The sequence below is a fragment of the Amblyomma americanum genome, chromosome 4, assembly GCF_052857255.1.
Source record: "Amblyomma americanum isolate KBUSLIRL-KWMA chromosome 4, ASM5285725v1, whole genome shotgun sequence".
In the NCBI taxonomy this organism is placed as follows: domain Eukaryota; kingdom Metazoa; phylum Arthropoda; class Arachnida; order Ixodida; family Ixodidae; genus Amblyomma; species Amblyomma americanum.
Genome location: NC_135500.1, coordinates 12,936,341 through 13,513,056, shown reverse-complemented (window position 1 = coordinate 13,513,056; position 576,716 = coordinate 12,936,341). Strand labels below are relative to the sequence as shown.

General features: G+C 46.9%; 2 protein-coding genes, 1 long non-coding RNA gene and 1 pseudogene across 8 annotated transcripts; 2 read left to right on the top strand and 2 right to left on the bottom strand.

Moving 5' to 3' along the window:
- The first annotated feature begins 37,258 nt into the window (after positions 1-37,258).
- LOC144130042 (uncharacterized) lies at positions 37,259-61,863 on the top strand. Of its 3 annotated transcripts, XR_013313943.1 has the most exons (4): positions 37,259-37,344; positions 39,302-39,508; positions 60,853-60,949; positions 61,747-61,863. It is a non-coding gene; the product is annotated as an uncharacterized LOC144130042 (long non-coding RNA). The 3 variants fall into 3 exon arrangements; XR_013313942.1 differs by lacking the exons at positions 60,853-60,949; positions 61,747-61,863 and adding an exon at positions 42,606-42,775; XR_013313941.1 differs by lacking the exons at positions 60,853-60,949; positions 61,747-61,863 and adding an exon at positions 42,606-42,775 and having other exon boundaries at positions 39,302-39,532.
- A 73,441-nt stretch (positions 61,864-135,304) lies between these two features.
- LOC144127802 (uncharacterized) lies at positions 135,305-178,857 on the bottom strand. Of its 2 annotated transcripts, XM_077660722.1 has the most exons (4): positions 178,578-178,841; positions 158,523-158,798; positions 135,972-136,064; positions 135,305-135,450 (listed from the first exon to the last, which is right to left on the bottom strand). In XM_077660722.1, exons 1-3 carry the CDS (start codon positions 178,614-178,616, stop codon positions 135,972-135,974), a joined length of 408 nt encoding a protein of 135 aa, XP_077516848.1. In that variant the 5' UTR covers positions 178,617-178,841; the 3' UTR covers positions 135,305-135,450. The 2 variants fall into 2 exon arrangements, with proteins under 2 accessions (XP_077516848.1, XP_077516847.1); XM_077660721.1 differs by lacking the exons at positions 135,305-135,450; positions 135,972-136,064 and having other exon boundaries at positions 153,939-158,798; positions 178,578-178,857.
- A 19,228-nt stretch (positions 178,858-198,085) lies between these two features.
- Positions 198,086-550,124, bottom strand: LOC144127801 (DENN domain-containing protein 2D-like). 3 transcript variants are annotated; one of them, XM_077660718.1, is made up of 18 exons: positions 549,050-549,736; positions 487,515-487,796; positions 482,437-482,508; positions 478,728-478,812; positions 450,280-450,350; positions 437,461-437,595; positions 427,216-427,307; positions 395,781-395,847; positions 373,844-373,933; positions 366,095-366,220; positions 365,965-366,021; positions 362,110-362,216; positions 281,012-281,189; positions 263,819-263,942; positions 251,682-251,806; positions 217,520-217,673; positions 198,753-198,845; positions 198,086-198,231 (listed from the first exon to the last, which is right to left on the bottom strand). In XM_077660718.1, the coding sequence occupies exons 1-18, from the start codon at positions 549,590-549,592 to the stop codon at positions 198,191-198,193; spliced, it is 2,442 nt and encodes an 813-aa protein (XP_077516844.1). In that variant the 5' UTR covers positions 549,593-549,736; the 3' UTR covers positions 198,086-198,190. The 3 variants fall into 3 exon arrangements, with proteins under 3 accessions (XP_077516844.1, XP_077516846.1, XP_077516845.1); XM_077660720.1 differs by lacking the exon at positions 487,515-487,796 and having other exon boundaries at positions 549,050-550,124; XM_077660719.1 differs by lacking the exon at positions 217,520-217,673.
- On the top strand, positions 203,231-210,961 carry LOC144127630 (uncharacterized; annotated as a pseudogene).
- Positions 550,125-576,716: the final 26,592 nt, after the last annotated feature.

Below are 576,716 nucleotides of genomic sequence, written 5' to 3'. Positions count from 1 at the left end.
AGCTGACGAAAAGCACGGCAGGAATTAAGAACAAGAACGGACAATTTAGTTGTACACTTCCAAGGCCTCGCCGTGCGCAATTATCGGTCGCCGTTCAGCAAGCACCATTATGAACGCAGTGATTGGCCACGTAACGGATAAACATGTTCGGTGTTAGTCAAATTGCAGATTTTAATTTCGCATGCCTGATGTATTGCCGCCTGGCCGTTCTGCCGAAACACAGGTCTCTCGCCCGCTTATACCGGACGCCACCGCCTAACCTTCTTCGGTAGTTGGCCGCATCTGTCCAGCTGACGAAAAGCACGGCAGGAATTAAGAACAAGAAAGAACAATTTAGTTGTATACTTCCAAGGCCTCGCCGTGCGCAATTATCGGTCGCCGTTCAGCAAGCATTTATGGACGCAGTGATTGGCGACGTAACAGATAAACATGTTCGGTGTTAGTGAAATTGCAGATTTTATTTGCGCATGCCTGATGTATTGCCGCCTGGGCGTTCTGTCGAAACACAGGTCTCTCGCCCGCTGAAACCAGACGCCACAGCCTAACCTTCTTCGGTAGTTGGCCGCATCTGTCCAGCTGACGAAAAGCACGGCAGGAATTAGGAAAAAGAACGGACAATTTAGTTGTATACTTCCAAGGCCTCGCCGTGCGCAATTATCGGTCGCCGTTCAGCAAGCACCATTATGGACGCAGTGATTGGCCACGTAACGGATAAACATGTTCGGTGTTAGTCAAATTGCAGATTTTAATTTCGCATGCCTGATGTAGTTCCGCCTGGACATTCCGTCGAAATACACGTCTGGCGCCCGTTCAACTCGGACGCAACAGCCACACCTTCTTCGGTTGTTTGCCGCATCTGTCCAGTTGACGAAAAGCACGGCAGGAATTAAGAACAAAAACGGGCTCTTTAGTTGCACACTTCCAAAGCCTCGCCGCGCGCAATTATCGGTCACCGTTCAGCAAGCATCATTATGGACGCAGTGATTGGGGACGTAACGGATAAACATGTTCGGTGTTAGTCAAATTGCAGATTTTAATTGCGCATGCCTGATGTATTGGCGCCTGGGCGTTCTGTCGAAACACAGGTCTCTCGCCCGTTCAAACCGGACCCGACAGCCACACCTTCCTCGGTAGTTTGCCGCATCTGTTTGGTTGACGAAAAGCACGGCAGGAATTAAGAACAAGAACGGGCTCTTTAGTTGCATACTTCCAAGGCCTCGCGGCGCGCATTTATCGGTCGCCGTTCAGCAAGCATCGTTATGGACGCAGTGATTGGCGACGTAACGGATAAACATGTTCGGTGTTAGTCAAACTGCAGATTTTAATTGCGCATGCCTGATGTATTTCTGCCTGGACGTTCCGTCGAAATACACGTCTGGCGCCTGTTCAACTCGGACGCCACAGCCACACCTTCTTCGGTAGTTGGCCGCATCTGTCCAGTTGACGAAAAGCACGGCAGGAATTAAGAACAAGAACGGGCTCTTTAGTTGCATACTTCCAAGGCCTCGCGGCGCGCATTTATCGGTCGCCGTTCAGCAAGCATCATTATGGACGCAGTGATTGGCGACGTAACGCATAAACATGTTCGGTGTTAGTCAAATTGCAGATTTTAATTGCGCATGCCTGATGTATTGCCGCCTGGGCGTTCTGTCGAAACACAGGTCTCTCGCCCGCTGGAACCGGACGCCACAGCCTAAACTTCTTCGGTAGTTGGCCGCATCTGTCCAGCTGACGAAAAGCACGGCAGGAATTAAGAACAAGAACGGAGAATTTAGTTGTATACTTCCAAGGCCTCGCCGCGCGCAATTATCGGTCGCCGTTCAGCAAGCATTTATGGACACAGTGATTGCCGACGTAACTGATAAACATGTTCGGTGTTAGTCAAATTGCAGATTTTATTTGCGCATTCCTGACGTCTTGCGGCCTGGCCGTTCTGTCGAAACACAGGTCTCACGCCCGTTCAATCCGGACGCCACAGCCACACCTTCTTGGGTAGTTGGCCGCATCTGTCCAGTTGACGAAAAGCCCTGTCAGAATTAAGAACAAGAAAGCGCTCCTTAGTTTTAGCTGCATACTTCCAAAGCCTCGCCGCGCGCAATTATCGGTCGCCGTTCAGCAAGCACCATTATGGACGCAGTGATTGGCCACGTAACGGATAAACATGTTCGGTGTTAGTCAAATTGCAGATTTTAATTTCGCATGCCTGATGTATTGCCGCCTGGCCGTTCTGTCGAAACACAGGTCTCTCGCCTGCTGAAACCGGACGCCACAGCCAAACCTTCTTCGGTAGTGTGCCGCATCTGTCCAGCTGACGAAAAGCACGGTAGGAATTAAGAACTAGAACGGGCTCTTTAGTTTTAGTTGCATACTTCCAAAGCCTCGCCGCGCGCAATTATCGGTCGCCGATCAGCAAGCATCATTATGGACGCAGTCATTGGCGACGCAACGGATAAACATGTTCGGTGTTAGTCAAATTGCAGATTTTGATTGTGCATGCCTGATGTCTTGCCGCTTGGCCGTTCTGTCGAAACACAGGTCTCTCGCCCGTTCTAACCGGACGCCACAGCCACACCTTCTTCGGTTGTTGGCCGCATCTGTCCAGTTGTCGAAAAGCACGGCAGGAATTAAGAACAAGAACGGGCTCTTTAGTTGCATACTTCCAAGGCCTCGCGGCGCGCAATTATCGGTCGCCGTTCAGCAAGCATCATTATGGACGCAGCGATTGACGACGTAACGCATAAAAATGTTCGGTGTTAGTCAAATTGCAGATTTTAATTGCGCATGCCTTATGTATTGCCGCCTGGGCGTTCCATCGAAATACACGTCTGGCGTCCGTTCAACTCGGACGCCACAGCCACACCATCTTCGGTAATTGGCCGTATCTGTCCAGTTGACGAAATGACCTGTCGAAATTAAGAACAAGAACGGGCTCTTTAGTTGCACACTTCCAAAGCCTCGCCGCGCGCAATTATCGGTCACCGTTCAGCAAGCATCATTGTGGACGCAGTGATTGGCGACGTAACGGATAAACATGGTCGGTGTTAGTGAAATTGCAGATTTTAATTGCGCATGCCTGATGTATTGCTGCCTGGACGTTCCGTCGCAATACACGTCTGGCGCCTGTTCAACTCGGACGCCACAGCCACTAATTCTTCTGTAGTTGGCCGCATCTGTCCAGTTGACGAAAAGCGCGGCAGTAATTAAGAACAAGAACGGGCTCTTTAGTTGCATACTTTCAAGGCCTCGCCACGCGCAATTATCGGTCGCCGTTCAGCAAGCATCATTATGCACGCAGTGATTGGCGACGTAACGGATAAACATGGTCGGTGTTAGTCAAATTGCAGATTTTAATGGCGCATGCCTGATGTATTGCCGCCTGGGCGTTCTGTCGAAACACAGGTCTCTCGCCCGCTGAAACCAGACGCCACAGCCTAACCTTCTTCGGTAGTTGGCCGCATCTGTCCAGCTGACGAAAAGCACGGCAGGAATTAAGAACAAGAACGAACAATTTAGTTGTATACTTCCAAGGCCTCGCCGTGCGCAATTATCGGTCGCCGTTCAGCAAGCATTTATGGACGCAGTGATTGGCGACGTAACAGATAAACATGTTCGGTGTTAGTGAAATTGCAGATTTTATTTGCGCATGCCTGATGTATTGCCGCCTGGGCGTTCTGTCGAAACACAGGTCTCTCGCCCGCTGAAACCAGACGCCACAGCCTAACCTTCTTCGGTAGTTGGCCGCATCTGTCCAGCTGACGAAAAGCACGGCAGGAATTAGGAAAAAGAACGGACAATTTAGTTGTATACTTCCAAGGCCTCGCCGTGCGCAATTATCGGTCGCCGTTCAGCAAGCACCATTATGGACGCAGTGATTGGCCACGTAACGGATAAACATGTTCGGTGTTAGTCAAATTGCAGATTTTAATTTCGCATGCCTGATGTAGTTCCGCCTGGACATTCCGTCGAAATACACGTCTGGCGCCCGTTCAACTCGGACGCAACAGCCACACCTTCTTCGGTTGTTTGCCGCATCTGTCCAGTTGACGAAAAGCACGGCAGGAATTAAGAACAAAAACGGGCTCTTTAGTTGCACACTTCCAAAGCCTCGCCGCGCGCAATTATCGGTCACCGTTCAGCAAGCATCATTATGGACGCAGTGATTGGGGACGTAACGGATAAACATGTTCGGTGTTAGTCAAATTGCAGATTTTAATTGCGCATGCCTGATGTATTGGCGCCTGGGCGTTCTGTCGAAACACAGGTCTCTCGCCCGTTCAAACCGGACCCGACAGCCACACCTTCTTCGGTAGTTGGCCGCATCTGTCCAGTTGACGAAAAGCACGGCAGGAATTAAGAACAAGAACGGGCTCTTTAGTTGCATACTTCCAAGGCCTCGCGGCGCGCAATTATCGGTCGCCGTTCAGCAAGCATCATTATGGACGCAGCGATTGACGACGTAACGCATAAAAATGTTCGGTGTTAGTCAAATTGCAGATTTTAATTGCGCATGCCTTATGTATTGCCGCCTGGGCGTTCCATCGAAATACACGTCTGGCGTCCGTTCAACTCGGACGCCACAGCCACACCATCTTCGGTAATTGGCCGTATCTGTCCAGTTGACGAAATGACCTGTCGAAATTAAGAACAAGAACGGGCTCTTTAGTTGCACACTTCCAAAGCCTCGCCGCGCGCAATTATCGGTCACCGTTCAGCAAGCATCATTGTGGACGCAGTGATTGGCGACGTAACGGATAAACATGGTCGGTGTTAGTGAAATTGCAGATTTTAATTGCGCATGCCTGATGTATTGCTGCCTGGACGTTCCGTCGCAATACACGTCTGGCGCCTGTTCAACTCGGACGCCACAGCCACTAATTCTTCTGTAGTTGGCCGCATCTGTCCAGTTGACGAAAAGCGCGGCAGTAATTAAGAACAAGAACGGGCTCTTTAGTTGCATACTTTCAAGGCCTCGCCACGCGCAATTATCGGTCGCCGTTCAGCAAGCATCATTATGCACGCAGTGATTGGCGACGTAACGGATAAACATGGTCGGTGTTAGTCAAATTGCAGATTTTAATGGCGCATGCCTGATGTATTGCCGCCTGGGCGTTCTGTCGAAACACAGGTCTCTCGCCCGCTGAAACCAGACGCCACAGCCTAACCTTCTTCGGTAGTTGGCCGCATCTGTCCAGCTGACGAAAAGCACGGCAGGAATTAAGAACAAGAACGGACAATTTAGTTGTATACTTCCAAGGCCTCGCCGTGCGCAATTATCGGTCGCCGTTCAGCAAGCACCATTATGGACGCAGTGATTGGCCACGTAACGGATAAACATGTTCGGTGTTAGTCAAATTGCAGATTTTAATTTCGCATGCCTGATGTATTGCCGCCTGGCCGTTCTGCCGAAACACAGGTCTCTCGCCCGCTTATACCGGACGCCACCGCCTAACCTTCTTCGGTAGTTGGCCGCATCTGTCCAGCTGACGAAAAGCGCGGCAGGAATTAAGAACAAGAACGAACAATTTAGTTGTATACTTCCAAGGCCTCGCCGTGCGCAATTATCGGTCGCCGTTCAGCAAGCATTTATGGACACAGTGATTGCCGACGTAACTGATAAACATGGTCGGTGTTAGTCAAATTGCAGATTTTATTTGCGCATTCCTGACGTCTTGCCGCCTGGCTGTTCTGTCGAATCACAGGTCTCTCGCCCGTTGAAACCAGACGCGACAGCCACACCTTCTTCGGTAGTTGGCCGCATCTGTCCAGTTGACGAAAAGCCCTGTCGGAATTAAGAACAAGAACGGGCTCTTTAGTTTTAGTTGCATACTTCCAAAGCCTCGCCGCGCGCAATTATCGGTCGCCGTTCAGCAAGCATCATTATGGACGCAGTGATTGGCGACGTAACAGATAAACATGTTCGGTGTTAGTCAAATTGCAGATTTTAATTGCGCATGCCTGATGTCTTGCCTCCTGGCCGTTCTGCCGAAACACAGGTCTCTCGCCCGCTTATACCGGACGCCACCGCCTAACCTTCTTCGGTAGTTGGCCGCATCTGTCCAGCTGACGAAAAGCACGGCAGGAATTAAGAACAAGAACGAACAATTTAGTTGTATACTTCCAAGGCCTCGCCGTGCGCAATTATCGGTCGCCGTTCAGCAAGCATTTATGGACACAGTGATTGCCGACGTAACTGATAAACATGGTCGGTGTTAGTCAAATTGCAGATTTTATTTGCGCATTCCTGACGTCTTGCCGCCTGGCCGTTCTGTCGAATCACAGGTCTCTCGCCCGTTCAAACCAGACGCGACAGCCACACCTTCTTCGGTAGTTGGCCGCATCTGTCCAGTTGACGAAAAGCCCTGTCGGAATTAAGAACAAGAACGGGCTCTTTAGTTTTAGTTGCATACTTCCAAAGCCTCGCCGCGCGCAATTATCGGTCGCCGTTCAGCAAGCATCATTATGGACGCAGTGATTGCCGACGTAACTGATAAACATGGTCGGTGTTAGTCAAATTGCAGATTTTATTTGCGCATTCCTGACGTCTTGCCGCCTGGCCGTTCTGTCGAATCACAGGTCTCTCGCCCGTTCAAACCAGACGCGACAGCCACACCTTCTTCGGTAGTTGGCCGCATCTGTCCAGTTGACGAAAAGCCCTGTCGGAATTAAGAACAAGAACGGGCTCTTTAGTTTTAGTTGCATACTTCCAAAGCCTCGCCGCGCGCAATTATCGGTCGCCGTTCAGCAAGCATCATTATGGACGCAGTGATTGCCGACGTAACTGATAAACATGGTCGGTGTTAGTCAAATTGCAGATTTTATTTGCGCATTCCTGACGTCTTGCCGCCTGGCCGTTCTGTCGAATCACAGGTCTCTCGCCCGTTCAAACCGGACGCAACAGCCACACCTTCTTCGGTAGTTTGCCGCATCTATTCAGTTGACGAAAAGCACGGCAGGAATTAAGAACAAGAACGGGCTCTTTAGTTGCATACTTCCAATGCCTCGCTGCGCGCAATTATCGGTCGCCGTTCAGCAAGCATCGTTATGGACGCAGTGATTGGCGACGTAACGGATAAACATGTTCGGTGTTAGTCAAACTGCAGATTTTAATGGCGCATGCCTGATGTATTGCTGCCTGGACGTTCCGTCGAAATACAAGTCTGGCGCCTGTTCAACTCGGACGCCACAGCCACTAATTCTTCGGTAGTTGGCCGCATCTGTCCAGTTGACGAAAAGCACGGCAGGAATTAAGAACAAGAACGGGCTCTTTAGTTGCATACTTCCAAGGCCTCGCCACGCGCAATTATCGGTCGCCGTTCAGCAAGCATCATTATGGACGCAGTGATTGGCGACGTAACGCATAAACATGTTCGGTGTTAGTCAAATTGCAGATTTTAATTGCGCATGCCTGATGTATTGCCGCCTGGCCGTTCTGTCGAAACACAGGTCTCTCGCCCGCTTAAACCGGACGCCACAGCCTATCCTTCTTCGGTAGTTGGCCGCATCTGTCCAGCTGACGAAAAGCACGGCAGGAATTAAGAACAAGAACGGACAATTAAGTTGTATACTTCCAAGGCCTCGCCGTGCGCAATTATCGGTCGCCGTTCAGCAAGCACCATTATGGACGCAGTGATTGGCCACGTAACGGATAAACATGTTCGGTGTTAGTCAAATTGCAGATTTTAATTTCGCATGCCTGATGTATTGCCGCCTGGCCGTTCTGTCGAAACACAGGTCTCTCGCCCGCTTAAACCGGACGCCACCGCCTAACCTTCTTCGGTAGTTTGCCGCATCTGTCCAGCTGACGAAAAGCACGGCAGGAATTAAGAACAAGAACGGACAATTTAGTTGTATACTTCCAAGGCCTCGCCGTGCGCAATTATCGGTCGCCGTTCAGCAAGCATTTATGGACACAGTGATTGCCGACGTAACTGATAAACATGGTCGGTGTTAGTCAAATTGCAGATTTTATTTGCGCATTCCTGACGTCTTGCCGCCTGGCCGTTCTGTCGAATCACAGGTCTCTCGCCCGTTCAAACCGGACGCCACAGCCACACCTTCTTCGGTAGTTGGCCGCATCTGTCCAGTTGACGAAAAGCCCTGTCGGAATTAAGAACAAGAACGGGCTCTTTAGTTTTAGTTGCATACTTCCAAAGCCTCGCCGCGCGCAAATATTGGTCGCCGTTCAGCAAGCATCGTTATCGACGCAGTGATTGGCGACGTAACGGATAAACATGTTCGGTGTTAGTCAAATTGCAGATTTTAATTGCGCATGCCTGATGTAGTTCCGCCTGGACGTTCCGTCGAAATACACGACTGGCGTCCTTTCAACTTGTACGCCACAGCCACACCTTCGGTAGTTGGCCGCATCTGTCCAGTTTACAAAAGCCCTGCCGGAATTAAGAACAAGAACGGGCTCTTAAGTTTTAGTTGCATACTTTCAAAGCCTCGCCGCGCGCAATTATCGGTCGCCGTTCAGCAAGCATCATTATGGACGCAGTGATTGGCCACGTAACGGATAAACATGTTCGGTGTAATTCAAATTGCAGATTTTAATTGCGCATGCCTGATGTATTGCCGCCTGGCCGTTCTGTCGAAACACAGGTCTCTCGCCCGTTCAAACCGGACGCCACAGCCGACCTTCTTCGGTTGTTGGCCGCATCTGTCCAGTTGACGAAAAGATGGCAGGAATTAAGAAAAAGAACGGGCTCTTTAGTCGCATACTTCCAAGACCTCGCCGCGCACAATTGGTCGCCGTTCAGCAAGCATCATTATAGGCGCAGTGATTGGCGACGTAACGGATAAACATGTTCGGTGTTAGTCAAATTGCAGATTTTAATTGCGCATGCCTGATGTCTTGCCGCTTGGCCGTTCTGTCGAAACACAGGTCTCTCGCCCGTTCAAACCGGACGCCACAGCCGCACCTTCTTCGGTTGTTGGCCGCATCTGTCCAGTTGACGAAAAGATGGCAGGAATTAAGAAAAAGAACGGGCTCTTTAGTTGCATACTTCCAAGGCCTCGCCGCGCGCAATTGGTCGCCGTTCAGCAAGCATCATTATAGGCGCAGTGATTGGCGACGTAACGGATAAACATGTTCGGTGTTAGTCAAATTGCAGATTTTAATTGCGCATGCCTGATGTCTTGCCTCCTGGCCGTTCTGTCGAAACACAGGTCTCTCGCCCGTTCAAACCGGACGCCACAGCCGCACCTTCTTCGGTTGTTGGCCGCATCTGTCCAGTTGACGAAAAGATGGCAGGAATTAAGAAAAATAACGGGCTCTTTAGTTGCATACTTCCAAGGCCTCGCCGCGCGCAATTGGTCGCCGTTCAGCAAGCATTATTATAGGCGCAGTGATTGGCGACGTAACGGATAAACATGTTCGGTGTTAGTTAAATTGCAGATTTTAATTGCGCATGCCTGATGTCTTGCCGCTTGGCCGTTCTGTCGAAACACAGGTCTCTCGCCCGTTCAAACCGGACGCCACAGCCACACCTTCTTCGGTTGTTGGCCGCATCTGTCCAGTTGACGAAAAGATGGCAGGAATTAAGAAAAATAACGGGCTCTTTAGTTGCATACTTCCAAAGCCTCCCCGTGCGCAATTTTTTGTCGCCGTTCAGCTAGCATCGTTATAGACGCAGTTATTGGCGACGTAACGGATAAACATGTTCGGTGTTAGTCAAATTGCAGATTTTAATTGCGCATGCCTGATGTATTGCCGCCTGGGCGTTCTCTCGAAACACAGCTTTCTCGGCCGTTCAAACCTGACGCCACAGCCACACCTTATTCGGTAGTTTGCCACATCTGTGCAGTTGACGAAAACATGGCAGGAATTAAGAAAAAGTCCGGGCTCTTTAGTTGCATACTTCCAAGGCCTCGCCACGCGCAATTATCTGTCGCCGTTCAGCAAGCATAATTATGGACGCAGTGATTGGCGACGTAACGCATAAACATGTTCGGTGTTAGTCAAATTGCAGATTTTAATTGCGCATGCCTGATGTATTGCCGCCTGGCCGTTCTGTCGAAACACAGGTCTCTCGCCCGTTCAAACCGGACGCCACAGCCGCACCTTCTTCGGTTGTTGGCCGCATCTGTGCAGTTGACGAAAACATGGCAGGAATTAAGAAAAAGTCCGGGCTCTTTAGTTGCATACTTCCAAGGCCTCGCCGCGCGCAATTGGTCGCCGTTCAGCAAGCATCATTATGGACGCAGTGATTGGCGACGTAACGCATAAACATGTTCGGTGTTAGTCAAATTGCAGATTTTAATTGCGCATGCCTGATGTATTGCCGCCTGGCCGTTCTGTCGAAACACAGGTCTCTCGCCCGTTCAAACCGGTCGCCAAAGCCACACCTTCTTCGGTAGTTTGCCGCATCTGTTCAGTTGACGAAGAGCACGGCAGGAATTAAGAACAAGAACGGGCTCTCTAGTTGCATACTTCCAAGGCCTCGCCGCGCGCAATTGGTCGCCGTTCAGCAAGCATCATTATGGACGCAGTGATTGGCGACGTAACGGATAAACATGTTCGGTGTAATTCAAATTGCAGATTTTAATTGCGCATGCCTGATGTCTTGCCTCCTGGCCGTTCTGTCGAAACACAGGTCTCTCGCCCGTTCAAACCGGACGCCACAGCCGCACCTTCTTCGGTTGTTGGCAGCATCTGTGCAGTTGACGAAAACATGGCAGGAATTAAGAAAAAGTCCGGGCTCTTTAGTTGCATACTTCCAAGGCCTCGCCGCGCGCAATTGGTCGCCGTTCAGCAAGCATCATTATGCACGCAGTGATTGGCGACGTAACGGATAAACATGTTCGGTGTTAGTCCAATTGCAGATTTTAATTGCGCATGCCTGATGTCTTGCCTCCTGGCCGTTCTGTCGAAACACAGGTCTCTCACCCGTTCAAACCGGACGCCACAGCCGCACCTTCTTCGGTTGTTGGCCGCATCTGTCCAGTTGACGAAAAGATGGCAGGAATTAAGAAAAAGAACGGGCTCTTTAGTTGCATGCTTCCAAGGCCTCGCCCCGCGCAATTATCGGTCGCCGTTCAGCAAGCATCATTATGGACGCAGTGATTGGCGACGTAACAGATAAACATGTTCGGAGCTAGTCAAATTTCAGATTTTAATTGCGCATGCCTAATGTAGTTCCGCCTGGACGTTCCGTCGAAATACACGACTGGCGTCCTTTCAACTCGGACGCCACAGCCACACCTTCGGTAGTTGGCCGCATCTGTCCAGTTTACGAAAAACCCTGCCGGAATTAAGAACAAGAACGGACTCTTAAGTTTTAGTTGCATACTTTCAAAGCCTCGCCGCGCGCAATTATCGGTCGCCGTTCAGCAAGCACCATTATGGACGCAGTGATTGGCCACGTAACGGATAAACATGTTCGGTGTAATTCAAATTGCAGATTTTAATTGCGCATGCCTGATGTATTGCCGCCTGGCCGTTCTGTCGAAACACAGGTCTCTCGCCCGTTCAAACCGGACGCCACAGCCGACCTTCTTCGGTTGTTGGCCGCATCTGTCCAGTTGACGAAAAGATGGCAGGAATTAAGAAAAAGAACGGGCTCTTTAGTTGCATACTTCCAAGGCCTCGCCGCGCGCAATTGGTCGCCGTTCAGCAAGCATCATTATAGGCGCAGTGATTGGCGACGTAACGGATAAACATGTTCGGTGTTAGTCAAATTGCAGATTTTAATTGCGCATGCCTGATGTCTTGCCTCCTGGCCGTTCTGTCGAAACACAGGTCTCTCGCCCGTTCAAACCGGACGCCACAGCCGCACCTTCTTCGGTTGTTGGCCGCATCTGTCCAGTTGACGAAAAGATGGCAGGAATTAAGAAAAATAACGGGCTCTTTAGTTGCATACTTCCAAGGCCTCGCCGCGCGCAATTGGTCGCCGTTCAGCAAGCATTATTATAGGCGCAGTGATTGGCGACGTAACGGATAAACATGTTCGGTGTTAGTTAAATTGCAGATTTTAATTGCGCATGCCTGATGTCTTGCCGCTTGGCCGTTCTGTCGAAACACAGGTCTCTCGCCCGTTCAAACCGGACGCCACAGCCACACCTTCTTCGGTTGTTGGCCGCATCTGTCCAGTTGACGAAAAGATGGCAGGAATTAAGAAAAATAACGGGCTCTTTAGTTGCATACTTCCAAAGCCTCGCCGTGCGCAATTTTTTGTCGCCGTTCAGCTAGCATCGTTATAGACGCAGTTATTGGCGACGTAACGGATAAACATGTTCGGTGTTAGTCAAATTGCAGATTTTAATTGCGCATGCCTGATGTATTGCCGCCTGGGCGTTCTCTCGAAACACAGCTTTCTCGGCCGTTCAAACCTGACGCCACAGCCACACCTTATTCGGTAGTTTGCCACATCTGTGCAGTTGACGAAAACATGGCAGGAATTAAGAAAAAGTCCGGGCTCTTTAGTTGCATACTTCCAAGGCCTCGCCACGCGCAATTATCTGTCGCCGTTCAGCAAGCATAATTATGGACGCAGTGATTGGCGACGTAACGCATAAACATGTTCGGTGTTAGTCAAATTGCAGATTTTAATTGCGCATGCCTGATGTATTGCCGCCTGGCCGTTCTGTCGAAACACAGGTCTCTCGCCCGTTCAAACCGGACGCCACAGCCGCACCTTCTTCGGTTGTTGGCCGCATCTGTGCAGTTGACGAAAACATGGCAGGAATTAAGAAAAAGTCCGGGCTCTTTAGTTGCATACTTCCAAGGCCTCGCCGCGCGCAATTGGTCGCCGTTCAGCAAGCATCATTATGGACGCAGTGATTGGCGACGTAACGCATAAACATGTTCGGTGTTAGTCAAATTGCAGATTTTAATTGCGCATGCCTGATGTATTGCCGCCTGGCCGTTCTGTCGAAACACAGGTCTCTCGCCCGTTCAAACCGGTCGCCAAAGCCACACCTTCTTCGGTAGTTTGCCGCATCTGTTCAGTTGACGAAGAGCACGGCAGGAATTAAGAACAAGAACGGGCTCTCTAGTTGCATACTTCCAAGGCCTCGCCGCGCGCAATTGGTCGCCGTTCAGCAAGCATCATTATGGACGCAGTGATTGGCGACGTAACAGATAAACATGTTCGGTGTTAGTCAAATTGCAGATTTTAATTGCGCATGCCTGATGTCTTGCCTCCTGGCCGTTCTGTCGAAACACAGGTCTCTCGCCCGTTCAAACCGGACGCCACAGCCGCACCTTCTTCGGTTGTTGGCCGCATCTGTGCAGTTGACGAAAACATGGCAGGAATTAAGAAAAAGTCCGGGCTCTTTAGTTGCATACTTCCAAGGCCTCGCCGCGCGCAATTGGTCGCCGTTCAGCAAGCATCATTATGGACGCAGTGATTGGCGACGTAACAGATAAACATGTTCGGTGTTAGTCAAATTGCAGATTTTAGTTGCGCATGCCTGATGTATTGCCGCCTGGCCGTTCTATCGAAACACAGGTCTCTCGCCCGTTCAAACCGGACGCCACAGCCGCACCTTCTTCGGTTGTTGGCCGCATCTGTGCAGTGGACGAAAACATGGCAGGAATTAAGAAAAAGTCCGGGCTCTTTAGTTGCATACTTCCAAGGCCTCGCCGCGCGCAATTGGTCGCCGTTCAGCAAGCATCATTATGGACGCAGTGATTGGCCACGTAACGGATAAACATGTTCGGTGTAATTCAAATTGCAGATTTTAATTGCGCATGCCTGATGTCTTGCCTCCTGGCCGTTCTGTCGAAACACAGGTCTCTCGCCCGTTCAAACCGGACGCCACAGCCGCACCTTCTTCGGTTGTTGGCAGCATCTGTGCAGTTGACGAAAACATGGCAGGAATTAAGAAAAAGTCCGGGCTCTTTAGTTGCATACTTCCAAGGCCTCGCCGCGCGCAATTGGTCGCCGTTCAGCAAGCATCATTATGCACGCAGTGATTGGCGACGTAACGGATAAACATGTTCGGTGTTAGTCCAATTGCAGATTTTAATTGCTCATGCCTGATGTCTTGCCTCCTGGCCGTTCTGTCGAAACACAGGTCTCTCACCCGTTCAAACCGGACGCCACAGCCGCACCTTCTTCGGTTGTTGGCCGCATCTGTCCAGTTGACGAAAAGATGGCAGGAATTAAGAAAAAGAACGGGCTCTTTAGTTGCATGCTTCCAAGGCCTCGCCCCGCGCAATTATCGGTCGCCGTTCAGCAAGCATCATTATGGACGCAGTGATTGGCGACGTAACAGATAAACATGTTCGGAGCTAGTCAAATTTCAGATTTTAATTGCGCATGCCTAATGTAGTTCCGCCTGGACGTTCCGTCGAAATACACGACTGGCGTCCTTTCAACTCGGACGCCACAGCCACACCTTCGGTAGTTGGCCGCATCTGTCCAGTTTACGAAAAACCCTGCCGGAATTAAGAACAAGAACGGACTCTTAAGTTTTAGTTGCATACTTTCAAAGCCTCGCCGCGCGCAATTATCGGTCGCCGTTCAGCAAGCACCATTATGGACGCAGTGATTGGCCACGTAACGGATAAACATGTTCGGTGTAATTCAAATTGCAGATTTTAATTGCGCATGCCTGATGTATTGCCGCCTGGCCGTTCTGTCGAAACACAGGTCTCTCGCCCGTTCAAACCGGACGCCACAGCCGACCTTCTTCGGTTGTTGGCCGCATCTGTCCAGTTGACGAAAAGATGGCAGGAATTAAGAAAAAGAACGGGCTCTTTAGTTGCATACTTCCAAGGCCTCGCCGCGCGCAATTGGTCGCCGTTCAGCAAGCATTATTATGGACGCAGTGATTGGCGACGTATCAGATAAACATGTTCGGTGTTAGTCAAATTGCAGATTTTAATTGCGCATGCCTGATGTATTGCCGCCTGGCCGTTCTGTCAAAACACAGGTCTCTCGCCCGTTCAAACCGGACGCCACAGCCGCACCTTCTTCGGTTGTTGGCCGCATCTGTCCAGTTGACGAAAAGATGGCAGGAATTAAGAAAAAGAACGGGCTCTTTAGTTGCATACTTCCAAGGCCTCGCCGCGTGCAATTGGTCGCCGTTCAGCAAGCATTATTATGGACGCAGTGATTGGCGACGTAACAGATAAACATGTTCGGTGTTAGTCAAATTGCAGATTTTAATTGCGCATGCTTGATGTATTGCCGCCTGGCCGTTCTGTCAAAACACAGGTCTCTCGCCCGTTCAAACCGGACGCCACAGCCGCACCTTCTTCGGTTGTTGGCCGCATCTGTCCAGTTGACGAAAAGATGGCAGGAATTAAGAAAAAGAACGGGCTCTTTAGTTGCATACTTCCAAGGCCTCGCCGCGTGCAATTGGTCGCCGTTCAGCAAGCATTATTATGGACGCAGTGATTGGCGACGTAACGGATAGACATGTTCGGTGTTAGTCAAATTGCAGATTTTAATTGCGCATGCCTGATGTATTGCCGCTTGGACGTTATGTCGAAACACAGGTCTCTCGCCCGTTCAAACCGGACCCGACAGCCACACCTTCTTCGGTAGTTTGCCGCATCTGTCCAGTTGACGAAAAGCACGGCAGGAATTAAGAAAAATAACGGGCTCTTTAGTTGCATACTTCCAAGGCCTCGCCGCGCGCAATTGGTCGCCGTTCAGCAAGCATCATTATGGACGCAGTGATTGGCGACGTAACGGATAGACATGTTCGGTGTTAGTCAAATTGCAGATTTTAATTGCGCATGCCTGATGTATTGCCGCCTGGGCGTTCTCTCGAAACACAGCTTTCTCGCCCGTTCAAACCTGACGCCACAGCCACACCTTATTCGGTAGTTTGCCACATCTGTCCAGCTGACGAAAAGCACGGCCGGAATTAAGAACAAGAACGGGCTCTTTAGTTGCATACTTCCAAGGCCTCGCCACGCGCAATTATCGGTCGCCGTTCAGCAAGCATAATTATGGACGCAGTGATTGGCGACGTAACGCATAAACATGTTCGGTGTTAGTCAAATTGCAGATTTTAATTGCGCATGCCTGATGTATTGCCGCCTGGGCGTTCTGTCGAAACACAGGTCTCTCGCCCGCTGAAACTGGACGCCAAAGCCACACCTTCTTCGGTAGTTGGCCGCATATGTGCAGTTGACGAAAACATGGCAGGAATTAAGAAAAAGTCCGGGCTCTCTAGTTGCATACTTCCAAGGCCTCGCCGCGCGCAATTGGTCGCCGTTCAGCAAGCATCATTATGGACGCAGTGATTGGCGACGTAACAGATAAACATGTTCGGTGTAATTCAAATTGCAGATTTTAATTGCGCATGCCTGATGTCTTGCCTCCTGGCCGTTCTGTCGAAACACAGGCCTCTCGTCCGTTCAAACCGGACGCCACAGTCGCACCTTCTTCGGTTTGTGCCGCATCTGTCCAGTTGACGAAAAGATGGCAGGAATTAAGAAAAATAACGGGCTCTTTAGTTGCATACTTCCAAGGCCTCGCCGCGCGCAATTGGTCGCCGTTCAGCAAGCATCATTATAGGCGCAGTGATTGGCGACGTAACGGATAAACATGCTCGGTGTTAGTCAAATTGCAGATTTTAATTGCGCATTCCTGATGTATTGCCGCCTGGGCGTTCTCTCGAAACACAGCTTTCTCGCCCGTTCAAACCTGACGCCACAGCCACACCTTATTCGGTAGTTTGCCACATCTGTCCAGTTGACGAAGAGCACGGCAGGAATTAAGAACAAGAACGGGCTTTCTAGTTGCATACTTCCAAGGCCTCGCCGCGCGCAATTGGTCGCCGTTCAGCAAGCATCATTATGGACGCAGTGATTGGCGACGTAACAGATAAACATGTTCGGTGTTAGTCAAATTGCAGATTTTAATTGCGCATGCCTGATGTCTTGCCTCCTGGCCGTTCTGTCGAAACACAGGTCTCTCGCCCGTTCAAACCGGACGCCACAGCCGCACCTTCTTCGGTTGTTGGCCGCATCTGTGCAGTTGACGAAAACATGGCAGGAATTAAGAAAAAGTCCGGGCTCTTTAGTTGCATACTTCCAAGGCCTCGCCGCGCGCAATTGGTCGCCGTTCAGCAAGCATCATTATGGACGCAGTGATTGGCGACGTAACAGATAAACATGTTCGGTGTTAGTCAAATTGCAGATTTTAGTTGCGCATGCCTGATGTCTTGCCTCCTGGCCGTTCTGTCGAAACACAGGTCTCTCGCCCGTTCAAACCGGACGCCACAGCCGCACCTTCTTCGGTTGTTGGCCGCATCTGTGCAGTTGACGAAAACATGGCAGGAATTAAGAAAAAGTCCGGGCTCTTTACTTCCATACTTCCAAAGCCTCGCAGCGCGCAATTATCGGTCGCCGCTCAGCAAGCATCATTATGCACGCAGTGATTGGCCACGTAACGGATAAACATGTTCGGTGTAATTCAAATTGCAGATTTTAATTGCGCATGCCTGATGTCTTGCCTCCTGGCCGTTCTGTCGAAACACAGGTCTCTCGCCCGTTCAAACCTGACGCCACAGCCGCACCTTCTTCGGTTGTTGGCCGCATCTGTCCAGTTGACGAAAACATGGCAGGAATTAAGAAAAAGAACGGGCTCTTTAGTTGCATACTTCCAAGGCCTCGCCGCGCGCAATTGGTCGCCGTTCAGCAAGCATCATTATGGACGCAGTGATTGGCGACGTAACGGATAGACATGTTCGGTGTTAGTCAAATTGCAGATTTTATTTGCGCATGCCTGATGTATTGCCGCTTGGACGTTCTGTCGAAACACAGGTCTCTCGCCCGTTCAAACCGGACCCGACAGCCACACCTTCTTCGGTTGTTGGCCGCATCTGTGCAGTTGACGAAAACATGGCAGGAATTAAGAAAAAGTCCGGGCTCTTTACTTCCATACTTCCAAAGCCTCGCAGCGCGCAATTATCGGTCGCCGCTCAGCAAGCATCATTATGCACGCAGTGATTGGCCACGTAACGGATAAACATGTTCGGTGTAATTCAAATTGCAGATTTTAATTGCGCATGCCTGATGTCTTGCCTCCTGGCCGTTCTGTCGAAACACAGGTCTCTCGCCCGTTCAAACCTGACGCCACAGCCGCACCTTCTTCGGTTGTTGGCCGCATCTGTCCAGTTGACGAAAACATGGCAGGAATTAAGAAAAAGAACGGGCTCTTTAGTTGCATACTTCCAAGGCCTCGCCGCGCGCAATTGGTCGCCGTTCAGCAAGCATCATTATGGACGCAGTGATTGGCGACGTAAAGGATAAACATGTTCGGTGTTAGTCAAATTGCAGATTTTAATTGCGCATGCCTGATGTATTGCCGCTTGGACGTTCTGTCGAAACACAGGTCTCTCGCCCGTTCAAACCGGACCCGACAGCCACACCTTCTTCGGTAGTTTGCCGCATCTGTCCAGTTGACGAAAAGCACGGCAGGAATTAAGAAAAATAACGGGCTCTTTAGTTGCATACTTCCAAGGCCTCGCCGCGCGCAATTGGTCGCCGTTCAGCAAGCATCATTATGGACGCAGTGATTGGCGACGTAACGGATAGACATGTTCGGTGTTAGTCAAATTGCAGATTTTAATTGCGCATGCCTGATGTATTGCCGCTTGGACGTTCCATCGAAATACACGTCTGGCGTCCGTTCAACTCGGACGCCACATCCACACCTTCTTCGGTAGTTGGACGCATCTGTCTAGTGGACGAACAGCCCTGTCGGAATTAAGAAAAAGAACGGGCTCTTTAGTTGCACACTTCCAAAGCCTCGCCGCGCGCAATTATCGGTAACCGTTCAGCAAGCATCATTATGGACGCAGTGATTGGCGACGTAACGGATAAACATGGTCGGTGTTAGTGAAATTGCAGATTTTAATTGCGCATGCCTGATTTATTGGCGCCTGGGCGTTCTGTCGAAACACAGGTCTCTCGCCCGTTCAAACCGGACGCGACAGCCACACCTTCTTCGGTAGTTTGCCGCATCTGTTCAGTTGACGAAAAGCACGGCAGGAATTAAGACCAAGAACGGGCTCTTTAGTTGCATACTTCCAATGCCTCGCTGCGCGCAATTATCGGTCGCCGTTCAGCAAGCATCATTATGGACGCAGTGATTGGCGACGTAACGCATAAACATGTTCGGTGTTAGTCAAATTGCAGATTTTAATTGCGCATGCCTGATGTATTGCCGCCTGGGCGTTCTGTCGAAACAAAGGTCTCTCGCCCGCTGAAACCGGACGCCACAGCCTAACCTTCGGTAGTTGGCCGCATCTGTCCAGCTGACGAAAAGCACGGCAGGAATTAAGAACAAGAACGGACAATTTAGTTGTATACTTCCAAGGCCTCGCCGTGCGCAATTATCGGTCGCCGTTCAGCAAGCATTTGTGGACACAGTGATTGCCGACGTAACTGATAAACATGGTCGGTGTTAGTCAAATTGCAGATTTTATTTGCGCATTCCTGACGTCTTGCCGCCTGGCCGTTCTGTCGAATCACAGGTCTCTCGCCCGTTCAAACCGTACGCCACAGCCACACCTTCTTCGGTAGTTGGCCGCATCTGTCCAGTTGACGAAAAGCCCTGTCGGAATTAAGAACAAGAACGGGCTCTTTAGTTTTAGTTGCATACTTCCAAAGCCTCGACGCGCGCAATTATCGGTCGCCGTTCAGCAAGCATCGTTATCGACGCAGTGATTGGCGACGTAACGGATAAACATGTTCGGTGTTAGTCAAACTGCAGATTTTAATTGCGCATGCCTGATGTATTGCCGCCTGGACGTTCCGTCGAAATACACGTCTGGCGCCCGTTCAACTCGGACGCCACAGCCACACCATCTTCGGTAATTGGCCGTATCTGTCCAGTTGACGAAAAGACCTGTCGAAATTAAGAACAAGAACGGGCTCTTTCGTTTCAGTTGCATACTTCCAAAGCCTCGCCGCGCGCAATTATCGGTCGCCGTTCAGCAAGCATCATTATGGACGCAGTGATTGGCGACGTAACGCATAAACATGTTCGGTGTTAGTCAAATTGCAGATTTTAATTGCGCATGCCTTATGTATTGCCGCCTGGGCGTTCCGTCGAAATACACGTCTGGCGTCCGTTCAACTCGGACGCCACAGCCACACCATCTTCGGTAATTGGCCGTATCTGTCCAGTTGACGAAAAGACCTGTCGAAATTAAGAACAAGAACGGGCTCTTTCGTTTCAGTTGCATACTTCCAAAGCCTCGCCGCGCGCAATTATCGGTCGCCGTTCAGCAAGCATCATTATGGACGCAGTGATTGGCCACGTAACGGATAAACATGTTCGGTGCAATTCAAATTGCAGATTTTAATTGCGCATGGCTGATGTATTGCCGCCTGGCCGTTCTGTCGAAACACAGGTCTCTCGCCCGTTCAAACCGGTCGCCAAAACCACACCTTCTTCGGTAGTTTTTTTTTTTTTTTGATTTGATTTATTGATCTTTGTTGCTTTACAATTGTACGCAAACACTGCTCGGACCCATAGCCAACGGCTAGTAACGGGTCCAATAGAGAAAATGTATACAAGCATGCAGGCAACAATATACCAAAATAAAGTAAGCAAGTTAGTAAAAAAAAAAAGGCTATACATCACTCTCAACACTTGTAAGAGTATCAACAAAAGAAACAAATATGTTACAGATTATATAAACTAAAAACTTACAGATCAAACAAAACGCATAGAACTTACACAAAAATTAAGGCATCACAAAAAGCTAGAGGAAAATAGTTGTTAACTATTTACAAAACATCCCAAGGGTACAACACACGAGAGGAGGATAAAATGATTTCAGTGCACACTTTTTAATCACAAAACACTTTTAGAATAGACGCAAGTTTATAAATCTATAAATAAATCAAGGTATCAGGTTTCTGCTACATGCAAATAATATCAGACGACTAGAAAAAAAAAGAATGAAAGTATGAATTCAAAGTGTGTCATTCTTTATAAGGTAATAATTTTTTATTCCAATGGAAAAGTTGTAGGCAGTCTTTAGGTCATGTGGTAGATTATTCCAAATTTTTGCGCCCGCTAACTCTAGGAGACGCTCTCCATATACATTTCTTTTCACTGGCAAATTAAAATTGCCGTACGTGCGGCTCCGTGTTGAAATTGGCGGGATGTTAATGATTGATATATCAAACGGAAGGTTGTTTGTTACTATTTTATAAACACATTCAGCAGTTCTTTTCTCACGAAGTAAATTGAGTGGTAAGACGCGTAGTTTAGTAAATAGTGCCTTACTGTGTGCAGTGTAACTAGAAAATGAAATTATTCTAAGTGCTCTTTTTTGTAACTTTTTAATAGGCTCTAGGTATGTACTATACGTCCAGCCCCACGACTCGATGCAATATGAAAGGTGAGTATGTATTAATGTGAAGTATAGGACGCGCAGGATATTGGTATCAAAGTATTCGCGCGTCTGGAGAAGAGCATAACAACCGGATGCCATCTTAGTGCAAGTCGCCTCAATATGATGTTGCCAGTGTAAATGTTTATCCAGTGTGACTCCAAGGTAAGTAAAAGTATTTGTTGACTCAAGCTGGGTCTGGTTAATAGTTAATGTAATATCACTTGAAAGAATTGATTTTTTTCTTTGAGTGGAACAGTATGTATTTAGTTTTCTTAGCATTGATTGTTAATTTGTTTGTGAGAAACCAGTCGGAGATTTTTTCCAGTTCTGTATTTGCTATGTTTTCAAGTTCGACCGTATGATGAGCAGTAACAACGATGGCAGTGTCATCAGCATACATGATGGCTTTGGATGAAGTTAATACTTTGGGCAGATCATTTACGTACAGTAAAAAGAGCAGCGGACCAAGAGTAGACCCCTGTGGTACCCCTGTGAGTAGGCGCTGAATGGATGACGATAAAGATTTCATTGAAACAATTTGTTGGCTGTTTGTGAGGTAGCTAGAGAAAAAGTCAAGCACCTTATCGCGAAGTCCATATATTTTTAGTTTATTTAGCATAATGTCATGGTTAACTGTGCGAAGGCTTTTTTAATGTCCAGAAATATAACTGCTGCGAGTCTGTTATTGTGTAAAGCATCATTAATTGCCTGGGTAAGAGTCATGACTGCTGAGCTGGTGGAGTACTGAGGGCGAAATCCGTGCTGCTCTGGGCATATAATGTTATATTTCTGAAGAAACTGATGAATACGTTTGTTAAGAATTTTTTCGAATATGGTATTAATAACACTAAGTACAGAGATAGGTCTGTAACTGAAAGGGTCAGAGGAGTCGCCGTCCTTGAATACAGGAGTAACACGTGCTATCTTTAGGGATGATGGGTATGTGCTGTTGAGTATTGAATGGTTGAATAAATGGCATAATATGGGTCCTAGAACATCAATATTTTCTTTAATTACCTTCACAGGAATGCCATCGTAGCCTGCCGCCTTGTTTGTAACTAAATCCATAACAACACACATCACTTCAGTTAATTCGACTTCGTGCAGAAAGAAAGAGTTTAAAACTGGCCGTGGAAGATCACTGCTAGTACTTATATCAGGAAGTTTCGATGCTAGATCAGAGCCAACTTTGGTGAAAAATGTATTAAAGTCTTCTACTGTCTGCTCAGTTATATTGGAGGGAAGTACAGAACGTTTTTTAAAGTTATGTGTCGCCTCATTTACAATTTGCCACATTTCCTTTGAATTCCTAGTGGCGGCTTTAATTCGGCGTGCAAAATATTCCTTTTTGCGGGCTCTCATTAACGACACTGATTTATTACGTGCGCATTTGAACTGGTACAAGTAGTACTGGTTACTTCTATGATGTAGCCATTTGTGATACCAATAGTCCTTCTTCTTTAATACGTTCAAAATTTCTTCTGTCATCCACGGACAAATTGGCTTGTAACGCCTCGAGGCTGTTGTACTTCGGGTACTGTTTTTTATTAGATCCACAAGGGTTGTAATCAGGTTAGAGAATTCTATATTAACATCTTCATGATAGATTAGGTCAGTATTGAGTAATAACAACTTTTTGCGGAATGATTCATAATCTAGCTTAATGTCAGTTCTCGATTTATTCTCTTTTATTGCAGGAGGTGTGTCTACGTTAACGAAAATCGGCAGGTGATCCGAAATTGGGGTTTGATATACACCTGCGTGTGCGCCTGTGTCAATATTTGTCAGTGCATGATCGATAGATGTTGCCGAAAAAGTGGTTATACGCGTCGGAGAATTAATCAAATTGCGAAAGTTGTATGACTGAAGTAGATATGTATAATCCATGGTGTTCCTAGAAAGTGTGTCAATATTAACGTCCCCAACGATTATAACTTCATTTTTGTAGTTCTTGGCTAAAGATGACAAGATTATTTCCAATTTGTCAAAAAACATGGTAAGACTTGAGCTCGGGGGTCTGTAAACTACGCCCACTACTAGTCCCCATTCAAGTTTCAGAAATAGTGCTTCAAGTTCGGGCGAACAAGATGAAACTGATGATAAGATAGTGCAATGCAGGCTATCTGTAACAAACATCGCCACACCGCCACCACGAAACTGCGAGTTCCGTGGTTGTGATAATGTCGTGTAACCAGGAATTGTTATATTTTCGTTCTTTTTCAGCCACGTTTCCGTGGTCGCTATGATTTCAAAAGACTTCCCCTGCTCAACGATAAACGAAAGTAGGGGGCTCAGGTTTTTGTTCAGACTGCGAACATTACTATGAAGTATGGATATGTTTGTTCTGGAAGCCATTATGAGCTCAAGTCAGGGTTATTATCGCTTTGTGCTTGTGTCCCTTGGGCCCGGGTTATTCTTTCTAGATCTGCTTCGCAGGTCACATGAACCACCTTCGATTTTTCTGCTTTCCTCATTAATATTTTTCCTTCAGACACCCAAGCAAACTTCCAGCCGACATCGCGTTTGGTTTGGATTGCTTTCCCCAAAAGTATCTTATTTTCTGGGCACAAGTGTTCATTGACGAATATAGGATCAGTTCCTTCAAACCCAAGCATTGATACGTTTAGTCGTGACTTTTTCGCAGCAGCAAGGAATTTGTCTCGGTTGGTCCTTGAGGCAAACCGTACAATCACATTTGGTGGTCCTTTAGCCTTAGTAGCTACACGATGTGCAACCTCGATGGCATGGCTGGGTAGTTCTGTAGACAAGCATGAAGCGACTGTTTCAACAACCTTGTTAAGGTCCTCACTGTCAGCAACAGGTATGCCCTTCAGTTCGAGGTTGTTATTCCTACTGTACTGCTTTAGTTCAATTAGTTGCTTCTTGGTTTCAGCGAGTTCCTTACTTAGAATCCGGTTCTCTTTCTGACACTCAAGGCCCAGTTTTTTCGCATCGTCAAGTTCTTTACGGAGAGTCTGAACTTTAGTTTTGAATTTTTCGAAGTTTTCATTCATGAAGTCCATTCCTGTTCTGACCGAGGTAAGTTCCGTCTGAATGGCAGTATTTGATGACTGCAACTGTTTTACTTCATCCTTTAGTTCAGTCATGACTTCCACGAACCTAGAAGTCATATCTGTTAGAACTCTGACTATTTCTTTTATACTGTTTGGTGTTTTTTCAGCGAAAGTGTTGGCAAATTCAGCTAAAGGATCACTTTTGCCTTCCATTATGACAGGGTGTATCTCTCCCGGCCAATTCAAACAAGGGCAATAACACTTGGAATTTCAGAGCAGCCCGGCAGCCATAGAAACATAACAGATAATAGATTTGTGCGCCCACCTGCAACAAGTGAAGACAGCGATTTAGCAGAAGTGGTAGCCATGGTTGCCGGAACCGCTCTGAATGTCCCTTGACTGGCGCTCCGTCCCTTTATATTGGCGAAGATGACGCCCCCAGTCGCTGAACTGCCGTAGCACAATGACACCTTCCGTTGCGATGGTGTCCGATGCGCATGCGCATAGCTCCTGATGATTGGGCTGCTGCAGACGACCGCTTTTTATCACATGCCTGCAACAAGTGAAGACAGCGATTTAGCAGAAGTGGTAGCCACGGCTGCCGGAACCGCTCTGAACCGCATCTGTTCAGTTGACGAAGAGCATGGCAGCAATTAAGAACAAGAAAGCGCTCATTAGTTTTAGTTGCATACTTCCAAAGCCTCGCCGCGCGCAATTATCGGTCGCCATTCAGCAAGCATCATTATGGACGCAGTGATTGGTGACGTAACGGATAAACATGTTCGGTGTTAGTCAAATTGCAGATTTTAATTGCGCATGCCGGATGTATTGGCGCCTGGACGTTCTGTCGAAACACAGGTCTCTCGCCCGTTCAAACCGGACGCCAAAGCCACACCTTCTTCGGTAGTTTGCCGCATCTGTCCAGTTGACGAAAAGCACGGCAGGAATTAAGAACAAGAACGGGCTCTTTAGTTGCATACTTCCAAGGCCTCGCCACGCGCAATTATCGGTCGCCGTTCAGCAAGCATAATTATGGACGCAGTGATTGGCGACGTAACGCATAAACATGTTCGGTGTTAGTCAAATTGCAGATTTTAATTGCGCATGCCTGATGTATTGCCGCCTGGGCGTTCTGTCGAAACACAGGTCTCTCGCCCGCTGAAACCGGACGCCACAGCCTAACCTTCTTCGGTAGTTTGGCCGCATCTGTCCAGCTGACGAAAAGCACGGCAGGAATTAAGAACAAGAACGGACAATTTAGTTGTATACTTCCAAGGTCTCGCCGCGCGCAATTATCGGTCGCCGTTCAGCAAGCATCATTATGGACGCAGTGATTGGCGACGTTACAGATAAACATGTTCGGAGCTAGTCAAATTGCAGATTTTAATTGCGCATGCCTAATGTAGTTCCGCCTGGACGTTCCGTCGAAATACACGACTGGCGTCCTTTCAACTCGGACGCCACAGCCACACCTTCGGTAGTTGGCCGCATCTGTCCAGTTTACGAAAAGCCCTGCCGGAATTAAGAACAAGAACGGGCTCTTTAGTTTCAGTTGCATACTTCCAAAGCCTCGCCGCGCGCAATTATCGGTCGCCGTTCAGCAAGCATCATTATGGACGCAGTGATTGGCCACGTAACGGATAAACATGTTCGGTGTAATTCAAATTGCAGATTTTAATTGCGCATGCCTGATGTATTGCCGCCTGGCCGTTCTGTCGAAACACAGGTCTCTCGCCCGTTCAAACCGGTCGCCAAAGCCACACCTTCTTCGGTAGTTTGCCGCATCTGTTCAGTTGACGAAGAGCACGGCAGGAATTAAGAACAAGAACGGGCTCTCTAGTTGCATACTTCCAAGGCCTCGCCGCGCGCAATTGGTCGCCGTTCAGCAAGCATCATTATGGACGCAGTGATTGGCGACGTAACAGATAAACATGTTCGGTGTTAGTCAAATTGCAGATTTTAATTGCGCATGCCTGATGTCTTGCCTCCTGGCCGTTCTGTCGAAACACAGGTCTCTCGCCCGTTCAAACCGGACGCCACAGCCGCACCTCCTTCGGTTGTTGGCCGCATCTGTGCAGTTGACGAAAACATGGCAGGAATTAAGAAAAAGTCCGGGCTCTTTAGTTGCATACTTCCAAGGCCTCGCAGCGCGCAATTATCGGTCGCCGCTCAGCAAGCATCATTATGGACGCAGTGATTGGCGACGTAACGGATAGACATGTTCGGTGTTAGTCAAATTGCAGATTTTAATTGCGCATGCCTGATGTATTGCCGCTTGGACGTTCTGTCGAAACACAGGTCTCTCGCCCGTTCAAACCGGACGCCACAGCCGCACCTCCTTCGGTTGTTGGCCGCATCTGTGCAGTTGACGAAAACATGGCAGGAATTAAGAACAAGAACGGGCTCTCTAGTTGCATACTTCCAAGGCCTCGCCGCGCGCAATTGGTCGCCGTTCAGCAAGCATCATTATGGACGCAGTGATTGGCGACGTAACAGATAAACATGTTCGGTGTTAGTCAAATTGCAGATTTTAATTGCGCATGCCTGATGTCTTGCCTCCTGGCCGTTCTGTCGAAACACAGGTCTCTCGCCCGTTCAAACCGGACGCCACAGCCGCACCTTCTTCGGTTGTTGGCCGCATCTGTGCAGTTGACGAAAACATGGCAGGAATTAAGAAAAAGTCCGGGCTCTTTAATTGCATACTTCCAAGGCCTCGCCGCGCGCAATTGGTCGCCGTTCAGCAAGCATCATTATGGACGCAGTGATTGGCGACGTAACGCATAAACATGTTCGGTGTTAGTCAAATTGCAGATTTTAATTGCGCATGCCTGATGTATTGCCGCTTGGACGTTCTGTCGAAACACAGGTCTCTCGCCCGTTCAAACCGGACGCCACAGCCGCACCTCCTTCGGTTGTTGGCCGCATCTGTGCAGTTGACGAAAACATGGCAGGAATTAAGAAAAAGTCCGGGCTCTTTAGTTGCATACTTCCAAGGCCTCGCCGCGCGCAATTGGTCGCCGTTCAGCAAGCATCATTATGGACGCAGTGATTGGCGACGTAACGGATAGACATGTTCGGTGTTAGTCAAATTGCAGATTTTAATTGCGCATGCCTGATGTCTTGCCTCCTGGCCGTTCTGTCGAAACACAGGTCTCTCGCCCGTTCAAACCGGACGCCACAGCCGCACCTCCTTCGGTTGTTGGCCGCATCTGTGCAGTTGACGAAAACATGGCAGGAATTAAGAAAAAGTCCGGGCTCTTTAGTTGCATACTTCCAAGGCCTCGCAGCGCGCAATTATCGGTCGCCGCTCAGCAAGCATCATTATGGACGCAGTGATTGGCGACGTAACGGATAGACATGTTCGGTGTTAGTCAAATTGCAGATTTTAATTGCGCATGCCTGATGTATTGCCGCCTGGCCGTTCTGTCGAAACACAGGTCTCTCGCCCGTTCAAACCGGTCGCCAAAGCCACACCTTCTTCGGTAGTTTGCCGCATCTGTTCAGTTGACGAAGAGCACGGCAGGAATTAAGAACAAGAACGGGCTCTCTAGTTGCATACTTCCAAGGCCTCGCCGCGCGCAATTGGTCGCCGTTCAGCAAGCATCATTATGGACGCAGTGATTGGCGACGTAACAGATAAACATGTTCGGTGTTAGTCCAATTGCAGATTTTAATTGCGCATGCCTGATGTCTTGCCTCCTGGCCGTTCTGTCGAAACACAGGTCTCTCGCCCGTTCAAACCGGACGCCACAGCCGCACCTTCTTCGGTAGTTTGCCGCATCTGTCCAGTTGACGAAAAGCACGGCAGGAATTAAGAAAAATAACGGGCTCTTTAGTTGCATACTTCCAAGGCCTCACCGCGCGCAATTGGTCGCCGTTCAGCAAGCATCATTATGGACGCAGTGATTGGCGACGTAACGGATAGACATGTTCGGTGTTAGTCAAATTGCAGATTTTAATTGCGCATGCCTGATGTATTGCCGCTTGGACGTTCCATCGAAATACACGTCCGGCGTCCGTTCAACTCGGACGCCGCATCCACACCTTCTTCGGTAGTTGGACGCATCTGTCTAGTGGACGAACAGCCCTGTCGGAATTAAGAACTAGAACGGGCTCTTTAGTTGCATACTTCCAAAGCCTCGCCGTGCGCAATTTTTTGTCGCCGTTCAGCAAGCATCGTTATGGACGCAGTTATTGGCGACGTAACGGATAAACATGTTCGGTGTTAGTCAAATTGCAGATTTTAATTGCGCATGCCTGATGTATTGCCGCCTGGGCGTTCTGTCGAAACACAGGTCTCTCGCCCGTTCAAGCCTGACGCCACAGCCACACCTTATTCGGTAGTTTGCCACATCTGTCCAGCTGACGAAAAGCACGGCCAGAATTAAGAAAAAGAACGGGCTCTTTAGTTGCACACTTCCAAAGCCTCGCCGCGCGCAATTATCGGTCACTGTTCAGCAAGCATCATTATGGACGCAGTGATTGGCGACGTAACGGATAAACATGGTCGGTGTTAGTGAAATTGCAGATTTTAATTGCGCATGCCTGATTTATTGGCGCCTGGGCGTTCTGTCGAAACACAGGTCTCTCGCCCGTTCAAACCGGACGCGACAGCCACACCTTCTTCGGTAGTTTGCCGCATCTGTTCAGTTGACGAAAAGCACGGCAGGAATTAAGACCAAGAACGGGCTCTTTAGTTGCATACTTCCAGGTTGAGGCGCAATTTTGCCTAGCCCGTATCACGTCGGAGACGACGCGCTACTACCATTTTGCCTCAAGCCTGCCTTCTGACGTCGCCGGTGAGCTCTCCGACGTTCTCTCAGCCCACATGGGTGCTACACCATATCAGCACCTGAAAACCAAGGTGCTGGAGAGATTTATGCCGTCGTTCCGCATCCGCCTCCAGCAGCTCCTTACCGGGGAAGACCTTGGCCACCGGCGCCACTCCCAGCTTCTGCGCCGCATGCAACAGCTTCTCGGGGAGCGCGACATCCCCAACCACTCAGCGTTGCTTCGAGAGCTTTTCCTCCAACGCCTTCCCCAGCCCATCCGCCTCGTCCTTGCGGCGGCCGGCGACGTCACCCTCGACCGCCTGGCTGAGCTCGCAGATAACGTTCATGAGGCCGCTTCCCCGTCCGTCACTGCTGTTTTGCCGCCAAGAGACCCAGCGATTTCGCGCCTTGAGGCCCGTCTCGAGGAGCTTGCCGCCTCAGTCGCCGCACTCCGGAGCCGACCTCTGGAGACCCGTCCGTCTCGTCTTGATCATCGCGCTCTTTCGCGCTCACGTCAAGCTCGGAGTCCCAGCCCTACATCTCTCTGCTGGTACCACAGGCGTTTTCGCCACCGGGCTAGGAAGTGTACTCCGCCCTGTTCGTGGTCGGGAAACGCCCGCCGGAATCACTAACGGCGGCGTGTGACTCCCCCAGTCATTCGTGCCGCCTGTTGATGGTGTTGCAAATGGGTTGCAAGCCCCAAGGGTAGCGTTGGCCTGGCGGCCTGGGGCAAAGCTGGAAACATCCGAAGGTCCCGGCAAAGGATGAGTCGACTGGCAACAGAACAACTTGTTTATTCTGGCATCGCAAAAGAGCAGCCGGTCAGGGCGACCACGTTACTCGACGGAAGAAAATCGAAGTCCCTCCTTGGCGTCCGGCGCAGCTGCCTTTTATACCCTCGGAATCGAGGGCAAGAAGGAACGGCTTGGGATGAGTCGCACGAGACGGCGACGCACGGACATGTAGAGACGTGACGGGCGCGTCCGCCGGGCCGGCGCCGGTCAGACCTCCTCGCCTCCCAGTTGGGGAGCTCCTCTCCCCGGCTGCCGCGCTTTGACAAGCGTGGGCACCAACATGCACACACACACACGCACACACGACGACACGTGGCATTGAAACCTGCCTGGACGCGCTTGGCGGGAGGCGTTACGGCAGCACTGAACGGGCCCAAAATGACCGCCACTTTGAACGAAGCCCCGGCGTCCGTTGCATCCGCGCCGGCTATACCGCGCGTCGTAGGCGAAACGTAACAATGGTCACTGACAAGTTCTCCGGCACCCGGTTTCTTATCGACACGGGCGCGGAAATCAGCGTGGTTCCACCGACTAAGGCAGATCGTTCCAAGCCATCAGGACTGTCGCTCCGTGCTGCCAACGCCTCGTCTATACCCACGTATGGTCTACGATCTCTCACCCTCGACTTCGGCCTACGCTGCACTTTTCGATGGGTCTTCGTCATCGCAGACGTGGTTCGCCCGATCATCGGCTCAGACTTCCTCTCCTACTTGGACTTAGACGTCAGCGTGCGGCATCGTCGCCTTACCGACGGTCTGACTCATCTCTCCATCTCGGAAGTCTCGTCCGACCTTGCTCCCATGGGCATTCATTCGCACGCTGATACCTTCCTCTCAGTTCGAAAGAGTGTTGGCGGATTTCCCGGAGCTCACTAAGCCATGCAACCTCACGCAGGCGCCTAAACATACTGTGACACACCACATCGTCACCCGGGGTCAACCCGCAGCTGCTCGACCGCGCCGCTTGTTTGGAGACCGTCTAGCTATCGCCAAAAGTGAGTTTGACCACATGCTGGAGCTCGGCATTGTACGCCCGTCGTCCAGCGCGTGGGCGTCTCCGCTGCATCTAATGCCCAAACGTGATCCCGGTGACTGGCGTCCCTGCGGCGACTATCGGGCGTTGAATGCCAACACTGTCCACGACAGCTATCCGCTGCCCCACATCCAGGACTTTACATCGCGCCTCGCCGGCTGCGCCATTTTTAGCAAAGTTGACCTGGTTAAGGCGTATCACCAAATTCTCACTGAACCCGCCGACATACCTAAGACCGCCATCACGACGCCCTTTGGTTTGTTTGAGTACGTCCGGATGCCTTTTGGACTACGCAATTCGGCTCAAACCTTCCAGAGGTTCATGGCTGAGGTCACGCGGGGCCTACCGAGTGTATTCGCGTACCTTGACGATGTCCTCATCGCCAGCCCTACACCTCATGATCATGAGCAAGACCTACGTGCTTTGTTCAAGCGTCTACAGCACTACGGCCTGGTTGTGAATGCCTCCAAGTGTGTTTTCGGTGCTTCTGAGCTCGAGTTTTTGAGTCATCACATATCCTCAGTGGGTATCCGCCCTCTCGCGTCCCACGTCCAGACAATCGAGAATTTTCCCCTGCCCACAACCCTGCGCCTCCTGCGACAATTCCTGGGGCTGGTGAATTTCTCCCGTCGCTTTATCCCGCACTGTGCAGAGCTACTTCGCCCGCTCACCAACCTCCTCCGGTCAACCGCTGGCCCGTCCTCCGATTTCTTGATCATCAGAAGCCCAGGCCGCCTTTACAGCCGCGAAGCAAGCAGTCGCTAACGCCGTGCTTCTAGTCCATCCGCGCAACGGCGCCCCTACGAGATTGATGGTGGATGCCTCCAGCGTGGCCATCGGAGCCGTCTTACAGCAGTACATTAACTCCGAGTGGAAACCATTGTCTTTTTACTCTCGGAAGCTACTTCCTGCTGAGACCCGCTACAGCGTCTTCGGTTGAGAGCTCCTAGCCATCTACTCCGCTATCCAACACTTTCGGCATTTTGTAGAAGGATGCAAGTTTCACGTGCTAACTGATCATAAACCGCTGGCATATGTGTTCCTGACCAACTCATCGAAGTACGTGTCACGTGAACTCCGTCAGCTCGCATATATCTCGGAGTTTATTACCGACATCCGGCATGTGAAAGGTGCAGCCAACACCGCCGCTGGCGCCCTCTCTCGTATAGTCGCGGTAGACGCTCCATTTTCCACCGTCAACTGGGCCGCATTCTCTTCTGCCCAGCAGAATGACGATGAGCTCGCCGCTTTTCGAGCGAACCCTCGTTCTCTCCGATTACGGCTTGTGCCCCATCCTTGCTCGCCTGAGCCCTTGTTGTGCGATGTTTCAACGGACTTTCCTCGCCCTTTTGTTCCGGCTTCACTACGTCGCCCTCGTCTGGTGTACCTCAGGGTTCTGGGGCCACTCCTCTTCTTAATCTATATTAATGATATATGTTGAGGTATTCCCTCTCAAATGCGTCTGTGTACATACTATGTACCTATAGATACTGATTGATCCGCAGAGTGACCAGACGAAATCCACCCCCGGTCCCACCAAAACGTCTTCTATTAATCCCTAAGTCCCCGCCCTCAGTGGGTACACCAACCAACTAGGTCGAAACGCTAGTACTCATCCAACCAAGGACCGGGGAAACGAAAAAAACTAATAAAACACGGGAAAGAAAAACACCTTTAAAAGGAGACAGTACAACACGCCCAATCAATTATTGGGGAGAGGGGACAGGTCATCATCACACATACTAAAAGTAAATCCCCTCTCGGATAACTCCACCCTCCCTCGGGGGCCCACTACCTCCTCGTTTTCCACGGGAGGGCATGTTTATTCCATCAAAGAGCATGCGAGGACAACACAGTTTGTGCAAGGCCGTCCCCGAGGGGCCATTTAAGGCGCCACCGCTCCCCAATTCCTCTTGACGCCTCCGCATGCACAGTAGGCGCCTGGCCATGATCTTCCCATGGAGCTGATAAGCGGTCACAGTGAGCGTGGGAACGCGTCTCCAAACTTGCCTTCTGGCCACATCCTGATCACGACCGCCGCCCGGGACATGGCCTTGGGCAGCGGCGCCTCGTTAGGGACGAAAAGGCATCACGGTCTTCATCGCTGCTTCTGGAGCGGGGCTGTGAATAATGGGGCCCTGCCAAGCTGGGTCTTCTGCGCACCCCGCATCTCCTCCGACGACTTCCGCTTGACTCGTTAGTTCGTGTGGAGTCAAAAAAAGGAAATGAAATCACAACGCACACACTCTTGTCCACACACTGGCGGCGTTCCATACGTCTTTACTAGGGGCTCGGAGCGAACCCAAGCCAGCCGCACACGACATTCACGCTTCCGACGATTGCAGTGCCCTGCAGAATAATTTGTCCTTGATTACTAACTGGTGCAATACTTGGTGCATGGATATTAACGTGAAAAGATCTGTGTACATGTTTTTTACTAGGAAAAACATTCTCATGGCTTTTCATACAGTGTTAACGCGGAAACATTGTCAAAAGTTTTCAAACACAAATATCTTAGTGTTTGGCATATCCTTTTAAACGAACACTCACCAAAGTCATAAAGGAAAAAAATAACCGTAAGAGAATTGACGTTTCGGCACCACTACGGGTGCCTTGTTCACAATGGGATGAAAAACGAGACGGGCTGCTGCTTATGTAGGGAAAACGTTGCGTATCGTGCGGATGTATATCTCGGGTAGATTGCCCTGTGTCCTGTTAATCGCTTGGCTTGTCATTTGTATGTGAAGGGATTTCTTGAGCAGACGAGTAGATAATGATTTTTCTTTCTCAAGTATGCGCGTGGAATCCCAGTCAATCAAGTGGCCCGTGTTTTGCTGGTGTTCGGCGAGAGCGTTAGAAGTCACTTTTTTTGTTTTTGACGTCACGCTGGTGTTCTTTGAATCGTCTCCTGAAGTCCACTGTTTCGCCTATATAGGCTGCACCGCATTCTTTGCAAGGAATTTTGTAAACTACCCCAGGGTAGCTGGTCTTTTCAAGCGGGTCCTTTGCTCGTACCAAATGGTTTCTGAGCTTGCTGGATGGGACATGGGCAACTTCCATTCTCTCCATGACATATGCCATCCAGGCATTCGGGCTACTCAGCGCCTTCTCACCAAGCGCTATGTTTGGCCCGGAATCAACGCTGATGTGCGTGCTTGGACGCGCCGGTGCCTACCCTGTCAGTCGACCAGGATCTGTCGACATACGAAGACACCTTCCCAAGCCTTTCTACCCCCTGGCCGTCGTTTCGACCATGTTCATCTCGACATCGTGGGCCCTCTACCCATCTCTCGAGGCTACCGCTATATCTTGACCCTAGTCGACCGCTTCACTCGCTGGCCGGAGGCAGTCCCCATTCCTGACATCACCGCAGAGACTGTTTTGCGCGCCTTCATTTCTGCGTGGGTATCTCGATTTGGTCGTCCTGGCACTGTGACAACCAACCGTGGACGCCAGTTTGAGTCCTGCCTGTTTGCTTCCCTTAATAATATTCTCGTCGCCAGGCATTGCCGTACCACTGCATATCACCCGTGTGCTAACGGCATGGTGGAACGCCTTCACCGCCAATTGAAGGCCGCCCTCGCTGCCCGCCTCAATTGCGCCTCCTGGATCGACTCCTTGCCCCTTGTGCTGCTTGGTCTAAGGGCCGTCATCCGAGAAGACTTAGAGTGCTCAGCTGCAGAGCTCGTGTATGGAAGGGATTTGCGTCTTCCAGGCGACTTCTTTACATCCCATCAGCTTCCAGCCCAGCCCCAAGAATTCCTCCAACGCCTGCTGGACTGCTTTAAAGACCTCCGGCCTACTCCCCCACGTCCATCCCGCCACCATACCATTTTCGTACACCCCGACCTGGCCACTTCGACCCACGTTTTTGAGCGCCGCGACGTTGTCCGAGCTCCACTCACACCGGCATACGACGGACCTTTCCGCGTTCTCCGCCGCACCCCGAAAACCGCCACCATCCTCCAAAACGGCCGCGGAGACCGTCAGTCTAGACCGCCTTAAACCGGCTTACATGGAGACCGCCCTGGAACGACTCCCAGCGAGCCTGACCTAGTGTTCGAGTGCCATCGCCGGCCCTCCGTCCGTTTCGACTTCCACCCTTATGAAAATGGTCTATAGACTGTCTATAGACTTTTTATAGACTCTATAGACGCCCTTTAGACTTAAATGTTTTCTATAGACTGTCTATAGAGAATCTATAGACTAAAGTTTATAACCGCCCTAATTTCCTCTTGTCTATAGATTGTTCCTATAGACTGAAGTCTATAACCACATCAATTTCCTTCTGTCTATAGATGGTCCATAGACTATAGACTAAAGTCTATAACAGACAATTTTCTTTTGTCTACAGACGGTCAATAGATTATCCATAGACTAAAATCTATAACCGTCTTATTTCCTTTTGTCCATAGACTGTCTATAGATCATCTATAATCTATAGACTAAAGTCCATAACAGACATAATTTTCTTTTGTCTATATTCAGTCAATAGATTATCTATAGACTAAAGTCTATAACAGCCTTAATTTCCTTCCGTCCATAGGTGGTCAATAGACTATCTTTAGACTAAAGTCTATAACCGCCTTAATTTTCTTCTGTCTATAGATAGTCCATAGAATATCTGTAGACTAGTCTTTAAGAGAAGTTTTCTTTGTCCATAGACGGTCAATAAATTTTCTATAGACTGAAGTCTATAACTGCCTCATTTCCTTTGGTGCATAGAAAGTCTATAGACCATCTATAGACCAAAGTCTATAGTAGACATAATTTTCCTTTGTCTATAGGCGGTCAATAGATTTTATATAGACTAAAGTTTACACCTGCCTTATTTCCTTTGTCCATAGGCAATCTTTAGACCATCTATAGACTAAAGCCTATAACCGCCATAATTTCCTTTCGTCTATAGACAATCTCTAAACCATCTATAGACTAGTCTATAACCGGCTTAGCAGCCATTTGTCTATAGACGACCTATAGACAATTTATAGACCAAAATCTCTAACCGCCTTAATTTCCTATCGTCTATAGACAATCTTTAGACTGCATATAGACTATTGTCTATTGTTTATAACAATCCTAATTTTATCTAACAATTTATACACTGCTTTTCGACTAAGTCCATAAAATATCCATTTCTTTTCGCACTGCATGCTGAGTAGAACTGCATCGGGCCGCCGCGGTGGTTAAGTGGTTATGGCGCTCGGCTGCTGACCCGAAAGACGCGGAGGCGAAATTCTTGAGGCCCGTGTGGTGTGCGATGTCAGTGCACGTTAAAGAACCCCAGGCGGTCGAAATTTCCGGAGCCCTTCACTACGGCGTCCCTCATTCCCTGAGTTGGCTTGGGACGTTAAACCCCCACGAACCAAACTGCATCGGGTGACCGCAACAGTTGTCATAGTCCTCCGTTTCCTTTGCTATTTCAGGAATTAAAAAAATATCGTCCAACGGCAATGCAATACCTTCCTGTATATTGTTTTTAGAAGCTTTGAAGCGTTAATTTTCCTTAAACCGCGACGCATATTGAGAATATAATTAAATAATCTTTAATGCTGACAGGTAGAGCGAGGAAAGGCACCCACTTCTGAAGTAAGGGTGCTGCAAACTGTACTACATCAAACTAACATGTACACGCTCTCCCTTAAAGGAATCGCTCGAGAATATACCATTACATCGTTCTATCGTTACTGTCCAACACGCTTAATTAAGAAGCATTTCATCAGTGACTGTACATTTATTTCTCCTTAAAACTTCCTGTAAAATAAGGCGGAACAACGGGGGTGAGAATTCAAGGATGTGCCCATCTCTGAGAAACATGATTAGAAGAGTCTCAAAGATCATGGTTCTCTGCGAAATTAAGATATGCCATTTATACCTTTGCAGTTTGCCTTCACGTGAAGAAGTGCTGCGACTCAACAATCAGAAACCCAGTATATTTTCGTTCTTCGCCGTACACCTGCTGCATCGGAGGCGATAACACGCTGTTGTTCATACCGGTTTTCCAAACACGAGCACACGCCAAAAAGACGTTATGCTATGCAGCATTATAATTATTTGAAAAGGGCGCATATACTTTTCGATGGGAGATGCGGCGAGCATTAAATAAGTAGTAAGGTTTCGGTTTTGGTTTTCGCGAAAGTAATAAGGTTTTTAAAGCGCGAGTGGAGAATTTATGCTTTAAACCAAAGGCCCTTTGTGTTCTTGGATGTTAGAGCAAGCTACACTTGGCAAGAGTGCAACCAATATAGACATGACTGTGAAATTGGTTTGTTTCACTTTTTACCCATTTTGCCCGGAGTCGGCTGAAAATCATCCGCGCAGCAAACGACCGTGTGCGCCGGTGTGTCGGCGTCGGCGGAGTGTTCTCTCGTGGATTAAGTTCTGATTGAAATTCAACTAAATCGTCCACTTACGGTAAGTCTACACTATTATTTTTATTCATTTGGTCTCCTTAGCCACTCTAAGCAGTGCTGTGTGTGCAGAGCAGGTTATGTGCGCAGCGACAAATTTACCTCCTATCCACGTTTGTAAGCGGCGTTTGTAAGCACGTTTGTGTGAGCTATAGTGAACTAGAATACTATAGTGTGAGCAGCGGCAGCCGTCATGTTCTCGAATAATGCGCTTACGTCTGTGCCGCTATGTATTTCCTAACGCGCGGAAAGGCACACGGTGCGAAACCCGGGACGGTAATAAGCCCTCCTCGCGAGCTCTCTACTGGCTTTTCCGTGTTGAAATGTAGGTGCGCAGCAAGAAATATCGCTTAGCCCGTGAGTGAAGGCCGAAATGAAACTATGCGTTAGAGCCGTGTGAGCACGATTTACTTGGTATCTGCGGAAACGCACAATCAACTTCTGAGGTGGATTACATTTATTTTTTATTCTTTGTGTCATCGCCTGTCGGGACCATGGAGTGCTGTTCATTGAGAGGTGTGCATTAATAGCTTGTTTGTTGTAGCCGCTCACTCGGTGCGCGTCGTGGGCAGCGACGTTTCACCAAATATGTTTTGTAACGCTGTTGACTAGAGCTCGAGGCGTTTGTCAAAGTTGTAGTGAAGCGGCGGTGGAGGAATGCTAATAGAGTGATGGTTGAAAAAAAAAAGTGGTAGCCGGCGCAAATGGCGAGCGTGTACAAACACCGCGAAGAACCTACGAGCTGCATCCCGTCTCCCCTTTCGTTGCACACGTATGGATTTGTCCATCCCTGTTATCCGAGCCGTTGGCCGCCGCTGGCCTGCGGGAAATTCATTTCGAAAGCTGAGTGAAGGTCGCCTCGACAAGAGATGGCTTACATTTCGTTCCGAGAGGCTCGTTCATGAACCCCGCTTACGCGGGCAGAAATTTCTTCAGTACCAATTGTGCGAGAGGCAGAGTATGCGTTTCTCATCTCAGACTGCTACATTACAAAAACGCCAATGTAACTTGGCGCTTATTTGCGCCACGAATGCAATTCTGCTCGTGCTGTTTTTTCATGGCAGCGCCTTTTGATGAACACGTTATTTGTTTAAATGAAATAATTCTTACTTTGAGCGTGTTCGTTGATTTTTCTATCAGCGTTAGTTTAGGGTACCTGCATGCAAGTGTCTCCTTTTTACTGCTCTGTCCAGGCTGCACTTGAAGTAAAAATTAACTGAATTTGAGATGGTATTTCATCCTTACAATAATGAGCTTGTTATCTGAAGCTCACGTCTGGTTCTGAGATGGCGCTGCTGCAACCACTATGTGCTGTTTGAGTTTTTCTGGATAATGAGCACGGCATGGAAGCACTGTAACCCGCTTGTTCCAAAGAGCGCACGCTGGTGTATGAGTATGCTGTTTCGTCTTAGTGTTTCAAGTTGTGGGCGCAAAACCGTGGTGAACTGGTTCGCAGTCTGCCTGGTAGGTTTTGCATGGCTTGTGCCCGTTTGAGTATCGGCATACGTACCAGGCTTCATGCAGGGTATTTTGAAGCGCTTGTTCAATAGTGGGTATAAGAATAAATGCTTGAATATTCTCCAGTTGGGATCCTTTTGCAAGGAGCACTGAATGTACGTTTTATGGGGCAGCATTCTCAACAGCTCGTAGCGAGTCAATGATGATAAGTGGCACAAGTTTTCTAAGTATTCTATTCCAATTAATGTAAAGGGAATGCATACAGAGGTCAGTATTCGCAGTAGGTATTTAGTGTAGAGGTAGAGTGTTGCACAGAATGTGGATATTAGTTTCAATGTTTTATGACAGCCACTTAGAATTTGTCATGCATATTTACTGAAATGATGAATCCAGCGCGATGGCTTAGTGGTTATTGTGTTCTTCACGTGCTCAAGTTATCGTCACCACTGCAAAGTAGCGACGATAACTGCGAGCATCACATAACCGTCTCTGCCTCTGTGCAGATTACCCACTGTGCAGCCGTACATCTCACTGGTCATCGCACGTGCCCTGAAGACAGACGGTAGTCTCGAGCAGCGGACCAGGAAGGCGGGGTCGTCGGTGTCACCCGGAAATCCGGCACAGCATCAACGGTTCACTTTGGGCTATAAAAGAAGATTCCTTCCACTGGGACCTCACTTGGCAGTGGTGACCGTAACTGCGAGCATCATGTAACCGCCTCTGCCTTTGTACAGGTTTCTGCATAATTATGCCTCACTCAATGTGATTTTCTTTTCCTTTTATGTCGTCGCTGCTGCTAAGTGGATGGGTTTTTTGTAAAAGATCTGAGCGTACTATAGCTCGTTGTTGTGCTTGCCATCTTCCACTCATTGATAGCATCTTTGCAACATGCTCAGAGTGCAAATTTAATTTTCATCGTGGTGCATGTGCGGGAATAACAGCAGAATCTTTCAATGCTAAGCGCGAAGCCAAAAAGAAAGCATGGAAATGTGACTCTTGTCGAGGCAATCACAAGGGCACAAGCATCACAGAAAATCCGCAGCATGATTCCGACGTGATACTCAGATTACTGCAGACTGAAATGAAGCTTAATGCTCTTTTGCCTTTGTCAAAAAAGTTTGATGCATTTGAGTCGCAAATGCAGTTGCTCTCTGATAAGTTTGACGACTTTCAGAACCACCTGGCTGTTCAAGAAAAAACTACAAAATAACTAACGATGCGAGTTGAAGGGCTGGAATCTAATAATGTAGGTAGTGATATAACTCAGCTGAAGCAGGACCTAGATGATTTGGAGTGGCGTAGTCACTTTCTAACCCTAGAGCTTCATATATTGACTGAAACCCAGGATGAGGACTTGCTAAGCAAAGTAAATGAGATTGTAGAAAAGCTGCAAGTTAAGGCTATTACACAAGACGACATTACCGCTGTGCATTACCTACACAGGGCTGAACTGACAAAAACATTTCAAACCTTTTCAACATGCACTTTGTTGAAGTTGGTGCCTCAAATGATATTCATGGTACATTATCGTGTGAACAATACATGAATGTTCAATATCCTCAAGCTGTATTTCTCGCTCCAACTTGCACGAAAGAAGTCCTCAACATAATCATGACGCTGAAGGACAACTGTGCATCAGCCTACAATGATGTGAAAGCTGTAGCCGCACTGATAACTCCAGTCCTTCCGCATATATGCAACTGCATACTTCATGTAGGGATATTTCCAAACCAAATAAAGCTTGCGCGTGTTCCAGCTATTCATAAAGGTGGTGCTTTTGAAGACTTGAAGTGCTTTCAGTCTTTTCAAAAGTTGAACACATGATGAACAAAAGAATTGTCGATTTCCTCACTCTGTATAACTTGATAGTAAAGGAGCAGTTTGGATTCAGAAAGAATAAGCCAGCTGAAACTAAAGAATTGTCGATTTCCTGACTCTGCATAACTTGACAGTAAAGGAGCAGTTTGGATTCAGAAAGAATAAGGCAGCTGAAACTGCTTTACTTTATATTAAACAGAAAATTCCTGACAACATTAAGAAATGAAAGCTTACTTTGGGTTTATTTCTTGATTTCAGGAAAGCCTTTGATTCTGTCCATCATGATATATTATTAATAAAGCTACCATACTATGGAATCCAAGGTACAGCACATGTCCTGATGGAAAGCTGTTTAATTTGCAGGGAGCAATACACCAGAATAAAGAGCATCGCATCCGATCGAGGCACTATTAAATATGGAGTTCCATAGGGTCCATTCTATGCCCCATATTATTCTTGATATATAAGAGTGATATTGTAAACACCCAGGCTGCTCGGAAATGGTATTACATGCAGATGACACTAATGTATTTTTTTTCAGGTTGCAATGAAAGTTTCGTTTACAGGGAAGCAAATGAATGGCTTCACTATTTAGAATTTTCGTTAACGTTTAATAAACTAGACCTAAAGATAAAAAAGACGGAATACCTGATTTTCAAGCCTAAAGGTAGCAAAAAAGATAGAGTTCAAATTGAAGTTCCGGAATAACATTATCAACCAGTCTAAGAGGATTTGCTTTCTAGGTGTTATCTTTCATAAAACGTTTCTCTGGAATTCGCACACAGAAGCTCTCTGAATTGAACTTCCACATGTTTTTGGCATATTAAACAGGTTGCCAGTGAAGCAACAAACTTACTATGCTCTCTTTGATTCACGTTTAACATACTGCTCCCAGGTATCGTCAGACACAACACAAAGAAACCTTAATTAGCTGCACCCTCTGCAAAAGCGCTCAATACGTGATACTCACAAATTCCAAAAATAGAACATTGCTTGCCATACTTGCCATCTATGACATACTAGAGATCAGTAAGCTATTCAAATATAAGTTATTTCTGGAAATCGTGCACCGTTCAAATATTGAGGTTCAATACAAAGGAAACACACTCCACATCTCCTTAGGGAAGATAAAATACAGGTGCCCCAATCTCGCACCAACTATGGTGATGTGAGATTATGTATGCAAATAGCAAATTTATGAAATCAATATCCAGCTATCTTTGAATTATTACCAATCTACCCATCACTACCTAAAGAAAACACTAAGACATATGTATCTAATGGAATAATAGGTCAAAGAATTTCTTTTGTGTCATGGATGATATTTCGGTGTGTTGTACGTGTAAATAGTATTCGGGAATCTATAAACCTTTTTTCATATACAGTAGCATGCACACAGTCCTCAGGGTTGTCCATTTGTTTTGTTTTGTGTGCTTGCATACATATTGGTTGTTGCACGATGTACTGTACTGCAAATGTGTTCGAATAGGCCTATAGTGGTTGCCACTGCTGTCAGGGGTGGGATGGCCTCATCAGGCAACAATGCCATTAGCCTTCTCACCCAGGACAAATTTTGTATATTTTTGTCCCAAATAAACCGTACTACTACTACAACCTGAATGATGCAGGTTCGATCCTGGTCTAGCAATAATGCCTTCGGGCGCTGCAGGTATTTCCAATAAATAAATAAATAAATAGCCGGTCGCGTTTTGATAGAGGCAAAATGCTAGAGGACTGTGTTCTATGCAATGTCAGTGCACGGTAAGAAACCGCAGGTGGCCGAAATTACTCCGCAACCTTTCACTACGGCGCCTCTCAGCCTGAGTCACCTTGGGTTTTTGAACCACATAAAACCAAACCAAAACATCAACTAGCTTTCTTGAATGGGATAGCCAGGATATATATGCCTTGTGTTGTAAAGCGCATTTGTAGAGATAGATTGGGAATTTTTTTTTCAGTTCCTCTTATTTTTTTCCTCCCACTGTACAGATCAACATGCCCGGATGACTAACTGCAGAAAACAGGTCGCAAGATTGCTTCTGAGGAAACTATAGTTGGACCATTACTATCAACATTTATTTTTATGTGGTGCATTCTTATGGTGCATGTATTGCATATTCCTTGCCTGCATAGCTTGGAAATAAACTAAATTGTAAGTATATTGATCGTCATGTCATTTGTGAAGACCGTGTGGTGACCTTTTTCAACAGTTGTAGACTGTCTATAGGCAGTCTACAGACGATGGTCTATTAAGGTTTTTTAGACACAGCTCTATAGACTGTCTATAGACAAATGTCTACAGCATTGCCAGGCCACATAACTCTGGAATGTCTATATACAGTCTATAGATCTATGTCTACTGGACCAGTAGACTTGTCTATAGACAGAAATCTACAGGAAGTGTATGGCCTAAGTCTATTAAATCATCTATAGACTGCCTATAGACCTGTGTCTATTATAAGTAGACATTTGTCTATAGACGGTCTATGGACAGACGTCTATAGGAAGTGTATGGCCGTAAATCCATAAATCTTCTATAGACTGTCTATGGACCTGTGTCTATAGACTGTTAATGGACCTATCGACTTTCAGTAGACATTTTTCTATGGACTGTCTATACACAAAAGTCTACTAAAAGTGTATGGCCATAAATCTATAGATTGTCTATAGACTGGTCTAAAGGATTTGTCTATAGACAGTCTATAGACTTCTTAGACTAAAGTCTATAGCCAGTCTATGGACTGTCTACAGAAATTTTTGTAAGGGCAGTCTAGGCGGGGGCCCTGTAGCACCCTCTCTTGGGCGGCGCCGACAACCCGGCTAGCGCGCGCCACCCTGCGAAGAGAATAAAGACGGCACCTGGTCGCCACGGCTGGCAGTTCTGTTCTGGTGTCGGCTCGTAGCAGTGGTCTCGTTTCCTTCGCTCCTGAGGCGTTAAGCCTACAGGCTCTTTAGTCGCATACTTCCAAAGCCTCGCCGCGGGCAATTATCGGTCGCCGTTCCGCAAGCATCATTATGGACGCAGTTATTGGCGACGTAACGGATAAACATGTTCGGTGTTAGTCAAATTGCAGATTTTAATTGCGCATGCCTGATGTATTGCCGCCTAGACGTCCCGTCGAAATACAGGTCTGGCGCCCGTTCAAACGGGACGCCACAGCCACACCGTCTTCGGTAGTTGGCCGCATCTGTGCAGTTGACGAAAAGCACGGCAGGAATTAAAAACAAGAACTGGCTCTTTAGTTTGCATAATTCCAAGGCCTCGCCGCTGGCAATTATCGGTCGCCGTTCAGCAAGCATCATTATGGACGCAGTGATTGGAGACGTAACGGATAAACATGTTTGGTGTTAGTCAAATTGCAGATTTTAATTGCGCATGCCTGATGTATTGACGCCTGGACGTTCTGTCGAAATACATGTCTGGCGCCCGTTCAAAACTGACGCCGCAGCCACACCTTCTTCGGTAGTTGGCCGCATATGTCCAGTTGACGAAAAGCACGGCAGGAATTAAGAACAAGAATGGGCTCTTTAGTTGCATACTTCCAAGGCCTCGCCACGGGCAATTATCGGTTGCCGTTCAGCAAGCATCATTATGGACGCAGTGATTGGCGACGTAACGGATAAACATGTTTGGTGTTAGTCAAACTGCAGATTTTAATTGCGCATGCCTGATATATTGCCGCCTAGACGTTCCGTCGAAATACAGGTCTCTCGCCCGTTCAAACCGGATGCCACAGGCATACCTTCTGTAGTTTGCCGCATCTGTCCAGATGACGGAAAGCACGGCAGGAATTAAAAATAAGAACGGGCTCTTTAGTTTGCATAATTCCAAAGCCTCCCCGCGGGTAATTATCGGTGCCGTTCAGCAAGCATCATTATGGACGCAGTGATTGGCGACGTAACGGATAAACATGTTCGGTGTTAGTCAAATTTCAGATTTTAATTGCCCATGCCTGATGTATTGCCGCCTGGACGTTCCGTCGAAATACAGGTCTCTCGCCCGTTCAAACCGGACGCCACAGCCACACCGCCTTCGGTAGTTGGCCTCATCTGTCCAGATGACGAAAATCACGGCAGGAATTAAGAACAAGAACGGGCTCTTTAGTTGCATACTTCCAAGGCCTCGCCGCGGGCAATTATCAGTTGCCGTTCAGCAAGCATCATTATGGATGCAGTGATTGGCGACGTAACGGATAAACATGTTCGGTGTTAGTCAAATTGCAGATTTTAATTGCGCATGCCTGATGTATTGCCGCCTGGACGTTCCTTCGAAATACAAGTCTCGCGCCCGTTCAAACCTGACGCCACAGCCACACCATCTTCGGTAGTTGGTCGCAACGGTCCAGTTGACGAAAAGCACGGCAGGAATTGAGAAGAAGAACGGGCTCTTTAGTTGCATACTTCCATGGCCTCGCCGCGGGCAATTATCTGTCGCCGTTCAGCAAGCATCATTATGGGCGCAGTGATTGGCGACGTAACGAATAAAGATGTTCGGTGTTAGTCAAATTGCAGATTTTAATTGCGCATGCCTGATGTATTGCCGCCTGGACGTTCCTTCGAAATACAAGTCTCGCGCCCGTTCAAACCTGACGCCACAGCCACACCATCTTCGGTAGTTGGTCGCAACGGTCCAGTTGACGAAAAGCACGGCAGGAATTAAGAACAAGAACGGGCTCTTTAGTTGCATACTTCCATGGCCTCGCCGCGGGCAATTATCTGTCGCCGTTCAGCAAGCATCATTATGGGCGCAGTGATTGGCGACGTAACGAATAAAGATGTTCGGTGTTAGTCAAATTGCAGATTTTAATTGCCCATGCCTGATGTATTGCCGCCTGGACGTTCCGTCGAAATACAGGTCTCTCGCCCGATCAAACCGGACGCCACAGCCACACCGCCTTAGGTAGTTGGCCGCAACGGTCCAGATGACGAAAAGCACGGCAGGAATTAAGAACAAGAACGGGCTCTTTAGTTGCATACTTCCAAAGCCTCCCCGCGGGCAATTATCGGTGCCGTTCAGCAAGCATCATTATGGACGCAGTGATTGGCGACGTAACGGATAAACATGTTCGGTGTTAGTCAAATTTCGGATTTTAATTGCCCATGCCTGATGTATTGCCGCCTGGACGTTCCTTCGAAATACAGGTCTCGCGCCCGTTCAAACCTGACGCCACAGCCACACCATCTTCGGTAGTTGGTCGCAACGGTCCAGTTGACGAATAGCACGGCAGGAATTGAGAAGAAGAACGGGCTCTTTAGTTGCATACTTCCATGGCCTCGCCGCGGGCAATTATCTGTCGCCGTTCAGCAAGCATCATTATGGGCGCAGTGATTGGCGACGTAACGAATAAAGATGTTCGGTGTTAGTCAAATTGCAGATTTTAATTGCGCATGCCTGATGTATTGCCACCTGGACGTTCCGTCGAAATACAGGTCTCTCGCCCGTTCAAACCGGACGCCACAGCCACACCGCCTTCGGTAGTTGGCCTCATCTGTCCAGATGACGAAAAGCACGGCAGGAATTAAGAACAAGAACGGGCTCTTTAGTTGCATACTTCCAAAGCCTCCCCGCGGGCAATTATCGGTGCCGTTCAGCAAGCATCATTATGGACGCAGTGATTGGCGACGTAACGGATAAACATGTTCGGTGTTAGTCAAATTTCGGATTTTAATTGCCCATGCCTGATGTATTGCCGCCTGGACGTTCCTTCGAAATACAAGTCTCGCGCCCGTTCAAACCTGACGCCACAGCCACACCGTCTTTGGTAGTTGGCCGCAACGGTCCAGTTGACGAAAATCACGGCAGGAATTGAGAAGAAGAACGGGCTCTTTAGTTGCATACTTCCATGGCCTCGCCGCGGGCAATTATCTGTCGCCGTTCAGCAAGCATCGTTATGGACGCAGTGATTGGCGACGTAACGAATAAAGGTGTTCGGTGTTAGTCAAATTGCTGATTTTAATTGCGCATGCCTGATGTATTGCCGCCTGGACGTTCTGTCGAAATACAGGTCTCTCGCGCGTTCAAAACGGACGCCACAGCCACACCGCCTTCGGTAGTTGGCCGCATCTGTCCAGTTGACGAAAAGCACGGCAGGAATTAAGAACAAGAACGGGCTCTTTAGTTACATACTTCCAAGGCCTCGCGGCGCGAAATTATCGGTTGCCGTTCGTCTAGCATCATTATGGACGCAGTGATTGGCGACGTAACGGATAAACATGTTCGGTGTTAGTCAAATTGCAGATTTTAATTGCACATGCCTGGTGTATTGCCACCTGAACGTTCCGTCGAGAGAAAACTGATGAAAATAACGAATAACTGCCACATTTTTTTTTCTTTTTATCCTCCTCTGAACCCGTTGGAAGTGGCCTATTGAAATCTTTAACTTTTTTGAGCACTTTGTTAGATGCTAGAGACATGTCCTATGGAAACCCAAATGAGCGCAATTGTGTTGCCGACCCCATGGTGGTTCCATATGAAAGGGAGTTTTTTTTATCTTGACGCGCCTGCATGAAGGCTTTTGTTTTGTTTGTGGTTTTTCTCTCTTTTTGTGCGTTTCTTGAATGAACACCCGGTTGCGAGTAAGCGCTTCTGTTGTCATCCTTGTCCGTTTCCCTGAGTGCGCTTTATATTTTTTTCCCACGATGCTATACCAACTAGCTCAAATGTCGCTTCTACTATATAAGGCCACTCCTCCTGCGTTTTGAAGAGATGTGCCAAAACCTCGGCGTTCTAGATACATTACCTGGCACTGCTCGAAGACGAGGTTCACTTCCTCCCTGGTACAATTTTCCTGTAATCTGTGATTTCCCTCTTACACAGTTCTGTACCTCCACAACAACATATACTACAAGAATTCTTCGCCCTAGGAGAAAAATACAGTATTCTTACGGACTATTACACTGATGGTTAAAAAACAGATCATTACGTAGGAAGCGCTGTGGTGCGAGGGAATTGGGAAAAAACAGTACGACTTCCGCAGTGGGCATCCATCTTCACTGCAGGAAGTTATGAAGTCTGCGTGGACATAGGAAAAATAGTAAACGAGAACCTCACAAACAGTATTATTTACACAGACTCCGTAAGTGTACATACAGCTCTCCACTCCGGAAACGCAATCACTCGTGACATCATACACAGAAATTAACAGCCACAGCTCGAGGACAAACCGTTAAACTCAGCTGGGTCCCGAGTCATGTCGGAATGAAAGGCAACGAGAGAGAAGATTTTTGTTCTGCTAAAGCTCGTGGCAAGGCATTAAAAAAGTAAATATACGCTTTAATGATTGCATGAAATTAGTACAAAGGAAACTAAAGAAAAAACGGCCGTCGGCTTGTGACATTAAAGTTTAACCGGTTTCAGATGAATTTAAGTCGTGTGTGCACCAGGAACGTTTCAAGGAAAAGATCTTATGCCGTCTTCGAATAGGCCACACGCAACTTAGGCTAAAAAAACAAGCAAACTTATTTGCAAAGATTGCGGAGATGAACTTACGGTTAACCACATTTCATTCTTTTGTGTGAAACTGGAAAAATGTAGAAAAGTACTTTGCTCAATTTTATAATGAATGCATTCCTTTTCACCCAACACTGCTACAGATGATAATGCCATTGTTGACATAGCTTCTGTTTTTAGCCATTTAAAAGAAGCAGGCGTACTTGAAAAACTAAATTTTTACTAACTGGCTCGGTTTATTACATGATACACCTCAGCCACTTTCTCATTCCTGAGAAGAAGTCTGAGGTTTTTATTTGGTTGGTTGGGGGCCTCCAGATCCTTGCCCAGCCAAGGATAGCTGTTGAGGCTACCTGACGTTCTTTAAGGCTTTTACCATTAGCCATTTCCAAATTTCTTCACCTCTGTGATTACTAGACAATACATTCTTTTAGGCCATCTACACCATCGGTAATATTTCACATTTATAAACATTCGACAGGAAACTTAGTCTATACCTTGAGCTTGGCGTATGATCGCCTTGGCTGCCTATGTGCCATAAAAACCAACACAACACAACACAGAATGATTGAGCACAATGATTTGCGCGCTTGTGCTATGGACCCTCTAGAAATCACTTAAGCGCGCATAATCCAGCATTTGCTTGAGCTTGAAACGAAAAAAAACAAGTGGACCAGATAGGATCCCTAGTAAATTTTTGCGGCGATATGCTGAATGAGTATCGATTCATCTACCAATAGTTTTTTCGAAAGTGCTTGGAAACCTGTTCACTGCCTCAAGGCTGGCGCAGGCTGTTGTGATTTCTAATCTTAGATCCGGCAGTCGAAATAAAGTTAGCAACTATCGCCTGATATCGCTCACTTCTCTGATTTGCAAGGTTATGGAACATGCAGTAGCAAAGCTTATCATTCATTTCCTCGATGCGGACTTCTTTTATTCATTACAGTATAGATTCCAAAGTGGTTTGCCCACAGTTTCAAAGCTCATCGAAACTTCATGATTTTTTTTATAGCTTTGAATAACATGAGAACAAACTGACGTCATCTGCATAGATTTTGACAAGACATTGGATAAGGTTCCACATAGTCAATTTTCTTTTAAACTTAGGAATGCCAGTATTGCTTCAGACATTGTACTACACTTTATTTTATTCCCGACTATCATATGGCAACATAGTATGGGGTACTACAAGTAAAAAAAGTTATACCCGGTGAACCATATTACAGAAAAAAATATTAAGAATGTCTGAAAGATACAGAGGTAGACCTCAAGATTTCGCAACTAAACCCCTCTTCTTAAAACTTTAAATCCTTAAACCTAGTCGAATATTCTATTACAAGCTTGCACAATTCATAAAAAATAAGCTATATGATAATGTCTAGCCTAAGACACCAAGTCGATACTGCTTACGAAAAGAAACGCTTAGAACAGCACACATACGTACAAACTATGGCACGCAACACTTAAACTACCAAGTCCCCCTATATTTAAATAACCTAGGAAACAAGATTGGTTTCAGGGCACGCATTTCAAAGTAGTCACTAAGAAGATTTTTGCTAGAGATTGAAATAATAAATACTGAACTTTACAATTTCTACTTATGTTGCTTTGCTAAAGTACAATAATTTATCTTTCTGTTTAAGCGTGTGCTACGTATATTTGATGTATTTTATATGCTTGTTGGTGTTTTTTCTAGTTTTAATTTCTGTTCATTTTCAACGTTCGCTGTCTGTAAAAATGTATGGTATATGCTTGCAAGCTTTGTTTGAAATTGCACCTTGGCTGCCGTTACTGCTCAATAGAGCGGGAGCCCCTGTCAGGCTACGTCTTTAGCTCCTGCTTTACTGCGCGTTTGTTACCTGTCTAACAAAGCAATGAATGAACTTCAAGCTTCAAAAAAACAGTCTTCAAACATGGCTAACTGGACTGCCGCCTACTTGAGTGGTCGTGTACAAACCGTCCGTATTGACAACTGCATGTCTAGTTCACACGAAGTTTTGTCTGGAGTTTCACAAGGATCTGTGTTTGGGCCGTTATTGTTTTTGATTTATATAAATGGTATTCCTTGTGTTTTAGAACCACCAGTAAAAATTAAAATTTTTGCTGTCGATTGCCTAATTTACTTCTGCGTGGTAGATACAACAAATCAAATTAAAATCAACCGATGCTCTAAGATTTATATGACTACATGTTAATAGCAGGTAACTTCAATCTTCCAGATGCTAGCTGGGGGGATCAAGGGCCTACTTCGAGAGCACAGACTGCGTCAACCAACGCAATCATTGTAATTTGCTGCTCTTATGCTCTGACTCAGGTGGTCCATCAGCCTACGCGTGGAGCTAATATTTTGCATCTGATATTCACGAACGCTTCCCTGGCGACGATAACTCCTGTAGTACTCCCAGGTATTAGTGACCATGATGTTTTTTTTCTGTGAGATAAATTTGCACCACGCAAATATTGCTAATTGTGCTCGGCGACGCATTTACAGCTATCAAAAAGCCCGTACAAACGATATAGCGCTTTCCTTACATGAATATTACGATGTCTTCGAAACTTTAGCGGAAATCGAAAGTGTGCAGACGTTGCGGAACATATTCAAAAATAAACTTCTCGAGTTGGGCGATCAATATGTGCCATCATGGATAATGACGCCTCGACATAGTACATCTAAGCCTTGATGTAATCGGGAGGTACGCAGGATCGCCAGAAAAAGGGCGACTACTTAAGTTGCACATAAGAAATCGCCTTCGACCCGCTTGAACCAGAAACTGAACAAAGCAACTAAGGACATGAAACTTCTCCTGAAAATAGAAAAAAGATTACTTCTTCGAGTCCTTTCCTCCAAGGATGCAGAGGCGCCCAAAACAACTCTCACAACTTATCAAATTGAACGGCAAAGATGCAGCATCAATTCAGCCGCTCGAAGATGACAGCAATTTGATCTATATCGGCCTTGTAAAAGCAAAACTTTTGAGCGAGCACTTTAGCTCCGTTTTTGCTGGTCGCCTTAGCAGCCATGATTATAATGCGCAGACAACCGATGTGGGCGCAGAACACATGGAAGACATCGTTTTTTATTTGCGCGAATTTCAAATATTGTTAGAAAAATGGATTGCTTCAAAAGCAACGGGGCCAGACGGCTTACCATCGGCATTACTTTCTTCGTGCGCGGGCCCATTATCCATATAATTGCTCGTTATTTTCACAAAATCGCTTCAAGAAAGTGCTTTGCCAGATGACTGGAAATTTGTTCACATTGTGCGACTGCACAAGTCGGGGCCCCGCAGTATCGTTTCCAATTACCGTCCGATCTCGCTAACGAGTATTAGCTGCAAGGTTTATGGTTTATGGGGTGTAACGTCCTAAAGCGACTCACGCTATGAGGGACGCCGTAGTGAAGGGCTCCGGAAATTTCGACCACCTGGGGTTCTTTAACGTGCACTGACATCGCACAGCACGCGGGCCTCTAGAATTTCACCTCCATCGAAATTCGGCCGCCGCGGCCGGGATTAGCTGCAAGGTGCTTCAATGTAATCTTCTTTACAAACATAATGAAACATTTCAACGGTTTTTCCCCAGCAACACGGTTTCCGCACCCGATTTCCGTTTGTCACGCAACTGAACGAATTTGCATATGATCTGGCTGGTGCCTTGGACGACGGATTCACTATTGCCTGTTTATATTTACATTTCAGGAAGGCCTTTGATTTAGTCCCACATTCTTTACTGCTTGAAAAACTATCCCGGTACAACATAAATTCATCAGTTATTGCCTGCATTAGAGAATATTTACATCTCAGACGTCAAATGCGTGTTAAATGGAGCGCAGTCTGATCGGGCAGACGTATCGTCTGGTGTACCTCAGGGTTCTGGGGCCACTCCTCTTCTTAATCTATATTAATGATATATGTTGAGGTATTCCCTCTCAAATGCGTCTGTGTACATACTATGTACCTATAGATACTGATTGATCCGCAGAGTGACCAGACGAAATCCACCCCCGGTCCCACCAAAACGTCTTCTATTAATCCCTAAGTCCCCGCCCTCAGTGGGTACACCAACCAACTAGGTCGAAACACTAGTACTCATCCAACCAAGGACCGGGGAAACGAAAAAACTAATAAAACACGGGAAAGAAAAACACCTTTAAAAGGAGACAGTACAACACGCCCAATCAATTATTGGGGAGAGGGGACAGGTCATCATCACACATACTAAAAGTAAATCCCCTCTCGGATAACTCCACCCTCCCTCGGGGGCCCACTACCTCCTCGTTTTCCACGGGAGGGCATGTTTATTCCATCAAAGAGCATGCGAGGACAACACAGTCTGTGCAAGGCCGTCCCCGAGGGGCCATTTAAGGCGCCACCGCTCCCCAATTCCTCTTGACGCCTCCGCATGCACAGTAGGCGCCTGGCCATGATCTTCCCATGGAGCTGATAAGCGGTCACAGTGAGCGTGGGAACGCGTCTCCAAACTTGCCTTCTGGCCACATCCTGATCACGACCGCCGCCCGGGACATGGCCTTGGGCAGCGGCGCCTCGTTAGGGACGAAAAGGCATCACGGTCTTCATCGCTGCTTCTGGAGCGGGGCTGTGAATAATGGGGCCCTGCCAAGCTGGGTCTTCTGCGCACCCCGCATCTCCTCCGACGACTTCCGCTTGACTCGTTAGTTCGTGTGGAGTCAAAAAAAAGGAAATGAAATCACAACGCACACACTCTTGTCCACACACTGGCGGCGTTCCATACGTCTTTACTTGGGGCTCGGAGCGAACCCAAGCCAGCCGCACACGACATTCACGCTTCCGACGATTGCAGTGCCCTGCAGAATAATTTGTCCTTGATTACTAACTGGTGCAATACTTGGTGCATGGATATTAACGTGAAAAGATCTGTGTACATGTTTTTTACTAGGAAAAACATTCTCATGGCTTTTCATACAGTGTTAACGCGGAAACATTGTCAAAAGTTTTCAAACACAAATATCTTAGTGTTTGGCATATCCTTTTAAACGAACACTCACCAAAGTAATAAAGGAAAAAAATAACCGTACGAGAATTGACGTTTCGGCACCACTACGGGTGCCTTGTTCACAATGGGATGAAAAACGAGACGGGCTGCTGCTTATGTAGGGAAAACGTTGCGTATCGTGCGGATGTATATCTCGGGTAGATTGCCCTGTGTCCTGTTAATCGCTTGGCTTGTCATTTGTATGTGAAGGGATTTCTTGAGCAGACGAGTAGATAATGATTTTTCTTTCTCAAGTATGCGCGTGGAATCCCAGTCAATCAAGTGGCCCGTGTTTTGCTGGTGTTCGGCGAGAGCGTTAGAAGTCACTTTTTTTGTTTTTGACGTCACGCTGGTGTTCTTTGAATCGTCTCCTGAAGTCCACTGTTTCGCCTATATAGGCTGCACCGCATTCTTTGCAAGGAATTTTGTAAACTACCCCAGGGTAGCTGGTCTTTTCAAGCGGGTCCTTTGCTCGTACCAAATGGTTTCTGAGCTTGCTGGATGGGACATGGGCAACTTGGATGTCGTAGTCAGCCAGTATCCGGCATAACGTCTCGCTGACACCAGGGGCATATGGGATGGCTGCACGTTTTTTCTTATTGGATGCTTTTGCTTCGGCTTGAGGGGCCGCAGCGTGTCGTTCTTGTGATTGTAGCACTTGACGCGGGTATCCGTTCTTTGAAAGCTTTCTTGTGCGGCGGACTTCACGAGTTCTTTTGCATGGGCTTGAACAAAGCTTGAAGGCACGATTGTAAAGCGCCGCGGCAACGGAGCGTTTCTGCCCTATTGGGTGCGCAGAATAAAAATTCAGGTACTTCCCTGTGTGGTTAGGCTTCCTGTACACGCTCGTCGTAATGCCGTTTGCTGTTCGTTCGATGAGGACGTCGAGGAAAGGGAGGCGCCCATTGCTCTCTTCTTCCATCGTGAACTGAACGCTCTCTTGAAATGAGTTCAGGTGCCGTAGAAATTTTTCCGCATCCTGTCGTCGGATGATGCAGAAAAAGTCGACGTACCGCAGGAAAAACCTAGGTGGTGGGTCGAACGACGCAAGCGCACGACTCTCTATCGTTTCTAGGGCCACGTTGGAACAGACTACGGAAATGGAGGCTCCCATTGCTGTGCCGAAAGGATATGCTGAATTTCCCTCACCAGGCGGGTTTCCGTCGAACCCTCAACTATGTTGCTCTTCGCGAGAAACATGGGCCGCCTGCTGTTACCAAGATTCGACAATTCGTCAACCTCAAGACAAGGCTGACTTCGTTTCAAAGCCACCTCCAGTTCAATGTTCGTTGCAAATCACATGGATTGATCCCCAAGTCTCTGCGGCTACCGATCCTCGTGCGTACGCCAACTGGAAGACAAACCATTGCTCAAGCTGAAAAGCGACTACTGCAGGCAAGGATCCTCGTGAACTGAACGCTCTCTTGGAATGAGTTCAGGTGCCGTAGAAATTTTTCCGCATCCTGTCGTCGGATGATGCAGAAAAAGTCGACGTACCGCAGGAAAAACCTAGGTGGTGGGTCGAACGACGCAAGCGCACGACTCTCTATCGTTTCTAGGGCCACGTTGGAACAGACTACGGAAATGGAGGCTCCCATTGCTGTGCCGAAAGGATATGCTGAATTTCCCTCACCAGATGGGTTTCCGTCGAACCCTCAACTATGTTGCTCTTCGCGAGAAACATGGGCCGCCTGCTGTTACCAAGATTCGACAATTCGTCAACCTCAAGACAAGGCTGACTTCGTTTCAAAGCCACCTCCAGTTCAATGTTCGTTGCAAATCACATAGATTGATCCCCAAGTCTCTGCGGCTACCGATCCTCGTGCGTACGCCAACTGGAAGACAAACCATTGCTCAAGCTGAAAAGCGACTACTGCAGGCAAGGATCCTCGAGACAAAATGCACAATCAAACGCCTGGAGAATGACATTTATTGCGTCCAACAGTTCCTGGAAAAGCTCATTCCCGCGGACTTCTTTGATGTTCTGCATGCCAACACCGAGGGCGCCAAGAATCAAGAATTGAAATATATGGCACAAAATGCAAAGTTCAAGCAGCTGTTGGCCAGTCTGCCTGAGGCCGGGGTGACAGCGAGTATATGCAACCTGTCTTCGCACACGCTTGATCCGCATGAACGCAGCCTACTTCTCCGAGGCCTCAACTTCAATACTGCCGCTCCTCCAAATGCTGTTAACATGACCTGCGCTGTTGAAGAGGCTATACGCAAGGTCGCCCCCAGCTTACAAAGCGAAACACGCTCAAGGGCCATTGGAGCTCTTTCTAAGCTTGCTAAAAGCAAGACTCGCACTATCACACCCGCAGAGCAAACAGCATTGACCAGGCTGCAGAAGAACAAAGACATCGTCATCTTTCCTGCTGACAAGGATAACGCCACTGTCGTTTTAGACCGCACAGACTATGTGCGAAAAATGTACGCCCTTCTGGAGGACACAACGACGTACGCCAAGCTGGCGCGAGACCCTGCAAAGAAAATCGAGTCCGAGCTGCAAAAATTTCTTACTGATGTTTTCAAGTTCGTCCCCCCCGACAAAGGCTATGTTTACAATCGCCTACTTTGTCACAACGGCTCGGCGCCAGCTATATACGGGGTGCCCAAGATACACAAGAAGGAGGTACCACTTCGCCCGATTGTTGACTTCACACGGTCACCTCTGAACAAGTTGTCGAGATACCTCCACCGGGTACTGGCGCCTTTGGCAGGAAACACGCCTACGCACGTCAAAGACTCGGCACATTTCATTGACAAACTGAAGACTGCGACTTTTGGCGATGATCACATTATGGTGTCATTCGACGTGAGGTCCATGTTTACTTGCGTGCCGGTGGACTTCGCAGTCGAGTGTTGCAGGAATGCCCTGAAGAACGACTTGTCTCTGCCAGAACGTACGCCCGTAGAGACAGACGACTTGTGCCGGCTCCTAAAATTCTGCTTGTCAAACACATACTTTGTGTTCAACAAGACGATGTACAAGCAGATCTTCGACACAGCAATGGGAGCCTCCATGTCCGTAGTCTGCTCCAACCTGGCCCTAGAAACGATAGAGAGTCGCGCGCCGCTGCGTCGTTCGACCCGCCACCTAGGTTTTTCCTGCGGTACGTCGACGACTGTTTCTGCATCATCCGACGACAGGATGCGGAAAAATTTCTACGGCACCTGAACTCATTTCAAGAGAGCGTTCAGTTCACGATGGAAGACGAGAGCAATGGGCGCCTCCCTTTCCTCGACGTCCTCATCGAGCGAACAACAAACGGCATCACGACGAGCGTGTACAGGAAGCCTACACACACAGGGAAGTACCTGAATTTTTATTCTGCGCACCCAATAGGGCAGAAACGCTCCGTTGCCGCGGCGCTTTACAATCGTGCCTTCAAGCTTTGTTCAAGCCCATGCAAAAGAACTCGTGAAGTCCGCCGCACAAGAAAGCTTTCAAAGAACGGATACCCGCGTCAAGTGCTACAATCACAAGAACGACACGCTGCGGCCCCTCAAGCCGAAGCAAAAGCAGCCAATAAGAAAAAACGTGCAGCCATCCCATATGCCCCTGGTGTCAGCGAGACGTTATGCCGGATACTGGCTGACTACGACATCCAAGTTGCCCATGTCCCATCCAGCAAGCTCAGAAACCATTTGGTACGAGCAAAGGACCCGCTTGAAAAGACCAGCTACCCTGGGGTAGTTTACAAAATTCCTTGCAAAGAATGCGGTGCAGCCTATATAGGCGAAACAGGGGACTTCAGGAGACGATTCAAAGAACACCAGCGTGACGTCAAAAACAAAAAAGTGACTTCTAACGCTCTCGCCGAACACCAGCAAAACACGGGCCACTTGTTTGACTGGGATTCCACGCGCATACTTGAGAAAGGGCGGACACATACTGTGCTATCGCGGGTTAGAGGATAGACGAGAACTAGGTGTGGGTTTCCTCATTAATATGGATATAGCTGGCAACGTAGAGGAGTTCTACAGTATTAACGAGAGGGTAGCAGCTATAGTAATTAGGCTGAATAGGAGGTACAAGCTGAAAATGGTGCAGGCCTACGCACCCACATCCAGCCATGATGACCAGACCGTTGAAAGCTTCTATGAGGACGTAGAATCAGCAATGAATAAAGCAAAATCGCAGTACACTGTACTGATGGGCGACTTCAATGCGAAGGTGGGCAAGAAGCAGGCAGACGACCACGCGGTAGGTGACTATGGGATAGGCTCTAGAAATAGCAGGGGAGAGCTATTAGTCGAATTCGCGGATAGAAATAATTTACGGATCATGAATACCTTCTTCCGCAAACGAGAAAACAGGAAGTGGACCTGGAAGAGCCCCAATGGTGAGATTAAAAATGAAATCGACTTCATACTATGCGCTAAACCTGGCATCATTCAGGATGTGGCCGTCCTCGGAAGGGTGCGTTGCAGCGACCATAGAATGGTAAGGTCTAGAATTAGCTTAGACTTGAAGAGGGAACGGAAGAAGCTAGCGAAGAAGAAGACCATTAACGAGTTAGCCATAAGAGGGAAAGCACAGGAGTTTAGGATAGCGCTGCAAAACAGATATTCGGCTTTAACTGAGGAAGATGATATTGATGTTCATTCAATGCACGATAACCTGACATCAATAATTACGGAGTGCGCAGTAGAAGTAGGCGGTAGGACAGTTCGAAAAGATACCGGGAAGCTATCTCAGGTGACGAAAGATCTGATTAAGAAGCGTCAAAACATGAAGGCATCTAACACTACCGATAGAATAGAACTAACGGAGCTATCAAAGTTAATAAATAAGCGCAAGGTAGCCGACATAAGGAAGTTTAATATGGAGAGAATCGAGCATGCTATAAAGAACGGAGGTAGCCTAAAAACAGTGAAGAGGAAACCAGGCATAGGTAAGAACCAGATGTATGCATTAAGAGACAAGCAGGGCAATGTCATTAGCAATATGGATAAGATAGTTAACGTAGCCGAAGAGTTCTACACAGACCTGTACAGTAGTCAATGTAATCAGAGCGCTAATGAGAAAGACAGCAGTGCACAGCAATGCGTCATCCCACCAGTAACGAAAGATGAAGTAAAGAAAGCCTTAGAAGCAATGAAAAGGGGGAAAGCAGCTGGGGAGGATCAGGTAACAGCAGATCTGTTGAAGGATGGAGGGGTCATCGTGCTAGAAAAACTAGCCACCCTGTATACGCAATGCCTTATGACCTCAACTGTACCAGAAGCTTGGAAGAATGCAAACATTATCTTAATTCATAAGAAGGGAGACGCCAAGGACTTGAAAAATTACAGGCCGATCAGCTTACTATCCGTTTCCTACAAAGTATTTACTAAGGTAATCGCTAATAGAGTCAGGGCAACGTTAGACTTTAATCAACCAAATGATCAGGCAGGCTTTCGTAAAGGATATTCCACAATAGATCATATTCACACTATCAATCAGGTGATAGAGAAATGCGCAGAATATAACCAACCTCTATATATAGCTTTCATTGATTACGAGAAAGCATTCGACTCAGTGGAAACCTCAGCAGTCATACAGGCATTGCGTACTCAGGGGGTAGAAGAGCCTTATGTCAAAATACTGGAAGATATATATAGCAACTGCACAGCTACTATAGTCCTCCATAAAGTCAGCAATAAAATTCCAATAAGGAAGGGCGTCAGGCAAGGAGACACGATCTCGCCAATGCTGTTCACCGCATGTTTGCAGGAGGTATTTCGAAGCCTGAATTGGGAACAGTTGGGAATAAGAATAAATGGAGAATACCTAAATAATCTGCTATTTGCTGATGACATTGCCTTGCTGAGTCACTCAGGAGGTGAACTGCAAATCATGATCAACGAGTTAGACAGGCAGAGCAGATCGTTGGGTCTAAAAATTAACATGCAGAAAACCAAGGTAATGTTCAACAGCCTAGCAAGGGAACAACAGTTCACAATTGGCAGCGAGAGCCTAGAAATTGTGCCGGAATACGTCTACTTAGGGCAGGTAGTGACAGCTGATCCAGATCATGAGAGGGAGATAACTAGAAGGATAAGAATGGGCTGGAGCGCATATGGCAAATTCTCGCAGATCATGAGTGGCAGTTTACCAATTTCCCTCAAGAGGAAAGTGTACAACAGCATAATCTTACCGGTACTCACCTACGGGGCAGAAACGTGGAGGCTAACGAAAAGAGTTAAGCTTAGGTTAAGGACAACGCAGCGAGTCATGGAAAGAAAAATGATAGGTGTAACGTTAAGAGATCGGAAGCGGGCAGAGTGGGTGAGGGAACAAACATGGGTTAATGACATCCTAGTCGAAATCAAGAGAAAGAAATGGGCTTGGGCAGGGCATGTAATGCGAAGGCAAGATAACCGCTGGTCCTTAAGGGTAACGGAGTGGGTTCCAAGAGAAAGTAAGCGTAGCAGGGGGCGGCAGAAGGTTAGGTGGGCGGATGAGATTAAGAAGTTTGCAGGCAAAGGGTGGATGCAGCTGGCAAAGGATAGGGTTAATTGGAGAGACATGGGAGAGGCCTTTGCACTGCAGTGGGTGTAGTAAGGCTGATTATGATGATGATGATGATGATGATGACTTGAGAAAGAAAAATCATTATCTACTCGTCTGCTCAAGGAATCCCTTCACATACAAATGACAAGCCAAGCGATTAACAGGACACAGGGCAATCTACCCGAGATATACATCCGCACGATACGCAACGTTTTCCCTACATAAGCAGCAGCCCGTCTCGTTTTTCATCCCATTGTGAACAAGGCACCCGTAGTGGTGCCGAAACGTCAATTCTCTTACGGTTATTTTTTTCCTTTATGAGTTTTGGCGAGTGTTCGTTTAAAAGGATATGCTGAATTTCCCTCGCCAGACGAGTTTCCGTCGAACCCTCAACTATCTTAGTGTTTACTGCAAATTTATCCTGGCGTCGCCATATAGATTACACTACAAGCAAGGCTTCCAGAGTGCTCAGTTTTCTTCGCAGAAATGCGAATTTACTGCCTAATGCCAAAGAGCTACTGTATAAAACTAACATTAGACCAGTACTTGAGTATTCTTGTTGTGTCTGGGACCCTTGGCTGCAGGTAGATATTCACAAAATATACAGGATCCAGAATTTGGCCCTGGGATTTGTTTATGCCACTTTCCCAGACATTTTAGCGTCTCCGCTGCAAAGAATAGCCTTGGATAGGAATCACTCCAGCAGCGAAAGAAACTTCTTAGACTAAATATTATCCACAGTATCTTTCACAAAAAAACTGGTATTAACCGGGAGCATTATCTGCGTCGTTCCCACTATGTCTCATAGCGTCTTGATCGTGCCTTTAAAATTAGAGATCTGGCGTAAAACTAGCTTCTTCAAGATGTCGTTCTTCCCCCAAACAATCTCCGGATCGAATAAACTCCTACATGATATTGCTACCATTACCTCCACTGATGTATTTTTTCCTCTTTGCAAAATATGCATTGTAATTAAGCCCTTGTTTTTTTTCATTGATTGTAAAAGTGTTGCCTCTATGCTTATTTGATTCAGTTGCTTGCCTATTTGTTTTTTATCTGCATTTCCTGCTTTTCCGACTGTGTTTGAGTTTTCTTGCCGTCTGTCCCCCCCTGCCACTGTAATGCGGTAATACAGTAATAAATAATACTGGTATACAGTAATAAATAAATAAATTCCTTTCCTGTAATGGCCTTCAAGTGAGGGCTACTGTATTCTAAATAAAAAAAGCAATCTTAATCCGTGCTGTTTTCTTTTCTATTACCTTTTCCTGCAGAGGAAACATCCTTACGGAAGCCGTCTACATCGAAGGCCAGGCATGCAGTGCTTGCTTGCAAGGAAGCTTCTGCAACGAGACGACAGGATTATGCACGGTACGTAGTGTTATGGCCGCTCGCTAGAAAGGCAGTGCAAAAGGAGAGGGAGAGATGTCCGCCTGCAAGAAAAAGTCCCAAATGTATTTACCGTTCGTGTTTGAAATGAGATGCAGTAGAGATGTAAATTTCCAAAATTTTCTAATTCCAGGAAAAAATACAAATAAACGTAAGCTTGTTTTGTGGAAATATTAGAAACATTACAAAAATACTCGAAAAGAACAATATGTACACGATTTAATGCTGAGTGCGCCCAAATCCAAAAAAAACATACTTTCACGAACCCGTTTTCGCATGAATTCAATATTTACTTATCCTTTGGCTTACCAAAGGCTGCTGTTTGCTGATGTATGATATTGATGACGGATACCTTTGTACGAACAAGTCAGTCGGTGCAGCAGTCAGCACAATGTAGCTATGAAATCCAAGAGTATGCTGACGAAAGGTGAGGGCAGAAAGGATAAAGAAGAGGCTGACAGCTGCAGAAATGTCTGCTGACCGAATCTCAGTGCCAGAACAATTTCCTAAGGCGCTGCCACAAACGGCACAGGCCGATGGAGCGGCTTTCTTTAAAACGGCTGCATCATGGAAGCCTTCAAAGTTGGAAGGCTTGCCGCCGTCAAGGCACTCGCAGGCAGGCCACTTATGGAGGTTTAACCCTTTCCGGTCAGGTGCAGTTTTCCCGCTGACTACTGCACCGGCCAGCATTCTTTTGGGCCTTCCAGCCCCTCACAATAGAACGGAGTGCCCCGACATGATTTGGTCGTGAATATTTACTGAAAGCTTTTTTTTTTCAGTTGCGCTAGGGCTACAGCGGAACCTCTTTGGAGTGTGGATCCTTCCGAAGCACTCTCCTGGGTGGAGGCCAGGCTTCCTGTCGCACGTCTTGCAAACGAATACAGTCTCTCTTGTCCCTCCTTTTGTCGTTCTGTCACTGCAGACAGCGCAATCCTCGCTGCTGCGGCCTTCAAGCCATTAGACAGCTTTCACCAATACACGCCTGCCGGAACGGAACTCATGCCGCGAGTTTCTGGCGCCAATTCAGAGCTTCAAAACACGTGATCAGAAAATATTTTTCCAGCTGTATGGTGCTGCCTTCCCTCGAGAGAACAGCCAAGCAGCCAATTCTCAGCATACAAGGTATGCAACCAGATGCCGCGCGAATTGACCTACACCTTACCCACACCTATAGAAATAGTAGGCAAAACTTTGTCTCGGGCCATGCGCGACAAATGACCGGTAGGCGAAACTTTGTCTCGGGCCGTGCGCGACATGACCGGACGGGTAGTTTTCCACTATCGGTCGATGCCCGACAGATACCAGGAAAAGGTAATACAATGTAGGGAAACAGAGAAAACGCCAGAAAATGAAATTGGGCGTCTGTGATTAGTAGCCACTTTCTAAACTGGAGTGGAAACTGTAATCAGACGTAAACAGGCGGGTGCTTATCCACAAAGATTTTAAAAGTAATTGGACATTTTGGCAATGAGGAAGTTTGTTGCTTAGTTAGAGAAAATCAGAGCAACATAAAAACTGCATGTCGGTGATCATAAGCCTGCATTAACGAAAGTCAAAATTCTGGAATGCTGTGCCTGTGCACGTACACGGACGTAGTAAAAAAAAAACAGCGCAGCGACCACGGACACGTACGAAGAAATAAGAGGGACAAGCGCTGACTAACAACTGAGGTTTATTGGAAAAAGCTGAGATTATAATACACTCCAAAAAACAACCAGAAACATGCTTCTCCGAAAACACATCTAATCATGGGAGTCGAGATACTAAATCTCACAATCATGCAGAAGTACCGAAGCTGTGCCTACACGTTTCACCACTAACGTGGATGTGATATGCCTCTACAGTTCCCTTGTTAATTTTTCCCTATGCCTGCAAATAACTTTCGTCTCATGGAAAAGAGGAGTGCACATTTTCTTATCGGGTAATCTGCGATATTATTCAGGGGGCAATCTCTGAAATGTAACGCAAGGTTGGACGATGGGGGCCTTTTAACGAGGTATTATGCTGACGTAGACGGGTGTTCACACAATTTCCCGTTTGTCCGATGTATTTCTAGCTACAAGAAAAGTCAATGTTATAGACTACCCTTTCAGCATATGGCGTGAACTTCTTTGGTGGTTTATCTTACAGGCTCTACTCCAGTTTGTTTTCAGTTTTTTCGCCTTTGTTTCCCTATCTACAATGGCACATATTTTACCATGTTTTTTCGGGGCTGAGAACAGCACTTGAATGCCATATCTGGCACCTACATTTTTTCATTTATGTGACAGTTATGTTATGTTATGTGAAAGTTAATAAAGGTCAGTATAAAGTTAATACTTGTAATTATTTTGCTTACACTGGACAAAGGAATGCAGTAACAATAACCCCTTCGAAAGCGCGTAATAACTGCTTTAAATATTCTTTTTTTTTTCGAGAAATGGAACTGAATGGAAAAAACTTAATAGCGAGACTTTTAATCATGACTCTTTACTGATGTTTGAAAAGTGCCTGCAAATGTTAAGAATTTGAGTGTGTTTATATGCTTGTATTTTGTTTGTTCGTTCCCACCTGTACTAGATCGCAGTGTTTATAAATAATTAAGAAAATAAAGAAAATCGTGCAGAATGGTATAGTAGCCTGTGAAGTAAAATCTACAACTAAATTAGAGGCTGTAGCAGCCCCTCTTCTTATGCATAAAACTCTTACAGTATGCTCTTTATATCTAGAACCGCTCCTGTAGTTACCCACATACAGTTAGAAAGCCTTTAGCACAACTACCTAAGCCTCATCTGGGAACTGGGGATTTTAACGGACCTTCCTGTTTTTGGGGAAGTGAAAAAACAGATACTAGAGGTCAAATTATAGAGGATTTCATTCTGAGCAGCAATATTTCTTTGTTGAACTCTGGTAAAACTACATGCTGCTCCCCAATCACACGTAAAAATAGCTGTTTGGAAATATCTTTTAGTTCACCGTTTATTTTTAACGATTCTAAATGGGATCTCATCGTCAACCCATATGGCAGCGATCACCTCCCCGTAATAATCAGTCTAACATCTGTACCGGAAACCATCAAAACAAAACCCGCCACGTTGGAAGCTTCATTTAGGGCAAAAGGCAGTTTAGAAAAAATAGCTTTAGAAAACATTGACACTGATGAGAAAAATTAAACGTTCACAAGTTGTATTATAGCGGCCACATACTTAGCTAATCCTAAGTCTTCTGGAATGACACGACAAAATCACAAACTGTGGCAGACACAATTCTGATGGGATGGAAAAAAACGACAAAGTAGACCTTGGGGTATTTTTTGCAGATACCACACACAAGAGAACCTCGTAAATTTTAAAAAGGCCAGAGGCGAAGCTCGGTACGTACATCGTAGTGCCGAGAAAGCCTCATGGCAGAGCTATGCCTCATCCATAAACGGTAAAATCAAGTTTAAAAATGTGGAAGCAGCTTAGAAAATTAAATAGCAACTTCTCTCCGTACACAATCCCCCTTTTAAAAACATTTTGCACACAGAAAAATATAAGAGAACAAGCTGATATATTAGGGCAGCACTTCGCTGTCGTTTCCAGTTCGTCACGTTACACTCAATGATTTCTAAAATACAAAAACATAGCCGAAAAACAATGACTCCCAACAAGTGGAGGTGCTAATGAACAATAGAATAGATTGATTACGCTCCAGGAAGTCAGTAGAATACTATCTACCCGCAAAAAAACCGCTCCAGGGCCAGACCAAATTTACTGTGAAATGCTGGCCCATCTTTCCCAGTCTGCCGTAGAATCACTTCTAGGATTCTTCAACAAAATTTGGGTATCAGGAAAAATACCCGCATCCTGCAAAAAGAAGAAACATTGTACCGTTTCTTAAACCCGGAAAGAACCAACATCTCCCAGCAGTTTCATGTACGCCTTGGTTAAACCATTTCAAAGAATTTTATTCAGGCAAATAGAGTACCTCAACGATATATTTTAAGTACAACACTCTTCATAGTAAAAATGAGCCTATTAGGAAAATAGTCCCTAGGTCGATTATGTATTCTGGGTGTGCTGACGATCTTCAGATAGCATGCACATGCTGCAACATATCTGCTTGAGAAAGGCAAATACAGTTAACAATAAATAAACTGACATCATGGACAGAAAAGAATGGTTTCCAGTTCTCTCTGCAGAAAATAGTGGCCGTACTTTTTCGCTCCAACACGGCCTAGAGACAGCTAAACGAAACCGAGTTACCTTTTACTGACCTGCATAAAATATCTAAACACGAATTACGACAGCTTAACTGCATTCATTCTTAAAAACTGCACCTGTATTCCTATAATGTCTATATTTAATCCTGTGTTTATTGTACTCCTTTGTACCCTTTGTATTTATTGTGTTGATTGTTTTTCTATTTTCTATGTTTCTATTTCATTTTAGATCCCCTTATTTTAGGCTCTGAGACAGATACTGCGCCATTTCCTTTCCCTCAAAAACCAATTATTATTATTATTATTAAATAGCGAAGAGACTATATGTATATTTTTGAGTGTCCTTGCTTTGCTGTTGTTGCCCTGTGGAGGGAGGCTTTGGGCCTTTGTCAAGCTATCGTTTACGAGCAGCTTTTACCCACAACCTCCTCCATCATCCCGATGGAATAATAAAGAATATTATTATTAGTAGTAGTAGTACAAATTTTGACAAAAGGCTTATTTTCCTGCCTCATATAAACGCGCTGGAGAAGAAAGCATCGCAGTCTTTCAACGTACTGAAAGTCCTTTCACGCAAACACTGAGGTTCTGATCAGGTATGCTTTCTGCTGATTTATCGCTCTGTAGTACGTTGCGTTTTAGACTATGGTTGCATAGTGTATGTTTCAGAAAGGCTATCGTACTTGAAACAACTCGACCAATGCACGATATAGATTTGCGTCTTTCAACTGGTGCATATTTTTTTTATTGGCAAATACTGTTGGCCGTGCGGCGTAAGAGGTTTCCTTTTCATTATACAGAAATACAAAAATACGAAGTCATTGCCATCTACACAATTATATTTCTTGCTGCGTAATGTTTTCCCTTTCCTTTTTTCTCTTCTTTTACAGAAGTAGCGCTAATAAGCATTCACTTTAAAAACGTACAGTTATTTCACACCGAAAAGGAAAAAGGAAAAGTTTTTCTACATTCCCGGCCTTCATCGTAGGCGAGATGTAATCACAAAGTGGTTAGGCATGTGACATTAAAAAAAAACAACCACAACTACAAACAATCTTTAGTGTGAAATGGAGATAGCTTTTTCGAACGTTGTTAATGTACTGGACTGTAAGAGAGATGCTGGTAAATCATTCCATTCTGCTATGGTCCTCGGAAAGTAAGAATTAGCGTACACATTATTGCGTGGGTTCGGGGTTTGATAAGAGTATTCATTGCTTGCTCTCAGATGTGTAAGTTGTTTTGGGAACAAGTAATTGGAGCTATTGATATTGAAGGAATTTCTTGAGAGCTGAAATAAAAATTTTAGTCTGGTCATTCGGCGACGTTTGGCTAGAGGTGGCAAATTGAGAAGACGCATCATCTCTGTTACAGAATCAGTACGCATATATCTGAACATTATAAATCTAGCTGCTCTTCTTTGCACACTTTAAAGTTATTTTAATAAACGACTTTCTGCAGAATCCCATATAATGCAGGCATATTTTAATGTTGGACGCACACAAGTTAAATAGGCAGCTAACTTGGCAGATTGTGAAGCCAGTTTTAATCATCGGCGCAAAAACCAGAGGTTCTTTTCAGCGGCTGAAAAAAATTTAAGAACATGATTTTTCCAGCTTAGATCTCTAGACATGAGGACTCCAAGGTATTTAAGTGTTTCTACTGTGGTAAGTGCGGTATATCCGAGCATATAACAGTGCCTATGGGCATGTTTGGTCCTGTTCATGACGCTCAAAACTACTGTTTTCTCTTCATTGATTTTCATTTTCCAGCCTTGGCACCAATTTTCGACAGCTACGAGAGCATCATTAAGCGCTTTTTGATTATCTGGATTATTTATACCACAGTAGAGCAGGCAGTCGACAGCGAAAAGTCTCATTGTAACATCCTTATTAATATCGGAAGCAATGTCGTTAATATAGACTAAAAATAAAACTGCTCCCACGACGGACCCCTGAGGTACACCGAAGGTTACGCTTAATAATTCTGATTTACTACCATTGATTTCGACAGTGAGATCTTCCGCTTAGATAAGCTGATATCCAGTGCACAGTTTTATGATTAATACCTGTTAATAGCAATTTGTTAATTAAATCACTGTGTTGGATTTTGTCTAAAGCCATTGAAAAGTCAAGGCATATTGCATCGATTTCTTTCTTGTTCAGAGCCTTCGCGAAGTCATTAACTGCCTCTACTAGTTGTGTTACTGTGTGACAACTGTTGCCACAACTGTTGCACAACTGTGTTGTGTGACAACTGTTGCCGAAAACCATGCTGATTTGGAAAAAAAAAGGCTTCTGTTCATTCAAAATGTGTATGGATTGCCTTTGATATTATGGCTCCAGAAGTTTGCAACAAACGCAAGTTAAAGAGATTGGCCTGTAATTCTCAACTGCCTGCCGGTTTCTAGTTCAGTGTACTGGGACCACTTGAGCTCTAAGCCAGTCATTTGGGACCTGTTGCTGTTTGAGTGAAGTTTTGAATATAATGATCAGATAATGGGTGTACCCACTCCGCATAGCCGCGTAAAAAGGCGCTTGGTATGCCGTGCGGTCCGACAGAATTTCTTTCGATTATATTTAGTACAACAGATAACACTCCTTCGTAAGTTAATTCAATATCAGGCATTGTTGATTTTTGTATTTGTGACGATATATTCGATGGCACAGTGTTCGTTGCTGTGGCGGTAAACAGTCTGAAAAACTTATTATGAGCGGTCGCAATCACTGAAGAATCGGTAATCACCTGATCGCCGATAACAATGCTACAAGGGTTGTCATCCGTCTGTGACAAGTGACGCCAAAGTCGATGGGGAGCAGATTTTATGTAATTAGTTAATGTCTCATCATAATACTTCTTTCTGGATTCTCTCAGCATTTGTCGTAAAAGGCTTGATAACTGACAGATTAAACTAAAATTTCTTGGCACTTTCCTTCTTTGTCCATTAATTCATCGTTTTAAATGGATTATATCACGCGAAATCCACGGGTTATGTTTGTTTACTTTCTTTCGTTTTGTTGGAATGTATGAGCTAACACAGTGGAAGATGATGTCCTTGCATCTTAACCACGTGATATTAACTTCACCTTCTTTAAAACTGTCCAAGGAAAAAGAGATGGTCGATAATACTGGTATCATCCGGTTTGTCAAAATCAGGCACATGAATGACTCTCTCTTTTAGCCTTTCATATCGAGGCTGTGTACTTATCTGTACAAAAACGAGTTTGTGATCGGACACACCCTTTTCGACATTTACTTCGTAGTTGTCGATCAGCCCGTCTAGGAACACCAAATCTAGCGTTGTTTTCACATTGCCTGCTACACGTGTACTCTCAGTCAACACCTGTGTTAAGCCGTTATTAAAGGCAATATCCAGGAGGAATTCACTGCTTTCTGTTTCTCTCGAGTTATTTGTCAATGAATTCTAGTAAATGCCTGCTGAATTAAAATCTCCGGAGATAATAAGCTTATGCTTTCTCGGCTTCACGTTTTCTAAGTAACACTGCAAATTTTCTAGGTACGAAACTGGTGCATTTGGTGGCCTATAGAGTGCTACTACAAGATAAGAAGTTTTATCTAAATTTATCTGGCACCAAGCACTTTCATGATCTGGGATACCGTGGACGGGTGAGAACTGAATGCCTTCTTTTATGATTACTGCGACACCCCCGCCTCGAGTTTCGCGGTCGTTACGGACTATCCTGTAGCCTGGAGCAACCAGCTCGCTATCTCCTATTTCCGGGCGTAACCAAGTTTCACTGACGCTAACTACGTGTGGATCATAATTAACTAATAACTACTCTAAATCACCAGTTTTATTGACCAAGCTCCTTGCGTTCAGATTTATCAGCCGAAAAGAGGGTAGTTTCTGGTTTGCTTGAGTTCATACCTGTTTTTGCATCAGGGGACGTTTTCTGGTACCATGGATTTTAACTCTGCGCTCCTTGTACTCATCCCAGAAGAAAACCTCACCATTTATAACCAGTTTTTCATATTCAAGTAGCACTTTTTGTCCTTCGTCTCGATCTTTCTTTGCAGAATCCCACAGCTGTTTGCGTTTATATTGTGTTTCTTTGCAAAAGTTCTCGCGAATGAAAATACTAGTTTCTTTTAGTTTCTTACAGTTCCTATAGAGTTCTTGCTTTTCCCGATAGTCGTACAGCATTAGAATAACCGGTCGGGGCTTCTTGATTTGTTCCCCTCGGATTCTGTGAATTCTTTCTACGGCTTCCACTGTGACGCCAAATTTATCTAAACAAACATCTTTAATAAATTTTGTTCTGAGCTCTTCAATAGTTTCCTCTTCGCTTTCTTTACTTCAAAACACCATTAGATTATTCCTTCTGCTCCTGTCTTCTAAAGCAATTATTTTTTCATTTTGTGTCTGGAGAACGTCATCAAGGTAATTCACTGTCTTTGTCCGTTGTTTAATACTACGAGCGTGCTCTTTAACAGCATTTAAGCTGTTTTCAACCTCTATAAGTCGTCTTCCCAAATCGACTAGTTCAGCTTCAGTTGCCTTTTGGCCATCACATAAATCTTTCAAAATTGCCTTCGTTTCAGGGCCAGGATTCAGTTCCACATCTCCAGACAGCAAAAGAGACATTGATGCAAAAGCAGCAAAAATCACTTTAGGGCACGGCAGCACAACTACAAAACGATTGTCATTCTTGTAGCCATAACAACAATAGCAATAATAACCAACCTGCTCGAGAAGTAACAGCCGTAGGTTCAGACGCATTGCCTCCACCGTGCCGCCGCGCCCACTGAAGCTGGCTGCTGGTGGGTCGTAGTTTATAAGCCCAGCCGAGGTTGTGTTTGATCCCACGTAACGGCCACGTTCGATAGTGCCGACGATCCTTGACGATGCGTTGATTACAGCCACGTTTGCAGCCGGGTCAAGGGGGATTTGTTCCATGTGCCTTCTTGGCTCCGAACACAGACCAGCAACGCCTGCTCGAGAAGTAACAGCCGTAGGTTTAGACGCATTGCCTCCACCGTGCCGCCGCGCCCACTGAAATAGGACGTAACTCATAAACAGTCTCTATGGGGAAGCCAATGACCCACCACTTGCAGACTGAACTATGCTTACATGCTCACACATTCTTAAAATTCATTCCCTGCCAAAATGCATATGCCACCCTATAGTTACAAAGTGGCCATCTCGAACACTGCTTACTAACAAACCTCCGGCAACCAGACCACTCTTCTACGCCTTGAAGAGAAATGTCAAGAACTAGATGTAATGGACATATTGCCTAATATTGCCCACAAACCCGAGCCACTCCCGCCTTGGTACTGCCTGCCCTCTGAGTGCGACTTCACATTATTTATTTATTTATTTATTGGAAATACCTGCAACGCCCGAAGGCATTATTGCAGGGGGGATGAGGATACATAACAGAAGAATAGGCCAGAAAAAAAGAGGAAGAAAAAAAAAAGCAATACCACAAGGCATGACACAGCAAGTACAAAATGAATGAAATATGAAACAACAAAAAGACATGACGAAAAAAAAGCCAACTGACCAAATTATGCTGGACCAACAAGAACGAAGACCGCGTGATTAAAAAAGCCAAAAGAAAGCCAACTGCGCACTCATACATCCGACAGTAACGCGCGGAACATAGACTCGGAACGGCGCTCAACAATTTCATGGGGCAGGCGATTCCAGTCATGAATGCTACATGGGAAAAATGCGTTTTGATAAGTGTTAGTTTCGCATTTAATTTCTCTAATCTTCCACCCATGGTCAAGTCTGTTTGACCTGAAATGCGGTGGAAGCAAATAATTTTCTTTATCTATTTTTATGTTTCGGTGAAAGATTCTGTACAGCATTTCTAACCGGGAGTTGGTACGGCGTTTCCGTAACAGCTCCCATCCCAGCGTGAGTTTAATGTTAGTAACACTGTTGTTAAAATCATAATTACTTGAGACAAACCGAGCGGCAAAGTTCTGAATACGCTCAAGCATGTCTGTTAAATTTAAAGTAGGGGGGTGCCAAACAACACAAGCATACTCCAATATTGGCCGAATATAGGTGAAATATAGAAGCTCTTTAACTTTTAGTGGTGCCATTTTAAAATTTCTTCTTAGAAAATTTAGCATGCCATAAGCTTTAGCAGAAACGTGCTCGACGTGCTCATTCCAGGTGAGATTAGACGAAAAGTAAACGCCGAGGTATTTATAGTGAGTAACTCTAGAAAGTCGGGTAGAATCTAGTTTGTATTCAGCCAAGCTTACATTACAAAAATATTTAGCCCAAACGAAAAAAATACGGAGAATATACTGCATTTTATACAGATGGATCAAAATCGGCACACTACGTCGGAGTTAATAATAATAATTGGTTTTTTGGGGAAAGGAAATGGCGCAGTATCTGTCTCATATATCGTTGGACACATGAACCGCGCCGTAAGGGAAAGGATAAGGGAGGGAGTGAAAGAGGAAAGCAAGAAGGAGGTGCCGTAGTGGAGGGCTCCGGAATAATTTCGACCACCTGGGGATCTTTAACGTGCACTGACATCGCACAGCACACGGGCGCCTTAGCGTTTTTCCTCCATAAAAACGCAGCCGCCGCGGTCGGGTTCGAACCCGGGAACTCCGGATCAGTAGTCGAGCGCCCTAACCACTGAGCCACCGCGGCGGGTTCGGAGTTGCCGCGGTTCAATATTTCTGTCTGAGTACGCATCCATTTTCACGGCCGAGTGTTACGCAGTCTCTGTGGCTGTAGAAAAAATTATAAATGATAGCATTGAAAATAGTGTCATTTATATTGGTTCTCTGAGCGTGCACACCTCACTTCAACACAGAAATGCAGTTACACCACTAATTGGTGACATCATACATAACATAAGAAAAACCACAACACAGGGACAAGACAAAATTTTTCTGGGCGCCAGAATCGAAGGCAAAGAAAAGGCAGCAAAAGGCCTTTTGCTGTGAAGCATGTGCAGCAAAAGCTCAAAACAAAGAAATAAAGAAAGTGAACATTCCATACAAAGATGGCATGAAGCTGCCACAGTGTAAGCTCAGAGATATATGCAAGTCTCAATGGAACATTGAAAGAAATAATAAGTTACACTTAGTAGAACGCATCATAGAAGAATGGAAGCCATGCGCACACCAAGAAAGTTTCATTGAAGTTATCTCATGCCGTCTCTGTATTGGGCACACAGAGCTCACACACAGCATCCTACTTAAAAAAGAAGAAATACCTGTTTCTGAGAAAAGCGGAGATGGACAGTAAACCACATATTATTCTCATGCAGAAAACTTGAATCACAGAGAAAGAAATATTTTACTTCATTTTACAAAGAGCACATTTATTTTCACCCAGCATTGATTCTTGGTGAAGATGCACAAGTTGATACGCCGTATGTTTTTTTTTTAACTTTTTAAGGAAAGCCGGTATTCTTCAAAACTAATTTTCTGACCCTGTGATTCTCTAGATACACTGATAAACGTCAGCCAATTTCCCATACCTGAGAAGGCTGAGATCTTTATTAGGTATGTTGTGAGCCACGATATTCCTGTGCAGGCAAGGACGGTTGCAGAGGTTACCTGACTTTCTTTGAAGGTTTTACTAGTGTCCATTTTTGAAATGTTTTTCTTGAACGTCACTGGATAGTTAAACCAGCGTTTTAGGCCGTATACACCACTGATAATTTTTCACATTTGTATAAAATTCTGCAGTGAATTTTTCTATACCTTGTGCTTGGCGCATGATGGCCTTAGCTGCATAGGTGCCGTTAAACCCAACACAACACAAATTCTTTTGCCATTTTTGGCAAAACATATTCATTATGCATGCATACGCGGAAATACAGGAATAGCCGCTCGCCGAAAGCCCTAGATGTGGTATTTTCGCCCCGTGTGGGCACGTTCTCATGCAGAAACAACTCGCCCAACATTTCTCTCACCGTCTTCGCTCCCGCTTCGATAGATCCAAAAGCAAAAGGAACAAAGTAAAAGTACAGCAGGCCACTACTTATTGACACACTCGTTTAGGCTTCTCTTATAACGATAATTAATGTCATGGCTAAACGCCAAATTATTCTTCGACTTAAGCGTTACATATAAAATATCCCGGCGTGGTTTACAGCATTCCCTGCTCCGACTGCAACTGCTTCTACATTGGCGAAACTGGCAACTTCGAAAGGCGCCTAAAAGATCACAAAAACGACGTTAAAAACAGACAAGTGGATTCCAGTGCTATCGCCGAACACTGCATATCTAAACAGCACATTATCGACTGGGGCAAGACACAAGTTCTTGCGGCAGAAAAGAGGAAATTCCCTCGCCTTTACCTGGAATCTCTGATTACACAAACGACCTGTCACACCTTGAACCGAGACTGCGGAAATCTGAAAACTGCTTACGCACGCTCCTTGCGCCCCCTTTTCAAGCATACATAAGCTCGCGCACCCGCTTCTCGTGTTTTTACTCTGAACAAGGCTCTATTTAAAGCAGCACGCCACGTTTTTACTTAGTAAACATAGGAGAAAAGTATGCAACAGGTCAGAAGTACTTGTATTTGGGCGTGTTGGTTCATATCTTTTCAGGAGGACACAGGGGCGCAACAAAAACACACGGACATAGAAGTAGACAGGGACGAGCGCTCGTCCCTGTCTACTTCTATGTCCGTGTGTTTTTGTTGCGCCCCTGTGTCCTCCTGAAAAGAAATGCAACAGGTGTTGCATCTTACCGGTACTCACCTACGGGGCTGAAACGTGGAGGCTAACGAAAGAGGTTCAGCTCAGGTTAAGGGCAAAACAGCAAGTCAAGGAAAGAAAAATTATAGGTGTAACGTTAAGAGACCAGAAGAGGGCAAAGTGGGTGAGGGAAAAAACGTGGGTTAATGACATCCTAGTCGAAATCTAAAGGAAGAAATGTGCTTGGGCAGAGCATGTACTGCGAAGGCAAGATAAGTGCTGGTCCTTAAGCGTAACCGAGTGGATTCCAAGAGAAGGCAAGCGTAGCAGGGAGCTGCAGAAAGTTAGGTGAGCGGAAGAAATTATTACGTATACGCGGATACGTTAGCCGAAGCTAGCAAAGAGCAGGGTTAATTGAAGAGACATGGAAAGGCATTTGCCATCCAGTGGGCGTGGTCAGACTGATGTTATGATGATGATGAATTTGTGACTCGCTGATAATACTGCCTTGATGAGTCATTCAGGAGACGAATTGCAAAGGATGATCAATGAGTTAGACAGGCAGAGCGGAACGGTGAGTCTAAAATTTAATCTGTAGAAAACAAATCAATGTTCAACAGTCTCGGAAGGCAACGGCAGTTTACAACTGGTGGCAGGTAGTCATTGCAGATCCGTACCACGAGAGTGAAATAACTAGAATAATAAGAATGTGGTGGAGCGCATTTGGCGTGCTCTTTTAAATCACGTGTGACAGTTTACAAATGACCCTCAAGTGAAAGGTATTTAACAGCTGTATATCACCGGTACAGACATATGGTGTAGAAACGTGTAGGGTAAGGAAAAGGCCTTTGCCCTACAATCACGAGCATATATAGACAGACTCATGGTTATGATGATGCTGAATCTGTGATTCGCTGGTGACATTGCCTTGCTAAGTCATTGAGCAGATGAACTGCAAAGCATGATCAGTGAGTTGGACAGAGCGGAACGGTGGGTCCACAGCGAGCTATGGAAAAAATTCATGAGTTTAACGTTAAAGGGACACTGAGGAGACATTGAAGTTGGCTTGTATGGATAGAATGGCAGCTCCTGATCACAAAAATGCCGCTCTTACTGAAAACAAAGTTTTTATAAGGTAGAAATTAGCAATAAAGCAAAATACAGGTATCGCCACCACAGGCCAATCTCGCAAGTACAAGCGTGGTGACGCCATAGGACAAGAGACGCCACCTTGGAGGAATTTTTCGTCCTACTTCGTTTCGCGAATCTTTGAGGCTGACAAAGGTAGGTTGCGCAGATCAATATTGAAGTAAGTTTTGTTTTGCAACCAATAGTACACTTTTATCACACAAGGAAGGCAGGCAAAAGACAACCTGAATGTTGGAAGCAAAGAAAACGGATGCTTGGCGGCGCCACAGGCGGCCAGGAGAGAGTCGATTTTTTATGGCGCTTCACGTCTATGAGCTTTGCGTGCCCCGTGGTTTTGCTTCGATTTACAAGCGCCGAACAGCAGAGGAACTCCAAGTGCCGCTTCAAGTGCTAGTTAACCTTTGAAGGAGCCTGTTAAGGCTTGTCAGATGATCGCCACGGTCGATGAAAAGCTATGATGGCACGATGGTCGGTGATCGTACAAGGCAGCACTTGTGTATTCGCACGCTTGCCCGGCGAAACATTCCCGGCTGTGCCAGTCAACTTCAAACTACTTAACGGAAATCGTTTATTAGGGACAGGAGACAAGGTACAAGGCAGTTCAGAAAAATTGCTGATGCCCTAGCTCTGTTAGGCCAGGATATACCTAGCGAAAGCGCGGAGATTTCTGCATCAGAAGAGTGAATTCACTAGATGCGCCTTTATTGTCGGCTGTAACTTGAGCCGTCGTGGCGGAGCGGCAGTGTTTCCGCCTCAAACGCCGAAGGCCCTGGTTCTATTCCGAACCTCGGCACCGCACTTCTTTTCTTTTATTCAGTGAGTGGGCGGGGGGTTTCAGTGGCTCCCATGGATGCCGCCGCCGTTGGTTAGCGGTTAAGCGCAGGCTCTGTTAAGGCGCGTTTATGCTGCGGCGAGGAGCGCGCGCGCGCTGCACGGCGAAGTCACGTCGGTCAAAGCGAGACCCTCTATACTCCAACTGCGCTTGACCGCCGACGCGTTCGGCGGCTTCGGCGCACTCTGACCGCACTGGCGGGGAGATTGGAGCATGTATCGGTTTCGCGCCGAGTGCGCCAGCCGCCGCCGGCCCGCCAGACTGATTTGGCTCCGCGGCGAGGTGCGCGTTATATTCAATAGCTGCGGCAGTTGGGCGGAGCTGTTCTTTTTGAGCTAGGCTATTTTAATCAATTCACAGTACATATCTGAAGGTACATGCAAGTTCGCGAGAGAGCCAGATCCAGTGGACCCGTGTGATCTAGCGGAAGCCGTTGAAGCGTCGTGAGCCGGCTTTGGTTTCAAGCCGGCGGCTTTAAACGCGACCGCCCTCGAGCACCGATTTGTTTTTGTGGCAGAAAATAAATAAATAACTTGGCCCTTGCAACCGTGGGAGACCTCAACGCCGCCTGCTGCGCCGTACAACCGCGCCGTTCAAGGAATCACAATCCGTTGGCCCCAAAGCCCCGGCCAGCCTCCAATGGGCACTAGGCGCCGACCTTGTCCTGGCCCCTTGCGACTCCCCGCACTGGGGTTATGATATTTAGTTTGCAACAGCTGCTCACTGAGGAAGTGGGAAACGACCCGCCGGCGCCTAACCTAAGCGTTCTCCCTCAAAAGCATCGCACGCTCTGTGGTGCTGAGGTCGCTGAAATGCAGGCCAGAGTTTTTGCGAGAACTACGTCGTCGGGTTCGGGAACGGGATCCATCGTAACGCTGGCAATACGCCGGTGCAAACGTAAACGAAGCGACGGTGGCGATCTCCGATAGATGCCTTCAACGTGCGGCGGCGGTAGCTTTCATTTCGGCAGCTGCTAGACCGCACCGCTAGTTCGCCAGAAATCACGGAGTCTCCGTTTACGTCACGTTGCACGTCACTCCGTTCTGTGTCGTCATAAGAGTTCTCCGTGTCGTCATAAGAGTTCTCGAATTTGAATCGAAGCGGTGGGAAAAAATTTTTCAACTTCAAATCCAAATTTCTTTGAAATAAATTCATCTTTCGCTCCCGGACAAGCGTTAACAAAGCCATGAAATGCCGAACTATCAGATATTGCTAACAAAAAAATTTTCATAGGGTTCTCCTCAGTGTCCCTTTAAGAGACAAAAAGATTGAGAGTGGATGAGGAAAAAAAGTCAGATTAATGACATGCTAGATGATATCAAGAACAAACATGCCCAGAAATTCTGGAAAAAGCGTTTTTGAGCCAAAAATCTTTGATGAACGCAATTTTTTCATACAGTGCAAGGTATCACTATAACAATCAATATATCCGCAGATAACCCGACGGCAGCCGTGTATTTTTTCTATTCACGCTTTTGCTGTCGTGAAAACCATTCCCCTTTGGTTTTCTACGGCATTCTTAACTGTTCGTTACACTCGCTGGAAACCCTTTAAAAGAAAGATTTTGCTTGATATCATAATAATGAATCATTACCTTCAATATTTCTATAACAGTGTCTTGCAATTTTAGTTTTCAAATTTTTTGCCAAGAAAGCTGGATTTGATGGGCTTTGCAGGGCATGTACTGCGAAGGCAAGATAACGGCTGGTCTTTAAGGGCAACGGAGTGGATTCCAAGAGAAGGCAAGCGTAGCAGGGAGCTGCAGAAGGTTATGTGGGCGGATAAGATTAAGAAGTTTGCGGTGATACAGTGACCGGAGCTGGAAAAGATGGTTAATTAGAGAGACATAGGAGAGGTCCTTGCCCTGCATGGGCGTAGTCAGACTCATGAGTATAATGATGAATCTCTGATTCGCTGGTGACATTGCCTTGCTATGTCATTGAGGAGATGAACTTCAAAGCGTGATCAGTGAGTTGGGCAGTTAGAGCGGAACGGTTAGTCCAAACATTAATCTGCAGAAAACAAAAGTAATGTTTAACAGCGTAGGAAGGCACCAGTGACGATAATAGTGAATATTTTTATGGTGCAAGGGCATCTATGGCCTAAGAGCGCCATGGCACAATGTATTTTCGTTTACTCAAGGTTGGGTCAAAGGGCCATTTTGAAATGCATTTCTCCTTGAATAAGTCCAGCCTCAGGCCAAGGGAAGCTTGTGCCCTTTGCTTCACCGGTGGGTACCCGGCGGCACTGGCAATTGAACCCCGCGCCTCCCGCATGTGAAGCGGATGCTCAACCGTTATGCCACCGCTTCGGGAAGGCAACGGCAGTGTGCAACTGGTAGCGAGGCGTTGCAGGTACCGAGAGAATACCATTTTCTTAGGGCACGCAGTAATCGCAGATCCGGACCACGAGAGTGAAATAACTAGAGGAATAAGAATATGCTGGAGCGCATTGCATTACAAGAATGAGCCTTGCATTTCTAGTGTCATGTTCATGCATTCGTTGTGACACATTAGAGACATCAGGAAGTCAGGTCCTGATGTCTTTCAACAATAAAAACTCAGCAGAGACTCTTTTGCAATGACACAGAAGACTTCCTTATGACATTGGACATCAGACACTCAATTGACTTTTCTCATCAATAACCCCCATGCAGAATCATTCCACAAGATTCAGACGTTATTTCACATGAATTTTTCGCATGTCATTGCATATCAAGAACTCTTATGTTGTTTTCATTCATTCCTTGGTGGTATGCACAAATGAATGCATGAATGAACTGGACAAAGCAAAGAAGGCAATGTGAGGGGAAGGGAGGATGGGCTGTATTGTTTTGTGACACTGCGGGCTGTCTGAGATGGGGCACTGGGCAGCGAAAGTTTTCCGAAAAAAAAAAACATTGTTTCTGGACTTCTATTCGTACATTAGACGGAAAGTTCAACTTGTTTGTTCTTTAGTTTCCAGGTGAGTGGTCGTTACCTCTGATCTTTATCCTGCGCGGTCAGCGCTTATATATAATTACTTCTTATTCTGTTTCCCCCTTTTCCACAGTCTCTCGATCTTCAGTCACATGTGTGTTTACATTTTTTAAATGTTTAGCTGGATGTGAAGGATGTGCGTCGCCGCCATGCTCGCAGGTTGCGAAGCTACTATACGGCATTATTCCAGTAATTATTCTCCCACAACTCTCTCTGTTTTTCGGCATAAGAATAACCCGTGGTCTGCCCGAAGGCTTACGAGTGCTAAGACAGTAAAACGTACAGCCGGTGTTCTCAGAGTTTTTATTTTTCTAAATGTTTCGTACGGCCAATGCGTTGCACGTCAAGGCGCGGAGTTTGTTGCACGCCCAACAGGCCTGAAAGCTTTCTTTCTTTGTGGTGTCTCCCCTATTGTCCGTGTTCGTATTTACGCTGTGAACGAGAGCATGAAATACCAACTCGCCCAGCAACTGATTTTAGGCCTGAAAGGACCTTGTGAACAACGTTGTTTTTCCGTGCCAGCACATAGCTACTGCTGTTACATTCACACGCAATGGAAAGGACAGAAAATAACGGCAGCCACACATATCGAACCAAACAACTTATGCTGGTTACTGAGTGGTTGTGTACTCCAGAAATTAAAATACCGGGCTGAACCCAACTCCAAGCCGTACGAACGCCGTCCTTAGCTGAACCAAACTTGACGCTGCCTGCTCCCTAGCTAGCTTTTTAGATGTCCCCAACCAATGTTTATGTCATGCGTGGTGTGCGTTTTTGCGCGTGTTTTTGTACGCGCTCGAACTTCGGTTTCGGTTGTTCCCAATGACGATCTTTCACGGCCATGCGACGAGTGCCCGTCGGCGACAGTCAGCAGAAGCGTTTGTGCAAATCTCGTCTATATTTTTGCCCGTCGGTCGAGACCTGCACGTTAAGCACTGTGCAGCGCGCAGATTTCACGGTTGTGAACGTGGGGGGCAACGAAGTCTCTCTTTCGAGACCCAACGCAAGTCGGCAGGAGGACTGCGACATCCGGGTGCGTGGCAGTACGACGCGTCAAACTTTGTCGATTTCAGTAATGAATTCTGAATTATAATTTCGCATCACCCTTGTCCTGCAGATGCTGGCGCGCAACGTGGCCGCTGTGGTGCTCGTGGTAATTAATGTCTTGCCTCGCTGGAATTCACCACGGCGGATGTTCAGGCTAGCCGTCGCTAGTTAAGTTGCCGTCACTTACTCAACTGCAAGCTGACGGCTACGCTTAAGTGTATGCTGTCTGTGGACACCTTTAACCCGGACGCGAGTGCCGACGTGCATGTATTCCTGTACGCCTGTGAGCAGAGCACAAAAAGGCAAGTAGGTGGAATAACTGACGAACAGAGCGCTGGTTTGCAACAAAGTTTATTCGGCATACAAGGATTCGACGGTTGTTAATGGCCCAACAAAAACAAACAGTCGAGGAGAAGTTTAAAGCCCTCATGTGACTATAACTGGCGGCTTCTCCTAAAAGAGAAACCGAGTATATATTGGCGTAGTTTTGGCCCCCTGTTGAAGTCATCTAAGCTTGCATATTTTGTTGCGTTACTTGAACCTTATATTTTTCAGTGCAATACAGTCTGCGAATTGAGGCGTGCGCCGACAGGTATTACAAAACAGTTATCAATCGTGGGCAGTTTCCACCTTAAAGCATACTCTTTAAGAAAAATCCAGGCGCAAACAAACAACGACATACGAAGGAACAAAGCGCTTTGTCCCTTCTGCGTCGTTGTTTGTTAGCGCCTGGATTTTTCATAATGAACGTATACCAACTAGCTCAGTTTTTGCCCTGTTAAAGCGTACTCTCTCAACCTGCTGATCGCAATTATACTAACTGCACTCTTAGTAACAACTCATGATGATGCCTTGCTGCACTGCCAGTTTTACCATTCAGTTGACCACATGGCAAAATCGATAAAAGAACATTGATTATGTATTGTTTTCAATTCTTTGGCGAGATCTTGCCCTCACAAAATTGACTGAAGTTTTCAGCCGCTAAGTATACAGGCAACATGTAGCAGTAGCTCAGCTCATATCCTCATTTCCATTGAAGAAAATGTGAAAGCACAATCACGTTTTGTAAAAGCAGTTTTCGCACAGCATGAAAAAAGAGGCAGAGCATATTGTTGCGGTGATTTATTGGCTTCACACTCTACCACACTGCCTGAACAGGTTGACTGACGTTAAGGTTGGTTATTCAGCACCTAAAATGTTGGATAACATATGTCATAACATGATGTCTATTCACTCAGTGAGTGTTCACAGAAGTGCAGTGTTATGATTCCTGGTTTGCAGAGTGTATGGTGCATTGTAATCCTCTGTCTCACAGCAAAAATATTTTGAACAGAGTCTGGTGAGCCAGTGAGCCCGAAAGCAAGGCGAAAGCTGACCTTGAAGGATGCTTGGCTGCGCGCTGTAGTACCAGTGGTTGCACAGGATCATTTTCAAAAACATGAAGGTAAATATAGGAGCATAAAACTAAAGGTGTTCAAACTGCAGAGGATGTGATGACTGTATCAGTGTATGGTCGGTATCTTGTCACAAAACTCACCTAGCTGAGGGGCACATTAAGGCCTTAAAGTTCTTCCGTTGGCATTTCTGCTTGGTGGCCTGCCGTCAGTATATGTTCAGAGATGTTAACGCGATAGCTTTAAGGGCCCCGTGACGCAGAAAAGCCGGTGCCGTCGTAGGCATCGGCGGCATTGGCCGTGGGCGAAAAATCCCAGAAGCATTAATAAATAAAACCGAGTAGGAAATTCGTCGAGTTGAAAAATCGAACCAGGGCCTCCGGAGTGTGAACGAGCGCGCTAACCACTCCGCCAAGCCAGCTCGACGGTTTGGAATGAACAAAGGCGCGTATATTGAATACGGTGTTGTCTTAGAAGGTGCTTTAGAGACATGTACTGTGGTGTATATTAGTAATTATGAGCATGGAAATTACTGAAGCCGCAGTTGCGCGTAGCAAAGTACGTTTCCCCTGCTTTTCCTCTTCGCTGGATGGATGGATGGATGGATGGATGGATGGATGGATGGATGGATGGATGGATGGATGGATGGATGGATGGATGGATGGATGGATGGATGGATGGATGGATGGATGGATGGATGGATGGATGGATGGATGTATGTATGTATGTATGTATGTATGTATGTATGTATGTATGTATGTATGTATGTATGTATGTATGTATGTATGGATGGATGGATGGATGGATGGATGGATGGATGGATGGATGGATGGATGGATGGATGGATGGATGGATGGATGGATGGATGGAGGGATGGAGGGATGGATGGATGGATGGATGGATGGATGGATGGATGGATGGATGGATGGAACCCCCGCCCTGGCCTCAAACAACAAAGATCTTCCCCTACAATAATTCTAGATATTTTCTTTGGCAATTTCCTGCTTAAAGATCCTGTATGTTCCCAGTGCCGATTTCTTCAGCAGCTCTGTTTTCCGCAGGCCTCTCTCTATTTCTTTTAACTTTTTCTTAATCGATAATTGCTGATTTTCCTCCCTACTGCTGTCCAGATATTTGCTTATCAATTTTCTTGTTGGCTTTCTCCATTTCGTGTCAATATTCCTTATGAACAAGTATTCGAAAACTTTCCTAGCCCACTTCTTTTTTCCCATTTTTCTCAATCGCTCCTCAAACGATATCTTACTGCTAGCTTCTCTGCTCTCGAACGACGCCCATCCCATACCACCCTGTACCCCCTGATTTGGTGTATTGCCATGTGGTCCCAAAGCTACGTCGCGTTGTTTGATTCCTCACCCTTTTGAACATCTGGTCTCATGCACAGGACAGCATTGCCGAAAGTCACGCTAAAAACCAACTCCCCTTTCCAGATTCCTCTTTCCACTTCATACCTATTGTAATTTCACAGTGCCCTATTTTTCATTACAGCTGCATTCCTACTATCTTTATTCATTACATAATTTTCATACTCTGTCGGATACTCAGCACCGTTATTTATCCACACCCCAAGATACTTGTACTCATCCACTACTTCTAGCGTGAACTCCTGTATTCTATGCTTGCCGCCCTCATCATTAAAGATCATGACTGCAGATTTTTCCTTACTAAACTTGAAACCTAATCTATCTCCCTCTGTACCACGTATGACGTCTATCAACTTCTGTAAATCTTCCTTGTTGTCAGAGATTAGCACTATATCATCGGCGTATATTAGTCCCGGTAATGACTATTTAATCAATTCTCATTGCTTGAGAAAAGAAGGGTTGAAGGCTAGTCCGCTCCCTTCTAGTTTGGTCTTTAACACTTGCAGGTACAACATGAATAACAAAAAAGACAGAGGACGTCCTTACCTAAGCCCCCGCTGTATCTCTATAGGCCCTGATACATTTTTTCTCATATTTTATAAGCACTCTGTTACCTTAATATTTATCTTTTAAAAGATTAATTACTTTAACTTCCACATGCAATGTGCCCAGTATATCCCCCAAATCTTCTCGAATAACGTTGTCGTAGGATCCCCCAATGTCCAGAAAAGCTAGCCATGGGGGCTTGTGTTCCTTTTCAAAAATTTATACACTTGTCCTCCAACCTCCTTTGTTTCCGGAACCCATTTTGTAGCTCCCCTAGCACCCCCTCGATCGTTCTCCACCCAAGCCTGCAGTCTGTCCTTTATAATCTGCATTACCACCCTGTAAACCACAGATTGTCACTGTTATGGGACGGTAGTTACTTACATCAGCTTTGTCCCCCTTTCCCTTATATATCATGTTCATTCTACTTAATCGTCATTCATCGGGCTCTTTGCCATGCACTATCATTTTGTTCACTACCTGTATTAATGTTTGCTTGGATTTTAGTTCTACCTTCTTTATTAACATAATCGGAATACGATCAGGTCGTCTCGACGTGCTGCTAGGAACATTCTTCTCTGCCCTTTCCCACTCTCGTTGCTCAAGTGCAGCAATTGCAGTAACTGGTCTATCCTCCTTCGACAAATTATGTGCAACATTTCTTTGAATTTTTCTGTCATTCTTGTTCCTATGTGTTTCATTGCTTTATCCCCTTCTAGTCAGTTACCCCTGATCTGTAACAATTAATAAACCTTTGCTCTAGCCTAGTTTTATTACTCGTTGCATTTAGATGTTTCCAGAATTTCTGAGCAGCTTAATTCTATCCTTTTTATTTACTTTTGATATACATTGGGCCCCCTTTCTTCTAATTTTCTCATTTATCAAATAGGGTGCTTCCCTTCTACACTTTATGAAAGTATACCCCATTTTCTATCTAATTCAGCTTCTGGTTCCCCCATCTTCTGGGAATATTTGTGTCCCGTGGATGCTTCCTGACGTTTCTTGATTGCCTTCTTGACCTCCTCATCCCACCAACTCTTGGGATTGCGTATTTTCCCTTTTGGCTTGACTCGCACCTTTGCTAGCTCTAGCTCGAGTTATCAAGTTAATTTGGTATATTTCCATTCTGTTTCATCATCCTCAAAAATTATTTTCTCAATTTTTTTGGCTGCTGCTTCTAATTGTATTTCTGGGTAAAAATTCTCCACCGATTGTTTATCTCTCTCTTCCGTTTGTTTATCCAGGTTTTCTATGTGTGCATTCATGTCGCCTAATAGAATTAGGCGCCCACGTAGCGCCATCAGGCGGCATCCACTTAAACCACTCCCTCCTCCTCTTGATGTACGCCACTGCCCCAACAGATAGCGCGCAACGCCTCCCGCTAGTCTCGTTCGCGCGCAGCGGGGCCGTGCTGGGACGTAGGAATCGCGCGGTGAGCGGAGAACAACGCAGCGTGCATTCAAGGCGCGTTCATCACGAAGATTGCGGCTTGCTGCCCGTTCGTTCAGCGCGGAAGCTGTGCTGGCGTTCCTGGCATCGGGTTTGTAGAGAACGATGTGGCGTCGAACTACGACTGCAACTTGAGTCCCTCTAGTTTCGGCAATTAAGGCGCATATGGCAGTGCTTCTACGTTGTTTGCCGCTCCGCGCGTCCGTTTCACTGTACGTAGCGTCCGCAGCATCATGTTCACGCGGCGTCGAAGGCACTGGCCATGATCACGTTCTGTTCTTCAATGCGAAGCTTAAAGCGCACTCCAGCGCTGCACCACTGTGCCAGGAGCGGCATGAGGACTCCGAGGGATCTATGAATGTAAGAATGACCTTCTGTATATATGGGAACTAACCTATTACGCTATCGCGACATATCCTCAAGGCAGAGCTTGAGTGTCCCCTCCAGTTTTTATCCAATTAATTGTTTTAGTCCTGTGTTTGTGTGGTCTGCATTGTTCCGGATTTTTATGTTTTGTTTACTTGAAAGGTGTACGAGAAAGCCGAAATGTTTACTGCAGCTCTATGCTTTCTTGACGATTTAAGTGTTTCCCTGCCTCGACGGCTCAGTGGTTAGGCGCTCGCGGAGCCCGGTGATGCTAGTTTGATGAAGGTAAAATGGAAGGCGCTCGTGTGCTGCTGTGCGCAATATCACAAATGGTCGAAATTCGAAACCCTCTTCAGCAGCATCCCTGATAGCCCATCTCGCCTTAGAACGTTAACCTTATATACAATACCGTGTCTTACGTGTTGGCTTAATTTGCTTTATTTGTGAACAAATTTTATTTTGCTTTCAGCATTGCTTCATGGATGCATTAAGCTACAAAGGGGCACCTTTCGCTTGTGATCGGTACTATCTTCGGCTGGTGAAGGAGTGGAGGAGCTAGCTGATATCCTCATCAGGGTCTTGGCAGAGGTGTACGTAGCGGGTATCCTTGCACCTTATTCGGGGCACCAGCGAGGCACATCATTTTTGAGTGCCTGTAAGTAGTTCAGAGTGACTAGCTCAGAGGGCCATCTGCACGGGGAAAGCTACAAGTACCGCAGGTAATAGCACCTGTGCTTCAACCTGTAGTACTAATAGCAGTGGGTACTGCAGTGAAATTGCGACCTCTTTATGATGTGTTTCTGAGCTGTGCCTGCTCCTCGGAGTCTGTTGACATCTGGGGCTATTCGATGTGCGTTGGCATCGCATAGCACACAGGCGTTTACAACAAGACGTTGTGAGGGGTATCGGGAGTTCTGAGTAGAGACCAGAAGGCATAAACCAAGGCGGTGTCAGCGCGATGTCGAGTTAGTTCAAAAAGGTGGTTCAGAAGGCGGGTCTCGCGCATTGGACACTGCCGTCTTTCTCCATTGAACTTGCCACTACTGTGGCCATAATTAATCCACAGCTGTCCACTACGGAATCTCTTGTAGTCTATTTGCAGCTTTGAGGCAATAAACGGCACGTGACAAAGATTAATAACATCGACTGACTTTGTCATGGCCTGTTTCAATATGTTTACCATTGTTAAGCTGGAAATATTGGATGGAAAGAACAATTGGGAAGGATATGAAGAGTGCGTGCAATTCTGCTTCACTCCAAGCTGGGTCCCTGTAAATGGCAGGGTGTTTTATAAACTATCACCACTGTACCTGGTTCCTTATGTGCAACAATTAGACGTGATCATGTATTGTCTAGCGTTCAACTGTTCACAGACTCTCAGAAGTAAACAGTTGGCCTCTAAATCAAAGATCTCCAATGTGTGCTGCAGTTTGCTTCGTGGTTTGTATCAGACGACAGCAGCAAGCAGCTGGTGTGAGACCCATAAAGCCGAGCAATGATCAGCGCATTTACTGATGACTAACACGATGGCAACACCACTTTATTACAAGTTTCAACCCAATTCTCAGCTGGTTTACAGTTGTGCTTACACCAAGCTGCAAATTACCGACAGATGTCCAATACCCCTGATGGATTTCTAAAAAGTGAAGCCTTAAGCAAAGAATTTTGTGTTTGTGTACTGCTGCAAGTATAGCTACACAGTGTTCATCATCAGTCATCGCCTTTCTTGCAATCTGCACAGAACTTGACCTGGCTCCGCAGTATGTACAGATCAGCCAACCCAGGCCACTGTACTCAGGTGAACCATCGCAGCAACAGCCATGCGAGTGCCCTTCCAGGCTCCCTTGTTCAAGCTGATCAAGCATGAAGCTATTCATTCATTCATTCATTCAGATGAGGGAAAAGCAGACATAGGCTACTGCCTCTGCTGCAGATCTCTAGCTCGCCACATCATCTTTGCAGAGTGGGTCTGCCTGCTGCTGTGAAGTAAGCTTGCTACTGTGCCCTTTCGCAGTTTTATGATGCACATGTCTTTCATCCAGGGCAGTCATTTACTGACACTATTTGCATCAAGTTCCTTGGAGTGGGTGTTATAGCATCTAGGCGCCTAATGAAACAGCACCACTTCCTTACCCTTTGGCTTCCCGCACAGCATAGAAGCATTTCAGAAGACCTTTAGAGCTCACAGCTGGTTTGTGCATTTTTCTCTACCAACGGTGCACAACTTAGTATAGGCAAAGTGGTACCGGGAAACATGCTCTTCTACGTTGGCTGTGAATGCTGTGCACATGCAGCGACATTCTGAACTACAGGCCTGGTGCTTACATTGGGAATGATGATGTACTGAGTCATCTGCTAGTGATGTCTTCTGCAACTCTGTAGTCTGCAACTGACTGTCCAGCAGAATGTTTTATGCTACAGAAGGCGTGCCTAATAGTACCATCTGCCTGCTCTCTGACTGAACCAGCTGTAAAGGATCGAACCCTAGCAAAGCTTTTGGGTAGTCTCTCGCTTTGCAGTGACACATTTGATACAGCTTTGAAGCAATATCCATCGTCAACTAAGCAGTCCCTGAGAACTGCATATCAGTGAATGCTCCATTTTTTTAGCATACCATCCCACAGTTGTGTTGGAAGGGTAATTTGGTGGCAAGAAAGTAACGTTACAGCTAGAAGGTATATCTGGCGGCTTTTTGTAGATGAACATACCACTGTCAGCCTCTCATTTGCTTGTGTGTCTGGATCTTAGGTTTGTTTCATCAGCAGCAACGTTACTTTAGCCATTTCTTAGTAGCTGCAAATGTGCTTTGAAGTATATTTTGCACCACTTTTTAGAGGTTGGCACCACTTTGTCACAGCTAACGATTTTGCAAAATCTATTAAAGCTTTTCATACATCTACTTGCCCATCAGAATTCATAATTGTTGGAAGAAGGAAGGGGCAGCTTGAGAGAGAAATTATGGAGGCCATTGCCATCTTGCGCTCGCAACCGCATGAATGCGTTAGTTCGCCTTCGGTTTCCATCCTCCAAAAAGAACTGGGTTTTCTTGATAGGTAACAGGTTGGGCTGCTTCCTTTTGACGTTCTTTTCTTCCTTTGTCTTGTGGTTTTCATGCTTCCACATGCGGTCGACGGGGTTTTTTAACACTTCTGATATCTGTAGATTGTGACTCGCATGATGAGCATTGCATAACGTTTTAAAGTCTGATTTCTGTAGATTGTGACTCGCATATCTTTCATGAGCATTGTTGTCAGTTAGGTCTTGTTATCTGGTGCTTTTCATTGCCCTTTTTTACTTGATTGTAGGATCACACGTGCCTCTCTCTTTATAAAGCCATGAAGTTTCAAATAAAATTTTAGTTGCAAGTACCGCCCTGTGTCGTCTTCTTTCTCTGTCCCGTGTCCGCTGCGGTGTCTAGCTTTTTTATGTCTCACCAACTGGCCTACACATCTACACTCCTAAGATAATTTGCAGCCAATTTACCGTTCTCTAGTGATGGCCTGCCCGACTTTATTTCCGCTTACAGTTGTCTAGCCTTGGTGCTTGTCTCAAGACATTTCTACACCACAGCGGGATTACACAGCTTTGCACACTACGATATCATCCTGCATAATGAAGTTGCCACGGTGGCTCAGTGGTTATTGCGCTCTGCTGCTGACCTGAAAGACGTGGGTTTGAAGGAGGCGAAATGCTAGAAGCCAGTTTACTGTGTGATGTCAGTGCATGCTAAAGAACCCCAGGTGGTCGAAATTATCTCAAGCCCTCCATTATGGCACTCCTTATTATCTGAAGCAGGGCAGAATGGTGGGCCTGTTGGTATGGCACGTTAAAGAAATATACCAGCCAAAAAATACGAGCACACAAGGAGAGAACAACACAGGACAACGGCTGGACTAACAACTGAATTCTTTATTCAGTACAGAGTATTGCCCCGTCAGGCGTTGTTACGCCTTTAGCTTCGGCCCCCCTTAGACATGTTCTAAGAAACAAATAAAGGAAAAAAGGTAAAAAAATCCCACATAACCAAACTAAACACGAATGGAACTTTTTTCATTCAAAGAGCAATACAAAAATATACAGCAAAGTTGAAAAATTAGCACAGTACAAATACAGGATCGAGTTAAGACAAGCACAGGGTGAATAATTAAAAAACCAGATATAATTGTACATATGACTAGCATGATCAGAAGACAATAATTTCAATCACACTGCATGTGGAATGACTAATATAAGACAAGTTATGTAACTGATGCAAGGCATAGGAACTATGACCGTCTGAAATACAAAGTGACATATTAAAACGCGAGAGACCCGTTCTTTTTTTTTGCTATAATAGCAATACAAGCAATAAAATTTGTGGTTAAAACGCTACCACAAGCGCTGTCAATCACGAACAAATCTTACCAAGCACAAAACGCCGTAAATTAAAAGCAGGTATAGTTGGGCATTAGTGGATGCGCTTCGGGATGACTAACGCAGATTGAAAAATCTCATCACACTGCAGAATGTATAACTAAAATGAAGCAAATTATGTGACTGCAATAAGGCATAGGAATTATTGTCTTATTTAAAACAATGGACGTTTCTAAAACACAACTTACCTTTTTTGCTATAACAGCAATACAAGCGCACAGACCAAAAGTTAAATTATTTACACAAGCACTACCAGTCCGAATTAGATTTCAGCAAACACACGACTAGAAATAAAACGCAGGTATAAATGTGCAGACGGAGTAGTTGGGCTTCAAGGCAACTAGCACGGGCAGAAGAAAAAATCTAACACATGCTGTACAAGGCATGACCTTAAAATTCACAAATTATAAGACTGCTACGAGGCGTAGGAACTATTATCATCTCTTAAACGAATACTGAAAGCCATTAATATCACATATCCTTTTTCTTGCTAGAACAGCAAAAGAAACACACATTGGGGTGAAAATTGACTCTAGTACTAGCAGTCGGGAACAAATTTAGACAAGCATAGTGTGACTAAAGACCAATACAGCAAGCACAGCTCGATAAAGCAAATTTTACAATACAGGACTGGGCGAGTTGGTTTTTAACGTTCACATCTACAGCGCTAAAGACGGGACAGAAGGAACACACACAAGTCACACAGGCCTGGAGTCAGGCAGGTTCCTTCCTACCTCCTCTATTTTGTTTTCCTCTCCTCCCGATTCAGCCAGACCACACCAAACATTCCTATTACACAGTGCCTAATTTATTCACATCTATTCACAATTGCGGTGACACGACTCTGCCGTCGGGATGCGGCCTCTCGTCTCAGCATCCACCACACGTCTCTCCCGTTCCTCTCTTCCCGGTCTTCCTTTCCAGCTTCCTCTCTCTCGTCCTTGGTTCCCCGTCGTTCCCTTCGGTTGGCTCTTTGTGAAAGCATCTTGAGTGGTTCCCGGAATCCGACGGCCGTTACAGAGGCGCCGCCTCTCCCAGGCGCAGACCTTGGTCTTATCGGATGATGCCCCCGTAACTGCTGCTCGGAAAGGCGTCTCTCGTCCGTCGCAACTGAGCGGCAAGCACACACATAGAAACACAACGTTCGTTTCACTCGTCCGGAGCGAGCCAACGGACGCGCCCGACAGCTGGCTACCCCCCTGGAGTTCTGACTTCAGTGGCAGTAAAACTGAAAAAAACCTTAAAAGCTCTGAACACACGCGACTGCATTAGGCAAAAAGAGAAAAGAAAGGATGCTGTCGGGCCGTACCTCCGTCAGGTTTCGCACAACCTCAAAAGGATTGGAAGCCGTGCAGGTGTTCATGTGTTTTCAGTGCCCAAGATACTGTCTAGCATGTGCAAGACGCTAAATGGCAGAAATTTTGAGCCGCGCGGCCGTCCTGTTAGGCACGGTGAAAGTTTTGTTACCTGTCAAGAAGGGGTAGTCTCTCTCTGGCCATGTCCTGTGGGAGAGGCACGCTGGACAGACGGGCCGCTGTCTCAACAAAAGATTAAAAGAGCGTCATGACAATGTCACACGTGTGGCCACTTCAAGCCACGTAGCCAAATATTGTAGGGACTGCAAAACAAGAAGCGGAAGAAAGTGATAATGAAGCCAGTGAGCCGCTGTACAGAGAATGCAACGTGGTCGGAAAACATCGTGATGCTCTGTGAGAAACAATGGAGGCACTTATGATTGCAAGATAGCAGGAAGTTTGTACAAGCGTGCCTTCAGTAGCATTGTCACAAAAAGAAATGATGTATCTTGATTGAGAGATTTGATACATGCCACATTTCTGCCGACACTAATTACTTCCGTGCATGTTTTTCTGTGTTTTTTGTGCTTTCTATCCTTTCTGGTAGCCAGTAAGTATAAAAGCTTGCTGGCCGCCCAATAAAATTCAGTTGCAAGTCAGCGCCCTTTTGTGTGACTTGTGTGTGTTCCTTCTGTCCAGTCTTTAGCGCTGTAGATATTGAAGGAAATTTCAGGTGGGCAACAAGATGTCCGGCTGGGCGAGAGAGAAAATTGTTCACGCACAAGGCATCGTATTTCTAGACATTTATACTAGAACTGCTAGGTATCAATAAAGTGACATGTTTTCAAGATATTGCATGAATTCTCATGCTAGGTAGTCATCTTTTCGGTGCTGCTAGTGTCGTCGAAAGGAATTGTCATGTATACATCTAAAGCTGAAATCCTGCCACTTGGACCAAAGCTGAAATAGGCTGCCTTGCTAGAAGTACGACTAAAAAAGGCACATTATATATAAACACTTCTTTCCGTTAACCTTTTTTTCAATCACTGATTGTATTAGGAAAAAAACTTGCGCCACAATATACAAATTGCAGCACCTTCACACACTGTAGGCACAAGATGGTACTTGCGGCCAGGAATTAATCTTTCTACAAGTAAATGTGCATACTTCCATGAGTAAAACCACCTAAGCAGCCAGCCATGTAAATAGAGGTGCATGAGGACTCAGCTGGCTAAGAATACCCAAGTTAACTAAAAGAAGCATTTAATAATTCTACCTAACTACAAAGGCTGATATGCAGAACGTTTTCACAGTATCTATGGAAATAACCTACTGAATTCTGTGCTCTCAACCTTATCTATGCACATTGTCACACGAAGATATCATCAGAGTTTGGAATTAAAACTCCTCATCGCAAGATGTTAATAGCAACAAGAAATGTAGCACACTAGCACCACGCTCACCATTCAGTTTTGCTCAGTTGCACAGATTTGTTCGCCAGTTTTATTGCGCATTACCCGTTCAGTTGCTTGCTTAAACTGACATGGCTGCCTTTTCGATTTCTTTCAGCGTAGTTTGCTGGCGTGAGTCAGGGCCTGCTTGTTGGTTAGGCAACCTATATACAAACGAGAGGGTAAGTAATGTATTTTTTATAAAAAATTATATCTCACCTCTAAACAATTCATATCTTTGTCCCTGTTTTTTTTCGCGCAGTTTAATCATGAACGAGAAGCACCAACTAGCCCACCAGAAAACCCTTCTTGAATATATTTCACCTCTAAAAATTATTGCAGCCAAACTTTACTGCATTTCCTTAAGTTTGAACGAGTAGGCAATGGGCATGGGCTTGAGTAACAGAGACAGGCACATTTCTACACATCTTATTACCAATTTCATTTCTCGACCATGCGTTCTGTGCAGGCAGTATGAAAACAATCCCAAATGGCAAACTCTGAAGGCTGTAAGCTCTTTTTAACCCATGGTAACATTCATGGCACTGCAGCAATGAACCAGATGACAACAAAAATCCATGGGGCTAGTTGTGAGGTGCATGCATGTTTAGACTGAAAATAAATAATAAAAGTTTGACATTGTTTTCGAAGCAAATATCACTGTTCTCCGTGCAATCCTGCAAAGAACTACAAATTCAAGTATACACACTGAATGTAGATACTGATTCTGTGATCTGGTTTCTATTCGAAGTCTTCACGGGGCACAGACAGAGTGTTTTGGTTGTTTGTTTTCTGCTTTTAACGGGACATAAAAGCATATTGTTCATGGAAATGAGCTCAAATATACAGTGCACAGTGTGAAAAATTAAATTGTTATATACGAGCACTTTTGGTCTCTGTGAGGTCAATGCCGAAGCTGGAGTTCATTGTGGCATCACGTGCTGGCATGGTGAGAACTTGCCCCATTTCTGCTAGTGACTCTACCAACCAGTCCATATAGGTGACGGATGTTAGCACTGGCCAACAGCTCCTCTGAATACGATTTTTGGCATGCGGCACTTGGAATAGTACCGCCCTTCGTGCCCAGGACGCAAATCGGATCACTTATTTGTGTTTATAACTTTCCATCTGTACTCCTTTAACATTTGAAACAGCGTCCTCCAAATAATGCTGCACATGATCTTGCATATATTCAGCTCACAGAACTTGTTCCTCCCCTTGATGCCATACCAGCTGTAGCTAGAAGCCAGTTCAGGAGTTAGAATACTTCGCAGAACACGAGATGTTTGCTCTCTTGCAGTGTCTCCACCTTGCACTGTATTTCTCTGAAGCAAAACAGAATTAGGCTTGAAATCAGGCCAAGAAAAAAAACAGGATCCCTAACGCCAACAGCAGGGAACTCTACTGCTATAGTCATGTCTTCAGATTTGGATGCAGAAGAATCAAAATAACAGGACGCAGAAAGGGACACACAAATCTAGGACTAAGCTGCGTGTTCCTTTATTCGTCGCGTTCTTTTGATTCTGCTACATCCAAATCTGAAGTATGCACCAACCAGCTAAGTTATCCACCCTTTTAATCCTAGGTATCACAAATAAATATGTATATGCCCGCCATTATGACACAGGGGCAGATTTGGCCCTCACCAGCAAGAAACCTCACATGTAGAAGACATGCATAACCTCATTTTTGAACGAAAAAGGCCAAAACAACATAGTTCAAATTAAATTGTAATAGTTCTCTTAAATACTGATATTTAGGTTAGAAACCAATGAAAAAAAAAACTGAGCACATGCAACAGTTATCAACAGAATTCAAAATTAAAACACGAACTCTAGGCAGTGCAATCTTTAGATGCGCAGATTCTATATTAGAACACACATACCACTACAAAGTGCGACTACTGATTTTACTGTAAGCATCAGTAATCTGACTCTGGCATGGATCATGCATAACAGGTGAAACTAATTTCATGCCATCAGAATTTTTGCCTTTCTGTCTCTTTAAATTTTTTTCCAACTAAATCAGGTCAGTAGTTATCATGAAGGGAATGTTCAGCAGACTCTCTGCTTCCAATGGAGCATGATCTCTGTTTTGCAGCAGCATGGAAAAGTAGTCAGAGTGTGTCAGCTGTCAATTTGATTGCATTCAGTGCTACCAGGATCTTTTTCATGAACACTGAAAAAAAAAGTTTTTTTCAGTCAAGCAAAAAAAAAAACTAAGGTGCTAACCCGCTTTGGTACAGTAAACGCTGTCCTTGAGCAGTGAAGAAAAAGGTACCATGCTCGCCGTTCTGGAGCTTGGTTTGAACTTCAATACGAGAGCGGCTCCGGACGCAAGAAAAATCATCTGTGCCGTGGAACAGGCTGTGGGACGTGTGGAAAACAATTGCCGAGAAGAAGCTCGTACCCGTGCGATCAGCATACTCGCCAAGCTGCCACATCGGCACCCCACCCCACTCCTTGCTCAGGAGCGTGATGCAGTCAGGAGCCTGCGGAGCAATACGGATATCGTAATCCTACCTGCTGACAAGGGCAACGCCACCGTCATCCTAAACCACAGCGACTACGTTGAGAAAATGACGAAGCTTCTAGAGGATGATGGCACGTACATGCGACTCAAGCGGGACCCTACACTCAAGGTAGAGCGAGAGTTGCAAAGGCGTTTGACAGACGTCTTCCAGTTTGTTCCACCACTGCACAGGTCGTTATACTTCACGCTCCTCTGCCACAATGGATCTGCCCCTGCTTTATAGGGCCTCCCGAAGATCCACATGCCATGCGTTCCAATGCGACCAATAGTGGATTTTACCCGCTCTCCCTTGTACCGGCTTTCAGGCTACTTGCACGAAGTTTTTTCGCCACTCGTTGGCAAGAGACCGACTTTCGTACGCAACTCCTTTGATTTTACTGAAAAAATACGCGAAATCACGATTGCCAGCGACGAGATAATGGTGTCATTTGACGTCAGATCACTGTTTACCAGCGTCCCCGTGGATCTGGCGGTGGAGGTATGCCGTTCAGCGCTTCGGGACGACGACGGACTGAGTGCTAGGACACCCATCGATCCATCGGACCTGTTGAAGCTTCTGCAGTTCTGCTTGAAGAACATGTACTTCATCTTTTTAAGGGCACTGTCTACAAGCAGGTTCATGGCACTGCCATGGGAGCATCTATCTCGGTCACAACCGCAAACCTCACAATGGAAGCACTGGAAAGCCGCGCTTTGGCTTCGTTCGAGCCGCGCCAGAAGGTCTTCCTGCGGTACATTTATGACTGCTTTTGCATAATCAAAAAGAATGCCTTGGCTGCTTTCACGAACCATTTGAACAGCATGGAAGATTCCATCCAGTTTACCGTCGATGAGGAGATTTCTGGCCGTCTTCCTTTTCTGGACGTCATGGTGGAGCGACGTGATGACCGCCTATCATTCAAGGTGTACAGAAAGGACACACACACAGGCCAATATGTTCACTTTAGTTCAGTCCATCCTACGTGCCATAAGCGCTCCGTCGTTTCTACCCTCGTCCGTCGTGCGGAAAGAATATGCTCGAAACCCGAAGAAAAAGCCTCTGACATACGCCAAGTGCGACGCGAGCTTAACAATTGTGGCTACCCACAGCACTTCGTGAACGCTGTAATACAGCAGACGAGACCAGCTCAGCCCGTCCGCCTACCTTGCCGTGCCCGAGCTGCAATACCCTATGTGCCAGGCGTGAGCGAGTCATTGGCCCGCGTTTTTCGCACCTACGATGTGCATATAGCTCACGTGCCTGCGTGCAAGCTTCGTCACGAGTTGGTGTCCGTAAAGGACAAGCTAAAAAAGGAAAAGTTTTCCGGAGTAATTTATAAAATCCCCTGCTCAGACTGCGATCACTCCTACATAGGTGAAAGCGGAAACTTTGAAAGACGGCTGAATGAGCACAAGAGTGATGTCAAGAAAAAGAAGGCTTGTTCCAACGCACTGGCTGAACACGTTGAAAACACGAAGCATGATATCGCTTGGGAAGAAGCGGCAATTATCGGCCGTGAGAAAAACTGGATGTCACGCCAATATCTGCAGTCTTTAGTAAAACGAGCTTTTGGGCAAGTTGGTTACGTTGCTTCCACATAACTGCAGCGTAAAAAATTACGAGCACAAAAAAAGGGAGAAACACATACGACACGCAGCTTTTGTCTGTGTCGTATGTGTTTCTCCCCTTTTTTGTGCTCGTAATTTTTTACGCTGCAGTTATGTGGATCTGGAGTCTTTGTTTATCCAGACAACAGATCAGACGCTCAACCGTAACCTCGGCAATCTACCGCCCTCGTACGCTAGATGCCTGCGACGATTAGCACAACGTACTTAAGCTTTGTGAGCGAAATTTTTCCATCAGTGAACAAGACTTCCGTGTGGAAGTCGAAACGTCCTTCCATCTTGACAACACCTTTTGGTCGGCGCTTCGTTATTTTCGCCAATGTATTCATCCGACCAGACGAGATTTCGTCGAACCTTAGATTTCATCATGCTAGAAGGTGCATTTTCCAGTTTTGAAACTATGCTTACATCAGCAAAGTCGGTGTTGAAATCTACATATAAAGGCTGCAGCAACAGTTCTGTCACATTATTACGACATAAAGCGTGCGAAGATCCGGAACCTGGTTCCTCTTTGAGTCTGAGGTTCACATATGAAAGCTGCGGCACATTTCATTCCAATGTTTAAAGCACAGAACGTGCGACGAGCTAGCACCTAGTTGCTCTTGCGGCTTTGCAGCTGCACACGGTTCAGATTCAAAAGGATCAGTAGAGTACGCAACACGACCGCCAGCAGCCGACGCTATTAGCTCAATATCACGACGTGCCTCTCAGCGTGCATGCCTGTTAGTTGTACTTCTAGGCACCGTGGTGATTATGCCGTTACCAGATCAATATACTGGCCCCCAGTAAGCTCCTGCTTATGTTCAGCCAGCATCACTCACTGAAATTTTATACCGCCGCTAAGATTACTTTAAAAGCTAGAAATCACACTGCATGGTACACATAGCAGGCATTTACTACCGACTGTCAATTACTTTCACTTCACTTGCCGCATGTGCAATCCGTGTTTCCCACCGCTGGAACCTTGCTGAATACGTGAAAAAAATGCACCCGTTGCGCAACCAGCATGCAGTAGGAGCGCTAATAATTACCTGAAATTTCGGGCCAAAAAACTAAAAGCCGGCTAGTACACACTTCACACAACCAAGCTCAGCAAATATAACTTGTATTGTTTCAGTAGTGCAATGATGATGCTGATGCCAATCAGCTAGTAAGCAAAGAGCCTTTTTCAAGTTAGATGTATGGTGTCTAGATAACTTACTAGATGCATCTAAGACAAAGCTAAGAATTTAATTCTAAATAAAAATAAATGAAACAGAAAATAACCACAAAACAAGAATTTGTGTTATTTATTTTTTATATCACTGCTCTAAGCTGCACCAACAAAAAATGAAAATTGGCTTTTGGGGAAAGGAAATAGCACAGTATCTGTCTCACATATCGGCGGACACCTGAATAGTCCGTAAGGGAAGGGATAAAGCAGGGAGTGAAAGAAGAAAGGAAGAAAGAGGTGCCGTAGTGGAGGGCTCCGGAATAATTTCGGCCATCTGGGGCTCTTTAACGTGCTCTGACAATGCACAGCACACGGGCGCCTTAGCGTTTCCAGCAACAAGTGGTGATTTGTTTTTCAATATATAGTGTGGTGTCACTGTCGTCGTCAGCGACTGTTATGGTAAATTGAAGGCGGTAATATGGTTGGCGTCAAGGCGCTTATGTTGCGGGCATCTAAGGTGAAGGTAGAGCTTGGTTAGCGGCTCAGAGTCGTTTAATCCGTGGTGTGTTTGTCGATTGATTGCAGTGACATTTTTTGAAAACATGATCCTCATTGTCTAACGGAGTGTTAGTTGTGTGTCTCCGGGGAAGGCGGGTGTGGCTTGCTCCGTCTGTGCGCCGCCTCAGCTGCGTGCCGAGATGCTCGCGGCCTGCAGTGCGCTGAGGTCCATCCCAGACAGCCTAATCAGGCTTATGTAGCAATGTGGCAGTGCGCGCAATCACGACAAAGCAGTGGTGAGTCCTGTGCATACGAGACTGAGCAGTCTGGCTTGCCCGACAGGCCGCAGCATGGGACCGCTTGCATGCGATGCAGGATTGTGTCCTCAAACCTGTGCGCAAGCAGTTATTAATAATAATAATTGGTTTTTTAGGAAACGAAATGGCGCAATATTTGTCTCATATATCATTGGACACAGTTCCATTTTGTGTGTATGTTTACAATGTTGTAATAGCATTTCACTAATTTTTTTCTCATTTCACCTTACTTTCGCCGGGTGCTGCTAAGTCGCAACGTAGTGAATGTTTGAACTAATTTAATAGTTGATGGATTTAGTAGTTGATGCATTATGAAAACTGAAGACATTTAGGTTTATAAGTTTTGGTCATTTAAAACTGTGTATTTAAAGTTATGCTCTTGACATTGTCTGGAAACGAAAAAGAACCAGGAGGCCATCGTGTGTACTTTAAGAAACTAGTATAGAGTTTCTTGCCATTACCAAGAGGGAAAGCTGGCGCCCCGTCTATGGGAGTTTGCATGGAGCGTCCACGATAAGCATGATGTGAAGGAGAGCTACCGACTGCAGAACCACAACTTTTGGCCAAGAAATAACGCATAAATAAACGTTGTTCGATAGTCAAGAATTCCCTAACATTCAATATCCTGTCTATAAATTGCAACAAACCAGCAGAAGATCATATGAATGTAAAGTTTTCCCAAAATAAGAAATGGCTTGCTCTCCTATTGGGCCAGTATTGCGCCCCACAAAGACCAATATTTCGTAACTAACAGGTGCACTTTTAAAAAGAAATATGTTTTAAAAAATGTTACTTAAACACTTTAGGAGGTTTTTAATGGCACTTCGCAAAAGAGGAATCTTTATTGGCGGCGTAAGCTGTTGCGTTTTCGCTACTATCCCTTTTAAGCACTACGTTCGTTCAAAAGTCGCCTCCGCATGGGGCGCGCCATGGACGGAATGGACAGCTCAGTAACGCCACTCTGTGTTACCGAAAAAATCCGACTGTCCTGCAACAAATAGCTCACCGTTCCATGATACTTCGAGCGCTCGTCGTGGCTGAGGTGCAGCGCCACCAGCATTCCCTCTAGTTAATAGTAAGAAACTTTATGTCGTGGACGGAATGGGATATCTTAGTAACGCCGCTCTGTGTTCCCCAAAAAATCCGACTGTCCTGCAACAAATAGCTCACCGTCCCATGATACTTCGAGCGCTCGTCGTGGCTGAGGTGAAGCGCCGCCAGCTTTCCCACTAGTTAATAGTAAGAAACTTTATGTCGTGGACGGAATGGGATATCTTAGTAACGCCACTCTGTGTTCCCCAAAAAATCCGACTGTCCTGCAACAAATAGCTCACCGTCCCATGATACTCCGAGCGATCGTCGTGGCTGAGGTGCAGCGCCGCCAGCTTTCCCTCTAGTTAAGAGAAAGAAACTTCATGTCGTGGACGGAATGGGATATCTTAGTAACGCCACTCTGTGTTCCCCAAAAAATCCGACTGTCCTGCAACAAATAGCTCACCGTCCCATGATACTTCGAGCGCTCGTCGTGGCTGAGGTGAAGCGCCGCCAGCTTTCCCTCTAGTTAATAGTAAGAAACTTTATGTCGTGGACGGAATGGGATATCTTAGTAACGCCACTCTGTGTTCCCCAAAAAATCCGACTGTCCTGCAACAAATAGCTCACCGTCCCATGATACTTCGAGCGCTCGTCGTGGCTGAGGTGCAGCGCCGCCAGCTTTCCCTCTAGTTAATAGTAAGAAACTTTATGTCGTGGACGGAATGGGATATCTTAGTAACTCCACTCTGTTTTCCCCAAAAAATCCGACTATCCTGCAACAATAGCTCACCGTCCCATGATACTTCGAGCGCTCGTCGTGGCTGAGGTGCAGCGCCGCCAGCTTTCCCTCTAGTTAATAGTAAGAAACTTCATGTCGTGGACGGAATGGGATATCTTAGTAACGCCACTCTGTGTTCCCCAAAAAATCCGACTGGCCTGCAACAATAGCTCACCGTCCCATGATACTTCGAGCGCTCGTCGTGGCTGAGGTGCAGCGCCGCCAGCTTTCCCTCTAGTTAATAGTAAGAAACTTTATGTCGTGGATGGAATGGGATATCTTAGTAACGCCACTCTGTGTTCCCCAAAAAATCCGACTGTCCGGCAACAAATAGCTCACCGTCCCATGATACTTCGAGCGCTCGTAGTGGCTGAGGTGCTGCGCCGCCAGCTTTCCCTCTAGTAATAGTAAGAAACTTTATGTCTTGGATGGAATGGGATATCTTAGTAACGCCACTCTGTGTTCCCCAAAAAATCCGACTGTCCTGCAACAAATAGCTCACGTCCCATGATACTTCGAGCGCTCGTAGTGGCTGAGGTGCAGCGCCGCCAGCTTTCCCTCTAGTTAATAGTAAGAAACTTTATGTCATGGATGGAATGGGATATCTTAGTAACGCCACTCTGTGTTCCCCAAAAAATCCGACTGTCCTGCAACAAATTGCTCACCGTCCCATGATACTTCGAGCGCTCGTAGTGGCTGAGGTGCAGCGCCGCCAGCTTTCCCTCTAGTTAATAGTAAGAAACTTTATGTCGTGGATGGAATGGGATATCTTAGTAACGCCACTCTGTGTTCCCCAAAAAATCCGACTGTCCTGCAACAAATAGCTCACCGTCCCATGACACTTCGAGCGCTCGTAGTGGCTGAGGTGCAGCGCCGCCAGCTTTCCCTCTAGTTAATAGTAAGAAACTTTATGTCGTGGATGGAATGGGATATCTTAGTAACGCCACTCTGTGTTCCCCAAAAAATCCGACTGTCCTACAACAAATAGCTCACCGTCTCATGACTCTTCGAGCGCTCGTAGTGGCTGAGGTGCAGCGCCGCCAGCTTTCCCTCTAGTTAATAGTAAGAAACTTTATGTCGTGGATGGAATGGGATATCTTAGTAACGCCACTCTGTGTTCCCCAAAAAATCCGACTGTCCTGCAACAAATAGCTCACCGTCCCATGACACTTCGAGCGCTCGTAGTGGCTGAGGTGCAGCGCCGCCAGCTTTCCCTCTAGTTAATAGTAAGAAACTTTAGGTCGTGGATGGAATGGGATATCTTAGTAACGCCACTCTGTGTTCCCCAAAAAATCCGACTGTCCTGCAACAAATAGCTCACCGTCCCATGACACTTCGAGCGCTCGTAGTGGCTGAGGTGCAGCGCCGCCAGCTTTCCCTCTAGTTAATAGTAAGAAACTTTATGTCGTGGATGGAATGGGATATCTTAGTAACGCCACTCTGTGTTCCCCAAAAAATCCGACTGTCCTACAACAAATAGCTCACCGTCCCATGACTCTTCGAGCGCTCGTAGTGGCTGAGGTGCAGCGCCGCCAGCTTTCCCTCTAGTTAATAGTAAGAAACTTTATGTCGTGGATGGAATGGGATATCTTAGTAACGCCACTCTGTGTTCCCCAAAAAATCCGACTGTCCTGCAACAAACAGCTCACCGTCCCAGGACACTTCGAGCGCTCGTAGTGGCTGAGGTGCAGCGCCGCCAGCTTTCCCTCTAGTTAATAGTAAGAAACTTTAGGTCGTGGATGGAATGGGATATCTTAGTAACGCCACTCTGTGTTCCCCAAAAAATCCGACTGTCCTGCAACAAATAGCTCACCGTCCCATGACACTTCGAGCGCTCGTAGTGGCTGAGGTGCAGCGCCGCCAGCTTTCCCTCTAGTTAATAGTAAGAAACTTTATGTCGTGGATGGAATGGGATATCTTAGTAACGCCACTCTGTGTTCCCCAAAAAATCCGACTGTCCTACAACAAATAGCTCACCGTCCCATGACACTTCGAGCGCTCGTAGTGGCTGAGGTGCAGCGCCGCCAGCTTTCCCTCTAGTTAATAGTAAGAAACTTTATGTCGTGGATGGAATGGGATATCTTAGTAACGCCACTCTGTGTTCCCCAAAAAATCCGACTGTCCTGCAACAAATAGCTCACCGTCCCATGATACTTCGAGCGCTCGTAGTGGCTGAGGTGCAGCGCCGCCTGCTTTCCCTCTAGTTAATAGTAAGAAACTCTATGGAAACTAGACTGACGCTCCCCGTCGTTTAAAGCACTCAACACAGCACGCACGCAGTTGCACGTCGCGCATGATGGGGGCAATGATTTGAATAATTGGATTGTTTTCATATGGCACTACAATTTAGATTTTGGGCGTGAATGAAATAATTTAAAATAGATTTCTTTTGCCATTCATAAAATGGACAGGTCATCAATATGTAGAGTAATGTTTGTGAATTACTACTAAAGTGCATTAACATATAGGAGGTATTCACTGAGGCCGCGCTACCAGACGGCGCGAGCGTCGCCGTGGCAAACGCGCCGTGTTTGCGGTCGTTTCACGAAAGCTGGCGCAGTGTAACGGTACGCCGTGAGGTATCCGGCCTGTATTGTTAGTGATCCGTAACATCTTTGCACGTTGTTAAATGCGAAAACGTTCACTTTTCTTTGTGGAACGCTTATTGTGCATCAAGTTTGCACCAGAATTCTGTGCCGTAATTTAACCGAGCTGCGTGCCGCAACTCGGCAGCAAAGCAGGCCGGCTGCATTGCACGCAAGAATGTACACGACTTGCCGCTTTTAATATCAGTTCATAACTGTCAGCTACTCATGCAGGACACATAGTGGATAACACAGCACAGGATTAATTACCCATACTCCTTAACGGACGCTGCAGAAACTCATATTTCCAGCGGCTGTATTCCGCGAACTGCCGAAGCCTCATTGTTTCAGCAAAAGGCATATTGCGTCATAGCTGCTTTTGTTTACGCGACAAAATGGTCGAGCAAATACTGCCATGCACTCGCAGCTGAATGGCAGACAGCAAGAATGTTTTGCAGGTTTTATTGTAGAAACGTAGCGTTGCTTCCAGTGCACAAAACCTGGAATCTGTAGGCCGGTTCGCAGCAACGCGATGTGCAGCGATTCCGCTGCATTCAGTAGTAGCACGTCACTTTCAGCAGACAGAGTTGAAAAGTTAAGCTAGCTAAACGAACAGACACGTTTAACTACTCACCTAGGTGAAAAACGGCACTTCGGCCGTCGGCACTCTCAGCGCGGATGTGGGGTCGACCGCTTGTCAAGCAATTGCACCCTCTCATAGATTTGCATGCTTTAATTCCTCGGCCTGTCGGCAAAATTACGCCGTGCACAAGGCGGACCTTAATATGGGTGAATTCAGCGCACGGCAGCCGTCTTGTAGTACGTCGCACACCACGCCGGCACCTGCACATTCCTGCGCGTCGAAGTTTTCACAAAGTGTAACATTTTCAGCGTGCCCGCTCTTTTCTGCTTCGCGCAGTTCACGGCCTATCCACTCAGTCACATGGTGTTACGGGTCGGACAGAAATGATCTGCGGCGAGACGCTAAATACACTCACATTTCACATATCACAAGCGAAATAAATGCTGCGGCTGCCGCGCGCGCGACCACCAACATGGAGAATGCCGCGCCCCTTGCGGATGACGTTACGTGAATACCTCCTATAGGGCGACTGTGTGTTGCATGAGTGTATTCAATTTGTTGCATGGCAAGAATGATTGCATAAAATTTGTTTTGCTGACTGTATAGATTCTCTACTCCCATATCAGCATGATGGAATGAAGTTTATTGATGCGCTTATTATTCCACTTCTATTGCCACTGGTTCCACAGTGCCCTTTTAAGTGGTGGTGTGAAGTGGAATCTCAATGTCTGCATCTCCGAATAGAAGTTCTTATTACGCCATGTGCACGCTCGTTGCCGGCCGCTATGCCTGCATTACTGACAACCCAGCAGAGATATCACGCCCATTAGCCGTGAGCCTTGTGATTTCATTGAATTAATGAATGTGTTTGTTTCACTGCAGTGACTAAAAAGCATCCAACATACATTTTCTTCCTCTACAGACAAAAGTCTTCGTCTTTTTGTCGGATTGCTTTAAGGGCCAGCAGGATGCCATGCATAATTTCTGCCCTTTGTTTTGTATACACAAAAACCGTTTTAGGTTCCAGTAGGATGCCAAACATTTCTGCTATGTATATGCTATAACTGCTATTTATATTGATCACTTATCTCAGTGATGCCCTCATAACTACACCAACACTCTCGTGCATGTTATGATAGCAATTTAAAAAGCGGTGAAACTTGCATAAGTTTCTAAATTTTAGAAAACTTCTTAGATTCCCTCACAGCCTTTCATCATACTTTGTTAGCTGAATGGTGCAGTTAATTTCCTTCTGCAGTCAAGGAACAAAAGTATTTTCATTATAAAATAAACTCTTTCCACTGAGCACTTCAGTCTGTATTGTTCAGAAAACTGTTTTACGTGTATAGCCATGGTATTTGTGAGAAATATTGTGGTATGAAATCAGAATAATTTTTATCAACATGTTTTGGGTGACTCGGCATGGAAAGGACCTTCTGCTCCTATGATGGTGCTAGGAACCTTATTATGAACTTCAAATAAAGCTCTCAGCACGAAGTTTCTTGATTGGGGATTTCCGTAAGCACCTAAGGCCTAGAGCCATGAACTCAATCTAAATATTTTGAGCAGATGCCTGGGCTGTGGCATACACGACCTAGCTGTAGTCCATTTTTTATCTTACAAGCGATTGATGTATGTGCAATGTGGAGTCTGTTTTGCACTCCATCTTCTATGGGAGAGGACTTTAAGGATACTTTAGCCTCTTGAACCTCGCACTTAGTCATATTTTGCAAAAATCTGATGCGACCTCGATTTTCAATATCAGCTCAACCGATGTGAAAAGTAACAATTTTCGTGCAAAGGAGATGTGTGCTGATATTTTAGAGGCAGATTTAAAACCACCCATCTGCTCATTTGGTTTATTGTGATCTTAATTAGGCTGCTAGTTACACACCTAATTTTTGTTGTCTTTAAACAAGAGATATTGGACCCAGGAAGGAGTGGTTATCTCTGCTGAGTTGATCTTCAGGATGAATAAAACAATGCTTGATGAACTTGGTTTTCCTCTATGAAAACTTCTTTGAGGGTGTTCCCCAAATGAACTTTGAAGGGAGAGTTTTTGCCCAAATAGACTCTGAGTTTCCATGCCAGTACATTTTTAATGCTTTAGCATGTTTCTGGGTTAAATTTCTCACTACCACATCATGTCAAATGCTTTTTCTAATAAAAAAAAATAGATAACATTGGCTTTTTGTATAGGTTTCACTGACCTAGGCTCCTAAGCACTAATGCCGGTCAGTTGTTGAATAGAACTGCAGGAAATCTGCGCTTATATTGGACTATTACTTTGCTATTGTCAAGGAAGTACATCAAGCAGGTACTGATCCTTGCGGTGTTTTCCAGTTGCAGCTTGTCAAATTTACCGTTGTACAGCTTGCAGAAGTCCTGTCCAGATTTTAGTGTAGAAGGACAGCAGGTTTGGCGAGTTGGTGTTTCATGGTGACAGGAAAATTCAAATAGCGTTAGACAACAGGACAAGAAAGATGAGGAGACAAACACGGCACTCTTTCTGGTGCTGTTGTGTAGTGCTGTTTGATTTTTCTTGTTAACAGATTTTAGTATGCGTACAATAATTGAGCCGTTTTTCATTCCTCTGGCATTATTCATTCTTTCCATATGTGCATATGTGGTTAAAAAATTAAGCACTGGTTGCAAAGAGCAGATGTCAGTATTTTATGGCATTGATACACGAATAATTTAAAATGTTATTCATTGGTACTTTCACGCGACTTAAGCTATTACAGACTTAAAACTCTTTGTGTGCAGATAAAAGTGCCAGAACTTCTTTATTGAAAACATTGCAGAGCCAGTTTTCTCCAAATAAAAGGGAAGTATGTTCATTCCGAAAGCCACAATAAAAGAAAACTTTATAACCGATTTCCGCACGCAACTTTATCAAGCCTGTCTACTTTTAAGTATTTTTTAATCCAATGTAGAAAAGAATTAGATTTCTCATCCTCTAGCTTTTCATGAATTATAAGGGATGCCATACTACATACAGAGCTCCAGAGCATCACCTGGAGGTTGACGACTCATTGCATTTCAGATCCGTCAGAATGTCACAAAGAATGAAACTGCATCCTTTAACTCAACAAGATCCTGTTTGAAGGCTGGATGACGTCGTCGCGAAGCATTTCTTCGACTTGGTCCCGGATGGCTTGTCGTTCTCGCGGAGACACACGGTAGAGGCTTTGACGGAGATGTCGGACGTGTTGATCCGTTATAATGCGATGCTTGGCAATTGGCGTCTGTCGCACCTTCGGCGATGTCGAAAAGCACTCACTGTAGTTTTGAAGCAGATTGCGGATCTGGTCTTGTCTGTTCCGGTGCAGGGCTGGGTTGATGTCGAAAGTGGGCGAGTTCTCTTGGTCAGGCGGATCTTCTGCGGAGGGGTCGGAGAGGGCGAAGGAATCTCGTACGTCAGATATTTCGTCGTAGAAAGCAATCGTCGTTCCTCTGTTAATATGCCGGTATTCTTCGCTGAAGTTAGTCAGCAGTACTTCGGCCTGGCCATTACGGAAATGTGCGATGCCTCTTGCGATGCTGATTCCTCGGTCTAGTAGCAACTGCATGTTTCCCTCGATGATGGCTTCAGTGTTTATGGCTTTCGTGGCGCCTATGGTCACGATAACGCTTGAACGGGCTGGGACGCTCACTTCTTCCTTCAGGACACTTAGGGCAACGTGATTTTCCCGAGTTTTCATCGAAGCGATGGCTTCGTCCGTCGAAAGCGTGATCAGCTTGGATCGCAGGTCGATGATCGCCTGATGCTCATTAAGGAAATCCATACCCAAGATCACTTCGCGGGAGCATTGCGGTAGCACAACAAAGGTCGCAGGATAGGTATGTCCTTTGACAGTCACTCGCGCTGTGCATCGTCCTGATGGCGTAATGAGGTGGCCCCCAGCGGTGCGAATTTGTGGGCCGTCCCAAGCCGTTGTGACTTTTCTGAGCTGCGCAGCGAATGTTCCATTCATCACCGAGTAATCGGCTCCTGTGTCGACTAGAGCGGTAACTTTCCGGCCGTCGATAGTCACTTCTAGGTCGGAGGTCCTGGCCCTTGCATTGCATGTCGCTCTCGGCGTCGGGTCACGGCTTCGTCGCGTATGCGAGTCACGGGTTGGGCGTGTGGTCGAAGCTCCTCTGGGTGGCGGCGTCGATTTCAAGGTAGCTTGCGTCGTGGTCGAGGTTCTCATTGTGTGCGGCGTCGGTGCAGCGAGTGTCGGTTCTTCATGCGGCGTCGCGGGTGCAGCGTCTTCATGGGGCGTGGTCGGTGGAGGATCTACGGCGTTTAGCTCGTGAGCAACCTCACCTCCAGAGGTTGCTGCCTTTAGTTTCCCCTACGGGGGCTGGGCGACCTTCCTCGTACCGCGGCTGCGTAGCTGCGGCGTGGCGACGCAAAGCGCGAGGTTGACGGCGATGGTGAGCGCGAAAAGCGGTTCGGCGTGTACTCTTCTCGACGCAGGTACTCGTCGATTTCGTGCGGACGTTGTCCGAAGCGTGGTCGTGGGGCGTTAACGGCAAATCCTCGAAGACCGATACGTCGGTACGGGCAGTGACGAAGAATATGGCCGGCCTCACCGCAATGGAAGCACAACGGCCGGTTGTCGGAAGTCCTCCAGGCGTCGCATTTCCTGGGGCTTGAGCGTCGGTCATAGGCTGGGCGGGCGGGGTCTGGGAGGCGGCGTTGTGGAACGATTGGCTCATCTCGGGGAGGACGTGGGGGTTGTCGCTGGGGCTGAGCAGTACTTGCTGCAGCGGCGTAGGTCATGACCTGGGGTTCTGTGGCCGTCGGGGTGCCAAGTGACTGTTGCACTTCTTCCCGTACCACATCCATCAGAGTCGCTGCTTGTGGCTGTGGGTAAGATGGCAGTAATCGGCGTAGCTCCTCTCGGACGATTTCGCGGATAACTTCCCGCAAGCTGTCGCTGGTGGTGGCCGGCGTGTCCGAACGGATTGCACAGGCAGAGGAAGGGCGACTGTACTGCCGAGCTCGAACGTCGAGGGTATTCTCAATCGTGCGTGCTTCTTGCATAAACTCCTCGACTGTTTTTGGCGGCTGGCGGACGAGGCTTGCAAAGAGTTGTTCTTTTACGCCGCGCATTAAAAACTGAACTTTCTTTTCCTCGGTCATCCCGGGATCGGCGCGGCGAAATAGGCGCTTCATCTCCTCGACGTAACTGCGGACGGGCTCATTCGGAAGCTGGATCCTGGACTCGAGGAGTCGTTCGGCTCTTTCTTTCCTCACGACACTGGTGAATACCTTCAATAGTTCTCTCTTGAATAGCTCCCATGTCGTAAGGGACGACTCGTAGTTTTCGTACCACGTGCGTGCGGAGCCATCCAATGAGAAAAAAACGTGTCCAATCTTTGCCGCATCATCCCACTTGTTGAATGACGCCACGCGCTCAAATTGGTCCAACCATTCTTCAGGGTCTTCGCCTAGGGATCCATTGAAAGTTGGCGGCACCCGCGGCTGCTGCAGTATGATCGGTGTCGACATCTTCGGTGAGGTTTCGGTGCTCGTAGCCGCGACTTTTCGCTGTCTGGTGCGGTCCGGCAGTTTCCCGAACTCAGGCTCTTCTCCCTGGAGACGTCGGCTGGCTCGCTGAGCTGCTGGCTCGTCCTCGGGTGCGAAGCGCTCAGGGCTGGCTTCACGACTTGAAGGGGGCGTCCGGAACATGGAAGGCTACCCCGCACCTCCACCAGATGTCACGTAGTGGTGACGGCAGTCGAAGCAGCGATGAAGACGGACGAAAGGGTCTTCTAAAAGAACTGTTTATTGGGCTGACTTGCACCCAAAATGGACTGAATCACTCGGCGGCGGCGAAGCGACAAGCGTGCTCGGCGGTCGTCGAACAGAATGCCCGCCGCTGTCGGCCGTGCTCAATTTAAAGCTGATAGCGAACATTCGAGATAAAGGGCGCAAAATTACTAGAACATTCCGGAACAACGTAGAATCAGCTTTGCCTGGTTGCGATCAATGGAGATAAATCTAGTCGCATCTTGCCTCGCAAACAAAGCGATAAGGTGGTGTCGCAGCAGATTTGAAAAACGAACAAACACTGCAAATATTGGCGGCAATATCAAGCCTGCTGGCCAGAGATGTTGAAAAAGTACAGAGGAGCATGCCACTCGAGCGGTCATTAGAATTGTATGGACATCTGCACCCTTGAATACAAACACGTCCGTATAACATCCGATCTGCCACTGTTCTCGGGATGATCACGCCGCGGATTTTATACGGGCGTCATGTTCGTGTAACGACCAGGCCAAGACTGTTTTCGGGGTAATCCCACTGCGGACGTTATACAGATATCCCAACGACGTCCTGGTGGTGTCTGGATATCAACATGAAGGAGGAAGTAGGAAACATCACGCTTGTTGCCGCTTTTGGTGCTAGAGTGGTAGCGAGACTAGGCCGGGTGCCACTCAGCATAGCAGCAGGCCGGGATTTGCATGTTAGAGAAAGCGCGTCACTGCTGTGCACCGTGACGAAGGAGCTGGCGTCCAAAAAACCGGATTGCTTGCTCTCCGCCGGCCCCGCCGCGGTGGCTCAGTGGTTAGCGCGCTCGACTACTGATCCGGAGTTCCCGGGTTCGAACCCGACCGCGGCGGCTGCGTTTTTATGGAGGAAAAACGCTAAGGCGCCCGTGTGCTGTGCGATGTCAGTGCACGTTAGAGATCCCCAGGTGGTCGAAATTATTCCGGAGCCCTCCACTACGGCACCTCTCTCTTCCTTTCTTCTTTCACTCCCTCCTTTACCCTTCCCTTACGGCGCGGTTCAGGTGTCCAACGATATATGAGACAGATACTGCGAAATTTCCTTTCCCCCCAAAACCAATTATTATTATTATTATTACTCTCCGCCGAGGCTTGGCACATGCTAGAACAGGCACGCAACAATGCTTACGAAATCCTCGACCAGAGAATTGAGGTGGCCGACGCATGGGGCGCAGATAGCTAGGGTAGAAAGAACCGCAGTTATCGGAAAACACCGAGACAGATCAGACAACGGAGGAGGTACTCGTGGCCACGAGCGAGATGCTCCCCGAGGAAACAAGAGCGCAAGCGAAGGTGGTATTCCGCGATGTGCAGCAGTCGGACGAGAGCCTGGCCGATGCCTGGCTTCAGGGCGAAGTGGACCGTCACGGGATGTTCGTGCGGTATGGGCTGCTCTACCACAAAGACAAAATTGGAGGCATACTCTACGAACAGCTAGTGCTGCCAAGGGAAAGGAGACAGGAAGTACTGAATCTCGCGCATGAGTCCCCGGGGGGAGGGCACCTCGGGAAGGGGAAAACAGCAGAGTTAAGATGAGCTTCTTTCTACAGGCAGGGAGTAAATGCGGATATCAACGAGCATTGTCGGACCCGTCATGGGTGCCAAATGAGGTCTGACTGCCGACCAATAGACCGATTCTCTATCACACCGCTCACGCGGCCTAGTTATCTTTTCAGGTAGTGAACATCGATGTGGTCGGACATCTGAGTCCCCCTTCAGCAAAGGGACACAAATACGCACTTAGCGTCACTAACCCGCACACACGATGGCCAGAGGTCGTGTGCCTAACGTCGCTTGCAGCCCGGAAAACGTCTGACGTGCTCCTCGAGATTTTCTCACGCACTGGCGTACCAGAGACGATATGCAATATCCAGGGAGCTAATTTTGCGGCGCAGATGATGCAATTGTTTTGTGAGAAAATCGGAAGCTTGCCGCGGTTCTCTACTGCGGACCGTACCAATAGCAATGGTTCCATAAAAAAACATGAAACCGCCTTTTCAAAAACATGCTGTATCATGTAATGGGCAATGACAGGCGCATCTGAGACAAATGCATACCTTTTCTGCTCTGGGCATAGATGCCGCATCACATGACGGGAGTTTCTTCATTCCACATTCTATACAGGAGACGCCAAACCAGGCCCCTGTCTATACTAAATAGAACATGGGTAGGAGAGGTAAGTATTCCCAACACTGTGAGAGAACCGGCAGCACGATACATGGAGAAAGTGCGGGCGCAGTTGCAATCCGCGGCTGAAGTGGCGGGTCTGACCTCCGCCGAGAAGCAGGGAACATATGCCACGCACTACAACCGCCGTGCGCGAGCAAAGATTGTGCGGCCCCTATTCGGTTATTCCAGCTCCTATAGGTGGCGCGCCAGCTGTACGACATGGCGGACGAGGCGGTGATGGCGCCTTGCCATAGCGTGCGTCTCTATAGAAGCAAAGCGGCTTCTTGACGTTGTGGCACCTTTTGGTGTGATTTTTTGTCTAGTTAAACAGCAGCAAATTATTCTTGGTTATTAATAATATCCTCTGCTTATGTTTGGCTGCATTACAGGCTCGAAATAAATTTTTATCGATATGGGCATGGAATCACCAGTTCGTAAGTGCCGCAAAAACTGAGTTGAAACGTGCGAACTCAGCATAGTAATGTGCGACAAACCCTTTGAAGTGTGATTTTTTTTTGCGCGTTCACTTTTTTTGTTCTTTCGGTGCTTATCTGAAGCGGAAAGAAACTGCTTTAATAACCCAGACAGTCTGACGCTATATTTGGTGCCTACACGAGTGTGGCCCTTACCCGCATAAATACGGTATGTGTATTGATTGCGCGCTGATCTTATAAGGACACAACTGAAAAGAAAATCAGCATTTGGAAACACTGGCCACAGTCCGCGGCGTAATATAACTGCACTTACCAATTACGGCAGAGATCACAATCAACCTTTTAATGTTGGGCTGCATCAAACAAGCCAGAAAGATCAAAATCCTTGAGCCTACAATTTTTACTCGTAATTAGCTGCTTGTTTAGGTAAACTGAAATGTTTTACCAGTGGTCTACATTTTCTCACGAAAAAATTCTGTTCGGTGCTCCGTAATGTGGGTGGAGCTTTACTGCAGACTTAATTGTGTCCTACTACAGTCCATCTGCAGCCAACGTTGGTCACATATATGCGGCAATAGAAAAGGCAATATAACTTGTTTGAAGCGGCAGCCAAGGGGTCGTTCGGGTAATACAGTTGAAATTAGCGCTAAAAATGTGTTTTCGACCAGCGGGGGAAAACGCTGAGATCGATTGAGCAGATCACAGTTTACAAGAAGCATTTGCGGTTATTCATCCGCATTGCGTATCATATTCGAGAAATGAAGGTATAATTGTGAAGTTCTTGCCATTCATATCGCTATTTAGCAATCACGGTGGGCTAGGCAGCAGCACATCGGACATGATGCTCAATCAGTTCTGCTTTATCGTGCAGGCCTTGGCGCTCTTCAAGTTCAGCCTTCCCTTGGTTGCGCTGAAGAAGGATTTACTGCTGCTCTTCCGTATCAACCAGACATCGTCATTCGCACGAGCCAGCCGTTGCCCCGTCATCGAGATCGTCCAGCCTTTCTTCGTTTCAACTTCTGCCACCCCATCGGTGACGTCAAGTCACGTGGACATACCTGCGGCTATAAGAAGTTGTCCCCCGGCCATCTCAACCAGTGGGCTAGGCAGCAGCACATCGGACATGATGCTCAATCAGTTCTGCTTTATCGTGCAGGCCTTGGCGCTCTTTCTTCAAGTTCAGCCTTCCCTTGGTTGCGCTGAAGAAGGATATACTGCTGCTCTTCCGTATCAACCAGACATCAAGTCATTCGCACGAGCCAGCCGTTGCCCCGTCATCGAGATCGTCCAGCCTTTCTTCGTTTCAACTTCTGCCACCCCATCGGTGACGTCAAGAAGAGCAAGGTTCCGGGCTAGTTTGTAATGCATTTAAGGGAAGAAACAGCGCAATGAAACACGGACACACGAAGAACGGACACACACGAGCGCTGACTCACAGCGCTCGTGTGTGTCCGTGTGTGTCCACAGCACAGTCAGCGCTCGTGTGTGTCCGTTCTTCGTGTGTCCGTGTTTCATTGCGCTGTTTCTTCCCTTAAATAGATGACGTCAAGTCACGTGGACATACCTGCGGCTATAAGAAGTTGTCCCCCGGCCAGCTCAATCAGTGGGCTAGGCAGCAGCACATCGGACATGATGCTCGATCAGTTCTGCTTTATCGTGCAGGTTAGTGATTATTCTCGAATGAAGTGTTTTCGCAGTGATGACCGTTTTCTATTGCTGCTGCCATGCCCACTTGGCTTACAAAGTGTTGTCTCTGCTGTTTCTTTCAAAATAAGCCTTTTGATCTGTGGTGACATTGAGTCGAATCCAGGGCCTACAGACCAGGAAATATTGCAACAACTTCTCTTGGGGCAAAATAACAACTGCTTCAATCAACAATGTCCTGACTAGACAAGAAAAACTTGAAAAAAATGTAGCAAGCTTACATGAACGAATAAGTGGCATAGAAACTCAAATGGCTTCTCTTGGTACATTGAAGACAGAGGTAAATGGCCTGAAATCAACTATAGCTGAACTAGAACAAAATGATTCCAGCCTCTTGAATAAGGTTGATGAGTTAGAAAACCGGAGTCGAAGGAATAATCTGATAATTTATGGCGTTAAAGAAGAGAGCACTGAAACATTTGATGATCTTATCAAGAAGATAAAAGAGAGTGTGTTTCTTGAAAAGGTTGATTTAACCATTAGTGGAATTGAACGCTGTCATAGGCTGGGAAAGAAGAAAGATGGTGATCGTCCAGTAATTGTGAGATTTTTAGACTACCGTGAAAAAGTATCGATAATGAAAGCCTGTCCCAAACTCAAGGGCTCTGAAATATCGATTTCAGAGGATTTTTCTCTTGGCGTTCGTCAGATAAGGCAAAAACTATGGGAAAGCTCTGCAGAGGAAAGGTCGAACGGTGCGAAGGTCAAGTTATTCTTCGATAAATTAAGTGTGAACGGGACTTTATTTGCCTGGGACAAAACTGAAAACAAGCGTTACAGGATTACCAAGCACACCTGACAGAACAAAACTGAAAAAGGTTGTTTTCGAGTTTTAAATACTAACTGTCGCAGTGTTGTTAATAAAGTCGTTGAGTTGGAAGGTCTTTTACTTACGCTTACCCTGATGTATTAGTGCTAACTGAGACGTGGTTAAGTGAAGATATATATGACGGTGAATTTGTTCCAAATAACTACAAGGTCTTTAGAAAAGATCGTGACAGAAGAGGTGCGGGAGTTGCGATACTATACAAAGCATCTCTACAACTTATAAGATTACCTGATGTCACCGGAGTCGAGGGCATATTCTGCAAAGTTTATGCTGATAACATCAAGTATTTACTAGGCGCCATTTACAGGCCCCCTAACTCTCCTGTCCCTGTCTTGCACCATTTAAAAGAGTATATCCAGTGTCATGTAAAACCGGGAGACAGAATAACTATGACTGGTGATTTCGAATATTGATTGGTGCACTTTTTCTTCACAGTCCTGTAATTTAATGGAAAACGAAATGCTGGACCTTGCCTTAAACTTTGATCTGCTGCAAGTTGTAAATGAGCCTACAAGAATACAGCACGGTTCGATGTCCATCCTAGATCTCTTCTTTTTAAGTGGCAACGTTACGGAAAACATCTCTTGTGATGTTGCTACTGGTATATCAGATCATAAGGCAGTTTTATTGTCACTAAATGATGTTTCTTTAAAGCATGAAGATGCTCTTCATTCCTTTCCAAATTTTTCACGAGCAGATAATGAGTCCATCATTGACATTCTTGACCTTCGTTATGACGATTTCCAAACGAATCCTTGCAGTAATAATGACTTGTGGCTCATCTTCAAGAACATGGTTCATGAATGTATCCGGTGTTTCGTGCCGAAGATATCTAAGCAGTCTTGTAGCCGCAACCCTTGGATCAGCAGAGAGACGCTGCACTTGCAACGTCGACTAAAACGTCTTAAAAAGCGAGCGAGATCAGCCACCCCTTCCATAGTCCGTGTTATTGAGGAGGTGTCACAACAATTAAAAGATCAGACTTTACTTGACAAAGAAAGATATTTTGGTGTCCAACTCCCATCATTTATTAAAAAATCTCCTGAGAAATTCTGGAGGACGATTACCCCGAGTTCCCGCAGTGCCGACATGTTTGTAATAGATGGAAAATGTATTCGCGATGATAATGCAGCCTGTGTAGCCTTTAATAACCACTGTAAAACTGTTTTTACTGCAGACAATGGTCATCTTCCATCTTTCAGTCTGTCTTTACCCCCTATACCTGATGTTACCATATCTGAAAATGGAGTGTTCAATTTACTTCTAAATCTTGATGTTAAGAAATCGTTTGGCCCAGACGACATCCCAAATGGCTTTCTGAAGCAGTACGCGCAATGGTGCTCCAAGTATTTATGTGTCATTTTTAGAAGGTCTATAGAGGAAGGCGCCCTACCCGATGACTGGCGAGTTGCCAGAGTTAAACCTTTACATAAAACTGGTGACAAAACACAGGTGCAAAACTATCGCTCTATTTCACAAAACACAGGTGCAAAACTATCGCTCTATTTCACTTACTTCCACAGCGTGTAAGATACTTGAGCACATTATTCATAAACATTTATCTACCTTTCTTGAAGAACATAACGTAATATCGAAAGCTCAACATGGTTTCAGGAAAGGATATTCGACATGTACACAGCTAATACAAACAATTCATGATTTTGCAGAAGCCATAAACGAAGGAAAACAAACTGACGTAATATTTTTAGATTTCCGCAAGGCCTTTGATACGGTTTCTCATAACAAGCTAATATATAAATTGAGTTCTGTAATAAAAAACGATAAACTAATAACCTGGATTAAGGCTTACCTGACAAACAGGCGCCAGTTTGTTACACTAAATGGTGCCCTCTCACATTGCATTCCAGTTGAATCGGGAGTTCCTCAAGGATCTGTGCTTGGACCGCTTTTGTTTATTATTTATATTAATAATATCGTCCAAGATCTCTCTGTTAATGTTAAGTTATATGCCGATGATTGTGTCCTCTATGAACGAATTAACTCAAGTGAAGATCAAATCAGGCTAAATAATGACTTTCGGAAGGTAATGCGCTGGTGTGATAGGTGGCAAATGGTGATAAATTTTGATAGAACAGTATATATGAGAATAACGCTTAAAAGGAATCCTCTTCTCTACCAGTATGGTACTTCCGATAGTGCACTCTCAGAGGTAACATGCTACAAATATCTCGGCCTATGGATTTCCAATAATCTTTCCTGGAACAAACATATTGATACCATCTCGGCAAATGCTCTGCGCAAAATATTCTTCTTGAGGCGTGCACTACGGTTCGCTACTCCTGAAACACGTTTCCTTGCGTATAACACTATTGTGCGGCCAATCTTAGAATATGCCGTAATGATCTGGGACCCATATACCAAGATTAACATTAACAAATCAGAAATGATTCAAAAGAAAGCAGTAAGATTTATTTATAATTCCTATGGTCGCACTTCTATCACTAATCTTATTAAAAAGAGTGGCTTACCATCCGTTACTGATAGAAACCGTATCTGTCGTTTGAAATTCTTTTGCCAGTTGATTCATGGGCACTACAACATTGACATCTCGAAAATTGTTAGTTACTCTAGTGGTTATGCAACACGCCTGAGACATTCTCTTTCCGTAAAACCTTTATCCACAAGAACGAACTGCTACAAATATTCCTATTTTCCTAGAACTATTACTGAATGGAACAACCTTGCTGGTCATATAGTCGAAGAGAATAATTTGTCCCATTTTGAGGCGCTGCTGCAACAAGTGACGAAATTTTGAATGTTCGGTTGATGAGTAATTTGTTGAGATTTACTTAATTATATGCTTGGCTCTATGACTGCAGTATATATATTCTGAGGTTGGGAAACGATACAGTACAGTGTGATGTACTAATTTCGTTGCTGTGACGCCTTGTCTGCTGTATTTCCTTTTTTTGTCCTTTGGTGTTACACAAATTATGTACCCACCTGCGATGGTCTTGTTCAAGACCGCAGTATTTATAAATAAAAAAAAATAACGTTGTGGCCCGAAAGCCGTGTTTAATCTAGACCAGAATGGACTGAAGCTTGACGAAAAAGCTTTGTTTTCTGCAAGCGTCTGCCTTAAAACGTAACCAATACACTTCATATCAGCTCACTGCATAAGCACTAAACTGCTTTCATGCAGCTGTAATACGCTACGTTGGTCACAAGAACAAAGAACTGGATAGGAATGTATTATGGCAAGGTGTTATGGTGTCAACAGAGTACGCCGCTGAGACGGGTTATTGGGCTGAAACTCGTTACCAACCTGCAGAATGCACTTAATCACTGCTTTTTGAACTCTTTAAGTGTTGGCAGAAACAACAAATTTGCTGTTTGGAATGTCCCCACATCGTAGAATAACAGAATATGCTCATTTTGACGCGTATCTTACGCTGCAAACCACTGCGATTGCACGCGCCGCGCAGAGCGATCACCGGCTCGCCGCTTCAGGAAGAGGCCGTGTGGCACCGCCACCGTCGCTGGAACGCCCGAATTAGGTCAGTTCGAAACCCGCCAAAATTCGTGCGACATAAGAGTGGAAGACGGTAAACGCAAGGTTGTGTGTGCCAACCATCTTCGCCCCTATAATGCAAGAGTCGCCCACACAAGCGTTATTTTTGGTGAGGATACTGAGTTTCGGAGAAGCTGAGTTTGCTCCACGGCCTGAAGAGCAGCTTAGTAGCGGTCTGCCGGCAAGCGCGACACAGCATTTGACTGCAACCAGAAATCGGCAGATACACTAGCTGTTCGATTCGTACGAGGATGTGTTCCAGGGGCTGCCAGGAAGGACGCGCATCGGAAAACATAAGATAGTACTCAGGGAGGACTAGAACCCGAAAGAGTGCTATGCATATCGCATGCCAGAGCTTAAAAAAAGTAGCTAGACAGGTGGATGACCTTCTAGATTTAGGCTAATATATATCCAGCCTCAAGTGCGTTCACCCACCCCGTCGTGCGTGTCACTAAAAAGGATGGCTCGCTCAGGCTTTGTGTCAACTACAGGGCCTTAAACGCGGCAATCGTAGACGATATTTTCTCTATGGCATCACAACAGGAACTAATTTTTTGTGTGGGTGGTGCGCAATTCATTACCGTAATAGACCCCAAACGAGGATATTGGCAGATCCCACTAGACGAAGAAAGCCAGGAGAAAACAGCCTTTGTTACCCATATCGGACAGTTCGCATGGCGCGTGATGCCATTTGGGTTAAAAAACGCCGCAGCGACATTTCAAAGAGCCATGAACGATCTGCTAAGAGTACACCAAGAGTATGCTTGCGATTACTTAGACGTTAAAGCAGTTTTGTCCAGAGCGTAAGAGGAACACCTTGATCACCATCGAGAAGTGCACAGCGCTCTGCGCAAGGCAGAATTCAAAGTGAATCTACAAAAATGCCAGGCCGTGGCGCCCCATCGGAACAGCATGGACGTGACCCCGAAATGGTTGCCGCCATCTGTGAGCTGGCGACACCTCGCACAAAACGCGAGCTGAGGAGTGCTCTCGGGCTCCGCGGTTACTACACAGACCACGTCGAAAGCTACGCGGATATCGCTAGACCCCTCCCCGCTCTCACGGGAAAGTGCCAAATTGTATTCCCTGGAATCAAGAGGCAGATGAGTCTTTCAATAAGCTAAGGCGACACTTTGCACGGCGACGATGCTCTCGACTCCGGATCTCGAGAAGCCATATTGGCTATTCGCGGATGCGTTTGCTTTTGCAGGGGGGCCTGCTTGGCCCAATTGAGTGGGCCGGGCAGGGAGCTGCCCATATCGTGTGCGAGCCACCGGTTAAACGAAACGCAGATGAGATGGGCAACAATCAAGCGGGAGGTCTTTGCTGTGATTCGGGCGCTCCGTAGGTACGACAGGTGGGTATGCGGGGCACGCGTGCATGTCGTGCCCGACTACAACCCCCTTGCCTATCTCACCTCCAGCCAGCCAGCCGGCGCAAAGCTAGCTCGATGGGCGTTGGCCCTGGAGCGATACAACGTGACGGCAACTCACAGTCGCATGTTGCATGTGGCGACTATTTTTATGTATCATGTAACGCGACACCATATTGTTTCTATTTAACAGTTGCATTCTGGGCATTAGGGTAGTGTTAACGACGACCTTCACATTTCGTATCGTGTGCAACAACCAGTGAGGCTGTTGCAACGATCTTAGAAGGGGCGTGTAAGGTCGTCATGGTGGACCTGCTTCTTCACGTATCTTTTGCTTGTGTATTTTTTTACATTTCCACCCCGAATCCGCTTCGCCGGGACGCCAGGTGTCTTCGGGGGAACTTTTGTTTGTCGGTCGGAGCGGAGCCCGTGCGCCTTAGGCGAGACGGGCCGCGCGTTCATCACCCGGCTTTTGATGTGTTTGTGTCCGCGGGTGAACTTTCGGATTTGCGTGGAGTAAGCATGAGTGCACTATTGCTTGTGTCGAGGCTTGTTCTGGCACTGACATGGGAGGCACTGTGCCTCCACAGACGGCGCATCATTTAGCGCACGGGACTCCGGACGCCTTTGGCAAACCACACCCCGCACGTCCGTTAAGTGTCTGGGTTTGCGCTTCTTTCCTTTACTGAACCTCGGAGCCACTTGTCGTAAATTTACGCTTCTCCGCGGGATTGGGTTTCCTGACATTGCGCACCGGGGCCCCAGACGCGTCGGCATCCCAGCCCCGTCTGCGATACATACATTCCTCGAAGTCGTGGGAAAGTGCATTTGGGAATGTGGAAGCGCCGAAAGAATCATTGTTCCTTGGGAAGAAACCCTTCGACGGCCGCGAGCTCTGGGCGGGGCGGCAGTTAAGGCCGGAGCTCGGTCGGAGATGGACTTCCTCCTGCATACTCGCTTTACTGCACTTTACTTTTTTATTGTTGTAATCAAGTGTATAATTAAATCAGTTTTCTCAGTTAATCTGGCCAATTCGAGAGGTTTATTTGGCAAGCAGGGAAACGGGACCAACGAATGAAGAAAGAACAAAGAAGCAGCAACAAGTGAATCAGAAGAAGAGAGAAGAAAGCGAAGAGGGCATAAAATTTTACTCCTAGTTTAAAGCACAAATGAGCTAAAATATTTAATGAGTTTCGCACGCCTGAACAGCTTCCCAAGATATGAAATGCAGCAGGCTCATTCATTTGACGGCTAGTTACAAGCACTCATGTGCCCCACGAATTCTACAATGCTTTGTCTATCAAGTTAGTTTATTTGAATTTAGAAAAACAGGTTGGGATCGAGTGGCACTACAGATCAAAACAATTACACAAATGCGAAAGGAAATTATGCCGTATGATTCAGCGCAGTCCAAGACGGTGAAAAGGCCTTTCGCAACCTTGTGTTCCCCCGCCGCGGTGGCTCAGTGGTTAGGGCGCTCGACTACTGATCCGGAGTTCCCGGGTTCGAACCCGACCGCGGCGGCTGCGTTTTTATGGAGGAAAAGCGCTAAGGCGCCCGTGTGCTGTGCGATGTCAGTGCACGTTCAAGATCCCCAGGTGGTCGAAATTATTCCGGAGCCCTCCACTACGGCACCTATTCTTCCTTTCTTTCACTCCCTCCTTTATCCCTTCCCTTACGGCGCGGTTCAGGTGTCCAAAGATATATGAGACAGATACTGCGCCATTTCCTTTCCCCAAAACCAATTATTATTATTAACTTTGTGTTTACTAGAAGCTTTTAATAAGTCATGCTGTCATGTCGGTCAGGAAAGTTTTGACTCATTGATTTCTATCAGCCGGCTTTCCTTTAACCCTTTTATCAGTGGCAGAAACAATGTTGCAAAAAATTACGAACAAAGAACCAGCAGTGTATGCAGTAGGTAAGGAATGGAATGAAAGAACCAAGAAAAGGCCTCAGGTAATACCATACTCTCACCGTGAGGCCCACAACTTAAAGGTGCACTAAAGAGGAATCTGAAACTGAGAATGTGACGGAATCCCGTCTGTTTGGAGGGTACATTTGGCCAACATATTTGCAACAGTTCCTCCTCACCAAAAATCACTATATTTCCAGCTCCTTTAAACAATGGCTCCGCGCCTCCTTTTTAAAGCCAGATGTTCCTATGCGTCCCACTGTGGACTACACGCGCTCCCCACTTCATAGCCTTTCGAAATTCCTACACCGGGTGCTATCTCCACTCGTTGGCCAGGCAAGAAGTCTCGTTCCAAATTAAAGTGATATTGTCGAGAAGATAAGCTGCATCCAGATAGATGAAGACGAGGAAATTGTTTTCCTCGACGTGAAGCGTCTCTTCAGGAGCGTACCTGGCCGCCCATGCACGCTCCGCTGCACACGAAGCTGATGGAACGCTACCGCAAAGATAACCAATAGATGTACCAGACCTGCGCAAGCTATTAGATTTCTGCCTGAGCAACACATAGTACTTAGTTTTTTTAGGGAAAGTTCTACGAACATGCACACGGTACTCCCATGGGTGCCTCTGTTTCGGTTACGGCAGCCAATCTTACTTTAGAAGCTATGAAGCAACAAGCGTTAACCTCGTTTTCGCATTTCCTGAAGATATTTCTTCGCTGCATTGATGACTCTTTTTGCATCATCCAGAAAGGCACTGTTAACTGGTTCCTGGCCCACCTGAACGACATAGAAAATGCCATTCAATTCACTTTCGAACAGGAGGTGAACGGCAAACTTCCCTTTCTTGACATACTCGTTTCAACGTATTTCGCAAAGGCGCGCATGTGGGCCGGTACATGCATTTCAGCTCGGTACATCCCACTTCCCGCCAGAGGGCTATTGTCAATAATTTACTACAGCGGGCCAGGAAGTTGTGCACAAAGGCTGTGGACGCGTCTTTGGAAGCAGAAAAACTGCGATATGACCTCTCCAGCTGTCCGACACATTTCGTCAACACGGCGGAACGTCGTGTGCATCCTGACTACTCCTCCGCCCTCAAGAAACGGTGCCATATTTTCCTAGTGCAAGTGAATGCATTGCACGTGTCTTACCGGAGTATGTAGTGCAGGTGGCTCATGTCCCTTGCAGAAAAAAATATGTCATCAGTTCGGAAAGATAAGCTGCCGAAGGAAAGGTTCCCCGAAGTAGTTTACGCAGTTCCCTGCGCAGACTGCGATGCCGTGTGCATCGGCGAGACAGGAAATTCCAAAAAGCGACTACAGCAGCATGCTCGTGACGTTATAAGAAAAGCCTGCGTAATAACTCTTCAGCGGAACACGCCGTCATGAATAACCATAACATCGATTCGGACCTGGCATGTATCATCACCACTGAGAAAGTAACATCGTCAAGACTACATCTGGAATCAGTTATCGTACATACCACATTACGAGCGCTTAACAGAAACGACGGTAATCTGAACACGATATGCGCTCATTCCTTGTGGGGATTGTTCAAAACTGTTTAAATACGACCTACTTCTGATGGTGACTACCATTTTGAACAAGGCCCCCGTGGTGGGAAGCGAAACGTCAATACAAATTTATTTTTCACTGGTCAGCGTCCCGTGTTTCGCTGAAGATGAATCTGAACTCGTCTTTTTACTGCGGGAACTCCATCTACACGCTCCAAGCATTCATAGAAACTTCGAATTATGGTCCTGTGGGGTCAATTTTCCTAATTTAAATCGAACTAAACGTCCCGGCTCCCACATTTTTTTTTTTTACCCAACACTGAATGTAGGAGGAGCCAACCAACACGTGGAGTGAATTTCAGCCAGTCCTGTGGCGGCTTGCCGCTCTGCTATCGGTGGAGTGATACGTAAATCAAACAGTCCATGCGTATTTTTATTTCTGTAGGCCTAATTTTCGGCTGTGTTGTCTGCAACTGAAACTATTTGTTTACAGAAACCTAAAAAACAAAATAAAAGCGAAAGAGACGCCATCACGGGACTGGCTGAAAGGCACTCCACGCGTTGCTTGACTCCTCCTACCGTCAGCGTTGAGTTCTTAAACAATATGGGAGGCGAGACATTTAATCCGATTTAAATTAGGAAAATCGGCCCCACAGAACATTAATTAGAAGCTTCTAAGAGTGCTCGGAACCTGTACAAGGAATTCCTGTGGTCACAATGACAATGCAAACAATTAATTGTCAGTAATATTAACAAAAAATGAAGACAAAGCATTCCATTCTTGAACAGTGTGAGGAAGAAACGACATCTTGAACATATCGGTTTTTGACCTGAATTCGCGCACTTTATGGTTATGATCAACCCGCACGGATCGGTAGTGTGGATGAAAAAATGAATAGCAATCCTATTGTAATATACATTATGAAAAAATTTAAGCCTTAGCATTCTCCATCTTAATTCAAGGGGTTCCAATTCTAATTTCTGTTTTATGCCAGACACAATAATGTATTTACTATAATTCCCAGAAACATAGCGGGCCGCTAAGTTCTGGACTCTTTCTAAATTTGTCTGTCGGTCTTTGTCGGCGGGTCCCATACTGTACAAGCATATTCCAGCATGGACCTTATATGCGTTTTAAATAGTGCATCCCTAGAGTCTTGCGGAAACATTCTCGTGTTACAGTGCAAAAAACCCAACATTTTGCAAGCTTTCCCAGCAACATAATCAACAAGTCGATGCCAACATAGTTTTGACGCGATGTACACACCTAAATACTTATATTCTAGAACAGTTTCCAGTAAGTGGCCGTTTATGTTATAGACCCAATTGGGTACATTCCTTTCCTCGTGAAACACATGTGCACTGTTTTTTGCAAATTTAATTTCATGTGCCACTGTTCGTACCACCGGTGCAATATATTTAAGTCTTCCTGCAAAGCAAGTGAATTCTGGAATTTTTTCCCTCCTCTGTAGACTACACAGTCATCAGCGAAGAGTCGCATGTAGGAAGCAATATTCTTTGAAATGTCATTAATGAACACAGGAAGAAGCAACGGTCCCAAAACTGACCCTTGTGGGACGCCTGACGTGAGGGAAGTTACATTTGATTTGGATCCGTTTATTGTGACATACTGGCACCTTAAACTTAAATATTCTCTAATTAATTCAACAGCCTTCTCATTCACATTTAAACAACGCAACTTGTAGACTAAGAGACCATGATCTACTACGTCAAAAGCCTTTTTAAAGTCAATGAATATGCAGTCAATGATGCTACAATGATCGAAAGCATCGCATATCTCATGAACAAACTCGGTTAGTTGTGTAACACAGGATTTTCCCTGCCGGAAACCGCACTGATTTGGATTTAATAAGGAATTTAGATTATTCATTATGTTCGTATGTAGGATGTGCTCTATAGTTTTACAGGCATTATTTATTAAGGATATAGGACGGTACTTAGAGACTAATTCCCGAGGCCCGGTCTTATGAATAGCGACCACGCAGGCAACTTTTCAATCTGTAGGCAGAGAAATGGTGAGCAAAGATTTCTTGAATAGGTGAGCTCGAAAAGGAGATACAGATTCGGCACACATCTTTGAAAAGCCATTGGACAAACCATCAGGGCATCCAGCTTTGGACACACCTAGTCATTGAAGTAATACAGTCATTCCCATTTCATTTATTTCTATGGGCGCCATAGGATTAAGCTGAACTGGTTGATAAGGGATGCCACAAGTTGTGCGGGGCAGAAATACCAAACTGAAAAAATCATTAAAGGACTTTGCCTTTTCAAGACTGCCATCTATCAGGTGGCCATTGTGCGCTATGGATGGAATGCCTACATTATCTGTACCATTGCGTTTAAAGTATCGCAAAAATGTCTTTGGGTTATTTTTGAACGTTGACGAGAAGGAGTCAAGCAAGCCCTTTTTAGCTTTTGCAACAGCCATCTGTAAAGCATTGTTAGCCGCCTCCAAGTTTGTTTTCGTCAGGGAGTTGCGATTCTTTTTATAACTTTTAAACGCTCTTTAGCGTTTGTTATGTAGGCGTTGTAAATCGGCATTGAACCATGGCTTATTCTTCCAGCGCCTTGGTGACTGCACCCATGACGGAACAAACCTGTCCTATTAATCTCACATTTTGTTTTGGAAACTAAGCTACAGACATACACGTGCATGACGTGCATGAGCGGCTTCTGCAGAAACAGTGCAAGTTTCTGACAAGGCCTCGTAAAGGGGAAGTAAGCTTCTAACGCCAAGTCTGCAGTATTAGCTTTCGAGTAATTATATATCTTTCTTACTGCATTCGATTTTACCGCTTCATGAGACACTTGCATTTGACACAGAACTGATTGATGATCACTGATTCCATACAGTACTAAAGTGGACGAAACCCTGGCTGGTCGATTTTTCATTTCGAATTTCAATATATTGGTTAGTCTAGTTGCTTGGGTCACCATCTGGGTCAATGCGAAATCATGCATGATGTTTACGAATTCTTTTCCTGCGCCAGAGGCAGCGCTGCACGAACTAGATTGTTGATTGAAACTGAGCTCTGGTAAGTTGAAGTCTCCTCCTATTACAAGCACTCTGCTTGTATCATTTCTAATGTTTTGTACAATTCTCTCATTATATCAACCGAGCTTCCAGGGGGCCTATAGAAGGAGCAAACAGATAAACATTTCCCGCTTGGCAACCTAATACAGCACCACACAGCTTCGCATGACCCAACTGGCACTTCAAGACGGGAGCTAGATATAGTATGATGAACTAATGTAAAGACATCCGCTCTGTGACTGTTCCCTTCTTTCCTGTAGCATGCGTAATCAGCTGGAAAAACTTCACTACCTCCGATATCAGAATCGAGCCATGATTCTGTGCCCAGAACCACGGAGGGCTCTGTCATGCGCAGTAGATTTTCCAAATTTTCAACCTTATTCCTGATGCTTCGGCCGATCACAACCAAAAAAGAAATGTTAGATACTGATACCGGCTTGTATTATGCACTCTCAACAACTTGCCCTAGACCTTCGTCGTACACATATTTTGTATCATTTAGGCGCAGCACATCATACTTCAGTTTTACACGAGTGCCTTCACTCTTATGCAGCTTCGAAAAATCTCACAGGAAGTTCCTATTGCGACATATGGCCTCAGAGAAATCTTCTGAAATACTAACAGTTTTCCCTTTCAACTTCTTCGCGTTGGCTAAGACGCTTTGTTTTACATTCAGAGAAGCAAATTTAGCGATGATAGGTCGTCTTCTTCCTTCGTGGTGTTTCCCCTAGTCTGTGCGCTACTTCAATGTGCACGGTGCCTACACCAAGGTCAGACACTATTTCCATGACGTGTCTTTCAGATGTTTCAGGAGGCTCATGAGTCTCTGTATCAGAAATTCCGTAGAACAGCAAATTAGAACGCCGACTTCTGTTTTCCAGATTATCAGCTTTTTTCAATAAGTTATTCACCACAGTTTGGGTGCCATTGCATTGTTTCCTCCATGTGCCTAAGGTCGATTTAATGCCTTCAAACTGTTCAATAGTTTCTTCTAAGCTCGAACGTGGATTAAAAATCTGGTTGTTAGTCAGCATTGATTCCCGCCTCTCTATTCTTTGTTTCGTGCCGCGCTGCTCCCGCCACAAGATCCTGAAATGTGCCGAAGTTTTACACACAAAGGAAAAATGAATTCAAAAAGTCGCCCGATCCCGCCCATGTAACAGGAAATAGCAGCGCAATACAGATGTAATTTCAGTTTATTAGACGTGCTCTTTGCATTTAAATGAATACAAACAGGAGACGCATATGTGTGCACCATTTAACACACAATGTACGGAGCACTACGGCACCAGCATATAATAATTGCCAAATTTTTCTATAGCTCTGAGAAATCTTAAAAAATAAAGCAATAAAAACATAATACAGGCTGAAAGTTGATGCACATTAAGCAAACATTATAAAGGGTGCAAAAGCATATATGCACATGCAAAAGCAAACGCATGTAAAGAGCAACCTGGGTGCCAAAAGGAAAGACTATATGGGGGTATGATACAGATGCGCGGTTTCAGGTCACAGATATTCCGCAGGGTGAAACCTCCCTCTTGCTTTGCCTCTCGCACGAGCCTCGGAGTAAGCTTGAGCGTGTTATCAAAACAGGAAAAAAAATGAATTCTGTGAGGCGAAAATAAAAACCGAGCATAAACCAACATACCTTGACGACGTTGCCAACGGAAACCCGAGGATGAAATAAAATGCTGCAACTATATACATGTATTCAACGCAGCCTTCTGTCCTGCGCCTTCTCACGGCACAGCGAACGCTCAAACATACGCCTTATTGCATCCTCGTTACACCCCCGTTTTATTTTCTTGTGACTAAGTGTGGAGATAAGACTGCTTGGAGCCGGATGGAAAGGGGGGACGTCTTGAGGTAGGAGCCCTGGCGCGCCGCACCCATGGTACAGCAGACCGCGCGTGCGGCACAATACGGTATGGGAGGCGAGATCAAGGGGATCAAGGCACAAGTAATCCGGTGGGGGTGGGTTGAATGTCAGCGACGTAAACACATCACAAACTATACCGCTGCGACAGGACGGCAACGTAGGTAGAGCGGGTGAATCCATGGGCACTCGCAGCAAGAGTCTGGTAGGCTTCCGAAGATCTCTCCCGCCTATGACCGCAGTGGATGGCCACGCTGCCACCAACACGCCACAGTCGTCGGAGGCGCTGAGGGATGCAGAGTGCGCGCTAAGAGTCGTCCATTGCCTTGAAATCCGCTGCCACGAACGACGCCTGTAAGAGCGCCATTATGGTGCAGGGCCGTGAAGCTGCACAAAAGACTTGCGATGCGCCACGCGCCGATGCATCAGTTCCAAAAGGAATTATGTGGCCACGCCAAGGTGCGCGGGAAAGCTGCCATGAATCCGTAGCTACGAAGTTCACAACAGCCCAGTGATGAGAGCAAGAGCTGCCGCGTGCTGGGGCTTGCGCGCGAGCGGCCAGGGACTGCGCGAATACGTGTGCTCAAGATGGCTTCCGTCCAGCGAGGAAGCTGGCCGAGCGCAGCGAGGAAGCCGGGCGAGCCATGGGACGCCATTACTGTGCCTCTGCTATACAGCGGCGCAACAAGGACTGCTGGTAGTTGGAGATGCCTGCAGGGACCGCTGCACCGTGCTGAAGTTGGAAACACTATAGAAGACTGGCACGCTGGTGACCGTCGCTCCCGGCGGTGCGATGAAAAGGCAGACCGCCGTCGCCTGCCTGCCTGCAGCATGGAGCCGACAGCCCACGAGAGAGACGCGGGGTGAAATGCGCTTCCTTCGGCTGTTCGAACAAAACTGTTTGATCTCTCAAAACGGCGAGTGCAAGAGCAAAACCTTCTCTCCCCGTAGCTTTTGGCGCGAGGGAGGGAGAAAAGGGAGCGAGGAGCCAATTTGTATTTTTTTTATTGAAAAGCATTGGTCCCAAAAACGTGCTCCCAGTTACCTTTCTGGGACCAAAATGCTATGATTTGTTTTTGTTCCTGCTTAACACCCTCGAAAAAAACATTTCTAGGCCATTAGTGGGCGTAGTTCCCTTTTGCTTGTGTCCTGCCTCTACGGCCTGGAAATGTTCGATAAATGTCTTACTGGGATTGGGACATTCCATCCTTTCTGGGCGCACCTGAGGAGGTACGTTGTTTGCTGGCGCCGCCGCGGTGGCTCAGTGGTTATGGCGCTCGGCTGCTTGCCCGAAAGATGCGGGTTCGATTCCGGCCGCGGCGGTCGAATTTCGATGGAGGCGAAATTCTAGAGGCCGGTGTACTGTGCGATGTCAGTGCACGTTAAAGAACCCCAGGTGGTCGAAATTTCCGGAGCCCTTCACTACGGCGTCTCTCATAGCCTGAGTCGCTTTGGGACGTTAAACCCCCTTATACCTTATACCACGTTGTTTGCTGGGATGTTCCTGCTACATCATTAATTTGTTCTTCGCCACAGCGTGCCGTGGGAGCTCCTAAGTGACAGAGGCCATGTTTTCCTTTCTCACGCCATTGAAGCTCTGCTTACCGAATGTCGCATCGTACACCGGACCACCACTGCCTACCATCTTCAAACTAATGGGCTGACCGAGCGCTTCAATCCTACTCTCGATGACATGCTCACGATGTACGTCGCAGCGGATCAGACCAACTGGGACGCTGTCCTTCCTTTCGTGATGTACGCGTACAACACCGCCACACAGTCAACCACCGGTTTTACCCATTTCTTGCCGCTGTATGGGCGTGAGCCGTCATCCACAATGGATACCATCTTACCATATACTCCTGACGCTTCCGAGTGGACGCCCCTCTCTGAAGTCGCAAAGCATGCGGAGGAATGCCGCCAGTTGGCGCGCTCTTTTACCTCGGCATCCCTAGGCTGCCAAAAGCATCGTCACGATAACGATAGCAGGCAACACGTTTTTCCGATAGAATCCTTAGTTTGGCTGTGGGTTCCAGGCACACCACCAGGATTGTCGTCAAAATTCCGTATAGAATACCACGGCCCTTATCGCGCCGTCCAGCAAACGTCACCTGTTAATTACATCGTGGAGCCGCTCAACCACTCTTCGGACTTGCACCATCGCGGCCGAGAAACCGTCCACGTCAGCCGCCTTAAGACCTACTACGACGTGCTCCTCTTGTCCTCGCCATAGGTTGCCAGGGTGGCTCTCCGTTCCCGGGGCAATTGTAGCGAACCATGACAACCGCGCCTGATGCCGCATAGGCAGATCACTGACGGAGCGCCGATGAAGACGAGGCACCGATGAAAGACGAAGCGTCGCCGCGCTGCACGAGATGGCTTGGTTTTGGACTGGCAGTCGGCACTGCCTGCCATTCTGCTCACCGTTTTGTGCCGCCCGCCGTGAACTCGTTCCCCTGATCTATTTGTGCACAAACCACCTTTCAATTTATTCAAGGTCAAGGCTTCAGCGATGGCCCGGCTTTTGCAGCTTTGATCTTGAAGCAGAGCTTTCGCTCTAAAAGCACTTATCTAGTGTTTACCCAACATCTAGAGGGCTGAGATTCGTACTGAGAAAATACAGAGAGTGAGTCGCATGGGAGGTGCCCTAGAAATTTGTTGCAACAATCCACTTAAAAATCAACTTATTGGTCACAAAATTAAAAACCATTCAACCCTAACTTGGTGCACTCAAAACCTCCTCGATCCGCTTCTCCTTTTTTTCATTTTGCATTGAACACGGGCACTTGTCGCAGCTACAGGAAAACAGCATTCACTACTATTGCTCAGCTTTCCTGCTGGTAACCCGCTATGCACATTTTTACATTTTATATGAGTAAAGAAAAAAACTACAGCACGGGCAGTGTTAAACAAGGATCATTTTGAAAAAATGGAGAAAACGAACTGTGGCATGGCTGTAGTGATTGCCCAGATGGATACAGCAAAATGAAGTGGCAAGAAATGCAAACACCGTCTGATGAAATCCACGGTACGACGGAAACCCGTCTGGTCGGGTATGTTCACGGCGGAAAATCTTCAAGCGCCGACCAATCGTTAAAAAGGATGACGTTTCGGCCACGGCTTACGGGGGCCTTGTTCATAATGAAAGAAAGACAGGAGTGAAGGTAGGTTATATAGGTTTCATGGTATGACGCAAGCAGAGGGAGTATATCGGGGGTAGATTGCCTTCGTTGCGATTAAGCGTGTTTGCGGTCGTCTGAATATAAAAAGATTCTAGGTAAAGCCTTGTCGTCTTGCTCTTTTCTTTTCCGATTATCTTCGCGCCGTCCCAGTCGATGTCAGGGCCCTCGGAGATAGCATGATCAGCCAGTGCGTTTGTTGCCACGCGCTTGTTCTTGACATCATTTTGGTGCTGCTGCAATCTTTTCAGAAAATCGCCCGTTTCAACGATATAGACATGCTCACAATCAGCGCAGGGAACCCTATACACGATGCCCGGGAACTTCTTCTTTATCTTGTCTTTCACTGTAACCAACGCGTGTCGCAGCTTCTGCGTGGGTACATGTGCGACGTCGACTTCGTACGACTGGAATATGCGGGATAAACGTTCACTTACTCCGGGGACCTAGGGTATCGGAATCCTTTTCATCTCTCGCTGGGGTTGCTGTGGCGGCGGGTGAGCTAGGCGATATTCGAATTTTTTTTTAATAAAAGAACTTGGATAGCCCGAAGCCATCAGGTCGCGGCGAACGGTGTCCAGATCGGTCTTTTACTCTTCTAGCGTAGAGCAGACGTTCTCCGATTGGCGGACAAGCGAGGCAACAACGGACTTCTTGTGACAGGTCGGGTGTACGGAACTGAAGTTTAGGTACAAGCTAGTGTGCGTGTTCTTCCGGAATACACTGAATGATATTCCAGGGCCGTTGCGTTTCACCAGAACGTCCAAAAAAGGCAGACGGCCATCTACTTCCTCTTCCGTGGTAAACTGTATGGCCGGTTCCATGCTGTTCAGGTGCAAAAGGAATGTACTCACAGCCGATTTCTTGATTATGCAGGAACAGTCGTCCACATAACGAAGAAAGACTTTCGGGCGCGGCGTGAAGCATGAAAGGGCGCGGGACTCCAGTGACTCCATTGTCAAGTTCGCAGCGGTGACAGAAATTGATGCTCCCATAGCCGTACCACGAACCTGTTTATATATGCTCTCCAGGAACGTGAAGTAGGTGTTGGACGAACAGAACTGAAGAAGTCTGCTGAGGTCTAGAACTTCAATGGGTGTTCTTTCCGGTAGGGTTGCATCCGCCTGTAGCGCATCTGTGCAAACCTTCACGGCCAGGTCAGTGGGCACGCTCGTAAACAGTGACTTCACGTCAAATGACACCAAAATTTCGTCGTCTTCTATAACCATGTTGCGAACCTTTTCAATGAAGTCGTGTGAGTTGTGCACGTGCGTTTCGCTTTTACCGACCAAAGGGGAGATAACACGATGCAAATACATAGTTCGACAGCTTGTGAAGCGGGGAGCGGGTGAAATCGACGATTGGGCGCATTGGGTTGCATTCTTTGTGGATCTTTGGCAGTCCATACAGAGCGGGAGCAGAACCATTGTGGCAGAGGACGAAGTAGTAGAGGGACTTGTATTGTGGCGGGACAAAGGAGAAGACGTCAGCCAAAAGTTTCTGCAAGTCCCTTTACACCTTTGAAGTGGTGTCCCGATTAAGTGGCAAGTAGGTTGTCTCATCTTCCAGCATGCTCGTCATCTTGTTAACGTACTCTCGTTTGTCCAAGACGACCGTTGCGTTTCCCTTGTCCGCGGGCAGGATTACGATGTTCTCATTGCCGCGCAATCTTTTTAGTGCATTTCTTTCTTCGGGCAAAAGAGGATTAAGGACTTGATGCCGGTTCAGCTTGGACAGCACGCTGACGACACGGGAGCGTGCCTCGTCGCGACGGGAAGGCTCCACATTCTTGACCGCAGTTTCCACTGCGCATACCATCTTTTTTATGTCCGGCTCTGGTCCCAAATTGAAATTGAGACCGAGGCTGAACACTGAGAGCTCCGCGTCGTCCAGTTTCTGTGACGAAAGGTTGTGCTCAGTGGTGCGGTTAGCAGTTCTGGAAATGTCCAAGCGACGGGGTAGTAGCCTTTGAAGCTTTCTGTCGTGCACGGCTTCGTCCCGACGTGAGCGGAGACCAGCATGGAAGTTGGCGTGCATCTGGATGCTGGCAAAATCATCGGGGCACTTGTACTCGAGTCGGCAGCGTGCAAAGAAGGCTTCGTTTTTTAGTGAGCGGATTTGTTCTCTGCAGTCCATGATCCTAGCTTGTAGAAGAAGGCGCTCGGCTTTCGAAACAACGTGAACACCAAAGCGGCTTGCAACGGGCCTGTTCTGGCGTAAGAAGCGAGGAATCACATCCCGTGCCTTGCAGGTTAAGCTGAATTGAAAATGACTTTGAAATATTGTTCGAGGGGGGCTCATGTTGCAGCGCGACCTCCCCTTATAGAATTTGTAGAGGGATCAAATACATTAATCATAATTGCATTTCCATTGCGAATGCTATTGTGCATTAGATGCAGCAAACAAATTCTAGAACGTTACACACTGTCAAGACAAGACATTTTTCATAACAGAATATATTCGTATGCCCCAAAAACTGTGGCAGAAATAACTGACATCAATGCTTCCACCTTTTTTGTCTAAATTATTTAGTAAATAAAGAAAATGACTCATGAATTTTAGAACTATATCAATTGGAATCCAGCAAAGTAGTGCATGCCCCTGATATGAATAATCAAGTTGAGGACAAATATTTTAACGAATATTTGTCATTCAGGAACCTTGTTTACAATTTTGTACATATGCAATGGCCAGAAAAAAATCTCAGTGATGCTGTACTTCATTCCAATGTATTGCGCGGGCGCAGCTGTCACCGGTCAAGTATTGTAAGTACTGTATTTACATGATTATAAGTCGACTCGAATTTAAGTCGACCCCCCCCCCCCCCCCCATCAAATTGCATGTCCGGAAAAAAAACACCAGTAGACGCGCTCCAAAACGAAAATTTATTGCACAGATGGGCTATTCATCTTCACTTGAGTCATCTTCAGTGGTACTGCTGTCGTCGTCGCCGCTGTGGTCCCACAGGACATCGTCCTCTATGGAAAGCCCGCACTTCCTAAATGACCGCATCACGACATCGCGTGGTACAGCCGCCCAAGCGGAAATCACCCACCCGCACACACCCGCCAGGGAGGCTATCTTCACGTGTCCCGTTGGCGTAAGTTCCCGCCCATCCGCCGCCAGCCGCTCACCATATGGATAGAATAATAGAGGGAGAATGCAGAAATCAATATGAAAATGTGTATTTTAGCTGCATGCAAAGTGGCAACAATCATTCTGCACAGAAAATTAAAGAAAGGTATTGGTCTGGTTCAAAAAAGAAGTAAACACAGGTAGCTAAAATAAGGAAGGAAAATGACAAACGAAAGCCACAGATGATGCGACAAGTTGAACTACCCAATATCCGAGAGTGTTAAGAAACGCCGTGTGGGCCGGGCTTTCAATGAGCAAGGTCGATGAGATTGGTTATTGATGTCCTCGCAATTTTCGTATTCGCATGATAACTTTGATCATGGTGCTAACTGTTACTATAAACGGCAAAAATTTCTGCGCTTTTAAAGCTTAATGAATAGTAATACGTTTTCCTAATTACTCATTTGTGGACGTGAAGGAACAGAGCTTTTTACTTGCATTGGTTTTGCTGCTTCGTTATGTAAAAAACAAAGTTTATGAGAAATTTATATACAGAATGTTTTGGAACTGAAATCCATGCGCTCTGTAGATTCCGCGGCTGCCACGAGATGCCGCGACGAGCTGCTCCGTCATCGAAATGGCCTTTAAACTGTGCTCGGATGGGGCTCCTTGCAATATGTGACTCCAGGTGCATGGGCGTTAATTGCCACAAAATCCAGCCTGAGTTCCAAACGTTCGTGCTGAAATGTCTTTTTGAGCGTGAAAAAGACACTGTAGACAAATTCCAGCATGATTTCCAGTGCCGGCGGTTGTTTTGGTCCGCGATGCATAACATTACAAAAAATTTCGAGGGGGGCTGAAGCCCCATAAGCCACCCCCTGGCTACGCCTCTGATGAAAGCTGAATAACACAGTGCAACTTTGAGAAAGGGACGAAGAAAAGACGGACACATGTAACGGACACATGCATGTAACCAACCTAATATCTTCGGGTAACAAAACACTAGGCTTCTTAAAGCACCATCTGCGAGACACCCCACAACATGTTAAACTTCAAGTATGCGCCTTGCTTATCGGAACTAAGCTGGAATATACACTGGCCATTTGGAACCCTCCTTAAGCATATTTAACAAATGCCCTTAACAAACGCCCTCAAGGCTGTACAAGACAGAGCCACCAGATTCATTCGCTCCTCATACTCCTGCAACATTAGCATATTGTCTCTAAAATATCAGTCCGGTTTATCTGATCTTTCTACTTGCCGTCGTGTCGCCAGCTTTGCCATTTCCCGAGTTCTTTTATTTACCACTAAGACAGCGACCATACATCTGTGCAATCCCACCATGCAGATCGCCTCGCATTGGTCATCCGCTTCAAGTTTCACATCCACGTGCCCACACCACTCTTTTTACCGCAGAAACGGACTGGAATGCCCTTCCCATCATATGCAACCATTGTGAATGCCTGCAAACCCCCCCCCCCCCCCCCCTTATATGACACCCCATCAGGGGATGTGATGTAAGAGAGGTACCGAAGCAATTATTATCACTAATAAAGTAAGTGAGAGACACAAGTAGTGGCATGAGCCCAATGTAAGTCAAACAATGATTGGCAAAGCTCTTCCTAAGCCAACGCTGTGCCACCAATGGAATGACCAAGAAACAATAAAGCTAAGGAAATAAAGATTGTTTTTAATCATCTTACAGACTCAATATACCACACAGCAATCGCGGGGCTAATCCATGGTCCTTGGCTCACATGGCACCCAGGCTTGCTTCATTCACGCTGGAAGGCCTTCAGATTCCTGAACATCTCACCTGCACAGGGCGGCCAATGATGCTGTGGCAACTGCATGAAACTTGTTCCATGCATGGGGCCTCTACATATTGGCTGCATGTGTGTGCTTCTTCGCAAGTTCCTTAATGCACACTGTGGACATTCTGCCAATAAACTAGCCGACACAGAGATGTGAATGGCCCAAGCCACCTTGCAATTGTGAAGGCAATTGTGAATTGCAAAAGTGAAGGCAGTCGACACTGAAGGCAAGCTCAGTTTTTAAACTTCATGAATCGGCTTTGAGATATCCAATGTGAAACACAGTGCATGCACAAGTGGCTCGGCTACCACTAAAAAATTTCCTATCCGCCAGGGTACTCTGCCACATGTAATGCCTTGGCCTCGGCCAACTGCTGTTCTGATCTTCCAAGGCAACTACTTTGTTCTGTTCCCTGAGCAGCTTATAGACCAGAAATAGTTAGACATGGAGAGCGAAGCAGGCAGAACTAGCCCATCAAGAAAAGCGGGAATTGTGCACAACTAGGCAATGCGGTACACCCACCTATGGTGCGGACCTTCCTGCCCAGCTGCCGCAGCCCTCGGCCAGACTGTTCCAGATACAGGAGGTACTCCGCTGCACGCTGCTCGAACAACCCTGGTGCAAGAGAGGCGCTTCTGAGTTGTCGTAAAAGAGGCACTTTGGATCAGAGGTGTACCAATATCAAATTGCTAGGTGCGCAGCAAGCACGGATAGTAAAAGTTACTTGCGCATGGATTCATATATTTTTGAGTAATTCCAAATATTTTCGAAAGATAATAAGGGAGCAATTACTGGTTGGCAGCCATACGGCTACAAAGGAAAGCTATACAGCTACCATAGACACTTGGTAGTTATAGAAAATTTTTTCTTAGTTTGGGGTTCGAACCCAGGACCACCAATCCACCAGAGCAGTCGCTTTGACAACTGAGCTAACCGGGATGGCTGGCATGTGGTAGGGCGAGAGCGAAGTGGGGACATTTCATTTCGAATAAAGGAATAAAAAAATTGGCTGACGCTTCTCAGTAATGCGATTTTTGAGCATAGCTGCCACAGTACTTGAACCGCATATGAGACACGCAGTGCCAAACGGAAGCGGTATGGGCAGCCTCACCTCATGCGAAGGTGCACTACTCTGGCACCGTTCAACACAGCAATGGGCTGCGCTCTTCGACAAAGCACGACTATGATTATGTAGGCAAATTTTGTTTTCACCCACCATGAGCATGATTTGCTGCCAGGCAAGGGGAAACACGTAGTCAGAGCAATCTAACATCACTGTTTGACTTAAAGGCCACAAGACAAAGGAGTTTACTGAATGCTTCCATGAAGCACGGTAAGATGCGTCCTCGCTGCAGGAGTGACTGGGACCATAATGGCAAGGCAGGCCACTGCTGGCAAAATGAACATAAGAGCAGCAACGTGAGCAGGACCATCCCTCCTTGCAGCGCCTCAAGACAAAGCGCCACCCTGCTTAGTTCTGGCCAGGGCCAGGCACAATACTTGACACTGATAACCTCAAAAATTGTATTCACGAAACAGATACTCGCTCTGTATTGTCGATACTTCAAATACCATTGAAATTGCCAGTATTAGTAAAGCTGCTAATATCATTTGCAACGTTAAGAAATTTCTCTGTGGTTTCTGGAATATTTACTGTATCTGATAGAGCGCACTGTATTTGAAAGGTTTAAAGTGGAGCGAGACTTTGTTTTGCGAAAAAATTCGATTTTGAGATTTTGCAATCATGTGATAGAGAATTTCTTAATCTTTCAGAAAAAATATTAGACTAGAGTATTTCACCTCGGCATGGTCTTTTCGCTTCGGATACCTGCAAAAATTCAATGCCATGAAGTTTTTGATCAAAAACTCAGGTTTTGGTTTCGGTTTGGAAGTTGGCCTTGTTGATAGTACATTTCTCAGCCGGTATGGCTCCTCCTTTAGCTCTTCTCTGAAGAGAAGTTTTGACAAATAAAACAGTTTTCAGAGATTTCATAGGCGTTCTCTCCAAACAATATTTTTGGAGGTTTGTGTACCTTTTTTTCAGGAGTTATAGCGTGCAACAAAATTTTTTACTACGTTAATTACTGGCTTTACATAACTGGGACTAGAATCAATCGCTTAGGCGCATTTGTATTTTTCTGAACCCCCCACCAAAAAAAAAACATTCCTATGAGGCAATTTTATTGCATCGACAAAGAAAAAACATAATTCTATTTTTTGTTGGAAGCACATAATTTTAGTTTCAAGGTAAAGCGTTGGCTGTGACTTTTGTACAAAATTACTACACTCCGTTGATAGTTGATTTTAAGAAAACAGTATATTAGTAGAAAAAATGATAATAATACTAAACAAAGTTTAAAACTAGGTTTAAGATATAATGCATGCTGAGTCTATCTTTAAGATTCTCTGCAAATTTTATAGCCATAGCTTTTATTACGACTGCTGTACAGCCAACTTTAGAAACTCATTTCCAAAGTCTCACCCCGCCTTAAACAAATCCAGTCGCACATATTTCTCAAATTTCTTTAAGCTCCACTGTTGGTGCAGCTGATTTCGCTAAAAATTTACCACTGCAATGAAGCCATAGAGGCGCTGAAAATGATCACTTCCACAAGCAGCCTAGTAAAATCCTTTTTTTAAAGCTAATGTTCTTCATCAAATCTGTCTCTGAGGCTCTTTGTTTGTTACTGCAGTATTGACCGGTTGCCTCTGCCTTTAATTGCCCTGTGCTAAAAGGTGCAAGCACTTGGGAAGGCCAACTGTTATTTTCCCAGCACCATTAAAAGGGCTAACAGTTTTTATAAGGCATATGTTGTTAATTTCTGTCGTTCAGGTGTTCTTTCACTCAACAGTGTTAACAGCATTTCCTCAAACCGTCTGTCTCAAAGAGCCTCACGATGTGGCCATGCTTCAAGCGAAGCAAATGAAAAAAGTCTCTGTATACAGGACCACATGACACGATGCGAAATTGTATTTTATGAAGGCGGCGTTAACGACAAGGCAGTAAGAATCCCGTTCAGCAGCGAAAGTGCCCAAGTTGGTGTTGGCGTGTCGAGGAAACTGGGACTGGTTGAGAAGTCACGACGTCACAACCATATGAACTTGCGTGGATAATTAAACACCCCACAACGATCACACAGTATAACAGTGATGACGTCATTACAGAATTTCTCTTTGGTCTACAAGGTCGTGTCATCATTCTACCACCATTATGTAGTGCCTCTGAAGAAAGAAAAGCAATTGCGCTGAAGAGAGAAAAAAACGGGACTCTAACCGCTGCCCCTTGAGTCGTGAGCCGGTTGCGTTACCCGTCGACCACTGAAATTTTTTTTTATTACCTTAAAAGGAATGAGAATACAATGGAATACAAGTCACGTGGTTGTCCATACTGGATGGAAATCTTGCGCAAACCACAAACATGGACCATAAAGGGGACACACACAAGCAACTGCATTTTTATTGCAAGTGCAACATATATATATATATATATATATATATATATATATATATATATATATATATATATATATATATATATATATATATATATATATATATATATGCTTCCACAATCAGGTAAATGGCAAACAAAGTGCAAAAAAAAAACACTTTGATATCTGCAATGCCACACGTGCTGAATACCAACTGCGACTCTATCTTTCCCTTCCCCCATCCAAAAAAATTATTATTTATCAATTAAGGCTATCAACGGAGCACTCACACATGCCTGGCCACATCTAAGAATTTCCCTGGGCTCTACAATCTCCCGGGTCAACTGATCCTTGTGGGAATACCGAATGTGGCATTTATTAAGTACAGGACGGCACCCTTCGCACGACCAGCAATGCTCTGAAATATGTCCTTCTACGCCTTGCCGCACCTTGCGGCAGTGCTAGGCGTTCATATACAGATTGGCAAGTTTGGCTGATGTGTAAATGAACGTCTTTTTGAGGTCAACGACAGATGGAGGTTGTATGGTTTATCAGTGGACATCAAAGATCTTTATTATTCCTTGCCGCATGAAGAACTGCTGTCCTGTGTAGAAACATGTATTGATTGCTATGGTGCCATTGCATTTCAGAATGCCACTCAGCTGCATTTTTGGAATTACTGACTGTGTACCTAACATCTACTTTTGTAACTTTTCACAAGGGCGTTTACCTGCAAAAACATGGTATTTGCATCGGCTCATGTATAGCTCCTACATTAAGTGACTTGTTTTTAGTGCAGTGTGACAGGGTGGTTTCCGCCAAATTACATGGCCTTGGTGTTGAAAGTGTTTTTTGTTTTGTCGATGATTTTCTAGTAGTTGTAGACAATACTCAAAAGAACGCTGACGCACAAATCGGAAGTATTTTTACATGTTTTAAAAGGCGTTTGGAGCCATTGAAAATCACTCCCAACGTGTCCGAGAACAACAGCATCAAGTTTCTTGGTGCCACGATCGTTTTTAACCCAAGCTACGACTGTTGGTTATACGAACCAAGAGTTAACAAACCTCTGATTTCATTTCCATCTGCACACTCAATACTAGTTAAAAAGAGTATAGCCCAATCCGAAAGAGCCTTCTGAAATCCCGAAAGAGCTTGGCAAGTCGTGCCATCATTCAATGCAGGAAAGTTTTCACCGGCAGGTGTCGCGGTTGCAACAGTCGGGTTCTCCAAAAGAGGAGGTTCTAGCAGTCGCAGAACACATGTACCTCAAAAGAAAGATTCAGACAACGATGAGCGCTGAAGAACGAGCCTCAGAAGCAGCAAGTAAAGGAGAAGAGAGAAGGAAGCAAAAATTGGTCATAATTTCGTATATCCATAAAATATCCCATCACCTCAAGAAGGTAGGATCTCGCTCTGACGTTAGAGTCCCCTTCTCGGCCCCCATGAAACTAGGCAGACTGTGCAGGATGAGGGGTCCGATTAGACCTGATATTGTGAAATGCACGATAAAGCATCAAAATTAGTTTGTGAATTGCAGAGAAGGCGTGGTCTATTCGGTACCCTTGTCGTGTGGCAAATGCTATATCGGCCAAACTGGTCTAAGCATAAATGAACGTCTAGAAGGATATTGCTGAAAGGTGCAGCAAGGCGTAGAAGGACATATGGCAGCAGTGCATCGCCGGTCGTGTGAAGGGTGCTGTCCTGTACTTAATAAATGCCAGATTCTGTACTCCCACAAGGATCAGTTGACCAGGGAGATTGTAGAGGCCAGGCATGTGTGAGTGCTCCGTCGATAGCCTTAATTGACAAACAATTGAGCTGGTGTTCAGCATGTGTGGCATTGCAGATATCAAAGTGTTTTTTTGCCATTTGTTTGCCATTTACCTGATTGTGGAAGCATATATATATGTTGCACTTGCAATAAAAATGGAGTTGAAGTCTGCACTTGTGTGTGTCCCCTTTCTAATCCATGTTAGTGTTGTGTGCAAGATTTCCATCCACTATGAACAGCCAACTCGTCCAAAACGCAACGATGCTGTTATTTATAAAACTGCATCACTCTTAGCTGGCAGTGAACATTCCAACTTTATCAGATCTGTTAGATTTTGAAAACATGATGCAATTTCATCGTTTCAGTCTCTGTCCTTCATCATGTCATATATTTTTTAACGTTTGTTCAACTTGGTTAACAGAAGGCCTTGTGAGAAATAAAAAAAATTAAATAATAAAATAAACAAATAAATAAACATACAACAGTGTCCATATCTGCAAAGCGATATGCAAAGAGGATCCCAGGCCACTGAAGGGACCCAGTGGTGCTACCACGTCATACCCTTAAGGCAAAACTTGTGTTCCCTGAATGTTTCTGAGATAGAGTTGAGATATGCAAAGTACATAACTTTTTTTAGTTTACTGATCGTGAATTGAAAAAATTTCAGCCTTCTATCCAGGATTATTTTGTAGAGAAAATTCTGCAGGCAGGTAATTTAAGCAACAATGTAAATGAGTACAGCAAAGAAGACAAAACGAAATGATTATTTCTGGTTAAGGCAGATCAAATTCTTGCATGGCTAATTATCACCACTAAATTTCGTTTTGAACCTACGGTTTGTATTTCTGTGTCTTAACGATTAACACCTGGACTAATCAGTTCGCAACCTGCACTATATTAAGCACATTGCAGCAGGCAGTTCATTAGGTTACGATAACACATGCATCTTTCCCTTGGCTATTCTTCTAGGTGACGCGTAGTGCTTACTATATTTCAAAACGTTCCACACAGGCCAAAAATAAAAAAAAAACAATGGATGCCTCACATTCTGGAGGCAATCTTAAGCGCTTTGGGATTAGCGTCGCATCCAGTAGGACATCAAGAGACATGGTGGCAGTTAATTTCAGCTGATCCCGCATTCAACTTACGCTATCAGCGGCGACAATTTTCTGCTTAGGGATTTCTCTCCTGTATAGCTGAACCTCGAATTGAGCACAAAGAAAATATAAAACACTGAGACGCATGACATCCTTAGTTGTATTGATTAATTTCTACAAGGCCTCCGTAAGCTGTGCTGTTTACTTGTCAGATCAATTTACATTACCTAGAACATTGATCTCGATTTCTGTACAGTAGGTAATAAATTGCGAATGCGCAATTTTAAATGACAGTGTACTTCCCCAGGTCAGCCTGTCATCAACATTTGAGACTACGAAGAAGAAAAACAAAACAGTAAAAAGTGAAAGAAAAACTACCATATGCTTGCTTGGAAGTAAATTTCTCCTGTCAAAAATTCTCAAAAGCCATCCACTTCCTTCCGACTAGAAACTGGCGAATTCATCGATCTTCGTGTGTTCCCAACTCACTAGAGATCAGCTGTTGCATTTTCCAAACATGGAAACTGTTGTACGCAATATGTATATTCCATAAACAAGAGCATCGGCATTACACGTTGGTGGCGATTAAAGACCAGTAGACTGGTACCATCAGAACGTGCACACAGCAAGCGGCATGCAAGCTTTGCAGTTGCAGCAGAAAGCAGATGCTGCGGGTGATGGATGGATGGACGGATGGACAGATGAATGGCTGGATAAGGCTGGACCCTTTAAATAGGGTGGTGGCTCAAGCCACCTAGCCACGACTCCTGAAATTTCACCCTTGCCTGAAATTTAGCCACCAATCAGATAACCTCCCCTTGGTTACTTCTACTCGTTTAAAATCTATTTTTCCTTCATTGTCCTTAAACCCCAACGCTTTGAATAAATGAGCCCTGCTGCTTTCCACTGTAGGGTGAAGCCCTTTACAGAAAAGTATTAAGTGTTCAGTCGTTTCCCCCTCCTCACCACACGCACCTCATGACATATCTCGTGGTACCTGACTCTACATGTCTTAGTCCGCAAAACTCCTGTCCTGGCATCTAACAACAAAGAGCTTCCCCTACAATTATCGTAGATATATTCTTTGGCAATTTCCTGCTTAAACATCCTGTATGTTCCCAGTGCCGATATTGTGAGCATCCCTGTTTTCCACAGAGCTTTCTCTGTTTCTTTAACCTTTTTCTTAACCGATAATTGCTGATTTGCCCCCCTACTGCTGTGCAGATATTTGCTTGTCAATTTTCTAGTTCGCTTTCTCTATTTCGTGTCAACATTCCATATGCACAGGTATCTGAAAACTTTCCTAGCCCACTGCTTTTCCTCTATTTTTATCAATCGCTCCTCAAATGCTATCTTACTGCTAGCTTCTCTGCTCTCGAACGACGCCCATCCCATATCACCCTGTACCCCCTGATTTGGTGTATTGCCATGTGCTCCTAAAGCTAGCCTCCCTAAGCCACGTTGTTTAATTTCTAACCTTGCTTGAACATCCGGTCTCATGCACAGGACCGCATTACCGAAAGTCAGGCTAGGAAACATCACCCCTTTCCAGATCCCTCTTACCACTTCATACCTATTGTAATTCGACAGTGCCCTATTTTTCACGACAGCTGCATTCCTACTAGCTTTATTCATTACATATTTTTCATGCTCTGTCAGATACTCAGCACCGTTAATATCCACACCCCAAGATACTGGTACTTATCCACCGCCTCTACCGTGATCTGTATATTATGTTCGCCGCCCTCATCATTAAATGTCATGACCATGAATTTTTCCTTGCTAAACTTGAAATCGAATCTATCTCCCTCTGTACTGCAGATGCCTATCAACCTTTGCAAATCTTCCTTGTTGTCAGCCATCAGCACTAGTGCACAATGACTGTTTAATTGTTAAATGTAATTTAATGGCAATGACGGCACCCCTGACGCCGGTACCACTGTGCGGTACTCACACGTTCGGGGGCCAGTTTCACCTGGTAGGTTTTCACACTGCGCGTGTCAGCTGGGCCATCATTCGCAGCCCTCAGGTATTTGTGCCCCTGACAGTGCGCTGCAATGCACAGCCCTCGCCGATACACGGGTCAAATCTTTCGGTGGCCAGAAAGTCCTTCTTCCTCTAGAGGATGTTTTTTTTTAGTTTGCACTCTTCTCCGATGCTGAAGTGCTAGCTGACTTTCTAAGCATGCATTGGCACAACTGGGTGCAACTGCCGCTGCTTCTGTCAAGGGCCCGAAGCAAGTTCGCAGAGTGTGCCAGCCTTGCAAAAGCTCTCCTCACAAGATGAATATGCTGTGATGTTTTCTGTGCGCAGCATCCTTCCAAGGTCTGCGCTAAGAAAAGCTAAAGCTATAAAAAGCAATTCTCGGCGACAAAAGTGGGGGCTCATTATCGCGAGTAAGTTCCTCACGCGACTAAATACGTATGGTAAAATGTCTCTCATACACGAGGCTCTTGACCAAACATTACTGGTTGTCAGAAGCTAGCGCCACACTGCGGCAGGCGAAGACACTCAAGGGGAAGAAAAAAAAAGAAGGAGACGTGGCGAAGAGCGCGTGGAAGGGAGAACGGTTGGAACGCGGTCGGCGACGGACGTGGGGAAGATCTGCTGGCTCCCCGAATTTCCAGACTTGGGCCTTAGCCGCAGACGTCCGGGATACCAGACCTGGACAGCCGTCGTCGAGGGCCAGGCCCACCAGACCTAGGCACCGCGGTTCCCTTCCTGTGCGGCAGCTTCAGAACACGGGCCGCTTGGTCTTCTCCGCTGCTTCCCGGACTACCAGACCTGGGGGCCGCCTTTCTATCCACCACGGCATCCCCGGGTTACCAGACCTGGGGGCTGCCTTTCTCTCCACCACGGCGTGCCCGGACTACCTGACCCTGTCGTCCACCAGAGCGTCGACCTGAGGGCTTGATTGCGCCAACGCCCCGCCACACCTCCTCGCCCGACGCACCACCTTCACAGAGCACACTCAGGACGATGAACGTTCCGCCGAACCTTGAGTGAACGCTTCCTCTTTGTCCTTCTACCTTTCCTCTGTCTGTCGCGAGTGTTCTCTTTGTCAGCTTTCCTGTTTATGTGTTTTTACCTCCTTTTCTCTTAGTTTCTCACAATAGAGTTTCCTTTTTTCCCACATGCCGCCTGGGTTTATTTCTTCGACCTTTTACGCTGAGATAATGTGAACCTGCAGTCCTCTTTCCCATCACACTGGTCCGTCTGCCACGACAACGTCGGCTATTTCCTGCCGAACCACCACAACGGATCCGCCTGGAACCTACTGGCCAAGCATTATCTTGAAGAAGAAGCCATTGACCGGCCGCCGCTTCCAGCACTTTCCACATCGTTCGTCTGGCAACATCATTCAGCTATCTTCCTGGGAGGTGCTACCCGGTCACTACAAAAGCCACCGACGCCTTGGAACCAGTTGGGGCACGACACCACAGTGAACTTGGTCACGAAAATGCCCTTTCTGATGCAGGCTATCCTTTGGAGCATCGCTTTCGTCTGCCACGACAACGTCGGCTATTTCCTGCCGAACCACCACAACGGATCCGCCTGGAACCTACTGGCCAAGCATTATCTTGGAGAAGAAGCCATTGACCGGCCGCCGCTTCCAGCACTTTCCACATCGTTCGTCTGGCAACATCATTCAGCTATCTTCCTGGGAGGTGCTACCCGGTCACTACAAAAGCCACCGACGCCTTGGAACCAGTTGGGGCACGACACCACAGTGAACTTGGTCACGAAAATGCCCTTTCTGATGCAGGTCAGTTACTTACCGCACGCTACTTGCGTTTGCACTAGTGATCCGTTCGTTATAGCGGTGTCGTGCCCCCCTGGTATACGCGACGCCTGTCGTAGGATGTTACGCTGCGCATGCATGTGTTCGCTCAACGCGTGTATTGTCTACTTACAGCTTATTATGTCAGGCGATGTCGAACTAAATCCCGGACCTGTCGACAGTCATGCAGATGTCACACTTGAAACTATTGCCAACGCAATAGCACGATTAGAAGCCACCCAGAACTCCGTACTCGCAGAGCTTACACTCATCCGCACAGCTCAAACGAAATTTGACAAACTTGTAAACGACCTTTCTTTGCGCGTAGACGCACTGGAAAAAAGCGTTGAAAATCCCAAGTCAAGCAGGGCAGACTCAGATTCAATCGTGAAATTGACCACGCACATTAAACAGCTAAACGACAAATGTGATGACGCGGAAAATCGACTTCGCCGATCTAATCTAATATTCTTTGGGATTCCAGATGCCAGTGACGAAACATGGACACAGTCAGAACAGCATATAATATCACTCTGTTCACAGGAACTAGACATCAGTATCAGTGACACCGCGATTGAACGCGCTCACAGACTGGGCCGTTTCAAGCCTGGAAAGAACCGTCCAATTATTGCTAAGTTTTCTCATTTTAAAGATAAGACCAAAATTTTGTCAGCTATACCGCAGCTCAAAACATCAACCTATGCAATACGTGAAGACTACTCTGCCCGAGTCCGATTAGCCCGCCAGAAATTGTACGCTTTTGGCAAGGAATGTAACAGCAAGTTCAAGATGCGTTTCGACAAACTTATCATCGATGAAAAGCAATTTATCTACGATACCGAATCCGATTCTGTTTTAGAGGTCAAATCATAGCGCTCACTGCCGACGGCTACGCTTCCATTTTCCACTCCCCCTCACCAACAGTCTAGCCGGAATAGAATACCTGCTCATAAGGTCATGTCAGTAATGTACACAAACATCTGCAGTTATTTATCCAAAAAAGAGGCCATTGAAACCCTCCTTCATGACAACGACACCGACATTGCCATTTTCACAGAATCGTGGCTGAATTCTGACGTTGATAACAGCGAGTTACTTGACGATGAAAACTTATTCACTATTCATAGGCTTGATAGGGTTGGGCGCAGAGGAGGCGGAGTGCTGGTTTTTGTAAAATCTAGTATACCTTCATTTCCAGTCAAGATTACTTGTAGCCACGAAATAACATGCGTCCGAATATCTCTACCTTCTAGCACTGTTATCCTCACAGCTTGCTACCGTGCGCCTGATTCCGATAGTACCTTTGTTGACGATCTTTGCAGTGTCCTTTCAAACTTGCATTTTCGCTTTCCAAATGCTGAACATGTGGTCTGTGGGGATTTCAACTTCCCAGACATTGACTGGAACAATCTGTATGCACCTTCTCGTCAGTCCAACGAATTTCTTGACATGGTACTCACATTTAACCTCATGCAAACAGTTAAAATAGCAACCCGGGGCACTAATATTCTTGACCTTATCCTGGTATCAAATCCAGATTTTATCCGGTCACTGTCATGTGTTGATTTCCTCAGTGATCATAAATTGCTGTTGTGTGATCTTTCTATTCCAATCCCCATGAAACAACCGTCAATAAAATACATCCGTAGTTACAAAAGAGCCGATTTCGCTAAGATTAATTCCGAGCTTAATAAGTATTTTCCGTACTTCCTAAATTCTTCTCCTGCTCGAACAATAGATCAAAACTGGCTACTCTATAAAAATAAAATTTTATCGCTTATTGATGCTTACGTTCCCCTCATACGTATTCGCGGTGATGCTAGGAAACCGTGGTATTCCAACACACTAAGAAGACTATCGAATAAAAAGAAACGCCTCTACCGTGAAGCGAAAAATTCTACTTTCGCTTCTAAATGGCAAAAATACCTGGCATGTCTTCACCAATATACACGGTTATTACGACACAGTAAAAAGAAATTCTTTCATCAGGACTTGCAGAACATTATTCGTAATAATCCAAAGAAATTTTGGTCCATACTGGCACCACACACTCACCGTTCACGAGACATCACCTTGTTTGACGAACGTGGTGCATCTGTTCCCACAGAACTCCGCTCAGATACAATGAATTCATATTTTTCATCGGTGTTCACCCATGAGCCCCCTCAAAATATACCACCAGTTCCCAATTCAAATTTTCCTCAAATGCCCCCCATTCACATTGCAGCGGAAGGTATTGTGAAAATAATTGATGGGCTTAAAACGTCGAAAGCACCAGGCCCTGACGGAATTCCTGCAAAATTTCTTAAGAGCACTAGGGAAAGTTCTAGCCTATTCCTTCAAGTTATTTTCGAGCAGTCATTGACTACGGGTTTGCTTCCGAAAGACTGGAAAATAAGCAAAGTTGTGCCGGTGTTTAAAGCAGGTAACAGATCAGATCCCTCAAATTATCGCCCAATATCTCTTACATGCATTGCCTGTAAGCTTCTAGAGCACGTCATATATTCACATGTTGCATCACACCTCGATCAGAACAATTTCTTTTTTACTAAGCAGCATGGTTTCCGTTCCGGTTTTTCGTGTGAAACTCAGCTATTTGAATTTACCACTGACCTCCACTTAAATATGGACTCTTCATTCCAAACTGAGATTATCTTTTTAGATTTTTCTAAAGCCTTCGATCGCGTGCCCCATCTTCGCCTCATGTCTAAACTCTCCGGACTGTCCATTGATCCTCTCGTTTTATCATGGATACATTGCTTTTTAACAGGTCGCTCCCAATACACAGTAATCGACAATCATCCTTCAGGCACTACTAACGTTATCTCTGGCGTTCCCCAAGGTTCCGTTCTTGGCCCACTTCTTTTTCTAATCTTCATTAATGACCTTCCTTCCGGTGTTTCATCCACTATTCGGCTTTTTGCGGATGATTGCATCCTTTATCGTCGCATTGTCACTAACAGGGATCAACTATCGCTTCAGAACAACTTACACATAATAGAACGGTGGTGTTCCGACTGGCTTATGCAGCTGAATGTCTCAAAGTGCCAATTCATGCAAGTATCGCGAAAACGTTCCAACATCAGATATGCATATTCACTCCTGTCAAACACGGTAACCCAAGTCCAATCATATCGGTACCTTGGAATCACCATCTCCAGCAAATTAACCTGGTCGGAACACATCTTATATCTAGCATCTAGAGCATCAAAATCACTTGGCCTCATCCGAAGATCCCTGTACCTAGCCCCTCCTTCTGTTCGAAAATTAGCATACGAAACATTCACCCGTACCATACTTGATTATGCAGCGGCTATATGGAATCCTCACCAAGCATACTTAATTAACACCTTAGAAGCCGTTCAAAACAGAGCAGCCCGTTTTATATCCTCAAATTACAATAGACACAGCAGTACCACCAGTATTAAATCTTCACTTAACATCCCGCCACTAGAGCTCCGACGGAAAATCGCACGACTCTGCCTCTTTCATAAGTTATATTACAATTTTCCTGATCTTCGTGACACATTATTACTAGCTCCCATCAGAACATCGCGCCGCCTGTTTAACCTCCTCAGCATTCAACGTATACATGGATCGACCTTGGCATTTAATAAATCTTTTCTTCCAACTGCAATAGAAAATTGGAACCTGCTACCCGACTACATTGTTAACGAGCGCGACGCTACTAAATTTCGACAGGCATTAATTAATCACTGTACTGAATAAAAGACACTTCTCAAACTTCACCCAGTTAACTTATTATTTTTCTTGTTGTTGTTGTAGTTGTTACCGCCTAATTCAGCCTTGTGCCCTTCATTATTGACCGACGTTGTATTGTGATGTATCGTTTTTCATTTTATTGTATTGCATTATGTTTTGTTGTATTAACGTATTATTCTTAGTTGCATTTGCTTTGTCCCCCCCCCCCCCTTATGTAATGCCTCAACAGAGGCCTTTAAGGGTATAATAAATGATGATGAATATCTTCAATACTGATGACTGTTACAAAAGAGGGTAGCTAACCAAGTGAGTGACAATGTCTCTGTTACATCCATGTCTTGGGGTTCAACTGCACCGGCACTCAAAAAGTATCGAAAGATATCGATGCAGCCCATGCTTGTATATCGATTTTGCCCCACAGCCGTGATTGGCCCAAACCATCTAAAAGCGGACCACGAAGGCGCAAAAACAAAACTGATGCTGTTGCGCAAAATGGCTTTGAGCTCAATGTTTCCGATGAAGATTTCTACGTGGCAAAAATGAATAATCTACGTGACAGCAACCTTCCTCTCTCTCCTGTATTGCTGGTGAAACAAAACGAGCCCAGGCAGCAATCGTAGTGATCTAAAACGAGGCTATCGCTGCCAGTCGGATTCACAGCCATTCGAAGAAGAAATTGGAGCAAGTCACCTCATGCGACAAGTGCACGATACTGCCGTTTGGAAATGTCTCACAGCAAGTTTAGATGAACACAAAATTCGTAATTTCGAATAGTGAAAGGGCAGTGCGAATCGCAAATATGCGCAAACTATCACAAGCTTCGAATATCCCCAATGTGATATCTTAGTAACGCCACTCTGTGTTCCCCAAAAAATCCGACTGTCCTGCAACAAATAGCTCACCGTCCCATGATACTTCGAGCGCTCGTCGTGGCTGAGGTGCAGCGCCGCCAGCCTCTAGTTAATAGTAAGAAACTTTATGTCGTGGATGGAATGAGATATCTTAGTAACGCCACTCTGTGTTCCCCAAAAAATCCGACTGTCCTGCAATAAATAGCTCACCGTCCCATGATACTTCCAGCGCTCCTCGTGGCTGAGGTGCAGCGCCGCCAGCTTTCCCTCTAGTTAATAGTAAGAAACTTTATGTCGTGGACGCAATGGGATATCTTAGTAACGCCACTCTGTGTTCCCCAAAAAATCCGACTGTCCTGCAACAGATAGCTCACCGTCCCATGATACTTAGAGCGCTCCTCGTGGCTGAGGTGCAGCGCCGCCAGCTTTCCCTCTAGTTAATAGTAAGAAACTTTATGTCGTGGACGGAATGGGATATCTTAGTAACGCCACTCTGTGTTCCCCAAAAAATCTGACTGTCCTGCAACAAATAGCTCACCGTCCCATGATACTTCGAGCCGTAATTTAACCGTAATTTTAGCCGTAATTTAACCGAGCTGCGTGCCGCAACTCGGCAGCAAAGCAGGCCGGCTGCATTGCACGCAAGAATGTACACGACTTGCCGCTTTTAATATCAGTTCATAACTGTCAGCTACTCATGCAGGACACATAGTGGATAACACAGCACATGATTAATTACCCATACTCCTTAACGGACGCTGCAGAAACTCATATTTCCAGCGGCTGTATTCAGCGAACTGCCGAAGCCTCATTGTTTCAGCAAAAGGCATATTGCGTCATAGCTGCTTTTGTTTACGCGACAAAATGGTCGAGCAAATACAGCCATGCACTCGCAGCTGAATGGCAGACAGCAAGAATGTTTTGCAGGTTTTATTGTAGAAACGTAGCGTTGCTTCCAGTGCACAAAACCTGGAATCTGTAGGCCGGTTCGCAGCAACGCGATGTGCAGCGATTCCGCTGCATTCAGTAGTAACACGTCACTTTCAGCAGACAGAGTTGAAAAGTTAAGCTAGCTAAACGAACAGACACGTTTAACTACTCACCTAGGTGAAAAACGGCACTTCGGCCGTCGGCACTCTCAGCGCGGATGTGGGGTCGACCGCTTGTCAAGCAATTGCACCCTCTCATAGATTTGCATGCTTTAATTCCTCGGCCTGTCGACAAAATTACGCCGTGCACAAGGCGGACCTTAATATGGGTGAATTCAGCGCACGGCAGCCGTCTTGTAGTACGTCGCACACCACGCCGGCACCTGCACATTCCTGCGCGTCGAAGTTTTCACAAAGTGTAACATTTTCAGCGTGCCCGCTCTTTTCTGCTTCGCGCAGTTCACGGCCTATCCACTCAGTCACATGGTGTTACGGGTCGGACAGAAATGATCTGCGGCGAGACGCTAAATACACTCACATTTCACACATCACAAGCGAAATAAATGCTGCGGCTGCCGCGCGCGCGACCACCAACATAGAGAATGCCGCGCCCCTTGCGGATGACGTCACGTGAATACCTCCTATAGGGCGACTGTGTGTTGCATGAGTGTATTCAATTTGTTGCATGGCAAGAATGATTGCATAAAATTTGTTTTGGTGACTGTATAGATTCTCTACTCCCATATCAGCATGATGGAATGAAGTTTATTGATGCGCTTATTATTCCACTTCTATTGCCACTGGTTCCACAGTGCCCTTTTAAGTGGTGGTGTGAAGTGGAATCTCAATGTCTGCATCTCCGAATAGAAGTTCTTATTACGCCATGTGCACGCTCGTTGCCGGCCGCTATGCCTGCATTACTGACAACCCAGCAGAGATATCATGCCCATTAGCCGTCAGCCTTGTGATTTCATTGAATTAATGAATGTTTTTGTTTCACTGCAATGACTAAAAAGCATCTAACATACCTCTTCTTCCTCTACAGACAAAAGTCTTTGTCTTTTTGTCGGATTGCTTTAAGGGCCAGCAGGATGCCATGCATAATTTCTGCCCTTTGTTTTGTATACACAAAAACCGTTTTAGGTTCCAGTAGGATGCCAAACATTTCTGCTATGTATATGCTATAACTGCTATTTATATTGATCACTTATCTCAGTGATGCCCTCATAACTGCACCAACACTCTCGTGCATGTTATGATAGCAATTTAAAAAGCGGTGAAACTTGCATAAGTATCTAAATTTTAGAAAACTTTTTAGATTCCCTCACAGCCTTTCATCATACTTTGTTACCTGAATGGTGCAGTTAATTTCCTTCTGCAGTCAAGGAACAAAAGTATTTTCATTATAAAATAAACTCTTTCCACTGAGCACTTCAGTCTGTATTGTTCAGAAAACTGTTTTACGTGTATAGCCATGGTATTTGTGAGAAACATTGTGGTATGAAATCAGAATAATTTTTATCAACAGGTTTTGGGTGACTCGGCATGGAAAGGACCTTCTGCTCCTATGATGGTGCTAGGAACCATATTATGAACTTCAAAGAAAGCTCTCAGCACGAAGTTTCTTGATTGGGGATTTCCGTAAGCACCTAAGGCCTAGAGCCATGAACTCAATCTAAATATTTTGAGCAGATGCCTGGGCTGTGGCATACACGACCTAGCTGTAGTCCATCTTTGATCTTACAAGCGATTGATGTATGTGCAATGTGGAGTCTGTTTTGCACTCCATCTTCTATGGGAGAGGACTTTAAGGATACTTTAGCCTCTTGAACCTCGCACTTAGTCATATTTTGCAAAAATCTGATGCGACCTCGATTTTCAATATCAGCTCAACCGATGTGAAAAGTAACAATTTTCGTGCAAAGGAGATGTGTGCTGATATTTTAGAGGCAGATTTAAAACCACCCATCTGCTCATTTGGTTTATTGTGATCTTAATTAGGCTGCTAGTTACATACTTAATTTTTGTTGCCTTTAAACAAGAGATATTGGACCCAGGAAGGAGTGGTTATCTCTGCTGGGTTGATCTTCAGGATGAATAAAACAATGCTTGATGGACTTGGTTTTCCTCTATGAAAACTTCTTTGAGGGTGTTCCCCAAATGAACTTTGAAGGGAGAGTTTTTGCCCAAATAGACTCTGCGTTTCCATGCCAGTACATTTTTAATGCTTTAGCATGTTTCTGGGTGAAATTTCTCACTACCACATCATGTCAAATGCTTTTTCTAATTAAAAAAAGATAGATAACATTGGCTTTTTGTATAGGTTTCACTGACCTAGGCTCCTAAGCACTAATGCCGGTCAGTTGTTGAATAGAACTGCAGGAAATCTGCGCTTATATTGGACTATTACTTTGCTATTGTCAAGGAAGTACATCAAGCAGGTACTGATCCTTGCGGTGTTTTCCAGTTGCAGCTTGTCAAATTTACCGTTGTACAGCTTGCAGAAGTCCTGTCCAGATTTTAGTGTAGAAGGACAGCAGGTTTGGCGAGTTGGTGTTTCATGGTGACAGGAAAATTCAAATAGCGTTAGACAACAGGACAAGAAAGATGAGGAGACAAACACGGCACTCTTTCTGGTGCTGTTGTGTAGTGCTGTTTGATTTTTCTTGTTAACAGATTTTAGTATGCGTACAATAATTGAGCCGTTTTTCATTCCTCTGGCATTATTCATTCTTTCCATATGTGCATATGTGGTTAAAAAATTAAGCACTGGTTGCAAAGAGCAGATGTCAGTATTTTATGGCATTGATACACGAATAATTTAAAATGTTATTCATTGGTACTTTCACGCGACTTAAGCTATTACAGACTTAAAACTCTTTGTGTGCATAAAACTGCCAGAACTTCTTTATTGAAAACATTGCAGAGCCAGTTTTCTCCAAATAAAAGGGAAGTATGTTCATTCCGAAAGCCACAATAAAAGAAAACTTTATAACCGATTTCCGCACGCAACTTTATCAAGCCTGTCTACTTTTAAGTATTTTTTAATCCAATGTAGAAAAAAATTAGATTTCTCATCCTCTAGCTTTTCATGAATTATAAGGGATGCCATACTACATACAGAGCTCCAGAGCATCACCTGGAGGTTGACGACTCATTGCATTTCAGATCCGTCAGAATGTCACCAAAAATGAAACTGCATCCTTTAACTCAACAAGATCCTTAACACGCGTTTACTCAGCACGAATTTAATTTGAAGAGCCAGGACCTTAACCAGGAAAAACATTAATTAGAAGTGGCCTATGCCTTGACAAAAAACAAGTTGAACTCATAATTTCACTAGTACTCCTAGCTACAGTGCAGATATATTGCAGAGGAAGGAAGGCACAATACAGAACTGTTGAAAGGTCAGTACGCACGTCATGCAAAAACGCCTTTTCATTTCATTTCATTTATTTACCCTCAGGGCCGTTAGGCGTTACAGAGGGGAGTGGGAATAACATATAAGTACAAAAAACAAAGACAGCAGCTAAAAAATTTGAATATAGTTACAGCACACACTGATTTAAGATTAGTAACAGCACTAGCAAAAGGCAGCATTACACAAAACAAACCACAAAAGAAAACAGCAGCAAATAAAATAAAACATACATATAGACAGAGACTTATATAAAATTAGTAACAGCGTTTCGAAAGGCAACAGTATCGGTAATTTCAACAATATCGTGGGGAAGGTGATTCCAGCTGACACAAGTTCTGGGTATGAATGAATCGTGAAAACATCTCGTGCGACAAGGAGGGATCCAAACTTTGTGGCGGTGATCCATGCGTGCTGAAATATATGATGGTCTTTTTAACAACCTCTTTTTAAGATAAGGATTATGATAAATTTTGTGAAAAGTACATAATGAAGCTATTGACCTGCGATGGGAAAGAAGCGGTAGGGAAAGGTTAGCTTTCATGGCAGTTACACTACTAGTACGATGATAGTTGGAAAGTATGAAACGACAACCGCGGTTTTGAACTGATTCTAAGTCAGAAATGAGAGATTCGACCCCAGGGTTCCACACCGATGAAGCATATTCCAATTTAGAGCGGACCAAAGTTTTGTAAAGTAGTAGTTTTAATGAACTCGGTGCACATGAAAAATTTCTGCGAAGGTATCCAAGGATGCGGTTAGCGTTATTTATAATGTAGTCAACATGAGGTTTCCAAGACAGGTTAGAAGAGACATGAACACCCAGATATTTATAAGACGACACAGTTTCAAGAGTGATGCCATTAATGCAGTAGGTATAGTGTGTAGTAGACAGACGAGAAATGGGCAAATGCTTGCATTTAGTAATGTTTAGCTTCATATTCCACAGGTTACACCAATCCAGTGCCTTGTTAATATCTGACTGAAGAACAGATGCATCATTATCGTCATTAATTTCGCGGTAAATAACACAGTCATCGGCAAAAAGACAAACGGAAGACGATATAGTAGTGGGTAAGTCGTTTATATAAATGAGAAAGAGGAGGGGCCCAAGAACGGACCCCTGAGGCACACCAGAGCCAACAGGCGAGGAACCTGAGTTGACGTTATTTGCTGTTACGAACTGACTTCGGTTTGAAAGAAAGCAATACAACCATGCAAGTAATGTGGAATCGATGTTAAGGCTGTTTAGTTTAAGAATAAGAAGCTCATGTGAAACCTTGTCAAATGCTTTAGAAAAATCCATAAATATAGGATCAGCACGGGACCCGCGATCTAGAATGCAATGCAAGTCATTTGTGAAGCATATGAGTTGGGTTTCGCATGAAAATGATTTACGGAAGCCGTGTTGGGCATTACTGAAAAAGCAATTGGATTCTAAAAATGTAGCAAGATGAGAGTAGATGACATGTTCCATGATTTTACATGGAATGCTGGTGGGCGACACAGGGCGAAAGTTATCAGGGCAATGTTTATCGCCAGACTTGTGCAGCGGAATCACCCTCCCAACCTGCCAGTCATTGGGAATACAGCCTGTTTCCAGAGATTGGTCAAACAGTTTGGTAAGGATCATTGAACTGTACATCTTTGTATTAACCAGAAATTTCGAATTAATGTTATCGACGCCACAGGAGGAAGAAATCTTAAGGTTCTCAATTATTCTCAGGATGCCAGTTGTGTCAAAAAGAATTGGATCCATAGGAAAAGCATCCAAGACCGGACACTCCTGATTGGTAAGGCAAACATTGCCAGAAAAAGCAGCAACAAAAACACTATTAAGAACACTAGCGCATTCATTAGGTGAATATGCAACGCCGTCAGAAGATGTAAGTAGTATTGACGAACTATCTTTCTGGTTCACAGTGTTCCAAAACTGTCTAGGGTTATTAATCAGCAGAGCAGGCAAAGTACTGTTAAATAAGGAGTCCTTAGCATTTTTCAGAGCTAATTTGTACTCAGCGGCCGCAGAAAGGTAACCGTCCCATCGTTGTTGCGAATTCGATGATTTGGCCGAGCGAAACAAACGTTTTTTCTTATTGAATAGCCTTTTTAAAATGTTATTGAACCACGGTGATTGGCTATTACACCGCAAAAGTCTTAGTGGCACAAATGTATTAGTGAGACGTTCAACAGTGTCCCTAAACAATTCCCAATTAGTGTGGACAGAACGCTGTGAAAATTCTGGTAAATAACTGTTTAAGAAAAGAGCTAATTCACGATTAATGGCATCATAGTCCGCCCGTTTGTAATCTCTAATAGACTTGAAAATGCTCCGGCGATTAGGAATTTTAATTTTTACATCGAAATGAAGCAAGGAGTGATCACTAAGACCAGGTAAGTACGAGATTGAAGGGATAAGATCCGGCGCGTTGGTTAACACAAGGTCTAATACACTGGAACATGATGGCGTGACTCGAGTTGGCTTAGTAACTAGCTGCGAAAGGTTGAAATCCAAACAGGTTCGCAAAACGTTATTGCATTCGGTAGAAAAGGGGCGAGGATACGGCGATGTATTAGTCCACACGATGCTGGGATAATTGAAGTCACCAGCAAGAAGGATTGCCGCACCCGGATAACGTACTGAGATCATGTTAAGAGCATCATGCAAATCTTCAACGAAAGTTGCACACGATGACGGGGAACGGTAGCATATGCCCAGAATCAGTTTCCTGAAATGAACATGAAGTTCAACCCAAACCAACTCTAAGGTGTTAGAAAGACTAATGGGCGAAGACACAATATTATCGGCGATGGCTATTAAAACACCTCCTCCACTTCTGTGACCTCTATCAGAACGATAAACATTGTAGCGCTTCTTGCAATCGAACAGTTCCTTGCTCTCTATCTTTGCAGAGAGCCATGTTTCGGTCAGCAATACAACATCGGCATCACATGAGTCGATGACGGAGCTTAGATCTTCCCGCTTTGGTATTATGCTTCTGATGTTTGTGAAAAGAATTGAAAGCGCTGTCTTATCTCCAGTCGCCCGTCCACTGCCCCTCACGTATCTCTATGGCGAAGCGTGTGGCGAGCCAGAAGCAGAAGCAGTGCGATAAGGGGCCACTAAAGATCCCGGTGGGCCAGCTAGCTCAAAAATGCTATCGCGAATAGGGTCAAAGGCGTAGCATTTGTTGTTACAATACAGTTTGTTATACCTCAGCTTATACTTAAAGTCAGCATCCTTCGCGAACTGCACAAGCTTCTTTCGAGCGACACGTGTCTGCAAAGAATAATCTTCACTTACAGTGACCTTTTTATTTATAAGTTTGGTAGACTGCACTGGGATTTGTTGTTTTGTTTTGAAAGACCGGAACTTCACAACAATCGGACGACACTTTTTATCCGAGAACACACCAATCCTGTGTGTTCGTTCAAACATGTCATTCGTAAGAACTGGATCAAAGCAGCCTGAAACAAGGTTCAATAATTTTTCTTCCGTTTCATCCCACGTTTCCGACAAACTGTCGGGTACGCCGAAGAACAGAAGATTATCCCTGCGCTGCCGATCTTCCAGCTCAGCCTGTCCAAGACGTAACTTGTTATTTTCATTGACAAGCTGATCGGTTAGCTCACGCAAAATCCGCAATTCCCCATGCGCCGCATCGCTGGCGGATGATTTAGATTCGACTGCCGACAACCTCGCGTCAATATCGGCAATGTTTCTAATCATAGATTCCTGATTCAGTTTCATTTCACTTATAGAGGCTATTAAGTGTGACTGCTCTAACTCCATTTTAGCGGTCCTTGAATTAACGCCTTCTAACAGAGTCAACATGTCGTTAAGCTGTTTCTGCAGAGAAATATCAACAGCGCTGTCTTTGGACCGCGTAGCAGCGCCAGAGCCCGCCCCGGGGCCAGGATTAAGCTCAACATCCCCCGACACCAAAAGTAGTTGACGAGAAACATCGAAGCACTGGGCGAGCACAATCAGCAGCACTCCCGGGCGTGGGAACAGGAGCAGGCACATATTGCTCGATTTCTTAGCAAACATGGATTCCTTATTACCAACCTGCATGAAGAAACGCATTCCGTGAAGCAGCCGCATGACGACGCTGTCCCCACGCCCACTGAAAGGCGCAGGCCACTCCAGCCTGTTTTTATCCAGATGGAAAGGTGATGTCGTGGACGATGCGCAGGACTTGTACGATGGAGCCATAGTGTAGCAGGGTTGCCAGAGTTCTCCAATTTCCACGCTGCCAACTTGAACGTCGACAGTCACAGGCGTAGCCGGAATGGCATCAGCCGGTGCCATAGGTCCCGCGCTGAGATGAAGCATTGCCGTTATCTGCATGAAGAAACGCATTCCGTGAAGCAGCCGCATGACGACGCTGTCCCCACGCCCATGGAACATGTCAACAATGAGTACTGGTTTGCGCTTACACATCGCATGGATTATTGTTCGCATCAATGTATAAACCCACCGCGGTGGCTCACTGTTTAGAGCGCTCGACTACCGATGCAGAGTTCCCGGGTTCGAACCCGACCGCGGCGGCAGCGTTTTGATGGAGGCGAAACGCATAAGCGCCCATGTGCTGTGCGATGTCAGTGCACGTTAAAGATCCCCAGGTGGTCGAAATTATTCCGGAGCCCTCCACTACGGCACCTCTTTCTTACTTTCTTCTTTCACTCCCTGCTTTATCCCTTACCTTGCAGCACGATTCAGGTGTCCACAGATATGCGAGACAGATAATGTGCCATTTCCTTTCCCCAAAAACCAATTTTCATTTCAATATATCAAGCCTGCTGGCCAGAGATGTTGAAAAAGTACAGTGGAGCATGCCACTCGAGCGGTCATTAGAATTGTATGGACATCTGCACCCTTGAATACAAACACGTCCGTATAACATCCGATCTGCCACTGTTCTCGGGATGATCGCGCCGCGGATTTTATACGGGCGTCATGTTCGTGTAACGACCAGGCCAAGACTGTTTTCGGGGTAATCCCACTGCGGACGTTATACAGACATCCCAACGACGTCCTGGTGGTGTCTAGATATCAACATGAAGGAGGAAGTAGGAAACATCACGCTTGTTGCCGCTTTTGGTGCTAGAGTGGTAGCGAGACTAGGCCGGGTGCCACTCAGCATAGCAGCAGGCCGGGATTTGCATGTTAGAGAAAGCGCGTCACTGCTGTGCACCGTGACGAAGGAGCTGGCGTCCAAAAAACCGGATTGCTTGCTCTCCGCCGGCCCCGCCGCGGTGGCTCAGTGGTTAGCGCGCTCGACTACTGATCCGGAGTTCCCGGGTTCGAACCCGACCGCGGCGGCTGCGTTTTTATGGAGGAAAAACGCTAAGGCGCCCGTGTGCTGTGCGATGTCAGTGCACGTTAAAGATCCCCAGGTGGTCGAAATTATTCCGGAGCCCTCCACTACGGCACCTCTCTCTTCCTTTCTTCTTTCACTCCCTCCTTTACCCTTCCCTTACGGCGCGGTTCAGGTGTCCAACGATATATGAGACAGATACTGCGAAATTTCCTTTCCCCCCAAAACCAATTATTATTATTATTATTACTCTCCGCCGAGGCTTGGCACATGCTAGAACAGGCACGCAACAATGCTTACGAAATCCTCGACCAGAGAATTGAGGTGGCCGACGCATGGGGGCGCAGATAGCTAGGATAGAAAGAACCGCAGTTATCGGAAAACACCGAGACAGATCAGACAACGGAGGAGGTACTCGTGGCCATGAGCGAGATGCTCCCCGAGGAAACAAGAGCGCAAGCGAAGGTGGTATTCCGCGATGTGCAGCAGTCGGACGAGAGCCTGGCCGATGCCTGGCTTCAGGGCGAAGTGGACCGTCACGGGATGTTCGTGCGGTATGGGCTCTTCGAAGCCGGTTATAACCAGAGATCTGTTAACGAGAATTGGCTAATATTTAAAAATAAACTTCATGAACTAACGCAAAAATTTATCCCTAGAATAACTTTTCGTGAAAATCGCTCTAAACCCTGGTTTTCTAAGACACTAAAAAGACTGGAGAATAAAAAGAAGCGGCTTTTTCGCGCTGCCAAATTTAAAAGCAATTCCGAAGCGTGGGAGAAATACTTTTCAGCCGAAAAAGAATACTTGACTTCCGTCACCAACGCTAAACACTCATTTTTTACCAGCGACCTACCGCGCATGCTATGCGATAACCCCAAAAAATTTTGGCGCGTTATCAATCCCGCACCATCACACTCAGTAACTCTCACTCATGCATCCGGTATTCAAGCCTCCGACATAGAATGCGCTAACATCTTCAATACGGCGTTCTCGTCAATTTTCACCCAGGAGCGCAACCCGCCTCCAAGAATACCTCCTACTAATGCCACCTCACCGATGGACGCAATAACTTTTTCTTCAACAGGCATCTCGTCTTTATTCGAGAAAATGAAACTTTCCTCGTCAGCCGGCATCGACGAGATAAACACTAAACTACTAAAAAACACAAAATGTATCAGTGCAGTGTATCTTGAATTATTGTTTTCGCAATCACTCTCTACAGGTCTCATTCCGGAAAACTGGAAAGTTGGGAAGGTCATTCCACTCTACAAATCAGGTGACAAAAATTCCCCTCTGAACTACCGTCCTATTTCTTTAACTAGCGTCCCCTGCAAGATCATGGAACATGTCATATACTCTCAGGTAATGGACTTCTTAGACGCTAACAATTTCTTCCATCCATCCCAGCACGGTTTCCGCAAGGGGTATTCATGCGAAACACAACTAGCCATGTTCCTCAACGACTTACATACTAACCTGGACGCTAACCTTCAAGTTGACGCCATCTTTCTGGATTACGCTAAAGCATTTGATAAAGTTCCACATCAACGTTTAATACAAAAACTTTCTATTCTAAACATTCATCCTAACGTGCTAAACTGGATCAAGGCCTTCTTAAGAAATCGCTTTCAGTCAGTCATTGTAAATAACCAGTCTTCCAACCCTCTCCCTGTAACATCCGGCGTCCCACAAGGCTCTGTTCTTGCACCCCTATTGTTTTTAATATATATTAATGATCTCCCTCAATACGTATCCTGCCAAATTCGAATGTTCGCTGACGACTGCGTAATTTACCGCCAAGTAACAAACATAACTGATCATGAAGCCCTCCAGCAGGACCTTAACCAAATTGAACAGTGGTGCGCAGATTGGCTTATGACCCTCAACCCTAGCAAATGCAAGCTTCTTTCCATCACCCGTCGCAAAAAGACTCATGCCTTCCAATACAAAATCGCTAACGAGTTCGTAGAATCTGTATCATCTTTCAAATACTTAGGCGTCACATTATCTAACGACCTAACATGGAATGCACATATTACTAACGTGATATCATCGGCTAACAAAACTCTGGGATTTCTTAAACGTCACCTTCGCCTCACCTCACATCACGTGAAATTGCTCGCCTACAAGTCACTCATTAGACCTAAACTTGAATATGCATCCGCCATATGGGACCCGCATCATATTAACCTCGTAAACGATCTAGAAGCCGTTCAAAACCGCGCTACAAGGTTCATTCATTCTTCTTACTCTTACGACGTCAGTGTTTCAGCCTTAAAAACCAAATCAGCACTATCGCCTCTTTCCGTTCGTCGTCGCATAGCCACGCTATCACTGTACCACAAGTTCTTTTACTCATCACTTAACCGTGCCCCTTACATCACGCCAGCATCATACATTTCTCATCGCACTAGCCACACGCTTCAAGTTTTTCGCCCACGTGCCCGAACTGTTACTTTTTCAGCCTCCTTCTTCCCACGTGCAGCTAAGGATTGGAACGGCCTTCCCCAGCACATCGTCGACATCACCTGTCCTTCATCATTTGCAAACAATCTAAACAACATTTTTGTTCATGATCACTAATGGCATTGTTTTGTGCCTTTTCCTGCTAATCCCACCCCTTATGTAATACCCCGCGAGGGGTCTTTAAGGTAATAAAATGAAATGAAATGAAATGAAAGACAAAATTGGAGGCATACTCTACGAACAGCTAGTGCTGCCAAGGGAAAGGAGACAGGAAGTACTGAATCTCGCGCATGAGTCCCCGGGGGGAGGGCACCTCGGGAAGGGGAAAACAGCAGAGTTAAGATGAGCTTCTTTCTACAGGCAGGGAGTAAATGCGGATATCAACGAGCATTGTCGGACCCGTCATGGGTGCCAAATGAGGTCTGACTGCCGACCAATAGACCGATTCTCTATCACACCGCTCACGCGGCCTAGTTATCTTTTCAGGTAGTGAACATCGATGTGGTCGGACATCTGAGTCCCCCTTCAGCAAAGGGACACAAATACGCACTTAGCGTCACTAACCCGCACACACGATGGCCAGAGGTCGTGTGCCTAACGTCGCTTGCAGCCCGGAAAACGTCTGACGTGCTCCTCGAGATTTTCTCACGCACTGGCGTACCAGAGACGATATGCAGTATCCAGGGAGCTAATTTTGCGGCGCAGATGATGCAATTGTTTTGTGAGAAAATCGGAAGCTTGCCGCGGTTCTCTACTGCGGACCGTACCAATAGCAATGGTTCCATAAAAAAACATGAAACCGCCTTTTCAAAAACATGCTGTATCATGTAATGGGCAATGACAGGCGCATCTGAGACAAATGCATACCTTTTCTGCTCTGGGCATAGATGCCGCATCACATGACGGGAGTTTCTTCATTCCACATTCTATACAGGAGACGCCAAACCAGGCCCCTGTCTATACTAAATAGAACATGGGTAGGAGAGGTAAGTATTCCCAACACTGTGAGAGAACCGGCAGCACGATACATGGAGAAAGTGCGGGCGCAGTTGCAATCCGCGGCTGAAGTGGCGGGTCTGACCTCCGCCGAGAAGCAGGGAACATATGCCACGCACTACAACCGCCGTGCGCGAGCAAAGATTGTGCGGCCCCTATTCGGTTATTCCAGCTCCTATAGGTGGCGCGCCAGCTGTACGACATGGCGGACGAGGCGGTGATGGCGCCTTGCCATAGCGTGCGTCTCTATAGAAGCAAAGCGGCTTCTTGACGTTGTGGCACCTTTTGGTGTGATTTTTTGTCTAGTTAAACAGCAGCAAATTATTCTTGGTTATTAATAATATCCTCTGCTTATGTTTGGCTGCATTACAGGCTCGAAATAAATTTTTATCGATATGGGCATGGAATCACCAGTTCGTAAGTGCCGCAAAAACTGCGTTGAAACGTGCGAACTCAGCATAGTAATGTGCGACAAACACTTTGAAGTGTGATTTTTTTTGCGCGTTCACTTTTTTTGTTCTTTCGGTGCTTATCTGAAGCGGAAAGAAACTGCTTTAATAACCCAGACAGTCTGACGCTATATTTGGTGCCTACACGAGTGTGGCCCTTACCCGCATAAATACGGTATGTGTATTGATTGCGCGCTGATCTTATAAGGACACAACTGAAAAGAAAATCAGCATTTGGAAACACTGGCCACGGTCCGCGGCGTAATATAACTGCACTTACCAATTACGGCAGTGATCAGAATCAACCTTTTAAATGTTGGGCTGCATCAAACAAGCCAGAAAGATCAAAATCCTTGAGCCTACAATTTTTACTCGTAATTAGCTGCTTGTTTAGGTAAACTGAAATGTTTTACCAGTGGTCTACATTTTCTCACGAAAAAATTCTGTTCGGTGCTCCGTAATGTGGGTGGAGCTTTACTGCAAACTTAATTGTGTCCTACTACAGTCCATCTGCAGCCAACGTTGGTCACATATATGCGGCAATAGAAAAGGCAATGTAACTTGTTTGAAGCGGCAGCCAAGGGGTCGTTCGGGTAATACAGTTGAAATTAGCGCTAAAAATGTGTTTTCGACCAGCGGGGGAAAACGCTGAGATCGATTGAGCAGATCACAGTTTACAACAAGCGTTTGCGGTTATTCATCCGCATTGCGTATCATATTCGAGAAATGAAGGTATAATTGTGAAGTTCTTGTCATTCATATCGCTATTTAGCAATCACGTTCTGGCCCGAAAGCCGTGTTTAATCTAGACCAGAATGGACTGAAGCTTGATGAAAAAGCTTTGTTTTCTGCAAACGTCAGCCTTAAAACGTAACCAATACACTTCATATCAGCTCAGTGCATAAGCACTAAACTGCTTTCATGCAGCTATAATACGCTACGTTGGTCACAAGAACAAAGGACTGGATAGGAATGTATTATGACAAGGTGTTATGGTGTCAACAGAGTACGCCGCTGAGACGGGTAATTGGGCTGAAACTCGTTACCAACCTGCAGAATGCACTTAATCACTGCTTTTTGAACTCTTTACGTGTTGGCAGAAACAACAAATTTGCTGTTTGGAATGTCCCCACATCGTAGAATAACAGAATACGCTCATTTTGACGCGTATCTTACGCTGCAAACCACTGCGATTGCACGCGCCGCGCAGAGTGATCACCGGCTCGCCGCTTCAGGAAGAGGCCGTGTGGCGCCGCCACCGTCGCTGGAACGGCCGAATTAGGTCAGTTCGAAACCCGCCAAAATTCGTGCGACATAAGAGTGGAAGACGGTAAACGCAAGGTTGTGTGTGCCAACCCTCTTCGCCCCTATAATGCAAGAGTCGCCCACACAAGCGTTATTTTTGGTGAGGATACTGAGTTTCGGAGAAGCTGAGTCTGCTACACGGCCTGAAGAGCAGCTCAGTAGCGGTCGGCCGGCAAGCGCGACACAGTATTTGACTGCAACCAGAAATGGGCAGATACACTAGCTGTTCGATTCGTACGAGGATGTGTTCCAGGGGCTGCCAGGAAGGACGCGCATCGGAAAACATAAGATAGTACTCAGGGAGGACTAGAACCCGAAAGAGTGCTAAGCATATCGCATGCCAGAGCTTAAAAAAAGTAGCTAGACAGGTGGATGACCTTCTAGATTTAGGCTAATATATATCCAGCCTCGAGTGCGTTCACCCACCCCGTCGTGCGTGTCACTAAAAAGGATGGCTCACTCAGGCTTTGTGTCAACTACAGGGCCTTAAACGCGGCAATCGTAAACGATATTTTCTCTATGGCATGTCAACAGGAACTAATTTTTTGTGTGGGTGGTGCGCAATTCATTACCGTAATAGACCCCAAACGAGGATATTGGCAGATCCCACTAGACGAAGAAAGCCAGGAGAAAACAGCCTTTGTTACCCATATCGGACAGTTCGCATGGCGCATGATGCCATTTGGGTTAAAAAACGCCGCAGCGACATTTCAAGGAGCCATGAACGATCTGCTAAGAGTACACCAAGAGTATGCTTGCGAGTACTTAGACGTTAAAGCAGTTTTGTCCAGAGCGTAAGAGGAACACCTTGATCACCATCGAGAAGTGCACAGCGCTCTGCGCAAGGCAGAATTCAAAGTGAATCTACAAAAATGCTAGGCCGTGGCGCCCCATCGGAACAGCATGGACGTGACCCCGAAATGGTTGCCGCCATCTGTGAGCTGGCGACACCTCGCACAAAACGCGAGCTGAGGAGTGCTCTCGGGCTCCGCGGTTACTACACAGACCACGTCGAAAGCTACGCGGATATCGCTAGACCCCTCCCCGCTCTCACGGGAAAGTGCCAAATTGTATTCCCTGGAATCAAGAGGCAGATGAGTCTTTCAATAAGCTAAGGCGACACTTTGCACGGCGACGATGCTCTCGACTCCGGATCTCGAGAAGCCATATTGGCTATTCGCGGATGCGTTTGCTTTTGCAGGGGGGCCTGCTTGGCCCAATTGAGTGGGCCGGGCAGGGAGCTGCCCATATCGTGTGCGAGCCACCGGTTAAACGAAACGCAGATGAGATGGGCAACAATCAAGCGGGAGGTCTTTGCTGTGATTCGGGCGCTCCGTAGGTACGACAGGTGGGTATGCGGGGCACGCGTGCATGTCGTGCCCGACTACAACCCCCTTGCCTATCTCACCTCCAGCCAGCCAGCCGGCGCAAAGCTAGCTCGATGGGCGTTGGCCCTGGAGCGATACAACGTGACGGCAACTCACAGTCGCATGTCGCATGTGGCGACTATTTTTATGTATCATGTAACGCGACACCATATTGTTTCTATTTAACAGTTGCATTCTGGGCATTAGGGTAGTGTTAACGACGACCTTCACATTTCGTATCGTGTGCAACAACCAGTGAGGCTGTTGCAACGATCTTAGAAGGGGCGTGTAAGGTCGTCATGGTGGACCTGCTTCTTCACGTATCTTTTGCTTGTGTATTTTTTTACATTTCCACCCCGAATCCGCTTCGCCGGGACGCCAGGTGTCTTCGGGGGAACTTTTGTTTGTCGGTCGGAGCGGAGCCCGTGCGCCTTAGGCGAGACGGGCCGCGCGTTCATCACCCGGCTTTTGGTGTGTTTGTGTCCGCGGGTGAACTTTCGGATTTGCGTGGAGTAAGCATGAGTGCACTATTGCTTGTGTCGAGGCTTGTTCTGGCACTGACATGGGAGGCACTGTGCCTCCATAGACGGCGCATCATTTAGCGCACGGGACTCCGGACGCCTTTGGCAAACCACACCCCGCGCGTCCGTTAAGTGTCTGGGTTTGCGCTTCTTTCCTTTACTGAACCTCGGAGCCACTTGTCGTAACTTTACGCTTCTCCGCGGGATTGGGTTTCCTGACATTGCGCACCGGGGCCCCAGACGCGTCGGCATCCCAGCCCCGTCTGCGATACATACATTCCTCGAAGTCGTGGGAAAGTGCATTTGGGAATGTGGAAGCGCCGAAAGAATCATTGTTCCTTGGGAAGAAACCCTTCGACGGCCGCGAGCTCTGGGCGGGGCGGCAGTTAAGGCCGGAGCTCGGTCGGAGATGGACTTCCTCCTGCATGCTCGCTTTACTGCACTTTACTTTTTTATTGTTGTAATCAAGTGTATAATTAAATCAGTTTTCTCAGTTAATCTGGCCAATTCGAGAGGTGTATTTGGCAAAGCAGGGAAACGGGACCAACGAATGAAGAAATAACAAAGAAGCAGCAACAACAAGTGAATCAGAAGAAGAGAGAAGAAAGCGAAGAGGGCATAAAATTTTACTCCTAGTTTAAAGCACAAATGAGCTAAAATATTTAATGAGTTTCGCACGCCTGAACAGCTTCCCAAGATATGAAATGCAGCAGGCATATTCATTTGACGGCTAGTTACAAGCACTCATGTGCCCCACGAATTCTACAATGCTTTGTCAATCAAGTTAGTTTATTTGAATTTAGAAAAATCAGGTTGGGATCAAGTGGCACTACAGATCAAAACAATTACATAAATGCGAAAGGAAATTATGCCGTATGATTCAGCGCAGTCCAAGACGGTGAAAAGGCCTTTTGCAACCTTGTGTTTACTAGAATCTTTTAATAAGTCATGCTGTCATGTCGGTCAGGAAAGTTTTGACTCATTGATTTCTATCAGCCGGCTTTCCTTTAACCCTTTTATCAGTGGCAGAAACAATGTTGCAAAAAATTACGAACAAAGAATCAGCAGTGTATGCAGTAGGTAAGGAATGGAATGAAAGGAGAACCAAGAAAAGGCCTCAGGTAATACCATACTCTCACCGTGAGGCCCACAACTTAAAGGTGCACTAAAGAGGAATCTGAAATTGAGAATGTGACGGAATCCCGTCTGTTTGGGGGGTACATTTGGCCGACATATTTGGAACAGTTCCTCCTCACCAAAAATCACTATATTTCCAGCTCCTTTAAACAATGGCTCCGCGCCTCCTTTTTACGGCTTGCCCAAAATACATAAGCCAGATGTTCCTATGCGTCCCACTGTGGACTACACGCGCTCCCCACTTCATAGCCTTTCGAAATTCCTACACCGGGTGCTATCTCCACTCGTTGGCCAGGCAAGAAGTCTCGTTCCAAATTAAAGTGATATTGTCGAGAAGATAAGCTGCATCCAGATAGATGAAGACGAGGAAATGGTTTTCCTCGACGTGAAGCCTCTCTTCAGGAGCGTACCTGGCCGCCCATGCACGCTCCGCTGCACACGAAGCTGATGGAACGCTACCGCAAAGATAACCAATAGATGTACCAGACCTGCGCAAGCTATTAGATTTCTGCCTGAGCAACACATAGTACTTAGTTTTTTTAGGGAAAGTTCTACGAACATGTACACGGTACTCCCATGGGTGCCTCTGTTTCAGTTACGGCAGCCAATCTTACATTAGAAGCTTTGGAGCAACAAGCGTTAACCTCGTTTTCGCATTTCCTGAAGATATTTCTTCGCTGCATTGATGACTCTTTTTGCATCATCCAGAAAGGCCCTGTTAACTGGTTCCTGGCCCACCTGAACGACATAGAAAATGCCATTCAATTCACTTTCGAACAGGAGGTGAACGGCAAACTTCCCTTTCTTGACATACTCGTTTCAACGTATTTCGCAAAGGCGCGCATGTGGGCCGGTACCTGCATTTCAGCTCGGTACATCCCACTTCCCGCCAGAGGGCTATTGTCAATAATTTACTACAGCGGGCCAGGAAGTTGTGCACAAAGGCTGTGGACGCGTCTTTGGAAGCAGAAAAAGTGCGATATGACCTCTCCAGCTGTCCGACACATTTCGTCAACACGGCGGAACGTCGTGTGCATCCTGACTACTCCTCCGCCCTCAAGAAACGGTGCCATATTTTCCTAGTGCAAGTGAATGCATTGCACGTGTCTTACGGGAGTATGTAGTGCAGGTGGCTCATGTCCCTTGCAGAAAAAAATACGTCATCAGTTCGGAAAGATAAGCTGCCGAAGGAAAGGTTCCCCGAAGTAGTTTACGCAGTCCCCTGCGCAGACATTTAGCAGCGGTGGCAGCTCGTGGGAACACCTGCTCATCGAGGAATCCTGCTTTTTACAGGTTACGTGCTGTTTCTCTACTGACACAAGCCATCGTTGGAACCTTTGGACGTGGTGCCGCCTCTGCACAAAGCCCTGCCAGCAGTGCCACGCTGCAAGCCCCGAAGCCCTGATTACCTCGCATCGCCATTTCAACGAACTCTGCCAGCGCATGCGCAGTTAGCACACTGCGGGAACTGATATAATTGGGCGTCTTCCTGCTCGGTGGTCATTTAGCAGCGGCGGCAGCTCGTGGGAACACCTGCTCATCGAGGAATCCTGCTTTTTACAGGCTACGTGCTGTTTCTCTGCTGACACAAGCCATCGTGGGAACCTTTGGACGTGGTGCCGGCTCCGCACAAAGCCCTGCCAGCAGTGCCACGCTGCAAGCCCCGAAGCCCTGATTACCTCGCATCGCCATTTCAACGAACTCTGCCAGCGCATGCGCAGTTAGCACACTGCGGGAACTGATATAACTGGGCGTCTTCCTGCTCGGTGGTCATTTAGCAGCGGCGGCAGCTCGTGGGAACACCTGCTCATCGAGGAATCCTGCTTTTTACAGGTTGGTGTACAAAGCACTCCTATTATTTTATCAACAATTAGCCAACAATGTTGCTGCTGCTGCCGCTGCCATAGTGTCACCCTGCAATTGTACTTTCCGTGATTTGTTGTTGTTGCTGCTGTGATTTTCAGCTATGTCTTATATTTGCCTCTCATGTCAGTTGCCCATTGACTTAGATGAAGGATCGGGGTCAGTGCAATGCTCAGAATGCTCGAGCGAGTACGACTTTGGCAAGTGCACTGGCGTAACCGAGAAATCCTTTAAGGGAAAAACCGAAACCGCCAAGGCTAATTGGAGATGCCCAACATGCAGAAGCGCTGCGACACGCGTTCAAAGCGAAGTTGAAACCGATGTTCTCATGGCCATTAATCAAAAGCTCGAAAGCTTGCCTGCACTTGTTGAAAAAATCAGTGACATGGAAAAATCTGTTCAGTTCATGTTAGGAAAGTTCGATGAATTTGAGGAGAAGATAAGAAGACAGGACGCAGAAATAAAGGTGCTCAGAGAGCGGGTGGCAGAATTGGAAGAGAAGGACTTAGCTCGTGCTACAATACAAGTTGATCTTGAGCAACAAATCAATGACCTAGAATTTCGCAGTAGGCGGCTTAATCTGGAAGTACATGGTGTCCCTGTTGTCGCGGGCGAAAACCTGTTATCTCTGAATCAGATTGCCGATACGCTTCAAGTCCCTCAGCTCACTGACGCTGACGTCGCATCAGCTCACCGCCTGCCAGCCAGGAGAGATCCCCGGAATTACTATCCGGTTTACCAAGCAGCAGACAAAGGACACTTGGCTTCAGAAAAGGAACGCGCTGAAAGACAGTGAATCAAACGTTTTCATTCAAGATAACCTAACTCGCTACCACAGAGAACTTATTAGGGACGCGAGGAATAAGGCAAAGGAAAAAGGCTATGCTTTTGTCTGGTATGTGAACGGAAAAGTTCTGGTTCGAAAGACCAGCGGTGCAGTTGCCATCGTTATTAAGACCAAAGCTGACCTTGATAGCCTGTAACTGACGCATTGTTCGCTCTAATTTGCTGAAAAAAAAAAGTGATGGATGATACTCGCTATTATTTTCCCAGTGATGTGGATCAAGTGGTGTCAGATTTTCCGGCGACCTCTTACAAATGTATTCACCTGAATACTAGGTCTGTGAAAAACAAAGTATTCTGCCTGGAAGAATTTTTCGCTAGTTTTTCCTTTGAATTCTCTGCAATAATGTTAACCGAGACGTGGAGCACAAGTGACTGTGATGTCTACAGGTTGAAGAATTATACGACATATTATGCAAACAGACATGTTCGCGGCGGTGGTGTTGCATTATTGCTTCAGGATGACGTTGAAGGCGAATTACTTGAAGCATACACTTTAATTACCCCAGATTATGAAATTGTTTCAGTTTCTACACAAAGTGCTGTGGTTTCTGTGTGTTATTGCCCTCCTAACGGTAATATTGCATCATTTTTACAGTTTTATGACATGTTCCTGGCTTTTGTTGTTCAGTATCACAATAAGAAAACCTTAATAGCTTGTGGTGACTTTAATATTGACATGGGTAATCCAAACCCATCTGCTAGAGATTTTAATATGACTATTATGTCTAATGGCTTTGTTAACCTGATCAATACACCAACCAGAGTCACAAGCGAAGGCCGTTCTGTTCTCGATTTAATTATTACTACCTCTATGCAGCTGAATGCTTTTTCTGGTGTTTTATCTTGTTGTGTTAGTGACCATCTTCCTGTGTTTGCTTGCATTGAGAACGCTAGTACAATAGGAAGTAAGTCCACATCAATCACATACCAAGCTATTACAGAATCATCACTGAAATCCTTTAGGGATGCGCTCATGAAAGTATATTGGAGTAAGATAGCTGAACTTCGTGATGCAAATGTTGCCTATAATACTTTTGTCGATTGCTTTAAACAGATATATCACGACTGCTTTCCTCTTGTAACACGTGTGAAAAGTCGCAGAATCCGCAAGCCATGGGTAGCGCCAGAGCTTCGCAGAGAAATACAAATGAAAGACAAGCTGTATAGAAAATTTTTGAGCAGCCGGAAGGTTGAGGACCTTGCGGTATTTAAGAAATATAGGAACAAATTGACTAAAAAACTGAGGTCTGCACGAACAGCCTATCACGTGTCACTTCTAGATGTTAAGAATGCTCGAAATGGTGTACTATGGTCGAGATTAAATACACTTCTGCAGCGGGACAGTTCCCGCACTGCATTAACAAAACTAAATATTGATGGAAAGGAAGTTTCTGGCATTGAACTGGCTAATGTATTCAATACTTTTTTAACGAGCTTGGCTACCTGTGCTGTAACACGTGCTGCCGGATCTGACGCTTGCAAATATGTTCGAATTCAGAATGATTAAACAATTTTTCTGCATCCAGTCACGGTAGACGAAGTAGTGTCGGTGATAACAAATGTTAACAATAGCAATAGCTGTGATATTGATGATATCCAAATACGGCCAATCAAGCATGTAGTTGACATAATTGCTCCCATACTTGCTCACATCTTTAACATCTGTTTAGAAACTGCCGTTTTTCCGGAAAAAATGCAATTAGCAAAAGTTGTTGTTCTTTACAAAAAAGGAGATCGCAACGCCCTCGCCAACTACAGACCAATCTCTATTTTGCCAGTGTTTTCAAAAGCATTTGAGAAAATGCTCCATCTAAGAATGTCAAATTTCATCCATAAATTTAACTTGCTAACACCATTTCAGTTTGGCTTCTGCAAAAGCAAATCAACTGAACTTGCATTACTCCAACAAAAGGAATATATAATAAAGCAACTTGAAAACAAAGCTATTGTCATTGGTGTATTTGTGGACTTCTCAAAGGCTTTTGACCTGGTAAATCATAAAATCTTACTAAACAAATTACACTACTATGGTATCCGAGGAAAAGCACTCTCATTGTTAAGTTCTTATTTGTCGTTTAGTCAGCAAGTGGTGTACATAAATGGTATACGGTCTGAACCGAAGCCGCTCTTCTGCGGTGTCCCCCAAGGCAGTACGCTAGGGCCTCTACTCTTCAATATTTACCTAAACGATATTGTCAACATTAGCGATAATACAAAGTTTTTCATCTATGCTGACGATACGAGCGTATTTTTTTCGGGTGAAAATGTTCATGAACTTATCAAACAATGTAATGCCACAATGAAAGCCCTTGAGATCTGGTGAGCAGTTAACCTGATGCAAATAAACGAGAGTAAGACCAAAGCTGTCATATTTAGGCCGAAAAATAAAGTTATCCCACCGTACGATAATATTATATTAAACTCGCGGGCTGTAGAAATTGTTGAGCAGTTTAAATGCCTTGGGGTCATATTTTCTGCCAGTATGTCATGGGATTATCATGTCAATTATATCTTGAAGAAAATAGCTCAAATCACTGGTGTTATAGGCCGTCTAAAATACATACTTCCCACAAAAACTAAGATGCTGGTATACAATTCAATACTCAACTCGCATTTAAACTATTGCCAGTTGGTGTGGGGCACTACAACATTCACTAACCTTGAACGTATTCATTTAATGCAAAAAAGATATCTCCGAAATGCATATAATTTACCGTTCCGACATCCAAGTGCAGCTTTCTTTTGTCATTCCAGAGTTATTAAAGCACATAATCTTTATAAATATCGCCTCAGTGTTACTTTTAAAACAGAAATCAAGAAGAATGTAACAAATCTTAAAAATTTAGCAGAACTAAGGAAAAAAGAATCAGTCTATCCAACAAGACGTGGCGAAGAATGGACAGTGCCAACACCTCGGCTAAATCTTGGTAGGGAATGCCTTCAGTACACACTTCCATCTCTTCTAAATAGGTATATCCACATTAACCTCGATTTGTTTTCTTTTTCACGTCGTGAACTACATAATTTGTTTTTGAATAACATTGTTTAAGTTTCATTATGTATACATATTGCTGTTTCGTGTATTCTCCGGTGCTTCCTTGATGTGCTTGTTTTTTTTTAAATTGTATAAACTCTTGTGTTGCCTCCCTGTCAATAATTAGGATTGCAGACTCGTCAAGCTGCCCAAGGGCAGCTTTTTTCTACGATTCCTCCATCTGTAGTGCTAGATGGGAAATAAACTTTGACTTTGACTGCGATGCCGTGTGCATCGGCGAGACAGGAAATTCCAAAAAGCGACTACAGCAGCATGCTCGTGACGTTATAAGAAAAGCCTGCGTAATAACTCTTCAGCGGAACACGCCGTCATGAATAACCATAACATCGATTCGGACCTCGCATGTATCATCACCACTGAGAAAGTAACATCGTCAAGACTACATCTGGAATCAGTTATTGTACATACCACATTACGAGCGCTTAACAGAAACGACGGTAATCTGAACACGATATGCGCTCATTCCTTGTGGGGATTGTTCAAAACTGTTTAAATACGACCTACTTCTGATGGTGACTACCATTTTGAACAGGGCCCCCGTGGTGGGAAGCGAAACGTCAATACAAATTTATTTTTCACTGGTCAGCGTCCCGTGTTTCGCTGAAGATGAATCTGAACTCGTCTTTTTACTGCGGGAACTCCATCTACACGCTCCAAGCATTCATAGAAACTTCGAATTATGGTCCTGTGGGGTCAATTTTCCTAATTTAAATCGGACTAAACGTCCCGGCTCCCACATTTTTTTTTTTTTACCCAACACTGAATGTAGGAGGAGCCAACCAACACGTGGAGTGCCTTTCAGCCAGTCCTGTGGCGGCTTGCCGCTCTGCTATCGGTGGAGTGACACGTAAATCAAACAGTCCATGCGTATTTTTATTTCTGTAGGCCTAATTTTCGGCTGTGTTGTCTGCAACTGAAACTATTTGTTTACAGAAACCTAAAAAACAAAATAAAAGCGAAAGAGACGCCATCACGGGACTGGCTGAAAGGCACTCCACGCGTTGCTTGACTCCTCCTACCGTCAGCGTTGAGTTCTTAAACAATATGGGAGGCGAGACATTTAATCCGATTTAAATTAGGAAAATCAGCCCCACAGAACATTAATTAGAAGCTTCTAAGAGTGCTCGGAACCTGTACAAGGAATTCCTGTGGTCACAATGACAATGCAAACAATTAATTGTCAGTAATATTAACAAAAAATGAAGACAAAGCATTCCATTCTTGAACAGTGTGAGGAAGAAACGACATCTTGAACATATCGGTTTTTGACCTGAATTCGAGCACTTTATGGTTATGATCAACCCGCACGGATCGGTAGTGTGGATGAAAAAATGAATAGCAATCCTATTGTAATATACATTATGAAAAAATTTAAGCCTTAGCATTCTCCATCTTAATTCAAGGGGTTCCAATTCTAATTTCTGTTTTATGCCAGACACAATAATGTATTTACTATAATTCCCAGAAACATAGCGGGCCGCTAAGTTCTGGACTCTTTCTAAATTTGTCTGTCGGCCTTTGTCGGCGGGTCCCATACTGTACAAGCATATTCCAGCACGGACCTAATATGCGTTTTAAATAGTGCATCCCTAGAGTCTTGCGGAAACATTCTCGTGTTACAGTGCAAAAAACCCAACATTTTGCAAGCTTTCCCAGCAACATAATCAACAAGTCGATGCCAACATAGTTTTGACGCGATGTACACACCTAAATACTTATATTCTAGAACAGTTCCCAATAACTGGCCGTTTATGTTATAGACCTAATTGGGTACATTCCTTTTTTCGTGAAACACATGTGCACTGTTTTTTGCAAAATTAATTTCATGTGCCACTGTTCGTACCACCGGTGCAATATATTTAAGTCTTCCTGCAAAGCAAGTGAATTCTGGAAATTTTTCCCTTCTCTGTAGACTACACAGTCATCAGCGAAGAGTCGCATGTAGGAAGTAATATTCTTTGAAATGTCATTAATGAACACAGGAAGAAGCAACGGTCCCAAAACTGACCCTTGTGGGACGCCTGACGTGAGGGAAGTTACATTTGATTTGGATCCGTTTATTGTGACATACTGGCACCTTAAACTTAAATATTCCCTAATTCATTCAACAGCCTTCTCATTCACATTTAAACAACGCAACTTGTGGACTTTTTCAAAGCCTTTTTAAAATCAATGAATATGCAGTCAATGATGCTACAATGATCGAAAGCATCGCATATCTCATGAACAAACTCGGTTAGTTGTGTAACACAGGATTTTCCCTGCCGGAAACCGCACTGATTTGGATTTAATAAGGGATTTAGATTATTCATTATGTTCGTATATAGGATGTGCTCTATAGTTTTACAGGCATTATTTATTAAGGATATAGGACGGTAATTAGAGACTAATTCCCGAGGCCCGGTCTTATGAATAGCGACCACACAGGCAACTTTTCAATCTGTAGGCAGAGAAATGGTGAGCAAAGATTTCTTGAATAGGTGAGCTAGAAAAGCAGATACAGATTCGGCACACATCTTTGAAAAGCCATTGGACAAACCATCAGGGCATCCAACTTTGGACACATCTAGTCATTGAAGTAATACAGTCATTCCCCTTTCATTTATTTCTATGGGCGCCATAGGATTAAGCTGAACTGGTTGATAAGGGATGTCACAAGTTGTGCGGGGCAGAAATACCAAACTGAAAAAATCATTAAAGGACTTTGCCTTTTCAAGACTGTCATATATCAGGTGGCCATTGTGCGCTATGGATGGAATGCCTACATTATCTGTACCATTGCGTTTAAAGTATCGCAAAAATTTCTTTGGGTTATTTTTGAACGTTGACGAGAAGGAGTCAAGCAAGCCCTTTTTAGCTTTTGCAACAGCCATCTGTAAAGCATTGTTAGCCGCCTCCAAGTTTGTTTTCGTCAGGGAGTTGCGATTCTTTTTATAACTTTTAAACGCTCTTTAGCGTTTGTTATGTAGGCGTTGTAAATCGGCATTGAGCCATGGCTTATTCTTCCAACGCCTTGGTGACTGCACCCATGACGGAACAAACCTGTCCTATTAATCTCACATTTTGTTTTGGAAACTAAGCTACAGACATACACGTGCATGACGTGCATGAGCGGCTTCTGCAGAAACAGTGCAAGTTTCTGACAAGGCCTCGTAAAGGGGAAGTAAGCTTCTAACGCCAAGTCTGCAGTATTAGCTTTCGAGTAATTATATATCTTTCTTACTGCATTCGATTTTACCGCTTCATGAGACACTTGCATTTGACACAGAACTGATTGATGATCACTGATTCCATACAGTACTAAAGTGGACGAAACCCAGGCTGGTCGATTTTTCATTTCGAATTTCAATATATTGGTTAGTCGAGTTGCTTGGGTCACCATCTGGGTCAATGCGAAATCATGCATGATGTTTACGAATTCTTTTCCTGCGCCAGAGGCAGCGCTGCACGAACTAGATTGTTGATTGAAACTGAGCTCTGGTAAGTTGAAGTCTCCTCCTATTACAAGCACTCTGCTTGTATCATTTCTACTGTTTTGTACAATTCTCTCATTATATCAACCGAGCTTCCAGGGGGCCTATAGAAGGAGCAAACAGATAAACATTTCCCGCTTGGCAACCTAATACAGCACCACACAGCTTCGCATGACCCAACTGGCACTTCAAGACGGGAGCTAGATATAGTATGATGAACTAATGTAAAGACATCCGCTCTGTGACTGTTCCCTTCTTTCCTGTAGCATGTGTAATCAGCTGGAAAAACTTCACTACCTCCGATATCAGAATCAAGCCATGATTCTGTGCCCAGAACCACGGAGGGCTCTGTCATGCGCAGTAGATTTTCTAAATTTTCAACCTTATTCCTGATGCTTCGGCCGATCACAACCAAAAAAGAAATGTTAGATACTGATACCGGCTTCTATCATGAACTCTCAACAACTTGCCCTAGACCTTCGTCGTACACATATTTTGTACCATTTAGGCGCAGCACATCATACTTCAGTTTTACACGAGTGCCTTCACTCTTATGCAGCTTCGAAAAATCTCGCAGGAAGTTCCTAATGCGACATATGGCCTTAGAGAAATCTTCTGAAATACTAACAGTTTTCCCTTTCAACTTCTTCGCGTTGGCTAAGACGCTTTGTTTTACATTCAGAGAAGCAAATTTAGCAATGATAGGTCGTCTTCTTCCTTCGTGGTGTTTCCCCTAGTCTGTGCGCTACTTCAATGTGCACGGTGCCTACACCAAGGTCAGACACTATTTCCATGACGTGTCTTTCAGATGTTTCAGGAGGCTCATGAGTCTCTGTATCAGAAATTCCGTAGAACAGCAAATTAGAACGCCGACTTCTGTTTTCCAGATTATCAGCTTTTTTCAATAAGTTATTCACCACAGTTTGGGTATCATTGCATTGTTTCCTGCATGTGGCTAAGGTCGATTTAATGCCTTCAAACTGTTCAATAGTTTCTTCTAAGCTCTCTATTGGCCTTTTTAGGTCATGTAATGCAGTCATACCCTCCTCCTGCATGGCTTCAATAGCTTCTAACTTCGATTTAATTTCATTCTGTACTTCCAGAAGCATGTCTAATGTATCTTGCATATCGGCTCCTGGATTCAACTCGACATCCCCACACAATAGGAACAAGAGAAAATAAAAATCACAACTACGCAATAGGACAAAGCGTTGCCGCTCAGAACGCTTGACACATCGCGACTGTGCGCTTGGAAGCACAATCTGGGGCGAAACCGGCCAACCATGCAGATCAATATGACACGTATCCTTAAAACAGTCACCAACCTGCACAAAAAGCAGAAATTCCGTGTAACGCAACGGCATGGCTGCGCCGGTTATATGCCCTAAGTTGACACTGACGGTTCCGCCTTCTTGTAGGCAGCATAGGTGTCGATGCTGCTCCCAATGTTCGTGGGATGGCAGTGGACACTTGTCAAACTCAGCTGTAGCATTTTTTTTCAAAAACGTTGAATAGAAAGAAGTTCACCGCTGTCGAGAATGGATGACGCTGGTAGGAGAGCGATTCCTTTGTGGTCGGAAAACACCACCTTTATACGTCAGTCCGTTATCGCCATCACTGCGTTATCATAGCCAGGACAAGCTAACAAGAAAAATATATGTACAGAAAAAGATCATATTTATGCATAAAAGCCAGTGCATTACTACTCACAGAACAAGGCATCAAAAATTACGAATACGATAACAAGATGGAATAACATGATCTACACATGACCATCTAAAAAATTCAGTTCTAGGCCGCTAAGTTTCACCGACGAAGTCCTTATACACGTGGGCCCACATTTCTGTCACTGGCCACCAGGTAACCAGTGACCACGCCACTGGCGATTCCAGTAGGTTCTGGAACCTTATGTCACCAAAATCATTTATGCTCTCACGAATGGCTGTAAAGAGGACCATAAATAATTTTGATGAAGTAAGTTTCCAGAGCACTATTGCAATCACTGGTAACCATTTAATTTTTTTGCTTGAATTTTTTCTGCAAGCCACTGTCATTGATTTTAACAGAAGTTTTGCTTGCAAAGCACTGGAATTTGCATTGGCTCATCTATAGCCCCCATTTTAACTGACAATTTTAGCTTTTATTGACCAGCACATTTGTGCGCAGTTAAACCGGACACCTCTCAGGTGGGTTTTTCGCTTTGTTGATGATTGTTTTATTCTTTTTGACGCGCCTACCTCTTTTAACTTTGATGAAGCTGTTGCTCATGTTCTTAACATTTTTAGAGACAATTCCCAAGGCCTCACCTTCACTTGAGAACTGCTACAAGGGGCCGAGATCCAGTTTCTGGACGTTCAGTTTGATTTCACTGGCGTTGATCATGCATGTTGGGTGCCTAACCCCCGCTCCAGGAAAACCTCATGCCATTCAGCAGTGCCCATTCTAAACGGGTGAAACGAAGTGTTAGCTGCTCCACCTGTGGGAACGGATGGCCCAATGACAGGCTCATTGCGTCTGGCCAGCAGAAGCGGTGAAGCCTGGTGTGGTGAGCCGCGCCCACACACCACATCAGCGACGTTTACTGTTGCAGTGAAGGAGAATGTGTATGTGGTTAGGGCAAATCACCTTCAACCTCCACCTGTGGGAAGATACTTTGAAGCCTGCTGACCTGGAGGTCGGTATAGCCTTCCTTGGGGATGGCAGTGTAGTGTTAGAGCTGCCATACATGGGAGAACGCATGGCCTGTCACAGGTTCACTGCGTCTTGCCTGCACAGGCGCCGAGGCCTGGTGTGGTGAGCCACGCCTACCCACCACATTGCCAAAGTTTCCTTTTGCAGTGAAAGAGAATGTGTTTGTGGTTAGAGCAAATCGCCTTCAACCTCGACTTGCGGGAAGAGGCCTTGAGGCCCGCAGACCCGGAGGTCTGTACAGCCTGCTTTGGGGTTGGAGGTGTAGCTGCTCCACCTAGGTATATAGATGGCCCCGTCACAGATTCACTGCGTCTTGAGTGCACAGGATCCGAGGCCTGATGTGGTGAGCCGCGCACATTGGCAAAGTTTACTTTTGCAGTGAAGGAGAATGTGCTTGTGGTTAGAGCAAATCGCCTTCAACATTGACCTGTGGGGAGAGGCCTTGAGGCCCCGTCAACCCGGAAGACTGCGCAGCGCACAGGTCTGCAAAGCAGGTGCACAGTTGTTTGGGGTTTGCAGGGTAGTATAAGCTGCTCCACCTGGTGGTACGGATGGACCTGTCACAGACTCACTGCGTCAGACCTGCACAGGAGCCGAAGCCTAGTGTGGTGATCCGCGCACACGCACCACATCAGCGAAGTTTACTTTTGCAGTGAAGAAGAATGTGTTTGCGGTTGGAGCAAATCGCCTTTAACCTCGACCTGTGGGAAGAGGAGAATCGCCGCTAGGGGCTCGAGTGAGTGGACGCGTCTCGTATCAACTCCGCCAATTTATGGCTCCTGTGCCCAGCTCAATCTTCCCAAGGACCCATCAAGACCCTCAACAGATCCAGGAAGGTACACGGGCCCTAACCGTTATCATATTTTGGATGTGCCCGATGATTTACAAGAACTGGCAAGTGAAAACGTCTCCGCCTGCTGTGCCGCTACGCTAAGCCTCGCCTCATCGAGGCGAGCCTCGCCGGCGCGCTGCGTTCCTCACTCACCGGCAGCGCACCTACCCCCAACAGCCATGGTGGTGCAAGCGCAGAGGGAAGACCGTCCCAGTGAGTGGACCCCGATACTCCGCGCGTACAAGGGTGAAATCTCAAGCGCGGAAACGCTGGCCATATCCCATCAAGCAGCGTCTGTTCCATCTAAGCCTACGGCGTCCGCGTCCGCTACCCCTGCGACTTTCAAGCCTACATACAGGCCTCAACAAGAATAGCTGTGCGCGACGCACACAGTCGCACACCGAAGCAAACAACTTGCTTCACTTCCTCCCGGCACTATACGGGTCGTTTACCGACCAAGAGGAGGCCTCGCTTTGAAAGGCACCATGGCGCAGCCACTCCTGCAAGCCCTGCAAGTCAGCGCTGCTGGCCGTGACCTCGGGGATATTCACCTGAGGATCCACCCTACGAATAACACCTTCACGGTCGCTACCCCGCATGAGACAACCGCCCTTCACCTCGTCCAGCTCAGGGAAGTGGTCCTCCAAGAGACCGCTTACCCTGTCGCAGCCTACATTGCACCGCCGGCGGCTGCTGTGCGTGGAGTCATCTCGCAAGCCTATTGGGAGGAGACGCCGGAGCAGATGCTACGGGACCTCCAGACCCGTAACCCGTACGCTGATATCATTGCAGCCCACAGAATGGGAAGGACTCATTCCGTACTGATCACCTTTGCGCAGGACCAGTCCCCCATACCATACGCTACATGAGTGTAGTGTACACATGCACGCCGTACAAGGGAAGTCCAGACGCGTGCACGAACTGTCGTCGGCCGGGCCATATGTATGACGTGTGCCCGCACCCCAAGACTGGTCTCTGCCCGCGGTGCGGAGACAAGCATGAACCGCAAGATGTGCCCTCCTTCATCTCGGCCTGCATTCTCTGTGGAGGCCAGCACCTCACGGGCACCGGCTCATGCATGACTAGAAATCGCACCGCCCAACCACGCAACCCATCGCCCCCGAAGGCAATGCCCTCTAACAAGGATGACTTTACTCCGCTGCAAATGAACAAGAACGACTTTCCTCCGCTGAAAACGACCCTCCCGTCTACTGCAACATGGGCCTTCAAGGCTGCCGGGACGAACATCAGGACCTCCCAGGACCTGGACGTGAAGGCTCTGCGAGAGGAGGTAAAGCAGCTCAGGGCAGCCCTCTCTACCGTCACCTCTGCTGTATCTCCCCATCCACCACCCCCCTCCCCTTCACCCACCCAACCCGCCCAACCTGCCCCTAAAAAAGGAAGCCCTGATGACAGCCCAGTCGAACCAATAGACCAAGACGCCAAATTTCAGGCCTTCGCCCAAAACTTGGAAGCCAGGCTCACAGAGCGCATTACTGCGCAGCTCATTGCACAGTGCCAGCTTATGATTGAATCTACCATTACCCGTCTAATGGATAGTGCCATATGTAGCACCATGACCAAGGTAGAGGAGCGCTTAACTCGCCTCACTCCTGGACTCTCAACGGACTGTCCTCCCACAGTCCCACTCTCCACACCCCTCCTTCCCCTCACTACCCAACAACATGGCTCCTCCGACGGGCCTTAATTCTTTACAGATTATTCAGTGGAATTGCAGGGGCTTTCGGCGAAAGCGCGATCCTCTGCAGCAAATTATCGCAAGTTCGTCATCCCCACCAGACATTATCGCCATTCAGGACGCCAATGTTTGCAGGCAGCTGCCGGGATACGCTTTTATTCCCTCAGACACCACTGATCTTCCTCGGGTGGTTACATATGTAAGTAAATCCTGGCATTACTTGGAGCACGTAATTACATCCCCTATCGCTAACAGCCTTATTGAAGTCTTACCGCCCACCCCTGCAAAATCAAGCCTGTTCTTTCTTAACTGCTACCTTCTCCCACGTCAGCCAATTAACTTTCTCCCCTCACTTCTCAAATCCGCAACCCAGTTGGCCGGATCAAACCCCCTACTTATTGCCGGAGATTTTAATTGCGCTCACGTGGACTGGGGCTATCGGCGCACCAACCACAGAGGCACAGTTTTATACAATGAGACGCTGGCGCTCCACCTGACCATCTTTATTGATTTCAGCTTACCTACGCGGATTGGTAACAGTGTTACTGGCGACATTAGCCCAGGCCTCACGCTTGGTAGAAACTTGGACCACCTGCAGTGGGAAAGAATGCTTTCCACACTAGGCAGCGATCATCACCTAATTCGAATAACGCTAAACTATCGCCGATCTCAGCGCAAATTTACCGTTAAGCACACTAATTGGGGCGCGCTCCACAAATTTAGACAAGCGCAGCCAACACAGGCCCCCTTCGACCTAGACACCTGGATTATTCAGTTGCAAAAAGACATTCGCCAACACACTCAAACGCTTGACTCTACCCCAGACACCCCTGTTATTGACAGCAAGCTTGCCCACCTCCTCCAAGCACACGACAACATAACGCAAAGGTGGAAGACTCAGAAGCACAATAGGAGACTAAAACTCATACTTGCCCAGATTCAATCCCAAATAGTACAATGTAGTGCCACTCTTTGCAAAGCTAACTGGGCTCAGGTTTGTGACGGTCTCCGCGGCAATCTCTTCACAATCCGCGCTTGGCATCTGCTACGGCACATGCTAGACCCCGCGCAATCCAAATTTCAGACGCTCCTTAGCATTCGCCGCCTCGCTCACAACCATCGACAGGACACCAACGCCTTCCTCGCCCAGGTGAAATGCACCTATACAACCCCCGGTCTCCCTTGCAAGTATCCTGATTATACAGGCCCACCCCAGCCCGAGCTTGACGCCCTTATTACAGAATCAGAATTTCGCGCCGCCCTATTGAAATTACGGAATACTGCTCCCGGAGATGATCAAATTACCAATGTAGCTATCAGAAATCTTGACGGTGCTTCCATCTCTGACTTAGTCAACTACTTTAACGAATGTTGGGAGGCAGGTACTCTCCCTGCCTCGTGGAAGCATGGAAAAATTATTTTTATTCCAAAACCCCACAAGCCTATCACCATAGACAACATCCGCCCCATTTCTCTTACATCCTGTCTAGGCAAGGTCTTCGAGCACATAATTCTTGCTCGGCTAACAACGTACATGGAAGACAACCACTTTCTCCCCCACAGTATGCTCGGCTTCCGTGCGCATCTATCTGCGCAGGACGCCCTACTTCAAATTACGCATGACGTGCTTGATGATACCATCCCCCACCACACTAAAGCTATCCTGGCAGTTCACCTCACCAAGGCATTTGACAGAATTCGACACGATACCATCTTACGGGAACTGCAGGCTCTACAGGGAGGCCCTAAAACCTACAACTACGCTCGCGCGTTTCTCTCGGGCCACACTGCCTCCCTGCACATAGGTCAGATTACCACATCCCCTTATACACTCGGAGAGCTCGGAACCCCTCGAGGGGCGGTCCTTTCTCCCCTTTTCTTTAACGTTGCTCTCATCCCCCTAGCTCACAAACTGGCTCTAATCCCACACCTAAAGCATACCCTGTACGCTGATGATATTACCACATGGACCACTCATGGCTCTGATGGGGAAATTGAGGAAACTCTTCAGTTAGCAGCAGACACCATCATCTCTCACGCGTCATCCATCGGGCTCGAATGTTCCCCATCTAAGTCCGCGCTCTTCCTAATTAGGCCAAAATCTGGCGCTAACTCGCCCACCCAAATCAAATTAAAAGGATCTCCTATCCCCATCACACCCGCCCTCCACATTCTTGGCCTCCACTTGCAGGATTCTGGACGAAATGAACAAACCCTTAAAAGCCTCAAGGCCTCCACGCAATCCATGTTGCACCTTCTACGCCGAGTGTCCCCTTAACAAGGATTTAGACGAAGCGGACAACATGAAAGTAGTGCACGCATTTACGCTTAGCCGCATTCTATGCACAACCCCATATCTCAAATTGAACCGCATGGAAACCGAACGCGTGAACGCAATGATCCGCCTTGCGACTAAGGCAGCCCTAAACCTACCTCGTAGCACTAGCACAGCCAAACTTCTTGCACTAGGCATGCATAGCACCATTCAGGAACTAGTTGACGCGCACCTTCAGACACAGTACCTTAGACTTGCCACGAGCGCCACTGGCCGCCATATACTCTCCTCCCTTCGCATCAACATACCCGCTAACCAGTCAACCCTTATAGCCATCCCTCGACACATCCATACACCTCTCGTGAAACCCTTTCCTCGAAACGTCCATCCCCAATATCACATCCCTCGCCGCGTAGCTCGCGCTAATGCCCTCCATAAGTATTATAGGCAAGCCCACGATGCCGTTTGGGTAGACGCCGCATGTACAGCGCATGAAGCGGTAGCAGTTGCCTACAATCCAACCCTACCTCACCCCCTAACTCACCGTCTTCCCTCGTGCTCTACGCCTGAGGAGGCAGAGGAGACCGCCATCGCCCTAGCCCTTGCACATTCGGACGCCCAATACATCTTCAGCGACTCCAAAACGGCTCTGTCCAACTTTGCCAGGGGCAGGATTCACGCCCCTGCCCAGCAATTGTTGAACACCCTGTAGCACCCGCTCTTGGGCAGCGCCGACAACCTGGCTGGCGCGCGCCACCCTGCGAAGAGAATAGAGACGGCACCTGGTCGTGGCTCGTGCAGCCACGGCTGGCAGTTCTGTTCTGGTGTCGGCTCGTAGCAGGGGTCTCATTTCCTTCGCTCCTGAGGCGTTAAGCCTACATTGTGGTGACCCGTTGAGCCGCGCCTTCTCCATCAGCTGAGTTCCTGGATGGATTACTGGCAGAACCCAGCCTTCGACCCGCCGCTTCCGGCGTTCAGGCCTCAAGGCGTCGGCGGGTGGTTCACTCAATTCGAGGCGGCGCTGTACCTGAACGGCATCATCACCCAGCCATTCAAACACGCCGTCCTCTGCGATATCCTCCCGCCCGACCTGCTGCGCCTACCTGCCTGCCTTGTCTTGGGCAGCCGGCCGTACGACGAGCTGCGCGCTGCCATTCTGGAGGACTTCGGCGTCTCCTACTGCCCGCTGCCGCTCTACGACGCTGCAGACCCCCTGTCGCCGCCGCCAGCAGCTGGCGCAGGACCAGCCTCGGTCTCACCCACGCCGCCTTCGCCCCAGCCCTGACCGCCTCGGCAGCCCCTGGCCGCTAGCTCCCCGCCACTCCACCTCTGCGTCTCCGGCGCCGCCGTCCATCGTCACGACTCACGAGCCCTTCCGGCAGGCTCGGAGCTCCCGGCGCCCCCGGCCCCACCTTCGGCCTCGGCTCTCCCTTCGGCCCCGGCTCTCCCGGCGCCGCCAGCCCTGCCGGTGTCTCCTGCCCACAACCCTGCGCCTCCTGCGACAATTCCTGGGGCTGGTGAATTTCTCCCGCCGCTACAACCCCTACCCAAAATTTACCGCACAGGGTAGAGCTTCAGTGGGTGCCGGCTCACTCTGGGAACCCTGGAAATGAGGCTGCCGATAAATTGGCCTGAGGTTTGATTTGCCGGGCTCAGGACAGTCTCGATCCAGGATTCTCGAGGGAGCGGGCGCACACCTTTGCGGAGCTCACGCACATACCCCGTTTGGACCGTCGGACTTACCCTCCTCTCCACCCCTCTCTTACGCACTCCCAACAGATCCTCTTCAGACGCCTCCAGACCCGCTCTCTGTCATCCCCTCAGCTTTTATCCCACTATTGCGGCACATCCCCTGCATGCTCCCTATGCGGTAACCCTCACGCCACTCTCCCACATCCTTTTCGGCTGCCCTGTTGACCCTCCTCCGCAGGGACAGGACGCCATCTCGAGCTGGGAGGTCCCGCTTATGGCTGCAGACCCGACATCGCAGCTTGCTGCGGTGACTGGGGCTGCGGACGTCATGTCCCGGCATGACCTACTTGATGCACTGCGGGACCCAGCTGGGTCTAAAACTCACTTGCTCAGTAAAGTTTTTCTGTCTGTCTGTCTGCGGGAAGAGGCCTTGAGGCCCGCCTACCCGGAGGTCTGCATAGCCTACTTTAGGGTTGGCAGTGTAGTGTTAGCTGCTGCACCTGGGGGAAGGAATTGTCCCGTCACAGGCTCACAGCGGCTGGGCTGCACCGGCGCCGAAGCCTGGTGTGGTGAGCTGAGACCACACACCACATCAGCGAAGTTTACTTTTGCAGTGATGAAAATGTGCTTGCGGTTAAAGTAAACCGCATTTAACCTCGACTTTTGGGATGAGGCCTTGCCCCACACACAAAACCTTCTCAAAATCTCCCAGAAACATCCCATCAGGACATTTAGAATGTTTCCAGGAGGTGCTCATTTTTCCCAAAGACATCCAAAAAACGTCCCCACAACTAGCCGTGCCCAAAAAGTTGTGCGTCCCAGGGACGGCCCCAAAAGGTTAATGCTAGATTTCTCGGCTTCGGCTGAAAAAAAATTATTCTCTTTCATGCAGACTTCAGGCATCTAAGTGCACATACATGCCAAATTTCAGGCACATGCTTACGTTACATTTGGTGTAATACATCTGTCCACTCGCGTGAATGCTTGCTGGCTAGGCAATTCAGACTTACCTGTTTACATGAAATGTGCTTTAACAAGCTGAAAATTTGGGCTGGTTGGTGCATGATCTTGTGATGGGAGCAGTGCAGCACGAGACAAAGAGAGGCGAGACACGACGCTGAATAACAACCAAATTTTTAATGCACGTTCGTCGAATATATACATCTCGCTCGTATAAGAAGGAAAAGACAGAAGCATGAAAAACACACAAGTGGTGATATATTAAGACATCGCACGCAGATAATCAATTTCTCTGTCACGAAGCGCTATTGAAAGTATGCAGACGCATAGGTCGCTCTTTGGTCGGATGTTGAAGGCTTCTTCAATCTCCCTGGTACGTTGATCAAAATATGACAGGATGACCATTGTGTTGATAAGCTGCGGAGTGCATTCATGCTCTTTGCTATGTTTTGCTAATTCACTGCTGATGGAGCCCTTTAGGGATCTTTTGTGCTCTCGAAGCCGTTTATTCAAACAGCGCCTTTTTGACCAATGTAGGTGCATCCGCATGACAGAGGTATTTCATAAACCTTGCTTTTCACACATTTCACATGTTTCTTCCGGTGTTTTTTTCTTGCATTGATTTTTTTCTCTTGCTCACTGTTGACTTTGGCGCACAGGCTTCTTAACATGTTGGGTGCTGACATAAACACTTTTACACCAGATCTTGCTCCTACCCTTTTGAGACTGTGAGAAATGCCATTAATGCAAGGAATGACCGCGTACGGCTTCCTTTATTCTGATGTGGTTGTGACATATTTTCTGCCTCTAAGCACTTGCAGAATCCATTCTGCAACACTGGATAGCAGTCTCGTCGGGCAACCTGCCGCTTTCAGCCGACGGTTCTGGGTGTCAAGACTGCTTTGAACTTCATGATGACAGGATCTCGTCAATGCGGCTTTCATTGCTGTTTTTTTCTACCCCCGCTTGATGATATTGGAGTGCGCAAATGTGTAGGGGAGCAGTCCCTTCTAGCTTCGTGGTCCGTACCGCCAGCATATGTGAGCGCCTAGAAAGGCTAGCGTCAAGTCAAGAAATCGCATAACGTTGTTTTCTGGGAGTTCACTCGTTATTTCTAGTCCCAGTTCTTCTATTCCTTTGCAAAAGTAGCAATGAGAGCCTCATTGACGAGATCCTGTCATTATGAAGTTCAAGGCAGTTTTGACGCCCAGAACCGTCGGCTGAAAGCAGCAGGTTACCCGACGAGACTGCTATCCAGTGTCGCAGAAGGGATTCTGCAAGCACTTAGAGACAGAAAATAAGTCACAACCACATCAGAAAAAAGGAAGCCATACGCGGTCATTCCTTACATTAATGACATTTCCCTCAGTCTCAAAAAGGTAGGCGCAAGAGCTGGTGTAAAAGTGCTCATGTCAGCACACAAACAATTAAGAAGCCTGTGCGCCAAAGTCAACAGCGAGCAAAGAAAAATCAATGAAAGAAAAAGCACCGGTAAAAAACAGGGTTTGTAAAATACTTCTGTCATGCGGACGCACTTACATTACTCAAACAGGGCGCTGTTTGAATGAACGGCTTCGAGAGCACAAAAGATCCCTAAAGGGCGGCATCAGCAGTGAATTAGCAAAACATTGCAGAGAGCATGAATGTGACCTGCAGCTTAGCAACACAATGATCATCACATAAAATTTGATCAACGGACCAGGGAGATTGAAGAAGCCTTCAACATCCGACAAAAGAGCGACATATATGCATCAGCATACTTTCGGTAGCGTTTCGTGACAGCGAAATTGATTATCTGCGTGCGTTGTCCTAATCTTTTACCACGTGCACATCTTATGTGTTTGTCATGCTTCTGTTCTTTCCTTATTGCACGAGCAAGATGTATATATTCGATCGAACGTGGATTAAAAATCTGGTTGTTAGTCAGCATTGATTCCCGCCTCTCTATTCTTTGTTTCGTGCCGCGCTGCTCCCGCCACAAGATCCTGAAATGTGCCAAAGTTTTACACACAAAGGAAATATGAATTCAAAAAGTCGCCCGATCCCGCCCATATAACAGGAAATAGCAGCGCAATACAGATGTAATTTCAGTTTATTAGATGTGCTCTTTGCATTTAAATGAATACAAATAGGAGACGCATATGTGTGCACCATTTAACACACAATGTACGGAGCACTACGGCACCAGCATATAATAATTGCCAAATTTTTCTATAGCTCTGAGAAATCTGAAAAAATAAAGCAATAAAAACATAATACAGGCTGAAAGTTGATGCACCTTAAGCAAACATTATAAAGGGTGCAAAAGCATATATGCACATGCAAAAGCAAACGCATGCAAAGAGCAACCTGGGTGCCAAAAGAAAAGACTATATGGGGGTATGATACAGATGCGCGGTTTCAGGTCACAGATATTCCGCAGGGTGAAACCTCCCTCTTGCTTTGCCTCTCGCACGAGCCTCGGAGTAAGCTTGAGCGTGTTATCAAAACAGGAAAAAAAAAAGAATTCTGTGAGGCGAAAATAAAAACCGAGCATAAACCAACATACCTTGACGACGTTGCCAACGGAAACCCGAGGATGAAATAAAATGCTGCAACTATATACATGTATTCAACGCAGCCTTCTGTCCTGCGCCTTCTCACGGCACAGCGAACGCTCAAACATACGCCTTATTACATCCTCGTTACACCCCCGTTTTATTTTCTTGTGACTAAGTGTGGAGATAAGACTGCTTGGAGCCGGATGGAAAGGGGGGACGTCTTGAGGTAGGAGCCCTGGCGCGCCGCACCCATGGTACAGCAGACCGCGCGTGCGGCACAATACGGTATGGGAGGCGAGATCAAGGGGATCAAGGCACAAGTAATCCGGTGGGGGTGGGTTGAAAGTCAGCGACGTAAACACATCACAAACTATACCACTGCGACAGGACGGCAACGTAGGTAGAGCGGGTTAATCCATGGGCACTCGCAGCAAGAGTCTGGTAGGCTTCCGAAGATCTCTCCCGCCTATGACCGCAGTGGATGGCCACGCTGCCACCAACACGCCACAGTCGTCGGAGGCGCTGAGGGATGCAGAGTGCGCGCTAAGAGTCGTCCATTGCCTTGAAATCCGCTGCCACGAACGACGCCTGTAAGAGCGCCATTATGGTGCAGGGCCGTGAAGCTGCACAAAAGACTTGCGATGCGCCACGCGCCGATGCATCAGTTCCAAAAGGATTATGTGGCCACGCCAAGGTGCGCGGGAAAGCTGCCATGAATCCGTAGCTACGAAGTTCACAACAGCCCAGTGATGAGAGCAAGAGCTGCCGCGTGCTGGGGCTTGCGCGCGAGCGGCCAGGGACTGCGCGAATACGTGTGCTCAAGATGGCTTCCGTCCAGCGAGGAAGCTGGGCGAGCGCAGCGAGGAAGCCGGGCGAGCCATGGGACGCCATTACTGTGCCTCTGCTATACAGCGGCGCAACAAGGACTGCTGGTAGTTGGAGATGCCTGCAGGGACCGCTGCACCGTGCTGAAGTTGGAAACACTATAGAAGACTGGCACGTTGGTGACCGTCGCTCCCGGCGGTGCGATGAAAAGGCAGACCGCCGTCGCCTGCCTGCCTGCAGCATGGAGCCGACAGCCCACGAGAGAGACGCGGGGTGAAATGCGCTTCCTTCGGCTGTTCGAACAAAACTGTTTGATCTCTCAAAACGGCGAGTGCAAGAGCAAAACCTTCTCTCCCCGTAGCTTTTGGCGCGAGGGGGGGGGGGGGGGGGGAGAAAAGGGAGCGAGGAGCCAATTTGTATTTTTTTTATTGAAAAGCATTGGCCCCAAAAACGTGCTCCCAGTTACCTCTCTGGGACCAAAATGCTATGATTTGTTTTTGTTCCTGCATAACACCCTCGAAAAAAACATTTCTAGGCCATTAGTGGACGTAGTTCCCTTTTGCTTGTGTCCTGCCTCTACGGCCTGGAAATGTTCGATAAATATCTTACTGGGACTGGGACATTCCATCCTTTCTGGGCGCACCTGAGGAGGTACGTTGTTTGCTGGCGCCGCCGCGGTGGCTGTGGTTATGGCGCTCGGCTGCTTGCCCGAAAGATGCGGGTTCGATTCCGGCCGCGGCGGTCGAATTTCGATGGAGGCGAAATTCTAGAGGCCGGTGTACTGTGCGATGTCAGTGCACGTTAAAAAACCCCAGGTGGTCGAAATTTCCGGAGCCCTTCACTACGGCGTCTCTCATAGCCTGAGTCGCTTTGGGACGTTAAACCCCCTTATACCTTATACCACGTTGTTTGCTGGGATGTTCCTGCTGCATCATTAATTTGTTCTTCGCCACAGCGTGCCGTGGGAGCTCCTAAGTGACAGAGGCCATGTTTTCCTTTCTCACGCCATTGAAGCTCTGCTTACCGAATGTCGCATCGTACACCGGACCACCACTGCCTACCATCTTCAAACTAATGGGCTGACCGAGCGCTTCAATCGTACTCTTGAAGACATGCTCACGATGTACGTCGCAGCGGATCAGACCAACTGGGACGCTGTCCTTCCTTTCGTGATGTACGCGTACAACACCGCCACACAGTCAACCACCGGTTTTACCCATTTCTTGCCGCTGTATGGGCGTGAGCCGTCATCCACAATGGATACCATCTTACCATATACTCCTGACGCTTCCGAGTGGACGCCCCTCTCTGAAGTCGCAAAGCATGCGGAGGAATGCCGCCAGTTGGCGCGCTCTTTTACCTCGGCATCCCTAGGCTGCCAAAAGCATCGTCACGATAACGATAGCAGGCAACACGTTTTTCCGATAGAATCCTTAGTTTGGCTGTGGGTTCCAGGCACACCACCAGGATTGTCAAAATTCCGTATAGAATACCACGGCCCTTATCGCGCCGTCCAGCAAACGTCACCTGTTAATTACATCGTGGAGCCGCTCAACCACTCTTCGGACTTGCACCATCGCGGCCGAGAAACCGTCCACGTCAGCCGCCTTAAGACCTACTACGACGTGCTCCTCTTGTCCTCGCCATAGGTTGCCAGGGTGGCTCTCCGTTCCCGGGGCAATTGTAGCGAACCATGACAACCGCGCCTGATGCCGCATAGGCAGATCACTGACGGAGCGCCGATGAAGACGAGGCACCGATGAAAGACGAAGCGTCGCCGCGCTGCACGAGATGGCTTGGTTTTGGACTGGCAGTCGGCACTGCCTGCCATTCTGCTCACCGTTTTGTGCCGCCCGCCGTGAACTCGTTCCCCTGATCTATTTGTGCACAAACCACCTTTCAATTTATTCAAGGTCAAGGCTTCAGCGATGGCCCGGCTTTTGCAGCTTTGATCTTGAAGCAGAGCTTTCGCTCTAAAAGCACTTATCTAGTGTTTACCCAACATCTAGAGGGCTGAGATTCGTACTGAGAAAATACAGAGAGTGAGTCGCATGGGAGGTGCCCTAGAAATTTGTTGCAACAATCCACTTAAAAATCAACTTATTGGTCACAAAATTAAAAACCATTCAACCCTAACTTGGTGCACTCAAAACCTCCTCGATCCGCTTCTCCTTTTTTTCATTTTGCATTGAACACGGGCACTTGTCACAGCTACAGGAAAACAGCATTCACTACTATTGCTCAGCTTTCCTGCTGGTAACCCGCTATGCACATTTTTACATTTTATATGAGTAAAGAAAAAAACTACAGCACGGGCAGTGTTAAACAAGGATCATTTTGAAAAAATGGAGAAAACGAACTGTGGCATGGCTGTAGTGATTGCCCAGATGGATACAGCAAAATGAAGTGGCAAGAAATGCAAACACCGTCTGATGAAATCCACGGTACGACGGAAACCCGTCTGGTCGGGTATGTTCACGGCGGAAAATCTTCAAGCGCCGACCAATCGTTAAAAAGGATGACGTTTCGGCCACGGCTTACGGGGGCCTTGTTCATAATGAAAGAAAGACAGGAGTGAAGGTAGGTTATATAGGTTTCATGGTATGACGCAAGCAGAGGGAGTATATCGGGGGTAGATTGCCTTCGTTGCGATTAAGCGTGTTTGCGGTCGTCTGAATATAAAAAGATTCTAGGTAAAGCCTTGTCGTCTTGCTCTTTTCTTTTCCGATTATCTTCGCGCCGTCCCAGTCGATGTCAGGGCCCTCGGAGATAGCATGATCAGCCAGTGCGTTTGTTGCCACGCGCTTGTTCTTGACATCATTTTGGTGCTGCTGCAATCTTTTCCGAAAATCGCCCGTTTCACCGATATAGACATGCTCCCAATCAGCGCAGGGAACCCTATACACGATGCCCGGGAACTTCTTCTTTATCTTGTCTTTCACTGTAACCAACGCGTGTCGCAGCTTCTGCGTGGGTACATGTGCGACGTCGACTTCGTACGACTGGAATATGCGGGATAAACGTTCACTTACTCCGGGGACCTAGGGTATCGGAATCCTTTTCTTCTCTCGCTGGGGTTGCTGTGGCGGCGGGTGAGCTAGGCGATATTCGAATTTTTTTTTAATAAAAGAACTGGGATAGCCCGAAGCCATCAGGTCGCGGCGAACGGTGTCCAGATCGGTCTTTTTCTCTTCTAGCGTAGAGCAGAGGTTCTCCGATCGGCGGACAAGCGAGGCAACAACGGACTTCTTGTGACAGGTCGGGTGTACGGAACTGAAGTTTAGGTACAAGCCAGTGTGCGTGTTCTTCCGGAATACACTGAATGATATTCCAGGGCCGTTGCGTTTCACCAGAACGTCCAAAAAAGGCAGACGGCCATCTACTTCCTCTTCCGTGGTAAACTGTATGGCCGGTTCCATGCTGTTCAGGTGCAAAAGGAATGTACTCACAGCCGATTTCTTGATTATGCAGGAACAGTCGTCCACATAACGAAGAAAGACTTTCGGGCGCGGCGTGAAGCATGAAAGGGCGCGGGACTCCAGTGACTCCATTGTCAAGTTCGCAGCGGTGAAAGAAATTGATGCTCCCATAGCCGTACCACAAACCTGTTTATATATGCTCTCCTGGAACGTGAAGTAGGTGTTGGACGAACAGAACTGAAGAAGTCTGCTGAGGTCTAGAACTTTAATGGGTGTTCTTTCCGGTAGGGTTGCATCCGCCTGTAGCGCATCTGTGCAAACCTTCACGGCCAGGTCAGCGGGCACGCTCGTAAACAGTGACTTCACGTCAAATGACACCAAAATTTCGTCTTCTATAACCATGTTGCGAACCTTTTCAATGAAGTCGTGTGAGTTGTGCACGTGCGTTTCGCTTTTACCGACCAAAGGGGAGATAACACGATGCAAATACATAGTTCGACAGCTTGTGAAGCGGGGAGCGGGTGAAATCGACGATTGGGCGCATTGGGTTGCCTTTTTTGTGGATCTTTGGCAGTCCATACAGAGCGGGAGCAGAACCATTGTGGCAGAGGAGGAAGTAGTAGAGGGACTTGTATTGTGGCGGGACAAAGGAGAAGACGTCAGCCAAAAGTTTCTGCAAGTCCCTTTACACCATTGAAGTGGTGTCCCGATTAAGTGGCAAGTAGGTTGTCTCATCTTCCAGCATGCTCGTCATCTTGTTCACGTACTCTCGTTTGTCCAAGACGACCGTTGCGTTTCCCTTGTCCGCGGGCAGGATCACGATGTTCTCATTGCCGCGCAATCTTTTTAGTGCATTTCTTTCTTCGGGCAAAAGAGGATTAAGGACTTGATGCCACTTCAGCTTGGACAGCACGCTGACGACACGGGAGCGTGCCTCGTCGCGACGGGAAGGCTCCACATTCTTGACCGCAGTTTCCACGGCGCATACCATCTTTTTTATGTCCGGCTCTGGTCCCAAATTGAAATTGAGACCGAGGCTGAACACTGAGAGCTCCGGGTCGTCCAGTTTCTGTGACGAAAGGTTGTGCACAGTGGTGCGGTTATCAGTTCTGGAAATGTCCAAGCGACGGGGTAGTAGCCTTTGAAGCTTTCTGTCGTGCACGGCTTCGTCCCGACGTGAGCGGAGACCAGCATGGAAGTTGGCGTGCATCTGGATGCTGGCAAAATCATCGGGGCACTTGTACTCGAGTCGGCGGCGTGCGAAGAAGGCTTCGTTTTTTAGTGAGCGGACCTGTTCTCTGCAGACCATGATCCTAGCTTGTAGAAGAAGGCGCTCGGCTTTCGAAACAACGTGAACACCAAAGCGGCTTGCAACGGGCCTGTTCAGGTGTAAGGAGCGAGGAATCACATCCCGTGCCTTGCAGGTTAAGTTGAATTGAAAATGACCTTGAAATATTGTTCGAGGGGGGCTCATGTTGCAGCGCGGCCTCCGCTTATAGAATTTGTAGAGGGATCAAATACATTAATCATAATTGCATTTCCATTGCGAATGCTATTGTGCATTAGATGCAGCAAACAAATTCTAGAACGTTACACACTGTAGAGACAAGACATTTTTCATAAAAGAATTAATATATTCGTATGCCCCAAAAACTGTGGCAGAAATAACTGACATCAATGCTTCCATCTTTTTTGTCTAAATTATTTAGTAAATAAAGAAAATGACTCATGAATTTTAGAACTATATCAATTGGGAACCAGCAAAGTAGTGCATGCCCCTGATATGAATAATCAAGTTGAGGACAAATATTTTAACGAATATTTGTAATTCAGGAACCTTGTTTACAATTTTGTACATATGCAATGGCCAGAAAAAAATCTCAGTGATGCTGTACTTCATTCCAATGTATTGCGCGGGCGCAGCTGTCACCGGTCAAGTGTTGTAAGTACCGTATTTACATGATTATAAGTCGACTCGAATTTAAGTCGACCCCCCCCCCAAATTGCATGTCCGGAAAAAAAACACCAGTAGACGCGCTCCAAAACGAAAATTTATTGCACAGATGGGCTATTCATCTTCACTTGAGTCATCTTCAGTGGTACTGCTGTCGTCGTCGCCGCTGTGGTCCCACAGGACATCGTCCTCTATGGAAAGCCCGCACTTCCTAAATGACCGCATCACGACATCGCGTGGTACAGCCGCCCAAGCGGAGATCACCCACCCGCACACACCCGCCAGGGAGGCTCTCTTCACGTGCCCCGTTGGCGTAAGTTCCCGCCCATCCGCCGCCAGCCGCTCACCATATGGATAGAATAATAGAGGAAGAATGCAGAAATCAATATGAAAATGTGTATTTTAGCTGCATGCAAAGTGGCAACAATCATTCTCCACAGAAAATTAAAGAAAGGTATTGGTCTGGTTCAAAAAAGAAGTAAACACAGGTAGCTAAAATAAGGAAGGAAAATGACAAACGAAAGCCACAGATGATGCGACAAGTTGAACTACCCAATATCCGAGAGTGTTAAGAAACGCCGTGTGGGCCGGGCTTTCAATGAGTAAGGTCGGTGAGATTGGTTATTGATGTCCTAGCAATTTTCGTATTCGCATGATAACTTTGATCATGGTGCTAACTGTTACAATAAACGGCAAAAATTTCTGCGCTTTTAAAGCTTAATGAATAGTAATACGTTTTCCTAATTACGCATTTGTGGACGTGAAGGAACAGAGCTTTTTACTTGCATTGGTTTTGCTGCTTTGTTATGTAAAAAACAAAGTTTATGAGAAATTTATATACAGAATGTTTTGGAACTGAAATCCATGCACTCTGTAGATTCTGCGGCTGCCACGAGATGCTGCGACGAGCTGCTCGTCATCAAAATGGCCATTAAACTGTGCTCGGATGGGGCTCCTTGCAATATGTGACTCCAGGTGCATGGGCGTTAATTGCCACCAAATCCAGCCTGAGTTCCAAACGTTCGTGCTGAAATGTCTTTTTGAGCGTGAAAAAGACACTGTAGACAAAATCCAGCATGATTTCCAGTGCCGGCGGTTGTTTTGGTCCGCGATGCATAACATTACAAAAAATTTCGAGGGGGGCTGAAGCCCCATAAGCCACCCCCTGGCTATGCCTCTGATGAAAGCTGAATAACACAGTGCAACTTTGAGAAAGGGACGAAGAAAAGACGGACACATGTAACGGACACATGCATGTAACCAACCTAATATCTTCGGCTAACAAAACACTAGGCTTCTTAAAGCACCATCTGCGAGACACCCCACAACATGTTAAACTACAAGTATGCGCCTTGCTTATCGGAACTAAGCTGGTATATACACTGGCCATTTGGAACCCTCCTTAAGCATATTTAACAAATGCCCTTAACAAACGCCCTCAAGGCTGTACAAGACAGAGCCACCAGATTCATTCGCTCCTCATACTCCTGCAACATTAGCATATTGTCCCTAAAATATCAGTCCGGTTTATCTGATCTTTCTACTTGCCGTCGTGTCGCCAGCTTTGCCATTTCCCAAGTTCTTTTATTTACCACTAAGACAGCGACCATACATCTCTGCACTCCCACCATGCAGATCGCCTCGCATTGGTCATCCGCTTCAAGTTTCACATCCACGTGCCCACACCACTCTTTTTACCGCAGAAACGGACTGGAATGCCCTTCCCACCATATGCAACCATTGTGAATGCCTGTAAACCCCCCCTTATATGACACCCCATCAGGGGATGTGATGTAAGAGAGGTACCGCAGCAATTATTATCACTAATAAAGTAAGTGAGAGACACAAGTAGTGGCATGAGCCCAATGTAAGTCAAACAATGATTGGCAAAGCTCTTCCTAAGCCAACCCTGTGCCACCAATGGAATGACCAAGAAACAATAAAGCTAAAGAAATAAAGATTGTTTTTAATCATCTTACAGACTCAATATACCACACAGCAATCGCGGGGCTAATCCATGGTCCTTGGCTCACATGGCACCCAGGCTTGCTTCATTCACGCTGGAAGGCCTTCAAATTCCTGAACATCTCACCTGCACAGGGCGACCAATGATGCTGTGGCAACTGCATGAAACTTGTTCCATGCATGGGGCCTCTACATATTGGCTGCATGTGTGTGCTTCTTCACAAGTTCCTTAATGCACACTGTGGACATTCTGCCAATAAACTAGCCGACACAGAGATGTGAATGGCCCAAGCCACCTTGCAATTGTGAAGGCAATTGTGAATTGCAAAAGTGAAGGCAGTCGACACTGAAGGCAAGCTCAGTTTTTAAACTTCATGAATCGGCTTTGAGATATCCAATGTGAAACACAGTGCATGCACAAGTGGCTCGGCTACCACTAAAAAATTTCCTATCCGCCAGGGTACTCTGCCACATGTAATGCCTTGGCCTCGGCCAACTGCTGTTCTGATCTTCCAAGGCAACTACTTTGTTCTGTTCCCTGAGAAGCTCATAGACCAGAAACAGTTAGACATGGAGAGCGAAGCAGGCAGAACTAGCCCATCAAAAAAAGCGGGAATTGTGCACAACTAGGCAATGCGGTACACCCACCTATGGTGCGGACCTTCCTGCCCAGCTGCCGCAGCCCTCGGCCAGACTGTTCCAGATCCAGGAGGTACTCCGCTGCACGCTGCTCGAACAACCCTGGTGCAAGAGAGGCGCTTCTGAGTTGTCGTAAAAGAGGCACTTTGGAGCAGAGGTGTGCCAATATCAAATTGCTAGGTGCGCAGCAAGCACGGATAGTAAAAGTTACTTGCGCATGGATTCATATATTTTTGAGTAATTCCAAATATTTTCGAAAGATAATAAGGGAGCAATTACTGGTTGGCAACCATACGGCTACAAAGGAAAGCTATACAGCTACCATAGACACTTGGTAGTTATAGAAAATTTTTTCTTAGTTTGGGGTTCGAACCCAGGACCGCCAATCCACCAGAGCAGTCGCTTTGACAACTGAGCTAACCGGGATGGCTGGCATGTGGTAGGGCGAGAGCGAAGTGGGGACATTTCATTTCGAATAAAGGAATAAAAAAATTGGCTGACGCTTCTCAGTAATGCGATTTTTGAGCATAGCTGCCACAGTACTTGAACCGCATATGAGACACGCAGTGCCAAACGGAAGCGGTATGGGCAGCCTCACCTCATGCGAAGGTGCACTACTCTGGCACCGTTCAACACAGCAATGGGCTGCGCTCTTTGACAAAGCACGGCTATGATTATATAGGCAAATTTTGTTTTCACCCACCATGAGCATGATTTGCTGCCAGGCAAGGGGAAACACGTAGTCATAGCAATCTAACATCACTGTTTGACTTAAAGGCCACAAGACAAAGGAGTTTACTGAATGCTTCCATGAAGCACGGTAAGATGCGTCCTCGCTGCAGGAGTGACTGGGACCATAATGGCAAGGCAGGCCACTGCTGGCAAAATGAACATAAGAGCAGCAACGTGAGCAGGACCATCCCTCCTTGCAGCGCCTCAAGACAAAGCGCCACCCTGCTTAGTTCTGGCCAGGGCCAGGCACAATACTTGACACTGATAACCTCAAAAATTGTATTCACGAAACAGATACTCGCTCTGTATTGTCGATACTTCAAATACCATTGAAATTGCCAAAATTAGTAAAGCTGCTAATATCATTTGCAACGTTAAGAAATTTCTCTATGGTTTCTGGAATATTTACTGTATCTGATAGAGCGCACTGTATTTGAAAGGTTTAAAGTGGAGCGAGACTTTGTTTTGCGAAAAAATTCGATTTTGAGATTTTGCAATCATGTGATAGAGAATTTCTTAATCTTTCAGAAAAAATATTAGACTAGAGTATTCTGGTCTAAGCATAACTGGTCTAAGCATAAATGAACGTCTAGAAGGATATTGCTGAAAGGTGCAGCAAGGCGTACAAGGACATATGGCAGCAGTGCATCGCCGGTCGTGTGAAGGGTGCTGTCCTGTACTTAATAAATGCCAGATTCTGTACTCCCACAAGGATCAGTTGACCAGGGAGATTGTAGAGGCCAGGCATGTGTGAGTGCTCCGTCGATAGCCTTAATTGACAAACAATTGAGCTGGTGTTCAGCATGTGTGGCATTGCAGATATCAAAGTGGTTTTTTTTGCCATTTGTTTGCCATTTACCTGATTGTGGAAGCATATATATATGTTGCACTTGCAATAAAAATGAAGTTGAAGTCTGCACTTGTGTGTGTCCCCTTTCTAATCCATGTTAGTGTTGTGTGCAAGATTTCCATCCACTATGAACAGCCAACTCGTCCAAAACGCAACGATGCTGTTATTTATAAAACTGCATCACTCTTAGCTGGCAGTGAACATTCCAACTTTATCAGATCTGTTAGATTTTGAAAACATGATGCAATTTCATCGTTTCAGTCTCTGTCCTTCATCATGTCATATATTTTTTAACGTTTGTTCAACTTGGTTAACAGAAGGCCTTGTGAGAAATAAAAAAAATTAAATAATAAAATAAACAAATAAATAAACATACAACAGTGTCCATATCTGCAAAGCGATATGCAAAGAGGATCCCAGGCCACTGAAGGGACCCAGTGGTGCTACCACGTCATACCCTTAAGGCAAAACTTGTGTTCCCTGAATGTTTCTGAGATAGAGTTGAGATATGCAAAGTACATAACTTTTTTTAGTTTACTGATCGTGAATTGAAAAAATTTCAGCCTTCTATCCAGGATTATTTTGTAGAGAAAATTCTGCAGGCAGGTAATTTAAGCAACAATGTAAATGAGTACAGCAAAGAAGACAAAACGAAATGATTATTTCTGGTTAAAGCAGATCAAATTCTTGCATGGCTAATTATCACCACTAAATTTCGTTTTGAACCTACTGTTTGTATTTCTGTGTCTTAACGATTAACACCTGGACTAATCAGTTCGCAACCTGCACTATATTAAGCACATTGCAGCAGGCAGTTCATTAGGTTACGATAACACATGCATCTTTCCCTTGGCTATTCTTCTAGGTGACGCGTAGGGCTTACTATATTTCCAAACGTTCCACACAGGCCAAAAAAAAAAAAAAAACAATGGATGCCTCACATTCTGGAGGCAATCTTAAGTGCTTTGGGATTAGCGTCGCATCCAGTAGGACATCAAGAGACATGGTGGCAGTTAATTTCAGCTGATCCCGCATTCAACTTACGCTATCAGCGGCGACAATTTTCTGCTTAGGGATTTCTCTCCTGTATAGCTGAACCTCGAATTGAGCACAAAGAAAATATAAAACACTGAGACGCATGACATCCTTAGTTGTATTGATTAATTTCTGCAAGGCCTCCGTAAGCTGTGCTGTTTACTTGTCAGATCAATTTACATTACCTAGAACATTGATCTCGATTTCTGTACAGTAGGTAATAAATTGCGAATGCGCAATTTTAAATGACAATGTACTTCCCCAGGTCAGCCTGTCATCAACATTTGAGACTACGAAGAAGAAAAACAAAACAGTAAAAAGTGAAAGAAAAACTACCATATGCTTGCTTGGAAGTAAATTTCTCCTGTCAAAAATTCTCAAAAGCCATCCACTTCCTTCCGACTAGAAACTGGCGAATTCATCGATCTTCGTGTGTTCCCAACTCACTAGAGATCAGCTGTTGCATTTTCCAAACATGGAAACTGTTGTACGCAATATGTATATTCCATAAACAAGAGCATCGGCATTACACGTTGGTGGCGATTAAAGACCAGTAGACTGGTACCATCAGAACGTGCACACAGCAAGCGGCATGCAAGCTTTGCAGTTGCAGCAGAAAGCAGATGCTGCGGGTGATGGATGGATGGACGGATGGACAGATGAATGGCTGGATAAGGCTGGACCCTTTAAATAGGGTGGTGGCTCAAGCCACCTAGCCACGACTCCTGAAATTTCACCCTTGCCTGAAATTTAGCCACCAATCAGATAACCTCCCCTTGGTTACTTCTACTCGTTTAAAATCTATTTTTCCTTCATTGTCCTTAAACCCCAACGCTTTGAATAAATGAGCCCTGCTGCTTTCCACTGTAGGGTGAAGCCCTTTACAGAAAAGTATTAAGTGTTCAGTCGTTTCCCCCTCCTCACCACACGCACCTCATGACATATCTCGTGGTACCTGACTCTACATGTCTTAGTCCGCAAAACTCCTGTCCTGGCATCTAACAACAAAGAGCTTCCCCTACAATTATCGTAGATATATTCTTTGGCAATTTCCTGCTTAAACATCCTGTATGTTCCCAGTGCCGATATTGTGAGCATCCCTGTTTTCCACAGAGCTTTCTCTGTTTCTTTAACCTTTTTCTTAACCGATAATTGCTGATTTGCCCCCCTACTGCTGTGCAGATATTTGCTTGTCAATTTTCTAGTTCGCTTTCTCTATTTCGTGTCAACATTCCATATGCACAGGTATCTGAAAACTTTCCTAGCCCACTGCTTTTCCTCTATTTTTATCAATCGCTCCTCAAATGCTATCTTACTGCTAGCTTCTCTGCTCTCGAACGACGCCCATCCCATATCACCCTGTACCCCCTGATTTGGTGTATTGCCATGTGCTCCTAAAGCTAGCCTCCCTAAGCCACGTTGTTTAATTTCTAACCTTGCTTGAACATCCGGTCTCATGCACAGGACCGCATTACCGAAAGTCAGGCTAGGAAACATCACCCCTTTCCAGATCCCTCTTACCACTTCATACCTATTGTAATTCGACAGTGCCCTATTTTTCACGACAGCTGCATTCCTACTAGCTTTATTCATTACATATTTTTCATGCTCTGTCAGATACTCAGCACCGTTAATATCCACACCCCAAGATACTGGTACTTATCCACCGCCTCTACCGTGATCTGTATATTATGTTCGCCGCCCTCATCATTAAATGTCATGACCATGAATTTTTCCTCGCTAAACTTGAAATCGAATCTATCTCCCTCTGTACTGCAGATGCCTATCAACCTTTGCAAATCTTCCTTGTTGTCAGCCATCAGCACTAGTGCACAATGACTGTTTAATTGTTAAATGTAATTTAATGGCAATGACGGCACCCCTGACGCCGGTACCACTGTGCGGTACTCACACGTTCGGGGGCCAGTTTCACCTGGTAGGTTTTCACACTGCGCGTGTCAGCTGGGCCATCATTCGCAGCCCTCAGGTATTTGTGCCCCTGACAGTGCGCTGCAATGCACAGCCCTCGCCGATACACGGGTCAAATCTTTCGGTGGCCAGAAAGTCCTTCTTCCTCTAGAGGATGTTTTTTTTTAGTTTGCACTCTTCTCCGATGCTGAAGTGCTAGCTGACTTTCTAAGCATGCATTGGCACAACTGGGTGCAACTGCCGCTGCTTCTGTCAAGGGCCCGAAGCAAGTTCGCAGAGTGTGCCAGCCTTGCAAGAGCTCTCCTCACAAGATGAATATGCTGTGATGTTTTCTGTGCGCAGCATCCTTCCAAGGTCTGCGCTAAGAAAAGCTAAAGCTATAAAAAGCAATTCTCGGCGACAAAAGTGGGGGCTCATTATCGCGAGTAAGTTCCTCACGCGACTAAATACGTATGGTAAAATGTCTCTCATACACGAGGCTCTTGACCAAACATTACTGGTTGTCAGAAGCTAGCGCCACACTGCGGCAGGCGAAGACACTCAAGGGGAAGAAAAAAAAAGAAGGAGACGTGGCGAAGAGCGCGTGGAAGGGAGAACGGTTGGAACGCGGTCGGCGACGGACGTGGGGAAGATCTGCTGGCTCCCCGAATTTCCAGACTTGGGCCTTAGCCGCAGACGTCCGGGATACCAGACCTGGACAGCCGTCGTCGAGGGCCAGGCCCACCAGACCTAGGCACCGCGGTTCCCTTCCTGTGCGGCAGCTTCAGAACACGGGCCGCTTGGTCTTCTCCGCTGCTTCCCGAACTACCAGACCTGGGGGCCGCCTTTCTATCCACCACGGCATCCCCGGGTTACCAGACCTGGGGGCTGCCTTTCTCTCCACCACGGCGTGCCCGGACTACCTGACCCTGTCGTCCACCAGAGCGTCGACCTGAGGGCTTGATTGCGCCAACGCCCCGCCACACCTCCTCGCCCGACGCACCACCTTCACAGAGCACACTCAGGACGATGAACGTTCCGCCGAACCTTGAGTGAACGCTTCCTCTTTGTCCTTCTACCTTTCCTCTGTCTGTCGCGAGTGTTCTCTTTGTCAGCTTTCCTGTTTATGTGTTTTTACCTCCTTTTCTCTTAGTTTCTCACAATAGAGTTTCCTTTTTTCCCACATGCCGCCTGGGTTTACTTCTTCGACCTTTTACGCTGAGATAATGTGAACCTGCAGTCCTCTTTCCCATCACACTGGTCCTTTATTACACAATATCTTCAATACTGATGACTGTTACAAAAGAGGGTAGCCAACCAAGTGAGTGACAATGTCTCTGTTACATCCATGTCTTGTGGTTCAATTGCACCGGCACTCAAAAAGTATCGAAAGATATCGATGCAGCCCATGCTTGTATATCGATTTTGCCCCACAGCCGTGATTGGCCCAAACCATCTAAAAGCAGACCACGAAGGCGCAAAAACAAAACTGATGCTGTTGCGCAAAATGGCTTTGAGCTCAATGTTTCCGATGAAGATTTCTACGTGGCAAAAATGAATAATCTACGTGACAGCAACCTTCCTCTCTCTCCTGTATTGCTGGTGAAACAAAACGAGCCCAGGCAGCAATCGTAGTGATCTAAAACGAGACTATCGCTGCCAGTCGGATTCACAGCCATTCGAAGAAGAAATTGGAGCAAGTCACCTCATGCGACAAGTGCACGATACTGCCGTTTAGAAATGTCTCACCGCAAGTTTAGATGAACACAAAATTCGTAATTTCGAATAGTGAAAGGGCAGTGCGAATCGCAAATATTATTCGCAAACTATCACAAGCTTCGAATATCCCCACACCCTTACAAAAAAAGCCTTGCCTGCTTTGAGGTGCAGCCTGAAACAATGCTGCCATCTCATTTGTCTTCGACTATACTTAGCGAAAATTCCAAGTTGGCCAGTATCGATAATATACCAAAGGGGCTACTTTTGCCAAAACAAAAAGCTTTTATCAGCTAGAAAAGGCAAAAAAATTACTGTTGATTTGTGCTGCAGTTAGGTGAAATCTGAATAAGGAGAATGATGATCCCGGCTCTCTGTCGCACTGGGCTCTCGAGCGATTTGCAGCTGACACTAGCCCTCTGACTCGACTCCATCCGTCGTGAAGGCTTGCAGTCGTAACACCTTGGTGGAGGTGGCGGGATAACCACAACGGCCCTTCAGATCTTACGTCGTCGACGTTTTGCCGGTCTGCCACCTTTCGTGTTTGAGATGTCTGTGGACGGAGATGCTAGCTGCTCCTGGCTGCATTACTGTGACCCCTTTGCGGGCGCAGCAGGTGGACGAGTGGCTCGCCCTGGTCAGCCGACATAACAAGCGGGACACAAACTGGCAGCTTGCCAACATGGTGTTCTCGCTGACAGATACGGCTCCTATCTGGTATGAGAACCATGAAGATGTTTTCACATTCGGGGCGCGGTTTGTGGAGAAACTGACCAAGTCCTTCAAGCTGTCCGAAGAAGAGCAAGCAGAACAGACACTGGCACAGACCCCAAGAGAGACTTGTCCTGAAGCTTTGCAATGCAGTCTGCCCTCACATGTCCAAAGAGGACAAAAGTTTCGTCAAGGGCATCTTCATATTCCTGACCAGCAAAGGGAGCCTGCTTCTGTCTCACGAGCACTGCCGCACAATTGAGAGTTTGAGAGTTTAAAAATGTGGAAAACAGCGCTGAAGAAATGGTCACCTAGTTAGTGTGACTACAATGACAGCCATTGACACCGCTTCTTCCATCGATCTTGCCACCACCATTCGCCAGATTGTTCGCGAAGAAGTATTCCGTCGACAGGATGTCGCCCCGTTGAGCACTTATCTACGTCCCCACTGGATGGGCCACAGCCGCTATCTGTCAACGCAGCGTACTGCAGGCGCCCCAGCGGTCCCGACCATGTCACAGCCCACCACAGAGTTTTTTAATATTACCAAGAGGGAAAACTGGCGCCACCGTCTACGCGAGCTTCTTAAAGAGCATTTCATCTACAGTGGGAACGTCGGGAAGGCAGCATAGCATACTTGGCTTGGCCCCAAAACATAACTATGACTGGAGAAATACAAACTTTCGCAAATTATATGTTGTAAGGAAGAGCTGTTTTGCAATCAGTATGTCCTGTAACAAAATATGGTAACTGTACATTGTAATATATGAGCAGAAAAGCACAAAGATGTAAACGATCACCGAATTTGCTCATGGCGAGAGAGGGCTTTCTCTTCATGCCGCAAAATATCGCTAACTGTGGAAAGCGCTGCTACAGGGGACGCCAAGAGAAGGAAAACTAAAGATAAGCGCTACTATCAACTGAAGTTTAATCGAAAAAACACACAAGGTTAAATAGCTCACACAAGGCAGCCAGCAGCGCATGCGCCTACCCCCAGAATGACAAAACGAATCACTGTGTTGAATTAAGATACCGAATTTCACATTCACGGATGACAACAGATGGTGTGCTGACGCACATGTCGGAGTTTTTGTGAATATGAAATGCCTCAGATAATTCCCTTGTTAGCTGATTAGAATGCCTATACAGAATTTTTGTACTATTGAACAGAGGTGCACATGCATTTTTTCTAACTCTAACCCGTTTGAAAAAAATGCATGTGTACCTCTGTTCAATAGTACAAAAATTTTGGATAAGCATTCCAATCAGCTAACAAGGGAATTATCTGAGGCATTCATATTCACAAAACCTCCAACATGTGCGTCAGTACACCATCTGTTGTCATCCATGAATGTGAAATTCGGTATCTTAATTCAACACAGTGATTCGTTTTGTCATTCTGGGGGCAGGCGCATGCGCTCCTGGCTGCCTTATGTGAGCTATTTAACCTTGTGTGTTTTTTCGATTAAACTTCAGTTGATAGTAGCGCTTATCCTTCGTTTTCCTTCTCTTGGTGTCCCCTGTAGCAGCGCTTTCCAAAGTTTTAAAATGATGTACCAACTCGCTCAATTGTCCGTGTTACTTCAGAGCAAATATTCGTTCAAAAAATTGTTAGAGCTTAAAATACTGTACTTAAAAAGCTTGTGTTCTTGCACTGTGAAAAGTAGAAACATTTCATTGGTGCACTTCCTCCCATAACTAGCTTGCAGCACTACCAAAGGCAGACGTCCTGAGCCAATCAGCAAGGTGCACTATATGTGTTCATCCACACATAGTCGTCTGTGCCGTCTGCTAGCGACATACACAGATACAGTTAGAAAGGAGATTAAATTGATGCAGTCTACGTACCGTAAGCATAACGCTTACGTACACTAAAAGCAAGCATTACCAAAGGCAGACGTCCTGAGCCAATCAGCAAGGTGCACTATATGTGTTCATCCACACATAGTCGTCTGTGCCGTCTGCTAGCGACATACACAGATACAGTTAGAAAGGAGATTAAATTGATGCAGTCTACGTACCGTAAGCATAACGCTTACGTACACTAAAAGCAAGCATTACCAAAGGCAGACGTCCTGAGCCAATCAGCAAGGTGCACTATATGTGTTCATCCACACATAGTCGTCTGTGCCGTCTGCTAGCGACATACACAGATACAGTTAGAAAGGAGATTAAATTGATGCAGTCTACGTACCGTAAGCATAACGCTTACGTACACTAAAAGCAAGCATTACCAAAGGCAGACGTCCTGAGCCAATCAGCAAGGTGCACTATATGTGTTCATCCACACCTAGTCGTCTGTGCTGTCTGCTAGCGACATACACAGATACAGTTAGAAAGGAGATTAAATTGATGCAGTCTACGTACCCTAAGCATAACGCTTACGTACACTAAAAGCAAGCATTACCAAAGGCAGACGTCCTGAGCCAATCAGCAAGGTGCACTATATGTGTTCATCCACACATAGTCGTCTGTGCCGTCTGCTAGCGACATACACAGATACAGTTAGAAAGGAGATTAAATTGATGCAGTCTACGTACCGTAAGCATAACGCTTACGTACACTAAAAGCAAGCATTACCAAAGGCAGACGTCCTGAGCCAATCAGCAAGGTGCACTATATGTGTTCATCCACACCTAGTCGTCTGTGCCGTCTGCTAGCGACATACACAGATACAGTTAGAAAGGAGATTAAATTGATGCAGTCTACGTACCCTAAGCATAACGCTTACGTACACTAAAAGCAAGCATTACCAAAGGCAGACGTCCTGAGCCAATCAGCAAGGTGCACTATATGTGTTCATCCACACCTAGTCGTCTGTGCCGTCTGCTAGCAACATACACAGATACAGTTAGAAAGGAGATTAAATTGATGCAGTCTACGTACCCTAAGCATAACGCTTACGTACACTAAAAGCAAGCATTACCAAAGGCAGACGTCCTGAGCCAATCAGCAAGGTGCACTATATGTGTTCATCCACACCTAGTCGTCTGTGCCGTCTGCTAGCGACATACACAGATACAGTTAGAAAGGAGATTAAATTGATGCAGTCTACGTACCCTAAGCATAACGCTTACGTACACTAAAAGCAAGCATTACCAAAGGCAGACGTCCTGAGCCAATCAGCAAGGTGCACTATATGTGTTCATCCACACCTAGTCGTCTGTGCCGTCTGCTAGCGACATACACAGATACAGTTAGAAAGGAGATTAAATTGATGCAGTCTATGTACCGTAAGCATAACGCTTACGTACACTAAAAGCAAGCATTTTGCGGGACGTTACACCATTTTTCACATTCGCATTTTTAGTTGAGCGAATGCAAACGAAGCCACAAGTTCAGCCTGGTGACACCATTTGGGTGTTAAAACAGGAAGCATTTTTGTCAATAAACCACACTTCCTTTTAGGACTACAAGTGGCAGAACTGTCACTCTAACAAGAGTCTCTGCTGACACCAGCTCTTTTGGACTGGGAGCCGTCATGTTACAAGTACAACCGACTGGCGAACGGAGGCAAGTAGCCTTTGCCTCAAGGTCAATGACGACCACAGAACAAAGGTACAGTCAGAGAGAAAAAGAGGCCTTAGCTACAGCGTGGGCCACCCAGAAGTTCGACGAGTTCATCAGAGGCATCACCTCCACCATAGAAACTAATCACCTTCCTCTCATGTCATTGTTTGGAAAAATGGAACTTGATATGCTTCCTCCACGGGTGCAAAGACTCAGGCTTCAGACAATGCCTTACCAGTTTCAGATTATGTATGTACCACGGAAATTGTTGGCCAGAGCAGATGCATTGTCTTGCATCCTTCTCAAAGTGCATCCAGTAGACACTGTGGAACTTTTTGCTACCGAAGTCATGGCTTCCGCTCCAAATGTGCTTCCTGAAAACATGCAGGATATCAGGAATGCTCAAACTTGTGATGGAGAATGCAGCATGCTCATCTCTTTCTGCCAGCATGGCTGGCCAATGAGGTCAAAGATACCTCTACATATGTCAAAGTATGAATCAGTGAAAGATGAACTTTCTGTTTGTGGTGGTCTCCTCCGTAAAGGCACTTGTGTCCTGATCCCCTCAGCAATGAGCCAGCAGTCTTGACACTTCTGCATCAGGGACATCAGGGCATCAGTCGCACCAAGGCCCTCGCTCGTGAGCTTGTATGGTGGCCAGGCATAACAGCTGAGATTACCTTTCAGTGAAAGGTGTGCTCTTACTCTAGAGAATTCAGCGGAACCACTCCCTCCTACAAACCTCCCTAGTCGTCCCTGGGAAGTTCTGGGCATAGATCTCTTTCACCACAACGCTAAAACCTTCTTGGTGATAGTGGACTACTACTCCCGGTTCCCAGAGGTGATAACTTTGAAAGGTACAACAGCTCCTGTGGTCATTGATGTGCTCAAATGTCTGTTTGCCCGCCATGAGATACCGCAACAGGTGAAGTCAGACAATGGTCCGCCCTTTTCTTCATGCGAATTTGCCGCATTCGCTGCATCTTATGGTTTCGAGCACATCACCAGTATCCCCCATTGCCCACAGTCTAATGCAGCAGCAGAGCAAATGATCCGGACTGTGAAAGACATCTTCCGTAAGGCAAAAGACCCCCACCTGGCCCTTCTCAGTTATAGGGATACTCCAGGCGTGAGTGGCTTCAGCTCGGCTCAACTCCTAATGAGAAGACAACTGAGAACTTGAGTCCCAAAGCCAGATGAAAAACTTTGTCCACACTGGCCTTAACGAGAGGGGGTAGCACTGAGAGATGACCCTTATAAGAAAACGACTGTGAAGGACTTTAATCGACGTCGTCGCGCCAGTGATCTGCCATCACTTCAGTCCGGTGAACAGGTGTGGGTTCGACCCGACCAGGTGCGTGCTACAGTCCTCTGCAAGGCACAGCGTCCAAGTCCTTTGTCACCGAAGCTGAGCGAGGAACGATTTTGCAGTGGAATCGTCGACATATTGTTCCCTTTGTGGTGAGGGTAGCAGATCCCGCACCTCTCCAGCCTCACTGCCCAACACAGATGGCAGCAACACCTGATCCACCGCCTGTAACAGCAGGACCTTCTTCTGGTGATGGTGTTGTGCTCACCTGCAGCGACTGCCGTGTAGTACCCCACCAGACCGCTTGAACTTGTGACAGGGGGGAGGTGCTGGGGTCGCCACCTATCGACTTACTAGTGGCGCCCTCGTGGCTGAAGCCAAGCCATGGGGTGCTCTGAATAAGTTAGTTTGTGTTCTGTTCTAGAGCGACGTGGCTGCCCCACTCTCTCTCCCAGCCTTCATGGCTGGTGGTTGCCTCCCGGCACGATAGCACGGGAAGGCCCATACAACAGTCACGTGACATTGTGATGTCATCGCAAACTGCCCACAGTGGCAGCTTAATCAATGATTTTTCGCCAAGAGGTTCCTCAGGAACAACAGCCAGGGTCTCACAAACCCCACCAATGGCAGCACCTGCCATCACAGGGCAGTGGCACATAGCCTAACTACTGCACCACTGCATCAGGAGCTGCCGTGATGGCTCGATGGTGTTGGTGCTCGGCTGCTGACCCAAAGGGAGCAAGTTCTATCCCAGCCATGGCAGTCGAATTTCGATGGAGGCGAAATTCCAGATGCCCATGCACTGCACAATGTCAGTGCACGTTAAAAGAACCCCAAGTGGTGGAAATTTCCAGAGTCCTTCACTATGGCGTCCACATAGCCCGAGTCGCTTTGGGATGTTAGAACCCCATAAACCAAACCAACCACAGCGCTAGGAGTGAAATCAGGATTCCCGGGGAACTGTGAATGCAGAGAATGACTAATTCTAGTGGAGTACAAGTGTAAAATGATGCATTACCATGCAAAGTTACATAATATGATATAGTATCAGCCGAATTAAGCCAGTTCAGGTCAAGCAATAGCATAGAAAGCCTCGAGAGTGAAAAAAGTTGAGCGAGTTGGTACATATTATTCACAACAGTGCAGGAAACATGAACAAAAGAGGAGAATGGACAAAACAAGTGCTTGTTTTGTCTATTCTCCTCTTTTGTCCATGTTTCCTGCACTGTTGTTCATATTACCCCTTTACAATGGAATCCGATCGGCAACTGAACTTGTGGCTGAAGTTCCCTGCAGTCTTCTGCTTGAGGACCTTCCCATTAAAATGGTACAATTGTCTTTGTAAGATGGGTCAGAGGTACGGCGATGCGCGAAAAGTTCTTGACAAATCGTCGGTAATATGCACACAGTCCGAGGAATCTGCGCACAGCTTTTTTATCGGCCCGTGGTGGAAACTGTGCGATAGCAGCTGTTTCCTGCGGGTCTGGGCATACTGCCTCCTTGCTAACAATGTGGCCTAGAAACAGCAGCTCTTCACAGGCAAAGTGGCACTTCTCTGCTTCCAAGGTTAGGCCCGGCAACTTGATTGTCTCGAAACCTTTTCAGGTGCTCTTCAAAGTTCACAGTGAAGACAATGGCATAATCTAAATATACTAGACAAATCTGCAACTTCAGGCCTGCCATCACTGTATTCATTACTTGCTGAAAAGTCGCTAGTTTGGAACACAGACCATATGGCATCACCTTGAACCCCCCCCTCCCACCCATTTTTTCTTATGAGCTCATTGGCGATTTACATCTTTAGTTAACCTTTCATCTATTTTCTCAATCTGACTAGATATCGGTGCATATGCTAGCACTACTTCCAAATTGTAAAGCCTCTGACAAACATATCCTGGCTCGAAGAGGCCATACGGAGTGATGAATGCAGTCTTCTCACAATCTCTTTCATCAACCTCAATTTGCCAGTAGCCACTCTTGAGGTCCACAGATAAGAAATACTTGTCGGCCCAGTGCGTCGTCGATGCGGGGGAGGGGGTAGACGTCCTTCTTCGTTATGTTGTTGAAGCAGCAGTAATCAATGCAGAATCAAAGGACGCAGTCTTCCTCCCTCGCTAGAACAACCAGTGCCACCCAGGGGATCTTCGATAACTGGATGACGTCGTCGCGAAGCATTTCTTCGACCTGGTCCCAGTTGGCTTGTCGTTTTTGCGGCAACACACGGTAGGAGCTTTGGCGGAGAGGTCTGGTGTGCTGGCTGGTTACAATACAATGCTTGGTAATAGACATCTGTTAGACTTTCGGCGATGATGAGACGCACTTGCTGTAGCTTCGAAACAGATTACAGATATGGTCTTGTTTGTTCCGGGGCAGGGATGGGTTTATGTCGAAGATATGCTTGTGATTTTCATTAGGTGAATCTTTGGGGGCTCGAACGAAGAGGACAAAGGCGTCCCGAACATCGGATAGTTCGTCGAAGAAAGCAATCGTTGTTCTTTTCTTAACATGTCGGTATTCTTCGCTGAAGTTTGCCAGCAACACTTCAGCTTGGCCAATAGGGAAATGTGCAATGCCTCTTGCGATGCCAATGCGTCGCTCTAGAAGCAATTCCGTGTTCCCTCGATGAGAACTTCCATGTTCTTGGCATCCGTGGTACCTATGGTGACCATGACGCTTGATCGGGAGGAAAGCTCAGTCGGTTATTCAGGACACTCAGGGCGATATGCTGCTCCATGGTTGACATCGAAGGGTCCGTTGAAAGCGTGATGGGCTTGGATTGAAGGGCGATGATCGCCTGATGCTCATACAGAAAATCCTTGCCCAATATGGCGTCGCCGAAACATTGCTATAACATTACGAAGGTCGCAGGATAGGTATTCTTGACAGTCACTCGCACTGTGCATTATCTCGATAGCGTAATGAAATAGCTCCTGCGGTGCAAATTTTTGGGCCGTCCCAAGTGGTCTTGACTTTCGTCAGCTGCGCGGCCGATGTCCCATTCATTATCGAATAATTGGCTCCTGTGTCGACTAGATGCCACCCTTCGATAGTCACCTCAAATTCAGATGTCCTGGCTCTTGGAGTGCACATTGTCCTCTATGTCAGGTCACGGCTTCGTTGAGCATGTAAATCGTGGGTAGGGTGTGTCTTCAGGGCTTTTCTGGGTGGTAGCGTCATTCCGAAGTCGGATCGTTTCAATGTCTGGCTGCTGTTTGTGTGCGGCGTTGGCGTCGTGGGTGCAGCGTCTTCATGCGGCGTGGTCGCTGGAAGATCGTTGATTCGCCAGCAAGCAACCTGACCTCCACAGGTTGCTTTGTTTAGTTCCCCCTGTGGGGGCTGGAGACCTTCTGCAAACAGTCGCTACGTAACTGCGGCTCGGCGACGCAAAATGCGGTGTGGACAATGATGGTGAGCGGGACAGATGGCTCGATGACACGTATTCCTCTCAGCATGGACACTCATCGATCTTCAGTGGTCGCTGGCTGGGGTAGGATTGTGGGGCATCAATTGAAAAGCCAAGGAGGTCCATTCTTCTGTAGGGGCAGTGCTGAAGTATGTGGCTGAAATTTCCGCAATGGAAGCAGAGCGGGCGGCGCTGATCCGGGGTTCTCCACATGTCTGCTTTTCATGGCTGAGATTGCAGCATATGTGGGCGGGTGGGCGCGACTGACGTCTTTGGGGCAGGGCACAGGGCTCCTGGTGTAGAGTGGCAGGGCACTATTGCCTGCGCACCGCGGCGGCGTAGGTCATTGCTTGGGGTTCTGTGGCCATTAAAGTCGGGGTGCCAAGTGCCTGTTGCACTTCTTCCTGTACCACATCCATTAGAGTCAGTGCATGCGGCTGTGGGGAAAATGGCACCAGTTGGCATAGATGCTTGCGGACGATCTTACAGATGATGTTCCGTAGGCTGTCAATGGTGTCACTAAGGTGTCCGCATAGCTCATGGAGAAAGCTGATGGTGTCCGATTGTACTGACAAGCCCGGCTGTCAAGGGTCTTCTCGAATGCAGATGCTTTGGTTGTGAACTCGGCAATGATCTTGGGTGGGTTTTGGACTAATCCGGCGAAAAATTCATCTCTGACACCCCTCATCAAGAAGTCACTTTCTTCTCCTCTGTCATAAGAGGATCAGCGCATCGGAACCTACGGCACATCTCTTCAACGTACGCAAGGACGGTCTCAATTGGCATTGGATGCACGTCTCACGCAGTAATTTGGCCTTTCCTTTGCGGACAATGCTTGTGAATGTTTTGATGAGTTCATTCTTAAATTCCTTCTGTGTCCACAGGGAAGCCCCACGATTCTTGTACCAGGTTTTAACTGGTTCAATCAGTACGAAAAAGATGTACCATAGTTTTGCTTGGTTGTCCCACCCGTTAAATGTCGCCGCACACTCAAACTGGTACAACCATTCCTCGGCGTCTCCCTGGGGTAGACCACTGAGTGCAGGAGGATCACATGGCTGCTGAAGAACCAGCGGTGGTGATGATGCAGCAGCGTTGCCCTCCACCTGCTGAAGCATTGCTGCAGGTCCACGGCACCCAGCACCTCCACCAGACGTCATGTTCTGGTGACGAGAGTCCAGGCAGTGAGGAAGACAGCAAAAAGTGGTTCTAAAAGAAAACTGTTTATTGGGTTCAGCTAGCTGTGCCCACTATGAACTGAATAACTCAGTGGTGGCAGTGTTTGGCAGATGGAAATAAACACCGATAAAACCAAACAGATGACTTTCTCTTCACTCTCTAAAACTCCAGTAAACAACTACATTATAAATAATAGTGTCATTGAGCGCTTATCAACTTTCAAATATTTAGGCGTTGTTCTTTCTCCGGACCTAAGTTGGCATAGCCACATATAGTATATCACTAGCAAATCTTTTAAAAAATTAGGCCTTTTTAAACGTCGTCTATCTCTAGCTAACCCTGACACCAAACTGCTGGCCTACACTACTCTAGTTCGGGCATCATTGGAATATTGTTCGGTAGTATGGCATCCCCACCAAAACAACTTGTCCAGCTCAATAGAATCAGTGCAAAATAAAGCAGCACGCTTTATTGTACGGTCGTACTCTTCATACCAGAGTGTTACTGCAATAAAACAATCACTAAAACTTCTGGACCTCAACATACGACGCGAAAGTTCCACTCCCTCTACTACAACCAGTCATCTTTCGCACGCAGGCACATCACAGCAGCACATCACATATCACCTCGTACCGACCATGCGCATAAAATTCAAACAATTTTCGCTCACACAAAGAAATATCAGAATTCCCCTTTAGTATTGCCTATAAGGGAGTGGAATGCTTTACCTGCTAGCATTGTGGCTATTAACGAATTGTTGTCTTTCCCTTCATCGTTACTAACCTTTCTTAAATCAGGCGCAGCATTGTCATCTGTTTGAACTTACACCTTGTACCTTTGTTTTGCCTTGCATGTGTACATTATATTTTTGTTTATTGCACACAGCACCATGCCCACGATGTATAAGACCGACCCAATTTCATAATTAACACTTTGTTCTTTCATTCTCTTTTTTTTCACTCTGTATTATGTATGAAGTGAACCCTTGAGTATTTTGTTATTTGCTGTCCCCCCCATGTAATGCCCTGCCGGGCCCTTAGGGTAATTAAATAATAAAAAAATAAAAAAGCAACAAATGTACTGGGCGATCGTTGAACAGAATGCCCGCTACTGTTGCCGTGCGCAACTTAAAGCTGATAGCAAACTTTCAAGACACGGTGTGCAAAGTTACTGCAACAGTCTGGAACACCCAAGAATCGGCTCCGCCTGGATGGAATCAATTGAGATAGACCTGGCTGCACCTTGCATCACAAACAAAACGATAAAGCCGCGTGTCAGCACCTTTGGTGTGGTTTGTTAAGGTTTAACGTCCCAAAGCGACTCAGGCTATGATGGACGCCGTAGTAAAGGGCTCCGGAAATTTCGATCACCTGCAGTTCTTCAACGTGCACTGGCATCGCACAGTACACGGGCCTCTAGAATTTCGCCTTCATAGAAATTCCGCCGCCGCGGCCGGGATCGAACCCGCGTCTTTTGGGTCAGCAGCTGAGCGCCGTAACTACTGAGCCACCGCGGCGGGTTGTGTGTCAGCACCTTTGAAGAATGAACAAACAACTAGTACAAAGATTCGCGGAAATATTTCTTCAGGAATCGATTCTAGTATATGGTTGTTAGCCGATGACTGTGTTTTATACAGGCAATTAGAAGTGAAGCTGATGTTGCCTGATTACAAAGGGATTTATCATGTGTTCTTGAATGGTGTTCAAAGTGGGGAATGAAGCTAAACTCTAAAGAATGCATTCATGTTGCCTTTACATGTAAAAAAGTAAGTTAAGCTCAGAGTATATCATCAGCAATAATATAGTGACACAATAAAGAGAGCATAAATACTTAGGTGTGACACTCACAGCCGACTGTTCATGGAATACACATGTTGAAACCGCGGTTGCAAAGGACACCAGGACCTTAAACTTTATACAGTGAAATTTGAGACATGCGTCGTCTTGTTTGAAATCAACAGCCTATTTAATGTACATCTGATCACTGCTCGAATATGCTTATGCCATGTCCTCTGGCAAACAGCCCTCAGCAATAAAATTGAAAAAATTCAGAACAGAGCAGTAAGGTTTGACCTGTGTTGGTACGTGAGAATTGATAGCTGCACCGACAAGAAAAATGAATTAGAATAGAAAACTCTTTCCTCTCGACGAAGGAAATTACGACTTAAACTCTTGTAACAAATATTTCATGTCAAAATTGGCATTTGAAAGAAAATATACAGAGGCCATACTGTGTCTCTGCTCGCGCTGATCATTGTCTAAGGTTCTGGAACACCGTGCCCGAGCTAATACTTATGCTAGTTTATTCGTTCCATCAGCGCAGATGTGCTGTGTAAATGACTGGGGCCAAGTAGCAGCATGGCCCCAAAACATGAGGGGGGGGGGGCAGAGAGAGAGAGAGGGCAGAGCGAATGGAACACGCACCCTTGGGCAGCAGATGGTGCTGTGGCGTGCGTGCAAGCTGCCTCAGCCGCTCTGTCCGTTCACGGACAAACTGCTCGAAAGCCTCTGTCTCCACAAACCACTGCAAGAACATCTGGGCTCCTCGCGAGGATGGAGCACGGATGAAGGCGTCACGCTGAAACAACACGAGACAAGAATTACTCTGCGCCCGCAACCATCTCAGAGGCTGCAGTGGAGATGCATTTTTTCAGTGCAAAATTAGACAAATGCTCACATACATCCTGTCTAATTTGGCGCTGAAAAAAACCATTCAAATTACCAAGACCAACTAGCTCGTCGTTCTAGCATCTGCAGAAATGAACCACATGGGCCAACACAATCTTCAAGAAATGCGCACGCAAAAACTCTCTGAACTACAGCACGATATTCAGACATGGTGATGGTCAATAAACCATGTTCACAATCATGAAATTGAAGCCACGCTGTGGTGGCGCCACAATACAGTCAAAAGTAAAGTCTCTTGATGATACAAAGTACCGACACTCTCCTCCATGTGGCGCTTTCCTCCTCGTTTCTCCTCGCGCACCGGCTCCCAATGCTGCACACGGCATGCTTTTTCGTCAAAGTTCCCGTAGACCATCCGCAGCATTGAATACTGGCGAGCGTTTTGGGTTGGCTTGGGGCCTCACTGAGTAAGAAAATCTTCAAAGATGACGGTAAAAGCACTGTTAATGCTGAAAGTTACTTTGTGGGTAGGTTTGATTTTATGCTGTCTTGGCCGAAAAAAATTTTTGTGTGTATTTGAAGCTTCATAAACTTTCTGTGCCATGAAATAAGGTGTTGAAGTGTGTGTGTCAAACATAGTACGGCCGTTGGCGATAGCCATCTGCGTTAGGGTTTGTTCAGTCTGCGTGTGGATATGAAGTGCTTGTGTTATGTTTGGCACGCCTTATGATAAAATAGTCACGAGTGCACAGCAAAGCCAAATATTGGGTTTCCTAATGTGAACATGGCTCTAGTGAATTGCATCAGAACCATATGACAGAGTGCCATATGGTACAGTGCCAGCGACCACTCATCGACCGCAATAACACGAGTTGGCAGGAATGACCTGCTGAATTTTAATGCAAAATCGTTATATGAATTCAATGGCATTGGTTGAGTGCAGTAGTACCATAGCAAGTATGATGTGATGCACAGGAGAGAAGCATAAGATGGTTTAGTTTATGGGATATAACGTCCCAAAGCGACTCAGGCTATGAGGGACGCCGTAGTGAAGAACTCCGGAAACTTTGACCACCTGGGATTCTTAAACGTGCAGTATCAGCACTGATTCACAGTGCATGGATAATTAGTGAATGAGTAAGTAGTGACTGCTTAGTGAGTGCAGTTAAGATGTTGGGCGTTGTTTTCAGTGAGCATATGTGTTGGGATAACCATATAGATTTGTTACGAATTCAGTTAGCTCGTGCTGTAGGAGTAATCAGGAGATGCCAAAAAATGCTTCCTGCCAAAGTAAACCTTATCCTGTATCATGCTCTATTTGAATCGCATGCAGATATTGCCACTTGGCGTGGGGCAACACTACATACACTAATATCCACAAACTTTTGACTTCACAATAACGCCCTCAGAGCTATAGCCAATGTGGATTACTTATATCCTTCACAAACATTATTTACCAGGCACAAGATTATTCTAATAAGCTGCCTACACAAGTTTTGGGTTTTAAATATTTATAAATCATGAGCAGGCTACTTATTTAATAAATATGTCTCAATTACACGTTAACCCAGTGACTCAGATAACACGGCACCATGAATACTGGCACGTACCGTGTCCGAGAATAACTTGTGGCTTTTGTATTGAATAAGTTCGGGTTTACACGATTCCATTCCCTCTGTAATGGTCAACTACACCTGAAATCTATTCCTATAGTGTGCTGTTTTTGCGTGCCTATGCAGTGTATTGTGTGAAATATTTTGTTGTTTATTCATTATCAGAGCTTGATTTCTTACAGTTCTTTGTAATTAGTTGTTTCGTTTTGTGAATGACCTTCGAGTCTGTGTCATAAGGAGCCAAGCGTGCTGACCATTGTATTTGTTGCGCAATGTCTGCTCTTTTTTTCTCACTTTCCACCCAACTGCTAACCGAAGCAACACAGGGGTTGAGTGCTTCATCAAGCCGCAACTGCAGCTTTTTTCCCTTCTTCTCAGCCATGTATTTGACTGAAAAATAAACCTTGAACCTTGAACTAATGACTGTTAATTTCTTAAGTGTAATTAGTGAATAAAAACGGCCAGGGCGCCAAAAATGCACTGAATGTAAATGAAATTGGTGCTACTTGAGTTCGAGATGCCAAATTTATGGCCCATAATTAGTGAATAAAATGGCTAAAAGTGCTCCATAGTAAAGCACCAAATAGTAGTACCTAATTACTGACTGCTAATTATCGAATAGTATATAGTTAATTAAATGTCCAAAATTATTTGAATATCATCAAACAAACAGTCCCTGAACTGGAGGTACTAAATGACTAAACAGTGACACCTAATTATGGACACTTAATTAGTGATCAGTAATTACTGAATGAAACTGCCAACAATGTTACGAATGTAATCATACGAACAGTACTTGAACTAGAGGTAGTAAAGGAGTTAGTGGCAACTGCTAATTAGTGACCCTTCATTAGTAATAAGTAATTAGTGAATAAAATTACCAAAGATGCTCCAAATATAAACATTTTGAAACTTGGAAAAATACACCTTAGCGCAAATAAATTCACACAGACAAAAGAGACAAGGAGACAACGGACAGGCGCCAACTTCCAACTGTTTATTGCACAAGAAAAGCATAGATTTATAGCCTCAGGCTACGCCAACCTTTTTCACTCCATGTGCTTTATTGCAGCCATTACCTATCGCCTCGCATTATCAGTTTTGCACAGAAAATCGTACTCCGCTGCATACAGTTTAACTGAAGTATCACTCACACACAAGGCTGCCTTTTTCTTTATGTGAAAGGCTTCCAATAAAAGCCTCGCCTGCTTAATCTTGCTCCTGCCTAGAATTTTTGCCTTTTCTAGTCGAGGTTCACACTTGCACGTGTTCACACGGCTGACCAAATTGGCACATTTATCTTTATTATTTGGCTTTATTATTCCTTCTTATTATGCTGGCTTCCCCTCGGTGGTGTTGACTGCTGTCGCTGAAAGCCTCCCCCAAAAAACAAAACGCTGCAGCAGTCCAAAGAATCCGGAAGAAGGGGGCCCTGCGGTAAAACCTGAAGTTAAGCCCTATGTGCCCAAAGTGTCACACAATCTCAAGAAGGTGGCTAACAGACACAAGGTACCACTGGTTTTTTCAGCCCCAAACGAGTTGAACAATCTTATACCCTGGATTTGTGGCATCGAGTGCCCTGGTGCAGTATAAAACATCAGCGTACCTTCATCCGCTCTGTGGAAGGAGTGGTGTGCTAGATACCCCTTACCTATGGAGTGTCCTATGTAGGGCAAACGGGGAGGTGCATCAACAAACGCCTTGGGGAACATTGCAAGAAGGTAGAAAATAATAAAGATAAATAAGCCAATTTGGTCAGCCGTGTTAACATGTGCAAGTGTGAACCTCGACTGGAAAAGGCGAGGATACCAGGAGTAAACAGGCAAGGCTTTTTATTGCAAGTCTTTCACATAAAGAAAAAGGCAGCCTTGTGTGTGAGTGATACTTCATCAGTTAAACTGTATGCAGTGGAGTACGGCTTTCTGTGCAAAACTGACAATGCGAGGCGATAGGTAACGGCTACAATAAAGCACGTGGAGTGAAAAAGGTGGGCGTAGCCTGAGGCTATAAATCTATGTGCTTTTCTTGTGCAATAAACAGTCGGAAGTTGGCGCCTGTCTGTTGTCTCCTTGTATCTTTTGTCTGTGTGGATTTATTTGCACCAAGGCATATTTTTCCAAGTTTAAAAGTGCTAAGCCAACTAGCCCGGCAACATGCCTTACTAAAATATAATAAAATTAACAGTAATTGAAATCTACGCAATAAATGACCAAATAGTAATGCCTCATTAGTGACCACTAATTAGTGACTTAACCAAAATTTTGTTAATGTAATCAAATTAAGTATGAACTTAGCACATGTCAACATATCATCCGCTTTCACGTTGCAACTATGTCAACATAGCCTGTAACTCAGCCAGAAGCAAACCGCAATCACTACTCCCTAATGCATGGCTGCAGTATTCAAAGCAAATGCAACGATAGGAGAAGTACATCATCCCTTTACTTCGAGTGGGGGATGCAGATATCAGAGAACAAGCTTGAAATAACAGCTCCTTTGGAAGGCACTGCTTGGGTTTCAGTAGAAAAAAAACGGCTTCTAACATATTCAGGTCAGGTGTGGTCAAGCTCATGTATTCAGATGCAAGGTGACATGTTAAAGCCGAAAGGTAAGAAAGGGGCCTTGCCTTGCAAACAACGCTGTTCCATGTCGGAACGACGTCCTTTCTGCCAATGTTGTGAAGCCACTGCTTCCTTCCCAAGCCATTGCACATTATTTGCAAGATCATAAAAATGGCGAAGCCATCCTCACGCTTCTCACTGCAGTTAAATGCACAGCACAGCTCAGAGCACAGAAAACAATGCGTGCTACGTCCACTGCACCCAGGCAAGGCAAAAAAATGGTGCGAACCGAAAAGAAAATCACAAGCAAAAGCACAAGCTGCATACGTTTCCATGGACAACGGCAGAGAGACCAATCAGCGTGAAGCAAAACCCCGTGTACAGTCAATGGCTGCAGCCCAGCAGTGCAGAGACAAGGAGGAAGCGAGGAGGTTGCGAGCAGGTTGCGTGGCGGCGGCGAAGTTCTAAGAGTGGCGGTACTTTCAAATTATCAAGGGACTTTAGTTAAAAGGATTGGCACGCGCGGGTCTTCTTCCTGTTTGCCAGCACATTCAGGCACTATGCTAATAGACTTAAGAGCATTTTCCATGGCAAGTTTTGTAGCGGCAGCAACACACAGAGAGCCTGGAAACAGGAGGTGTCTACGCTGTGGTGGAACGGTTGTAGGACTATGCAGTTATCAGGCTTAGACTAGAACGATTTGTGTAAACATGACGCACTGTTTTCTAAGAAACATCAAAGGGCTCTGTAAGACGGTTGTGTTATGCTTGGGCACAAACACCGTCAGTTATCTGCAGTTTCACCTCTTTTCTCCCTCCCCTCATCACTTGACACTGGGCTGCCGACGACAGCGCAAATCCCCTGGAAGCCTCCTGACGCACCGGTCTGACACTGCTGACCAGCCACGTGACACCTCAAAGAATCTAACCAACAGCCATACCGACACGCATAGACAAGCGACATGGAGAAGGGCTCCAGTTTGCAACAGTCACCCAAAAGAGCTCAGCAACTTTTGTGCACAAATGTGGGTGCCCTGCTACATGTACTCTCTGTGGTATTTCAAATTGAGCTAGATGGCTATTATCATAGACTTGCACTTTTGAAAAACTTCAGCACAAAACAGAAAACACGCCAACAGACAAATTGTTGTTGTATGGGGTTTTATGGCGCATAAGCAACTATGGCTATCATGTGCCAAACACAAGGTTAGATGATGCTATGTCAAGTGTACAGAGGTTACATTATAATAGATTTAAAACACTGGCTTTCTTTAGAAACTTACAAACAAGTGAAAATTCGACGAGTGTTTGCTCGCCTAAAAGCAATGCGGGATGAAATGGAATGTGTTCATTGTAAAATACCGTAAAAACTTTTTGTCTAAGTTCTTCGAGATGCGAACAAGAAATTAAAATGTGATTTACTGTGAGCTCTTCACCACACATTTCACACACAGGTTTGTCTTTTTTTGTTAATAAGAAGTTATGGGAGATGTGTGTGTGACCTATGCGTAAACGACATAAAATTACTTCGATAAAACGCTCTTTATGGTGGTATGATTTCCATTCTTTTATAATGGGCTTTATGGTATGCAGCTTGTTGTGTCCTTCATTTTCCCAAGAAGCTTGCCACTTGTCTCTTAGTCTGCTATGCACTAACTTCATGTAATCCCTAGGAGGCAAATTCACATGTTTTATTTCCATGGTTCTGGTTTGTGCAGCACACATGTCGGCTCTCTCATTGTCCTGAATGCCAACGTGACTGGGAACCCAGCACAATTTTATAACATGTTTTTGTGTTGTGACCTTTACTATATTATGTATGATGCTTCCAATCAGTGGCTCCGTGGTATTTTTAGAGTTTAATGCTGTAAGGACGCTCAGTGAATCTGTATAGATGATGCTGTTTTTGATGTTTTCATTTGTTATTTTCTGCACCGCAACACTAATAGCATAACACTCCGCGGTGAAAACTGTAGCACATGAGGGAAGTCGTACTGCATTTTCATTTTTTCCTTGTATTACTGCGCTTCCTACATGAGCATGAGTTTTTGACCCGTCAGTATAAAATGGAGTGTAATTTCTGTATTTTTCTTGTAGTGCTTGATATTCTTGTATTATCTGGTCGTGTGGTGTACAAGTTTTCCTGAGGCGTGTTAGTGTGACGTCACACACTGTGGGAAGAGTGTACCACGGTGGTAGCGCTTCGCATCTTGGGGCAATATTTTTAATTTCATTTAGTATGTTTAGTGCTTGGCATTTTTCTTCGAAGCGCAAGAGCAACGGCTTAATTGCGTGAGGCTTGTTGTTGAAGAGTATTCTGGATGGGCATTTCGTGACGATTGAGTAACAGAGATGTTTGGGGTGAGAAAGGATTTTGAGGATGTATGTACAAGTTAGTGCAGTTCTTCGATCTTCTAAGGAAGGTTCACTCGTTTCCACATACAGACTTGCTATTGGTGAAGTTCTGTAAGCACCAGAAGACAACCTTAAACCAAGATTGTGGATAGGATCTAGTCGTTTTATGTAGGACGGTCTTGCTGAGCCATATACTATGCACCCATAGTCTAACATAGAGCGAACCAGAGAACGATATATATGTAATAGGCATGCCCTATCAGATCCCCAGCGTTTTCTTGACAGTAGTTTTAGCACATTGAGGGCTTGGGAAGCTTTTTTCTTTAAGGTGTTTATATGTGGCAAGAAAGTGAGCTTTTTATCAAAAGTTATCCCTAGAAATTTATGCTCTTGTTTGACAGGTAATTGGGTTTGGTTTAGATATATTGTGGGGTTGGCCTGTAGGCCTCGTCTCAAAGAGAACAGAACCGCTACTGTTTTCTGAGGGGAAAATCTAAATCCGTTTCTATCTGCCCAGGTAGCCAGTTTATTTATTGTTATTTGTATCTGTCGCTCACAGGTGGGTATGCTGGATGACGTGCATGCTATTTGGAGGTCGTCTACGTAAACAGAGTACATTATGGATTTTGGGATTACTTTTCCTATTGAGTTCATTTTGATGATGAATAAGGTCGTGCTGAGGATGCACCCCTGGGGTACGCCAGTTTCTTGTGTAAAAGTGTTGGAGAAGGTTGCACCTAGGCGGACTCGGAACGTGCGGTTGGTTAGGAAGCCATTCAAACAGCTCAGCATCCTGCCGCGGATACCTAGGTCCGCTAGGTCACGGAGGATACCGAACCTCCACGTGGTATCGTAAGCCTTCTCCATGTCGAAGAAGACCCCGATACAGTGCTGGTTGTGGATGAACGCTTCCCGAACTGTGTTCTCAAAGCGAACGATGTGATCGGTTGTGGAACATGTCTTTTTAAAACCGCACTGGTGTATATCTAAAAGTTGCCGGGACTGAAGTATGAAGGTTAGTCTGATGTTTAGAATGCTTTCGAATGATTTTGCTATACAGCTAGTGAGTGCTATTGGCCTGTAACTGGTGGGAGTAGTTGGTGGCTTGCCAGGTTTTAGGAAGGGTACTATGATTGCTTCTTTCCATGCTTGGGGGATTTCTCCACTCATCCATATTTTATTGAAAAATTTTAGGAGAGCCTCTATGGCAGTCTCAGAGAGGTGAGCAAGCATGGCATAATGTATATTGTCTGGGCCTGGTGCTGTCATTTTACCGGATGTTAGTACTGTGTTTATTTCCTGCATTGTAATAACCTGATTGTAGTCTTCGTGTATGCATGTTCCAAAGGGAAGTTTTTGTTTTTCTACTATTGTTTTGTGCTTTTGAAATGTTTGTGTATAGTTGGATGAGCTTGAAACTGTGGAAAAATGCTCACCCAATATGTTGGCCTGTTCTTCTAATGTTGTTTGAGTACCGGGTGTTGTCAAAAGCGGAAGTGTGAAGGAAGTATGGTCACCAGTGAATTTACGAACTTTGTCCCACATTTTCTTTGATGGTATTGAACTATTTATAGAGGACACATATTTCTGCCAGGAGGTTTTCTCAGCATTCCTGCGCACGTACCGCGATCTCGCCTTGGCCCTTTTAAAAATGAGTAAGTTCTCTGCAGTGGGGTACCGGCGCAAGGTGCCCCATGCTTTATTTTGCTGTTTTTTTGCAAATGTACATTCTTCTGTCCACCATACTTTGTGTTTCTTCTGTACGAGTCCTGTTTGTGGTATAGCGAGTGTTGCAGCAGATATTATGCATGTAGTAAATCTTTCATTAATTTCATCTATGCTGAGGTCTTCAGAAAATTCTTTATCTAGAGTGGCACTTTCTGTAAAAAGTGACCAGTCGGCGAGGTGAAATTTCCAGCGCCGTGGTCTTGTGGGGATGAGTGGAGTGGAAGACGAGAGCCTGATGACAGTGGGTAGGTGATCACTTCCCAGAGGATCATTTAAAACATCCCATTTAAAATCGGTAAAAAGAGACGGTGATGTGAAAGCTAAATCAAGGAAGCTCATTTTTGCTGAGCTTGGGCAACAATATGTGGCCTTTCCTGTGTTTAAAAGACAGACATTATTTGAGAGTAGAAAATCTTCGATTATTTTGCCCCTAGAGTCACAGCGTTCGCTTCCCCAAAACGGGGAGTGAGCGTTAAAATCGCCAACTACCAGATATGGCTCCGGCAATTCATTGATCAGGCCTTCTAAATCTTGTATTGTTAATGTGATGTGTGGGGGGAGATATAAAGAGCAAATTGTTATTGTTTTGTAGGTAACGACGCTAACTGCAACTGCCTCAAGTTTTGTGTAAAGTTTGATTTCTTGAGCAGGGACGCCGCTTTGAAGGACAATCGCGACGCCTCCCGAGAGTCGATTTGCCTGCTCGCGATCGCGTCTAAAAATGTTATAATGTTTAAGGATATGCACATGTTGTGGACCAAGATTGGTCTCCTGAAGACATAAAACTGTGGGTAGCATTGACCCTAAAATATGTGTTACGTCGCTGTAGTTCCGCATAATTCCTCTACAATTCCACTGAATTAAGAAAGCCATGTTAATTTTTGGGGTGAGAACGCTAAGGCGTTTACTTATGCTCAGGGCCCGTTATGAGGGGTCTGTCTTTTTTCGCTCAAGAGAGCTGTTCCGCCGCTGCAAAGCGGGCGGACTGGGAGTTGTATCCATCACCTCGCCAGAGGTGCTGGAGGACCGCGCAGCCGCGGTTGTGTTAGTTTCAGGCCTCCCCTGACGGGGGGAAGTCCTGCGGGATGCCGACCCATGGACCGGCGCTCCCTGCTGTGAAAATGGCAGGGCAGCTTTCGCTGACCCTGCCTGGGGCGTGGATGGCCCTGCCATAGGCTCGGTGGAAGTGGCCTCGGCAGGTGCCGGAGTGCTGTGTGGTGCTACGCCCCTGCGCACCACATCAGCGAAGTTTGGTTTCGCTGTGAACGAGAATGTGTTGTTTAGTGCAAAACGCCTCCTGGCTTCTTTAAATGAAATGGTTTCTTTGGTCTTTATGGTGATAATTTCTTTCTCCTTTTTCCAGGACGGACACGCCCTGGAGTACGCAGCGTGGTCTCCTTCGCAATTTGCGCAGCGCAGTGCTGCGTCACATTCCTCTGAATTGTGGTCCTTAGAAGCGCATTTCGCACAGGCTTTGCGGCCGCGGCAACTCTGAGAGCCGTGCCCGAATCTTTGACAGTTGAAGCATCTGCGTGGGTTAGGAATGTAGCGCCTGACATTAACTTTAAGGTATCCGACTTCGATGGTTTCAGGTAATGTGCTTGTGCTGAATGTGAGTACCAGGTGTTTAGTATCTATTTCTTTGTTGTCTTTGCGGATTTTAATTCGATAGACATCTGTGACATTTTGGTCGCTGAGACCTTCTAGCATTTCTTTTTCTGTTAGATGAATGAAGTCGTTTTCTGAAATGACACCACGGACGGTATTGAGGGATCTGTGGGCTGTTATGGAGACTGGGATGTCTCCAATAGAGAGAATGTCTGGGATCTTGGAGTTTTGGGTATGGTCACGGATTTCTAGTAATAAGTCGCCACTGGCCATTTTCGATAGCTTATATCCGGGGCCCAGTGCATCTGTTAGGCACTTTGACACAAGAAAGGGTGATAGTATTCTTGCCTGTTTTCCTTCTACTGTACTATGTATGACATGGAACTTTGGGAAGGTTGTTTTCTTTTTCGGGAAAAAGTCTGTTGCTTCGTTCCGCCCTCTTTTCAGAGAGCGATCAGGTTTTGAAAGGGGGGGAGCCATAAAGAAAATTTAGTTATTCGGTCATGGTGCCAGCCACCCACCACGGAGTCCAACAAGGGGACGGGACAGGAACTTGAAAGCAAGTCCTGCCCACGCCAGCTGTACACCTCAACTATAACCAAATATGACTCAACTCAGGGTAGTTGGTCACACAGGGTTAACTCTAGCCGCCAGGAAAAAGGAAAAAACCAAGGAAGGAGGAGGAGACAGGAGAGTTGTAAGAAAGATGATAGGAAAGTAAAAGATGGAGGGGAGGATAAGGAAAGACGACTGCCGATTTCCCCCGGTCGGGTCAGGCCGGAGGTGCCGTCTACAGGAAGCTGGGGCCAAAGTGGTGTGTTGCCTCCGCCAAGGGGCCTTAAGGGTCCATACGCTCGGCATCGGCTCAACCACCAGGATCCCCTTTTCCCCGGACACGGCGATGCCACGCACGGCGAGGCGCGGGTGCTCGGGTCCGTGGTGATGCACAGTTCACCATCATCCCCTTGCGGGGATGTCCCTGCGGATGCTCGGGAACCCGCGGTGTCGCCACTCACCGTCGCGACGCCTGCAAGCTGCAGGCGCCCCCCTGCGGGGTAACAGACAAATTGTGCATATATCTAACATTTGCGGTGCTTTTAGCTGTTGATGACAGCACAGCCTAGCAACTGACTAAGTTAATGTGCAATGCTCAAACGACACAGCTGGGTCCATTCAAAGTGTGACGAGCGTTTTGCACAACTACTCATTTATTTATTTAACATTATTGCAGGCCAATGTTTTGGCACAAACTGGAGGGGCATTACAAAAATAACACTGAAAGTGAAGAGGCTATACAACAAAAAGAACAAGAATTCAGACCACAAGTTCAACCCTAGTCATCTCATCCAGAAAAAGGACACAAATTCAGAACACAAAAGTAAAAAGTCAAGTTCACAAATCAAGAACACAATGCAAATCAAGGCACTGGTGATGGAGAAAAACATCTCAGTTCTCTCAGGAAGTCATTCATCCACTCTTTCATTGTTTTAGGGAAAAAAAAATTCGGAGGGCACTTAAGTCTACTTACATGGAGGAATGCGAACGCATGTGTTTTGAGGAAAGGAAAGGGCCATGGACATTTCAACCGTGCCTTAAAGCATGCTACTGAAAGTGCGTATGTCATCGGTCCGAACCCCTGTTGCAAGCTAGTCTCCGACTTGACTGAAACATGTAAGCTATAAGCGCAGAGAAATGCTATGACATCACACGGAATGCTGTAAGACAAACGATTGCTCAAAACTTTGATGTGAATGGAGTCGGCAATGCTGCCACCACATTGAGGTCCGCCAGTGATGCCATCGCGATTCGATCTATGCCTTTGTGGATTGCTGGATGGGCATGGGGTCCAGACTTGGTATGACGTCACATTACACCATTGTCATTGTGACTTAGTATGATGTAACTCATATGATGTCATCATTAATTATATTGATTAGTCTTGTTGCAACCTAATTTCATTAATTTTTAGGTATGTGTGTTAATTAGCATGGATTAATTATGTGACAGCTTCATCTTCATCACGAGACTCGTCAGCTCGTGAAATCATATGGCGCCACCCTTTGCAGACAAGATCTTGAGACTGCGCCATCTAATGCTTTCATATTAAAACTTTTCGTATTGAGTTTGTTCTTGCAAAAATAGGAGCCAGTGTGTGTTGTGTAAGCAGATCTGCAATAGTGGCTAGTTGGTTTTTCATTTTTAAGGTTGGAGTCTGTAATTAAACACAAGGGCTCACAACAACGAACAATTACCTGTCTCACGTTCTTGTTCTCTGAAGAAAGTAGCACATTTAAAAGGCAAAGGCGGGCTAGTTGGTGATTAACAAGGGAGTGTATATTGCAACCGTGCAAAACGACGAGGAACGAAGAGAAGAATGCACAAGACACAACGTGGAACTTACTGTTCATAAGCACCACTTCCGTATCCTTATCCAAGAAGGAATTCAACTATCTTGATGCTAACTTGTGCCACGCGTGCCCGCATGCCAGTGTCACGTGATGGTATCTGCTGTCTATCAGGTGTGATTACGAATCTTGTATATATGTGGTTTTCCTTGTAGTAGTAGAACTTTCTGACGGGTTAGTTGGTACATCTCTATTAAACAGCGTGCGCTAACAGGACGTACACAGGAAACTTGGAGACAGAGGAAAGAAGCTTCTTTCCTTGTAGTAAACCTCAGCTGAAGTTCCGCGTTGTGTCTTGTGCATTCTTCTCTTCATCCCTCATCGTTTTGCGCGGTTGCAATATGCACTCCCCTTTGAAGAAAGCCCTTGAGTTTAAGTACAGTATGCCAACAGTTGAAACGTGTGTTTTGTAGCTTGCTGAATACAATTCAGAAGGCTTAATGGAATTTTGCCTGAAAAAAATTTGAGGAGGAGCAGAAATCGACTTATTTTATGGCATACTTGTAATGTTAGAATCTGATGATTTTGCATTAGTCTCACCATTGGGGCTCTTCCAGGTCCACTCTCTGTTCTCTCATTTGCAGAAGAAAGTATCCATGATCCGTAAATTATTTCTATCTGCAAATTCGAATAACTCCCCCTGCTACTTCTAGAGCCTATTCCATAGTCGCCTACCGCCTGGTCGCCAGCCTGCTTCTTTCCCACTTTAGCATTGAAGTCGCCCATCAGTACAGTGCAGTGTTATTTTACTTTATTGTTTGCCGATTCCTCGTCTTCATAGAAACTTTCAAAGGTCTCGTCGTCATGGCTGGATGTAGGCACGTAGGCCTGCACCACCTTCAGCTTGTACCTCTTATTGAGGCTAATTACGACAGCTGCAACTGTCTCGTTAATACTATAGAACTCCTCTACGTTGCCAGCTATATCCTGATTAATGAGGAATCCCACACCTAGTTCTCGTCTATCCGCTAATCCGCGATAGCACATCATGTGCCCGTACTTTAGTACTGTGCACGCCTCACCTGTCCTCCTAACTTCACTAAGCCCTATGACATCCTATTTAATGCCCACTAGTTCCTCGAACAGCACTGCTAGGCTAGCCTCACTAGATACGGTTCTAGCATTAAACGATGCCAGGTTCAGGTTCCAATGGCGGCATGTCCGGAGCCAGATTCTTAACACCCTCCGCTATGTCACAGGTCTGAACGCTGTCTTGGTCACTTGCTCCACAGCTGCTGGGGACTGAGGGCCAAGGGTTGATAATAATAACGATAATAATTTTATTTCCATCAATGTACTGTATTTCAGTCAAAGCCTGCTTTAATCACTCGGAGAATTTATTTTTGTATTTTGGACACATAGCTATATCTGAAGGAAACTATAGGAGAGAGCGCAAAATGTCATAATTGCCGCAATTTCGAAAAAATATCTCACTCAGGGCGCTGACGGTGAGAGCTAAAGCCTGTCCGCAGTTAAAACTGTTGCCTCTTGGCCCGACGCCATCCTACAATACTGTCTGCTTTTTGCATGCAAAGCAGGCCATATTTTTTCTTGTTTACAGACTATATACAGATGCATTCGCTACGTGGTAAAAGTATGTTTTGTGCACTGTCCACTTCAAAGGTTCGTGAAGTGTTTTCCGCCAATTTTTAATGCCATGTATATTTAGAATTTTGAGTCTTCATTCTGTTATAGTTATATTAACCTGTCCTGGAGGGCGCCACGGGTGGCGCTAGCTGTGTATATATTGCCGCGACTAATCTATTAAAGGATCTTCTTCATTCGGCTATTGGCATCGTGCTTGCTTGACCGGCTGCCTGTGCCAGCCGGCAGTACAACAGATGGCGACGAGGGTAAACAAAGATGGACGCGAATAAGCTACAAGATGAGCCTGTTCATGCACCGGAATTCCTGCCAGCACCGGGAGGGCCAGCCATTCCATGGAAGCAGTGGCGAAGGATGTTTGAAAATTATCTGCTTGGCTTGGAGAACAACGCCCACCCTGCTGCTCACCAGGAAGCACACTTGTTGCACTGCCTGGGCGTGGAAGGTCAGCGCATTTTCTATGCATTGCTGGAAGAACAGTCATCAGCTTTAGCTGGAGAACAGCAAGACAAGGGAGTGGCTGATAAGACAACGACCAAACAAGATGCATTTGACATAGCGATGGCAAAGCTTGAAGATTACTTTGTTGTCACGAACGACTAATGTCGTCGTTGAGCAACAACGGTTCCAGGTGAATCTGTGGATTCATTCGTCACAGCTCTTCGAGAGCGGTCTGTTAGATGTGCCTTTGGCATGCAAGTGGAAGAATTCATTTGGGACTAGTTTGTAGAAAAGAGGGGCCGCCACCAGCTACGGGAGCAACTGCTGCTAGAAGGTTCTGCTCTGACGTTGCAACGTGCACTCGACATTGCCAGAACAATGAAGATGACAGAACAATATTCGCTGCAACTCACTCAACGTACACATGTTCACGTAATAGAGCGTCATGCATCACCAACAGTGCGACCAGAGCATTCTGCAGCCTTTAGAGCAGAGCTAGGCGAGCTAGCAACCAATTCTAAAGTTTGTTTCCGCTGCGGCTCCCCGCGGCACATAGCAAGTTCTTCAATGTGCAAAGCCAGAACAAGGACGTGCAACAAATGTGGTAAGTTGGGTCATTTCGAACGTATGTGCAGAAGTCTGGAGGAGCCCAGGCAATCCCTGGCCATTCGAGAGGTTACTGCCGAAGATGACATTGGATTGTTGTTGTTGTGTTGGGTTTTATGGCGCATAGGCAACTAAGGCCATCATGCGCCAAGCTGGAGGTATAGGAGAAATCTCTGGATGATTTTATGGAAATGTGAAAATCGTCGCTGGTGCAGAGTGCTTAAATAGTTAAAATTACCTCATGATGATGAAGGAAAAAGATGCTAGAAATGGGTACTATTAAAAACGTTTAAAGGGGGTCGGGTCACCTCAGCAGCCATCCTTACCAGGGTAAGGATCTCGAGGCTTCCAACCAATCAAATACAGACCTCACCCTTTTTCTCAGGAATGAGGAATGGCCGAGGTGTGTCAGGCGAAGTACTGGGTCATGATTTAAATATTTTTAAGAAAACCAGCATCTGTTAAAAATCTAAAAACACATGACATGTCCACAATTGCGTTATCACTCAAGAGCAGTGCTGGATGAAAAGGGATGCACTGGTTATAAAACGGAGAAAAACACATTTTCCGTAGCCTTTCCAGTTTAGAGCATGAAATTAAAATGTGAGTCACTGTAAGTTCATCTCCGCATGTACAAACTGGTATGTCTTCTTTCCTTAGCAGAAAGTTGTGTGTGAAGTGTGTGTGACCTATCCGGAGTCGGCAGATAATGACCTCTTTGAAACGTTTCTGGTGCACACATGACTTCCATTCACCTAGGACTGGTTTTATTAACCGTAGTTTGTTATTTAGTTCGTTGTTCCAGGTGGACTGCCATTTTTTCCTTGCATTAATATGTATTAAGTTCATGCAATCTCTATAGGGCACATTTATGTTTTTAATTTGCTTTTCACAAGCTTGAGCAGCGCACAAATCTGCTCTTTCATTGCCCTTTATGCCAACATGACTTGGTACCCAGCAGAGTCTTATGTTTTGTCCTTGAGCTATGGCTGTTGTAATGTTGTGTATGAGGTCGCCAAGCAGCGGGGTTATTGCATTTCTAGGATGAAGGGCTGTGAGCACACTTAGTGAGTCTGTGTAAATAATACTGTTGGGTAGGTTCTCGTTTAGTATTTTTTCTATGGCTACACAAATGGCGTAACATTCCGCAGTGAAGATGGAAGCGCACTGTGGAAGTCTTAATATTTTATTCCAATTTCCCTGTACAACTGCACTTCCAACGTATGCATCTGTTTTGGAACCGTCGGTATAAAATGCTGTGAAAGTAGTATACTTTTCCTCGAGTGTGAGGAATTCTTATATTATATGTTGTTGCGGAATTTGTTTCTTACGGAACTGTGTTAGAGTGAAATCACAGATTTCAGGGAAATTGTGCCATGGCGGCAGTGGACCTCGCCTTCGGGCAATGTTTGGCAATACGTCTAATATGCTAAGGTTCCGGCACATGTCTTCAAATCGCAAGAGGAGAGGCCGAGTAGCTTGCGGCTTGCTGTTGAAGAGTGTTCTAGAAAGGCACTTTGTGGCGATAGGGTAACATTGATGTTTATGCAGTGAACGGATTTTTAGAATGTATGAGCATGTGAGTATGGCTCTTCTATCTGTAAGCGATGGTTCATTGGTCTCTACATGGAGGCTGTTTATGGGTGATGTCCTATATGCACCAGTGGAGAGACGTAAACCTAAATTATGTGCCGGATCTAGCCGTTTGAGGTACGATGGTCTCGCTGATCCATACATTACACATCCGTAATCCAGGGTAGAGCGTACTACAGAGCGGTATATTTGTAACAGACATGTCCTATCGGCTCCCCAGTGTTTTCTCGACAGTACTTTGAGTATGTTCAGGGATCGAGAAGCCTTCTTTTTCAGCGCATTTATGTGAGGCATAAAGGTGAGCTTTCTGTCGAATGTTACACCTAGAAATTTATGTTCTTTTTTTCATGGCTAAGTCTATTTCGTTCAGGTGTAGGGTGGGATCTATCTGCATGCCTCGTCTGAGTGAAAAAAGAATGGCCACCGATTTCTGTGGAGAAAAACGGAAGCCATTTTGGTCTGCCCATATTGCCAGTTTATTTATTGTTAGCTGTATCTGTCGTTCACATGTTGATGTATTCGAGGATGTGTAGGCTATCTGGAGATCATCTACATAGACAGAATACATTACGGACGTTGGGATTATTTTCCTGATAGAATTCATTTTTACAATAAAGAGTGTTGTGCTCAAAATACATCTTTGAGGTACTCCGTTTTCTTGGATAAACTTCTTTGAAAGGGTTGAGCCTAGGCGGACGTGAAATGTACGGTTAGACAAAAAGTCTTTAAGCCAGTTCAACATCCTGTTGCGGATGCCCAGTTCAGCCAGGTCCTGAATAATCCCAAATCTCCACGTTGTGTCATACGCCTTCTCTAAATCGAAGAAGACAGCGAGACAATGCTGTCTGTGTACAAAAGCCTCACGAACAGTGTTTTCAAGACGAACCAGGTGGTCGGTGGTGGAGCAAGCCTTTTTGAAACCGCATTGATGGACATCCAGAAGCTCCCGGTCTTCTAACACGAATGATAGTCTGATGTTCAATACACTTTCAAAAGATTTCGCTAGGCAGCTAGTCAGAGCTATGGGCCTATAGCTGCTAGGAAGGGTAGAGGGCTTTCCGGGTTTTAATAGAGGAATAATAACGGCCATCTTCCAGGCTTCAGGAAGTTTCCCCGATACCCAAACTTTGTTAAAAAAATTTAAAAGCGCCTCCACAGCCGGTTCAGAGAGATGAGCCAGCATTTGATAATGTATTTCATCTGGGCCAGGTGCAGTTTGCTTACCAGCGGACAGTACTCTATTAATTTCATGGATTGTAAGTAGGTTATTATAGGGCTCATTTGAACTGCCACTTGTCGGCAGTCTTTGTTTTTCAGCTGCATTTTTGTATTTCAGGAATGATTCTCTGTAGTGAGATGAACTGGAAACTTCAGAAAAATATTCACCCAAAATATCTGCCTGCTCTTCTAAATTTGTCTGTATGCCAGGGGTTGATAGAAACGGAACTGTGAATGGGGAGTAGCTGCCATTTATCTTTTTTACCATCTCCCACATTTGTTTTGACGTAATTGAGCTGTTTATTGAGGACACGTAACCTTGCCATGAAGTTTTTTCTGCATTACGGCAAATATATCGAGCTTTTGCTCTTGCCTTTTTAAAGCTTATTAAGCTCTCGTGCGTTGGGTACCTACGAAAAATTCCCCAAGCTTTGTTTTGTTTCTTTTTTGCATCTCTGCATTCCTGTGTAAACCAAATTTTGTGATTCTGCTTTACTACTCCAGATGACCGAGGAATTGCTAGGCGTGCAGCTGTTAAAATGCAGTTCGTGATAGCTTCATTCAGTTGGTCTATGCTGAGGTCATCTGAAAATATTTTATCTAAGCTGGCCCTTTCTCTAAAAAGTTCCCAGTCGGCTAATTGTAACTTCCACCGTCGTGGTTTCGTTGGGGTGACTAGTGGTGGGGATGTTAGGCTTATTGATACAGGGAGGTGATCGCTGCCGTATGGGTTATCAATGACATCCCATTTAAAATCACAAAAGATAGAAGAGAAGTAAAAGACAAATCTATGCAACTCATTTTTCCCGTGCTCGGAGAGCAGTATGTATCTTTGCCGGTGTTAAGAAGGCAAACATTATTACTTAGAATAAAATCTTCTAAAATACGACCTCTTGCATCAGTGTGTGCACTGCCCCAAAAACCGGAGTGGGCATTAAAATCACCAACTAGCAGATATGGCTCCGGTAGCTGTTCTAAAAGGGATTCTAAATCATGAAGTGTTACTGTTAGGTGTGGTTCAAGATATATGGTGCATATTGTGAGTGTTTTAAAATGAAGAATGGTGACTGCGACGGCTTCGTATTTGGTTTTAAGTTTGATCTCGCGGGTTGCCACACCATTCTGGATGACAATGGCAACACCTCCAGACAGTTTGCTTGCTTGCTCTCGGTCACACCGAAAGATATTGTACTTGTTTAAAATATTTTTTTGTTTTGGACCTAAGTTGGTCTCCTGTAAGCACAAAGCCACCGGGGACATTGTGTTTAAAAGCTCTTTTATGTCAGAGTAGTTATTTATTAGTCCTCGGCAGTTCCACTGTATAAGGAACGCCATATTTGACTAGTGTAGTTAAAACTTAGGGTACCGGTTTTGGGGGTGCCAATACCGGGGTCTTTTTTCTTTTTCGCTCCAGGGAGCTGTGCCTCTGCTGCAGCAAAGGCGAATTCTGAGTTGTGTCCATCGCCTCATTAGAGGCTCTGGACTTCCGCGGTGAACACGCAGGTGTACGGTTTGTGGGCTTCTCCCGACTGGGGGAAGCCTTACGGGCGGCCGACTGAGGGGCCGGCGGGCCCTTGCTCAGAGGTGGCAGGGCAGCCTTCGCTGCATCTGCCGGGGGCGGGGGTGGCCCTGCCTCAGGCATTTCCTGGGCAGTGGCCGAAGCCTGGTGTGGTGTGCCGCCCCTGCGCACCACATCGGCGAAATTTGTTTTTGCCGTGAACTGGAAAGCTGATGGGAGTCTTTTCCGAGCTTCTTGGTATGTTATGTTTTCCTTTGTCTTTATTGTTATTATTTCCTTCTCTCTCTTCCAGGTAGGACATGACCTCGAGTACGCGGGGTGATCCCCTTCGCAGTTCGCGCACAGTGGTGAAGCATTGCAGTCCACACATTCATGATTTTTTGACGAACATTTGGCGCATGTTTGGCGGCCACGACAGCTCTGTGAGCCATGGCCAAATCTTTGACATTTGAAGCAGCGTCTGGGGTTTGGGATGTACGGTCTTACATTTATTTTGAGATATCCTATTTCTATGGTTTCGGGAAGTTGGCTGGAGGCAAAGGTCAGGACTATGTGTTTTGTTGCTATTTCCTTGTCATCTTTTCGGATTTTAATACGATGTACTTCAGTGACGCTCTGGTCTTTCAGACCCTCCAACATCTCTTCTTCAGAAAGGTTCAGGAAATCGTGTTCAGATATTACTCCTTTCATTGTGTTTAGTGATCGATGTGCAGTAATGGATACGGGAATGTCTCCAAAGGACACTATGGATGGGAGTTTGGAAAATTGCACTTTGTCTCGGATTTGGAGGAGTAGGTCGCCACTGGCTAGCTTCGTCACCTTGTAGCCAAGGCCCAGGGCGTCGGTAAGAGATTTAGAAACAATGAATGGGGACATTTTCCTAGCTGGTTGATCTAGATTTTCACTATGTACGACATGGTACCTAGGGAAAACTTCTTTTGTTTTTTGCAGGAACTGCGTAGTGGCATCGGTCCGCCCTCGTTTATGAGGGCGATCATTTGTTGAAGGAAAGGGATCCATAAAAAAAAGTTGTTTTTCGGCTGCGGTGGCAGCCACCCACCACGGAGCCCAACATGGGGACGGGACAGAAGGTTGCAAGCAAGGCCTGCCCGCGTCAGCTGTACACCGCAACTATAACCGAATATGACGCAACTCAGGGTAGTTCGTCACACAAGGTTAACCCTCGCCGCCAGGAAAAAGGAGAAACCAAGAAGTGAGTAGGGGATAGGAGAGTTGTGAGAAAGAAGATAGGAAAGTAAAAGATGGAGGGGAGGATAGGAAAAGGCGACTGCCGATTCCCCCCGGTCGGGTCAGGCCGGAGGTGCCGTCTGCAGGAAGCTGGGGCCAAAGTGGTGTGTTGCCTCCGCCAAGGGGCCTTAAGGGTCCAAACGCTCGGCATCGGCTCAACCACCAGGATCCCCTTTTCCCCGGACACGGCGATGCCACGCACGGCGAAGCGTGGGTGCTCGGGTCCGTGGTGATGCACAGTTCACCATCATCCCCTTGCGGGGATGTCCCTGCGGATGCTCGGGAACCCGCGGTGTCGCCACTCACCGTCGCGACGCCTGCAAGCTGCAGGCGCCCCCCTGCGGGGAGATGACATTGGAGTTATGAGTTATGACAGTTCTTCACCTTGGGTGAAGGCATACAACAGGAAGATAGGTGGATGAGCAAGTGCACGCTGTCACTATTTCACTGTTAGTGGACACCGGCTCTGCGGTCTCAATCACCGGCTCTGCGGTCTCAATTTTGTCTGCAACTACATGCGAGAAGCTGAAGCTTTCGCCTACGTTGCAACCATCTACAGCCACCCTCTTCGATTTTTCACACAATCGCATTGTTGTGCCGGAATGTTTCATCGCTCCCGTTGCATTCCACGACCGCCAAGCAAACGTGCTCTTCCATGTCGTGCCTGTAGGAACGGATAACCTCGGGTTGCACATCATTGTCGCCCTGCATCTGCAAATCGACGGCAGGTGCGTAAACTGCATGACATCTTTTTATGCGCCTCAGGGCATTCCCACCGAACTGCACGCCGACTTTGCACACCTGTTCGATGAGAAGCTAGGTCTGGCTAAATACTTCATTCACAAGGTGCGAATTCGTGAAGGCGCAACTCCAGTTGTTGCGAAATTGCAGCGATTGACGTTAGCAGTAAGAGACCAGGTGTCTGAGGAACTAAAGCGTCTTAAACGTGAGGGTATCATTGAAAAAATTTACAACTCTGAATGGGCATCACCGCTTGTCATTGTGTGGAAAAAGGACGGATCAATACACTTATGTGTTGTTTTACGTGAGCCCAACAAGGCAATTGTTGTTGACAAGTTGCCCTGCCACACACAGAAGAGCTACTGATTAAGCTGCATGGTGCAAAATACTTTTCGAGATTGGATTTAGCTGCAGCATACCACCAAGTTCTGCTGAGCCCAGAAAGCCGAGGTTTAACAGCATTTATTATGGACCAAGGATAGCACCGATTCCAATGTGTAAGTTTCGGCCTTGCTTCAGCACCGACAACTTTTCAAAAAATGACGATTTTGCAATCATGCAGAAATACCTTCTGCTACATGGCAGCTCACTTGACGAATATAACGCGAACCTTAGGAAAGTTTTGCATCGCATCAGTGACAACAAGCTGAAGTTAAATTAAAAGTGCATTTTCAGTGTGAGTGAACTTTCACTCCTTGGTCATCTCGTGAGTGATAAAGAAGGGCATGCGAGCACTGCAGAGCAACGATGATGCCATTCATAACGGGCCTCCGCCGACAGACAAGGCAACGTTACATTCCTTTCCTGGAATCACGGGCTATTACGCTAAATTCATTCTGCGATACGCCGAGATGGTCGAAGCCCTTCATAAGTTGCTGCGAAAAGAATCCGAGTTCCAGTGGGATTCGAAGTGGAAAACTTGCTTTGATGAAGAGCATGGTTTTTTGTCTGACAGATGCTTGCAGCTGTTTGATCCTGCTCTTTAGACCATTGTTATGACTTATGAGTCCGGAACAAGCCTCGGAGCAGTACTGCAGCAGCGGTGTGGACACGAAGTGGCTTCTGTTGCCTTCACTTCCAGGGGATTGACAGACGCGGGAAAGAAGTATTCGACTGGCGAGCTTGAAGCTTTGGCACATGTATGGGCCTGTGAACATTGGCATGTGTACCTGTGGGGCCGTTCGTTTATTTTGCGCACAGATCACCAGGCCCTGGTAACTCCACTGACAACAAAAGGGGTGGGTCACAGATCCTTCAGAATTGCAACATGGCATGCTCGGTGTCACAAAACTCGGCGCATGTTTGAAAAAAAACCGGCGCTGCGCCTATGCAATCACGCCTGCGTGCGGTAAAGTGAAACAAAAAACAGTGGGGAAGCACCACCGGAGCGCACGGTGCTTTTCACTCAGCTCGCCGTCGGGGCGCCAAAGTAAACATAGACACGCGCGGCGTCTCAATCGATGTTAAGGATCTTTTCTATTCTATTCCACACCAGCCCCTGTTCACCGCGGTGCGTGATTGTATAGATAGAAATGGTATCACCGCGTTTCAAAATGCCACTGGTTTGAACGTGGACAACTTCATGTCTTTACTAGAGCTTTACCTGAATGCCACTTTTATTGAATTTAATGATCGTACCTATCTTCAAAAGCAAGGTATTTGCATAGGCTCTTGCGTAGCCCCGGTTCTTTCTACAATTTTTTTATCGCAAGTTGACCGCTCTTTGAGTGAAACGTTTGACTCGGCGCATGTTTGAAAAAAAACCGGCGCTGCGCCTATGCAATCACGCCTGCGTGCGGTAAAGTGAAACAAAAAACAGTGGGGAAGCACCACCGGAGCGCACGGTGCTTTTCACTCAGCTCGCCGTCGGGGCGCCAAAGTAAACATAGACACGCGCGGCGTCTCAATCGATGTTAAGGATCTTTTCTATTCTATTCCACACCAGCCCCTGTTCACCGCGGTGCGTGATTGTATAGATAGAAATGGTATCACCGCGTTTCAAAATGCCACTGGTTTGAACGTGGACAACTTCATGTCTTTACTAGAGCTTTACCTGAATGCCACTTTTATTGAATTTAATGATCGTACCTATCTTCAAAAGCAAGGTATTTGCATAGGCTCTTGCGTAGCCCCGGTTCTTTCTACAATTTTTTTATCGCAAGTTGACCGCTCTTTGAGTGAAACGTTTGACTCAGACCGTATAGCTCATGTCTTCAGATATGTAGATGACTACCTGGTTCTGTTGAAGGAAAGTGATTTTAGTTTTGACGAGGCCGTAGCTGATGTTTTAGATACGTTTGGTAGGAAAGGCATGGGACTCACCTTTACCCATGAAAAGCCAAGCAGTGATAACCAACTGCAGTTTTTAGATATCACCTTAACATTTAACCCTTCACATGTTTGCTGGCGGTATTGTCCGCGCGCAAAGAAAGATTTGCTACCATTTCATTCTAATCATTCTAAGACGGTCAAAAGGGCTATCGCTTTACAATGTCTTTCATCGGCACTAACGAAGTCCTGTCACCACGCTGTGTACGCTGGCTTCTTGTCACAGGTCTCAAGGCTGGAAAAGGCAGGCTTCCCTGATTCCCTCATTCTTGCTGTGACGCAGTCCTTGGTCAAAAAATTGAAGGGCAGCAAGCAGAGCAACGCGAAAGACCCAACGAAGTGTTCAAGGCCGGAGGTGGTACCATACGTACACAGAACTTCCCACAACATCAAGAAGGTGGCCAAGAAGTACGGAGTAGAAGTTGTTTTTTCTGCTCCGCGAAAGTTGTCCGGTCTGTGCGCACGCATAAGAAGAAAAGAAAAACGGCAAGAGTGTGGCGTAAAACACCGTAAGCCCCACGTAACCTGCAAAAAAGGAGTTGTGTATGAGTTCCCGCTCACTTGCGGGAAGGTTTACGTTGGGCAAACTGGACGCTGCCTCAACCAGCGCCTTCTGGAGCACAAAAATTCTTTAAAGAAGACAGGCTCCCATCTCCCGGACCATTGCCAAGAATGCACTAAGAAGACTAAGGTCGCCTGTTTTCCCCGATTATCGGACTGTAGAGTATTGTTGAGAAGCCGCGATCAGATTGAACGGGAACTGGTGGAAGCCTATTACATCAGAAAAAAAGGAGATAACTGCATCAGTGATTCGTCTGTAATGCTTCGCCGATCTGAAACGGTTTTCTTAGATAGATTTCTGTAATCGCCTACCTTTCGATTTCTTTTGGTGTTTTCTGTTACCCACGTGCTTGTGATTCGCACAGTGGCGCTTGGGTAGGCGAAAGTATATTAACGGTCTACGTCAAATAAAGCCTGTTGATAGTAAGCGCTCGTCCCTGTCTACTTCTATGTCCGTGTGTTTTTGTTGCGCCCCTTTGTCCTCCTGAAAAGATATGAACCAACACGCCCAAATACAAGTACTTCTGAGTTACAACGATTGTTGTCTATGGAGAAACTTGTGCGCACGCGGTTATTCTTGCTGCCTTTGCCGCTCCGCGCCGTGATAAGGCGGTGACAAGCACTTTTAAACTTGTCGTATAGTTGTGATATTCCATCACAAGACACAACTGAACACAAGCCGTCAGAGCCACCAAGAAAAGCGTAGCCGGCAGTCGAGTCACATGCAACAGCTAAACAAACAGCGGCATTGGCTCTTCTATCAGCTGCCGGTCCTCCCCGGAAGCGCTGCTGGCTGTTCCGAGTGGTGATGCCGCTGGTGCCGCCGCAATTGTAACAGCCGCCCCTGACACCACCATGAATGCCCAGTGCACAAAAGATTCAAAAACCCTTCCGAACAAACACGCGGAACAGCCGAATGCTACTGCGTAGAGCCATAGGGTAGAGCCTGCGTGCATGATGGTGGTTTAGCTCAGCGCGGTGCGTAAAATATGCGAGTAAAACTTTTGTAAACCCGGGTGATAAGTTAAGGGTGCGCAAATTATGCGAGGGCGCAAATTATGCGTGCAAATACGGTAGTCTTTGCAAAGTACGGGGTCAAAAAGAGAAAGAGGGTGGGAGTGTCGAGTTCGTCTGGTGTTCTGTAGTATAAGATAAGGTGAAGAATTTATTCCAAGTTTACGGTTAAATAACAAAAGTAAGAATTTGAACCGAAGAAACTTGTGCCAGGACTGAAGGGTTGGCATTAAATTCGACTGCATTATTGCTGAGACTGAAGCAGTTCGATTATATTGTGAAAACATGAATCGCACAGCTTTCCTTTGGATCCACTCAAGTGCTTTTATGTTAAGTGACAGTATACGGATCCCATACAATGCACGCATATTCCAATTTAGTCCTTATAAAGGTTTCATATGCCAGTCTCTTAACCTCAAGTGGTGTATCTTTTAGTTTATGGTGCAACAAACAAAGTTTACGTAAGGCAGAGGAGCAAGTGTTAGAAATATGAGTGTTCCAGCTTAGTTGTTTGTTAAAGTAACATCGAGATATTTATATTCGTTTACTTGAGTAATTTCTCCAGAGCCCAGAAAAAAAGAGCATATGAATGGATTAAGTTTTATTGTAACACGTAGTAGGACAGTCTTTTCAAAGTTAAGTTTCATGCCCCTTCGAATACACCATGTGTTGATATTATTAAGGGACGTGTTTGGTACTGCCTGATCGTCAGCTAATAGCACAAGATCGGCAACAATAGCACAGCAAGTGCAGATAGTTGTGTGCACAGTGCTGGAAGTGCAAGGATGGAGTGAAGAGGCTGAAAAGCATGTTGTGACTGTTAATCAAGAGATAAGGAAGTTAAGCCTGCAGAAAGGCTTTGAAGTGGCAGACATAAAAAGGGAAGTGCATAGAGCAAGCTTTGGCGGAGGCTTTACACGAGTTGGCATCCATTTTAGTGGAAGGCTAGGAGCCGAGATCGGGTGGCACCTGGCAGGCCGGGCAGTAGCTTTTTTATGGGGTCCACTGAGGCTCATGGCGTAGGGGTAGTTAGAAGCAAAGTAGAAAGTGTAACAATGGTGGCTGAGCCCAACAAAATGTCCATTAGAGCGTCCAGGAAGAAAACTACAAAAAAGAAATTACAAAAAGAGAACACTATGAAAAGAAAAAACACCAGGATCAGTTACATAAACATGCATGGGGGTAGAAAGATAGCAAAATGGTTAGAAATAGAACAGCAGTTAAAGGATGAAGAAGAAGGTGTATACGCGCTATGCGAGACACATCTCTGGGATCTAGAAGACCCACCTTTTATTGATGGCTACGTCTGGGAAGGGAGCAACAGAACAACAATGGAGAGGAAGGGAGGAGGAGTAGGTATGCTGATACATCAAGGAACAAGTTGGCAAAGAATAAAGCCAACTTGCAAAGAACAAGTCTGGGTATCGGGTACAATTGCCAGTAAAAGGTCATGGCCAGGGGTAGTTTACTTAGGGACAGGAAACAAATGCAGGCAAGAGAACAAGGAACTAGTTAAGTGTCTCAATGACGATATAAAGCAGTTTGGAGAAGGTGCTGATATTATTCTGCTGGGTGACATGAATGGCCAGATCGAGGATCTGGACTGATACATAGATTGTAACGGGAAGTTGATGCTAGACTTCTGTGAGCGACAGTACCTAGTTATTGCAAATAGAGAGACTAAGTGTGAGGGACAAGTCACGTGGGAATCCCGTAACAGGCAAACGACCATCGCGGCGTGTCCATAATATGGGCACCGTACTGCTCTCACATAGAAAGCGCACGGCAGACGTAAATACAACGACGAACATAGTAGTAAGCGCGCCGCCGGCCGTGTCATCTGGGGCAGTACGGGCGAGGCTAGCGCGAGCGTCTGCGCAGCCTTGGCAGCCTGGCAGGACAGCCCACAGCTCTCGCTACCTTGTCCAAAATCGGCGAATCGGCGCCGATTGTGACGCCCTGCTTGTGCTCGAAGTCAGCGCATCGCATTTATCCCGTTTACGGATTCTCAAAGCTTTTAAAAGGACTGGAAGGTCAGTACCGTTGGCCCACCCATCAGCTATATAGCCCATCTCTCGCATCACGCCTGACAACCTCACTTCTAACACAGACGATGCACGTATGTGCAAAAATACTCGCTTATGGCAGAAAACGAGAAGCGGGGTTGGCCTGATTTCTCTTCATTGGTTGGCGAATGGAAGACACTCTCCTCGTTCTCGCCGACATGAAGAAAGACGGAAGAGTAAGGAAAATGCAAGGGACGGAGCGGTTTGACAGCATGGCCCGTCGCGAGGCCGCAGTCGACGGCCACAAGGTCGCAGCAGGGACAGCGGCGGAATGCAACGTCATATCTGCGGTGTGCTTTGGGCATTTACAAAAGGACGATGATGACAGAAAAACCAAAACTCGAGATGAGTGCGTCGTTCCCATCACCCACGAGGTGGTCAACACAATAGACATGCTGGGCCGGCTCGCGACATAAGATGCATGAAACGCCGTTGCTGCTAGCGAAGGGCAGAATAAGCATTTTAATCGCAAATAAAGGCTTTTCCTGTGAGTTATCTCCCGCGCGTTTTTGGCAGATTCTTATCATGCTAGGAAGCGAATTTCGATGTTGCAAAATTTCAATATTACGAAGTGAACTGCCAATTTTACCGACTTCGTTAAATCGAGGTTTAACTGTACATCATACGTAAGGCCAAAATTAAAATATGCATCTCCCATTTCGAGCCCCCACCAAGCATATCTAATTGATGCACTTGAACCCGTCCAAAATTGTGCCGCCCGTTTTATTCACTCCCAATATTCATATGAATTGAGTGTGTCATCCCTGAAACCACACGAAGTCTTTCTTGCCGTCGTTGCATCGTAACCCTGTCTCTTTTTCGTAAATTTTACTACAGCTCACTCAGCCATTTTTTAGTTTAATTCAATTCAATTTTATTTGCATCTATACATGTACAGATGACGGGAGTACAAACAAAAAGCCAAATGTATTCGGCTTGACAGGGTCTGTACCCCCTACAGAAATGCCACTATACACAATAAAGAGAACACAAAGATACTATAATGGATAAACGAAAAAAAAGCGTCGGTGAACATTCTATAACAGAAATACATACAGGTTAAGCATTCATGGCATCAGTGTATACTACAGCAAAGCCAAAAAAAAAAGGAATCCACAATGAGACCATTAAAAGGACAGATAGGTGTCTATTGAGTTTCTAATGAGTCTAACAGAGATGGCAGTGTGTGGCGTAACATTTGTTGACCGTAGTTAGTGTGCGCTTTAGGAACGTACCATGTTTCTCTGTGATGTGTGTTGTAAATGTTCGAATTAATTGTCAATAAAGATAAATGGTCGAAAAATTTGGTGTTCTGTTTTTTTCGCAGTAGTGAAATGCTTGAGTAAAATACTACGATATATGGAGGTGACCGGTTGTAAGTTAAGGGCGCTGAAAAGAGGCTGCATATGAGCGTTATATGAAGAATTAGCGATAGCGCGCACTGCTTTCTTCTGCAATTCTGCAATAGAAAAAGTTTTGTGATGTTAGACATCGTGGTGTTTCCCCAGACTAAAAGACAGTAATTCAGATGGGACAGGAAGAGAGAGTTATAAAGCAGTTTTTTCATGCTCAAGGGAAGAAAAAATCAAAGTTTCGTAGATTCCCACAACACAAGCGATTTTGTTAGCAACTGAGTCTGTATAAAGATTCCAAAGTAAGTTCTCTTGAAATACTACCCCGAGGCACTAAATGGATGGCACAGAGTTGATAATCGAGGAACCGATTTGCAAAAGGACGTCAATGTGGACATTTTTGTTTTTAGGCTGAAAAAGTACAGCCTTTGTCTTGTTTTTATTTATAGACAGTGAATTCAATGAACTCCGTCAATTAAGTTCACTTAAAGCAGCGTTCCCAAGAGCCAACAGGTCCCTTGCACAACCAGATGTAAAACACAGACTACTGTCATCAGCATATATGATGAATTGGGCAGGGGTATTAAATTTCAAAGGTCCAAGAGTGCTTCCTTGAGGCACACCAGAATGAATGGGTAAGTTATCTGAAAGACAGTTATTTATTGAAATTCTCTGATGCCTGAACTGCAGGTAGCTTTTGATTAAGCTAAGGAATGGGCTCCTGAAACCGTAAATTTCAAGTTTTGTTAGCAGAGTAGTGTGATTAATTGTCAAACGCCTTTGAAATATCAATGAAAACATCTAGTGTCACTAAATTTTGCTCAAATACTTGTAGTATTAGTTCCTTTTGTGTTAGTAGAGCTAACTCTGTCGAGCGACCCTTTCGGAAACCGAACTGACTGTTAGTAATAATATTGTGTTTTTCGCAGAAAGCGGTCATTCTCAGTGTTATTAGTTTTTCTAGGCATTTTGAAAATACAGGCAAAATGGATATTGGTCTGTGGTTAGACAGGTCATTTTTATCGCCGGCTTTGAAGAACACTGTAACCTTTGCGAGCTGCATGTGCTTGGGAAATATACCGTTTACAAAGCGCAAATTAAACACATGCTCAAGAACTGGGCATATCAGATCTAAAACATGTTTTGCGGGGTGTATTTGCAGGTCATCAATATTGCAGCTTTTACTGTTTCACAGAGTCGAGAACGTGAGATAAATTTCTTCGATGCTAGTTGGATGTAGAAAAGCACTATCACAATTTCTGGAATTGAGGTACTCTGCGGAGCGCGGATCGTGCTAACTATTCACAAGGGACACAAAATAATTATTAAAAGCGTTTGCTAAATGCACGCCTGATGAAAGTTCCCCATTAAGTATCAATTCTCGTACACCCTCCGAATGCTGACGTCCAATGTTAAGCACTGTGCTAAGGTTTCTCCCCGTGATGTCCGTTCGCTTTATAGCTTCAGGATTAAACAACCTATGAATGTAATCTTTCTTGGCTTGTCTGAGAGTTGCAGTTAACTTATTTCGAAATTTCTTAAATTTGGATAGATGGTATGTGTCTCGTGTCCAAAAAACGTTTGAATAGAGTATCTTTTTTTTTTATTAGTTTCAGGAGTGTATTGGTTATCCCAGGTTTTCTAGCTTTTTTAGGCTTCAGTGTTTTAGGGTGAAAAGATTCTGAGTAAGTCTTTTTGAATAGACACAGAAATGACTCATACGCGGCATCTACATCAGACTGATTGTACACGTCGAGCCAGTTAATTTTGGATATTTTTGTGCGGAACTCCTCAAGTGTAGCTGGATTAATATCTTGAATAGTCAATGGGGAACACTGCTTCGGCTCTTTACCCGAGACATACGATTCCAAGAGAAGAAATACCGTCAAATGATCACTAATATGAGCGCTGATTACTCCGGAGTTAATAGTTCGTGATTCAATGTTTGTAATAAAAACATCAAGCTAACTTTCACAGTCGTTGCTAATGCGAGTTGAAGCAGTAATTGTGTTAAAACATGCATTAACTTCTGACATTCGACTGAAATCAGCACGTAGCTGTGTTTCGTTCAACATGTTAATATTTATATCGCCGCCCAAGACGAGTTCATACCTGTTTTCATTTATCCAGGATAAGGAGTTTTCTATATGTGTAAAAAAATTTGCCATGTTCCCGCCTGGAGGGCGGTATAAAACAGAAAATATGCTTTTGTTATGATTGACAATCAAAATTTCAAGGTCCGCTGTAACTGCCGTAAAGTCGTCGATTTTATCACTGAAAATTTTCTCTGGCCATGAAAAGTACTCCTCCACCGTTCCTAACTGAGTGATTTAAGTACTGTCTTGTGTAATCCGGGATCTGTATTACTTCATGTTCGTGTCAGTACCATGTTTCACAAAGCATAATAACATCAAATGGAAAGCCAAAAGATGAAAACAAGGCACACAGCTCATCATACTTATTGCGCGGTGACTGACTGTTTAACAGAAAGAAAGATGTGCACGGCTTTTGATGATAAATTTCACATCCGCAGGGTTGAGCGATTTACTAGCCATTGATGTGAATGGCACATGGCAAAATGCTCGGATTCTTAGTTCCTCATTTCATCTTATCGATGTCCGCAACGCAAGATATGCGCAGTACATTCGACGTGTCTATCTTGCGCGCGAAAATTTTGCCGCCCTTTGTCCATGCATACTTCCATTCTTTTTCCTTCTTTCGCTTAACTTGTCCAAGAAGTTTCTTCAAGGCAGGGCAAGGTGTTAATAAATACCGGGGGAGAACCATCAGCAATCTGGTAACCAAAATCAGAGGTTGAAATTCGATTTTTTCCTCGCCTTTTCAATCACCGCTTCCCGTTTCGCATGAGAGCGGAAGTGCACGACAATGGTAGGGCATCCTTTGTCTTTCTTTGGCAAACGATGGCAAATGTCTACATCGGAATCAGAAATGGGTTCACTTATGACGTCTCCTAGTTTGCTCAAGATTGAAGGTAGGCTCTCGTCGTCGCTGACTGGAATGCCTTTAATCTCAATGTTCCGGTTCCTTGAGTACTATTCTGGGTTTGTCACCCGGTCTTCAAGGTCAGATAGTTGTTTCAGCCCTTTGCATTCCTGTGATAGCGCGGCATTTTCTTTCTTTAGCGCTGAGTTTTCCTTTTCTAATTGTGCACTGCACTCAGCCATAGCATCAAACTGTTCGCTAAAGAAATCTACGGATTTTTCCAGGTCTTTATATTCTTTTCGAAGCTATTCCCCTAGTGCACTGCACATATCTCGCATTTCATGCTGAATATCTTTCAACAGTTTTGTCACTTCAGAAGGCATTCCAAATTAGCAGCTTAGCAAACACTTGCACAAGAGCTTGGCAGCAGTGGCAGGAAAAAGAATTAAAAATTGGCTACAAATGATTGCACAAACCTGTGTGTAAGATGCGCAGATTTAGTGAACCGGTTAGCACAGCTGCTGCTGCCAAGTGACGATCAGCTGTGAGACGCAGTTCCTTTTGTAGTCGGCGCCTCTTTCAGGCAGCCAATCCTGGTCCACGGCTCGCTGAGGTCACACTGGAGGCCACGGCATTTTATAGATGAGTGACGAAACGTGCGATAGTCAAAGAGATGCGGCACGTGCAACGGTGACCTGCCGAAGATGCAGACCCAAAGCCACTGAAAAAGCCGGTGGTATCCTGTGTATAAGATGCGTAGATTTAGTGAACCGGTCGGCACAGCCGCTGCTGCCAAGTGACGATCAGCTGTGAGACACAGTTCCTTTCGTAGTCGGCGCATCTTTCAGGCAGCCAATCCTGGTCCACGGCTCGCTGAGGTCACACTGGAGGCCACGACATTTTATAGATGAGCGACGAAACGTGCGATAGTCAAAGAGATGCAGCACGTGCAACGGTGACCTGCCGAAGATGCAGACCCAGAGCCACCGGGAAAGCCGGTGGTGCCCTGTGTATAAGATGCGTAGATTTAGTGAACCGCTCGGCACAGCCACTGCTGCCAAGTGACAATGAACCACACATCTGCGCACCTCTGCCGAGCCATTGCACTGGTCACCCCCTTCAAGCTACTTGTCCACGCGCCTGTACTGTAACCTTTTGCACCTCTTTCTTTACACGAGCCCATGTTTCACTTTCACACGGATGGTTTTTGCCAGTTTTAAGGGGCCATTAGATAATTCGACATTTCATTTCATTTATTTACCTTAAGAGCCCTTTTGGGGTATTACATAAGGGGTGGAGTAATCAAAAGCTTTGTTACATTTTATCCCGATACAATGTTGGCATTGAAGGATGATGGGCAGGTGTTAACAGCAACGTGGGAGAGGAGGCGGTTCCAGTCTGAGGCGGCTCCAAATGGCCCCTCAAAACCTGGCGAAAACCGTCCGTGTGAAAGTGAAACATGGGCCGCGGTGGCTCAGTGGTTAGGGCGTTCGGCTACTGATCCAGAGTACCCAGGTTCAGCGTAAACCTTTGCCCATGTGCTGTGGGTTGTCAGTGGCGAAATTATTCTGAAATTATTCTGGAGCCCTCCACTGTGACACCTCTTTCTTCTTGTCTTTTTTCGCTCCCTCCATTATGCCTTCCTTAAGGCGCCCCTCAGGCGTCATTTCCTTTCGCCAGAAACTAATTTTAAATTTCAATTGTGATGCCTTAACAGCGATTTCTCACAGTTCCATCAAATGTTTTAATTTGTGCACGCGAGCTGCTCCCCAACAGCGAGGGTCTCTGCTGCTTCTTTCAGTGTCCAAAACAGCAGCTTCTTTGTGTTGTATGTGAGGAGGCTTCACTGCACAAAACAGCATGTGACGAGCACGGAGTTTTGGCACACTGGAGGAAAAAAAATACCACAGAGGCGAGGGAAGCATGCATTGGCACTGGAGCAGCAAGACGCCTTCGAAAAAAGAAAAAAAAGATCAGCAATCGTCAAAACGCCTTGGCTGATATGTGTAGCCAATAGCCGCCACAAGGTGGCGCTGAAGCTCCGGAAACGAAATTATGGGGCTAGAAACTACGTCGCTTTCTATAGGCCTATCGGTGGAAACCTGACAACTATCAACATGTCTGCCTTTGCGCGCATATCAGAGGGGTGTGGGCAAAAGTGTAATGTGCAGTTTAGGCCTGTGGACAAATATCTAGATGGTCACCTGTCGAGTGTATCATATCTCGGCATGGCGCCCCTGACAGAGCCTCGTGGCACCCAAATAAACGAGCTTCCAGAGCCATAGACTTGCATGGGTGTTTAGCGGGATTGCGGCGGCAGTCCGAATTATAAGACTAGTTTGCACCGCAGCATAGCTTTGATTATGTGAATATCACCAATCAACCCCTGTCCATTGTGATAACGCCTGCTAGACAAATAAGTAAAATGCAAGACACTGGTTGCCCCTCCCTCACCTGGAAGGAGGACTCTCGCAGGTCATCTGACAGGCTGATGTGTTGGTCGCAGTGTCCCACCAACTCCACAAAGAGGCGCACAAAGGCTTCCGTGATCATCATGTCCCGCACTTGGCCTGTCGGGTCTGCAAGGGCAAGTGCAAAAGGAGGCACCAATGCTGCGTTCAGGGTTTCCGATGCATGCAGTGTTAAAAGTGCAATGCACACAAGTGCTCAAGCAAGCATCAATGCTATGCTCTCAGGGAGTGAAAGAAACAAAAACGCAACAAGTTTTCATTAGAATCTGGCTTCACTCTCAACCCCAGCTCTTCTGAGCATTTCAGATCATGCACGAGTGCACATGAACAAAGGCAGAGAAAGACGCAGACAACACAAGAGTTCACTTCCAACTAACTGTTTATTGGCACAACTGCATGATGTTATATACCTTCCTTCATGACGTCATCGAACCAAAAATGCCGACATCAGGCGGCCACATTTTGATTCTTTGAAAGTCAGCGAAATAAACGGTGTGCTGACACATGATGTGCCGACTTTTCTAATCAAATCTGCATAGCTCGTATCCTGCATGCTTTGAACAAAGGTTTACAAGGGTCTTCATTCATTATTCCACATTTGTGACAATGCACAGAGAGGTTCCCCTTGCACTATGCTGCATTAATTTTTCATTTATGCACCAGCCGGTTTGAGCACTGTAACTGGATCCACAAGACAAGAGAATTTCATACACTACCTTAGATGAACATGCAACAAGTGGATCACTATGTTTGACTGTGCAAGGCTCCTTAATTTTCTGAAATCGATTTGTGATCTTGTAAACTTTCAAAGGAGCTGGACTAACAAAAGCAAAGGAAGTGCAGCTGCCAACAATAAGGAAGATACCAAGAGGAAATGTCACGGGGAAGACAATCGATGATCCTTACAGAGTGGAGTGGGTGGATAAGGTCAAGAAATTTGCAGGAATAAGGCAGCCATAATTTTGGGCATGTCATGATGATGATTGGAAAGAAGGACAGTCCCCCATGTCATGTGTGTTGTGTGTCAACACACTGATGGGAGCATAAGAACCGTAAAAACCAAGCAAATGCCCAGATAAATTTGAAGATAATCTGCGAAATACTGAGGGATAAGTGCTTGCCACGTCCAGGCGTGAAAATCCAGAACAGCCACGTGGTGGAATGGGCCCTTACTTGGTCCAACGACTGATCATTATATTCAAGATGGCGGCCACGGGAGAGGGGGGGGGGGGGGGGGCTTGGTACTGCGTAAACACAGCAAATACGAGAGGACAAACTTGAATAGTTCATTAGAAGATATGAAGAACTGGCAGATTGCAGTAAAGCAAATCTTTGACACTGACTCCGTTGAACAACTCTTTGAACTCCGAGCAAAACATGAGGTTCAGGCACTCGCTGGTAAAGGCCCCGAGATCCTATGGCACAGATGGTGATCCCATTCCCGTTAAGCGCTGATGGAGCACTCCGTCCTCGCTGCCATCCAGGCAAGTGGTAATGCCGCAGCCCGTGAAGGATTCCCATTTCACACGTTCCGATAATGCAGTTCACCCTCTGGACATGAAGTTCAGGACACCTTGCCCAACAGCTTCCATCAGATCCCTTTGTTTCTGTAGAGGGCGGTGCCCCTCAACCAGTATAGGCATGTAGGAACCCTGTCCTGAAAGCTGTTTTATATATATATATATATGGTTGGAAGCATGGCAGTCAAGCAGTCAAGAACACAGTTTGGTTTCGTGCGCCCGGAGTGTGCTCGGCTGCATCAACGCATCAACGCTGCACACGGTGCACGTGTGACGAAGCGCTTGGTCTCCGTCACAGACGACGCCCCTCCTGCCTGCAACTGCGAGACCTCATCCTCCAGGCAAGCAACTGCGTCATTGCTAGCATCTGGCTCGCCCACGCTCGTCATCGTCGGCTGGCTTACTGCGCGCGAGTCATTTGCATAGATGTCACAGCCGCGACACTCAGTAGCTGCCATGCCCTTGGAAAAGGATTCGCAGCAACCGGCCGCTGCGCTCGCTCTGGCAACCACATCATGGGCAGGTCTTTCCTTGCGCCAGCCAGAACGGTTTGACTTTGAAAATGCTAGATCCTGGCCGACATGGTTAAGTCTATTCGATGACTATGCGTTCGCTTCAGGCCTCCACCAAGCACCGCAAGATGTTCCAAGTTGGGACTCTGCTGTATTGCATGGGCCCGGAGGCTCGTTCGCTTCTTGTGACTTTCGACCCAGACAGATCTCTGAATGACTACATGGCCATAGCCAATAAGTTCAAGGCACATTTCGTTCACCCCGTCGATGAAGTTTACAAGTTACCGCAGTTTCATCGACAAGGACAGCAACCGGGTGAAACCGTGGACAGCTACTACGAGGAACTCTGTAAGCTGTGTAAAAGGTGCAACTACTCTTCCGCTAAAGTTGAAGAACGTCTTGTCCGTGACCATTTCATAGTGGGACTGTGGGATTCCTCGCTCGCCGATAAGCTCTGCAGGAACCCTGAGCTGAGCCTCAAGGAGGTGTGAATTCAAGCAAGACAAGCGGAAGACGCCAAAAAACAGAGGAGTAAGCTGGGGGCACAGGCTACAGCACCAGGGGCACTGAACCTCGACGCGGCCAAGTACTGTCGGCTCCAGCCGAGACGACGGCAGCAAAGCAGAAAGCCGCCAGCCAGAATTCGTCTGATTTCTGCAGTCGCGCCCCACATGCCTGCTCGGAATCCAGCGCGACGTACAGCGCAACTACTTCAAGAAAAAAGGCCATTTTCCAATTATTTAGGGCGCAAAGGCAGGATGAAGGTAGAAAAACACAGGACGAGGCACCTCCTGTGTTTTTCTATCTTCGTCCTGTCTTTGCGCCCTAAATAAATCACAATGAACCAAAACTAACTAGCCCAGCAAGAAGTTCATTTTGCGGATGTTTGTCATGCTCGGGAAACAAGAGAAGCCAGGATGTCAGCAATCCAGCTGGATACAGTTCACCGCTCAGGCAACGCCAGATACGTCGATATCCCAGTTGACGGCTAAACAGAGGTCGACTTGGGTGCAGAAGTTTCTGCCATTTCAAATACGTTCCCAAACCATCCACAAGTCCTAGACAGAGTCGACAGCATCCACTTGGGCCCGGGAGAACAGCCTCTCAATAAATCAAAAGGGTAAACTGCGTCAAAGGGTTAAGACAAAGAGAAAAGGACACACGACACTTATTAACACAGCCTGGGATTTTTCACATCGTCTTTGCCATGGAAAGGCAAGTCCGTCGTTCAACACTTGTATGCTGTTAAGACCCTGTTGGTACCGCTATTGGGCTTTCCGGCACTGGACAATGTCTCTGTCAAGCCATCTAATAATCTGTTCAAAGGACTCGGCACTCTTTCACAAGGGTACAAGATGCGCCTTCAGCCGTGTGTGGTGCCCGATTGCCTCAGTGTGCCACGACGCATCTTTATTCCACTTCGAGAAGTTTTTAAGACAGAGCTTCAAAAGCTGGAACAACAGGGAGTAAAACGCAAGGTAGACAAGCCAACGCAATAGTACGCAGGCATTGTGGTCGTCCCTAAAGCTTTCGGGGGCCACAGGCTGTGCCTCAACCTCACAAAGTTGAACAGAGCCATCTTGCGGGAACACTACGATCTAGCAACTGTGGACCAAGTCCTTGGCCTTCTGGGAGATGCAAAGATATTCACAAAACTGGATGCAACGTCTGGTTTTTATCAAGTCAAACTTGGGGAAGAATTGCAGGAGCTCACAACCTTCGTCACGCCTTTCAGGAGTTACTGTTTTGTCAGATTTGCGGGCTAGCTGGTTTAACATTGCTGAAAAGGCAACAGCGCAAACACAGGACAAAGAGAGGAACGTACAACACAGGCCTGTGTTGTACGTTCCTCTCTTCGTCCTGTGTTTGTGCTGTTCCCTTTTCAGCATCACATCAGCACCAGAATTTTTTCAAAAGCAAATGTCTACAATTCTGGAAGGTCTTGAAGGCACGGTCTGCATGACTGACGATGTCCTGGCTCTCTCTGCCGTTCTTTGGAAGAACATGACACTCACCTTCAAGAAGTCCTCACAAGCCTTTCTCAAGCTGCAATCACCTTGAATAAGGAAAAGCACTGTTTTTGCCAGACAGAAGTTTCCTTCCTTGGGGATAATGCGTCGGCACAAGGCATCTGCCCAGACCTCAACAAGTTTAAGGTAGTGAAGGACATGAGTTTGCCCACAGACGTAGCTGGTGTGAGTGGACTGTTGGGCATGGTCAATCACCTGGGCCGTTTTCTCCCACACGCCTCAAAAGCCACAGCCCCTATCAGGGCTCTTCCGGGAAAGAACGCTAGATGGACATGGTCTCATGAACAAGAGTCTGCATTTGCTGCAGTGAAAGACATGCTCACCTCTGACTGTTGCATGACGCAGTACTATCCTGCTTACCCAACAAATGTCTGCGCTGACGCAAGCTCCTTCGGCTTGGGTGCTGTCCTTCTACAAATGCAACCTTCAGAAGACTGGCGTCCTGTTTCATTTGCTTCACAGCCCTTGACAACAACACAGCAAAGGTACAGTCAAACCGAAAAGGAGGCCTCAGCAGTTGTGTGGGCCATTCAGAGGTTTGAAGAGTTTATTCGCGGCCTACTTTTTGAAGTTGAAACAGATCATCAACCACTAGTCTCACCATTCGGACAACCAGGCCTGGAAGCATTGCAACCTCGCATCCAGCGTTTGCGACTAAAAGTGATGGCATGTCAGTACTATAACATGTGGTACGTCTCAGGAAAGCTGCTTGCCACAGCTGACACATTGCCACTTGTCCCTACAGAGCTAGCCGATACTCTTCATCCTGTGGACACAATCAAAGTGTTTGTCACAGAGGTCTTGCAAGAGGCTGCAGAAGTAACAGGCTTCCCAAGGAAAGACAAGCTTCCGTTGCGTCTTGCAAAGTATGCAGCTATCATTGATGAGCTCTCGGTCTGCAATGACCTTCTCCTAAAAGGTGTGCGCATGGTTGTGCCAGTTGCCTGACGGTCAAGCGTATTGGTGCTGATTATGAAGGTTATCAAGGCATCAATAGATGCAGGTCCTGGCATTGGTTCAGACGTCAAGGTCTCTAAGTGTGAGCAGTGTACCTCATGTCGGGGGGAATCCAGCAGAGCCATTTCCACATCATCCTTGGCAAGTGGCTGGCACAGACTTTGCTTCTTGTAGTGGGCTCCTGCTACCTCGCGGTGGTCATCCTGAACACAACAGCCTGCCGAGTCATCGAAATCATGAAAAGCATCTTCTCACAGCGTGGCATCCCCAAAGTGCTGTGATCTGACAAGGGGCCTCCATTCCATTCATAGGAATTTGCGCACTTTACGCCTTCATATGGCCTTGAACACGTCCACAGTCTAAGGGTGAGGATGGTGCACGCTGTGAAGAGCTTGTTCCGCAAGGCAGCAGACCCTTACCTGGCTCTTTGGAACTACAGAGATGGAGTGGGCGTCACAGGGTTTAGCCCTGCACAACTTCTGATGGGCAGAAGACTCCGAACAAGGCTGCCCAAGAAGGAGCAGCAAATGCTGCCAGCAAAAGCAGCGCAACAAGATGTGAGTGACAAAGATGCATGCTACAAGAAAAAACAGGCAGCCAACTTCAATCGGCGACATCGCACAAGAGACCGCCTAACACTCCGAGATGATGCCCGGGTGTAGATGCAACCAGGAAGGGCCAAGGCAACAGTTCTCAGAACTTCACAGCGTTCAAGGTGTTTCACAGTTGAAACAGAGGAGGGAGCACTCCTACAACGCAACCAGTGCAACTTGGTCCTGTTCCAACCAGAAGAACCACAATGCCCAGAAGAAGCAGTTCGTGGGGAAGACACTAAGCACCACATCATCAACAGCAACCACCGGTAAGTTCACAGCAAAGTGCGACTACGTCCTTAAAAACAAGGGCATCTCCACTTGGACCATCCAACCACCTCACAGGCCCAGTGCAAGTGACTAGGTACGGCAGGCGAGTCGTGCCACCAGTTAGGCTAGACTTGTAAAAACATTGTGTTGGGGGCTGAATTGGTTCTTAAGAGGGGAGATGTAGAAGGCACTGCCCCTCAACTAGAATAAGCATCTAGGGACCCAGGGCCCGGAGCTGCTTTATATATATATATATATATATATGGTTGGAAGCGCGGCAATAAAGAACACAGTTTGTTTTCGTATGCCCGGTGTGTGCTCGGCTGCATTAAAAGGGCACTGACGAGAACTCTATCAATTTCTTTTTGTTACCAAAATCTGATAGTTCGGCATTTCATGGCTTTGTTGCCGCTTGTCCGCGACCGGAAGATGCATTTATTTCAAAGAAATTTGGATTCCAAGTTGAAAAAGTTTTTCCCGCCGCTCCGATTCAAACTCGAGAACTCTTTTGACGTCACGGAGAACTCTTATGACGTCACACGATGGAGTGACGTGAAACGCGACGCAAACGCAGACGCTGTGATTTCTGGCCACTAGCGGTGCAGTCTAGCAGCTGCCAAAATGAAAGCTACCGCCGCCGCACGCTGAAGGCATCCATCGGCGGTCGCTACCATCGCTTCGTTTACGTTTGCACCGGCGCCTTGCCAGCGTTACGATGGATCCCGTTCCCGAACCCGACGACGAAGTTCTCGCAAAAACTCCGGCCTGCATTTCAGCGACTTCAGCCGCAGAGAGCGTGCAATGCTTTTGAGGGAGCACAGTTAGGTTAGGCACCGGCGGGTCGTTTCCCCCTTTCTCAGTGAGCAGCCGTTGCTAATCAGATATCATAACCCCAGTGCGGGGAGTCGCGAGGGGCCACGACAAGGTCGGCGCGTTACGCCCATCGGAGGCTGGCCGGGGCTTTGGGGCCAACGGATTGTGATTCCTTGAACGGCGCGGTTGCACAGTGCAGCAGGCGGCGTCGAGGTCTCCCACTGTTGCAAGGGCCAAGTTGTTTGTTTTTTGTTTTTTTGTCGCAAAGAAAACGGATGGGCGCTCAAGGGCACTCGCGTTTAAAGTTGCCGGCTTGAAACTAAAGCACTAAAGCCGACGCACGACGCTTCAACGGCTTCCGCTGGATCCAATGAGTCTACTGGACCGGGCTCTCTCGCCCACTTGCATGTACCTTCAGATGTGTACTGTGAATGGATTAAATTAGCAGAGAGCTCGAAAAGAATAGCTCCGCCCAACTGCCGAAGTTATTGAATTACGTCACAACGCGCAGCTCGCTGCGGAGCTGAATCGGTCTGGCCGGGCCGGCGGCGGCTGGCGCACTCGGCACGAAATAGGGACATGCTCCAAGTCGCCGTCAGTGTGGTCAGAGTGTGCCGAAGCCGCCGAACGCGTCGGCGGTCAAGCGTAGTTGGAGTATAGAGAGTCTCGCTTTGGCCGACATAACGTCGTCGTGCAGCGCGCGCGTGCGCGTTATGCTGGCGTATAAACACGCCTTAACAGAGCCTGCGCTTAACCGCTAACCAACGTATTCGGTGGCGGCATCTATGGGAGCCACTGAAACCCTCCCCTACCCACTCACTGAATAAAAAAAAAATCCTGTGCCGAGGCTTGGAATTGAACCAGGGCGTTTGGCATTTGAGGCGGAAATGCTACCACTCCGGCACGACGGCTCAAGGATAACCATCAATAAAGGCACTTCTAGTGAATGCGCTCTTCTGATGCAGAAGTCTCCGCGCTTCCGTTACGTATATCCTGGCCAAATAGAGCTAGGCCATCAGCAATTTTTCTTAACTGCCTTGTACCTTGTCTCCCGTCCCTAATAAACGATTTCCGTTAAGTAGTTTGAAGTTGACTGGCACAGCCGGGAATGTTTCGCCGGGCGAGCGTGCAAAGACACAAGTGCTCTTTATACTGCGAACTGCCTTGTACGATCACCGACCATCGTGCCATCATAGTTTTTCATCGGCTGTGCCGATCATCTGACCAGCCTTAACAAGCTCCTTCAAAGGTTAACTAGCACTCGAAGCGGCACTTGGAGTTCCTCTGCTGTTCGGCGCTTGTAAATCGAGGCACGTCAAAAACAAAACCGCGGGGCACGCAAAGCTCATAGACGCAAAGCGCCATAACAAATTGAAACTCTCCTGGCCACCTGTGGCGCCGCCAAGCATCGGTTTTCTTTGCTTCCAACATTCAGGTTGTCTTTTGTCTGTCTTCCTTGTGTGATAAAAGTGCACTATCAGTTTTAAAACAAAGCTTACTTGAATATTGAACCGTGCAACCTTCCTTTGTCAGCCTCAGAGATTCGCGAACTCCACGTAGGAAGGAAAATTCCTCCAAGGTGGCGTCTCGTCCTTTGATGTCAGCATGCATGTACTTGCGAGATCGGCCTGTGGCGGCAATACCTTTATTTTGGTTCTTGCTATTTTCTACCTTACAAGAGCTTTGTTTTCAGTAAGAGTGGCGTGTTTGTGATCCGGAGCTGGTATTCTATCGATAAAAGCCAACTTCAATTTCTCCTCAGTGTCCCTTTAACGCTGCTGCGGGTCGTACACAAGGCCCGTAGTACGTGACAGTTGGTATCCCTTGGAAACTGCTTGGCCTTAAGCTTCAGTGCCTCGTGTGAATGATCTCACTGCCACGTTCACACCCCTTGCCTACCTACATGATAAGAGTTGCAGACTCTGAACAATGGGCGCTTAACACGTCGTTGCCGTGTTTTTTCCCGGATACGGGACATAATCGCATAGACCACCTGCTTGGTTTTTTTAGGAAAATTCAAATTCTCAAGAAAAAGGTAGTCTTACATACCATGAATGGTTGCATGACTCATTGCTCCCGGAGCTGCTCGCGCTACTTCTGCAATCAAGAAGCTTAAAACCCGAAAAAGGCCATCAGTCAGAGGGTTTGCGTGGCCTGAAGGTTATGCCGCGAACCAAGGTGCAAGTCTCCGCCGTCGCTGCCACGCAGTAGCTAGTATGATTTCGGCACTGCGCTGAAAGCCGACACGTGCCGCCTCCGCTCCCGGCTTCCAAGCTCCCCAAATTTACGTTGGAGACCTTGGAGAACGTAAGTGGGACTTACAGCAAGTCCTTTCACAAGGCAATGACGGGCGTGCTAACCTAAGTTGGGAACACACGGGAAGAAGCGTGCTGCCAATCCACCCATCGGCGGCTGTGGCACCCTTGTCAATGCGAGTGCGCACTCAAAGCTGGCGCGGTTCGCAGGAGAAATGATGTGATGTCCCATGCTGAGCTCTATGCAAAGGTGCAGTTCACCAGCATTGGTCAACACAAAATACTCCATGAGGTTATCAACAGGTTGACCATGCCGAACTCCGAGTCGTTGCGCATCTTCTTCACCAGTGCTGTGGGCTGTGGTAAAACATTCATGCTGCGGCTCGTAATGGCCATTTATAGCCAGTACACTAATGCTGCCACGGTGTCAGCAAGCGATGCTTCTACCAACGCCTTCATTGCCTGTGCAACTACTGGGAAGGCTGCAGTGGCCCTTGGTGGTAGCACTGTTCACTCTTGCCTTTAAGCCGGCCATGACACATAAAGACAACAACCAAGGTCTGTCTGCCAGCGAACTAAACACGTTTCGAACGCTGTTCAGAAAGGTACAATGTGTGATAATCGACGAGGTCAGCAAGTTGTTGTCATATATGCTGCACATGCTAGACAGTTGACTGAAAAAGATTCGGCCCACCCACATCGACAAGCTGTTTGGAGGCTTTGATGCTGTCTGTGGTGACATGCTACAGCTCCCACCTGTAAGAGCGGCCGAAGTCTTCAAACGGCCAAAGATGAAAGGGAACGTCTACAACACCTCAGTCATGTCACGGCACACCCTATCATACTATACTACCATAATTTCCGGACTATACATGTTTAAAAGTTGAAATTTTGCATCATGCGGACTATCTATGAGTGCAGACTGTATATAATTTTATTTTTTCTGATTGCTTGTCAGAGCCTGAGAAACCTATCGGTGGCTATGAAATAATAAAAAACATGCCCCAAGTGGGCGCCTACGATATGTTACCATGTTATTACTTATGAATTTAAATAAACAATAAATTCGCGGACACATAAATGTACACGTAACACCATGGCTGGCGCAGTCAGAATGATTGCGATAGCTCCGAAAAGAAGAATAGCCTAGAACTCAAGGATTCTGATGGTGATGAACATAGTGCTGAACCATTGGTCGAATCTGACGTGATTGACTTGTTTCATTTTGAAAGCCCTGGTGGAAGTGATTTTGACGGGTTCTAGGACTGAAATCAATGCAGTCTAATAAAATACGCAGTTTTAGTTCTCGACAATAAAATGCTATTGTATATACTGCTTGCGGACAGTCTCAAAAACTTAATTTCACCCGAAATTCGTCCCTGCGCATGTGCGAATTATCTAAGCAAGAAAATTTTATTTTTAGCCAAAAATTTCCCCTGTGGACTATACACCGGGTGTGGACTATAGTTTGGAAATTACGGTAATTAGTGCCAGAGTGATGTCCTCTTCTCAACTATCCTAACAAAGAGCGGTGATGGTGAGGTCTTGACTGATAAAGAGAAAGTGGTCCTTGAGGCTCGTTTCATCAGCGATGAACAGGTGGTGTCCCACTGCAGCTCGGCTATACTACTACTCGAACTGGGATTCTGGTGCCTCCAACCAGACTGTGGCAGCCGCCAATGACTCTGCTGCCATCGAGTGTTCCGTCAATGACATTGTAACCATGAGGAATGGAAAATGGCCATTCAGGGAATCCCGTGGCTAGGCAAGGCCGACTGGCCCAGCTACAATCAGAGTGTGCGAGGGAAAACCTATGTGATAATCTGGAACATTGATGGCACCAATGGTTTGGCCGTAACGAAAACCCTAAATTATGTACAGAAGGATGTCGACGGCTGTGCCCTATGACTGTGGTTGGAATGCCCGCCCACCACAGTTGCTTGCACTAAATTCCAGTCCAAAAACTTGCGATGCACTAATCGGGAGATATCTGCAGATTGGATCCCAGTCAAAGTGCAGTTCTCGACCAAAGTCAGGACACTGAAACATATTACAATCAGTTCCCAGTTGTCAAGGCCATCGCCATGACAATCCACAAGTCACAGTGGAGAAAGTACGACCAGGTGATTGTGGATTATGTCAAGAACCCCCACAGAGTTTGGCGCATGTAGCGCTCAGTCGGGTGATGTCGCTGCAAGGCCTCTACTTGACGAACCAAGAAAACGACTTTCAGTTCAGTTCTATCATGTCAATAGAAACAAGCCTTGTTCAAAGTGTTCAGGTGGCTCGAGCGACACAAGTTCATTCGGTCAGTGCAAAGCTATGGTCCAAACCAGTGAGGCCATCGTGGCATTGCTCAACATTCAGTCATTGCAACGTCACAGCGACGACATTGCCAGAGACGCCATTCTGCAGCAAGTTCCAACTGCTTTGCCTTACAGAAACTAACATGGGAACAGAGTACCCCATCCCAGTCGCAGGGTTTGAGTAGGTGTGCTCCGCCCAACACCAGCGCAACAAATGTGCTGGAGTAGCATTTACACCAAGCTTGGGCTTCATGACATTGCTCCGGAGTTGCTGATCTATGATTGTGAAATGTGTGCAGTGTGCCTGCCTAGCAGTGTGACTGTGATTGTGGGTTACATTTCCCCAAGTGCATGTGAGACGTGTGCCACACAAATAGTGCAGTCTGGGATTCCCATTAGGTTTAGGAATGAGATGTTGCTTCTAGTTGGTGACTTTAACAAAGACTGCAACAAGCATCCAAACCCTGTCAAGAAGGCAGAAGACCATTGTGGCCTAAGATTGGCTAATCCGAATGGCATGGTTAGAATGCAGTGGGAGACTTGCAGAGACTTGGTCTTTCAAACCAGCTACAAAACTGTGGTGTCTAGTATGAAAACCCTGTCGAACTACTTTACAGATCATAAGACTACTTTTAACCTTGGGTATGAACCAAATACAAAACACAATGATGAGCACAGTGTACATTAATATGTCTTCAATCTTGGCATGAAAAAACACACCACAACGACCACCTCAGCGTAGCAATGTAGTGCAGAACAAAAAACACCATGATAGTGCACATATTCATATTTGGCCTAACTACGCAAATTGGCAGCGAGTTTTTTTTTTTCATCTGGCCCTAGTGCAAAACGGGGCACACCCACCAGTCATGTTCTTGGCCAGGCTGAGTGCTGTAGAGAGAGACTGTTGCAACTTCTGGGGCACCACGTCTCGGTTGTCCTCATCCTCACACAGCAGAGCTCCTCTGTCAACGTCCACCACCAGCACCTGAAAGCATAAGAGAGGCCATCAATTAAAAAAAAAACTGCCTGCTGCTGGCCATTCCAAATAACCCTGTCCTGTGCGACCTTATCCAATAACAATTGGCGCTTAACCTTCAGTGGCTCGTCCTGCTCGAGTGAAGGACTGTTTGTATAATCTCACCCGCAAAGGCCTGCGATGATCACCACAATAAGCTCTGGATGAAAACATCTTGCAAAAGTAAAGAGTTTTCACTTAGTTCATTTATTCCTAGGTACTGATGCTGCTGGGAAGGAGCCGAGTAGGACCCCATCAACCTGCCGGAAACAACAGACCCCTTTCACCACCCAGTGGAGGAGTGTGACAGTGAGCTGCTCGTCTGCGGAGGGCCGCTATCTCCAACGGCATGTTCCCTTTGTGGGACCCCAGAGACTATACGGCGCCAGCAGTCGTTGGGTGTCGGAGGCCAAGGCTCATTAGGGGTCTGAAGACCAACAGCCTCGCCGTCATCTTTGTTCCTACGTCGACAAGCACTCAAACGGTCAAGCATGCCCCGCAAGAGTGACAGCGGCACTGAGAGGAGGGTGAGGTAGACGCCTGGAAAGAAGGATCGCCCGAATGGACAGGAAAAGAAAGGAGAAAAAGTCAAGGTGACAAGCAAGGCCTGAGAAGACACTGTTGGCGGTCGGTCCTCTGGGGCCCCAAGCCTTCGCAGAGAAGCTGAGTTTCAGCAAACGAAAAGGTCAACTCCCTCTGTTTTTTCTGACAAAGGCTAGAGCACCAACGCAGCGGCCCTGAAGATAAAGTTAGGCAGGCAGCTGGAGAGGAGAAAAACGACGTTCGGGGCCTGCCGTCTCAGCTAGAGTAGCTTCGTTGAGCTGAGCTTTGTCTAACTCCATCGGTTCAACACTCCGACAATAAACTGTTGGCACATAACAATATCATGTAATTCTTGAATATATCTGCTACGTCCGAACTAAGTCAATAAACTGCTGGCACATAACAATATCATGTAACTCCTGAATATATCTGTTACGTCCCAACTAAGTCAATAAACTGCTGGCCCATAACAATATCATGTAACTCCTGAATATATCTGCTGCGTCCCAACTAAGTCAATAAACTGCTGGCACATAATATCATGTAACTCCTGAATATATCTGTTACGTCCCAACTAAGTCAATAAACTGCTGGCACATAACAATATCATGTAACTCCTGAATATATCTGTTACGTCCCAATTAAGTCAACAAACTGCTGGCACATAACAATATCATGTAACTCTTGAATATATCTGTTACGTCCCAACTAAGTCAATAAACTGCTGGCACATAACAATATCATGTAACTCCTGAATATATCTGTTACGTCCCAACTAAGTCAATAAACTGCTGGCACATAACAATATCATGTAACTCCTGAATATATCTGTTACGTCCCAACTAAGTCAATAAACTGCTGGCACATAACAATATCATGTAACTCCTGAATATATCTGTTACGTCCCAACTAAGTCAATAAACTGCTGGCACATAATATCATGTAACTCCTGAATATATCTGTTACGTCCCAACTAAGGCAATAAACTGCTGGCACATAACAATATCATGTAACTCCTGAATATATCTGTTATGTCCTGACTAAGTCAATAAACTGCTGGCACATAACAATATCATGTAACTCCTGAATATATCTGTTACGTCCCAACTAAGTCAATAAACTGCTGGCACATAACAATATCATGTAACTCCTGAATATATCTGTTACATCCGAACTGAGTCAAAGGATGTCTTTATGCCTCTCCGTCCCATGTGGACCTGCGCAGTATGTGGGATCATCACACATAGTGTCGCAAGTGGAGGTTGTAAGAGCTAACAGCACTGCAGCGAAGTCTTGCTCCCTGCCAAGCTGTCATTACAGTCTACATAGGTGCAGTAAAATTTTAATTATGCAGTCCTTATAAGATAAACCAGAAAAACCTGTTCCGTCTTAATAAAAGTGACCCCCCCCCCCCCCAACCCAAAATGTTAGCATACTCACCACCATCATCCCGACTATGTCCACTGAAGGACAAAGGCCTCTCCGATAGCTCTCCAATTAACTCTGTCCTGTGCCAACTGCACCACCCTAGCTCCTTAATTACTTAATCTCAACAGCCCACCTATCTTTCTGCTCCCACCTGCTGCGCTTGCCTTTTCTTGGAATTAGCTCTGTTACCCTTAAAGACCACCAGTTATCTTGCCTTTACATTGCATGCCCTGTCCAAGCCCATTTCTTCCTCTTGATTTCAACTAGGATGTCATTAACCCGCGTTTGATCCCTGATCCACTCTGCCCTCTTCCAGTCTCTTAACGTTACACCTATCATTTTTTTTCCATGGCTCACTGCGCTGTCCTTAACTTAAGCTGAACTCTTTTCATTCGTCTCCACATTTCTGCCCCATAGGTGAATACCAGTAAGATATGGCTGTTGTATACTTTTCTCTTGAGGGGTATTTGTAAACTGCTATTCATGATCTCAGAGAACCTGCCATATGTGCTCCAACCCATTCTAGTTATTTCACTTTTGTGATACGGATCTGTGGTCCCTACCTGCCCTAAGTAGGCGGATCCCTCACCATTTGCAGCACCTCGCTACAGATGGTAAGCTGCTGTTCTCTTCCGAGACTGTTGAACATTACTTTAGTCTTCTGCATATTAATTTTTAGACCCACATTTCTGTTCTGCTTCTATAACACACTGATCATGTTTTACAAGCCTGACACTCTTTTTTTGTAGAATTTCATTGCTGAATTTATGGAGAACTGTGGTAGCTGTGCACCTACTATAGACATCTTCTAGTATTTTCACATAAGGCTCTTCTGCACTCTGATTCCACAATTCCTGCATGACTGCTGAAGTTTCCACTGAGTCAAATGCCTTCTCGTAATCTATAAAGGCTATATATAGGGGTTGATTATAGCCTGTGCATTTCTCATCTGACTGGTAGTGTGAATATGGTCTATTGTCGAGTACCCTTTAGGAAACCTGCCTGATCATTTGGTTGATCGAGGTCTAGGGTTGCCCTGATTCTATTAGCGATTACCTTAGTAAATACGTTGCAGGCAACAGACAGTAAGCTGATCCGCCTGTAATTTTCAAGTTCTTGGCATCTCCTTTCTTATGAATTAAGATAATGTTTTTGTTCTTCCAAGCTTCTGGTACGGTCGAGGCCATAAGGCATTGCGTATACAGGGTGGCTAGTTTTTCTAGCACGATGTCCCCTCTGTCCTTCAACAGATCTGCTGTTACCTGATCCTCCCCAGCTGCTTTTCCCGTTTGCATTGCTCCTAAGGCTTTCTTTGCTTCCTCTTTCGTTACTGGCGGGATGGCGCACTGCTGTTTGCTACTCTCTCTCTCATTAATGTTCTGATTATATTGGATACTGTACAGATTTGTGTAGAACTGCTCGGCTACTTCTATCTTATCCATACTGCTAATGACATTTCCTTCCTTGTCTCTTAACGCATACATCTGGTTTTTACCTATGCCTAGTTTCCTCTTCACCGGTTTTAGGCTACCTCCGTCTTTTAGAGCATGCTCGATTCCCTCCATATTAAACTTCCTTATGTCGGCTACCCTTGCGCTTATTTATTTAAGTTCGATAGCTCTGCTAGTTCTATCCTGTCTGTAGGGTTAGATGCCCTCATGCTTTGATCAGATCTTTCGTCACCTGAGATAGCTTTCCAGTATCCTGTCGAACTGTCCTACCACCTACTTCTACTGTGCACTCTGCAACGATAGCTGTCAGATTATCGTTCATTGTATCAACATTAAGATCGCCTTCCTCAGTTAAAGCTGAATATCTGTTCTGCAGCGATATCCTGAATTCCTCTATTTTTCCTCTTACGGCTAGCTCGTTAATGAACTTGCTCTTCACTAGCTTCTTTCATTCTCTCTTCAAGTCTAAGCTAATTCGAGACCTTACCATTCTGTGGTCGTTACAACGCACCTTTCCGAGGACATCCACATCCTGAACGATGCAATGTTGAGCGCATAGTATGAAGTCGATTTCATTTTTAGTCTCACCATTGGGGCTCTTCCAAGTCCACTTCCTGTTCTCTCATTTGCGGAAGAAGGTATTCATGATCCATAAATTATTTCTTGCTGAAAATTCTACTAATAGCTCTCCTCTGCTAATCCTAGAACCTATCCCATAGCAGCCTGCATCCTGGTTGCCAGATAAGTAAGCAAACTGGGGGTCCCATACAGGGCAGGCATATTCAAGAGTTGGTCGTATGTAAGTGAAACACAGGAGTTGTTTGACATTAGACTGTGCTTTAATGAAATTTAATTTTAAGAAATCAAGTATTCTGCAGGCTTCGGATGTAATACACTCAACTTGCCTCGTCCATGTTAGGTTAGATGTCAAATAAACACCGAGATACTTATATTCAAGTACTTTTTACAGGGGAACATTATGCAATGAGTAACTTGTTTGTAATGCGGAACACTTTCGAGTGAAAGAGATAAGTTGGCATTTTGTAGCGTTCAAAGACATTTGCCACTTTGAGCACCAGCACTGGATGAGATGCAAGTTTCGCTGAATTTTAACGCATCAGAGGAACTTTCCACAACATGGTAAACGACAAAGTAGTTAGCATATAGCCGAGCTTTGCATGTAAGATCCAAAACAATATCATTGATATAAATCAGAAAAATTGGAGGTCCAAGAACAGACCCCTGCGGTACACCTGAGGAAACATTTACATAATCTGAGTGCGAACCATTATACAAAACACGCTGCATGCGGCCCTGCAGATACGAATGAAGCCCATCGATGACAGTGGGGTGCAGACCGAGAAAACTTAACTTGTGTAACAATAGTAAATGAGGTACAGAGTCAAAGGCTTTCTTAAAATCTATAAATACACAATCTATCTGAGAGCCACGGTCAAAGGAAGAAAACAGATCATTACTAAACTCAAGCAACTGAGTAGTACAGAAAAAATCTGACCTAAAGCCAAGCTGAAATCCTGTAAAATACTCATGAGATTCAAGGAGTTTCATTACTGCGCTATATATTATGTGCTCCAACATTTTACAGCATACACTGGTTAAAGGAATCGGTCGATAATTAACAACAGAGCTTTTTGAACCACTTTTATGCACTGGTACCACATTAGCATTTTTCCAGTAATTTGGCAGAGACGCCGAGTTAAGAGATGCTCGGAACAAGATCACTAAGTAATGAGAGATTTCATTAGGGCATGACTTTAAAACAAAGTTAGGAACACCATCAGGACCACTGGCAGAAGATGAATTAATATTGCTAAGCAATTTTAACACATCTTGGTGAGTAAAAACCAATTCAGACATGGTTTCAGTGACAGATTGACAAGTTAACGGAAGTTCTCCGATGTACCTTGGCACAAAAGCAGACTGAAAAAAAGCATTAAAACAGCATGCCTTATCATCAACATTAGTAATAATTTCACCATCGAGGTCTATATTCGGGATTCCAACTGGTTCACGTCCGTTGTGTTTCAAAGACGTCCACAATTCCTTGGGATTATTATGCAGTTTTGATCCCCAGTCATTAAAAAAGCTATCCTTAAGAGCTTTAATTTCAGTTTTTAGTGTATACTGCCAAAAGCACGAATCGACTGCAATACTGCAGGGAACTGATTTTTCTTTTGTATTATTCTAGAAAGCAATGTTTTTTCCTGATAAGCTTTTAGATGGAATACATTGATCAATTAGGCATTCCAGCTCATTCGTGAAAGATTAATAAAGTCAGGAACGAAAGACGCAAGTTCGTACTTCATTGATGTATAGTCGCCCTTGTTAAAAAAGAAAACCTTGTGAGGTCGACCTTGTGGGATACACTGGTATCCCCTCCTCGTCCCCCGCGCCAGCGGCGACCGTGACCTACACGGGCGCGCTGGCCACCAGGAATGTGGAGAGAAGGCACCCCCGCGACTCTGCTCATTTCCGCCCCAGCACTGACGTGACGTCACGGCAGCGCGCGGCCTTCTGCGGAGAGGGTAGCACGCCTAAGCTTGACGGTAACGATTTGCTGCGAGGGAGGCAATGACCGAGGGGATAAAAAGGGGTGATCGCGCGGCGGGAAGCTCTCTCGCCGCCGGACCTGACCTAACTACCCCACGGACCCCTTCCGCTGCCCGCCGGCCCCCGAACACCAACGCCGGTCGACGTCAACGACTTGGTGAGCTACTGAACATCTATTTTACGGATAGAACATTCTTCCGCAGTGTGCTTTACCTCGCGTTAGGATAATAAACTATTTCCTAGCGTGCCCTGCCGTTGCCTATTTCGTCCGGACCTGCCGTGGCTGCGACTCTGCGCCACGGGTTGGGGAAACGTGTTGCGTGCTTAAATAACGCCTGCGTGTAGCTTGCACGGAAGCTCGCCTTCCCGGCCGGCTGGACGCAGAGTGACCCCATATCTTGGCGCCCGAACGTGGGGCGAACTAGGCAATCGAGCAGTGACCTTTGTTGGAGCGAACGACTACCGTCGCCCTAACAAAGGATGGCAGCCGACAGGAGTGACTTGCAGTCTTTGTTTATGCTGTCAGAGCCAGCGGCACATAACCAGGGCTCCCTACTTGACGCGCCGTTGGAAGGGTTCGAATTTGTGAATCTTGGGCGTTCCACGCGGAATAGCCGAGTAACATCCCCTGACGCGTTGGTAGGACTTAGGCCTGGCATGGGGGGCTCCACATCGGGCGCCTCGCCGCTCCGCGGCGCGAACAATGAGGCACCTAGGCCTCATCATTCGACGCCATCAGCGGCTGCGCCCAACTCCGGGGGTGTTAGTCCGCAATCATCCGAGGTGCTCTTGCAGAACGCAATGCAGGTTATGCAGAGTCTAGCGGGTATTTTGCAAAACAATTTGCAAGCCCCGGCCCAGTCGCCACGTGTTAGGATAGACTTGCCTACCTACACGGGGTACCACGACATTGCGGGAGCAAATGAGTACCTCGACCGTCTGCTGCATTATCAGCAAGTGACAGGAATCGCAGACGCCGAAATGCTCGCGCGTGTTGTGCCTGTTTCTTTGACGGAGCAAGCGGCCCGCTGGTACCGACTAGCCGGCAACCGAGCGAGGACAATGGAGGAGTTTTGCGCAAGCTTCCGCGACGAATTCCTTCCCGCAAACTATGAGTGGCGTTTGAGGAGAGAGCTGGAGCTCCGAACCCAGCACCCCGACGAGTCTCTGTTAGAGTACGTCCGAGCGATGGACGAACTTTATCGCCTCGCTGACCCTCGCGCCACGAACACGGAGAAAGTTGAGCGTGTCACGAGACAAGCGCACCCGACTTTCACGGCTTACCTGAGAGGAGTCAGGTTCAGAGATTTGGATGAGCTGGCAGCTGAGGCGAAGCGCATTCAGGGAGACATCCTCTCTGCGCGAGCGTATCGGCCGCCCCCACCCGCATCGCTGTCACTTGAGCCGCGCTGCGCGTGGAATGCCAGCTCAGCGCGCAGTCCATCTAGAGCTGAAGCGTCAGCACAGTTTGCTGACGAGCGTGTCCCAAGGGGTTGGGAGTTGACCGACCGCGCTTTGGACCCATTCAGCTACGCGTTGCGAACAGCACACGCTGCCGCAGAGCGGAATGAACCGAGGCGAGATCGCGAGGCCGACACGCGGCCCCCACCATCCGCGCCGCGAGTTCGAGATGACCGACCGGAACGGGGCGACCAGCGCCTAGCCCGTCGGGGCCCGGGCAACCGTTGCTACCGGTGCGACCAGCCGGGACACTTCGCCCGCGAGTGTGGCCGCCCTCCCGCCCGTGACCAAACACGGTCGGGAAACGGCCAAAGCCGCCGGTGATCGACCTTCGATTCCGCGCGGCGTGCACAGAAAACCCCGGTTTGCTAGCGCCTTTGGCATGTCGCGTAGGAAATTCTGTTGACCTGTCAGCGCCGTTCATTGAGCTAACAATAGCTCGAAAGAAATTCACCGCGTTACTAGATACAGGAGCAAGCGCTTCTTTGTTCGGTGACGAGGTGTTAAACCATCTCCGCGAGAACAAAATCCGGCTGAGAGAGTGCGATACCACTTTTCGCCTCGCGAGCGGCACAGCGCAATCAAGCGGTGCAGCTAGGATAGTGGTTCGCTGGGAAAGACGCGTGCGGCGACAACGCCTCGTTCATCTTCCCTGTTTATCCGTTCCTGTAATTCTTGGACGAGACTTCCTAGCCAAGACAGGTATTGTGATAGACATCAGCAGCGGAGGCTACAGGGAGCGCACATCAGGCGCCTTGAAGCCTTTCGCGAAAGCGCCCGCGGTGTCGCAGACCATTCAGACTCCGAACGCGGCGCGAGCGGGGGGAGACCGTGACAAATCCACCGCGCCAGCCCGAGATCCAGGAGGCGAGCGGACCATCGCCGCTGAGGGAGAGGGCAGAGAGAAGGTTGCCGCGGTAGAAAGCTGCTCTGCCGTGCAGGGAAGGTCAGCGCACCCCTTGTTGTCGGAAGTGAACAGCGTGACGGAGAGGGAGAAGGCACGTTTGTCATCGCTCCTCTACGAGTACAACGCGACATTCACTGACCGCCCGGGCCTCACTACCCTAGTCAGGCACCGAATAGACACGGGTGACGCACTGCCTTGGAAGTGCAATCCTAGACCAATTAGCTTGGCCAAGAGAAAAGCACTGGACAGCGCCTTAGACGAACTTATCGACACTGGCGTTGTTGAGAGGTCTAACAGCCCTTGGGGCTTCCCGGTAGTCTTGGTTCCAAAGAAAGACGATACATATCGACTTTGCGTGGACTACCGCAAGCTGAATGAGGTTACGAGGAAAGACGCCTACCCTCTACCCACCATTTCTTCCCTAGTGTCCAACCTAGGTGGGGCGAAGTACTTCACAACGCTCGATGCTAGCCGCGGATACTTTCAGGTTGAAATGAATGAGCGGGACAAGGAGAAAACTGCTTTCACTTGTCACAGAGGCCTTTTCCAGTTCAAGAGAATGTCTTTTGGTTTGGTAGGAGCACCCGCTACTTATCAGCGCCTAATGGACCGTGTTCTGGGAGATGCGAAGTGGCAACATGCGCTCGCGTACCTAGACGACATCGTGGTGTACTCGAAAACGTTCGAGGAACACCTGCGCCACTTGAGGGACGTCCTAGAGAGGCTGAGGTCCGCGGGAATCACTTTGAACCCGAAGAAGGCACAGATCGCCGCGACCCGAATAACACTGTTGGGGTTCACGATCGACAGAGGCCGCATTCTGCCGTGCGACGATAAGCTTGAGGCTTTGCTTAAGTTTCCGTCGCCCACAGATATAGCCGGACTCAGGCGCTTCCTGGGAATGGCGAACTTTTATCGCCAGTTCATCCCAGAGTGCGCAGCGCTGCAGGCGCCTTTGACAAAGCTTTTGAAGAAAGGCGAGCGCTGGAGTTGGGGTCACGAGCAAGAGGATGCACTGCGCAACCTCACCAAAGTGCTCGCTGACACGGCTGAGTTGCAGCTACCCGACCTAAACAGGGAGTTTGTGATTCAAACCGACGCAAGCGACCTGGGCTTAGGAGCAGTGTTGCTTCAGGAGCATGAAGGCTTTCTCCGTCCGGTAGCTTTCGCGAGCCGTTCGTTGACGCCGGCAGAGAGAAACTACTCGGTGACAGAGAAGGAATGTCTCGCGATAGTTTTTGCTCTGCGTAAGTTCGACTACTACGTCGATGGGGTGACATTTGTGATCGAGACGGATCACATGGCGCTCACCTGGCTGAGACGACTCAGCGAGCCGAGCGGCCGCCTAGCGCGTTGGTCCCTGTTGCTGCAGCGGTACGACTTCACCGTGCGCTACCGCAAAGGGAAAAACAACGCTGTGGCTGACGCACTCTCGCGAGCGCCTGTCCAGTGCGAGGAAGGTCACGCGACCGACCGCCCGACAGCCGGGGAGAGCGAGGGACTGACCCGAGCTGTAGCCCATGTAAGGAACGCGGACCAACCGTTGATCCAGGGCGAGAGCGTGAACCACGTGGACTACGCGAGTTCCGTGGGGGTCGTGTTCAGCAGAAAGGAGCTGCTCGAAGCTCAGCAGAAGGATCCGTTTTGTCGAAAGGTGTTCGACGGGCTCCGGGAGCCGGGCGGCAGGGCCGCCGCGCACAAGGAGACAGCTGGTTTTGCTGTCGGTGCGGGGCGCTGGGAAACAGCTGGTAGTGCTGTGAGCGCGATGGATTCGTATCTGCTGGATTCCGACGGCGTCCTGCTGAGGTATATCCCCTCCGAGAACGACACAAACGAGGCGTTCAAGGTGGTGATACCGCGAGTATTGAGAGCAGCACTGTTACGCTACTTTCACGACTCGTGCATCGCTGGGCATGCAAGCGGCCCCAAGACTTACACTAAGTTGTGTCGCTTTGCTACCTGGCTTGGCATGAAAAGGGACGTAATACGCTACGCCCGCTCGTGCCACGTGTGCCAAAGTGTGAAGCCCCGAGGCGGACGACCACCCGGCCTCATGCACCCGATTAACAGCCAGACTCCCTGGCAAATCGCGGCGTGCGACATCATGGGACCGTATCCTATGACACCGAGTAGGAACAAGTTCTTGCTGGTGGTCACGGATCACTTCAGCAAGTGGGTTGAACTTTTCCCCCTTAGAAAGCTGACGGCACGAGTGATCATGGAGAAGCTGATGGACGTATTCACCAGGTTCGGTTTCCCAGAGCAGCTGATAACGGACAACGCGTCCTACTTCACTGCGAAGGTGTTCGTTGATTCGTGCGCTGCACTCGGCATTAAGCACAAGAAAACGACCACCTATCATGCTCAGTCGAACCCCACGGAACGAGTCAATCGCAACGTTAAGCACTTGCTTGTCGCGTACTCTGAGAGGCACAAAGATTGGGACTCCTATCTGCCGGAGATCGCGTTTGCTTTGCGTTCGACCGTTAACCGCTCGACTGGGTATGCGCCGTGTTCTCTCAATCTGGGTAGAGAGCTGCTAAATCCGATGGACCGGATTCTATCGGACAGCAGGAAGACGCCAGTCGCTTCCTCAGCACGAGCTGAGTACGCGACGCAGCTGCGCGCTAAGATGACGGAGGCCTTACGCAAGGCTCGCCGCAACCTGAGCACCGCTAGGGCGCAGCAGAAAGCACAGTACGACCGCTCGCACCGGGATGTTCACTACGAAGTGGGCGATCTGGTGCTTCGACGCCAGCACGTTCTCAGCGACGCTAGCAAACAGTTTGCGGCCTCGTTGGCGCCGAAATGGATCGGGCCGTTCCGCGTGCGAGAGAAACTTTCCTCGCTCGTTTACAGGCTCGAGAACTTGCGGTCGAAACCGACAGGCGGACCGGTGCACGTATGCGACCTGAAACGTTACGTGCAGCGAGATGAGTGGGTAGAGGACACAGCCCGACCCGCGCCGCAGTCGGATAACGAGATCTGCGATCAGCCGGCGAACCCCGCGTCCCGCTATAACTTGCGCCCTAGGCAGAAACAGAATCTGCCTGCGCAGCCTAGAGCGAGGGCGCGAGCCGGCAGGCAGTCTCGTTAGATGCATGAACGTACGGGCCGCTCATGCCGATCAGTGTCACGCAAGACTGACTTGCATTAACCCTCATGACTCTCGTGAGGGTCGAACAGCCACGCAGCACGCGCTGCGGGAGCTGGCTACATCTGTGTTGACCTTTTCCAGCGCAGATGGAAAAGAAGCAGGGCACATCGGAACGACACCGTTCCACTACCAGCCACCATCCAGCTTCGGCAACGCGCCGCGCCCAAGGCTCGACGCTACGCCCCGCCCGCGACCTGCAGTTGCCACCCTGGCCACCCCGGCTACCTGCCACAACGCATCGGAGCTGCCCACCCGTCGACTGTGCGCCACCGCCTGCGGGGTCCCATTACCACCGCAACCCTGGGTCCTCGCCTGCTGACCAGGTATGCCAGGGCAGCCCAACCGCGGCCTCAACCATAAAGCGCCGCAGCCCTGGCCCCTGAAGCCACCTGACCCAGTACCTCAGGGGCGCAGCCATGGACCTGGCCTCCAAGCCATCCCAGCCGGCGCCAAGGAGGCGGTCGACCGAATTCGCCGGAACGGCGCAGCCGCGCGCACTCGGAAGACCGTGAGAGGGAGCAAGATTCCAAGCGTCATCGTGCGGGAGGCCAAGCCCTCGGAGCGAAGCAGCTGATCGGCGGGGGCGTGGCGCGGCCGTCAACCGATGCACCAGCGGGAGCTGAAGAACTTCGATCCCAGGATGGCGGAGATCAAGTAATGTTGCCCCTGTTTCTGTGTTCGGGAGGCTTCTTAAGGAGGGGAGGATGTGGGATACACTGGTATCCCCTCCTCGTCCCCCGCGCCAGCGGCGACCGTGACCTACACGGGCGCGCTGGCCACCAGGAATGTGGAGAGAAGGCACCCCCGCGACTCTGCTCATTTCCGCCCCAGCACTGACGTGACGTCACGGCAGCGCGCGGCCTTCTGCGGAGAGGGTAGCACGCCTAAGCTTGACGGTAACGATTTGCTGCGAGGGAGGCAATGACCGAGGGGATAAAAAGGGGTGATCGCGCGGCGGGAAGCTCTCTCGCCGCCGGACCTGACCTAACTACCCCACGGACCCCTTCCGCTGCCCGCCGGCCCCCGAACACCAACGCCGGTCGACGTCAACGACTTGGTGAGCTACTGAACATCTATTTTACGGATAGAACATTCTTCCGCAGTGTGCTTTACCTCGCGTTAGGATAATAAACTATTTCCTAGCGTGCCCTGCCATTGCCTATTTCGTCCGGACCTGCCGTGGCTGCGACTCTGCGCCACGGGTTGGGGAAACGTGTTGCGTGCTTAAATAACGCCTGCGTGTAGCTTGCACGGAAGCTCGCCTTCCCGGCCGGCTGGACGCAGAGTGACCCCATAACCTCATGGAATTAAATAAGGACAATGCCGAACATTAGCAACAACACAGCTGTGGTCGCTTATTCCTGGTATGATCACAGTGTCACACACTACAAAAGGTCGGTTGCAGAACAGTAAATCTAACACTGAAGATGAGTGCTCAGTTTCCCGTGAAAATCATAGACAAAACACTTTTTGCTGCCATGGAGCTTATCAAACCGCAACTTGGAAGGAAAAGCCAGGTCACGTTCGTATTGTGAAAGCCTGAAGCGTGCCTTTCTGACTGCGGGCGTGAAGTCTTCGCGTATGGCAAACTTAGTGTCCTTTAGCTTACGGCCACACAATAAGATCATCAAGGCCTAGGGAACTAAGAGCATTACTGTATTTACACGATTGTAAGTTGACTCGAATGTGAGTCAACCCCTGATATCACTCTTCAGAAAAAAAAAACAAGAAAACATAAGGCTACCTAGTTTAAGCTTGGCCGATAATAATGGAATGTGATAGCATTATCCTGCAGCTGTCACACCTTATTTCCAGCCACTATCAGCTGCTGCACGTGGGCGTGCCGGTGGGCAATTGCCAAAACGAAACTGTATTAGTCACTGGACTACTCGTGCACATTTGCACCATCGTCCTCAGTAGCGCTGCCGTCGTGATCGTTGCTGCGGTACCATAGCATGCCGTTTAAACATCATCGTCCAGCGTAATCCCGCACTTCACAAACAGCCACATCACGGCACCTTGTGGAGCAGCTGAAAATTTTGCCTCGCTGCAGCTGTCACACCTGTATCACCAGCTGCGAAAGTCGAACTTGCGGCCCGGTGCTCAGTTCGTTTCTTCGGCGTAAAATTGACAGCAATCTTGAATGTAGCCGTCAACGAGCACTGATCGCTTACCGGACCCAGCGCACTAATGACAACTGACGAAGTACATTAAAAACTTGGGAAACATGGCTGGCAGAAGTCAAATGCATCATAGCCAAAGAAAGATTAGGCGTGAGCGGCGTTGGCTCTTCTGTTGGCTACCGACACATAATTTGCACATAAAAATGCATCTGCAAATTCTTCTGCCAAGCACGCAAGAGGTTTCTGCTTGCGTATTGCAAGAGCTTCGAAAGGCTTCCAAGAACGGCATTCTCCAGCAAGACTGCCAATGACTAGTCATATTCTTGTCACCGGTGAGAATACAGTCAAGCTAGCACAGAAGGAGGCCCACTGCGACCTGCAGAGATTGTTCGTGTGCTGTCGAATGGCAGAATTCAGCCTATTGAAGGCAGTCTTCAAGGCTCTGTCGTCCTTTTTCCGCATGAGTTGTCGCTCCGCCCTTCTGTGCGCTGCGAAAAGGTTCTTTAGTTTTAAATTTGGGGCTGGAAAATGTTCAGGTAACTTGAACACCAAAGTTGCTGCTATCTTACTAGAAATCAATCTGTCAATCCCATACCCGGATACATATGCTAGGTGCTCTCTGTACTTGTCTCAGTTGACAACATGGCAGATTCTACAGCCATGTGTATGGAAGTCGGCAGCAAACACAAAAATCAAGTTATGGTCACTTGCCATATGGTCAGGAGCTGTTAAACACTTCACCCGGATGTCAGGCGAATGCAAAGTGAGGTCTATGGCTGTTGCTGAGGCTGGAGGTCGGAAGAAATCGGGGCTTCCGTCACTAGGCAACACACAGGTCCAAACTGTCAATGACCTTGACAAGTTTGTCCATGGGAATAAGAGTTCCTTTCACCTCAGACAAAATGATGGGTGTTGAAGTCATCACAGATAATTTGGGGAGCCGGGCAGTGATCACAAAGCTGCTAAAAAACAAATTAAATGCTACGTTCTCCCACGGGGACACGTACACGGATGCAACAGAACGAGTTCGAGAGTCAAGCTGTATCCTTACAGCTGCTACTTCAATGTCATCCATGCAAAGACCGGTGGCGCTTAAAGAAACATATGGAACCTCCCGGCGTATGTAAAGCGCACCACTTCCTGCAGGAAAAGACTTTATGCTGCAGTTTTTATGGGCGACATCCAGTCGAAGATCTCCCACTTGGCAGGCCAGCTTCTGAGAGGGTCAGTACTCAAACACAACTTTCTTTCAAGAATAGTTTCAGTTCAGCTAATCAACTTCGAATCCCAGCGAAATGCTATTGCATTATAAACGGCACTTTTCTTTGGTATTGAGATCCAGTAAGGTTCCATGAGGTTGAGCACTAGCCATATTAGAGCGAAATAAAGTTCGCTGCGAAGGCGGTAATAATGGACTCAAAGGAAAGCACCAGCTGCAATTCTTCAAAGTGCCAGGAAGAATCGCTGTAAAATGTGAATGCAGGGCCCCGAGCAAAAAAGAAATAAACTTCAGTAAATGGGCAAGTTGAGCGAGCTGGTAAATACTTGAAGAACAAAAACAGTGCGCACAGCAACAGGGGCAAGACAGAAGACTGGACAGGTGCTGAAAAACTGCACACATGCGTAAGCACCCCATCTGTCCTCGCTCATGACTGTACCTTGATCACCATGACTGAAGTTGTCAGTTTAACAGTGTCGCTAGTGGAGCTCATGTGCGCTTTTGGTTGTACAGAGAGTATATTTTCAATAAACCACCAGTTAGTCAACACCTGCCCCGTCTTCTTTCTTGTCTCTGTTGCTGCGCTGTTTTTCTTCTCCAAGGTCGGAAATACTTTAATTTTTGAGCTCCTTACTTTGCGCCACGCCCTGACTCACAACATCAGCAAAAGATGTGGACTGGGACACACTGTTGGCCACTGTAGCTGATTTTCTCCTTGCTTGTGAGGTATGCGAGAGTCCTCCCTGCTGTCGAGGCTGGCTGTGATCTGGTCGCTCAGGAACATGGACGGACCGTTCTCTGCTTCCAATGACTCACCAATTTGAACCCCTCGTCATTCACGTTGGCCATATCGGCCACTAACTCATTACAGTCCACAATCGTTGATTCGTTCCCACTGAGTGATCACGTCTCGCTGTACGTACCACGTTGCCAAACCAATTATGGGTATCAAATGCTTCGATTCAGGAATAATCATTATCATCATCATCATGAGCCTGACTACACCCACTTCAGGGCAAAGGCCTCTCCCATGCCTCTCCAATTAACCCTGTCTACACCAGCTGCGGCCACCATATGACTGCAAACTTCTTAAACACAGAAAGGGGTGTTTGAGTTTGGCTTTAAAATGCTTGCACTATGTAGAGTACAGGCCACCGAGCGTCCATGCCGCGTATAAGACCACAAAAGCGAGCGGGAAATTTACAATACATTTTCAAAAATTCCCGCTTTCACACCTCACAGTGACGCGCAGTGCTGGGCTTTTGCGCGAAAACCTGGCATAAAACGACACGTCGTGCAAATGACGTCAGCAGCCGGGGGTTATCATTGGTTCGCAGTGCCAAATTCTTTCAGACGTCTCGCGCTACCACGGCCGCGGCCACTCTGCACGCGCTGCAGCCGGCAGGGGTAGGGGAGGGGCCGAGTGAGTGGGGCTGGCGGAGGGGCACCGCCGTTTTGGCGTGCGAGAGGAGAGGGAAAGGCACGAAGACACGGAAGCTCAAATTTTGTCTGCATATAACTCAGCTTCCACAAAATACATTAAAATAATTCTAGCTGGGGGATAATTATCAACTGTCATCTTTGAACATCCCAGACATATCGCACCTTTATTGAGACCCCCTTTCTGGGCCCCTTTAATCTCACCCGCCCACCTAGCTTTCTGCCGCCCCCTGCTACACTTTCCTTCTCTTGGAATCCACTCTGTTACCCTTAGGGACCAGCGGTTATCTTGCCTTGTAGTACATGCTTTGCCCAAGCCCATTTATTCCTCCCGATTTCGACTAGGATGTCATTAAATGGTGTTTGTTCCCTCACCCACTCTGCCCACTTCTGGTATCTTAACGTTACACCTATCATTAGGATTCCCTAACTATTAAATAGTTCGCATTTGCCTTTCAACTAACGGGCAGTCATAAATGCATCATTAATTAACGCTAATGAGTTGCTCCATGGGTGAAGAAGCTGACAGTGAGAACGCACACTGCGCATGGCCCGTCAGCGTAAGAATGAAGCTCGAGGGGCTAAGCATGCATATCCTAACCTAGCTGAGCTAAGCCAATTCCATGTCTTCCCTTGCGATGTCATTTTCACACCTTGTGCTGTGCACTGCATCAACTCTTCGTGCTTCTTTTTGGCAAAACAGTCTTTGCTCTCGGAGAGCCGAGAAACGTGAACTCACCGGCCCCGCGAGCAGCTCGAGGGCAGTGTGCACCATCGCAGCAGGCACCCCCAGCAGATAGGGCTCTGGGGATGAACACTGGGCCAGCAGGCTTCGAGGCACTAGGGGCACCCGTACGTGCGCCCACTTGAATGGGTACACGAGGCACTCGACAGACTCCACCCACCTCCGCACCAGCCTGCATACATTTCACACCACGCAGATCGTCATTCTCATTTATTCTCTAGTCCTTTTTAGGTAATGATGCCTTTACGGCAGAGAACATTCAATTTAAAAATATTTCACTCTCGGTGCAGCAGCTGTGTTTTGCATGGTCTGACAAGTGCGTGCAGGACTGCGGGAGTTACATCAAACACTGTGCATTTGTTCTAAGTGGCGAATCTCTTGGCAGCAGCCATGAAACTAGCCAATCACGATAGCGACACCTCTGCCCTTTTGGTAGTGCAGTGCAAATTAGCGTGGATCGAACATCATTGAGCCAACGGATACTATTGGAGAGGTAACAATGAAATACTTGGACTTTGAATAACCTAATTCTTAAAATCTGTTGCACGAGACACATCTGACAGTCTGTGAGCATGGTTCAGGCTGTCGCCAATTCACCCGAAAAGTGTCTCTGGTGATCTGCCAAATAGAGTAGAACAGTTGCCTGATAACTCTGACCTTCGGCTTCTTACAAGTCCACAACTCGCGTTCATTCTCGGCGTACGCCTGGCAGCAGAGTAGCTGTCAGAGGCAGTCAAAGATGCAAGCTGGGTAATAAGCGAAGGCATAGGCTTATTTTTTACTTTGAAACTAGTCGCTACTGTAAGCGGAAGTGCAGTCGATGCTGCTACATGCTGAATGCTGATGCAGAGGCCACCTAAGCAAGACGAAACAGGTCACCTACGTATTAAAAAACATCACCTCCTGTATCTTTAAAAAATACCCCATCATGCTGCATGTGGCCACCACAGTTGCCTAGCACGAGAAATGCAGCCGTTTCAACGCCAATAAAAGCTAGGACTTGTTCAAGCAGACCTACCTTTCAATGAAATGAACCAACCAGCCTGCAAGAATGTTTTGTTTCAACGTCATTTGCTAATTCAAGCATATATGAGGAGCCCTTTCTTAAAGGAATATAGACACCTAACCTTTGGGTGCATGTTTTTTGCTTTTCAATGATGCGTAATGTATTATTATACACGAATTACTGCGTGGTATTCTCCGACAACCACTGAATCGTTGTCGAATCGAATTTCTCATGCTGTTTTGGTTTCGATTTCAACAGCCGAATGATGACATTTATATAAAGTGTGCTGGCAGGTGGCATGAGTATAGACACGTTTCTTAAAGGAATATAGACGCCTAACCTTTGGGTGCATGTTTTTTGCTTTGCAATGATGCGTAATGTATTATTATACACGAATTACTGCGTGATACTCTCCGACAACCACTGCATCGTTGTCGAATCGAATTTCTCATGCTGTTTTGGTTTCGATTTCAACAGCCGAATGATGACATTTATATAAAGTGTGCTGGCAGGTGGCATGAGTATAGACACCTAATTTTGATGGAATGTTTTTATTTATTTATTTTCAACACTACCAGTCTCATCGCAACCACAGCAGGTGAGCGAACAACAAGAAACATGACAAATCCAAGCAGTGCACTCGTGAGTTGCATGACAGAAAATCAAACAAAGGTGAATGTAAAGGAAAAATCAATTTAAAATAAAACGTAAACATTAGTAAAAAAATGTCTTGGACTACAAACACATGCATACACAAACACACGTATTTAAAGAAAATTTTACGTCTAGGAGTGAGGTGCAACATTTCAATGAGAAATTCGGCAAAATAACAACAAACGGGAGCAAGAGTAAAAAAAGTGACACTTACTTCATGATTAATTAACAATCTATACATTATCGGAGTGTTAAGAGGCGTTTGAATACGTAAATGAGACATCATTATTGGTTAATTGATATGGATTCTATCTGTGACGTGAACTGAGATAACGTGTCTGCAGAAATAATAAGGCGATCCCATTCTCTAAATACGAGGGGAAAGTAAGAATACATGAATGTGTTGTTACGGCATGAGTATTCTGTTATGGGGCGTGCGTGTTTACTCCTCGAAGAAAGTTACTGTGAAAAAAAGAGGTATTTTGATAAGTTTATCTTGTAGTAGTTGTGAATCAAGAGAAATAAAAATTTGAGTAGAGCTTGCTGTGCTCTGAATGATAGTCTAGCTAAACCCGCTATAGCCGCGAGGTTAGCAGGTGAATCAGTGCGTTTATATTTGTTACGAATAAACCGCAATGCATTACGCTGTATTCTTTAGTGTTTCGTTACATTAGTCACTAAACGGACGAACCAAACTGTGTTAGCGTTGTATCATATCGTGCTTGTCTCGTTGGCCAACACAGCCGATACATGCTGTCAGAAGCATGTAACCCAGGCTGCCTCCAGCTAGTCTGCAGCTAGTCAGCCGCAGAACAAAGGCCAGCAGGATGAATTTCGTCAAGCCATCGGAACTGCTGCAGTTTGAAGAGGGCATAAGCAAGCACTAGCAGCTGCTTAAACAAAAGTTTGACCTCTTCTTGACCAGAACAGAGGCTACCGGTAAGCAGCGGTAAGCTGGTGCCCTAGCAGAGACGATGGTTAGAGAGAGACCAGATTGTTATTGGAACGCACGACGCAAAGACTATGAAGAAGTTTCTAGCCAACAGCCAGTTAACGCTGCAGAAGGCAGAAGAACTTTGCAAGGCAGCCGAAGCAGCAAGTTTGGTTGTGGGGGAACAAAAGCAGGTTGATTCGATACGTAAGACAAGAGATAGGTCAAATGCAAAACAGCAAGTGTGGAAAGACACATGCCTAATGAAAATGTTCAGCGTTCGGAAGGAAGTGTTGGGCATGGCATGAGAAAAACCACTTTGCCACGTGCTGCAGAACGAAAATGCAAGTTAGTGAGTTCCAAGGTAGCGAAGACGATTTTGAAATACTCTCAGTCAACACTGTGACTACCCTGCCGGACTGGACAATGAAAGCGAAGATAGGAGGAATGTTTGTTGATTTGAAAGTTAACATCGGATCTCAAACTAATCTGCTGCCGTTTGTGCTGTATGCAAAGATGCATCCCAGACCACCTTTAAAGCAAAGCAGCGCAGCTTTGCAATTGTGCGATGGAAGCTAAATCAAGCATCTGGGAACCATAAGGCGAGAAGTGACTCTGAACGACCATACTTCCACACAGGATTTCTTCGTTGTACGAAATGAAGGGCAAGCAATCCTTGGTTTGCAGGCGTGCGAGACCCTTAGGCTGTTATCTCGACAAGTGCACAGTGCATTGCAGAGCAGCTCAGAGAAAGCGGTGCACGAATTTGGCCACCTTTTTTCTGGTATAGGCTGTGTCCAGCGCCAGTACTGCATGGTTCTTCACAATGGAGCACAACAGTTGTTCATCCTGCGCAACGTGTATCATTGGCCTTGAAGGAGCAGTTTCGAGAGGAGCTGGAGCACATGGAGCAAGGAGGCATAATCACAACAGTGACTGACTGAGCCCAAAGACTGGGTAAGCCCTCTCGTCATAGTACGCAAGAAGGGCGCAAAACTTTGAGTGTGCATGGATCCTTAAAAAGTGAACGAGTCCATGAGTACACTATGAAATGCCTATGTGCAACAACATTGAAGTTGAGCTCACAGGAACTAAAGTGCTCACGCGCTTAGATACCAGCTCTGGATTCTACCAGATTCCCCATCACAAGGAAACGTCCAAAATCTGCACATCTGCAACACACTTTAGCCGCTACCGTTTCCTGCAATTGCCTTTCGGGATCTTGTCAGCATCGCAGGTGCTTCAAAAGACCCTGAAGATCGATATTTTTGAGGCACTCCCACAAACAAAATTCTGCGTCAATAATATACTGGTTTGGAGCACCTCAAGCCAAGAACATGACGAACAACGGAGGTCCATGCTAAAGGCTGCAGAACAAGTGGGGCAGTGTTTGACCCAGCCAAATACGGTATCGACATCACCAAGATAGACTTTCTAGGAGAAGACGTAATCACAACAGAAGGTGTCAGGCCAAGTCCTTTTCTTGTTCAAGCATGTTGCAGGTTCCAGAGCCAAGCGACAAACTTGTCGCGCAGAGAGTGCTTGGTGTTGTAAACTATTTTGGAAATTTCATCCCAGTGCTGGCAGATAGGATGCAGCTTTTGAGAAGCATTACCAAGAAAGACGCTGTATTTGACTGGACACCAGACCACGTGGACGAATGGCGCCAAACCACTGTTGTCAATGTTCGACTCGGGAAGAGAAACAACGGTCTTGTGTGACACGTCACGCAGTGGAACAGGCGTGTGCTATTGCAAAGCCACAACAGCACATGGAAACCTATAGCATATGGATCTAGAACTCTTAATTGAATCGGAAACACGATACTCTCAAATAGAAAAATAGGTGCTCACTATTACATATGGCTGTGAAAAATTTGACCACTTTGTGTACGGCCGAAAAAAAATTATTGAAACCTACTATCGCCCTTTGATTGTCATCTATAAGAAAGCCATTGGAAATACGCCACCGAGCCTGCAGCGATTCTTCTTGAGATTACTAGGATATAATTTTGACACAACACTTTGTTCCAGAAAAGCAGCTCTTGCTCGCAAACATGCTATCATGGGCTCCCATCAAACGGAAAAGTGATTGCGTCAGCACAGGTGACATAGAAGTACACGCTATGAGTACAGTATCTTCCTTAATCACCAAAGCAACATGGAAACATCTTGCTGCAGAAACGTTCAAAGATTGCTACCTGAGTGATGTGCTACAGAATCCGATAATCCGAGAATCATCCCCTTGCATACTAATGAAGAATGCTTCGAGAATTTCGTGCTCAACTTTTCCCTTGCCTCTGCCAACAATACTAACATTAGAAAACTGTCGTGTCCGGTAGTTGTCAATGCAGCAAGACACACGCCGGTAATTTTTCACTGTTTATTTACTACTAAAGAGGGTGCGACCAGCGTTGACCGAGGCGGAAGCCGAACTCGCCGCCCGAAGGACCGAGGGGCCGGTGAGGAATCCACAGGAGGGAGTGGCTTCCCAGAACAAGAGGGCGCAGGGGCCCGCCGTGGGGGCATCTTGCGACGGCGCGCGAAGAGGGGCAAGTGGCCGTTAGAAAAGAACACTGGTGACACATAACCGAACAGCACAGGGGGCACAACAAAAACTAACATTAGAAAACAGCGGGCAGCAGCTGTATTCCTGGCAATGTCGAGGCAAGTTAGCGTCGTCAGTAGGGGACAGAGAGTTGTGGTGCTCTCTGTCTTTCATTAATACACCGGCCTGTTTGGCCAATGTACGCTTTTTCGCAGGATTGATTGATCTTGACTGATGATCAAGTTTGACAACACATTGCAAGGCATTCTTTTTGAAAAAGTGTGTGCAGACTCTTTAGATATGTTGATGATATCCTGATTCTTTCGAATCTTTCACCGAGTGACTTATTGCATGTGGTTGTAAACCAGATTTTGACAGCTTTTAAAGCTTGCTCGAGTGCCCTCAGTTTTACATATGAACTACCCGCTAACCACTCGATTAGATTTTTAGAACTTCAATTAACATTTCGTGACGATGGCCATGTTTGCTGGTGCTTAATGCCTAGAACTAAGAAGTCCTTATTACCGCACTCGTGAGCTCATTCCAAGATTGTCAAGAGGGGGATTGCTACGAACTGCTTCCGTAATGCACTGCAAAAGAGTTGCCACCACAGCATGAAGACTAGCTTCGATATCCAGTATGAACGTTTGGAGGGGCTGGTCTTCCAAAAGAACTTCTGAGGGCAGTGGCCGAAACGCTCTTGCAAAAGGTAAAGGTTCGAGACGTCAAAAGGGTTGACCCAAAGACAGTGGAAAAGAGAAATTTTGAAGTCATGCCTTATGTGCATAATGTCGCCCAAAAGGTCACCGAAAAGCAGGGCGTCAATGTTGTGTTTTCAGCTCCCTGAAAGCTTTCACGCCTATGTTCACATGTTGCACGTGGCAGGACCTATCGTCCGGTCTATTCGACGCAGCATAAAAACCGCTACGTCACCTGTGCCACAGGTGTGGTATACAGAATTCCACTGACCTGCGAAAAAGTGTACATTGGCCAAACACGCCGGTGTATTAATGAAAGACTGAAAGAGCACCCCAACTCTGTCCCCTACTGACGGCGCTAACTTGCCTCGACATTGCCAGGAATGCAGCTGTTGCCCGCTGTTTTCTAACGTTAGTTTTCTAATGTTAGTATTGTTGGCAGAGGCAAGGGAAAAGTTGAGCACGAAATTCTCGAAGCGTTCATTAGTATGGAAGGGGATGATTGAATCAGAAATCCTTCTATCTACCTCATGCAGAAGGAGCTAAGCTTCCTTTCGCAATGGCGCTAGACCACAGTTTATCTCTATATGTAGATTTTTTTATGACTGAGCTGCGCAAAATTTGCTACCTTTTCTTCTGAGACTGTTTCCTTCAATAAAGCACAGTTGCTGGTCCAGTCGTCGCATGTGTGCCTCGTTTCTTCGCTGTGTTCCGTCTTTTGACTGGTTTTTTTCCTGAACATGTAACAACTGACCCAGATTTCAATGCTAATGCATAGATCTGTTAAAACCTTTCTCTGCTAAGCTCTCCCATGTTAAAGGTGTTCTGCTCAAGGGTTGTGAGGTTGTCATTCCAACAGGCATGAGGTGAGAGACATTGCAGGGGATTCATCACGGTCATATGAGAATAAACAAGTGTAAAGCAAGGGCATATCATATTGTTTTCTGGCCGGGCATGAACTCTTAAATTGAGGCACTTGCTTGGAAATGCGCTACCAGCAGGAAGTATGCCTACAGTCAGCTGAATGAACCTCTTATGTTCCTGACCAACCATGGTCGGAATCGAACTCTTTCAATACGGCGGGAAATTGTGCCTGTGCGTCTATGACTCCTTACCAAACTTCCCGGAGCTGGAACGTCTCTACAATACTTCAGCCAAGGCAATTGTTGTTGCGGCTAGAGCAAAGCAGCTGGTTGACAAGAATCAGTGGAAAGGTGCCATGTTTGGTGGCAAGGGCATCCTTCCAGGCAACTCAAGAAAGGAACCAGGGCAATAGCAGGCGACTACCAGAAACTGTGTATGAAAGCAGAACGGCTTTAACAGCGTCATGGCTGCTGTCCCCTGCCCACTGACGAGCGGATGCGCTGGTCGGCTACTTATATACACTGCGCATTGGTTGATGATGGTGGCGAGCCGTCTTGCTTGTCAAAGTGAAGTGGTGACGCGCTTTTGTGGTTCAGTGGAGCAGAGTGCAAAGCAGCTGGCTGACAAGAATCAGTGGAAAGGTGCCATGTTTGGTGGCAAGGGCATCCTTCCAGGCCACTCAAGAAAGGAACCAGGGCAATAGCAGGCGACCGCCAGAAACTGTGTAAGAAAATAGAACGGCTTTACAGTGTTATGGCTGCTGCCCCCTGCCCACTGACGAGCAGATGCGCTGGTCGGCTACTTATATACACTGCGCATTGGTTGATGATGGTGGCGAGCCGTCTTGCTTGTCAAAGTGAAGTGGTGACGCGCTTTTGTGGTTCAGTGGAGCAGAGTGCAAAGCAGCTGGCTGACAAGAATCAGTGGAAAGGTGCCATGTTTGGTGGCAAGGACATCCTTCCAGGCCACTCAAGAAAGGAACCAGGGCAATAGCAGGCGACCGCCAGAAACTGTGTAAGAAAATAGAACGGCTTTACAGTGTCATGGCTGCTGCCCCCTGCCCACTGACGAGCAGATGCGCTGGTCGGCTACTTATATACACTGCGCATTGGTTGATGATGGTGGCGAGCCGTCTTGCTTGTCAAAGTGAAGTGGTGACGCGCTTTTGTGGTTCAGTGGAGCAGAGTGCAAAGCAGGTGGCTGACAAGAATCAGTGGAAAGGTGCCATGTTTGGTGGCAAGGGCATCCTTCCAGGCCACTCAAGAAAGGAACCAGGGCAATAGCAGGCGACTACCAGAAACTGTGTATGAAAGCAGAACGGCTTTAACAGCGTCATGGCTGCTGTCCCCTGCCCACTGACGAGCGGATGCGCTGGTCGGCTACTTATATACACTGCGCATTGGTTGATGATGGTGGCGAGCCGTCTTGCTTGTCAAAGTGAAGTGGTGACGCGCTTTTGTGGTTCAGTGGAGCAGAGTGCAAAGCAGCTGGCTGACAAGAATCAGTGGAAAGGTGCCATGTTTGGTGGCAAGGGCATCCTTCCAGGCCACTCAAGAAAGGAACCAGGGCAATAGCAGGCGACTACCAGAAACTGTGTATGAAAGCAGAACGGCTTTAACAGCGTCATGGCTGCTGTCCCCTGCCCACTGACGAGCGGATGCGCTGGTCGGCTACTTATATACACTGCGCATTGGTTGATGATGGTGGCGAGCCGTCTTGCTTGTCAAAGTGAAGTGGTGACGCGCTTTTGTGGTTCAGTGGAGCAGAGTGCAAAGCAGCTGGCTGACAAGAATCAGTGGAAAGGTGCCATGTTTGGTGGCAAGGGCATCCTTCCAGGCCACTCAAGAAAGGAACCAGGGCAATAGCAGGCGACCACCAGAAACTGTGTAAGAAAGCAGAACGGCTTTAACAGCGTCATAGCTGCTGTCCCCTGCCCACTGACGAGCGGATGCGCTGGTCGGCTACTTATATACACTGCACATTGGTTGATGATGGTGGCGAGCCGTCTTGCTTATCAAAGTGAAGTGGTGACGCGCTTTTGTGGTTCAGTGGCGCAGAGTGCAATGCAGCTGGCTGACAAGAATCAGTGGAAAGGTGCCATGTTTGGTGGCAAAGGCATCCTTCCACGCCACTCAAGAAAGGAACCAGGGCAATAGCAGGCGACCGCCAGAAACTGTGTAAGAAAATAGAACGGCTTTACAGTGTCATGGCTGCTGCCCCCTGCCCACTGACGAGCAGATGCGCTGGTCGGCTACTTATATACACTGCGCATTGGTTGATGATGGTGGCGAGCCGTCTTGCTTGTCAAAGTGAAGTGGTGACGCGCTTTTGTGGTTCAGTGGAGCAGAGTGCAAAGCAGCTGGCTGACAAGAATCAGTGGAAAGGTGCCATGTTTGGTGGCAAGGACATCCTTCCAGGCCACTCAAGAAAGGAACCAGGGCAATAGCAGGCGACCGCCAGAAACTGTGTAAGAAAATAGAACGGCTTTACAGTGTCATGGCTGCTGCCCCCTGCCCACTGACGAGCAGATGCGCTGGTCGGCTACTTATATACACTGCGCATTGGTTGATGATGGTGGCGAGCCGTCTTGCTTGTCAAAGTGAAGTGGTGACGCGCTTTTGTGGTTCAGTGGAGCAGAGTGCAAAGCAGGTGGCTGACAAGAATCAGTGGAAAGGTGCCATGTTTGGTGGCAAGGGCATCCTTCCAGGCCACTCAAGAAAGGAACCAGGGCAATAGCAGGCGACCACCAGAAACTTTGTATGAAAGCAGAACGGCTTTAACAGCGTCATGGCTGCTGTCCCCTGCCCACTGACGAGCGGATGCACTGGTCAGCTACTTATATACACTGCGCATTGGTTGATGATGGTGGCGAGCCGTCTTGCTTGTCAAAGTGAAGTGGTGACGCGCTTTTGTGGTTCAGTGGAGCAGAGTGCAAAGCAGCTGGCTGACAAGAATCAGTGGAAAGGTGCCATGTTTGGTGGCAAGGGCATCCTTCCAGGCCACTCAAGAAAGGAACCAGGGCAATAGCAGGCGACTACCAGAAACTGTGTATGAAAGCAGAACGGCTTTAACAGCGTCATGGCTGCTGTCCCCTGCCCACTGACGAGCGGATGCACTGGTCGGCTACTTATATACACTGCGCATTGGTTGATGATGGTGGCGAGCCGTCTTGCTTGTCAAAGTGAAGTGGTGACGCGCTTTTGTGGTTCAGTGGAGCAGAGTGCAAAGCAGCTGGCTGACAAGAATCAGTGGAAAGGTGCCATGTTTGGTGGCAAGGGCATCCTTCCAGGCCACTCAAGAAAGGAACCAGGGCAATAGCAGGCGACTACCAGAAACTGTGTATGAAAGCAGAACGGCTTTAACAGCGTCATGGCGGCTGTCCCCTGCCCACTGACGAGCGGATGCGCTGGTCGGCTACTTATATACACTGCGCATTGGTTGATGATGGTGGCGAGCCGTCTTGCTTGTCAAAGTGAAGTGGTGACGCGCTTTTGTGGTTCAGTGGAGCAGAGTGCAAAGCAGCTGGCTGACAAGAATCAGTGGAAAGGTGCCATGTTTGGTGGCAAGGGCATCCTTCCAGGCCACTCAAGAAAGGAACCAGGGCAATAGCAGGCGACCGCCAGAAACTGTGTAAGAAAATAGAACGGCTTTACAGTGTCATGGCTGCTGCCCCCTGCCCACTGACGAGCAGATGCGCTGGTCGGCTACTTATATACACTGCGCATTGGTTGATGATGGTGGCGAGCCGTCTTGCTTGTCAAAGTGAAGTGGTGACGCGCTTTTGTGGTTCAGTGGAGCAGAGTGCAAAGCAGCTGGCTGACAAGAATCAGTGGAAAGGTGCCATGTTTGGTGGCAAGGGCATCCTTCCAGGCCACTCAAGAAAGGAACCAGGGCAATAGCAGGCGACCGCCAGAAACTGTGTAAGAAAATAGAACGGCTTTACAGTGTCATGGCTGCTGCCCCCTGCCCACTGACGAGCAGATGCGCTGGTCGGCTACTTATATACACTGCGCATTGGTTGATGATGGTGGCGAGCCGTCTTGCTTATCAAAGTGAAGTGGTGACGCGCTTTTGTGGTTCAGTGGAGCAGAGTGCAAAGCAGCTGGCTGACAAGAATCAGTGGAAAGGTGCCATGTTTGGTGGCAAGGGCATCCTTCCAGGCCACTCAAGAAAGGAACCAGGACAATAGCAGGCGACCGCCAGAAACTGTGTAAGAAAATAGAACGGCTTTACAGTGTCATGGCTGCTGCCCCCTGCCCACTGACGAGCAGATGCGCTGGTCGGCTACTTATATACACTGCGCATTGGTTGATGATGGTGGCGAGCCGTCTTGCTTGTCAAAGTGAAGTGGTGACGCGCTTTTGTGGTTCAGTGGAGCAGAGTGCAAAGCAGCTGGCTGACAAGAATCAGTGGAAAGGTGCCATGTTTGGTGGCAAGGGCATCCTTCCAGGCCACTCAAGAAAGGAACCAGGGCAATAGCAGGCGACCGCCAGAAACTGTGTAAGAAAAAAGAACGGCTTTACAGTGTCATGGCTGCTGCCCCCTGCCCACTGACGAGCAGATGCGCTGGTCGGCTACTTATATACACTGCGCATTGGTTGATGATGGTGGCGAGCCGTCTTGCTTGTCAAAGTGAAGTGGTGACGCGCTTTTGTGGTTCAGTGGAGCAGAGTGCAAAGCAGCTGGCTGACAAGGATCAGTGGAAAGGTGCCATGTTTGGTGGCAAGGACATCCTTCCAGGCCACTCAAGAAAGGAACCAGGGCAATAGCAGGCGACCGCCAGAAACTGTGTAAGAAAGCAGAACGGCTTTAACAGCGTCATGGCTGCTGTCCCCTGCCCACTGACGAGCGGATGCGCTAGTCGGCTACTTAATACACTGCGCATTGGTTGATGATGAGGCGAGCCGTCTTGCTTGTCGAAGTGAAGTGGTGACATGCTTTTGTGGTTCAGTGGCGCAGAGTGCAAAGCAGCTGGTTGACGAGAATAAGTGGAAAGGTGCCATGTTTGGTGGCAAGGACATCCTTCCAAGCAACTCAAGAAAGGAACCAGGGCAATAGCAGGCGACCACCAGAAACTGTGTAAGAAAGCAGAACGGCTTTAACAGCGTCATGGCTGCTGTCCCCTGCCCACTGACGAGCGGATGCGCTAGTCGGCTACTTATATACACTGCGCATTGGTTGATGATGAGGCGAGCCGTCTTGCTTGTCAAAGTGAAGTGGTGAGGCGCTTTTGTGGTTCAGTGGCGCAGAGTGCAAAGCAGCTGGTTGACGAGAATAAGTGGAAAGGTGCCATGTTTGGTGGCAAGGACATCCTTCCAAGCAACTCAAGAAAGGAACCAGGGCAATAGCAGGCGACCACCAGAAACTGTGTAAGAAAGCAGAACGGCTTTAACAGCGTCATGGCTGCTGTCCCCTGCCCACTGACGAGCGGATGCGCTAGTCGGCTACTTATATACACTGCGCATTGGTTGATGATGAGGCGAGCCGTCTTGCTTGCCGAAGTGAGGTGGTGACATGCTTTTGTGGTTCAGTGGCGCAGAGTGCAAAGCAGCTGGTTGACGAGAATAAGTGGAAAGGTGCCATGTTTGGTGGCAAGGACATCCTTCCAAGCAACTCAAGAAAGGAACCAGGGCAATAGCAGGCGACCACCAGAAACTGTGTAAGAAAGCAGAACGGCTTTAACAGCGTCATGGCTGCTGTCCCCTGCCCACTGACGAGCGGATGCGATAGTCGGCTACTTATATACACTGCGCATTGGTTGATGATGGTGGCGAGCCGTCTTGCTTGTCAAAGTGAAGTGGTGAGGCGCTTTTGTGGTTCAGTGGCGCAGAGTGCAAAGCAGCCGGTTGACGAGAATCAGTGGAAAGGTGCCATGTTTGGTGGCAAGGACATCCTTCCAGGCAACTAAAGAAAGGAACCAGGGCAATAGCAGGCGACCACCAGAAACTGTGTAAGAAAGCAGAATGGCTTTAACAGTGTCATGGCTGCTGTCCCCTGCCCACTGACGAGCGGATGCGCTGCTAGGCTACTTATATACACTGCGCATTGGTTGATGATGGTGGCGAGCCGTCTTGCTTGTCAAAGTGAAGTGGTGAGGCGCTTTTGTGGTTCAGTGGCGCAGAGTGCAAAGCAGCCGGTTGACGAGAATCAGTGGAAAGGTGCCATGTTTGGTGGCAAGGACATCCTTCCAGGCAACTAAAGAAAGGAACCAGGGCAATAGCAGGCGACCACCAGAAACTGTGTAAGAAAGCAGAATGGCTTTAACAGTGTCATGGCTGCTGTCCCCTGCCCACTGACGAGCGGATGCGCTGCTAGGCTACTTATATACACTGCGCATTGGTTGATGATGGTGGCGAGCCGTCTTGCTTGTCAAAGTGAAGTGGTGAGGCGCTTTTGTGGTTCAGTGGCGCAGAGTGCAAAGCAGCCGGTTGACGAGAATCAGTGGAAAGGTGCCATGTTTGGTGGCAAGGACATCCTTCCAGGCAACTAAAGAAAGGAACCAGGGCAATAGCAGGCGACCACCAGAAACTGTGTAAGAAAGCAGAATCGCTTTAACTGCGTCATGGCTGCTGTCCCCTGCCCACTGACGAGCGGATGCGCTGCTAGGCTACTTATATACACTGCGCATTGGTTGATGATGGTGGCGAGCCGTCTTGCTTGTCAAAGTGAAGTGGTGAGGCGCTTTTGTGGTTCAGTGGCGCAGAGTGCAAAGCAGCCGGTTGACGAGAATCAGTGGAAAGGTGCCATGTTTGGTGGCAAGGACATCCTTCCAGGCAACTAAAGAAAGGAACCAGGGCAATATCAGGCGACCACCAGAAACTGTGTAAGAAAATAGAACGGCTTTACAGTGTCATGGCTGCTGTCCCCTGCCCACTGACGAGCGGATGCGCTAGTCGGCTACTTATATACACTGCGCATTGGTTGATGATGAGGCGAGCCGTCTTGCTTGTCGAAGTGAAGTGGTGACATGCTTTTGTGGTTCAGTGGCGCAGAGTGCAAAGCAGCTGGTTGACGAGAATAAGTGGAAAGGTGCCATGTTTGGTGGCAAGGACATCCTTCCAAGCAACTCAAGAAAGGAACCAGGGCAATAGCAGGCGACCACCAGAAACTGTGTAAGAAAGCAGAACGGCTTTAACAGCGTCATGGCTGCTGTCCCCTGCCCACTGACGAGCGGATGCGCTAGTCGGCTACTTATATACACTGCGCATTGGTTGATGATGAGGCGAGCCGTCTTGCTTGTCGAAGTGAAGTGGTGACATGCTTTTGTGGTTCAGTGGCGCAGAGTGCAAAGCAGCTGGTTGACGAGAATAAGTGGAAAGGTGCCATGTTTGGTGGCAAGGACATCCTTCCAAGCAACTCAAGAAAGGAACCAGGGCAATAGCAGGCGACCACCAGAAACTGTGTAAGAAAGCAGAACGGCTTTAACAGCGTCATGGCTGCTGTCCCCTGCCCACTGACGAGCGGATGCGCTAGTCGGCTACTTAATACACTGCGCATTGGTTGATGATGAGGCGAGCCGTCCTGCTTGTCGAAGTGAAGTGGTGACATGCTTTTGTGGTTCAGTGGCGCAGAGTGCAAAGCAGCTGGTTGACGAGAATAAGTGGAAAGGTGCCATGTTTGGTGGCAAGGTCATCCTTCCAAGCAACTCAAGAAAGGAACCAGGGCAATAGCAGGCGACCACCAGAAACTGTGTAAGAAAGCAGAACGGCTTTAACAGCGTCATGGCTGCTGTCCCCTGCCCACTGACGAGCGGATGCGCTAGTCGGCTACTTATATACACTGCGCATTGGTTGATGATGAGGCGAGCCGTCTTGCTTGTCAAAGTGAAGTGGTGAGGCGCTATTGTGGTTCAGTGGCGCAGAGTGCAAAGCAGCTGGTTGACGAGAATAAGTGGAAAGGTGCCATGTTTGGTGGCAAGGACATCCTTCCAAGCAACTCAAGAAAGGAACCAGGGCAATAGCAGGCGACCACCAGAAACTGTGTAAGAAAGCAGAACGGCTTTAACAGCGTCATGGCTGCTGTCCCCTGCCCACTGACGAGCGGATGCGCTAGTCGGCTACTTATATACACTGCGCATTGGTTGATGATGAGGCGAGCCGTCTTGCTTGCTGAAGTGAGGTGGTGACATGCTTTTGTGGTTTAGTGGCGCAGAGTGCAAAGCAGCTGGTTGACGAGAATAAGTGGAAAGGTGCCATGTTTGGTGGCAAGGACATCCTTCCAAGCAACTCAAGAAAGGAACCAGGGCAATAGCAGGCGACCACCAGAAACTGTGTAAGAAAGCAGAACGGCTTTAACAGCGTCATGGCTGCTGTCCCCTGCCCACTGACGAGCGGATGCGCTAGTCGGCTACTTATATACACTGCGCATTGGTTGATGATGAGGCGAGCCGTCTTGCTTGTCGAAGTGAAGTGGTGACATGCTTTTGTGGTTCAGTGGCGCAGAGTGCAAAGCAGCTGGTTGACGAGAATAAGTGGAAAGGTGCCATGTTTGGTGGCAAGGACATCCTTCCAAGCAACTCAAGAAAGGAACCAGGGCAATAGCAGGCGACCACCAGAAACTGTGTAAGAAAGCAGAACGGCTTTAACAGCGTCATGGCTGCTGTCCCCTGCCCACTGACGAGCGGATGCGCTAGTCGGCTACTTAATACACTGCGCATTGGTTGATGATGAGGCGAGCCGTCCTGCTTGTCGAAGTGAAGTGGTGACATGCTTTTGTGGTTCAGTGGCGCAGAGTGCAAAGCAGCTGGTTGACGAGAATAAGTGGAAAGGTGCCATGTTTGGTGGCAAGGACATCCTTCCAAGCAACTCAAGAAAGGAACCAGGGCAATAGCAGGCGACCACCAGAAACTGTGTAAGAAAGCAGAACGGCTTTAACAGCGTCATGGCTGCTGTCCCCTGCCCACTGACGAGCGGATGCGCTAGTCGGCTACATATATACACTGCGCATTGGTTGATGATGAGGCGAGCCGTCTTGCTTGTCAAAGTGAAGTGGTGAGGCGCTATTGTGGTTCAGTGGCGCAGAGTGCAAAGCAGCTGGTTGACGAGAATAAGTGGAAAGGTGCCATGTTTGGTGGCAAGGACATCCTTCCAAGCAACTCAAGAAAGGAACCAGGGCAATAGCAGGCGACCACCAGAAACTGTGTAAGAAAGCAGAACGGCTTTAACAGCGTCATGGCTGCTGTCCCCTGCCCACTGACGAGCGGATGCGCTAGTCGGCTACTTATATACACTGCGCATTGGTTGATGATGAGGCGAGCCGTCTTGCTTGTCAAAGTGAAGTGGTGAGGCGCTATTGTGGTTCAGTGGCGCAGAGTGCAAAGCAGCTGGTTGACGAGAATAAGTGGAAAGGTGCCATGTTTGGTGGCAAGGACATCCTTCCAAGCAACTCAAGAAAGGAACCAGGGCAATAGCAGGCGACCACCAGAAACTGTGTAAGAAAGCAGAACGGCTTTAACAGCGTCATGGCTGCTGTCCCCTGCCCACTGACGAGCGGATGCGCTAGTCGGCTACTTATATACACTGCGCATTGGTTGATGATGAGGCGAGCCGTCTTGCTTGTCAAAGTGAAGTGGTGAGGCGCTTTTGTGGTTCAGTGGCGCAGAGTGCAAAGCAGCTGGTTGACGAGAATAAGTGGAAAGGTGCCATGTTTGGTGGCAAGGACATCCTTCCAAGCAACTAAAGAAAGGAACCAGGGCAATAGCAGGCGACCACCAGAAACTGTGTAAGAAAGCAGAATGGCTTTAACAGTGTCATGGCTGCTGTCCCCTGCCCACTGACGAGCGGATGCGCTGCTAGGCTACTTATATACACTGCGCATTGGTTGATGATGGTGGCGAGCCGTCTTGCTTGTCAAAGTGAAGTGGTGAGGCGCTTTTGTGGTTCAGTGGCGCAGAGTGCAAAGCAGCCGGTTGACGAGAATCAGTGGAAAGGTGCCATGTTTGGTGGCAAGGACATCCTTCCAGGCAACTAAAGAAAGGAACCAGGGCAATAGCAGGCGACCACCAGAAACTGTGTAAGAAAGCAGAATGGCTTTAACTGCGTCATGGCTGCTGTCCCCTGCCCACTGACGAGCGGATGCGCTGCTAGGCTACTTATATACACTGCGCATTGGTTGATGATGGTGGCGAGCCGTCTTGCTTGTCAAAGTGAAGTGGTGAGGCGCTTTTGTGGTTCAGTGGCGCAGAGTGCAAAGCAGCCGGTTGACGAGAATCAGTGGAAAGGTGCCATGTTTGGTGGCAAGGACATCCTTCCAGGCAACTAAAGAAAGGAACCAGGGCAATAGCAGGTGACCACCAGAAGCTGTGTAAGAAAGCAGAATGGCTTTAACAGTGTCATGGCTGCTGTCCCCTGCCCACTGACGAGCGGATGCGCTGCTAGGCTACTTATATACACTGCGCATTGGGTGATGATGGTGGCGAGCCTTCTTGCTTGTCAAAGTGAAGTGGTGAGGCGCTTTTGTGGTTCAGTGGCGCAGAGTGCAAAGCAGCCGGTTGACGAGAATCAGTGGAAAGGTGCCATGTTTGGTGGCAAGGACATCCTTCCAGGCAACTAAAGAAAGGAACCAGGGCAATAGCAGGCGACCACCAGAAGCTGTGTAAGAAAGCAGAATGGCTTTAACAGTGTCATGGCTGCTGTCCCCTGCCCACTGACGAGCGGATGCGCTGCTAGGCTACTTATATACACTGCGCATTGGTTGATGATGGTGGCGAGCCTTCTTGCTTGTCAAAGTGAAGTGGTGAGGCGCTTTTGTGGTTCAGTGGCGCAGAGTGCAAAGCAGCCGGTTGACGAGAATCAGTGGAAAGGTGCCATGTTTGGTGGCAAGGACATCCTTCCAGGCAACTAAAGAAAGGAACCAGGGCAATAGCAGGCGACCACCAGAAGCTGTGTAAGAAAGCAGAATGGCTTTAACAGTGTCATGGCTGCTGTCCCCTGCCCACTGACGAGCGGATGCGCTGCTAGGCTACTTATATACACTGCGCATTGGGTGATGATGGTGGCGAGCCTTCTTGCTTGTCAAAGTGAAGTGGTGAGGCGCTTTTGTGGTTCAGTGGCGCAGAGTGCAAAGCAGCCGGTTGACGAGAATCAGTGGAAAGGTGCCATGTTTGGTGGCAAGGACATCCTTCCAGGCAACTAAAGAAAGGAACCAGGGCAATAGCAGGCGACCACCAGAAGCTGTGTAAGAAAGCAGAATGGCTTTAACAGTGTCATGGCTGCTGTCCCCTGCCCACTGACGAGCGGATGCGCTGCTAGGCTACTTATATACACTGCGCATTGGTTGATGATGGTGGCGAGCCTTCTTGCTTGTCAAAGTGAAGTGGTGAGGCGCTTTTGTGGTTCAGTGGCGCAGAGTGCAAAGCAGCCGGTTGACGAGAATCAGTGGAAAGGTGCCATGTTTGGTGGCAAGGACATCCTTCCAGGCAACTAAAGAAAGGAACCAGGGCAATAGCAGGCGACCACCAGAAGCTGTGTAAGAAAGCAGAATGGCTTTAAAAGTGTCATGGCTGCTGTCCCCTGCCCACTGACGAGCGGATGCGCTGCTAGGCTACTTATATACACTGCGCATTGGTTGATGATGGTGGCGAGCCTTCTTGCTTGTCAAAGTGAAGTGGTGAGGCGCTTTTGTGGTTCAGTGGCGCAGAGTGCAAAGCAGCCGGTTGACGAGAATCAGTGGAAAGGTGCCATGTTTGGTGGCAAGGACATCCTTCCAAGCAACTAAAGAAAGGAACCAGGGCAATAGCAGGCGACTACCAGAAACCGTGTATGAAAGCAGAACGGCTTTAACAGCGTCATGGCTGCTGTCCCCTGCCCACTGACGAGCGGATGCGCTGGTCGGCTACTTATATACACTGCGCATTGGTTGATGATGGTGGCGAGCCGTCTTGCTTGTCAAAGTGAAGTGGTGACGCGCTTTTGTGGTTCAGTGGAGCAGAGTGCAAAGCAGCTGGCTGACAAGAATCAGTGGAAAGGTGCCATGTTTGGTGGCAAGGGCATCCTTCCAGGCCACTCAAGAAAGGAACCAGGGCAATAGCAGGCGACTACCAGAAACTGTGTATGAAAGCAGAACGGCTTTAACAGCGTCATGGCTGCTGTCCCCTGCCCACTGACGAGCGGATGCGCTGGTCGGCTACTTATATACACTGCGCATTGGTTGATGATGGTGGCGAGCCGTCTTGCTTGTCAAAGTGAAGTGGTGACGCGCTTTTGTGGTTCAGTGGAGCAGAGTGCAAAGCAGCTGGCTGACAAGAATAAGTGGAAAGGTGCCATGTTTGGTGGCAAGGACATCCTTCCAAGCAACTCAAGAAAGGAACCAGGGCAATAGCAGGCGACCACCAGAAACTGTGTAAGAAAGCAGAACGGCTTTAACAGCGTCATGGCTGCTGTCCCCTGCCCACTGACGAGCGGATGCGCTAGTCGGCTACTTATATACACTGCGCATTGGTTGATGATGAGGCGAGCCGTCTTGCTTGTCGAAGTGAAGTGGTGACATGCTTTTGTGGTTCAGTGGCGCAGAGTGCAAAGCAGCTGGTTGACGAGAATAAGTGGAAAGGTGCCATGTTTGGTGGCAAGGACATCCTTCCAAGCAACTCAAGAAAGGAACCAGGGCAATAGCAGGCGACCACCAGAAACTGTGTAAGAAAGCAGAACGGCTTTAACAGCGTCATGGCTGATGTCCCCTGCCCACTGACGAGCGGATGCGCTAGTCGGCTACTTATATACACTGCGCATTGGTTGATGATGAGGCGAGCCGTCTTGCCTGTCGAAGTGAAGTGGTGACATGCTTTTGTGGTTCAGTGGCGCAGAGTGCAAAGCAGCTGGTTGACGAGAATAAGTGGAAAGGTGCCATGTTTGGTGGCAAGGACATCCTTCCAAGCAACTCAAGAAAGGAACCAGGGCAATAGCAGGCGACCACCAGAAACTGTGTAAGAAAGCAGAACGGCTTTAGCAGCGTCATGGCTGCTGTCCCCTGCCCACTGACGAGCGGATGCGCTAGTCGGCTACTTATATACACTGCGCATTGGTTGATGATGAGGCGAGCCGTCTTGCTTGTCGAAGTGAAGTGGTGACATGCTTTTGTGGTTCAGTGGCGCAGAGTGCAAAGCAGCTGGTTGACGAGAATAAGTGGAAAGGTGCCATGTTTGGTGGCAAGGACATCCTTCCAAGCAACTCAAGAAAGGAACCAGGGCAATAGCAGGCGACCACCAGAAACTGTGTAAGAAAGCAGAACGGCTTTAACAGCGTCATGGCTGATGTCCCCTGCCCACTGACGAGCGGATGCGCTAGTCGGCTACTTATATACACTGCGCATTGGTTGATGATGAGGCGAGCCGTCTTGCTTGTCGAAGTGAAGTGGTGACATGCTTTTGTGGTTCAGTGGCGCAGAGTGCAAAGCAGCTGGTTGACGAGAATAAGTGGAAAGGTGCCATGTTTGGTGGCAAGGACATCCTTCCAAGCAACTCAAGAAAGGAACCAGGGCAATAGCAGGCGACCACCAGAAACTGTGTAAGAAAATAGAACGGCTTTACAGTGTCATGGCTGCTGTCCCCTGCCCACTGACGAGCGGATGCGCTAGTCGGCTACTTATATACACTGCGCATTGGTTGATGATGAGGCGAGCCGTCTTGCTTGTCGAAGTGAAGTGGTGACATGCTTTTGTGGTTCAGTGGCGCAGAGTGCAAAGCAGCTGGTTGACGAGAATAAGTGGAAAGGTGCCATGTTTGGTGGCAAGGACATCCTTCCAAGCAACTCAAGAAAGGAACCAGGGCAATAGCAGGCGACCACCAGAAACTGTGTAAGAAAGCAGAATGGCTTTAACAGCGTCATGGCTGCTGTCCCCTGCCCACTGACGAGCGGATGCGCTAGTCGGCTACTTATATACACTGCGCATTGGTTGATGATGAGGCGAGCCGTCTTGCTTGTCGAAGTGAAGTGGTGACATGCTTTTGTGGTTCAGTGGCGCAGAGTGCAAAGCAGCTGGTTGACGAGAATAAGTGGAAAGGTGCCATGTTTGGTGGCAAGGACATCCTTCCAAGCAACTCAAGAAAGGAACCAGGGCAATAGCAGGCGACCACCAGAAACTGTGTAAGAAAGCAGAACGGCTTTAACAGCGTCATGGCTGCTGTCCCCTGCCCACTGACGAGCGGATGCGCTAGTCGGCTACTTAATACACTGCGCATTGGTTGATGATGAGGCGAGCCGTCTTGCTTGTCGAAGTGAAGTGGTGACATGCTTTTGTGGTTCAGTGGCGCAGAGTGCAAAGCAGCTGGTTGACGAGAATAAGTGGAAAGGTGCCATGTTTGGTGGCAAGGACATCCTTCCAAGCAACTCAAGAAAGGAACCAGGGCAATAGCAGGCGACCACCAGAAACTGTGTAAGAAAGCAGAACGGCTTTAACAGCGTCATGGCTGCTGTCCCCTGCCCACTGACGAGCGGATGCGCTAGTCGGCTACTTATATACACTGCGCATTGGTTGATGATGAGGCGAGCCGTCTTGCTTGTCAAAGTGAAGTGGTGAGGCGCTTTTGTGGTTCAGTGGCGCAGAGTGCAAAGCAGCTGGTTGACGAGAATAAGTGGAAAGGTGCCATGTTTGGTGGCAAGGACATCCTTCTAAGCAACTAAAGAAAGGAACCAGGGCAATAGCAGGCGACCACCAGAAACTGTGTAAGAAAGCAGAATGGCTTTAACAGTGTCATGGCTGCTGTCCCCTGCCCACTGACGAGCGGATGCGCTGCTAGGCTACTTATATACACTGCGCATTGGTTGATGATGGTGGCGAGCCGTCTTGCTTGTCAAAGTGAAGTGGTGAGGCGCTTTTGTGGTTCAGTGGCGCAGAGTGCAAAGCAGCCGGTTGACGAGAATCAGTGGAAAGGTGCCATGTTTGGTGGCAAGGACATCCTTCCAGGCAACTAAAGAAAGGAACCAGGGCAATAGCAGGCGACCACCAGAAACTGTGTAAGAAAGCAGAATGGCTTTAACTGCGTCATGGCTGCTGTCCCCTGCCCACTGACGAGCGGATGCGCTGCTAGGCTACTTATATACACTGCGCATTGGTTGATGATGGTGGCGAGCCGTCTTGCTTGTCAAAGTGAAGTGGTGAGGCGCTTTTGTGGTTCAGTGGCGCAGAGTGCAAAGCAGCCGGTTGACGAGAATCAGTGGAAAGGTGCCATGTTTGGTGGCAAGGACATCCTTCCAGGCAACTAAAGAAAGGAACCAGGGCAATAGCAGGCGACCACCAGAAGCTGTGTAAGAAAGCAGAATGGCTTTAACAGTGTCATGGCTGCTGTCCCCTGCCCACTGACGAGCGGATGCGCTGCTAGGCTACTTATATACACTGCGCATTGGGTGATGATGGTGGCGAGCCTTCTTGCTTGTCAAAGTGAAGTGGTGAGGCGCTTTTGTGGTTCAGTGGCGCAGAGTGCAAAGCAGCCGGTTGACGAGAATCAGTGGAAAGGTGCCATGTTTGGTGGCAAGGACATCCTTCCAGGCAACTAAAGAAAGGAACCAGGGCAATAGCAGGCGACCACCAGAAGCTGTGTAAGAAAGCAGAATGGCTTTAACAGTGTCATGGCTGCTGTCCCCTGCCCACTGACGAGCGGATGCGCTGCTAGGCTACTTATATACACTGCGCATTGGTTGATGATGGTGGCGAGCCTTCTTGCTTGTCAAAGTGAAGTGGTGAGCCGCTTTTGTGGTTCAGTGGCGCAGAGTGCAAAGCAGCCGGTTGACGAGAATCAGTGGAAAGGTGCCATGTTTGGTGGCAACGACATCCTTCCAAGCAACTAAAGAAAGGAACCAGGGCAATAGCAGGCGACTACCAGAAACTGTGTATGAAAGCAGAACGGCTTTAACAGCGTCATGGCTGCTGTCCCCTGCCCACTGACGAGCGGATGCGCTGGTCGGCTACTTATATACACTGCGCATTGGTTGATGATGGTGGCGAGCCGTCTTGCTTGTCAATGTGAAGTGGTGACGCGCTTTTGTGGTTCAGTGGAGCAGAGTGCAAAGCAGCTGGCTGACAAGAATCAGTGGAAAGGTGCCATGTTTGGTGGCAAGGGCATCCTTCCAGGCCACTCAAGAAAGGAACCAGGGCAATAGCAGGCGACTACCAGAAACTGTGTATGAAAGCAGAACGGCTTTAACAGCGTCATGGCTGCTGTCCCCTGCCCACTGACGAGCGGATGCGCTGGTCGGCTACTTATATACACTGCGCATTGGTTGATGATGGTGGCGAGCCGTCTTGCTTGTCAAAGTGAAGTGGTGACGCGCTTTTGTGGTTCAGTGGAGCAGAGTGCAAAGCAGCTGGCTGACAAGAATCAGTGGAAAGGTGCCATGTTTGGTGGCAAGGGCATCCTTCCAGGCCACTCAAGAAAGGAACCAGGGCAATAGCAGGCGACTACCAGAAACTGTGTATGAAAGCAGAACGGCTTTAACAGCGTCATGGCTGCTGTCCCCTGCCCACCGACGAGCGGATGCGCTGGTCGGCTACTTATATACACTGCGCATTGGTTGATGATGGTGGCGAGCCGTCTTGCTTGTCAAATTGAAGTGGTGACGCGCTTTTGTGGTTCAGTGGCGCAGAGTGCAAAGCAGCCGGTTGACGAGAATCAGTGGAAAGGTGCCATGTTTGGTGGCAAGGACATCCTTCCAGGCAACTAAAGAAAGGAACCAGGGCAATAGCAGGCGACTACCAGAAACTGTGTATGAAAGCAGAACGGCTTTAACAGCGTCATGGCTGCTGTCCCCTGCCCACTGACGAGCGGATGCGCTGGTCGGCTACTTATATACACTGCACATTGGTTGATGATGGTGGCGAGCCGTCTTGCTTGTCAAAGTGAAGTGGTGACGCGCTTTTGTGGTTCAGTGGAGCAGAGTGCAAAGCAGCTGGCTGACAAGAATCAGTGGAAAGGTGCCATGTTTGGTGGCAAGGGCATCCTTCCAGGCCACTCAAGAAAGGAACCAGGGCAATAGCAGGCGACCACCAGAAACTGTGTAAGAAAGCAGAACGGCTTTAACAGCGTCATAGCTGCTGTCCCCTGCCCACTGACGAGCGGATGCGCTGGTCGGCTACTTATATACACTGCACATTGGTTGATGATGGTGGCGAGCCGTCTTGCTTATCAAAGTGAAGTGGTGAGGCGCTTTTGTGGTTCAGTGGAGCAGAGTGCAAAGCAGCTGGCTGACAAGAATCAGTGGAAAGGTGCCATGTTTGGTGGCAAGGGCATCCTTCCAGGCCACTCAAGAAAGGAACCAGGGCAATAGCAGGCGACCACCAGAAACTGTGTAAGAAAGCAGAACGGCTTTAACAGCGTCATGGCTGCTGTCCCCTGCCCACTGACGAGCGGATGCGCTGGTCGGCTACTTATATACACTGCGCATTGGTTGATGATGGTGGCGAGCCGTCTTGCTTGTCAAAGTGAAGTGGTGACGCGCTTTTGTGGTTCAGTGGAGCAGAGTGCAAAGCAGCTGGCTGACAAGAATCAGTGGAAAGGTGCCATGTTTGGTGGCAAGGGCATCCTTCCAGGCCACTCAAGAAAGGAACCAGGGCAATAGCAGGCGACTACCAGAAACTGTGTATGAAAGCAGAACGGCTTTAACAGCGTCATGGCTGCTGTCCCCTGCCCACTGACGAGCGGATGCGCTGGTCGGCTACTTATATACACTGCACATTGGTTGATGATGGTGGCGAGCCGTCTTGCTTATCAAAGTGAAGTGGTGAGGCGCTTTTGTGGTTCAGTGGAGCAGAGTGCAAAGCAGCTGGCTGACAAGAATCAGTGGAAAGGTGCCATGTTTGGTGGCAAGGGCATCCTTCCAGGCCACTCAAGAAAGGAACCAGGGCAATAGCAGGCGACCACCAGAAACTGTGTAAGAAAGCAGAACGGCTTTAACAGCGTCATAGCTGCTGTCCCCTGCCCACTGACGAGCGGATGCGCTGGTCGGCTACTTATATACACTGCACATTGGTTGATGATGGTGGCGAGCCGTCTTGCTTATCAAAGTGAAGTGGTGAGGCGCTTTTGTGGTTCAGTGGAGCAGAGTGCAAAGCAGCTGGCTGACAAGAATCAGTGGAAAGGTGCCATGTTTGGTGGCAAGGGCATCCTTCCAGGCCACTCAAGAAAGGAACCAGGGCAATAGCAGGCGACCACCAGAAACTGTGTAAGAAAGCAGAACGGCTTTAACAGCGTCATGGCTGCTGTCCCCTGCCCACTGACGAGCGGATGCGCTGGTCGGCTACTTATATACACTGCGCATTGGTTGATGATGGTGGCGAGCCGTCTTGCTTGTCAAAGTGAAGTGGTGACGCGCTTTTGTGGTTCAGTGGAGCAGAGTGCAAAGCAGCTGGCTGACAAGAATCAGTGGAAAGGTGCCATGTTTGGTGGCAAGGGCATCCTTCCAGGCCACTCAAGAAAGGAACCAGGGCAATAGCAGGCGACTACCAGAAACTGTGTATGAAAGCAGAACGGCTTTAACAGCGTCATGGCTGCTGTCCCCTGCCCACTGACGAGCGGATGCGCTGGTCGGCTACTTATATACACTGCGCATTGGTTGATGATGGTGGCGAGCCGTCTTGCTTGTCAAAGTGAAGTGGTGACACGCTTTTGTGGTTCAGTGGAGCAGAGTGCAAAGCAGCTGGCTGACAAGAATCAGTGGAAAGGTGCCATGTTTGGTGGCAAGGGCATCCTTCCAGGCCACTCAAGAAAGGAACCAGGGCAATAGCAGGCGACCACCAGAAACTGTGTAAGAAAGCAGAACGGCTTTAACAGCGTCATAGCTGCTGTCCCCTGCCCACTGACGAGCGGATGCGCTGGTCGGCTACTTATATACACTGCACATTGGTTGATGATGGTGGCGAGCCGTCTTGCTTATCAAAGTGAAGTGGTGACGCGCTTTTGTGGTTCAGTGGCGCAGAGTGCAATGCAGCTGGCTGACAAGAATCAGTGGAAAGGTGCCATGTTTGGTGGCAAGGGCATCCTTCCACGCCACTCAAGAAAGGAACCAGGGCAATAGCAGGCGACCGCCAGAAACTGTGTAAGAAAATAGAACGGCTTTAGAGTGTCATGGCTGCTGCCCCCTGCCCACTGACGAGCAGATGCGCTGGTCGGCTACTTATATACACTGCGCATTGGTTGATGATGGTGGCGAGCCGTCTTGCTTGTCAAAGTGAAGTGGTGACGCGCTTTTGTGGTTCAGTGGAGCAGAGTGCAAAGCAGCTGGCTGACAAGAATCAGTGGAAAGGTGCCATGTTTGGTGGCAAGGGCATCCTTCCAGGCCACTCAAGAAAGGAACCAGGGCAATAGCAGGCGACTACCAGAAACTGTGTAAGAAAATAGAACGGCTTTACAGTGTCATGGCTGCTGCCCCCTGCCCACTGACGAGCAGATGCGCTGGTCGGCTACTTATATACACTGCGCATTGGTTGATGATGGTGGCGAGCCGTCTTGCTTGTCAAAGTGAAGTGGTGACGCGCTTTTGTGGTTCAGTGGAGCAGAGTGCAAAGCAGCTGGCTGACAAGAATCAGTGGAAAGGTGCCATGTTTGGTGGCAAGGACATCCTTCCAGGCCACTCAATAAAGGAACCAGGGCAATAGCAGGCGACCGCCAGAAACTGTGTAAGAAAATAGAACGGCTTTACAGTGTCATGGCTGCTGCCCCCTGCCCACTGACGAGCAGATGCGCTGGTCAGCTACTTATATACACTGCGCATTGGTTGATGATGGTGGCGAGCCGTCTTGCTTGTCAAAGTGAAGTGGTGACGCGCTTTTGTGGTTCAGTGGAGCAGAGTGCAAAGCAGGTGGCTGACAAGAATCAGTGGAAAGGTGCCATGTTTGGTGGCAAGGGCATCCTTCCAGGCCACTCAAGAAAGGAACCAGGGCAATAGCAGGCGACCACCAGAAACTGTGTATGAAAGCAGAACGGCTTTAACAGCGTCATGGCTGCTGTCCCCTGCCCACTGACGAGCGGATGCGCTGGTCATCTACTTATATACACTGCGCATTGGTTGATGATGGTGGCGAGCCGTCTTGCTTGTCAAAGTGAAGTGGTGACGCGCTTTTGTGGTTCAGTGGAGCAGAGTGCAAAGCAGCTGGCTGACAAGAATCAGTGGAAAGGTGCCATGTTTGGTGGCAAGGGCATCCTTCCAAGCAACTCAAGAAAGGAACCAGGGCAATAGCAGGCGACCACCAGAAACTGTGTAAGAAAGCAGAACGGCTTTAACAGCGTCATGGCTGCTGTCCCCTGCCCACTGACGAGCGGATGCGCTAGTCGGCTACTTATATACACTGCGCATTGGTTGATGATGAGGCGAGCCGTCTTGCTTGTCGAAGTGAAGTGGTGACATGCTTTTGTGGTTCAGTGGCGCAGAGTGCAAAGCAGCTGGTTGACGAGAATAAGTGGAAAGGTGCCATGTTTGGTGGCAAGGACATCCTTCCAAGCAACTCAAGAAAGGAACCAGGGCAATAGCAGGCGACCGCCAGAAACTGTGTAAGAAAATAGAACGGCTTTACAGTGTCATGGCTGCTGCCCCCTGCCCACTGACGAGCAGATGCGCTGGTCGGCTACTTATATACACTGCGCATTGGTTGATGATGGTGGCGAGCCGTCTTGCTTGTCAAAGTGAAGTGGTGACGCGCTTTTGTGGTTCAGTGGAGCAGAGTGCAAAGCAGCTGGCTGACAAGGATCAGTGGAAAGGTGCCATGTTTGGTGGCAAGGACATCCTTCCAGGCCACTCAAGAAAGGAACCAGGGCAATAGCAGGCGACCGCCAGAAACTGTGTAAGAAAATAGAACGGCTTTACAGTGTCATGGCTGCTGCCCCCTGCCCACTGACGAGCAGATGCGCTGGTCGGCTACTTATATACACTGCGCATCGGTTGATGATGGTGGCGAGCCGTCTTGCTTGTCAAAGTGAAGTGGTGACGCGCTTTTGTGGTTCAGTGGAGCAGAGTGCAAAGCAGGTGGCTGACAAGAATCAGTGGAAAGGTGCCATGTTTGGTGGCAAGGGCATCCTTCCAGGCCACTCAAGAAAGGAACCAGGGCAATAGCAGGCGACTACCAGAAACTGTGTATGAAAGCAGAACGGCTTTAACAGCGTCATGGCTGCTGTCCCCTGCCCACTGACGAGCGGATGCGCTGGTCGGCTACTTATATACACTGCGCATTGGTTGATGATGGTGGCGAGCCGTCTTGCTTGTCAAAGTGAAGTGGTGACGCGCTTTTGTGGTTCAGTGGAGCAGAGTGCAAAGCAGCTGGCTGACAAGAATCAGTGGAAAGGTGCCATGTTTGGTGGCAAGGGCATCCTTCCAGGCCACTCAAGAAAGGAACCAGGGTAATAGCAGGCGACTACCAGAAACTGTGTATGAAAGCAGAACGGCTTTCACAGCGTCATGGCTGCTGTCCCCTGCCCACTGACGAGCGGATGCGCTGGTCGGCTACTTATATACACTGCACATTGGTTGATGATGGTGGCGAGCCGTCTTACTTGTCAAAGTGAAGTGGTGACGCGCTTTTGTGGTTCAGTGGAGCAGAGTGCAAAGCAGGTGGCTGACAAGAATCAGTGGAAAGGTGCCATGCTTGGTGGCAAGGGCATCCTTCCAGGCCACTCAAGGAAGGAACCAGGGCAATAGCAGGCGACTACCAGAAACTGTGTATGAAAGCAGAACGGCTTTAACAGCGTCATGGCTGCTGTCCCCTGCCCACTGACGAGCGGATGCGCTGGTCGGCTACTTATATACACTGCGCATTGGTTGATGATGGTGGCGAGCCGTCTTGCTTGTCAAAGTGAAGTGGTGACGCGCTTTTGTGGTTCAGTGGAGCAGAGTGCAAAGCAGGTGGCTGACAAGAATCAGTGGAAAGGTGCCATGTTTGGTGGCAAGGGCATCCTTCCAGGCCACTCAAGAAAGGAACCAGGGCAATAGCAGGCGACTACCAGAAACTGTGTATGAAAGCAGAACGGCTTTAACAGCGTCATGGCTGCTGTCCCCTGCCCACTGACGAGCGGATGCGCTGGTCGGCTACTTATATACACTGCGCATTGGTTGATGATGGTGGCGAGCCGTCTTGCTTGTCAAAGTGAAGTGGTGACGCGCTTTTGTGGTTCAGTGGAGCAGAGTGCAAAGCAGCTGGCTGACAAGAATCAGTGGAAAGGTGCCAGGTTTGGTGGCAAGGGCATCCTTCCAGGCCACTCAAGAAAGGAACCAGGGCAATAGCAGGCGACCACCAGAAACTGTGTAAGAAAGCAGAACGGCTTTAACAGCGTCATAGCTGCTGTCCCCTGCCCACTGACGAGCGGATGCGCTGGTCGGCTACTTATATACACTGCACATTGGTTGATGATGAGGCGAGCCGTCTTGCTTATCGAAGTGAAGTGGTGACGCTCTTTTGTGGTTCAGTGCCGCAGAATGCAAAGCAGCTGGCTGACGAGAATCAGTGGAAAGGTGCCATGTTTGGTGGCAAGGGCATCCTTCCAAGCAACTCAAGAAAGGAACCAGGGCAATAGCAGGCGACCACCAGAAACTGTGTAAGAAAGCAGAACGGCTTTAACAGTGTCATGGCTGCTGTCCCCTGCCCACTGACGAGCGGATGCGCTGCTAGGCTACTTATATACACTGCGCATTGGTTGATGATGAGGCGAGCCGTCTTGCTTGTCGAAGTGAAGTGGTGACATGCTTTTGTGGTTCAGTGGCGCAGAGTGCAAAGCAGCTGGTTGACGAGAATAAGTGGAAAGGTGCCATGTTTGGTGGCAAGGACATCCTTCCAAGCAACTCAAGAAAGGAACCAGGGCAATAGCAGGCGACCACCAGAAACTGTGTAAGAAAGCAGAACGGCTTTAACAGCGTCATGGCTGCTGTCCCCTGCCCACTGACGAGCGGATGCGCTAGTCGGCTACTTATATACACTGCGCATTGGTTGATGATGAGGCGAGCCGTCTTGCTTGTCGAAGTGAAGTGGTGACATGCTTTTGTGGTTCAGTGGCGCAGAGTGCAAAGCAGCTGGTTGACGAGAATAAGTGGAAAGGTGCCATGTTTGGTGGCAAGGACATCCTTCCAAGCAACTCAAGAAAGGAACCAGGGCAATAGCAGGCGACCGCCAGAAACTGTGTAAGAAAATAGAACGGCTTTACAGTGTCATGGCTGCTGCCCCCTGCCCACTGACGAGCAGATGCGCTGGTCGGCTACTTATATACACTGCGCATTGGTTGATGATGAGGCGAGCCGTCTTGCTTATCGAAGTGAAGTGGTGACGCTCTTTTGTGGTTCAGTGCCGCAGAATGCAAAGCAGCTGGCTGACGAGAATCAGTGGAAAGGTGCCATGTTTGGTGGCAAGGACATCCTTCCAAGCAACTCAAGAAAGGAACCAGGGCAATAGCAGGCGACCACCAGAAACTGTGTAAGAAAGCAGAACGGCTTTAACAGCGTCATGGCTGCTGTCCCCTGCCCACTGACGAGCGGATGCGCTAGTCGGCTACTTATATACACTGCGCATTGGTTGATGATGAGGCGAGCCGTCTTGCTTGTCGAAGTGAAGTGGTGACATGCTTTTGTGGTTCAGTGGCGCAGAGTGCAAAGCAGCTGGTTGACGAGAATAAGTGGAAAGGTGCCATGTTTGGTGGCAAGGACATCCTTCCAAGCAACTCAAGAAAGGAACCAGGGCAATAGCAGGCGACCACCAGAAACTGTGTAAGAAAGCAGAACGGCTTTAACAGTGTCATGGCTGCTGTCCCCTGCCCACTGACGAGCGGATGCGCTAGTCGGCTACTTATATACACTGCGCATTGGTTGATGATGAGGCGAGCCGTCTTGCTTGTCGAAGTGAAGTGGTGACATGCTTTTGTGGTTCAGTGGCGCAGAGTGCAAAGCAGCTGGTTGACGAGAATAAGTGGAAAGGTGCCATGTTTGGTGGCAAGGACATCCTTCCAAGCAACTCAAGAAAGGAACCAGGGCAATAGCAGGCGACCACCAGAAACTGTGTAAGAAAGCAGAACGGCTTTAACAGCGTCATGGCTGCTGTCCCCTGCCCACTGACGAGCGGATGCGCTAGTCGGCTACTTATATACACTGCGCATTGGTTGATGATGAGGCGAGCCGTCTTGCTTGTCGAAGTGAAGTGGTGACGCTCTTTTGTGGTTCAGTGCCGCAGAATGCAAAGCAGCTGGCTGACGAGAATCAGTGGAAAGGTGCCATGTTTGGTGGCAAGGGCATCCTTCCAAGCAACTCAAGAAAGGAACCAGGGCAATAGCAGGCGACCACCAGAAACTGTGTAAGAAAGCAGAACGGCTTTAACAGCATCATAGCTGCTGTCCCCTGCCCACTGACGATCGGATGCGCTAGTCGGCTACTTATATACACTGCGCATTGGTTGATGATGAGGCGAGCCGTCTTGCTTGTCGAAGAGAAGTGGTGACATGCTTTTGTGGTTCAGTGGCGCAGAGTGCAAAGCAGCTGGTTGACGAGAATAAATGGAAAGGTGCCATGTTTGGTGGCAAGGACATCCTTCCAAGCAACTCAAGAAAGGAACCAGGGCAATAGCAGGCGACCACCAGAAACTGTGTAAGAAAGCAGAACGGCTTTAACAGTGTCATGGCTGCTGTCCCCTGCCCACTGACGAGCGGATGCGCTAGTCGGCTACTTATATACACTGCGCATTGGATGATGATGAGGCGAGCCGTCTTGCTTGTCGAAGTGAAGTGGTGACATGCTTTTGTGGTTCAGTGGCGCAGAGTGCAAAGCAGCTGGTTGACGAGAATAAGTGGAAAGGTGCCATGTTTGGTGGCAAGGACATCCTTCCAAGCAACTAAAGAAAGGAACCAGGGCAATAGCAGGCGACCACCAGAAACTGTGTAAGAAAGCAGAATGGCTTTAACAGTGTCATGGCTGCTGTCCCCTGCCCACTGACGAGCGGATGCGCTGCTAGGCTACTTATATACACTGCGCATTGGTTGATGATGAGGCAAGCCGTCTTGCTTGTCGAAGTGAAGTGGTGACATGCTTTTGTGGTTCAGTGGCGCAGAGTGCAAAGCAGCTGGTTGACGAGAATAAGTGGAAAGGTGCCATGTTTGGTGGCAAGGACATCCTTCCAAGCAACTCAAGAAAGGAACCAGGGCAATAGCAGGCGACCACCAGAAACTGTGTAAGAAAGCAGAACGGCTTTAACAGCGTCATGGCTGCTGTCCCCTGCCCACTGACGAGCGGATGCGCTAGTCGGCTACTTATATACACTGCGCATTGGTTGATGATGAGGCAAGCCGTCTTGCTTGTCGAAGTGAAGTGGTGACATGCTTTTGTGGTTCAGTGGCGCAGAGTGCAAAGCAGCTGGTTGACGAGAATAAGTGGAAAGGTGCCATGTTTGGTGGCAAGGACATCCTTCCAAGCAACTCAAGAAAGGAACCAGGGCAATAGCAGGCGACCACCAGAAACTGTATAAGAAAGCAGAACGGCTTTAACAGCGTCATGGCTGCTGTCCCCTGCCCACTGACGAGCGGATGCGCTAGTCGGCTACTTATATACACTGCGCATTGGTTGATGATGAGGCGAGCCGTCTTGCTTGTCGAAGTGAAGTGGTGACATGCTTTTGTGGTTCAGTGGCGCAGAGTGCAAAGCAGCTGGTTGACGAGAATAAGTGGAAAGGTGCCATGTTTGGTGGCAAGGACATCCTTCCAAGCAACTCAAGAAAGGAACCAGGGCAATAGCAGGCGACCACCAGAAACTGTGTAAGAAAGCAGAACGGCTTTAACAGCGTCATGGCTGCTGTCCCCTGCCCACTGACGAGCGGATGCGCTAGTCGGCTACTTATATACACTGCGCATTGGTTGATGATGAGGCGAGCCGTCTTGCTTGTCGAAGTGAAGTGGTGACATGCTTTTGTGGTTCAGTGGCGCAGAGTGCAAAGCAGCTGGTTGACGAGAATAAGTGGAAAGGTGCCATGTTTGGTGGCAAGGACATCCTTCCAAGCAACTCAAGAAAGGAACCAGGGCAATAGCAGGCGACCACCAGAAACTGTGTAAGAAAGCAGAACGGCTTTAACAGCGTCATGGCTGCTGTCCCCTGCCCACTGACGAGCGGATGCGCTAGTCGGCTACTTATATACACTGCGCATTGGTTGATGATGAGGCAAGCCGTCTTGCTTGTCGAAGTGAAGTGGTGACATGCTTTTGTGGTTCAGTGGCGCAGAGTGCAAAGCAGCTGGTTGACGAGAATAAGTGGAAAGGTGCCATGTTTGGTGGCAAGGACATCCTTCCAAGCAACTCAAGAAAGGAACCAGGGCAATAGCAGGCGACCACCAGAAACTGTGTAAGAAAGCAGAACGGCTTTAACAGCGTCATGGCTGCTGTCCCCTGCCCACTGACGAGCGGATGCGCTAGTCGGCTACTTATATACACTGCGCATTGGTTGATGATGAGGCGAGCCGTCTTGCTTGTCGAAGTGAAGTGGTGACATGCTTTTGTGGTTCAGTGGCGCAGAGTGCAAAGCAGCTGGTTGACGAGAATAAGTGGAAAGGTGCCATGTTTGGTGGCAAGGACATCCTTCCAAGCAACTAAAGAAAGGAACCAGGGCAATAGCAGGCGACCACCAGAAACTGTGTAAGAAAGCAGAATGGCTTTAACAGTGTCATGGCTGCTGTCCCCTGCCCACTGACGAGCGGATGCGCTGCTAGGCTACTTATATACACTGCGCATTGGTTGATGATGAGGCGAGCCGTCTTGCTTGTCGAAGTGAAGTGGTGACATGCTTTTGTGGTTCAGTGGCGCAGAGTGCAAAGCAGCTGGTTGACGAGAATAAGTGGAAAGGTGCCATGTTTGGTGGCAAGGACATCCTTCCAAGCAACTCAAGAAAGGAACCAGGGCAATAGCAGGCGACCACCAGAAACTGTGTAAGAAAGCAGAATGGCTTTAACAGTGTCATGGCTGCTGTCCCCTGCCCACTGACGAGCGGATGCGCTGCTAGGCTACTTATATACACTGCGCATTGGTTGATGATGAGGCGAGCCGTCTTGCTTGTCGAAGTGAAGTGGTGACATGCTTTTGTGGTTCAGTGGCGCAGAGTGCAAAGCAGCTGGTTGACGAGAATAAGTGGAAAGGTGCCATGTTTGGTGGCAAGGACATCCTTCCAAGCAACTCAAGAAAGGAACCAGGGCAATAGCAGGCGACCACCAGAAACTGTGTAAGAAAGCAGAACGGCTTTAACAGCGTCATGGCTGCTGTCCCCTGCCCACTGACGAGCGGATGCGCTAGTCGGCTACTTATATACACTGCGCATTGGTTGATGATGAGGCGAGCCGTCTTGCTTGTCGAAGTGAAGTGGTGACATGCTTTTGTGGTTCAGTGGCGCAGAGTGCAAAGCAGCTGGTTGACGAGAATAAGTGGAAAGGTGCCATGTTTGGTGGCAAGGACATCCTTCCAAGCAACTAAAGAAAGGAACCAGGGCAATAGCAGGCCACCACCAGAAACTGTGTAAGAAAGCAGAATGGCTTTAACAGTGTCATGGCTGCTGTCCCCTGCCCACTGACGAGCGGATGCACTGCTAGGCTACTTATATACACTGCGCATTGGTTGATGATGAGGCGAGCCGTCTTGCTTGTCGAAGTGAAGTGGTGACATGCTTTTGTGGTTCAGTGGCGCAGAGTGCAAAGCAGCTGGTTGACGAGAATAAGTGGAAAGGTGCCATGTTTGGTGGCAAGGACATCCTTCCAAGCAACTCAAGAAAGGAACCAGGGCAATAGAAGGCGACCACCAGAAACTGTGTAAGAAAGCAGAATGGCTTTAACAGTGTCATGGCTGCTGTCCCCTGCCCACTGACGAGCGGATGCGCTGCTAGGCTACTTATATACACTGCGCATTGGTTGATGATGAGGCGAGCCGTCTTGCTTGTCGAAGTGAAGTGGTGACATGCTTTTGTGGTTCAGTGGCGCAGAGTGCAAAGCAGCTGGTTGACGAGAATAAGTGGAAAGGTGCCATGTTTGGTGGCAAGGACATCCTTCCAAGCAACTCAAGAAAGGAACCAGGGCAATAGCAGGCGACCACCAGAAACTGTGTAAGAAAGCAGAACGGCTTTAACAGCGTCATGGCTGCTGTCCCCTGCCCACTGACGAGCGGATGCGCTAGTCGGCTACTTATATACACTGCGCATTGGTTGATGATGAGGCGAGCCGTCTTGCTTGTCAAAGTGAAGTGGTGAGGCGCTTTTGTGGTTCAGTGGCGCAGAGTGCAATGCAGCTGGTTGACGAGAATAAGTGGAAAGGTGCCATGTTTGGTGGCAAGGACATCCTTCCAAGCAACTAAAGAAAGGAACCAGGGCAATAGCAGGCGACCACCAGAAACTGTGTAAGAAAGCAGAATGGCTTTAACAGTGTCATGGCTGCTGTCCCCTGCCCACTGACGAGCGGATGCGCTGCTAGGCTACTTATATACACTGCGCATTGGTTGATGATGGTGGCGAGCCGTCTTGCTTGTCAAAGTGAAGTGGTGAGGCGCTTTTGTGGTTCAGTGGCGCAGAGTGCAAAGCAGCCGGTTGACGAGAATCAGTGGAAAGGTGCCATGTTTGGTGGCAAGGACATCCTTCCAGGCAACTAAAGAAAGGAACCAGGGCAATAGCAGGCGACCACCAGAAACTGTGTAAGAAAGCAGAATGGCTTTAACTGCGTCATGGCTGCTGTCCCCTGCCCACTGACGAGCGGATGCGCTGCTAGGCTACTTATATACACTGCGCATTGGTTGATGATGGTGGCGAGCCGTCTTGCTTGTCAAAGTGAAGTGGTGAGGCGCTTTTTTGGTTCAGTGGCGCAGAGTGCAAAGCAGCTGGTTGACGAGAATAAGTGGAAAGGTGCCATGTTTGGTGGCAAGGACATCCTTCCAGGCAACTAAAGAAAGGAACCAGGGCAATAGCAGGCGACCACCAGAAACTGTGTAAGAAAGCAGAATGGCTTTAACTGCGTCATGGCTGCTGTCCCCTGCCCACTGACGAGCGGATGCGCTGCTAGGCTACTTATATACACTGCGCATTGGTTGATGATGGTGGCGAGCCGTCTTGCTTGTCAAAGTGAAGTGGTGAGGCGCTTTTGTGGTTCAGTGGCGCAGAGTGCAAAGCAGCCGGTTGACGAAAATCAGTGGAAAGGTGCCATGTTTGGTGGCAAGGACATCCTTCCAGGCAACTAAAGAAAGGAACCAGGGCAATAGCAGGCGACCACCAGAAGCTGTGTAAGAAAGCAGAATGGCTTTAACAGTGTCATGGCTGCTGTCCCCTGCCCACTGACGAGCGGATGCGCTGCTAGGCTACTTATATACACTGCGCATTGGTTGATGATGGTGGCGAGCCGTCTTGCTTGTCAAAGTGAAGTGGTGAGGCGCTTTTGTGGTTCAGTGGCGCAGAGTGCAATGCAGCTGGTTGACGAGAATAAGTGGAAAGGTGCCATGTTTGGTGGCAAGGACATCCTTCCAGGCAACTAAAGAAAGGAACCAGGGCAATAGCAGGCGACCACCAGAAACTGTGTAAGAAAGCAGAATGGCTTTAACAGTGTCATGGCTGCTGTCCCCTGCCCACTGACGAGCGGATGCGCTGCTAGGCTACTTATATACACTGCGCATTGGTTGATGATGGTGGCGAGCCGTCTTGCTTGTCAAAGTGAAGTGGTGAGGCGCTTTTGTGGTTCAGTGGAGCAGAGTGCAAAGCAGCCGGTTGACGAGAATCAGTGGAAAGGTGCCATGTTTGGTGGCAAGGACATCCTTCCAGGCAACTAAAGAAAGGAACCAGGGCAATAGCAGGCGACCACCAGAAACTGTGTAAGAAAGCAGAATGGCTTTAACAGTGTCATGGCTGCTGTCCCCTGCCCACTGACGAGCGGATGCGCTGCTAGGCTACTTATATACACTGCGCATTGGTTGATGATGAGGCGAGCCGTCTTGCTTGTCAAAGTGAAGTGGTGAGGCGCTTTTGTGGTTCAGTGGCGCAGAGTGCAATGCAGCTGGTTGACGAGAATAAGTGGAAAGGTGCCATGTTTGGTGGCAAGGACATCCTTCCAGGCAACTAAAGAAAGGAACCAGGGCAATAGCAGGCGACCACCAGAAACTGTGTAAGAAAGCAGAATGGCTTTAACTGCGTCATGGCTGCTGTCCCCTGCCCACTGACGAGCGGATGCGCTGCTAGGCTACTTATATACACTGCGCATTGGTTGATGATGGTGGCGAGCCGTCTTGCTTGTCAAAGTGAAGTGGTGAGGCGCTTTTTTGGTTCAGTGGCGCAGAGTGCAAAGCAGCTGGTTGACGAGAATAAGTGGAAAGGTGCCATGTTTGGTGGCAAGGACATCCTTCCAGGCAACTAAAGAAAGGAACCAGGGCAATAGCAGGCGACCACCAGAAACTGTGTAAGAAAGCAGAATGGCTTTAACTGCGTCATGGCTGCTGTCCCCTGCCCACTGACGAGCGGATGCGCTGCTAGGCTACTTATATACACTGCGCATTGGTTGATGATGGTGGCGAGCCGTCTTGCTTGTCAAAGTGAAGTGGTGAGGCGCTTTTGTGGTTCAGTGGCGCAGAGTGCAATGCAGCCGGTTGACGAGAATCAGTGGAAAGGTGCCATGTTTGGTGGCAAGGACATCCTTCCAGGCAACTAAAGAAAGGAACCAGGGCAATAGCAGGCGACCACCAGAAACTGTGTAAGAAAGCAGAATGGCTTTAACAGTGTCATGGCTGCTGTCCCCTGCCCACTGACGAGCGGATGCGCTGCTAGGCTACTTATATACACTGCGCATTGGTTGATGATGAGGCGAGCCGTCTTGCTTGTCAAAGTGAAGTGGTGAGGCGCTTTTGTGGTTCAGTGGCGCAGAGTGCAATGCAGCTGGTTGACGAGAATAAGTGGAAAGGTGCCATGTTTGGTGGCAAGGACATCCTTCCAGGCAACTAAAGAAAGGAACCAGGGCAATAGCAGGCGACCACCAGAAACTGTGTAAGAAAGCAGAATGGCTTTAACAGTGTCATGGCTGCTGTCCCCTGCCCACTGACGAGCGGATGCGCTGCTAGGCTACTTATATACACTGCGCATTGGTTGATGATGGTGGCGAGCCGTCTTGCTTGTCAAAGTGAAGTGGTGAGGCGCTTTTGTGGTTCAGTGGAGCAGAGTGCAAAGCAGCCGGTTGACGAGAATCAGTGGAAAGGTGCCATGTTTGGTGGCAAGGACATCCTTCCAGGCAACTAAAGAAAGGAACCAGGGCAATAGCAGGCGACCACCAGAAACTGTGTAAGAAAGCAGAATGGCTTTAACTGCGTCATGGCTGCTGTCCCCTGCCCACTGACGAGCGGATGCGCTGCTAGGCTACTTATATACACTGCGCATTGGTTGATGATGGTGGCGAGCCGTCTTGCTTGTCAAAGTGAAGTGGTGAGGCGCTTTTTTGGTTCAGTGGCGCAGAGTGCAAAGCAGCTGGTTGACGAGAATAAGTGGAAAGGTGCCATGTTTGGTGGCAAGGACATCCTTCCAGGCAACTAAAGAAAGGAACCAGGGCAATAGCAGGCGACCACCAGAAACTGTGTAAGAAAGCAGAATGGCTTTAACTGCGTCATGGCTGCTGTCCCCTGCCCACTGACGAGCGGATGCGCTGCTAGGCTACTTATATACACTGCGCATTGGTTGATGATGAGGCCAGCCGTCTTGCTTGTCAAAGTGAAGTGGTGAGGCGCTTTTGTGGTTCAGTGGCGCAGAGTGCAAAGCAGCCGGTTGACGAAAATCAGTGGAAAGGTGCCATGTTTGGTGGCAAGGACATCCTTCCAGGCAACTAAAGAAAGGAACCAGGGCAATAGCAGGCGACCACCAGAAGCTGTGTAAGAAAGCAGAATGGCTTTAACAGTGTCATGGCTGCTGTCCCCTGCCCACTGACGAGCGGATGCGCTGCTAGGCTACTTATATACACTGCGCATTGGTTGATGATGGTGGCGAGCCGTCTTGCTTGTCAAAGTGAAGTGGTGAGGCGCTTTTGTGGTTCAGTGGCGCAGAGTGCAAAGCAGCCGGTTGACGAGAATCAGTGGAAAGGTGCCATGTTTGGTGGCAAGGACATCCTTCCAGGCAACTAAAGAAAGGAACCAGGGCAATAGCAGGCGACCACCAGAAGCTGTGTAAGAAAGCAGAATGGCTTTAACAGTGTCATGGCTGCTGTCCCCTGCCCACTGACGAGCGGATGCGCTGCTAGGCTACTTATATACACTGCGCATTGGGTGATGATGGTGGCGAGCCTTCTTGCTTGTCAAAGTGAAGTGGTGAGGCGCTTTTGTGGTTCAGTGGCGCAGAGTGCAAAGCAGCCGGTTGACGAGAATCAGTGGAAAGGTGCCATGTTTGGTGGCAAGGACATCCTTCCAGGCAACTAAAGAAAGGAACCAGGGCAATAGCAGGCGACCACCAGAAGCTGTGTAAGAAAGCAGAATGGCTTTAACAGTGTCATGGCTGCTGTCCCCTGCCCACTGACGAGCGGATGCGCTGCTAGGCTACTTATATACACTGCGCATTGGTTGATGATGGTGGCGAGCCTTCTTGCTTGTCAAAGTGAAGTGGTGAGGCGCTTTTGTGGTTCAGTGGCGCAGAGTGCAAAGCAGCCGGTTGACGAGAATCAGTGGAAAGGTGCCATGTTTGGTGGCAAGGACATCCTTCCAGGCAACTAAAGAAAGGAACCAGGGCAATAGCAGGCGACCACCAGAAGCTGTGTAAGAAAGCAGAATGGCTTTAACAGTGTCATGGCTGCTGTCCCCTGCCCACTGACGAGCGGATGCGCTGCTAGGCTACTTATATACACTGCGCATTGGTTGATGATGGTGGCGAGCCGTCTTGCTTGTCAAAGTGAAGTGGTGAGGCGCTTTTGTGGTTCAGTGGCGCAGAGTGCAAAGCAGCCGGTTGACGAGAATCAGTGGAAAGGTGCCATGTTTGGTGGCAAGGACATCCTTCCAGGCAACTAAAGAAAGGAACCAGGGCAATAGCAGGCGACCACCAGAAGCTGTGTAAGAAAGCAGAATGGCTTTAACAGTGTCATGGCTGCTGTCCCCTGCCCACTGACGAGCGGATGCGCTGCTAGGCTACTTATATACACTGCGCATTGGGTGATGATGGTGGCGAGCCTTCTTGCTTGTCAAAGTGAAGTGGTGAGGCGCTTTTGTGGTTCAGTGGCGCAGAGTGCAAAGCAGCCGGTTGACGAGAATCAGTGGAAAGGTGCCATGTTTGGTGGCAAGGACATCCTTCCAGGCAACTAAAGAAAGGAACCAGGGCAATAGCAGGCGACCACCAGAAACTGTGTAAGAAAGCAGAATGGCTTTAACAGTGTCATGGCTGCTGTCCCCTGCCCACTGACGAGCGGATGCGCTGCTAGGCTACTTATATACACTGCGCATTGGTTGATGATGCTGGCGAGCCGTCTTGCTTGTCAAAGTGAAGTGGTGAGGCGCTTTTGTGGTTCAGTGGCGCAGAGTGCAAAGCAGCCGGTTGACGAGAATCAGTGGAAAGGTGCCATGTTTGGTGGCAAGGACATCCTTCCAGGCAACTAAAGAAAGGAACCAGGGCAATAGCAGGCGACCACCAGAAACTGTGTAAGAAAGCAGAATGGCTTTAACAGTGTCATGGCTGCTGTCCCCTGCCCACTGACGAGCGGATGCGCTGCTAGGCTACTTATATACACTGCGCATTGGGTGATGATGGTGGCGAGCCTTCTTGCTTGTCAAAGTGAAGTGGTGAGGCGCTTTTGTGGTTCAGTGGCGCAGAGTGCAAAGCAGCCGGTTGACGAGAATCAGTGGAAAGGTGCCATGTTTGGTGGCAAGGACATCCTTCCAGGCAACTAAAGAAAGGAACCAGGGCAATAGCAGGCGACCACCAGAAACTGTGTAAGAAAGCAGAATGGCTTTAACAGTGTCATGGCTGCTGTCCCCTGCCCACTGACGAGCGGATGCGCTGCTAGGCTACTTATATACACTGCGCATTGGTTGATGATGATGGCGAGCCGTCTTGCTTGTCAAAGTGAAGTGGTGAGGCGCTTTTGTGGTTCAGTGGCGCAGAGTGCAAAGCAGCCGGTTGACGAGAATCAGTGGAAAGGTGCCATGTTTGGTGGCAAGGACATCCTTCCAGGCAACTAAAGAAAGGAACCAGGGCAATAGCAGGCGACCACCAGAAACTGTGTAAGAAAGCAGAATGGCTTTAACACTGTCATGGCTGCTGTCCCCTGCCCACTGACGAGCGGATGCGCTGCTAGGCTACTTATATACACTGCGCATTGGTTGATGATGGTGGCGAGCCGTCTTGCTTGTCAAAGTGAAGTGGTGAGGCGCTTTTGTGGTTCAGTGGCGCAGAGTGCAAAGCAGCCGGTTGACGAGAATCAGTGGAAAGGTGCCATGTTTGGTGGCAAGGACATCCTTCCAGGCAACTAAAGAAAGGAACCAGGGCAATAGCAGGCGACCACCAGAAACTGTGTAAGAAAGCAGAATGGCTTTAACACTGTCATGGCTGCTGTCCCCTGCCCACTGACGAGCGGATGCGCTGCTAGGCTACTTATATACACTGCGCATTGGGTGATGATGGTGGCGAGCCTTCTTGCTTGTCAAAGTGAAGTGGTGAGGCGCTTTTGTGGTTCAGTGGCGCAGAGTGCAAAGCAGCCGGTTGACGAGAATCAGTGGAAAGGTGCCATGTTTGGTGGCAAGGACATCCTTCCAGGCAACTAAAGAAAGGAACCAGGCCAATAGCAGGCGACCACCAGAAACTGTGTAAGAAAGCAGAATGACTTTAACAGTGTCATGGCTGCTGTCCCCTGCCCACTGACGAGCGGATGCGCTGCTAGGCTACTTATATACACTGCGCATTGGTTGATGATGGTGGCGAGCCGTCTTGCTTGTCAAAGTGAAGTGGTGAGGCGCTTTTGTGGTTCAGTGGCGCAGAGTGCAAAGCAGCCGGTTGACGAGAATCAGTGGAAAGGTGCCATGTTTGGTGGCAAGGACATCCTTCCAGGCAACTAAAGAAAGGAACCAGGGCAATAGCAGGCGACCACCAGAAACTGTGTAAGAAAGCAGAATGGCTTTAACACTGTCATGGCTGCTGTCCCCTGCCCACTGACGAGCGGATGCGCTGCTAGGCTACTTATATACACTGCGCATTGGTTGATGATGGTGGCGAGCCGTCTTGCTTGTCAAAGTGAAGTGGTGAGGCGCTTTTGTGGTTCAGTGGCGCAGAGTGCAAAGCAGCCGGTTGACGAGAATCAGTGGAAAGGTGCCATGTTTGGTGGCAAGGGCATCCTTCCAGGCAACTAAAGAAAGGAACCAGGGCAATAGCAGGCGACCACCAGAAACTGTGTAAGAAAGCAGAATGGCTTTAACAGTGTCATGGCTGCTGTCCCCTGCCCACTGACGAGCGGATGCGCTGCTAGGCTACTTATATACACTGCGCATTGGTTGATGATGGTGGCGAGCCGTCTTGCTTGTCAAAGTGAAGTGGTGAGGCGCTTTTGTGGTTCAGTGGCGCAGAGTGCAAAGCAGCCGGTTGACGAGAATCAGTGGAAAGGTGCCATGTTTGGTGGCAAGGACATCCTTCCAGGCCACTCAAGAAAGGAACCAGGGCAATAGCAGGCGACCACCAGAAACTGTGTAAGAAAGCAGAATGGCTTTAACAGTGTCATGGCTGCTGTCCCCTGCCCACTGACGAGCGGATGCGCTGCTAGGCTACTTATATACACTGCGCATTGGTTGATGATGGTGGCGAGCCGTCTTGCTTGTCAAAGTGAAGTGGTGAGGCGCTTTTGTGGTTCAGTGGCGCAGAGTGCAAAGCAGCCGGTTGACGAGAATCAGTGGAAAGGTGCCATGTTTGGTGGCAAGGACATCCTTCCAGGCCACTCAAGAAAGGAACCAGGGCAATAGCAGGCGACCACCAGAAACTGTGTAAGAAAGCAGAATGGCTTTAACAGTGTCATGGCTGCTGTCCCCTGCCCACTGACGAGCGGATGCGCTGCTAGGCTACTTATATACACTGCGCATTGGTTGATGATGGTGGCGAGCCGTCTTGCTTGTCAAAGTGAAGTGGTGAGGCGCTTTTGTGGTTCAGTGGCGCAGAGTGCAAAGCAGCCGGTTGACGAGAATCAGTGCAAAGGTGCCATGTTTGGTGGCAAGGACATCCTTCCAGGCCACTCAAGAAAGGAACCAGGGCAATAGCAGGCGACCACCAGAAACTGTGTAAGAAAGCAGAATGGCTTTAACAGTGTCATGGCTGCTGTCCCCTGCCCACTGACGAGCGGATGCGCTGCTAGGCTACTTATATACACTGCGCATTGGTTGATGATGGTGGCGAGCCGTCTTGCTTGTCAAAGTGAAGTGGTGAGGCGCTTTTGTGGTTCAGTGGCGCAGAGTGCAAAGCAGCCGGTTGACGAGAATCAGTGGAAAGGTGCCATGTTTGGTGGCAAGGACATCCTTCCAGGCAACTAAAGAAAGGAACCAGGGCAATAGCAGGCGACCACCAGAAACTGTGTAAGAAAGCAGAATGGCTTTAACACTGTCATGGCTGCTGTCCCCTGCCCACTGACGAGCGGATGCGCTGCTAGGCTACTTATATACACTGCGCATTGGTTGATGATGGTGGCGAGCCGTCTTGCTTGTCAAAGTGAAGTGGTGAGGCGCTTTTGTGGTTCAGTGGCGCAGAGTGCAAAGCAGCCGGTTGACGAGAATCAGTGGAAAGGTGCCATGTTTGGTGGCAAGGACATCCTTCCAGGCAACTAAAGAAAGGAACCAGGGCAATAGCAGGCGACCACTAGAAACTGTGTAAGAAAGCAGAATGGCTTTAACAGTGTCATGGCTGCTGTCCCCTGCCCACTGACGAGCGGATGCGCTGCTAGGCTACTTATATATACTGCGCATTGGTTGATGATGGTGGCGAGCCGTCTTGCTTGTCAAAGTGAAGTGGTGAGGCGCTTTTGTGGTTCAGTGGCGCAGAGTGCAAAGCAGCCGGTTGACGAGAATCAGTGGAAAGGTGCCATGTTTGGTGGCAAGGACATCCTTCCAGGCAACTAAAGAAAGGAACCAGGGCAATAGCAGGCGACCACCAGAAACTGTGTAAGAAAGCAGAATGGCTTTAACACTGTCATGGCTGCTGTCCCCTGCCCACTGACGAGCGGATGCGCTGCTAGGCTACTTATATACACTGCGCATTGGTTGATGATGGTGGCGAGCCGTCTTGCTTGTCAAAGTGAAGTGGTGAGGCGCTTTTGTGGTTCAGTGGCGCAGAGTGCAAAGCAGCCGGTTGACGAGAATCAGTGGAAAGGTGCCATGTTTGGTGGCAAGGGCATCCTTCCAGGCAACTAAAGAAAGGAACCAGGGCAATAGCAGGCGACCACCAGAAACTGTGTAAGAAAGCAGAATGGCTTTAACACTGTCATGGCTGCTGTCCCCTGCCCACTGACGAGCGGATGCGCTGCTAGGCTACTTATATACACTGCGCATTGGTTGATGATGGTGGCGAGCCGTCTTGCTTGTCAAAGTGAAGTGGTGAGGCGCTTTTGTGGTTCAGTGGCGCAGAGTGCAAAGCAGCCGGTTGACGAGAATCAGTGGAAAGGTGCCATGTTTGGTGGCAAGGGCATCCTTCCAGGCAACTAAAGAAAGGAACCAGGGCAATAGCAGGCGACCACCAGAAACTGTGTAAGAAAGCAGAATGGCTTTAACAGTGTCATGGCTGCTGTCCCCTGCCCACTGACGAGCGGATGCGCTGCTAGGCTACTTATATACACTGCGCATTGGTTGATGATGAGGCCAGCCGTCTTGCTTGTCAAAGTGAAGTGGTGAGGCGCTTTTGTGGTTCAGTGGCGCAGAGTGCAAAGCAGCCGGTTGACGAGAATCAGTGGAAAGGTGCCATGTTTGGTGGCAAGGACATCCTTCCAGGCAACTAAAGAAAGGAACCAGGGCAATAGCAGGCGACCACTAGAAACTGTGTAAGAAAGCAGAATGGCTTTAACAGTGTCATGGCTGCTGTCCCCTGCCCACTGACGAGCGGATGCGCTGCTAGGCTACTTATATACACTGCGCATTGGTTGATGATGGTGGCGAGCCGTCTTGCTTGTCAAAGTGAAGTGGTGAGGCGCTTTTGTGGTTCAGTGGCGCAGAGTGCAAAGCAGCCGGTTGACGAGAATCAGTGGAAAGGTGCCATGTTTGGTGGCAAGGGCATCCTTCCAGGCAACTAAAGAAAGGAACCAGGGCAATAGCAGGCGACCACCAGAAACTGTGTAAGAAAGCAGAATGGCTTTAACACTGTCATGGCTGCTGTCCCCTGCCCACTGACGAGCGGATGCGCTGCTAGGCTACTTATATACACTGCGCATTGGTTGATGATGGTGGCGAGCCGTCTTGCTTGTCAAAGTGAAGTGGTGAGGCGCTTTTGTGGTTCAGTGGCGCAGAGTGCAAAGCAGCCGGTTGACGAGAATCAGTGGAAAGGTGCCATGTTTGGTGGCAAGGACATCCTTCCAGGCAACTAAAGAAAGGAACCAGGGCAATAGCAGGCGACCACCAGAAACTGTGTAAGAAAGCAGAATGGCTTTAACACTGTCATGGCTGCTGTCCCCTGCCCACTGACGAGCGGATGCGCTGCTAGGCTACTTATATACACTGCGCATTGGTTGATGATGGTGGCGAGCCGTCTTGCTTGTCAAAGTGAAGTGGTGAGGCGCTTTTTTGGTTCAGTGGCGCAGAGTGCAAAGCAGCTGGTTGACGAGAATAAGTGGAAAGGTGCCATGTTTGGTGGCAAGGACATCCTTCCAGGCAACTAAAGAAAGGAACCAGGGCAATAGCAGGCGACCACCAGAAACTGTGTAAGAAAGCAGAATGGCTTTAACTGCGTCATGGCTGCTGTCCCCTGCCCACTGACGAGCGGATGCGCTGCTAGGCTACTTATATACACTGCGCATTGGTTGATGATGGTGGCGAGCCGTCTTGCTTGTCAAAGTGAAGTGGTGAGGCGCTTTTGTGGTTCAGTGGCGCAGAGTGCAAAGCAGCCGGTTGACGAAAATCAGTGGAAAGGTGCCATGTTTGGTGGCAAGGACATCCTTCCAGGCAACTAAAGAAAGGAACCAGGGCAATAGCAGGCGACCACCAGAAGCTGTGTAAGAAAGCAGAATGGCTTTAACAGTGTCATGGCTGCTGTCCCCTGCCCACTGACGAGCGGATGCGCTGCTAGGCTACTTATATACACTGCGCATTGGTTGATGATGGTGGCGAGCCGTCTTGCTTGTCAAAGTGAAGTGGTGAGGCGCTTTTGTGGTTCAGTGGCGCAGAGTGCAATGCAGCTGGTTGACGAGAATAAGTGGAAAGGTGCCATGTTTGGTGGCAAGGACATCCTTCCAGGCAACTAAAGAAAGGAACCAGGGCAATAGCAGGCGACCACCAGAAACTGTGTAAGAAAGCAGAATGGCTTTAACAGTGTCATGGCTGCTGTCCCCTGCCCACTGACGAGCGGATGCGCTGCTAGGCTACTTATATACACTGCGCATTGGTTGATGATGGTGGCGAGCCGTCTTGCTTGTCAAAGTGAAGTGGTGAGGCGCTTTTGTGGTTCAGTGGAGCAGAGTGCAAAGCAGCCGGTTGACGAGAATCAGTGGAAAGGTGCCATGTTTGGTGGCAAGGACATCCTTCCAGGCAACTAAAGAAAGGAACCAGGGCAATAGCAGGCGACCACCAGAAACTGTGTAAGAAAGCAGAATGGCTTTAACAGTGTCATGGCTGCTGTCCCCTGCCCACTGACGAGCGGATGCGCTGCTAGGCTACTTATATACACTGCGCATTGGTTGATGATGAGGCGAGCCGTCTTGCTTGTCAAAGTGAAGTGGTGAGGCGCTTTTGTGGTTCAGTGGCGCAGAGTGCAATGCAGCTGGTTGACGAGAATAAGTGGAAAGGTGCCATGTTTGGTGGCAAGGACATCCTTCCAGGCAACTAAAGAAAGGAACCAGGGCAATAGCAGGCGACCACCAGAAACTGTGTAAGAAAGCAGAATGGCTTTAACTGCGTCATGGCTGCTGTCCCCTGCCCACTGACGAGCGGATGCGCTGCTAGGCTACTTATATACACTGCGCATTGGTTGATGATGGTGGCGAGCCGTCTTGCTTGTCAAAGTGAAGTGGTGAGGCGCTTTTTTGGTTCAGTGGCGCAGAGTGCAAAGCAGCTGGTTGACGAGAATAAGTGGAAAGGTGCCATGTTTGGTGGCAAGGACATCCTTCCAGGCAACTAAAGAAAGGAACCAGGGCAATAGCAGGCGACCACCAGAAACTGTGTAAGAAAGCAGAATGGCTTTAACTGCGTCATGGCTGCTGTCCCCTGCCCACTGACGAGCGGATGCGCTGCTAGGCTACTTATATACACTGCGCATTGGTTGATGATGGTGGCGAGCCGTCTTGCTTGTCAAAGTGAAGTGGTGAGGCGCTTTTGTGGTTCAGTGGCGCAGAGTGCAATGCAGCCGGTTGACGAGAATCAGTGGAAAGGTGCCATGTTTGGTGGCAAGGACATCCTTCCAGGCAACTAAAGAAAGGAACCAGGGCAATAGCAGGCGACCACCAGAAACTGTGTAAGAAAGCAGAATGGCTTTAACAGTGTCATGGCTGCTGTCCCCTGCCCACTGACGAGCGGATGCGCTGCTAGGCTACTTATATACACTGCGCATTGGTTGATGATGAGGCGAGCCGTCTTGCTTGTCAAAGTGAAGTGGTGAGGCGCTTTTGTGGTTCAGTGGCGCAGAGTGCAATGAAGCTGGTTGACGAGAATAAGTGGAAAGGTGCCATGTTTGGTGGCAAGGACATCCTTCCAGGCAACTAAAGAAAGGAACCAGGGCAATAGCAGGCGACCACCAGAAACTGTGTAAGAAAGCAGAATGGCTTTAACAGTGTCATGGCTGCTGTCCCCTGCCCACTGACGAGCGGATGCGCTGCTAGGCTACTTATATACACTGCGCATTGGTTGATGATGGTGGCGAGCCGTCTTGCTTGTCAAAGTGAAGTGGTGAGGCGCTTTTGTGGTTCAGTGGAGCAGAGTGCAAAGCAGCCGGTTGACGAGAATCAGTGGAAAGGTGCCATGTTTGGTGGCAAGGACATCCTTCCAGGCAACTAAAGAAAGGAACCAGGGCAATAGCAGGCGACCACCAGAAACTGTGTAAGAAAGCAGAATGGCTTTAACTGCGTCATGGCTGCTGTCCCCTGCCCACTGACGAGCGGATGCGCTGCTAGGCTACTTATATACACTGCGCATTGGTTGATGATGGTGGCGAGCCGTCTTGCTTGTCAAAGTGAAGTGGTGAGGCGCTTTTGTGGTTCAGTGGCGCAGAGTGCAATGCAGCTGGTTGACGAGAATAAGTGGAAAGGTGCCATGTTTGGTGGCAAGGACATCCTTCCAGGCAACTAAAGAAAGGAACCAGGGCAATAGCAGGCGACCACCAGAAACTGTGTAAGAAAGCAGAATGGCTTTAACAGTGTCATGGCTGCTGTCCCCTGCCCACTGACGAGCGGATGCGCTGCTAGGCTACTTATATACACTGCGCATTGGTTGATGATGGTGGCGAGCCGTCTTGCTTGTCAAAGTGAAGTGGTGAGGCGCTTTTGTGGTTCAGTGGAGCAGAGTGCAAAGCAGCCGGTTGACGAGAATCAGTGGAAAGGTGCCATGTTTGGTGGCAAGGACATCCTTCCAGGCAACTAAAGAAAGGAACCAGGGCAATAGCAGGCGACCACCAGAAACTGTGTAAGAAAGCAGAATGGCTTTAACTGCGTCATGGCTGCTGTCCCCTGCCCACTGACGAGCGGATGCGCTGCTAGGCTACTTATATACACTGCGCATTGGTTGATGATGGTGGCGAGCCGTCTTGCTTGTCAAAGTGAAGTGGTGAGGCGCTTTTTTGGTTCAGTGGCGCAGAGTGCAAAGCAGCTGGTTGACGAGAATAAGTGGAAAGGTGCCATGTTTGGTGGCAAGGACATCCTTCCAGGCAACTAAAGAAAGGAACCAGGGCAATAGCAGGCGACCACCAGAAACTGTGTAAGAAAGCAGAATGGCTTTAACTGCGTCATGGCTGCTGTCCCCTGCCCACTGACGAGCGGATGCGCTGCTAGGCTACTTATATACACTGCGTATTGGTTGATGATGAGGCCAGCCGTCTTGCTTGTCAAAGTGAAGTGGTGAGGCGCTTTTGTGGTTCAGTGGCGCAGAGTGCAAAGCAGCCGGTTGACGAAAATCAGTGGAAAGGTGCCATGTTTGGTGGCAAGGACATCCTTCCAGGCAACTAAAGAAAGGAACCAGGGCAATAGCAGGCGACCACCAGAAGCTGTGTAAGAAAGCAGAATGGCTTTAACAGTGTCATGGCTGCTGTCCCCTGCCCACTGACGAGCGGATGCGCTGCTAGGCTACTTATATACACTGCGCATTGGTTGATGATGGTGGCGAGCCGTCTTGCTTGTCAAAGTGAAGTGGTGAGGCGCTTTTGTGGTTCAGTGGCGCAGAGTGCAAAGCAGCCGGTTGACGAGAATCAGTGGAAAGGTGCCATGTTTGGTGGCAAGGACATCCTTCCAGGCAACTAAAGAAAGGAACCAGGGCAATAGCAGGCGACCACCAGAAGCTGTGTAAGAAAGCAGAATGGCTTTAACAGTGTCATGGCTGCTGTCCCCTGCCCACTGACGAGCGGATGCGCTGCTAGGCTACTTATATACACTGCGCATTGGGTGATGATGGTGGCGAGCCTTCTTGCTTGTCAAAGTGAAGTGGTGAGGCGCTTTTGTGGTTCAGTGGCGCAGAGTGCAAAGCAGCCGGTTGACGAGAATCAGTGGAAAGGTGCCATGTTTGGTGGCAAGGACATCCTTCCAGGCAACTAAAGAAAGGAACCAGGGCAATAGCAGGCGACCACCAGAAGCTGTGTAAGAAAGCAGAATGGCTTTAACAGTGTCATGGCTGCTGTCCCCTGCCCACTGACGAGCGGATGCGCTGCTAGGCTACTTATATACACTGCGCATTGGTTGATGATGGTGGCGAGCCTTCTTGCTTGTCAAAGTGAAGTGGTGAGGCGCTTTTGTGGTTCAGTGGCGCAGAGTGCAAAGCAGCCGGTTGACGAGAATCAGTGGAAAGGTGCCATGTTTGGTGGCAAGGACATCCTTCCAGGCAACTAAAGAAAGGAACCAGGGCAATAGCAGGCGACCACCAGAAGCTGTGTAAGAAAGCAGAATGGCTTTAACAGTGTCATGGCTGCTGTCCCCTGCCCACTGACGAGCGGATGCGCTGCTAGGCTACTTATATACACTGCGCATTGGTTGATGATGGTGGCGAGCCGTCTTGCTTGTCAAAGTGAAGTGGTGAGGCGCTTTTGTGGTTCAGTGGCGCAGAGTGCAAAGCAGCCGGTTGACGAGAATCAGTGGAAAGGTGCCATGTTTGGTGGCAAGGACATCCTTCCAGGCAACTAAAGAAAGGAACCAGGGCAATAGCAGGCGACCACCAGAAGCTGTGTAAGAAAGCAGAATGGCTTTAACAGTGTCATGGCTGCTGTCCCCTGCCCACTGACGAGCGGATGCGCTGCTAGGCTACTTATATACACTGCGCATTGGGTGATGATGGTGGCGAGCCTTCTTGCTTGTCAAAGTGAAGTGGTGAGGCGCTTTTGTGGTTCAGTGGCGCAGAGTGCAAAGCAGCCGGTTGACGAGAATCAGTGGAAAGGTGCCATGTTTGGTGGCAAGGACATCCTTCCAGGCAACTAAAGAAAGGAACCAGGGCAATAGCAGGCGACCACCAGAAACTGTGTAAGAAAGCAGAATGGCTTTAACAGTGTCATGGCTGCTGTCCCCTGCCCACTGACGAGCGGATGCGCTGCTAGGCTACTTATATACACTGCGCATTGGTTGATGATGCTGGCGAGCCGTCTTGCTTGTCAAAGTGAAGTGGTGAGGCGCTTTTGTGGTTCAGTGGCGCAGAGTGCAAAGCAGCCGGTTGACGAGAATCAGTGGAAAGGTGCCATGTTTGGTGGCAAGGACATCCTTCCAGGCAACTAAAGAAAGGAACCAGGGCAATAGCAGGCGACCACCAGAAACTGTGTAAGAAAGCAGAATGGCTTTAACAGTGTCATGGCTGCTGTCCCCTGCCCACTGACGAGCGGATGCGCTGCTAGGCTACTTATATACACTGCGCATTGGGTGATGATGGTGGCGAGCCTTCTTGCTTGTCAAAGTGAAGTGGTGAGGCGCTTTTGTGGTTCAGTGGCGCAGAGTGCAAAGCAGCCGGTTGACGAGAATCAGTGGAAAGGTGCCATGTTTGGTGGCAAGGACATCCTTCCAGGCAACTAAAGAAAGGAACCAGGGCAATAGCAGGCGACCACCAGAAACTGTGTAAGAAAGCAGAATGGCTTTAACAGTGTCATGGCTGCTGTCCCCTGCCCACTGACGAGCGGATGCGCTGCTAGGCTACTTATATACACTGCGCATTGGTTGATGATGATGGCGAGCCGTCTTGCTTGTCAAAGTGAAGTGGTGAGGCGCTTTTGTGGTTCAGTGGCGCAGAGTGCAAAGCAGCCGGTTGACGAGAATCAGTGGAAAGGTGCCATGTTTGGTGGCAAGGACATCCTTCCAGGCAACTAAAGAAAGGAACCAGGGCAATAGCAGGCGACCACCAGAAACTGTGTAAGAAAGCAGAATGGCTTTAACACTGTCATGGCTGCTGTCCCCTGCCCACTGACGAGCGGATGCGCTGCTAGGCTACTTATATACACTGCGCATTGGTTGATGATGGTGGCGAGCCGTCTTGCTTGTCAAAGTGAAGTGGTGAGGCGCTTTTGTGGTTCAGTGGCGCAGAGTGCAAAGCAGCCGGTTGACGAGAATCAGTGGAAAGGTGCCATGTTTGGTGGCAAGGACATCCTTCCAGGCAACTAAAGAAAGGAACCAGGGCAATAGCAGGCGACCACCAGAAACTGTGTAAGAAAGCAGAATGGCTTTAACACTGTCATGGCTGCTGTCCCCTGCCCACTGACGAGCGGATGCGCTGCTAGGCTACTTATATACACTGCGCATTGGGTGATGATGGTGGCGAGCCTTCTTGCTTGTCAAAGTGAAGTGGTGAGGCGCTTTTGTGGTTCAGTGGCGCAGAGTGCAAAGCAGCCGGTTGACGAGAATCAGTGGAAAGGTGCCATGTTTGGTGGCAAGGACATCCTTCCAGGCAACTAAAGAAAGGAACCAGGCCAATAGCAGGCGACCACCAGAAACTGTGTAAGAAAGCAGAATGACTTTAACAGTGTCATGGCTGCTGTCCCCTGCCCACTGACGAGCGGATGCGCTGCTAGGCTACTTATATACACTGCGCATTGGTTGATGATGGTGGCGAGCCGTCTTGCTTGTCAAAGTGAAGTGGTGAGGCGCTTTTGTGGTTCAGTGGCGCAGAGTGCAAAGCAGCCGGTTGACGAGAATCAGTGGAAAGGTGCCATGTTTGGTGGCAAGGACATCCTTCCAGGCAACTAAAGAAAGGAACCAGGGCAATAGCAGGCGACCACCAGAAACTGTGTAAGAAAGCAGAATGGCTTTAACACTGTCATGGCTGCTGTCCCCTGCCCACTGACGAGCGGATGCGCTGCTAGGCTACTTATATACACTGCGCATTGGTTGATGATGGTGGCGAGCCGTCTTGCTTGTCAAAGTGAAGTGGTGAGGCGCTTTTGTGGTTCAGTGGCGCAGAGTGCAAAGCAGCCGGTTGACGAGAATCAGTGGAAAGGTGCCATGTTTGGTGGCAAGGGCATCCTTCCAGGCAACTAAAGAAAGGAACCAGGGCAATAGCAGGCGACCACCAGAAACTGTGTAAGAAAGCAGAATGGCTTTAACAGTGTCATGGCTGCTGTCCCCTGCCCACTGACGAGCGGATGCGCTGCTAGGCTACTTATATACACTGCGCATTGGTTGATGATGGTGGCGAGCCGTCTTGCTTGTCAAAGTGAAGTGGTGAGGCGCTTTTGTGGTTCAGTGGCGCAGAGTGCAAAGCAGCCGGTTGACGAGAATCAGTGGAAAGGTGCCATGTTTGGTGGCAAGGACATCCTTCCAGGCCACTCAAGAAAGGAACCAGGGCAATAGCAGGCGACCACCAGAAACTGTGTAAGAAAGCAGAATGGCTTTAACAGTGTCATGGCTGCTGTCCCCTGCCCACTGACGAGCGGATGCGCTGCTAGGCTACTTATATACACTGCGCATTGGTTGATGATGGTGGCGAGCCGTCTTGCTTGTCAAAGTGAAGTGGTGAGGCGCTTTTGTGGTTCAGTGGCGCAGAGTGCAAAGCAGCCGGTTGACGAGAATCAGTGGAAAGGTGCCATGTTTGGTGGCAAGGACATCCTTCCAGGCAACTAAAGAAAGGAACCAGGGCAATAGCAGGCGACCACCAGAAACTGTGTAAGAAAGCAGAATGGCTTTAACAGTGTCATGGCTGCTGTCCCCTGCCCACTGACGAGCGGATGCGCTGCTAGGCTACTTATATACACTGCGCATTGGTTGATGATGGTGGCGAGCCGTCTTGCTTGTCAAAGTGAAGTGGTGAGGCGCTTTTGTGGTTCAGTGGCGCAGAGTGCAAAGCAGCCGGTTGACGAGAATCAGTGGAAAGGTGCCATGTTTGGTGGCAAGGACATCCTTCCAGGCAACTAAAGAAAGGAACCAGGGCAATAGCAGGCGACCACCAGAAACTGTGTAAGAAAGCAGAATGGCTTTAACAGTGTCATGGCTGCTGTCCCCTGCCCACTGACGAGCGGATGCGCTGCTAGGCTACTTATATACACTGCGCATTGGTTGATGATGGTGGCGAGCCGTCTTGCTTGTCAAAGTGAAGTGGTGAGGCGCTTTTGTGGTTCAGTGGCGCAGAGTGCAAAGCAGCCGGTTGACGAGAATCAGTGGAAAGGTGCCATGTTTGGTGGCAAGGACATCCTTCCAGGCCACTCAAGAAAGGAACCAGGGCAATAGCAGGCGACCACCAGAAACTGTGTAAGAAAGCAGAATGGCTTTAACAGTGTCATGGCTGCTGTCCCCTGCCCACTGACGAGCGGATGCGCTGCTAGGCTACTTATATACACTGCGCATTGGTTGATGATGGTGGCGAGCCGTCTTGCTTGTCAAAGTGAAGTGGTGAGGCGCTTTTGTGGTTCAGTGGCGCAGAGTGCAAAGCAGCCGGTTGACGAGAATCAGTGGAAAGGTGCCATGTTTGGTGGCAAGGACATCCTTCCAGGCAACTAAAGAAAGGAACCAGGGCAATAGCAGGCGACCACCAGAAACTGTGTAAGAAAGCAGAATGGCTTTAACAGTGTCATGGCTGCTGTCCCCTGCCCACTGACGAGCGGATGCGCTGCTAGGCTACTTATATACACTGCGCATTGGTTGATGATGGTGGCGAGCCGTCTTGCTTGTCAAAGTGAAGTGGTGAGGCGCTTTTGTGGTTCAGTGGCGCAGAGTGCAAAGCAGCCGGTTGACGAGAATCAGTGGAAAGGTGCCATGTTTGGTGGCAAGGACATCCTTCCAGGCCACTCAAGAAAGGAACCAGGGCAATAGCAGGCGACCACCAGAAACTGTGTAAGAAAGCAGAATGGCTTTAACAGTGTCATGGCTGCTGTCCCCTGCCCACTGACGAGCGGATGCGCTGCTAGGCTACTTATATACACTGCGCATTGGTTGATGATGGTGGCGAGCCGTCTTGCTTGTCAAAGTGAAGTGGTGAGGCGCTTTTGTGGTTCAGTGGCGCAGAGTGCAAAGCAGCCGGTTGACGAGAATCAGTGGAAAGGTGCCATGTTTGGTGGCAAGGACATCCTTCCAGGCCACTCAAGAAAGGAACCAGGGCAATAGCAGGCGACCACCAGAAACTGTGTAAGAAAGCAGAATGGCTTTAACAGTGTCATGGCTGCTGTCCCCTGCCCACTGACGAGCGGATGCGCTGCTAGGCTACTTATATACACTGCGCATTGGTTGATGATGGTGGCGAGCCGTCTTGCTTGTCAAAGTGAAGTGGTGAGGCGCTTTTGTGGTTCAGTGGCGCAGAGTGCAAAGCAGCCGGTTGACGAGAATCAGTGCAAAGGTGCCATGTTTGGTGGCAAGGACATCCTTCCAGGCCACTCAAGAAAGGAACCAGGGCAATAGCAGGCGACCACCAGAAACTGTGTAAGAAAGCAGAATGGCTTTAACAGTGTCATGGCTGCTGTCCCCTGCCCACTGACGAGCGGATGCGCTGCTAGGCTACTTATATACACTGCGCACTGGTTGATGATGGTGGCGAGCCGTCTTGCTTGTCAAAGTGAAGTGGTGAGGCGCTTTTGTGGTTCAGTGGCGCAGAGTGCAAAGCAGCCGGTTGACGAGAATCAGTGGAAAGGTGCCATGTTTGGTGGCAAGGGCATCCTTCCAGGCAACTAAAGAAAGGAACCAGGGCAATAGCAGGCGACCACCAGAAACTGTGTAAGAAAGCAGAATGGCTTTAACACTGTCATGGCTGCTGTCCCCTGCCCACCGACGAGCGGATGCGCTGCTAGGCTACTTATATACACTGCGCATTGGTTGATGATGGTGGCGAGCCGTCTTGCTTGTCAAAGTGAAGTGGTGAGGCGCTTTTGTGGTTCAGTGGCGCAGAGTGCAAAGCAGCCGGTTGACGAGAATCAGTGGAAAGGTGCCATGTTTGGTGGCAAGGGCATCCTTCCAGGCAACTAAAGAAAGGAACCAGGGCAATAGCAGGCGACCACCAGAAACTGTGTAAGAAAGCAGAATGGCTTTAACACTGTCATGGCTGCTGTCCCCTGCCCACTGACGAGCGGATGCGCTGCTAGGCTACTTATATACACTGCGCACTGGTTGATGATGGTGGCGAGCCGTCTTGCTTGTCAAAGTGAAGTGGTGAGGCGCTTTTGTGGTTCAGTGGCGCAGAGTGCAAAGCAGCCGGTTGACGAGAATCAGTGGAAAGGTGCCATGTTTGGTGGCAAGGGCATCCTTCCAGGCAACTAAAGAAAGGAACCAGGGCAATAGCAGGCGACCACCAGAAACTGTGTAAGAAAGCAGAATGGCTTTAACACTGTCATGGCTGCTGTCCCCTGCCCACTGACGAGCGGATGCGCTGCTAGGCTACTTATATACACTGCGCATTGGTTGATGATGGTGGCGAGCCGTCTTGCTTGTCAAAGTGAAGTGGTGAGGCGCTTTTGTGGTTCAGTGGCGCAGAGTGCAAAGCAGCCGGTTGACGAGAATCAGTGGAAAGGTGCCATGTTTGGTGGCAAGGGCATCCTTCCAGGCAACTAAAGAAAGGAACCAGGGCAATAGCAGGCGACCACCAGAAACTGTGTAAGAAAGCAGAATGGCTTTAACAGTGTCATGGCTGCTGTCCCCTGCCCACTGACGAGCGGATGCGCTGCTAGGCTACTTATATACACTGCGCATTGGTTGATGATGAGGCCAGCCGTCTTGCTTGTCAAAGTGAAGTGGTGAGGCGCTTTTGTGGTTCAGTGGCGCAGAGTGCAAAGCAGCCGGTTGACGAGAATCAGTGGAAAGGTGCCATGTTTGGTGGCAAGGACATCCTTCCAGGCAACTAAAGAAAGGAACCAGGGCAATAGCAGGCGACCACTAGAAACTGTGTAAGAAAGCAGAATGGCTTTAACAGTGTCATGGCTGCTGTCCCCTGCCCACTGACGAGCGGATGCGCTGCTAGGCTACTTATATACACTGCGCATTGGTTGATGATGGTGGCGAGCCGTCTTGCTTGTCAAAGTGAAGTGGTGAGGCGCTTTTGTGGTTCAGTGGCGCAGAGTGCAAAGCAGCCGGTTGACGAGAATCAGTGGAAAGGTGCCATGTTTGGTGGCAAGGGCATCCTTCCAGGCAACTAAAGAAAGGAACCAGGGCAATAGCAGGCGACCACCAGAAACTGTGTAAGAAAGCAGAATGGCTTTAACACTGTCATGGCTGCTGTCCCCTGCCCACTGACGAGCGGATGCGCTGCTAGGCTACTTATATACACTGCGCATTGGTTGATGATGGTGGCGAGCCGTCTTGCTTGTCAAAGTGAAGTGGTGAGGCGCTTTTGTGGTTCAGTGGCGCAGAGTGCAAAGCAGCCGGTTGACGAGAATCAGTGGAAAGGTGCCATGTTTGGTGGCAAGGACATCCTTCCAGGCAACTAAAGAAAGGAACCAGGGCAATAGCAGGCGACCACCAGAAACTGTGTAAGAAAGCAGAATGGCTTTAACACTGTCATGGCTGCTGTCCCCTGCCCACTGACGAGCGGATGCGCTGCTAGGCTACTTATATACACTGCGCATTGGTTGATGATGGTGGCGAGCCGTCTTGCTTGTCAAAGTGAAGTGGTGAGGCGCTTTTGTGGTTCAGTGGCGCAGAGTGCAAAGCAGCCGGTTGACGAGAATCAGTGGAAAGGTGCCATGTTTGGTGGCAAGGGCATCCTTCCAGGCAACTAAAGAAAGGAACCAGGGCAATAGCAGGCGACCACCAGAAACTGTGTAAGAAAGCAGAATGGCTTTAACACTGTCATGGCTGCTGTCCCCTGCCCACTGACGAGCGGATGCGCTGCTAGGCTACTTATATACACTGCGCATTGGTTGATGATGGTGGCGAGCCGTCTTGCTTGTCAAAGTGAAGTGGTGAGGCGCTTTTGTGGTTCAGTGGCGCAGAGTGCAAAGCAGCCGGTTGACGAGAATCAGTGGAAAGGTGCCATGTTTGGTGGCAAGGGCATCCTTCCAGGCAACTAAAGAAAGGAACCAGGGCAATAGCAGGCGACCACCAGAAACTGTGTAAGAAAGCAGAATGGCTTTAACAGTGTCATGGCTGCTGTCCCCTGCCCACTGACGAGCGGATGCGCTGCTAGGCTACTTATATACACTGCGCATTGGTTGATGATGAGGCCAGCCGTCTTGCTTGTCAAAGTGAAGTGGTGAGGCGCTTTTGTGGTTCAGTGGCGCAGAGTGCAAAGCAGCCGGTTGACGAAAATCAGTGGAAAGGTGCCATGTTTGGTGGCAAGGACATCCTTCCAGGCAACTAAAGAAAGGAACCAGGGCAATAGCAGGCGACCACCAGAAGCTGTGTAAGAAAGCAGAATGGCTTTAACAGTGTCATGGCTGCTGTCCCCTGCCCACTGACGAGCGGATGCGCTGCTAGGCTACTTATATACACTGCGCATTGGTTGATGATGGTGGCGAGCCGTCTTGCTTGTCAAAGTGAAGTGGTGAGGCGCTTTTGTGGTTCAGTGGCGCAGAGTGCAAAGCAGCCGGTTGACGAGAATCAGTGGAAAGGTGCCATGTTTGGTGGCAAGGACATCCTTCCAGGCAACTAAAGAAAGGAACCAGGGCAATAGCAGGCGACCACCAGAAGCTGTGTAAGAAAGCAGAATGGCTTTAACAGTGTCATGGCTGCTGTCCCCTGCCCACTGACGAGCGGATGCGCTGCTAGGCTACTTATATACACTGCGCATTGGGTGATGATGGTGGCGAGCCTTCTTGCTTGTCAAAGTGAAGTGGTGAGGCGCTTTTGTGGTTCAGTGGCGCAGAGTGCAAAGCAGCCGGTTGACGAGAATCAGTGGAAAGGTGCCATGTTTGGTGGCAAGGACATCCTTCCAGGCAACTAAAGAAAGGAACCAGGGCAATAGCAGGCGACCACCAGAAGCTGTGTAAGAAAGCAGAATGGCTTTAACAGTGTCATGGCTGCTGTCCCCTGCCCACTGACGAGCGGATGCGCTGCTAGGCTACTTATATACACTGCGCATTGGGTGATGATGGTGGCGAGCCGTCTTGCTTGTCAAAGTGAAGTGGTGAGGCGCTTTTGTGGTTCAGTGGCGCAGAGTGCAAAGCAGCCGGTTGACGAGAATCAGTGGAAAGGTGCCATGTTTGGTGGCAAGGACATCCTTCCAGGCAACTAAAGAAAGGAACCAGGGCAATAGCAGGCGACCACCAGAAGCTGTGTAAGAAAGCAGAATGGCTTTAACAGTGTCATGGCTGCTGTCCCCTGCCCACTGACGAGCGGATGCGCTGCTAGGCTACTTATATACACTGCGCATTGGTTGATGATGGTGGCGAGCCTTCTTGCTTGTCAAAGTGAAGTGGTGAGGCGCTTTTGTGGTTCAGTGGCGCAGAGTGCAAAGCAGCCGGTTGACGAGAATCAGTGGAAAGGTGCCATGTTTGGTGGCAAGGACATCCTTCCAGGCAACTAAAGAAAGGAACCAGGACAATAGCAGGCGACCACCAGAAGCTGTGTAAGAAAGCAGAATGGCTTTAACAGTGTCATGGCTGCTGTCCCCTGCCCACTGACGAGCGGATGCGCTGCTAGGCTACTTATATACACTGCGCATTGGTTGATGATGGTGGCGAGCCGTCTTGCTTGTCAAAGTGAAGTGGTGAGGCGCTTTTGTGGTTCAGTGGCGCAGAGTGCAAAGCAGCCGGTTGACGAGAATCAGTGGAAAGGTGCCATGTTTGGTGGCAAGGACATCCTTCCAGGCAACTAAAGAAAGGAACCAGGGCAATAGCAGGCGACCACCAGAAGCTGTGTAAGAAAGCAGAATGGCTTTAACAGTGTCATGGCTGCTGTCCCCTGCCCACTGACGAGCGGATGCGCTGCTAGGCTACTTATATACACTGCGCATTGGGTGATGATGGTGGCGAGCCTTCTTGCTTGTCAAAGTGAAGTGGTGAGGCGCTTTTGTGGTTCAGTGGCGCAGAGTGCAAAGCAGCCGGTTGACGAGAATCAGTGGAAAGGTGCCATGTTTGGTGGCAAGGACATCCTTCCAGGCAACTAAAGAAAGGAACCAGGGCAATAGCAGGCGACCACCAGAAACTGTGTAAGAAAGCAGAATGGCTTTAACAGTGTCATGGCTGCTGTCCCCTGCCCACTGACGAGCGGATGCGCTGCTAGGCTACTTATATACACTGCGCATTGGTTGATGATGCTGGCGAGCCGTCTTGCTTGTCAAAGTGAAGTGGTGAGGCGCTTTTGTGGTTCAGTGGCGCAGAGTGCAAAGCAGCCGGTTGACGAGAATCAGTGGAAAGGTGCCATGTTTGGTGGCAAGGACATCCTTCCAGGCAACTAAAGAAAGGAACCAGGGCAATAGCAGGCGACCACCAGAAACTGTGTAAGAAAGCAGAATGGCTTTAACAGTGTCATGGCTGCTGTCCCCTGCCCACTGACGAGCGGATGCGCTGCTAGGCTACTTATATACACTGCGCATTGGGTGATGATGGTGGCGAGCCTTCTTGCTTGTCAAAGTGAAGTGGTGAGGCGCTTTTGTGGTTCAGTGGCGCAGAGTGCAAAGCAGCCGGTTGACGAGAATCAGTGGAAAGGTGCCATGTTTGGTGGCAAGGACATCCTTCCAGGCAACTAAAGAAAGGAACCAGGGCAATAGCAGGCGACCACCAGAAACTGTGTAAGAAAGCAGAATGGCTTTAACAGTGTCATGGCTGCTGTCCCCTGCCCACTGACGAGCGGATGCGCTGCTAGGCTACTTATATACACTGCGCATTGGTTGATGATGATGGCGAGCCGTCTTGCTTGTCAAAGTGAAGTGGTGAGGCGCTTTTGTGGTTCAGTGGCGCAGAGTGCAAAGCAGCCGGTTGACGAGAATCAGTGGAAAGGTGCCATGTTTGGTGGCAAGGACATCCTTCCAGGCAACTAAAGAAAGGAACCAGGGCAATAGCAGGCGACCACCAGAAACTGTGTAAGAAAGCAGAATGGCTTTAACACTGTCATGGCTGCTGTCCCCTGCCCACTGACGAGCGGATGCGCTGCTAGGCTACTTATATACACTGCGCATTGGTTGATGATGGTGGCGAGCCGTCTTGCTTGTCAAAGTGAAGTGGTGAGGCGCTTTTGTGGTTCAGTGGCGCAGAGTGCAAAGCAGCCGGTTGACGAGAATCAGTGGAAAGGTGCCATGTTTGGTGGCAAGGACATCCTTCCAGGCAACTAAAGAAAGGAACCAGGGCAATAGAAGGCGACCACCAGAAACTGTGTAAGAAAGCAGAATGGCTTTAACACTGTCATGGCTGCTGTCCCCTGCCCACTGACGAGCGGATGCGCTGCTAGGCTACTTATATACACTGCGCATTGGGTGATGATGGTGGCGAGCCTTCTTGCTTGTCAAAGTGAAGTGGTGAGGCGCTTTTGTGGTTCAGTGGCGCAGAGTGCAAAGCAGCCGGTTGACGAGAATCAGTGGAAAGGTGCCATGTTTGGTGGCAAGGACATCCTTCCAGGCAACTAAAGAAAGGAACCAGGCCAATAGCAGGCGACCACCAGAAACTGTGTAAGAAAGCAGAATGACTTTAACAGTGTCATGGCTGCTGTCCCCTGCCCACTGACGAGCGGATGCGCTGCTAGGCTACTTATATACACTGCGCATTGGTTGATGATGGTGGCGAGCCGTCTTGCTTGTCAAAGTGAAGTGGTGAGGCGCTTTTGTGGTTCAGTGGCGCAGAGTGCAAAGCAGCCGGTTGACGAGAATCAGTGGAAAGGTGCCATGTTTGGTGGCAAGGACATCCTTCCAGGCAACTAAAGAAAGGAACTAGGGCAATAGCAGGCGACCACCAGAAACTGTGTAAGAAAGCAGAATGGCTTTAACACTGTCATGGCTGCTGTCCCCTGCCCACTGACGAGCGGATGCGCTGCTAGGCTACTTATATACACTGCGCATTGGTTGATGATGGTGGCGAGCCGTCTTGCTTGTCAAAGTGAAGTGGTGAGGCGCTTTTGTGGTTCAGTGGCGCAGAGTGCAAAGCAGCCGGTTGACGAGAATCAGTGGAAAGGTGCCATGTTTGGTGGCAAGGACATCCTTCCAGGCAACTAAAGAAAGGAACCAGGGCAATAGCAGGCGACCACCAGAAACTGTGTAAGAAAGCAGAATGGCTTTAACAGTGTCATGGCTGCTGTCCCCTGCCCACTGACGAGCGGATGCGCTGCTAGGCTACTTATATACACTGCGCATTGATGGTGGCGAGCCGTCTTGCTTGTCAAAGTGAAGTGGTGAGGCGCTTTTGTGGTTCAGTGGCGCAGAGTGCAAAGCAGCCGGTTGACGAGAATCAGTGGAAAGGTGCCATGTTTGGTGGCAAGGACATCCTTCCAGGCAACTAAAGAAAGGAACCAGGGCAATAGCAGGCGACCACCAGAAACTGTGTAAGAAAGCAGAATGGCTTTAACAGTGTCATGGCTGCTGTCCCCTGCCCACTGACGAGCGGATGCGCTGCTAGGCTACTTATATACACTGCGCATTGGTTGATGATGGTGGCGAGCCGTCTTGCTTGTCAAAGTGAAGTGGTGAGGCGCTTTTGTGGTTCAGTGGCGCAGAGTGCAAAGCAGCCGGTTGACGAGAATCAGTGGAAAGGTGCCATGTTTGGTGGCAAGGACATCCTTCCAGGCAACTAAAGAAAGGAACCAGGGCAATAGCAGGCGACCACCAGAAACTGTGTAAGAAAGCAGAATGGCTTTAACAGTGTCATGGCTGCTGTCCCCTGCCCACTGACGAGCGGATGCGCTGCTAGGCTACTTATATACACTGCGCATTGGTTGATGATGGTGGCGAGCCGTCTTGCTTGTCAAAGTGAAGTGGTGAGGCGCTTTTGTGGTTCAGTGGCGCAGAGTGCAAAGCAGCCGGTTGACGAGAATCAGTGGAAAGGTGCCATGTTTGGTGGCAAGGACATCCTTCCAGGCAACTAAAGAAAGGAACCAGGGCAATAGCAGGCGACCACCAGAAACTGTGTAAGAAAGCAGAATGGCTTTAACACTGTCATGGCTGCTGTCCCCTGCCCACTGACGAGCGGATGCGCTGCTAGGCTACTTATATACACTGCGCATTGGTTGATGATGAGGCGAGCCGTCTTGCTTGTCAAAGTGAAGTGGTGAGGCGCTTTTGTGGTTCAGTGGCGCAGAGTGCAAAGCAGCCGGTTGACGAGAATCAGTGGAAAGGTGCCATGTTTGGTGGCAAGGACATCCTTCCAGGCAACTAAAGAAAGGAACCAGGGCAATAGCAGGCGACCACCAGAAACTGTGTAAGAAAGCAGAATGGCTTTAACAGTGTCATGGCTGCTGTCCCCTGCCCACTGACGAGCGGATGCGCTGCTAGGCTACTTATATACACTGCGCATTGGTTGATGATGGTGGCGAGCCGTCTTGCTTGTCAAAGTGAAGTGGTGAGGCGCTTTTGTGGTTCAGTGGCGCAGAGTGAAAAGCAGCCGGTTGACGAGAATCAGTGGAAAGGTGCCATGTTTGGTGGCAAAGACATCCTTCCAGGCAACTAAAGAAAGGAACCAGGGCAATAGCAGGCGACCACCAGAAACTGTGTAAGAAAGCAGAATGGCTTTAACAGTGTCATGGCTGCTGTCCCCTGCCCACTGACGAGCGGATGCGCTGCTAGGCTACTTATATACACTGCGCATTGGTTGATGATGATGGCGAGCCGTCTTGCTTGTCAAAGTGAAGTGGTGAGGCGCTTTTGTGGTTCAGTGGCGCAGAGTGAAAAGCAGCCGGTTGACGAGAATCAGTGGAAAGGTGCCATGTTTGGTGGCAAAGACATCCTTCCAGGCAACTAAAGAAAGGAACCAGGGCAATAGCAGGCGACCACCAGAAACTGTGTAAGAAAGCAGAATGGCTTTAACAGTGTCATGGCTGCTGTCCCCTGCCCACTGACGAGCGGATGCGCTGCTAGGCTACTTATATACACTGCGCATTGGTTGATGATGGTGGCGAGCCGTCTTGCTTGTCAAAGTGAAGTGGTGAGGCGCTTTTGTGGTTCAGTGGCGCAGAGTGAAAAGCAGCCGGTTGACGAGAATCAGTGGAAAGGTGCCATGTTTGGTGGCAAAGACATCCTTCCAGGCAACTAAAGAAAGGAACCAGGGCAATAGCAGGCGACCACCAGAAACTGTGTAAGAAAGCAGAATGGCTTTAACAGTGTCATGGCTGCTGTCCCCTGCCCACTGACGAGCGGATGCGCTGCTAGGCTACTTATATACACTGCGCATTGGTTGATGATGATGGCGAGCCGTCTTGCTTGTCAAAGTGAAGTGGTGAGGCGCTTTTGTGGTTCAGTGGCGCAGAGTGCAAAGCAGCCGGTTGACGAGAATCAGTGGAAAGGTGCCATGTTTGGTGGCAAGGACATCCTTCCAGGCAACTAAAGAAAGGAACCAGGGCAATAGCAGGCGACCACCAGAAACTGTGTAAGAAAGCAGAATGGCTTTAACAGTGTCATGGCTGCTGTCCCCTGCCCACTGACGAGCGGATGCGCTGCTAGGCTACTTATATACACTGCGCATTGGTTGATGATGATGGCGAGCCGTCTTGCTTGTCAAAGTGAAGTGGTGAGGCGCTTTTGTGGTTCAGTGGCGCAGAGTGCAAAGCAGCCGGTTGACGAGAATCAGTGGAAAGGTGCCATGTTTGGTGGCAAGGACATCCTTCCAGGCAACTAAAGAAAGGAACCAGGGCAATAGCAGGCGACCACCAGAAACTGTGTAAGAAAGCAGAATGGCTTTAACAGTGTCATGGCTGCTGTCCCCTGCCCACTGACGAGCGGATGCGCTGCTAGGCTACTTATATACACTGCGCATTGGTTGATGATGGTGGCGAGCCGTCTTGCTTGTCAAAGTGAAGTGGTGAGGCGCTTTTGTGGTTCAGTGGCGCAGAGTGCAAAGCAGCCGGTTGACGAGAATCAGTGGAAAGGTGCCATGTTTGGTGGCAAGGACATCCTTCCAGGCAACTAAAGAAAGGAACCAGGGCAATAGCAGGCGACCACCAGAAACTGTGTAAGAAAGCAGAATGGCTTTAACAGTGTCATGGCTGCTGTCCCCTGCCCACTGACGAGCGGATGCGCTGCTAGGCTACTTATATACACTGCGCATTGGTTGATGATGGTGGCGAGCCGTCTTGCTTGTCAAAGTGAAGTGGTGAGGCGCTTTTGTGGTTCAGTGGCGCAGAGTGCAAAGCAGCCGGTTGACGAGAATCAGTGGAAAGGTGCCATGTTTGGTGGCAAGGACATCCTTCCAGGCAACTAAAGAAAGGAACCAGGGCAATAGCAGGCGACCACCAGAAACTGTGTAAGAAAGCAGAATGGCTTTAACACCGTCATGGCTGCTGTCCCCTGCCCACTGACGAGCGGATGCGCTGCTAGGCTACTTATATACACTGCGCATTGGTTGATGATGAGGCGAGCCGTCTTGCTTGTCAAAGTGAAGTGGTGAGGCGCTTTTGTGGTTCAGTGGCGCAGAGTGCAAAGCAGCCGGTTGACGAGAATCAGTGGAAAGGTGCCATGTTTGGTGGCAAGGACATCCTTCCAGGCAACTAAAGAAAGGAACCAGGGCAATAGCAGGCGACCACCAGAAACTGTGTAAGAAAGCAGAATGGCTTTAACACTGTCATGGCTGCTGTCCCCTGCCCACTGACGAGCGGATGCGCTGCTAGGCTACTTATATACACTGCGCATTGGTTGATGATGAGGCGAGCCGTCTTGCTTGTCAAAGTGAAGTGGTGAGGCGCTTTTGTGGTTCAGTGGCGCAGAGTGCAAAGCAGCCGGTTGACGAGAATCAGTGGAAAGGTGCCATGTTTGGTGGCAAGGACATCCTTCCAGGCAACTAAAGAAAGGAACCAGGGCAATAGCAGGCGACCACCAGAAACTGTGTAAGAAAGCAGAATGGCTTTAACACTGTCATGGCTGCTGTCCCCTGCCCACTGACGAGCGGATGCGCTGCTAGGCTACTTATATACACTGCGCATTGGTTGATGATGAGGCGAGCCGTCTTGCTTGTCAAAGTGAAGTGGTGAGGCGCTTTTGTGGTTCAGTGGCGCAGAGTGCAAAGCAGCCGGTTGACGAGAATCAGTGGAAAGGTGCCATGTTTGGTGGCAAGGACATCCTTCCAGGCAACTAAAGAAAGGAACCAGGGCAATAGCAGGCGACCACCAGAAACTGTGTAAGAAAGCAGAATGGCTTTAACAGTGTCATGGCTGCTGTCCCCTGCCCACTGACGAGCGGATGCGCTGCTAGGCTACTTATATACACTGCGCATTGGTTGATGATGGTGGCGAGCCGTCTTGCTTGTCAAAGTGAAGTGGTGAGGCGCTTTTGTGGTTCAGTGGCGCAGAGTGAAAAGCAGCCGGTTGACGAGAATCAGTGGAAAGGTGCCATGTTTGGTGGCAAAGACATCCTTCCAGGCAACTAAAGAAAGGAACCAGGGCAATAGCAGGCGACCACCAGAAACTGTGTAAGAAAGCAGAATGGCTTTAACACTGTCATGGCTGCTGTCCCCTGCCCACTGACGAGCGGATGCGCTGCTAGGCTACTTATATACACTGCGCATTGGTTGATGATGGTGGCGAGCCGTCTTGCTTGTCAAAGTGAAGTGGTGAGGCGCTTTTGTGGTTCAGTGGCGCAGAGTGCAAAGCAGCCGGTTGACGAGAATCAGTGGAAAGGTGCCATGTTTGGTGGCAAGGACATCCTTCCAGGCAACTAAAGAAAGGAACCAGGGCAATAGCAGGCGACCACCAGAAACTGTGTAAGAAAGCAGAACGGCTTTACAGCGTCAAGGCTGCTGTTTCCTGCCCACTCAAAAAAACATATGAAGAACCTATTAAAAACATATATTAAATTACATAACACGCATCTTAAATGGGATGAAACGCCTCACAAAAAGTTCTAAATGTGCCTTATTTGATGCGGTAGACTAGAAAACTCTCATAACCTCTGCGAAGATGATCATGTCATGATGCTAGTGAGCGCTGTTTGCCTGGCAGTTACAGCTTGTGCAAAAGTTCGAACATCGTGAAGCAAGGAGGTATATTCAAATGGAGGCGGCTAAATAGAAAAAGTGCTTGTGTTATCAAGTCGGCATATTTGAGCGGGCACGCGTGCCAGCAGCACATGTGCGCTGTGCTGTGCATGCAAAATGGTCACTGTCTTGATTTAAAAAAAAAAAAGATCTGCCTTCTCCTTTCCCTTCTCATTTTTGCTCCCCCGTGGAAAGGTGCTCCTGCCTCTGCACAGGAATTTGGAGCAGGTGCAGTTTACGCGGGGTAAATCAGGAAAACAGCTGGATGTCAAAAAAGGGAGCTTTTGAGCAAAATTTGTGTTGCAAATTTGTGTTGTGTCCCAAAGCAAAATTTGTGTTGCAAAATAAATATATATTTTTCTCTTCTAGGGCCATGGCACCAATACGGTGCCAATTGTGGGCTGGTTCATGTTTGCGCGCCTCAGCTGGCAAATTGCTACTACGCGTTGAAAAATACATACATACCGGTTACAAATGAACAGACTTATGCATTGTGTTCATTACTGTATTTACGTAGAACCACTCAAAGCCCGTGTACTACAGGGACAGAAAAGTTTTTCTTATCTTTTCAACCGCACAGCTGTGCAGAACGACGTGGTTGCTGGACATCAGTCGACAATACGCCCACCAAGCAATTTGCCGGTAGGCAGTCTATCTCTATCGACTGAGTAATAATGCATAACATATAATCAAAATAGCATGTTGTCTTCCTTTGAAAACCATCATCACCATCAGCCTGGCTATGCCCACTGCAGGGCAAAGGGCTCTCCAATTAACCCTGTCCTTTGCCAGCTGCAGCCTCCGTATTCCCGCGAGCTTCCTAATCTCACCCGCCCACCTAACCTTCTGCCGCCCCCTGCTAGGCTTGCCTTCTTTTGGAAGTCACTCTGTTACCCTTAAGGACCAGCGGGTATGTTGCCTTTGCATTACATGCCCTGCCCAAGCCCATTTCTTCCTCTTGATTTCGACTAGGATGTCATTAACATTCGTTTGTCCCCTCACCCACTCTGCCCACTTTCGGATTCTTAACATTACACCTATCATTTTTCTTTCCATGGCTCGCTGTGTTGTCCTTAACTTAAACTGAACCCTTTTCGTTAGCTTCCATGTTTCTGCGCCCTAGGTGAGTACCTTTAAAAATATCATTCAAATAACTTATGTGTTGAGGTCTCTGAGGTCGTGGAAACGCACCGAACGGTAATGCTGAAGCTTCCTGTTTTGATCTCAAGTATGAACAGCGCGAGACAGCAAGTAAGAAATTTGGTGGCCTTCCAAGATTCTCAGCCCGGCCTGCGAGTCTTCGTGGCAGCAGATGCACTCGGTGCACGATGCCATTATTGCGGATCGGGTAGTGCTGCACCCACAATCCTTTTCAGAAGAAGCAGACCCCTCCTTAGATCTCTGCCTAGTGTAAAACAACATGACATCAAAAGGGCATTGCTTGATAAGCGAAGCCATGCACTTTAGCTTCTGAACCGGCTTAATTAGCTCGTGGTCAGTGCTCCCCTGTTGTCTTTATTCTCTCGATCAGAGATGCCTCGCAGCCTTTCTTTTCCCAATTATAGCTCCCTCGGTACGTGGCATGCTTTGCCGATCAGACAAGAAACATGTACGTGCTCTTATGATGTAGAGCGGGAAAACAAAGTGGTTAAATCTCACTCCTTTTGCTCTAAAACGATGTTTTCCATCACTAAAGCACAAATGCATGCTTTTCGCACAGTTCTGAGCGATTTAGTTTTTGACCTCACAGCCAACAGTGACAGCCAAAGTGGTTAAGTGGGTGGGTGGGTGGGAGGGTGCGAGGATGTATGGATGATAATGGCTTTATCCATTGTATCGACGGGCAGCTTGCGCCACCCAGCCTATACTTACAAACACTTCCAGATACTTCCTAGCATATACTTCCTGATGCCGATATGGATAGCAGAAGCTCGCGACGGAGGAAAAAGTTGACGATGATGATGATGACCCGCGGCCTCGGGCGCCATCCGTGGGCGGCACATGGAAGCTCCTGTGCGCATGCATTGTCTCCGCATTCAAATCAAGCGTGCCGTTGCTGCAGCTGCAGTTGATCGTGGAGGCCACTTCGCGTGCATTTCGAAGGCTATTCTCGCATGGGTCGTGAAAACTTTGGGTGCGGCCTTTACACGGATATTATTTTTTTAAATATTTCCTTCGGGAAAACAGGGTGTTGCCCATACACAGGTGCAGCCCTTACACGCGTTTATATGGTATTCAGCAAGGACACTGTAGCGCAAAAGGTGAATACGGACGTTGTGAGGGAACAGGCCAATAGGCACGGGGTAGATGTGGTATTCTCTTCTCTGCGAAGCTTGCCGGCCTGTGCTCATGCATTGATAGGAAAAAAGAAAAAAATGGCTGTGGCTTAGCTCTGGTTAAACCTGGAGTGACGCGATAGCTACAGCTGGTCGAGTGGAACTCACTCAGTCAAACTGTAAAGTCAAGTCTTTTGCCGCTCCGTTTTGCTGGGCGTTCCTTCTTCATCTACGTCCCTGGACGTGGATTCACTCTCTCCCCTCCTCTACCCCTCTCCACTACCCCCCTCACTCGGTTTCCCTGCGCGCTGGCAGCTGCTCCGCACCATGTGGCCAACCACGTGACCAGCCACGGCGCCGCCATGCTGAAGGCTTGAAATGCTACTGTAATGTAGCTATCGCTCCAAAAGTACAAGAGTGTGGTGTGAAACACCAAAAGCCCCATATAGCTTGCAAGATGGAGTTGTGTATGAGCTGCTTACATGCAGCTAGGCATACGCTGGGCAAACCGGACGTTGTCTTAATGATCGGCTGCGTGAGCACAAAGATTCTCTAGCAAAAAAGGTTCCCATCTTCCAGACCACTGCCTAGCTTGAACGAAGGAGAATCGGGTCGTCTTCAGTCCTTGCTTATCGGATTGCAATGTGTTACTGAGGAGCCGCGTCAAAACAGAACGAGAATATTTTATATCAAGAAATGAGGAGACAAATGCATCAGTGCTACCTCTGTTTTGCTTCACAGGAGCGAAATGACATTTCTTGACACATATATGTGTCCTTCTTGATTCATGTCTGATGACGGGTGACTATTTGGGGCTGATGCCTCAATGCATGCGTAGAAATGAAGCTATATAGTGAACTTAGTCAAATAAAGCCTGTTGCAAGTAAAGTGGTCATCCTGTTCCCTCATTAAGTCCGTGTTTGCCTTTTGTGCTACTGTGTCTCCTGAATATGCATACATCTGGTTTTTGCCTATGCCTAGTTTCCTCTTCACTGCTTTAAGGCTACCTTTGTTCTTCAGAGCATGATCGATTTTCTCCATATTAAACTCCCTTATGTCAGCTACCCTGCACTTATTCATTAACTTTGATAGCTCTGCTAGTTTTGTTCTTAGATGCCTTCAGGCTTTGGAATTTTTTAGTCGGATCTTTTGTCTCCTGAGACAGCTTGCCTGTATGCTTTCGAACCAACCTAACGCCTACTTCTACTGTGCATTTCGTAATGACAGCTGTGAGATTGTCGTTCACGGCTTGAATCTTTAGTTAAAGCCAAATATCTGTTCCGCAACATTATCCTGAATTCCTCTATTACTTTCCTTCCAAACGCTAACTCGTTAATGGGCTTATGCTTTACCAGCTTCTTTTGCTCCCTCTTCAAGACTAGGTAGGCTAATTTGAGACGGTACCATTCTGTGCTCGCTACCATATCTGAGGACTTCCACATCCTGCATGATGCGCATAATACCTAAAAGGCAGGCCTGGATAAATTCCAAATCATGATGGTGAGCATTAAATTATTTAGTAGTCATCACTGTTGGTGTGAAAGCCAAATTTAGCATTTTTCAAAGGAAGATGTTATGATTATAAAATTACAAAATGTATTGCCAAATCTCTATACCCACTGGTGACATTAATAAGGTATGCCTAACAATTCAAAAGATAAAAGAAATTTTGTTCCTTCAAGCAAACATTTTTCTTTCTAGAGTGGTTTAAACACACTTTGGATGCTGAAGTACAATAAGCTGATCTAGTCCAACTCCTTGGCATTTTTAGAATTTTTGGTTACAAGAGACATGTTTCCCGTTTCCCCTGAGCGTCTCTTGCAAGGAGGTTTTTTTTAGCTATGTCAATGTTTCCATGTTCTTTGTCTAGCGCTGCACCTTTCCCTTTCCGCAATCCTCCCAAAGCCGGGTCTTGTGCTGTCCAAGACCACGCAGCACGTGAAAATGATTGCTGCACTGGTGTTCCCTCACCAGTCATGTAATGACCCATCTTGACGAGCCGAGTGGTGCTGCTGCGCCTCCTCTACAACCTATGAGGGCACTGCAACTAGAGAGCGCCATTTGGAAGCACCATCTACGCTATATTCTAAATTTCCAAAGGACACTTCCTGCAGAAAGACATGCTCTTTCACAGTTAGTGGATTGAGTCAGTGGGCAGAGGAAAAAAAAATGAGCCAACGCTGAGGCAGTGATCGAATATCGAGCGTTAACACACCCAACGTAGGCCGCCGGTTCAAATCCCTGCCGCGAGCTAGGCTCTAACCTAACAAGTCAGTTTGTGCTGCACAAAACGCTGAATCGTATGATGGCATCAGGATAATTCTGCGGCAAACGGTTGGCCCACGAGTTTTAAACAAATGTCAGGACTAAGTAGCCTGACTTTGAAGCCTGCCAGTCAGGGCTATACTATATATACCGTATCGACATAGTTTAGTTTCGAGTTGTGGCACTTGGGCATCATGCTGCCGCCTGTTATTATTTTATTCCATTATGTAACCACTTTGGTCATCGTGGCAAGCAGTGGGTTACAATTTGCATTATAGCGCATGATGCTGAGATCCAAAACACAAGAAGTAGAGCTTATTTTCAAGAAGGCAGCGCAAAATACGGACGTGGGACAGAAGAGAGGGCCCAATTAGACGTTCACGAGCACCACTACTAACTGTTTATTGATGCTGTCGTACAAGGAGAAGAGTAAACTAGGCATAGGTAAAAACCAGACAAAGAGGGCAATGTCATTAGCAATATGGATAAGACAGTTAAAGTAGCCGAAGAGTTCTACACAAATCTATAAAACAGCCAATGTAATCAGAACATTGAGAGAGACGGTAGCGAACAGCAATGCATCATCCCGTCAGTAATAAAAGAGGAAGTAAAGAAAGCCTTAGGAGCAATGCAAAGGGGAAACGCAGCTGTTGAAGGTTGGAGGGGAGATTGTTCTAGAAAACTGGCCACCTTGTATATGCATTGCCTTATGACCTCGTCCGTACCAGAAGCTTGCAAGAACTCTAACATTATCTTAATCCATAACAAAGGAGATGCCAAGGACTTGAAAAATTACAGCTTACTGTCCGTTGCCTACGAGGTATTTACAAAGATAATCACTAATAGAATCAGGGAAACCTTAGACTTTAATCAACCAAATGATCAGGCAGGCTTTTGTAAAGGATACTCGACAGTAGACGATAGTCACACTATTAATCAGGTGATAGAGAAATGCACACAGTATACCCAACCCCTATATATAGCTTTCATTGATTACGAGAAAGCATTTGACAGTGGAAACCTCGGCAGTCATGCAGGCATTGCGGAATCAGGGTGTAGAAGAGCCTTATGTGAAGATACAGGAGGATGACTATAGCAACTGCATAGCCACCATAGTCCTCCATAAAGTCAGCAATAAAATTCCAATAAGGAAGGGAGGCAGGCAGGGAGACACAATCTCGCCAATGCTATTCACCGCCTGTTAATAGGAGGTTTTTTTTTCTATGGGGTTTAACGTCCCAAAGTGACTCAGGCTATGAGGGACGCCATAGTGAAGGGCTACGGAAATTTCGACCACCTGGGGTTTTTTTGCAGCGATGGCATAGAGGTACAGCGTCCGCCTCGCGTGCAAGAGAACCGGGTTTGAATTCTGGTGCAGTGCAATTCTCCACCAGGTTAAAAAAAAAAAAAAAGCAACCTCTCGTGTTGATGGAATTCCATAAGCAGGCCTCGGGCGCGGCCTGATCTCGGTGACCAGAACCTAAAATGTACGCCCTCACCAGAACAGGACTTGGCCACCCTGGTGTAGTACTTGGCCACAAACTTCTATGAACAAACCAGTTAAACCTCGGCCCTCAGTCCCCAGCGGCTTCGGAGCAACTGACCAAGGCGGCAGTCAGACCTGTGATGCAGCGGAGGGTGCTAAGAATATCTGGCTCTAGTCAGGCCACCATTGGAATCTGAACCTGGCAACGTTTAACGCTAGAACTTTATCTAGTGAGGCTAGCCTAGCAGTGCTGTTCGATCAACTAGCGGGCATTAAATGGGATGTCATAGGGCTTAGTGAAGTTAGGAGGACAGGTGAGGCGTATACAGTACTAAAGGGCGAGCACATTCTGTGCTATCATGGGTTAACGGATAGATGAGAACTAGGTGTGGGGTTCCCCATCAATCAGGATATAGCTGGCTCGTTTGCTGCCAGGATCGATGTCATTATATGTTCTATGTCTTTGTAATCGATTTTATGTTGTATGTACTGGTTTTTGCTCTGTTCGCTATCTGCTTCTTTTGCAATGTACTTGTTATTTTTATCAATATGTTTGTACCCCACTCCTGCCTAAGGCCTGTAACACAGGCCGGCAGTATTTGCTAAATAAATAAATAAATAATAAATAGAGGAGTTCGCCAGTATTAACGAGAGGGTGGCAGCTATCGTAATTTCATTTCATTTCATTACCTTAAACACCCACGAGAGGTATCACATAAGTAGCGGGTAGATATATTTTGGTGAGCAAGTGTTAACACAACAAAATATGACTGGTAACATTATTGGCAAAGTTGGATGAGCACGTGATGGCTGCGATGTCGCTGGGAAGGCCGTTTCAGTCTGGGACTATGGGACAGGCTCTAGGAATACCAGGGGAGAGCTATAAGTAGAGTTCGCAGGTCGAAATAATTTACGGGTCATGAATACCTTCTTCCGCAAGCGAGAGAACAGGAAGTGGACTTGGAAGAGCCTCAATGGTGAGACTAAAAATGAAATCTATTTAATACTATGCCCTCAACCTAGCATCGTGCAGGATGTGGAGGTCCTCGAAAAGGTGCGCTGTAACGACCACAGAATGGTAAGGTCTCGAATTAGTCTATAGACTTGAGGGGGGAACGGAAGAAGCTAGTGAAGAGGAAGTCCGTTAACGAGCTAGCCGTAAGAGGGAAAATAGAGGAATTTAGGATAGCGCTGCAGAACAGATATTCAGCTTTAACCAAGGAAGATGATCTTAATGTTCATACAATGAACGATAATCTGACAGCCATCATTAGGGAGTGCGCAGTAGAGGTAGGTGGTAGGACGGTTCGACAGGACACCGGCAAGCTGTCTCAGGAGACGAAAGACCTGATTAAGAAACGTCAAAGCATGAGGGCATCAAACCCTAAAAACAGAATAGAACTAACAGAGCTATCAAAATTAATAAATAAGCGCAAGGTAGCCGACATAAGGAAGTTTATTAAACAGCGTGCGCTAACAGGACGTACACGGGAAACTTGGAGACAGAGGAAAGAAGCGCTTCTTTCCTCTGTCTCCAAGTTTCCCGTGTACGTCCTGTTAGCGCACACTGTTTAACAGAGATGTACCAACTAGCCCGTCAGAAAGTTCTACTAAAGGAAGTTTAATACGGAGAGAATAGAGCATGCTCTAAAGAACAGAGGTCGCCTAACAGCAGTGAAGAGGAAACTAGGCATAGGTAAAAACCACATGTATGCGTTAAAAGACAAGGAGGGCAATGTCATTAGCAATATGGATAACATTGTTTATTTATTTTATTTATTTACTGATACTGTCAGCTGTAAGGCCGTTACAGGGTGGATGCATACAACTCAAGCAGTACACACAGCCACAAGTACAAAATTTATACAAACTTATATGAAATCATCAATCATTTTGCCACCAGTTAAAGCCACAAGTGCGTCAGACAGGTAAGTGTTCATAGTAATACGCTCGGTTTCAGACCACCGAGGATTGGAATCGCAGGTAAAGAACATAATGAATGACAACAATGCAAATGGTTTCTATGGGCTTGAATAACGGGACAGATAAGTTTTAAATTGGAGTAGATTGTCTGCTTGTAAAAGGTCCTAAGGCAAGGAATTCCATTCAGCTTTGGTTCTGGGGAAGAAGGAGTATTTAAAGGAATTGATTCGGGCCGTCATAGGTGTAACCTGATCTTTGTGAGAAGATCTCACAGCTCTAGAGGATCGCTGTTTCAAGTAGAAGCTTGTGTTCAAGTTCAAGTGGTTATTATACACAGAAAAAACATTTTTATCCTGGCAACCAACCTTCCTTCGCTTTGAATGTTGAGGCAAGTTTAGTTCACGAAGCATGTCAGTCACTGAATCTGTAAATCTCTATTTTGACAAAATGAACCTAGCCGCCCTTCTCTGAACTTTTGCGATCCTGTCAATTTGGTTTTTCTGATGCGGATCCCATATGACACTCGCATATTCCAGTGTCGGTCGTACCAGCGTGAGATAGGCTGTTAGTTTTGCTTTTGTGGAAGCAAGGTTCAGTTTTCTTCTTATCAACCACATACTCAAAAACTTTGCGCAGAATAACACAGGACGGGAGGGAGACACACGCACACACACACAAGCGCAAACTTGCTAGGGTATTTTCAGAAACGATACACCGCCTTAAGACGCAGAAAGGGCGCAAGCGTACAAATTGCAGAGCATCACGTGTGGGAAAAAAAAAGGGCACGCACATAGGTACAGTAAAAATTGCATCAAGGATAGGAACAAGCACAATCATATCAGAACTTAGCGGAATGGAACAAAAAAAGCGGGCTATCTATTGCAGAGAAAAGGAAGTTCTTTTTTGAGAAGGGCCACCGATGCCTTACTCGCACTGCAGCCTTCTGTAGCAGTAACTTTAAGGGCCTCTACAATTTCCAGGGCCAGCCTATCGGAAGCTCGCCCGATAACAACTGCAGAACGGAGGAGAGGACAGCACTGCTGTTTCTTTTCCTTATTCCTGTCAGTATAGTGTTCACATTTGAGGCAATGCAAAGAAGGTTCGAGACGCCACTTGCGCCCAGGGAACTGGCATGCTCTCTGAGCCTGTCATTGAGACAGCGCCCTGTCTGGCCTATGTACACAGACCCACAGCTGAGCGGAATCTTATACACCACACCAACAGTGCAAGGCACAAGCTGAGCTTGGTGTTTGATCACACATTTGTTCTTCTTTGTCCTTTTGCCTTGGCACCTGCTGGTCATGGCACACAGGCGGGACAATTTCAAGGGGGCTGTAAAAACGACATCAACTTTGAACTTATTAGCCACCCTCCTGACATTGTGCGATAGCTTGTGCACATATGGAATGACTTGAAAAGGTATTTTTTCTCTTGCCAGCGTGGGGTGAGGAACATCGACGGCCCTCTCAAGCCTACTAAATTGTTTGAGCAGCGACTCCGCCACAGAACCTATTACCGATCTCGGGAATCCGGCTCGCTCCAAACGTTCAACCTGGTGGTCAAAACTGGATTTGACCCTGTGCGTGCACTACTTCGAAAGGGCTGATCTAAGACAAGAAGACACAATGCCACGTTTTACGAGCTTAGAATGAGATGAGTCATATGGTAACAATGCTTTCTTCGAACGCGGCATATAAGCCTAACAAAGGTGTTTGTCATTAGTGAAAAATAATTCTAGATCTAAAAATTGTAGACAGTTGGCCTGTGGTAGTTCAAGGGTAAAATTCAGAGTCCTGGAGCAAGCAAAAAACTTCCCCAAGAATGAGTCAGCAACCGTAGAAATGTCATTGTTCAAATCTAGTTGTAGAACGACTAGAAAGCCGTCAACATATCTAAAAATACCAACAATGCTTTGGTTGCCAAGATCAGTCGTCAAGACTCGGTCAAATTTAGCTAAAAATATCTCGCATAAAACTGGTGCGACACAACAGCCAATACATATCCCGCGTTTTTGAACATAGCACCCATTCTAAAATCTGACTACCGTCGAATTCAAGTACAGGCCCAATAACTCTAAAAAGCCAGCCAATGAAACACCACGTGAGTTTAGAAAAGCCACTGCATCAGCTTCTTCTATGCACTCACGGACTGCCAAGAAAAGTTCCTCATGCGGCACCGAATAAAACAAATCCACAATGTCCACCGAAAACCCACACTTATATCTTCCAGCGTCCTCTCGAAGTTGTTTTACCAGGGTGTCGGAACTGTCAAGCTTGAAAGGATCATCAGTCACAAGCGTGCTCAGGTGACTCTGAAGATATTTGCTGACCAGTGCCTACCAGCAATCTCTTTCCGTGAAAATGGCCCTGAAAGGGTTCTGGGGTTTGTGTGTTTTCACTGTGAAAAACACATTCAACGTATCTGACTAGCATTCCTTCACGGCTTCCATTAGCTTCTCTATGATCAGATCACGCAGCAACGCCACAGCCCCAGCGTTCAGAACACGCCTGCAATCACCTGCAATGATTACTCTTGCACTGGCAGATACATTACTCAAAAGATAGTCTTGCGACGACTCAAGAAACATGACAGGGGCGTTCGGGGGCCTATAAATTGCTGCAATGACACAGAAAGAAACGCCAAGTTTTAGCCTGCACCAGATGCTCTCTGTGTTGGGGCAATCTTTCATGAGAACAAATTCAATTCCTTCTTTAAAATTAAGAGCCACACCACCACCATGTAAAGCACGATCCTTCCGCAACATTCTATATGTGGGCGGTGTAATCTCACTATCAGCAATTTCAGGACGCAACTATGTTTCTGTAACTGCAATGACGTCTGACTGATGAATCACGATAATGTGTTCAAGTTCAGCGGTTTTATTTAGGAGGCTGTGCGCATTGACATTTATCAGAATAAAATTCCTTTCTTCCGTCCCACACTGTCACGTTGATTTGCTATCAGTTACGAGCGCCCGTTCTGCCTTGACATGGCAGTTGTTTTCGTCATCCCAGAAAAAAGCTTCTTTGTCAATGAAAATCCTGTCGCGTTCGAGCCGTACCTTTGCGCCATTGTCCTTTTCATGTTTCGCACTATCCCACAGTTTTTTACCCTTTCGTAAAGTTGCCTGAGAATAATCATGTGATAACGAAAATTTCCTGCCCTTTAATTTCTTGCAGTTATCAAATAATTTCATCTTTTCGATGTAGTCAAAAAGTCTAATTATCACTGGACGCGCCTTGTCCATGCGCTTCTTTCCAAGTCTGTGTATCCGGTCCACTGTGTTAACTTCAACACCAAGGCGTTCATGGAAGATCATCTGTGGTTTCGGTATCTGTTTCGGTTATGCCGAACACAAGAAGGTTATTTCGGCGACTTCTATCTTCCAGCTCAATTATTTTCTGTCGCTGTGAACGGAGAGTGGCTCCCATGCTTTGTACCAACGAATCTAGTCTTCCTCATTTTCATGTATGTTAATTAATGTATTTTCAGTCTCATGCATCTTTGCACTGACTGTTTTCAGTAGTTTAGAAAGAGAACTCCGATTTTCTTTAATTTCCCTGACATCTTCCATTAGCGTTTTCTGCCCTTTCATGAGTTGACTAAACGTTTACTCGACAGTTTCTGCCTGGCCCTAGGTTTAGCTCAACATCCCCTGAAAGCATCAACAACAATAAAATGCACTCCAGCACAATATCAGCGCACGCTGCGGGGCATGGCAGAACAATGATGAATCTATCATCACTCCTAAAACATTTTACGTGCTTACTAAGCTGTAAAAATAGGATAAACGGTTCAGAAGGCTTCATTCTGGAGGCTTCGCCGTGCCCACAGAATGGCTCGATGTTGACTGAGCTTAAGCAGCTGGTGCTTCCGTAATCAGTGCCGCAGTAGCCGTCGAAGGGAACACGTGCTCAGGTCTGTCCAAGGTGGCAGCTTTCCACACAGGTAGAAGCGAAAGATAACCTTTAAAGCTGGTAGCGACAAAGCACGTACTTGAGGCGTGATACAGACTTTAAGCATGGCACAGGAAAGCCTGTAAAAACAGGATAAACGGTTCAGAAGGCTTCATTCTGGAGGCTTTGCCGTGCCGATGCCGCAGTAGCCAAAAAGTTCTACACAAATCTATACAGTAGCCAGCGTAATTAGAACGTTAATGATAGTGACAGCAGCGCACAACAATGCGTCGTCCTGCCAGGAACGAAAGAGGAAATAAAGAAAGCCTTAGGAGCAGTGAAAAGGGGAAAGGCAGCTGGGGAGGATCAGGGAACAGCAGATCTGTTGAAGTACAAAGGGGAGATTCTGTTAGAAAAACTAGCCACCCTGTATATGCAACGCCTTATGACCTCGACCGTACCAGAAGCTTGGAAGAATGCAAATATAACCTTAATTCATAAGAAAGGAGACGCCTAGGACTTTAAAAATTACAGACCGATCAGCTTACTGTCCGTTGCCTACAAGGTATTTACTAAGATAATCACTAATAGAGTCAGGGCAACCTTAGACTTTAATCCAAAAAATGATCAAGCAGGCTTTCGTAAAGGATATTCCACAATAGATCATATTCACACTATCAATCAGATGATAGAGGAATGCGCAGAATATAACCAACCCCTCTATATAGCCTCCATTGATTACGAGAAAGCATTCGACTCAGTGGAAACCTCAGCAGCCATACAGGCATTGCGGAATCAGGGGGTAGATGAGCCTAATGTCAAAATACTTGAAGATATCTGTAGGAACTGTACAGCTACCATAGTCCTCCATAAACTCAGCAATAAAATTCTAATAAGGAAGGGCGTCAGGCAAGGAGACACTATCTCGCCAATGCTATTCACCGCCTGTTTACAGGAGGTATTCCGAGGCCTGAAGTGGGAACAGTTGGGGATAAGAGTTAATGGAGAATACCTAAATAATCTGCGATTCGCTGATGACATTGCCTTGCTGAGTCACTCAGGAGGTGAACTGCAAATCATGATCAATGATTTAGACAGACAGAGCAGAACGGTGGGTCTAAAAATTGACATGCAGAAACAAAAGTTATGTCCAACAGCCTAGCAAGGGAACAGCAGTTCACAATTGGAAGCGAGGCGCTGGAAGTGGTAAACTTAGGGCAGGTAGTGACAGCTGATCCGGATCATGAGAAGGAAATAACTAGAAGGATAAGAATAGGGTGCAGCGCATATGGCAGGTTCTCTCAGATCATGAATGGCAGTTTACCAATATCCCTCAAGAGATAAGTGTACAACAGCTGTATCTTACCGGTACTCACCTAAGGGGCAGAAACGTGGAGGCTAACGAAAAAGGTTCAGCCTAAGTTAAGGGCAGCACTGTGAGTCATGGAAAGGAAAAAGATAGGCGTAACGCTAAGAGACCGGAAGCGGGCACAGTGGGTGAGGGAACAAACACGTGTTAATGACATCCTAGTTGAAATCAAGAGGAAGAAATGAGCTTGGGCAGGGCATGTACTGCAAAGGCAAGACAACAGCTGGTCCTTAAGGGTAACAGAGTGGATTCCAAGAGAAGGCAAGCGTAGCAGGGGGCGGCAGGAGGTTAGGTGGGCGGATGAGATTATGAAGTTTGCAACCATAGGGTGGGTGCAGCTGGCAAAGGACCGGGTTAATTGGAGAGACATGGGAGAGGCCTTTGCCCTGCAGTGGGTGTAGTCAAGCTGAAAATGATGATGATGGTGATGGGGTTCTTTAACGTGCACTGATATCGCACAGTACACGGCCTTCTAGAATTTCGCCTCAATCGAAATTCGACCGCCGCGGCCGGGATCGAACCCGCTTCTTTCGGGTCTGCAGCTGAGTGCCACAACCACTGAGCCACCGTGTTTACAGGAGGCATTCCGAGTGATTTGGGAACAGTTGGGGATAAGAGTTAATGAAGAATACATAAATAATCTGCGATTCACTGATGACATTGCCTTGCTGAATCACTCACGAGGGAAATTGCAAATCACGATCAACGATTTAGACAGGCAGAGCAAAACGGTGGGTCTAAAAATTAGCATGCAGAAAACCAAAGTTGTGTTCAACAGTATGGCAAGGGAACGGTAGTTCACAATTGGAAGCGAGGCGCTGGAAGTGGTAAAGGAATGTGTCTACTTATGGCAGGTAGTGATGGCTGATCCGGATCACGAGAGGGCCTCGTGCCCTCGTCTGCAAGCGCTGCCATTCCATGATGTTCAACAAGTACCAACTAGCCCAGCAACATACCATACATAAGTATTAATGTGCCCTCTCTTCTGTCCCTCGTCCGTATTTGGACCGCCTTCTTGAAAACATGCATCACCAACTAGCCCTGCAGCTTGCTCTCCTGAAGTAGAGCTTAACGTTCTAAATACAATGTCGTTGCTATGGGGGCCACCATTTTGGATTCTATCCTTGGAATCAGCATAACTTGGAGGCTCGAAACGCAATCAGTAGAGCCGATGCTCTGAAAATACTCGTGAGTGGGACACCTTATTGGTGCTGAGAGTTTTATCCTATAGCGGCATGAGAGCTGTGAGGGATGCCCAAGCAGAGAGCTGTGGATTAAATACAACTGCTTAGGTTTCTTTACAGGTGTGCACAAGCATTCTGAATTTTGTCTCCATTGAAATGTATTCAACCCTGCTACCTCAAGCTTATTAGAAGAACAGGAAGAGAAGAATACAGCCCTGAAATGGGAATGCAATTTCCTTTCCTGCATCTGAGAGAATACTCTGGAGTGAAGCATGAGAGGCAAAGCAGACCACCCACGTGCTGTCGTCCGAGACCAGGATGATCCTTCGCTCGAGGATGAGGGAGGACACGATCCGCATTAGCACAGGCAGTTCCAAGGCTCCCAGCAGGGGCGTCAGCCTAGCCTGCAAAGGGCACTACACTGTGTTGGCTGGCACAGCTCTGGGCTGGTTCATCACAATAACCCTGGAATTTGTAGGCCCTGTGTTTAAGGGAAGCGTTCAAAACAGCCCATTCCCACACAGTGTGGGCAGTGGCTGAAGAGGCTCATGTTGCATGGACAAAGTGACCAGAGACGGGTTTAAGGTGTACATTACAGGATTTATTCTGCATACTTACAGGCCTAACTATCACCACTGCCATCCAGCTACTTTCATTAAATACTGTCCAATCAGTGGAAGTTGCCACTGCCATTTTCAGGAAAGAGGGGATCTGCTTCTGTTGGGCAGCGCCATGCAAGATTTTCAAGGCACGTGCAATGAAGCGGCATCGCACAAGCTATAGCTATAAAAGGCACTTATTAATTTATGACTACTTTTTAGGCTTGTACTGTGTGAATAGCACGTGTGGAGAAGAAATGCATCTGACAGTACACAATACAAGGATCTGTCGGAGCACAAACAAGACGGGGACAAGAGAAAGAACCATCACGACATACTGATGGTGCAGCTTCCAGGTGCCACGATCCTTACATGGCACGTCGTTAAGCTGTGTTTCTAATGAAGTTTGACAGAACTGCCGCAACAAGTGCAAAATTTTACGACAGAGCTTTGAAGCCCTTCACCACACAAGCAAACTCATTGCAGCATTGCACAACCATTCGAAGGTGAATGTTGACAACAGGTACGAAACAAGCGAGTTTATATAAGATTACAAATAATTAATTATCCACAAAACAAAGCACACAGGTATTCGAAATACGCCTACAAGTTATAAAAAAAAAAGTTGAAATCATTTCACACTCGTCGATCTTCCATCATGGAAAGGAAGTTTTCTGTGTCTGCACTGTTGCAAAGTTATTCTTTAGAAACACCAAAAAACTTGACAGAGGCAAAATTGTTGCTTTCACAGTACAGCTGCGTTATCCATTTGTGTAATGCCCAGGCACGCCGCACCCACATATTTGTACTCGCCTGTACAATTTCGCAACATCAAAAAGCAAAGCTCAAGCATACACAGCTCCCGTCTCCATAGCACGAACCTAGAAAGTTCTGTTGGGCACTTAAGGCTGTGTACGCGAAAGCACTTTTTGACCTAAAGGGCCTCACACCAAAGGCCTTTACCTGGAAAGCATTTAACCCTGAAGGCTGTTACCATAAATGATTTTCTGTCATTAATGACCCTCATCATTTAGTAACTTCCTTTATCATTCCAAAACTATTGCTATCACTAACTATCCGTATCACCATCTGCTACTGTCTTGTCAAATGTGTTTGCTTCATGGCCTATAATCACTAAGGGGTGTGTGAATATTTGAAAACTTCAAACAGCAAATCAAATACCTTTCTATTCGATTATTGAAACAAATCAAAAAATGTATTTTCAAAATTATTCGAAATGAATTGAATACGTTCTCAACTTTTCCACCAGCTTTCGAAAAATGGTAGGAGGTTCAAATAAGACCTGCCATATTTTTCTTTGACGAATGTTCCAAAAACGGCCCACACCGATGCCACGTACCATCCTTCCACGAGAACTATGCTGGAGATGAAGGGTTCAGCGCCACGATGCGGTCATTTGTGTGATGGTGTTCAGAATGCTTGCACATGTCCTCTAAGACTGGACTTCGGCCAATTAAGGAAAACACTGCTCTGATGCTTGCCATGGCTCATATACAGGTGCCATCAGTCTTATTTCCTGCAGTGTGGTTCCAGTGTTGCCGGGTACCCACTAATTTTTAACGGGTACAAGGCTTCCTCTGGCCTGGTGCTCAGCTTTTCTGGGTTGAAATGCTTGGCAAAAGTGTCTCCGACCAAACCAAGCATATGGTAATTTTCCTACACCTTGATGGTCTTAGAGTTAATAAAGTGATTTCGTGTTGCGACCTGTTAGTGGAGAGTACTGCTGCGTCTTTTAACAGCTACAACTCTATCTTCATAGCTTTTAAACTTAGAGCACTGTACAGCAATGCCACAACTGTTGCTCTACTGTTCTGCATGATTGCCTGTTTTGTACAAATATTCACACGAGTATCACTTTGTGTAAACTGGATTGAATGTGAATAGTGTAGCTTCACTTACAAATATGTATAGTGTAGCTAAAAACCAAATCAGATGCAAACTGAATAGTGGTGGGACCGAATCAAACACGAATCGAATATTACTACTCTTCGCTACTTGCACAACCCTAATAATCACCCATGCACGACCATGGTGCTATCATAGGTTTTGCCACCACTTTTCTTGGTCAATGCTGCCGGGTTTCACATTAATAATGAAATAAACAAGCAAGAAACGAAATGTGCAGCTGCCCAGCTAAGTGCCACCCAGACGTTTGAGCACAGGACAGGCAACATTTTCCGTCTGGCCTGTAATGCTCGCTTCCTCCTCCTATCAAAAAGGGTGCATTGTGGATGCTGGCACATTGGCCTCATAGAGAGGATGTAGTGGTGGATGCAGAGGCCTCCTCATCCTCCAGGCAGTGTCACTTTACATCCAAAGAATGGCTGGACGCAGTGCTTCTGCTGGACTTATATGCCAAAGCACTTGTTCGGTCCAGGCTGCTGCTTTAGTTGCCATCAACAGAAATAAAAAGGCTCTTGTCCATTGGAGCTCTACACAGCGCCCTCTTCCAGCTAGGCTGTCCTCGACATGAAGCATTGTCAGAGGATGGCATGTCGTGCATGTATGCTGACTGCATCCGCTGTTTCCTTGTGAGGCAAAGATGAGGCCTGTGTTCAGCCCACAGTTTTCATCTGTAGGGCTTGCCTGTGGCAATGTGGAGTGTTAAGAGAAATCTGCAGAGGAACCTGATGCACTTGCAAACACTTGTGTGCCTGGCCCACATTCTCTCAGTGCCATGTGGTCTCCGTTTTGGAAGTGTCCTCACGGCACCTTTCATCCCCACTTGCATGTTTGCCAAGGTCACTGTACAATTTGTACAAAAGCCAAGAGGTAAATGGGCTGCATACGAGTGTTCCACATATCATTCACTACTACATGTGGCTGCTTTGCCCTTTTGCAATGACAACACACGACTGGTTCATATTTCATCCTCATCAGCCTGACTATGCTTGAACCCCCTCCATGACATTCACGCTCTTCGCTTTTCTAAGTACTGCCAAAATTTGAAGCATGCCACCACCTTTTTTCCATTTCTGCAAGTGACTTTTTTGGTTCCCTTTTCCGATTTTAGCAGGAATCAGCGTTCATTTTGTTTCTTTTTGCATTCGTGCATCTGTGCCTCGGCTCATCTCTGCATACCGCACTTCAGCAGTCGAGCAAATTTTGTGTTTCACCACCGCTACGGTGTTTCCAGACCTCTAAAGGCTGTCGTCCGTGCTTTATTCTGGCCGAAGTGGTGAACTACACTGCACAGGGGGTCGGGCGATGGTGCTGACTTGTTTCGAAAATATAAAATGGCCGCTCTTCCGTTCTAGACAGAAAGGATGATACTGTGACAGAGGCTTTGGAGAGAAGGAAGAGCAGGAGGGAGGGGAGGTTGGCAGTAATTAACCTGGGCAGCAGAAGCACTATGGAGGGGCTTTAAATATGCTTACAGCAAGACAAAGGCCTCTCCGATTTCTCCCCATAGTTGTCCTTAATTTAAGCTGAACCCTTTTTGGTGGCCCCCATCTTTCGTCCCCCAACTCCACGCACGTTGCACCAGCAGTGCGGTACCTACCCCGAGAGGAAGACATGGAAGAGTGCTCACCCAGTCATACCTGTCGTCGACAGGCCGTGTTGTGGCAAGGGTGACGCCTCCTTGGCCCTGCAATGAGCAAAGGCTGCTTTGCTATGCCCACCGTCCTTCTTGGAAAGGCAGTGTGAGTAGGTTAACCCACCGGCGGAGCACGGCACCCCAGCCGGCATCCGGGTGATGGCACCCGCTCCTGGGCCAGCGATGACAGCAGGTCGCTCCAGCTGGTTTCGGACAGGGAGACAAGGGGACCTGCCAGGTCGCCCAGCAACTGCACAGCATCAGCCAAGCTTCTAGCACTCCTTATACCTTGCCATGCAGCTCCCCATATGGCCCTGGACTCAGACTCAGGTTAAGCTCTGCTCAAGGCTAATAGGATCCCATCTGTTTGCGCCGCAGATGGAAGTAGATGAAGACGACCATGTGCAATCCAATATACAAGAATGTGTTGCAGTTTAACACCCGGGGTGATAGGTTGCAGCAATAGCATAGTGCTCGTGTGCTGTGGCCAGTGAATCTGATCTTTTTGCTCCACCGTGGGTTCGAAACCTAGTCATGGCAACAGTTATTTTATTTCTGCGTGTGCTGTTGCATGCTAGGTTTGGCCAAGGTTACCCTCAAGGTCATCCTCCCATTGGCTGCAGCTTGTGCAACGCTCCTCCAAACTAACCCTAGCTTACCCAAGTCACACTCAAGGCTTCACACAAGATACTTGGTTGGGACCGCATTAAGTAGTGCTTAAAAGTGTTGCCAGTGTCTGCTTCATGCTCCCAATAGACAAGATGCGAAACTGCTTGGCGGTCTGGCAACACTGTGGCCACAGCTTCTGGTTTCCAACTTGGTTTGGTCGAGTTCGTCAAGATGGTTTATTATGCGTATTTTCTCATACCAGTGTACCTGTCGTGAATCTCACAAGTGGAAGCCAATGCCTCAGTTGCTGTGCTGCTTGCTCTGCTCACCTTTTACCAAATGTAGGTCCTTTCACTCAGCACCAGCATGCTCCTATCACATCCTCAGCTTCGCTTGAAATTTGGCGCCGATGATGGCAAGAATCGCCACAGGAAAGTGGGTTGGAAAGTCGAACTCTGTGCCATTGTTGTTTTAATACACGGATTTAAGTACCGGTTCAAGTGTCACGCATTATCATTGCTCTTTTATTTTCAAGTGGAGGCAAATTCATCTGGCAGGGTAGCGAGCAGTTATTTTGCGCTGAATGCGCAAATGTGTTGACCAACTTCTGTGGCACTGCAAACTATCGTGCATGCTGATGCTAGCAGCTGCATGCATTGTGATACAATCACACAAGACCCTCGGCCAGCTGGGTACTGCCATTCCCTTAACTGCAATGTGCAATACATATCCGAGATTTTCAACGTCACTGTTTCAAAGCCGTTGCTAGTGTTGATTCAACCAGGCGTATGCCTCATTGAAATTCCGCCATGGAGTGAATATTGCGCTCTTAATAGTCCATGTGCGCTTCTCGGCTGGACTACTCCATTGAGCAACACAGGCCTAGGGCGGATGAGAAAATTGCCTCCTCTACTACGTTGCTGAAGTATGCGTCGATATGTCCACGTCCAACTGACTATGCGCTAACAGAGAGTTAGTAAATGCACAAAATCGACTCCTAATTTTTGATCAGAGACCAAAGACTCTGATCCGTAACCTAGTTTGAATGCAAATCACTTGTAAAGCTTTATGAAAAATCAGCGCAGAAAGCAAAAGGTGTGCACTGGTCAGTGTGCTGACACATGATACCTCGCGTGACATTTGGTGTTATTAAAATGTTGGCACTATGTAAAAAAAAAAAGATTAAAAGAGAGATGTGGTACCTGGTTCCCCGGCACGCATCGTACTGTCCTTGCAGAGCGCACAACGTAGCACAACAGTGCATCGGCATTTCACATTTCAAACAGAGAGCAGCTGTTTTGACCCAACGCTGGTCAACAGTTTCATTTTCTCTACCAAACCAACATGACAGGCCTAGTTCTCGGAGCGCCAAGAGATGGCGCTGCGCATTTCGCATATCGTCTATTTCCACCAGAATGAGCCAGCCACTTGGCACCGCTGCCACATGGGCAACTTGAATCGTCATAGAGACTATCGGGACTGAACTCCGACCCAGCTTGAACTCTATCTGGATCCTGAAGTACAATCAAGGGTTGGTACGAGGAAACAATCAAATGCAAAATAGGAACGAAACGTCAGAAAGGTATTCTTTAATGCTTATTTTATCCAAAACAACTTCAATTGTGCTCACACTGCTTGGGCGGTAAGTACACATGCAGGTGGGCATGATGGAACTTCATGCATCACAGCCACAGGATTTTTCATCACAGTGATGAAAAATCCTGTGGCTGTGCTGCATCGACGTATAGGCATCGTGCCACCTTCGATCATGTGTCATTACACCTTCAATCAGAGGCCCCAGCTGTGAGAGCAGGAGTGCTAGTCAGTCAGGCTATGCAGAGCTGCAAATAATGGCAGTGGCACTGTACAGCGCGAGAGTAGCAGTTAAACACCAGGGATGATCACTTGCAGCAACAGCACAGTGCTCTTGTGCAGTGGTCAGCGAAGCTGGGTCCGTATTCCGAGTTTGTGTCGTAATAAAAAGCATCGTAATCTGCCGCAGTGGCCACACCTGATTGGTCGAACCGCGGGAAGCGGATGTGGTGGTTCGGTGGAAGAAACCCGAGAGTGACGTCAAACACATAGCTTTTCATGGAAACAGCGCAGCAGACGGGACCAAGAAAGGAAGACACACACATGGACACACACGGGCGTGTCTTCCTTTCTTGGTCCCGTCTGCTGCGCTGTTTCCATGAAAAGAATGTACCAACTAGCCCGGCTTACTCCTTTGTTGAAACACATAGCATATGCTGCTCAAGGACGACCAACATGGCGGCGCGCTCTCGAGCAGAGCCTCTCGCTTCGAAGAGAACTCATTGGTGTTAATGTGTTTTTCGACCCGTGAACTGGCTATAAACAGGATACGAGGTTTTCACTTCGTCTTATCTTGGCTGTAACAATTTGGATAGACGATAAATTTGGCCTGTTTCTTATTTCTTTACACGATTCGGTAGCTCCTAGGCCTAACGAGCACCGCTTTGTTGTAGAAATTGTTCTCTTCATTCATACTGGATGGCGCCACTATCACCGGAGTCATCTCGTCTGCGTACGTTGAATGATGTAACATCAACCATAATGTCCCGCAGAATGCTTGCGTTTACTGTAGTTTACTGCACGCAAACATGCATTTCCTATTCTAGAACTTTCTATTAGCTGTTGAAGCGTCCTGCATTATGATCGTGTGTAATGCCTGGCAGTGTGAAACTGCTCATGTGCACGGATGGTCAGTCGCCAGGAATGCACTACTACACCGACGTGTTCGACATGCCATATGCGGTTTTTCGGCGTTCCTTAGTGTTCTCGATAGCCGCAGTGGTGTAGTCTTGCATTGAGCTCGCGAGTCAAGTTAGTTTTCAGGCGTCAGTGTGGCCATGCATGCGCTTCGTACCATGGCGAAGCTATGAAAACTTTGTCTGCAAAGTCTCCCAATGCATATAAGAAGAGAAACACAGCAAGAAGATTTTTTAGCTCATTGTTTGTATTTATTTGCTGCAGAAAAATTAAAAACCTAAACACAGCATCTCACGGTTATTGCACTAAATGCATAAAAGGAATGAAAAACGTAAATTACTGTCTGCACCACCATCCGATGTGAGATGTAGTGTTTAAGTGGGATGTGGTGTTTAAGGAGATAAAAAGGTTACTAGTGAAAGCTCTGTGGTGCTGGCACATTATTATCCGGAAGCCCAGCTTCAGGTAGTGTGCAATGCTTCATCATATTAGTTGGGTGCCATTTTAGCAAAAGTGGAACAAAATGGTTCCAGGCGGCCAATCATATTTGCATCGTGCACACTGTCACCACGTGAACAGAACTACAGCAAGTTAGAGCGAGAAACGCTAGCCTTAATTTTTCAAAATAAGAAGTTCCATTACTAGATATATGGTAGACAGTTGAGTTTGGTAACTGATCACATGCCTTTACAGACGATCCCCAGTCCAAAGAGAGGAATACCAAGCATTGTGCTGCTCGTTAGCTGAGGTGGACCATTACACTGCCTGACGTTCAGGAGGAAGCGACATAGAAGCAGACTGTTGCGTCTGCCACTGCCCAAGAGTTGCGAGAAGGAAGACGACGATGAAGCAACCGCCAGCTATGCACTACGGTGGGTCACTTTTCCAATAACTAGCTTGGACATTTCAAGAGGAAGCGTGTGACGGATGAAATCTTTCATTTTGAAAAGACTGGAGCTGTTGGCAGTTTACATTGGGGGATGCGCACTGTGGTTTCCCCGCCTTTACAGAAGACAATCCTGGCGTGGTGCAGATAAAGGAAGTTGACCAAAGCCATGTCCGATGGCCAGGAATGGATGGAGAACACTGCGCAAGCATGTGCAGCCTGCCAGCAGCAACGGACACCACCTACCCACGCTCCTCTTCATCTGTGGGCTTGGCCTACGTGGCAGTGGGTCCGACTCCACATGGACTTTCCTAGCCTGTTTCTTCAACGCAGTCTTTTAATGGTGGTGGATGCCCATACAAGGTGGCCAGAAGCATGCTTGATGCCGTCGACCGTGGCAGAAACTACCATCAGTAAGCTGCATGACCTCTTCAGCCGTTTTGAATTACTAAAGGTTATCGCGTCAAATAACAGGCTGCAGTTTCGCAGCGAAGAATTTGAATTATTCCTAAAGATGAAAGTAACAAAACATGTGCGCTCCACCCCATATCGTCCGTCAAGTAATGGGCTGGCTGCAAGATTTGTTTGGACTGTGAAAGAAGCCCTCCAAAAGGACATCAAAGCCCGGTCCACTAAAGAGAGACTGGCCAGTTTCATTCTACCATACCAAAATACATTACATGCAACCTCCCAGCACTCTCCGGCTTCGGTTTTGATAGGAGGACCCCTTAGAACTCGACACAATTTATTGAAGCCTAGTGCTCGTTCAGTGGTCAGGAAAAAACAGTTCCAACAGACGCATAGCCAAAGAGAACTTGACAGAACCTTTGCTAGTGGCGAAAAAGTGTTTGTGAGAAACTCTAGAGTAGGTCCAAGATGGTTGGAGGCAATGGTGACACCCGGGGCCAGTGTCTTATGTGTTACTGATGACCACGCCACTTGGAGTCATGGAATGGAAGAGGCATCAATGCAGACGGACCACGAGACAACATGTGCTGGCCATGGCTATGACGCCCATGGCTATGACGCCCATGGTGGGGACCATGGCAACTATCATGGTAACCATCTGAATCACCGACCAGTACTGATGAAACGTGGGCCAAGCAACCCCAGGAACAAGTAGCAGCCATAGCTGCAGAAGACCCAGGGGTGTTCACCACAAGAGGCGGACTATCGACGGAACCCCACAGTTCTTAAGACATCAATCATGACTCAGGGTCTTCTCCAGCCACAGAGCCTCAACACGACCTCGGTGCCCAAGACAAGAAAAAGACATCCACCCCCGGCCCGTAGACAACAGGGCTGTGATTGTGCCAACAAACAATTTAACCTAGTGTTTTGCTTAGTTAATGCGATAGGATTAAAAGTGCTGTTCGGCGCCAGGGGGCACCCTGGTTTCAACGCAGTAAATAGAGCGCACATGACCCAATTTGGGCAGTGCAGTTCCCACCCTTCGCACGTGCGTTCTGTTCAGTCCGTTGGCCGGCATGACCGAGGACTACGCAGCTACTACAGTTAACTAGTTCCAATCATCTCTGCATGAAAAACAAACATTTTTGCTATGCGTGTTAGCATTCTCTAGGGAAAAGGTAATGTAAGTGTATTCCAATAAGTCAGGGGTCCTCAAATTGGGTTCCGCAAGCTGCTTTTGTGGGTTCCGCGAGCACCTGCACTGGCCTCTCCCCCCTTTCTGGTACAAATAAACTCATTTCTGAGTGTTAGCTCTTCCTCAGTTTCGTGCCCTCAGTTTCTGTGCTATTTGCAGCACAGACCTTGGCAGCATTAACGGCGCCGCGTGTTCATGTTTTGACGGTGGCGGTAGTGCATCCGGCAAAGCTGGCAGCATGCCAAGACACTGTGACACAGCTGCAGCAAGCTGCACCAATGCGCGTGCGTTTAGAACACCTGCACGTGGTGTGGAAGGTGTATGGTGCACAAGGCGACACGTGTTACGTGCATATAAGCATGGCAACTGACAGAGTGGGCTGCACCGCCAAGCCCAGCCAAGACAAAGAAAGCGTGAGCGTCTCATTGGGCGCACTTCCGAGCGATTCGACAGCGTGGAGCTGGAGAGGAGTTTTGCCACCGGCGAGCCCATTCGCGCCGCAAAAGCAGTATCTGTCTAAAATGGGGGGGGAGGGCAGCCGCGTCGTCATGTGCGGCTGCTAAAGGAGCAAGTGTCTAGGCAACGAATTGGTGGTCGTTGGCTGTGGCTCTCCCGGATGAACAGTTGCTCGCGCACCAGAATCCGAAACTACCGAACCATTTTCTGTTCAATTTTCCGCTAGTCAGCCGGGCCGCACGCGAGGGCGCCGTTTTATCGCTTGTTGTCTCCACCTGCCTCTGACTGCTAGCTTTGTGATTGTATCGTTGCGCGTTTATTTCTTTGAGCTGCGTACGCGCCATAATGCCATACCCAGGGAACTACGCAACGTGGGGCAGGATGGGAGGGGGTACATGTCTTATATTTCTGCCAACTTTTTTTTTGGGATGGGAGGTCTACGCATAGGCTGCAATATACAGTATAGTATATATACTGCAAGTTACGACCTTTGTAGAGATTTTCAGGATGTGTTCAGAAAATTTTCGTGTAATTTGTGCGCCCCCTTTTTGGAAGCCCTAATTTAAAGAAAAAGTGCGCAAATTATGAAAGTAAGCACAGTACCTACAAAAGTGAATGAAACAGTAAGAAAAAAGCACATATGGTCCATTTACGAGCAACATCGACCAACTGTGACACCTGTGACGACCGATTGTGGGGGGGGGGGGGGGGTTCCTTGGCACATGTTGCAGGCTGTTGGGCCTTCTTGGGGCAAAAGGTCTGAGAACCCCTGTGACAAGCAAGTAGCTAACTCATGGCCACATGACGGTGTTAGGGCGCCGCCCCTCTTCCTCCTCTCTGCACCTTGACATAAGCGCACAGCGGTCTGTGTCAGTCATGGATCAACGTGACGCGCAGTCTGGTGGCTGGATTACAATAAACCTGAGTTCTGCTTTCTACTTGGCTGCAGGTTCAGTCGAGGTGATGTAACAAAAAAGATGGGCCACAATGGAAGCAAAGGGGATGCGAGACCAGATGCACAGTACACAAACTTACACTGTCTGCCACAAGACAAGGCATGACAAGTCAATAATATACCCTTATGTAAAAAAAACGTGGGCCAGACTGAAGGGTGTTTTGACATATGGCACAGAGAGCATCAGAAGAACTGCCATCAGGTCAGTCACCCTGTAAATCTAGCCCCAATGAGGAGAATCTACAGTAACAGAGCGTTTCAAAGATAGAAACACTTTACGATGTGCACGCAATGGTCTGCGTAAGAGGAGCCAGCGTGTGCGTTAGTGCAGCCTCATTCACGCTGACGCCAGCTGAAGTGGATATTTGTTAATGGAATCAGTAAAAGACACTACAAAAGCATGTCATGAATGGCAGAGGACACGTTCTATCTAACAGCCACAGCTGTTGGCAGTGCTGTTGAAGGCTGTCCACTTGCAGATGATGTGGCTACTCGATGCATCTGACTGGCTGAACGATGAGCGCCCCAGTTGGACCATGCTGCCCTGGTCACTTTTATCTGCTGCAGTCATCTCCTTCTATTCCTTTGCGCATGCTGCCATGGAAGCAGCGCTGCTTTGGACAAGCTTTACCTGGTGGTAGAAGGCCACGCTGGATGCCCTGGTTGCCAGGCACAACACCAGTGGTGTCTCCAGGCTGCCCCCCAGTGCACCCTTGTGGCCCTGCAGGCACAACACACGGGGTGGTCACTGGAAGAGGAGCCCGCAAGGGGTGTGCGCATAGTGCTTTTCTAGCTCAACTTCAAATATTTCTGGCTCACAATAAACGGTGCACGGCACAATAGGCATTTTCAAAATTGTATTTTTTTAACGCACAAGGTCATTACATGAAAAAAGGAAGACTGCATGAACACGTTTTGCCTCTGAGGACCTACAGCGACCCCTACTAAAGGCTGACACAACCATTCTGCAGCCAAATGTTGTTGCACTAAGTTTCACTGTGCTCCTTTCTGGGTGAATAGCTCCTGTTTTGTTACAAGCCTGAACTTGGTTGTAATTGGCCGCAGATTCCAGTGAATCTTGTTTGTCTTGCATTGCTGAAATGGGCGTCGAATAGAACATGCACCACATTTGCATTGTGTCTTTCCTCTACCATGAAAAGCAATGCACTATGTGGCTTGATGTAGTTGAAAGCTGGGTGTTGGTGCCCCAGCATGAAAACAATTCTGCTTGCAGTATGCATCATGAAACTGATGCTGTGTTCCATGGCGATATAGAGCTAAACCCGGATCCTGACCAACTGTACCTAACCCTGGAAGCAATCAACAGCCTTGAGAAAGCAGTCAGTACTATCGATGAGCATCAGAAGAAGGCTGAATCACAACTTAAGAGAATGTCATCGGGAATACATAATCTTAATAACTGAGTATCAAGACTTGAAGGGATCAGTAGTGAAAGTACTGGATTAGCTGAGGAAGTAAATACAATTAAATGCAGTATAGATGTGCAGAGATCAGAAATGAATGAAAAACAAACTGCTGGGAATAACAGCGCTGAGACGAGGGACAAAGAAAGAAGAAGACAACAGGACCGGCGCTGACTGTCAGTAAGGCATGTTGCTGGGCTAGTTGGTTTAGCATTTTTTGAAGCTTGGAAGAAAAATTCACATTGGCACAAATAAATTCACACAGACAAAACAAAAGAGACAAGGAGACAACGGACAGGCGCCAACTTCCAACTGTTTATTGCAGAAGCAAAACTACATAGTTGGCGCCTCTCCATCGTCTCCTCGTCTCTTTTGTTTTGTCTGTGTGAATTTATTTGCGCCAAGGTGGTTGTTTTTTTTTTCCAAGCTTAAAAATAAAAACTGACTATCAACTGAAAGTTTATTAGAAAAAACACGCAAAATATACTCCTTTGACAACCAGGAGTGCGTGCACAACACCAAAAGCCGTAGTGATACATCAATCACTTGAATCAGAACATTTTTTCTAAACCACTTAACGGTTGAAGCTGGCGATATCGAGCAGGCCCATCGCATTGGGAAGTATAATCCTAGATCTTGCCACCCTATCATCATTAAGTTTCTTAACTATAAAAGCAAGAATGCTATTTTTGGGAATGCTCACAAAACTGAAAGATGTATCGACACCTAAAGTGTGGATAGAGGAAGATTTTTCCTCGAAATTTCAACTCGCATGGAAAAAGTTGAGGGACTTTGTGAAGGCAAATAAAGGTGAAGGCAAGTACAGCTTTTCTTACAACAGGCTGAAACTAAATGACAGTATCTACATATATGGCGCAACCAAGGACAGTGCCGTGCAACTTAAACAAACCCAGCACTGGCTGAAGGACAATCAGAATCAATCCTTTCAGAACACACTCGGTTAGCAAACTCGGTCTGCTATCTTTTCTTCTTGCAAATTTCCGCAGCCTTATTCCAAAACAGGATGATTTGTTGTCTCTGGTTGACACATGTGATGCACATGTCATCCTAGGAACAGAGACTTGGCTTAATCCAAGTATCTCAGACTTGGAGCTTTCTTTTTCAAATGCATTTACAATTTACAGAAAAGACCATATTGCAGCTAAAGGAGTCGATGTTATGATTCCTGTGATGAATTCGATTCCATCTTCATTAGCGGAGGTTAATTCAGAGCTGAAAATGTTATGGGTTAATATCGGACCGGGTTTTCAAAAAATCTTAATTGGTGCCTGCCACAGGCCATCTAACCGTCGTTCTGACTTCAGCGATATTCTTCACGATAATGTAGCTAAAGATCGATTGCTATTCCCAAACACTGTTTTAATTCTAGCAGGCGATTTCAATTATCCAGGCATCAACTGGAATAAAAACATTCTGCTTAGCGAGTGCACAAATAAAAATGAATGCACGAAAATGCTTGATATAGCTCAATTTTTTTGTTTAAAACAACTTGTGACTTTCCCAACCCCGTGACAACGCTCGCTTGGACCTGTTTTTTACAACCCATCCTAAATATTCTACAACATCGATAATTGACAAAATAAGTGACCATTTTGCCATTCACGTTACTCTTTCTCTAGAAGTCGAGAAATGCAATCGTGCAAAGAAACAAATATATGATTGCAGAAGGGGGGAGACGTGTAATACCTGGTGTCTATGCTGGTTGATTTCATGCCTTTTTATCTCGATAGTTTTGAGGATCTGTCAGCAAATGATAACTGGGTATTGCTTCGTGACAAATTGCTTGAATGCTAAGCTGCATGTGTACCGGTGTTAAAAATTGCCCCTTGTCACCATAATGCCTGGTTCACAAGAACAATTATGCCAAGTATACACAAAAAAAAGAAACGCTTATACCGCCATGCAGCCAGCTCGGACTCAGAGGAGCGTTGGAAGGCTTATCATGCGCAGTCTCTTCCAGTGAAAAAACAGATAAAAGAAGCTGAAGATACCTTCTTTAATGCTAATATTTCTAACATGATCAGTAACGATTCTAAAAAATCTTGGAAGGTTGTAAACCCAAGTTCTAATGTTATCCCAAGTTTGGGCATGGATGGCATGCCGATCGATGAAACCCTTTTGGCTAATCAGTTCAATATGCTTTTTAGCACTGTTTTCACTGATGAAGGCTCGTTTTCTCAAATGGGTCTCCTCAAAGCTGTCGGTCACACCATGGAAGATATCACTGTTTCCTGTCTTGGGGTAGTGCGCGCCATTGATCATTTGCCTTCAAACTGTAGCCCTGGACCAGATAGCATCCTCACAAAGCCACTAAAGCTAACTAAACCCATATAGTGACCACTGCTGTGGAAACTGCTCCAACAATCTCTTGCAACTGGCAAACTGCCTGATGATTAGAAAACGGCTCGTCATTCCTTTCTTTAAATCTGGAGATAAAAATTCCCTTAAAAATTACAGGCCCATCTTGCTCACTTGCGTTTCATGTAAGCTCCATGAACACATATCATCCCAAATAATGCAGTACCAGGTGAGTTCCAAGCTCACCTTTCCTAACCAACATGGGTTTCAACGTGGGCGTTTGTGCGAATCACAGCTGATCACTGATCTTCACCAATCTGTTCATTCGTCTCATCCCATCGATGCCATCTTCACTGATTTCGCTAAAGTCCTCGACTGTGTTCCTCACTATCAATTAACCTATAAGCGTAACATTTTGAATTTGTCACCTCAGGTCATCAACTGGATCGAAGATTTTTTAACCAATTGTTTTCAGTCGGTTACCATTAACAAAAATGTCTCCGCTCCTGTCTCTGTGAAGTCAGGAGTACCTCAGGGCTCAGTTTTAGGACCGGTTCTTTTCCTCATGTACATAAATGACTTGCATTATAGCACCCCTCTAGTGTTCGTTTATTCGACAGATTATTGCATCATTTACAGCCTTATTAAAAACCCTCGTGATTGCAATCTCTTGCAGGCGGACTTAAACGCTATTTCTGATTGGTGCACAAGTTTGAAAATGCACATAAATATTCACAAAATGAAAGAACTAATGTTCACTAAAAAGAAACAGGTTGTACTCCATACGTACTTCATTAGAGGCAATGCCACTGAACAAGGATCATCCACTAAATATCTAGGAGTTCATTTATCTTCCAGCCTTACTTGGAATGTTCATATTGAGTACATTTATAAGGCCTCTAAAACATTAGGTTTCATGAATCGTAACTTGCATCAAGAAAGCCAACAAACAAAACTTCTAGCCTATACAACGCTTGTCCGGTCCCAACTCGAATACGCTTCATTCATCTGGCACCCTCATCAAGCTTACTTTGTGCACTCCATTGAATCATTTCAGAGTAAAGCAGCCAGGTTTACTCCCCACCATTATTCATTTCGAACCAGCGTAAATAGCCTTAAGCAACAATTTAGCTTATTGCCCCTCCAACCTAGAAGACGAAATGCCTACCTATCGCTCATGCACAAACTATATCGTGGTTCATCAGACTTTTGAGAAACGTTCCTGCACCCTGCTGCCCACATATCTTCTCGTTTAGAGCCCTCATTTAAAATCAGCCCCATAGTTGCGCGCACAAATTTTTTCAAATATTCAGCTCTGTTACTTGGCATCTCACAATGGAACAGTTTGCCTGCAGGTGTCGCCTCCATATCTGACCACGCATCATTCCTCAAAGCTCTGGAGAGAATAGAATGTTAAGCTGTTTTGATTTCTTTGGTGTTTCAGACTGCTTATCTCATTCAAAAATTTTTTTTTCTTTCCTTGATGTACATGGAATCTTATTTTTTGTTGTATTGCTCTCCCTACCTGGTATTGCGCGTGTATATAGCTAATTCTTTCATAGCTTTGTGAAATCATTTAAAAATATATATCTATTGTATAAATACTCAGATTTCAAAAGCTGCCACGGTGGCTCAGTGGTTATGGCGCTCGGCTGCTGACCCGAAAGACGCGGGTTCGATCCCAGCCATGGCAGTCGAATTTCAATAGAGGCAAAATTCTAGAGGCCCATGTAATATGCGATGTCAGTGCACATTAAGGGACCCCAGGTGGTCGAAATTTCCGGAGCCCTGCACTACGGCGTCCCTCATAGCCCGAGTCGCTTTGGGACGTTAAACCCCTATAAACCATAAACCAATCAGGTTTCAAAAATTATTTTAAGTTCTTCCTACATTTTTTTTCCTGTTATCTATTTTGTGGGTATCTTGTAATTGCGATTTTTTGCTTATGTGCATGTAAAAGCAATGTTGTTTAGTTGCATTCCCCCCTATGTAATGCCCGAAGGGCCCTTAGGATAAATGAAATGAAATAAACGAGGCCTTGTCAAACAACTCATTGAAGCTGTGTCGACTTTCTGCAGAAATTGCCATCAAAGATTGGGGACCTACATGCAGTGCCCACGCATCTGCGGGGACTGCTGCTCTTAGCGATGTTCATATTCTGTAGAGGTGACCTTGGTGAGCATGCTCGCCGTGAACCCTGTAATTTAGAAACAATCTTCAAAATTTCCTCCTCACAACCGATTAGCGCTACACCTCATCGTGCATACTCAGAGGGCAATAGTGACATGGGTGGGCACAGCGGGATGAATTCCCAACCTGCTTATTTTGCCCTGTCTAGAGGGCAGAGGAGAAGAGTCATTCTTAACATGGGCACATGTTGAAAGAGAGCAACGAAGGACAGGGGCTGCTGAACTTACAACTGGCTTTTTTATTCATAAACGACCACATGAATACCTTACTGTCGCACTGGCATGCTCACGTCATAGTTCAGGAGAAATAAATAGCATATCTCAATTCAAACACTGCGAAACTTCTACAAGCTTGTATTTCTGCCCAAAAGGCCTGTCTCATATTGAGTCAATGCAACAGATGCCTTGCTCACACACTTGTCTGCTTCGTGATGGATATGGAAGGCCTCTATGGTCTCCCACTTTGTGGTTAGACAGTCAAGCCCATTTATAATGAACATCACTGAGCCGCGCCGTTTGTTCCTTGTCTGGATAAAGCGGTGGTGTAGGATGCCGCTTCACATGCAAGGGTTTCGACTCTCAGTGCAGCACAATTCTCAACCGGATAAAAAAAAAGGAAAAAAACTCAGAGTGTTGATGGGATTGCATAACCAGACATGAAGTGCGGCCGGACCTCAATCACCAAGACTAAATTCGTCACAACACCTCCACCTATCATCCGCAGACAACGGCCATAACAACGATTTCAGCGCACCCTCAGGGACATGCTCTCTATGTATGTTGCTTCAGACCGCTCCAAGTGGGATCTAGTTCTGCCTTATGTGACTTACGGATACAATACTGCTATGCAGTCCACTACTGCCTTCGCCAATTTTTGTCTTCTTCACAGCCATCATTCATCTGCTACAATATCTATTACAGCTCAGACCACTTATAACGTAATCGTTTATAATGCGGGGCCACATTATATGCAGCTTTTTGTGAAAACCACTTCACTTCCCATAGAGTTCAATGCATTGGCATACCGTTTAATACGTGGCAGCCTGTAACTGAAGACCGCATATAGTGCGAGTTCTGGAAAGTGTGGCGGACCGCGTACTGGCACTGGCCCATGGGTACCAGCGGGCGCGAGGAGTGTGCTTTCCAGACTGCGCAAGAAGAGGGCAAAAGACGGGGCGGGGGGCATTGTCAGTGTGGTTCAAGGCAAGGCTGAAGGCAGGAGAGGACAGAAAAAAAAAAAAAAGAAGTCGCAAAGCAGGCGTTTTTCCTCTCTCTCTCTCTCTCTCCAATGCTCCTCCGTCGGGACTGATTGCACAAAACTTGAAAGCATGTAATGGCACGGCCAGGCGAGCATGCCGGAGCAGTGGCGGCGGCGGCGAGCACATGGCATGATGCTGCAAGTGCTGCTCGTATCACAAGCGTGTGCGGCAGCATCTTTTCACGCCTGAGCCCATGAGCGTGACATGTCGTCGCGTGTAGTGAAAAGCGACAACCTCGGCAAGTCAGCTGACAATGTGAGTAAGTCTACCAGCCTCAGCTGTCTTCAGTTTCGATGACGTCTACTCCTCCGAAAGCCAGGAAACGGCAATCTCTCGAAACTAAGCAGAGCATTGTGAGGGACGTCGAAAGCAGTTTGAAAAAGGTTACAGTGGCAAAAAAGTATGGTGTCGCCGATGCTACTGTGTCTGCCACTTAGAAGAACAGCGACAAGTTGCGACAATAGATGCAGGAAGATTTCGTGTCGCATGCAAGGAAGCGGATTCGTGCATCAAATTACGATGTCGCTGCTTTGTTTGAACAGTGTGAAGAGGTCAGAGCCCAAAGTGTTCCTGTGAGTGGCTCGATATTGCAAGCCAAGGCCTGGTGCCTTGCAAACATTTTGGGGCATGATGGTTTGAACCCATTGAACAGTTGTATACAGTGTTTCAAGGACCGGCACAGGATAAGCTCCTCGTCGTCATCGCCGACCCTGACGGCATTGCATGTGAAGTAGCCGCCACAGATGAAGACACCGTGGAAGCGATGTGCGGTTGGGATGAGCCTCTATCGGAGGATAAGCCCAATTCAGTCACAGTGCCAGACTAAAATAATGTCATTCTTTCATTCACTACGACGCTTCGACAAAAAGGTCAAATAAACTTCTTTGTTGCCTGTATTTTCAGTGTTATGCGTCTGATGCGTTGTCAGGTGCACTTTGAAAGGTAGGCTGGCCATTCTGAAAACACAAATGCATGGAAAAGCTAGGTCTTGGTTACAGTGCAGTACTGCTTATAATGCGTATTCTCCGGACTCCCGCGGTATGCGTTATAAGCGGTCTATGCTGTACCGTTCTCTCTTACCAACCTGACGTCTCCGAATATACCCTTGTTTCTGAAGCCGCGCAACATGCCAAAGACTGTCGCCAAATTGCCCACTCACTACCCAGTATCGCCAGAAATCCTGCCAAGACCACTCCCACCCCACCCTGCAATCTCTACTGGCACCCTTGTGTGGCTCTATATACCCTCAAGTACCCATGGACTGTCCTCAAAATTTATGGTCATATCATGCCCTTACCATGTCTTGGAGTCCTGTTAACTACGTCGTGGAACTCCACACATCGCCTCCCCATCTCTGCCGCCTCCAGCGCCTGCAGCTCTACTACGACCCTGCCATTTTGCCGTCACAGTAAGTCACCAGGATAGCTCCTCTCCTCCCCGAAGGTAAACCTGCATTTCAGCGGCATTGCCATCGCCGCATGTGTCTGTTTTGGACGCTGCTCCCGCCATCCGAGCTCGTTTAAATAAACCGTCTTACAAAATAAATAATTAAAATAAGAAACAAGTCTTTCAACATGTTCAATTTTCATTTATGATGTCAGCCAACAGCCACCGAAACCAAGGAGCATAAGAGATGTCTTTTTTTTAATTTGTAGCTTTTAATCAATGGGAAATTAATAAAAGCAGAAGAAAAAAAACGCATGCCGCCGGTGGGATTCGAACCCTAGCGAAATTGGGTTCGGATCTTACCGGCAGCATGTGGTTGTTTTTTCTTCTCCTTTAATTAATCTCCCATTGATTAAAAGCTACAAATTAAAAAAAGACATTCCCAATGCTCCTTAGTTTATGTGACTGTTAACTTCTGTAATGCATGTCATAACCAGCACCTCTTTCCATTCCCTTGTCTGCTAAATTTTCATTTTGTTACATGCAGTGTAGGGATCCCACACAATTTTCCCATAATCAAGGACTGGTGCTACCAGGGTCCCATAAGTGAGTATTTTTACGCCAAGAGTTGCACTACGAATATTACGGCTCCCGAATCACCTTGTAAGCCTTGGAGCACACTGTAACCAGAAGCAAAGAAAAAATTTGGCAGAGACACTTAAGACGGCTTACATTACTGTTCCTGGGCACACTGACACCATTCGGCACTACCCGGAAAGTCAAGGAAGGCATACAATTGAAGGTGCGTGGCTCGAATCTCTGTAGCAAGCTAGCCTCCAACTTGACTATCACATGCAAGTTATATGCAACAAGAAATTGTATCATGCCACTGGGAACACTATACTACAAATGGCTGTGCCACAATTTTGGCATGAATGTCAGAAAAACTGGCGCCACATTGAGGCCGGCCAATGGCGAGTATTATAGACAAACGACATGTATATTATTTCTGGAATGGCAATTCTTGGCTTCCTCTGTGCATCATACAGCCAATTGATGTCACCCATTTTTCTTGCCATCACTGGGATTTTCTGTAACATCTGCGACTAAATACACATACACCGTGGATTTTCTCGTAGTGGCACTAGTAATGCTTTCACATCAACTAGGGTAATTCATAACATTTTTCTTTCTGGTAACACACATTATTACAGATTTGTCCGGGTTTAGCACCATTAGCCAAATGGCGCATCAATTTCTTATTTCTCATAGATTAGAGCTTCGTTCCTTCTGGCCACTAGGGACTTAAATATTTTGTACATCACACAGTCATCAGCAAGCAAGCCTGTGGTAGACCTAGGCAGACAAGAATAAAAAAGGCGGCTTAAATAAAAGGCGGCTGAAAACGCTTCTTTCTCACACATCTGAAACCACCAGAAAGTGGTAGATTTCAAAAACTACCGAGGTCGACAAATTGACAACAGAGGTGAAAGCACTCTTATGGATCAGAATAATTTTTGCATGTTTCAATGCAGTCAGGAAAGAACCTAGTTGAGGGTTCGACGGAAACCCGTCTGGCGAGGGAAATTCAGCATATCCTTTTAAACGAACACTCGCCAAAGTCATAAAAGAAAAAAATAACCGTAAGAGAATTGACGTTTCGGCACCACTACGGGTGCCTTGTTCACAATGGGATAAAAAACGAGACGGGCTGCTGCTTATGTAGGGAAAAAGTTGCGTATCGTGCGGATGTATATCTCGGGTAGATTGCCCTGCGTCCTGTTAATCGCTTGGCTTGTCATTTGTATGTGAAGGGATTCCTTGAGCAGACGAGTAGATAATGATTTTTCTTTCTCAAGTATGCGCGTGGAATCCCAGTCAATCAAGTGGCCCGTGTTTTGCTGGTGTTCGGCGAGAGCGTTAGAAGTCACTTTTTTGTTTTTGACGTCACGCTGGTGTTCTTTGAATCGTCTCCTGAAGTCCCCTGTTTCGCCTATATAGGCTGCACCGCATTCTTTGCAAGGAATTTTGTAAACTACCCCAGGGTAGCTGGTCTTTTCAAGCGGGTCCTTTGCTCGTACCAAATGGTTTCTGAGCTTGCTGGATGGGACATGGGCAACTTGGATGTCGTAGTCAGCCAGTATCCGGCATAACGTCTCGCTGACCCCAGGGGCATATGGGATGGCTGCACGTTTTTTCTTATTGGCTGCTTTTGCTTCGGCTTGAGGGGCCGCAGCGTGTCGTTCTTGTGATTGTAGCACTTGACGCGGGTATCCGTTCTTTGAAAGCTTTCTTATGCGGCGGACTTCACGAGTTCTTTTGCATGGGCTTGAACAAAGCTTGAAGGCACGATTGTAAAGCGCCGCGGCAACGGAGCGTTTCTGCCCTATTGGGTGCGCAGAATGAAAATTCAGGTACTTCCCTGTGTGGTTAGGCTTCCTGTACACGCTCGTCGTGATGCCGTTTGCTGTTCATTCGATGAGGACGTCGAGGAAAGGGAGGCGCCCATTGCTCTCTTCTTCCATCGTGAACTGAACGCTCTCTTGAAATGAGTTCAGGTGCCGTAGAAATTTTTCCGCATCCTGTCGTCGGATGATGCAGAAACAGTCGTCGACGTACCGCAGGAAAAACCTAGGTGGCGGGTCGAACGACGCAAGCGCACGACTCTATATCGTTTCTAGGGCCAGGTTGGAGCAGACTACGGAAATAGAGGCTCCCATTGCTGTGCCGAAGATCTGCTTGTACATCGTCTTGTTGAACACAAAGTATGTGTTTGACAAGCAGAATTTTAGGAGCCGGCACAAGTCGTCGGTCTCTACGGGCGTACGTTCTGGCAGAGACAAGTCGTTCTTCAGGGCATTCCTGCAACACTCAACTGCGAAGTCCACCGGCACGCAAGTAAACATGGACCTCCCGTCGAACGACACCATAATGTGATCATCGCCAAAAGTCGCAGTCTTCAGTTTGTCAATGAAATGTGCCGAGTCTTTGACGTGCGTAGGCATGTTTCCTGCCAAAGGCGCCAGTATACGGTGGAGGTATCCCGACAACTTGTTCAGTGGTGACCGTGTGAAGTCAACAATCGGGCGAAGTGGTACCTCCTTCTTGTGTATCTTGGGCACCCCGTATATAGCTGGTGCCGAGCCGTTGTGACAAAGCAGGCGATTGTAAAGAAAGCCTTTGTCGGGGGGGACGAACTTGAAAACATCACTAAGAAGTTTTTGCAGCTCGGACTCGATTTTCTTTGTAGGGTCTCGCGCCAGCTTGGCGTACGTCGTTGTGTCCTCCAGAAGGGCGTACATTTTTCGCACATAGTCGGTGCGGTCTAAAACGACAGTGGCGTTACCCTTGTCAGCAGGCAAGATGACGATGTCTTTGTTCTTCTGCAGACTGGTCAATGCTGTTTGCTCTGCGGGTGTGATAGTGCGAGTCTTGCTTTTAGCAAGCTTAGAAAGAGCTCCAATGGCCCTTGAGCGTGCTTCGCTTTGTAAGCTGCCTTGCGTATAGCCTCTTCAACAGCGCAGGTCATGTTAACAGCATTTGGAGGAGCGCCAGTATTGAAGTTGAGGCCTCGGAGAAGTAGGCTGTGTTCATGCGGATCAAGCGTGTGCGAAGACAGGTTGCACATACTCGCTGTCACCCCGGCCTCAGGCGGACTGGCCAACAGCTGCTTGAACTTGGCATTTTGTGCCATATGTTTCAATTCTTGATTCTTGGCGCCCTCGCTGTTGGCATGCAGAAGAACATCAAAGAAGTCCGCGGGAATGAGCTTTTCCAGGAACTGTTGGGTGCAATAAATGTCATTCTCCAGGCGTTTGATTGTGCATTTTGTCTCGAGGATCCTTGCCTGTAGTAGTCGCTTTTCAGCTTGAGCAATGGTTTGTCTTCCAGTTGGCGTATGCACGAGGATCGGTAGCCGCAGAGACTTGGGGATCAATCCATGTGATTTGCAACGAAGATTGAACTGGAGGTGGCTTTGGAACGAAGTCAGCCTTGTCTTGAGGTTGACGAATTGTCGAATCTTGGTAACAGCAGGCGGCCCATGTTTCTCGCGAAGAGCAACATAGTTGAGGGTTCGACGGAAACCCGTCTGGCGAGGGAAATTCAGCATATCCTTTTAAACGAACACTCGCCAAAGTCATAAAAGAAAAAAATAACCGTAAGAGAATTGACGTTTCGGCACCACTACGGGTGCCTTGTTCACAATGGGATGAAAAACGAGACGGGCTGCTGCTTATGTAGGGAAAAAGTTGCGTATCGTGCGGATGTATATCTCGGGTATATCACAAAAAAGTGACTTCTAACGCTCTCGCAGAACACCAGCAAAACACGGGCCACTTGATTGACTGGGATTCCACGCGCATACTTGAGAAAGAAAAATCATTATCTACTCGTCTGCTCAAGGAATCCCTTCACATACAAATGACAAGCCAAGCGATTAACAGGACGCAGGGCAATCTACCCGAGATATACATCCGCACGATACGCAACTTTTTCCCTACATAAGCAGCAGCCCGTCTCGTTTTTCATCCCATTGTGAACAAGGCACCCTTAGTGGTGCCGAAACGTCAATTCTGTTACGGTTATTTTTTTCTTTTATGACTTTGGCGAGTGTTCGTTTAAAAGGATATGAGGAAAGAACCTGTGGTAATGGATGTTTGGAAAATTTCACTGAAGCATTTGGCAATCCACTCTCCATATCTGAACCGAAATTCATTCAGAATCCCATCATGGACTCGCCTTTTCTTCACACACAAATTAAGAAGCAAGTTTAGATCTATGTCTTGGACTGGAAGGCAACCATGTGTGTCTGTTATGTTTGGTGACCAACCGTTGTGAGAAGTGTAGACTGATGAGAAAATCGAATGAAGGGTTTGCTCACAATGGATTATTGCTATCTCCCGTACTCTGAGATTTTGAGGGACTCTGAGTCCTCCATAAAGTCAGCAATAAAACTTCACCAAAGAATTCTCTAGAATTCAAGAGAAACAAGAACAGCACACAGAAAAGAGAACGACGGGACATGCGACGTCCTGTCATTCTCCTTTCTGTGTTGCGCTTGAATTCTGAAACCTATCCCCCAAATTGCCCCACTAAGTATTTGGATAAAATACTTCCTGTTTACAGGAGGTGTTCAGGGGCCTAGATTGGGGACAGTTGGGGATAGGAGTTAATGGAGAATACTTAAGTAATCTGCGATTCACTGATGACATTGACTTGCTAAGTCACTCAGGAGATGAGCTGCAAAGCAAGATCAATGAGTTAGACAGGCAGAGCAGAACAGCAGGTATAAAATATGCAGAAAAAGTAATGCTCAACAGTCTCGGAAGGGAACAGCAGTTAAGAATTAGTAGTGAGGTGCTGGAAGTCGTAAGGGAATACGTCTACTTAGGGCAGGTAGTGACCGCAGATCCGGATCACGAGAGTGAAATAACTAGAATAAGAACAGGTGGAACACATTTGGTAGGTTCTCTCAGATCATGAATGGCAGTTTGCCACTATCCCTCAAGAGAAAACTGTACAAATGCTGTACCTTACCAGTACTCACCCATGGGGCAGAAACCTGAAGGCTAACAAAAAGGGTTCAGCTCAAGTTAACGACAATGCAGTGAGCCATGGAAAGGAAAATGATAGGTGTAATGTTAAGAGAGAGGGCAGAGTGGGTGAGGGAACAAACGCATGTTGATGACATCCTAGTCGAAATCAAGAGGAAGAAATGGATTTGGGCAGGGTAAGTAATGAAGGCAAGATAACCGATGATCCTTAAGGGTAACGGAACGGATTCCAAGAGAAGGTAGCAGGGAGCGGTGGAAAGTTAGGTGAGTGGATGAGATTAAGAAGTTTGCCGGGACAAGGTGACCACAGCTGGCAAACGACAGGGCTAATTGGAGAGACATGGGAGAGGCCTTTGCCCTGTGGTGGGTGTAATCAGGCGGATGATGATGATGATGGGATGCGAAGAGAGAACTCCGTGCCTTGTTCATGCAGCTAATCCTTCGCTTCTCTCGTGATCCAGGGATTCTTTTTTTTATATTTTAAGCACTTGGGGAGGGACTGCTTGATGCAGTATTCTCGCCATCATCGTCATCATCATGCCTGGCTGCACCCACTGCAGGGCAAAGGCCTCTCCTTATGGAGAGGCCTTGGAGAGATTTATTGGAGAGATCCAATTAACCCTGTCCTTTGCCAGCTGCGCCTACTGTATGCCCGCAAACTTCTTAATCTCATCCACCCACCTAACTTTCTACCGCACCCTACTAAGCTTGCCTTCTCTTGGAATCCACTCTGTTACGCTTAAGGACCAGCGGTTGCCTTGCCTTTGCATTACGTGCCCTGCCCAAAACTGTCGACAATCAATCATCATGTCTCAAAGGATGGTAATTCTCCCTCTGGTCAATGATGCTTTTTTTTGCCAGTAAGTAGCAGCTAGCAGGTAGTGCGATGTTCCACAAGACCTCGCTTAGGCAGTCCCAGTCCATGTACAGTTGGAGCTGATGCCGCTCAATCCTTGCCAGGCTGTCTCTACCACTCAGAGTGTACAATCGTCTTGCGAGCGTGGCTAATCGGGCTACTTGCATGATTCACGGCAGCTAGGAATATAACACAGCACAACTTTTAGACAAGGGCGAAGAAAAAGGGGGTGGTGTACAGCAGAGGTGATGCTTTCCATGCCAGGATGCCATCCTTGCTCTGTACAAGCATATAGCTGTGGAAGAGGTCAAAAGAGAAAGGGCCTACTGTGCTAGTGGAATAAGGAAAGGGGACAGGCTTCCTCTACTTTCTATCGTGAAGATTTGGGCATGCCTAGTTGCAGGCAGGCGGCCCTTCCACGCAGGAAAGCAGCTATGCACCATGTACTCTGGCAGCAATCTCGCCGCTGCAGCACTCCTGTACGCCGATGACATCACAATCTGGTCTAACACGGGTAATCACAGTGAAATCGAATCCAATCTGCAGCAAGTGACCAGCATTGTGTCTGCCCAAAGTATAGGCCTCAGCTGTTCGGCAACCAAATCAGAACATTTAGATAAAAGGTAAGGTGGCCTTGTGCTGTGCGATGTCAATGCAAGATCACCAATTGGTCGAAATTATTCCACAGACTTCCACTATGACATCTCTTTCTCTCTTCTTTCACTCCCACCCTCCTTCCTTCCCTCCCAGCTCCCTTTGGGTGTCACCTAGGTATGTGAGACAGTTACTGCGCCATTTCCTTTCCTCAAAACACCAACTTTCAATTTTTTTTAATAAATCTTAAAGGATGTCACCCCCCTGCTATTTACACCACCCTAGATGGAGCCCCCATTCAAATTGTCGAAAATAGAAGTCTTAGAGTAATTCTTTATACACTCTTTCTATCCGTCGACACGTGGAAGAAGCTTCCCAGACAAGCATCGGGTTACAGGTTGAAATTTATTCCATCACATTATTGCCCAAATCAAGGTCCAATCTTTAATCTTACATTCTACATGCTTAAATGCCCTCCATACACAATGGCCATCAACATGGTCCAAGGCCCAGCCCGAAGGCGGCATCGCCAGCTGCCAGGCAATGTTCCTTTTTTCCATCGGAGATGGTCGCGTATCACCATCCGACACACACCCTTGCCACTCAGGTGACACCATAGCACATCTGGTCTCCATCTGCATGCTCTCCAATTCCTGGAAGAGTTCTATCATGAGCAAGCTCGGGCATTGCCGATAAGCATACCAGCTCGGCAGTCACTCTCAACAGCTAAACTCCGAAGAAGACAGACGCAGGTACACCGCGTTCCACTGCGCAAAACAACACATCCACTGCTCATGCTGTGCCTTTTTATTCTCAAGATCTATGGCGCTGCTTCTGGGTGGTGCCACGTGAAACAACTGTGTGAAAACGAAGCTGTAACAGTCCGTCTTGCCGTCGCTACTGTCATCACTGCTGTCGGCCCCGCTGCCATCTCCACCAAGGTCAGGCACAAGCCTTCGAGTGTCATGCAGGATGTCAGGGCTGGAGTCTCCACTGATTTTCGCCGTATGACGCAACCCAGGAGTGACACAACCATCTGGCCAGCAGCATTCACACATGAGACTCAATCCGCGCCGCCGGCCGGCACATGGGGCGGTTACTGAACTGTGCAGCACGAGTGGTAATCCCTTTAACTTTTAACTCCAGCGACAACTCACCCCTGTGCACTTGTCACCATCACGTGCACATGGCTTGTCACTTGTTTCGCTACGCCAAAGCAGGTGGCTCTCCTTGTGCAGTGCCGTCCGGGCAACAGCACTTCTCTGAACGCTGCTGCTGCTTTGCTTGTATGTGCGCGTCTCGCCACATGTCCTCTGCTGAGCGGCCGTACCCGAGGGGGAACTGGTGTGCTTTCACTGTACCAAGGTTGGCTTGAGAAAGCTGCTGATTTCCAGTGCTCAGGCGACCTTGCGATAGGCATCGAGCGTAACATCTAGGCTCTACATTTCTAACAGTGGCACCATGCCATAAAAGCTATTCGCGAATCTGTGCAGAACATTGCCACATCAATTGAACGCATCTGCAACCGCCACTGGAACGCAAGAGAAGCCGACATGCACTGCCTCATTCAGGTGATAGGTGAAAAATGATAGGTGTAACGTTAAGAGACCGGAAGCGGGCAGAGTGGGTGAGGGAACAAACACGGGTTAATGACATCCTAGTCGAAACCAAGAGAAAGAAATGGGCTTGGGCAGGGTATGTAATGCGAAGGCAAGATAACCGCTGGTCATTGAGGGTAACGGAGTGGATTCCAAGAGAAAGTAAGCGTAGCAGGGGGCGGCAGAAGGTTAGGTGGGCGGATGAGATTAAGAAGTTTGCAGGCAAAGGGTGGATGCAGCTGGCAAAGGATAGGGTTAATTGGAGAGACATGGGAGAGGCCTTTGCCCTGCAGTGGGTGTAGTAAGGCTGGTGATGATGATGACTGCCTCATTCAGACCTTCCGCCTAGGTCCGTACCTCTGGAGAACAAGCAGGTGAACAGTCTAATCAGAACGGCCCTTCTCCCTCCCAGAGCCACAGCTGCAGCCAAACTTCTCCAGATCATGGTCCATAATACCCTAACAAGAGCTAGTCGAAGCACAGTTAACATCACATGAGTGGAGAGTTAACTGGGCCCTGTTGGTTCACGATCACGTTGGTACGAGAGTGAAGATGGGATAACGGAAAAAAACACAACACAAGCGCTATTCACAATGCCCAATCAGTGTTGTGCACCTTGAATCCGCTTGTGTTATTGGTTGCGACAACGCGGTATATATACATGTCCTTCCGGAATAAAAATGTCAGTTGTCAGCAGTGGTTGTATTGTGTTTTTTCTGCTATCCTGTCTTCGCGTTGTTACCAACATGACAATGTGCCAACACCATCGACTCTCTTGGACAACAACCGGGCAGCAACTCTTGGACTACAAATTCACCTCCGTGGTCAAATCATTGTTCAATATTCCCTTCCCGACACCATCAGTGCAGAAATTTATATTCTGCCACTCCCAAAAAACACTCATACGGACTACAATGATGAGTGACACCACAGCTAAGGCTCCTCGCAAGAGTTAACCCCAATTCATCCCTACTGTCAATGTGGATGCCGCTGAATATCCTCAGCAGTCCACATTCGCAATGGCAGCAACGAACTAAGCTCATATGTGCCTGTACTGCCATATGAAACTACCCAATCCATCGAAGTGAAAGAGGCAGCAACAGCCCTTGCAGTTACCCACTCTTCCGCACAATATAATTTGTCTGATTCAAAGACACCCATCTGCAATTTTGCAAAATGAGAAATCCACGCCCCAGCTCTGCCGCACAAGCGCTCGCAACTTTCCTCACTGCCAACGACAGCCAAGCAGACTGGTCAAGACAGCCCAGTCAGGGAAGGTGTCGTTCGTGATCTGCGTCCACTGACGACAGCACCAGAATGGCTGATGAAGACACGTGTTCTGAGCAGCCTAACACTGGTTGTGTGCTGCAAGCGACCAACACTGACCCAATACCCTGCAAACAATGAAGAGCAGTGCACTGCAACAAAACACATTACATAGCATTAGCCTAACTGCTCTTTGTAGCCTACCACTTATTCGGCTGAAAATGCACACCTTCACCCCATTCCTCACACAGCCTCCTATCAAGTAGTGAATGTTTTGTTCCTCACTTCCTCCACAAGATTTTTGCTGCGAAGGGTGCCATTTTACCAGCATTTCCGGCTGACAAGTTCTGCTTTTTTGCCCACAGCATGCAAGTTCATGGCTTCTTTTTCAACCTGTCAATTAAGAACAGCGGCAGTTGTTTTCAAGACAGAGGTACCGTGCATTGAGCGTTGCTCGCAAGCACAGGTGAAATTTTTGACTGGCATGCGGAAGTGTAGCACTAGCTGTGAAGATCATGTTATCAATGCACATATTTAGGGCATTAAGCATCATTTCTTCTGCCACCCCCTCATGGCAGCAGATGCAGCCATGGTTCCATGCACCAGTCATCCCAGAACAAAGCTTAAGGGTGAAAAATATGCCAAAAAGCAGAATCCTCTCGTATTATTCACATAAAGCAACCAAGAAAACTCATCAAAGCTTACTCACCTCACAATATCAGCCCAAATGAAGTTCCAACCATGCAGTGCCATCAGAAAAAAATGAGTTTAAGAAGAGCTTTCACTGTGCATCTTCTCTTGCTCATCTTCTCTATACGTATACTAGAGTCACTAAATAAAGACTTAGAGTACCGGCACTCTTTTCTCCTATTGTTCTGTGCAGCCGCCACGATCATTGGTCAGTTTGCATCACGTGATATTTGTTTACAATGCGACGGTTCATGGGGGCTGCCATTTTGTGGCTTATGCGTTTTCAGTCGGGCAACTGTGGTAGTCCTAGTGCTGCGACGCTGCGAGTGCTGCCGGTGACCGACTCAGTGACCAGGGATTCCGCGCCTCGCAGCATTTCAGCTCCGCACGACGAAAGCATAAACTGAAGGCAACAGCTGTACCGTTTGCATCTGAGCGGCTCCATGCCATACGGCTACGATCCCCGCCGCAGCGCAGGGTGGCTAACAGCGTTGTTTACAAAATGGCCAGGCCAAAGTTAGCGGCGAGGTCGCCGAAGCGGCAATCTGGCAACAATGATAAACACCGAAATGGCCGCCCCTGCTTACCGCCGTGCTGCAGTGACGGTACTCTAAGTCTTTATTTAGTGACTCTAACGTATACTATATTAGTGTAAAATGAAATCTTTGTTTATTAGAGTACCTGCTGTGCCCAGGCACCATAAAACTCCAATGCCTTTATAACTGATGCCTCGCACAACATGACGCTAGAGTTGAGTTGAGTTGAGGTGTTGAATGCTACAGGTGGGGTTAGCCTTGCTTTATCTGCCGGCAATTCCTCCACCGCAGCGTCCCTTCTATATTAACAATGTTGCATCTACCCCGCTATGCGCACAGTCTCTTATAATAGCACACATTCTCTCCCGCAGTCACCATCTATGCACACAATCAATCCACACAGTCCACATCACAGAGTCCACTCCAGAAGTCACCATCTATGCACATATTCAGTCACAGTAGAACATAGGCCATTGTAGTGCCGCAATCCATACACACATTCATTCACAGTATAACGTAGTCCACTCCGGAAGACACCATCTACGCACACATTCAATCATAGTAGGCCATAGTCCGCTCCTGCTGTCACCATTTAGAAACAAGATCCGTGTCCTGCAGATATGTTAAAAGAAGGCGTACAGCCTCCTTTCTGCATGTCTGGTTTCCACTCGGGTAGACAATGTCCTGAACTGCACTGTGACGGGCTCCTGTCCTCTTGAAGGAAACGAACATCACAAACCTTTCTGGGTTTTTCTCTGGGCACTACATGATATAATGTTCGATATCCCCACACACACCACATAAAGAACAGAGTGGAGAGGATGCTATGCCCGTCTTATGCATCAGACAGGAGTGCGAGCAGAGGCCGTGCGAATTCGATGTAGTAGGGTCGCCTGAAATCTTTTCAGTCCCTTGGTCACACATGGTCACATGACGCTAGACTAAAGTATTCTGAATAGCACTGCAGTGACATGACCACTTCAGGGAAGTGACTACCACGCTGTTGGGTTCTTGGCTTCCCAAGAACATTAGTACACAGTCCAATTGAATTTCGGGCCTCCATATTTCAACCCCACAGGTCAGCACGCGCGAGATAAAATATAATCCACTGTTCCCACCTGCATGCAATACACGCTGCCACCATTTTCCTGGCATTTCCTTTTGTGCCGGGGTGGCCTGGGTAGGTCTACAGACTGTTTTCAAGGCAAAAAGGAAAACAGACTCGAACTCGGCCACTCCTCCTCTCTGGTATGCGCCGGTGGTACCAAGGCATGGTACACAAAATACCATGCTAAGTAGTATGCAGTCCTTGGTAAGATGAAGTATAGTTGCAAAATATTTGTAGCGTCTAGATATCACCGCGAATCGAGGCCCAAGGTTGTCCGGCTGCCAGTGTGTGTCGGAACAAACATCGGAAGTGTGAAAAATGACCTCCAGAACCGTGCAAAGTGCACTGACAGCCGCAGGCCGTTTCTTTTGCACCACTTTGCAGATGAAAGGTGTCCCTGGATCGCAAGTATCAGCTAAATGGGTTTTTTCCTGTTGGCTGCATCTCCTGTGTGCTCTGAACACTTGGTTGGTGGAGAATGGATGATCAAGAACTTAATTACGCGGAAGGCACTAGCAATAGTCTACAGGATGCGGGTGAGTGGCAAAAAATTATTTCAGTGCAGTGCAGTCACATATAAGCCGATCGACTGGAATTTTCGAATAAATGAGAGAACATAGATGTTCCACTTCTGTTAATGATACAAGGCGACTTGGTCGCAAGGCAGCGCTAGAACAGTTTTTTTCTTCAGAGAACACGCACCCTGTTCCTTTCTGCTGCCAATAGTACGTGTGCTCGTGGTTAATGAAAAAAAATGGTCACAAGTTTGCACACGGGAATTTGTCCACGTCAAATACTTTGCATGAAGGAAACTTTCACACAGATCAAAATTTGCAGGAGGTGTAGCGTGAGAGCTGACTACATGAAAACAAAAAAAAATAAAGGAGAGTTAAGCACAGATGCCCTGACCTGTGTTTTTTGCATGTGAAAGCATCATGTTCTTAATGGAGTTTTGCATGAAAGATTTTGGTGCCCTTTTTCGTTACTTTAATATTTTGCCACAGTCTTCAGTTCACAAAAGTACTGGGCTAGAGCTCACTGCCCCGTGTTGTCTGCCACTGATACATTTGAAAGATCACAGTTCTAACCCCTGCTTATAGCCTAGATCTAGATTTCCATTATTCGGTGCAATGATCTATTCGTGACCGCAACATGTCCCATTCTAAGAGTTATATCAAGGGCAAAATGTCACTTCTCATATATACACGTCGGCATTCATGAAAAAAAATCACCGTCGTAGCTTTTCAGACAGCAAACTGTGTGTACACACCCCTGCCGAAGAGCCTGTGGTGCCATAATGCGATGGTGTTCTGGCTATTTCTTGACCGAACAGCCTCACTGCTGCTTGAAAAGCCTTTTCTATCAGTGCACAATTTTAGAACGCAAAAGAAATGCATGCAGAAGCTCCAAAATGCCTACTTGTGCGACTGGTGTGTGCACCGTGAAAGTGATCGTGCATACCAGCATGGCGGTCTGGACACCAGGAGGTGCCTACTTGCCAAGGTGGCAGCATCCATGATCAAATGGTTTCTTCACATTACTCTGCCTACTTGAGTTAACATACACTGCAGATCATCTATTGAATTACACAGCAGGGCAACATCGTGGCGTTATGTGGCAGGGGTCCAGGTGAACAGCACAAGGGAATAACCATGCCATATTGACCGTGGCAATAACATCAAAGAAATGGGGATTCATTCTTATAGCTAGGTCTTCCCAATGTGACCACTAATGATAGCAGACATTTATATTATGCTGCCTATCACTTAGTGGTGAAGACCATCTCACCTTGGGCAGCTGGAGGCAGTGGAAAAAGGTCTTCTCCCCGCTGTCCCGCACCAGCGTGAAGAAGAACCTGCACGGAGCAGCCACCACACTTCTCAACAAGCGCACTCGACTGCTAGAGTAGCTCATCCCTCCTAAGGAGCCCAGTATCGTTTTTAGCAGCAGCACAAGAACAGAACACAGAAATAAGTGCCTGTTTGTCTTCATGTCTTTCTGTGCTCTGCTGAAAGCAACACCAATCGGCGCGACAGCTCGTCCTATTCAAGGCTAGTATGGAGTCCAATACAGACTACGGTATGACAGCAGCGAGTCCAATACAGACTAGGGTATGGCAGCAGCAACAACGAGATGCTTCAAACATAGGGCCCACTTTTTTAAGACAGGGCAAAGTTACTAATCATTTTTAGGTCGTTATAAATACCACCCGCAGATATGGGCACCTATAATTTGAATTACTCTATGGCTTTAAACTATGGAAGTTATGGTTTGAAATTTACCTTCGAAACCCTGCATGAAAATGAGCTACAATTCTTAGATATAAGAATGAATATGAAAAATGATGTTGGCCCTTTCTACAGCAGTTAGAAAAGCCTTTGCTTAGTTACCATTCAAGGCATTTGAAGGTAGTAAAATGTGGCATAGTTCTGTCGTGTTTGGGATCGGCAATACATAAGTCATGCTTGCATACCATTGACAACAGTTTCAAACTGCAGGTCCAGAGGCTAAGATGAGCGGGTTTCCCAGATGATGTTGCAACCGGCTAAAGGAAGTAAGCACTAGGTGTGGGGTAGAAGTCCTGATTTCCGCTCCTAATAAACTAGCTGGAGAGACATGGGAGAGTCCTTTGCCCTGCAGTAGGCGTAGTCAGGCTGATAATGATGATTCCTATGGGCACTAAGCTTACTTTTCCGCCCCAGTTGGAACCGCCTGCCGCAAACCCTCCGCTCTGTTTGTAAACATGGTCTCGGACTATATATACCATTGTCCGGCCAGTCCAGATGCCAGTGCCCATTGTTGCCACAGCGGAGGAAAGCCACTTGGAGCATCTTATCGTTGTCATGGCAAAGTCATCCAGAAGAAAAAATTTGGAGGCGACATTTAAGCTTCGTCTTAAGGGAATGGGTTAAGAGCCATATATGCAGAAAGTCATTCTCTATTGTAGATTCAGAGATCCCTGCCAAAGGTTCCTGAGAAATGATTGCAACAGCTGGAGGGCATCAGGTAAGTATAAATAGAGAGAGAACAAAAAAAAGAAAAAGATGCGATTGAGGGGGAAAGGATGGGTCAGGACGGAGGGGTAGGATGAATGAAACAATAAAGCAGCGTTATAAGTACTGGGAAATGCTATGACTATGTGCAACACCTTTTTCTAAAGAATTATGCCAGTGCCAGAATATACCTGAGAGATTCCAAGTTTCCTCTGAATATGTGGATCACTGCTGGTGGTAAGATTTTAAATTTGTGCCTCTTTGTATTTCCTGTCCCTTGCAGATTTGAAGCCTGACTGAAGAATGAACACTTCAAGTGCGTCCAAGTTGTTACCACGTTGATTAAAGTCTTCCGACAGTGCCTTCTGTACGTTCCTCACAGTGTGAGTTCGATGACCATTTAGTCTCACGCTTACTGATTGCCCACTTTCACCGATACATCGTTCCTGACACAAGGAGCACTGAAGCATGTCGACAACATTAAATGATGCACAGGTAAAGCTCGACTATACCGAAGCTGAAATCACTTGCCATGCTGCTAACAGTAGTGTCGCTTTGTAAACTCTTTGCATGTCTTGCATCTAGATTGAGAGCATGAGCTTGCTGTCGGTGGGGGTTTCTTATAGAGCCTAGCATGCACTAGGGCATCTTTCAGGTTTGTGCTGCGGCTGTATGTTACCCTTGGTGCATCAGGAAATATTCTCTTCAGGCGATCATTTGCAGTTAAAATAGGGTGGCATTACCGTAAAACATTGTTTATGTTCGGAAGAGCGTTAAACTAATTTGTTATAAGTGCAGTAGGCCGCTCACTGTTAGCTATTGTTCGTCTTTTAAGTATGTTGCCTCATTTTAGAGTGGTTGCTCTTTGGAAAGCATTATTAAAGGAGTCCTGGGGTTGATTCCTAACAATTAGGGTGTTTTTTACTGAGTGGAGGTGTTTCAAATAGTCGTCAAGTAGTCGGTACATATTCTTCCCAGGTGCGCTGTCTGTCCTACAAATATGCCTTGCTTAGTGTGTCTTGGATGATGGCTCGTGAAATCCAAGTATTTCTGTTGGTCTGTAGGCTTCCTGTAGTGTTCAGTTCAATTTTATTTTCCTTTCTTACAAAGGAGGAGTCGGGACTAAAAGCTGTGGTAACAGCTCGATTGAAGACCCCGACTCCTTGAGATAGTGGCAGTACAGAAGGAAGGCGAGGGTTCACATCAATTCGGAATGTCATGGGTAGGCCATACAGATCCACACTTAGGCTAAGCGCAAACACACATGCAAGAAATCACAATACACACATGCACTGAAAGCAACTGTTTGCAAATAACTAGAATATACAGTATAGAAGTACCAAACAATGAACAAGGAACTTTATATGCCTGCTTCTTTCACTGACCGAAATTGTCACGGCAGTAGTCACGAATTTTGTGTTTTGAATTGCTGGTAATATCAAAATTGCCATTGCCTAATTTGTCCAGCAAGACGGGAAGGATGTAACTTAAGAAGAGCTTCAAATGGGCCAGGTTGGTTTGTAATCTTCGGCATTGTTATTGCGCTACTCATGGTTTACGCAGACAAGAACGACACATGCAGACAGGGCGCAAACTATCAACTGATTTTATTGCGTGGGAAATTCGTTTTATATGAACTGTTAAGATGAAAAAAGAAGGGACACAAAAAAAAAAAATAGCTTCATGGAGACAAGTTGTCTAACTTCTTCTGCTGACAGGCATGCGTGAAGGATGCAGCCTTTTCACTTCCTTAAAAAGTTGATCTCTTGCTTCGTCAGCGCTACCGAAGGGTCGCTTATGCAAGTGCCTTCCTTCTCAGAAGGATGAAAGTGGTGCTATCAAGCAATGGCTTACAGTTTCTGATAGTTTTTTGCTTACAGTTTTTGCACTTGAAGCAATGGGCCGCCAGATTACCCGACGCGGGAGCCAAGTGGCATAACATGCGATCCTCCCGGAGCCGTTCATTCAGGCATCGTCCCGTCTGGTCGCCATATGCCCTGCCACATGATAACGGTATCTTGTACACGACTCCTGAGTTACATGCCACAAACATGGTTGTGTGCTTGACCCCACACGTGCTCTCACTATTCCTTGGCTGTGGGTTGTTCAGTTTAGCACACAAACTTCTCAGTTTGTTTGGCGCAGAGAACACAACTGCCACATTATGCCTTTCGGCAACTTTCTTAAACGGACACTGAGGAGATCCCTATCAAAATTTTTTTGTTAGCAATATCTGATAGTTTGGCATTTCATGGCTTTGTTGACGCTTTTCCGGGAGCGAAAGATGCATTTATTTCAAAGAAATGTGGATTCGAAGTTGAAAAATTTTTTCCCGCCGCTCCGATTCAAACTCGAGAACTCTTATGACGACACGGAGAACTCTTATGACGACACAGAACGGAGTGACGTGAAACGTGACGTAAACGGAGCCTCCGTGACTTCTGGCATGTAGCGGTGCGGTGCACAACCTTCCTTTGCAAGCCTCAGAGATTCGTGACATCCATGAAGTAAGGAAAATTTCTCCATGGTGGTGCCTCTTGTCCTAGGAAGTCATCACGCTTGTACTTGCGAGATTGGCCTGTGGCGGCGATACCTGTATTTTGGTTCTTGCTATTTTCTACATTAAAAGAGCTTTGTTTTCAGGAAGAGTGGCGTTTTTGTGATCAGGAGCTGGTATTCTATGGATACAAGCCAACTTCAATTTCTCCTCAGTGTCCCTTTAAGCCTAAGCGAGACGGCATGTACATAAGGCAATACAACAGGCCTCTTACTTTTGTGCCGCTCTTTTTTGTCCTTTTGTTTCCCTTTTACGACTGTCTTTAGAACACGATCAGCCACTGATACAAGCATCTGTGTGTGATAGCCCGCTGCTTTCAGGCACTGCAAGCTGAACGCCTGAAAGCAGCGGGCTATCCTGCTGCTTTCAGGCTAGGCTGGGCAGCACTGGGCAGCACTAGAATTGAAGCCGTATCGACCATAGCATGACTAGGTGTGGTGTACACGGAATCCCTCACTTAGGACAAACATAAAGACACTATCCGCAAGAAAATGAACGGAATCAATGGTGTCCTGTGTCGCAGGGATATACACTTTAAACAAAGATATCGACTCTTGTTTATTATGCATATTTACTGCCTATTATTACCTAGTGCATAACAGTGTGGGGTACAACAAAAAAAAGACAACAACAGAAGTTACTAGTTGTGCAGAAAAGCGCAGTTATATACACTGCAAACATACCATGACATGGCCATGCGTTTCCGCACATTAAGCAATATGGTATTTTATGTATTCATATTTTACACCCTTTAAAACTATTGTGTACCTATAAAAACAGGTAAAACGAAAAATGAACTCATGCTGGCGGCTTTTAATCTTCATCAGTACACACCAGTTTACAATACACAATGTCAGTTGGCCTGGCTTCTACCTTTTTGCCATGCCTCATATGGTAAACAATCTTTATCCTATAACACAGCACGTTATCTTAGCATGCTGGCAGAAAATAACATATGTATAAAAGAAATTTCACACAGTCACTTACTGTCCATCATGGGCCTTTTCGAATCTTTGAGGTATCATTGTAGGTAAGTGTGGCGTACTATTAACATGGCTAACAAAAAGGGTTCAGCTTAAGTCAAAGACAACGCAGTGAGCCATGGAAAGAAAAATGACAGGTGTAACGTTAAGAAGCCGGAAGCAGGCAGAGTGGGTGAGGGAACAAGTGCATGTCAATGACATCCTAGTCGAAAGCGTATGTCAATGACATCCTAGTCGAAATCAAGAGGAAGAAGTGGGCTTCGGCGGGGCATGTAATGTGAAGGCAAGATAACCGCTGGTCCTTAGGTAACGGAGTGGATTCCAAGAGAAAGTAAGCGTAGCAGGGGGCGGCAGAAGGTTAGGTGGGCGGATGATATTAAGAAGTTTGCAGGCAAAGGGTGGGTGTAGCTGGCAAAGGACAGGGTTAATTAGAGAGACATGGGACAGGCCTTTGCCCTGCAGTGGGTGTAATAAGGTTGATGATGATGATGATGACGACGACTGTAATGCACACTGTTTTTATTTTTATGTATGTCCACTTTCTTTTATTGTGTGCGTTGTAAGCGTTATACTGTTTCTTTCCCCTCATTTTTTTCTTTCTCTCAGTTCTTTTTTTGTTGGAAGGGATATTATGCTGTACTGTAGCCTGTTGTACGTGAACAAGACTGCTGTCGATGTTTACATGGGATACTAGGTGCTACTTCAAGCTGTCTTAGGCAGCTTTTTGCCAGTGTCCCCTTTTCTTACTGTAATGTTTGTTGGAAAAATCAACTTTCAATTTCATCTGCAAAAGCAAAAAGACTCAGGCTCAGGCAATTGCACTCTCGCATTACCTTTCACTGGTGTTAACTCCACTCAAGATACAGGGCAGCCCGTACAAAAATACACGGGCCCCAATGGGCTCTGCGCATTCTTCCCCTGTTCATTGTCCGCAAAGCGAGTTTCCTTAATAACAAGACATAAATACAATAACGAAGTCTGGTCCTCAGAAAAACAGTCCATGATTCGAGTTGTCCATACTAAAGGCGCATGAATGTGTTGACAACATAAGATGAAAAGCTGTGTGCATAAACACCATTTTCGGAGACCCCACCGCACCAGTATTTAATGTCTCCAACTGCGGTGCCATTTTAAACTTTTATTGAAGGTGCATGAAAAGATTTAACTCGGTGAGCCAAACAAACAGCATAAAATAAGACAAGGTATTGTAGGATTTACAAGCAGGTGAAAATGCTCGAAAAAAAATAAGGAGTCTGGACACCACTTCTACATACATAAGACAGCTAGCGAAACTGACCGCCATGTATATGCAGTGCATGGCACTGAGCAGGCAAGAAGCATGAAAATATGCTAATATCATACTATTGCATTAGAAAAGGGACTTCGCAAAGTTTAAAAGGACTAAATTGATTAGCTTAGTGGCCCTTACTTACAAGCTATGGGCTAAGGTAATCGCTAATAAGAAAAGAGAAAATATAGATTTGAATCAATCAGAATGGGAAAAAATGCTTGACAACAGACTATATTCTCACTAATGATCAAGTTCATGTCACAGAGAAATTTTTATAATCTAACCAGTGTCTAACACACCTTTCATAATTACAAAAAATATTTAGGCATGCGTAAACAGTGCTTTTTTGGTTCAAAGTAAAAAGCAAGTTTCTTCGAACAATTTCAAAGCGAATATTTCGAATACTTCTGGGACACGAAAAGGGTGAACGGTAGAACAGGCATTCTCAAAATCATGTATTTTTGAAGACAGCCATTACATGAGAAAAAGAGAGGAGGCATTAAAGCTTTGCCACACTCATTGAAGCTGTGTCGACTTTCTGCAGAAATGGCCATCAGACACTGGGGGAGCCAACCTACCTGCAGCGCCAACGCATCTGGGTTTGAGACCTACATGTGGGGCTGCGCAGCTGTTGCTTTCAAGTGGCAACTTGATGACAGCCGCTAGACGTACACACCTACTGTTTGTATGTGTGCAACTATTTCCCACTTGCAACACTGTTTGCAGAGCAGCGATCACATGATCTCGTGGAAGTAAAATGCCAGATACATCTGAGCCGGAGGCGGCTTAAGCGCAGCTCACATTTTAAGACACAGGTTCACAGCCTCCACCTGGAGGGGGGGGGAGGGGGGTGGGTTGGAGGGGGGGGTGCTGTCTCGTGTGGCCACATGAGAAGCGGCAGAGCTTGGGGTCCAGGGCCGCATGCACCGTGCTTTGATTAATAGTTGCCACTCCTCAGGTGTCCTCTTCTTTCTCTGAATTATATCAATGGTATTGTTCTGGATATTACCTGCAATGTTCAGCTATATGCTGACGATTGTCGTATACGATATTGTGGAAAGTTCTTCTGATGCTTTAAAACTTCAGCCAGACTTGGATTCTATTCAGTGCTACTGTTCAGAATGGCAAACGTTTCTGAACACTACAAAATGCCAACTTATCTCCTTCACTCAAAAGTGTTCCCCAATGCAGACCCCTTACTCATTAAATAATATTCCCCTGCAAGAAGCTTCCGAACATGAGGCATTTATTTTGCATCTAACCTAACGTAGACGAGGTAAATTGAGTATATTACATCCAGAGCCTAGAGAACGTTAATTTCTTAAAATGTAATTTTCAATAAAGCACAGTGTAACAGTCTAATGTCAAACAACTCCTATATTTCACATACATAAGGCCAATCCTTGAGTATGCCCTGAATGGGACCCCCAGCTTGCTTACTTATCTGACATGCTCAAACGCGTCCAAAATAATACTGCAAAATTTGTGTCTAAAATTTGTGTCTAAATGGGTTCAATCCCAGCTGCGGCGGTCGCATTTCGATGGAGGTGAAATGCCGGAGGCCCATGTGCTGTGCGATATCGGTGGCCATTAAAGAAACCCAGGTGGTCCAAATTATTCAGAGTCTTCCACTATGGATATCGGTGGCCATTAAAGAAACCCAGGTGGTCCAAATTATTCAGAGTCTTCCACTATGGCGTCCCTCATAGCCTGAGTGACTTTGAGAAATTAAGCCCTATCAAATCAAATGTAGTTCAAGGTAATGAAGTACTTTTGGAGAGAAGGAAATGAATGTTCGTACCAGGTGCTCTCCCAAGGCTGTTTCCTTCATTGTCGGCTCATATTTCATAGCCGAAATGCACTACGCCGAAGAGAAAGCCTCGAATAGATCGCGCTGCCCTGTGCGTTGCAATACAAAAGCCGGAAAGAGAACTTGCAGGATTCCAAGAGCGTATCAGCGGAGTCCAAACCGGACAGCTGCGCTGCACAAATGGATTTTAATCTTGATCATCTAGGGTCTGTAGCATTACGAATAACGCAGTGGAAATTTGAGTATTTTCGTGATGAGGAAACAGACAAAAGATACGGGATATTTTACACTCGCCGTCTAATTCAGGGGAACTTGCTTGTAGAGAAGACCATTCTTATCGATGAGCGGCTATCATGTACAAAGAACACGGACAGCAAGATACACAAAAAATTCTGATATCACGTTGAGATTGCTGGTGACGCGGAAGCTCATCTGAAGCAGGTCAATGAAATGAAATTGTGTGAGGGAGCCACAACTCAAAGCTTATGCGGAGAGAGGAGACATCACAAGAACTACTCTATGTTAACGTCGCAACAAGTTTGCAAACAAATACGACAAGCAAGAAAATCGGAAAAAAGAAAACCTCTTCAACAACTAAAGACGCGACATCTTAGAAAAGCCCTGCTGCGGGCTGCGGCAGCTAACGAGAAAAAGAAGGAAGAAATTTCGCATTTCAAAGATAAGCTCAAAAAGACCTCAGAAGAGCATCTGGAGAGCCCTCTATGTATAGTCTTGCTTTTGAAAATTACAAATATTGCTTAAATCTTGGTATATCATACCACATGTGCTACAACATGTTCAACCATGGTATAATACACATGCCCTACATATTTGCACTTTGCGAGGTTCATACTGTAAATAAGGATGTTCATAATAAATTATTGGATTTTGCTGCGTAATCAAATATTTACTAAAGAGGAAGCAGCGTTGTCATTTGCATTACTGTCAATTCTTGGAATTTTTTTTGTCCATTTTATGAAGTTCTCGAAGTTGGTTGCTGCATCTCATTTAATTTGTGTACATGCTGTTTTTGACAATACTGCGTGTTTGCTCGTTTTTTGTTGTTGCGTTGATGAATTCTTTCCGTTCATGCAATTGACTCCTCTTAAAAGTAATGCCCTTTCCAACGCTTATACTTTCAATATCATGTATTTAACACTGAATTCCAGGAGCTAGTTCGTGATTATACTAATTTCTCCTACAAGCAGGAATGTGTTGTTCCTTTTTTTCTTTTAATAAGGGGGGAGGTACAGGTGACACTTTTCAAGGGCGTATTATAAATGGAATAACTTCCTGTGGATGCGCGTAATAAACTTTTTTTTTGAAGAGACTCGTGCTTGCTCTGTGATGTCCTTTCGCTGTGTGTACGTCCCTTCCCGCCGATTTCTCTTCCAGCACAATTCATTAAATAACTCCACCCACGCGACATTCAGAAATCACAACAGTAAAACTTTTTAAGAATTGTATATGGGGGAGTGCTGACGAAGCTATATTTTACGCTAGACATAAAAAGTAGGACACAAGAAAAGCGCTTCTGATTAAATGACGACGGAGGCAGTTTGCTTCTATTCTTCGTTAACTATATCGTTTTACGCGAGTAACCAGATTTCATGCCCTGACTGCGCATGCAACACCAGCTTTCTGCATGTAAAGTAGGCAATCTGCGCAGCACCGCAGCAAACATAACACTCACCATGTTCCCTTCTAAGGTTAGAGTGCACCCATGCACTGAAACTTTGTCTGATCTGTTCACATTATAGGAGCTATGCACTGGAGCATGCGCTACAAAACACAAGAACCAGTGCTGGTGAAGAACTGCAGATTGGGCTAGTTGGTGTTGGTGCATAATGGTGGAAAGTGGGGAAACTAGAAACAGTGGGAGCGGTGGTTCAAAGAAGGCATGAGGGGCGAAGAAGAAATGCTTGCAACATAAATCATGAGCATAGATATGTTCCCCCTGCAAGACGGGCGTAGTGTATCAAGTCCTCCTGTCCTGCGGCGTTGCCTACAGAGGCCAGACTGGTCGCTGCATTAATGTGTGGCTCATGGAGCACGCAAAGAAACAAAGAAAGAAACTACCATATTCGCATGATTGTAAGTCAACCTATTTTTCGAAATTTGAAAATCCAAAGTGGGAGGGTCGACTCAAAATCGAAACCAAAGCATAGCATCATAAATAAAGGTGAGACAAACGAGATATCAGGCATGCTACAGCGTGGTTGCATTTTTGCTGCTTGGCTCTGTCGCATCACTTTTGGTGCTGGCCTTGAGCAGCTGCTATGTCAACGCGCAGAACCGGCATCCTCACCCCGCATGAGGCCGCCGATGGCGGCTGTCGATAAGCAGCAAACCGGCACCAGCCCACTCCCCACACGAGGCCGCAGATTACGTCTGCTGATAAACGGCGGCGGCCCGGTAACGCGTTCGCGTTCTACACTTATTAGGCATTGCCCAAGTTTGTTTGTTTTTTACTTTCAACCGCGCACTCGGCGCTCAAGGGAGCGTCCATAGTTGATGGAAGGGTTGCTGTCCCAAACACAGCGGCACCCCCACTCGGAACCACAGCAGCGCCAGAGAGTGTTGATAGCCAACGGAAGAGCCGACGCTGCTCGTGCGTAGTTTCTCTTTGGCTCTGACGCATTTGACTACTGGCCGCTTTTAACAAGTTTATAATGCAGTGCTTCGTCATTCGTCGTTTGTGCTCCGGGTCCGGTAAGCGACCGGCACTCGTTCACGGCTACATTCAAGATGGCTGTCCATCTTTACTCCAAAGAAACTAACTGCGTGCTGGGCCACAAGTTCGACGTTCGCAACGGGTGACACAGGTGTGGCAGCTGTAGCGAGGCAAAATTTTCAGCTGTTCCAGGCGATGTCGTGAGTGGCTGTTTGCAAAGTGCGGGATTTCGTTGCACGACGATGTTAAAACGATGAGCGGTGGGACCGCAGCAGCGATCACGACGGCAGCGCAAGTGAGGACGATGGCGCAAGTGTGGGAGAGTAGTCCAGTGACTAATACATTTTCGTTTTGGAATGTGTCCACGGGTGCTCCCGTGCGTGGCAGCCGATAGCGGCTGGTGATAAGCAGAGGCCGCAGGATAGTGCTATTGCATTCTTTTATTAAAGACCAAACGTAAACGCTCTCCAAGTTTGTTTGTTTTTTCAGAAATGTGATGTGGGGGATCGACTTATATTCGAGTCGACTTACAATTGTGTAAATACGGTAACCTAGCGAAGCATTGTTCCACGTGCAAATGCACGCCGTTTTTTGATGACACTGATGTGTTGTTCGTTCATTCAGACCAGTGCACTAGAGAAGCAGCTGATGCGTTTCATACAGTTGAGTCCACTTATAACAATATTCAAGTACCACGAAAACTCCATTGTTATAATCGATAATTGTTATAAATGGGTTGCACGAAAAAAACCATAGCAACTGCAAAGAAGGGTCCCGGACGGCAAGTGACATACGAGCTCCACCACGGCATCGTTTTGGTGGCCCCGAAAGGGGCCTTGTAAAAAATACAAGAAGGTTGTCATGGCCACCTCTCAGCTTGAGAAATCTTGAAGAAACGCTGGGGTGAAATCGCCACAAGCATCTCTCCACGTACTTCTCACTGGCTTGCACGAGAAAACCCCATGTCCGTCAGCTTTGCTTGCCTCACGTGAAGCTTGCCAACATCCTTCTCAATGGCCTCTCTTTGAAGCACTGTACCCAGCCACCACCTGGCTGGAAGTCCACATTGTTAATCAGCAGAGCAAACTGCTTCGCCTTTGTGACCAGAATCGGCCCGGTGACAGGCAAGTTCTGGGCACGGGCACCAACATACCACTCATAGAGGGCCTCCTCCACCTCTTTATAGGCACCTTGTCGAACGCGTTTGCGCCCACTTTCAAGCGAGCACTTTTCTTTGCCGAACTTCTCAGCGGAGCGGATGATCGTCGACAACGTCGGTTGCGATACCGCTTTCTTACCGTCTTTGTAGTCCTTCACGATACTGCACTTATTCTCCAAATCGATAGCCATGCGCTTTCTTTTGACCGGCAATGTCATCCGATAATCAGCAGGCGGATCAGCCATCTTCCGTTTCAGCAGCGATTCAAACAAGACGGAGAATCCACATGGCCAGGAACAACTTCGACGCAATCAACTAATACCCCTGTCACACGGACACTTTCGATCCTCATTGAACTCGATATGCATTGAGATTTTCGAGCACGCTCGAAACATCCGGTGCTAGACGGGCATTTTCAATTCTCATTGAGAAGTTTCCCTCATGTGCGTTAGGTGGCGCCAAACGTTCCACCGACAGTCATAACATGGCGATGTCCGGCAACACTGTGAAATCGGTGGTAGCGGCAGCCAAATCCGTAGCCAAATCGGTACATCTGCGTATCTGCGTCAGGTTTCTAAACTTGTGGCGCACCTCTGCTGCTGTGCGATGGAACCCGAGGGTTCGCAACGCCTCCGCGATTTCTGCATATACTGCGGCGTTTCTCTTCTGGCGCCGCAAATCATTTAGGCGGTCCTGCCAGCAGTCGATGAGAGCGACTGCCTCGCGCTCGCTCCACAGTTTCCGCGCCGACATGCAGGAGGACGCCATCTTTGTTTACACTGACAGCCAAGCTTAAAGCATAGTGTAGAGATTATTTTCAAATGTTTGCATATAAGCAGGCATAGTACCTGAAAAGTGTTCTGTCTTACATTTTAATCAATTACAACAACAGCAATTGTGGTTTTGTTTTGTTAACTAGTGTTTATTTTTATAGCTTCATGAGAGCGAGAGTGCTTTCGATTGTGCTTGGAACCTCAAGCACTCTTGAGGAATCGGTATCGAGTCAAGCAGGATCGAGCTCTATTGCGATTGAAAGCGGCCTTGTGGCAACCCTCGATCTGCATTGAGTTCGATGAACATTGACTCAATGAGGATCGAAAGTGCCCGTGTGACAGGGGTATAATACAAACAACTAAAATCCATTGGCAGAAATGCACAGAATGAGGGGCGAGCGAGCAGATCAGCACTGTCGCCACGTTCGCGAGGTCCATTCATGTTTCGGAGGGTGGCGCGGCATAGAGCTATGGGCGCAGCCTATTTGTGTTTGGCGGGGTGGAAGGGCAGCGGGAGTGAGGCGCGCGAGGCTGGCGATGCGGAGAAGGCTGGAAAACAGGTTTTGTATGAGCGCGCGGCGGGGAGAATGCAGTGGCTGGAATTTCTTTTTTTTTTTTTTTATTTCGCATTTCACTACCGTTTGGCACAAGCACCCAGGAGCCAGACTTCATTGTTATAACAGAAAATGCAGCATAAGGGCATTGTAGTAAGCGGGTTATTTTACCATAGAAAACATACAAAAGTGACCGTGCCACAGCTTTTCACTGTTGTAACCAATATATTGTTAAAACCGGTATCGTTATAAGTGGGTTGGACCATATTATCAGAAAAAGTAAAGGGTGCGTGAGTATGCCATCTGTCACATTATCTCTTCGAGAAATAAATATGCTACATAGTGGGTAGCGGTTCTCCAGATGCACGCGTGCTTTTAAAGCAGTTTTATCTTTTCCTAGCACTAGGAGTTCATTGACATTACGCATGTGCGCTCTTTGCATATCCTCTCTGTTTCCTGTTCGACAACTACCAACTAGCCAAGCAACATGCCCTGCATATATGACGTGCTTCTTCCTAATAAAATAATCAGTTGTAAGTTCAGCGCTAGAGCTAGAGTAGATGTTTTTTCAACCAATGTAAAATTGAGGATTTTATGCGCGCATGTAAATCGGCCTGAAAAAACATGTCACGATGTTCCTGTGTGCACGGAGAAGCATGAGAAGAAATATGTTCAGTGCCGAGACAACTTGGTGCATTCAATTCCTTTGTCCTGTGGTGGTTCGTATGTCGGCCAAACTGGTTGTTGTTTAAATGAAAGACTTCAGGAGCACAACAATAACGTGAAGAATGCTGTCCACCATATCGGAATTCATTGCCGTGATTGTTCATGCCGACCAATGTTCGAGAAGAGCAAAATTCTAGCAAAAAGCAAAGACCACCTCACCAGGGAGATAATTGAGGCATCAGAGATCATGAGGATACGTACGGAATGCATAAGCACCCCTTGTGTTGCTATCTTGAAGAAAGACCATGAATACTTGATGTCCTAGATTACGTGCATCGGCAAAGCTTTCACACGCTCAGAATGATTAGCCTGTGGAACTTGATGTTTTCTCTATATTTTTGTTTTCCTGTGATACCAGCGTGTACTTAAGCGCTGGTGTCCTGAATAAAACCATTCTGTTGTTAGTTCAGCACTGCGTTTTGTCCCTACCTTATTTGGCTTCGAGCCATTGCGCTGGTTTGCAAGAAGCTGTATCTTACCAGTACTCACCTACGGGGCAGAAACATGGAGGCTAACGTAAAGGTTATCTTGTGGGGCCACGTACATCGGGCAAAAAGGCCAATTATAAATGAGAGATTGAGGGAACACAACAGGCTGCTAGACAGAGGCTCTCTTAACAATCTGCCGACACTGCTGCACATGCGAGACCAATGGTGCAAAGAAAAAGAAAAAAATGCACAGGCTGCGGTGGCTCAGTGGTTAGGGCACTTGGCTACTGATCCGGAATTCCCGGGTTCCAACCCGACAGCGGCAGCTGCGTTTCGATGGAGGCGAAACGCTAAGGCACCCGTGTGCTATGTGATGCCAGTGCAGATCCCCAGGTGGTCGAAATTTTCCACAGCTCGCCACTACGGCCCCTCTTTCTTCTTTTCTTCTTTCACTCCCTCCTTTATCCCTTCCCTTACAGCACTGTTCAGGTATATGTGAGACAGATACTGTGCTATTTCCTTTCCCCAAAAACCAACCAACCACTCACTCCTTTGCTTGCAAAAGTTACGTTTCTTTTCTGGCACTGAGAGCAACTAGTCCAGGAATTGATGGAAACTTTCCCCATGCAAATGTGCCAGGGAATTTGCATCAGTCAGCCTTCTGTGACGCTGACTGATAGGGAATTCCATTTTTTAGCATCCTCTTCGGGCTATCAGGGAATTATATGAGCCGTGTTTCTTAGTTGCTGCTCTTAGGTGAATTTTTTCTGGTGACGACTGCTGCTTTGATGATTGACTATTTTTACCACTTTCTATTTACACCTGTACTTTCCGGAATAAATGTTCAGTTGAGAGTGCAGCATTCATCCTTGTTTCTTCATTCCATCTTCGTCATTACGTTGTTTTTCCACAATGCTAACGGTTCAGCTTAAGTTAAGAACAATGCAGCGAGCTATGGAAAGCAAAATGATAGGTGTAACATTGATAGGTGTAACAGCGGGCAGAGTGGGTGGGAGATCAAATGTTGGTTAATAACATCCTAACCAAAATCAAGAGGAAGAAATGGGCTTGGGCAGGGCAGGCATGCAATGCAAAGGCTGAGAACTACGGGAAACGGAAAATGAACTATCAAGCACCTACTGCCCTAAAACATTTTTCAGGTGATCTTGATTTTAGGGTTCCCCTCAAACATTTTATGCAATAACCAAATGTAACTTGACGTAATTAAAATGACATGTTCAATCCTTAAACTTTCGTGCACTGACGTTCTGACACAATCTCAGCATACCTAACATATTGCTACGGTTGTGCTTGTGCTTGGAACGCTCGTGCTTGGTGCGCTCGCGCTTGGAACGCGAAGAGGACGAAGTGCGTTTCTGCTGCTGGGCTTCGCGTGCCCGGTTGTTCGGCTGCGTGGCTGTAAGCTGTTTCCCTGTAAATATATTTTTCCCTTTTGGTGTGCACATCTTCACGTTACATTATTGGTGGAAGTGCGGGGTACAGCCACAGCAAGCACGGAACTTCGCAGCGGTCGTCAGCTCGCCGGCTCTTCAACCATGACCAGCGAAGGGGCCGCTCCGTCGGCGTCCGCCAACCCGGCGTTCATCATTGCCCATCCGAGAGATCCTGGGACCTTCAACGGAACGGACGGCGTCGACGTGGAGGACTGGCTCGCAATGTACGAGCGCGTGAGCACACACAACAGGTGGGACCCGACCCTAAAGTTGGCCAACGTCATCTTCTACCTGACGGGCACTGCCAGGGTATGGTTCGAGACCCACGAGGATGAACTCACCAGCTGGGATCTCTGCAAGCGCAAGCTTTGTGACCTGTTTGGTAAGCCATTCGGGCGTCAGCTCGCTGCGAAGAAGGAGCTCGCATGCCGTGCACAAATGTCCACAGAGTCCTATGTATCATACATTCAGGACATATTAGCTCTCTGCATGAAAGTCGACGCCACTATGTCAGAGTGCGACAAAGTAGGTCACGTGCTCAAAGGCATCGCAGATGACGCCTTTAACCTTCTTGTATACAAGGACTGCGGAACGGTTGACGCAATCATCAAGGAATGCCGCCGGTTCGAACAAGCGAAGAGCCGCCGAATTTCTCCGCAGTTCACGCGGTTGCCGAATACGACTGCGACGTCGTCCTGTGTAGACTCGACTCCACCGAGCCGTCTGCCGACATCTGAGAGCCTGACACGACTTGTGCGCCAAGAAGTAGAGGCAATGTTCCCCGTTGCGTTTCATCCACCCGCAACAGACAGTACTCCAGCAGTATCCCTTATACAGGCTGTCGTTCGCAAAGAATTTGCCAATCTTGGGATTCAACCTGTTTGCTCAGTTAGTGCCCCATATGCTCGCCGCATGTCCCCGGAGCTCGGTTCTGAACGTGCATACTACCCTCGACGCAGCCGCAATCCAGATGAATGGAGAACACCTGATGACAGGCCCATCTGCTTTAACTGCTCCCGAGTTGGCCACATATCTCGACACTGCCGAAGCCGTCCGTCCTCGACCTACAGCCGCTACCCGCCGGGTTCTGCATATTCCCGCCGCTCTCCCTCGCCCTCGGAAACGACCTCTTCTGGCCACAACGCTCAGACCCCGCTTACCAACCGTTCGTTGTCACCTCAGCGCCGTCGATCTCCATCGCCCCGACCTCGCCGCCCTTCGTCGCCGGCCCCATATGCCCGCTCCCGGTCGGAAAACTGATGGCTGCAGCGTCTGGGGGTGATGCTGCTCTGACGACCCGACCAGAAAACCCTCCTTTAACTCTTCATGCTCATCGGAACATCCTTAACGTCGACGTGGACGGGGTCCCTGTTACCGCTCTGATCGACACTGGAGCGCACGTCTCAGTCATGAATGCTCGTCTTCGCCGTCGCCTAAGGAAAGTGCTCACTCCTGCCCCCTCAACTGTGGTCCGTGTTGCAAATGGCGGTATGTCTATTGTCGTCGGAATGTGTACTGCTCGTGTTTCAATAGCCGGCCGCCATACTTCTGTGCTCTTCACTGACCTCGAACACTGCCCTCATGACATCATTCTCGGCCTTGACTTTCTCACCGACCATTCCGCCCTTATAGATTGCGCCACAAGCATCGTTCAACTCGCTCTACCTGTTCCTTCAGAGCCACCGGATCCAATTGTTCACCGAATGTGCACCGCCGACTTTGTCCGCCTGGACCCCGATGCCGCCACTTATGTCCGTTTCTCCTCGGTCCCGCCAGTTCCCGATGGTGACTACATCATTACTCCGGTTCCTGATGTGCCCTTTACACGCAGTGTTGCCCTTGCGCATACAGTTGTCACCATGTCGGCAAATCAAGCGTCCCTTCCGGTTCTCAACTTTGCCTCTTACGTTCAGCCGCTCCCACAAGGTATGTCGCTCGCCACGCTGTGCCCTGCTGCCGAATGCGTCGTATCGGCGGTGAGAAGCGTCCCACCCTCGTCGAACTGCCGCGACTCTGACGTCCCACCACCTGATGAATATGCAAAAATGATTGCTGCTGACCTCTTACCAGGGCAAGCTCACGACCTTCGGTATCTTCTGTCGTCTTTTCGCGACATCTTTGACTTCGATGACCGCCCTTTGGCTCGAACATCTGTGGTCACGCATCGCATCAACACCGGTGACGCAGCTCCTATTCACAGACGACCCTACAGAGTGTCCAGTACAGAACGCACCATCATACAGCAAGAGGTGGACAAGATGCTCAGTAAAGACATCATAGAGCCCTCGTCGAGCCCTTGGGCCTCACCAGTTGTGCTGGTTAAAAAGAAGGACGGCAGCTGGCGCTTTTGCGTTGATTACCGGCACCTAAACAACATAACAAAAAAAGACGTCTATCCACTCCCAAGAATAGACGATGCTTTGGACTGCCTTCACGGAGCCAAATTTTTCTCTTCAATTGACCTTCGGTCCGGGTATTGGCAAATCTCTGTTGATGACAATGACCGCGAAAAGACGGCATTCGTCACACCGGACGGCTTATATCAGTTTAAAGTTATGCCATTCGGTCTCTGTAATGCGCCAGCTACCTTCGAAAGAATGATGGACTCCTTGCTTCGCGGCTTTAAATGGTCCACATGTCTATGTTACCTCGACGATGTTGTGGTTTTTTCGCCCACGTTTACCACGCACCTCGAAAGACTGGCGAGCATTCTTTCTGTCTTCCGTCGAGCCGGGCTACAGCTCAATTCGTCGAAATGTCAATTCGGTCACCGTCAACTCACCATTCTCGGACATCTAGTCGACGCTTCTGGTGTCCGCCCGGATCCTGTTAAAGTTAAAGCCGTCAAGGACTTCCCTATTCCCCAGTCGTCTACGGATGTGCGCAGCTTCGTCGGCCTCTGCTCGTACTTCCGCCGTTTCATCAAAAATTTTGCCGGCACCGCTCGCCCCCTGACCGACCTTCTAAAGAAAGACACCCCTTTTACCTGGGGCCCTGCCCAAGAGGAGGCCTTTTCTTTGCTAGTCGACTTACTCACCTCCCCACCTATTCTGGCCCATTTTGATCCGTCGGCTCCGACTGAAGTTCGCACAGACGCCTGCGGTTATGGGATTGGCGCCGTGCTAGCCCAACGTCACCAAGGGCAAGAACGCGTTATTGCATATGCCAGCCGCCTCCTTTCTACAGCTGAGCGAAATTACTCAATTACAGAGCGCGAGTGTCTAGCTCTTGTTTGGGCCGTAGCTAAGTTCCGACCGTACCTGTTTGGCCGTCCATTCTCCGTAGTGACCGATCACCACGCCCTTTGTTGGCTGTCTTCACTGAAAGACCCCACAGGCCGGCTCGGACGTTGGACGTTGCGCCTCCAAGAGTATTCTTACACTGTTCATTACAAGTCAGGGCGTCTCCATCAAGACGCCGACTGCCTGTCTCGGCACCCTGTAGAGCCGCCTGATCCTGGAGACAACGACCTCGGCCCGTGCCTCTTCGCTATCTCCAATCTGGTTAACATCGCGGACGAGCAGCGACAAGACTCTTCCTTGCGTATTCTCATTGATCGCCTCAACTGTGCCAGCCGAGATCCTTCATTGCAACTGTTCGTCATTCAGGATGGCGTCCTATACCGCCTAGTCGTTCCCCAGCGTCTCCGTTCATCTGTCCTAGCGGAACTACACGACCTACCGACCGCAGGCCACCTCGGCGTCTCCCGCACATACGATCGGGTCCGACGCCGCTTCTTTTGGCCTGGTCTGTACCGCTCTGTTCGGCGTTACGTTGCCTCCTGCGACCTCTGTCAACGCAGGAAGAGACCATCAACGTTGCCTGCTGGCCTTCTACAGCCTATTGACGTACCTCTCGAACCATTCTACCGTGTTGGACTCGACCTTCTCGGACCTTTCCCGACATCCTGCTCCGGCAACCGTTGGATTGCTGTCGCGACCGACTATGCGACCCGGTACGCTATCACGCGTGCGTTACCAACAAGTTGCGCAACCGATGTCGCCGACTTCCTATTGCAGAACGTAATCCTTCACCACGGCGCTCCACACCAATTGCTGACGGACCGCGGCCGCTACTTTTTGTCCCGAGTAGTTGACGATATCCTCCGGTCCTGTGGCACGCAGCATAAGCTCACTACAGCTTACCATCCCCAGACGAACGGGCTTACCGAGCGCCTCAACAGGACTCTGACCGATATGCTATCCATGTATGTCTCGCCCGACCACCGCGATTGGGACGTTGCCTTGCCTTATGTAACATTTGCTTATAATTCGTCGCGGCATGATACCACCGGCTATTCTCCTTTCTACCTTCTGTTTGGTCGGCATCCTGCGCTGCCATTGGATACATTACTACCGAGTTCTACTGCCTCGACCACAGAGTATGCACGCGACGCCATCTCCCGAGCAACTATGGCCCGTGAAATCGCCCGAGACCGGCTCACCGCATCTCAGACCTACCAGAAGTCAGTTTACGACCGCCGGCATCGCCCAGTACACTATCCGCCGGGCTCACTCGTCCTCCTTTGGTCTCCTTCTCGCCATGTCGGTCTCTCTGAGAAACTTCTACGTCAGTACAGTGGCCCTTATCGAGTTCTCCGTCAGGTGACTGACGTGACCTACGAGATTACACCTCTTCATGCTCCGACGTCGTCCACTAGCCCTTTGACTGACGTCGTTCATGTAGTCCGTCTCAAACCGTACCACACGCCTGCTACATCATCCACTTAGCACCGGGACGGTGCTTTTGCCGCCGGGAGTTATGCTACGGTTGTGCTTGTGCTTGGAACGCTCGTGCTTGGTGCGCTCGCGCTTGGAACGCGAAGAGGACGAAGTGCGTTTCTGCTGCTGGGCTTCGCGTGCCCGGTTGTTCGGCTGCGTGGCTGTAAGCTGTTTCCCTGTAAATATATTTTTCCCTTTTGGTGTGCACATCTTCACGTTACAGTATACAGCCCCTTTTTTGTGCCTGCTCAATATTACTACCATTGAACAGGTTTGTATATTTCACCAATTTATTTTCAGTGTGCAAGCGAAGTCTGCTGTTATGTTATCATTTGTTGTTTGGCTCTGATCACATTTCATTCCATTTGCAAGCCCCCTTCTCTTTGTTTTGCTCTGTAATATGCTGAATTTTCTCTTGCTTTGTAACATGCTCAATTTTTTTTTCCCGCTTCACTGTACTGCAAACTGTACACAGGGAAGCTGAAACCTCGTCATGTGCTATGGGCCTTTTGCCTCAGCTTCCCCTTTCTTGGTTCAAAAGAAACAAAGTCTTTGATTGATTGAATGAAGACAACCGCTGGTCCTTAAGGGTAACAGGGGGGCAGCAGAAAGTTAGGTGGGCGGATGAGATTAAGAAGTTTGCGGGCATAGGGTGGGCGCAGCTGGCAAAGGACAGGGTTAGTTGGAGAGACATGGGAGAGGCCTTTATCCTGCAGTCAGGCTGATGATGATGGTGACTGGACAAATTACGCTATTTGCAATATAGGATTTCATTTGCGCTAAATATTTTGTTACATTCAAGTCAAGCCATTTTTACAAAGTAGTACATGTCTCAGACAATGGATGAAGCATCTTCTCTTGGCAGTTTTGGGGCAGTTGATTTGTGGCTGATACTCAAGCAATATGTTTGTTTGAGCTAGTTTGTTCTTTTCAGATATACGAGGTCTGTTAGAAAAGTATCCGACCTTATCGCCTGCCGATAGCGTCAGTCGCTGGGACGTAGCATTTCAGTGAGGTAGTGCGCAGTGCTCTCATCGGTTTTTTCATTAGTCCAAGGAAAATGGCAGAGCGACTGGAGCAGCGCCACTGCATCAAATTTTGCCAGAAACTGGGAGACAGCCAAGTGAAAACCATTCGGAAGATTCACACGGCTTTCGGATATGATGCTATGAGCAGCACACAGATTAAGCAGTGGTACAACCAATTTAAAGGCGGCCGCACATCGATGGAGAGCGAGCCACGCTCCGGTCGGCCATCAACATGATGAAATGACCAGGTCACTGCCGAAGTGAACGCTGTGGTGATACAGGACCGTCATGTGACAATCTGAGAAATTGCAGAAGAGGTGGGCATGAGCACTTTTTCTGCACATTCCATTATCACTGAAGGTTTGGCCATGAAGAGAGTTGCGGTGAAAAAGACCAAAGAAGGCCCGCCAAGTGCACAGCAACGTCAAAGTGATGCTGATTGCTTTCTTTGATTCCCGCAGTGTGGTACACCACGAATACGCACCACAGGGTCAACAAGTCACCAAAGAGTACTACAGTGATCCTCCATCGCCTACGTGATGCTGTGCGGCGCAAGAGACCGAAGTTGTGGTCAACAGAAAATTGGCGCATCCATCACGACAATGCTCCTGCACATTCCTTGCACTTGATTCAGACATTTTTGGCGAAAAACCAGGCTCCAGTAGTTCAACAGGCTCCTTAATCTCCTGATATGGCCCCCTGCGACTTCTGGCTGTTTCCAAAATCAAGAGGCCATTGAAAGAGCCCGATTTCAGACAAGAGAGGCCACTATGGCTACAACAACAGCTGAGCTAAACCCCATTCCAAAAGAGGCCTTCTCGGAATGCTTACAACAATGGCAGCACCACTGGGAGGAGTGTATGGAGTCCCAAGGAGACTACTCTGAGGGTGATTAGGTTTCCAACGCTCCAGTTATGCCAGTTTTTTTTCTTCGGCCAAAGGTCGGATACTTTTCTAATGGACCTTGTATCTGGAAAAATGCAAACTGGCACAATGAAACGAGGACGAAGCAATGCACATGACAACACTAGCGTCAACTACCAAATGATTTTATTTTCCAGAAAAAGCCACCTTTTAACTACAAAGAAATATACATAATAAATAAAAACAATTGGTGACTCAAGGATGAGATACGTCTTCAAAAACAACAGGAGAAGAAATTTAAATGCTCAAATGAGCAATAGTATTCGCGGGTAGCAAAGCACATGAGGATGCAGTGCGTTTAGCGACCAATATGTATTGCTATGGGATAAGGAATTTGAGATTGTTAGTAAGCACTTCTGCAAGCCAGGTGCATGGTAGCATGCTTTGTTAGTTTTGCACATTCATTACTGCCGTTGGTCTGTCGTGCCCAGCGTCTCCCACGTAAACAAGTTGAGTGCCCATCGTCACCTCATCTTATGTCATGCTCACCCATTCTTTTAAACCAAACAATGCATTCAGAATCATGTTTATTTATAAAAGAAGGAAATACAGTCTGGATAAATGTATACAGAAGGAGGTCCCGTAGTCAGTGACCGTACTGGGACCTCCTATATTGTTAATCAAAATGCTAATATAAATGCAAGCATAGCAGTAGTAATAAGAAGTTAATGAAACAATCGTGTCGTTACATATTTCTGCGGCGACACACATGTTATATACAGGGGTGAGTAGGCATATACAACAACCAAGCAGAATAATGAAAATAGAAGTTATACAGTGCTTATAGTTATACAGTTATTCAGTTCTACTTATAAATTACAAAATTACTAAAAAAGCGAAAAACTGAACAGTAAATTGGTGATGGGGAAAATAGTGCACATATTTGTGTTTTTTTAATTCCACCGGTAAGGTTTGCTTCCCATAATTGGTGCGTACTTGAGGCAGAATTAGGTTCCTGTTAATCGGAAATCTTGTGGTGCTGGTGTTGGTGAGCTCTGGTCTTGGGATGGATGGAAATTAAATATGTTCATTAATTACTTTGTATATGAAGATACCAAGGTTAAGTTGGACAAGTTGAGGTACGGAGAGAATTCGCAGTGAATTGAGTAAAGATTGACCATTAGAATTGAAGAGGCTGCATGTTAGTATTCGGACTGCTTGATTTAGAACTACTTGCAATGACGTCAAATGAGTATTGTAGGTGTTACCCCAGCATGTTATACAGTAAGAGAGATGGGAATGAATGAACGAGTTATACAAGGTTAAAAGTACAGACTGATTAAAGTAAGGGCGAGTTCTGATGAGAATTCTTAAGCCATATGCCATCTTCGATTTAATGCCAGAAATATGGGAATGAAATTTTAGATGGCGATCTAATTCTACTCCTAAAAACAATGATGATTTGCTGACTGGAATGACATGCGGGCCTAGGCAAATGGGGGGAACATAAGTAGTTTGTTGTTGAGGAGATGTGAACAATACAAACTTAGTTTTATCAGTTTATTTTTAAGATATGTTTAGAACACCAATAGTATATATTAGCTAAATCTTCGTTAAGTTTGGATGTAAGCGCAGTTATGCTACTATCGGAGTTATATATTGTGGTATCATCGGCGTATAGTATACATTGGGAAGAAATAAGGGATTTTGGTAAACTGTTAATATATATTAGAAATAAAATTGGGCCGAGGATTGATCCTTGTGGCACGCCCATGTTAGAAACCTTAACTTCAGAATAAACACCAGATACACAAATAATCTGAGGTCTATTACATAAATAATTTTTGATTAGTAACAAAGAATGACCAGTTATACCGATTTCTTCTGACTTAAGAAATAAAACTGCGTGATTTATCGCGTCAAAAGCCTTTGACAAATCAACAAAAACAGAACCAGCAAACTTGCCCTCGTCTATGGAAGCCTTTAGCTGGTCAGTTAGTGTAATGAGAGCTAGATCCGTTGAGAATCCTGGGTGAAAACCGAACTGTTTCCAAGAAATGATATTGAATTTATCAAGATATTTAGTCAATCGCACCTCAATGAGTTTTTCGGCAACCTTACTGAAAAAGGAAAGAATGCAGATGGGTCGGTAATTGGTTAGACGGAAACGATCTCCTTTCTTAAAGACAGGGATTATGTTTCCTCGTTTCAATTCTTCAGAAATGATGCCAGTTTTAAATATTAGATTAACAATATGGGAGAGTGGATCGCAAATAGTATGAGCAATTAGTTTGATGTCAGTTGGATTTAGACCATCAAGCCCAGGGCTTGTTAGCTTTAAACGACGTATGACATTAACAATTTCCTCTGGAGTGGTGGGGAAAATAAAAAAATAATGTGGTAGACGATTATATATATGCTATATCATGATAGTTGTCTGGTGAAGTAGGGTAATCGCTAACAAAATGATTAATAAAGGCATCTCCAATTTCTTTCGGATTTGTGTAGATATTGTTTTCCTGCTGAATCTTTGATACCCGTTCTGAATAAGTAGTTCTGTTAAAGAAGGAATTAACGACCTCCCATTCTTTCTTCTTATTGTTACCACAACTTAGGATGCGGTGCTCAATGTATTGTTTCTTTGCCCCTTTAGGTTTTGCAGATAAGTCATTAGTAAGTTTTTTGTACCTCTTCATCAAATTGATGTTGAAAGGTTGACACTTTGTTTTCTTGTAAAGGTTTTCTTTTTTTCTCATTTCTCTAAGAAGGGTATCCGAGATCCATGGGTTTTGGGGAGCAGAGTATTTTCTTTTGCATTTGTGTGTTTGTGAAGGAGAATGAACGTAGTTGATAATTAGGTTTAGAAACTGTGTGAATGCATGTTGGGGATTTTGGATCGACATTAACGAGGACCAGTCAGTGTTAGTAACTGAGGTAATGAACTTATCCTTATCGAGGACTACTTTGGTATATGATGTGTCATTTTGCCTTGGTTTAGTGCTAAACCAAATGAATATAGGATAGTGGTCGGTGATGTCTATGTTTAGAACACCAGCATCAGGAGGAGATAATAGGTTAGATAGAGCATGATCTATTAAAGTATTGCTGTTGTCAGCAGTGCAACGAGTTGGAATAGAGATTAGGCATTCGAAACCGAAAGCGTAAAAAGAGGTAGCGTAATTCAGGCTGCTAGCAGAACTGGTGTCCAGAAGGTTTATATTTATGTCACCAACAGTGACGACGTTGCTGTTTTGAAATGAGAGTATGCTCAGGTTCTGCTGAAGAGGTGAACAGAAGTCTGTTACGGATGACGATGGAGAGCGATATATGCATCCAAATACCATTTTTTTGTTATCAGTACTTAGGAAGGAATCTTCAAATTCTATCCATACTGATTCGCAATTAGTTATTTTCATGTCTAGATCATGTCTTCGCTTGGATGTGAGAAGTTTAGATACATATATCGCTGCTCTACCATGATCCGATGTCCCTCTGTGACAATATTCGGAGGCATATGAAGGGAAAGAATATAAGTCTTTGTCACTGTCATTCAACCAAGTTTCTGTAACAGCAATGATCGAATATGAGGTTGAAAAGGTGAAAAGGAAATCATGGATGGCATCATAATTTTTGCGAAGGCTACGCGCATTAATGTGAATGGCTCATAGTGAAGAGGTGCCTAAAAAGCAGTTTAGCTCGGAAGATGAGAAGTATTCTGACATGATTCTTGGTTCAAGCAATTAGGCTGGCTAGTTCATAATGGAGAGATCGGCTTCCTTTGAAATTCTGTAGACCGTGCTGTCAATCGTTTTGCGAGCCTTGATCTGACAACTGTCAGTCCACACGAATTTCCAGCGTTACAACACTGGCCTGTCTGACCAATGTGCTCACGGCCGCAGGTTAGATGCACTGAAGGAAGAGACATTGTCTGTGCAAAGAACAAAGAACATCTTCACTGCCTGACTGGCACAGTGCATTCATGCTGGAGGCAGACTGTGTACCTGTTGGCAACTTTCTTGGCTAACCTTTGACGTTGGATTGAGTTTCTTCAGCAGGGTCTCGCATGCACTGGTAATCTTGAGTTCTGGGTGTAAAGTTTGGCAAATACGCTAGATTCACGCATCAAGCAAGTTGCTATGAACATTCCTCCCCTGTTAAGCCTCGAGCTGACAGGAAGCAGTTCTCCGGACGATCAAGGGTGGTAAAAACTGCACGCATATTCGTCCTGTTTTAAAACAGGCCTTAAAAAAGTACTCACGCCAGATAGCATATGTCTTCTACACTGCTCAGGGAAATTTTCGAGCGTAGCAAAAGGACAATTTATTTTTGTATTTTTTTAACGAGACATGCTTCTGCCCTCGTTTGGAAAATTCAATGTGGTATCACATGACTGGAGACTTCCCAGAAATATTGGGGGAAATTACATTGGGCAGTGCAACACAAAGCCATAAAGGAAGGAATTGATGCCTAGCCCAATGAGATGATGATGTTTCTGTTTTGTGGTGTGCGGGCACCTCCCCTCAAGCATGACACTTGGCCTCGGCTGCATCTGGGGGCCGCATCATAAACGCCGCGACATGCAGTTTTCTAGAGAGGCATTTCAACATACTTTCAGGCCATTCATATCACAATGGTGAATCAGTTGCCACTTTTAACTGATTAGCAGTAAAACTTGTAAATCCAAATTTTTTAGCGAAAAATGCATCGTTTGCTGCCGGACAGAAAGAACCATTCCCTGCAGACTGTTCTACAGATTTACTTCAAGTGCTTTGCGGTGGCGAACACGATTGAAATATATTTTGTTGGGGCTTCAACTTTTGCCTGTGCGCCTGGAAATGTCGACATGCAGAAAATTATGAAATTTCCAGGGCACAGGGGAAGCCCCTGCTCTGCTGTGCCAAGAAAAGCCCATCGAAATGTGCGTAAAGCATGGGCGCACTTAGTGCAACCTTTCTGAGGGCCCTTCTTGGGGAAATGATGTGGCACTACATTGCAGTGCAGGCTTTGAATGCATCTGAGGAATATCTTTCCAGGGTGCTAAACCTATTTCAAGGGTTGCTGCACCCATTTATAACAAATACCTACAGTGGCAGTGGGTTTCTTTACAAATACAAAGGTAAAAAGAAAAAGAACTAGAAGCAGACGATTCAACTGCAAGCAAAGTAACAATTTACAAAACCTGTCCCACAATGCAAAAGGCAGACAACTGCAAGTATGAACTATAAATGCAGATTCGCACGATTCGCACTACCTCATCCGGAACAAAAAACTATATTCTTCTATTTTTCGTGGAAAGAATGGAAACTAAAATTATTGTGACTCTGGTAAGGCCTTATTTTTTTCGACAAGGTAAATTGTTGGGCGAGTTGGTTTCGATATTCCATGAATACAGCGCAACGAACGGGACGTAGAAGAAGGACACAGGCAGGGACACAACACTGTGCTGATGTGGGGACCTGTCCTGCAGTCCCCCGTGTTTGCTTTCCCGCGAGGCACCGTGCAGCAGCAGCCTCGCCTCGAGGAGGAACACATTCCCTTGCCAGTTACATCAACTAACGAGAGAGGGCGCCAGCGTCGCAGCGCAAGAGACTGCTTGCAGCCCGCGTGCGGGAGAGGGCATGAGGCTCTTCGGCTGAGATCGTCGGCGCGAGCGGACGTGTCGCTCGTGGCTCCACTCTTCCCCGGCGGGGCGAGGAAGCGGCGGGAAGACTGGCTCCCGTATCTCATCCCGTCCGGCCTCGGAGTATATCCCTTGCCCTAGCGCGGGCGAACATTCGCTCGGAACCTTGCTGATGAGTCGGACGACCTTGATTCATTAGCGTACCTTGTTGCTAGCTGGCGTTATTGTTGCTGTAGCAATAAATGCCTGTTTGTGTCAGTCAATGTGTCGTTCCTTTGTTCCCTCGGAGCAAGGCCCGCCGTGGTCGGCGAGCACTCGGTAGCGTACGTGATCACGGGGTGGGGTCTGGCGGTTTTGAACTGTGTCAGCTGCGATTAAGCGGGGAGAAACTATTTATCTCCCTAATTAAATCCCACACCTGGCAGCCCAACGCGGGGCCTGCTCTTGGAACATTGGATGACTGTCTGTTCGGATCGAGGAACGCTCTTTGTCGATTTGACAACTGCTAAGCCTAGAGTGAATTTGTTCCCCAAGACATGCGGCATGCTTTCTTGAGTGCGAACTGTATAACACTGCAGCATGTTTGAACTTTTCGGCATGCTTAGCACATTTTTGATCAAGTTTTCCCTGGAATTTCTTCAAGAGAACCACTTGGTCCGCATCGAGGAAGCGTGAGGCCTAGCGCCCGCGGAGTTGCCGAGCCCGAAGCGAGTGAGTACAGAAGCCGCATGGGTGGTCCGAGTTTCTGTATATATTTTCTCTACTGTCTCTTTTTCGACTCTGGGAGTCGCGGCTCCGGGAGCCGGGTGGCCTGGGGCCACGGGTGCCGCTACAAGCTCGCTGGTATTGCAGCTCGGCACCGGGCGCTCCGACACCGTTCGATACGGTGGACACCGACCGCTCAGAAGCTGCTTCGGGCAGTGAGCGGGGCAAGACCACCCCGCAAAGCTGAAGTCTCCTCGTGGCTGCGCGCGCACGTAACCCTTGTCGGGTCTTTGTTGTGGTCACGGTCATTGTCAGTGGTAGTCAGGCCTAATGCTTTTCGGAGCTGCCTGCACCACGCCAGAAGAGACACGACCACTGGACCGTGTTGTTGAGAGGGGGCGCACTTTGCTGCCCACCCGTTTTTTTTTTTTTAACCTCGCATGAACTAAGCAGTCTCGTTCAACTCAAGAAAGGGCTTTGTTCACTCGAACTTTGCGTTTGCACAGCCTGATATGTTTTGCTAGCGAGGTAGGCATTGTGCCACGAGGCCCTTGCGGATGCCGTTTCCCCTCCCGTGACCTACATTAAAGGCACGCCGAGAGCGTTTTGGCAATTTTGCAGATCCGATGGAGCCACCCAGGCTTCCTGTCCGGTGCACATCGTATCGCTGCCACCTGCTGTGACGGAGCGGCCTGTATCCTGTTCGCCACATCCATTCGGGGCAGCTGTGGCGAGACCAGTCAGCAGTCACCTCCGGCTGCTGTTGCCCAGGCGACTACTGCACAATCCTGGCTTGCAGTTTTCCAGCCGGCCTTCTCTTCACGGGCCTGCGGACACGGCAGTCCGCGGGCCATTCGAGTCATCCCAGCGGAGACCTTCACGTCGTCTTCGGAACACCGCCTTGTTCGAGGTAATCTAGGATCTAGGTGATGAGGTGCACATTTCCTTTCTACATGAAGCAAGTCTGCAAGACGTGCCTCAAGGACATGAAGACCAGGAGACTCCTCCATAGCATGTACTTCCAGGCGCGTGTGTCTATTTAAGGTTGGGGGGGATGTAGGGACCTGCCCTGCAGTCCCCTGTGTTTGCTTTCCCGCGAGGCACCGAGCAGCAGCAGCCTCGCCTCGAGGAGGAACACATTCCCTTGTCAGTTACATCAACTAATGAGAGAGGGCGCCAGCGTCGCAGCGCGAGAGACTGCTCGCATGCGGGAGAGGGCAGAAGGCGGTTCGGCTGGGATCGTCGGCGCGAGCGGACATGTTGTTCGTGGCTCCGTTCTTTGCCAGCAGGGCGAGGAAACGGCGGGAAGACTGGCTCCCGTATCTCGTCCCTTCCAGCCTCGGAGTATATACCTTGCCCTAGTGCGGGCGAACATTCGCTCGGAACCTTGCTGGTGAGTCGGACGACCTCGATTCGTTAGCATATCTTGTTGCTAGCTGGCGTTATTGTTGCTGCAGCAATAAATGACTGTTTGTGTCAGCCAATGTGTCATTCCTTTGTTCCGTCAGAGCAAGGCCCGCCGTGTTCGGCGAGCGCTTGGTAGCGTACGCGATCACGGGGTGGAGTCTGGTGGTTTTGAACTGCGTGTGTCAGCCGCAGTTAAGTGGGAAGAACGTATTTATCTCCCCAATCCAGCCCCACATCTCTGTGTTGTGTCCCTGCGCTGTAGTCATGGCTTATTCTTTTGCTATTGCTTCGTCTCTTTGATCGATAATAAGGTTTATTTTATTTATTTACTTTTGTTTGCTGTTTTAAATGCGTTCTTGTCTATTCCTGTAACATTCTGGAAAAGCTTTAACCTGAATATCTTTGGGTGTGTGGACATCATCTTCCACCCCAGACTTTCCCCGATTTGCGAACCTCTAACACCGTAGTCATAGATGCCTGTGATGAATCTTGCAGCGTTTTGAGCGCTGGTCTTCGGGAACATTTGTGAACGGCTCCCACGCTACACAGGTCTAGTAGTAAGCCCTAACATTAGTAAAGTACAAAGATTCCTTCAAAGCTCTGGGTGCAGAATTAAAGTTTCTCTGGGAAAGGTGTGAAAGGCGACTCCGCTTTAGTGCTTGTTAAATCAAAGTGGGATGTCCCGTCTAATGTCACAGTGAACGTGACCTCAACAACACACTGCACCTCAACATCACTTAAGAAGTATGATTTTTACTGATCAGTTGTCCAATATATTGGAGTAGATTTTTACTCAGAACAAAAAGCTCATTCGGTGACTCCTTCCCTTCTGCCCCACTCCTGTCAGCGAGGCGGACACTTGCTCTGCCCCTCTTTGCGTGCTATCAATTGTGGACCACCTCCAGGCTGTCCAGCGGACACTTCCTTCGAGAGTCCAGTTGGTGTCTTTATTTGTAAATAATACTTTATGCCAGCAGGCACACTGTCATAATTAAAAAATGGAGTTACCCTAATCATCCCTTTAATACAGACACAGCTTTCACGAAGAACAGATCAGATAGTTAATTTGCATGCGGGCAAGTTTGATGCCATGCAAAGAAATGTATGATAAGACTGCGCAGCGATAAGTGTTGGCGTACGGGGATTGGTAAAAGAACAAAACTGCGTCTGTGCTTGCTTGGTGCACCCTTGTGGTGCACTTGTACCTGTTTGCGCCAATAAATAATAAGTGACACATCTGTGACAGCCGCGAGATGCGAGCCTGCACTGACAACAAGCAGCTGAACGCCACCACAATATGAAGGTGCTGTGTCATGGATTCCCTGTGGCAAAACCGGTATTACTGCAGTATGCAGTGAGGCTGTTCAAAACACTCTGCAAATCGCATGAACCACGCCAACATGCTGCTGTCAAGAAGGCCACTTCTAGCCCTGGCCTCGTGAATTGCAATGCGGCAGCAGATGAGGAGGTACTGGCCTTTCAGCTGCTGATGCACCATCCTCAGAGTCGAACTCCTGTGGCATGCAGAGATGAGCGATCACCACCGGGTCGTAGCCAGGGCAGTCTGTCTGTAAACCACACAACACATGTGAGAGGAGCAACACATCGCACAGGGCATCCGTGCACGCAACTGACGAGCGTAAACTTCATTGTTCACACTCCACTTCCTAAATAAATAAAATAATTCCCTGATCTCTGCCTGAATTAACCCTTGGACCCGAGTGAGCTAGTGGTGCCGATAAGGCACACAAGTTTATGGTATGTTAATTTTGTGGCAACGGCAAATGGCACCTTTACAAACGGGGCGTGGCACCACTCAAAGAACCATGTTGAACTCTATTCCGACGTTACAGGTGCTATCATGCTGGCTGCCTGCCGCCACACCTACCTGCTTCATTCCTGCTACCGAACCATTACATTGAATTCCCTGGACAGTCCACGAACACGTGCCCCGGCACGAATTCAAAACTTGGCGCACGGATCTCATCTTACCTGGCAACGTTCTTCAATCACGTTACCAATCACAGGACAAAAAGACCGCTCTCTACTTAAACCAATCACTGATGCAAGCAGGACGGGGCACGACAACCCTCAAAGGTCTATGTTGAATGCTCTTCTGACGTTTCAGGTTAGTTATTTGAGCCCTTTTAAAGAATATTGTAGTAGCAACCGCTGCTTGGTTGTGGCGCTGTGCCCCAACAGCTTGAAAAGGTGAGGACTGTTTAGTGTATGTGGTGGTGCAGAAATGCCCGCAGCAATATATCAACTCATGCTGTTGATTTCTGGAGATGCCGAGCTAAATCCGGGCCCTCCCGGATTGCCCGAACTCGAGGCCTTGACAAAAACAATAAAACAATTACAGGAAAATGAGCCAATCATCATTCGCAGAGTTGAACAGCTTAAAACTGCATAGTCCTCCCTTGAAAAAATGCTAGCATCCATTACCAACCGCATTGCGGCGCTAGAATCAGCCCAACAATCCCTTCCACCCGCCTCTGGACCAAGCGTTAGTGCCCAGATTAAGAAAGATCAAAGCTGCAAGCACTGGTACAAATAACAGGCTACGCAAGAATAACTTTACCTTCCGTGGCTTAAATCATACGAAAGGCGAGTCATGGAGGGACTCTGAACACTCTGTGCTGACAAACTGGAACTACATCTTGATCCTGGTACTACTGAATATGTGTATCGCATAGGTGAATTCGCGGAATCAAAGTGTCGCCCAATAATAGTTAAATTCACTCATTTCAAAACCAAGGAGAACAGCCTGGCATGTAGAAGAAAAATGAAGGCACAGTTTACGCAGTTAAAGAAGGCTTTGCTTCTCCCACAAGGATGAAACGAATGTGAAACGAATGGCTTTTTCTTTGCATCCTTCCTTGGGACCGAAACAAACACTTGTAGAGTGCAATGGCTCGATCAGATCGATTCCGCAAAGCCGTTTCTCAGATACATAGAGAGTAGCCATAAGTGTTAGTGGTCCAGAAAGGTAAAAACCACACTCTGCCTAGTTTGGACTGTAAGGGTAGTACAGTCCAGCCAAATTTGAAGAATCGCTCATGTCATCATCATCATTCATCATCATTTATTTACCCTTAAAGGCCCTTGGTTTAGGGCATTACATAAGGGGGGGGAGTAGTCGTTACATATACAATGGTACAACAAAAATCAATACAAAGTGCAGGGTTCTTGTTAAACATCATTACAAGCATCAACACTAATAAAGACACAGCGGCTCAAGAACAACTTGAAAAAAAAAAAAAAACATACACATACACATTCAAAAACACGGCAAAATATCTCAGCCCTTAAAATGTGCTGTTAATAAGTGCCTGAATTTATTAGGTTCTACTTCAGTAACTATGGAATCGGGTAAGTCATTCCACAATGCAATGGAGCTAGGTAAAAAGGATTTATTAAATGAGTTTGTGGAGCCATGTATGCGCTGCAAACTTAAAGAATTGAAATGTCGGCGTGAGGTGCGAAGCGGCAGGTGTAATACAGAATTTCTTAGCTGTGGGAAGGTATGGTACAATTTGTGAAATAGGCAAAGCTGTGAAATTTTACGCCAAAGTGCCAGGGGTTGAAGATCAAGGGATGCCTTGATAAGAGTTATACTGTGTCGTCTGTCATACTGCGATGTGATAAAACGGGCTGCGCGATTTTGGATGGCTTCAAGCTGATCGATTAGATATTTCTGATGGCGATTCCAGATCGCCGAGGCATATTCGAGTTTCGAACGGATGAATGTTACGTAGGCGAGTTGACGGATAGAACGGGGTGAAAAAGTGAGGGATCGTCTGATAAACCCAAGCAACTTGGAAGCATCTGTACAAAGTTTTGCAATGTGCTCAGACCATGTTAGTTTGTTGTTCACGATGATTCCAAGATACCTGTATGATTCTGTTTCAGAGAGTGGTGTAGAATTTAATGAATACGGATAGCTGAGGTTATTTCGCTTTATTGATACATGCATGAACTTACATTTGGAAATGTTCAGTTGCATAAGCCATGACGTACACCAGGTTTCTATGAGATTTAGGTCGCGTTGAAGCAGAGTGAGATCATCGGGAGTAGATATGCGGCGGTAAAGGACGCAATCGTCTGCGAAGAGGCGGATACAAGATGATATGGCATTAGGAAGATCATTTATAAATATCAGAAAAAGGAGTGGTCCCAGCACCGATCCCTGGGGGACACCAGAGATGACTGTAGTATTTTGCGATCTGTGGTTCTCTATTACTGTATATTGTGAGCGTTCGCGGAGAAAGCAGTCAATCCATGACAAGATTAAAGGGTTAATGTGGAGGCAGGACAGTTTTGCCATTAAACGCTGATGTAGAACGCGATCGAAGGCTTTGGAGAAGTCTAGGTAAATGACGTCAGTTTGGAAGGAAGAATCTAAGTTTAAGTGAAGGTCTGTGGTGAATTCAAAAAGCTGGGACTCGCAAGAATGGCCTGATCTAAAACCATGCTGTTTTACATAAAAGAAAGCGTTATTGTCGAGGTGTGATGCGATCTGCGAATATAAAATGTGCTCCAGTAGCTTGCATGGAATAGATGTTAATGAAATTGGGCGGTAATTAGAAGGATCGGATCGATTGCCTGCCTTAAATACTTAAATAAAAAGAACGGGCACTGAACACCCAACGCCATTTTCTTCGACATAGGGTGCCACGATGGCCAACACCACTTTCAGGGTGAAGGCACCGCTCTAGACGGCGGCTTGTTGGATCCCACTTGCCCGTTTAGTTGCACCCAGCACACTGCAGCGGCGGCCCGTTTCGAAGAGAAAACTGCCGCTACCACGTGGAATTCCACAAATTTGGTGCCCTGCCTAAACAGGGTGGTGCCAGAGATTCTTTAAACAGATAGTTACGCTAAAGTATATCATATTTCGCAGCTAATCTGCCAAGGAACTCACCGCCTTGTGAACAGTCGTTACATTCATACAACGGGCGTGGCATACTCCAGTGCAATCTGACGACTCGGATACCAAGATACCCAGATCCAACAATCACAATTACTTATTCCCAGCTGGAATTTCACATTTCTCAAAGACTTCCACACAGACATGTTTTCGCTCGCATTGAAATCAAGTGCAGAAGTCTCCTTTGACGGCTGCTAAAATTTCAGTAATTATGAGGATGCAAAGTTAAAATAGTGCACTATACCTCCGCCCCAGGAAGAACTGTTCTGGAATGAAAGCGCTTCGCATGGCTTAGCTCATATACTTTTGGATTTATGTGTTGCAGTTTCCAGTCATCTTGATTGACCTGCAATTCCCGCTTTTTTCTTTTTTTTTTATGGTGGCTTAACGTCTACTCAGGCTATGAGGGACGTTGTACTGAAGGTCGCCGGAAATTTCTATCACCTGGGGTTCTCTAATGTGCACTGACATCGCACAGTACATGGGCCTCTAGAATTTCACTTCCATCGAAATTCGACCGCCGCGGCCGGGACCAAATCTGCGTCTTTTGGGACAGCAGCCGAACACCATGATGACCACTGAGCCACCACAGCAGTGGCTCCCACTTTTTTCTATGCACACTATCCCGAACAAAGCAAAATATCTGCTGTCCTTTTCTAATGTGGTCAAAACAGCTGGGAACACAACAGCCCCTCCTTGCTTGATCTCCGACAGCTACATCACACACAAAACAGAAGCTCACATCAAGCAAAGGGGCATTGCTCAATAGGCAAAATTGCCCACTTTTGCCACATTTTTGCATGTTTCGACTGTTCCCTGCCACCTTTCTTCTTTCGATTAGAGACTCCTTGTTATGCGTCGTAGCTTTTTTTCTCCCAATTACAGCCGCCCCAGTACACATTGTACCTTCAGCGCCACGCTGCCAAAAAGTTGGATGTTTTTTCCACGAGACCAGAAGCACGTAAACCGACGAAGTAGGCCAGGAAAGTTGTAATCGTCTCGCAGCTGATCACTGCAAGGGGAAGCAAGGGTTAAACATGGCAGGCCACATCGTAATTTGCCGATTGCTTTCTTCAAAAACCGACGACAAAGACGTCTCTAGCAAGGCAACCATATTATTTACGTGCTCTCGCTGGCAAACGAGTATGTGAAGCTCTGTCGCTGCATTCTGTTCAGTTTATTATTTTCTACACGTGGATAACAGCCTTCATAGGGAAACTCAACAGTCTGCGTGATTTTCTTATGGAACAACCCAAAGGAAGCCACTGAGGAAACATGACCATTTGGTTTCAGACGTCTCCTCAGCTATCCACTCTAGAGCGACAGACCGTTAGGAAGAGAAATTTGCCATTACTACTGTGTGGAATTCCATCTCAATGGCGCAGAAATAAGACAAAGGGATCCCAGAAGATGTTGGAAAAGCGGCTGTTAACTACACAAAAATAGTTACATTTTGCAGGTCATCCTCCACGCTTCTGGCATACTCGAGGAAGTTGGGGCCTTTTGAACAGTCCTTACGTTTGAAACAACAAATGCAGCTTAATTCTATGAAAATTGGAGACCCTGGTAATCTAAACTACATCTACGAACGAAGACCAAATAGCCGCTGTCCTTTTTCAGTGCAGCCAGAAACTGGGGAACAGCAGTCCATCTAACTTTTCTATTGCCATGTAGTCTGAGCGACTGCACCGTGTATAACACAAACTCAAAAGCGCCGGAATATTATTGCCACAGGAGAAACAACTATGCACTGCCTACTTCCAGTTCAGTCGCATTATTCCAGCCGCCATGTAACCACATACAAACCATGCCACACGCATAGCGCACAGTATACGACCGGCGCATGGGACCCAACATGCCAATGCGAGGGGGAAACGGCAGTGCAGGGTGGCACAAAGGGTGTCCCCACCCTGAAAGCGGAAGCGAGCAAACATCAAGGCGCCCAACTTGGACAGGTATAACTTAAAAGAACGTCTTGCTGGGCAAGTTGGTAACTGTACATCTTTTTGGTTGCAGGTGCGATAACAGACACAACACAAGGTAGAAAGGCGCTCCGTCCCGTCTTTCTACCTTGTGTTGTGTCTGTTTTCGCACCTGCAACCAAAAAGTTGGACAGGTATAATGGCGCCATTTGTGTGACGAGGTGGAAGTGGGAACACATACGTGGGATGCATCAAGCTTGCAAAATTTTAACGCATTATCTTTTTCATAAACGGAGAGAAAAAATATGAGGCATTACTCTCTGGACATCTTTCATACACATTTAGAGTATTTCTGTATTTTTCTCAAGTGAATAATTAAATAAAACTGAAATTAACACTTTAGCTATGCGTTTCCACCGAAAATTGCAGTGCCAAATTGTAGAGCGTGCCAAAAAACGACCAAATCATCAGCTTTTATTAAGATGTGTGCTACAGATAAGTTCTTTCCGCATTGAAAAGAAAGGTACAAAAAAAAGGAAAAATACCATGTGACCATGCGCTGTCGCGACATCAGCGCTCTCTCAGTGATGCCGCGAATGTGATGGGGCAAAAACAATGAAGTGGCTGCTGGCAGCAAAACTGAAAGTAAGACCTGTGACCAGGCCGTGCTCAGTACAGAACCAACATATTGTAACTCAATCCTGCAAGAGCCTCTAAAGAGGCTTCCAAATAAAATAAATAAACAAACACTATAGAATTCCTCTATGTTGCCAGCTATATGGTGATTGATGAGAAATCCTACACATAGTTCTCGTCTGTCCGTTGATCCACGATAGAACAGTATCTGCCAGCCCTCTAGCCCTGCATGTGCCTCATCTTTCCTCCTAACCTCACTATGCCCTATGACATCCCATTTACTACCCATTAGCTCCTCGAACAGCACTGCTAGGCTAGCTTCACTGGACGAGATTCTAGCGTTAGAAGTTGCCAGCTTCAGTTTCCAAAAGTGGCCTGTCCGGAGCCAGAGGCTCTTACTTAGCACGCTCAGCTGTGTCACAGGTTTAACCACCCCGGGGATCAGCTGGGGACTAAGGGCTGAAAGGAAGTGGCGCATTCATATAGCTGCTTGTGGCCAAGTAGTACACCAGGGTGGCCAAATCCTGCTCTGGTTGTTGTCAGTTCTGGTCACTGAGGTCAAGCCAAACCACAGGCCTGGTTATGCAATTTCATCGACACGTGAACTTTTTTTTATCCGGTGGGTGAAGAACTGCAGAGCAGCAGGACTCGAACCCCCGTCCTCTGGCACACAGGCGGTTGCTCTACTTCTGCGCCATCGCTGCATGCTCTCCTGGTACACCGCTAAAAAGGAGGCCCTGTGAACCTGGGACTTTTGACCAATACCCTATGTGCCACACCCTGTCGTTTTCAACCAAAACGGAAGCGTAAAAAGTGGTGGGGGCTTTTTGCTTAGCAATTTCACTTTGGTTTTCAGCAACATTAAAAAAAATCAAATATCAACATTCTTTCTGCTCATATAAGAACAGCTGGGCTCTGAGGGCAGTGATGTTTCTTTGAACACACTGATCAGACAGCAGCACAGCTACTAAAATTAGCTGAGAAAGAGTGCCTTGACATGCCATGTCTGCAATTGGGTTGAAAGAGTTGCATTTTCAGGTTTCAGCTGCGGTTGGTATGAAAACTTCTGCCGAAACAGTAAACAAACCTCAGCAATCCATATTGTTAATCTAATATTTAAAACTGGCATCTTTCCTGAAGAATTGAAACAAGAAAAAATAATCCCTGTCTTTAAGAAAGGAGATCGTTTCCGTCTAACCAATTACCGACCCATCTGCATTCTTTCCTTTTTCAGTAAGGTTGCCGAAAAACTCATTGAGGTGCGATTGACTAAATATCTTGATAAATTCAATATCATTTCTTGGAGACAGTTCGGTTTTCACCCAGGATTCTCAACGGATCTAGCTCTCATTACACTAACTGGCCAGCTAAAGGCTTCCATAGACGAGGGCAAGTTTGCTGGTTCTGTTTTTGTTGATTTGTCAAAGGCTTTTGACGCGATAAATCACGCAGTTTTATTTCTTAAGTCAGAAGAAATCGGTATAACTGGTCATTCTTTGTTACTAATCAAAAATTATTTATGTAATAGACCTCAGATTATTTGTGTATCTGGTGTTTATTCTGAAGTTAAGGTTTCTAACATGGGCGTGCCACAAGGATCAATCCTCGGCCCAATTTTATTTCTAATATATATTAACAGTTTACCAAAATCCCTTATTTCTTCCCAATGTATACTATACGCCGATGATACCACAATATATAACTCCGATAGTAGCATAACTGCGCTTACGTCCAAACTTAACGAAGATTTAGCTAATATATACTATTGGTGTTCTAAACATATCTTAAAAATAAACTGATAAAACTAAGTTTGTATTGTTCACATCTCCTCAACAACAAACTACTAATGTTCCCCCCATTTGCCTAGGCCCGCATGTCATTCCAGTCAGCAAATCATCATTGTTTTTAGGAGTAGAATTAGATCGCCATCTAAAATTTCATTCCCATATTTCTGGCATTAAATCGAAGATGGCATATGGCTTAAGAATTCTCATCAGAACTCGCCCTTACTTTAATCAGTCTGTACTTTTAACCTTGTATAACTCGTTCATTCATTCCCATCTCTCTTACTGTATAACATGCTGGGGTAACACCTACAATACTCATTTGACGTCATTGCAAGTAGTTCTAAATCAAGCAGTCCGAATACTAACATGCAGCCCCTTCAATTCTAATGGTCAATCTTTACTCAATTCACTGCGAATTCTCTCCGTACCTCAACTTGTCCAACTTAACCTTGGTATCTTCATATACAAAGTAATTAATGAACATATTTAATTTCCATCCATCCCAAGACCAGAGCTCACCAGCACCAGCACCACAAGATTTCCGATTAACAGGTCCTAATTCTGCCTCAAGTACGCACCAATTATGGGAAGCAAACAGTTTATTTTTCATCATTCTCCTTATGGAATACCTTACCGGTGGAATTAAAAAACACAAATATGTGCACTATTTTCCCCATCACCAATTTACTGTTCAGTTTTTCGCTTTTTTAGTAATTTTGTAATTTATAAGTAGAACTGAATAACTGTATAACTATAAGCACTGTATAACTTCTATTTTCATTATTCTGCTTGGTTGTTGTATATGCCTACTCACCCCTGTATATAATATGTGTGTCGCCGCAGAAATATGTAACGACACGATTGTTTCATTAACTTGTTATTACTACTGCTATGCTTGCATTTATATTAGCATTTTGATTAACAATATAGGAGGTCCCAGTACGGTCACTGACTACGGGACCTCCTTCTGTATACATTTATCCAGACTGTATTTCCTTCTTTTATAAATAAACATGATTCTGAATGCATTGTTTGGTTTAAAAGAATGGGTGAGCATGACATAAGATGAGGTGACGATGGGCACTCAACTTGTTTACGTGGGAGACGCTGGGCACGACAGACCAAAGGCAGTAATGAATGTGCAAAACTAACAAAGCATGCTACCATGCACCTGGCTTGCAGAAGTGCTTACTAACAATCTCAAATTCCTTATCCCATAGCAATACATATTGGTCGCTAAACGCACTGCATCCTCATGTGCTTTGCTACCCGCGAATTCATATAAAATTCAATTTGGTTTTATCATTCTTGAACGTGTAAAGGCCGCCACGATGGCTCAGTGATTATGGTGTTCGGCTGCTGACCTGAAAGACAAGGGCTCAATCCCGACCATGGCAATCCCACTTCGATGGAGGCGAAATGCTAGGAGCGAGGTCAGTGCATGTAAAGAACCCCAGGGGGTCGAAATTATCTATAGCACTCCACAGCGGTGTCCCTCATAGCCTGAGTTACTCTGGGATGTAAGACCCCATAAAATAAAATTAAAGATGCCTTGCTTGTCATCGATTCTCCGTCCTTGCTGACGTTTAATACACATTCCCATCTGCCCAATATAAATTTTGTCACAGGTGAGGGGAATCTTCTAGACTATGCCCACTCTGCATGGCACTAACAGTGATATTCTGTAGGAAAAACAGCGTAAAAAACTCACAGGACTAAGAAAGACAGACAGACTCGAGTGCTGACTAAAGGTTGTTAGTCAGCGCTGAAGTCTGTCTTTCTTTCTTAGTACTGTGTGTTTTTTGCACTGTTTTTCCTACAGAATGTCTCACCAACTTGCCCAAAAATACACCTTGATGCTAACAGTGAACTTGATTTGGGGAATTTTCCCTTCTGTCTTCAGGCAATCTGAAGATTAAAGCTTGCCAAAAAAGATGTTTTAAGGAACTACTTGGTTATGAAGCATCATGAAGTGGACAGCGCAATTTTAGACACGCAGAGCAGTACGAAGAATGAGACAAACACACCACTATGTTTGTCTCATTCTTCATTCTGCTCTGTGTGTCTCAAATCGCGCTGTTCACGTCATAATGAGCACATTCAAGGCAAAGAGAAGGCAACGGCAGAAAGGCAGATCTGTAAGGAAGTAGATCTGTTTGCACACACGGGTGATAAAAGCAACAAGTATGACCTTGAGATGGGGTCATATTTAATTCAAATAGCCACGAAGCCAATACAGTTAAACATGTAATTTTAGAAGGTTGCACAGGAAGATTATCCGGCAACTCGGGGGTTTTTAGACCACACGGCAAAGGGTCCCCATGCAGAGGGCGCTCCAGCTGCAGTGTCCTGAAGCACTCCTAAATGTGTAGTAAGCAAGTGGCTGAAAGCATGATGCTGATGCTAAAGCGCATACTAGGTGCAGACATCGATGGCAGTGACGCACCTCTTTGGGAAAGCGGTGGAGCACGTCTGGCTGAGGAGGCATAGCACAGTCGATGCGTCGGTAGCCCACCAGCAAGGTGAACTCGAACACCTTCTCGGCCTCCAACTGGTTGCACGAAGGACCATATCCATAGGCCTGCACGGCAACCAACAAGCACAATTCAAGCATCCGGGGCTACAGCAGAATTGCAACTTGTCCATGTCAGCTGGCAGCACAAAGAGAGAGAAGCACTGGCATGCTACTCTGCGCTGGGAAGGGAATGGGGAGATAAAGGCGGAAGGAGAGCGGTGAGGAAAAAGTAAAATAAAAATAAATTTTAAAAAAGGTGAGAAGATAAAGTGTAGCCATTAAATGCCTACTAAGGTGCCTCGGTGAATAATGATGTTACATATGAAATAATGAAGTGCCTAGTGTGTTAAATGGGCTAACAAAGTTCACTGTGAAAAGAGTGCATGAGGGCAATGTGCAAGGTGAAATTAGAGGAGGAAAGGCAAGGAGGTTAACCGGAAGAATAATGAGTTTGCTAACCTGCATGGGGGGCAGGGGATAAAAAGATGAAGGAGAAAAGAGAGTGGCAGGGAGTTGAAGTCACTATGCAAAGTCACAGCCTATCGTGCAGGCCAGGAGTCCTCAAAAAGCGGAGCAGTGCCTTGGAGGCCTTCACCGCCACTGGCCGCGGCTATCCTCGGTGAAATTAGAGCTTGTCTGTTGCCTAGGGCAAGCTAAGGGACCTAAAACACTGTCCATTGTTAGAAGAACTGGGGAGAGCTTTCCATGCATTGTTCATAAAACACACGCTCGTCAGCATATGAAGGGCACTAAGTGTGGCATATGCTATTCAGTAAATTGAGTTGCGCGCGCGTCAGCGGCGCACACCCTTTCATTTCTTTGTGGCAGCCGCTATCGCCGCTCTCTCTTCCCCTTCCCCTCACGTTAAGCATGCCTATAAAAGGCACCTATCTTTTGAAATAAATTGAGGTTCTGCTCTCCTTGTTGACCGCGTCGTAGCTTCTGCACTTGGTGCGCATCAGGGCGACCGTGGCGATGCAACACTAAGCAGGATACATTCCAGAGTTTCATTCATGCCGAAGTTGTCACAACGCGGATTGTTCATTTGACCGAAACGGTATTGGAAGCCATTAGTAAATGCTGCGTTCAGGCGAAGTCGGTGATAAAAGGTTTCCAGATGGCGAGGAATTCTGGGTGGGAGTCTTGATCTGAGGTGAGGGTCGACTAAGTACAGAAATTGGCAGTGATGTGTCAGCAAGCTGCAGAGCCGATACGTTTCTTCAGAAGCACATCTTTTAGCCGCATGGGACGCATCAGATTTCGCGACGAAGGTTCGAATAAAGCACCGATGTTGGTGGCCTGTACGGGCCGCTTCATTGGCTTTTTCATTGGCCAGAATGCCACACTGTGCTCGTATCCACTGGAATGTTATGCAGTGGCCTGCGACAATAACTAAATGATGTAGATACCCGATGTCAAGGGAAATGGGCTCATGTGTGGTATTCTTCAGCAGCACAGACCACCAGACAGCACAGTAACCATACTCACACAAAAATAAACATATCACAGTACCCTAAATAGTGCACGAGAGCTGAGCAACAATGTATTCCAGTCACTGATATTTCGGGGCAAAACTTGCATTTTAATAAGCCCACAGGTGCATTTCAAAGACCTTGCATGGAACACCTCATACTCAAATGTGATGGTATCCATCCGGATGGGGATGCAGGCCCAGTCACTCTCCCTAAGGAATAATATCTCTCCCTGAGAGATAATAATGGTCATGTAAATAAATCTACAGTGGAAGTTATCAAAAGCGACTGGAAGATTGGTGGCTCAAAAGCAGAGAGGTGACATAAGGTTAGAAGTGTAAGAAAACGTACTTAAAAAAAATGGTGAACTTCAAGACCATTTTAATGCAGTTAAACAAAAATAAAGAAAACAAAGCTGAGCACGGTGGCAGCTGCCGCCACCCTGTTTCAAGGGGATGCTCCTATCTTCCATCCATCGAAAGATCGGCGCGGCCGCGTCGCCACATGCGGCGCAACAGTGCAAAAGGTGAGTGATTGCAGAAGAATAAAAAACTGAGCGAGTTGGTGCACCTTGGAAATAAAAAACAGCGCAAGGACGACGGGCACGGACAAAGAAAGAAGGACAAGCACTGGAGAAGCAAAAGGTATATAAAAATTTTCTGCGGAATTGTATAAAAAAAGTGAAAAGTGATCAGTGATCAGTGGTGTAGACAGCCCAAAATGTAGGTTTTACTACTTAGTGGTGCCGAAGACAAGACATTTTAGAAATGGACATTAGTGAAAACTGTGCAGAAAGTCGGGTAACCTCTGCAGCAATCCTTGATGTCAAGAGAAGTTAGTAATTCGCTTGAGAATTGGTTCTGGTAAAGAGAAGTCGCCACGTGGCGCTGGTTCCAGGCAGACTGTGAATATGAGGGTGGCGGCCATTGTGCTCCGGATTTCCCACAATCTGTAATTATCAACCGGCATCCTTCGCAAATCACAAGAGAGATATTAGAGGCTCTAGAGATTGATAGGACGGGCAGTGGTTGCGTAAGCATGCCATAAATCGGCCTTTCAAAATAGGTCGTCTGCCCCTCTCTTTAAACAGTTCAGCGTGCACTGAGCACATGATTTATACCGTTATATACTGTCTCGTGTGTTCTATTTTAGCGCAAAACACTCGGTATCTCTCCTTTTCGACGTCGCAGGATTGACACAAAATGATCTGCCATATCCCACAAGAAACACAGAAAACTGGAAAATCCCAAAATGCCGCACCAGTTATGGTACACAAATGCTCCAGAATACCTTACCGAGGCTTCTAAATGTTTACAATAGACAAGGCACTGATCTTGTGAAATTAACCCTGCCTGAGTTTAAACAGCTACTTACAAACTGATTGTCATCATGGATGTTTCTGTTCTTGTTTTTTGTGCATACATGTATGTACTTCATTGATCTTCCCTGTATAATCTGTATAATCTCTGTGTATATAATCTCTCTGTATAATCTCTGTATAATCTTTCTATGTTTGCGCATGCTCACATACAAGTAGCATAAGGCCGTAGTCTTTTTTTGTTCATGTGTTTATACTTTCCGCTGCCACTGTATTTGGGGCCCAGAAACCCCTCAAGCCGTCGTAGAACAGCTTTTACCTTGGCCTCCTGTACACTCCGGTGTATGAATAAAATATGAATGAATGAATGAATGAATGAATGAATGAATGAATGAATGAATGAGATGATGTATCTGAGCGGGTATGAGTGACATGACTTTTTGTATGCTGCTGCCATTGTTAGTTTTTGTCTTCCCCCTTTCATTTGCCTATATATCTTTCGATATTACTAATAAACGTCAGTTGGAAGTTAGCGCTTGTCCTTCGTCTTTCTTTGCGTCTGTGTGTTTTTTTTGCACTTTTCGTCTTACAATGCATTACCAACAACCCCTCAGAAAAATGATAACCTGATAAAGTTACGGAAAAAACGTCACAGAATGCCACGATGCAAAATACAGCAGCAGCGCCTTGTCAAAATTATCAGTGGAAAAAATTTCAGAGGGGAGACCATTTCACTGACTAACTGTACAAGGAAAAAAAGAATATTAAAACAAGTTAGTACGGGCATGGAAAGGCAGCAAATTGTGAACGTGACGGTGCCTTGACACGCGTGGCAGGTAACGTTGAATGTATGGCCGTCCACTAAATTCTAGCGACTTGTCATACATCATCATGAAAAGAATTTTATATCGTGCTATAGTTCTTCACAATTCTAAGGTAGGGATACGGTTGTCAGCCATGAGCTGTGACGGGAATCAGTGGGCCAGAACTTGTTGAAAATGAACCTCACTGCTCGCCTCTGAACCATTTCAAGTTTATGTTTACGCTTTAGATGAAAGGGATCCCATACTATGGCTTCATACTCTAATTTAGGCAATACGTAAGTTCTGTAGGCTAGCATTTTCCAATCAGGAGGTGCTGTTTTCAGCTTATGACGCAGAAAGCTGAGTTTTCGGGAAGCGGATGCGCAAATGTTATCAATGTGTTTGGACCACGAAAGAGTGTTTTTAAACGTTACGCCTAGGTATTTGTATTCTGTGACTTCCTTTATTTGAGTATTATTGATGCAATATGAAAATAAAATTGCTGTTTTTTGTTCGTGGCGCGAAGTAAGACCGTTTTTTCAGTGTTTAGGGTCATAGACCAAGCCGTGTACCATTCATTAAGTGTGGCTAAACTATTCTGTAACTGAAGTTGACCGTCACGGCCTGTGACCTTTTTAAAGAGCAGACAATCGTCCGCGAACAACCTGATGTTAACATGAGGATGAACAGAACTAGTTATATCATTAACATAGATTAAGAAAAGAATTGGTTCCAGTACACTTCCTTTAGGCACTCCGGACGAAACCGGTAACACATTGGAGGCATGGCCATTGACATCCACGAATAAGAGTGCGGTTCGAAAGGTACACTCATATCCAGTTTACGATCAATGCAGGAAGACCAAAATTAGTAAGTTTTTTCAAGAAGTTTGCCGTAAGGAACGCAATCAAATGCTTCGCTAAAATCAAGGAAGATAAGATCAACCTGCCCAGAAGAATCAAGTGTTAGAGCGATTTCGTGAACAGTTGTTAAAAATTGGGTGCATGTCGACAAACCCCTCTGAAATCCATGCTGGAATGGAGAGAGTAAGTTGTTAGCTTCAAGAAAATTTGTTATGTAGTGAGCGATGATGTGCTCTAGTGTTTTGCAGCTCGTAGATGTCAGTGAAATTGGGCGGTAGTTTTCCACAAACTGGCGGTCACCTTTTTTGTGGACTGCTATGACACGGGCCACACGACAATCATCAGGTAAAGTTGCCGTGCTAATAGATAAAGAAAAGATAGTTGTTAAAAAGTGTGCAATAGGCTCGGCGTAATGATGAAGGAAGGAATTCGGTATGCCATCTGGGCCTTCAGAAGATTTTTGTTTAAGTTTTAGCAATAATGACAACACGCCCTCAAAAGATACGAAGTCTGACACTTGGTAGAAAGAAGACGAAGCATCTGTGACACTATCAACCTGGTTGAATACAGAATGAAAGTATTCATTCATTATGTTCGGAATTTCTTGTGGATCAGCAATCACATTATCGTGCTGCCTAATTTCTTGCAAGTGTGTGCTCTTATTTCCAAGGTACAGCCAAAATTTATCAGGGCTAGTTTTTATGTAGTTTGGCAAGGTACTGGAAAAATAATTCTGTCGGGCTAGAAATAATACATCAGAAAGCTGGGTTTGCAGTTGGCGAATATCTACGGGGTTTCTGTTCTTCTGCTTTTTTGCGTGTTTTAGCCTACACTTCAAATGTATAATTTTTCTGTCAACCCATGGGTTTGTTCTTGCAAGCAACCCAAGGGGTTGAGCAAAACCTGGGGAAGCAACACAAATTGTTTGGTGAGCGACATGATCCCTCTGGTTATGCCGTGCCCACACGCAACCTTTTTGGAAGCCCTAATTTAAAGAAAAATGAAGTGTGCAAATTACAAGAGTAAACATGGCACTTACAAAGGTGAATGGAACAGCAAAAAAAATTGGCGGTGGTTCAGCTCTAGTTAAACCTGCAGTGACGCGATAGCTACAGCTGGCCGAGTGGAACTTGCTCAGTTGAATTACAAAGTCAGTCTTTCGCCGCTCCGTTTCTCTGGGCATTCCTTCTTCATCTTCGTCCCACTTGACACAGCGCATGCGCACAGCTGTGGCAGCCCGATATTGCCGGCGCGCTGCACCGCCGGCAGCAGCAGCTGCTCCGCACCACGTGGCTGGTCATGTGACCAACCACGTGACGAACCACATGATCAGCCACGGCGCCGCACCGCCGGCAGCTGCTCCGCACCACATGGCCAACCACCGTGACAACGTGGCAGCACAACCATAGAGTGGCGGTGCAGCCACAGGGTGGCAATGCCGCCACGCTGAAGGCTCGAAATGCTACCGTAATGTAGCTATCGCTACAAAATAGGTAAATTGAACACAATTTCTCGCCAGAACTGGACATACAACAGTCAAACGTCTTTACAAAAAATTGGCAATGCTCTCAGTGGTTAATAGTCCACTCAAACGAAGCTGGTTCCACTCCATTATTGTTCGGGGAAAGCAAGAATATTTATACAAGTCGGTTCTGGCAAGATAAGGTGTTAAGGACTGGGTGTGACGATGTCTCGTTAATCGCGTCACTAGTGGTTTTAAGTAAGGGTACGGGCTCATTGATAACTTGTTATTTTTCAACAAAAAGAGAAATTTTAGTCGCAAAAGCTTTCTTTGAGTTTCCAGTGTCTGTATGCCATTAAAATTCATTAAAGTTAGAGAGCAATCAGTAGTGCGGAATTTAGAAAAAAATGAAACAAACTGCTTTCCGCTGAATCATTTCTAGCACATGGATATTAGTTTTAGTGAAAGAGTCCCACACTGTACAGGAATATTCTAATTTCGGTCTAATGATTAATATATAAGCTAAAAGCTTGGTTGCGGAAGAGGCTAGTTTTAATTTATATCTAAAAGGCACAGTATACGGAAGGATGATGCACAAATATTAGAAATGTGAGCATTCCAACTTAAGGTATTAGTTAATGCTACCCCAAGATACTTGTACTGCCTTACTTCTGATAGACACCGTGAGGATAGGCGGTACTGATAAGATAGATCGTGTATTTTGTTAGTTATTTGCATGTAAACTGTTTTTCCAGCATTTAGTTTCATATCGTGTCTGCAACGCCAATTGTTAATGCTGTTGAGGTTAGAGTTAAGCACTGCTTGGTCCTCCGGAGTTTTAATTTCTGTGAATAAAATGCAGTCGTCCGGAACAGCCTAATTCGAACTGGTTCTGTGATAATGTTACCAATATCATTTATATAGATAAGAAATAATAACAGGCCAAGGACGCCTCCCTGAGGGACTCCAGATGTTACAGGGAGGGAGTGCGAGGATTGACCACCAACACAAACAAATTGGGTTGTCAGTGAGGTATGCAGTAATCCATTTGATTAAGAAAAAAGGTAGACCAGCGAATTTTAGCTTACAAATTAGTTTGCTATGTGAAACAGGATCAAACGCTTTCATAAAATTTAAAAAATTTACATCTATTTGGCCTGATCTATCGAGGATTTCTGCAAAGCTGTGCACAACTGAAGTTAATTGGGTTACAAGTGAGTAACCGTTCCTAAAGCCATGCTGAAGTGGAGTCAGAAAACCTTTGTTATATTAAACAAGCCTGAGAAATCAAAATTCTTGAGTTTATACGTAATTTTGTCTGGTGATTAGCTTCTTTCTTAAAAAACAAAAAGCCTGAAAGAATGGACTACTTTTTTGTCATGGTGGAATTGTGTGTGGCAGTCCTGAATGTGGATGCTTCACTGCAGATTAAAGTTCTGTCTGACAACAGAGTGAGATAGACTGCAATAAATTGCACCTACTCTAAACAACAAGAAAAACTGCAAATGTGGTGGGTGATTTCAGTCGATGACCACATAAGCAGCCTTCTGTTATCAAAGACAGACCACAAATGGCACTGCTGCTGGGTATGCTCCAAGGACCAAGCACACCACTGGCCTACACCAACAATGCATGAGTGGCGGAGGGAAAGCTCCGACTGTGAGATGAACGGTGACAAACACCAGACAAGTGCCAAAACACAGCCTGACTGGCTATTACCAATTGACCAAGGCACCAATATAATGCGGCATGTGGTAACACACTGAAAAAGACTAAATGTAGACATCAGAAAGCCATGTGCTGATTCTACAAGAGTAACAATTAATGTCACAGATAGCTACCTATCTAATTATACCGCTTACGCTTAGCTAGTGAACAAGAAACACTTCATGGATATGAAAAAATTGCGTGGTGCTTTCACATCTTTGGGAATAGAATTCCATATGAGAGCACCCCAAAATTCTGTTAGCCTTCGACCGTAAGCCTTCCCGACAACCGGCAGAATAAAGCAGTTGTTGCTGCAGTTCCTGTACTGAGTGCTGGTAAGGTAAATAACCTTAATGGCAGGGGCCATCATGTACTGTTATAATATCTATCAAGTCAGCTACAGTAGAATATCGGTGATACGAATCTCACCGGGTCACGAAAAAATACATATCATCCGGAATTTTTTATCATCCAAACAAACAAAATTCCTATGCAGAAAAACAGAAAATGCATGCAGCAGATCTGTTTTTACAGCTGACATGATTTATTCATGACCATGCGGCCACGCTAGTGAGGTGCGTACCGCACGATTAGCGATCGCGATTTTGGCGATGTGAGGGCCGCACACCGCCGCTCATTCCTCGAAGTGCGCCGCTCATTCCACACAATTAACGATTGCGATTTCAGCGATGTGAAGACGGCGCACCGCCGCACACTGTTCGCGGTGCATACCACATGATTAAATTGAAAATTGGTTTTTGAGAATGGTGCAATATCTGTCTCATATATCCGGGGACACCTGAACCCCACCTGTAAGGGAAGGGCAAAGAAAAGAAAGAAAGAAAGGTGCGCTCCTGAATAATTTCGACCACCTGGGGACATGCACCGACATCGCACGGTACACGGGTGCCTTTGCGCTTTGCCTCCATCAAAACGCGGCCGCCGCGGTCGGGTTCAAATCCGGATACTCCGGATCAGTTTTCAAAGCACTTAAAATGTCTCCATATTAACGCTCGGTCAATAAGAAACAAGGAATCGCAGCTATCAGCTTTACTTCAATGCTGCAATGATTCCTTTGATGTCATTATGATTTCTGAAACCTGGTGTACCAGTGAAATAGACGTCCCTCTTAGACAGCTACCGGACTTTCTTTTTAAAACGTGCCTTTGGCCGTGGTGGCGGTGTGTGTGTTTTGTTTGAGAAGGCATGGCAGCCCGAGTTACTACCTATGTTAACTATTTCTACATGTGATTATGAAATTTTGGCCACTCGTGTCGAAAATGTGACTTTTGTCGTTTGTTATCACCCCCCTCAAGGTTGTATTTCGAATTTCTTTAGTTTTCTTGAATCACTGCTCTTTTATGCTAATGATAACTGTTTAAGGCTGCTGTTTGGTGGTGATATAAATATTAACTTACCAGTGCCAGATAGTCATACTAAAAATCTAGACCTTTTCTTAAAGGTAAACGGACTTTCCAATGTAATTAATTCACCAACGCGAATTAAACCTTTCTGCTCGTCATTACTAGATATGTTCATCACAAATTTTGAAACTGGGTCTCAAAGCTGGGATTATTATTTCTGATCTCAGTGACCATTTGCCCATAATACTCTGTATAATACACAGAAAAAATAAGTTCAAGAATTCAAAGCAGTGTTTTCAGGTTATTAGCAGCGACAACCTCCTTAAATTCAGAGGCACGTTGACAAACGTCGATTGGACTAGTGGGCTTCACGAGACTGACCTGAACAAAGCGTACGAACATTTTTTAGACATTGTCAAGAGTGTTTACTACGAAAGCTTTCCTGCAAGAACGACAAAGCGCAGTGATCGCACCCGTAAACCATGGATCACGGCTGACCTGATAAAATTAATAACAAGCATGAACTCTATCACAAATTTATCAAATCAAAAGAGATCAGTGAACTGAAGACTTTAAAAATATACATAAACGCCTGAACAAACAACTTGAACGAGAAAAAAACACTTACTACGCTAACCAGTTTGGTTCTGCTGGAGGTAGGACGGAGATAATGTGGAAAAACTTGAGCAATCTTTTCTCTTTTAGTAATACTCGCAAAAAGATTAATGTTATCAGGCGAAATGGGGTTGAGATGTCGGAACAATTAGTAAACAAATTTAACCAGCATTTCGTTATTCTTTCAATGCCGCCACACATGCATAACGACCTCCGCAACATCCCTTTGAGCAGTGAAACAATATTTCTCGACGCTGTTGAAGAACATGAAGAACTGCATGTTTTCCAGGAGCTTAAGAATACCACAAGTATAGACATTGACGGCATGCAATTAAAACCTATTAACTTGATGTCCTGTTTCCATGCCTGACACATACTTTTAATTTGTGCATTGCTAATGCTATCTTTCCATCTAAAATGCAGATTGCACATGTCTCTGTCATATACAAAAAAAGGCGACAAACATGACTTCGGCAATTATAGACCCATCTCTGTGCTACCAGTATTTTCTAAACCACTTGAAAAGCTAATTCGCAAACGTTCCACAAAGTTCGAATAGAAACAAAATATAACAACTGACTCACAGTATGGATTTCGTAGGCACCATTCTACAGAGCAGACATTACTAGCTCAAAAAGAGTACATATTAAAACACCTTGATTCATCAAAATAAAATAGCCATCGGCATTTTCATACATTTTACAAAAGCGTTTGATTTGTTGAACCATGCATTACTAATCCACAAACTCGACCGCTATGGTTTCCGAGGTCACGCAGGATCTCTTGTACAGTCTTGCTTGAGTAATCGCAGACAAGCTGTCAGTAATAATGGGTATATATCGGAAATAGAATCACTTCACCGCAGTGTTCCTCAAAGAAGTTTACTGGGTCCTTTTCTTCTTAATATTTTAATTAATGATATTGTGCACATCGCCCCTGCGAAATACATAAAATATGCTGACGATGCAAGTATATTTTTTTCAGGAACTAAAGCAGATACTTTAGTATATACAGTGAATTCTGCCCTCTCTAATTTATATGAATGGACGCAAAAAAATGGTTTAGAGGTAAATGTCGCGAAAACAAAAGCAGTTATTTTTAGAGCAAAAAATAAGAAAGTCACACTTGTAAAGATATTTGCTTCAATAATGCTCATTTAGATATAGCACCGACATTTAAAACACTGGGCACTGTAGTCAATGAAAATACGACTTGGGATGACCATATCTATATTACTGCCAGCAAACTGTCAGAAATTATTGGTTTAATTTACAGATATTTCCAACTACTGCCAACAAGAGCATTGCTGGCCGTATATCATTCACTATTTAGTTCTCGCCTCAATTACAGTTATTTAGTGTGGGGAAAAACGTCACAAGAAAACATCAATAAGCTACTCGTATTACAAAAAAATTTTCTGAGAATAATTGAAACTGTTCCTAGAACATTCCATACGCAAGAACTTTTTTCTAAATGTCAAATACTTCGGGTAACTAAATTGTACACCTTTCACTTAAGCCACGCTCTGAAGCGCGAAATTATTAATTGCACGTCTTTCCTTCATGACATGTCCAACACTGAAGTTGGACATGTCATGAGATTCTACTGTACACTGAATATCCAGCAGAAGTACACTCATCAGGTGGTTCTGTAGTGGTTTTGAAGTATCCGTTCTGGTTGTAAAGGTAGTGATTCTAATTGCCTCTTCTGTAAGGGGCTAATAGATTAAGTATGTTTTTATGTACTGCCAGATGATACTATGCAGTAGCTCAAATAACTGTGCACAAACATCTTACTAATATGCGATTGGCAGTTCATATCCAAATCAAACATGACCCCTAAATATTTAAATGAGGCTGCTCGCTATAAATGTGCAGTCTCCAGGAAAATGAAACCTAATAAAATTAAGCTGTTTTATTTGAGTGAAAAACCGTGTATCAGTTTTGTCAGTATTTACATTCAGTTGATTCCCTTTAAATGATGAATGAACTCTCTGAAGCTCATTGTTAATTTTATCTTTGAACTCGTTTAAACTGTCACCGACACAGATTTTCTGCGTACATTAATGCTTCAGAGTACAATAAAATGAAGGTGAAATCATTAACGTAGAGTAAAGAAAGTATGGGTCCAATAACTGAGCCTTGTGGCACCCCAGAGACTAATGATTGAGTTGAGAACACAACACCATTTATCATTACTCATTGCTGTCTGTCCGAAAGGTAGCATTTCAGAAGCAGATAAATTCTGTCTCTGAAGTTTAGTTAATAGCATGTTGTGGCTAACAGAATCGAATGCCAACCTTACGTCTAGGAAACAACGATAGCAACCTTATTGTTATGTAGGGCTTGGTTATTTGCTCGGTTAGTACCAGCACTGCACTTGATAAGGGTATGACACGAGAGCGTAATGGCTTAATCTTCGTATAAGCAGAAGGTCATTCTCTACTCTACATTCATAGATCACTGGGAGTCCTCATACCCCTCCTAACGCAGTGGTGCAGCGGTTAAGTGATGCGCCACTGCCTTGCGATGGCAGGTGCTCCCAGCGATGGAGCTTGTGTAGCCCAGGTTGCTCTGACCGGGTGACCAATCATTATTCCAACTGCTACCTGCCATGGTGGGCAGTTTGCTCACTATCTGTGGGCAAGTTGTCATGACGCCACAAGGTCACGCAACCTCCTAGGTTGCTCTCCGGGGACCACCTGCCAGAGCCAAGGCAGTGATTTTTCGCTCACAGCACCGATGCAGGATTTTCTGGTGAACGGGGCCTTTAATGCTATCGCGTTAAAATGAGCATTTACGCCCACCAGTTTCTCAATATTACCTACACTGAGAGCTGGCAGCACTGTCTACACAAATTTCTTAAAGAGCACTGGACCCACTGTGGAAGGAAGAACGGCTGAAAATCTGGACTCTGCCTCGGAATTAGCAGTTGCCCAGAGAGGCTCTTGCCTGTGAGCATATGAAATCATTTTAATAGTGCAAATTTAACACAAATAAAAACTTCTTTCGAGGTTTGCCATATACTGCTATGGCTGATCCCACATTTCACGCCAAGTGGACGAAGTGCTAGCTTTCTCCCCAGGTGATGTTGAGAAGCTCACTGAGTGGTGTGTGGCAGCTGCCAGCAGAAAGAAGTGTACTCACTCGTTTGATGGAGCGCACATAGACCAGCCTCTTCTGGACCTCCCGGGCTGAGACTTCACTGCTGCTGTCTGCTGCAAGCACAGAAAAAGCCGAGTCGTTACGCTCCACAAAGGAACCCTACTAGTACGAGCTGGTCAGTATGCAAATGAACTGGCAGCCGAACCCCAGCTGGCACAATCTGAAAATTCTCCAGAATGGCCACTTACGTTCCAACACGTATGGTTAAGTTTAAAGCCCTGAAGCGACTCACTGACTATGGGAGACACCTACATGGAGGGCTCCGAATCAATTTGGACTGCCTGAGGTTTTTTTAATGTGCACTGACATCATACAGGCATTTTTAATTTTGCCTCCATCATAATGTGGCCGCTGCAGCCAGGTCTGACCTTGCAACTTTGGTTGGGCCAAAGCAAACGGCACAAAAACAAAGGTGAGAAAAAGATGAAGCACCGACTATCCAGAAGGTTTACCTTAAAAACAAAGTGCCTAGCACGTCATTTAACAGCACCCTTACTGAGCATTGAAAAGCCGAAGTAGAACGTTGTTCTTGCGGGCTAGTTGGTTCATTGCAGAAAAAAGGTTAGTACTGTGCGAATTAGACACGACAGGGGAACAGGAACAAACACGACAACACAGGCGCAGACTTCCAACAGTTGGAAGTCTGCCAAAAGTCTGAAAAAGCCAATCTATGGTCTACCAAAGGTCCTCTATGAATGATCAAATGCTGGGTTATTTCTTTCAAGGCATTTTGCAGTGCAATGCCTCAATACAGTAATATCTCGTTGATATGTTCCCGGTTCCAGGGTGTCTACAAAGTTGACGTTTCCAAATTCCCTTAGTTTTCCAGGTTTTTCTCGAGTGCATTTGTAAAATTTCCTGAGTGACACAGTACCTTGTTTTATGCGAAAACAAGCTGACACAAAGGCGCCTGATGCTATCACTCTTCAATAAGCATGTTAAAAAATAAAAACGATTTAATCCTATTTCAATAGTAAGGAGCAGATTTTATTTCATTTAAAAAAAGGAGGAGAAATCAGCAAAATGCATAACAAATCGAATATCTTCGAAGAAATGCTAAAACAAACTGCAAATTGAATTGAACATTTTCAAATACGAACGAAAAGGAAGAATCATGCGGAAACAAATATTTTCAAATGTGAGATATTTCTATCTATTGATATTAACCGCAATAGTGTGGGACCTGAACTTTAGTGTCACAAGTGCGATTCTCTCCCAGCAAGTCTATTCAAACAAACTGCAGACTATAGAAACCTTAGTTCGTAGAAGTGAAAGAGCGACAAACCTGAAAAGTAACACTGGAAAGTAAAACTCAAGTTCATGCACAACGCTTCAGTGTTGTTTCACTGCTTTAGAGAGTTTATTTTCCTTTGGATGAGGGAAACTTGCATCTCGGCATCAGCCAACACTTGTTCTTTCAGCTCAAGCTCTTTCACACAAGCGGCGGCACGCTTCCTTTCCCATTCCTTCCTCAGTGCATCGGCCCTTTCTGCTCTCGTCCTCTTCAGCTCCTCTTTCCACTGTGCATTCGCCCCACGGACCATTTGGAACATCGCCTTGGTCAGCTAAACGATGGCAACTCCTCCTGCCGACATTACGGTGTCATACACGATTCGCTGGGCAACCAAAGATTGCTCCTTCTAATTTCCAACAAGGCATTCCTTGTTAATAGAAAATCCCTGCTCGACAGACGCATTTCCGTGCGAAAGAGACAGAATCATCTTCACAAATGTGAACACTTATTTTGTTCGAACCACAGATCTTTGTTCGAACCACAGCGCGTTTTCATGCTCTGCTCTGCATCCGACCAAAAGCAAACCAACACGTCCATTTGCTATTTTTGTGCAACTTTGTTTATTGATTCGTCAAACGCCAGGACGAGGTGGGAGGCTTGGCTTACTTCCAACATGAGGTTCTCCTTGAAGAAAGGTGCGAGGCCATAGACAATATAGTATATCCTACCTTGTCTTTGCCAAGCTGCATTTTCTTGGCTGTAGCTGATGATCGGAACATCAAAGGGAACAGAGAAGCTGATGCCGCGGCAGCACGGAGTGATGTGTACGTCATAACAGCGTTGAGGCACCACATCACTTCAGCATTTATGACCTCCAAGTTACGCTGAAAGATATCGTTTGCTCTACGATCTGATTGGACGTCCATCATAGTAGTTGAAGCACTTGACGGATGCGCAGAAACTGACGGCACTGGCCCGGCATTGGTCACAATAGTGGTTGGTGGTGTCAAAAATGAGGCTACACAGGGTGTCCCGGCATTGGTCACAATGGTGGCCAGCGATGTCAAAAATGAGGCTACAGAGGGTGTCCTGGCTCCGGTAATGGCCAGTCGGTGCTTCTTACTTTCAGAGTGACTTGTCACTGCTCTTCTTCCCATGCTGCTGAGCGAAAACTGCTTTCTGCATAGCGCATAGTATATTGCGTTCGGGTTACTTCCGACGGGCCTAATCCAGGCTGCAAACTCGCAATGTTTCGCACTCGTCCAGTCCTCGACGAAAGTGCACTTGATGGTCGTCATGCTTGACACGTCACACACAGCTTGCCTGCGGCACCACAGCAGTCATTAAAACTAAGTCGGTTCAAAACGGCGCAGCTAAGTGCAGACAGAATTCGTTGCTTTGCTAGCTGTTGCAAATGGGTTGCAAGCCCCAAGGGTAGCGTTGGCCTGGCGGCCTGGGGCACAGCTGGAAACATCCGAAGGTCCCGGCAAAGGATGAGTCGACTGGCAACAGAACAACTTGTTTATTCTGGCATCGCAAAAGAGCAGCCGGTCAGGGCGACCACGTTACTCGAAGGAAGAAATCGAAGTCTCTCTTTGGCGTCCGGGGCAGCTGCTTTTATACCCACGGAGTCGAGGGCAAGAAGGAACAGCTCGGGAAGAGTCGCACTAGACGGCGACGCACGGACATGTTGAGACGTGAAGTGACGCGTCCGCCGGGCCGGCGCCGGTCAGACCTCCTCGCCTCCCAGTTGGGGAGCTCCTCTCCCCGGCTGCCGCGCTTTGACAAGCGTGGGCACCAACATGCACACACACGCACACGCACACACGACGACACGTGGCATTGAAACCTGCCTGGACGCGCTTGGTGGGAGGCGTTACGGCAGCACTGAACGGGCCCAAAATGACCGCCACTTTGAACGAAGCCCCGGCGTCCGTTGCATCCGCGCCGGCTATACCGCGCGTCGTAGGCGAAACGTAACAGACCGCACCCGCCGGGAGAAGGAGATCCCGATGGTCAGGGGACTGCATCCGCTGTCCGGAGGGATGTCGCTCGATGATGCTCGTAATCGAAACCGGTCGTCCCTCGACGTTGCTTGAGCGCAGCGCACAGAGAAGGCCTCGTTCTCAGGTTCAGGTTCACACAGGACACTGCAAAGTGACTTCGGGAGAGTTGCCATTTTTGTTCTCGTTCCCAGCAAGCGTTAGAACTACGCCGAAACGCAACTGCTCAGTCAGCAAGCACGAGACAACCCTCACTAAGCTCTGCCAGGCTCTTTCCCCTTTAATACTACTGCCTAGTTCCTTATAGTAGTCAAGCAGCACTCAGAACGCGTCCACAAATTGGAAAATTGCACTAGAAAGCACATAATCACTTTGAAACACTAAACAAAAGCAATATGGTAAAAATCCTGCCTCAGGAAGAAAACATCAGTAACAAACAACTTTGAGGCGGATTCCTACGTTAGGGGCTTCGACTTAAGCCATCGGCGTTACCGTTGAGACTCCCCTTTTTGTAACGCACCTCAAAGGAATATTGTTGCAAAGCGAGGCTCCAGCGCAGGAGGCGGCCATTTTTGGGAGAGATGGTCTGCAGCCATTGGAGAGGGCAGTGATCCGTCTCAATGATAAACCTCGAGCCGGCTAGGTAGCATGACAATTTCTGAACTGCCCACACGAGACACGCACACTCTTTCTCGGTGGCGCTGTACGCCTGCTCACGACAGGTCAGCTTACGACCAGCATAAAGGACGGGGTGTTCCACTTCTCCATTTTCCCGTTGGCACAGTACAACGCCCATGCCTCGCTCACTAGCATCGCACTGAACAACGAACCCTTTTGTGTAGTCTGGTGATCGTAGCACAGGCTGGCTTGTTAGGGCGCTCTTTAGGGCGCTAAAAGCTCTTTCCTTTGTCTCGCCCCAGACGACTGTTTGGGGCTCTGTTTTTCTTAGAGCATCCGTCAGGGGAGCCGCGATATCGGAGTACCTGGGGATGTACCTCTGAGAGTAGCCGGCGACACCTAAGAACGACCGAATATCGGTCTTCATGCACGGTTGCGGGAAGTCTCGCACAGTGGCCACCTTTATTTCAGAGGGGCGGCGACGACCCTGTCCAATCACGTGACCGAGGTAGACAACCTCGGCCTGTGCTAATTGGCACTTGGGAGCCTTGACTGTCAAGCCCGCTTCGCGCAGGCGGGTTAGCACTGCCCGCAAGTGTGCCATATGCTCAGACCAGGATGCGGAGAATATCACTACGTCGTCTAAATACGGTAAAGCGAATTCTTCCTGTCCCCGCAACACTTTGTCCATGAGGCTTGAAAAGCAATATGGCGCGTTCTTCAAACCAAAACTCAAAACTTTAGGACGGAATGTTCCCATTGGTGAAATGAACGCCGCATACCTACTAGCCTCTTCTGTAAGTGGAACCTGCCAATAACCCCTGACAAGATCTAGGGTGGAAATAAACTGAGCGCTACTAACTTTCTCAAGGCGCTCCTCGATGTTAGGGATCGGATAAATTTGATCCTTAGTGATGGAATTAAGCCTGCGGTAGTCGACGCAAGGACGAGGTTCCTTGCCCGGTACCTCAACTAAAATCAAAGGGGAGGTATAATCACTCTCACCCGCCTCAATAACACCGAGCTGTAGCATTTTCTTTACCTCAGCCTCCATAATATCGCGCTGGCGGGGTGACACCCGGTACGCCTTGGATCGTACTAGCTTTGGGGAGGTAAGTTCTATATCATGAGTAAGGACAGAAGTCCTACCAGGCCTCTCAGAGAACTGACCTTGAAACTCTTGTAAGAGTTGGTGTAGTTCGGTTTTCTGCTCAGGCGACAGCGGTGCTTTACTGAGTAAGTCACTAATGACCTGATCGGTGTCTTCCCTGTTCGTCACTGAGCTTAGTCCCAGAAGCTCGACCGGAAGCTCTTCTAACTTGCCCGTGTCGGGCATTTCCTCTCCAGTACCTGGTGCCTTCAACGCTACAGGCTCAATTTTATTCAGTTCGGACGTGCTCTGAATATCAGCTTGCTGCGCCTCCGACCCTTTCTCATTGTTTGACAACGTCGGCCCCGCAACTACCGCCTTTGCAGCGAGCTCCCGAACTCTCGATCTGATTAAGGCCTGAACGCTAGCCTCACCAAACAAAAGCCCCTTCTCGCGCAGGAGGTGATCGGACCTGTTCGAAAATAGGTACGGGTACTGAGGGGGCAGCATAGATGACACTACGGCCTCCGTCTCAAGTGCTCCGAAAGGTCCTTCAATAAGCACTTTTGCTACGGGCAGACACACGCTATGAGCTTCCACGGCTTGCTTGATCCATGCGCACTCGCCCGTGAACATATCGGGTTCTACGTAAGAGGGGTGAACTACATCCATTGTAGCTGCGGAATCACGAAGCACTCGGCACTCTTTCCCGTTCACGAGGAAGTCTCGCATGTAAGGCTCGAGAAACTTCATGTTCTCGTCAGTGCTACATAATGACAAACACACGACTTCTCTTTTTGTTTCTGGACACTGCGCCGAAAAGTGACCCGGCTTCTGGCACGTATAACACACGCGCGCTTGCCTCCTCTCGAACCGCTTTCTGCGTTCGGCTTCGGCTGCCGCCGTCTCCTTACGTTCGGTCGGACTGCTTTCACTCGCATCCGCACTACGTGTGTCCCCCCTTGCTCTCATGGGTGTGAACTTTGGCCTCTCAGACTGGGAGCCAAATTCACCCTTTTGACCGTCCTTAGCTCCGCGAGCCCGACGCGTCACAAACTCCTCGGCTAGCTCGGCGGCTTTAGCCACTGTACTAACGTCTGGCCTATCCAAGACCCAGTACCGAACGTTCTCAGGTAACCGACTATAAAACTGTTCTAGCCCGAAACACTGCAGAATTTTCTCGTGGTCACCAAACGCTTTCTCTTCTTTGAGCCACTCCTGCATGTTTGACATAAGCCTGTAGGCAAACTCTGTATATGACTCACTTCTGCCTTTTTCATTTTCCCGAAACTTCCGACAGAACGCCTCCGCTGACAGCCTGTACTTTTTTAGCAGACTCGATTTCACTTGGTCGAAATCCTCTGCCTCCTCTCTCTTCAAGCGAGCGACTACGTCGGCCGCCTCGCCGGGTAACAAAGTGAGCAAGCGCTGTGGCCACGTTTCCCGAGAAAACCCCTGCTTCTCGCACGTTCGCTCAAAGTTAACCAGGAACAAACCAATGTCCTCTCCAAGCTTAAAGGGCCGCATCAGGTCAGTCATTTTGAACGATACCCGTTCTCCTGCACCGTGTGCCTGACTTCCATTACGAGAGCGTTCCATCTCTACCTCGAGACGCTTCATTTCCAAAGCGTGTTGACGGTCGCGCTCTTCTTTCTCTTTATCTTTTTGTTCTTTACGTTCGCGCTCGTCTTTCTCTTTTTGCTCTTTACATTCGCGCTCCTCTTTCTCTTTTTCTTTTTGTTCTTTACGTTCGCGCTCGTCTTTCTCTTTTTGCTCCCTCTCCTCAATGGTCTCAAGGCATTCCGACAGCTCGTCATCCTCAGCCTCCAACTCAAGAATAGCCCTTAGCAGTTCTGGTTTTCTGAGTTTGTCTGAGACATCCAGACCCAACTCTCTTGCAAGCTCCAGCAATTTCGGTTTGTGCAACGACTTCAAATCCATGGCTGCTCCAAATGCTGCTTTCTCTACTGCCTACTATTGTCTTGCCGCAAACTAACCCGGCAGCAACGACAACCACAATTACCAGCTCTGTTTCTGACACTAACAAAAGCCTGGCAAAACTCAGAAGAAGAAAGTCCCGCACTCACCAAACCTCGCTGCCAAGAATTCAGCGCAGTCGTTCCGCTGCAGGCAACCAGTCATCACACAGGGCTCGTTGCACTGCTCCCGGATGGTCGTTGTACTGCTCAGCATACAGTTGACCGCATATCTTCGCTGCTGGCCTCCGTTGTCGCGATCTCACCGCTGGCAACCAGTTGTTGCAAATGGGTTGCAAGCCCCAAGGGTAGCGTTGGCCTGGCGGCCTGGGGCACAGCTGGAAACATCCGAAGGTCCCGGCAAAGGATGAGTCGACTGGCAACAGAACTTGTTTATTCTGGCATCGCAAAAGAGCAGCCGGTCAGGGCGACCACGTTACTCGAAGGAAGAAATCGAAGTCTCTCTTTGGCGTCCGGGGCAGCTGCTTTTATACCCACGGAGTCGAGGGCAAGAAGGAACGGCTCGGGATGAGTCGCACTAGACGGCGACGCACGGACATGTTGAGACGTGAAGTGACGCGTCCGCCGGGCCGGCGCCGGTCAGACCTCCTCGCCTCCCAGTTGGGGAGCTCCTCTCCCCGGCTGCCGCGCTTTGACAAGCGTGGGCACCAACATGCACACACACACACACGCACACACGACGACACGTGGCATTGAAACCTGCCTGGACGCACTTGGCGGGAGACGTTACGGCAGCACTGAACGGGCCCAAAATGACCGCCACTTTGAACGAAGCCTCGGCGTCCGTTGCATCCACGCCGGCTATACCGCGCGTCGTAGGCGAAACGTAGCATAGCATTGGCAGATCGCGAAAAGGCGCGAAACTATTTCTCAAAGCTGCGCCGCCTGCATCGCGTGCGTGCACCCCCTGCGGCAGAAATGGACGCTTCCAACACGGAGATGCGCAGGGAGGAAGAGTTCATTTGGGGCCATCACAAGTCCTCACAACGTTTTCTGCCGCCTTGTCGGAGCTATCCACTTGGAAACACAGGAAAACAAGAAAAGGCCGCTGGCCGTCGAACAGCACACATAAGAACCGTAGGAAGTGCGCGCTCTGCTGTCGGCCACAGCGCCGGGGAAACGCGGGAAAGTGTCCGCTTTTGATGTAGTACGCTTCGAAATTGGAAGCACCACTGGCGCCACAAGGCTCTTTGCCGCCTTGATGGGATGCTCCACTTGACAGCACAACGTTGGAGGCCAGCGGTCGCTGAGGAGAGGACATGTAACGCCGCACTGGACAATCCGTGCAATGCCAGTCCGCATTGTTTACACGAGGAAGCATTTATCGCGACTTTAGTTCCTTTTATGTAGAACTGCAGCTAATTTTCCCTGATATAAGCGCAAATCCCCCGAGTTTTCCCCGAGTTTTTCCGGATTATCCAAATTCCCTGAGAATTCCCGGTTTTCACGGTTTTCCCGGTTGGTAGACATCCTGTGGTTCATATGATTTCTCGATTCGCACGCTAGTCCTCAGGGCAAGGAAATTGAGTACATCACGTTTTTTGTGCAAGCAACAAACCGCCGCTGGTGCCTAATGGTGTAGTTCCTATCCTGACTGTCGGTAGAGTTGACCTTCTTGCAATGTTTTGACAGCTTATCCGGTGCCGAAAAGACCACTTACACACCTGCTCGTTTGCCTATTTTTCTTAGGTTGTGAGAGATGGCATGCAGGTAGGGTTAACACCGCCGCTTTCTTGTTGCAAGCTGGGTCCTGGCTGGTGTGCTTTCTGTCAGTCTTGGTCTCTTTCTTGTGCACCAGGAACTATTCGGCATGTGTAACCAACTAGCCCGCTAGTTCGTCCTGAGCAAATTCATTACCAGTTCTGTGAGCACTTTCCCTCTCAACGATACATGTCGTCGTCTTGTCTCCTTTGTGGTGGTGGCCTCGTGCAAGGCAAGATCACTCGTACACTGCATTCAGCACAGAGTACTTCCTCCCGAAGTGTTGGTGCTGTTCACTGGCTTCCCTCTGTCAGAATGCCATAGAACTAGGATATGTAAAACCCTGTGCTCAGAATGGCAGTGGCAAGGGACTACCTACGGCTATAATCATGTTCCATGGTGAGCACCATGGCCTCTGCTCTCCACTGGCCAGAGCTTTACCATGAAATCGACAGGACAATGGAGTTCCTTTGGCAGCAAGTGCTTCCCAAACTTCATTAGCTTCTTCCACCAAAGGTCTCTCTGCCTCCAGAAGAGCCACCCACATAGTCGGCGAGGTGCAGCTACGCCCCATGTGCAACAGGTTCTCAGCTATGGACCCAAGTTCACCTAAGAAGACTGCAGCTGAACCACTGACGATGGTGAAGCAAGTGTACAGGCTTGCTCCTCAGTGTGGATGTTTCCTTACGCTGCAAGGCACGTGGCCGCCAGTTACCCATCCAGAAGAGTGTCTCCTTTTTCAAGAACAATTCCTTGGCGCTGCTGCTCGCTGACAAGGAGGGTGGTATAGTAGTGCTCTCAGAAAGCACACACAAAATGAGAACCACTGATGCTATGCTTTTGGTTTTTGACTGGCGGACCAGTGCGTATTTGGCATGAGCAAAAAACACAGCGAAAAGATTATGCGGCAGGTTAAACCTGGAAACATTTTTAAAGGCTTTTGACAAGGGCAGCAAGCTCAGTTTAGACCTTTTCTTATCGGCAAAAACTTACAAAATAGATTGTCCACTGCGCATGATTGTCTCTGAAAATGGTACGTGGCAGAAGTGTTTAGCAATGATTTTACAGCATAAGTGCTGTGTTCATTTGGTTTCTGCTAGCCAGCAAGCCAGCTGTACGCGCACCCCTTTGTGGCCAAAATTTGTACCGTTGCTCCGTCTCCCCTTTACGAACGCTCTCTGAGCGCCAAGACATATAATCGCGGCTCTCGACAACAAACGTTGTTCACTGCCGATCATCGTTCATGCTGCTGCGCAGTTTGCGCGGTTGTTACTACAGTGGCGACAAGCGTGGAAACCACCCATGCGGTAAATGTTGAAGCCGATGGCCTGTCGCAACGTGAAGCACCGATGACAGCCATGACCAACCTCCAGCTCCCAAGCTTCGATGACACAACAGATAAGCGGAAAATGTACCTTATTAGGGCAGAAGAACATTTTCAAGCCAATGCCATTACTGACCCAAAAGGCAGATAGCACTTCTTGTGGCAGCACTCAGCACGCAGACGGTACAAGTGTTAGCGGGACAAATTGCACCTCAGAAGCCAAATCCTCTCACTTATGATGAAGCAGTCACAGCCTTGAACAACTACTATGACCTGAAGCGTCAGGACATAGCAGAAAGCTATAAATTTTTCACCAGTTTCCAACAAGAAGGAAAGTCAGTGCACATATTCCTGGATGAAATAGTTATGTATTTATTCATTTATTTAGTCCTCAAATGACCCTTGGATAAAAGTCTTACATGAGGGGTGGGCGGCTTCACAGACGATTTCAAGGGTGGGCGGCTTCACAAAAAAAAATTTTCAATGGCTGTCCTGAAATTTGTCGCACTAGAGTGGTGAACTGCTTCTTCAGGCAGATCATTCCGGTCTTTCCCTGTTTGCAGAAAAAGCGAGTGGAGGTGCGATGATGTGCATGTGTGCAGCGCTTATACAGACTTGGAATGACTGGTCTGGGATGAATGGTGGTGAGCGGGAGATATAACGCTGTTATCAATTGGAAAATGATAGAACTGGCGGTAGAGAACGAGCCTGGCTATTTTACATCAGTTTCTAAACTGCGAAGATTTGCATTAGATTTTAGAGCTGACACTAGTATAGCAAGAATAGTCATGAAAAATAAATCGAGCTATGAGGTTTTGGATAGATTCAATGGAGTTAGAAAGATTAGCCTGATAAGGGTCTGTAACTCAAAATGCATATTCTAGCTTAGGCCTTACAAGGGTTTTGTAAGCAACAGTTTTTAGGGAAGGGGAAGAGAATTTAAGATTTCGCCTGAGGAAGCCGAGAGTGCAGTTAGCCTCATTAGATATTTTCGCTGTGTGAGAGGGCCACGAAAAATTCTGTGTTAAAATAAGTCCAACATAATTATAAGATCTCACAAAGGATATTACAGTGCTAACAAAAAAATATGTGGACACTACGTGAGAATGGCAGCGGTGAAAAGTAATGAATGGCATTTTGCTGACATTTAAAGACATTATTTATTTATTTGTTCCCCAAAGGTCCACGCGGGACATTGCATGAGGGGTGGGCTGAGAAGGCAATTAGCATGAATACAGATGATGTTCGATGGCGGTTTTGAATTTGCTGAAGTCGATGATGGTTGCCACTTCGGATGGAAGATCATTCCAGCCTCGGGCTGTTTTCAGGAAAAAAGACTGGTGATATGTTTCGGTGCGGGCTTTCACAAGGTAGACGGCGTTAGGGTATGCACCATTTTTCTACTGTTTGTAAGTCGCGTTGAAGAATGATGGCATCTGAACAATTGTTAATCGGTTGGTATATAATACAATCATCAGCAAACAAACGGATGTTAGAAGATAAATCGTTAGAGAGGTCACTGATGTAGATTAAGAAGAGCAGTGGGCTCAGAACGGAGCCCTGAGGCACACCAGAAATCAGAGGAGACAGCGGAGAGGAATGGTTATTTGCGAAAACGAACTGATGACAGCCGATCAAAAAACTACGTAACCACTTATAGACTAGGGGATGAAGATTTAGGCATGAAAGTTTCAAGAAAAGTCGATTATGGGGAACCTTGTGAAAAGCTTTCTCAAAGTCTAAAAACAGTGAATCTACAGGTATATTAAGGTCTAGGTGGGAGCTGATGTCGTTTGTGGAAAGTGCAAGTTGTGTATCGCAGATAAATTCGTAAGAAATCCATGCTGACTAGAATGAAAAAAGCATAGCAGACAACTGCAACTTTGGAGGTGCACTAATCCGAATGCTGAGGGACCGAATTCTTTGCAGCGTGCGCTCAAGTGACCTACACAAACATCATCCTCATCACCAGCTTGACTACATCCACTGCAGGGCAAAGGCCTCTCTCTCCCTTGCCTCTCCAAAAAACCCTGTCCTTTGCCAGCTGCATCCACCATTTGCCTGCAAACTTCTTAATCTCATCCCCCCACCTAATATTCTGCTGCCCCCTGCTACGCTTGCCTTTTCTTGGAATCCACTCCGTTACCCTTAAGTGCCAGCGGTTATCTTTTCTTTGCATTACATACCTGCCCAAGCCCATTTCTTCCTCTTGATTTTGACTAGGATGTCATCAACCCGCGTTTGTTCCCTCACCCACTCTACCCACTCCTGGTCTCTTAACATTGCATTTACCATTTTTCTTTCCATGGCCCGTTGCATTGTCCCTAACTTAAGTTGAACCCTTTTCGTTAACCTCCACGTTTCTGCCCCGTAGGTGAGTACTGGCAAGATACAGCTGGTGTACACTTTTCTCTTGAGGGATATCGGTAACCTGCTATTCATGATCTGAGAAAACCTGCCATATGCGCTCCACCCCATTCTTATCCTTCTAGTTATTTCCCTCTCATGATCCGGATCAGCTGTCACAACCTGCCCTAAGAATTCCTTTACCACTTCCAGCATCTCGCTTCCAATTCTGAACTGCTGTTTCCTTTGCTAGACTGTTGAACACTGCTTTGGTTTTCTGCATGTTAATTTTTAGACCCACCATTCTGCTCTGTCTGTCCAACTAATTGAACGTGATTTGCAGTTCACCTCCTGACTGACCCAGCAAGGCAATATCATCAGCGAATCGCAGATTATTTAGGTATTCTACATTAATTCTTGTCCCCAACTGTTCCCACTTCAGGCCTCGGAATACCTCTTGTAAACAGGCGGTGAATAGCATTGGCGAGATTGTGTCACCTTGCCTGACGCCCTTCCTTATTAGAATTTTATTGCTGACTGTATGGAGGACTATGGTAGCTGTGCAGTTGATATACAAGGTGTCCACACTATCGGAATACCTCCTGTAAACAGGCGGCGAATAGCATTGGCGAGATCGTGTCACCTTGCCTGCCTCCCTTCCTTATTAGAATGTTATTGCTGACTTTATGGAGGACTATGGTAGCTGTGCAGTTGATATACAAGGTGTCCACGCTACTCAAAATACCTCCTGTAAACAGGCGGTGAATAGCATTGGCGAGATTGAGTCACCTTGCCTGACGCCCTTCCTTATTTGAATTTTATTGCTGACTTTATGGAGGACTATGGTAGCTGTGCAGTTGATATACAAGGTGTCCACGCTAACTTTAGCAAGACTTTAAAAATGTGCCGTGGCACTCTAAGACGATGCAACCAAATGCATGCTGCTGGATATTGTATGAAGCAACTCACACTATTTTTGTATTGTGCTCAATTGCATAATTAGTTGAGATTAATTAACCAACTTCACAAGCAATGAAGATAGGCGAAAAAGACCCATGGGAAAGTTGTAGAACGGTCCACGAAACGTCCAACTGAACACTTTCTAACTTTCCATCCATTACGTATCAGCTTCTTTTCGCTCACTGCGGATGCCCGCGAAATACAAAAAAATACAGCATGACATGCCCGCTTGCGTGCCGCGATTGCAGCGCTCTCCAACGTTCCGTGCAGGAAGGAACAGATCATTTAGCCCGGTGTGCTGCCGCTTAAAAGGTGACAGGGCAGCAATGCAGCAGCTGGCTGTGCGATATAGGCCAGCGGTACGTTTCCCTTGGGGAGCTTCATAGCGACAAGCGGACACAGTCCTTATCGCTTGCGCTCGCATAAATCGCGCAGCCAGCGCCTGCGTCGCAGCCCTGTCACCATTTTAAGCAGCAGCACACCGGGCTAAATGATCTGTTCATTCCTACGTGGAACGTTTGAGAGCACTGCAATCGCGGCGCGCAAGCGGGCATGTCACGTGGTATTTTTTGTATTTCACGGGCATCTGCAGAGAGCGAAAAAAAAGCTAATGCATAATAGATGGAAAGTTAGAAACTGTTCATTTGGACGTTTTGCGTACCGTTCTACAACTTTCAAATTGGACTTTTTCACATATCTTCGTTGCTTGCGAAGTTCATAAATTAATCTCGAATAATCATGCAATTAAGCACAACATAAAAATAGTATGAGCTGTTCCATGCAACAGCCAGAAACATGCATTTGGTTGCGTTGTCTTAGAGTGCCGTGGCATATTTTTAAAGCCTGGCTAAAGTCAGCATGGACACCCTGTATATATCTTCCTACGCAAACAATTCTTGGCAAAGAAAGATAGAAGAGATCGAAGCAATGGCAACTGCAGCAGAACCAACCGACAACGATACAAAAGAACTATCAATGATGCTCAGAATGTAAGCTCGTCATCGTCACGAGATAACCTAGTGACGCAGTCACCTGGCGAAGAAATGTGGCAGATGTAATTGCTCCAAGGCGAACCATGAGTCTAAAGGCACTGACAGTTGAAACCGCGCCCAGTAACGAGAACTTAGGGCACACATCTGGATGTTAATTTACAGGAGGAAAAACGGCTTGGGAACGCCAGTACACCACACTTTTCGGTGGGGTGGACCCAGAACTGGCCGTGGAAGTGGACGCTGGATCCTTGGTGTGTGTCATCATAACTAGTAAGGATACGGAGCACAACAAAAAGTAATATCAAAAATTTTTCCCAGTTAGTTGCATTGGCAGACTGGGCTAGCTTTTTGCAGTGGAAGATCAAAATGCATTATATAATCAGTTCGTGGAGCAAATACTCAAAATTTACGACACTGCATTTTCTTTGGTAATATAAAAAAAGAGCAAGAAAGGAAGAAAGGCTTGGATGACACACGACCTGCTGTCCAGCATAAAAATACGTAACAACTCTTTGAAAGCTACATATTTTCTAGGGACATCATATTGAAACAGTTGAAGAAATTAAAAAATATGTTATGAGCCGATCTAAAGAAGTCCTGTACGTGCTACTATGACAAATTCGTCAGTATTCACTTTGATCTGAAAAAAGCATGGCGCAGTATAAAGAACTTATTGAGACAATAAGCTAGTGGTATACCAAATGAAATGAGCACTGAGCGGCAAAAGCTTTGCCAATGAGTTTAGTCATCAGTTCCTTGAATTTGGAGCAACGGACTCGACAATACTGAACACGAAAGAAACGTTGAGCAAGATAAAGAAGGCCCAAATATGCCTAAGCACATAAGGTCCTGTCCGTCCCGCTCTTGTGAGCTATGTTTTTCCAGTGCGTGAATTCTCTCAAAAAGCAAAGATACAAAGCCAGGGAATTAATCAAAGCTTTTTTTATTGAAAAGAAAGGAAGCATGTGCGTCAGCGAAACGTCCATATCTTTGTATAAGGCTGAGAACAATTTTTTTACCGTTCGCTATCACATCAACATTGAAGATGATAGCATTCCTTGCGTGTAAGACAGTATATATTTATGCGTGTTGCCTTCGAATAAATCAGTTGTGAGTTGTGCTCCGTCCTGTCTTTCTGCCTTATGTTGTCTATTTTCACACCTGTAACCAAAGATGAATATTCCCGGAATTTACATGTATTAAACACAGCATTCAAAATACGATGTCCTTAAAACATGTTACTTTCATGGAAATTGTTTTTATAACCAGTGACATTAAAAATAGCTCTTTGTCTGGCTTTGATGACATCAGCGCAACACCAACCGAGGCTGCATCCGATCTCATATGCAAACATGTTACCTTCATGGAAATTGTTATTATAACCAGTGACATTAAAAATAGCTCGTCTGGCTTTGACGACATCAGCGCAACACCAACCAAGGCTGCATCCGATCTCATATGCATTATGCTCTGTCATTAAGGTGTGTGTTATAGAAATTTTTCACCAAAAAATGAAAATAGCAACGGTGCCTGTTTTACATAAAGGAGGTGCTGTGAATGAAATAGGTAATTATAGACCAAATCAACACTAGCATTCTTTTCAAGAACTCTAGAGAAAGCTATTAACAATATACTACTTAAACACCCATTTAAACATCATTTATTATCGAGTACCAATATGGGTTCAAAAATGGTGAATCGACTGAGTTTGCACGGCTGAAAACTCAAGAAAAAATTGTAAAGAATATTGAGCAACATCTATACATTATAGGCATCTTTTTAGGCTTTAAATAGGCGTTTGATTCCATAAAGCATGAAATTGTATTCGTCAAATTGCATTACTGCTGCATAAGAAGCCTTGCACTTAAACTCTTGGGCAGTTATTTATCGAATTGCATGCAGTTTGTAACAATAAATAATACCGTCTCCGATGCAGGATGAATAAAATTAGGTGTTCCACAAGGCTCAATTCTAGGTGCGAGAATATTCCACCTTTACATAGATGACATTGTCTCTTTGCATAACATCCAGAACATTATTCTTTAAGCCGATGATACAAATGTTATTTCTTCTTGGATGACTTCTCATCCCTCTTCACTGCCAGAAATCTGTGGTTCCAGAGTCTATCGCATTGGCTTGAGGCTAATACCCCTGTTACACGGGCATTTCGAAGGCCCTCGAACCGATAGTCTATCGACTCAAAGGCGATCGAGCACTGCTACACGGGCAGTTTCAATGGCCATCGAGTCAATAGTCTATCGAGTCAACGGAGCAGCGCGTAACTCCACCGAGATTTCGAGGGCTTTTGAGCGCAGCCCAAGGTTGCTAGCGTTGCTTCAAGCGGCGCCAAGCGCACTTTCATACACGACACATTCACGGTACAAAAGCATGAACAAACATTATTCACCTAAACTTCTTTAAGCGCATTAAGCGCATTAATTTTGCATTGTGGTCTTTGCGTTGCTTGCGTACTTAGCGTTGTCAACACGGCGGCGCCCTGCCCGCCCGCTTCACAGCGATAATAGCTTCGTCGCTAATCCCTCAAAGCAATATCGTGTTCTAAGCTGTTGTATTCGCCTTCGATTTGTCCATTCTTACCCTCGCATAAAGTTTAGAGAGACAAATAGCTCTTGTTTTTCAGATATCAAGGTGATTTCTCAGGTCTTAAGCCTGACGAAGCTGCGCTTCAACGCAGTTGAACTGGCTTGGTTTTGGCTTGTCTTGTATTAGAGTGGCTACAGCAGTGTCTGCTTCTGTCCGCCGCGTACGTGCAATTAAAAGGGTTTTAAACGACATGCGTGTATGCGTGTATTTAAGCATTAAGTATACATATATAAAATATTTTTGTTATTTTTTCAAAATCCAAAGTAGCAATTGTGGCGCCACACAAGCTTGGCATAAGACACGAGAACCATTTCAATGGCCATTGAGATTTGCCGTGTAGCAGCGACACAACTCCTGCGAGTTCGATGGCGATTGAGAATTTCGAAGACCCTTGACTTGATGGCCATTGAAACTTGCCGTGTGACAGGGGTATCATAAACTTAGTTTAAATGTGAAGAAAACGAAATGTATTGTATTTGGTCCCATCAATAAGCAGGTCAATCCTCTGTGCACACATAATTTTAACAAGCAGACTTTAGAAAGAGCAGCTGAGCAAAAAATTCTAGGGGTAAAATTTCACGAACATATCCGCTGGACAGGTCATATGAATTCAATAAAAAGTACTATTACTAAAATGTTAGGCCTGCTGAATACAATTTGCACTTACCTCCCAAAGAACCCTAAATGTCAGTTATCATCATCAGCAGCAGCCTGACAACGCCCACTGTAGGACAAAGGCTTCTCCCATGTCTCTCCAATTAACCCTGTCCTTCGTCAGCTGTGCCCACCATATACCCACAAATTTCTTAATCTCATCCGCACACCTAGCCTTCTGCTGCCCCCTGCTATGCTTGGCTTCTCTTGGAATCCACCCCATTACCCTTAAAGACCAGCGGTTATCTTGCCTTTGTATTACATGCCCTGCCCGGCATAGCGCTCGTCTGGTAAGATACAGCTGGTGTACACTTTTCTCGTGAGGGATATTGGTAAACTGCTATTCACGATCCGAAAGAACCTGCCATATGTGCTCCACCCCATTCTTATTCTTCTAGTTATTTCCCTCTCATGATCTGGATCAGCTGTCACTACCTGCCCTAAGTAGATGTATTCCTTCGTTTACCACTTCCAGCACCTCGCTGCCAACTGTGAACTGCTGTTCCCTTGCCAGACTGTTGAACATTACTTTTGGTTTCGTGCATGTTAATTTTTAGACCCGCCGTACTGCTCTGCCTGTCTAATTGATCATGATTTGCAGTTCACCTCCTGAGTGACTCAGCCAGGCAATGTCATCAGCGAATTGCAGATTATTTAGGTATTCCCCAGTAATTCTTATCCCCAGCTGTTCCCAATTCAGGCCTCGGAATACCTCCTGTAAACAAGCGGTGATCAGCACTGGCGAGATCGGGTCTTCCTGCCTGGCAACCTTCCTTATAAGAACTTTATTGCTGACTTTAAGGAGGACTATGGTAGCTATACAGTCGTTAGAGATATCTTCCAGTATATTCACATAAGACTCTTCTACACCCTAATTCCGCAATGCCTGCATGACTGCCGAGATTTGTATTGAGTGAAATGCCTTCTCGTAATTCTGTGCATTTTTCTATCACCTGACTGAAGTGTGAATATGAGCTATTGTGGAATATCCTTTACGAAAGCCTGCCTGATCATTTGGTTGATTGTGGTCTAAGGTTGCCCTTAGACCTCAATTACCTTAGTAAATACCTTGTAGGCAACAGACAGTAAGCTGATCCGCCTGTAATTTTTAAGTTCTTGGCGCCTCCTTTCTTATGAATTAAGATAAAGTTAGCATTCTTCCAAGCTTCTGGTACGATCGAGGTCATAAGGCATTGAGTATGCAGGGTGGCTAGTTTTTCTAGCACAATCTCCCCTCCGGGCCCGTTTTCCTAATTAAAAAGGCTTCTTTTAATTCGCGGGACACTCGATCCCGGCCTCTACCTAAAACTACAGTTCTTTCAAGAATGGGCCCGCAGGTGCTTTGTTCACAGTCCTTACAGTGAAGAGGCAGATTAGAACCTGTTCCCGTGCCCATCGAACGCTCAAGCTCCCTCAACCTTTCATTTAGGCAACGCCCCGTCTGTCCAATATGCACTTTCCCACACGCGAGTGGGATCTGATAAACAACTCCTTCATCGCATTCTACGTACCTATGGCATGCCTGGTTCCGCAGGTTTTTCCTTTCTTTTTTCTGAGTTTACACGAGGACATAATGAGGCCAGCTTAGAGGGAGCAGAGAATACAATTGGAATTTTGTATTTTGATGCAACTTTTTTCAGGTTATGGGCAATGCGGTGGGAGTATGGTACCACTTCTGGCCTAATTCTATCCTCAACAGGCATAGGCTGTTTACGTTCCACTCCTTTTATACTGTGAAGAAGGGACTCCACCACACTAGTCAGGACAGACTGAAAGAATCCTGCATCCTGAAGCCTTACCATCTGCAAGTGGAAGCCCCTTTCCATGGTATGACAACAGGATTTCGCAATGGCGGCGTTTAAACCAGACGTAGCGATGGCTCGCTTCACTGTCTTCATATGACAAAAAACTTTTCTGGGCACGAGGGTGGTACATCCAGCAAATTTCCTCTTTGGTTATGGAAAGTTCCAGGTCTAAAAACTGCAGTTTATCACTTTCAGGTAGCTCCTGTGTAAATTCTAAGCCTTCTCCGTTTTCACTAAAAATTCCTAAAACCTCGTTAACTGTGCCCATGTAAGACTGTGTGTCCTGTTTTTTTAGTAGGATTAAAAAATCATCGACGTACCTGAATACTCTCATTACCCTATTCTTGTTCAACTGCTCAATCACACTTCGATCAATCATTGATAGGAAAATATTGCTCAGAACTGGGGCCACACATGTGCCAATACAAATCCCTTTCTTCTGTATAAGTGAACCACTTTCGAACGGTACAATTGTAGCATTAAGATAAAATTCTAACAGCGTCATGAAATTCCCTACTGACACACCAGCTGCATTTTGAAAAGATGTACACCCGCTTTCTTCAATGCATGCTTGAACGGCTGTGAACAATTTTATACGGGGTATGGAGTAGAAAAGATCTTTTGCATCAACAGAAAAGAAATACCCAACCTGCCTATTACCGTCAAGAAATTCAATTATATCCAAGGAGTTCTTTGTTGCGAAAGGATCAGTGACCCGAAGCTGGTTAAGATGCTTTAGCAGGAACTGGCTAACAAGGCGTTGCCAAGATCCCCTTTCGCTTACAATACAACAGAATGGTACACCTTCTATGTGGGGTCTTAGCTGTAAAAACATGCTAAAAGTTTTGCTCTTACGGTCACTTATAGACTTTGCTAACCTTTGCAGCTCCAATTCATTGCACAGGGCGATGGCTCTTGACTTAGCCTTCATGGGCTTGAGTTCGAACCGTTTAAAGTTTTTCTCAACTGCAAGGCACACTTTTTCATTATACACTCCCTTAGGCACCACCACAAAAACTCCTTCCTTGTCGGCTTGCAGCAAACGAATGTCGTTCTCTTTGAAGTAATTCACCACTTTGTTAACCGTTGACCCATATCCACTGGCTCTCTTGGAAGCCGTTTTGGCTAGCGCGTCCACTCCTTCCAGCAGGCATCGCTCACGATCTCCCGGCGGTGCCTTCCCCGCCACTCGCCTATTCAGAGCAAGGAGCTCATGAGCCACTGTAATTGGTTCAAGACTGAACTTCGGTCCTTTTTCCAAGACCTTGACGACATCCTCCGGGAGTTCAACATTACCCAGCACCTTCAGATTCCAATGGTGGCCTGTCCGGAGCCAGTGATTCTTAGCACCCTCTGCTGTGTCACAGGTCTGACCGCCGCCTTGGTCAGTTGCAGAAACGCCTGAATGAAGGGCCGAATTGGTTTGTTCATAGAAGGTTGTGGCCAAGTACTACACCAGGCTGGCCAAATCCGGTTCTGGTGAGGGAGTGCATTGTCGGTTCTGGTCACCGAGATCAGGCCGCGCCCGAGGCCTGCTTATGGAATTCCATCGACACGCGGAGTATTTTTTTTTTTCAAACCCAGAGGAAAATTTCGCTCCCCTGGGATTTGAACCCTCTCGCACGCAAGGCAGATGATCTACTTCTACGCCATCGCTGCAACGCCAGTTATATTTTGCTCTAATTCACTCCCGGTTACTTTACTGTCTACTTGTATAAGGTGATACCTCAGAATCCAAGCTGGAAAACTTTATCATGATGCAAAATAAAGGCAAGATTCATCCATGGCTTATCCAATTATGAACATGTGTCCAAGTACTGTGAAAAGGACGATAGATTGAATAGCAAAGTCTGGTATTACGAACGGCTTGTCGACTTTTTCAACTGACAAAACACAGTTATATTACTCCATCTTGTATGATGACCTGATGAGGAGTGCACAGAACTGCATAGATAGGCATGGTGTGATATCATTCCAAAATGAGAGTGGCTAGACTTAAAAAAGCTTTTTAGCACTGCTCTCAACATACCTAAAGTCCACCTTCGTGACTTGGGAACGTACTATTGTTTGCAAAAAGAATGGAATCTCCATCGGTTCTGCATCGTGCCCGTGCTGAGCGATATTTCTCTTGCGGAGCATGACCGCGACCTCAACCTCCGATGTAAGGGGTCGTCGATAGTTGGTGTGTTTAGGTATTATGACGATTACTCCCTCGTTGTGACTAATGCTACTAGTCCATGCCCTCACTCATACATTTTCAACACCATGTCTCTTTTTTCTGAGTGTCCTCAACCCTTAACTCTGACCAAAGAGGTCCCTGTCAACAACTTTATTACATTTCTGGATCTACGCCTCTACTTTTCAGCATTTCATCTCTGTTGGGTCTATGAACCAAGAAGAAACAAACCTGTCCTTCCCTTCGAGTCAGCTTGCTCGAAGGTAGTCACACAAGGCATTATCCAGTCATGGTTTTTTAACGCCCTAGCAAACTCGTGCGAGCACTGCCTTGAAACGGCCTTCCACCCGAGGTGTCCCGGCTCGTGAGTTCAGGCTACCGCTGTACGCTTTTAATTTCCGTGGCTGAAGACATGATTAGAAATCTAAATAAGCTAGCTTCCAACACCGCGGAGGACCCAGCTCGCAATAAGAAAGTGGCGGTGACACCCTACCTGCATGCCATCTCACAACCTCAGAAAGATAGGCAATCCAGCAGGTGTGCAAGTGGTCTTTTCGGCACCGGATAAGCTATCAAGACTGTGCAAGAAGGTCAACTCTACCAACAGTCAGGATAGGAACTACACCATTAGGCACCAGCGGTGGTTTCTTGCAGGCACAGAAAACGTGGTGTACTCAATTCCCTTGCTCTGTCGACGAGCCTACATTGGTCAGATTGGCAGATGCCTAAATGAGAGGCTTGGGGAGCACAACTACAATGTCACGGTTGCCTCTCGACACCTAGGCATACACTGCCGTGACTGCAATTCGTGCAAGGAACAAAGGTCTTCCTTTGAGCAGACCACAGTTCAGCACAGGTGTGCAGAAAAGACCACAGAGAAATCGTTGAGACTGGGGAAATGAAAATTCCTTCAGCACGCCTTCAATACTACGAAGTGATCAGAATTTTCGTTTCCTAGGCATGAATACAGTAACGGTTGTTCCAAGGCTGTCCAAACATGTGTTTACTAGTACGGTGTGCAGTAACATGTTTGTTTAGTTAGCGAACTTGCCTCGTGTAGCATGTTGTTCATCGCTGTTATCAAGGAGAGGTCCAACGTACCACCTATAGGTTTGTAGTTTTTCCTGTGTGCGCTTATGCGCTGTATTGTATAAATGTAGGCGCGTTACACAAAAATAAACTAGTAGTTGAAATACAGCGCTTTGTGGTCTGCTTGCTGTCAGTCTCCATCTCTTTCTTGTATACAGAGAATTATTTGGTATGTGTAACAAACTAGCCCATCAGTTTGTCCTAAGGACATTTTTATACAGTGAAATTGTCAGTCAATGTCTCTGTACCTCATTAACCAGTTATATTTCTCAATATTAGGCAGTTTGAATCATACGTTTTCCCGTATAGTAAGTTTTTTCCGCAGCTTTTTTTTTTTTAATGTATAAACGAGGTTTCACTGTACAAGGCATCAGGATCATCAAGCAGCACACTTCAACCTTGTGTGGTGTACGCGTTCCTATGCAAGAAAGAGCACAGAATGGCTGCATGCCATGGCCAGTAAAATCTCTGCACTTGACAACATTTCTTCTTCAGAGCTACATTAAGAACAAAGTGTGGCACTGAATCAAAGTGTCGTCGCCACATGTGTTGCAATCAAAGCTGCTACGCTGTGCCAGGCAGTTTAGGAGAACTTCTTGTTGGGCTAGTTGGTGCACTGCTTTGAAGAACCACGTTGCGCATTCAAAAGAGACAAACACAGGAAAAGGCCAAGGAGACGGAAAGGGCACAAACTATCAACTGCTTTGTGCAGCGACCTTGAACTGTCCAGGCTTGCTAGCTCAAAAGCTGCATGTAAAACGAAAGCGCTGTCTGTATTCTTCGCTGAAAAAACGCACAAGGACTCAATGCCATTTAGAACAATCGTTAGTGAGAAGGGATCATGGCAGTTCCTAATAAGCCAGTATTTACTGGAACACCTCAATGGTTTATAACTTGAAAACCCTTTTTATACTAAGAACTCGACTGACATTGCAACCTTCTTCAATTCCAATGACCATATCGGCTACGCCTTTTCTGTAGATGTTGAAGATTTGTTCTTTCATTGCCGCATCAAGGGTTGTTTGTAGCTGTCTGAGATTGCATTAAATGTAGTGGGCTAATAGGCTTTCAAAACTCAGCTGGGGTATCAGCAGATGGCTTCATGTCTTTGCTCGAATTTTATTTGAAAACCACCTTCATATCTTTTAAAGAAAACTAATACATTCAACGACAAGGAATTTGTATCGGTTCTTGCGTCGCCCCTGTTCTTAGTAACATATTTTTGACCGCTCCCTAAATGACGAGTTTGCTAATCTGGGGGTACTGAAGTGTTTTAGATATGTTGACCATTTTTTTATTGTTTTATCCAAACAACAAATAACATTGAACCACACTAATTCAGTGAGTATAACTTTAACTGTCTTTAGACAGTATGGGCGAGGCTAGAACTTTACGCATGAACTTCCTTCTAATGGGTCGTTGCAATTTTTAGATATTAACCTGAACTTCGGCTTACAACATGCCTGCTGGCACTATGCTACACAAGCAAATGAAGAGCTACTGCCGTTTGGTTCTGCGCATTCGAAGGTAGTCAAGAGGGTAATTGCAAGCTCGTGCCTGAAAGCTGCTCTTACCAAGTCATGCCGCATGCAACGCGTATGAGCTTTAATAACCAAATTGATAGGTTGCTTTCAGCCGGCTTCCCCAGCGACGTCATAACAGCTGTGGCCGAGAATCTTCTTAGGAAGATAAAAAGAAGAAATCAAGGTAGCGGGAATGAGCCGCTGCCAAAAAAAGAAGATCGTGGTGGGGCCATATATACACAAAGTGGCGCACAATGTAAAAAAAAATGGCCAAGAGGCATGGCGTCCCTGTCGTATTTTCTGCACCACAAAAACTCGCAGGCTTGTGCCCGAGAATCGGTAAGCAAGGAGCTAGAGGCAGTGGATGCGGCATAAAACATGCTGAATCGTTTGTGAATTCTGCCACGGGCGTGGTTTATGAAATCCTGCTCAAGTGTGGAGGCACCTATGTGGGACAAACAGGCCGTTGCGTGAATGAACGCGCAGGGGAACATGCCCGATCAATTCGAAATAAAGAAGGAGCGAATCTGCCCGCTCATTGCTTTGCTTGCAGTGGATGCGAGCCTCTGCTTAAGAAGATAAAAATTCTAGGAAAAAGTAAAAACAAAACAGCGCGTGAGCTTTTAGGGGCCTACCACATAAAAGAAAACAGCGATAAATGTATAAGCGACACTTTTGTCAAATTGTACAAGAAGGAAAAGAATTTTCTGCGCACCTGTTGTTGATCAGGAGAAGATCGGCTTTAACCCCCTTCTCATTCCCCTTGCCCTTTTGCTGTGATTCTGCATATATAAGGCACCTTCAGCAAGGCGGAAATTTGGGCGAGTTGGTAAGTGTTCATTTTCGCTCTCAGCGCAACACGAACGGGACACAAGACCAAGGACTAGCACAAACAGGCGCTGACTATCAACTGGTTTTTTATTGAAGAACGAAAAGCATATAAATACAAACAGTGAACTACTTATCAATCAACAAAAGTTATCTGGAAGGCACGTGGGAGGTTAGATAGCTCAATTCCCTCTCGGATAACGTTATGGAAGGGCTGCTCATGCATTTTGCACCGTTGTGGTAAATATAAAAAGCTTTCATAACTTCGCGTGTTAATTTATTGTTATGTAGGAACAGGATGCGCGTGTTCTTGTAAACGGGAACACATTGGCATTTTTTGCACTGGAAAGACGCCTGGGCAAGGGGGTCCCCTTTAGCTCTGCTTTCTGCATGATCCTTTTCATATCTGCATTGGCATTGCCTGCTGTGGGAGCCTGTGTGAGACAGGGGATCATTTTTTCTGGTGTTTTCATGCTCCATCAAGCGTTTTTTAACGCACCTGCCAGTCTGGCCAATGTACATGGCACCGCAAGAGAAGGGGACCTGGTATACCACCCCTACCTCGCAAGGTATAGATGGCGACACATGACGCACTTGACAAGCATCCCTCTTGCTCTTGCCGTAGCGCCTCTGATTAACCTGTTTGCACATTGCGCTAAGTTTTTTTGGTGCAGAAAAGACGACAGCAACGCCGTATCTACCCGCAACTTTTTTCAGCCTGTGTGGCAAGCAGTGTGCATACGGGAGCACAGCCGGCTTTTTCTTTTTGGCTTCTTTCGGCTGAGCCCCATTCTTGAGCTGCCTAAGAAGTTTCTCCACTGCCCTGGAAATGAGTTGATCTGGGTACCCGTTCACACGTAACCTGCCTGTTTGCGCCAAAATGCTCTCTCACATCCTTTCATGGCAAGATTTCCTGAGAGCTGATTGCAGGCAAGATGCGGGGTTTGCATAGGCTCCAGGGTGGCACCTGTGTTAGCCGACATCTTTTTAAGCAGGGTTGATAGGGAAACTGAAAAGGCATTGGATGGGGTAGTTGTCAGAATTTTTCGGTATGTCGACGATTACTTGGTGCTCACCCGAACAGGCAGTTTGCCTAGAAGTCTAGTCGACGTTCTGAAGACTTTTAAGGAATGCGGACGTGGGCTGGAGTTCACAACTGAGGTTCCCAGCAACAAAGAACTGCAGTTTTTGGATTTGGCACTGTGTGGGGGGGAAAAACACTTGTGTTGGTCGTATCGCCCGAGGACTGCCAAACCATTGCTAAACTTCCGGTCTGGCCATTCTAAGCTCATAAAGGAGGGCATTGCCGCATCTTGCCTGCAATCAGCTCTCAGGAAATCTTGCCATGAAAGGACGCGAGAGAGCATTTTGGCGCAAACAGGCAGGTTACGTGTGAACGGGTACCCAGATCAACTCATTTCCAGGGCAGCGGAGAAAGTTCTTAGGCAGCTCAAGAATGGGGCTCAGCCGAAAGAAGCCAAAAAGAAAAAGCCGGCTGTGGTCCCGTATGCACACTGCTTGCCACACGGGCTGAAAAAAGTTGCGGGTAGATACGACGTTGATGTCGTCTTTTCTGCACCAAAAAAACTTAGCGCAATGTGCAAACAGGTGAATCAGAGGCACTACAGCAAGAGCAAGAGGGATGCTTGTCAAGTGCGTCATGTGTCGCCATCTATACCTTGCGAGGTAGGGGTGGTATATCAGGTCCCCTTCTCTTGCGGTGCCATGTACATTGGCCAGACTGGCAGGTGCGTTAAAAAACGCTTGATGGAGCATGAAAACACCAGAAAAAATGACCCCCTGTCTCACACAGGCTCCCACAGCAGGCAATGCCAATGCAGGCATGAAAAGGATCATGCAGAAAGGAGAGCTAAAGGGGACCCCCTTGCCCAGGCGTCTTTCCAGTGCAAAAAATGCCAATGTGTTCCCGATTACAAGAACACGCGCATCCTGTTCCGACATAACAATAAATTAACACGCGAAGTTATGAAAGCTTTTTATATTTACCACAACGGCGCAAAATGTATCAGCAGCCCTTCCATAACGTTATCCGAGAGGGAATTGAGCTATCTAACCTCCCACGTGCCTTCCAGATAACTTTTGTTGATTGATAAGTAGTTCACTGTTTGTATTTATATGCTTTTCGTTCTTCAATAAAAAACCAGTTGATAGTCAGCACCTGTTTGTGCTAGTCCTTCGTCTTGTGTCCCATTCGTGTTGCGCTGAGAGCGAAAATGAATAAGGCACCTTCACACAAATAAACTCAGTTGATAGTTTGCGCTCTTTCCCTCTCCTTGGCCTTTTCCTGTGTTTGTCCCTTTTGAAAGCACAACGTGGTTCTTTAAATGCTGTGCCACATCAATTGATAATGTGCAGAAGTGCCAGCAGATAGCAATTTCAAATTTATTTCAACTTTTCTTTCTCTGCAGAATATTTCATAACTAATTAGGGAACTCACACGATATGGTATGGATAGAACTTGGCATGTTTCAGCCTGCCATAGGCCCAAAAAAACTGCAGGGCCCTAGAATGCAACCCACTTTCCCAGGCATTACCAAAGTAATGTTCAACAGTCTAGCAAGGAAACAGCAGTTCACAATTGGCAGCGAGGTGCTGGAAGTGGTAAGGGGATACGTCTACTTAGGGCAGGTAGTCGTGGCTGATCTGGATCATAAGAGGGAACAGTAAGAATAGGGTGGGGCACATATGGCAGGTTCTCTCGGATCATGAATAGCAGTTTACCAGTATCCCTCAAGAGAAAAGTGTACAACAGCTGTATCTTGCCGGTACTCACCTATGGGGCAGAAATGTGGAGGCTAACGAAAAGAGTTCAGCCTAAGTTAAGGACAACACAGTGAGCCATGGAAAGAAAAATGATAGGTGTAACGTTAAGAGACCGGAAGGGGGCAGAGTGGGTGAGAGAACAAACGAAGGTTAATGACATCCTAGTCGAAATCAAGAGGAAGAAATGGGTTTAGGCAGGGCATGTAATGCGAAGGCAAGATAGCCGCTGTTCCTTAAGGGTAACAGAGTAGATTCCAAGAGAAGGCAAGCGTAGCACAGGGCAGCAGAAGGTTAGGTGGGCAGATGAGATTAAGAAGTTTGCAGGCGTAGAGTGGCCGCAGCAAGTAAAGGACAGGGTTAATTGGAGAGACATAGGAAAGGCCTTTGCCCTGCAGTGGGCGTATTCAGGCTGATGATGATGATGATATTTTCAATGTGACACAATAGATGCCTTTCCTAAAAGCGATCGAGAAATAGGTACGACCCTGCACACGAATGTCGATAGTACACTTGGAAACAAAAATACGGCAGTGGAGCTGCCCGGAGCCGTCAAGAAAAGGTCAATCTGCGACACCCAAGCATGTGCTGACCAAACCAGCATGACAGTGGCCAATCGATGCCTTCTAATCAATCGTCTAATGCACCCCGTTCTAATCAATCGTCTAATGCACCCAGTGCCAGGAAAGGAGCTGCACCACTTGCCATGCGCATCCCCCGCCTCGGCTGGTGACCTTGGGCTCAGCTGCTGTCGGGCCAGTGTGAAGGACTGCCGAATGGCATCCCGGATCTGCACAAGAGGACCATTCCAGCCACTCTTTTAAAGACACAAATGGAGCACTTGTGCCAGGATCTTCATTCCACTGGGTCAGATAGCAGAATGGAAATACAAACTGCACAGTGTTTCAGGCACCGCTTTCTTCTCCAGATGGAGATGATGCCAATTCAAATCCAAGCACAGGCTTGCTTATTCACTTTATTAGGGCTGCTTACAGTTTATTTTTGCTAAGAAGTGAGAGCAAACACTGCTCACAAGGTAGCATATTACGGCCTGCATTCTTTGAGAAGTTATTTACGACCAGCACTTTCTAGAATAGACTTTCTAGAACAGGACTTTCTAGAATAGATGAAAAACTGCGTTTGGCTGCATTTCGAACAGATCAGCCCAAAGAGCACTGCCTGCTGATTTGACAGCTTCCCTCCGTGGGTGGGCAAATTCCCTGAAGATGCTCTTTTGTCTGCTTGTTTCAAAAGGAAGAGCCATCAACTAAAACACTCCGCAAAAATGCAGAACTGGTTTATGCTTTATGGCTATTTAATGACCCAAAGCGACTCTGGCTATGAGGGGGTGCCGGAGTGAAGGGCTCCAGAAATTTCGACCAGCTGGGGTTCTTTAAAGTGCATTGACATTGCACAGTACATGGGCCTCTAGCATTTCACTTCCATCGAAATGCGAATGCCACGGCTGGGAGGTCAGCAGCCGAGCAAAAATGGTGCAGTGAGGCAGCACAGAAGAGGACGGAGACACACACTACCAACAATTCAGTTCTAGAACTGTGCAAATGTTCAAAACTTCCGAATATCAAAGCAAGTAATAAGTTATTCGAAAACCTCTAATATTTTCAAGGTATTCGCATATGGTGCGTCGGCCATGTCCACAAACACGGTTTGGTGCACCACCGAGCAAACCATGAAAGTTTTACGCTTGGCTTTAACTGGTAGCCATTTACAGTGCAGTCCACTTATAACGATACCACATATAACGATATATCAGTTATAACAATAAGTTGACTTAAGATTATCAACTTATGCATTGAGACTATGGAAAAAAAAACCACATATAACGATATGTTTGTGACCGAATATCGGATACAACGATCAGAATTTTGCCTTCTGGACATCGTTTTCCAAGCTCAGCGTGACATTCGCGGTGCAAAGTTCCCTCGAACGATGTCGAGATGGGGGGAAAACTTCGGATACGCGAGTTTGCCGTGCCTGCCGCCATTTTTCCCGTGCGCACCAATTACGAAAGCCACGGACAGCGAGCATCGCGAGTTGGCGTAAGTGTCGCAAGACGGCGCCAGTTGCTCCGCGCGTCGCCCACATCGCTTGCGCTACGGAAGGAGCACGGTGGGAAAGAGAGAGAGGAAGAAAAAAACGAAGTGGTGGCACTCTTCGCGCGCCTGGAAGAGAACAAGCGCGGAAGCAGAGGGGCTGAGGCAGTCAGACCAGTGCTGTCCGCCTGTCGAAGATGACACCGACCAAGCGCAAAGCGGTGACGCTAGAGATTAGGCAACGAATTTTGGAGGACTCTAACAGTGGCTTCAAAGCAAGTGCGCTCGTCAAGAAGCATGGGCTCGCGCACACAGTGCTGCTATGTTCTGCGAGGAGGTCACCGACGAGGTTTTGCCGAGAGGGTGTCGTCACGGCAGAGTGCGGCGTTGTACGACGGCAGCAGCAACAGCGACGAAGAAACTGACACTGGCCCACCTTGGACACCGATGACTACGCAAAGTGCGCTGTGTAAGATCGAATCAGTCATCAACTTTATGCAAGTGAAAGGGTTGCTGCCAATGTACGCACAGCAGCTGGATGCAATGCACACTGCAGTATTGAAACTGCAACTGCCACGCAAGCAAGTGCCCACCTCAAATTACTTAAGCGCACCTAACGCTTAAGGTGCTTGTTAAACGTGACAAATAAACATGTCTCTCAAATCGTATGTTCTGCAATTACTGTTCTTCAGCACAAGTGTAAAACTTAAGTCAGGAGCTACAAAGGTATGTTTGGCAGCCAATTTTATGGCAGTCCAGATATAGCAATGATCGGTTATAACGATCATTTTTTCCGGATTTTTTGATATCGTTATAAGTGGACTGGACTGTACCACCAACATCAGCCTGATAACGCCCACTACGGGACAAAGGCCTCTCCCCTATCTCTCTCTCCAATTGGCCCTGTCTTGTGCCCGCCATATTTCTTTCTCAGAGAACTCACTGACGAAGCTTTTTTATCAGCATTGCAAATGACTTTCGAGCTTGGTCAGCATCATCATGTTTTTTCAGTTTGCCAGCTGACACGGCTACTATAAATCACAAAAACATTGCTCGTTCGCTGTCCACAGGTATATTTTAAAGCGATAGCGTTAAAGGCCCTGTTCACCGGAAAATCCGGTGCCGGCGTTATGAGCGAAAAATCACGGGCATCTCTCTAACAGGTGGTGCCCAAAAAGCAACCTAGGAGGCAGACAGGCCACCTAGGTCACATGACCTTGCAGCTTCATCACAACCTGCCCATTGGATAGTGAGCAAACTGCCTTATGAGTGGACGCCTTCTCCTTCTTAGCACGACAACTACGCCACTACATACTCATACATAGCATTTGTTTCCTTACAATGAAGCACCCTAACACCGCCTTTTTACTCTGCAAAATTTCTGATGGCTAATTAGCATATTAGTACTTCTCTAATTAGCATTTCTCTAATGCAGTGAGGAGAAGCATGAACATCATCTCATTGTTAACCGACGATTTTGTCATCATTTCAAATGCTAGTGCTAAACACTTTGCATGTTTTGCCTAGAACCTTTATAGATTCAATTTTTGAATAACCTCAAATTCTCAAAATCCATTACAGCTTCCCTTTAACCGCTGCACCACTATGCCAGTAGTAGTGGTATATCTATGAAAGAGGATGAGGGCATCGCTTAAACTACTCCTAAGGGTAGGCTAAGCGCGGTGGGGGAGCATGGGCATTTTATAAATAGACTTTTGGATAATTCAAGCATTTCTTCCGGTCTCTTTAAATCCGAATTAATGAGGTTTTACTAGCCATCATGTTAATTTTAGTTGCCAGTTATATGTCCATTGATGGACTTCATTTTGTTACTGAATTTGCATGACCACATTAAAGGTTACATACTGTTAAGTCTAATCAAGTAGTGTACATTTCTGTGCTCATCGTTTTTTTTTTATGTGGTGCTGAGTCAGCCTAGTCTTGTTTATTTCAGCTGCAAAGACCCTGCTATACTTTGAAAAAAAATAATGGCAACAATATTTGCCTATTTATCTTTTTCTGAAATATTTTTTCATACATTCAATATTCGAAGCCCTTTTTTCTCGATATTCATATTAAAAAATTCCAATATTCACACATCCCTAATACTTGGTAAAATACTAAGCATGCATGAACACAGGTTGCACACACTTAATATTCAGACATAAGCTTCCTAATCCACTGGACATCGAGCACAGATGAAAGCGGACCTTTGAGTACAGGTGCCATGCCATGCTGACTGTCATCCTGCCCAAATTTGAAAGGTCAGTCAAAGAGCCTAAATTCAGACCAATGTGCGCATAGAGACAAAGGACAGACCAACAACCACAGTTTTGGCAAGAACAAACAATAAGACTCACCTGTGAGGTCACACCTCGCTGCATTCTGGGTGACAGAGGCCCATCTTGAGCAGCACCGGATATTGGAGAACTCTGGAAAAGGTAATCAACAGTCAAGCCACCACTCAGTTGTAGCAGACAAAACACAACAAAAGCCCTGCCATGTCGTGTTTGTTGTCCTTCGTTCACAACACTGCTTTTTACTCAAAAAAAAAAAGAAAACATGCATGCCTTCTCCACTGCCCTTGTCCTTCCATTCCAGCGTGCAGAATTCATCATCAGCCTAACTACACAGGACAAATGCCTCTCCCACATTCTATCTAATTAACGGGGCTCTGAACGCTTTCCGAGGAGAGCCCATCAAGTTGCTCAATCACTTCATTGTGTTGTCATGAAAACCTGAGCCAAATACACGCAGCAGAGAACCCACAATCACGCACGAAAGTTAGCGAGCGCTTCCTGGAGACTTTTTCATGCTCGCACCCTCGTCCGTTGCTCGCACCTGCGTATACAAGTTGAGAGGTTGCTATTGGTTAGATTCTTTCAAACGTCAGGCAACTACCACAGCCGCAGCCAGTAACCTGCGTAGCTCCGGTGAATGGGGAAGCTCCGCCCTCGGAGATGGGGCCGGTGGAGGAGCGCCAACCTTCCAGCGTGCAAAAAAATGAAGAGAGAAGCAAGAAGGGTGCGAAGACGCTAAAATTCAAATTTTGACCATACATAACTAAGCTTCTGCAAAGAGCACTGAAAAAATTATTGCTGGACAATGTTCATAAAGCAGCGTGCTTTAGCATCCCAGGCATACCGCTGCTTTATTAAAGCCCCTTTTCAGAGCCCCTTTAAATTACACACATTTTTTATGTTCACCATGGCATCCGCATCTGCCTCACATTCGGGAGGTGTTGGGTTCGATCCCCAGTGCCGCCGGGTACCCACCGGTTTTTTTAATGGGCACAAGATTTCCCCCGGCCTGGTGCACAGCTCTTCTGGGGTGAGATGCTTGGGAAAAGGGTCTTGACCGCAGTTTATTTATTTATTTATTCATTTATTTATTTATTTATTTATTTATTTATTTATTTATTTATACACGGTACCTACAGCGCCCTCATTGGGGCATTATTGTAGGGGGGAAACATCATAAATAAGAACAAACATCTAGTACATAATAAATTAGGCAAATGATGCGATCTACACAGAAAATACAATAAACCCATGCACACGGAAGCAAAAACAAACAAACAAACAGAATAAAAACCATTGTAGAAAGGCAAACATACCCTAAACACACACATACACACAAAAAAAAGATACATTTTAAAATACAGCACTGCTTAAAACATAATACACTCGGACAAGAATTATTGCACTTATATTGACAGGTGGCTTTGCAAATCGGTCAGAAACGATGTAGGAGGAGCGGTAGCGACCCGCGAAGGGAGACAGTTCCAATCATGCACTGTTCGTGGGAAAAAACTATATTTGAATACGTTTATACGGCAATTGTACTCGCGCACCTTAAGTGGGTGGTCAGTGCGGGCGGAAATGTAGCTGGGTTCATTAATGTATTTCTCTTTTGGAATTCCAGTTTTATTATTAAGCACATTATAAAAGAAAGAGAGTCTCAAATATTTGCGCCTGTTTTCAAGTAACGGCCATCCCAACTTCTCACGCAAACCAGAAGAACTTTTTTGGAAATTGTAATCGGCGGACACAAACCTAGCAGCCCGTTTCTGGACGCGCTCCAGCTCCTCAATATTCAGTTTTGTATGCGGGTCCCAAACCGCGCAAGCATACTCAAGTATCGGACGTACAGTAGACATGTATAATGTCTCCTTCAGCGTAAGGGGAGCGTCCTTAAAGTTACGTCTGAGAAAGTTTAATGTGCGGCTGGCTTTAGCAGATGTGTAATTTACGTGTGTATTCCATGATAGGTCAGAAGAAAAAAAGACTCCCAAGTACTTATAAGTTGAAACTGCGGATAATTCAGTGCTACCAAGGAAATAGTCTGTTTAGAGGAATTGTTTCTTTTTTTTAAACCGGATTAGATTACATTTGGAGATGTTTAGCGCCATATTCCAGTTGTTGCACCAAGAGAATACAGAGTTGAGGTCATGCTGTAGTGAAATTGCATCTGCTTCAGAAGAAATATTGCGGTAGATACAACAGTCATCAGCATAAAGTCTGATTATACTTGAAATGTTACTAGTGAGGTCATTTATAAAAATGAGAAAAAGAAGAGGGCCCAAAACCGACCCCTGCGGAACACCTGAAGTTACACCCACACTTTCCGAGCTGACACCGTCGATAACCACGCACTGTCTCCTTTCCGCAAGATACGCCTCAATCCAGGATAAGAGTGAGGTAGGAATATTTAATTCTGAAAGCTTCTGTAATAATAGGTTGTGAGCAACTAAATCGAACGCTTTTCGAAAATCTAAAAATATACAATCTACCTGACCGGCGGAGTTTAAGGAAACAGAAATGTCATGTGTGAATTCCACGAGCTGTGTTTCACATGAGAAGCCGGACCTAAATCCATGTTGTGTCGAACAGAAAAAACTATTGTTTTGTAGATGGCTAATTAACTGAGTATAAATGACATGTTCCAGTGTTTTGCACGACACGCTCATCAGCGATATGGGCCTATAGTTACATGTTTTAGTTTTATCACCACTCTTATGAATCGGAACGACATTGGCACTTCTCCAGTCAAGGGGCAAAGAAGAATTCTCTAACGATTTCTGAAATAATGCAACGAGATACGGGGCAACTGAAGCTGCACAATTTTTCAAAACGTAATTGGAAATGTTGTCAGGCCCTGGTGCTGATGTAACTTTAATTTTCTGTAATAAAAGCATGATCCCCCATTCAGAAATTTCTACGTCATTCATTCTGGTCAGGGTGCTGGAAGATTGAAAGTCAGTATGTGTATTAATGGGATCGGAAAACACCGATTGGAAATAAAGATTGAAACTTCTCGCTTTACCTTTTGAATCCCTTCCAAAATCAGTTGCGTCTAGTATATCAGGCGCAGAGACCCTGCTGTTTCTCTTATTTTTAACATATTTCCAGACTGCCTTTGGGTTTGTATTTAGTTGTTGGCCTAGTGTGCTGAACTATGCCCTTTTCGCTTTACGGATTTCTTTCGATAAGTTCTTAGTTTGCTTTTTCATCTCGGAGTACAAAGTTAGTGCGGGCGTATCACAATATCTGCGAAAGAGCCGTTTCCGCCGGTTGATCATTGCCCGCAACTGTCTATTCATCCAATGCATATCGTCACGACGCTTGGCTGAAATCAAGCGGGATGGGATGAAAGTCTGCGTCAGTGACAAAATTTTAGTTTTAAACAAGTTCCAGAAGGAATCAATATTCAGGGATGGCTGATGTGAAAGAAACTCAGGAAAAAATGCGTCGAGTTCCTGTGATAGCGAAGCATAATCCCCTTTTTCATAAAAAGACACTTTGCGTGGTTGGGTGTGGTGGGTCTTCATAGCATTACAGGATACTTTTGCTAAAACTACATCATGGTCGCTTATGCCTGGCAGCGTTATGACAGACGAGACTAGGCTAGGGTCATTGCAGAAAAACAAGTCTAGCACATTAGCACTGGTAAGGCCGAGTCTGGTAGGGGTTTGAACAAACTGAAATAATGAGTGAGCACCAATTACTTCACGGAAAGCGGTATACAAGAGGGATGCAGTGCGAATTACTGCTTTAAAACAAGACCATTCTACGCTGGGCATATTAAAATCACCGGCAAGGATAATATGTGTTGCGTCTAAGGCTAATAATGTGTTGCTAAGTTCAAAAAATGGCTGTGCGCAGGTTGAACCGGGCGTCCTATAAAAAGAGCCAATTGCCAAAGAAGTACCATCGCCCAGCCGTACCCTGCACCAGACAGCTTCAGAGGAATCGTTGTCTAAGTTAACAGACACGCTTCTCAAACTGCTATGAACGAGGATGAACACACCACCACCGCGTACATTGCGATCCTTCCTATACGTGGTATAGGATGGAGGAAATATTTCACCATCACTTATGTTGCTGTCCAGCCATGACTCGGTTCCAATTACCACATGTGCGTTCGTCATTTGTAAGAGTGAGAGGAATTGGTCAGTTTTGTTTTTTAGACTGCGGCAATTAACAATACAGACAAGTTCATTTTTAATAGCAGTTTGTGGGCTAGCTAAAAGCCTCGGTGATGGCTATTGGTTTACACAAGTGATATCGTCTGTTTCAATGTTGTACATATAGGTTTTGTTGTCCAGGTTTAGCTTATTAACCCGCAGTTTCAACTTTCCGCCGCGTGCCTTAGCAAACTGCATGAGCTTTTTTCTTTGTTGCCGTACTTTGGCCGAATAGTCCTCGCTTATCGCCAAGTCAGTATCTTTTAGTTTGGCAGCATATGAAAGAGCACGATTCTTTTCTTTAAAGGACAAAAATTTAACGATCAGGGGTCTGTGCTTGTCGGGCGCATATCTTCCTAGTCTGTGCGCTCTTTCAATGGCAGCGGCGTCAACGGAAAGTTTTAACTTTTCAGCGCAAAAAGAGATAATTTTAGTCTCAGACTGTTCCCACGAGTCGGTTTCTTTGTCATGGATGCCGTAGAATATTAAGTTGTTTCTTCGTGATTGGTTCTCCAGGTCATCGTGCGATGACTCGAGGGCTGTGCACGCGACAGCAAGTTTCTGGGAACTTTGAGATAATCTTTCTACTTCAGGGTTTAGAGGGAGCACCAGTGACACATTATCTTCAACGCTCTTGACTTTTTCTGCGAGTTTTGTTAGTTTTTCTTCGAGATTCTTTTGCTCAAGCCGAATGGAACGTAGTTCGTCCAATATTTCGGTCTGTTGCTGTTGTATCACAGGTATTGTCATGATAGTATCGAACATCTGCTTTTCCTGCTCAGCAGACAGAGGCCCAGGGTTTTGCTCTACGTCTCCCGCAAGCAAAAGCTTTCTTTGAAACAAACCTATGTATCCTGAACAGCTCGCGGACACGTCGTACAGAAGGCGTAAAAAAATGCACACAGCAAAGTTGGGATCTGGCGTCGACTTCCTAAACGGTTTGCCATTAACAGAAAGGTAAGAGTAACAAACCTGAAAAAGAACAAGATGTAAGCGTCTGGCTGCCATGTCGGCGCCAGATCCCGGTGTGGCTGGGTACAACAGCTGCTTATGTAGGTCATGCTTGTGCGGAAGGTTCCAGGGTTGCCAGTCGATGAAGCGTTCGAGCGCCGGTAGTGCTATGAGGTCCAAAGGCGAAGCGTCACCCAAAAAAGCCAGGTCAGCAGAACAGACTTGCTCGGTAGAAGCAGCTCCGTTCATTGGCAGGCACGTCGACATCGCGGCAGCATCGAAAATCGCCATCATTTGCAGAACCTGAAGAAAAACAAGATGTAAGCGTCTGGCTGCCATGTCGGCGCCAGATCCCCCAGTTGCCTTGACGGATCAGAGATAAGTTCCGCTGTCAAGCAACACTAAATCCGCCTCGTGCGGTAGAAGCCCATTTGTGGCACGGCACCTGGCCTAGCGACAGCATGCCCAAGCGGACGTTACTGCTGTTGCAGGTTTCGCCATGGATTTTCGTCAACTCTACATCGATCTGCAGTCCGGACGAGGCACCGCTTTTCTTCACGCCTTGTCAGGACTTTGGGATCGATGGCATCCGGCTCGTGGATCGTCTTTCGTCGATGACGGTGACGTCATCAGTGGACTGGCTACAAAAGGAGCCAAGCAGTAAGGGGGGCTTCAGAGGGCACGGCACCTGACCTAGCGACAACATGCCTAAGTGGACATTACTGCTGTTGCAGGTTCGTTATTTGACGAATGCTACAACCTTTAGAAGTGACAACCACTTTTTGTTAGCCCTGCCGTGCCCTCGAAGTTACCTCAATTTTTTGGTTGACTCTTGGTCTATGGTGTTGACACCGTTGGGTTCAGGAGATGTTGAAGAAAACCCTGGGCCAAAAATTGCAGAAATGTTGCAATTAGTCATTGATAATCAGGGTTCATCAGATGCTAAAATAGATGCATTAAGAGCTGAAGTGACCGAAATGAATGAGAAATGTGAAAAAATGACTGCTGCACTTAACGTGATTCGTGATTGCAGAATTGAACAAGCGAGTACAAACCCTAAAATCCCTTGTTCGTCACCAGGGGGATAAGTTGGTAGAGTATGGAAATAGAAGCTGATCCAATAATCTCTACAATAAACATATTCAGTATTTTTTAGAAAAAAAAACGATTTATTATGCCCAGTTCAGCACAGTTTCCTATCTGGTCTTTCAACAGTGGCACCATAATCGAAACTGTACATGACCTTTGCAAAGCTACAGATGAATGCCAACAGATAGATGTTGTATGTATAGACTTTCCGAAGGCATTTGATAAAGTTGCACATCATGAACTACTTTCCAAATAGAGAAGCCTAGGAATTAGTGAAAATATAGTATTGTGAATTCAGGCATATTTAATAAACCGTTATCAAAGGGTCAGAATCGGGAAAAGTGAATCGAGGGAAGTGTGAAGTTGTGTATGGAGTGCTGCAGGGGTCCGTTCTAGGCCCGCTATTGTGTCTATTGTATATTAATGATGTTCCTTCTAATGTTGATCCGCCTGTAAAAATTGAACTATTTGCCGATGATTGTTTAATTTACACGTATTTAGCCTGCACGGAAGATCAGATTAAACTAAAGTAGATGCCTGCAATCATTAAACTTGTGGTGCCAAAGTTGGGGCATGGTAATTAACTACAAAAAATCTACATACACTCACATAAGTAAAAAAGAGAACCTTATCAGATTTCAATATGATGTAGAAGAAAATGCCTTGGTAGAGGTACAGAGTTTCCGACACTTAGGGGTGACAGTGACGCTTAATCTAGACTGGCGTATTCACATTGAGAATATCTGTTCGAAAGCTTACCGATAGCTCTGCTTTCTTAGGAGAAAGCTTCCAAATACGACTAAAGAAATTAAATTGGTCGCCTACAAAACGTTTACACGACCAGTTCTGGAATATGCGAATGCTGTGTGGAGCCCCCACCAAAAATGCTTAAAAAAGAAGGTGGAAAGAATACAGCTGATTTCAGCACGTTTTATATGCTCCAAGTATCGCCGTACTGACTCGGTTACAGAAATGATGCAGCAGTGTGAACTGTAAATGCTGGAAATAAGAAGAATAAAACATCGACTCAAACTTTTTTTCCAGATAATGCAAGGGGCCTTAAAAATAAATAAAGAACACTATGTGAAAACGCCTCTAAAACGTGCTTCCCGAAAAAAACCACAGCAGGGTACTACAACCTATTCACGCACGTACGGATGTATACCGGTATTCCTTTTTTCCTGATGTAATTGAACTATGGAACAAACTGCCAAGTGATGTTGTAGAGACTGCAAACGTGCAACAATTTGAGCTAGGTGTCGATATGTTTTTGAGAAATGGTGTACAAATTTTGAATTCTGATTCATGACTGCTCATGGAAGTGCTCATGAAATGTATTTGTTTTTGTTCCCTCTCTGTAGAAACCCTCATGGCTGGGTTAACAGTATGACCAAATAAATAAATACGAGGTACTTCTGCTACACCATAAAAAGTGTGCCCTTTTGCACGACAGCAGAACTCATGTCGTCCCACTTGCTTGACAAACAAACAACGGCGCACCCCTACCTAACATATTTTTCCATGCAGCACACTATCGAATACAATCAAACAAACCATTTAGCCAGTTTATCTCTTTCGCTAATAGTTCTCCTTGGTGTTCAGTATGTTTCGAGCACGGGCGTACAGTTTGATGCGGCCCATATTAGCGGGGTAATATAAGATTTGAAAAATGGTTGACTTTTTTTAAGCGTTTTCCATCATTGAACTCTCTCATAATACTTTTCGACACAATTTTCAATTCTAATGAGAGTTTTCTTACACATAGACAAGACAGACATGCAGGCTCATATGGCATTTGAGGCTTTTATGGATTCATATGCACGTGTACTCCTTTTTCTGCAAAAGCAAAGGTCGAAATGGCTTGAAAGTGAGGTCTTCAAATCTCATTCCGAGTGCAACTTCACCAAATTCATGCATGTGAGACAAGCATACAGCTTGCACCTTATTACGCTAAAGGACACACATGGGAGCTCCAAGCAGTACAGTTTGCAAGTGTGCACTTCACCCATGTGCGTGCTATTTTCCAGTGCGCTTAAGATTTCTAATTTCAGCTGAGGTCCAAGGTGATCAGCAGTCATTGTACACCGCAGAAACTCCTATTTGGTGGGGTCTAAGGGCTTGTTTGCCCTTGTAAGCTTGCAGAAGGAGCTCCGAGAAAAGTCACAAAGTACAGGCCACCGTAGCAAACAATCTGATGACATGGTCACTGAGCACGCTGCCCTAGAGGGGGAAACAAATCCTTAAAGGTTGGGAACATTACACTGTCTTTTGACCGCAAAAGAAAAGACTCAAAGGCTTGGATCAGTGTTCTACAACCTAGAACTTGGAAATCCCCAGCCTGCCAGTCCGAGAAGGAAAATCTTCCGGATATTATTGAGAAGACTGGCGAGGTTATGAATGTGCCTGTGGCACCTGACAACAATGCCAATGTGTCTCCACTGAAACTATACATGCAAACAGTAATAGTTTAAGAAACAATCAAAATGACGCCTTGCCGAGAAGGATCACAACAAATGACCTGGGTCACTCTGACACACATTTTGTATCCTTCTCTGACGGGGATGGCTCGAGACAAAGACAAGGAATCTTAGCCACATCAGAGGCCTAGAAAAGATTATGAGAGGTCCAGTGATAATCCCCCAGTGATTAGTCATGGCTTCCCAGTTCTTTGTGCCAGCTGATGTCCATAAACTTTTTGCAAAAAAAAAAACTTGTGTCATTCTTCATGCGCAATCACAAAGAGGATGAGATAATCTCATTTCTTAGACTGTTGGACATAATTACATTCACCAAATGAACACGAACCACTTACCCTGCCACAATATACGCTTTCAATAAAAAAAGGGGGTGGGTGCAGTGCTTGCAGTGCAGGACAAGAACTTTCATTTCAAAAAGAGGCGTATCTAGGAGGTGCATATCAGGCCACAGCAAAAGGTTGTGTTGTGTTGGGTTTAGTGGCGCATAAGTATCTAAGGCTATTGCCACACTGCCGATATTCTGCCGGCGCCACCTGATGACCGAACCTGTCTCCCAGCGCATGGCCGAACATCTTCTTTGTCTTGAATGAGCGCGGCGGTTCGGCAAGCCTCGCCCCAGTAAATGACTGTGCTTCCTACGTCCTGCTACATTTGTCGGTAACATTTGGTGGAGGTGCTGGGCCCCATCCCATGTACGGTGACCCCGACGATATCCTTGACACTTCTCCCCGACGCGCGGACGCCACACCTGTCCACAAAGCGAGCCGTCGCCTGCGAGGCCTGCAACACGAGTTTGAGCCGCTGACAAGGCCTGTGCAAGCTATGACTTCCACCACTGGCAGCCAGACAGGTCAGCACTCCGGCAGTGCCCCACAATTCATCGTCCTCGCACCGCAGTCGCCACCATCCTTCCACAGCGACCGGTTTGAGGATGTTGAAGATTGGTTGGCCAGTTTTGACCGTGTTGCTGCATTCAACCAATGGGACGACGAGCGGAAGCTGATGAACTTGCATTTTGAACTACACGATTCGGCAAAAACGTGGTTCTCGAACCACGAGGCGTCCTTTTCCAACTGGGCAGCGCTTTTTGCCATGAGTTGCTCGCCACATTCAGCTTGAGCGAGTGAAAGGAAAATGCCAAAATTGCCCTTCACTTTAGGTCACAACAGGCCAACGAGAGCGTGGCCATGTTTATTGAGGACATGACCCGCCTCTTCAATCGGGCCGAACCGGCCATGCCCGAATCTACAAAGGTGCGGCACCTTATGCGTGGGGTAAAGGAGCAGCTGTCTGCAGGCCTCATGCGCGACCCTCCGAGAACCGTCGCCGCCTTTGCCAAGGAAGCTACGAGAATGGAACGTTCACTACAAGAACAAAGTGCCCAATATGGCTGTCAGGCAAAAGTAGCAGCCGCTCACTACTGCACGCCCTTGCCAGCCCCCGGGGATGAGTCGTTGCGAGAGCTTGTGCAGAGCATTGTCCGCGAAGAACTGCGACACTTCCACTTGGATGCTCCATCGGCAAGCATACCTTCTACAGGCGATGTCCTCCATGACGAAATCCGGCGAGCGGTGCAGCCACCACCAGCACCACTATCGGAGCCGCACGTCATGTCTTACAGCGATGCCCTGCGCCAACCTGCCCCCGCGCCGCAAGCGTTTCGCCCTGTTGACGGACCACGACCCCCCCCCCCCCTCATCGTTACCTGCGTTCCGTCGAGCAGCAGCAGAACCTGTGCCCTCCTTTCAGCAAAGCGCACATATGGCGAACGTCCAACAATCGCCCGCTCTGCTACCACTGCGGGGAGCCCGGCCATATTCTGCGGAACTGCCCGTACCAACGGATAGGTTTGAGAGGACTCCCACCGGACGCACCTCTACCGCGCTATGGTGAAAGACCGCAGGACACAGAGGAGTACCTGGCCACTCAGGTGCTGGCCCCGACCTCGCAGCGGCGCCAATCGCGACCACCGTCCCCGAGGCGCTTTGGTTCGCCCAGTCGGCCCTCATCCTCTGGTCAGTTCAGAGGCACGTCCCCTCGCCGGGAAAACTGAAGATGGCGTCCTGCGGGGGTAGGGCCGCCGCCACTGCACAGGGTCAACAGCCTCCACCCGACGATTCGACGTGACAGCCCGAGCGGCGGCAACCCGATCTAACGACCTCACCGACGTGCAGCAATTGATTAGTATCTGCTGAAATTTTAGTAACCGTCGACAGTCATGAAATGACTGCACTCGTCGATACCGGCGCCGATTTTTCTGTGATGAACAGGCAGCTCGCCACGACACTGTAAGGTTCTGACGCCTTGGTGTGGACCCGTGATCCGCACCGCCAGTGGCCATGTAGTGACACCGATCGGCGTCTGGACCTGTTGCATTCAGATCCACGGTCTTACCTTCACACGCTCCTTTGCCGTATTACGTGACTGATCAAAAGATCTCATTCTGGGCATGGATTTCCTTCAATAGTATGGTGCGGTCATCGACCTTCAGGAGCTCATGGTATCTTTTTCCGCCCAGCGAGCCGTTGACACCAACACAGAGCTCAGCAGAGTAATGTTACACGTATGTGACGACCACATAACAATCCCTCCGCAAGCCAGCAAGTTCGTCACAGTCGAGTGTAATGACAGCACCGGCACTCTTGGTATCGCTGAAGTGAACATGTCACTGCTCCTCGCTCGGCAAGTTTGTGTAGCTTGAGGCCTAGAAGAACTTGGCAACGGTCGAACCGACATCTTAGTCACCAACTTTACCCGTGAACTGCAGCATGTAACGAAGACAGAGGCCGTCGCTTATTTTGACGAGCTTGGAGAGTGTACCAGGCAGTGTTCTTTGTCCACCTCGTCAGATCTCGACGATACAACGGCTACAGCAATTCCGACTGACGTAAACCCGCACCTCTTGGCAAGTCAGAAACGCTGCGTTGAAAACCTCGTCTATTCCTTCCGCGACTGTTTTGCATCAACTTCCATGGTGCGACAGACGCCGCTTACAAAGCACCGAATTATCGTTGCTGACGACCAAAGACCACTATGCCAGCGCCCTTATCGGGTGTCTTCAAAAGAATGTGATGCCATCCGCCGCCAAGTTACACAAATGCTCCAGTACGACATCATACAACTGTCCATGAGCCCCTGGGCATCGCCTGTTGTCTTCGTCACGAAGAAAAATGGCACCCTCAGGTTCTGCGTGGGTTACAGACGCCTCAATAACATCCAGAAAAAGGATGTGTACTCTCTGCCATGCATTGATGACTCCCTAGACCGCCTGCGCCATGCCACCTACTTTTCATCCCTTGACCTCCGCAGTAGATATTGGCAAATAGAGGTCGACGAACGCGACCGAGAGAAGACCGCCTTTATTACTCCTGACGGTTTGTACGAGTTTAAGGTGCTCCCTTTTAGCTTGTGCTCTGCCCCTGCCACAGTCCAACGAATGATGGACACCATACTTTCTGGCCGCAAGTGGCAGTCGTGCCTGTCGTGATCTTCTCTGACAAGTTCGATGAGCACCCGAGACATTTGCTTGCTGTTTTTGAGGCCATACTTACCGCTGGTCTCTCTCTGAAGCCAGAAAAATGTCACTTTGCGTTTCATGAGTTAAACGTTTCTTGGTCACATCGTCAGCGCTCGAGATGTCAGTCCAGACCCCGAAAAGACGGCTGCCGTAGCTGCCTTCCCCAGGCCAACAAACGGAGCCTGCGTCGTTTCTTGGGCCTCTGCGCGTACTATCGCCGGTTTGTTCACAATTTCTCCAAGCTAGCAGAGCCTCTGACCCGCCTGACGAAAGACGCTGAACCCTTCTTCTCGGGCCAGGACCAGGAAAGAGCCTTCACAGAACTAAAATCCCGTCTCCAATGCGCGCCTGTGCTCGGCCACTTAGACGAAGAGGCCGGCACGGAACTGCACACTGATGATAGTAACGTTGGTCTCGGTGCGGTCCTTGTTCAGCGGTAGGATGGTCTAGAACGCATGATTGCTTATGCCAGTCGCACTTTATCCCGTTCCGAAGTCAATTATTCCACCACGGAAAAGGAATGTCTGGCTGTGCTGTGGCCAGTTACAAAATTGCGACCGTACTTGTATAGCCGCCCGTTTCGGGTCGTGAGCAATCATCATCCACTGTGTTGGCTGGCAAACCTGAAAGATCCCTCGAGGCGGCTTGCTCAATGGAGCCTTCGCTAGCAAGAATTTGATTTCACCATCGTGCACAAGTCCGGCCAGAAACACAGTGATGCTGACTGTCTCTCCCGCGCTCCTATTCCCTGCCCACGGACGAGTCCGACGAAGATTCCACTTTTCTCGGTGATGTCACCACATCCAACCTTGCCCGCCAACAGAGGGACGACTGCGAACTGCTGCCCCTCATCGAGTATCTCGAACGAATCGCTCCATCTCCACCTCGACTCTTAAAGCACGGATTGTCATCATTTTGCTTGCACGATGGTGCCCTCTACAAAAAGAACTACGGCCCAATGGACACTGTCTATCTGCTTGCAGTGCCAGCAACGCTTCGTGACGAAGTTCTGCGTGCGTGCCACGACGACCTTCCTTCGGGCCCCCTCGGGTTTTCCTGCACGTTGGTGCACATACCCCACAAGTACTACTGGCCCAGGCTTGCTGCAGTTGTCCACCGCTACGTACGAACCTGTCGTGAGTGTCAGCGTGGGAAGACGCCGCCGACTAAACCAGCCAGGGTCCTGCAGCCTATCGATCCCCTGCGCCTCCCATTTCAACAGGTCGGCATGGACTTACTTGGCCCGTTTCCGGCATCATCCATGGGTAACCGGTATATTGCTGTTGCCACTCATTATCTTAGCTGCTACTGTGAGACCAAGGCCCTTCCCCGTGGTACCGCCACCGGAGTTGCACATTTTTTCATTCACAACATTGTGCTTCGCCACGGAGCCTCAACCGTCGTATTAACTGACAGGGGAACCACCTTTACATCGGCACTTACGAGCGAGGTACTTCGACTCAGTGGCATCAGCCATCGCAAGACTACAGCTTACCATCCGCAAACAAACCGACTGACTGAGCGGCTTAACAAGACAACTGCCGATTTGATTTCTATGGATGTCAACGATGACCAAGTGAACTGGGACCAGATACTGCCTTACATCACGTTTGCGTACAACACTGCGCTCCACAAAACGACCCGCTTCACTCCGTTCCATTTGGTGCACGGTCGCGAAGCCTTGGCCATGCTGGACACCATCCTTCTTCCTGATCCTGCTCCCTCTTCTGTCGTGGACGCTGACAAATTTGTTCGTGACACCGAAGCCGCTCGCCAAGTTGCTCGCCAGCGAATCCGGTGCCAACAACAACGCGACGTCGAGCACTACAACCTCCGCCGCAGGGAGGAGATTTACACACCCGGTGACTAAGTCTGGGTATGGAGTCCGATCCGTTTGCGAGGGCGCTCTGAGAAGCTTCTTCGCAGTTACTTTGGTCCATACCAGGTGTTAAGCCGCCTCAGTGCGGTGACCTACGAGGTGCTCCCTCAAGGAACTGTCCGGTTGTCTCGACAACCGACGTCCGAAGTAGTCCACGTGGCGCGAATGAAGCCGTATTACTCACGTTAACTCCTTTCCATGAAGAAACTTGCGCCGTTAACTTTCCGCCTTATGTATGTTTTTTCCCCCTCGCGTGCGGCATCGAGTTGATGCCTCTTGGAAGGGAGGGGAGGGGGCAATGCCACACTGCTGACAATCTGCCAGCGCAACCTGGTGACCGAACCTGTCTCCCAGTGCATGGCCAAACGTCTTCTTTGTCTTGAATGAGCGCAGCGGAACCGAACACATGACCCAAACACAAGGTAGAGAAAAAGTTTTGTGCAGGATTTTATAAAGAAGTGTGAAAGAACGTTGTTGTAAAGGGCCTATAAGTTATTTCGTGCTACCTACAGAAAATAAACAACAAAAATTTCAGATAAAGCTAATGGTAAAAACTTTAAAGAACGACAGGTAACCTCAGCAGCCATCCTTGGCTAGACAAGGATCTCGAGGCTCCCAACCAATGAAATAGACACCTTAGCCTTCTTCTCAGGAATGAGAAAATGGCTGAGGTGTTATCAAAAACAAGTGAGGTGCTGGGTTAGAATTTACAGTTTATCAAGAAAACCAGTTTCTCTTAAAATGATAAAAACGTATGAAATGTCAAAAATTGCATTACCACCTAAGAGCATCAGAGGATGAAAGGGGATTTGTTCCTTATAAAATAGAATAAAGTACTTTTTTCTTAGTTTTTCGTGTTTTGAGCACAACAGTAAAAATTGGTTTATTGTGAGCTCATCTCCAAATTCTTCATAACGACGTTTGTCGCGTTTCGTCAGTAAGAAGTTATGTGTCAGGTGTGTGTGTCCATAGCAGAGACGACATGAAATTACTTCTATACAATGGTCCTGGTGTGTACATGTCCCAAGTTTTTTGCCATCTAGACTTCAAATTACTATGTATTAATTTTACGCAGTCTCTATGGGACATGATGACTTTCTTGATTTCATGAATGCGAGCTCCTGCAGCACACAGGTCGGCTCTTTCACTTCCATCTATTCCAATATGGCTCGGAACCCAGCAGAATTTTATCGTATGACTGTATTGTGACTTTTTCTATGTTGTGTATTAATAACTTGGCTACATTTCTGAAATGTAATGCCGTGAGCAGGCTAAGTGAATTCATATAGGTTATGATGTTTTCAATACTGCTTTTTATTATTCTCCTTCCAGCTACAGAGACAGCATAACATTTGGCAGTAAGAATGGATGCACAGTTTGGCAGCCTATATTTTGCCAGTTCCCTTGCACTACCGTGCTTCTGACATAACCTACAGTTTCTGAGCACTTTGTGGAATTCGGTGCAGTTCTTGTAGAGCCAAGTATTCCTATAATATAAGTTTGTGAGGTGTTTGTTTTTGTCGAAAATCAGTCACACACAGCGGGAAGGCTGTACCATGGGGGCAGTGGGTCATACGTTGACGCGACATCGGGAAGTGTATCCACTATTTCTAAGGCTTGAGAACAAATCCTCGAAGCAAAGAAGCAGAGACCTGATGGACTGCGGTTCGTTGTTGAACATGTACGGCGGGATTTAACACACTGGTAGACGCCAGAAACACAGGAGTGGTTTCACTCGTAGTTGGCAGCTCGTAGTCTGCAGCGCAGCCACACTTCTCTTCTTCGTCTGCCTCTAGCTGTTCAGCGCAACTTCTTCACTACAAACAGTGTTCTGGAGGTGCACATAGTAACTGTGGGATAACAGAGTTGTTTTGGCAGTGAATGGATTTTCAGGACATACGTGCATATGAGCATAGTTCTTCTGTCTGCAAGTGAGAGCTCACCGGTTTCAACATAGAGACCATTTATGGGGATGTTCCGCATGCGCCAGTTGACAGACGTCGACCAACGTTATGCACTGCGTCCAGTCACCTTAGATATGAGGGCCTCGCAAGATCATACACAGCGCACCCATAGCCTAGAGTAGAGCGTACTATGAACCGGTAGCTTTGTAAAAGACATGTTCTATCAGATGCCCAGCATTTTCGTGATGTTATATTCAGAGTTTTGGGAGCTTTTTGACGATGTTTATGTGTGGCAGGAATGTGAGTTTCTTGTCAAATGTTATGTCCAAAAATTTATGTTCTTGTTTTACTGGAGGTATAATTTCATCTAAGTGAAGGGTGGGATCAATCTGCAAACCTCTTTTGAGCAAAAAAAAGACTGTTTTTTGTGGAAAGAACTTAAACCCATTTCTGTCTGCCCAAATTGCAAGTCTATTTGATGTCAGTTGTATCTGCCGTTCCCAGGTTGACAGGTTGGAGGATGTGCATGCGATTTGATTGTTGCATTGGGTTTAATTGCGCATAAGCAACTAAGGCTATCATGCGTCAAGCTCAAGGTATGAGAAATTGTTTTCTGCAGATTTTTACAAATATGTGAAAAAATATGACGGTGTAGGAAGCTTAAAAAGTTATTTCCTTCTAACTAGTATTGTAAGCAAAAACGATTTATAAATGGCTAATATTAAAAGTTTTAAAATTAGGTAGGGTAACCTCATCAGCCATCCTTGGCTGGGCAAGGAACTGGAGGCTCCCAACCAATTAAAACAAAAACCTCAGCCTTTTTCTCAGCAATGAGAAAGTGGCTGAGGAGCATCAGGCGAAGCACTGGGTCATGATTTGAATATTTCGAAGAAAAAATGGTTCTGCTAAAAATATAAAAACACAAGACATGCCCACAATTTCATTTTCACCTAAGGGCAGTGCTGGGTGAAAAGGGATGCATTGGTTATAAAACAGAGAAAAGCACTTTTTCCTTAGCTTTTCCAGTTGTGAGCATTAAAATAAAAATGTGATTAACTCTAAATTCATCTCCACATGTACAAATTGGTTTGTCCTTTTTCGTTAGCAGAAAGTTTTGTGTAGTGTGTGTATGGCCTCTACGGAGACTGCCGATAATGACTTTCTTTAAACGTTTCTGGTGCACACATGGCTTTCATTGACCTAAAACTGGTTTTATTAAGTGTAGTTTGTTATTCATTTCGTTGTCCCAAGCGGACTGCCATTTTTTTCTTGCTTTAAGATGTACTATGCTCATGCAATCCCTACAGGGCATATATGCATTTTTAATTCGCTTGCCACAAGCTTGAGCAGCGCAGAAATCTGCATCTGCTCTTTCATTGCCTTTTATGCAGAAGTGACTTCGTACCCAGCAGAGTTTTAAATTTTAAGTTTTGTCCTTGAGTTATGGTTGCTGCAATGGTGTGTTTAGGTCGCCAAGCAGCGGAATTATTGCATTTCCAGAATGAAGGGCTGTAAGCACACTTAGTGAGTCTGTAAATAATACTGTTGGCGAGGTTCTCATTTACTATTTCTTCTATGGCTACAGAGATGGCGTAGCATTTAGCGGTAAAGATGGATGCACACTGTGCAAGTTAATATTCTATTTCAATTTATTTTTACCACTGCAACGTAATCATCTGATTTTGAACCATCTGTATAGTAAGCTGTAAAAGTACTGTATTTTTCCTCGAGTGCAAGAAATTGTATTGCTTGTTCTGGAAATTGTATTTTGTGAAACTGTGTGACCGCGGCGGCTGCGTTTTTATGGAGGGAAAACGCTAAGGCGCCCGTGTGCTGTGCGATGTCAGTGCAGATGTCAGTGCACGTTAAAAATCCCCAGGTGGTCGAAATTATTCCAGAGCCCTCCACTACGGCACCTATTCTTCCTTTCTTCTTTCACTCCCTCCTTTATCCCTTCCCTTACCACGGTTCAGGTGTCCAAAGATATATGAGACAGATACTGCGCCATTTCCTTTCCCCAAAAGCCAATTATTATTATTAAACTGTGTAAGAGTCAAATTCAGGAAAATTGTACCATGGCGGCAGTGGACCTCGCCTTCGAGCGATGATTAGTACGCCGATGTAGTAGCCCGAGGTTATGCATATCTCTTCAAATCGCAAAAGCAGTGGCCGGGTAGCTTGCGGTTTATTGTTAAAGACTATTCTAAATGGACACTTTGTAGCGATGGGATAACAAACATTTTTGTGCAGTGAATGAATTTTCAGGATGTATGAGCATGTGAGCATAGCTCTTCTGTCTGTAAGTGATGGTTCATAGGCTTCTACAAAGAGACTATTTATGGGTGACGTCCTGTATGCACCAGTGGAAAGACGCAGGTCTAAATTATGCACTGGATCCAGTCGTTTAAGGTACAATGCTCTCGCCGATCCATAAACTATACAGCCATAATCTAAGATAGAGCGTACTGCAAAACGATAAATTTGTATAGACATGTCCTATCGGAGCCACAGTGTTTTCGTGAATGTCATCATCATCATCATCGTCAGCCTTACTACACTCACTGCAGGGCAAAGGCCTCTCCCATGTCTCTCAAATTAACCGTCTTTTGCCAGCTGCATCCACCCTTTGCCTGCAAACTTCTTAATCTCATCCGCCCACCTAACCTTCTGCCGCCCCCTGCTACGCTTACTTTCTCTTGGAATCCACTCCGTTACCCTTAAGGACCAGCGGTTATCTTGCCTTCATAATACATGCCCTGCCCAAGCCCATTTCTTCCTCTTGATTTCGACTAGGATGTCATTAACCCACGTTTGCTCCCTCATCCACTCTGCCCGCTTCCGGTCTCTTAACGTTGCCCCTATTATTTTTCTTTCCATGGCTCGCTGCGTTGTCCTTAACTTAAGCTGAACTCTTTTCGTTAGCCTCCACGTTTCTGCCCCGTAGGTGAGTACCGGTAGGATACAGCTGTTGTACACTTTTCTCTTGAGGGAAACTGGTAAACTGCCATTCATGATCTGAGAGAGCCTGCCATATGCGCTCCACCCCATTCTTATCCTTCTAGTTATTTCGCTCTCATGATCCGGATCAGCTGTCACTACCTGCCCTAAGTAGACCTTTACCACTTCCAGGCGCTCACTGCCAATTGCGAACTGCTGTTCCCTTGCTAGACTGTTGAGCATTACTTTGGTTTTCTGCATGTTAATTTTTAGAGCAGAATGCTGGGTCTGGGTCTAAAAAAAATTCGTGAAACTATTTTTAGTACATTAAGGAATTTAGAAGCTTTATTTTTGAGGGTGTTTATGTGTGGCAGGAGTGTGAGTTTTTTATCAAACGGTAGTCCCAAAAATTTGTGCTCAACTTTTACTGGTATTGCGACTTCATTCAGATAAAAGGAGGAATCGATGAGCAGTCTTCTTTTCAGTGAGAACAGAACAGCTACTGACTTTTGCGTGGTAAACTTGAAACCATTTTTATCTGCCCATGTCGTTTGTTTATTGTCAGTTGTATTTGTCTCTGGCATGCTGTTATGTTTGAGGATGTGCAGGCTATTTGAAGATCATCGACGTAGACTGAATACATGATGGACTTGGGGATTATTTTAGCTATGGAAATCATTTTTAATATAAAGAGGGTCATGCTTAATATACACCCCTGAGGTACTCCATTTTCCTGAATGAAGTTCCTTGAGAGGGTTGAGCCCAGGTGTACGTGAAAAGAACAGTTGGAAAGGAAATCAGTCAGGCAGTTCAACACCCTACCACAGATAACTAGGTCCCCTAGGTCTCGGAGGATTCCAAACCTCCAGGTTGTATTGTATGCTTTATCCGTATCGAAGAAGAATGCAAGACAGTGCTGTTTGCATATAAAAGCTTCTCGGATGGTATTTTCGAGGCGAACAAAATGATCAGTTGTTGACCATGCTTCTAAAACCGCACTGATAGAAATCAAGAAGTTTGCGGGATTCAAGGTCAAAAGTTTGTCTTAAAATCAGAACACTTTCAAAAGATTGGGCGAGACAACTTGTAAGTGCTATTGGCCTATAGCTACCAGGGGATGTTGGTGGTTTTCCAGGGTTTAGGAATGGCACTATAACGGCTCTTTTCCACTCCTTAGGCTTTTTTCCTTCTATGAATATTTTGTTAAAGAAATTCAAAAGTGCCTCTATGGCAATCCGAGAAAGATGGGCAAGCAATGGGTAGTGTATCTGGTCGGGTCCGGGAGCAGTTTTTTTTCCGGCAGACAGTACTTTATATATTTCTTGGACAGTAACTAAAATGTTGTATTGTTGGTTTGCACCTCCACTTGTTGAAAGTCTTTGTTTTATGCCTACATTTTTGTACTCTAGGAATGACTGCGTATAGTGAGACGAACTGGAAACTGCAGCGAAGTGCTCCCCCAAAATGTCTGCCTGTTCCTTTATGCCTGTTTGTGTGCCAGGTGTCAAAAAAGGAACTGTAAACAGTGAGAAGGTGCCATTTAATTTTCGAACCTGCTCCCACATTTTCTCTTATGTCATTTGGCTGTTTACGGAAGAAACATAACTTTGCCATGAGGTTTTCTGCGATGGATGTACCAAGCTTTGGCTCTTGCCTTTTTAAAATGTACGAGGTTCTCTTGTGTTGAGTACCTACGAAATTCACCCCAAGCTCTGCTTTGTAGATTTTTTGCTTCCTTGCAGTCTTATGTCCAGCACACTTTGTGGTTTTGTCGCACCACTCCTGAAGACTGAGGAATAGCTAAATCTGCAGCAGTTATGATGCAATTCGTGAACTTTTCATTTGTTTGATCAATGCTCAGATTTTCTGAAACAATTTTTTGTAATGTGACTTCTGCTCTAAAAAGTTTCCAGTCTGCTAAATGAAGCTTCCAACGTCGCAGTTTTGTTGGGATGATTTCCGGTGGGGATGTTAAACTGATTAATACAGGAAGGTGATCGCTACCATATGGGTTGTCAATGACATCCCATTTAAAATCGTTAACAACACAAGGTGAACAAAACGAAAAATCTAGGCAGCTCATTTTCCCACTGCTTGGAGAACAGTAAGTGTTTGCCTGTGTTCGAGAGGCTGACATTGTTGCTGAGAATAAAATCTTCTATAATCCGGCCTCTGACGTCCCTTTGTCCACTTCCCCAAAAAGAGGAGTGAGCATTAAAATCCCCAACTAAAAAATATGGCTCAGGGAGTTGTATTAGAAGTCTTTTTAAATCGTGAAATATGACGCTTAGGTGAGGTTCAAAGCACATGGAACATAATGTTAAGATTTTAAAATGAAGCACGGTGACAGCAAGTTCCTCATACGAGGTTCTTGGGTCAATTTCTTGAGTTGCAACACCCCCCTGGCCCACAATAGCGGCGCCTCCAGAGAGCCTACTTGGGTTCGCTTGGTTGCAGTGAAAGACTTGCTATTTTTTAAGAATATTTTTTTTTCTGTGGTCCTAGGTTAGTCTCCTGGAGACAGAGTGCTACCGGAGAGAATGAGAAAATATCTGTTATGTCAGTGTAGTTGCATAAAAGTCCATGACTGTTCCAGTGAACTAGAAATGCCATGTTTGTAAACTAGTTGGGAATAAGGTTTTAAATCTAGGTTGGTGGGTCTTTTGAACTAGTTATGGGGATTTTACCCCTTTTTTTGCACTCGAGAGAGCTTTGCCGCTGCTGCAGCGGGGGCAAGGGAGGAGTTGTGTACATCGCCTCACGAGAGGCGCTGGAGGGCCGTGGCTTCGCCGCGGGTGTGTGTGTTTCAGGCCTCTCCTAGCGCGGGGAAGTCGCGCAGGATGCCGACCCCATGGACCGGCGCTCCCTGCTTTGGCAATGGCCCGGCAGCTTTCGCTGTCCCTGCCTGGGGCATAGATGGCCCTGCCATAGGCTTGGTGGAAGTGGCCTCAGCAGGTGCCGGGGTGCTGTGTGGTGCTACGCCCCTGTGCACCACATCAGCGAATTTTGTTTTGCTGTGAAGGACAATGTGCTTATAAGCGCAAAACGCCTTCTCACTTCTTTAAATGAAATGTTTTCCTTCATCTTTATGGTGATTATCTCTTTATCTGTCTTCCAAGATGGGCACACCCTGGAGTATGCAGCATGGTCTCCTTCACAGTTTGCGCAGCACGGGCCTGCGTCACATTCATCAGAATGGTGATCCTTCAAAGCACATTTTGCACAGGTTTTGCGACTGCAGCAACTCTGGAGCCGTGGCCGAACCTTTGACAACTGAAACATCTGCGAGGGTTGGGTATGTATGGTCTTACATTAACTTTCAAATATCCCACGTCGATTGCGTTGGGCAATGTGCTGGTGTTGAATGTGAGGATCAAGTGTTTTTTGTCTATTTCCTTATTGTCCTTCCGGATCTTGATTCGGTCGACATCTATGACGTCTTGGTCACTGAGCCCTTTGAGCATTTCATTTTTTGTGATGTGTACAAAATCAGTTTCAGATATTACGCCTCGGACAGTGTTCAGTGATCAATGGGAAGTCACGAAGACACGGATTTCCCCTATGGACGCTAGGTTTGAGAGCTTAGAGTGTTCGACGTTGTCGCACAGTTCCGAGCAATAAATCGCTGCTGGCCATTTCTGATACTTTGTAGCCAATGCCCAAGGTTTCTGTCAAGCACTTCGATACGAGGAAAGGGGATATTATTCTTGGTTAAAGAATGCAGCACGAAAAGACAAGGACAAACGAAGAAGTGGACAGGGCTGGTGCTGACTACTACTAACACATTAATTCAGAGAAATGAGCTTCGGTCTTGGATGGCATTATAAAGGCTGCTCATTTCTCTGAATAAATGTGTTGGTAGTAGTCAGCGCCAGTCCTGTCCACTTCTTCGTTTGCCCTTGTCTTTTCGCGCTGCATTCTTTAACCGTGATCGCTGACCAACAAGCTCAAAAAGCCACTTTAGATATTATTCTTGCCTGCTTATCTTGTACTTCACAGAGGATTGCATGATATTTGGGGAAAGTTACTTTTCTTTTTTTGAAAAAATTTTCTGCCTTGTTCCACCCTCTTTTGTGAAAGCGATCCAGTTTGGAAAGGAGGGGAGCCATAAAAAATTTATGGTGTCTTCGGCTGACGGCACTCGTGGAGTTTTCCACGCACTCGTGCGGTGCTCCACGTTCGGCTGGATGCCACTCGTGCAGTGCCTTACCTTCGCGCCACCTTACGTTCGTGCCACCGCGCCACCGTGGAGACTGACGGTGGAGCGCGGTGCAATCCCGTCGTGCAGCTCGCGCTAGCAGACGTCGCGGGCAGACGATGCTGTTGGCGCAGACAATATCACTACACAGTGGCCGATAGGAAGCATCGACGAAGAGGAACAAACGCGAAGCATCACAAGTGGGCATATTTTAAAGAAGTGTTAAATATTGTAGCGGCTGCAATGCATTTATTCGCGCTGCAATCATGCAGCCACCGGCCGGCAAGCGCTGTGCCTTGACCGTTTGAAGAAATTAAAGGTTCGTCAATATTTTTAGTGCGGCGAACGGCATATGCGGTTAATCTGGCACGCCTGCACTTTGTGACATCATACTTTTTGTCAACGTGAGCATAGGTTAAAAGATATATCAACACAGTGACAATGTGGGGAGCAGAGATTGGATTGAGGATCGTCGGCAGATATTTTTGGAAGTCACTCTAGCTGCTCTAACGCGTATGCATCAAAACCAGCGAGCATAACGCCATGGTGTGTCTGACAAACCTGCACAAGCACAGTTGCAGTATTTCATAAGCATGGTCGTGGTTCCCGCACTGCCTGCGCGCCTTTAGTGAAGAGGTTGTTGCTAAGTGTACAAATTGCTGACTGCAGTCATTGGCGTCGGCCACTCGTAAAAATGGCCTCAGAGATCTGTGAGAGTCTCAGAGGCCACGGGGAACAGAGAGCAGAAAGAGCAACGGCACTCTGAGAATGTTTTGCACGTTCGGCTGAGGTGCAAGTGGACGTGCCACTCGTGTAGTATTTGACGTCACTTCATAAGCACCGGCACAGAGGCAGCGCAGCTCAGCCGAAGATACCATTAGTTTTTCGGCCATGGTGCCAGCCACCCACCACAGAGTCCAACAAAGGGATGGGGATAGGAACTTGAAAGCAAGTCCTGCCCACGCCAGCTGTACACTTCAACTATAACCAAATATGATGCAACTCAGGGTAGTTGGTCACACAAGGTTAACCCTCGCCACCAGGAAAAAAGGGAAATCTAAGAAGTGAGTAGGAGACAGGAGAGTTGTGAGAAAAAAGATAGGAAAGTGAAAGATGGAGGGGAGAATAGGAAAAAGGAGACTGCCGATTTCCCCCGGTCGTGTCAGGCGAGAGGTGCCGTCTACAGGAAGCTGGGGCCTAAGTGGCGTGTTGCCTCCGCCGAGGGGCCTTAAAGGTCAAAACGCTCGGCATCGGCTCAACCACCAGGATCCCCTTTTCCCCGGACACGGCAATGCCACACACGGCTAGGCGCGGGTGCTCGGGTCCGTGGTGATGCACTGCTCACCATCATCCCCCTGTGGGGATGACCCTGCGGATGCTCGGGAACCCGTAGTGCCGCCAGTCACCAACGTCTGCAAGCTGCAGGTGCCCTCCTGCGGGGCATGCTATTTGAAGATCATCGACATATAGAGAATACATAATGGACTTTGGAATTATCTTAGCTATGGAATTCATTTTTACGATAAACAGGGTAGTACTTAAAATACAACCCTGCAGTACTCCATTCTCCAGATAGAGTTCTTTGGAAAGGGTGGAAGCCAGGCGCACACGAAATAAGTGGTCAGACAGAAAATTTTTTAAGCAGTTCAGCCTCCTCCCACGGATACCTAGGTCTGCTAGGTCATCGAGAATGCCAGACCTCCAGGTGGCATCATAAGCTTTCTCCATAGCAAAGAAAACTGCTAGACAGCGTTGTTCATGTATGAATGCTTCTCTCACAGCATTTTCAAGGCGGACGAGATGGTCAAGATTTTTTAAATCCACACTGTTGCATGTCAAGAAGTCCACAAGATCCAAGAACAAACATCAGCGTAATGTTCAGAACGCTTTCAAACGATTTAGCGAGACAGCTTGTAAGGGCTATGGGCCTGTAACTACTAGTAAAGATTGGTGGATTTCCATGTTTCAAGAATGGCAGAATAACAGCAAATTTCCACGCTTCAGGTATCTTTCCTAAGATCCATATTTTGTTAAAAAATCTCTAAAGAGCTTCTACAGAGGTGAGAAAGATGTGCCAGCATTTCATAATGTATTTGGTCAGGGCCAGGCTCAGTCTATTTGCCGGCTGATGTAACTGTTTATTTCATGAATTGTGACCAAACTTGTGCATGGTTCTTATGTGCTGCCACTTGTTGGAAGTCTGCTTCCCCGCTATGTTTTTGTATCTTAAAAATTGTTTTGTGTAGTGTGAAGAACTGAAAACACTTGAGAAATGTCCATCTAAGATGTCTACTTATTACTCTATACTTCTTTGTATACCAGGGGTTGTAAGAAAGGAAATTATGAAAGGAGAGAAGGTGCAGTTCAGTTTACGAACTTTCTTCATTTTTTTGGATGTGACGGAACTGTTTATAAATGATATGTAGGTTTTCCATTAAGTTTTGGCGCATTGCGACGGATATGTCGTGCGGTTGTGTGCGGCTTTATAAAGATTTATGGTATATGGTGATTTAACGTCCCAAAGCTACTCAGGCTATGAGGGATACCGTAGTGAAGGGCTCGGAAATTTCGACTACCTAGGGTTTTTTAACATGCACTGACATCACGGTACACGCACAGTACACAGGCCTCTAGAATTTTGCCCCCATCAAAATTCGGCTGCCGCAGCCGGGGTCAGCCTCGCGTCTTTTGTGTCAGCAGCCAAGCGCCATTACCACTGAGCCACCGCGGCAGATAAAACTTATAAGCTTCCCGGCTGTTGGACACCTGCGAAAAATTTCTCAGGCTTTATTCTGTTTCTTTTTTGCTTCTCTGCAATCTTGGTTACAGCAAACTTTGTGGTTCTGACGTATCACTCCTGAAGACTAAAAATGGCTAGGCATGCAGCAGTTTAGAAGGACTTCGTTGTAGGCCAGCTGGTAGGACACCGTGAGGAGCAAAACCGCAAAACATGATGGGACTGAGGCAGGCGACAACACAGGGCGGGATTGACAACTGAACATTTATTGAAAAACAGCATAGCTTATACGGATCAGCCGTGCGTGTAATCTGGCACACAATGATAAAATGAAGATGAAGCATGAGAAAACAGTTCAATGGCAACCATGACGAAAACAATCGGTACGGCGAAGGGAAGGAAGCCGAACAAGGATGACACCACTAACCTGCGCAAAACCGAACAAAAACAACCTAGTGAAACACTGACAGAAATGCTAATTCTTTCTGAAAAATAGACACAGAAGCTGACACACTTATCTGACTCCGATCCCAGGATGGCAATAGCCTCGACAATTTCCCTTTCATTTATTGAAAAAGCAGCATGGCTTATATGGATCAGTCTGCGTGTAATCTGGCACGCAATGATAAAATGAAGATGAAGCATGAGAAAACAGTTCAATGGCAACCATGACGAAAACAATCGGTACGGCGAAGGGAAGGAAGCCGAACAAGGATGACACCACTAACCTGCGCAAAACCGAACAAAAACAACCTAGTGAAACACTGACAGAAATGCTAATTCTTTCTGAAAAATAGACACAGAAGCTGACACACTTATCTGACTCCGATCCCAGGATGGCAATAGCCTCGACAATTTCCCTTTCATTTATTGAAAAAGCAGCATGGCTTATATGGATCAGTCTGCGTGTAATCTGGCACGCAATGATAAAATGAAGATGAAGCATGAGAAAACAGTTCAATGGCAACCATGACGAAAACAATCGGTACGGCGAAGGGAAGGAAGCCGAACAAGGATGACACCACTAACCTGGGCAAAACCGAACAAAAACAACCTAGTGAAACACTGACAGAAATGCTAATTCTTTCTGAAAAATAGACACAGAAGCTGACACACTTATCTGACTCCGATCCCAGGATGGCAATAGCCTCGACAATTTCCCTTTCATTTATTGAAAAAGCAGCATGGCTTATATGGATCAGTCTGCGTGTAATCTGGCACGCAATGATAAAATGAAGATGAAGCATGAGAAAACAGTTCAATGGCAACCATGACGAAAACAATCGGTACGGCGAAGGGAAGGAAGCCGAACAAGGATGACACCACTAACCTGGGCAAAACCGAACAAAAACAACCTAGTGAAACACTGACAGAAATGCTAATTCTTTCTGAAAAATAGACACAGAAGCTGACACACTTATCTGACTCCGATCCCAGGATGGCAATAGCCTCGACAATTTCCCTTTCATTTATTGAAAAAGCAGCATGGCTTATATGGATCAGTCTGCGTGTAATCTGGCACGCAATGATAAAATGAAGATGAAGCATGAGAAAACAGTTCAATGGCAACCATGACGAAAACAATCGGTACGGCGAAGGGAAGGAAGCCGAACAAGGATGACACCACTAACCTGGGCAAAACCGAACAAAAACAACCTAGTGAAACACTGACAGAAATGCTAATTCTTTCTGAAAAATAGACACAGAAGCTGACACACTTATCTGACTCCGATCCCAGGATGGCAATAGCCTCGACAATTTCCCTTTCATTTATTGAAAAAGCAGCATGGCTTATATGGATCAGTCTGCGTGTAATCTGGCACGCAATGATAAAATGAAGATGAAGCATGAGAAAACAGTTCAATGGCAACCATGACGAAAACAATCGGTACGGCGAAGGGAAGGAAGCCGAACAAGGATGACACCACTAACCTGGGCAAAACCGAACAAAAACAACCTAGTGAAACACTGACAGAAATGCTAATTCTTTCTGAAAAATAGACACAGAAGCTGACACACTTATCTGACTCCGATCCCAGGATGGCAATAGCCTCGACAATTTCCCTTTCATTTATTGAAAAAGCAGCATGGCTTATATGGATCAGTCTGCGTGTAATCTGGCACGCAATGATAAAATGAAGATGAAGCATGAGAAAACAGTTCAATGGCAACCATGACGAAAACAATCGGTACGGCGAAGGGAAGGAAGCCGAACAAGGATGACACCACTAACCTGGGCAAAACCGAACAAAAACAACCTAGTGAAACACTGACAGAAATGCTAATTCTTTCTGAAAAATAGACACAGAAGCTGACACACTTATCTGACTCCGATCCCAGGATGGCAATAGCCTCGACAATTTCCCTTTCATTTATTGAAAAAGCAGCATGGCTTATATGGATCAGTCTGCGTGTAATCTGGCACGCAATGATAAAATGAAGATGAAGCATGAGAAAACAGTTCAATGGCAACCATGACGAAAACAATCGGTACGGCGAAGGGAAGGAAGCCGAACAAGGATGACACCACTAACCTGGGCAAAACCGAACAAAAACAACCTAGTGAAACACTGACAGAAATGCTAATTCTTTCTGAAAAATAGACACAGAAGCTGACACACTTATCTGACTCCGATCCCAGGATGGCAATAGCCTCGACAATTTCCCTTTCATTTATTGAAAAAGCAGCATGGCTTATATGGATCAGTCTGCGTGTAATCTGGCACGCAATGATAAAATGAAGATGAAGCATGAGAAAACAGTTCAATGGCAACCATGAGAAAAACAATCGGTACGGCGAAGGGAAGGAAGCCGAACAAGGATGACACAACTAACCTGGGCAAAACCGAACAAAAACAACCTAGTGAAACACTGACAGAAATACTAATTCTTTCTGAAAAAAAGACACAGAAGCTGACACACTTATCTGACTCCGATCCCAGGATGGCAATAGCCTCGACAATTTCCCTTTCATTTATTGAAAAAGCAGCATGGCTTATATGGATCAGTCTGCGTGTAATCTGGCACGCAATGATAAAATGAAGATGAAGCATGAGAAAACAGTTCAATGGCAACCATGAGAAAAACAATCGGTACGGCGAAGGGAAGGAAGCCGAACAAGGATGACACAACTAACCTGGGCAAAACCGAACAAAAACAACCTAGTGAAACACTGACAGAAATACTAATTCTTTCTGAAAAAAAGACACAGAAGCTGACACACTTATCTGACTCCGATCCCAGGATGGCAATAGCCTCGACAATTTCCCTTTCATTTATTGAAAAAGCAGCATAGCTTATATGGATCAGTCGTGCGTGTAATCTGGCACACAATGATAAAATGAAGATGAAGCATGAGAAAACAGTTCAATGGCAACCATGACGAAAACAATCGGTACGGCAAAGGGAAGGAAGCCGAACAAAGATGACACAACTAACCTGCGCAAAACCGAACAAAAACAACCTAGTGAAACACTGACAGAAATACTAATTCTTTCTGAAAAATAGACACAGAAGCTGACACACTTATCTGACTCCGATCCCAGGATGGCAATAGCCTCGACAATTTCCCTTTCATTTATTGAAAAAGCAGCATAGCTTATATGGATCAGTCGTGCGTGCAATCTGGCACACAATGATAAAATGAAGATGAAGCATGAGAAAACAGTTCAATGGCAACCATGACGAAAACAATCGGTACGGCAAAGGGAAGGAAGCCGAACAAAGATGACACAACTAACCTGCGCAAAACCGAACAAAAACAACCTAGTGAAACACTGACAGAAATGCTAATTCTTTCTGAAAAATAGACACAGAAGCTGACACACTTATCTGACTCCGATCCCAGGATGGCAATAGCCTCGACAATTTCCCTTTCATTTATTGAAAAAGCAGCATAGCTTATATGGATCAGTCGTGCGTGCAATCTGGCACACAATGATAAAATGAAGATGAAGCATGAGAAAACAGTTCAATGGCAACCATGACGAAAACAATCGGTACGGCGAAGGGAAGGAAGCCGAACAAGGATGACACAACTAACCTGGGCAAAACCGAACAAAAGCAACCTAGTGAAACACTGACAGAAATGCTAATTCTTTCTGAAAAAAAGACACAGAAGCTGACACACTTATCTGACTCCGATCCCAGGATGGCAATAGCCTCGACAATTTCCCTTTCATTTATTGAAAAAGCAGCATAGCTTATATGGATCAGTCGTGCGTGCAATCTGGCACACAATGATAAAATGAAGATGAAGCATGAGAAAACAGTTCAATGGCAACCATGACGAAAACAATCGGTACGGCAAAGGGAAGGAAGCCGAACAAAGATGACACAACTAACCTGCGCAAAACCGAACAAAAACAACCTAGTGAAACACTGACAGAAATGCTAATTCTTTCTGAAAAATAGACACAGAAGCTGACACACTTATCTGACTCCGATCCCAGGATGGCAATAGCCTCGACAATTTCCCTTTCATTTATTGAAAAAGCAGCATAGCTTATATGGATCAGTCGTGCGTGCAATCTGGCACACAATGATAAAATGAAGATGAAGCATGAGAAAACAGTTCAATGGCAACCATGACGAAAACAATCGGTACGGCGAAGGGAAGGAAGCCGAACAAGGATGACACAACTAACCTGGGCAAAACCGAACAAAAGCAACCTAGTGAAACACTGACAGAAATGCTAATTCTTTCTGAAAAAAAGACACAGAAGCTGACACACTTATCTGACTCCGATCCCAGGATGGCAATAGCCTCGACAATTTCCCTTTCATTTATTGAAAAAGCAGCATGGCTTATATGGATCAGTCTGCGTGTAATCTGGCATGCAATGATAAAATGAAGATGAAGCATGAGAAAACAGTTCAATGGCAACCATGACAAAAACAATCGGTACGGCGAAGGGAAGGAAGCCGAACAAGGATGACACAACTAACCTGCGCAAAACCGAACAAAAACAACCTAGTGAAACACTGACAGAAATACTAATTCTTTCTGAAAAAAAGACACAGAAGCTGACACACTTATCTGACTCCAATCCCAGGATGGCAATAGCCTCGACAATTTCCCTTTCATTTATTGAAAAAGCAGCATGGCTTATATGGATCAGTCTGCGTGTAATCTGGCACGCAATGATAAAATGAAGATGAAGCATGAGAAAACAGTTCAATGGCAACCATGACAAAAACAATCGGTACGGCGAAGGGAAGGAAGCCGAACAAGGATGACACAACTAACCTGCGCAAAACCGAACAAAAACAACCTAGTGAAACACTGACAGAAATGCTAATTCTTTCTGAAAAATCGACACAGAAGGCATGCTGACACACTTATCTGGCTCCGATCTTAGGATGGCAACAGCCTCGACAATTTCCCTTTCTTCTTCTTATGATCTCAGTGAAATTCAAATTAGGATAGCAGTCTTTACAACTGCGACAGTGAACGGGCAGGGCATGTCCTCCAGCCTAATATAGGAATGCGCATGCTCTTGCAAACGAATTTTTAAACACCTGCCAGTTTGGCCGATAAAAAATCGTCCACAGATGACGGGAATCTTATAAACCACCCCCGTTGCGCATGAGACATACTTCTTCGAATGCCTCATGCCACAAACTACAGGCATTAAAGTCTGCTTCCACAACAAATAGAAGAGTTTTGAAAGCTTGCAGGGCGCAGACATGACCACTTCAATGCCAAATCTGCCTGATATCTTAAGATTGTGAGAAATATGAACATATGGTAAGACTACATACTTATTTCGGCTAGCTGGCTCATGCAAAAAGGTGCCTTTTTTCGCCATCTGGCGAAGCTTTTTGAGCAACGATTCGGCCACAGATCTTAACAGTGAGCTCGGAAAGCCCGCCTTTTTGAGTCACTCAAGTTGAAGATGAAAACTGAACTGCACTTTGTGATGGCATGACTTCAAAAGCACAGATCTAAAACATGAAGATGCCAAGGCCTGTTTAACAAGCTTTGAATGGGATGAGTCAAAAGGAAGTAAAGCTTTCTTTGATCTGGGCTGAAAAGCGCAGCAAACATGGTCACGTTGATTAAAATCTAACTTTAAGTCTAAAAACTGGATGTATCTATCTTGCGGAAGCTCTATAGTAGAATTGAGAATGTGAACATTTAGAGAACACAGCCAAAAACTCATCTGCCACGTCATTAGGCAAAAGCTTTAAAACGATAAGAAAGTCATCTTCATATCTAAAAACACTAGAAATGAAGGCATGGGTCAGCTTGCGTTTGAGCACTCGATCTAAATTGGCCAGAAAGATTTCGCACAGCAGTGGCGCAACGCTGGAGCCAATACAGATTCCTTTCCTTTGAACATAAAATTTACCATCAAATGAGACAATGCTTGAACTTAAATAGAACCTGAGCAGCTCCAAACAGGAATCCACAGACACACGACAAGAGTTCTGGAAGTCGACCACGTCGCCAGCTTCGATGAGCTCCCTTACAGCACTGAAAATTTCTCCATGGAGAATAGAATAAAATAATTCTTCGACATCAATGGACACCGCACAATTAGCACCAGGGACGGCTGTTTTTAGCACTTCAACCAAATGGTTAGATCCATCAATTTTGAAAGGGTCTTCCTGTTTTGTTTGCTTTCAAAAGGGGGAGTGCTTCGTCTCTTGGTTTTGGTGTCAGCACCTGCGCTTGTAAGCGGTTCGAGCTTCAGTGGTATCAGATGGCTACAGTGGTGTGGTTTTGTTATGAATTTCCTTACTTTGCAGAACGCGTAATTCTCAAGTGTGCACTGTCGCTAAGCGTTCCTTTGCTTTTTGTTTTCATAGAAAGGGCCGGCCCGGTATAAGATTATCTTGTAAGCGGTTGGTTCTTGTGTGGTCTGTTTATCGCCTGGGTAGATTGTCACGTGCCATATTGATCAGATTTGAAGTGCGTTGGGGATCGCTATATATATTTGCCTTGTATTCCTTCCTTTAGCAAAGTTGTAAGTCTGCGTTAGTGTGTGTCTGCCTCCCTTTCGTCCGTGTTCTTGTTGCGCAGTTCGTCTTTTTTGCATTATGATCAACCAACTAGCCCGACAAGTCCTGTTGAAACGTCTTCAGGCTTTAGGGTTTTTAGATGGGTTTCCAGAAACCTGCTGACCTTGCCCTGCCAACTTCCTTTCTGTCAACAAAGAGAGAGCTAGCGCTAGGCCCACAGCCATTAAATCATATTATCATCTGTCATCATTTCGTCCTGTCCCTTGGTTTGCCACCTTGTATCAATATTTAAGGCACGCACTAATAAGGTGACATTTCTTCGCCAGGTAAAGAGAATACTTTCAGAATTTATTGAACAATAAATATCCAGAAATAAAATGGTAAAGTATGGAAACAAATTAATAATGTTATTAATCTATCAAAAAGCAGTAGTGATCCACATTTCAAGAGAATTTACCAGGAGATATTCATGTCGATATGATGGCTGCTAAAATTTCAAGGGTTGTAGGTATCTATCTTATCGAAGTTTGGTACTTTTTTCCACAGCACACAAACTCTTGTAAAATGCATTGTCTTCCACTGTAGTTATTGCTTTTTAGCTTGGGGCACAACCACTATCTTCATTATTACAAAACTTGATATACTGTAAAAAAAATAAAATTAATGTAATTACCATTCCACATGATGCACACTCTAAACCTGTCGCTGAGGCGCTACACACTGTACCTATTAGGCAATTGCCCTTTTGCCTAAAAGGAACATATTGAACATTAAGCAAGGCACTGCGTCTCTCGCTATTTTGCCTAAACTACATAAAGCAAGGCAGAAATTTGGGTGAATTGGATAACGTTCATGATGAAAAAATAGCGCAAAAGAAACATGAAGCAAGGAAAGAACAATGCAGACAGGCTACTGTGCTTGTCTGTGTCGTTCTTTTCCGTACTTGGTGTTGTTTTTGCGCTATTTTTTCATGCCTAAACTAACATCTAAAGAAAGTACCAGCAAAAGACGTAATATAGGCAACTGATTTTTATCTCAGGCATAACCACAGCGAACAAATGCTGTCACATAATTTCTTGTTAATTCTAAACAACAGTGGCGAGCTGTAATTGGTATAGAACTGAGATCTCCTCTTGCACTTTCCCGCAGAGTTCATTGTATATGCATTATCAACTTTTGCGTTTTTGTCATACTATCTTAAATTCTACTGCTAAACAAAGTTGAAGATTGCTATGAAGCTTTCCTCCTGATTTGAACACTCGATAGGTACATCCCTACCAATGCTATGAAAATGTGTAATGTTAAATAACATGTTCTTTTCCGTTGTTGCTAGGTGTATCAGGCACTGATTTCAGGTTGTACACTCATTGAAGGTGCCATAGGGGGCAGGGAGCCCCACATCAAGCCTATCCCGAGGCTTTCTGTCCGCACCCCTCACATCTCTGATACACATAACATAAATTTATGCGATCACATAAATCTCACAATTGTTTATTTATTTATTCAAATATTTGAATTGCAGAATTTGGCACTAGTGTATGCCAGTGTAAAAAAAAACAACAAAAGCACTCTGAAACATATAAACAGCAATCAAACAGCAATGGAGCTGAAAGGTGTAAGACAAGCGAACTCAAAATGTGAACTGGCCACATGAAACATTTTCTGATAACGCAAAGGACAAGAAGAAAAAGAAAAGTCATGGCACAAGTTCATTTCCCTCTCTTGGCTGCGTTTTAAGAGCAGCCAGAAAGTTGCTGTCATTTAAGGTAGCTATTGTTTAGTAGACTGTTCCATTAACTTAAGCCCGTCACACGGGCACTTTCGACTTTAATGAATTCTTTCGAGCATGATCGAAGCATCCCATGCTACAAACGCATTTTCAACGCTCACTGAGAAGTTTCCCTGTGACGCCAGATGTTGTGGTCAAGAGTACAACGCCCAGCGTGTACAGTGCCGTACAACGTAGCATTCTCTTTCCAATGCCACACGTCATCGAGTCAGTCCTGCTAGCAGTTGTAGTTCACCAAACTTTCTTTTCTTCACAGCTGTGTCTTTATATAAACAGGCATAAAAATGTTCTGTCACCACCTTGCTTTTCTTTATACAGCTCAGTGTCAATGCACGTTTTCATTTGTGCTTGAAAGCCTCAATCGCACTCAGGGAATCGTGGTTGAGTCGGGCAGGACCAGGCAACAGCAACCTGCCTGCATAGAGTTCGATAAGCAATGACTCAGTGAGTATTGAAAGTGCCCGTTTGGCAGGGGTGTGTGTGGGAAAAAAGATGATTTAATAGAGATGCTCAACAAGAAATAGGTAAAAAAATCCCGCCTGGCTGCTTTTTTTCCAATACTGACGGGGCGAACAAACGTGTTTAAAACGATTTTGCATGGCTTTGAATAGAGAGCAGGAGTGGCCCACAGAGCCACTGCGTATTTTAAAACTGAACAAAAACTTCAGATATAGGCGACTTCTTTCACATCAGTGGGTATATTACGGAAGTTTTTTAATGAAGTTCAGTGCACAACCAGCCTTCATTGCTACATAATCAACACGCTTATTCCAGGTTGAATTATTCGAAAAATAACCACCAGTATTTAAGTTCACGTTCCGCTCTCTGCACCAACTCTGCAGTCATTCTGGTCCAAAATTACCTATTTCGCCAGTCCTGGGCACTGTGAAAGAAACCAGCCCATGGGGTGTTTCTTTGTGGCATTTCACAATGTCTTTCAATGATATCCGGGCAAGGGCACATCATGTGTCGTAAGGAAAATCCAGGCAGCCTTCGCAACCAGGCAGAGGCTAACCGCCTTCTTCGTTCATTGCAGAAATGCGCGTTTGAGAAGCGGAATCCGAAGCTGCTACCGTCACTGCTGGTGGAACCTACACGTGTCCACGGATCGTCCCCCTCCCTCCCTTCTCTACTGGCAAGCCGCACCTGCGCACTACTGTCCGATATCAACGGCGTCCCCTATATAACCGCAGCACAACGGTCCCCACATCATTCGCGGAGCAATCCAGGCAGCCTTCGCAACCAGGCAGAGGCTAACCGCCTTCTTCGTTCATTGCAGAAATGCGCGTTTGAGAAGCGGAATCCGAAGCTGCTACCGTCACTGCTGGTGGAACCTACACGTGTCCACGGATCGTCCCCCTCCCTCCCTTCTCTACTGGCAAGCCGCACCTGCGCACTACTGTCCGATATCAACGGCGTCCCCTATATAACCGCAGCACGACGGTCCCCACATCATTCACGGAGCAATCCAGGCAGCCTTCGCAACCAGGCAGAGGCTAACCGCCTTCTTCGTTCATTGCAGAAATGCGCGTTTGAGAAGCGGAATCCGAAGCTGCTACCGTCACTGCTGGTGGAACCTACACGTGTCCACGGATCGTCCCCCTCCCTCCCTTCTCTACTGGCAAGCCGCACCTGCGCACTACTGTCCGATATCAACGGCGTCCCCTATATAACCGCAGCACGACGGTCCCCACATCATTCACGGAGCAATCCAGGCAGCCTTCGCAACCAGGCAGAGGCTAACCGCCTTCTTCGTTCATTGCAGAAATGCGGGTTTGAGAAGCGGAATCCGAAGCTGCTACCGTCACTGCTGGTGGAACCTACACGTGTCCACGGATCGTCGCCCTCCCTCCCTTCTCTACTGGCAAGCCGCACCTGCGCACTACTGTCCGATATCAACGGCGTCCCCTATATAACCGCAGCACGACGGTCCCCACATCATTCGCGGAGCAATCCAGGCAGCCTTCGCAACCAGGCAGAGGCTAACCGCCTTCTTCGTTCATTGCAGAAATGCGCGTGTGAGAAGCGGAATCCGAAGCTGCTACCGTCACTGCTGGTGGAACCTACACGTGTCCACGGATCGTCCCCCTCCCTCCCTTCTCTACTGGCAAGCCGCACCTGCGCACTACTGTCCGATATCAATGGCGTCCACTATATAACCGCAGCACGACGGTCCCCACATCATTCACGGAGCAATCCAGGCAGCCTTCGCAACCAGGCAGAGGCTAACCGCCTTCTTCGTTCATTGCAGAAATGCGCGTTTGAGAAGCGGAATCCGAAGCTGCTACCGTCACTGCTGGTGGAACCTACACGTGTCCACGGATCGTCCCCCTCCCTCCCTTCTCTACTGGCAAGCCGCACCTGCGCACTACTGTCCGATATCAACGGCGTCCCCTATATAACCGCAGCACGACGGTCCCCACATCATTCGCGGAGCAATCCAGGCAGCCTTCGCAACCAGGCAGAGGCTAACCGCCTTCTTCGTTCATAGCAGAAATGCGCGTTTGAGAAGCGGAATCCGAAGCTGCTACCGTCACTGCTGGTGGAACCTACACGTGTCCACGGATCGTCCCCCTCCCTCCCTTCTCTACTGGCAAGCCGCACCTGCGCACTACTGTCCGATATCAACGGCGTCCCCTATATAACCGCAGCACGACGGTCCCCACATCATTCACGGAGCAATCCAGGCAGCCTTCGCAACCAGGCAGAGGCTAACCGCCTTCTTCGTTCATTGCAGGTGTGTATCCTGTATCTTTGATTACAAACATCGATCTTAGGCTACTGGATTGCTCCGTTCGTGTTTGTGTCCAACATGGGTGATAAGCCTCCTTCAACCATAAAAGAACTTGTAAAGGCTATGACTGACTTGCGTGCACAGTTTGACTCTAAGCAAAGTGAACTAAAGCAAGATTTAAAACATGTGATTGAATCTGAAATGGAATCTGTCAAAACTTCAATGGGCTTTATCAATGAAAAGTTCGAAGAATTTAGAACAGAGATCTCTGAGCTCAAAAAGACCCTGTCTGACGTGAAATACGTAAACCAGGAAATGAAAAAAGAAAACAACCGACTCACAAATGAAGTGAAAACTCTCAGGCACGAATTAACTGAACTGCAGCAGTACAGTAGAAGAAATAACCTTGAAATCAAAGGCATCCCTCCAGCACCCAGTGAAAATCTGATTTCAGTGATGACATCGATCTGTCATCTCCTGAGCACCGAGTTCGATGAATCCGATGTTGAAGCTATCCATCGTGTGCCCTCAAAAAACAAGGACGAACCCAACATCATTGTTAAGTTTGCCTCCAGGAAAGTGAGAGACAGCATTCTGAAAAAAGCGAAAAAGCAACGGCTGAACACTACACTTCTGAGCTTTGATGATCACGAGAATCCCGTGTTCATCAACGAACATTTGTGCCCGGCAATCAAAATTTTGCTAGGTAAAGCACGGAAAGCCAAAAAGGAAAAACAGTGGAAACACACATGGGTATCTGATGGCAAGATCCTGATGCGCAAGACAGATACCTCGCATGTTCTACATATAACCTGTGACGCTGATCTTGCTCAGGTAGTCTAGAAACATGGCTTTTTCCGTTGAGGAAATCAGTGCTACGTGGCGCGAGAGCGAAAACCTTTCCATTTTTCATTGCAATGTCCGCAGCATAAATAAAAATCTAGACCAACTCACTGTACATTTATCGCAACATTCTTTCCAGTATGATCTTATCGCTGTAACTGAAACCTGGCTTAAGAAAGGAGAAATACCGTACATACCGGGTTACACAACGCTATCTTTACCAAGAGATAGCACCGCACGAGGGGGTGGCGTTGCTCTTTTTATAAAAAACGGCATAGATTATCAACAACTCTCGGATTCCTCTCTGAGCTCTAAAACCACGGAAGCACTTTTTATTCGCCTTAAGACAGACGCCGTAATAGGCGTGGTATATCGTCCGCCAAACACGTGCACAAGTCAGTTCATATCTGATATGGAGTCCATTCTGGTTCCTCTGATGTCTTTTAATAATCAGTTAGCAATAGTTGGTGATTTCAATATTGACTTATCAAAGGATGACTGTCCAGATTATATTTTCTTACTGGAATCGTTCAACCTCAAGAACGTTATCAATGTGCCCACTAGAATTACACATCAGTCTGCAACAATTATTGATCACATCTTATGTAACCGTGATATGGATGCCTGTGCTGGTGTCTGTAACCAAAACATAGCTGATCACTGTTCAACTTTTCTGTTCTTGCCACGGTCGGGTATCGATTGTACTTGCCCTACCCATACCAATGTATTTTCACGGGTGGACTACGCGCATGTCAGGCGTTTGCTCGAATCTATTCATTTCGAAAATCTGTGTCACAGTGACGTTCACACTGAATTTGCTAACTTCGTATCTGCTGTTTCCGATGCAATTACTAAGTCTACGCTGAAGTTTTCTCGGCGCAACTATAAACATGCCATATGTCCTTGGATTACTGAGGAAATACTCACAGTATTGAAAAAAAAGGATTCATACTACAATAAGCTCAAAAACAACAAACAAATGCTTATTACTTGAAACAGTTTAAGTATTACAGAAACAAATCCATGGCGCTGATGAGAAAATCAAAAAAATTGTATTATACTAATTTGGTTAATCGTCAAGGAAATGACACTAAGCAAGTATGGAAGATTGTAGGAGAAGTTACGGGAACAGTTAAAAGAAAACAGATCGTTCCTGACAACTTGTCAATAGAGACTGCAGACCAGTTTAATCAGTTCTTCACAACCTACGGTCAGAACAATGCGCAACCTACTCCCTTAGCTTCAGTGACATCCGGCGTACCTCGATGTATTAATAATGAATTCAGTTTCTCGAACATTACTAGCGATAAAGTTGCAAGTGTTGTGGCGAACATGCCCACGAATAAAGCGGCCGGGCCAGACGGCATAATGGCTAAGGTAATCAAGGACAACATTGATTTGTTTTGTGTTCCTTTGTGCAGAATATTCAATCACGCGATACACTTTAGCTTATACCCCGATACTTTAAAAGTTGCAAAAGTTGTTCCGATATTTAAAACTGGTGACCCTAACAACCCGTCTAGTTACAGGCCAATATCTGTACTGGGTGTCGTCAATACCATTTTTGAAAAATTAATTGCTTTCCAACTGAAAACCTTTCTTGATGCTAATCATATTATTTGTCCTCAGCAACACGGATTTGTTTCTAGCAGGTCCACGTCCACGGCTGTGGTTACTCTATCACAGCTTATCCTATCTGCTCTTCATAATCATAATGTTGCTGTAAGCGTATTTATAGATCAAAAAAGCTTTCAACACAGTCTCACACTCCATTCTTTTAATGAAACTGGAAGCATATGGTGTGCGTAGCGGGGCACTTGAATTCTTTAAAAGTTATCTTTCTTCACGACAGCAGCAAGTTGTCCTCAAACAGTTCAAGTCTGCATACCAAACTGTTACGTGTGGTGTACCCCAGGGGTCAGTTCTGGGACCGCTTTTATTTTCAATCTTTATTAATGACCTCCCCAATGCAATACAGTGTTCTCAAATTTTGATGTATGCGGATGACACTGCACTTATCTTTACTGGCAACTCACTTGAGTCAATAGAAAAACCTATTAACAATGAACTCCAACGTATTTCGACCTGGTTTCGTAATAATCACCTAACTTTAAACACTGAAAAAACTAAATATGTTATTTTTCGTTCAAAACAAAAGTGTATTGAATCAAGTGATTTTTCTATATGTGTTGACAACAATGTTATTGATAGTGTGCCTTCTTTTAAATATTTAGGGGTCATGTTTGACTGCCACTTGTCTTGGAAGGAACAGGTGCACAATGTGTGTAAAAAGATTGCGTACGGTTGTTTTACCTTGGCTAAGGCACGGCGGCACTTTCCACCTGCTATTCTTAGATCACTGTATTTTTCATTATGTCACAGTCATCTCAGTTATTGCAGTGAATCATGGGGAATCACATACAAAACGTATTTAACACCATTGCTAAGACTACAAAAACGTGCCTTGAAAACCATGGGATTACCTTCTTCGAATAGTTCTAACAATAACATTTTTGACGCAATGCAAATCATGTCATTCACAACCCTACGCGATTACAAAATAGCTCTTATGGTTAATAATATTATAAATACCAACTACCCCTTACCTCTTGGTGCATTCAGTATTCCCGTCCGCAACACTAGACAAGCCAGCAATGGCAATTTTAACCTTCCAATTTGCCATAATGCGTACGGAGAAAGACGAATAGAATTTACAGGAGCGAAAATTTGGAACTCGTTGCCAATTGAAATAAAGCAAGCTAGGAATTTCAAACTGACATGCAAGAAACATTTTTTGGGAATGGAAGCAAGGCTACAAAGTTAGTTTTTCTTCAATGTGTTTGTGATTGCTGTCCTATATGTTATTTTGTATTGGACCGCTTACTAGCCTCATTGGCTATCGGTCCAAATATCTGTGTATACACATTTTGTTTGTGTTACTCAATAAAGACTTCTTGACTTGACTTTAAGCTTGTCAGGCCGAGAGCAGACCAGAACAGCCGTTTGGAGCCGCCGGAAAGGCACCAACCGCAAAGGGTTCATTTGCAAAGCCTTCCTATTTCCCAGTACAGAAGCCTTCCTATTTCCCCGAAGGAAGCCTCAACAAGAAAAAACAGAATATGTGGTCCCAGCACAGCTCCTTGCAGCACTGATTACTTTTTGAGTGCAGTCACGAACATTTCCAGCAAGGAAAGCTTTCTGAAAGACCAGCAAGACATTGAGTTAGGCTAGTTGGCATGTCTTCATAGTAAAAACAGCGCAAAAGACAAGAGAAAAGAACACAGGACAAGCGCTGTCCTACTTTCTCTGGTCCATCGTCTTTTGCGCTGTTTTTACTATGAAAGACTAGCATTATGCAATCAATCCAAATCAAAAAAGAAAAAATACTGCAAGAGAATTCAACTATTGGATAGCACAGGGAAAACCAGCTGCTCTCCTGTTTTACAGCATAGCAATGTTGGCCTTTAGTTTCCACCCTGGCAATGAGAACCATTTTTGTGTGCTCGAACAACGTCGGCAAATCTGTGAGCCTAATCAAATACTAAATAGTGCCCGGAGCTTGGCACAAATTTTAAGCAAACAATGTTTCCAAGGCCAGTGGCTGAGTTGGTGTTTAAATCTTACAGAAGTTTCAGTACACCGTCATAAGAAATAGTTTATGGTGTTTAACATCTCAAAGCGCCTCAGGCTATGAGGAACACCGTAGCGAAGGGCTTCAGAAATTTTGAACACTAGGGGCTAAATTACCATGTGCTGACATAGCACAGTACACAGGCCTCTAGCACTTGGTCTCCATTGAAATACAACTGTCACGGCCAGGATCGACGCGTCTTTCGGGTCAGCAGCCGAGCGCCGTAACCACTGAACCACCACTTCGGGCTGTTTTACATATGAAATATTTGTCTGGCATGCTGTCAAGGCTATAGAAGGGCAGCAGTGTTCTCCACAGGAGCAGAATCGAAAATAAGTCCATGAATAAAAAACTAATACAATAAACAGGATGTAGAGTCTCTCCTCTTCTGTATGTCCTGTTTTTTGGGCTAATTTTGCAGTTGTGAAAAATCAACAAGTCGAACTTCCTGCGCTGGCTAACTGCTAAGTGATCAACTTTTTCTGAGCCGTCAGCAGTTAGACGAAATGAACGGCTGCGCAAATCAGGACACAGACAAGAAAGAGACACCACATGCGCACTTCAGAACTCAGCTGGACTTAGTGTCGACAACTTTTTATCACTACTAGAATTTTACCTTAGGTCTACGTTTGTTTCCTTTGAAACTGAAATGTACTTGCAGAGAAGAGGCATCTGCATCGGCTCCTGTGTTGCCCCGGCGTTGTGTAATATATTTTTATGAACTATTGACCGTACTTTAGCTTCTTCCCTTGACAGTGGCCCAGTCCTGCAAATTTTTAGATATGTGGACGACTTCTTGGTGATAGTAAAAACTACTAACTCTGCATTGACGCTCCCCAGCACAGTGGAAAGAATCCTTTCCGCTTTTAGACAACAAGGAAAAAGACTGGCTTTTACTCACGAACTACCAGACAACAAGAGCTTGTAGTTTTTAGATATTAATATCATGTTCTCAGATGGGCGAGTGTGTTGGATGTGTTCCCCCTGAGCAAAAAAGGAACTGCTTCCGTACGTATCAGCGCACTCAAAGACAGTAAAAAGGGCTATCGCTTCTCTTTGCCTCGAGTCTGCATTGCTTAAGTCCTGTGCTCACATGGCTGAAGCTAGCTTCAACCATCAGATCGAAAGGCTTCAAATGGCTGGCTTCCCGTGTACTGTCGTTTACAGCGTAGCAGAGACCCTCCTTCAAAAAATGAAAGGCAAGAAGAAAAAATCACTTGCTAAGCCGGGATCAAGAAGACCACAAGTGGTCCCCTATATACACCGAGTGGCGCACAGTTTCAAGAAGGTTTCTGGCCAGTTCGACGTTCCTGTCGTTTTCTCCGCGCCCAAAAAGCTGAGCGGGTTATGCTCGCGGATCGGCCAGAAGCAGAAAGCCGTGTGTGAAAAGAGGCACGGCAAGCAACTCGTATCCTGTGCTATCGGAGTGGTTTATGAAATCCCACTGACGTGTGGAAGGGTCTATATAGGCCAGACGGGTCGCTGCATTAACGGCAGGGCATGGGAGGATGAGAAAACGTTAGAAAGCGGAGGCGGGTCAAATTTGCCTCCCCATTGTGGAGACTGCAAGTGTGAGCCGGTGCTTAACGGAATAAGGATTCTGAGCAGGAGTCGCGATTAGGTGGCACGTGAAATACTTGAGGTCTTTATGATAAAAAAGAAAGGAGCCACATGTGTCAGCGACGCCTCAATATTCCTCCGTAGAAATGAAGTTTCCTTCCTAGACAGTTTTTTGTGACGTCATGTCCTGTGCTACTTTTCAGCCTAGCATTTCTAGCGGCCGTCTGCTGTCTGCTTAGGTGGGTTGTTAAAAAAAAATTTATTGGTTTTATCTTTCTTTTTCTGACTGCTTTTGCTTCATATGTTTGACACTGCTTTTGCTAAGATTGTTATTGGTTTTTACTTTTTATATTTTGTTTTTTGGTTTCTGACTGCTTTTGCTTCTCCTGTATGACTCTGCTGTTGCTATGATTGTTTGACACTGCTTTTGCTAAGAGATTGCCCTTTTTTTCCGTTTTTTGATTCCTTTGATCTGTTAGTCTAATCTGCAGTATATAGTCTGTTAACCTGATGTAGCGGCTTTTCATACCACATGCTGGGTTCGAAATGATAATGGGATGAGTATCATGCTTGAGCGGAACTGTTTAAATATGCCACTTTTCCTTACAATAAACAGTTGGTAGTGCACATGTGGTGTCTCTTTCTTGTCTGTATCCTGATTTGCGCAGCCGTTCATTTCATCATGCACCAACTCGCCCCTCGGGCCTTTATTCTGCAGCAGTTAGACCTTGAGCACCCATGATCGCGTGAATGGAGACCTTTCCAGTAGATGTCCACATTTCCTTTGGATTATGTCACTAAGCAAAACACTGAAATTACCTGTGGCATGTTTTATCTCCAATCTGACCTTTTTCCTAGCTCGCCTACAGAATCCTTTGAGCTGCCAAAGCTGATGCCATCTCTGATCCAGTAGACGCTGTAGTGTTACACCTTTGCTCAACAAGAGAAAGCAGTTTGTCTCTAACCATAGCAGATTAATACTGCAGCTATTAGTGAAGTATAGGAATTATTCGTAAAAATGCCCTAGGCAGTCAGTTATTAAACCACAATTACCAATCAGAAAAGTACACTTTATGCAGCAAAGCAAGCACCTCTAGGACCAAGACAGCGTCTTATACCAGGAGCAGGTAAGACAGATTTCAGCAGCCTATGGGGTTTTGAGGAAACCACGTCAAGTGTGGAAACGCAATCAGCGCAGCGTCTCATAAGCAACTCCACGCACTCTCGCCTCACTAATTCTCACGAGAAAACAACAAGTGACAATGACCACAGAGTCTGTTTGGGGGATCCTTCCACAATCAAGCAACCAGCAAAGAAGTAGGGGGGTTAGAGAGAAATTCTTGCTTGCCTAGACGTACTGTTTGTGTGTGACAGTATCTACGCTGGAATGATCCTGCAGAGTGCAACTGAATTCCCCCATGTGACAGCCCACCGTACTATCAAGTGATGAGAACATGACTTGTTGCACAGCACTTGAGTGGATGCCAGAAGCCATGAAGCTAGCCCAACATAGCTTACGCAGCGAGTGCTGTACAAAATATGACCCTAGCTTTAACAGTGAGAAATAACTGCCAAGGTTATTATCCACTGCAATGGCACAAAGCCACTCAGGAGGACAGAACGCTTCCATTTCATCTGCTGGCCCAGCCCTGTAGGCCCTCACTGAAAAGCCCACCTGCCCTAGTTTCGACCACCTCAGCTGAACCTAGTGTCATGCGTCAACTGATAAAGGAACATCCGCTCTTGGGAGTGTGAGACATTGCCTCATTTAAAATGGGGGGGGGAAGGGGGGGGGGGGGTGCAAGTGAAAGCATGCAGCAGGAAGAAAACAATCCCCACTTTGGCATGCATACTACTGCTCCACTATAACAGTATCCCAACAAACGATTTGGCCCCACATCTTGAAATGTGGCTGCAAAGTTAGGAAGTGCATAATTCAGCTCAACGCATTGACAGGCGCAGGCACAAGGCTGAGCTAGCAACTTGTGCTGCACGTTGGGTGGAGGAAGTGGGACATGCATTTTTGGTGGTGGATCTGCTCTGATCAGCTGGGGTTGCTGCCACACACACACTCACCGAAGAAGACTGTGCTGCTAGCAAAGTAAAAAAGATGTCTGCACTGTGCTTATCAGCAGAGCACCTGTTTAATATTGCTGGAGAGGACATACTGATGATTCCAAATGCCAGCTTATCTCTGTTTCCTGCCAGAATGATAGCATCCCAGACTGCATTCACACTGCTGACATCTCTTTCAATGACGATATGTGACCTTGCTTATTTAGTTGCAAATAGTGCAGGCAGCAGCACTGCCCACCATGGGTTGGAGGACTCATTCACAATCAGATCACGGTCTCCTTTTTACATGGAGAGTTTTTTTTTCATCCTTGTTTTCCGACAGTGAAAGAGGGGAAAGATTTATTGCCGCGACCAAGCAGCCAGAGGATTCTGTGGAAGTGAGAAAGGTGCCTTTCTGCCCTCTGCTAGTTTAAACGGGTGCGGATGCTGAGTATGAATGTGCCGGACAGTTCCACCATGTCAGTGCACAGGAGGGCAGGGGTCCCTTCCTGCAAGTCTTAATTGGGGCATGTCACCTGTCTCGAGTCTAAACAAGTGAGCTCCAATAAGTCGTGAGGCGGGATTAGTAAGTCAGTCCAAATGAGTCACGAGTCGAAATGAGTGAGCCCATATGCACTGTGAGTTGCAATGAGTGGCTGAACCAGGTTGAGCCATGAATCGGAGTGTGTCCAAATGAAATCTAGAAGTGTGTGGTGAGGGGTTGGTTGGTAAGACATTATAAAAACCAGAACTGCGCAAAAAAGACGGGACAAGAAAGAAAGAGCACACTCGTCGCGTATGCTTCTTGTCTCTTATCCTGTCTTTTGGCCTGTGTGAGTGAGTTTGAGTGAGCCCTCAGGTTGACCAAACTTTTGCGAGTGAGCCCAAGTGAGCACTCATGATTTTGCCAAGGTATATTGCACAAGCAGGAAAGGGCCACAACAAGTGTTGTGCTGTGATGACTTTTATGCAACATAGGCAACTAAGGCCATCATGTGCCAAACCCAAGGTAAGGAAAATTTTCTGCAGAATTTTTTTGCAATATTAAATTTCGGTGGTGTAGAGGACACAAAACATTGTTTTGTATTACGTTATAATAAAGGAAGAAAGAAATTTTATGAATGGCTAATATTAGAAGCTTTAAAGAAGGCTGGGTAGTCTCAGCAGGCATCCTTGGCTGAGCAAGGATGCTGAGCTTCCCAACCAGTAAAACAAAACCTCCGCCTTCTTCTTAGGAATGAGAACACGGCTGAGGTGTATAAAAAAAAAAATGAAGTGAAGCAGTCGGTAAAAATCTAGTTTGTTTAGGAAACCTGCATCTCTTAAAAAGCTAAACACACGATATATCGACAATTTCATCTTCTCCCAAGATTAACATTCGGTGTAAAGGAATGTATTCGTTATAAAATTGAGTAAAGTACTTTTTACTTAGTTTTTCCAGTCTTGCACAAGAGAATAAAATGTGGTTAACCGTAAGATCATCTCCGCATTCTTTACAAACAGGTTTGTATTGTTTCGTCAATAGAAAGTTGTGTGTGATGTGAGTGTGGCCTATACGGAGACAGGGAGACGACATAAAATAATTTCAATGAAATGCTTCTGATGCAAACATGCCTTCCATTCGCCCAGAACTGGCTTTACCAAATGTAATTTGTTATTTACCTAGTTGTTCCAAGACGTCTGCCATTTTTCTCTTAATTTACATTGTACTAAGTTCATACAACCCTTAAAGGGTATACCGACATTTTTTTATTCCCTTGCCACGAGCTTGTGCACAGCACAAATCTTCTCTCTCGTTGCCTTTTATTCCAGGATGACTTGGGACTCAGCACAGTTTTATATTTTGTCCTTGAGCTTGGCTGTTGCTAAGTTGTGTATGATGTCACCAAGTAGAGGGGTGACTGAATTTTTAGAATGGAAAGCTGTAAGTGCACTTAAGGAGTCTGTAAATAATAGCATTTTTGAGGTTCTCGCTTAGTATTTTTTCTATGGCCAAACATACTGCATAGCATTCTGCAGTGAAGATGGATGTGCACTGTGGAAGTCGTACTGTTTCATTCGAATTCCCTCGCACCACTGCGCTTCCTATGTAAACATCCGTTTTTAAAACAACAGTATAAAATTCCATAAAACTACTGCATTTTTCTTCGAGGGCAAGGAATTCTTGTATTATATGTTGTTTTGGAGTTTGTTTCTTCCGGAAGTGTGTAAGAGTGAAATCGCATATTGCAGGGAAATTGTACCATGGAGGTAGTGGGTCTCGTCTCTGTGCAAAACCAGATAATTTGTTTAGTACGCCAATATCCTCGCACATCTCTTCAAACTGGAAAAGCAGTGGCCTCGTAGTATGCAGTTTGTTGTTAAAGAGTATTCTAGATGGGCACTTTGTAGAGATGGGGTAACGTAGATGCTTCTGCAGTGAACGGATTTTGTAAGAATAGCTACATTACGGTAGCATTTCGAGCCTTCAGCATGGCGGCACTGCTCAGCGCGGCGCGCCGGAAAAACCGAGTGGGGGGGGGGGGGGGGGGGGGGGGAGTGGAGAGGGGGAGAGGAAGTGAATCGTGTCCAGGGATGAAGATGAAGGAGGAGCGCCCAGCGAAAGACTGACTTCGCAATTCGACTGAACGAGTTCCACTCAGCCAGCTGTATACTTCGTTTCATACATCCGGTGCAATGCTGTGAAAGGTACGGAAGTAGTCCATACGGAAAAATATAGAGGCGTGTTACTCCGCGTTTGTTCTGTCGCCGAGTGGTCTAAGGTACGAGAAAGTGACTGCTTGTCGTCAGCAGTAAGAGTACATTTAATCAAGCTGATAACAAATTTGCATGTAGTAATATTGCAGGCAAAGCCTTTAATGTTTCGCTCGTCACAATGAGCGCACTACTTTTTGGTCGCGGATGCAGGCAGCGCAAACAAGAGCGCTAGCTTTGACAGCGTTGCACCTGATGTATGAAACGCAGTATAGCTATCACGTCACTCCAGGTTTAACCAGAGCTAAACTACAGCCATTTTTTTAGAATGTATGAGCATGTTAGCATGCTTCTCCTGTCTATAAGTGATGGTTCATTAGTTTCAGTATAAAGACTGCTTATGGGTGATGTCCTGTATGCACCAATTCAAAAACACAAACCTAAATTATGCACTGGATCCAGTCGTTTAAAATATGATGGTCTCGCTGACCCATAAACTATACATCCGTAATCTAAGGTCGAGCGAACAAAAGACTAATCAATTTGTAAAAGGCATGTCCCATCAGAAACCCAGTGTTTTCGGTAAAGTACAGTAAGTATGTTCAAGGATCCAGAAGCTTTCTTTTTTAGAGCATTAATGTGAGGTAAGAATGTCAGCTTTTTGTCAAAAGTAACGCCTAGAAATTTTACTTCATTTTTTATAGGTAGCTCAATTTTGTTTAGATACAAGCTGAGGTCAGATTGTAGACGTCGTTTTAGTGAGAATGCCCACTGTTTTCTGTGTGGAGAACCGGAATCCATTTTTGTCCGCCCATGTTTGTTTACTGTTAACTGTGTTTGTCTCTCGCATGTTGCTACATTGGAGGATGTGCTAGCTATTTGAAGATCGTCGACATAGACTGAATACATCATGGACTCCGGGATTATTTTGTTAATGGAATTCATCTTAACAATAAACAATGTTGTGCTTAAAATACACCCTTGAGGAATGCGTTCTCTTGAACGAAGTTCCTGGAAAGGGTTGATCCCAGGCGTACTTGAAATGAGCAGTTCGAAAGAAAATCATTTAGGCAGTTTAACATCCCGCCGCGGATGCCAAGTTCTGCAAGGTCGCGAAGAATCCCAAATCTCCACGTTGTGTCGTACGCTTTCTCCAGATCAAAAAAGACAGCAAGGCAGTGTTGTTTACGTATAAAAGCTTCTCTGATTGTGTTTTGAGGCGAACTAGATGGTCAGTTGTTGAGCATGCCTTCTTAAAATCGCATTGATGGACGTCAAGAAGTTTGCAAGCGTCAAGTACAAAAGTTAATCTTATGATGACTATAATGACTATAAGAGCCATTATGACTATAATGGCTCATTTCTATTCGTTAGGTATTTTTTCTTGTATGAATATTTTATTAAAGAAATTCAACAGGGCTTCTTTGGCAGGCTGGGAAAGATGGGCAAGCATTTCGTAGTGTATCTGGTCGTGCCCTGGGGCAGTTTTTTTGACGGCAGATAGATCTCTATTGATTTCTTGGAGGGTAATTAGACTATTGCATTTTTTGTTCACAGCTCCACTTGTTGGGAGCCTGTGCTTTTCGGCTGTGGTTTTGTATTTTAGAAATGACTGGCCATAGTGTGAAGAACTTGAAACCGCAGCAAAGTGCTCCCCCAATATGTTTGCCTGTTCCCCTATATTTGTTTGTGTACCAGGTGTTGCCAAAAAAGGAACTGTGAAGGGTGAGTAGCTACCATTTAGTTTTCTAGCTTGCTCCCACATTTTCTTCGATGGAGTTGAGGTGTTTATGGAAGAGACGTACGCTTTCCATGACGTTTTTTCGGCATTACACCAAACATACAGTGCTTGCGCTCTCGCCTCTTTGAAAATGATAAGGTTTTCATGTGTTAGGTTGCTACGGAAAATGCCCCAGGCTTTATTTTGTTTTTGTTTTTTCGCTTCACGACATTCCTGTGTGTACCAAACTTTATGATTTTGCCGCACCAGTCCCAAGGATTGAGGAATAGACGGCTGTGCAGCACTAATTTTACAGGTTATGAACATTTTATTTAGTTCATCTACACCGCGATCTGAAAAAATTTTCTCCAGGCTCACTTTTTCTTGAAAAAGTGGCCAGTTGGCTAAATTCAACTTCCAACAGCGAGGTTTAGTCGGGATATTTGACTGTGAGGATGATAGACTGATAGTGACAGGCAAATGATCACTTCCGTATGGGTTATCTAATACCCCTGTCACACGGCCAGTTTCAATCCCGATCGAGTCGAGGGTCTTTGAGATTCTCAATCACCATCGAACTCGAAGGAGTTGTGTCGCTGCCACACGGCAAATCTCAATGGCCATTGAAATGGTTCTCGTGTCTCACGCTACGCTTGTGTGGCGCCACAATCGCTACTTTAGATTTTACAAAATAACAAAAATATTTGATAAATGTATACGAAATTCTTAAATACACGCATACGCGCATGTCGTTTAAAACCCTTTCAACTGCACGTACGCGACGGACAGATGCAGACACTGCTGTAGCTACTCTATACAAGACGAGTCAAAACCAAGCCAGTCCAACTGCGTCGGAGCGCTGCTTCGTTAGGCTTAACACATAGGAAGTCGCCTTGATATCTGAAAAACAAAAGCTATTTGTCTCTTGAAACTTTATGCGAGGGTAAGAATGGGCAAATCGAAGGCGAATACAACAGCTTAGAACACGATATTGCTTTGAGGAATTAGCGACGAAGTTGTTATCGCTGCGAAGCGGGCGGGCAGGGCGCCGCCATGTCAACGCAAAGTACGCAAACAACGCAAAGACTTCAACACCAAATTAATACGCTTAATGCACTTAAAACCAGTCTAATACAATTTAAAAATTATTATACTGACTGCTTGCATTAAAGTTTAGGTTAATAATGTTAGTTCATGCTTTTGTACCGTGAATGTGTCGTGTACGAAAATGCGCTTGGCGCCGCTCGAAGCAACCCTAGCAACCTTGGGCAGCGCTCAAAGGCCCTCGAAATCTCGATGGAGTTCTGCGCTGCTCCGTTGACTCGATAGGCTATTGACTCGATCGCCATTGAAACTGCCCGTGTAGCAGCGCTCGATCACCTTTGAGTAGATCGACTATCGGTTCGAGGGCCCTCGAAATGCCCGTGTGACAGGGGTATAAAACATCCCAGTTAAAATCCGCAAAAACAGATGGCGAACTACTTATTTAATTTAATTATCAAATACTGCCAACTGCCCCTTGGCAGTCAAAGCAGGAGTGGATACATTGTTCTTGAACAATTGTGGTGCTCCGCCCCGTCACACCACATCGGCGAAGTTTGTTTTTCCTGTGAAAAGGAACATTCCTTGTATTTGTGTGAAATCTTTTCTTGATTCCTGAAATGTTATGTTTTCCTTAGTTTCCCCCTTTTTCCGAGACACGGTGATGCCACATACGGCTAAGCGCGGGTGCTCGGGTCCGTGGTGATGCACTGATCACTACCGCGACGATGTCCCTGCGGACGCTGCCCTTCTGACATGCATATCTGCCAACCTGAAGGCTGTACAACCAAGGGGGCGGGGGGTAGCCAGCACACAATTTTTTTTTAAAGCAAAATGTCGCGATGAGTCACTTCTTTCGATGTACGACAAGCTAGCGTGGCGTCGCACGTGAGTAAACGCACGAACGACAAACGGCACATGACGAGCCCGAAAATTCGGCGCGCTGGAAGAACGGAAGTATTACGGAGCCAGAATCGAGGAATGCGTGCAATGGTTTCAGAACCTTGCCAGAGCGCCAATTAAGACGCCTTCGATAAACAAACAAAAAATGTCCACAACAACTCAATCATCCCTCTAAAATGGCGTGTAGCTCATCTGGCTGAGTGACAAGCACTGGGGGGTTTAACAAGCGCAGCCGATAGCCGCCGCTGCTCTGGCTGGCAGCAAAGCTCAGAAAACGAAACTACGAGGCCACACTATCGGCCAGACTATCCCCCGGGGCCTGCCTTTCATCAAAACACCTGCAGTTGAGCACATGTCAGCGCAATGCCAAAAGATATGTAGCATGCAGTTCATGCCTGGGGAAAAATATTTGTGCGATCGGTTAGTCGAGCAGGTCATACCGCGACACGGCACCACTTCAGGAGTCCCTCCGAATTGACTGATGCCAGCGCCTGGCCGTCTGAATGAACAGCGCATGGGAATTTCATCAGACTCTGGCGGCAGTCCGGATTACCCTAACAGGTGTTGAGGAGTGGGAATAAACGTTTATACAGCTGCGTCGAATTAACGACGTTTTACTACATTACCCGCGATACATAAGTGGTGCGGGCGAGGTTCCCTTCTCCACCTCAACCTAAATGAAGTAAGGAGTCCTCTTCTATCGGTCATATCTACTATCATTACAATGTTCCAGCTGCTACTGCTAATTTCAAAGATGGTACATATATTGAGTTCTCATGGCGGCGCATGGTACCACCGGCAACAGTGTGGTTAATATAATATATATATATATATTGATTCCAAATGCTTTTCGCAAATGAAATTTATTTTATTCTGCACAAAATTTGGGGCGCAATTAGTAAAATCATAGCACTGGTCTAAATTCATACATTACCAGAAAATTCGGAACAGTCGGCAGGTACATACATCATCATCATCAGCCTGACTACGCCTACTCATAGAGTTTCTTACTAGTAAAAAGCTCTATGCACCCAACGCAGGGCGAAGGCCTCTCCCATGCCTCTCCAATTAACCCTGTCCTTTGCCAGGTGCACCCACCGTATAACCGCAAGCTGCAAGCTTCTTAATCTCATGCGCCCTCCTAATATTCTGCTGCCCCCTGTTATGCTTGCTTTCTCTAGGAATCCACTCTGTTATCCCTAGGAATCCACTCCATTACCCCTAAGGACCAGCGGTTATCTTGCCTTGGCATTACATGCCGTGCCCAAGCCCATTTCTTCCTCTTGATTTCAACTAGGATGTCATTAACCCACGTTTGTTCCCTCACCCACTGTGCCCGCTTCTGTCATTTCTGTCACCTGTAATTTTTTTTTCCATAGCCCGCCGCGCAGTCTTTAACTTGAGCTGAACCCTTTTCGTTAGCCTCCACGTTTGTGCCCCGTAGGTGAGTACTGGTAAGATACAGCCTGCCATATGTGCTCCACCACAATCTTATTCTTCTAGTCATTTCCCTCTCACGATCTGGATCAGCTTGCGAACCGCGTTCGCTGGTGCACAGCGGTCTTCTGGCCTTTTCACTCACTTCGCGAACGAAGGCCTAACGAAAATGAGTTCTACAGCGTTCATTTCAGTGTGAGGAAGTCGCATCAATGGAAATCGGTTCAAATGTTAAACATTATTGATAACCAGTGGTTAGTTCCAGAGCACTTTTTCCGAGGCTTCTTTGCAGAGCACGTTAGGCGGTAGGCCTAGCGACACTGAGCAAGCGGCGCACAATAATCCGCTGTCATCCGGCGCGCCATTGCATGAAGCCCGACGCCGGCTGGGTGCACCCTAGTCTAACTTTTGCACCGCCGGCGAGGATCGTGATAACGTTTGTTTTTTTTCCCCCCATCTGGTGCACTCCACAGCTGACCGAATACAGCCACTGCAAGTGTCAGTGGTTCGTGGCGGATGTCTCAACAGAACAACAATTCATCAGCATGTTCGTACCGCGCATCGCAATTCGTAAAACGTCTTCTAGGGATTGGATGAATGACATTTCTGGTGCATCGTCTGAAGGATTAATTTCGAGGTGCACGTGATCGCAACTCAATGCGCAATGATACGGGCGCAGTCTATGCTGAAACGTGTCCAGGCAGGGCGGTCTAAGTAGTACATGTTCTTGCACAACGAAAGCAACGGCGTGCATACGGAAAAATTAGTTTTGATAGCAAATGTAGCGGGTGCGTTTATTATGCGATTTTGAGATTTTCAGAGTGCCAAGAAAATCGCCACGATGCCCATTTCGAAATAGCGAAAGATCAAAACTGACAGATTTTTGTAAAATAAATGCTGTTCATAAACTAGGTGGTCCAAACTAAATATTCTGGCCTGATTTCACGACAACGAAGCTGCCGCTTTAACAAAATTTGTCACGGGTCCCGTGATTTTTGTTGAAGCGGGATTAGACTGTAATGCACAATGCTGTAAAGCCACTGAGTACTTCAGCCACTGAGTACTTCTAAACTTCTAGATGTAGTCTGAAAAGCTACAGTCATGTATATTAATTATTATGCACCAAGCTAGATCTGTGGATGTGAAACATGCTATGTTGCAGTGCTGCAAGGGTGGATATATGTATTATTCTTAAAGGGGCGCGGTCACATTTGAAACATGCATTTCTTGGATTGTTTTCATTGAGAAAAATGGCTGTGGCTTAACTGTGGCTAAGCCTGGATATGCAAGAGAAAGCTTCGTGTGTTTGGCATTCCAGACCCTCTCCAGTGAAGCAGCACGCCAGGCGATATCCGCGTGGTGGTCAGACGCGCCTCCCGCTCCCACCCAAAGTTCAGAGGAGATGGCCCGGCCTCTCTCGTGCATTGACAAGCTCGCACTGACTATAGGCCAGCGCGGCGAGTCACGTAGGCAGCGACCCAGTTGCGGAAAGCACATGCGCCAAGCCGGCAGCAGCGCAGCTCCTGTCAAATGAAGGTCTAACTGTAGCCCACGGCGAACTCGGCATATGCCAATAAAGCTTTCGCTATAAAAGTAGTTCAGCATGGTTTCCTATGTAATATTTCAGGCTTTGGTAGGGGGCTGATACCTTCTTCCCATAAATTATCCCCTGCCGTGCTACTATAGGCCCTGTCAGCCCTCTCCGTTAGTGTCAACTCTATGAGTGGCTCTTGGGGTTGTGAATCAGAAGTCAACATTGGCACGGTCAGCATATTGCCACGTGCCTAGCGCCGCGGGACAGCCTTGTTTGGTGCCGACGATGACGAAGCGGTTGTTGTGGGCACGAGCGGCGCGCTGGTGCTGCTCTCTGTGACTCTGTGATCGGAACGGCAAGCCGACCTTATTCTCTGGTCCTCGGCAACGTGTACCTTCCCTGTGACTTCAGTCGTGACACTGGTGGAGGTGGGAAGGTACACGTTGCCGAGGACCAGAGAATAAGGTCGGCTTGCCGTTCCGATCACAGAGTCACAGAGACCAGCACCAGCGCGCCGCTCGTGCCCACAACAACCGCTTCGTCGTCGTCGGCACCAAACAAGGCTGTCCCGCGGCGCTAGGCACGTGGCATTATTCCCCCCCGTGAAAGAAAGCATCATCCCGATGACAAGGTGAGAGGAAGAAAAAAAAAATGAGGTGAACTGTACAATAACGCAAGGTTTCACTTGCAGGAAGCGCTCAGTAGCGCGAAAAGTATGGCTTTAAGCGCACCACATGCACAATTTCAGGCCGCTGGCGTCGAACACTGACGGTCACAGTTCCATCTGGAATGACTTCGTAATTAACGTTGTTTAAGCGGCGCAGGGCTTTATAGGGTCCGAAATAGCGGTGGAGTAGTTTCTCGCTCAAGCCTTTGTGGCGCACGGGGGTCCACACCCACACTTGGTCCCCTGATTCGTAGTGGACTTCCCTGTGCCGGAGGTTATAGTGGCGAGCGTCGGTGGCATGCTGCTCCTTGATGTGCAGGCGGGCCAGCTGACGGGCTTGCTCGGCCTGTTCTGCGAAATGGGCGGCATCGGGTTCGACCGCTTCTTCCCCGCACGGGAGCATCGCGTCCAACATCGTGCGGGCCTCTCTGCCATATACGAGACGGAACGGCGTAAACTTCGTGGTTTCCTGCGACGCCGTATTGTAGGCGAAGGTGACATACGGCAGGATCTCGTCCCACATTTTATGTTCGACGTCGATGTACATTGAGATCATGTCCGCCAAAGTTTTGTTTAGTCGTTCCGTTAATCCATTTGTCTGAGGGTGATACGCTGTTGTTGTGCGATGCTCGGTATGGCTGAGAGTTAAGGTGTCCCGCAGTAGCCGAGCTGTAAACGCCTTTCCTCGGTCAGTAATGATGGTCGACGGTGCACCGTGTCTGAGCACAATGTCGTTCATAAAGAATCGAGCAACTTCGCCGGCAGTACCTCGGGCAAGGGCCTTCGTTTCGGCGTAGCGTGTTAAGTAGTCTGTGGCGACTACGATCCACTTGTGTCCGTTCGAGGATAAAGGAAATGGGCCTAAAAGGTCCATGCCCACTTGCTCGAAGGGTGTGAGGGGTGGTTCAATAGATTGCAACATACCGGATGGCTTGAGCGTGGGTTTTTTTCGCCGCTGGCATTGTCGACAAGTCTGTACGTAACGTCTAACGCTCGGAGAAAGATGTGGCCAGTAATAGTTCTGCCGGACTCGGTTTAGGGTGCGTGTAAAGCCAAGATGCCCTGAAGTTGGTTCGTCGTGGCAGGCCAGGAGGATTTCGTGCCTTAGATCAGCCAGTAGGACTAGCAGGTATGTTTTCGCACTCGACGTAGAATTCTTCTTATAAAGCACCCCATTGAGGAGGCAATACGACGACAACCCCCGAGCAAGATACCGGGGTATTGTAGGATGCCCACCTTCAAGATGGTCAATAATCAGTCGCAGCTCGTCGTCGGCACGCTGTTTGGAGGCGAGATCGGACGTAGTGACTGCTCCGAGGAAGCTATCGTCGTCGGTGGCATCTGACGAAGGAGGGCCGACGGGCGCGCGGGACAGGCTATCAGCATCGGTGTGCTTCCGGCCAGACTTATAAATAACATCGAAATCGAACTCCTGCAGGCGCAATGCCCAACGTGCTAAGCGGCCACAAGGATCCTTTAAGTTTTTCAGCCAACACAAGGAGTGATGGTCAGTGATGACACGAAACGGTCGGCCATAAAGGTACGGGCGGAACTTGGCAGCGGCCCATACTACTGCCAAACATTCTTTTTCAGTGGTGGAATAGTTACACTCTGCACGGGAAAGTGCACGGCTGGCGTAGGCAATTAGTTTCTCGACCCCGTCTTGGTGCTGAACTAGAACGGCACCAAGGCCGACGTTGCTCGCATCCGTGTGTAACTCTGTGTCGGCATCATCGTCGAAATGTGCCAGGATCGGGGGGGAATAATGCCACGTGCCTAGCGCCGCGGGACAGCCTTGTTTGGTGCCGACGACGACGAAGCGGTTGTAGTGGGCACGAGCGGCGCGCTGGTGCTGCTCTCTGTGACTCTGTGATCGGAACGGCAAGCCGATCTTATTCTCTGGTCCTCAGCAACGTGTACCTTCCCTGTGACTTCAGTCGTGACAATATGAACACATTATGTTACTAAATTTGGCATTCAGGGTCAAGAACTAAAACTTTTTAGTGTAGTTGCCAATCGTCACTGCTATATGAGAAAGCATTCCAGGCATGGCCAGCTGCAGGAAAACATGCTCTGAAGATTAATACAATATTCACAACCAAAAGCAAAACAGCAGGATTTTTCTTGTCCTCACTGCTGCAGCAGAAGGCCCTGTTGACACAGCCAGCTGCCCAAAGAAATGCAATGGAGCCAGAATGCAACATTCAACATCAGGAGCAGCATTAAAAGGCAGGTTGAACAATAAGCTGGTTTGGTTTGGTTTGTGCGGGTTTAGCATCCCAAAGCAACTCAAGCTATAAGGGACGCCGTGGCGAAGGTCTCTGGAAATTTCGACCACCTGAGGTTCTTTGACGTGCACTGACATCGCACAGTACACGGGCCTCTAGAATTTCGCCTCCATCGAAATTCGACTGCCGCGGCCGGGATCGAACCCGCGTCTTTCGGGTCAGCAGCCGAGCACAATAGCCACTCAGCCACTGCAGCGGCGAACAATAAGCTGGGGTGAGACCATGCATGGTAGCATTGTTCACGACTCAGCCAAAAGCAGGCACGTGCACACTCATTCAGCATAAAACTGAGAAGGCTGTGCTATTCACCATGGAGCGCGATTAAAGTGTGGCCAGTATGTGGGCCACTTTTATGCAAGCATAGCATGCAAACAACCCGACATCAAAAACCTTGCTCAGGGATGTCATGCATGAAACTCTGAATTCATTCAAGCGAAGAAAGATTTTTTTTTACAACCTCATGAGCACATTGAGCTGTCCACTTAAAAATCCTTATGCTCTCAAATACAAAGTGTTGCAGAGGACCATTTAAATATAAGCCTCGTGCCAGCAAGCCGGACACGGAAAGCTTCCAGCTATGTAATACCACTCAATCTAAACTTGAGACCAAAAAGGACACTGCTTGAAAGCGACTAGCCTCCGGGACATAGTGCGGTCAAAAGTGGTGGTGACACCTTTTTTCGCCCTTCTTCAAGACAGTCGTTAGTCTTCGATCGTCCATTCCAAATGCACTGCGCATCATTTATTGGCTCAGCCAATCAGCTCACATAATTCCAATGGTACCTCTAGTCGGCAGGCAGTCCGGGACTTTAGAATTTAAGCAGCTACATTCAAAAAGCGCATGAGCTTGCAACACAGTTAGTGAACCCTGTTTGATATGGCTGCAGCAGTTCAAGGAGTGCGCCACTCAGCATTCACTTTGCAAATGTATGCACATAGCAGTCAACACTGCCGAAGCTAGTGTGCCTGTTCGCACAGGCTATGCCTACACCAAAAAAGTAGTTCACCATGCAACCAAAGTGAACACAGGCATATTTCATTGCGGAAAGTCTCAAATATTTAGGAGAATCCTCCAAGGTGGAGCAGATCTGTGATAAGGGAGTAATTACTCATTGGCATCCACCCAATTGCAGCTACAAAGAAAAGCTGTACAGCTTCCACAGAAACTTCGTAGCAGCCTTTGGGTGGATGCCTGTAATTACTCCCTTATTACAAGTCTCCTCCACCCTAAACCTCTAACCAGCACTGTTCCCACTGCGAGTTATTAACTCTTACCCTGCCCCAGTTAGCTCAGCTGGTAGAACGACTGCTCCAATGAAGCAGTGGTCACGGGTTTGAGCCCCGGACTAGGACAAATTTTTCTTTATCCAAGAAGTTTATGTGGAACCTGCACAGCTTTCCTTTTATTCATTTATTTATTTACCCACAGCACCTCAGTGGCATTAAGTGGTGGGGTAGGTTGTACAAAGCAAAAAAAAAAAGTTTTACAAGGGCAGTCACAATGACAATGCAAACACTTGATTGTCCACAACATTAACAAGAAATGAAGATAAAGCATTCAATTCTCGAACAGTGTGAGGAAAAAAACGACATCTTGAACAAATCGGTTCTTGATCTGAATTCGCGCACTTTATGGTTATGATCAACCTGCTCGGATCTGTAGTGTGGATGAAGGATGTACTTCTCTCTAGGAACAGCAATCCTGTTGTAATATATATTATGAAAAAATTTAAGCATTAGATTTCTCCTTCTTACTTGAAGGGGCTCCCATTCTAATTCCTGTTTTATGCCAGACACACTTATGTATTTACTATAATTCCCAGAAATATAGCGGGCCGCTAAGTTCTGGACTTTGGACTTTTTCTAATTTTTGTCTGTCGGTCTCGGCGGGTCCCATACAATACAAGCATATTCCAGCGCAGACCTAATATGCGTTTTAAATAGTAAATCCCTAGAGCCTTGCAGAAACATTCTCGTGTTACGGCGAAAAAAACCCAACATTTTGCAAGCTTTCCCAGCAACATAATCAACAAGTCGATGCCAACATAGTTTTGACGCGATGTACACACCTAAATACTTATATTCTAGAACAGTTTCCAGTAAGTGGCCGTTTATGTTATAGACGTAATTGGGTACATTCCTTTTCCTCGTGAAACACATGTGCACTGTTTTTTGCAAATTTAATTTCATGTGCCACTGTTCGCACCACCGGTGCAATGTATATAGATCTTCCTGCAAATCAAGTGAATCCCGAGAATTTTTCACTTCTCTGTAGACTACACAGTCATCAGCGAAGAGTCGCATGTAGGAAGTAATATTCTCTGATGTGTCATTAATGAGCACAAGAAAAAGCAACGGTCCCAAGACTGATCCTTGTGGGATGCCTGACATGACTGAAGTTACATTTGATTTGGCTCCGTTTATTGTGACCTACTGACCCCTTAAACTTAAATATTCCCTAATCCATTCAACAACCTTCTCCTTCATATTTAAACAACACAACTTGTGGACTAATAGACCATGATCTACTACGTCAAAAGCCTTTTTAAAATCAATGAATATGCAGTCAATGATGCTACAATGATCCAAAGCATCGCATATCTCATGAACAAACTCTGTTGTGTAACACAGGATGTTCCCTGCCGGAAGCCGTGCTGATTTGGATTTAATAAGGGATCGAGATGGTTCATTATGTTCACATATAGGATGTGCTCTAGAGTTTTACAGACATTGCTTATTAAAGATATAGGACGGAAATAAGAGACTAATTCCCGAGGCCCGGTCTTATGAATAGGGACCACGCAGGCAACCTTCCAATCTGTAGGAAGAGAACTGGTGAGCAAGATTTCTTGAATACGAGAGCTAAAAAAGGAGATACAGATTCGGCACACATCTTTAAAAGGCCATTGGACAAACCATCAGGGCCTCCAGCTTTGGACATATCTAGTCGTTGAAGTAATGCAGTAATTCCCCTTTATTCTATTTCTATGGGCGCCATAGGATTAAGCTGAACTGGTTGATAAGGGATGTCACAAGTTGTGCAAGGCAGAAATACCAAACTGAAAAAATCATTAAAGGACTTGGCCTTTTCAAGACTGCCATCTAACAGGTGGCCATTGTGCGCTATGGATGGAATGCCTACATTATCTTTACCATTGGGTTTAACGTATTGCCAAAATTTCTTTGGGTTCTTTTTGAACCTTGACGAGGAGGAGTCAAGGAAGCCCTTTTTAGCTTTTGCAACAGCCATCTCTAGAGCATTGTTAGCCGCCTCCACGTTTGTTTTCGTCAAAGAGTTGCGATTCTTTTTATGACTTTTAAACGCTCTTTGGCATTTGTTATGAAGGCGTCGTAAATCGGCATTGAACCATGGCTTACTCTTCCAATGGCTTGGTGACTGCACCCATGACGGAACAAACCTTTCCTGTAAATCTGACATTTTGCTTTTGAAGATGGAAGATGTGTTTGAATACTGCAAAAATTAACTATTTCTTTAACGCGCAGGCGCACTCCAATTTTGTCTCACTACCTTTTAAACAACGAAACCTTTAACTAAAATAACCGATTATAAATGTCTTGGTGTTTATTTTTCAACTGACCTGACTTGGAGAAAACAAACCGAATATATATCGTCAAAGGCAGCAAGAATGTTGAACTTCTTAAAGAGGAATTTCCGAGATGCACTTCAGAAGATTAAGGAAATTTTGCATTTCACAAACATCAGATCTATTATGGAGTACGCCTGTGCAGTCTGGGATCCTAAAATCGGGACCCATTGTGCTATGCTGGAGTGTGTACAGAATCGTGCAGCGCGATCTGTCACGAACAAATATTCTTTTAATGTCCGTAGTAGCTGCATCATTAGGGGTTGAACTGGGACTCACTGGAAAAGCGCCGTTTGCGAATTAAGTTAGAACTTCTCTACCGGATTTACTGCAATAAAACTGCCATTAACTCTAAAGCTTATTTGCTCCTACCACATTTTGTATCAAGAAGATGCGACCACGAATGGAAGATACGTGAAATGACGTGTCGTACTGATGCCTTTAAACGCTCTTTTTTCCCACATGCTATCAATTAATGGAACAAGCTGCCTCACTCTGTGATCGAATGCCACTCCGTCGCAAAGTTTCGTGCAATGTTGTCGAACCTCTGATGTGCTTTATGTACTTGGATACTCTTTCTGCTCTTCATATTTCGCTTCCTCCATTTCCTAACTTTGACTGATGTGATTTCACATTGACGATCCTTTTCATTTTACAAAACTTTTTTTGTACCAGAGGTTGAGCCCATGTCGCATGCTGTAAGATGTATCTTTGAAAATTGCATGTTTGTATCCCTCCTGCAATTATGCCTTCACGGCGCTGCAGAAAATGTGAATAAATAAATAAATAAATAAACTAAGCCACAATTCATTACCACTGCAAGTTTCTGACAAGGCCTCGTAAAGGGGAAAGTAAGCTTCTAATGCTAAGTCTATTTCAGCAGTATTAGCTTTAGAGTAATTATATATCTTTCTTACTGCATTTGATTTTACCTTTTCATAAGACACCTGCATTTGACACAGAATTGATTCATGATCACTGATTCCCGGCAGGACTAAAGTGGACGAAACCCAAGCTGGCCGGTTTGTCAGAACTAAATCTAATATACTGGTTAGTCGAGTTGCTTGGGTCACCATCTGGGTCAATGCGAAATCATGCATGATGTTTACAAATTCTCTTTCTGCACCAGAGGCAGCTCCGCACGAACTAGATTGTTGATTGAAACAGAGCTCTGGTAAGTTGAAGTCTCCTCCTATTACAAGCACTCTGCTTGTATCATTTCTAATGTTTTGTACAATTCTCTCATTATATCAACCGAGCTTCCAGGGGGCCTATAGAAGGAGCAAACAGATAAACATTTCCCGCTTGGCAACCTAATACAGCACCACACAGCTTCGCATGACCCAACTGGCACTTCAAGACGGGAGCTAGATATAGTATGATGAACTAATGTAAAGACATCCGCTCTGTGACTGTTCCCTTCTTTCCTGTAGCATGCGTAATCAGCTGGAAAAACTTCACTACCTCCGATATCAGAATCGAGCCATGATTCTGTGCCCAGAACCACGGAGGGCTCTGTCATGCGCAGTAGATTTTCCAAATTTTCAACCTTATTCCTGATGCTTCGGCCGATCACAACCAAAAAAGAAATGTTAGATACTGATACCGGCTTGTATTATGCACTCTCAACAACTTGCCCTAGACCTTCGTCGTACACATATTTTGTATCATTTAGGCGCAGCACATCATACTTCAGTTTTACACGAGTGCCTTCACTCTTATGCAGCTTCGAAAAATCTCACAGGAAGTTCCTATTGCGACATATGGCCTCAGAGAAATCTTCCCAAATGCTATCAGTTTTCCCTTTCAACTTCTTCACGTTGGCTAAGACGCTTTGTTTTTCAAAGAAGCAAACTTAGCAATGATAGGTCGTCTTCTTCCTTTGTGGTGTTTCCCCTAGTCTGTGCGCTACTTCAATGTGCACGGTGCCTACACCACGGTCAGAAACTATTTCCATGACGTGTCTTTCAGATGTCTCGGGAGGCTCATGAGTCTCTGTATCAGAAATTCCGTAGAATAGCAAATTATAATGCCGACTTCTGTTTTCAGATCATCGACTTATAAAGCGAAAAGCTTCACTACGCTAGTCAACACCGTGCTTCGCGCGAGCCGGCATATGTCAGAGCACGAGTGACGTCACGCACGGCGCAGGTGGCCGCTGCCGACTCCGTCGCCTCACCTTTAGCCGCTGCCGCGCGTAACGTCACGCACGGTGCAGGTAGCCACAGCCGCACACTTTGCGTCATCGTTTGACGTTCGCCGGAAGTGTTTACGCTGTGTGCTTTACACGTACACAAACGCTTTACAGGCGCCGCCACACATTTGCACCGGCTGCGTTTGCAATCAGGTTAATGGGAGCGGCGTTTTGAAGCGAAAAGCTTCACTATGCGGGTCAGAGCAGAGCTTCGCGTGAGCCGAACTGGTGAGTTATGCGCATGCGTGAAAACGAGTGACGTCACGCGCCATGAAGGTGGTCACTCCTCGCCACTGCCGCAGCCGTCGCCGACTCCGTCGCCTGACCTTTCAGCGCAGCCGCGCGCTACTGCGCATGTGCGTCATGTGCATGCGCAAGGAGGCTATATAATGCGCTTGCCAAAGAATAGGCGTGTGCACTCGACATGCAAGGGAAGGAGAGTGCAGCTGCTGCTAGACTACGCAGAAAAGCTGAAAAACTAAATTCGTCCGATCCAGAAGTACTCGCTTGGGAGTTGGCTGCACAACAGCGAAAAAATGATAAAGCCTAAGCTACGAAGCATAACCATGACGTCAAACGAAGCATAACTGAAGCTTTTCGCTTGTATATCCAGGCTTAACCAGAGCTAAGCCACTGCCTAATTTTTTTCAATAAGTTCTTCACCACAGTTTGGGTGTCTTCACATTGTTTCCTGCACGTGGTTAAGGTCGATATAATAGCTTCAAAGTCTCTTCTAACCTCTCGATTCGCTTCTTTAGGTCATGTAATGCAGTCATACCCTCCTCCTGCTATGCTTCAATAGCTTCTAACTTCAATTTAATTTCATTCTGTCCTTCCAGAAGCATGTCTAATGTATCTTTCATATCGGGTCCTGGATTCAACTCGACATCCCCCCCACAACAGTAACAAGAGAAAATAAAATGCATAACTACGCAATAGGACAAAGCGTCGCAGCTCAGAACGCTTGATACATTGCGACTGTAAGCTTGCAAACACAATGTGGGGCAGAACCGGCAAAACATGCAGACCAATATGACAAGAATCCTTAAAACAATCACCAGCCTGCGCAAGCAGAAGAAATTCCGTGTAACGCAACAGCATGGCTGCGCCGGTTACACGCCCCAAGTTGACACTGGCGGTTCCGCCTTCTTGTAGGCTGCATACGTGATGCGAATCTCAATGTTCGTAGGATGGCAGTGGACACTTGTCAAACTCAGCTGCAGCACTTTTTCCGTTGACGAAAACGTTGAAGTTCACCGATGTCGGGAATGGATGATGCTGGTAGCAAAGCGATTCCTTCGTGGTCGACGAGAAGTGGTGCGTCGGCAAAGCCACTGATAACCTGCGCAAGCAGAAGAAATTGCGTGTAACGCAACGGCATGGCTGCGCCGGTCACACGCCCCAAGTTGACATTGACAGTTCCGCCATCTTGTAGGCTGCATACGTGCCGATGCGGCTCCCGATGTTCGTAGGATGGCAGTGGACACTTGTCAAACTCAGCTGTAGCACATATTCCGTTGAAGAAAACGTTGAATTGAAGTTCACCGCTGTCGGGAATGGATGATGCTGGTAGCAGAGCGATTCCTTCATGGTCGACGAGAAGTGGTGCGTCAGCAAAGCCACTGATAACCTGCGCAAGCAGTAGAAATTCCGTGTAACGCAACGGCATGGCTGCGCCGGTTACACGCCCCCTGGTGGATGCCAATGACTAATTACTGCCTTATTACAAGTCTCAAGTACCATGACTGGCAACAGCCTCCTGCACTTTAATCTACTCCTTGGCACATTTCTGTCCTCCAAGTAATCAAAACTTAGATAAGTGAGAATGATATATGTCAGTATCATATGCGACTGATAGGGCGAAGTGCTCCTGCTCCATCCACACCCAAAATGTATACACAAAGAAAATTATAGCCAGAGGGCCCAAACACTGAGTGCCCCATAGAGATGCTGATGAAATCAGCAGTGGGAACATGCAGGATTTTTAAGCAGGAAATTGCCAAAGAAAATACCTATGATAATTGTAGGGGAAGCTCTTTGTTGTTTGAGGCCAGGACGGGATTTTTGCGGACTAAGACATATAGAGTCAGGTACCACGAGATAGACACGTTGTGCGTTGCGTGCGGAGAGGAGGGGGAAACGGCTGAACACTTGATACTTTTCTGTAAAGGGCTTCCCCCTACAGTGGAAAGCAGTGGGGCTGATTTATCCAAGGCATTGTGGTTTAAGGACAGTGAAGGGAAAGTAGATTTCAAGCTGGTAGGAATAACCAAGCGAAGGTTATCTGATTGGTGGCTAAAATCAAGAGAAGAGTAAAATTTCATAAGTCATGGCTAGGTGGCTTGAGCCACTAACCGCTACAACCATGATTTTCAGTGCTGCCACTTTGCCTGGCCTGCTGAGCATGAAGTGCAGTAAAGTGCTGCCTTGCACTGACTGAAGTAGAAGTAGACCAACATGGCAGAGCTCATGCGGAGAAGATGTGGCCACCGCCTCGGTGAATAATTCTGGTAATCATGGAAGGAAGGTGCAATACTTGTTTCACTCCCATTCAACTTTGCCATTAGGCAAGAAGGAGGGCGTGAAAGAAGGAAGAGAATCCAAGTTAATTTTGACCACCTAGTGTTTCAACGAGTGCCGACAGCTCAGAGGCATGTTCTGCAATTCTCCTCCATCCTGCCTTGATGAAGTGGTGGCTGTTCGCAATGATTATGGCGGTGAATTTTTTTTTAGCACAAGGGCATCTCCAGCCTAACAGCCCCAAACGCATGGCAGCCGGTCGACTCGGGCCCATAACAAATTATGCGATCCAAATTTCTGAAGGTGTAGTAAAACCAAAAGGAACTAAAAGTTGTGTACACGGAATAACTGAGGGGTGACGGTTAACCATTGTTGTTATAATGCAGCCAACATCAGGTTTGTAAAACGTACCAGTCGAGCCTTGTGGGCAGGGCATATTCATAAATCGTGTGCGTAATTCCCGGTGCGAATTCCTTCAAGAAAACGATTTCCTGGGGATGACATTTGTTGAGTGAAATCGCGCGGTGCAGTGGCCGCCGACATGGCCCTGCTCTCGACCATCCGCTTGGGCACTTGCAATGCCACATCGAACAGACTACTGTCGTAGAACAAACAGTCCCCGCGAAGGGATACCAACCATGTAGTGCAGCTCACGTGGCTGGTCACGACTGCGTGGAGCACCGGGCTGGGCGTAGATGTTCTCGTCGCTACGACTGCGGCGAAGCCCGACACCCGATGGTTCGCCAACGCACACCTCGTCGTAGTCGTGGGCGACGGCCGAGTCATCCAGCGAGGGAGCAGTGAGGCGCCTGAGCGGAGCCCTGCCGTACAGGGGGTTAGGCCGCATCTGCTCTTTCATTCTGGCGTACACGTCGTGCGCGAACGTCCTCGGGGGTTTCACCGGCGGCGAGGCAGCGACTCGTTGCGGTGACAGCATGGCGTCGACCCCATTCGGTCGCACCGAGCAGAGTTCGTAGTGGCGGGCCCTCTGCAGCACAGACGGCGTCCGGTCGTCCCCGTGGGCCGCGCCTCCGGATTCGGGCCTTCCTTTCCCGTTCGGCTGTGCTCGTCCGCCGTCCGCCGGCTCGAACCTCGCGCGCAGCTTCTGCACCAGCGGCGACGCGCGCGGCACCGGACTGGCCCGCTTGAGTCGCTGGGGCCGTCTCGGGGGGCCGTTCATGCCGCCGACCGGTTCGCGTTTCTCTGCTCGCCAGTCGCGCTGAAACCCATCGTGAGATGGTGGATTCAGGGCTACACTGTAGCTGGCTGCAGCACACTATGTTACACGGGTACCACAGTACGCACTACGGTTACAGTGAACAGGATTTGGATTACAAGCTGTGCGCACCACGTGACCCCCATCTCTCTCCTCCCCTCCTTGCGTCTTCTTTTATCGGCAGAGAACTGTTGAGGTCAGCTGGGCTAGTTGGTACATAGTTAGGGCGAGGGGGGGCTGTCAAAAACAGACGAAGGAAAAGAGGATGAATGCACGCAAGTACGATTGGTTCAGGTGTCTAACGATATATGAGACAGATACTGTGCCATTTCCTTCCCCAAAAAACCAATTATTATTATTATTATTATTAGTCCAGTCGTAGTTGTTTGCATTCCAACTCTTGTTCTTCGTCTCTTTTGACTGGGTCTTTTCTTTGTGCGTTTTTACCATTTCTTTCCTTCCTCCATCGTTCTTACTCTCAGTAGAGTGAACTATTATAGAAGATAGTGTGTCAAACGCATATGCCGCAAGGCGGATTTAAAGTGGTGGCGAAGGCTGGGCCGAAAAGTGGTTTAGCGCGACTGCAGCACAACCAGAGGATGGGGGGCAAAACACTCATATAAAGAAATAATAAAGCTACAAAATTGGAATGTAATCTGCCAATAAAAAAGAAAAAATATATTAGAACCTTGTTTTATGAAAGAGGTAAGTCATTTTATAAAACCTGGCAAATTTTGTATTTTTGCAACACTCTTGACCTGCCCCCTATTTATGAGTGTGCGGTGCATTACAGCGCGTCTTTGCAGGCCTTGTTTCGATACCCGGCCAGTGCTGTGGCATGTTGCAAGTTGCGCGTCCGCGCCATAAGTGTCGCCACGGTCGGAACGATTGCAGCGATCCTGGTATCTGGCAGCAAACGCGGCTGGAGTCAATGACACAACGCGTCTGCGCCGCCAGTGCCGCCGCGGGCAACGCTGCAGCGCAGTGGCAGCAGACGACAGCGACCGGCGCAAGCATAGCGAGCAAAGTTTTGAGCAATTTATGTTTTTACCGCCAACTCCCAGGCACCGCCACCGTCGCATTTCAAAATCGTCCCCATTGGCTCTACGGGAATGTCACACCCTTGACCTGACCCGGCTAACCCGGCCACGCCAGTGTCTGGAAGTGTTGCTGCCTTTCTATGCTGCCCCTCCTTTACCAGTCACTTTCATTGCGTTCCCAATTGCACATTAACAAGGCCATAACTAGCAGGAACTCGAGCACACAAGGCGAGCACATTTGACTGGCAAAGGTTGGGGCGCGCTGAAAGGCAGCAACCTTCGAGAGGTACGGGCTCGAAAACGCGGATTCTACAGAAAGACCGCTTTATAATTCGCGCCAAAGCATACGTATGGTGACGTCATTTTACGTCACGTTTGCATAGTTTGCTTCCCAAAATCCAGGGAGCGCTGGAGGAGCCTTCGCTACCAGTGTACATCTACCTTGTATGCCGCCTGTGAATCAAAATTGAGGGGGAAAAAAGGGGGGGTAATTTCCGCTAGGGTCGCTGCCAACGTTATCCTTTCCTGAAGAACATGCTTGAAGCGTCTCGTCTATTTTAATGGGCCCAGAGATCGCCCAATTATTGCTCAAACTGCCCGCTAGGAGGAAACGGCTGAACACTTGCTACTTTTCTGTAAAGGGCTTCACCCTACAGTGGAAGGCAGCGGGGCTGACTTACCCAAGGCATTGGGGTTTAGGGATAGTGAAGGGAAAGTGGATTTTAAGAGGTTAGAAGTAACCAAGCGAAGGTTATCTGATTGGTGGCTAAAAGCAAGACAGGAGTAAAATTTCACAAGACATGGCTAGGTGGCTTGAGCCACCGCCCGATGTAAAGGGTTCAGCCGTATCCATCCATCCATCCATCCAATTTCGTTTTCAATGGCTGGAAGACTGTGTTGTGCGGTGCCCGATCATGCTCTTTCATCCTTCTTTTCAGGCTTTGAACATCAACTTTTATTTTGTTAATGACAAAAAGCATGTTTTTGAAACATCCGTATTGCAACAAGTGCTTGAAGTGGCTATGAAATGCAGCAAAATAAGTATTTACCCTGCATGATGCATGGTTGTATATTGTACTGCTGCCATAAGTAATCAGTAACTACATCGGACAAGCAAAAAAGTAAAATAATCCATGAGATAGAACAAGGACAGGAGGAAGTCCGGAATTACCTGAGGTCTCGACAGTAGCCAGGTGACCCGTGGGAAAGGAGGACTGCATGGCGCTCAACGGATGGAAGCCGGAGACGTCACGTACGGTAACCTGCCTGGGGAGTCGCTGGCCCGCAGGGGGCACATCCCTCATATCTAATGTTCTTATAACTTTGCCAAGCGCTCGTCTGTTACAATCTTGCTGCGGAGCACTGCTAGAGATGTTTCGATCGGGTGAAGCAGATCTTGGAAGGCCCAGCCTGCGCTAGCTGTTTCGGCTCATTTTTCCGACGAGCTTTCGCAGAACGGTACATCCCTGATTAACGTTGACAAATTTGAAATAAACCCATGCCCCTCTTCTCTATTTTTTCCGTAAGAAACATAGCTCACTAGGCTCCTGTGTCATGCACACGCGCACAGTGACGCTGGGAGTAACACAGCAGGCCTCACTGACCAGATTTCTAGAAATGACTAGCACGTGCGTTGATGAAATGACAACTGGAACAAGGGGAGTATCAGACATGGCGAGCGACTTGTGAATATTAAAAAAAAACTACACTTGAAGGCACAGATACGTGCGCACTTACAAGGAATAATGGCATGCGTCGGTGCGATGAAGGTGGCGGAAATCGTTTCAGTTTTAAGAGTCCACCCCTGTCTTGGTGGGCAGTCAAACTTTGTACAGTAGCATTTCCCAGGCTGGAAACGCCAGCTACAATTTGCAGAATAATTTCATGTTGTGTTTGGCTGCCAGTTCTTTCTTAGAACTACCTTGAGCCGTTTTTCTCGGGGTTCTCAGTCGGCAGGAATTTAATGGAACGAAACGCCGGGCTTCTTGTTTCGCTGACTGGACATGCAAAACGGAACGCAACAGCAATGCATTTTCGCTCGCTACTCCCTCCAACAACTGACTCCCTCCAACAACTGCAGTTATCGACGCGCTACTTGTCAAACGGTAACACTAAACACACCACACAAATAATATAAGAAACTGCGCACCAGAAGGCATACTTTTTGCTGCAACGGCAATGACAAGAAAATTTTGTGCTGCTTGCGTGTCGTCTGCTAGAGGGTCATCTGACAGCGTATTTACAAACGAACGAGGTGGCGCTGCAGTCGCTAGCGGGCTCGCGGTAGGCAAAAGGCCAGGGAGTGTCGTCGCGGAGAGGTGTTGAGCGCGGGTTTTCAAGGCTTGCAGGCGCGTTTTCAGTTTCTACGAATCGCAGAAGTGGTTGATGTTTTCAACTCAGTAATTTCTTGAAGTACACGAGCTCGCGTTGGCCACGTGCGGCGTAGTCAGAGAAATAGTCGCCACTGTGTATTGTATATATGGTTAGTAGTGAACAGAAAGCGTTTCTGGCGTTGATTTCTACGCTAGGCATTGAATAAAATAGAAAGTTTTTGACACTCTGCTTTAGCCAGAATGGTTTTACTTCGGGACAGTAGTGAAAGGATGTGCTGGCGTTCTTTCGGCGGAGCAGACGTGCGCTCACCGTCTGCTGACATACGTAGGCGTCGCGCTGTGCGAAAAGTGGGGACAGCGTCGTGTCCCCATTCTCCTCTGTGTCGCTTAGGCGCTGTTTTATACGCAGGATCACGCAGCAGCCAGGCCGCCTTCTCTCTCCCCTTGTTAAACTGATCGATTTGGTGAAAAAAAAATTATTTCTGGAATTATTTTCTTTCTTAGCCCTGCGGTCTTCTGTTTCGTGACGAAAAATTACAGCAAAATATTCAGTAGAAATTTATAAATTACGCTGTCTAGATGCGTGGTCGTCGAAAATTGTGAGGTAATTTCTTTGCTCGCTTTGAGGCTTTCTTTGAGTTCAGTGCCGCATTTCTTTGACCAAAGCGGAAGCGAGGAGGCCAAAAACGAAGGAATAAACGTTAAGGTTCGTTTTCTGACCTCTCAAATTTTCCGCGATTGGCATCATTCACACCTTCGGGATTTCGTAACGCATGAAAATAGAATGAATCTATTTGTCGCAAGCGATTCCTGAGACATTGAGGAGTGTAATTTATCTCTCGATTTTTTCCTACACGTGCTGTACCATGTTCGTTATTTTTGTAAGCAACGTTTTCATGTAATTATGCATGCATAAGTACATGATCATCTAAAAAAAGAACTAATAGCGTTATCATACAGAACACAGGCTTTGTGAACATGCTGGCATAAAAAAAAATTGCGTACATTCTATATACTCAATTATTTAATACCTTGAGGTGACTGACGAGGGTGTTAATTATAATCACCCAAGAACTCCACCATGTATAGCTAAAAATAAAGCGCATTACTAAAACTAGCGTAGCAATTCCATATTTGCACTAAATTTAGTTACATATCGCATGCATAAATAACGAAAACACTTTTCATTGCCGCGTCCCCTCTCAATCTCGCCACGTGTCTGTTAGTAGCAAGCCTGAGGCTGCTTCTTTCCAAACAAGCTTCGCGATCATGGGCTACATCATGAAACATGACACATGCATGATGGAATTTGAAAAAGCATGTGGATTTTAGCCCACTTAAGGTATATTCTAAGCACGCTAACACGACCGCGCTTACCAGACTTCTGTCTACTGGAAACAATTAATTACTCCGGTCGTATTAAAAAACACTTTCAAGTAAATACCATAAAACGCGCCATTAAAACATGCTGTCCTATTAACGAAAGAACGCATTCTGCCGGCGCTCCATGCTCACCGGCTCAAGGTGATAAATACGTGCGCAGGTGCATATGTGTTTTATTTTCCCTTGCGAAGTCATAAGTACTATGCTGATGTTCAGGTGAATGAACGCAGTAACTTACATGCTTATATTAAGTACATTGAGTGGCAGTGCCAATTGACTCCCAGACTTCGCGTTGTACTACCGCGGCCATTCCCTGTTAGCCAGTTTCCTAATGCGGTACTTATCTGCGAGAAGCCTATCGGGGCTAATTTAAATATCCCTTTATGCTACTACGCGGATCCAACAGTGACGCAGCTGGTCAATACATGCTGCTTCTGAAGTGCGCAGGCATGATGCAGCCGCACGGGCAAGCGGAGCCTGTTTTGCCTACCATGCGAAAGTCGCTGCTGACATCAGCGCCACCGCATCTTCGTGACGTCGCGGGGTGAAGGTCGGACGCGCGCTCTACGGCGGGCCGAAAAACCCCCGACGCTTCAGGCTTGTTCTTCAGTAGGCATTGCCTCGATTTCAATGGGCCTCGAGATCGCCTCGACATTGCGCAGACTGGCCGCTAGCCGGCGCTAAAAGATGACCCTAGTTAGGGAGCCTACATACATGGCGCGACATGTAGGCTCCCTAACCCTAGTGGAAAGTGCATGGTGGATGCAATGGCCAGAGCCCGTGAGGTGGTGGTGGGCAGCATGGATGGCGAACACCTTGTGGTCATCCATGCTGGTCTCAATTATGTACTGCAGGGGAGGAGCCAGAATCTTGAGACCCAGTTGGAGGTGGGGATGCGTAGGCTTAGAGAGGCCTCTGAGAGTGTGCATGTGACCATATGCACAATCCCAGAGGTCCAGAGGCAGGCTCGCGAAACGGAAAGGAGGGTCGTGGAGACTAATCGGGTAATTCGGCTATTGAGTCGACGACTAAGATACGAGGTGATGGAGGTCAACAGGGAAGTGTACGAGGTTAGGCCCCACCCTTTTGCACAGGATGGCATCCACTACGGTGGTGCCACTGGCAAGAAGGTGGGTAGTAGGATAGGTCGCCAGGCAACAGCTTTTTTGGGGGGACCCAGAGCTTTGAAGGAACCAGTGTAGAGAAGGAAGAATTAAGATCAAACGGACAATGGAACCATAGGGGAAGAAAGAGACGCAAGCGCCAGGGCCAAGTTAAGTCAGATATAGGTTTCATTAACATGCAAGGTGGCAGGAATAGACTGAAATGGGAGGAAATAGAAGAACAGTTAAGACAGGAGGAAGTAATGGTATATGGTTTAGTGGAAACACATCTTAGAGACATGGAGCAACCACCCTGTAACCCAGACTACGCATGGGAATATTGCAATAGAACAGAGGGCAGCAGAAAGGGAGGTGGAATTGGGGCATTCATTCATAAAAGTATGAATTTTCAAAGGGTTAGACTGGGATGCAGGGAACATTTATGGCTAAAAGGAACAGTGGCAGGCAAGCAAACACTCCTTGGCTTTGTATACCTGTGGACAGGGGTTAATGCATGCCAAAGAGGAAAACAGGAAAATGTTAGAATGTATTGCAAGCGACATTGATGAGCTAGGAGGACAGGGCGAGATAATTATATTAGGCGACATGAATGCACACATAGAAGACCTGGATGGGTACACGGGTTCGACAGGAAGCATGCTGCAGGACATGTGTGACAGGCATGATTTAGTTGTATGCAACAGCACCGAGAAGTGTGAAGGGCTCATAACATGGGAGGCGGGGAGTCTGCACTCGACGATAGATTATGCACTAATGTCACAGAGGATGTATAACAGATTAGGGGTAATGAGCATAGATGAAGATGGTTCCAGAAGTGTAGGTAGTGACCACAAGCGTATCAAGTTGAGCTTCAGAAGAAAAAGCAATGTAGGACTGAAGCAAGATGAACAATCAGGGGGAAATTTTTACTCAGAAAAGCAATTGGAAGCAGCAGCCAAACAAATCGAGAAAGTAATTTTTGAGGATAGTGAAACAGAATGGACTTATACCAAATTAACTCGATTACTGGAGCTAGAGCTAGCTAAGGTGCGAGTAAAGCTAAAAGGGAAAAGATGCAAACCCAAGAGTTGGTGGGATGAGGAGGTCAAGAGGGCAATAGAAAAGCGCAAGGAAGCATCCAGGGAACACAGATATTCCAAGAAGAGGGGGAACCAAAACCCGAAGTAGACAGAAAATGGGATACCTTCATAAAGTGTAGAAGGGACGCATCCTATTTGATTAATGAGAAAATTAGAAAAAAGGGTGCCCAATGGATGTCAAAAGTAAATAAAAAGGATAGAAAAGCAGCCCAAAAATTCTGGAAACATCTAAATGCAATGAGTAATAAAACTAGGCTAGAACAAAGGTTTATTGTTACAGATGAGGGTATTCGACTAGAAGGGGATGAAGCAATAAAACACATAGGAACAAGGATGACGGAAAAATTTTCAGCAAAGCACGTGGTACATAATTTATCGAAGGAGGATAGACCGGTTACAGCAATAGCTTCAGTTGAGCAAGGAGAGTGGGAAAGGGCAGAGAAGAAGGTTCCTAGTGGCACATCAACAGGACCAGATGGTATCCCGATTATGTTGATAAAGAAGTTAGGACCAAAATCCAAGCAAACATTAATACAGGTAGTGAACAAAACGATAGTGGATGAGAAAGTCCCCGATGAATGGCGATTAAGTAGAATGAACATGATATATAAGGAAAAGGGGGACAAAGCAGACGTAAGTAACTATCGCCCCATAACAGTGACATCTGTGGTTTACAGGGTGGTGATGCAAATTATAAAGGATAGACTGCAGGCTTGGGTGGAGAACGAGGGGGTGTTAGGGGAACTACAGAATGGGTTCCGGAAACAAAGGAGGTTGGAGGACAATCTATTTTCATTGACACAGTGTATAGAAATTGCGGAAAAGGAACATAGGCCCTTATTGCTAGCACTCATATTTTCTAGCGCTTAGTGAACACAAGGGACAAGAACACAAATACACAGGACGTACGCTTAGACAAGGATGTCCTCTGTCCCCTTTGTTGTTCATGTTGTACCTGCAAGGTTTGGAGACCAAGCTAGAGGGGAGCGGACTAGGCTTCAACCGATCTTTTTTCAAGCAAGGGGAATTGATTAAACAGACATTACCGGGACTAATATACGCGGACGATATAGTGATAATGGCTGACAACAAGGAAGACCTGCAGAAGTTGTTAGACATATGCAGTACAGAGGGAGATAGATTAGGATTCAAGTATAGTAAGGAAAAATCTGCAGTCATGATATTTAATGAAGAGGGCGGCGAGCATAGAATACAGGAGTTCGTGCTAAAAGTAGTGAAAGAGTACAAGTATCTTGGGGTGTGGATAAATAACAGTGTTGAGTATCTGACAGAGCATGAAAAATATGTAATGAATAAAGCTAGTAGGAGTGCAGCTGTCATGAAAAATAGGGCACTGTGGAATTACAATAGGTATGAGGTGGTAAGAGGGATCTGGAAAGGGGTGATGGTCCCTAGCCTGACCTTCGGTAATGCGGTCCTGTGTATGAGGCCAGATGTTCAAGCAAGGCTGGAAATTAGGCAACGGGGAGTAGGGAGGTTAGCTTTGGGAGCACATGGCAATACACCAAATCAGGGGGTACAGGGCGATATGGGATGGGCTTCCTTCGAGAGCAGAGAGGCTAGCAGTAAGATAGCATTTGAGGAACGATTGAGAAAGATTGTGATGACCCCCATAATGCGCAGGTCCACACGGGACGGAGAGGCAAAGAGACACCGTATGGCTCAGTTTAAACAAACAGGTATATTCAATAATTACACATGATTAAGATTATACATCAGAGGCTGGGGCGTCCGAGCTTACGTGCCGACGACTTCATGGGGGCGATGGAGTGGCTCCGGAGTTGGGCTCGAGCGGTTGCTGGCAGAAGCTGCACGCCGTCGGGCTTCGGCACTGAAGGCCCTCTTGGCGAACGATGTCGTCCTCAGCGTGTATGCAGTAGAATTTCAATAGTCGTCCGTTTCTTCGAGGATGGTTCACAAACCCTTCCTCTAGTGTCGTTCGGCTTGGAAGATGAACAGGAGGCGAGCTTGTAGATGATGACAGCAGAGCATAATTTTACAACATACATATACAGAGAGTTAAACTGAAAAAAGCAGAACTGAATTTACAAAAGAACAAACTTTGCACTACTTTACTCATCGACCGGGCAGGTTAGTGCCTAAGTAGCATCACATTACATGCTAAGCATGGAGCCCCAGCTCAGACTGGACTGCATCCGTTTACATGTGCTTTTAAGCACTTGATTAACAAAGGACTAAGGGCGGTCATTTCCAGTGGCCCGCCCAAAGCATCAATTCTCCAATCCAAAATAACATGCGAGATGGGGACAACCCCCTTGGGTTGGGCTTAGCCTCGAACCCAGAGTCTGTTAACAATACAAACTAAATAAACAACAAAAACGCCACCACTCTCTCTCAAGTGAGAGTATACACAGGCTCTCTCTTCGGAGCTAATTCACTAGCGCCTGTCTTTCCACATTCTTGGCGAGTACTGCCTGTCCGCCATGACAGGTGTCCGTCACGGCCCTTCTGGGAAGCTGTGGGTGCCTTCCCGGCGATAGCCCACGACAAAGGGGGGGGGAGGGAAAGAATGTTGTCTTCGCTGTAGCGCATAGCGTCGGCTGTGGTACGGCGCGCTCTGGCCCGCTGACAGCTCCCTTGTCCTGGAATGTGCCCGGAAATTGGGGAGGATAAAGCCTGTTTCCCCGGGGCGGCGGCGGGTCCGGTTGTTCTGGTCGTCACTAAAAGAGCATGGCTGGGTAATTGATGATGCCGCTGTCACGGGTCTCCGTCTACGCCGCGCCGTCGAACGTGGATCCTCGTAGCACACACGGAATGTCACAAGATGGAGGAAAAGCGGTGGGCTAGGAAAGTTTGCAGATACCTGTATATAAAGAATGTTGACACGAAATGGAGAAAGCGAACTAGAAAATTGACAAGCAAATATCTGGACAGCAGTAGGGGGCAAATCAGCAATTATCGGTTAAGAAAAAGGTTAAAGGAACAGAGAGAGCTTTGTGGAAAACAGGGATGCTGACGAAATCGGCACTGGAAACATACCGGACCTTTAAACAGGAAATTGTCAAAGAAAATATCTATGATAATTGTAGAGGAAGTTCTTTGTTGTTTGAGGCAAGGACTGGAGTTTTGCGGACTAAGACGTGTAGAGTCAGGTACCAGGAGATAGACACTTTGTGCATTGCGTGCGGAGAGGAGGAGGAAACGGCTGAACACTTGATACTTTTCTGTAAAGGGCTTCACCCTACAGTGGAAGGCAGCGGGGCTGACTTACCCAAGGCATTGGGGTTTAGGGATAGTGAAGGGAAAGTGGATTTTAAGATGTTAGAAGTAAGCAAGCGAAGGTTATCTGATTGGTGGCTAAAAGCAAGAAAGGAGTAAAATTTCACAAGACATGGCTAGGTGGCTTGAGCCACCGCCCTATGTAAAGGGTTCAGCCGTATCCATCCATCCATCCATCCAACAGTGTTCCTGTGGAGCATATACAGGAACACTAACCCTCAATATCGGTTTCAATGGCTGGGAGACTGTGATGCGCGGCGCCCGATCATTCTGTTTCATTCTTTTTTCTGGCTTTTAGCAACAAATTTTAGTTCGTTAACGACAAACAAAATACGTTTTTGGATGACTGATCCGGAGTTCCCGGGTTCGAACCCGACCGCGGCGGCTGCGTTTTTATGGAGGAAAAACGCTAAGGCGCCCGTGTGCTGTGCGATGTCAGTGCACGTTAAAGATCCCCAGGTGGTCGAAATTATTCCGGAGCCCTCCACTACGGCACCTCTTCTTCCTTTCTTCTTTCACTCCCTCCTTTATCCCTTCCCTTACGGCGCGGTTCAGGTGTCCAACGATATATGAGACAGATACTGCGCCATTTCCTTTACCCCCAAAACCAATTATTATTATTATTGTCTGAGAGTGCAGCAAATGCTTAAAAAGTCTAAGCTGACTACACATATTACTGAAACAGGTTCAGTGGTTAGGGCGCTCGACTACTGATCCGGAGTTCCCGGGTTCGAACCCGAGCGCGGCGGCTGCGTTTTTATGGAGGAAAAACGCTAAGGCGCCCGTGTGCTGTGCGATGTCAGTGCACGTTAAAGATCCCCAGGTGGTCGAAATTATTCCGGAGCCCTCCACTACGGCACCTCTTCTTCCTTCTTTCACTCCCTCCTTTATCCCTTCCCTTACGGCGCGGTTCAGGTGTCCAAAGATATATGAGACAGATACTGTGCCATTTCCTTTCCCCAAAAACCAATTATTATTATTATTTCGAAGGTTGTGGTTGGTTGAGGTTGAGGTGTTGAATGCTACAGGTGGGGTTAGCCTTACTTTATCTGCCGGCAATTGCTCCACCGCAGCGTCCCTTCGATATTAACAATGCCGCATCTACCCCGCTAAGCGCACAGTCTCTTATAATAGCACACATTCTCTCCCGCAGTCACCATCTATGCACACAATCAATCCACACAGTTCACATCACAGTCCACTCCAGAAGTCACCATCTATGCACATATTCAGTCACAGTAGAACATAGGTATTCTAGTGCCACACTCCATGCACACATTCACTCACAGTATAACGTAGTTCACTCCGGAAGACACCATCTATACGCACACATTCAATCACAGTAGGTCATAGTCCGTTCCTGCTGTCACCATTTAAAAACAAGATCCGTGTTCTGCAGAAATGTTAAAAGAAGGCGTGCAGCCTCCCTTCTGCACGTATGGTTTCCACTCGGGTAGACAATGTCCTGAACTGTGCTGTAACGGGTTCCTGTCTTCTTGAAGGAAGCGAACATCACATGCCTTTCCGCGTTTTACTCTGGGCAGTACATAATATAATGTTCGATATCCCCGCACGCACCACATAAAGAGCAGAGCGGAGACGATTCTATGCCGGTCTTATGCATCCATGCAGGAGTGCGAGCAGAGGCCGTGCGAATTCGATGTAGAAGGGTCGCCTGAGATTTTCTCAGTCCCTTGGTCACGCATGGCTTGTGGGACGCACTCCACAGGGTACTGAAGTGATCGAGCACCGTTTTCCTGCAAAGACTTTTCCCATATTGAGGTACTTTTTTTATGGAATCCTTGAGAGAGCTTTATGGGCGAGACTGCCTGCCACCTCATTACCGTTGACTCCTATGTGAGAGGGCACCCACTGGAAATGTAGAGTAAAGCCTCTGCAGCAAGATTCTGCACCAAGCGCAGAGAGCTTAGAGGCAAGGCGTCAGTAGGGAATCCGCACTCTAACCTCTGAAGGGCAGATTTTGAATCAGTTAGGATGACAACAGGTTGAGCCGGACAAGACCCTAACTTCCGTAAAGCCGCCTCAATAGCAACACTTTCAGCCGTTGTAAAGGATACGACAGCAGTACAGCGTACGGACCACATACAGTCCAAAGAAGGAATGTAAAAAGCCGCTGCGCTAGCTTGTTTCACCTTGTCCACAGAACCATCCATGAAAATTTGAAGATGGCAGGCATACTCTGTTTCCAAGTATTCCAGTACAAGCGAATGCGTTGCTGCCAAAAGAGAGCTGCGCTTTACGCTCACATGGGGAATTGTGACCTTACAGTCGAGGGTCGAAAAAGACCAGGGGGGTTTCAACCGTTTCCTTTGCCTTCGGACATTAATGCCTAAAGAACTAAGAGTATTGAGTGCCAAGTAAGCCTTCGACTCATATCTCTTGCAGAGCCGCTGGAGAAGGGATCGCCCAGCTACCGTCTCTCCTAAGCGGTCAAGATGCATTAATAGTCTCTGAGAAGCGATAAGGCTAAGAGGTTTCGATAGGGACTCATGAAGTACTGCCTTATTCGCAGCCGCCTGGGGAACTCCAATGGCTCTTCTTAGGCCCTTTCTGTGGACAACTTCGAAATGTAAAAGCATGCTGTGCAGCCCATTCTATCATGCCGTCAGGACATTTTGTCTCATGCATAACCAGCAAGTTTTGGACGGTTTACAACGAAAGGAGCATGTTCGAAACATTCATATTGCAGTAGGTGCTTGAAGTGGCTAGAAATACTGCAAAATAAGTATTTGCACTGCATGATGCATACCTGATTGTATAATATATTGTACTGTTGCCAATGGCAAGAAATAAACTACTTCGGACGAGCAAAAAAGGAAAATAATCCATGAGATAGAATAAGTACGGGAGGAAGTTTGGAATTACCTGAGTCCTCAACTGCAGCCAGGTGACCCGTGGCAACCCAGGTGAAAATCTTCAACTGGAAATTCAATTGGGAGTAACTGGTTTCAACTGGGAGTAACTGGTCCCAGTTGGATACCAACTGGTACCAGTTGGAAACCAGTTGTAGACCAACTGGTACCAGTTGGAAGCCAACTGGTTCCACTTGGAAACCCAGATGGAGCCCAACTAGTCCCAGTTGAGGACCAAGTGGGAGGCAATTGGTCAAGTGTGCCACCAACTGGGAAGCATCAATTCCCAGCTGAGAGTCAAGCAGTAGGAACTGGGGACCAACTGGGAAGTGGTTCCATTTGTGGGCCAAGTGGGAAGCAAAAATTCCCAAATGAGGGCCAACTGGGCAGAACTGGTCGTGGGTTAAAACCAAGTGTTAAGTTTTTTACTGCTTGGAGGGACGTCGAGAAGGACGTCGCTGCTGCGGCTCAGCACATTACACAGTCATTAGGCGCAGAAGTGAACGTAATGAGAAGATGGAAGCTGGCTTATTGGCGAACATCATTCCGATTTCACTGTGTGCACTGCATGTGAAAACGCCCGTAGGCGCTCTCCTGGCGAATAACACCCCTTCCCTCAAAACATTGTCGACACGCATTACTGCTTAATTTTTTGTTTTATTAAACCTGTTCTCTTTCTGTTTCAACCCGTTGTGACATAGGCGTTTCGGACATGGTAACATTATATTTATTTATTTATTTATTTACAATTGCCGAACCATCCCAAAATGAACATGGCGCGGTTCAGGTGTCCAACGATATATGAGACAGATACTGCGCCATTTCCTTTCCCCCAAAAACCAATTATTATTATTATTAAGACCGTGACTTCCGCGACATGCCGTGTCTTCAGCCATCAGCGGACCGGGTGCGGGTGTCATTCTCGTCGCCGCCATCGCGTTGACGTTCGTAACGTATTTTGTCCAAAATGGCACAAACTATGCATGACAAAAACAGCTATGAGAAAAGTAATCGTTACAATTTAAAAATTATTAACTTATTTTTTATTCTAGTGAAACCAGAGTAGGAAGTAAAAAAAGTTGCCGAAACAAGCGTCAGTTTCGCACACGCCGTCCGTGCTAGGGTAGCCATTGCGGCAATGGTCGCGCGGATGGCATGTGCAATTTTTCATCGTGTTCCGCGGGAACGTTATGTTTGAAGAACCTCGACATAGAATTAATTTTTCGCATACTATTGTTGGCAAGATTGTTCAGCAGTTCCTTCCTCGATGGTGCTGAGGGAAGACAGTTTGCTTGCTTTGACTACTCGGCGAAGTGGATCCGTCAATACCAGTTAGGACTACAAGTCGTTTTCACCAGATGGAATCATGCCCTTTCCAGGTGCTTACTCAGTTTCCTCATTTAAGTGTATTTTATGCTATTTTTGCGTTCTTAATGAAAAAAGTTAACGCATTTAGTGGCACGTTATATTTTTATGCTAACTCGTTTGGTTGTTTTTCCAAACTCGCTGTTCATTGAAACAAAGGCTGGTGATGTATGCAACTGATCTCTACTATACGAGAAGTGGGCATGCTTTCGGATCGTGGGCCGAAGTGCATGTGGAAGCGTACTCCGCTCAGCACGATTGCGTCTTAATGCTGCAAAGAGCACTCCTGGACGCCTCATAGACTTGCGTGGGTAAAGAGCGTAAATTTTATTTGTACTTGCTGTGTGCGATTCTCTTGTTTATCACCTATAAAAATGAACTATTATGTTTTGTTTTGCAGCAACCCTGACCTATTGGGCTCGGCAGAAGAGTATTAATGCCACCTCAGCTGTCTTAAAACATGACGAACGGGCTCAGCGAGAAGATCCAAGGTTCAGTGAAGGTGCAAAGGGCAATAAACATTGACGCACACAAAACTTATCTTCAGTGTTTTGAACTCCTTTGACGACAATGTACACTCGCTTACTCAAATTTGAGCTAGCTAGAGTGCTTGGACGTCCCGACGCTCCCGTGGAGAATTCTGTGAATGGTCTGCATTAGGCCGCCGCCGCGTCTGGGATTGCGACGGGTCCCAGATGCAACTGGTCCCAGTTGCAACTGGTAATCTATTCCTTGAACCAGATGGACTGGGGCAAGTTGGAAACCAGTTAGAAATTTTCACCTGGGAAAGGAGGACTGCATATGGCACCCAATGAATGGAGGCTGGAGACGTCGCGGTAACTTGCCTGGGGACTCGCTGGCCTGCAGGGAGCACATCCCTCATATCTAATGCTCTTAGAACTTTGCGAGGCGCGCGTTTGTTCCAATCTTGCTCTTTTGACCTGTGAGAACAGGTCAAAACAGGCAAACCAGCGATTTTATTCACTCTGTAGAGCAAGCATATGTGTCCAGTGGCCTTTCAAGATGCGTTCGGTCTTTGAGCATGATATCAACGAACTTCTTGAGGCCCTCTTAGGTGCGCTCTTAGGTGCGCTGACGTCGGGTAAAAGAGTCCACCCCTATCTTGGTGGGCAGTCAAACTGTCTACAGTAGTATTTCCTTGGCTGAAAATGAAAACTACAAACTGCAGAATAATTCGAGGTTATGCTTAGCTGCCAGTTTTTTTCCTCTAGATACCTTGAGCCGTCTTTCTCGGAGTTCTAAGTCGGCCGGAAATTCATGGAACGAAACGCCGGGCTTCTTGTTTCGCTGACTGGACATGCAGAACGGAACGCGACAGCAACGCATTTTCGCTCGCTGCAGTCATCAACGCGTCACGTGTCAAAAGGTAACACTAAACACACTGCACAAACAATATAAGAAACAGCGCACCAGAAGGCATACTTTTTGCTGCAGCGGTAGTCGCAAGAAATTTCTGTGCTGTCTGCGTGTCGTCTGCGAGATGGATAGATGGATGGCTGAACGCTTTAAATCGGACGGTGGCTCAAGCCACCTAGCCATGACTTATGAAATTTTACTCTACTCTTGATTTTAGCCGCCAATCAGACAACCTTCGCTTGGTTACTTCTACCCGCTTAGAATCTACTTTCCCTTCACTGTCCTTAAACCCCAATGCCTTGGATAAATCAGCCCCGCTGCTTTCCACTGCGGGGTGAAGCCCTTTACAGAAAAGTATCAAGTGTTCAGCCGTTTCCTCCTCCTCTCCGCACGCAACGCACGTGTCTATCTCGTGGTACCTGACTCTATATGTCTTAGTCCGCAAAACTCCTGTCCTGGCCTCAAACAACAAAGAGCTTCCCCTACAATTATCATAGATATTGCTACGGTTGTGCTTGTGCTTTGAACGCTAGTGCATGGTGCGCTCGCTCTTGGAACGCGAAGAGGACGAAGTGCGTTTCTGCGGCTGGGCTTCGCGTGCCCGGTTGTTCGGCTGCGTGGCTGTAAGCTGTTTCCCTGTAAATATATTTTTCCCTTTTGGTGTGCACATCTTCACGTTACATTATTGGTGTGAGGTGCGGGGTACAGCCACAGCAAGCACGGAACTCCGCAGCGGTCGTCAGCTCGCCGGCTCTTCAACCATGCCCAGCGAAGGGGCCGCTCCGTCGGCGTCCGCCAACCCGGCGTTCATCATTGCCCATCCGAGAGATCCTGGGACCTTCAACGGAACGGACGGCGTCGACGTGGAGGACTGGCTCGCAATGTACGAGCGCGTGAGCACACACAACAGGTGGGACCCGACCCTAAAGTTGGCCAACGTCATCTTCTACCTGACGGGCACTGCCAGGGTATGGTTCGAGACCCACGAGGATGAACTCACCAGCTGGGATCTCTGCAAGCGCAAGCTTTGTGACCTGTTTGGTAAGCCATTCGGGCGTCAGCTCGCTGCCAAGAAGGAGCTCGCATGCCGTGCACAAACGTCCACAGAGTCCTATGTATCATACATTCAGGACATATTAGCTCTCTGCATGAAAGTCGACGCCACTATGTCAGAGTGCGACAAAGTAGGTCACGTGCTCAAAGGCATCGCAGATGACGCCTTTAACCTTCTTGTATACAAGGACTGCGGAACGGTTGACGCAATCATCAAGGAATGCCGCCGGTTCGAACAAGCGAAGAGCCGCCGAATTTCTCCGCAGTTCACGCGGTTGCCGAATACGACTGCGACGTCGTCCTGTGTAGACTCGACTCCACCGAGCCGTCTGCCGACATCTGAGAGCCTGACACGACTTGTGCGCCAAGAAGTAGAGGCAATGTCCCCCGTTGCGTTTCATCCACCCGCAACAGACAGTACTCCAGCAGTATCCCTTATACAGGCTGTCGTTCGCAAAGAATTTGCCAATCTTGGGATTCAACCTGTTTGCTCAGTTAGTGCCCCATATGCTCGCCGCATGTCCCCGGAGCTCGGTTCTGAACGTGCATACTACCCTCGACGCAGCCGCAATCCAGATGAATGGAGAACACCTGATGACAGGCCCATCTGCTTTAACTGCTCCCGAGTTGGCCACATATCTCGACACTGCCGAAGCCGTCCGTCCTCGACCTACAGCCGCTACCCGCCGGGTTCTGCATATTCCCGCCGCTCTCCCTCGCCCTCGGAAACGACCTCTTCTGGCCACCACGCTCAGACCCCGCTTACCAACCGTTCGTCGTCACCTCAGCGCCGTCGATCTCCATCGCCCCGACCTCGCCGCCCTTCGTCGCCGGCCCCATATGCCCGCTCCCGGTCGGAAAACTAATGGCTGCAGCGTCTGGGGGTGATGCTGCTCTGACGACCCGACCAGAAAACCCTCCTTTAACTCTTCATGCTCATCGGAACATCCTTAACGTCGACGTGGACGGGGTCCCTGTTACCGCTCTGATCGACACTGGAGCGCACGTCTCAGTCATGAATGCTCGTCTTCGCCGTCGCCTAAGGAAAGTGCTCACTCCTGCCCCCTCAACTGTGGTCCGTGTTGCAGATGGCGGTATGTCTATTGTCGTCGGAATGTGTACTGCTCGTGTTTCAATAGCCGGCCGCCATACTTCTGTGCTCTTCACTGTCCTCGAACACTGCCCTCATGACATCATTCTCGGCCTTGACTTTCTCACCGACCATTCCGCCCTTATAGATTGCGCCACAAGCATCGTTCAACTCGCTCTACCTGTTCCTTCAGAGCCACCGGACCGACTGTGCACCGCCGACTTTGTCCGCCTGGACCCCGATGCCGCCACTTATGTCCGTTTCTCCTCTGTCCCGCCAGTTCCCGATGGTGACTACATCATTACTCCGGTTCCTGATGTGCCCTTTACACGCAGTGTTGCCCTTGCGCATACAGTTGTCACCATGTCGGCAAATCAAGCGTCCCTTCCGGTTCTCAACTTTGCCTCTTACGTTCAGCCGCTCGCACAAGGTATGTCGCTCGCCACGCTGTGCCCTGCTGCCGAATGCGTCGTATCGGCGGTGAGAAGCGTCCCACCCTCGTCGAACTGCCGCGACTCTGACGTCCCACCACCTGATGAATATGCAAAAATGATTGCTGCTGACCTCTTACCAGGGCAAGCTCACGACCTTCGGTATCTTCTGTCGTCTTTTCGCGACATCTTTGACTTCGATGACCGCCCTTTGGCTCGAACATCTGTGGTCACGCATCGCATCAACACCAGTGACGCAGCTCCTATTCACAGACGACCCTACAGAGTGTCCAGTACAGAACGCACCATCATACAGCAAGAGGTGGACAAGATGCTCAGTAAAGACATCATAGAGCCCTCGTCGAGCCCTTGGGCCTCACCAGTTGTGCTGGTTAAAAAGAAGGACGGCAGCTGGCGCTTTTGCGTTGATTACCGGCACCTAAACAACATAACAAAAAAGACGTCTATCCACTCCCACGAATAGACGATGCTTTGGACTGCCTTCACGGAGCCAAACTTTTCTCTTCAATTGACCTTCGGTCCGGGTATTGGCAAATCTCTGTTGATGACAATGACCGCGAAAAGACGGCATTCGTCACACCGGACGGCTTATATCAGTTTAAAGTTATGTCATTCGGTCTCTGTAATGCGCCAGCTACCTTCGAAAGAATGATGGACTCCTTGCTTCGCGGCTTTACATGGTCCACATGTCTATGTTACCTCGACGATGTTGTGGTTTTTTCGCCCACGTTTACCACGCACCTCGAAAGACTGGCGAGCATTCTTTCTGTCTTCCGTAGAGCCGGGCTACAGCTCAATTCGTCGAAATGTCAATTCGGTCGCCGCCAACTCACCATTCTCGGACATCTAGTCGACGCTTCTGGTGTCCGCCCGGATCCTGTTAAAGTTAAAGCCGTCAAGGACTTCCCTATTCCCCAGTCGTCTACGGATGTGCGCAGCTTCGTCGGCCTCTGCTCGTACTTCCGCCGTTTCATCAAAAATTTTGCCGGCACCGCTCGCCCCCTGACCGACCTTCTAAAGAAAGACACCCCTTTTACCTGGGGCCCTGCCCTAGAGGAGGCCTTTTCTTCGCTAGTCGACTTACTCACCTCCCCACCTATTCTGGCCCATTTTGATCCGTCGGCTCCGACTGAAGTTCGCACAGACGCCTGCGGTTATGGGATTGGCGCCGTGCTAGCCCAACGTCACCAAGGGCAAGAACGCGTTATTGCATATGCCAGCCGCCTCCTTTCTACAGCTGAGCGAAATTACTCAATTACAGAGCGCGAGTGTCTAGCTCTTGTTTGGGCTGTAGCTAAGTTCCGACCGTACCTGTTTGGCCGTCCATTCTCCGTAGTGACCGATCACCACGCCCTTTGTTGGCTGTCTTCACTGAAAGACCCCACAGGCCGGCTCGGACGTTGGACGTTGCGCCTCCAAGAGTATTCTTACACTGTTCATTACAAGTCAGGGCGTCTCCATCAAGACGCCGACTGCCTGTCTCGGCACCCTGTAGAGCCGCCTGATCCTGGAGACAACGACCTCGGCCCGTGCCTCTTCGCTATCTCCGATCTGGTTAACATCGCGGACGAGCAGCGACAGGACTCTTCCTTGCGTATTCTCATTGATCGCCTCAACTGTGCCAGCCGAGATCCTTCATTGCAACTGTTCGTCATTCAGGATGGCGTCCTATACCGCCGCAACCTTCGTCCTGACGGACCTCCGCTCCTGCTAGTCGTTCCCCACCGTCTCCGTTCATCTGTCCTAGCGGAACTACACGACCTACCGACCGCAGGCCACCTCGGCGTCTCCCGCACATACGATCGGGTCCGACGCCGCTTCTTTTGGCCTGGTCTGTACCGCTCTGTTCGGCGTTACGTTGCCTCCTGCGACCTCTGTCAACGCAGGAAGAGACCATCAACGTTGCCTGCTGGCCTTCTACAGCCTATTGACGTACCTCTCGAACCATTCTACCGTGTTGGACTCGACCTTCTCGGACCTTTTCCGACGTCCTGCTCCGGCAACCGTTGGATTGCTGTCGCAACCGACTATGCGACCCGGTACGCTATCACGCGTGCGTTACCAACAAGTTGCGCAACCGATGTCGCCGACTTCCTATTGCAGAACGTAATCCTTCACCACGGCGCTCCACACCAATTGCTGACGGACCGCGGCCGCTACTTTTTGTCCCGAGTAGTTGACGATATCCTCCGGTCCTGTGGCACGCAGCATAAGCTCACTACAGCTTACCATCCCCAGACGAACGGGCTTACCGAGCGCCTCAACAGGACTCTGACCGATATGCTATCCATGTATGTCTCGCCCGACCACCGCGATTGGGACGTTGCCTTGCCTTATGTAACATTTGCTTATAATTCGTCGCGGCATGATACCACCGGCTATTCTCCTTTCTACCTTCTGTTTGGTCGGCATCCTGCGCTGCCATTGGATACATTACTACCGAGTTCTACTGCCTCGACCACAGAGTATGCACGTGACGCCATCTCCCGAGCAACTATGGCCCGTGAAATCGCCCGAGACCGGCTCACCGCATCTCAGACCTACCAGAAGTCAGTTTACGACCGCCGGCATCGCCCAGTACACTATCCGCCGGGCTCACTCGTCCACCTTTGGTCTCCTTCTCGCCGTGTAGGTCTCTCTGAGAAACTTCTACGTCCGTACAGTGGCCCTTATCGAGTTCTCCGTCAGGTGACCGACGTGACCTACGAGATTACACCTCTTCATGCTCCGACGTCGTTCACTAGCCCTTTGACTGACGTCGTTCATGTAGTCCGTCTCAAACCGTACCACACGCCTGCTACATCATCCACTTAGCACCGGGACGGTGCTTTTGCCGCCGGGAGTTATGCTACGGTTGTGCTTGTGCTTGGAACGCTCGTGCTTGGTGCGCTCGCGCTTGGAACGCGAAGAGGACGAAGTGCGTTTCTGCGGCTGGGCTTCGCGTGCCCGGTTGTTCGGCTGCGTGGCTGTAAGCTGTTTCCCTGTAAATATATTTTTTCCTTTTGGTGTGCACATCTTCACGTTACAATATTTTCTTTGGCAATTTCCTGCTTAAAAATCCTCTATGTTCCCAGTGCTGATTTCGTCAGCACCCCTGTTTTCACAGAGCTCTCTCTGCTTCTTTAACCTTTTCCTTAACTGATAATTGCTGATTTGCCCCCTACTGCTGTCCAGATATTTGCTTGTCAATTTTCTAGTTCGCTTTCTCCATTTCGTATCAGCATTCCTTATATACAGGTATCTGAAAATTTTCCTAGCCCACTGTTTTCGCCCATTTTTCTCAATCGCTCCTCAAATGCTATCTTACTGCTAGGTTCTCTGCTCTAGAACGACGCCCATCCCATAACACTCTGTACCCCCTGATTTGGTGCATTGCCATGTGCTCCCAAAGCTAGCCTCCCTACGCCACGTTGTTTAATTTCTAACCTTGCTTGAACATCTGCGATGGTCTTAGCGATCATAACATAGTGCTGTTCAACCTATCGATTTCAATCCCTCCCCGACAACGTTCAGTAAAATACATTCGTGATTACAGCAAAGCCGATTTTTTCAAAATCAATGAACTAGCTGAATTTCTACCCCACTTTGCAGAGTCCGCTCCTAATAGGTCTGTTGATAACTGGCGTTCGTATAAAGAAACAGTTATCTCTCTAATTGACTCATATGTACCCCTTGTCTGCATTCGTGGTGATGCCGGCAAACCATGGTTTACAAATTCCTTAAGAAAATTATGTAACAAGAAAAAACGGTTATTCAGGGAAGCTAAGATCTCGAACTCAGCTCTTAAATGGGAAAAGTACTTAAGCTGTCTGCATAATTATACCAGGTTGCTCAGGAGCACCAAACATAAATTTTACGACAAGGACCTACTTGACAACCTCCGAAATAACCCAAAAAAGTTCTGGTCTTTGTTAACTCCCAACCATAGCGGGTCACATAATATCACTTTATTAGATCCCGACGGCTCTCACGTTCTAAAGGAGCTCCGTTCGGATGTAATGAACGAGTACTTCTCGTCTGTTTTCACACAGGAACCGGTTACAAATATTCCTTTAGCGCCCAGCTTAAATTTTCCTCAAATGGCGCCAATTGATATATCTGTTGATAGAATAAGTAAATTAATAGATAACTTAAAGGTATCAAGTGCCCCTGGACCCGACAACATATCTGCCAAAATTCTTAAAGGTACCAAGCTAATATCCAGCCGTATCCTACAAATAATTTTCACGCAGTCTATTTCCAGTGGCCAAATCCCGTCCGAGTGGAAGTTAAGCAGAGTTGTACCCACCTTATTTTAAGGCAGGAAACCGCTCCGATCCGTCCAATTATCGGCCTATCTCGCTAACGTGCATTGCATGCAAGCTCATCGAACATATAATTTATTTTCGCATTGCAACGTACCTAGATAATAATTCATTTTTCTTCTCTAAACAACACGGATATTTCGTTCTGGTTATTCATGTGAAACTCAGCTTTTCGAATTCACGACTGACCTCCACTCAAACCTACACTTATCCCTTCAAACAGACATAATTTACCTCGATTTTTCTAAGGCTTTTGACCGCGTTCCCCACCAGCGCCTCATGACTAAACTTTCCTGCCTGTCTCTGGACCCACTATTATTATCATGGATTCACTGCTTTTTAACTAATCGTTCGCAATACACCGTCATTGATAGTCATCCTTCCGCCGCTACAAATGTTACCTCTGGAGTCCCTCAGGGATCAGTTCTTGGCCCGCTTCTGTTTTTAATCTTTATTAATGACCTTCCCGCTGGAATTTCGTCATCCATTCGTCTGTTCGCAGATGATTGTGTTCTCTACCGTCGTATTTGTTCTAATAGTGATCAGTCTCTGCTGCAGGATGACTTAAACTTAATCCAAAACTGGTGCTCTACCTGGCTCATGAAGTTGAATGTGGCTAAATGTAAGTTTATGCACGTGTCCCGGAAACGATCTAACTTGTTCTACTCATATTCGCTAAACACGACCGTGCTATCGCAAGTTGAATCTTACAGGTATCTTGGCATCGAAATAACAAGTAATCTTAACTGGTCAAAGCACATCAAGTCACTTGCTGCACGCGTTTCCAAATCACTAGGCTTCATTAGACGATCTCTCACATTTTCTCCGCCCACGGTTAGACTAATCGCATTTGAAACATTTATCCGTACCAAACTTGAATATGCATCGACTATTTGGAACCCCCATCAAGAATACCTAATCCAGGCGTTAGAAGCAGTCCAAAACCGAGCTGCTCGTTTCATAACATACAAATATGATTCTCGGCTGAGCGTTACTAATATCAAATCTTCCATTGGTCTAACCCTCCTGTCATCACGGCGTAAGATAGCAAGACTTTGCCTATTTCACAAACTTTATTATAATTTCCCGCAATTACGTGAGAGCCTTATTCTGCCCCCCTTGAGATCCTCCCGACGTTTGTTTAATTGCAACAGTGTTCAGCGTATTCATGGTACCACTAAAGCTATCAATAATTCATTTTGGCCAACTGTTATATCCGAGTGGAATGTACTCCCTGACGATATAGTCAATGACACCAACTCAGTAAAATTTAAACACTTATTGACTGCTTATTTCTCTCCTCAATTCCTGTAGAATGCCTTTTATTTACCTATTTATTGTCTTGGTAATTTCAATGCCTTTGTTGTGTTTATTTTTGCTTGCCATTTCTATTTGTGTTCTATCTTTGTGACCCGTTATTACCATTTTCCCCCCTTATGTAATGCCCCATTGGGGCCTTTAAGGGAAAATAAATGATGATGATGATGATCTGGTCTCATGCACAGGACCGCATTACCGAAAGTCAGGCTAGGAACCATCACCCCTTTCCAGATCCCTCTTACCACTTCATACCTATTGTAATTCCACAGTGCCCTATTTTTCATGAAAGCTGCATTCCTACTAGCTTTATTCATTACATATTTTTCATGCTCTGTCAGATACTCAGCACCATATTTACCCACACACCAAGATACTTGTAATCATCCACTACTTCTAGCGTGAACTCCTGTATTCTATGCTCGCCGACATCATCATTAAATATCACGACTGCAGATTTTTCTTTTCTAGACTTGAAACCTACTTTATCTCCCTCTGTAGCACATATGTCTATCAACTTCTCTAAATCTTCCTTGTTGTAAGTCATTAGCCCTACATCATCAGCGTATATGACTTTAATCCATTCTCCTTGCTTGAAAAAGAAAGGTTGAAGCCTAGTCCGCTCCTCTCTAGCTTGCTCTCCAACCCTTGCAGGTACAACATGAACAACAAAGGAGACAGGACATCCTTGCCTAAGCCCCTGCTGTATCTCTACAGGCTCTGATACATTTTTTCCCATTTTATAAGCACTTATGGTACCTTTATATATATATATATATATATATATATATATATATATATATATATATATATATATATATATATATATATATATATATATATATATATATATAAAGATTAATTACTTCATCTTCCACATCCAATGTGCCCAGTATGTCCCAAAATACTCTTGAATAACTTTGTCGTAGGCTCCCTTAATATCCAGAAATGGTAGCCATAGGGGTCAATGAAAACAGATTGTCCTCCAACCTCCTTTGTTTCCGGAACCCATTTTGTAGCTCCCCTGGCACCCCCTCGTTCTCCACCCAAGCCTGCAATCTGTCCTTTATAACCTGCATCACTACCCTGTAAACCACAGATGTCATTGTTATGGGGCGGTAGTTACGTCAGCTTTGTCCCCCTTTCCCTTATATATCATGTTCATTCTACTCAATCGCCATTCATCGGGGACTTTCCCATCCACTATCATTTTATTCACTACCTGTATTAATGTTTGCTTGGATTTTGGTCCTAGCTTCTTTATTAACATAATTCGAATACCATCTGGTCCGGTTGATGTACCACTAGGAACCTTCTTCTCTGCACTTTCCCACTCTCTTTTCTCAAGTGAAGCTATTGCAATAGCCGGTCTATCCTCCTTCGATAAATTATGTGCAACATTTCTTTCTTAAAATTTTTCTGTCATCCTTGTTCCTATGTGTTTCATTGCTTCATCCCCTTCTAGTTGAATACCCTGATCTGTAACAATAAACCTTTGCTCTAGCCTAGTCTTAATACTCATTGCATTTAGATGCTTCCAGAATTTTTGAGCTGCTTTTCTATCCTTTTTATTTACTTTTGACACCCATTGGGCAACCTTCTAATTTTCTCATTAATAAAATAGGATGCTTCCCTTCTACATTTTATGAAGGAATCCCGTTTCCTGTCCACTTCAACTTCTGGTACCCCCTCTTCTTGGAATACCTGTGTTCCCTGGACGCTTCGTGACGTTTCTCTATCGCCCTCTTGACCTCCTCATCCCACCCACTCTTGGGTTTGCGTCTTTTCCCTTTTAGCTTAAATTTTACACACACCTTATCTAGCTCTAGCTCCAGTAATCGAGTTAATTTGGTATAAATCCATTCTGTTTCACCATCCTCAAAATTAGTTTTTCAATTCGTTTGGCTTCTGTTTCCAATAGCTTTTCTGAGTAAAAATTCCACTCTGATTGTTCATCTCGCTTCAGTCCTACATTGGTTTCATTTCTGAAACTCAACTTGATACGCTTGTGGTAACTATCTTGGCTTCTGGAACCATGTTCATCTATGCTCATTACCCCTAATCTATTATACATTTTCTGTGACATTAGTGCATAATCTATTGCCGAGTGCAGACTCCCTGCCTCCCATGTTATGAGCCCTTCGCACTTCTCGTTGCTGTTGCATAAAACTAAATCATGCCTGGCACACATGTCCTGCAGCATGCTTCCTGTCAATTGTGTGTACCCATCCAGGTATTCTATATGTGCGTTCATGTCGCCTAATATAATTATCTCAAGTAGAACTTTTTGCTGGGCCAGTTGGTGCATGTTACTAAGAAAAGAAGCGCCAACAGTGACAAGGCGTAAGAAGTGACACGGACAAGCGCTTGTCCGTGTCACTTCTTACGTCTTGTCTCTGTTGGCGCTTCTTAATAATTATATCGCCCTGCCCTCCTAGCTCATCAGTGTCGCTTGCAATACATTCTAACATTTTCCTGTTTTCCTCTTTTTGGCATTAGCTCCCGTCCACGGGTGTACAAATCCAAGGAGTGTTTGCTTCCCTGACACTTTTCCTTTTAGCTTTAAATGTTCCTTGCATCCCAGTTTAACGCTTTGAAAATTCTTACTTTTATGAATGAATGCCCCAATTCCACCCCCTTTTCTGTTGCCCTCTGTTCTATTGTAATATTCCCATGCGTAGTCTGGGTTACAGGGTGGTTGCTCCATGTCTCTAAGATGCTTTTCCACTAAATCATATATCAGCGATTCCTCCTGCCTTAACTGTTCTTCTATTTCCTCCCATTTCAGTCTATTCCTGCCACCTTGCGTGTTAATGAAACATATATCTGAATTAACTTGGCCCTGGCGCTTGTGTCTATTTCTTCTCCTATGGTTCCATCGTCCCTTTGATCTTGGTTCTTCCTTCCCTACACTGGTTCCCTCAAGGCTCTGGGTCCCCCCAAAAAATCTGTTGCCTGGCGACCTATCCTACTACCCACCCTCTTGCCAGTGGCACCACCGTAGTGAATGTCATCCTGAGCAAAAGGGTGGGGCCTG

Excerpts from the sequence above, each read along its gene's own strand:
- LOC144127802 (XM_077660721.1), bottom strand. The coding sequence starts at position 178,616 with ATGCCGTTGCGTTACACGGAATTTCTGCTTTTTGTGCAG. Across the intron at positions 158,799-178,577 it reads AATTTCTGCTTTTTGTGCAG|ATAACGGCAATGCTTCATCT; the intron begins GTTGGTGACTGT and ends TTCTTCATGCAG.
- LOC144127801 (XM_077660718.1), bottom strand. The coding sequence starts at position 549,592 with ATGAACGGCCCCCCGAGACGGCCCCAGCGACTCAAGCGGGCCAGTCCG. Across the intron at positions 198,846-217,519 it reads GCACCATCTGCTGCCCAAGG|GGTTGTTCGAGCAGCGTGCA; the intron begins GTGCGTGTTCCA and ends CTCTTGCACCAG. Across the intron at positions 198,232-198,752 it reads CAGGAAGGTCCGCACCATAG|GTGAGATGTTCAGGAATTTG; the intron begins GTGGGTGTACCG and ends CGCCCTGTGCAG.